We start from the raw sequence: 576,716 nt of genomic DNA, 5'->3' as shown, positions 1-576,716 counted from the left end.
TACAACAGAATTTTTTTTCCATCCTTCTCTTAATGCTTTTTCTAGGACATGTAAGAGGATTTACATATCACCCACTGGATTCTCCCCTGATGAAGGTCAATTAGCTCTTCTACCCAGGTTCCCTTCAGGCTTTCCAGTGCTGGGTGGTCGATCACTCTTTACTAGGTATGCCGTTATGGTAGGTGACCAAGGACAAGAGCTATGCCTTACTGCCTACTTACCTCGCACAGATGCCTACTAAGATAGACATGAAATAATATATGCTGAGTGAAAAATCCAAATTGAAAAGGTGTATACCTGCTACTTTCTAAATCATTATGCCTATAATACTCTGATTTCCTTACCTTATACTGATTCTGAACTTCAATGCAATCACAGAAATTTTCTGAATTAAAGAATGTATTTCCTAGTTCTTTCTTTCCCCCAAATATGCAGTAAATAATGAGGTTCCATTTGAAAATATAAGAAATTCTGTTGAATAGATACTATTTCAATATGTTAGGAACTCATGAGTAAAGAATCTTAGTAATGACTCAGTCACAAACTGGGAGCAAGAACAGGCAAACATTTCCAACTAGTGTACACTTGACCTAGAGGGATACAAGCCAGTCTATTCATTACTACTTATTAGGGAGAATTTTAAGAACTCAAATAATATATGACTTAAATCCTAAAAAATGAAGTAAGATTTCATTTAAATGACTTATGTTTTCAAATCAGCAGACAAAAAACGAAATACTGCCACCCCTCAAAAGATGTTAATTGTTCTTGTTTCTCTTAGCCCTCGGGTCCATCTATCGTTTAGATGGTCTGACTTGTGATATCTAGCTCAACAGTTTGTCAGTATATGAAACACATCACTAAAGGAATCCAAAACCAGCATACCATTCTAGTAGAATTTTAATACACTGTTCTCACTACAATTCACCTTAACCACATGTATCTGCCAAGACACCCAGATTCCCGGCATTAATTTTGTCATCCCAGACTGTGGCTCATTTGTTTCAATTGGTATCTTGAAATGTTTAAAATGTTTAAAAGGAGCACTAGCGGAGGAACAACCACCACAAGTGCCAAAATAATAATCTTTTGATAATGGGGAGAAATAAAGAGTAGAAACTGATAAAATTATAAATCATTAATTTAAAATATTTGCAGTATTTAGTTGGTAGAGTCAGAAAATGAATTTCACGTGAGTGGATTAGTCCAAGAGGTTTATTAATCCTGCTCACCATTTTTTTGACCAAGTAAGAAAACCTATAAATCATATTATACTGTTGCCTTTGTATACTTGCCTTTACAAACTAAGTAATATTTTACTCCTTTCAAAAAATCTGAGAAGTACAAAGTAGTAGTTAAATGCACAGTCCGGAAAGTTCACAGACCTCACTTACATATTTAAGATGGGCCCTGTGGCCTTGAACAAGCCACTGTACTTCCCCTGCTCCGACCTGTGCTCACCCACCTCATTCACTGGCTAGCTGCAGCTGCCCTCACGCCCTACTGTGGATCCAGACAAGCATCTCCACGGGCCTGCTGAACCGGTGTGCAGAAACCTGTACGTTTCTTCTAGGATCTCAAACCAACATCACACTGAAGCCTACTTTCACCCCAACCACACCTGTCTACCAAGATCGATGCCCCAAATCATTCTTCGAAGACTCTCTTGAATCCCAATGCCGCTCCTCCTATGGTCTATCTCTTAGTCAACCCCCTGCCTTAAACACTATCCTCCTGCATCCATCTCTGATGGCCCGGCCCCTCCCCATTCAGCGATCTCTCCCTTCACCAAAAGCGACCTTGCCAAATTCAAGATACAACCTGTGGTATTTCTGCTCGAAAAGTAGTATTTATTTTTCTTCAGATAACAAAAAAATTTTGTTCATTATTAAAAATATATAAATCAGGGGCACCTGGGTGGCTCAGTCGCTAAGCGTCTGCCTTCGGCTCAGGTCATGGTCCCAGGTCCTGGGATCGAGCCCCACATCGGGCTCCCTGCTCCGCAGGAAGCCTGCTTCTCCCTCTCCCACTCCCCCTGCTTGTGTTCCCGCTCTCGCTGTGTCTCTCTGTCAAATATATATTTATATATTTATATCACAGATCTATAAAGAAACTATTTACAGTCCTAGTGTACAGAGATAAGCCATAATACCTCCATATATGTCCTCCCAACTTTTACCCATGTATACCTTACATAATTCGAGGCCATTCTTTTCATGACCATTTTCTTCTGTTATTAAAAACTCTCTAAATGCCATTTTAACAGGCACAGATTACATCATGACACATATCTACCAAAATTACTTAACCATTCCTTTGTTTCAAGCCTTGGGAGACTGCATATAATAATGTTTAGAAATATCTTTGGTCAAACATCTTTGTCTATGTCTTACAAATTATTTTCTCGGGACACAGGCTCAGGAGGCAACCATCAGATCAAAGATTACAGACCTTTACAGACCAGACGCAGTGCCGCCCTGCTCTCCTCACCAAGGAGCCTCTGCACGGCAGCGCGGGCTCCCGCACACCCCAGCAGCAGCAGACGGCCTCCTTACAGAAAGCGGCGGCCCATGCCACATAGAAACAACAAAGGCACTATAATCAACAAAGTATAAAACTCAATCTTTGAAGGAAAATTTGATCTAACAACTACTGAAGACAATAGTCAAGCAATTTTATAAGCATTTTAAGCCGAAAACCATTTTTGTTAACAGCAAAATCACCGGTAAACTGTAAAACTATATTATTTTTTTACATACTTCAGTATCTATTCTGAGTATTGCTAACTCTTTAAACACTGTTCCCCCACATTCCTTGTAAGTTTTTCATCATTACTTACATTTTTGAGAAAGAGCATTCTGACACAAATACAAATACAGAAGCTGAATCCATAATAACGTGAAATCTTAAAACATACTTCCAAAGACTTTCACTTATATGCAACAATAATCACACTAACACTGTATAGGTCTGTGTTTGTTTTATCATGAACAAGACGGATATGGACCCTGACTTCCTGGAGTATTTTGCTGGGTCTACACTGGAATCCGAACAAGGAAGTTTATATTTGTAATTTTAAGGGTGGAAAAAGCCAGCTAAACTCTAGTTACTGCTATGAGCCAGGCCATTATCTAAATGCTTTTGCATTTATTCAAATACATCTTTTTAAAGACTAATTTCTTAAAAAGCACAAACAGCACAGAAGAAAACTTTCACCACTGATGCAACTACTCTGTGCAAAATGACCTGGGCGTAAGACGCAGTGGTTGAGTCTGGCACTGACCTGCACACAGACATCCCAGAGGACCTGTTGCCTCAGCCCAGGGCCCGACAGTCCAGAGAGGACATGAGACCATGACATCTCACAACCTTAACTCCACTTGCCCAGAATGGGCTCAAGGGCAATAATTTCAAAAAGATTTGTGTTTCTCTTCAGCTTAAAAAACAAACAAAAAAACCTGCAACAACTATTCTTTGCTGTTGCCTTCCAGATCCTTTCCCAAACATCACCAGACATGAAAAAGCATCTTCAGAAGAGGTTCCTGACGTGCTGACCCATCACAGGCTCTCCACATTTCAATAATCCAGGCACAATATGGAACTGAAGGCCCCTCCTTTGCAGTTCGTCCTGCCACACCTCTGCACCAGAATGCCAAATGTCTAAATATCTCCCACCTCCATGCAACCTTCTGCTTAATAAAAGCCATTCTTCCTCACTCTATCTTGACAAATTACACTCTTCCTTCAACCATCAAGTCCAATTTGATCAACTCCCTGTGAAATGTCTGTGTCCTCCACAGATGTGAGGACAGTGCTTCCTGCATCCCACTGGCATGTTAATTAACTGCAGACACACTCAGGCCCCCCACTTGCAGGGTTAGTACCTCCTCCAACCACCCAGCTCCTGGTTTCCATGCCTTGCACACTGCAAAATTTCAAAACTCCCTGTTCTTACTCTCCCCTGTGTTTCAGATAGTCGAGATGAAGAACAAAGAAGCCTGGATAACGCAGTTCTTGCTCCACAGGTATTCTGAAGATAGCAAATGTGCAAACATTTAATATTTTCTTTAATTTAAAAACATGAAATTATTTCGTTATTTTTTAAAACTGTCTACTAAATCCTTTTCTACCCTTAATGTTTAAAAATAAATCAAATATCCAAACACAATAAAATTATTACCTTATAATTCCAGATAATATATAATTTAAACAAACAAAAAGGTTTTATCTGGAAATCACATCAATGCCTTATTAAACCACCTGACCAGTGAAGGGCTCACCACCAAAGGGCTCATGCTATCGTAAATTATTTTAAGGGAGCATTCAAAGCCACTTAATGTAATCTTACTCACTGAGAACCATTTTCTGTTTTCTTTAAGTAAAAATACACTTTCAGGAGCAACATTTTATCTTCATAAAGTAATAACTGAACTTCAAAAGGCACTAAAAACTGTGAAAGATTCAGATCCTCTCTATGCTGGCCACGGTACACTTTTTCATTCAACAAATATTTATGAAAGACCCAGCATGTGCTGCGCACTGTGGGGAGCACTGTACTGACTTACAAACAAAGGCAGAGACCACAGGAGGACAAGCACAGAGCCACCCCTGTTTGTGTCTTTGAAGATTCTGAAGTAACAGCTCCAACACAGAAAGGCAGATAGAGAGAAGCAAAGTTGGTTTCCATTCCCCTACCAGGTGCATCTCCAGCACGTTCCCACAGAAAATCCGTTCATATGTATGGTGTCAGTTCGAATAGTCAACTTCGGATTTTATCAAACTTCTTTCATGTGCAGAGGAGGACAATAAAGTAATAAAAGAATAAATGCAAAGCTGGCTTCTGGAAACCAACTGCAACCAAAACCGAAGTTAACATTATAGACCAAAGACAGTGAACAATTAAAAATTCTAATGTTCGGGGGTGCCTGGGTGGCTCAGCGGGATAAGGATCCAACTGCTGATCTCAGGGTCATGAGTTCGATCGCAGCGTTGGGCTCCATACTGGGCATGGAGCCTACTTTAAAAAAAAAAAAAATCTTTTAATGTTTGAGAAAGTAACTCCTAAAACAAAAAAAACCCAACAGATTAACCCAATACCTAGCAGTACATCTAAAAGTTCTGTATATACATGTAAATTGTATCATGAGGCAAAACCAATTCCCTATTATCATCATCTCCAGTATCTCTATCACTATCCAAACAGGTACTTTGTTATACAACCTGAGTACCTTTCTTTGTTCCATCTTTAATTCAAAAATCACCTTTTTAATCAAAACCAAACTAAAAAGAAATACTACTCTGTAAACATAAAAACAATGATTATAAAATTCTAGTTTTAGTTCTTTCGAAATGGAATCAAGCAGAAATGATGAGCATAATCATCTTCCTATAGAAAACCTGACTTACTTAGTTCTCTGCATTCACCACCTATAAGCTAATCCAGCTCTTCTGTTTCCCCTTCTGGGGCTCGGGCGGAAAGCCCGCTTCTCTTTCTCCCTCTGCCTGCCGTCCCCCTGCTGTTGCGTGCTCTCTCTGTCAAATAAATAAATTTTAAAATCTTTAAAAATAAATAAATAAAATAAACCTTTCTGCCATTGAGATAAAGCAAAAATATTTTTTTAAAGATTTTATTTGAGAGACAGTGAGAGTGTGCACAAGTGGGGGGAGGGGTGGCAGCAGAGGGAGAAGCAGACATACACACCCCCAACCCCGCCCCGCGTGGGAGCCCGACACGGGGTTTAATCACAGGAACCCTGGATCATGACCTGAGCCGAAGGCAGACGCTTAACCAACTGAGCCACCCAGGAGTCCCAAAGCAAAAATGTTCTTAACATGATGAATACAACTCTGATGACCTGGGTCCTGCTTACTAACCTAGCTTCACCTCAACACCTTTGCTCCTTTTTTCCTCCCTCCCTCCCTCCATACAAAAAAGGTATGCCCACCTGCAATGTTAACAAACTATAACACTTAGTCACATTTGCTTCAGATCTTTTTAGATTAAGGACTAACTTATTACCAACAGACTTGAAGACCCTCAATTCCTACCCCCAGCCCACCCTTCTACGGGTAAGAGCTATCCCAACATTAAGATTCATCATTCCAGGGCGCCTGGATGGCTCAGTTAGTTAAGCGTCTGCCTTCAGCTCAGGTCATGATCCCAGGGTCCTGGTACGGAGCCCCACATTGGGCTCCCTGCTCCATGGGAAGCCTGCTTCTCCCTCTCCCACTCACCCTGCTTGTGTTCCCTCTCTCGCTGTCTCTCTCTCTCTGTCAATTAAATAAATAAATAAAATCTTTTAAAAAAAAATTCATCATTCCTATGCACGTTTTTATACTTTAACCATGTTCAGGCATGTATCACTTTACATTATTACAAACATGCTAAAATTTTCATGCACATCTTCTTATACACATGTACAAGAGTTTCTCAATGGCAGTCTCCGTCAAGCTACACTCAGTAGCTCATGAAATCAATGCACTGGATCACAGTAGTATTTTATTAAAAATGGAATAATGGGGATGCCTGGGTGGCTCAGTCGGTTAAGCGTCTGCCTTCGGCTCAGGCCATGATCTCAGGATCCTGCGACTGAGCCCCACATCGGACTCCCTGCTCAGTGGTGAGTATGCTTCTCCCTCTCCCTCTGTGATCTGTCGTTCTCACTCTCTCTCAAATAAATATTTTTTTAAAAAGATTAAAAAAAAAAACAGCATAAAAAAATGGAATAATGTAGAAAAGTGTGTGTATGATTTAGTATGAGTATTGTTTCTTTAAACAAATTTCAGTTCTACATGGAAAGATCTGTGTATGCAGTGGGTCACAAAAGAATAAAATATGGAACCCACTGCTTGAAGGTGTATACCTAGAAGTAAAAACTCTAATCAACAGGCCATGCACATCTTCAACTCTGATACACTGGTAACGTAGGTAATTATCCACCTGGAAATGTTCTTTAAGGCATGAGGTAGAGCTTTAGTTTATCCCATATGGATAACCAATTGTCCCAGCAGCATTTACAGACTAATAACTTCCACATAATATTAAATCACCCTGCCCTCTCTCATTTTATATTCCAGTGCTTTTTTCTTTTTTTTAAGAGAGGAAGAGTACGCAAATGAGTGAGGCAAGGGGCAGAGGAAGAGGGAGAAAGAGAATCTCAAGCAGACTCCACACTGAGTGCAGAGCCTGACGAGGGGCTCAATCCTAGGACCCCAAGATCATGACCTGGGCCAAAATCAAGAGTCGGACACTTAATCAACTGAGCCACCCAGGCGTCCCCATATTTGAGTGCTTTTATGTCCTCTGTAATATTCTGTCATTTTCTCCAAAAAGACCATAAATAGCTTTTCTTGGAGTTATTTCTAGGAATTCAGAGTCTCTATCCTTTCTTCAAAAAAGACTTTAACCCACTCTACCCCACGAACACACCCTTCACTTGTCAAACAGTTACGGTTGGCTCAAGTTTCAGCTTGTCACCTTCTTCCATTTTGGAACATGCAGAATTCTAAATTGAACTGCAAACTGCCAGTTAAAATACATCTTGCCATTATCCCTGTTGTGTATTTCATGAATTTGGTGTGTTTATCTACCATTGAAAGTGAACTAAACATCCTCCCTGGCCTGAAAAAGTTTAAAATGTTTACTTGCTAAATCAAAGTTAAACTTTTCATGAGGAAAAAAGCTGATCTCAAGACACACATGAGCTTAAATATAAAAAGGGTGTTAAAATATCAAATCAAGTGATTCCCTTTCCTTTCTGAAGCTTTCATAATCATGTTAATGAAGCTAAATTTACCTAGAACACCACCACCATCCAAAAACTGTCAATAAACTTTGGCTTGCTTTTCTGTCTGTAAAGAAAGTGGGTAATTGAAGACCCCATCTGCACTGGAGAATCACTGCTGCTACTGTCCCTGGAGCCGGCTACAGAGAGAGGCCAGCCAGCAGTTAGGGTCATCTGCCCCAGTAACTTTCTATTTAAGATTCATACTTAAAAACACGAGTTGTTCCTGTCTCTTCCACGTCCTGGACGAAGTGTGGCAGGAAGGCCTCCCATCATCCGACATTCTTTTACAGGTAACAGCCATCGTGCTCCCCAAAGCCACTCTTAAGCATGACACACAACCTATATTTTCACTCACAACATCTAAAACCTTCTAAATTTGGTGAAAATCTGCCCAGCCATTTTTTACATTGTAATTACAGATACAAAGAAATTTAATTTTATTTATAAAGATTAATAGGCTCCAGGGGAGCCTGGCTGGCTCAGTTGGTTAAGCAACTGCCTTCGGCTCAGGTCATGATCCTGGAGTCCCGGGATCGAGTCCCGCATCGGGCTGCCTGCTCAGCGGGGAGTCTGCTTCTCCCTCTGATCCTCCCCCTCTCATGCTCTCTGTCTCCCATTCTCTCTCTCAGATAAATAAATAAAAAATCTTTAAAAAAAAAAAAAAAAAAGATTAATAGGCTCCATGTAGAAAACAAGCACTCTTCAGACCTCTAGAGAAAATAGAAAATACATTCAGTAAAAATATTTGCCAAAAACATATTGCACTTATTTCTTTTTTTTTTTTTTTAATTTTTTTAAGATTTTATTTACTTATTTGTCAGAGAGAGAGAGCACAAGCAGAGGGAGAAGCAGGCTTCCCGCTGAGCAGGGAGCCCGATGCGGGACTCGATCCCGGGACTCCAGGATCATGACCTGAGCCGAAGGCAGTCGTTTAACCAACTGAGCCACCCAGGCGCCCCTGCACTTATTTCTTATAACAATTTTCTTATAGCTGAACTCATACTTCTAAAAGACTAATAGATTAGTGATGTTCTACACCTGTAGGGTCTAGAACTTGTCCAATGTAGCCACTAGCCACATGTGGCTATTTAAAATTTAGTTTTAATAATTTAAAAAAATAACCTAAAGACTCAGCAGTCTTACCAGCCACATTTCAAGGGCTCAACAGCTACACATAGGGGGTTTGTTTACCATACTGGACACAGTATTTCCATCACAAAGCGTTCAACCGAACCATGCTGCTACAGAATTTTTTTTTAAGATTTTATTTATTTGACAGAGAGAGACACAGCGAGAGAGGGAACACAAGCAGGGGGAGTGGGAGAGGGAGAAGCAGGCTCCCCGCGGAGCAGGGAGCCCGATGTGGGGCTCGATCCCAGGACCCTGGGATCATGACCTGAGCCGAAGGCAGACGTTTAACAACTGAGCCACGAGGCGCCACACTGCTGCAGAATTTAAAAGCTATGAAGAGTGCTAATAAAATTAACTATGTTTTTAAAGATTTTATTTATTTATTTTAGACAGAGAGAGTGAGCAAGCGGGGAGGAGGAGCAGAGGGAGAAAGATAAGCAGACTCCGCACTGAATGAAGAGCCTGATGTAGGGCTCAATCCCATAGCCCTGGGATCACGACCTGAGCCAAAATCAAGAGTCAGACACCCAACCGAATGAGCCCCTGTGGCGCCCCAAAGTTAACTTTAAAATATAGTTTTATTACCAAATACAAACTTCTGTTGCATCTCAGATTCTAAAGACCTCCAAAATATGGTAATAAGTATGCTGAAATACTAAATCTATTTCATTTTTAATGTTTTGTTTTTGTTTTTTAAAGATTTTATTTATTTATTTGACAGAGAGAGAGAGACAGCGAGAGAGGGAACGCAAGCAGGGGGAGTGGGAGAGGGAGAAGCAGGCTTCCCGTTGAGCAGGGAGCCCAATGCGGGGCTCGATCCCAGGACCCTGGGATCATGACCTGAGCCGAAGGCAGACGCTTAACGACTGAGCCACCCAGGCGCCCCCATTTTTAATGTTTTTAAAGTTTTTTTTTTTTTAAGTAATCTCTACACCCAACATGGGGCTCGAACTTACCACCCACAGGTAAGAGTCCCATGACCTTTGACTGAGCCAGCTTGGCACCCCTAAATCTATTTTAAATAAAATAAATATAAAATCTTATTTGCCTGTGAAGCATTTAGGGATTGTATTTATGTATTTCCCAATATACAAAAACAAGAGAAAAAATTTTTTACTTTAAAAAATACTGTGTATGTGTTCAAGGAAGAAACAAAATCCATGCTTTAAAAAGATTTCCATGTCACCAACAGCAAAGACCTCCCCCCTCAAAAAGAAAGCTTTTTTTTTTCCCCCTCCCAAGTTTGGGTTAAATCAAAAGAATATCCTGACTGGGATATAAGGATAAGAGAGCAGTGACTGCTTTTATCTGCACCAGGAGCAAATCATTTCTCATTTCTCACTTCCTCTACCCTTCTGTGTTAAATTGCTGGAGACACCTTAGTGGCGAGTGGTGAGGATGGTGACTTAACTGCTGCTTGGTCCTTTTTCCCCCAGAATCAAAGGCACCGTAACTCCCAAGCTCAATAACTGAAAGCAAATAAAGAACTCCTACAACTCAGTAATAAAAAAGATAAATGACTCAATTTAAAATTGAGGAAAAGATCTTAACAGACATTTCTCCAAAGACAATAAACAAATCGCCAATAAGCACATGATGATAAGTAATGATGCTCAACATCATTAGCCATCGGGGACATAAAAATAAAAACCACAGTGAGATACCACTTTACACCCAATAGGATGGCTATAATAACAATTAAATAAAAGCTAGTAACAAGTGTTGGCAAGGATGTGGAAAAATTGGAAATCTCTTACACTGCAGGTGGAATGTAAATAAGTACAGCAGCTTTGGTAAACAGCCTGGCAGCTTCTACAAAAGCAGAAACATAAGCATTACCATACAACCTAGCAATTTCACTTCTAAGTATACCCAACCACTCAAAAATTTGCACAAGAACATTCATAGTAGCATTAATCAAAAGAGCCAAAAAGTAGAAACCCAAATGTCCATCAACTGATGACTAGATGAACAAAATGTAGTGTATGTATGCAATGGAGTATCATTTAGCAGTAAGAAGGCATGAAGAACGAATATATGCTATAATATGGATGCACCTTGAAATGTTATGGTAAGCTGAAGAAGCCAATAACCAAAGACATGGTTCTATTTGTATAAAATGTCCAAAATATGCAAGTTTGTGAGAAAAAAGCAGATTAGGGGTGCCTGGATGGCTCAGTTGTTAAGCGTCTGCCTTCGGCTCAGGTCATGGTCCCAGGGTCCTGGGATCAAGTCCCACGTCAGGCTCCCTGCTCAGTGGGAAGCCCGCTTCTCCCTCTCCACTGCCCCTGCTTGCGTTCCCTCTCTCGCTATGTCTCTGTCAAATAAATAAATAAAATCTTTAAAAAAAAAAAAAAAAGAAAAGGAAAAAGCAGATTAGTGGTTGCCTAGGGCTGGGGGCCAATGGGAAATGGGGAATGACTGCTACAGGGGACAGGATTTTTTTTTTTTTTTTAAAGATTTTATTTATTTATTTGAGAGAGAGAGAATGAGAGACAGAGAGCATGAGAGGGAGGAGGGTCAGAGGGAGAAGCAGACTCCCTGCCGAGCAGGGAGCCCGATGCGGGACTCGATCCCGGGACTCCAGGATCATGACCTGAGCCGAAGGCAGTCGCTTAACCAACTGAGCCACCCAGGCGCCCTGGGGACAGGATTTCTGTTTGGGGTGATAAGAATGTTCCAAAATATATTGTAGTGATGGTTACACAATTGTGTGAATATATCAAAACCACTGACTTGTACTTTTTAAATGAGTGAACTATACGCTATGTGAATTACAGCTCAATGTTATGTATATACATTTTTAAGTAAAATTAAATGCATAGTTTATCATTTTCCTATTAAGCTTACATTGTTCACTTGAGGCTTTATAAGGGGAGATATGGGACTACCAGCCAAATGAAGTAAGCCATACAGTGAGCCAGAGAGCTTGACAGAAATCAGGAAGGATCTGAGCCCAGGATTTAACTGGACATTATTCCAAGGCTTTACCAGGGGATAAGAGGCTTATGCCTCCCAAAATCCACGTCCCTGAGTTTGAAGACAATCCCCCAGAAATTCTCCCCAAAGAGCCCCTAAAGTAAAGCATCTCTGTTATTTTATAACCTCATCCAGGGAAATTTCAAGGTACAAAGACATCAAGTCTACAGAAAACAGTTAAAGCATCGATACACAATCAACAATCAGAATGTAAGTCTGAAGACTTTCACAGGCTGAATGGACATTAGGGATGCACAGTCCTTTTATCTTTTCTATGTTTCCTCCCTTGGGTTCCAAATTCATACTCTGGCTTCGAAGATAAAAAACGTTTCCAGAAACACTTCATTATGAATTTGGAAGAATTCAGACTCACCCTCAAATTCTGTAACACCCCCCAAGATCCTAAGGTCCCCTTCCAATATTTAAGAATTTTATCTCTTTCAGCGATGCAACTATTCCTATTCTTGCAACCTCAAAAGCTACATTATGCCTCAAATCCAGAATTTTTTCACAACTCAGAACCCATTACACATCACAGATATTCGTTACCTCCAATTCCAGTTTCCCCTCACTGCACATTTATAAATACATTATTATAAATTATAAATACATTTATGTATTTATCTTCTAGTCAATTCAAAGACATCTGCAAGAAAACAAAACAAAACATGTTCACCTACTTCTCCACTTCCTATTCTGGGCAGATACCAGAAAGAACATGAACTCCTGTGTCCATGCCACTAGTATAAAAAATATAACAGAAGTATTATATGTAAGAAGTACTGAGATTAAATGAGTGCTAGGTATCATCCTAAGGTCTTAACATATGTTTATTCATTCAAACCTCTGTACAACACTATCATGGATAGCATTATTATCCTCCATTTTGCAGAACAGAAAACAGACCAATCTGATCTAAGCCTGGTATCTGGGGGACCCAGAATCCTATCAAGGAAAATAACGAAGGAAAAGTCCAACAAGAGCGTTTGATGAGTCTTAAAACTATAATTCTCCCCATCTCACCCTCCTATAGCCACCTTTCCTTTGAATTACTATACCCTTACCTCATCTGCTGTCAAGCAAACACCGTATGCCATAGACCACAGGAAATCCCTTTAAAGAAAATTTGCTGCTAGAATCTTTATTGCCATTAGTTGAACCAGTAATTCTCAATGGTACTTTTTAAGTACAGAATATATTATTAAGGGAAAACATTTTAGATTTTAATGTATTTACCTTGTCACAGTTCTTCTGTCAATCGGGTAAAATATTAAAAGCATTAAAAATATAGTAATGGAATTCCCTCTTCCAGACTGTGGGGGAGAGGGGGTAAAAATTGAGTAGCTACAGCATACTTCATTGTACTTAATTATCCAGAAAATGCAATGTCCTGTACTAATACAAAACAGTTCTGAGAGGCCCAAGAAGTGTTATTTTCTTTTCTCTTTCATTTAAAAAGATATTATTTGAAAAAGCACAGCAAACATCTCACAACCTACTTTGACCCTCAGAGAAATGAGGAAGGGGGAAATAACTGATACAGGCAAATTTCCATACTCACAAGCTATTTTCAGTATTTTTAATCTACTATTTTAAAAAGGGCAGGTTTTAACAACAAAAATATGAATGATGGCCAAAACCAGCATCCTAAGTCAGGATGGGAGAAGTGACACCGGGAAGGGATAGAGCCCACTGCATGTGGAAAATTAACTTGCTAGGAGAACAGTACAGTGCCTGGATTTAGAGCTTTTGATGAACACTTAGAAAATTTACATTTGAGGCTGCGAGGCACCTCAACCCTCTGAAAATATCTCTCTCCAAAAAATGTTTAAAACAAAAATTTCTGGGGCGCCTGGGTGGCTCAGTCGTTAAGTGTCTGCCTTCGGCTCGGGTCATGATCCCAGGGTCCTGGGATTGAGCCCCGCATCGGGCTCCCTGCTCGGTGGGAAGCCTGCTTCTTCCTCTCCCACTCCCCCTGCTTGTGTTCCTGCTCTCACTGTGTCTCTGTCAAATAAAATATTTAAAAAAAAAAAAAATTCTGACACTCCAGTATCTGGATACTAAAGGAAATATGAAAGATGTAATACAAGTTCTTTAGATGTGTGATAACAGCCCAAAGAAATGATATTGGAAGAGGATACCAAAACCTTTTTTTGTTTACTTTGGAGTGAATTAATATACACAGTCATTTATCTCTTTTATACAGAAACATTTAAGTCTCTGCTGATTAAGTGTCACTACTGCTCAGAGAAGCAGCAGCTTCTTCGCTGCCTTTTCACTGTGGAGTCGACGCTGGAACGACCCTGGCCCACCAACAGTTGTTTAAAAAGCTGGTACCCAAGAGAGCAAGAAACTGCAGGGCACCCCAAAATGTGAAGGGACAGAGCTGCTGTAAAGGGCCTTCCCTTCTGTGCTAACATACAGAAAATGCAGACACCTACGTACCTCCCCTTTATCACATCAAACATCCAGCCTTAAGCTTTGCTAGGACAGAGATAATTCTCTCCTCCCCTCTCATCCCACACTCCGCCCCACGGATGGAGAGGGAGTGCAGGACTAAGACACTGGAGTCAGGATCCAAGAACCAGGTCCTGGTTCAATTAATGTATGGCCCCAAGGCCATGAGGTGAGAGGTCAAGCAACCACACAGAAGAGCATCTGCGTATACTGTCGAGTAATAAGAGCAGACACACAAGCCGCGAAGCAGAGTCCCTGTCACAGGAATGCAGCCCAGAAGCCACGGCGAAAACCTCAAAACAGCTTTTAATTTAAGAACTAAATGGTTGTGACAAACGTCAAAAGGACTTAGCGATCCAGGAAGGTCTCAAGGCGGGTGGAACTGAACTCGGTGCTGACACACGGGGAGAGTCCAGGCAGAAGTGGGGAGGACATTTTCTAATGGGAGACTGAGCCCGCTCTTCCAGCCTTAGAACCTGAGAGCACAAATGAACACGGTCTGACAGCAGGACAACGCAGTGCTCAGTGTGAGCGAGAGTACCTGAGGCTCAAAGTGACCAAAACCACAGAATCCTTTAACGCAAGGGAAAGGTACTCCCTTAACAAATGATGAAGATACTTAGGATGTGTCACTCTGGCAGATATGGAGCAGTACCTACAGCCAAGGCGAACAGGGCACTCCAGCTGAGCAGCGGCCCAGCACCCACGGGATACAACAAACTCAGCCCTAACTACGCTGGAGACACCAGCTGGACCAGCACGGCCAGGCTCTAAAATCGGCAGAAAGGCGAGAAAGCAGTAAATGGAGAACAGGAAAATGACAAAACCATTTGTGCCTTAGAAGGATTAATGTGACACACGTAAGTAAGATGACTGCAAGAACACAGGAAGCTGAAATGATCTACCCAGAGAATGGATTTATTTTCCTGCAAAAGGCATATATACTAATGGGATGCCCTTGATTTACCTGTCACATTTGTTCCAAGTTGTCTTTTTTTTTTTTTTTTAAGATTTTATTTATTTATTTGAGAGAGGGAGTGAGAACACAAGCAGTAGGAGAGGAGCAGAGAGAGAAGACTCCCGCTGAGCGGGGAGCCCTACACGGGGCTCGAGCCCAGGACCCCAGGATCATGACCTGAGCCTAAGGCAGACGCCTAACCGACTGAGCCACCCAGGCGCCCCTGTTCAAGTTTTCAAAAACAACCACACACACAGATAAAGGTATACTGACAATGGCACTCATATGCTGCTAATGAACATAAATTGCTAAAATCACTAGGCAATATGTATCAGAAACCTTTAAAATGGTCTATCTTGTGACTTTTCCTTAGGAATTTGTCCACGGAAAACATTTCAAACATTTTGCTGTTAAAATGTTTATAGTAAGGGCACCTGGGTGGCTCAGTCGTTGGGCATCTACCTTCGGCTCAGGCCACAATCCCAGTGTCCTGGCATCAAGCCCCGCATCAGCAAGCCTGCTTCTCCTCCTCCCAGTCCCCCTGCTTGTGTTCCCTCTCTCACCGTGTCTCTCTCAAATAAATAAAATCTTAAAAAAAAAAAAGTTTATAGTAGCAAACATAGTCTCCATGTATTCAATATTCTTGAATTCATTAAAAATAACATTTTTATTATTTTTTAAAATATTTATTCATTTGAGAGAGGGAGCACACGTGAGTGTGGGGGGGGGGAGGGGGGAGTGAGAGAGAGAGAATCCCAAGCAGACTCCGCACTGATCGTGGAGCCTGATAAGGGGCTCAATCTCACAACCTTGAGATCACAACCTGAGCTGAAACCAACAGTCAGGATACTTCACCGACTGTGCCACCCAAACACCCCTAAAATTTATTTTTAAAATGAAGTCTACAAAGAATTTATAGTACATTAAAGCAAAACTGTCAATATAAAAAACTTTTTTTTTTTTTAAAGATTTTATTTATTTATTTGACAGAGAGAGACACAGCAAGAGAGGGAACACAAGCGGGGGGAGCGGGAGAGGAAGCGGGCTTCCCCCCAAGCAGGGAGCCCGATGTGGGGCTCGATCCCAGGACTCTGGGACCATGACCTGAGCCGAAGGCAGACGCTTAACGACTGAGCCACCCAGGCGCCCCAATATAAAAAACTTTTTAGAAGACTATGCACACACTTATCATCTAAATCTCAGACGTGATGAGGTTGCAAAAGAAAAAAACACAATATATTCATGAATAAACTGACCACTCAAAATTATGATCAAAGCAAGTATCTCTCCATACTTAAAAAAAAAAAAAAAGACCTGTTTAATGGAGGCACACAGATCAGTCAGTCAGTCTTCCACGGAAACTAAGCATTTGACAAGAGAATGCGGATACAATTCACTAAAAGCAGAAATCTTGAAAATATTCAAGATTTCACAGTGACAATAATAGATGTTGCTATTAATAACAGAGAAAGCTACTGACAAAGAACCTGGCAGACCAACTAACGACTGCAGGGGACAAGACTAACAAAGACAATGCATTAACCGGCTCTTCAAAAGAGAACAAGGTGAGCATAAAAGAACTAGGAGACCACTGGGAAAAGAAAAAAAACTACTTCCACCAAATAAGGTCCTCTCAATAATTCAGACAAAATTCAATTATCAAGTGAAAAATACATGGGGGATGGGATATTACACCAGAAACATCTGAGGCAGCCCTTGCTCACTCAGTAAACTGGCCTGTAGATGATACAATGCTAGATTTTTGTGTGTAAGATAAAATTAATTTAATTTTAATAATTTGTAATTATTGTTATATCAAAATAAGGCCCAGTTAAATTTCTTTCACAATTTACTTGAAGTTTAGGTCCCTATTTAAATTAGACACACACTGGGGAACCTGGGTGGCTCAGTCGGTTAAGCCTCTGCCTTCGGCTCAGGTCATGATCTCGGGGTCCTGGGATCGAGTCCTGCGTTGGGCTCCCTGCTCGGCGGGGAACCTCTCCCTCTGCCCCTCCCCCTGTTCATGTTCTCTCTCTTGCTCTCTCAAATAAATAAATAAAATCTTTTTAAAAATTAGACACACCTTAAGAAGACTTCTCCTATTTCAGTTATAATCAGATAAATGAGATATTTTAGTAAACTCAGTTATGTAAAAAGAAAAACAGACAAGAAAAAGACCACAGATGTGTGTCAGCAGTTACCACTGGAATGTCAGATTGTGGGTAATTATTTTAAGAGAGGGAATTAAACAAAGACTGTTTGAACAATGCAACTATGTTAGTTAGTAGCTAATATTTCACCTATGGTTATCATTGCTTTTTGATCTATCCAGAGATAATGGGGTGTAAATTAGATAAAACTCTTCTATCTCACTTAAGAGATCTTGAGTCCCTATGATACGCTGAAGACAAAACTGAATAATAAGCATTTACTGATGCTTAACTGTGACATTTCATTCAATCCTCAATATAACACAACAAACTAATTATTATTTTCAATTTCTGGAGACTGAGAAAGACGAAATAACTTTCACCAGGTGAAAAATCTAAATAGTAGCTAACCATTCTTCCAACCAAGACTGTCTATAAAACCCATGCTCATTACACCTGGTTATGAATTACCCCAAAGAGAAAGCTTTAAAATAACATACACATTAATGGAAGAAATAAAGCAGCAAACAGAAAGCAGAAAAGATAGGTGCACCGATACGCAGCACGTACCAGCTGCTGCAGGAGGCAGGAAAAGAGTACTCTTAACCTCAAGGGTGGGGGGAAAAGATGGGAACGGGGTTTCAAAGAACACAAGAAGCCCACAAAGAGAAAGGGGTGGTAGACCATTCCCAGCAGAGAGGACAGTGGAGCTTTTTTTGAAACTGCGAATATTATTTGACAATTACTCCCCCCAAAATTTTTGGTAAACTTCTAGGTATAGAGGTGAAACAGTCAAATGTTTTACTTATAATATTTAATTTTTAATTTAAGCATATATAGTGAAATGCACATTATAAAATATTTAGATTGTTTTTCTTACATTCATGAAGCAAGTTTCTTCAAATGCTTCATATGCATCTTTGTCATCACTGTATCCATCTGCAAAGCCAATTCTTTAGTCTAAAGTGGGTTTTCCAAATTAAAGCATGTTTATTTCTAAGCCTTTTGCGATAGTTTTTGTTCTTGTTTTTATTTAAATAAATATGATACTGCTTGTGGAACTATTATCCCAAGTCAGAAATAAGCATTCATTTGGTTTTCCATTTGATTTACACACACACACACACACACACACACAATCTCCACATCACAATCACTTATTGTTTTGTTTTTTGTGTGATCTTTAAAAGGTGATAGACAGTCAACACTTGCAACTGTGAGGAGTATTACAAAATCGGTGTTAAAATGCCTTTGCCTTTTTTACTACTTCCACTAGTGAATTCTAAAAATATCTGAAATTAAGCACTGATTAATATCATTCTGATTTAGAGTATCTCATCACAAAGAATTCTTTGCTATCCAAAATAATGTCCTTGAGACAGCCCCCCACCCCAACATGAGAGATGCCCGCATTGCTCTTCTCTGGGGGATAATTTCTTGGGACGGGGAGTACTCACCTTACATCCAAGCACTACTTCTACATTAACTTAAATACATGTAACAGGAAGGGCACGGGGAGAAACTTAAAATAGGTTTGACCTAGATCGAAAGTCTCAAACTTTGGCATATATCAGAATCTCCTGACGAGCTTGTTGGAGCTCCTGGATCTACCCCAAGCTTCTGTTCCGCAGGAATGGGATAGGGTCTGAGACGTCCCATTTCTAAACACTTCCTGGGTGATGTCAGTGCTATTGGGCACCACACTCAGGTCCAGATTACACTGGCCCTTGTTCATGACATTACGGGTTTGACTGTGTCCTTAGGTTACAGGGAATCATTGACGAATTTCAAGCAGGGAAATGACATTACAAGACTTGTGATTTTTAACATATCACTCTGACAGCAATATGGAGAATGGAGCTGTCACATAACAACACATTTCACTTATTTTAACATGTATGTTTTTCACATTTATAATTTCTGATAGCAGGACGCATTTTGCAATCAATGGTATAACATAGTTTAATACATAATGAATTTTCTTTCTTAGTAGCATGTCAAATAATGATGTGTATTATAATGCACGGGTGGCTGATTTACTGAAAAATCATCTCTCTTCTCATACAGCGGTGCTGTAAGAGGGAAAAAGCAGGTTTTACTCCCATTTTACAGATGAGGAAACAGATTTTAGGGCAATATAAGAGACCCATTTCAGATCACACAGCTAGTAAACAATGGGTCCAAGATTAGAAAACCCCAAATCTTTGACACATAAACCAAACATCTTTCCCCTAAAATGATACTGACAACAGAGACAGAGAGAAGGAGATGAGGACAAACCAATGCAGCAGAACATACCAACAGGGGTGCCAAGGAGAGTTTCTATGGACACCAGGTGTGAGATACCAAATTTAAGCAGTTAAGATGAATCGCTTCAAGATTTTTATTAAGGAGCTATAAATAAATGAAAAGAGTCAAACGAACCACCTCCACAAATGCAGAGATAGAATCCGAACAGCAGTTTGGGAACACTGTTTCACACAGTGCTGCAAGATGCGGAATATGACATAATGTCTCTGAGGAGACAGACAATGGTTTGAGGATTCACTTTAAATTATACCAGGTGATACGGTGAAGTCAGGTTTGTGCCAAGACAGGCCCTGGGTCTGGAGAGCTGCCAGAACACCATGCATCATCAGCTTTCTGAGACTACCAGAAACTCAAGGTATTTCACAGCAACACACAGAAACAATTCTGAAAAACAAAACTAACAAGCAAAATAACAACCCACAGGCTTTATGCTTTTGATCAAATTTGGTTTGAAAAGTGACTTTCTGAGGGTGTCGGGTGGCTCGGTCAGTTAAGCGTCCGACTCTAGATCTCAGCCCAGGTCTTGGTCTCAGGGTCATTGAGCTCAAGGCCCATGCTAGGCATGGAGCCTACTTAAAAAAAAAGAAAAGGTGACTTTCTGAAATACCACTCTGTAGGCTGCCAAAATGATTAATCCTAGAACTTAAAAAAAAAATAGAAAATCTAACAAATATTATTTGTCATAACATCCTGCATATTCCCACTCCCTAGTGCAAGTCTACTAATAAAAGATCCACTAAATTATGCAACCTACTCAGCACATTCTCAAAACACACTTACACCTTTACTTGGATCAATTAAATGTTGTAACTCCTAGGAGAAGAACGTGCAAATATCATGTTCATCAAACAAATCTTCCTTACTAAAACAACTAAAAGTTCAGAGGGGCAAACCGTTCAAGCTGGTAATTCTTCTGGGGCCCAAACACTTTTCATCCCTGAAAGGAACTCTAAACACTACTTAAATCTCACATTCCACTTCTGATTAGAAAAATGCAAATCAGACTTAACTTTGAGGCCACAAACTTTTTCCTGTAATTACCATGTATGTTTAAAAACTTGAATACCTTGACTCTGGTAAGTGAAGAGTTCTCACACAGATGGGTCCTGCCACCAGACATGAGACACTTGGGCGCTCTATTAAAACCACAAGCCAAACTTTAAGAACCTAAGAAAGCATATCCCAGAGCAATTAACACAAGAGATTTCTATTTTTCTTGCTTGGTTTTAGGTTCATTACATACACGTAAATGTTTATAAACAGCCAATAACAATAGCAGTACATTCTGACAATTAAAGCACTAAAAAAGCTACAGTATTATTAAGTTTGAAACAACTCACAGCAAAATAACCCAGAGCTAGAGGCAAAGCATGTATCTAAATCAACCCCTCTGTCAAAATAACTATTCCGTACTCCCCCAACCAGGCAAGTGACAGGAGGTTCTAAGTAAGCGCTGAATCATGCAGGGTGAACAACAGCAAAGCAACATTACTTGGGACTCTCAACTAGTGGTAATTAATGATCGTTTTCAAATCAAAGCAGATTCCTTTTAAAGATGAGGCATGCCTCCTTCAAATTCCTAAGAGAGGAGATATCAAGATAACTAGACTATTATTATTGTTGTTGTTGTTGTTGTTGTTGTTGTTATTCTCATCTCTTGGGTGTGACTAGATGATAAAAAAAGTTCATGCGGGGGTCCCCACAAAGCTCTGCCTCCCAGCCCTGGAGTAGATGTGATCTGTTCCCGCTCCTTTAAGGCCAGAGCACAGGCCCTTGGCCCAGGAAGCACCACCAGGGCGGGAGGGGTCCAGCTACCGGGGTGAGCGTGTCCAGGAGCCCAGAGGCCCTGAGGCCCACCCAGCACCTCTCCACTAGTCCCCCAGCTTTTCTGTTGTTCCACCACCTACATCTGTGACCCTATGACAACACGGCTTTGAACTGTAAAAAATCTCCCCATAAGTGGACCGGAGATTTTTTTCAATAAATATATTGAAAGTTTTTTGGAGATTTTTGACTATTTGACTAACATGCAGACAAACTGCATGGCTGAGCAATATCCAAAAAATTTCAGAAAAAATTAGGTATGTCACAAATGCATAAAATATATGTAGTTACTAGTCTATTTTATCATTTACTATGATAAAATATACACAAATTATTAAAAGTTACAATTTAGGGGCGCCTGGGAGGCTCAGTTGGTTAAGTGTCTGCCTTTGACTCGGCTCAGGTCCTGGAGTCGAGGCCCAGGGTGGGCTCCCTGCTCGGCGGGAAGCCTGCTTCTCCCTAGCCCTCTGCCCCTCCCTCCTCTTCTGCGCTCCCTCTCACTCTCTCTCAAATAAATAAATAAAATCTTAAAAAAATTAAAAATTTATCGAAACTTATACACACTCTTACAGACTGTACATGGCGCCATTTGCAGTCAAGAGAAATGCAAACAAAGATGCAGTATCAAATCATAACTGCATTAAAATTAACTGTAATAACTTCAGAGCCGCTTCTCCTGCTAGTGCAGGGAGCTCAAGTGTGGTGAGCGCCCACTTAAAGTGCTGGGTGACCCTCATCAGGCACAAGCGGGCTGTCTCTCCAGGAAACTGTGTGTCTTGGTAAGAGTGATCTCTCCCATCCTCATGTATTGCTGTAGAAGAAGGAAAGGGAAGTTGAGGAAGCGGCCACTGCGGCTATGCCAGGAGGCACAAAAACCTCGGACTTTCTGCAAAATACATTTTTATCCCGTACTGAAAATGCAGCTTTTATGTGGGTACAGGATGGCTAAATGAAAGACATACCTCTGAGACTAACAGGATTCAAGAAAAAGCCAAGTCATTACATGACAACTTCAAATAAAAGGCAAGTAAATGATCTAAAGCTGGAAAATTTAATGCCAGCAAAGGATGGTTTGATAATTTTAGAAAGAGATCTGGCTTTAAAAAAAGTTAAGATGAGAAGCAGCTTCTGCCAACCAAGAGACAGCAAATGACTTCTCAGGCGCCGTTAAGAAAATCACTGAGGAGAAAGGATATCTGCCTGAACAGGTTTTTAATGCCGACGAAAGGGCCCTATTCTGGATAAAAGTGCCACAAAGGACATTTATAAGTAAGGAAGAGAAGCGAGCACCAGGATTTAAGGAAGGAAGGAAGAGTCTACCTCTACTGTTTTGTACAAACACAGTGCGGTTTATGATCACGACCGCCCTTATCTGTAAAACTACTAACCCCAGAGCCCAGAAGGGCAAAGACAAACATCAGCTGCCAGTCTTTTCGCTGTACAGCAAGAAGGCCTGGACAATGAGAACTCCTTTTTCTGGGTGGGTTCCCTCGAGCTTTGTCTCTGAAGTCAGGAAGTGCCTAGCCAATAAGGGGCTGCCATTTAAAGTTCTTTTGATTGGACAATGCCCCCCGGCACCCAGAACCCCCATGAGATCAGCACCAAAGGTATCAAAATGGACTACTTGCCCTCAAACACAATGACTCTAACTCAGCCTCTAGATCGGGGTCATTAATGCTCATTACACATGGTGATGTATAATGGAACGGATTGTGAACACTATGGAAGAGAACCTTGATAGAACATCATCAAAGTCTGGAAGGATTACACCACTGAAGATGCCATTGTTGTTATAGAAAAAGCCATGAAAGCCATCAAGTCTGAAACAAGACATTTCTACTGGAGAAAACTGCGTCCAGATGTTGTGCATGACTTCACATGATTTATGACAGAGCCAATCAAGGAAATCATGAAAGAAACTGTTGATATGGCAAAAACAGTGGGTGGGTAAAGGGTTTCAAGACAGGAATCTCAGAGAAACTCAAGAGTTAAACTGGCACCAGAACCAGAGGAATTAAGAGAGGACTTGATGGAGACGAGTGCTCTCGGATAATGCTAGATGGTGAGGAAGAAGTCCCAGGAGAAGCAGCCCCAGAAAACAAACTGACATTGGACAATCCGGCAGAAAGGGTCAGATTACTCAAGACTGCTTTTGATTTCTTTTACGAGCTGAGCCCTTGTGTGATATAGGCCCCGGAACTAAAGTAAACAGTGCAAGAAGGATTGGTACCAGACAGAAACATGTTCAGAGAAATGCAATACAGCAGAAGAAGTCAAACGTTAGGATGTATTCCCAGAGGGTTACACCCAGTGTGCCTGTCTCTCCAGCCTCACCTCCCATCTCCTCCACCTCTGCCACTCCTGAGACAGGAAGACCAACCCCACCCCTTCTTTTACTTCCTCCTCAGTCTGAGCAGCCCGAAGAAGACAGAAGGAAGACTTTATGATGACCTACTTCCACTTAGTGAACAGTAAACCACCACCAAGCCGTACAGGTAATAAGCTGATCTGTGGGTATGTGAGTGTCTGTGTGTGAAATCTAAGAACTGCAGGACAAGCACCGTCTGAGACGTGTCTGTGTCGTCCTCATCATCACTGCCTACGTATTCACCATAAAGAACGTCGCGTGTCCAAGACCCGCATGGAAGTGGATAGCCTATCCTTATGTAGGCACAAGGTGAGTGATAGTTAATATAAAATATTGTGCTGATTTTCTATTTTATAACTCTGCTTTTAAAGAATTACATTACTGTACAGTATGCCTCTCTCCTATCTAGAGGAACTACTCATCATCCTATCATCACAAGTAAGGGATTTTTTTTAATCTAACAATGTTTCTAATAGTGTACTATGAATGACTCTAATACTGTATGGCACAAAAATTTTATAACAATTCATTCACTAATGTATAAGCTAGGCTGCCATGAAGCAACTGTATTGATTACAGTAGGCTATATAAAACCACCATACTGCTGCTGCTTCATTATCAATGCACGAAGCGTTATACCTGTAAATAAATATAAACTAATTTTCCACATTGTTTTCATTTTTTTCTAAAGATTTATTTATTTATTTGAGAGAGAGAGCGTGCGTGAGCGCGCACATGTGAGTGGGGAGGGGCAGAGAGGTGAGGGAGAGAGAATCCTCAAGAAGGCTTCCCGTTGAGCACAAAGCCTGACACAGGGTTTGTTCCCAGGACCCCAAGATCATGACCTGAGCCGTAATCAAGAGTCAGATGCTTAACCAACTAAGGCACGCAGGTGCTCCTATGTTTTCATTTCTGATATCTAGTGTTAGTAATATGTGTAAGAGCTATAGTGTTTTGTATCATGTAAGCCCATATTAACGCAGGTACTGACAGACAATTCATATTATCAACAGACAACATAAACTTATGCTATTGACAAATACAGTATGGTACTATAAATATATTTTCTCTGCCTTATGATTTTTATAACATTCTCCTTTCTCTAACTTACTTTATTGTAAGAATACAGTATTATTTTTTTTAAAGGTTTATTTATTTATTTGACAGAAAGATAGCAAGAGCAGGAACACAAGCAGGGGGAGTGGGAGAAGGAGAAGCAGGCTTCCCGCGGAGCAGGGAGCCCAATGTGGGGCTCGATCCCAGGACCCTGGGATCACGACCTGAGCCGAAGGCAGACGCTTAACAACTGAGCCACCCAGGCGCCCCAAGAATACAGTATTATAATACATGTTGTTTCAGGATTTTTTTCCTTTAGTGCCCCCAGTTCTTGGTCACGCAGCTTCAAAGAATGAAGAGGTAGGCCAGACAAAGTGGTGGGCAGCAACGCAAAGTTTATTGAGCAATACAAAGCTCCCTCAGAAGGAGGGGACCCGAGAGGTTTGCCATTGGAGTTCCTAAGTCTAGGGGTTTTTATGAGATTGTTGGCAGGCTGTTTTAATCTGGTTAACCCTCCATGCACCTGCCACCCAATCAGGTTTTTGTCCACGTACTCATCTACCTATCAGGTAGCTGTTCACAAGGGAAACGGTGGAGGGCTCCTTCCAGGGTGGTACAGAATAACAGGATGGGGTTTTTTTCCTTTTAAGGGTAGTTTCCTCTTAGGACAGGGGCCCCTTGCCCCATGTGCCTTTCTTCCGACTATCCTCCATTACATGTAACATACAAAATGTGTGCTATATCAATATCAGTAAGGGTTCGTCAACTGTAGGCGATTAGTGGTTATGTTTCTGGTAGTCAAAAATTATATGCAGATTTTTTACTGTTGGGGGGTCAGCACCCCTAACTCCTGCATTGTTCAAGAGTCAACTACTTCAATCATTCCAATAAACTGTATTTCTTAGTTAAAACAGACAAAGTCAGGGGGCACCTGGGTGGCTCTGCCAGTTAAGCATCTGCCTTCAGCTCAGGTCATGATCCCAGCGTCCTGGGATTGAGCCCCACATTGGGCTCCCTGCTCAGCAGGGAGCCTGCTTCTCCCTCTCCCTCTGCCGCTTTCTCACATTCTCTCTCAAATAAAAATCTTAAAAAAAAAAAAAAAAAATAGACAAAGTCAGTTTATATCGCTTGGAATGCAAAAGCCTGATTGATAGGCTTCACCATTACATAGTCTCCATTTTATTTTTGTTAAACATAAACAATTTTTGAAAACTTCTTTAGTTCTTTTGTTTTGGTTTTAATAACAAAATCATTTTTAGTAAGAAGTTGGAAAGTAGAGCACATACACTGAAGAATGTAACATCACTTATAATCCCACCATCTAGAGAGACACAACCCCAATCATTCTGGAACACCTTTCCAAGCCTTCTGCCCAAATGGACATTTTGACCCCAGAGAAGAAAGTATGGACACAGTAACCACACTGGAGATCTATGAAGACATTAAGCCAGGGTGACCACATAATTCATCATTCCAATACACTTTTCAGAGTGAAAGGGCTTCTTTCTTTCCTTTCCCTATTAATAAGCCAAGAAAACATACTTAAATTGGGGCTATCCTTGGCAAACCCAAGTGTACGGTTGTCTTACATATCTGAATAGTGCAGCCTACTGATTAGAAACCTCTACTTTAGAAACAGTACCACTCATCAGAAGAGGCTATGAATTATAAATTATTCTTCCCTAGCACGATTTATTTTTATCAACTGGCAAAAAGGGGAACAAGAAGATAAACCTTTCTATGTCCTCACAAATCCAAAATTTTAAAGAAAAACATCTTAGAAAACTACAATATAATTAGCATCAGAAAATGCAAAACATAATTTGTCTTTGCACAGGAAGTCATTCAATAAAAAACATACAGAGAACAAAGGACTTTTTCCTGAATTATCAAGGCACCGGTGAAGCAGTACGTCCAGTTCTTCACACCCAAAACAGTGTATCTTTTAGGGTTTTCTTCCCCCTTTAAGTAGGTCAGAGCCCTTAAGAAGGCTGGAGGGAAAACAGCCTGAACATCAAAATACATTGTTTCTAACAGACTCCTAGAAGCTGACAAGAAGTGATGGGATGAGAGAGAAAAAATAAAACATCATTAACAGACTCTAATTCAACAGAAGCAGATAGAAGAACAGGGCTTTACAAGACCGTCCAAGTATGGGAAAATCAGAGTATAGATTCAAAAACAGTGATACATGGTTGATGAGAATAAGAAAGCCAGAGTCCTTGAGCTCATTTTTTTTTCCCTCCCCCTTTTCAACAAGATCTTGCTTTGTAGCAGCTTTTGCTTCTGGCCTTCTACCTCAGTCAGCAACTGCTCCTTACCTACCGGCTAATATTTCCTTTCCTTTCATCAGGTTCTTTTCTGAAAATGAGTCCTGCTCACATTCCCCACCTCCACTGATTATATTTTACCTACAGGAGAGTAAGTTCAGTCTCCGAATCAAATACTTTGGGCTCAGCCTAAGAGGTCTAAAGCAAATTTTTTATAAACTTACTTTTATCCTTTTAGATAATGACAATGAAATAATTTTATCTGGAAGCAATATAGAATGAACACACTTTAAAACATTTCTTTAAACTGAGTCCCAAGAACACACAAAAGTATAAAAATACATGTGAGGCATGACATATTATGCCTGGTTTGTACAGTTCTCCATGTAAAAACCCTAGACAGAAATTACAAACAGGCAGAGAGGGAGGGAGGGAGGGAAGAAGGAAAAAAGTTTAACGTTAAAAGCTTAAACATAGATGGTAGTTTCAGAAAAGTACAGGATGAACTAACAGCTGACCTTTGAACCTCACTTGCCTCTAAAAATGGAAAGATTACCGGGGAATGAGAAAGAATACTGCTTTCAAACAACATTTTTAAAAGTATGTTTTTTCTCATATGTTGTATTTTAAACATGCTCTTGATTCATTGGAGGCCTTTACTTACCACAAATGAAAATATTTACCTGGTATTTACCTAAATGCTTATTTATCAGTATTTTTAACCAGACATGTATTTCTTGAACATTGGCCTGTTTAAGATGCTTAAAGGACCTTTAGCAGTACAACTCCAGTTCACAATCTGCAATGCTTTATTTTTATTATCATTTTGTTTGTTTGACTTTTAAAAAATGATCAAGAGCCAGTTTACCAAACCAAGTTGGAGGAAAGAACTTAAAGGCAAAAAGATACAAGAACTGGAAGTGAAAGCATTGAAATGGTGTCAGAATACAAAATGACTTTTTGAAAAAAGACTGTATGGTAAGGAAGGGATGTAAACTTTGTAATTTGGCTAATAAAGAACTCTAATTCTGATACCAAAATTAGATGGTAACAAACTGAGGTACAGAACAGGACTGTCGGGCTAAATTTAGACATTCCCTCTCTGCGGCCTCTACCAGCTCCTAGACCATTTATTGAATGGTTAAATTCATGATTTCAAAAAAAATTAAAAATAAAAAATAAATTCATGATTTCCTGACTGGTACACATTATTATATTTGCTTTACACACATACAGGAACTGGGGCCCAGAGGTTACCTACTTGCCCAAGGTAAACAAAGCAATTCAGTGACTGGCCTGATTCCAAAGCATGTGATCATAAAACAAGACCTCCTACTACCTCTTGAGCATCCACTTTATAAACACTACCTTTTTGGGCATTATCATCTTTATTTTAAAGATCAAGAACACTGGGGCGCCTAAGTGGCTCAGTCGGTTAAGCGTCTGACTCTTGGTTTCGGCTCAGGTCATGATCTCAGGGCCGTGGGATTAATCCGGCATCAGGCTCCTCGCTCAGCACAGAGTCGGCTTGTCTCTCTCCCTCCCCCTCTGCTCCTCCTCTCTCCCTCTCCCTCTCTCTCTGTCTCATAAATAATAAACCAATAAGAAGAAAACCTAAAACTTAAGTAGCATGCCAAAATTTAGTTTCTGGTCCATGGCTCCAGAGCCCATACACTCTTTCCAATATATCATGCTGCTCTCAGTACTAACGTTCTATAAATCTATCACCGCAAGATGATCCCCCCCTTTGCAAACTGTGATTCCTGCAGGATGGAGATCAAGCCAGATTTGATCTTCTGTTGCCAAAGCCTCTCTTCCTCCCTTCCCATGCCCCCATTGCCTCTTCCAGCAAAATGATCCGATAATTCTCAAGGATTTACATTATCAGTCACTCCCTCTACCACCCTTCTCAAACAGATAACTGGAAAAGCTTAAAGACATTAGAAGGAATTCTTCCCCCAAGAAGAGGTTATCAGGGCAGGGCCACTGTCAACAGTCTGCCATAGTCTGAATAACCTTACTCCAAGTCCAAGGACCAAATCATATATTGATGTATTTTTAAAATAAAAAATTCAGTATTTCCCCGCTGTCATTTCTATTTTGTGCCATTATCACCTGATTTACGACAGGCAACATTTCTAAGTCTGCCACCTCATCTATAAAATGAGCAACATCATCTCAAAGACTCTTCCAATTTAGAGCTCTAAGTTATCTCAAAAACTCCCCTCTTCCTTTGCCTGTTTATGAAAAATGGGCTGAAAATTTATGGGGGCTGGAGGGCAGGGGGCAGGGGTTGTAGATAAAACCCCACAGTAAGTAAAGCACAGTCACTATTATTAGGTTCCACCGTATATACAAGGATCCACTCACAGGCACACACATAAAGTCCAGTTTGAAACAAGCAACTAAAACAATCCAGGACTTGTACTTTGCCAACCCAAAATGAATCATCTATTTTTAGCTCACATCCACTCAAGACAGGGCCTAGACTGGCCTGCAGCAGCCAAATGAGGAGCCAAGTGGGCTCACCAATGAATCTTAGGGCAAGCTGGATCTCTAATCCTTAAGAGTAACTTTTGGCTTGACTATAGCTATAACCTGAATATAAGAACAGAAAGCTCTGAAGGCTTAAAGCTTGCCAAGAAGTAGCATTTCAAATATTTAAGTCTACTTCCCCATTTTATTTATTCTGGTAGAAGGTATGGCCAAAGATAAAAAAGCCTGGCCATCTTTACATTCTAATCTCAATTTTCCAAGTCTGTGTGAGTCATTTTACAGTTGAGGAACCTGAGAAGGAGCAAAGGTGACCAAGATTAAAATTAAAATCCTAAAGTCACTTGCAAAACAACCTTAGTTGTAAATGGTGAATTTAGGGCTGTGAACAAAGCTGAGAATTTTAATAAACTCTGAATTTGAGGAAAGGTACAAAATTTTAAATTTCAGTTATTAAGATTATAATTATCTACAGAAGATACTGATAAATAGTTGCAGTTCAGCCAATCACTTGAAGTTTAAATGGCATCAACAAAATTTCCTCAATCCAATCCAGGGAGCTGTGCCTCGTGTTTTCGCTGCTGGCATCAGTCAGACGCCAGGGAAAGAGCACGAGACTAACAGCGTAAGTTCAAGTACCAATTCTGCCATTGGGATGCCTCCAAGGCTTGTGGCTCACAGGTAATTCAAACATCAGGTAGGTACTTCCAGAAGAAAAGACTACTACCAGAAAGAAGCCGCTGGAGATCCCCCCGAAGACAATTCGAGGGTTTCCAAGCACAGGAAGGTCGGGTAAACAGCTACAGAAACAAATATTTAACAAAGCTTTTTAGAAGAGAGTAAAATAAGGGACTACAGCCCAATACTGTCTAATAAAAAAGACAAAAATAATCTTTTCTCAGAGTAAACTTCCTTACTAATTGGGAAGGAAATTTAAAAACCTTTATTCAAATAAACGTTTGTGTCTACTATAAGGGCCAGATGTGTTAGGTGCCAGGAACTCAAAGATGGATAAAACTCACTCTCTCACAGTCTAGTGGGGTGATGGGCAGCTTCTCACACAGATGTATCAATGGCTTTCCGGGAGACACAGAGAGAAGGACACTCTGCGGGGGTGCTGGAGGGGCAGCTCCAAGTGGGGATGGAATCAGAGCGGCGAGGTCCATGCAGTGGGAAGAGCATCGGTGAACAGAGCGAGGATGGCAAGACCGAGGTGGCAGGGCAGCAGGGAGCGCAGGGAGGGAGCACCACATAGTGAAAAGACCTTCTCAAGCTAGAGGAGTAAGTCTCTTTTAGGAATGCAATCCTGGAGGTGGCACAATGGACTAAGAGGACAGGCTAGTGGCAGTCAGGAAGGAGATGAGCAGCACTGGAGGCCAGGGGCTCAGAGCAGCTGAATAAAAGCGGGCACGAAGGTCACAGGGGAGCACACGATTTGGAAAGAACCTGTGCGAGGAAATTAACAGCACCCAGTTACCAACCAGATGTGGACTGTGGGGAAAACTAAGGAGATAAGTAAGGCAATGCTGAGGATTTTGAATCTATAGAAAGTTATAAATACTCCTTTTTAAAAAATATTTTATTAATTTGAGAGAGCGAGAATGAGAGAGCAAGAGCACATGAGGGGGGAGGGTCAGAGGGAGAAGCAGACTCCCCACTGAGCAGGGAGCCTGATGTGGGACTCGATCTCAGGACCCCGGGATCATGACCTGAGCCGAAGGCAGACACTTAACCGACTGAGCCACCCAGGCATCCCAATACTCACTTTTTTTAAATTAAAATGAGCAGTAAAACAAAATTTGAGAGACAGAAGGGCCATTCCTGGTCACAGTGGGCCCCTAATTTGAGCTTGACACTTAAGAAGTAACATGAACAAGAAATCTAACAGAGAGGACAGCGGCTCCAGCAGCTGCTACAAAGAAAAGCTAAAAAGTTACACACACAGTTGAACTTTGAACAAGGCAGGGTTAGAGGCGCCAACTCCCGTACAGTAACTGTGGACTCCCCCAAATTTACTAACAGCCAGGAACCCTTACCGATAACCTAAACAATTAACACGTATTTTGTATATTATATACTGTATTCTCACAGGAAGGTAAGGCAGAGAAAAGAAAATGTTAAGAAAATCACAAGGAAGAAAAAATACACTTACTGTATTGTAAAAAAATATATATATATCTGTATCAGTGGACCCACGTAGTTCAAACTTCTTCAAGGGTCAACTGTCCACATCAGCAAAAATCCTCACTATTTGCTGGGCTAAGATTAGGGAACTTCTTTCTATCCTTGTATAGACCTTACAAAATTTCTTGTTGCCTTCTTTTTTTCAAAGGTATTTATCATGTTCATTTAAACCCACAGAGGCAGGGAAAAATTTAGCATTAACATTTAAGCACACAGGGTAATTTTTGTCCTTGACTCCAGAGCCCCTAAGGGCAGCCATACACCAAAAGGATGACTTATTCCCTCTCCTCCCCTTACAACCACATTTTACAAGACAGAAAAGGGAGACACAGATTGGCCATATAACCTATCAGCACAGTCAAGAAGGATTAAACAAGATAAAGACTTTGGTTTATGGTATGGTTTCAAAAGACATTGAGGTAGTGATGCAAAGTAGGCAGGTGGATATATATGTCTGTAGCTCCGAATGGAGAGCTAAGATATAAATTTGGGAGTCACCAGCACACAACACAGATGGTACTGAACACCATGGAAACACATGAGATCATCTTCAGAGAGAATGCAGACAAACAGAGCAAAAGACCTAGGACAGAGACCCTGAGGAAGGACCAACATCTGGATAAGGAGAAACCAAAAAAATTGAGGAGGACGACTTTTAGTTCATCTTCTATCCCAACTTCTTTACTAACCAAAAATAGAAACTTTTTTTTTTTTTAGTATTTTATTTATTTATTTGACAGAGAGAGATACAGTGAGAGAGGGAACACAAGCAGGGGGAGTGGGAGAAGGAGAAGCAGATTTCCCGCCGAGCAGGAAGCCCAATGCGGAGCTCGATCCCAGGACCCTGGGATCATGATCTGAGCCAAAGGCACACGCTTAACGACTGAGCCAGCCAGGGCCCCCCAAAATAGAAACCTTTTTGTATTAAGTGTATCTATGTATTTCAGCGCCAGATATTTTGAATGCTGAAGACAACTACAAACTTTACCAATTTCAGTAAGCGGATAGTTAGTGACAGTGATCTTTCATTTGCCTTGAACTGTCAGGAGTTAAATCTGCTGATGAGTGACATTTCCAGATAAAGGAAGCTTTTCCCTTTACACATATAGCTCATAGCTCAAATGCCTTCAAGAACCAAGTAGGTGAGGGGCACCTGGCTGGCTCAGCTCGTAGAGCAACCGACTCTTGATCTCGGGGTTCTAAGTTTGAGCCCATGTTGGGGGTAGAGATTAGTTAAAAATAAAATCTTTAGGGACGCCTGGGTGGCTAAGTCGGTTAGGTGTCTGCCTACAGCTCAGGTCATGATCCCAGGGTCCTGGGATCGAGCCCCGCATCAGGCTCCCTGCTCAGCGGGGAGTTTGCTTCTCCCTCTTCCTCTGCCTGCTGCTTCTCCCCGCTTGTGCTCTCTCTCTAACAGATAAGTAAAATAAGGGAGGGAGGGAGGGAGGGAGGGAGGGAGGGAGGAAGGAAGGAAGGAAGGAAGGAAGGAAAGGAAGGAAGGAAAGGAAGGAAGGAAAGGAAGGAAGGAAGGAAGGAAGGAAAGGAAGGAAGGAAGGAAGGAAGGAAGGAAGGAAGGAAGAAAGAAAGAAAGAAAGAAAGAGGAAGGAAGGAAGGAAGGAAGAGAAAGTAAAGAAAGAAAGGAAAGAAAGGAAAGGAAGAAAGGAAGAAAGGAAGAAAGAAAGGAAGAAAGAAAGAAAGAAAAGAAAGAAAGGGGAAGGAAGGAAGACGGGAAGGAAGGAAGGAAAGAAAAAAGAAAAAGAAAGAAAGAAAGAAAGAGAAAGAAAGAAAAAGAATCAGGTAGGTAAATGTGAAGCACTAAGATACACGATGGTCAATGTTGGGTCCTTGTCCTACGGGCATGGGTTGCAGCCTCCCCTATGGCCATTCAAATTCAGTGTATTGTAGAGAAAAATGGAGGGTCCTGGTACTCACAGTACCATGTGAACTGGAAATCAAAACCACGTCTCCAGGGGCTCAGAGCTACAGCACAAGGCTGCACGTTAACTAAAGTCTTTCTTCCTGCCATTAACCATTTTTGTCTACAGATGAAGTACAAATCCATTCAGTGTTGTAAAAAGGAGGCATTTTTTAAACTAACGGAAAATGTGCCTGGAAAAGGTTCCAAACTTGGTGACCGCTGGGAGGAGTGAAAGATGAGGAGCAGGAGGAAAGGACGAGGAGCTTTCCGAACTGTATCACTGACCACCAAAGCGCAATAATACCTACATGGCTACTAAGAATCATCAAAGTACTGTATACACAAATAAAAAAATTTTTAAAAAAAGGAACTACACCTTTTACAGGGTTCTCATTTTATTGTTCGAAGTTCTTAACCATTAACTGAACAAAACACAGTATGACAGTGTAACGGCGCCTAACAAAATGTACTGAACAGGAGCTGAAATGAGGTTTGATTCTCGGTATGAGAACAAACGGACTCTACTGATGGCCTTTCTTACCCTCTCCTCAGAAGGCTCGCTACTTAAACGAAGCAGCTTCTGTGACTACAGAACCTCAGAATCACTGGTCCTCTGGCCTAAGAAAATGCATAATGCTCTTCAGACAGAATAGATTTGGGGTTAAAAAGCCCTGTCAGGCAGGGATGGGCAATAAAAGGGAGGAAGACAGCAGAAACGTGACTTCTGTCCGCAGGCACCCATTCCCCTCGCTCTGTTCCGCTGGCAGCCGGGTCTCTGCCTTACTGCTGCTTATACACAAACATTGCTGGACGAAGACAGGAGGGGTGCACGTTCTCACGACATGCAGGCAGCCTGACTCAGGACACCTTGTACGTGGAAACCCTCGACATCCTTGTCGTTCAGTGCACCCTGAGGTGCAGAGGGTGGGGCTGTGACTCATGGCTGTGTTACAACCCCCACCACCACCCAGAGCGTGACATCGTCAAATCATAAACACACTGGTTTTCTTACCTATAAAGTGAGAAAAGAGCCATCTACGCTACACATCTAGAGAACTGTTTAGGAGAATGCACTATAAAACAAAAGCACTGGAGTTATTTGTTCTATTCTCTGGCTAAAGCAGAGCTAAAAAAAACAGTCCTAGTATAATTTAAAATCACCATTCCTGGTTTTCTTAAAGAAAAAAGGGAACCGTCAAACCAATTTCTTTGTACAACGTTCCAAGACTCTAAATTTCTTAACTTTAAGTACTGAAAGTTATTGGCTACAAGAATCTAGAGGTGCCTGGGTGGCTCAGTGGGTTAAGCATCTGACTCTGGGTTTCAGCTCAGTCATGATCTCGAGGTTGTGAGATCAAGCCCCATTTCAGGCTCTGCACTCAGCATGGAGTCTGCTTCAGGTTCTTTCTCCCCCCTCCCCCTCTCTACTCACTTGTTCTCTCTTTCTCTAAAAAAAATTTTTTTAATTAAAAAATAAATCTTAAAAAAAAAAAAAGAATCCAATGTGGAAGTTTAGATGAATCACTTCACCATTTGGAGCATCAGTCTTCCTCATGCAGAAAACAAGCATGGAGGATACACTGGATCTCCAAGGTCTTTCCTTGCTGTGATGTTTTTTTCATGCTATTCATCTACGTACGCCTGGTCAAAAGAACTAGTGAAACGCTGTTGATTAGTTAATAAAAATGAATCACTATAACTGAGTTGCATCACTCATAAATGAATTTTTACATTCCACCATCTCAACTGTATTAAAGTTAGAGGGGAAATGACAATTTTAGGGGCACCTGGCTGGCTCAGTCAGTAGAACATGCGACTCTTGATCCCAGGGTCGTGAGTTCAAGCCCCACGTTGGGCGTGGAACCTACTTTAGAAGAAAATGACAACTTTGGTAATGTGGTGATTCCTCCTAACATTCCTTTCAGTAAGTGTACAAGGTGGAATGACAGGCGATATGATGTGTAAATCTTTGATTTCTTCACATTTCTTCTTGTCCACATGCCTCTCTCAAAGCATGACTATGTTGCTGAGCTACATGTTATTCTAGTGTTCAAAAATACATCATTTTGTACCACAATGCCCTCACATGCAACAAACGATACAAAGAATGCTGATGTGTTGCACCAGTGGATGAAAGGCTGGCTGTGCCGGACTCATGGGGGACACGACGTCAGTCACCACACAGTAATTTCACATTCGGAGACCTACAGGATTTACCTCACGCACATGGAAGGTGTGATACCACTGAACTCTTGGTGGAAATTCTGGAGTTCAGAACCACAAAGAGTATCAAATCATATGAGGTAACCAGACAGAGCCTCATCTTTAGAAAAAGTTAACCTCAGTACATCTACTTTAAAACATTAAACAAAGAAATTTCTTGGAAAATGCTTAATTTGCATTTATTTAAAGTATCACTACAAATAGATCCATCATATCTAGTCCTAAGAATCAGAAAGCCTTTAAGATCCTCCATAAAATGTTTGATTGCGGGTGACCTGGGTGGCTCAGTCGGTTAAGCGTCTGCCTTTGGCTCAGGTCGTGATCCCAGGGTCCTGGGATCGAGCCCCGCATCGGGTTCCCCGCTCGGCGGGAAGACTGTTTCTCCCTCTCCCACCCCCACTGCTTGTGTTCCCCCTCTTACTTTCTGTCAAATAAATAAATAAAATCTTAAAAAACAAAACAAAACATCTGAGACCTGACTTTATGCTGACAGGAGCACGTGTGTGCGCTACACGTGGGTGGAACATTTCCCTTCCTAAACCCTGTCAATGGCTCTTGGTAAACTTCAGCATTAAAATCCACAAGCCTGGGGTGCCTGGGTGGCTCAGTTGGTTGAGCATCCAACTCGGGCTTGGCTCAGGTCATGATCTCAGGGTCGTGAGATGGAGCCCCACGTCGGGCTCCAAGCTGGACATGGAGCCTCCCTGAGATTCTCTCTCTCCCTCTCGCCCTCCCCCTGCTCACGCGCTCTCTGTAAATAAACAAAATCTTTTAAAAATTAAAATTAAAGGGCTCCTGGGTGGCTCAGTTGATTAAGCGACTGCCTTCAGCTCAGGTCATGATCCTGGAGTCCCAGGACTGAGTCCCATATCAGGCTCCCTGTTCAGCAGGGAGTCTGCGTCTCCCTCTGACCCTCCCCCCTCTCATGAGCTCTCTCTCTCAAATAAATAAATAGTTAAAATCTTTGAAGTAATTAGTAAATATTCTGAAAAAATTTAACATTAAAATTAAAATTAAATCCAAAATCCTTCCCACTGCACAGAAGAGTCCTTGCTACCAGGGCACAAGATCTCTCTCACCTGATGTCCCATCCTTTCCTCCACCTCTTTCCCAGCTATCTAGAGTTCCCAAATGGTACCACAATGTTTCATTTTGCTCTGACTTCTCACATGCTATCTCCCCACCCCAGCATGCTGTCTCTAACCTGAAGATTGCGACTTCACAGTTCAGCCCCCCCACTCTAAAAAAATACACACACTGCTGGCCCCTTCCCCAAAAAACTCAAAATTCTAGCAGGAAAAATGCAGTTTGCCAAAAAAAGATCTTGACTAAAAAGGTGATTAATTTTTACAATAAAGTCAGTGAATACTTACTGAACATCCACAAGGCCCTAGTCCACAAGCCCCACAAGGAGGGTTGGAGAATCTTAATTTCTACACATCTTTAAAAAAATTTTTTTTAAAAAGGAAAGCCTATCATTGGTGTTAAGTGTTTTGTTATCTGTATGGGGTGAGAAGCTTCTATCACATAACTTCTTTAAAATTCCTTACAGGGGCGCCTGGGTGGCTCAGTCGTTAACGTCTGCCTTCAGCTCGGGTCATGGTCCCAGGGTCCTGGGATCGAGCCCCACATCGGGCTCCCTGCTCGGCGGGAGGCCTGCTTCTCCCTCTCCCACTCCCCCTGCTTGTGTTCCCTCTCTCGCTGTCTCTCTCTCTGTCAAATAAATAAAATCTTTTTAATAAATAAATAAATAAATAAAATAAAATTCCTTACAAAATTAAGATTCATCAACAAAGGCACTAAGTATACCTTAAGCGTTTCATAAATGCAACTGCATACAAGAATCTACTGTGTCTTGTGGTTTGTTGAGGCTGATTACACGGACTTCGCTCTCACGTTGCACACCCAGAGCACACTGACAGTGTCCCCGTACCAGCGGCTTCACCGGACACAGAGCTCAGGAGCAGGCCTGGTACAGGTCAGGGGTGGCTGGCACGGAGCTTATCGCCACCTGTACAACGCTCCGAAGGAGTAAGAGTAGACACACTGCCGGTGAGAGGATAGAGCGGTGTGACACTCCTGCCCAAGACCCTTACAAGCTGGCTTTGCAAGTGACTCCATCTCTAAGACCACCCAGACTCAATGAACACAATTACGGTATACCCCTCCGTATCACAGACTCAGTCCCCTGCAGCCTTTAAAAATGATACCAGAAAAAAATGAGGCTACAGAAGAGTACTTAATAACCTCAGAAAGATCACAGGTGGTAAAAAGCCAATTCCAAAGTAATTTGTCAATATGATACTGGGTTTTCTTTTTGATGATGGTGATCCTGTTAAAGTGTGTCTGCTTGATTTTTATAGATCTACTTACACTAAAACAAAATAATTACCTTAAAAAATTAATAATGGTGACTGACCTTTAATGATAAAAGCCTGGTGCTTTTTGTGTCCTTCTTTTTATCTGAATTTTCTAAAATGAATAAACTTATCTTCTGAGATATGTGAAAAAGATAGTAAGGGGCGCCTGGGTGGCTCAGTCGGTTAAGCGTCTGCCTTTAGCTCGGGTCATGACCCTGGGATGGAGCCCCAGGTAGGGCTCCCTGCTCAGTGGGCAGTCTGCTTCTCCCTCTCCCTCTGCCCCTCCCCTTGCTCCTGTACACGTGCACCCCCCAAAAAAAATCTAAAAAAAAAAAAAATTTATATTAAATAATACTAATCATAATTAAGTTAAAGAAAAGGTTTAGTTCTCCTGTAGGAAGTAGTATATTTTCTCCTTATAGATAGTAAGAGCAACATTATTTTTCTTTAGTCTGGCTGTCAGGAGACTTGACGCCAAATCTGCCAGTCACCATTAGCAGGTGCACAGCAAATGCCACGTATCTGGGGGTGGGGAGGTGCTTGTGACTCTCCACCATCACAACCTTGTACCCTGACCTGCACTTTCTCCGGCCCTTTCTCTATTGCATTGTAGATATTCTTCAAAACTAGCCTCAAAATCTTTTTTGTGGGGTGAGTGTGGGTGAAGGGGGAAAAGAAAGATGGAAAAAGAAGAGAAAAGAGAAAGGAGAAAAAGGATGAGGTGACGGTTGCACAAACAGGATATTGCTCTACCTCTGTAATTTTCAGGTTAACTTATTGAAGTTTAAGTTCTTGTCTTCCTCATTCAAACAGTTGAGATCTTCTTGAATTTTGGTACCTTAGTATGCAGTTATTAGAGCAGTTATCACCAGTGTTTTTGTGTATTTGAATCATCAGAAAAACCCAAAGACATACTTCTTAGTATAACAATAGCTGGACTTGTACACCTCCAATATACAGATAATGCTTACAGTACTCACAGGATTTGAAAATCCTTTACCATAAATCCATACAGGTCTGTGACTCACAGACTGTAAATCAGTGTGCTACAGCACAGAAGAAAAATATTTACAATGAGGTGAATTTAGATGGCAGATATTCTTTTAAGGCTGGTACGAGTTTTTGTTTTGTTCTTTTCATTTGCACCATCATTTAAAATGAGAGATCTAGGGCACCTGGCTGGCTCAGTCAGTGGAGCGAGCAACTCTTGATCTCAGGTTTGTAGGTTTGAGCCCCATAATGGGTGTAGAGACTACTTAAAAATAAAATCTTTAAAAAAATAAATAAAAATAAAAAATAAAAGAGATCTGACACACAAAAACAAATTCTCAACTTCTCCTAAAAACCACAAAAGGCAGCAAAACTTGGCTTGTATTTCAACATGTCAGTAGCCAGCAAGAGCAGATCAGTAGCCATCACTTTCTTTACTTATTTATTTTGGAGGGACGTGGGTTCTTTATACACATTGATGTTGAAAACACATGTCATTATAAAAACTGCATGACGTACCTTTATTAAGCAAAAGGACAGACGTGTAACTATAACAACCACTGCAGAATAATAGTGTGTCTCTGAATACCATATATGTGTGTGTACAGGTTCATTTATACATACATGCTCATTTACACACACACACACACACACACACACACCCTTGTATTATAAACTCTGGGTTTACAGAAGCTAGAACATCTTTAAATACTTTTTTGCCACCTGTTTTTCACCTTTCCTACTCTTTTTTTTTTACAATGTCTTTTAATAACATTTTTGCATTATTAAGTCTTCTATAACATGGTTTTATCTCCGCATCATATTCCTTACACTGTATAAACTATAACGAATTTAATACTCTCACAATGCAAATCAGTTCATTTATTTCCAATAGGTGCAGAGTAATTTACAAAGTTGCAGAGTAATTTACAAAGACCATTTTGTGTTTTATTTTTGCCTTTGTAAAAGAACAGGAAAGGATGTTGAGTTCTCTGTGCTCCTTCTCCCCAGTTCTCACTCTCCTTCCTCTTTTTCTTTTTCTTTTTTTTTTTTAATTGAAGTGTAACAGCAGCTACCTCTTTAGATGGGACTGCGGTCTCTAGTGTTCTAGAGTCTGCACCTGGCCCTCATCACTCACTCACAGTTGCCTTTGGTAGGCAAATGTTTGTAACCCCTTCACCACACCTCTAGTCTTAATGTACGTTCACCCAAAGTACAATTATTGGTTATTTGTAATCTTTCCAAAAAAAAAAAAAAAAAAATGCCAAGAGCCTCCCACTGGAGTGGTCCAGGATACGGTGCTCAGCACCACATGCCCAAAAAACTGACCGAACTTAGGTCAGGGGTAAGCCACCCACCAAGGCCTCTTCTGTAAAGATCCCACACTTCTATGCCGCCTTTGCGGCTCCCTCATTTCCAAACCACTGACTGGCTAGTGTACAGCAGCTGCAGATAAATGCTGCATGGAAGGACGGATGATGGACGGATGACAAATGTCACCTACACTAAAATTAGTCTCTAATTTCTTCCAGCCAGTGGCTGGAAGAATTCTGCTCCAAAGGGAATCTGCAATATGACTGCTAGAGATAGTTATTTTTTATTGTTGTCATTGTTATTCTTATACTAGGTGTTCCCACTTGTGCAAAACTTCCCTGACCTGCCATCTGGGGGTTGGGGTGGAGGGCAGTTCCCAAAGCGAAGGGGAGGTGCTGCTGTGGGGACACAAAATGATTACAGGTGATACTTGGGACTTGGTATTGAATTACAATGAATCACATACTGAGAGAGTTACTCTTTTCCCAACTTCTTTCAGGCTATCTGAGTATATCAAAGAGCCCGTCTCACTCTGGGGCTAACACGTATTTAAGCTCCTTTCTGACACTTGCCAATTTAATTTCCCTTGTAAACAGAGGGAGCATATGGCCAGGCCTAAAGCCTTATTCAGACAAGAGAATCAAGACAGGATTTAATAGTAATTGTTTTTTAAGGTTCTGGTAGGAATACAAAGTTTTCTTTTTAAAGAAAATTAACTTTAAAAAAGTATTATAAAAATTTATGTTACATATATTTTATCAGAACTAAAAACAAGCAAAAAACACATTATTAAGTAAATAACAGCAAAGGATGGAGTACGACCAAGACAAACAGCACCAAGGTGATATACAAAATGCTGACATTTGGGAAATAAATGGCTATTGTTTGATGTTACCAGTTTGGCAAAGAGATGGAAGGTGTTCAGATTTACTTTAATTTCCATTTTACATTATAACAAATGTAAAAAATGTATGTAATAACAAACTGCATTTTTATGGTGATAGAAAAACCTAAGATTTATAACCTTGATACTCTGAGTTAAATTAGCTTATATGAGAATATATAACTATTTATGACTATATACAGCTATACTTTATTACTCTAAGCCAATACCATAAAAATGATTCCCTATACCAAAAAAGTCTTCCCATAAAGTTCGTAAATTGTAAGCTGCAAATGATGATATAAAATAAAAATATTCTGCAATGAAAACACTTCTATATTTAAGTTCTTCAGTTGGGGCTAACACTAAGTAAACCATAAGTAGACCAAATGTCATTGATACTCCCCTCTGTCAAACAGCAGCTGTGACAAATGCTACAAAGGAGAGGTACATGGTTCCGTAAGGGCTTATAATAGGTGTAATTTGACCTAGGCAGGGCTTCTTTAAGATGGGAGGGATAGGAGCAGCGTAAGAGCAAAGCAAGAGGGACATGACCAAAGTCAGAGGAGTCTGAGGTTAGGCTGGAGAAATGTGGGCACTCGCTGGCCCAGACACGGAGTTCTCCTTTCTGCCAAGAACGGTGGGAAGAGAGCTGAAGGGTATTTAGAGTGGAGTGACCTGCCTGAGCAGATGGGTGTTCTGAAAGGTTGTGCTGGCCGTAATGTGGCAGCCCTCCAAAGAGGCATCAGGAAACAGCAGCAAAGTTTAAACTGATGACAAACACAGTAATCTAGAAACTACTGCCTCTAGACCACATATATAATGACCAACAGGAAGGAAGCTCAGGTAACTGTCCAGGTTTTTTTAAATAGAAATTAAAAGACAACAGTACACCTTTATTTAGGTGTGTGATACAGAAATTTTAGAGAGCATGATATAAAATGTAACACTATACAAATTTAACATTATAAAAATGTAATATAAAATCGAAACCTATCAAAAATGTCCTAACTTCTTGGTCAGACCCAAGGTGGCCTACCTACCTCAAGGGTTTTAAGAGGACTGGAGGTCGATGGAGGCCCAGATTACTTCCCCGGTTCTCACCCAGGGCTTTTCTGTTTTATATGACAGGCTTCTTCTAATAAGGTTTAAATGAAGAAGTAATTTTGCTATTGAAACCAAGTCTGAAAACTAATGGTAACACCTGTGGCTTCCAGGGCCCGGTTAAAAGATCAGAATCAGTCAGTGGGAGAGCAGTACCTCAGATGACTACACCTTATGATTCCCATTTAGTCTAAACTTCTGATTTCCTTCATGAAAGTTGGTACTTAGAAAGTCCCTTATCTACCTCTAGTTCTCCTCAAAAAGGCTCCAACTACTGGTCACGCTGGCACACCTATCAGAATTCTGACAGAGAAAGGAAAGGGGAAAGGAACAGAAATGGGAACGCAGAGAAAAAGGATGTATACAGTCCCAACCTCGCAGGACCTGGAGCAGAGCGAGTGCGAGTGCAGACTGGCACACTCACTCCGGAAAACTGGCAGTGGCCGCTAAGGCTGAGCAATGGCGCTCCTGGGGGCACACACAACAGAAACGCATGCACACATCCACTCCCCAAAAGATATGTATACAAATGCTCGGAGCAGCAGTATTCCTAACAAGCTGCAAACATCCCACATGCTCATCAACAGCAGAATGGATAAATAAAGGCGGGCACATTCACATGGTGAATTCTGCACAGCAACGAGATGGAGCCAACTCCCACTACACACAAAATACAAGTGCATCTCACAGGTACAGTGGGGAGGAGACAGAGCAAAAGCGTGTGCAGAGGGTTTCTATTTATAGATGACATTCAAAAACAAATACAAATGAACAGTCCTATGTGGAAATAACTTCATCTTTACCTTAATACTAAGACCCAAATGAATCCCAGTCTTAACATATTAAGAGCCAAAAACTTTTATTAAGTAAACCTAGTAGAAAATCTTAGTGACCCTGGGCTTGTCAAAGATTTCTTAGATACAACACGTAAAACATAAACTACAAGAGAAAGAAAACCCAATAATTGGATTTCATAATGATCTACGATCTGTGCACTTTCCCATATATATATCTTCAATAAACATGAAAATTACTGAAAATTCAATGAAAACAGAAGAAAGCGCAAGGACTGAGTGGAGCAAGACCACACAATCAGCCACTGTCATCTCTTCTCACCACTCAGGAAAGTGCGTCTCAAGTACACTTGCCCCGGAAACTCAGACTGTGGCCGAGGTGAGGGTGAGAAAGGCAGAAGCACACCACCAACTACCTGCCCTGCCTTGTGAGCTGGAATGGGGTGATTCAGTGAAGAGGGAATTCTGTTTTAAGATTTTTTTTTTTTAAAGTAATCTCTACACCCAACGTAGGGCTCAAACTTACAACCCCCGAGATCAAGAGTAGCATCTCTACCAACTGAGCCAGCCAGGCGCCCCAGAAGAGGGAATTTTTTTATAAAATCTGGCTATCCTTCCATTACTGCTCTTAGTTCACCAGAGACATGGAGGAAAATACATTCGACATAAGAGCAAATAAAAGACACCATGGTCCTGAATCCTTTTCCACCAAATATCCTTTGCTTCTCTCTCCCATCCTGATTTTTTAAATTTTTTTCCCCTTCCATTCCCCTTTTCTTCCAGGCTTCTCTTTTTGCTTTCTGCAACCACACATCATTATCATATGCCCTTTTTCTTTCACTTAAGAGGCTCCAAAATAAAGAAAGGAATTAAAATACACACAAAAATAGCACAGGTTCTTTATGTGTTTCACATGCCCTTCTCATGCTGGGGTAGGGACAACAATCTGTCCCTTCTCACCTACCCTGTTGACACCATATTGGCAGAACACAGGCCTCAGGGTCAATATTTTTATGATACCTTCTCCCTCTTCCTTTCTCTCTTCTCCTGAAAAAGGTAGTTAGCAATTTATAAATTCAATTAAGTGCTAGCTATGTGGATGCTAATAACCTAAGCTAGCACTTCTTATCTACTACAATATAAAGACCCCTTTTAACCGCCCAAAATGTCAAACACATCACACACACACACACACACACACACACACACACACGAAATGATCCTTTTGGTATCTGGTCCCCGAGAAAATGCAAACCTAGTAGGCACTGCTATTTGGGTAACTTCACTGACTGTGACCTTTATTAATTACAACAACATTTACATTTGACAAGAGCAGATGTGCGCAAAGCTTTGTGTGAATTCAGGTCCCCAGCTCCTTAGGACCTTCCGCTCACAAACTCCTCAGCCCTCCCAGGAGTCCGCATGTAAAGAATGGGAATCCTCACTCTGAGCACCCTCGGCTCAACTCTTCTTTACTGATTAAGAATTGTCCAATTTTGTTCATGAGTTCACTGAAGAAGTAGCAATACAGTTTGACAAAAATTTTAATAGAGCAAAGTTCCTTCTGCTCACTGAGGATCTTTAGGGGATGATGTGTCAGAGTCCTCCCCACAGGCAATCCTTGCCTCCCTCCCTCCCTCCCACCCTCTCTCTCTTTCTCTCTCCCCCACACCACCCTGCCTCCTCCCCTCCCCTCCTCACTTAGAACTCGTATTTGGAACTGTTTAATAAATGATTACTACCTTTTTGCTAGCTATTATCATGATTACTACTCCTTTTCCTCCTCTTCCCCACCCACTCCACCCCATAAGTTTCCAAATCCCAGAAGTGTCATGGCTAAGAAAAGTCAAGAAGAAACAAAACCTTGAAAACCTAATTTTTATATCAAATAAATGTTCACAGCTTTCTTTTTTTCATTAAACAGGGGTAGGTAAGGAAGTAAACCTGCGACTGGTCCTCTCACTACCATATTTAAGATGAATACATTCATTCATTCAACAGGCAGCAATTAAAGAGCAGATACTCATAGTAAGATCTGCTCCTAAAATCTGCAGAAGGGGGCCCCCTTGCAACTGATAATGTGTTCCTCTCAACTGGCAATAACATACAAATCAGGTATCATGTGGTTTGTTGTTGTTGTTTTTTTAATTCATTCAATAATGTTCTCTGTCCTTAATTTAAAAATTGATTAACATTTTCCCCTTTCTCCAGAGTATAAAACCAAAAAATAGAACTATAACTTTCTGTCACCCCGCTGCATTTCATCCTATGAGTCAGCCTTTCTGAACAGGACTCCATACCTCCCCTACAAAATAACATTCAATGGGGGGCGCCTGGGTGGCTCAGTTGTTAAGCCTCTGCCTTCAACTCAGGTCATGATCCCAGGGTCCTGGGATGGAGGCCCGCACTAGGCTCCCTGCTCTGCGGGAAGCCTGCTTCTCCCTCTCCCACTCCCCCTGCTTATGTTCCCTCTCTCGCTGTCTCTCTGTCAAATAAATAAATAAAATCTTAAAAACAAAACAAAACAAAGTAACATTCAATGGGCCTCCACTATTCTGTTAAAGGTAAAAATATAACCTTAAATTTCAAGGTGTTACTGAGATCTGTAAAGAAAACATATTTTCTAATTTAGGCTCCAAAACCACCTTCAAAATTCCATATATTGCTTCAAATCAGATTTATTTCTTAATGAAGGATCCTAAGTCTACAAAAGTGAATTAGCGTTATTTTTTGTTCTGTTTCTCCCATTTCACAAAACTGAGTAAGAATTAATTGAGCCAACACTAGCCATCACACAGGACTAGCAACTACCATGAAGCCTTCGGTTAAAAATATGAGATGGAAGAATTATTAGGAATATCACATCACTGTTTATATCTATTATATTTTGTACTTAGCAATGTTGCTTCTCCACTGGATGGCCTGAAATATCAAAAGATCATTCTATGCTGCAGACAGTGAACAAAATCAATTGCGGAAAATGGTAAGTTTTGGTTTCTTGCAAACAAGTAGCTTCTCCCTTCTTTTAGAGAAGACAGGATTTCTCAAGACAAAACCAGAGAGGGGGACAAACCGTAGAGACTCTTAATCTCAGGAAACAAACTGAGGCTTGCTGGAGTGGTGGGGGGTGGGAGGGGTGGGGTGGCTGGGTGATGGACATTGGGGAGGGTAGGTGCTATGGTGAGCGCTGTGAATTGTGTAAGACTGTTGAATCACAGACCTGTACCCCTGAAACAAATAATACATTATACGTTAATAAAAAAATTTTTTTAAAAAAGACAGGATTTCTTTATCATTTTTACCAAAAAAAAAGGAATACTGACCATATGTAAATTCCAAATAGCTTTAAGACTTTAAGGCCATGACTCAAACACTCAAACAGCTAAATTAAAAAAAAAAAAAAAAACCTAAGACTTTAAAAATTTAAGTAACTGGTGAACAAGGAATTGAAGGATGTGATGTAATGTTACATGATCCTACAAGCTATTACATTCATGGGCAGGATATAGCATTACTAGGCCATGAATTTTTTTTTAACTTCATATTCTTGTTTCTCAAGTTTTTTCAAACACATTAAAAAGACAAAAGATTTGACTACTCATTATTGTATGCCTTTAAAAAAGAGAAGAAAAAAGGAGTAATTTTTATTTTTAATATATACACATTAATGAAACAACTTGTGTTTGCAAAGTGTTGGCTGACCCATAAACTACATTTATCACCCATGAAGTCAGCATATCACAAAAGCCATATATATGTCTAAGCACCCCCAAAGAATAACAAACAAAGCAAGCAAGCTCTGGTAAAACTGTATAAAGCTGTCACAAGCATAGTGGCTGATTTCTAAACTTTAAAACCATAACCACATGCAACCTCCCTTTCCATCAAATTTAACTACAAGAGCTTGGGTAAAAAGATTTAAAAAATAAATAACAACAACAATAATAAATAAATGTAATCACCAAAATATTTTAGAATCTTTCCTTAGAAGAATCTATTTTAACCAGAGAAACCTCATTCATTCCTAACTTGTTTCTCGCTAATATTCATCCATTCTGCCCAACCTTCAATTTATCAATAGAGAATTCATGCTACTCAAAAGAGCTGACATAATTATTGCCGCCATCCCATTGAGAATGCTCTTCCTGGTAACCAAACTCCAACATGACAGTTGGCCCCCGGACCACTCACTATTTACACCACCACCCTCTCCCCTTCCCATCACCACCATTTTACTGGCAGAACACTCACAAGGGTCTAGATTGTTTTTCATCTCAGCAAACAGAGTGTTCAAAATCGGACGGCTAGCCACAAACTGGGAGTTAGAAACTACATAGAAATAAACACAAATGTGAATAAATTTTTCTATTTTCAGTTTCTAAAGAAAGTAGTTAACGTCTGATCTGTAATGCTCTAAATTACAGCCAGGAGCCTTTCACCTAATTACACTAATAAATCGATTTAATGTCATCATTTTGCCATCAGATCACGTCCTCCATACACTAGTGTACTTGAATTAAATAAATCCTTTTTACCAGGGTAAGTTCTTCACCTCATTTTTTCCCCAGTGCTTTTCCTCTATCATTCCGCAACTACTAAATCATGTCTCCATAATATTTTCCTAAATATTAAATCTGTGAACAAAAAAGATAACCTGAAAACTAGCCACAGGCGAGACAAATCAACACACCTTCAAAACAAAATACCAACATAAAGTATAAACTATTAGGTAACCAAGATAAAGGTAAGCATCAACTGTATGCCCAAGAACCTCAATTTAAAACATTATGTAGTATACACAATTTTGGCAAACAGAAGTGAACACAATATTTACATATCAAAATGGGCAACTATATAGCCTCATTTCTGGCTTGAGATAAAAATATCAATTCCCTTTATTAAGTAAAATAGCCATTTTAAGGAAATACCTCCTTACAGGTATAATCATTTGATTGACAGATAAAATAATTGCTTTAAAAACACTTCTGAGTCATTTTGTGCTTACCTGCAGGCACGAACCATTACTGCATGCAGCGACTGTTCCATTCCCTAGCACAGACTTGAAGGAGCATCATATCTCTCTTTCAGAATGTGACTAATCTGTGGGTTTGCAATTCCTGAGCTATTTACAAATGGCACTCCCTTTCCACGTAAGAAAATATTTATGACAACCAAAAGCCAAGTATTTTTAACCTAAATCTTACAAATAATGTTGGTAATTTTGCAGCAACAGCCTCAAAATACAGGAAGAAAATCTAATACCAATATTTCCTTAAAGAAAGCACAATTTTTGTTTTGCAGCTCAGTAAATTATTTTTTAAAGCCTTCAACAGCTGTCACACATGAACTAGCGCTCTGCTGGGCTACGGCGTGCGTGCTGCAGCTGATTCGGCTTCACTATTTTTTAAAAAATCAATTACCCTTTGTAAAAGCAGAACAGCCTGCCCAAAAACACATCTTCAATACAGCACAATGACCAGCATGCAGTACAATGCATTATACAGCAAACTTGGCAAGAAAAAAAATACGTCCTGGTTTGTTTCTTAGCAATGCTACACCATTAATTGTTCATGCAAGAGATGTAGCTGTACCTTTCTGAAGAGGACGACTTCTCAGAGTTAACTGACATCAGCAGCTCAATCTTCTGCTTGATTTCTGGAAAAATCAGAAAATATTCACAACCAAGATTGCCTGCCCTTGCTTTCAAGCTTTATATCAACAGATTTTTCCTCTCTGATCCCTTTTGTTCAAAAAGAGGCCACAAGATTCGCAGTACTTCTGTTAGGACTGGGATTCGATGGTGCTATAAAGGGAAAAAGCTCCAGAGGCACCAGGCCTTGCTAAACTATGCACATGACTGTTTATGAAAGCAGGAAGTACCATTTCTTTTAAGCAGAGGGGTGTTTTCTTTTTTAAGGTAGAACTAGCAGGGCTCTACCGGAAGATTTCAAATGCAGCAAATTAAAATACAAACAAGAAATGCTCACCACTGCATTCGATACCCTAGATCATCCGAGAAACCTGGGTAATAAAGGTATGAGCTGAAAGGAACAGATGTACAACCCTTGGCTACTTGCGTTTCACCAGCCCTAAAAAATATGGCTCAGTGAATCATTTTTGTCACTTAAGAATGAAATATTAAACCAGAACCCCAATTTATAGATTGAAATTTTTTTTTAACCTTTGTTATGATTTCTCAGTTGTCTCTAATTGAAGAATCTGTTTAACACCTAGTCCCTAACTCCTTTAGAAAAAGACTTCGATTTTACACCTTAATTCTCCCCTCCTCCTTCACAGTACAGCACAAGTGAACAGCAACACCCAGTTACCGAGCAGATAATATACTTGTCCTTTTAGGAAAGGACTGACAATGCCATCTGCAACAGAAATGGAAGCGCCAACTCAATTTAATTAAAAGAGAATTGCTGATACGTATTTGGGGGGAAAAAAAGATACCAGACTAAAAGGGAAGGAGAGGTAAAAAATAAAAGGCAGGGGGAAAAGGAAAAAAAAAACAACTCTAACACATTTCCTTTAAAAATACCAATGACTAACCTAAAAGCACATAATTTTATGTGAATAAAAGTGACATGGTCCCATTACCCAGACTATTTCACATGCAAAGCTGTCTTCCTATTCGTAAATGTGCTTTCTATGCATAATAAAAAGTTCACATTGCAAAAATAAAACACCTGGCCACTGAAATACTACTCACAGGCAGTCTCAGGATTTCAAAGTAGACCTCAATAGTTTCGGGGTTGTTTTCTTAGGGGTAAAACAAATCTTAATTTTTAAGAATCTCGATTACAGAAATCAAAGGAATATGAAAAGATAGAAAAGGAAAAGGGAATAAAAATTAGTTGCCTAAAATAGGGTGGACCTGTTCAGAAATAGCCTTTCAATGTTGTTAAAATAAGGGATTTTCCAAATTGTTTAAGCTCCCAACTTGATCCAACGGGCACTATATGAAACTGGCACAAACACCTGATGAGAGAACAGAATCTGCCACAGGCTAAGGCCAAACTACCTAACCACCGGGGAGAGCACACCGCACAGTGGTTAAATGGAGATGATGATAATGAAACTTACCTTGAGGACTCCTGCGTGGATTAACAGAATCTGGCACCAGGTGCCATAGTAAATGCTCAGTGATGCCCCTCCCGCAGGTTTCAAAAGAGCGCAGTGTTGAGGAGCTCAGGCTTGGCCGCCCACAGCCATGGATCTGAAGGCAGACTCCTCTAACATTTTTAATAGCCACGTGACCTTTGGGAAATTGGACTTTCTAAAAGCCTCTATCTCCTCTCCTATAAAATGGGGATAATAATGGCTCGTAAAGGGCCACTGTGATGATTTAACGAAATACAGTATTCCATGACAGTCATGCAGATGTAGGGTCGTGCCAGACTAGTCAGCCCTCCGTGTCTACTGCTAGGGAGTGCCTAGCAAAGGACAGTGATCCTCAACGAATATTTGCCGAATTAATTAATGAGGTACAGTAGGTCTGTCCTATCTTAAACAGCTTTTCCAGTTTTGATCCACCTTCTCCCTCTTACTACACCAAGCTCAACATATACCTTTTTATCACTATAGTTTGATTATATACGGAAGTTTAATCTGTATCTCGGCCTCCCCATCTAGAGAGTTATTCTCAAGTTTATCAACTAGCCAAGTCAGAAATGAGGTTACACTTGAATCCTTCATTGTGGTAATTGTTCATTTCAAAAAGACAAAAAATTCGCACTTCGGTGTATAGATTATCTGTGCACGTAAGCTGAAAGACCCCAAGTTTAAGGGCGCCTGGGTGGCTCAGTCAGTTAAGCGTCTGACTCTTGGTTTCAACTTGGGCTGGGTCATGGTCTCAGGGTTGTGCGATCAAACCCAGTGTCAGGCTCTGTGCTCAGCGCTTGTCCCTCTCCCTCCCCCTCACATTATCTCTCACTCTCTCTCTCTCAAATAAATAAAATCTTAAAAAAAAAAAAAAAGACCCCAAGTTTAAACTGCACAGCTCTTAGGAAGTGTATAAACATCAGAAATGAAAGTTAAAGCTTTGAGAGCTCCAAACCAAAATGGTGTCCAATAATACATGGACAGGTTTCTACCATCATTTTCACATTTTCTTCAAACCCTCAGATTTGTTTCTAGCTCCCGAAGGACTAAAACGTTTAGGAATGTTCATAAATACTATGTTAATATTGTATACTCTGAGGCCCGTGTATCCCATCTATTCTACTACCCACTCCTCCTTACCAATACCAGCCACGGTCTGATTACTCCCCACATTCATTAAGAACTCTAGAAGCCATTCCACCACAATCCCTACCATGTGATGTTCACATTGACAGATAGGAATTCCAAAAACCCTTGGCTAAGGACCTCAGCCTCCTGAACCTCTGATCGCTTGAGTCCTCTATCATGACCACACTTAGGATGCTCTCTTACACACACTACAAATCAGCTGGTTGTTCTTCTGTTTCATTCACAGTATGTAGGACCCTATACTTTATTTTATTTTTTGCAATTAAGTCCACCAATCTTTTCCTTAATGAATGATGGTCTTCCTGTTATATTTAGACTTTCCCCACACCAAATTTTTTAAATCACCCCATTTTCTTCTAATACACTTTATAATTTTATTTAGCATGTAAATCTTGGACCCTTTTAGAAGGTATTTCAGTCTATGAATTGATGTAGAGATCCAGTCTGCTTTTATAGTTACATTTGAAAACCTTATGCCCCCCACCCCCACAATTCTAAATTACTCTCTTCACCACCACTCCTCAGTTCTTCCAAAGCAGCAATCTTACAACCCCATAAATACATATTTATTCAACCATCCACAGTCTCCATTTATTCATTCAGGCCAGTGAGTACGAAGGCTACACTTCTTTATTTCACAAAGAAAACGAACAAGTGGTTCCTATGTAGTTGGAATAAGCGTATTCAAAATTATGGTTGATATTTTTTGTCATAATTTTGTTTTAATTTCTAAGTAACATTATGGGACAACAAAAGTTTCTTGTTTTTCTAATCCTTTTGTGTTCTTATGATTCTCCTCCTAACTCTACGTGCTTTGCTGTATCATCTTTTTTCACTCAGACCTCACATGTTAGTCATACTTCTCTTGTATGACCCTCTTTTCATTCACTGACTCTTCCATCTATTCCCTTGACATCCACAACTAAAGGACACTGATGATGACTAAACATGAATTTCGAGCCCAATATTTTCTCCTGCAACCCAGAACTCCATGTCCTTCCACCCCCAGCAGACATCTTCGCCTATGTACATGGTCCCAACACACCTTGAATGCAACATCTAAGGCTGATGACCTCATCAACTTCTCAGTCCAGGGTCTCCCTGAACAGCAGCAGCATTGCCCTTCTGAGCCAGGAATTTCTGAAGGATCCCAGACCAGCATCCCTGTCTCATCTGGAGTATCATTAGCACCACTCATCCTTTTCAATCTATTTTATGTTCTAGGACCACTGAGCGCTACTCTGCGCTTCCCCGAACACACCATGCTTTCTCACACCGCCAAGTCTTTTCTTACGCAGTTTCCTTCCCTGGGATGCCAGTGCCCAGTTTGCTTCCCTTGCACACCCAACTCCCTTTTCTAATCTCAGCCCAAGCGCTACCTCCCCTCTGACACCGTCCCAGACAGAATACACTTCACCTCCTCTGCCCCTCTGCAGATCACATACACGTGCACTAGAGAATTACTAAAATACATACACTATTTGTCTGATACCCCTGAGACCACAACTTCCTTAGGGAAGGGGAACTGACATTTCACTTCAATTCACACTTACTTATTGAGTCTTTGATGGTTTTCTTAGCCTATTCTAGTCAAAGTTACAATCTACCTAACTTAGTTTCCTTATTCTTAAATATACATTTCCAGATACAGTACCTGACTAGAGGTTCAAACAACTGCAGAGTTAGAAGAATCCTCAGAGATCATCACCTAGCTGAACCATCTGAATTTATGAAGAAGAAATTGGAGAGTTAAAAGATAAACAACTGGTAGCAAGAACACTCTTCACCTTCTCCAAAAGACTACCGTCTCTGAGAGCTACAGCTAAATTTCCAAGGACTAGCAACCCAAGCAGAATATTCAGCTTTCTTTAAAATCAGCTTCGGGATGCGTGGGTGGCTCAGGCTGTTGAGCATCTGTCTACCTTCGGGTCAGGTCATGATCCCGGGGTCCTGGGATCGAACCCCGCGTTGGGCTCCCTGCTTAGCGGGGAGCCTGCTTCTCCCTCTCCTCCCCACTTGTGTTTTCTCTCGCTATCCCTCTCTCTAAAATCTTTAAAAAAAAATAAAGTAAAATCAGCTTCTAAATTCTACTTTCTCATATCTCCAATCAATTAAAATTATCACTATTATTTGGCTTTCTTGATTACAACCACTGGTCAGTCTATGACATCATACTCTTGTTACGCATCACTTTACACACCAAAAAGGAAAAACCAATTCACCAGGATCTCCCACTCATTCTCTTCTATCCAACCCATAGACCTTCTTCACAAAAACCTTTTATTCTCATACCTACACTTTAAAAGATACTCAAATTCCTTGTAAAGATGAATATTTTTAATTCTTCAGTTAATGGCCTACTATCTCTAATATTTCATTTTCCACTTAATAACATGAGTCTGGAGACTCATGGAACACGCAGGGCCCTGAGTCCAGAGCTGAGCCCATCCCTAAGAACCCAGACCAGGAAGAGCAGTTACTGATAAGTACTATTAAAACAAAGTTCAATAAAGGATGTGCTTCACAGAACAGATAGCCTGGAAGGGAAAGTGGGCAGCCCTGAATCCACCTGGATCTTAAGAGTAGCGGCAGCATGAGACTAACACAGGGATGCCGTGGAGATGACATGCTCCCACGTCCTTTACAGCAGCACTACACACCAAACATGAGCTCACATGGGACCCTGTCTTTTAGGACATGGAAATTAAATAAGACATAACTGGGCAGACAGTTCTACCTCAATTCTTACACCTACATCCTTTTTCCATGGGTGTTAGTCCAACAGATTTACTAAACTTCCTTCCTCTTGCCAAATTCTTTACATAATCATTCACAAAGCTGATTTTATTTTGGGTATACATAAATAAGGAGGATTTTTTTTTTTAATTAATGCTTTATATATATTTGGAGCCATTTCAGGCTGCAAGAAACAGGTATGTGCTCAGTTTACCTCAGGTGATAGGATAATACTGCCAGAAAACATCTAGAAGTTAAGAATAGAAAAAGGCCTCCATAGGGGCGCCTGGGTGGCTCAGTTGGTTAAGCGACTGCCTTCGGCTCAGGTCATGATCCTGGAGTCCCGGGATCGAGTCCTGCATCGGGCTTCCTGCTCAGCAGGGAGTCTGCTTCTCCCTCTGACCCTCCTCCCTCTCATATGCTCTCTCTCTCTCTCATTCTCGCTCTCTCAAATAAATAAATAAAATCTTTAAAAAAAAAAAAGAAAAAAGAAAAAGGCCTCCATAGGCCTCACAGTGAGAATCTTGTTCAAGAGGAAGGGCAGCTCTTGATACTCAGAGTCCTGTTACCAAGTGCTCAGAAGGATTGCTCTCCACCTTAATGCTTCACCATTCTGGTGATTCAACACCTCTGTGACCCTAATTCCACTTCTGTCACTACCAATTAACTGCTTCTCCTCTTTCACATGTTCACAGATTCTACTACCGAAGGATGCATGCTACAGGCCTTCTCTCTTGGTGTCTCCAACTTAAGCCTGCAAGTATCTTTACGGGGCTCCCATTTAAATGCAAAACACTGGGCCTGCAGGAGCTTTTCTGGCTCAAGTGTCAATCCCTGATATTACCATCTGGGACCAAGTACTGAGTTCCTGTCTCAAAATTCAAAGACGGACACGGACGAGACCCTTCATAAAGGGGTAGGAGTAAAGCAAGCTCTCCGAGACCTCTAGGAAGGCTGGTGATTAACTGACCAACACCATGAAGATGGTCCAATCTAAAAATGGAGTCCTTGTTATCCCAGCCTTCATTATTCAAGTCATCTGTTATAAGAACACACAGAAAAGCAAAAATTGTGCTAACAAAAACAATCGTTAATGAACTGACCATTCAAACTGTCCCTGGTTATCCCTAGCCTCTATGTCCACCCATCAACCCCCTTCTTTCTCTCTCTCTCACTGATGCTCACACAGTCCCAACAACAATTCAAATAGAATGCAAATCCAGAACAAAGTGAAAACTGAAAAAAGGCAACACAAGATGCAACATTTGACAAAGTTAGTGTAAGATACTAATGAAATATTAGAACCCCAAATGAGGACAGCGACTGAGAAATGAGGCCACAGGAGGAGTTAGGAAGGTTAGTAACTGATGAGAAAAATCAACAAGGACAATAATATGCTAAGTGTCTCAAGAATGATAATTATTTGATTATCAGTGACTAATGGGGAAAATAATAAAACTCTTCAATAGTTTACAAAAATGTCCTTCATTACAACTGCATTACAAATTAAAAGATATCCAATCACGTTATTATATAAAATTTAGTATGAAAATACATGTCAAAAACAATTAACACTTGATACATTCTTTGTTCATTCTAATACTCAGTACTTATTTTTCCATTACAATTCAAATTTTCATAAATAAGCTTACTTTCTGAACCTGATTTTATTTTTCAAGATAAAAGTCCCAATTTCACCCCCTTCCTTAAAAGTAGTCTTTTTCCAGTATCAAATTTTCTCGGGCTATAATCCCCAAACAGGATTACTTGTGTTCCTGAACATGGTACAGTGCCAATGGAGTACAATGTGTTCCCTCCAAACCCTACAATGAGGCGGGGGTGGGAGGTGGAGGGACTGAAGGAGGAGGAGGTGGTCTCCAGCTGGTCAGGTTTTCAGTCTGAACTTTTACGGTAGCTGCTGCTGCCACTTATGAGAAACTTCACTTACTAGAGGAAATATTTTTCCTTCTGTCACACTTTTTAAATTATTCCTGAGTGCAATTTATAACCTAAAAGGAACATTAGTTTAAAAGGAAAGGTTTAGGGGCGCCTGGGTGGCTCAGTCGTTAAGCGACTGCCTTCGGCTCAGGTCATGACCCCAGGGTCCTGGGATGGAGCCCCGTATCGGGCTCTGTGCTTCGCGGGAAGCCTGCTTCTCCCTCTGCCCCTCCCCCTGCCGTGTTCCCTCTCTCTGTCGCGCTCTGTCAAATAAATAAATAAAAATAAAAATAATTAAAAATAAAAAACAAAAGGAAAGGTTTGTTACTGATTTTCAAGTTGCAGCAAGAAAAGTGGGTCAAGCCCCTCAAACAGGGACTCCCATCCTCACTTACCCCCAGAAGCCTGCAAAGCAAGAGGCAGGGAGAAGAGGAGCCAGGGGCTCCGGCTGCGTGGGCACCAGCCCAAGACCCCAGATCACACATCCTGACACTGTAGGGGCACGTTCAGACTTCACATTGCATCAGACAGTATTTGTTACCATTGTTTTTGTTCTTCTGATACTGAGGAATTTCAGGACAACTAAATACAAAAATGCACTAAAATGTGAAAATATAAATGCTTAGTTTTTTTAGCATCACCATCAATGCCCTCCCTCTATCAGCAATGAAATGTAATGGAACTAATCCCTGAAAACTGTCTACACATTTCTCACCACAGCAGAGTATCATTAATAGTTAATCCCGGCTGCTAAACAGAACAAAGGCACTCTTACCCTGACTCTGTTCGGGAGACAGAAGAAGTAACACAAGTTCTTAGATAACTGAGCTGTTAAACTCAGGGTGAGAGATCCAATGCTCTGTTTACCATGAGATCAAGTTTAAAGCTTTCTCTGTTTTACACTTATAAAATAAATACTGTTTACACATTTTTCTGATATACAAATTTTAGAAATTACAGTACTCAGAAAAAGGAAGTATTTTATAATCCTAATTATAAGATTGCTTTTCATGCTACATATTAATATACAACTGAAACTACTCGGTTCTCTAATACTGTGGCTTGTATGTTATAAATTAAGACATTTTAATTTCATTTACAATTTTGGCATATAAAGGACTTTGAGTTCACCAAGGCAATGAATTCTTGCTTTCTGACTCCTTCAGTAAACCAAGGTCCATTCAACCATCTTGAAAAGTAACTTCACTATCTTAAGACGTGGTAAAATTACTGTACAAGGCTTATTTACGTGTATAAGAAAAGAAGCCCTATCAAAATATGAAGTATAAGGAGGAATTGGAGTCCCTAACTCCCAATCCACATTAACTTTCAAACTTAAGAACTGAAATTGATGATGCAGTACAATTTTCCCACCCTTCCACATTCCCTCAGTACCAACAGGCACAGCACTAAATGCTACCTCAACAGGGGGAGGAAGAAGGTGTCTCAAAAATATGTAGGACAAAATTCCACTCCTCGGAGAGTTCGCAATTTAGCTTGAACCATCAGGCCTACTTGAGCCCTTTATGTGAATTAACTCACAACAACTGGTGAAGTAGGTACTCAACATAAATTCCATTTTGCATGCACAGAAACTAAAGCCTTGAAAGTTTTAAGAATTTCTAAAACTTCCAGAGCTAAACAATTCCATTTATAATAAAATCAAAAAGAATACTTAGGAATACATTTAACCAAGGAAATGAGAGACTTGCACACTGAAAATGCAAAACATTGTTGAAAGAAATTAAAGACTTAAATGAAAAGACACCTTGTGTTCATGGCTTGGAAGACTTACCATTGTTAAAATGGCCATCCTCCCTGAAATTGATCTACAGATTTACACAATTCCTATCAGAATTCTAACTGACTTTTTTCCCCCCAGAAATGGGCACGGTGACCCTTCAATTCATATGGACATTCAAGGGACCGTGAATAGCCAAAACAATCTTGGAAAAAGAACAAAACTGGAGGACTCACACATCTCGACTTCAAAACTTACTACAAAGCTACAGTAATCAAAACAGTGTGAAACTGGCATAAAGAAAAGACATATAGATCAATGGAATAGAATGAGAGTCCAGAAATAAACCCTCACATTACAGCCAAGTGATTTTCAACAAGAGTGCCAAGGCCATTCGATGGGAAAAGCACAGTCTCTTCAAAAGATGGTGCTAGGGGCGCCTGGGTGGCTCAGTCAGTTAAGCGTCTGATTCTTGGGTGCCTGGGTGGCTCAGCTGGTTAAGCGACTGCCTTTGGCTCAGGTCATGATCCTGGAGTCCTAGGATCGAGTCCCGCATCGGGCTCCCTGCTCAGCAGGGAGTCTGCTTCTCCCTCTGACCCTCCCCCCTCTCATGTGCTCTCTCTCTCTCTCATTCTCTCTCAAATAAATAAATAAAATCTTTCAAAAAAAAAAAAAAAGCGTCTGACTCTTGGTTTTGGCTCAGATCGTGATCTCAGGGTAATGAGACAGAGCTCTGTGTTGGGCTCTGCACTCAGTGCGGAGTCGGCTTGGGATTCTCTCTCTCCCTCTCCCTCTGTCCGTCCCACTCGTTCTCTCACTCTCTCTCTCTAAAATAAATAAATTTAGAAAAAAAGAAAAGATGGTTCTAGACAACCGGATATACACATACAAAAGAATAATGTTGGATTCCTATCTCACAGCACATACAAAAGTTAGCCCCAAATGGATCAAAGACCTAAATATAGAGGCTAAAACTATAAAACTCTTAAAAGGAAATATAGATGTAAATCTTCATGATTTTGGATTAGGCTGGCTTCTTAAACATGACACAAAAAGTACAAAAAACAAAAGAATAGATAAACTGAACATCCTAAGAATTACAAACTTTTGTGCATCAAAAAATACTATCAAGGAAAAAAAAAGGTAATCCACAGAATGGGAGTAAGTATTTTGCACGTCACATATCTGATAAAGAACCAGAATCCTGAATATATAAAGAATTCTTACACTCAACAATTAAAAAAAAAAAATAACCCAATTTAAAAATGGGCAAAAGATCTAACAGACATTTGTCCAAGGAAAAAACACAAATGGCCAATAAGCATATGAGAAGTTAATGTCATTTGTCATCAGGGAAATGCAAATTAGAAAAACAGTGAAATATCATTTTATACCCACTTTGGATTAATCAAAAAGACAGCAACAAGTGTTGACAAGGATGTGGAGAATCTGGAAGCTTCATGTACTGCTGGTGGAATGTTAACCGGCACAGCTACTGTGGAAAACAACCTGGCAGTTCTTCAGAAAGTTCAACCACAGGTAACTACACATGACCTAACAATTCCACTCCTCAGTATATACCCAGGAGAAGTGCAAACATATGTTCATACTGTTCACAAAAAAACGTGTACACAAGTGTTATTCATAACATCCAAAAACTGTTAACAACCCATATATCCATCAGCTGATGAACGGATAAACGAAATGTGGTATATCCATACGTAAGAGAAATGTAGTTAATGATACATGCTACCACACGGATAAATCCTGAAACATGGAGAGTGAAACAAGCCAGACACAAAACACATATTGCATGATTCCATTTACATGAAATGTCCAGAACAGGGAAATATAGAGAGACAGTAAGTAGCCCTAGGGCTGGCGGGGGGAGGGAAAATGGGGAGTGTCTGCTAATGCACGAAGAGTTTCTTTTTAGAATGATGAAAATGGTCTGGAATGAGGTAATGGCAATGTCTTTACAAGATTATAAACATTCTAAAAGCCACTGATTTGTAAACTTTAAAATGGTGAAAAAGGTAACCTATGAATTTTATCTCAATTAAAAAAAAAAAAAAAAAGGATTTCAGAGCTAGTATGTCGCTCAGCCAGCATCAGAACCTGGACAATGGAGCTCAAGCCTAGCTCCATCGCTGTGCTTTGCAGTCTGCAAGGATGAAATGAGCAGACTGTCTGGGCAGAGGGAAGGGCCAAAGGCGGCATCTGACCTTTATTACTAGCATTAGGAGGACTCTGCCAGGTGCAGAAAAGCCCACTCCCAACAGGAAAATGGCACAAACAAAGCTTAGAGATCCCTGTCGTGTGGGTCGTCCGAGTTGCTTTGGTGACTGAAGAGAGTGAAGGAGGTACTGGTAGGAAATAAAGCCGGAGACCCTGGCGGGTTATCTTACACGCCATACAAAGAAGTCCTGCTTTTCCACAGGGTAGAATATAACCAACGATACAGCTACAGCTAAAATAAGAGATCCAACAGGTGAATCAGAATGAAAAGCAAATTTTTACCATCTTATGTCATGCTGGGGAAACAATATTCAACTGCATGGAGCTATTTATGAGATTGTCGATTCTCCACAATTCAACGTGTGTCTGTCCGCCCACATAGTGCCCCTCAGGAACTTAGCCTATTATCACCTCTCTCATTTGTAAATCATAAAATTCTCATCTCAAGCATCAGTTGTCCCTTATGTCGGTCGACAAAAATCTTTAACGGCAGCAAGGGATAGTAAAACCTACTTCCAAGGCTTTGTTGCTTTACAAAATGTTATGAAGTACCACAAATACTTTAGCAAATCAAACACAAGCCGCTTTATTTTTGTCTGTGGGGTTTCCTACCAATTACATAGACAGAAAACCTCAACTAGTTCTCCATTTTAGTATGCAAAAATCAACAAAAAGGGCCTTAAATGTATCAAGGACACAGAAAACCTTAGCTTTGTTACATCAAAGTGACCTTGAATCGGTATTCCAGAGTACAAGTTCTTCACCCTTACCATCTCTGGGCATGTATCGAGTTGCTGGTTTCTAGTCACTTAGAAAAAAAATATTTTGAGCATGAAACAATACCTAAAGATTAAGACATTAGGATTCATAATTGTATCTGTGGTAACTAGCAACAACAATAACAACAGTAACACTAACATTTCATACCAATCACAATGTGTCAGGAACTCTTTTACTTGCTTTCTATAAGAACTCTCTTAACACTCTCATATCCCTGTAAGATAAATATTATCATTATCCCCATTTTACAGATAGGGAAACTGATACAGAACGGCTCAGTAACTTGCCACCGTTCACAGAGCTAGTAGAGGGGGAATCTGAACCGTAGCGGCCTCTGCACAGTGTCTGGGCCCTCAACCATTATGCTCTACCTGTGGCCCATTTAGAATGTTCTCAAAATTTTCCATAGTAAAAAAGCTCAACACTCATTTATGTTAATAATATTTATGAAACCTATAACACAATCCTACAAATGCAGTCCTATTCAGACTTCATGCTTATAATCTTGCTGTCCCCTCCTCCTAAAAAAATCTCTTCCTCTCTGTCAATCTTAAAAAATAATCATTTATGTGTTAAGCATTTGTGGGGTAAGAGTTGAAAGAAAAACAAATTTTTGGGCTATATTTTGACTGCATTTTATGGGGTGAACTAGGTCCTGAGCCAGTACTGGGTAACTTGGGCACGCTAAGAAAGTCTCAGGATGTACTTCTTGCATTTAATTTTCCTCTTCATCCTAAGGGCCATTTGCACTTATTTGTAAACCTACTAAATCACTCTCTCAGGGTGATGATGCCGAAAAAGTCCTAGAGGTTATTCTGATGCACAGCCAGTGTTGAGAATCACTGGTTTTACACTTGGCCCCTGTCCTCCTTATCTAACTAAAATGACAGTATTACAAAAAAACAATTCATTTCACAGCACAAATGGCCAATCATGCCGAACAATATTCTATTTATTGACTTCAGTATAGGCAATGCTAGATAGTTAACAATCCAGCAATTCCACTTCTTCCAAATCTAAGCCAGAGAAACATTCACATGTGGCCTGGGAGAATCACACAAAGATGCTCGTCATAATTCTGTATGCAACAGCAAGTAATGGATAACAACCCAATTGTTAAATGAACTATGGTACATTCATCATACATTGCATTTGAAAAGAATAAGGTAGATCTACATGCATTGAATGATCTACAAAACTTAAACTGCAGCTTACAGAATACACACAGTATAGTACTACCTTTATTATAGATGTGTATTTTCACAGGTGTACATATGTGTGCGTATATTATGTGTGTGTGTGTGTGTGTGTATATACACACACACACACACACATATATATATACACATGTAAATGGGAAGAGTATATTCCAAAATGATTAGAAAAAGGTCTTCTTTACTTTTGCAGATGAAATGAGGAATGAGGAAATGGTGGTCAGAGCATTTTGCCTTTACCTACACTTAAATTTTTTATAGGTGTTATTTGTGTAATTAAAAATAATTTTCTTAAATAATGTTAAGTGTTGCCAAATGATATTCCATTTAAAATAAATCCCTTTTGTGGTTACCCAGCTTTCAAATGGACATTCTGCAAAAAGAATGCCATCACACCATTATAAATAGCCTCCAAAATGCCAATTTTCACTTTCAAATAAAATTCACAGTTTAATCAAGATCAAAGCAATTTCTGCTGGAATCCTGAGAGTGTTATACTGAAGGGGAAAAAAAAAAAAAAAACAGTGAAATTCTTCTGACACTGTTCTATCATAAGAAAGGGAATCTTGTGAAGGTTGTACAAATTTCATTTAAAACTAGCTTTAAAAACTAAATTCAGTCTGTCCCTTCTAATTCTATCATGAACAGGCTCTTAAAACAAAATAAAATTGCTGAGACAAATTGGTGAATTCAAAAAGAAAGTATCTAAAAATATAAGTATAATTTAGCAGTCCAAAAATGATCAAGTTTCAACCAGTGGATGCAGTGAGCCTATAAAAGATAGGCTACCGCTACAGAAGAAATGCAGAACCCCATGGATGAGGGGTAAGATAACTCAATTTTGTAAGCACAGCCATGGAATATTTGCATTCTTTTTTAGACGGTGCAGAGGAGAAAGCCATGTGCTTGAGAAACTAGAGTCAAGTGCCAGCACAATTACATAGCAAGAAACACTTCCCACGAAAAGAACCACCGCAATGAAGAGGTAAGTATAAAACGGCTCAAGAACAGAGGGTTAAGAAATTCTAGTCTTGCTTTTTTAAAAAATATAACTTCCTGGGACGCCTGAGTGGCTCAGTCGGTTAAGCGTCTGCCTTTGGCTCAGGTCATGATCCCAGGGTCCTGGGATGGAGTCCCACATCGGGCTCCTTGCTCAGCAAGGAGCCTGCTTCTCCCTCTGCCTGCCTCTGTCTCTCTCTCTCTGATAAATAAATAAAATCTTAAAAAAATAAAAAATAAAAAATATAACTTCCTTTCAGTCATATCATTATCTACTTTAATAACAAAATGGTTCCTCAATTATACTGAAATATACTAGCCAATGTATTTTAACTCATCTGAAGTAACCTGCTTTTTCCTTTTTCTAAACCTAATTCTCTGAAAGCTGGACCAACAACAAAGAAAGGGGAAAGGGGGAAAATATTTGGACTGATGGCATTCTACTTCTTGAGTTGCAAGAGTCGGGTATTCAGGTGCCTATTTTATTATTCTTCAAACTTACGGGATGCCTGGGTGGCTCAGCTGGTTAAGCGTCTGATTGTTGATTTTAGCTCAGGGTTGTGAGATCGAGTCCCAAGTGGGCCCCGTGCTGAGTCTGCTTAAGATTCTCTCACGCCCTCTCCCTCTGCCTCTGCCCCTCCCCCCTCCCTTTCTTGGGGGGAGGGGCAAAAAACAAAAAAACACATTTGTATTTCATGTATTATATACATGAAAGATTGTATAATTTCTAAATGTTTTTAACTTTTCACCAGTTCTTAACCAGCTTCCCCTGCTCTCCCTCCTCTGAACACAGTGAACCTCAGCCACCCAGCCTTCGAGGAATGAGTGATTCTGGATAACCATGTGTTAATGACAGTTGAAAGATTATGTGTCTTACCCTTATTTAAGCCATTCTGGATTGAAACATTCACTTCTGGTTTAAAAATAAAGTTTCTTGGCTACCTCAGAGCCTTTTGTTATAAGTACTACTCGAATATTCTCAGGGCCTCTGAACGGTCTCTTCAGCACCAAGGCTCCAGGTTAGGACAGTCCTTTTAGCTTCTTATTGCTTTTCTTGGTTGTCCCTTACAATGGCTACATGTGTGCCCTTCCAATCGGCTCATTCTAACCTGGTGAGTAAACTATAGATAGTTTCCCACACTGTACATTAAGTTTTCTTTAAACTATCTGTAACACTTGAATGTTTACGGGTCCTACACATTCAAGGCTCATATAAAAACAGTTCTAGGCCCACTCTCTTTTGAGGGTCCCATTGCCACAGTGCATCCGCTTCTCTTTGAGCATCCGTTTCATTCTTTCCCAAGTGATGAGCTCTGCATCTGCAGCTTGCACCTGGAATATAAAAGTATGCCAGGCTCTCCTACATTATGGTGGCAACAATAACCCTTGTTCTGCATTATGATGTCAACGATAACTCTTGAATTTGCAAGGATTACGTATCTTTATCTTCACAAAAACACTATGAGGCAGATACAACCATCACTCTATTTTGTAGATGAGTAAGGGAGGGGCAAAGGTAAGGTAACAGGTCTGAAGTCACCCAGCCAGCCATTTGGTGGCAGATGCAGAACTTGGCCCCAGGTAACTAAAACTCTGAAGCCAGTGCTACTACTAGCCCCAGTAACACAGCGGCCCCACCAAACTGCCCTAATCTCTCCAGTTCAGAAATCCAAATTCCTGCGTCAGGGAATGCATTACTCCGATTCATCTTTTCAAGCCAGGCTAGGCTATCCACAAGATGCTGGACTCCCTGGGGCCTGCCTGTGCTGGAGCCAGGGTGCACGCCGGGTCCAGTCCCTCCGGGGGGGTAGCACACAGCAGAGCCACATGCGGACAGGCTGCCACGGGGCACCTCCAGACTGCAACCCTGTGTGCGCCTCGTTCCCGACAGCGACATACGTCGGGCACAATCCCCAAAGTTCAAGGAACGGGAAAGGAAAAGAAAAAATCCAGAGTTTGGGCAGGAGTTTTTCATCAAGCCCCACGGCACCCACTGCAAATTTCTGTTCCAGCTCTATTCATATTCAAATTTTTCTACTCAAAATGTTAATTACCTATGGTTTGCCAGCACTGTATTTAGGACAGTGTGAATCAAAAATCCTGTCAAGAGTTCTTTTCTTTACATCTACTCATCAAGGTTCTGGCGAAAAGAAACTCAGAGTTAGGTATTTCTTCCTCTAAAGGCTCTTAACCCTTGGGAAGTTTGAAACAAAAGAATAGCCATGCCTGAGTCTTTTGTCTTTTTTTAAATCCTCTTTTTCTGTAGCTGAGGACTACAATCTTCTCTAAAATTGTCTTTCAGCAAATATTATTTTTCTTTTAAAAAAGGTCTGTGCTGCTTAATAATTTTAAGTAATCATCCTTTATTATAGACCTACACTGTCCAATACAGAAATCACTAGCTATATTTGGCCACTTGGGCACTTGAAAGGTGGCTACTCCCACAGAGATGCGCTTAGCATAAAAAGAAAATGAAAAATATTCCATTAATATTTTTACACAGATTATATCTTGATATATGATTTTGGAGATACTGGGTTAAATGTATTATTTAATTATATTATTGGATTTGTGGAATAATCAGTTATAAAAAAAAGACGGAAATTGTGACACATGCTACAACATGGATGAATCTTAAAAACATGCTAAGTGAAATAAGCCAAACAGAAAAGGACAAACATAATTCCACTTACGTGAAGTACCTAGAATAAGTAAGTTACTAGAGAAAATAAAACAGAGGTTGCCAGGGGCTGAGGAGGGGAAATGGGGAGTCATGGTTCAGGTTCCACAGTGAAGAAGCCTTAGTCAGGTAATGAGAGAGGCTGCAAAAGTTACCTCAGATTCTCAGTACAGAGGATATCATCACTGCCAGTGAATCAGTTGGCAGTTTGAGAACCTCTAATGAGTACTACCCAACTGAACCCCACAAGAAGAAAGGTCTAATAAACTAGTTTGCTATCATCAAGCTTAAAAGACAAATCTTATTTTGTCCTACTAAAGAATGGGTCTGAGGAGGACAATACTCTGTGAAACCTCTGAGCCATTCCACAAACCATTCCACAAGTGCTTTTTAACAAGTACCTTCAAAATACTCTGACAAACACAATCAGCTCTGTGCTGAGAGAGCACTTCTCTGTATAAAAGACACAATTTTACAAAAGTAACATAGTACACAAAGAAGCAAACAAGTTCTTTTGATTTATAGTATTCAGTCTCTAAATTTACCAAGTTTCCAAATCTCAATTTATAACCACATACCCTTGCTCTGGATTTAAGAGATACATTTAGTTCGGTCTCATACTTCTTGAGGCAATGAGTCTTTAGAAGACAGATTCCAAATGTAACAAACGTACTTACCAAAAATCAAATATGCGATGAAGTATATAAGACAGAGGAACTTCAGGGAAACAAGAGGAAAGAAAATATGAGGTAAGTCCACTGGCTTTGCAAAAAGTAAAGAAATCCAATCTCAGGAAGCCAAAGGGTGAAAGAGCATCATAGCCATTCTTGGATATAAACATAAGGAAGGCTTATGACCAACAGAAGAATAATACTAACAACAATAGCAGCTAACAGCTACATGTTACCTGTTGTGGGGGCTTCCCATTTATTAGCTTAGTTAATCCACACAAACCCTCCATGGAGTTGGTACTGTAATTATCACCCTCCCCTCCCCTACTAATGAGGAAACAGAGGCACAGAGAACTTAAATAATTGTGCCCAAGGTCACACAGCTAATACACGGCAGAGCCGGGAGACAGAGCCAGGTAACCCGGCTCCAGAAGCCGCTACTACAAAGTGCCTCTCACAATCTTTATGGCAGATTCACGGTAACATTTACGGCGTGGGGTTCAAGTGCCATGAACTAACAAAAAATGTACAGACTAAGAATACTTACTGAGCCCCCCTCACACTCACCGGACAGTACTCTAGGAAATCTTCAGGAACAATAACTCACAGGTGTCATAGAACTGTCAAAATGAAATAAACTTATTTTAGAAATAAAACATAAAAACCAACGGACTGTTGGAAATAGCAAACCAACTGCCAATCACAGATCTTTAATTTTACAGGGAGTTCAATGCTATACTGACAGAATGAAACGGCACAGGCCGTGCTCCACACACCACACGGGAGTCACCACTGCTGGAATGCAACGCATCTACCGTGTCTTGCCACATCTTCCTTCACCATCAACTACATTTAATGTTGTCTTGTTCAACATTTGCCAATTTTTCAAACCACACTCATCTGTAACATGTGGCAACATCCTACAGCCTACCTCCTTGGTTGTGCACTTCGACAAAAGATGAGGCATACCGAGGCCCTTACCACAGTCCCCTGAAAGGCCTTCAGAGGTGATCACACTCTGGCAAATTGCCCCCAAACCTGCGAAGTTTTATCAAGCTTTAAGAGAGTTAACAAAACTTTTGATAATCACCTGTATCAACTCTGGTTTTCATTTTTAATTAAGTGTAATTCACACACTGTAAAATTCACCCTCTAGTGTTTAGTTCTCTATGTGTTCTGTGCAAAACACAGTTGTGTAACCAACCCCACCGACAAGATAAAGAAGAGTTCCAGGCCCAGAACAATTCCTCCATGTGCCCCTCCAGCCAACCCCTCCCAACCCATAACCCCTAGCAACCGCGGATCTGCTTTCTGCCCTGTTTTGCCTTTTCCTATACAAATCCAATTGCGTACAGTCTGCAGGCTTTTGAGTCTGGCTTCTTTCACTAAGCGTAAAACCTTTTTTCTTTTTTCTTATTTTTTTTTAAGATTTATTTATTTATATACTTGAGACAGAGAGAGAGAGTGCAAGCAGGGGCAGAGGGAGAGAGAGAGAAATCCTCAAGGAGACTCCCCGCAGAGCATGGAGCCAGATGCAGGGCTCAATCGCAAGACCCTGAGATCATGACCTGAGCCGAAACCAAGAATCGGCTGCTTAACCAAGTGAGCCACCCAGGAGCCCCTAAGCGTTAACACCTTTTAGATTCATCCATTTGTTGCAATGGTATCAGTAGTCCATGTCTTTTTATTGCTGAGCAATAGCCCATTGTACTGATATACCACCATTTGTTTTTCCATTCACCAGTTGAGAGAAATCTGAATGGTTACCGTTTTTGGCAACTGTTAAAAAAAAAAGGCCACTACAAAATTACTGCACAGATTTTTTGTTTTGTTTTATAATTTATTTATTTTTACTAACATATAATGTATTATTTGTTTCAGGGGTACAGGTCTGTGATTCAACAGTCTTGCACAAGTCACAGCGCTCACCATAGCACATAACCTCCCCAATGTCCATCTCACAGCTTTTTATATGAACATAAGTTTTTATTTCACTTGGGTAAAACCCAGGAGTAAGTCATATGGTATGATGTGTGAAGGGTCCACTGGGTCCATGTCCTCACCAGCACTACATATAGTCGGTTTCTTTCTATTCTAACCATTTTAAAAAGTGTACAGAGATATCTCAGTTTAATTTACATTTCCTTAATGACTAATAAAATGGCCATCTTTTTCTGTGCTTATTTGCCATCTACACATCTTCTTTAGTGAAACGTCAGATCTTTTGCCCATTTTTTGTGTCTTTTCCTGAGTTTGCAAAGTTCTTTATATATTCTAGAAAAGTCCTGTATCAGATATATTATTGTAAATATTTTCTACCAGTTTGTGGCTTCTCTTTTTGTTATCTTAACAATGTCTTTCTTTCTTTTCTTTTTTTTAAGATTTATTTATTGAGAGAGAGAGAGCACAAACGGGGGTAGAGGCAGAGGGAGAGAGAATCCATGCAGACTCCCCACTAAGCACAGAGCCTGACTCGGGGCCTGATGCCAGGACCCCGAGATCACAACCCAAACCAACACCAAGAGTCGGACGCTTAAAGGACTGAGCCACACAGTCCCCAAGAATGTCTTTCAAAGAGGAGACGACTTTAAGTCCAATTTATCTTTTTTTTTTTTTTTTTTTTTTTTAAGATTTTATTTATTTATTTGAAAGAGAGAATGAGAGAGAGAGAGCATGAGAGGGGGGAGGGTCAGAGGGAGAAGCAGACTCCCTGCTGAGCAGGGAGCCTGATGCGGGACTCGATCCCGGGACTCCAGGATCATGACCTGAGCCGAAGGCAGTCGCTTAACCAACTGAGCCACCCAGGCGCCCAATTTATCTTTTTTTTTTAAATGGATCATGCTTTGGGTTTACTTGAGAAGTCTTTGCCTAACTTAAGTCACAAAGATTTTTTCCAAATGTTTTCTTCTAGTTGTTTGTAGTTTTACATTTAAGCCTATAATCCATTTTGAGTTAATTTTTGTATGTTGAGCAAGGTACCAATTACTTTTTTTATTTTTACTGCCTAATCCAAAATTCTGGCCCTTTGAGGATGCAGAGAAAGGGGAACCCTCCTACACTGCTGGTGGGAATGCAAACTGCTGCAGCCACTCTGGAAAACTGTATGGAGGTTCCTCAAAAAGTTAAAAATAGAATTACCATACAACCCAGCAATTACACTACTAGGTATTTACCCAAAGGATACAAGAATACAGATTCGAAGGGGTACATGCACGCCAATGTTTATAGCAGCATTATCAACAATAGCCAAACTATGTAAAGAGCCCAAATGTTCATCAACTGATGAATGGATAAAGAAGACGTGGTGTATATATATATATATGTATATATACAACAAAACATTACTCAGCCATCAAAAAGAATGAAATCTTGACATTTGCAACAATGTAGATGGAGCTAGAGTATATTATGCTAAGCAAAATAAGTCAGTCACAGACAGATATCATAAAATTTGGAATTTAAGAAACAAAACAGATGAACATATGGGCAGGGGGAAAAAGAGAGAGGGAAACAAACCATAAGAAACTCAACAATAGGGGCGCCTGGGTAGTTCAATTGGTTAAGCGTCCGACTCTTGATTTCGGCTGTTATCATGATCTCAGAGTCTTGAGATGAAGCCCAAGTTGGGATCTGTGCTGGGCATGGAGTCTGCTTAAGATTCTCTCTCCCTCTCCCTCTGCCCACATCCCCCCCCAACTCATGCACATACATGCGCTCTCTCTCAAATAAATAAATAAATAAATAAATAAATAAATAAATAAATAATGTTAAAAAGAGACTCTTAACAATAGAGAACAAACAGGACTGACAGAGGGAGGTGGGGGGGATGGGCTAAATGGGTGAGGGGGATTAAGGAGTGCACTTGTGATGAGCACAGGGTGACGTACGGAATTGTTGAACCACAATATTGTATACCTGGAACTAATATAACACTGTGTGTTAACTATACTGGAATTAAAATAAAATGCGAAAAAAAGTACTGGTCCTTATCAGAGTATTTATTTGAAAATGTTTTCTGGGCACCTATATTTGGCCCAGGGATGTAAGAGTAAATAAGAGGGCACAGACTAATACAGACAACAACAACATAATCAACTCACTAAAATACAAGGTGAGCAGTGTAAAAACAGACTACGTCCAAGTACAAAGCAAGAGAAGGCACTCAGCAGCTCGCAGAGGCCTAGTTTCAGGCTGAGCAACGGTTCAGGCAGAGAACAACATTCTACGAAGAGGAAACACCATGAGCAATACACAAAGATTGAAAGAAAAAGGCTTGTTTAGGAAATAGCTGGCAGTTTGGGGGGGCGGGGGGATCCTTCTCAACCACTCTGTATTCACGGCAGGTACTTCTGCATGCTAGCATTTCTGGCAGGCCATTTGAGGGGACTAAAAAGCTAAAAACCCCATTACACAAGTAAGCAACAAAATTCAACCACTACTACAGTATAATAGTATTTCTGGGTCTATAAAAGCAAACAAAATTATCAAATAAAGAGGTTTTCAGGATAGTCTGGCTCAGAATAAGGTGCCCATCCCCCGCCTAGAACAGGTCCAAGTGACTGCACCCGGGGCCAGCAGGGGAGAGAGGAGGTGCGGACCAGCCCCCAGCAGAGCTTGTCCCCAGGATGCCTGCACTTACCCTCCCAGCACATGGCTCTCATGGCCACCAAGAGAACTAGCAACAGCCCCCATTCAGCTAACCCTGCTTACCCCCCTTCCCAGATGCTGCTCAGTTCTGTCAGCCCGAGTTACCCATGGCACCAGCACCACTAATGTGCCCTAATTTCCCAGCCTTGCCTCCCCTCCCCCCACTGCCCACTGGAACTTAAGAACCATCAGCCAGTCCCCACAACCTCTGCCCTGGCTCTAAAAGGACTGCTTGCCCGAACCCAACCAGACCAGCTGCCCCTGAAGACGTGACTTCTCCTGCAGGCCCCGGGGACCAGAGGCCCTTGTTCCTCCAGTGACCCCCTCCCGCAGGACATGGATGGAGGTGGGGCCACTGTTCTCACGTCCCCATTCTTACTACTGCTGAGTGGGTTCAGACGGGAGAACCCGATACTTCAATTCCCACAATCCTTTCAACTAAGGGCTTTGCCCCATCTCAGAAAGGGGAACAGCCTCTTTTCCATCCACATAATTTTTTAAATGAATTATTTTCCATACAGCACATAGATAGGATGAAGAATAGAACATCTGTTTGGAGAATTCCACATTTTATTAACCTTTCTGTAAAGGATAATGAGGAAACTAACTTTTCAGAAATTAAGAATAAAAAAGAACAATGAACCTTGTAAAGATAAAGTCAATTGCTATCTGGATAAAACTGTATCTATGCTCAGAACAGTAAAGCCTTACATCTGTTATCTGCAGAACAAATAATACTTGAACTGAAACACTAACACTTTCTTCCATCCTATCCCTAACTTTAAGGAAACTCACGTCCCACACGGCCCACACTCCAAAACCCACTTGCACAGTTTCTACCCGAGAGGTGGGGGGAGGTCTTACAACTGGTTTCCTAAAGGATCGCTGAAGGCGTTGAAGTAGACCTCAGGGGTCACCCCATCAAGTCTATCACTTCTTATGTTTGCAAAAGGCTCATCTTCCCTTATCCCTCCCTGTGGCCTTGATGGCAAGGGCCTCCCTCTCTCAACTCCTAAATCAAACATAAAGCCCTTGATAGAGCATGCACTCAACAAAGGCTGCTAATACAGATTACCAAATCAACAGGTAAATCTCAGCTGTCATTACTCCCAACATCTGCAGCACCTCAAGGAGAGCACACCCTCCCAGAACCAGCACTGGACTTGGGAGTCCTAAGACCTGGGTTCAGTCCCAGTCTGTATTGTTCCGTAAACTTTGGGAGAGATGCCGAAACTTGTCGGGCCTCAACTTTCTGATCTTTAAAATTTGAGATTTGGTGCTATGATATTCTGTAATATGTTTCAACTAAATCATTACTACTGCTTCTTTTTTGTATTATCTTCTCATTTTTACTCAAATTTTTAAAAATCAGAAACTAGGGGTGCCTGGGTGGCTCAGTCGGTTGAGCATCAGACTCTTGGTTTCGGCTCAGGTAATGATCTCGGGGTCGTGAGATCAAGCCTTGAGTCGGGCTTCATGCTCAGTGGGGAGTTCTCTCCCTCTTCCTCTGCCCCTCCCCCGGCTCCCATGTGCTCTCACGCTCTCAAATAAATAAATATATAAATAAATGTTATAAAAATAAAATAATAAAAAATCAGAACCTAACAGAACACTACAGCCCAACATATCTATCTCTAGTTAAGGGAAATCAATATATTTTGATTACCTTAAAATGGAACTTTTTTTTTAAGATTTTATTTTTAAGTAATCTTTACACCCGAAGTTGGGCTCGAACTCGCAACCCCAAGATCAAGATTCGCATGCTCTATGAACTGAGCCAGCCAGTCATCCCAAAAAGGAACTTTTTAAACTTTTGAAGAGGAACTTAAAAAAATAGGAATTATTAGCTTTTTCTTCTACCACGGGCAGAGGAGAGCTATAATGGTACCTCTATCCACTGCCGTAAGTGTAACCCATTCTAACACAGTGCCTTACAGGAAAGCAGGTCACCAAAATGGCTCGGCTTAATATAATCATAAAATTTAAAATGACAGGATGGATGGACCACATGTAATCCTTCATAAAAATATTTCTTCCCACTGAGCTTTTGAGAGTTTGTGTGTGGCAGAGTTTGCTGATAAGAACGGTTCCTCAACTCTTGCCCATCCACAGGCAATGATGGGCCAACAGGAAGCTCTTGGTGAAGACCAGCTGCCTTTCCCACAAGACCTAACAATTCCTGTAGCTCTCCTCAGAGTACAATTTATGTTTGCTCTAGAATTATAAGAGGAATACCTACACATAACAAAGGGGCATGTGGGGAATATGAAAGTATGCTGGGAGAATGCCCGAGATGTGTGAAGAGCTGGAGGTGATCACATTTGAGCTCAGTATCTATGTGGCCTGGATGGTCACTACAGGAAGAACAAGGAGGCCAAGTGTACCATCTCTGGAGTCAAAATGAGCAGGTAACGGGTTTGCAGTGAATGACTGACTAATTCTGGTGCACAGTCTCATCCAATCTTCTCACCTGTGATAATAGTATTCTGACTTTTATGTAGGGACCCACTCCTCCCCAACTCTCACATATTCAACTCAGCTGCCATCAACACAGCGTCTAAGGGAACACCCTTACCACATTTCCCAGGGAATGAATTTAGTGCCAGGTGACCCAAACTACTCCAGTCAGAAAAAACCACAGAATACAACACATTTCCACAGGTCTAAAATATTTCCAAAGTAAAAATGATCACGAATTCTTCAAGTTATAAGCACATGAGGCTACCACCATAAATGAAGTATAATATTTAACAGAGAAACTTTGGGCTTCAACCTAATTTAAATGTACAAATTTATTTTAAGATTTTATTTATTTATTTTTAGAGAGAGAGAGAGAACGAACATGAGCAGGAGGAAGGGCACAGGGAGAGGGAGAGAATCCTCAAGCAGACTCCCCGCTGAGTGCAGAACCCAACTCGGGGCTCAATCTCATGACCCTGAGATCATGACCTGAGCCAAAATCAAGAGTCGGACACTCAACTGACTGAGCTACCCAGGCACCCCTCACGTAGCAAACTTTTAAGTGTGACTTTTGTAAAACTTATGAAAAAGACACACTAATGTTTCAATGCAACACTAAAATACACATATTTTCTGGCATGATTTATGGAAACAAAGGGACAGACACAGGAGGAACGTATTGTAATTTTCTCATATGCACAACTGTTTTCAAGGCACAATGGGTTGAGGTAAATGCATGTGCAGGCTCCACGTTGATACATAATGAAAAATGACCTTATTGAGAAAAAAAAAATGAACATTTAATTTTGTGGGGCATTAAATCCTCAAGTGAAATATCTGGAAATAAAGGGAGAAAGCTCTTAATTTTCACATTACTATAAAAAAAACTAAAATAAGTAAATAAATAGGACTTGATTCCATCATGACAGCGTTAAGTACTGAAAAAGTCCTCAAAATTAGAGTCAGAAAATTGGTATTTAAATTTTTCCTCTTTAGAAATTAAGTAAGTCTCATCTTCCATAAGTCTTTTTCCTCCTCTATAAAATGCTATCAAAGTAATAATTTAATTCATCCAACTGAATGATTATGCAGAAAAATCAGAACACAAGAAAACTGGTTGGCTGGGGGAGAGGGGTGGGGCAGGGTGGCCAATAAAATATACAGGGAGTAGGATGAATAATGTTCCAAATATTTTCACTAAGTGATAAAAAGCAGTTAGAACCTGTTCTTTGTTTTCGATCTTTCATGGACAGCTAAAGAAAATAACATTTTGAGAAAATTAGAAGAACTAATGATAAAATGTTTCACAGTGACCTGAAAACACGAAATTTGCAATGGAAAACTTTGTTGCAGTCCAAACCCCCAAAAAACTCCGTATCAAAATCACAAGCGAGGACAACGCTAACTCGTTTATTTGATCTCAATGGCACTGCTCCTGCAGGAACATCCCACAAAGACCAAAAGTCCATTGGACCCATTGTTTAAGTCTACTGAAGTGATAAGGAGTTAACTGTGGCTCAGAAACTGGTTTCATCATCCTGAAAACGTTCTGGCTCTTAAGTCCATGAGTCAAAAACAATAAGCCAAAAACTCTAACAACCCAGGACTGCCTATCCAGGTTATTCACCAGACTTGGCACTCAGTGATTTTTGGCCGATGCCAAAAATTGATTCTAACATCAAAGGATAAAGACTTATGACCAGTGAACATAGTCAAACCCTGAAGGTGTAACGAGACCTTGAGGTACAATGGCAGCATTGTTGGAGTAATCACACAGCATTTGGAAGCCAGATTCATTTCAACTTGAGACTGGTAAGCGCATCTGTAAGTCTTACTCAGACCATAAAAACTGCAGAGAAGCACCACCTTAAATCCTTTTTGGAACAAGGCAGAATATGCATGCATGCATTACAGTCAATAGAAATGTCTTGCCCAAAGACTGGACACTGAGTTTTGCCTTAACCCTTCATTTCCCATCAGGTAATATCCTACACTTTAATTAGATGGGAAAAAACAAAAACAAAAACAAAAACAAAAACCCTGAAAGAAAAACCAAAATATTTGATCTTTTCATTTAGTATTAGTATTGTGACTATAGGACTCCAGAGACTAATGATTTATCGAGCAATCCACAGTACTCAGGACTGTCCTGGCCCCAGGCTGCTATTAGTAACTGCTACACAATGCCTACAGACCCCTTCAGACTATAGGGCCATCTCCTTGCAAAAGAAAAACTAAACGCCTCCCTAGACTACAGATAAATCAAAAAGTATATGGCTTTAAAATCAAACCACCACAAAGCTACAGAAGATCCTGATCTAACTGAAAAATACCAACTATCACTCTAGAAGCATCCAGACCATAGCAATAAACAAGCATTCCTCAAAACGCTTTACGTCAAGTACCTATTTTAATGGGTTTCTATGTTCTCTGGATCCTAAAGCCTCGGAAGGAGAGAATACAGGATGTTTACTTAACAAAAATCCTGCCTTATCAAAACAGTATACAAAAAAACATGAAAAGGAACTAATAGTTAGTTCTAAAGAATTAACTTTAAAAAACAAAAAGCTTCCTCCAGATAAACTACGCTCTCTTCCTCATTCCTGTGTTATTCTAATTGTCTTCTATATAATTTGGGGGAGAATCAGAGCGGAATTATCCAAAAGGAAGAAGATGAAGCACAATGCAGAGGAGAAGCAAACTCCATCACCCTCTTAGGGTCAACCACTGGGCCCACAAATCAAACTGATAAAACGCAAATTAACAGGAGGAGAGAAACCTGTTTGTTTACACATATCAAGCGCATACACACAAGAAAACTCAGGTGATGAGCAACTCAAAGGGATGGGTGGAATGCAGGACTTCACAAAAGGCGCTGGAAGGAAAAAAGGCTAAGAAAGAAAAAGAGGTTGGGGGTAGTTGTGAGTAGGGGACTAGGATAAGTACAGTAAAAAAAAAGCGCTGCTGATAAGGTTTGTTACACTGAGAAGATTCTCCTCACTCCCAGTATGAGAAAGGGAAAGACTTCTACAAACGGAAATTTATGTCCTGCTTTTACACAGAAAATAAGAGGTCAGAGAGCTAACTGCCTTCGGTTCAAAACAATCTTTTTGCCATAGTGATGTGTTTTGAGGTGGCAAACTTTGTTCTCCCTTTGGCATGCTCAGGGAACACCACCAAAAAATTAGAAGAATGTTTTTTTCTTTAAGGCTGATATTTTATGTACTTTTCCAACTATGGGTGGCAATGGAAATATTTCTTTAGCTTGCTGTTGAGAATACTGTTATTTTTCATTTTGGAGGGAGAAAAAAAGGCCCAGTGCTTCAGGCTTTTAAAGGACTTAACCAGGCCCTGGAGGGCTACTGATCTCTGTACTCTCACCTCGTGCCTTTCAATATATTTACCAAAAATACCATAAATAGTTTTGGAACATTAATGAAAGTCATAAGAATTATGAGATATTACTGCAAAGGACATATCATTAGAACCAAACCATTTAAGTAGAATATTTAAACTTAAGAGACCACACCACAGTCAACTTCTGGTCAACTCTTAAACCAGGCAAACAACATTCTTTTAAAATCCCAGACAGAGGAGTTTTCTACCATTGAAGTAACAGGATGTTACTCTGCCTGAACAAAGGAAAAAAAAGTCCTGTAGGAAGACGAGCCGGCTAACTGCCGCCCTCCCGCACGGGCACGCCGCCGCCTGAGGCTGGAAAAGCGTTTAACCAAAACATTCATTTACAAATGTCTTTACTAGCACAATCCATTTTGATGTTGCATACACTTCTAACTCAAGCAGAGGTAACTTTTAAGAAGAAAATTTAAAATAAATGTCATAAATTTCTCAGAATTAGAAAACACTACCAAAGGAGCATTAATGTAACAGAAAATAATCCCAGGAAAGGGAGGGAAAGGGCTCTAACGCCGAGAAAAGCAATGCTGGAACATGAACTCCCAACTTGGTCAGGGAAGTACAAGCTCACATTCAGGGTCAGGCGTCAAACCGTCGTGCCACCCAGTTCTGAAAAGGCAACACGGTCCTTTCGCTCTTACCTCACAGCTCTGCCGGGGGGAGAACGACACCCAGCAGCACGTAGGTGCAAATGGCCCAGGGCTGGCAACACAAAGACCTCAGCTCAGAAGGAGGTTTTAGTAAAAGGGTCAGATTTTATGTCGAACCATGACTTCCCCAGCAGTGATGGAGGAGGGCAGTGTCAATTAAAGTAATTAATTTTTAGTGTTATTTTAGGAGAGTCTTACTACTAAAAAATTTAGAAGTACAAGTGCCGTTCCATCTGCCGTGGTGGATACAAAGAGGCTTTTCTTCATGTAAGAAAGGCTTATTGTTAAAACAAGAATTCCACGATCTTTTAAAAAGGATAAACAAATGATAAACCAAAAGAGGGCAAAGAGAATCAAATAATTTCCAACATGTACTAAAAGTAAGTGCTTTACTCCGGAACTTAGTCTGTTAAAGCTGGTGACCTAGAACTCTGAACACCAACAAAGACAGGCAGGCGAGAGAAGCCTCCTACTCCCTGGCCCCGCCATCCATCTGGCCACTGACATACACTGATTTTTCACTTTCCTGATACTTCCAAGTCTTATCTAAATCTCACTTTTACATGGAAAAAAAACTCCATGAGAAAAAGTACCAAAGGTATAACTCTACAAATGCACAGTGCCTTGAGGAAATCTTTAATAAACATTAAGTATGATAGAATACCGAATCCAGAGGAATTTAGAGTCCAAGTGGCTTCTGAATTTCCTACATTGGACTATAACTATACATTTTATAATCAGGATATTTTTTTTTATAATCAAGTAGTAATTTAATAATTAGGTGGATATAACATGGCAACTAAGAGTATGGGTTCTGGCTGACTGCCCAGACATGCATGACCACTCCTAAAATTCCAATTACTTAGCATCCCTAACCATCATCCAGAAAAACAGAATTTAGGGGTGCCTGGGTGGCCCAGTCGGTTAAGCAGTCGACTTCAGATTTCAGCTCAGGTCATGATCTCACGGTCATGAGATGGAGCTCAGTGCTCAGTGGGCGGTCTGCTTGAGATGCTCTCTCTCCCTCTCCTGCCCCCCCCAAACACATGCGCGCGCACTCTCCCTCTCTAAAAACAAATAAATGAAACTTAAAAAAAAACTAGAAAAACAGAATTTATTAAGAATATCTGTCTCATGGGACGCCTGGGTGGCTCAATCCGTTAAGAGTCTGCCTTCGGCTCAGGTCATGATCCCAGGGTCCTGGGATCGAGCCCCGCATAGGGCTCCCTGCTCCGCTGGAAGCCTGCTTCTCCCTCTCCCACTCCCCCTGCTTGTGTTCCCTCTCTCGCTGTGTCTCTCTCTGTCAAATAAATAAAATCTTTCCAAAAAAAAAGATTATCTGTCTCATGAGACTGTAGTGAGGATGACACAAGATAATATATACAAAAGTGGTTGGCAAAGTGGGAGGCCTTAATAAATATTACAGCTTCACTACTATAGTTGTAGGCTCATCACCTGAATGTATCTCAAAGTTAGAAGTGTGAGGGGAGAGCTTTGTTGCTCCACCTGGAGGTCATAACAGTCTATGATTCTGTTTTCATAGAAAATTAATTCTGCACCACAGAGAAAAAAAAAAACCCACTGGAAACAAAACCTGTCCTCCTTTTGCCAACCACCACCCTTCAAACAGAGGGAGTCGGCACCCAAGCATTCACAGGATTACGTTCTCGTAGAGCTCTAGAAAACCCATCCTGCTGCATGCTGTTTTCAAAGTGTAAAATGTTCATATAGCTTAAATGAGAAGTACTGTACACTAGAACTTCTACTGAGGACAACCAGCAGAGCGGGAAGTTACCTTAAGGAATGGTGGACATGTACTGACTTTCTTACTTGGACAGACTTTAATCTTCATTCTGATCACTACTTAAAAAGCTATAATGCTAAATTCTTATTGTGATTTGGAGCCAAAGAGTATTGTTTTTGAAACTTCCTACTACAATGTTACACATAATGTAACAGAAATTTCACTCAAAGGAATTCTTATTTGTGGATCTCTCCGTTAATAAAAATAGTAACCACAGTAGTAGAAACAAGTGTGCTAAGTACTTATTAAATACCTGACACTATTGTAAACATTTTACATATATTAATCTATTTACTCTTTGCAACAATGCTTTAAGATAAGTAAACACTTTGAGGGCCCCAGGTACAGCTGAGGAAACTGAGGCACACAAGGGGGAAGTGGTCAATCTCTCGACTGAGACCCAGACACCATCTCCTGCTTCTACCCACAAGGCTGGTATGTCTGGTGGCTTGGGAGAACTGCTTCTATTCGCAGGACCCCTTCCATAGCACCTAAAGCACAGGACAGCCCTATGCCCAACGTGTGGGAGGATAGAAAGGAGTAAACGTGAGTTTCTGCTTACTCAACTAAAAGATTCTTTTCCCACAGAGAGCCACAGACTCTTACCCTCTCTTTTCTCAATCAGCATAACAGCCTGAATAAGAGGATACTGTCAGCGATAGTATTCCCAGGATTCATTCATTCTTATCTGAAAAGGAGTTTCACAATTAACCTAAGTACTTAGATGACATAACTTCACCAAAAATAATCAGAATTTCTCCCTCCCTAATCATTCATTCTCATTGGAGCCGTCACCATTTCTGCCCCTGGTTCTCACACGTCTCTAATCCTTGGCCCACAACACTGCAGAGTCAAGTTTCAAAAAACAGAAAACCCGATCCCCTTACTGCCCTGCTTAAAGCCGTTCAGGGCTGCCCCATTTCCTACCGCTGCAGTTCTTTGCTTGGACTTGAGATTAGCCCCCTATGAATTTATGCACCACGGCCAAAAAAAAAAAAAAAAAAAAAAAGTGCACGTGAATATTTCATACAGTCACACCAAGAACACAATTTACTTAATGCCTTAAAATTCCAAACGTAAGTAACAAAACTCTATCTTTAACTTCATAAAGGAATTAAAGATTTCTCTAAGCAAGTCCCTAAATATTTGCTGAAGGTAAGAGATGTTAATATTTTAACCAAAACCCATTCATCAACATACAGATTACATGTCAAAAACTTTAAAAGGGAATTTAGGAACTTAAGAATGATAAACTTTCCCGTAACGAAACATGTCATTTTATTTGAACTTGTGTCATTAGGACAGTCATTCTGCTAATGTCCTTGGAAATTCAACTCCCCAGCACTTTGTGAATGTCTCAGTTGTGTATGTATATATGAAAGTTTAAAGCTCTATCCTTCATTAGCCTCACAGAAAGAGAGAACTGTAGAAGCATGCCAGAAACCAAAACCTCTGTCTGCTGCCCACCTTCTGCCAAAAGACCAACTGGAGGCAGACAGAGAGATCTGGCTGTAGGGCATGCAGTCCATCCTTCCTCTGGATCAAGGGACCTAATCCCAAGTGTCTCAAGAGGACAACAATAACATGAGTAAAGCAAGTCTCCCGTGAGATGAAAGGGGTGGGACTATGGCAAATCATCTAAAAGGGGCAACCACAACCAGGTCTAGTGAACAGCGTGGTAAAGGAATGCTGATGCAGGGTGGCCAGTCTCATATTTTCAGAAGATGGAAATAGGGATTTTTTTTTTTTAAGGGTAGTAAAGTCATGAACCTTGGAAAGTGATACTTTTTTTTTTTAATTTGACAGAGAGACAGTGAGAGCAGAAACACAAGGAGGGGGGAGTGGGAGAGGGAGAAGCAGACTCCCCACCAGCCAAGGAGCCCAAAACAGGGCTCGATCCCCAGGACCTGAGCCGAAAGCAGACACTTAACCCACTGAACCACCCAGGCGCCCGGGAAATAGGGATTTTTTTTTTATGTGAAATATCCCAAGTTTCCAAGCACTGTAAGGTACACAAACACATCCACAAGTATGATCCAGCCCACATCCACCAGTTGGCACCTCATAATAATACAGACCTTATTCAGACCTTATTTATTAATTTAATAGTCAGGTATTTGGGCCAACCCTGCACCACACACTCTGCTAGGCGTGGGGACAAACAATGAAGAAATCTATATCCTCATCCAGTGGAGTGGAGGAAAAAGCACACAGATACAATGCATAAACACTGTGATCAGTGCAATGACAGAGCCAGGTAGAAGCCATGAAAGAGTGAGAAAAGGAACCCAAGTCAGCACAGAAAGAGTGGGGGTGGGGTATCTGGGATGAGTCCTAGTAGAATTGAGGCAAACAGAAAGGAAAAAGCAGAGAGGCCACGCTGCAGCTGAGAGAACAGTAATGCAATGTGCAAGACTAGGGGACCAGGGACCAGGAGGCACCCTGCGAGGTTAAAGACCAGGACAGGATTGGGGGTGGTGTACACCGAGCAGCTGGACCAAGTGAAATTCAGAGAAGAAGGATAGACTGAACACAAATGCCCATAGCAGATAAAACCAAGAGAATGGATCATGTATCACTGTGGAGAAAGCAGCAACTCTGACAAATGCATTCAGAATTTTGATAATACTATAGTAAAATCTTCTTTTTACTAAAGTAATATGTTAAATGTAAAAAAAAAAAAATGAAAAGTCATATACAAAGAAGAAAATGTTATATCACCCATAATCCTACACCAACTACTACACAGTTCCTCCCCATCTAGAAATATCCAATGATATTCTTCTCCCCAATCTTTATTTATTTCTCCTTTGATCCTAATTTTTATCTTTTACTTAGACTTCTCCATTTGAGCACATCTACCATAGGCCTCCTCAAACCTTCTGTGATATGAAATGGAGCATAAAAGAGTAAGTCTCAATTTAAAAAATCAAACCAGGGCGCCTGGGTGGCTCAGTCGTTAAGCGTCTGCCTTTGGCTCAGGTCATGATCTCAGGGTCCCAGGATCGAGCCCCATGTGGGGCTCTCTGCTCAGCAGGGAGTCGGCCTCTCCCTCTCTCTCTGATCCTCCTCCACTTGTGCACTCTCTGTGTCTCAAACAAAATCTTTAAAAAAAAATGTTTTTTAAACCAAACCACCTTTCCATAATACACATTATTTATGCCAACCACTTCAGCCTTTACACATAACACAGGTCACAGAGATAGAGAGACTCTACTCTTTTTCATCAGAGAACCCATACTCTAGGTAGGAGGGGCTTAGCTCCATAAATGTATGACCCTGATTAACTGCTTTAACTAAAAGCTGCAATTAAAGTGAAGAGCTGGGGCGCCCGGGTGGCTCAGTAGGTTAAGCATCTGCCTTCGGCTCAGGTCACGATCCCAGGGCCCTGGGATCCAGCCCCACATCGGGCTCCCTGCTCAGCGGGAAGCCTGCTTCTCCCTCTCCCAATCCCCCTGCTGAGCAGAGAGCCTGACATGGGGCTCTCTGTCTCTCTCTCTGTCAAAAAATAAATAAAATCTTAAAAAAAAAAAAAAAAAGAAGATGAGCAAAGGACTTGAATAGACATTTTTCCAAAGACGATATAAAAATGACCACCAAGCACATGAAAAGATGTTTAACATCATTAGTCACTGGAGAATGCAAATAAAAACCACAAGATATTCCTCAAATCCTAGTACATGAATGTTCACAGCAGCATTATTCGCAATAGTCAAAAAGGAGAAACAAGCCAAATGTGCGTCAATGGATGAATAAATTGTGGTATGTATAGGCAACGGATTATTATTCAGCCATAAAAAGGAATGACATCTGACACACACTTCAACATGGAACCTGGAGGACATTGTGCTAAGGGAAATAACCCAGTCACAAAAACACAAATACTACAGATTCTACCTATATCAGGTATCTGGAGCAGTCAAATTCATAAAGATAGGAAGTAGAATGGTGGTTTCTAGAGTCTGCAGAGAGAGGGGAATGAGTGCATTTTATAGTATGTGAATCATATCTCAATGAAAAATTATTCTGAGTAAGCAACTGCTCTTTTGGAACTACAGTATCATATAAAACAACAAAACCAAAACTCTATTGGGTCAAATGCTATTTCCCCGTATTTCCACCCTCGTCAGTTACCTGCAGATACCAGCTTACTTCTCTCTGCCCTTTACCAGAGGAAAAACAGCAACAGGCAGGCCAGTGTCTGAGTAGCTGGGCTACATGTGCACCCTGGCACTGCCTCGTCTACTGAGAAGGGCACACTCGTCCGCTCACTCATGGCTCTGGGGCCCTGGGACCCCGCCCGCCCTGGGCACACAGGTGCCCTGCAGAGTCTCCGGCGGCCACAGACTTACCTCACTGTTGATACCCGTCTCCTTTCTGTCCTGCTCCACTGTCAATTCTCCTCTTACACTCTGCTGGTACTACTACATCGTAGCCACATCGAACTTGAAATCAGGCCCTAACTAAAATATGTCCCAAGTACAACCTCTGCCTTTTTTGATTTCCATTGTTGCTTGTGCTAGGGAGTTGGTTACTGACAAGTTTTACGAGCTCTGGTATTAGAAGAAGGGGCTAAAAAACCAAGGGGGAAACGTGCTCTGAAGGCAAGGAAGGGAGGGAAAGGATGAAGAAGCTGTTTCAAAGTACAAGAACAGAATCAAAAGCCCAATGATTAGGGCGTACTCTGACTAAGGAAGATAATAAAAGACCGGGCTACCAAGTGTGAGAGTCAAGCAGCTCAACTAGGAGCAACAAGAAACACACAGTGGCGCCTGGGTGGCTCAGTCAGTAAGCGTCTGCCTTCGGCTCAGGTCATGATCCCAAGGTCCCAGGATCAAGTCCCGCATTGGGCTCCCTGCACCTTGGGGAGCCTGCTTCTCCCTTTCCTTCTGCCGCTCCCCCTGCTTGTGTTCTCTCTCTCCCTCTCTCTCTCTGTGTCAAATAAATAAATAAAAAGAACTTAAACACACACACACACACACACACAAAGGGGTGGGGGGATGAAAAAAGGCCCAGGAAAAGGCAAACCCCAAGGAAGCAATCCTCAGGATCAGAACAAATTCCTCCCTGCGCCCACATCCCCGCATCTAGTTAAGTGACGGTACCACCCAAGACCAGCAGGAGTTGTGGACAAAATTCTCAAGTGGTAGAGAAGCACACCACGTATTTTAGAAACCTTCAAATCACTGAAGATGTCACGTTCTGATGTTCAAAGTAGGACTATTTGTGTTACTTCGGAGAAGTCAAAGCCTGGCTGCAATAGCCTTTATATTATCACAGTCATAGTGCCTTATGGTTTCCCAAGTACATCTAACTTCAGCCTCACAATTATCCCAGGCAAAAGAAAATATCCACCTTCAATTTGCAAATGGAAGGTCTTCTGATTTTACTAATCTCTCCACAACACCATACTGTGTGACTCAGCTGACTGATGTCAGGAGAAATATACATAGTAGTCCACATACAATGAACAAATAGAGACAACTGGAGTCGGAAGCAGGAGAAGCAAATAAGAAATGAACATGGAGAATATGAACAAAAAGGTTATTCTCTAGAAAATGTGTAACATCTGCCATATGCATAGCATATAAATGCAAGTTAAACAGCACATCTACTCAGCAAACAATAGCGGAGCCATCCCACAATGGAAGAACAATGAAGGGAAACAACGAAGGGAAGCAGGTAAGTCCAGAAGGAAAGGAAGATTCTTGGGTTTTGTGTTCATTTTTTTAATTAATTAATTAATTTTTTAACTAATCTCTACACCCAACATGGGGCTCGAACTCACAACCCCGAGGATCAAGAGTCAGATGCTCTACCAACTGAGCCAGCCAGGAGCCCCTGTGTTCCTTTTAAATGGGGCAAAACGAACAGGAAAAAAAGTACCAGTGAAAAGGGACAGGCTGTGATCTTCAACACCCACTTTGGCAAGGTTAAAGTAATTCCCTTAAGATCGTTTACTGAGCCTTCGTCCATTCATACAGGTACTGTCCAATACACCGATGATGATCTTGTGGCATCTCTCTGACCTCGGAGAGTTGAATCCTTATTAGAAGTAGCACGGACCCGGGTTCCACGCCACGAATTTCGGGGTGATTTTTAAAAGTTCACTGAGTAATGCCTCCAACAAAATGATAACATGCCCAAATGTGTAAAAGATGTATTTTTCTTTCCCAAAGAAGGTGTTCCTGAGCTCCTCTTACTGCCACCGGTAAATTCCTTCAGAAAGAAAGCCAGAGGAGTTGCTTGTTCAAAGACCACAAACCCCTGAGACTGAAAACCTGGAGCCTTCTACTTCACAGCCAAGAGATTTCTTCCCCGCAGCCTGCACTGTAACATAGGTTGTTGTTTTAGAATTATCAGAATTATTTTTATCACAAGTAATTACAGGAATGAGAAGTAGAGTCTCCCAAGCCTTAAGAACCTTAATTCCATCATAAAGCATTAAACAGACATTTTTGAGCTCCGTTTTTAACTACTTTTTCAGGAGATGGTTCTTTCTCTACTCACAAATGTAGGTAACTCAGCACCACTCAATACCTCCCTGGTTTGTCTCTGATCCATAAAAGGCAAGCTTTTTATCTTACAGACTCCAGGTGCATAACAGTTAAAAACTATTCTGTTCACTGATCCTAAACTAGTACATTCACTCACTATCCTATCACCCTGTTTAATTTTCTCCAGAAAACCGATCTGAAATTATTCATGGCCACTACCATATCCCTATCACACTGAAGAAATGGTTCATCAAATATTTGTTGTGCTGACCAGTAACCAATTAATTAACAATACTCCCCAGAAATCTTCAGTCAGCCTCCCCTTCCCTCTAGCCACCTCAGAATACGGGGCTCAATTCCACACAGAGCATGTGGTCTTTGAAAGCAAGAACTGAGGTCAGAACATGTGGACTCAGCCCGGTCACTTCCTGGCAGCTGAAGGAGCTCTTGCTGGCCATAGATAGAGCAATTTATGCATCAGTAAGTATAATAATACACAAACACGGTTACATCCATAAGTAATTTTCTGGGTCATTTTGGAAGAAGCCAGTAAATCAACTATTTTGAATGTGCTAAATAAAAGGGAAGACTCAAGTTTGTATACGGACTTTCCTATACAAAACGCACCTGAAGTATCCAAACAGTTGATACGGGGAAGCTTCTCTATAAAATATTCTATGAAATGAATAAAGAAAAGATGGAATGGGGCACCTGGCTGGCTCAGTGGGTAGAGCGTGCAACCCTTCATCTCAAGGTTTTGAGTTCAAGCCCCACACTGGGTGTAGAGCTTACTCAAAAATAAAATCTTAGGGGCACTTGGGTGGCTCAGTCGTTAAGCGTCTGCCTTCGGCTCAGGTCATGATCTCAGGGTCCTGGGATCGAGCCCCGCATCGGGCTCCCTGCTCAGCGGGGAGTCTGCTTCTCTCTCTCCCACTCCCCCTGCTTGTGTTCCCTCTCTCGCTGTGTCTCTGTCAAATAAATAAATAAAATCTTAAAATAAAATCTTCAAAAAAAAGAAAGAAACAAGACAATGATAACATCAACATTTTAGAATACCTAATGAATTAATGGACGCAGGCGGTGACCATCACAAATGGCTGATGATATCACAAAAGAAGGGATAATTAAAAGATAAAAAGTTAAAACTTCTTTCTGCCAGAAAGTAGTGATTTTTTTTAAACCTGAATAAAAAATGGCAAAAGATATGACAGGGATTTTGGGGATGGAGGGGGCACAGAGTGGAGAGATACGTGCAGGTGTTTCCTGAACTCTTTTATTTTTTTAAAAAGAGAAAAAACACCCAAATAGAAAAGCTGGCAAAGTAAAGAAACTAAAAATTTACAAATGAAAAACTAGAAACATCTAATAAATATAAAGGGGGAAAGTTTAACCTCATTTATAATTAGCTGCAAATTAAAATAATGACCTATTTGTTTTAACTGCACTATTGAGAATTCACAAGAGTTCAATTACATGACTCGAGAAAGCATAAATTGGCAAAACCTTCCAAAGGGATCAGTTAGGAAATATGCTTCAAAATATATATTTTTAAGGCACCTGTTGATGCAGTAATTTGAAATCTAGAAGTTCATGATCCAGAAATATTATGTTCATTAAGTGTTCATTACAGCGTTAAGTATAAAAGAAAAAAAAAAAAAAAGAAAAACCCTGCAAACATCATAAATGTCCAACAATGGGAAACATTAAATAAACTGTTCGATTTAGTAAAATTTCATTAAATAATCATTCTCATGAACATATAGGGGGAAAAACATGCTTTAGAATATATTCTTAACCTTAAGAAAACACTCATAATAAAATGGTGTGGTAGATATATCAATTTCCTAATACACATTTATAAAGGAAGCTAGAAAGATCAACACCAAAGTTATTACCAATCCCTAATTAGTGAAGTTAAGTATTCTTTCCCTTTTATACTCTTCTCTGAACTCAAAAATGTTGGCAATGAACACATATTATTTTCCTATCTGGAAAAACGACACACCACACACACCATTAGCTTCAGTAACATTAAGTCTACAAAACACCCCGGGCGACTCACGGAAGCTCTATGGGCCTGTTTCTTCAGAGATGAAATTCACAATCCCAACCAGATGAGTGGTTTTCGAACTGTGAGATCATGCACGTAAAGTGCTTTCGTATCTGGCCCAGAACGAACATTCAATACATGTTAATGTTGTTTATTACTATTAACCAATGGCTCACAGCAGTGGCAAACAGAACCTGCCAAGCAAGCATGGGGATTCCAGACCCACAACTCCCATTTCAACCACTTGTCATTAATGCTTTAAATACTGGACTCCTGGATATGGTTTCAATTAAAGAAAAGGTTCCACCATTTTTAAAGTTCTAAAACCACTTAGGTAGATAATCCCTAAAGTCCCTTGGAGTATTATGTCATTCTAAATATGACACATTTCTCATCCCTTTGGAACGTCTGGAAATACTCTTGGTGAACACACAAATAATAAAAATCCAGGTTAAATATATCTGGCATGATTCTAATATACTGCATAATAACTTTTTGTTAACTCTGAGATTCTATGATGGTTTTCCTCCTAATGCATATTCATATTACACATATTAGTTACTAAAAATTTTCTGAAATTACTTCTCAGTTGGTATCCTGAAACTCCCTGCATTTTTACACAATGCAAAAACTGCACTAAATGAAAAAGGTGTCTTTCAGACAATCTTTAAAGTGCGCCTCTTAACTTGAAAAAAAAGGGTCCTTTAAACAGTGGAAACCACCTCTCAAATTACTGTTTGGAAAGGACTAGAAAGTAGCATTAACTCTGAGGTCTATCCACTACTCAGTGAAGACACTCTCAAGGACCAGATAAAGCACAGTATTCACTAGTACTGCGTTCCCTCCACGTTAAGTAAGCACTTCACAGCAAATAGCACAAATTAGTACAAATAATTCTAAAAGCCAGAGAAAGCCCACCAGATAAACTACATTCTGGACTCCTAGGCTTGACAATATTTTATTCCTTGACCTTATTCCAAGTTTACAAATGAGATCAAAGATCAAGTAGTTTCCATGAGCATCTTTCTAAATCAAGATTCCTATTATTCTTTTTTTTTTAAAGATGTTATTTATTTATTTGTTAGAGAGAGAGAGCGTAGGCGAGAGAGAGTGAGCGAGAGTACAAGCAGGGGTAGCTGCAGGGAGAGGGAGAAGCAGGCTCCCTGCTGAGCAAGGAGCCCGATGCCGGGCTCGATCCCAGAGCACTGGGATCATGACCCGAGCTGAAGGCAGCCGCTTAACTGACTGAGCCACCCAGACGTCCCCCTATTATTCTTAATGAAAAAGGTTAATGACAAGAAAAGGAAAAAATGGCCGCAAGGTCACAAGCGGTACAAGACAGGGTGACTGTCAACACGGTCAACCGACCTTTGAATTAGACTCTCCTCAATCCAGGATCCGCTCTATCTACCTAGAGGCAAATGTGGCTTCCAGAACACACGTCCTCTTTGATTTCACCCAATTTTAGTTCCAGCTCACTGGCCTCTATTGACTACTTCTGTGACCTGGGGCAAGGTATGTAACCCCTCAGGATCGGTTTACCTCATCTGAGAATAAGGAACAACACTATCTCGTCTACAGTGCAGGCCAGAGTCTTACATGAGCATGACTATCAGGAAGTGAAAATCAGACTCTGGTTTGACACTCTTTTTCCTACGGGTAGGAAGAGCTGCCACAGCGATTCATACCGGGGTGCCCATCCCCCCAACAACTCTCAAAGCGGGGTCACAAATCCCAAGAAATCCAGGAGATCAAACTATTTTCATCATGGTAACGAGGTATCATTTGCCCCTTTTCACCGTGCTGACATTTGCACTGACAATGTAAATCAGTGGGGGGTAAAAGGACGAGCACCTCATCCCCAGTGGCCCCAAACTGCACCCACCAGCAGTCACTGTGCTCTTCACTCAACTTGCACTTAAAATAATGCCAGTTTCACTTAAGAGTGTATTTGACCAAGGAGTGAAACAATAAAAAAAAAAAAAAAGGAGTGAAACATATTAATTTTTATTATATCTCAACCCTGAGCACATATTCAGTCCGATGAAACAGCAAGCACTTCTGCTGCATACGCTCGTCTCAGGGAAAAACACCTGTGCTGTAACAAGGGGTCTGGGAGCAAAAAGAACTAGTCTCTTTTTCCAGGGAACACCCTTCTTACTTAACAGAGGAGCCATGGTTATTCAAACTTGGGTACCTGGCAGACATAGTCTCAAATATTAATGAAATGAAGCTCCTGCATTAATACAAACAGCTGATGCAAGGACACAGGATGAGTTTAAGGATTTTTTTTCATTAAGCCAAAATAACATTTTGTGACAGACTAAAGGCAGAAGCATATATAAGAATCTAGCTTCTAGGGGCGCCTGGGTGGCTCAGTCGTTAAGCGTCTGCCTTCGGCTCAGGTCATGATCCCAGGGTCCTGGGATCGAGCCCCGCATCGGGCTCCCTGCTCGGCAGGAAGCCTGCTTCTCCCTCTCCCACTCCCCCTGCTTGTGTTCCCTCTCTCGCTGTGTCTCTCTCTGTCAAATAAATAAAATCTTTAAAAAAAAAAAAAAGAATCTAGCTTCTATTAAGCCAGACAATAATGAGACTGAGAAAAATGTAAAACAATGTCATTCTTCTAATTTTTTGTTTCAAAAAGTATTTTTCATTTAATTTTTCATTTTTTCACTTAAAAATATGCTATTTTATTAATATGCAATGGTTTACTGTTGTTCTTTAAATTAATATTTTATAGGGGCGCCTGGGTGGCTCAGTCGTTAAGCATCTGCCTTTGGCTCAGGTCATGATTTCTCAATTTTAATTTTTTTTTAAACATTTATGTTTTTTTTAAGATTTTATTTATTTATTTGACAGAGAGAGTGAGAGCACACAAGCAGGGGGAGCAGCATGTAGAGGGAGAGGGAGAAGCAGGGAGCCAGATGCTGGGATTGATCCCAGGACCCTGAGATCATGACCCGAGCCAAAGGCAGACACTTAACCAACTGAGCCACCCAGGTGCCCTCAATTTTAATTTCTGACTAAGTACCAATAAATATAAACCACATTTTAAAAAGCTCTTTAGTCTCCTCAATAATTTTTAAGAGTCTAAAAGAGTCCTGAGAGCAAAACATTTAAGAATCACTTCTATACAATTATCAAGTTTCTTAATTCAAGCTATTTGAATAATCAGAGATGTCACTCAGTACCTGACCCTTTTATGTCCTGTCACATCCTTAACAGCAAAGAAGTTTACCAACCTTTCAGTTTACCCTTCAGTTATCAATATGCTACCTTAATGAAACTTTTAACTTTTTGAGACATGCTTCCCCCACCACCACCTTTGAGAATGTGAGTAAAGCTCTAATTCTCTAGAACACAGAACTCAAGCACTAAAGAATGCATGCAATTTCTGGGTTCAAGGACAGTGTCCTTCAGTCCCAGCCATGAGACACCAGTATAAAACCCTGGCACTGGAGAGCAGGGGGGAACCTGGATTTCACATGCCCTGTTTTTAGTTACTGCACTCCAAAGACAGTCATAAATCCACTGATCACGAGCCAACTTACAAAACAGTAATTTACGTACATGAGTGAAATTCGGATTTTAAAACAAAACCTAGACAATATTTTCAAGTAAACCAAGGAGTCCTATCTTAACTAAAATAAACACAAATCCAAAGAAGTAAAAATGAAATCTACCGTATTTTTAAAAAACTGCTTAATTTACTCAATATTTCAAAAGTGACTGGAAGTCACAGTTAAGAAAAAGCTATGTTCATATCTTCCTTTACCATTTAGAAATCTCTAATTTCTGTGAAAATGTAACTCAATACTATTTTTAAATTTTTTTTTTTTTAGATTTTTTTATTTATTTGTCAGAGAGACAGAGAGCACAAGCAGGGGGAGAGGCAGGCTCCCCGCTGAGCAGAGAGCAGGACCCTGGGATCATAACCCAAGCCAAAGGCTGCTGACCAACTGACTGAGCCACCAAGGTGTCCCTATTTCAAAATTCTATACATGCTAATGGAGGACTCAAAATGGTTCACACTGCAAATGTCCTTCCCAACACAGCAAAAAGCTATAACCAAAAGAGAATTATCTATTCAACATTAGTCTCTCAGAATACAGGGGCTTAAGTACAACAGCCTCCAGGTGTTGACTGTTTCATAAACTTTTTTTAAAGACCCACTTTTAGGATTAAGGCTTAAAATTATCCTCCTCTCTCTCTCTTCCACTTTCTTGAAAACTTATTCAAGAAACACATTAATGATTAACTTCACCAAGCTTTAGTTTTTATTGTCACATCCACTCTTACATTTAATCCAGGAAGAGGAAAATATTACATAATCTGCTTTTTAAATGTTTTTCCAAATAATCAAGTGGTCTTTTGCTGGTAATCCAGTTCATCAAATTTAAATAATTACATTTTCTTTTTAGTCGCAGTGTTGTCCATAGGCTGTGTATTTAAGGCAAATTAATATTCAAAAGAGCAAAGCAACATCTATGCTTTAAAACACACACACACACAATATAGTCTCCCCACACACACACAGCCACACCACTCCCTCAACAGAGGAATGAACTGTAAGCTAACCTTCCTCTTCTGCTCAGCACTTCTCATCTTCAGTCCCTTAATTCCTCTAACACAAAAACGTTGCCAATTTAATCATGTGGAAGAGGGGAAAAAGAGGAGCTACATATGCAAACTGTTTATGTTAAACTTAAGCAAGTTTATCAATACTTATCAATATTTCTTTAGAGACTCTCATTTAAAAATACATTAATAATTAATTACCTTGAGAATAAATTAGAGAATAAACTAAGTTTTCAGAAAAGGCAAATCAGTAAGCCCATTTCACAGTACTGAACTACCACAGGCAAACTAAAGAGGACTCAAAGGCAGGGTGCTGGGCTCAGTCTGTTAAGTGTCTGCCTTGGGCTCAGGTCATGATCCCAGGGTCCTGGGATGCAGCCCCATGTCGCGTTCCCTGCTGGATAGGGAGCCTGCTTTGCCCTCACCTCTGCAGCTCCCGCTGCTTGTGCTTGCTCTCTCTCTCTCTCTCTCTCTCTCTCTGTCAAATAAATAAATAAAATCTTAAAAAAAAAAAAAAAGAAGAGGACTCAAAGGCCAAAATAAAATCAGCACTAATTCAACCATTTGACTTAAAGTTATAGGGGCGCCTGGGTGGCTCAGTCGGTTAAGCGGCTGCCTTCGGCTCAGGTCATGATCCTGGGGTCCTGGGATCGAGCCCCACGTCCAGCTCCCTGCTCGGCGGAGAGCCTGCTTCTCCCTCTCCCTCTGCCTGCCACTCTGCCTACTTGTGCTCTCTCTTTCTCTGTCAAATAAATAAATAAAATCTTTAAAAAAAATAAAAATAAAAATAAAGTTATATATGGGGTGTCTGGGTGGCTCAGTCGGTTGGGTATCTGACTCTTGATTTCGGCTCAGGTCATGATCTCAGGGTTGTGGGACTGAACCCCGCATCCAGCTCCGCACTCAGCACAGAGTCTGTTTGTCCCTCTCTCCCCCACCCAATAAATAAATAAAATCTTTTTTTTTAAGTTGTATTTATAAAGCTAATTTTGCATTCAAGTGACAAATCCTAACCACCAAAGCCTGACTGTGGCCCCCAAAGACCCTCTCATACAATGCTCCTCCTCAGAAGTGAATTCTACATAAACCCACATACTTACAAAGAGAAGTAAAAGTTTGCACACTAAGACCATTACGTGGAGAAAGAATGGTCTCTTCAATAAATGGTGCCGGGGCAACTGGATGTACACAATCCAAATAACTTAAGCCGGACCCCTACTTCACACTACATACAAAAATTAACTCAAAATGGATCAACAACCTCAATATAAGGGCTAAAACCATAAAACTCTTAGAAGAAAACGTAGGGATAAAAATTCAGGACCTTCAATCTGGGAACGGGTTCCTAGATTATACAAACAGAAGAATGTGCAACAAAAGAAAAAAATAGATCCACTGGACTTATCAAAATTAAAAACTTTTCGGGATGCCTGGGTGGCTCAGTCTTTGGCTCAGGTCATGATCCCAGGGTCCTGGGATCGAGTCCCTCATCAGGTTCCATGTTCAGTGGGGAGTCTGCTTCTTCCTCTCCCTCTGCCTGCCACTCCCCTGCTCGTGCTCTCTGACAAATAAATAAAAAAAAAACCTTTTCTGCATCAAAATGCATTATCAAGAAAGCAAAAGACAACCTACAGAAGAGATAATATTAACAAATCATACATCTGATAAGGATCTAGTACCTAAAATATATAACAAACACAACTCAATAACAAAAACTGTCAATACACATTTCTCCAAAGATATATAAATCACCAACAGGCACATGAAAAGATACTCGATGTCATTAATCATTAGGAGAATGCAAAAACCACAATGAGATACGACTTCACACAGAAAAGTATGGCTATAATTTGAAAAGGAGGGAAGGAAGAAAGGAACGGGGGAGGGGAGACAAGTGTTAGCAAAGATGTGGAGAAACACTTTGCATTGCTGGAGGGAATATCAAATAGTAGAAGCTCTGGAGAAAACAGTGTGCTGATTCCTCAAAAAGATAAACACAGAATTACAATACAACCCAGCAGTTCCACGCTAGATATACAACAAAAGAAGTGAAAACTGGTACTCAAACAAATACATATGCACACATTCATAGCAGCACTATTTATACCAGGCAAAAGGTAGAAACAACCCAAATATCCGTGAGTGATGACTGGATAAACAAATTGTGGCAGATACATGTAATGGGATATTATTCGGCCATAAAAAGGGATGAAATACTGATTTATGCTACAACTGGGTGAACCTCAGAAACATTATATGAAAACAGCCAGACACAAGAAGTCACATACTGCATGATTCCACTATATAAAGTATTCAGAGTAGATAAATCCAAAGGGAGAAAGCACAGACTGGTGGTACCTAGGGGTTGGAGGAGGGAGCAACGGGGTGCAACTGTTTAATGGGCACTGGTTTCAGTGGGGGGGATGAAACATTTTGGAACTGGTGGCTACACAACACTGTGAATGTACTAAATGCCACTGTTCACTTTAGACTGGTTAATTTTATGCTGTGTGAATCTGACCTCAATTTTTTTTTTTTTTTAATTTGCAAGGATGTCTAATTTGCTAGTCTATACATCTCCACCTCGGTCAGGAATGCTCTCCCCAACTCAGTGTGCCCCTCTCAATACCTTAGGTCTCCCTGGCTCATAGCCTAGATGCAGCTGGAGAGAAAAACACTGGGTCAAAAATGACCTATGAAAACAAACTCTAAGAATGTATATTTACATAAAGACGGAAATTTTATGGGGCGCCTGGGTGGCTCAGTAGGTTGAGCGTCTGCCTTCAGCTCAGGTTGTGATCCTGGGATTGAGCCCCGCATCAGGCACCCTGCTCAGAGGGGAGCCTGCTTCTCCCTCTCCTCCTCCCTCTGCTGCTCCCCTTGCTTGTGCTCTCTCTCCCTCTTGTCAAACAAATAAACAAAATCTTAAAAAAAAAAAAAGACTGAAATTTTATGCTGGGGGAAAAAACACTAGAGAAACATATACACTAAAACTTAACAAAATTCAAAAACAAATGGAAGGTGAGGACCCCTGGGACTGTAAGCAGTGACAAACACTCAAGTCTGCACGACCACCACCAATGTCTGAAAATGTCAGGCCGCAGAGGACTTCCTCGTAAGTTTCAAACTGCAAACCACAAGGCAGAACTGCACAGACATTTCTCTGAAACGCCTACCCGTATTTCACATTTGAGACATTGCAGGCAGTCTATTACTTTTTCAAGAGCTGATTCTTAAAGCAAAAAGAATTATAACACTGGCCCTGTTCAGAAATGTTAAGAAGAATAAAGCCTTTCTTCTCAATTACTTACTATGTAACTGACTCAGCACTAAAGCCTATGAGATGCTACATACTGACAAAGAACACAGGAACAGTGTTTGACGCCTTTAGAGTGAATATGTTAAGGATTAAGTGAGAAAAGTACATTATTTTCCAAGGAGTGGAACTGTATATGTATTACACAAATAGATCCATGCCTTTAACACTATAGTGATGACTTAAGGACACATCACTCATACTTTTCCCTTAGTGGACCAAGCATCCTGGCTGAAAACTTCACTTAAGGAACCTTTTTTCAAGGTAAGAAATGCCACCTGGAGTATGCATGGTAGAAACAAATTTAAAATTTAAAGGAATCAAACTGTCTTTCCTTAAAAGTACTTTGACCAAATGACTCACAGCTGAAAAGCTAGCAAATGTGAAGCATGGGTCAGTAAGGCTAGTAGACCCTTTGACTGGGGAGGAACACTGATGACACGACAGGGTATGTCCATCAGGCATCATGCCTGGGGTCTTCCCACCTATTATCATTTAATGCCCAATAACCCTGTTATTCCTATTTAAAATCCACCATGTACACTGAAGTAGGTACATTAGGAAGTTAACTGAACATCAGTAAGAATCATGTAGAGGTGGTTTCATGCCAGCGAGACTTTTATGATTCCCAACTGTAACTCCCCCCCCAAAAAAAGGTGCTCTCAACATTCCTACACATACTAATTTGATAAGTGATCCAAATCATCCACGTCGATGAAAAAAACATTTAGCAGAATAGAATCAAAGACAAAGTATTTCATCTCACTATTTAATGAGCCCTTAAGTTCAGAAGTTGGTGATTAAATCATGGATACTTCTGGAGAGCAGGTGTTAAACTATCTAGGTATGCAACTGCATAAACCACATTTCTCCAACTCTTCAACAAAGTATCACCAGAGACTATGACATGCCTTGCTGAAATCAAATCCTGGTATGCTACAGTGGCCTTCTACGCAATGCTGTCCACATGAGGAACTCAAGAGCCAGAAATGTCACGACAAGTTCAGTCCAGACACCATCTCCATGGATTAGCTAAGACTAGAAACCAGGTCTTTTGACAAACTCAAGTTAAAAAAAAAAAAAAAAGGGGATTCATGTCATTATTTAACAGCATCATCTTTCCCAAATTCCTCAATCCTCAAAAAACCAGGAAGCTAACCTTGACTCTTGTCTTATCTCACACCCATCAAATCCAATCATCTCTTTCTTCAAAATAAGTCCCCAATCTGACCTTTCTCACCTCCTCCACTAAGACTACCTGTCCAAGGGGCACCTGGGTGACTCACTCGGTTAAGCATCTGCCTTCGGCTCAGGTCATGATCTCTGGGTCCTGGAATCGAGTCCTTCGTTGGGCTTCCTGCTCAGCGGGGAGTCTGCTTCTGTCTCTCTCTCTCCCCTGCCCCCGGCCCCTCCCCACTGCTCATTCTCTCTCTCAAATAAATAAATAAAATCTCAAAAGAAAAAAAAAAGACTACCTGCCCAAGCCACCAGCACTACCCACCCAGATTAACTGCTGCACCAGCTTCCTCCCTGGAATTCTGCCACTCTACTACAATCCTTTACCATACAATGGCCAGAGTGACGTGGTTTTTTTCTTTTTCATTTTTTTTTAAAGATTTTATTTATTTATTTGAGAGAGTAAGAGCGAGAGAGAGTGAGAGAGAATGAAAGAGCAAGAGCGCTCAAGCAGGGGGGAGGGGCAGAGAGAGAGGGAGAAGCAAACTATCTGCGAAGCAGGGAGCCCGATGCAGAACTCGATCTCAGGACCCTGGGATCATGACCTGAGCTGAAGGCAGACGCTCAACCAACTGAGCCACCCAGGCGCCCTTCTTTTTCAGTTTTGAAACAACAAAATTGCAGAAAAGTACAGTACAAAGAACTTTCCTCCCCAAACCACCTGAGAGTTGCTGCCAACCTGATGCTCCATCATCCTCAAATGCTAAAAACAAGGATGGTCTAGATAACAACAAAATCATCAAGACCAGAAAATGAAGTCTGATAGATGACTATGATTTAATCCTCACAGCCCACCCCAGGCCACCCCTTGTAAGTGGTGGGGACAACATGGGCTCTTACTCCCTGTGCACTCTGCTCTCCCCTCGGGACACTCTCCTCACCCTGATCAAGCTCTAGCGTCCCACGACCCACTCAGAAAGAGCCTGTCTTCACCCTGCTTGGGCTCTGACTCCTGTGATGTCTCCCGTGCCCTCTCAACACTGACATTCTGTCACAAACCACCCTCCACATCCCACTCGGGCACAGACGTGCTACTCTGGGCCAGAGCAGCTCCCCACACCCCTCCTCAAATTGTGTGCCTACCTTGCTCTGCCCCACCTAACGGCTTTAGGACAGAACTGTTCAGGAAGAAGGGGGAAGGGAGAATAATCAGTTTTAAATGTACACAGATTTCACTCTTTGGCTCAAAATCCCCCAACAGCTTTCTAATCTTTCTCAGAATAAAATCCAAACTCTTTTCCATGGTCCAATGGGTCCTAAACATCTGTCTACATCACTTGATCCAACCTATGCTTGCTGGCCTTTATTCAACTTACTAAAAAACTCCTTCTTACCTCAGGGCCTTTACAGTATGTTCTCCAGCTCTTTGAAAGCTTCCCCACCTCCCCAAACCTCAGTAAGTTCAAATTTTATGTCCTTAGCTTTCCCCAGTCTGTTCCCTATCCACCATCCCCACACCCCCATCTATCCCTTGTTGTATCCGCATAACTAGAACAGTCCTTAACACACAGTAGATAATGAACGTCTGCATGATGGCTGAATTCAAGAACTCATCTTGTGACGCAAACTAAGCAACTATACGGCCATCCTGTATGTGTAGGATATATGTAAAGATGCGAGAAATGGTAATTTAAAAATATTAATGTTGACACATTACATGGTGCTCTAAAGTATATTATTACTTACAATAATTCCAAGCAGTATCTGCGTTGTTTACTTTCTCTTCTGCACAAAGCTCAGAAAAGTGCAATGATTTGCACAGCCAATAATTGACAAGATCATGACTGGAACCTGGGCCTTCTAAGTACTATTAATTACACCACGCAAGCCCCTCTCTATGTGCAGCACCACTAGTCATCCACTCTCATAATTCCCAACATCCTTTCCTTTGAATTTCCAGAATTACTGGAATGTTTCAAAAGAACAAGCAGCTAGAGGTGCAGAAATACTGTAATTTTCAACCCTACCTACAAATTTATGTCTTACTGAAAGCATAATGCACACGCTGACTACAGGTCTATTACATGATAGCTCTGTTTTTATCAAGAGTTCAGGCAAAAGATCCTTGATAATGGGCATTTTAGCACCATATTCCAGGAGTCAGCAAACTATAGCCCACCACCTGCTTCTGTAACATGTAAGCTAAAATTGGCTTTTACATTTTTAAATGGTTGGGGGGAAAAGAATCAAAAGAATAATATTTCATGACACCTGAAAATTATAAGTAATTCTGAGTTTCACTGCCCATAAATGAAGTCTGATTGAAACACCCTCACACTCACTTGTTTATTTCCCAGGCCACTTCTGCACTGGAATGGCAGGGTTAGGTAGTTGCAACAGATAATCATGTGACCTGAAAAGCCAAAAACATTTACTATCTGATCCTTTACAGGAAAAGTTTGTCAGCCACTCCCACAGTCTCTTGGTTTTGCACCTCTCCCAACATACTGACCTCCTCCCTGCCAAGTTCGGGTAAGGTTTCCCTGCAGCCCCTGATTCTTCTCCCATCTCTGCATCTATGTGAGATGTGTAACTGTCTCCTTACGAGATACAGGGGGAAGCCCACATCTACTTGCTCAGGATTCTATCCCAGTGCCTAGCAATGCCATTCATACCAGGTGCCCAGGACCTGCTGAATGAAAGGACAGAAGGTACTAAATTCAGATGAACTGATCTGAAGAACCTTCAAGCTTACAAGAGTTTCTGCCAGAAGATACCAGAAATACAGATTATCAGACTTCCAAAGGAGTCCTACGAATGACTCTATCCTGCGGTTTATTCCAGTCATAAACCCCCAACATCACACAAAATGGATCAGGGTAGGACAGGAAACTGGGGAGGGGGAGTAAAGGGAGAGGGTTAAACCAGCCTGCAGCCCAGTAGTAAAAGGTATTAACAACAACAAAAATGATCAATAACAACAAAAAACAAAACATAAAACAGGAACAGCTCAGGTTTCCAGGCTCAGATGTGAGTCTTCACAAAACTCAGCTTACAGGACAGGCTGCTCCTCAGGTTCAACCACCCCCTCCAAAGATCTCATTCTCCCACATGTCACACTGCCTCTTAGTCACCTAATTTATTCACTCACCTTATGATAAAATCTTTTTAAACACAAATAGATCCAAAAAGCTAAAGAAAATAACAAAATTTCATACATTAATGTGGACTAGACAAAGCAGTCTTGATTGAGAGACAGAAAAATAATAGGTTTAGGTTTAAGGAGATAAAGCCCTCAAGGGCTGAGGCAGAGTTAGATATGGTTCTGAACCAGGGAGCCTAGGGAAAACTGGGACAAGAAACAGACCCAAAAGGCAAAACTGATGGAAAAGGTACAGAAAGGGAAATGGGAGGTGTCTAATAAATTTTCCTTAGGTCAAACACGCATCCCGCAAAAAAAGGGAAAAGAGGGCTCATCTCTGCAATGTGGTTTAAAAACTGTTGGAGCAGAGAAATGTCTTCTCTTCAAAAAGAATGACAACTAATCAATGTAAAAAGATACTAAGAGAATTAGACAATTATCATTTGCAACCCACGGTTGCAAAACACTGATTCAGGCAAGAAACATCAAGGGATGTTAAAACCATTGCATAATTACAAGAACAGATATTCACACAGTCTCACAGTATCTTATTAATTTCAAAAGCGGGGGCGCCTGGGTGGCTCAGTTGGTTGTCTGATTCTTGATCTCAGCTCAGATCTTGATCTCAGGGTTGTGAGTTCAAGCCCTGCCTCGGGCTCCACGCTCAGTGGGGAGTATGCCTGAAGATTCTTTCTCCTCTCCCTCTACCTTTCCTTCTCCCTCCCCCTCTGTACTCCCAGCTCCCACACTCTCTCTCTCTCTAAAATAACTAAAACAGGGGCACCTGGGTGGTTCAGTTGGTTAAGCGACTGCCTTTGGCTCAGGTCGTGATCCTGGAGTCCCAGAATCGAGTCCCGCCATCAGGCTCCCTGCTCAGCGGGGAGTCTGCTTCTCCCTCTGACCCTCCCCCCTCTTGTGCTCTCTCTATCTCATTCTCTCTCTCAAATAAATAAATAAAATCTTTAAAATAAATAAAATAACGGGCGCCTGGGTGGCTCAGTTGGTTAAGCGACTGCCTTCGGCTCAGGTCGTGATCCTGGAGTCCCGGGATCGAGTCCCGCATCGGGCTCCCTGCTCGGCAGGGAGTCTGCTTCTCCCTCTGACCCTCCTGCCTTTCATGCTCTCTGTCTCTCACTCTCTCTCTCTCAGATGAATAAATAAAAAAAATCTTTAAAAAAAATAAATAAATAAAATAAAATAAAATAAATAAAATAACTAAAACCTTGGGGCGCCTGGGTGGTCCAGTTGTTAAGCATCTGCCTTCAGCTCATGTCCTGATCCCAGGGTCCTAGGATCGAGACCCGCATCGGGCTCCCTGCTCAGCGGGGAGTCTGCTTCTCCCTCTCCCTCTGCCTGCCACTCCCCCTGCTTGTGCTCTCTCCCTCTCTCTGTCTAATAAATAAAAATCGTTTTAAAAAAATAAATAAATAAAATAACCAAAATCTTAAAAAAAAAAAAAATTAAGCTGGGAGAACTGTTCCAGATCAATGCTACTTAACTCACAGATCAGTAAAAGACCTCAAAATGTTTGTTACTGACCGATAAGTACACAAATTTAGAGTTCAGAAATTTTTATAGCAACTTGAGAGTAGAATCTAATTTTTTAAATGAGCCTTATTTTTATGTTTTCATTTCTTCCATTTTATTTTTATAGTAATTTATTACTATTGTACTCTCCTTCACCATGTAGAGTCTCAGAAGTACTATTCCAGATTAAGAAGAACTAATGACATGACAACTAAATGCAACGTGTGATCCTGGATTTAAATTTTACATTCATACATACATATATATACACATATATGAAACACAAAGTATATATATTGACTACATACAAATACATACATACGGACTATACATTAGATGATACTATCATAGTAATTTTAAATTTCCTGAGAGTGATAATAACATTGTAGTAGTGTTCTAGAAAAACATCCCTTTTCTTAGGAGACATGCTTAATTATTCAAGGGTGAAGTTAATATGTCAGCAGCTCTTGGGGTGCCTGCGTGGCTCCACCAGTTACGCTTCCAACTCTGTCTCAGCTTAGGTCATGATCTCAGGATCGTGAGATCAAGCCCCTAGTCAGGCTCTGTAGTCAGCGGGGAGTCTGCTGGAGATTCTCTCTCCCTCTACGCCTCCCCCCACTCACACTTACACATGCTCTCTCTCTCAAATAAATCAATCAATCTTAAAAAAAAAAAAATATGTCAGCAACTCTCAATGGCTACTCCTAAATGGCTTAGCAAAGGATAAAGTTGTAGGAGGGGTGGGGTGGAGTAGGGTGAATGGTTGGATAAAATATAAACCATTTAATTTGAAAAGATGAAACCTACCCAAGTGTAAATATGATAACATAAATTTAGAGATTAAGTGAAATACCAAGTAAAAACCACAAAGAATATTTTCTATAACTTGACCCTTTGATTGTAAAATTCACATGGATTTGACAATTAAATAATTTAAATGACAATTATTATATATTCATGGGCACCAGGTTTCCACAATATAACAGTTTAGATTTTTCTAGTTTAAAAAGAGAAGACAGGGGGCGCCTGGGTGGCTCAGTTGGTTAAGCGACTGCTTTTGCCTCAGGTCATGATCCTGGAGTGCCAGGATCGAGTCCCGCATCAGGCTCCCTCCTCCGCAGGGAGTCTGCTTCTCCCTCTGACCCTCCCCCTCTCATGTGCTCTCTCTCATTTTCTCTCTCTCAAATAAATAAAATCTTAAAAATAAACAAATAAAAATAGAAGACAGGGGCGCCTGGGTGGCTCAGGGTAAGTGTCTGTCTTTGGCTCGTGTCATGATCCCAGGGTCCTGGGATCAAGCCCCGCATCGGGCTCCCTGATCGGTAGGGAGTCTGCATCTCCCTCTGTCTGCCACTCCCCCTGCTTGTGCTCTCTCTCTGTCAAATAAATAAAATCTTTTATAAATAGATAGATAGATAGATATAGATAGATAGATAGATAGATAGATAGATAGACAGACAGACAGACAGATAATAAAATAAAATAGAGAAGACACTGGGGCGCCTGGGTGGCTCAGTTGTTAAGCATCTGCCTTCGGCTCAGGTCATGATCCCAGGGTCCTGGGATCGAGCCCCACGCAGGGAGCCTGCTTCTCCCTCTCCTCCCTGCTCTTGCTCTATCTCTGTCTCTCTCAAACAAATAAATAAAATCTTTAAATAAATAAATAAAATAAAAAGACATTAATCAACAAACCAAAACAGTATTTTTACAGATTTAAATTTTTAACCACAAATAACAGTAAGAAATGATTCAATACATAATAAATGTAGTTTAAAACAAAAGGAATCACTTTGGATTATACTTCATACTACTATATTCTACAATAAATTCCAGATGTGTCAAAGAGTTAAATATAAAGAATAACCCATAAAAACAAATACTGATCCTAAAAACATATCCTAGCTTTGGAGAAGAGGAAAATTCATTACCACAGAACGCAGAGACAAGAAAGATGAACAGAAAAAAAGTTAAATGAAATCTGACAGGTAAACCTTCAATCTTTACAGTTCATTCATCCAACAATTCATTCATTGGACTTACTAAATTCATGCACTACTCCAAGCACGGGTGTAGACCCTGCATTTTCAGAGTCTGAATAAAGTGCCTGTGGCACCTGGCCTCATCGAGCTCAAGTCTGGTAAGGAACTGAGCGAACAGTACAAAAAGCAATGTAATGTTCTGGTAAGCACCAAAGAGGAAAAGACAGACTCCAAGAAAACACCTACTGAGGAGGCACTGTATATGGGATGAGCATAAAATAATTCTCTGAGGGTCAACGTCAAAGCTGATGCCAGAATAAGGAATAAGAAACCAGCAAAACGAAGAAGAGGGAAAACAGCAACTCAACAAGGCCAGAGGCAGGACAGAGCCCAGGGGACCATGAACAGTACCAGTGGACAAGGGCAAATGATAAAGATGATATTCTGAAGTACCAAGAAAAACACAAGTTCCTACACAATACATCACTTCGAGGGGAGTGTACATTCCTGGTAGCCACCTGCATTTATCCACCTAACAAAACGGAATGAAATACAAAGCCCAAAACTGGAGAGGTAAGGAAAGAGACAGAACTGCATGCTAGTGTGTTCTTTCTAAAGACACTCTAAAAATAAATGACAGAAACTATAACATTTCTCATATCTTTGGACTTCACATAGACTTCTATTTCCCAGAAAATTACTCTTCCTCTCCCCAAAACCAAGTGGGCAAATATATCCAATAGAAGTGGTACTTATAAAAAGGAAACCACCAAAAAGCCTAAAAATGTGGAACTATGTAAATTGTAATGTGTTAGTTTACATTAGAAATGTATATGAGTATAGATTAGAAAGGACCCAAAATAGGGCGCCTGGGTGGCTCAGTTGGTTAAGCGACTGCCTTCGGCTCAGGTCATGATCCTGGAGTCCCTGGATCGAGTCCCACATCGGGCTCCCTGCCGAGCAGGGAGCCTGCTTCTCCCTCTGACCCTCCCCCCTCTCATGTGCTCTCTCTCTCTCTCTCTCTCTCTCATTCTCTCTGTCTCAAATAAATAAAAATAAAATCTTTAAAAAAAAATAAAAATAAAAAAAGAAAGGACCCAAAATATATCAAGTAGTAAATAATGGGGGGCACCTGGGTGGCTCAGGCGGTTAAGCGTCTGACTTTAGATTTCAGCTCAGGTCATGATCTCTGGGTCATCAGATTCGAGCCCCAAGTCGGGCTCCGTGCTGGGCGTGGAGGCTGCTTAAGATTCTCTCTCTCCCTCTCCCTCTAGACCTCCGCCCCCCCCCCAAGAAAAAGGTTGTAAAAAATGACATTCAGTTTGTATATATGGACAAAATATAAAACATTTATACACCTTTAAAGTGCTTAAATTTGAAGTGACAAAAAACATTCTGTAACCACTGGTTGCTCTGCTCAGGATTATTTATGTTCACTTGTGTCTTTTTAATTCAAAACATAAACAAAAGAACTGAAAGTATTATAACACTCTTCTTCCCATTCTTCAGAACTAACTGCTGATATTATAAAAAATGGCTAAATTAAAAAAAAAAAAAGCTAAGCTAACCCTTTCAAACAAACCCTGAGTACGAAGCCCCGCTCCTACTTCTAGGAGCCGGGATGTTCTGCTGTGACCCTCACAATCCAGCTATGGATCGTTTTATAGGAGTCAGAGAATCCCAGGGACACATCCACCAACGACGGATAGTACTGGAAAACTTTTACAAACGGTAGTATACTTTTCTCTCACTTGTCTAACTTTCTGATGCAATGCTATCTAGTTGATATAAGTAACAACAGGTCGAATGCATTTATAACATCACAACCTATGAATATACTCCCCATTAATAAACACTGATTTTTCCCAATTTAGTCTATCATACAGTTACAAAGTTTCTGGAGATTTGTGGGGTTTTAATATAAGCTCATTTTTAGTAAGTTAAAAAACACTACTTACTATAATACCAGATTATTATTAAGCTTCTAATAAAGCAAGGCAAAAAATAACTCCCCAAATCATGCTTATTGGTATCCACCGGGTAATAAATCAAATACCTGCATTACCAGTTCCTAACTACAACTGTAAATTAATCATCCAACTATCAAAAACCAATCACAGCTTTAAAAGAGAACTACGTATATCATACAAAAATAAAATCTATACCAATTTTTCCAATTAAAAAGCACGTACTGGGGCACCTGGGTGGCTCAGTCAGTTGAGCATCTGACTCTTGGTTTTGGCTTAGGTCATGATCTCAGGGTGGTGGGATCGAGCCTCCAGCGTAGAGCCTGCCTAGGATTCTCTCCCTCTCCCTCTGGCCCTCACTCCCACACCCCTGCTCAAGTGCTTTCTTGCTCGCTCTCTCTTTAAAAAAAAAAAAAAAAGTATTAAGGATATAAACACAAAACATTTATTTGTACAAAAATATCAAATGTACCTTATTTGTACAAAAATATCAAATGTACCAAATATATATAAGGTATATATATTTACTTATACTATTTTTCCTGAAATTTTCTTAAAAATAGATTCAGATATTAATCTGTTGCCACCTACTGGTTAAATTCATACTTGAATAGTATCACTGCACATTAAATATTCACTATAGTTAATACAAAATACAGAGTCAAAAATGTGTTAGTAATGATCTTTACAAAATTCTACTCAACTACTCTGATAAATTCAGCTTTGGAGAAGTTTTGTTTTGAAGTTCTGAAGAAGTTTTTTTGTTTTTTGGGAGGGAGAAGTTTTTAAAGCTACATCATGAGTTATGATACCTTGACTTTTAACAATACTCTAACAAAATTTTCATTAGTGTGTTGGGAATGTTTTAAAACTAAAATACCATTGTAATTTATGAAAAATATAAAATCTTTATTTAATTAAAATACTTCCAGAATGTTATTCTTTTTTTATTTACAACTCAAATGATTTTATGTGTCAGTTTTCCAGAATATTGGAGTTATATAACTTAGGACATTGTCATCTTTTTTACAGTTGATTTGTCAGAATGAGGACAACACCCGAAGAAGGCCCACCTATTAATTTGTTTATTTTGCATTTTAAATATCTTTTACTCTACAGCAGTCCCTCCCCCTCCTTCCTTTTTTTTTAATACAACCACTGGATAAAGAGTCAGTTGTCCCACTCCACTGCTTTTTAAAACCACTCTTTTAGTTGCCCATATTTAAAAAGCTAACAAATGTAATACATGGACTTATTTTTGGATCCCTATCATAAAAAAAAATCAACTATAAAAAGTAATTGTGGAAATGTGAATAGAAGATTGGGTTTTAGATGACTACAGAGAATTCTGTGACTTTGTTAGATACGATAATGAACTGTGATTATGTAAGAAAATGTCCAAATCTTTTAGTGACTGCTATGGACTGAATTATATCCCCCCAAATTCGGATATTGAAGCCCTAACCCCCAGAGTGATGGTATTTGGAGATGGAGCCTTTGGCAAGTGGTTAGGTTTACTGAGATAAGGTCATAAATCAGACTGGTGCCCCCCCCCCTTTTTTAAAGATTTTATTTATTTCTTTGACAGAGAGAGACACAGCGAGAGAGGGAACACAAGCAGGGGGAGTGGGAGAGGGAGAAGCGGGCTTCCCGCGGAGCAGGGAGCCAATGTGGGGCTTGATCCCAGGACCCTGAGATCATGGCCTGAGCCGAAGGCAGATGCCCAACGGCTGAGCCACCCAGGCGCCCCCAGACTAGTGCCCTTATAAGAAGAGCTAGCAGAGTCTCCCTCTCCCCGTAAGGACTCAGCAAGGAGGCCACTGCAAGCAGAAGGAGGGCCCTCACCAGAGCCTGACCCTGCTGGCCCCCCAATCTCACACTTCCAGCCTCCAGAACTGTGAGAAAATTCATTTGTTGTTTAAGCCCCGCAGTCCACGGTATTTTGTTATGGCGGCCTGAGCTTAGACGGTGATGCAGCAAAATAATAAATCAGGTAACTGCTGGGGCACCTGGATGGCTCAGTCAGTCAAGTGTCTGCCTTCCGAGGACTCTCGTATCAAGACCCAGGTAGGGCTCCCTTCTCAGCAAGGGGTCTGCTTCTCCCTCTGCCCCTCCCCCGCTTATGCTCCCCCCCTCTGTCAAATGAGTAAATAAAACCTTTAAAAAGAAAAAGAATAAATAAATAAATCAGATATCTGCTTTAAAATATATTCACAAAAGGAGCACCTGCTGGCTCAGTGGGTGGAGCACAAGACTCTTGATCTCGGGGTTGTGAGTTCAAGCCCCATGGTAGACCCTACTTAAAAAAAAAAAAAAAAATATATATATATATATATATATATATATATATATATATATATTCACAAAAGGGGGAAAGAAATAGATACAAGACATGGAGCAAAATTTTAATAATTGTTAAATTTAAGGGACAGGCATTTGCATTTATTTTTTTTTAAGATTTTATTTATTTAGGGCTCCTGGGTGGCTCAGTTGGTTAAGCAACTGCCTGGGGCTCAGGTCATGATCCTGGAGTTCCGGGATCGAGTCCCGCACCGGGCTCCCTGCTCAGCGGGGAGTCTGCTTCTCCCTCTGACCCTCTTCCCTCTCGTGCTCTCTATCTCTCATTGTCTCTCAAAAAAATAAATAAAATCTTAAAAAAAAAAAAAAGATTGTATCTATTTATTTGACAGAGACAGAAAGAAAGCACCCCGACATTTGCATTTAATATGCTATTACATCAACTTCTAACTTTGAAATTGACCGTAATTCAAAAAAAGCTTTAAAAAAAGAATGGAAGAGGGGCGCCTGGGTGGCTCAGTCGGTTAAGTGTCTGCCTTTGGCTCAGGTCATGATCCCAGGGTCCTGGGATTGAGCCCAGCACCCAGCTCCCTGCTCAGGGGGGAGTCTGCTTCTCCCTCTCCCTCTGCTGCTCCCCCCGTGCTTGTGCGCTCTCACGTACTCTGTCTTACTTTCTCTCTCAAATAAATAAAATCTTAAAAAAAAAAGTCCTGTTCTCAAGCAAAGACTAATAAATATAATTTCATCTTTTATGTATAACTCTGGGTCATCAGTGTATACAGTATTTAACATCTGTGTCCCCAAAAACATGCCCTCAGGAATTTTGAAGAGAGGTATACAAGGCCATTTTCTGTTTTAGTAAAAAGATTCCAGACTAGTTTTTGGTGTTCTTCAATGTTTATTTCAGTCAACTCATTCATTCCACAAACATTTAGTGGTCACCTACTGTGATCCAAGTAGTACGCACTGGCGTCAAGGGAAAAGGACGAGATTAAGAGACAATTCCCATCTTCAAGAAGCTCACACAACTGCAGTGTGTTGAATACTGTAACAAAATGCTGAAGGAAGAAACACAACATCAACCTGTGATTCCAGAATTTAGGAAATACCAACTGAGCCTTGAGTGCTGAGTCATATTGGACAACAGCAGTTCTCAAAGCAGGTCCATGGACACCGGTGGCCCCCACGAATAACACTGAAATACAGTTTGCTTTTTTTCATTGACTGTGCAAGAATAATGGCGCATAAAAGTGTTGGTGCCTTAATATGAATCATGACAATGATCCTTACTGGTAGTTGTATTATTCACCATTACAAAAATAAAATGCCCTGTTTAAGAATATCCTTAATGAAGAAGTAAAAAATGGGGCACCTGGCTCACTTGTTTGGTGGAGCGTGGGACTGTGGATCTTGGGGTTATGAGTTTGATCTCCATATTGGGTGCAGAAATTACCTAAAAAAGAGTATCTTTAAAAAAAAAAAAAGTAAAAATTATTTTTATTGATCTTACCCTTACACATGTATCTTCTTAAAATTCTGTGTGACAAAGTCGGAAATGTGCATCAAGAACTCCTGGTACACACCAAAATATGATGGCTATCTCAAGAAAAAGCACTTGGTTAATCGTTTGAGTTGTGAGTGGAACCAGTCACTTTTTTCACAGAACATCATCTTTACTTGAAAAAACAACAGATACACAAACTATACTTATTCAGACTTGGCTGCATGGATGACATTTCTAAAAACAAATAAAACAAAACAAAAAACCAAATGAAGCAAGCTTAGAAATTTAAGAAAAACAAATGAAAGAGTATTTGTTGCCAATGACAAAATTCAAGCTCTCAAGAGAATATTCTGTAAAACTTGTATCTGCCACCATAAGCATGACAGGTCTCAACACTTAAACACTCTTCTAATGAGATATTCATGAGCATTACTTTTGGACACTGCATAATGACATGTGTCAACATTTGGAATATCTGCATAACTCATTTTCCAAATGACCAACACATGATGTTACAAGATTACATAGAGGGGAAAGAGTCATTTAAAGTACAAGGAAATCAACACATTTTACTGTAACAGCATAGGAAACGTTCATCAATCTGGGTTTAGATTCCACAACACTCACTACCTTGCTTCTAACACTTGCCAGGTTTCAGTGTAGTAAGAAAGAATATGTATGATTATCTGAAAAGGCTAGTAAAATACTCTTTTCTAACTACATACCTATTCAAGACCACATTTTCTTCATATACTTACTTCAAATATATCATAACAGATTGAAGGAAGAAGTAAACATGAGAATCCAACGGTCATCTATTAAGCCAGACATTAAAGTGGCTTATAAAAACATAAAACAACACCTCTTTTTTTTTTTTTAAGATTTTATTTATTTATGTGACAGAGAGAGGCACAGCGAGAGAGGCAACACAAGCAGGGGGAGTGGGAGAGAGAGAAGCAGGCTCCCCACTGAGCAGGGAGCCCGATGCGGGGCTCGATCCCAGGACCCTGAGATCATGACCTGAGCCGAAGGCAGACGCTTAACGACTGAGCCACCCAGGCGCCCCAACAACACCACTTCTCAACAAATATTTTGAGAAAGTTATTTTTCATTTTAAAAAATAGTATTTATGTGACCATTTAAAAAAAAATTATAAATAATTTTTAACTTAAGTTTAATTTCTAATACACTGAATATTGACAGATATAATCCACAAAAACAAAAGCTCTTTGGGAGTCCTCCTCTTTTAAGTGTGTAAAGAGGTCCTGAGACCAAAATGTTTGGGAACTGCTGTTACACAAGTTGAAGAGAAAGAAGTAAGAACATTTCAAATAGCACATACAGAGAACAGTTTTACTGTCGTTCACTATACATGTACCCCCACGGTGCACTCTCGCTCCACGGGCCCCCAGCGATGGTGGTCCATTCTAGGACACTCTTCCACAGTCTAATATGGGGTTACCAATCTGCTAGAAACTATGAAGAAAACGACCATGAAGGTGCTGATTAAAAACCCAGTGGCTTTCCTATGACTAAAAGATAAACATTTTTTTGGTCACCGATTCTTAACAGTTCAGGATTTTTTACTGAGATCACCTCTTGATGATCTTTGTTGTAATCAACCAACAACCTCCCATGCCCGATTTTCAAAAGGTACAACAGATGATATTTTCAGACATCATGTCATATTCTCAAGACTAATTTCCCAATCACAGAACAAATCAAATGAACTAAATTTTTTAAAAAAGAACACTAAACCTTGGTGCTAGTTAAGAATTTCTGGGGGATGTAATAAAATATTAGATAAACATTCACACTGTGAACAAAAACAGCATGTAAAACAGTTACATCTAAAAGAACAAACTTAAAACTATACTATATAATCTTTTTGTTGTTGGTGTTGTTTTTAAGTAATCTCTGCACCCAATGTGGGGCCTGAACTCACAACCCCGAGATCAAGAATCGCATGCTCTTCTGACCAGCCAGGCGCCCTGTACTATATAATCTTACGAAGCTAAACACTAACTCTTACACACTAGTCTCCTAACAGGATGGAGCCCCTTCCTTACAGTAAGCTTTAAGTCTATCTTTCCAAAAAGATTCTTTCCAAGCACACATTAATCCTAATCTAAAGAAAACGCTTCAGTGTCCTAAGGAATTTTCAAGTGCCCCTGAAAGGGACGCCCTGGACGCCGGCACTGCCCACTCTCCTGTTTTAATTAACAGGTGGCGTCCCAGATTGAACCCACCAACTTCTACCTACCTTCACCCACTTTCCAAGATGGCAATTCCTCAACTATCTCTCAGCCTAAAACTCAGCAGGTAATAACAACAAGACTAGACAGGTCCTAATGAATCACCTAAATATCCAGAAAGGCTCCTTGCAGCCAGAGAAGAGAGAGAAAAATGACCCCATCACCTGGACAACAAATGTGAGGGTTCACCATGCCCTCTACAGGGGGAATCACGGACTTCTAGGACATCTGCATGGTCTTCAGAAATGCACATCCCGATAACTGAACATGCTAAAACTATCCCAGGCTAAGGGAATAATAGCTGTTTGTTTTTTAATGGGCAATGTAAAACATGTCCTCCTCTCTGGCATGTTAGTGTTAAAATTACTTCACTCCATCAGTCACAGAAACATACAGCACCAAATACAAAAATAAGAAAATTTCCTCAAAAAGGATGACCATTCTCAAATGAGATTTTTTTTACAGACCAGATTTATATTCACAAAACAGCCCTCCACTGGAAAGAAAATCGTATGATCAGAAGAAATATGTTAAAACCAGACAAAATAATATATAAGAAAAGTACATACTTACATACGGCTTTTCAAAGCATTTCTGGGCCCTTCGCACATTTTACCTCAGCTGGTGTGGGAAAGGCTAAGCATCATTTTGTCACAGCCAACTCCACTCAGAGGCAGAGGGGGGAGGTTTGAGAAAGGTACAGGGCACTCACAGTGTCGAAGGGAAACGGTGCGGAGACAGAAGGGTCAGCATGGAGCCAGCCCTGGATGATCTCAACCACCTTGTTTGGGTCCTATGCGTAGAGGGCAGGATCTCTAGTCACTGGGTGCAGGGTTCAAATTCTAGGGAGGAAACTCCAGGTTCAGATTATGTCAGGTGCCTAAGGGAGGACAGAGGATACCCTCCATCATCCTACCTGCACTTCCACCAGCACTCTCATACAACCCTGGATGATTCAGCAAAACGAAATAAAGGTCTTTTTTTCAAAAGATGATGAAATGACAAACAGCAAAGAAACAACACATGCCCACCAGGGAAGATGAAGTTACTGTTTTTGAAACACACATCAGTTTTCTGACATTCTAGAAATCCACAATCTCTGACATAAATATAAAACCCACACCAAGGGGCATCTGGATGGCTCAGCCACTTGAGCGTCCAACTCTTGATTTTGGCACAGGTCATGATCTCGGGGTCATGGGATGGAGCCCCGCATCCAGCTCTCTGCTGAGCGGAGAGTCTGCTGGGGGTTCTCTCGCTCCCTCTTCCTCTGCCCCTCCCCCGCTCATGCTCTCTCTCTAAAATAAATAAATAAATCTTTAAAACACACACACACAAACACCAAGATGTGACACAGGAGAAAGTAGACAGCAGTCCAATTTCTTAATAATCCTCTATGTCTTCATTTCTTTCTGGTTGCCACATAGACACGTAATTAGATATACCTTCTCAACTAGTATAAAGCATTCACACTTAATTATTTATCACACTTTCCCTGGACTCTAAGGCATGATTAAATGATTTCCTTCCAAAGACTACAGTTTCTGAGCTTATACTTAAAATAACTTAAAGTTTCAAAACCATCTGAAGAATGTATGATACAGTATCAACCAATTACTGTCTTCCACAGACAAGTTCTCTGAGTTCTTTCCATACATATCAAATTAACCCTCACAGCAATCTCACCAAGTAAGAACAACAATGATTCTCAATCAGGAGTGATTTTGATATTCCCCCTCCCCCAATGCCCAGAGACATCTGGCAATGTCTGGAGACATTTTTCATTTTCAGTCTGATTAGCTGCAACCGGCATCTACAGCTCCAAGGTCAAAAACTGCTGTCTATAATCACTCTCCATGTTACTGATGAAAACAAGTTCAGAAAAATAGAGTAATTTCTGAACAATCCATGTCATCCAAGAAGTAGCAAAGCTGCAATTTAAACCTATGTAAGCTAAAATTATAAGAACTAAAATTAAAAAATATATACTAATAACATCAAAAATATTAAATACTTAGGAATAAATATGTCCAAAGATGTGTAAGAACTGTACACTGAAAACCACAAAACTGTCGCTGAAAAGAAACTAAAGACAACCTAAATGAAAACATATCATGTTCATGGGCCAAAGACTCAACACTGTTAAGATGTCACTTCTCCCCCTGCCAAATTTATCTACAGATTCAATACGATCCCAATCTAAATAAGCACTTTTTGGTAGAAACTGACAAGCTGATCCTAAAATTCATAGAGAAATACAAAGGATTTAGAATAACAAAAAAAAAAAAAAAAAACTTTGAAAAATAACAAAAATGGAAGACTTGAACCACCTGACTTCGAGGTATTATTAAAGCTACAATAATTAAGACAGTAAAGCATCAAGACAGATGAAGAGGTCTATAATCAGTAGAATAGATTTGAGTCCAGAAACAGAATACACAAATATGGTCAATTAATTTTTGGCAAAAAAAAAAAAATGCAATTCAGTGGAGAAAGAATAGTCTTGTCTTTTCTTTTGAACTCACAACCCTGAGATCAAGACCTGAGCTAAAATCAAGCATCAGATGCTCAACTGACTGAGCCACCAAGGTGCCTCAAGAATAGTCTTTTCTACAAAAAGTCCTGGAGAGGCGTCTGGCTGGCTCAGTGAGTAAAGCATGTGACTCTTGATCTCAAGGTTGTGGGTTTGAGCCCCACGCTATGTGCAGAGATTACTAAAGAATAAAATCTTTAAATTAAAAAAAAATAGATGAAAAAGTACTGGAAAAATAAACCCATTGTAAAATAAACTTTGATCAATGTAGTTAATTTATGTGTTTGATGTACAAAAATCAGCTCAAAATGGAAAAAGTAAAGGCTAAAACAATCAAAATATCTAGAAGAAAACATAAGAAGACTATCGTGAGACTACTTTGGGCAAAGACTGCTTAGAACAAATAAAAGAAAATTGTGCACAAAAGAAAATTGGTTAAATGGACTTCATCAAATTTAAGAACTTCTGTTCTTTAAAAAATTGTCAAGAAAATGAAAAGACAAACCATAGCATGTGAAAAAATATTTGCAAATCACACATCTGATAAATCACACACACTTGTACCCAAAATATACAAAAGAACTCTCAAAGCAAACCACCCAATTTTTTTTAATTGTTGAAAGATTTAAATAGACACTTCATCAAAGAAAATCTAGCGATGGCAAAATAGCATGTGAAAAGATAGATGCTTACCATCATTAGTCATTAGAAAATGCAAATTAAAACCATGAGACACTACCACACACCTGTTTGAATGCCAAAATATTAAAAAAGATTGGCCATGCCAAGTGTTGACAGGGATGTGGAGAAATTAGCACTGGTGGGAAGAAAAAATGGTAGAGCCACTTTGGGAAACATTTGGCACTTTTTAAAAAAGATACCCTTTATTACATGACCCAATCGTCTCACATCTATTTATCCAAGAGAAATGAAAGCATATGCCCATATAAAGACCTATTCACAAATGTTTACCAGAGCTTCTTTATAAAAGCCAAAAACTGGAAATAAATGTCCATCAATAAGTAATAAATATAAACAAATTGTGGTATATCCATATAATAGGATCCTACTCAGTAATAAAAAGAAATGAGGGGCGCCTGGGTAGCTCAGTCGTTAAGCGTCTGCCTTCGGCTCAGGTCATGATCCCAGGGTCGTGGGATCGAGCCCCACATCGGGCTCCTTGCTCCGCGGGAAGCCTGCTTCTCCCTCTCCCACTCCCCTTGCTTGGGTTCCCTCTCTCACTGTGTCTCTCTCTTGTCAAAAAATAAATAAAATCTTAAAAAAAAAATGAAATACTGATACACTCAAAAAGATGGATAAATATCAAAATAATAATTGTGCTGAAAGAAGCCAGACACAACAGGATCCATGTTGTATTGCTCTATTTATATAAATTTTAGAAAATGCAAACTCATCTACATGACAGAAGATCGGTGGTCATCTAATAAACAAGGTGGAGGAAACGGAAGGAGAGTAGGGAAGGATTACAAAGTGACAGGAAAAAACTTTGGGTAACAGATATGTTCATAATCAAGACTGCAGTGATGGTTTCACAGGTGTATTCATACATCAAAAACATATCAAATCGGGGCACCTGGGTGGCTCAGTCGGTTAAGTGTCTGCCTTTGGCTCGGGTCATGATCCCAGGGTCCTGAGATCAAGCCCTGCACTGGGCTCCCTGCTCAGCAAGCAGGGGAGTCTGCTTCTCCCTCTTCCTCCCCCTGCTTGTGCGCTCTCTCTCTCAAATAAATAAATAAATAAATAAATCTTAAAAAAAAAAAAACTATCAAATGCGTACAGATTATTGTACATCAACTACACCTCAATAAAGTTGGTAAAAATCCAAAACAAAAAAACGTATGCAAATGGTCTAGAAGAATATATACAAAAATGAAAATGGTACAAGGAATGTTGAGTTCACTCTCAACATCAATTTTTAAATATGCCAATTAAAAGAAATGTATATCACTTATTTCATATCTCATGTAATTCCAAAAGGGTTTGTGGTCATGTATAATAAAACTAGACTTGTTAATAAAACCATTAAACAAGAAAGTAAAACTGTCATCAATTAGAATTTGAGAGAAAGATTTCAACTGATAATCACAAAACAGGAAAAGGCAGCCACCTGTTAAATTTACTCCTTTCCTGAACTAAAGCTAATTTTATTAATCAAAATATCAGGTAAAATAACCTCGCATTTTCTAAAATTTAACACAACTTATTTTATATTCCTTCATCTTTCATCCTCTTTGTCCCATATGTCAGGAGTTCTCTTTTCCATTTGCAAATTCTCTTTCAAATTCTTTCTCACCAATTCAAGCCATTTCTGGAATGAGGCTGAACACCGATGACCCTCTGCAGCAGCCTCCCAGCCTTTCCTCACTGCCTATTTCTCCTCATTCCAAAGCAAGCTGAACAGTTCTTCCAGAGATGGCTTTCCCAGGGTCACTGTCCTGATGAAGAATCTTAAAACAGCTAGCTTACTAACAAAAGCTGACATCCAAACAAGACACCAAGACCTTCCATAACCTGCTCTTTCCCCAGCCACCCTCACACCCCACCTGTCATCGCCTACTCTGGATTCACAACAATTTGGACTCAAAATATCTGGGGGTGGGGCCAAACAAGTTCTACCCAGGCAGGATGAATCTTACATACACTAAGTAAGATCTGAAAACCTACTGGTATAAGCAAGGGTCTTTCACAGTAGAAACTCGGCCGGGCTCCCTGGTCTCACCTCCTAACCTTCCCAAAAAGGCAATGAGTTCTAAACACACCAATCATCTGCAGAATCCATCTCGCTCTCTCGACTTCACGCCTCTTCACAGAAGCTGCTTTTCGCTCGCTGCAACGTCACACTCTCCCCAGTCTGGCCGTTCTCCCTCCACAGCCCCCAAGCATCCCAACTACAGATTTGGCCTGAATGTGGAAAAGCAGGTAAGCTTCAAATAAACAAGGAAGAAGGAAGGAGGGATAATGAAATGGAGTATGTAAAAGTAGAGAGGAAACGATAGAGCCAAAAAGAGGCGAGAGAATAAACTGCTGTCCTCGGTCCCAAACATAAATGACATAGAAAATGTGTACCCAGTCGGCTTTTGCTAAGGGGCCTGGAGAGCAGGGTATGTTCACAAGGTAATGAACAAGACTGAAGGGAAACAGTAGGAGAGATGGAAAAGGTTGGTGAGTAGAAACCTGTGAGGAGGTGCCAGATGTCTCTCAAAGGACCAACTGCAAAATGGCAGGCAAGTGCAAAATTCATGATTATTAAGAGGAACAATATTTTAGCAATACCTGACTCTTAAAAATGGAGGAAGGTGAAGGTCAGAAAACCTGTAGAAAGTTGTGTGACCAACTACCAAGCTCTCTTCCAGAACATAAGCCTTTGAGGAAAGAACCCTTTTTCATCTTTCATTTCACACACACATTCATAGTTGACTCACTTTGAGTACATTTCCATTTAGCACCTGGTATTTCAATACCCTATTTAATTAGATTATCAAGCACTGGCTATTACTCTCTCATTTTTCACCAAACTATACTTCTTAGTTTACAATGTCATACCCTTCTATTTTTCAGTTAACATTCTCAGCAGAGGTTGCAAACTTCTTCTGCAAACACCCAGGTAGCAAATATTTTAAGCTTTGTAAGCAGTATGATCTCTGTCGTAGCACAAAAGCACATAGACGCAGTGCGTGAAGAAATGAATGTGCTTCAATAAAACTTTATAGACACTGAAATCTGAATCTCATATGATTTTACATGTCACAAAATATTCTTTTGAATTTTCTCATTCATTTAAAAACTTAAAAGCCATCCTACCTCACAGACACACAAACACAAGTATTTGTTTACTGTTTTTGGCCAGCAAGCCATAGTTTGTGGACTCCTGTTCTACGTCCTAACCTAAAAAAGGGTCATCTGTACAGCTCTTCCATCATTCCAGATGTCTGCAGCACCACTACTAACTTCAGCTGCAAGTCTTTCTGCTAAGCCCCCATTGTTGGGTAACCAACAGAAAGGCCTTCTTTTGATGTAAACGCATTCAACTTCACCCAATTCATATTAAAAAACAACAACAACAACAAAAAACATGCTTATCTAGTTTCTGATTTAAAATACTGAAAGAGGGAGAAAGGGATTTTTTTTTTTAATTTTTTTATTGTTATGTTAATCCCCATACATTACATCATTAGTTTTAGATACAGTGTTCCATGATTCATTGTTTGTGCATAACACCCAGTGCTCCATGCAGAACGTGCCCTCCTCAATACCCATCACCAGGCTAACCCATCCTCCCACCCCCCTCCCCTCTAGAACCCTCAGTTTGTTTTTCAGAGTCCATCGTCTCTCATGGTTCTTCTCCCCCTCCGATTTCCCCCCCTTCATTCTTCCCCTCCTGCTACATTCTTCTTCTTCTTTTTTTCTTTCTTAACGTATATTGCATTATTTGTTTCAGAGGTACAGATCTGAGATTCAACAGTCTTGCACAATTCACAGCGCTTACCAGAACACATACCCTCCCCAGTGTCCATCACCCAGTCACCCCATCCCTCCCACCCCACCCCCCACTCCAGCAACCCTCAGTTTGTTTCCTGAGATTAAGAATTCCTCATATCAGTGAGGTCATATGATACATGTCTTTCTCTGTTTGACTTATTTCGCTCAGCATAATACCCTCCAGTTCCATCCACGTCGTTGCAAATGGCAAGATCTCATTCCTTTTGATGGCTGCATAATATTCCATTGTATATATATACCACATCTTCTTTATCCATTCATCTGTTGATGGACATCTTGGCTCTTTCCACAGTTTGGCTATTGTGGACATTGCTGCTATAAACATCGGGGTGCACATACCCTTTCGGGTCCCTACTTTTGTATCTTTGGGGTAAATACCCAGGAGTGCAATTGCTGGATCATATGGTAGCTCTATTTTCAACTTTTTGAGGAACCTCCATACTGTTTTCCAGAGTGGCTGCACCAGCTTGCATTCCCACCAACAGTGTAGGAGGGTTCCCCGAGGGAGAAAGGGATTTTAAGTAATTTTGTAAAGGGAACAAAAAATGACAATTCTTATACTGATGTCAAGTGTTCAGAGTCCATTAGGACGAATCTCAATTCACAGTCCAGTTTCTCTCCTACAGATTCAAAAGTTAAAAACAGTAGCTTCTCAAGTTTGATAATAAAATTATCTAAACCCATTCGCACATTTTAAAGAAATGCACAAGACCAGAATAAAGAATTGAATAATATGACCAAATATACTGCAAGAAATGAAAAAACACTGTATTAAAAATAAGGAAAACACATTATATAACAATAAGTAGTTACAACAGAGAATGAGGTAAAATACAACTGAAACACCATACCTTTTGAAGGATAAAAACTTCTCAATTCCTTTATTCATTCATAAATATTTATGTTATGCATGAAGAAATCAATGTTTTTGGAATATAAAGCTGGGCAAGAAACAAGTTTCCAAAATGGATTTGGCCAATGGGCATATGTTCTATATATACTCATAGCCACTAGCCAGACGCGTCTATGTAAATTTAAATTAACTTATATTAAATAAAATTAGAACTTCAGTCCCTCAGTCACAATAGCCAACTTCAAGTGATCAAGAGCAGGCTCAATGGGCGTCTGGGTGGCTTAGCCGGTTAAGCGTCTGCCTTCAGCTCAGGTCATGATCCCAGGGTCCTGGGATCGAGTCCCACATCGGGCTCCCTGCTCAGTGGGGAGCCTGCTTCTCCCTCTCCAGCTATCCCACCCCTGCTCGTGCTCTCTCTCTCTTTCTCAAATAAATAAATAAATAAAATCTTTAAAAAAAAAAAAGCGCAGGCTCAAGGTTGCCCTACTGGACAGCACAGAACAGAACATTTCCACCATCACACAAAGGCCTGTTAGCACTGGTGTAAAATATGTTCTATGCTTTCCTGTATCTACCGACTGAACATAAAAACAGAATCTTAACTTCTTTCCTTCTTCAAAAGAAAAGTGTAAAATGTTAACCACTTGTTTCCTGGAAAGTACCATGTAACAGTTTTTCTTCAGGAGTATTTACTGTATAAGAAGCTGGGGAGAAAATAAGTCTTCCTAGGTTGACTCACATGGCAAAATAATCATTTTGTATGCTTTCACCATGGCTTTAAAATTTTTATATTTAGGAATTGAGTATTTCATCATCCTCCCTTTTCAACCTCCTTATTAACTTCAAACCACTCTCAACTGTAATACTTCATTGTCCTGGAAAGTGAGTAATTCTGATGATCACACAATTCTCTTTCCACTGGAAAACAGCTCCTCCTTGTCACCTCTGCCCAGGGCCTGGCACTTGGAGCCCTAAAATAATTGCTGCATGAAAGGTCAATGAACTTGAAGTCTCTCTAGTACTGTCAAAACAATACAAAAGCCAGATTCCATTGCACAACTACACGTATTAATGGAACTTCAGGTCTTTGCTGCTCCTTATTTTTATGACACTTTGTTGGCTATAAAATTTAAATAGCACCACACGTTTGTGGGGATAAGTTTTCTGGTTCCCCAAAAATCAAGGACTTCTGAAAAGTGAAAAGTCTATAAGGGAAAGAAAAATAACAGTCCCAGAACTATACAATTAACATAGAATTTCCTGTTATTTAGCTATTAAACAGACTGGCTTTTAAATGAGTATGTACAGGGACGCCTGGGCAGCTCAGTTGGCTAAGCGTCTGCCTTCGGCTCGTGTCATGATCCCAGGGTCCTGGGATCGAGCCCGGCATCGGGCTCCCTGCTCAGCAGGGAGCCTGCTTCTCCCTCTGCCTGCCGCTCCCCCTGCTTACGCTCTCTCTGGCAAATAAATAAAATCTTTAAAAAATAATAAAAATAAATGAACATGTATAAATATCATGGGATATTACTGGACTTCAAAAAGAGGTCATCTTGACACATGCTATAGCACGGATGAACTTTGAGGATATTATGCTCAGTGAAACAAGTCACTCACAAAAAGTCAGTACTACATGACTCCATTTATATGAGATACGGGCACCTGGCTGGCTCAGTCGACAGAGCATACTACTCTTGATCTTGGGGTTGTGAGTTCGAGCCCCACACTGGGTGTAGAGATTACTTAAAAAAATAAAATATTAAAAAAAAAAAAAGATCTAAAGTTGTCAAACTCTTAGAAACAGAAAGGAAATGATGGTTGCCAGGGGTCCGGTAAGGGGGAAAAGCGGAGATGTTGTTTAATGGGTACAGAGGAGTTTCAGTTCTATAAGATGAAACTGTGTGTACACACTGTTGTACTGTAAACTTAAAATGGTTAAGATGGTAAATTTTATGTTGTGGTTTTTTTACAATAAAAGAAATGAATATATATAAATTACTTCTTATAAATGACAGAAAACTGGCTCTAAAGCAAACCTGACAAACTTTTCTAAAGAAAATTTAAACTGTCATGTATTAAATGATTTACAATGATCTCCAAAGGGGTATCCATAATAACTGGCTGCTACTGAAACTTTCTCTTCAATATTTTAGGAAATACGCTATCTGGGAAGCTTCACAAAGATATTTTACTATAAATATATTTTAACGATACTATATGTAGGAAGGGTCAATTTGTATTTCTCCACTGTAGCAAACAACAGTGCATTAAATTTTGTCTCAGTCTTTTAAAATTAAAAAAAAAAAAAAAATCAAATGGTTTTCATAATAGTACCTGGTGAAAAAACATTTAATGAAACTCTGGTTTCTTCAAGAGTCTCGTGCTCCACCAACTGAGCCAGCCAGGTGCCCCTGAAACTCTGATTTCTAATAGGTGGAGAGTCTGAACATGGGATGATGAATAAGTTCTGGAGATGGACAGTGGTGACGATTGCAAGACAATGTGAACGTACTTAATGCCACTGAGCTGTACATATACTTACAATTAATTAAATTATCAAAATGGTAAATGTTATGTTATGTATATTTCACCATGATTAAAAACAAACTCTGGTTTCAATAAGAAGGAGAAGCTTCAGGGCGCCTGGGTGGCTCAGTAGTTAAGTGTCTGCCTTCGGCTCAGGTCATGATCCCAGGGTCCTGGGATCAAGCCCCGAGTCGGGCTCCCTGCTCAGCGGGAAGCCTGCTTCTCCCTCTCCCACCCCCCCTGCTTGTGTTCCCTCTCTCGCTGGGTCTCTGTCAAATAAATAAATAAAATCTTAAAAAAAAAAAAAAAGCAGCAGCTTCTATGTGAGTCATTTGCAATAGTTTATCAACCATTTTTTTTTAACATTTATTTACTTATATGAGAGACAGTGTGAGTGGGCGCCTGAGGGGGTGGGAAGGTGGGGGGCAGAGGGAGAGAGAGAATCTTAAGCAGACTCCCTGCTGAGCGAGAAGCCCAATGCAGAGCTAGATCTCACCACCCTGACATCACAACCTGAGCCTAAAACCTGGAGTCGGACGCTTAACTGCACCACCCGGGTGCCCCATGAACCATTATTAAGTCATTTGCACAATTAATTCTAAACTACCAATAACACAGATATCTCAAGGGTCTCAGTTATTCATAAAAAATACGATTACATCACAATTGGAAATTTTCCTTAAAAACAGAAACTTAGAAAAATGCAAAACATTTTCAAATTGATCCACAAATGACACATATTAATATTAATGAGACTATAACTGCTCGGCAAACTTAATAAGTCACTGTTTGGCACAGAAAAGTTTGAAATATTTTCTAACCAAACTAGTTCTGTACAATCAGGTGATACATTTTTAAAAAGGGAATGTTTTATTAAAGAAACATATTTGACCTTGGATCAAGGACACCTCATAAATATCCATGTGAAAGTCCTAGGGCCAAATACTGGCTGAAGCCCAAGAAAGAGACAATGGAATGGACACAAGAAGAAAGATCCTTTAAGTGACTATTTAATAAGTAATGCCTGGCCTAATATATACAAGCATTATACTAAATATATCCCATGAATTCTTATTTAATCTTCACAGTAACCCTGTGAGATGGACACTTGAATTAATCCTGTTTTACAAGTAAGGAAACTGAGGCACGAGAGGGGTCAGACAACATGCTCAAGATTACACAGTGCGGGACTAGACGGAGCAGTCACACGGGTCACCAAAGCCCACAGCACCTGTAGGTGTCCGGGGCGCATCACAGGTGTTACCTCTTGGCTACCACCTTTATAGCTCCCTGTGAAGTAAGTAGCCTGCAGTTCCATGACCCCTATTTTCAGAGAGGAAATGGGAGGTTCAGGGAGGATAAACCACAACCTCAAGAGTCTCAGGAAGCAGGCAGCAGAGCTGGGTCTGAAACCCCAGTCTTCTCACTCCTCCCCCAGTGCCTTTCCTCCTCACTGTGCCTGACCTGTGTGCTGGCTTAAAAATATGTTCACAAATTATTTAATCTGCCTCTCTTCAAAGAGCAGAGCCTCCACTCTGCCCTCAGTAGCTCACTTCTAACCAATAAAATGTGGCGGAGGGGGCAGGTGTGAGACTTCCCAGAGGAGGTCATGAGAAGCACAGCAGCTTCCTCCCTGCTCCCTCGGATCATCACTCTGGAAGAAGCCAGCTGACATGTCGTGAGGACACTCAAGGAGAGGTCCACACGGCAAGGAACTGAGACGTCCTGCCAACAGCCATGTCAGTAAGCCAGCTTGGAAGGAGCTCCTCCAGCCCCAGCCAAGTCTTCAAATGTCTGCAACCCTGAGCCAGAGCCGCCCAGCTCCACTGCTTCCGAATTCCTAACCTCAGAAACTATGCAATGATAAATGTCTGTGGTACTAAGCCATGTGGGTTTTCTTCCCCAGCTTTACTGATGTATAATTGACAAAATTTTAAGATATTTAAAGCATACATCCTGATGATTAAGCCCTTATGTTTTAAGGTAGTTTGTTGCAAAGTAATAACTAATAGAACTAGGAAGGAAAACACACATCATCTCACACGTGACCAACACCCTACAATCAAGAGTGTAGGCTCTGCAGGTCACCTCTTAATAGAAGCTGTATGACCTGGCTTAAGGGCCAAGTCCTCAGAATCAGTTTTGTCATGTGTAGTATGACAAATAATCAGCTCACTTTAAATAACCCCCCCATTTTACAATAATCTTTCCATTTACTGTACCTCTAGTCACTATGAGGACTAAAGGGAAGAACGTGTCCGGCACTCAGCACGGTGCACACAATGAAGGTTTAGTAAACGTTCACCGTTACTAACTTTTTAATCTGCACTTCAGTAGCAGCCACCCCAGTCTGATAACCATGCTTCAAAAATTCCCAATTCTCCATAGGGAACACCTCCACTAGCCACCTAAATTATCCGTTAGTCTTCTTTACTGGTCCTCATTTACTCCTCTGTTGCACGGGACACACATTCAAACACAGGCCCCGTCCGTCGGCTTCCAGCGAATAAACTACTGCAACACGGTTCTCTTCAGGTCTCCGCTAGTGCTGCTGCTCGTCCTCCCACCCCTTCAAAATGTGGTCGTCCTCAGCATTCTCGTAATTCTCACACAGCCTCAGTTAGGACCTTCTTGCGGATGGCCATCGCACTCCTAAACGTATTATTATGGCCGATCTCATCTGAGTAGACAGATGAGATCCCAATTTCTCCAGCTCAACAGCCACATACGAATGTCTCACAAGTACCTCAAACTCAACAAAGTCTCAATTTTTTGCCTCCCCCCTTACTCCTTACGTTTCTTCCCCTCGTCCCCGTGCCCCACCCTGCTTCTCCTCTTATGTTCACTGACAGACCAAAATCTTCAAAGTCAGACGATGACATATGCAAAGTCATTAGAAATGCTCCCCCTTCTGCTCTCCACAATCCTGTGAGGCACTGTGCTGGGTGCCAGGGGTACATGGCAAGCAGGACAAGGCTGCCCCCAGGAACTCACAGTCTAGCTGCTTCCAATCCGCTGCCAAGTCCTAATGATTCCACCTGTGCACACGCACATTCCATCCCTCCTTTCCATTCCTCCCACAATCCCCCAGCCTTGTGCACCGAGATCACTGCAAGAACATGCGAAAATGTCTCCAAATCTTCAGTCTCTGCCACAGACCTCAACCCATCTTTCACGTAACTGCCCATTATCTTAAGCAGGTGATCACGCCACTCCTCCTCAAAAATCTGCAATGGTTCCCACTGCTTACAGAGAAAGTCCGAATTCCCTAATGCTACCTTAGTGACTTTTCCACTCGAATCACCTTCTGCCTCCTGCTGTGCACTCCAGGTATGCACTGAGACATTCAGGACCTCTCACTCTCCCTCACACTCAGGCCTGTTGTCCACCTATTCCCTCAGAACGTCACAGCCTCAATGAAAACCCCCTGGGTAGTCAGCAGAACTAACTGAGCCTTCCCTTAATTTTACACAGCACAATGCCTGTACTTCTCTTTGCTATCCCACCCTTTCCACTTTTCATCACTGCTACTTGTTTACTTGTTTATTTGCCTGTCTCTTTGAGTAGGTCATAAATCCCCGGCTGCCGCTAATTAACTTGGCAATCTCGAGTAAGTCATGGCATTATCTGAGGTTCAATTTCCTCATCAGTAAAATGAAGGGGTTAGATTAAGTAATTGCTAAGGAACTCCCAACTCCGAAGTTCCATAAGGATGAGTCTTATTTATCTTTGGAAAAAGAAGCACAGAGGAGCCTGGGTGGATCAATCAGTTAAGCATACAACTTTTTTTTTTTTTTTTTAAGATTTTATTTATTTATTTAATTGACAGAGAGAGAGAGATAGCGTGAGTGGGAACACAAGCAGGGGAAATGGGAGAGGGAGAAGCAGGCTTCCCATGGAGCAGGGAACCCAATGCGGGGCTCGATCCCAGGACCCTGGGATCATGACCTGAGCCGAAGGCAGTCACTTAACCAACTGAGCCACCCAGGCGCCCCAAGCATACGACTCTTGGTTTCAGCTGAGGTCATGATCTCGAGGTCTTGAGACTGAGCCCAGCATCAGGTTCCACACTCAGCATGGAACTTGCTTGAGATCCTCTCCCTCTCCCCTCCATGTACGTGTCCATTCTCTCTCTAAAATAAATAAATAAGGGGCGCCTGGGTGGCTCAGTCGGTTAAGCATCTGCCTTCAGCTCAGGTCATGATCCCAGGGTCCTGGGATTGAGTCCCACATCGGGCTCCCTGCTCAGCCAGGAGTCTGCTCCTCCCTCTCCCTCTCCCTCTGCCCCTCCCCCCTGCTAGTGCCCTCTCTGTCAAATAAATAAAATCTTTTAAATAAATTAATTAAATAAATAAAATCTTAAGAAAAAACAAAAACAAAAAAGAAAAGGCAGCACAGCGCAGCTGTAAGATTAGACCTCGTGGTCAGACAGGTGGTCTGAACCCCAGCACGCCACCCTCCAGCACTCAAAAATAAGCCTAATGCTTAGCCTTTGCACCTGAGCTCATCTGTAAAATGAGAATAATAATAGTATAATCTGCAACAAAACTAAGAGGCAACCCAGAATGGGAGAAGATATTTGCAAATGACATTACAGATAAAGGGCTGGTATCCAAGATCTATAAAGAACTTCTCAAACTCAATACCCAAAAAATCAAGTAATCCAGTCAAGAAATGGGCAGAAGACATGAACAGATACTTCTTCAAAGACATACAAATGGCTAACAGACACATGAAAAAATTTTCAACATCACTAGCCATCAGGGACATACAAATCAAAACCACAGTGAGGTATCACCTTACGCAGTTCTAATGGCCAAAATCAACAAGACAGGGAGCAACAAATGTTGGCAAGGACTTGGAGAGTTCCCCTGAACCCTCATACACTGTTGGTGGGAATGCAAGTTGGTACAGCCACTCTGGAAAACAGTATGGAGGTTCCTCAAGATGTTAAAAATAGAGCTACCCTATGGCCCAGCAATTGCACTACTAGGGATTTACCCCAAAGATACAGATGTAGAAAAGAAGGGGCACATGCACCCCGATGTTCATAGCAGCAATGTTCTAAATAGCCAAACTGTGGAAGGAGCTGAGATGTCCTTCAACAGATGAATGGATAAAGAAGATGTGGTCCATATATACAATGGAATATTACTCAGTCATCAGAAAGGATGAATACCTACCATTTACATCAACATGGATGGAACTGGAGGGGATTATGCTAAGTGAAAATAGTCAAGCAGAGAAAGACAATTTTCATATGGCTTCACTCAGATGTGGAATATAAGGAATAGTGCAGAGGACCATAGGGGAAGGGAGGGAAAACTGAGAGGGAGACAAACCATGAGAGACTCTGGACTCCGGGAACCAAACTGAGGGTTACAGAAGAGAGAGGGGTGGGGGAATGGGGTAACTGGGTGATGGGCATTAAGGAGGGCACATGTTGTGATGAGCACTGGGTGTTATACGCAGCTAATGAATCATTGAACACTACATCAAAAACTAATGATGTATTATATGTTGGCTAATTGAGCATAATAATAATAGTAAGAGTATGATCTGTTAGAATTTTCAGGATTTTTTGTTTGTAACATCATTTGTTTTTTTTTATAATAGCTTTAGACAGATACAATTCCTTGATCATACAATCCACCCATTTAAATAAAGTGTACAATTTCATGACTTTTAGTATATTCAGAGTTCTGCAAGCATCACCACAATCAATTTTAGTGTATCTTCATCACCCCAAAAAGAAACTCATAGCTATCAACAACAGCTCCCTATTTCCCCTCCCCCCAGACTTAGGCAACCAGTTCTCTATTTTCCATCTCTATGGATTTGCCTCTAGAAATGTCATGTCAATATAATATCTGGTCATTCATGACTGGCTTCTTCCATTTGGTATACCGTTTTCAAATTACATCTACGATGTAGTACATAACAGTAATTCACCGTTTTTATTGCCAAATGATATTCCACCATGTGGATTTACTACATTTTGTTTATTCGTTCATCAGTTAATGGATATTTGGGATATTTCCACCCACCATTATGAGTAATGCTGCTCTTTCGGTTTTAAGTAATAGAAACCCCAACTCAACCTGGCTTACATAACTGGAAGTCCAGCAGGTAGCCCTTGCTTCAGACAGAGTTTCACATCATTTTCAGGACCGAGTCTCTCTCCACCTTTTGGCTAGGCTCTGTTCTCTGTTCATCTGCAAGATCTGCCTGGTGACAAAATGGCTTCAATAACTCCATTTAACAACCTCTCACAGTCAAACCAAAGAAAGCAAAAGCTTCTTCCAGATCCTCAAGCAAAAGCCCTATGATGAGCTCTAGGTGGGCTCTAACTGTGGCTGAAACAGGCCATGCTCTATCCCTGGAGTGCAGGACAAACAGGAAAAGATCTGAATTACCTGAACCAAAAATAGATAAGGGATAATCCCCATACAAAAACTGAGGCCTCCTTCCAGTAGGATAAATGGATTCTGGACAGCTGAAAATTTAAAGAGCCCAATTTCAAGCTGTTAGAATTAAACATAAGTACCTGTTAAGCATTTAGTAGAATGCCCAAGACACAAATGCTTAATAAACGTTAGTTGTTCCATTAGCTATTTATGGATATGAGATAAACCACAAGAAAAATGATAGAATCCGACACTAAAGGAAAAAAAGCCAATCTCATATAGCTCAATGTCATATATACTCAGCTCAAAATTAAGGCATATCCAACCATATTTGCTTTTTCATAGTGACATACAAGACTACATCTTTATCAAAAAGAAGGAATGAGGCTTATTTTCAATCTTTAAAAACTTCAGGTTACAGAGTCAAGAATCTCTCCCCTTTAAGAGGGATTTCTCTGGTCTTACAGAAAATATGACAGGCAAAGCTTGGGAAAGTGAAGTCCCTGAGATGGGTAGTGCTGCAAAGCACAACACTACGGCTCAGGCCTGATACCCACCTTCACCCTTTATTAGCCAAAGTTCTCAACTCTTAAGAAATCTTTTCATGGGAAAATATCACTTTTGGGGGGGGGCGGGAAGGGGGCGTTTTGTTTTAAACATCACTTTGATTTCTTAATATTAGCTAACAGGAAACTAGAATTCCCTTTATAAAAAGTGGTTTTTCAATCTTACCCAAAGTACATTTACTTCATAAAACAAGGGATACCAAACGTTTATTTCCCTCTTAGACTCTGCCTAAAAAGGACTAAAAAGGGGCACCTGGCTGGCTCAGTAGGTAAAGTACTCAACTCTTGATCTCGGTCCCAGGGTCCCAAGAGCCCCACATTGGAGGTGGAGTTTACTTTAAAAAAAAAAAAAAAAAGTAAGAAATAACAAGTGTTGAGGCACTTGGCTGGGTCGACTGGAAGAGCATGTGACTCTCAGGGGCGCCTGGGTGGCTCAGTCGGTTAAGCATCTGCCTTGGGCTCATGTCATGATCCCGGGACCCTGGGATCGAGCCCCACATCCGAGCTCCTTGCTCAGTGGGGAGTCTGCTTCTCCCTCTGCCCCTCCCCCCCACTTGTGTGCACACACTCTCTCTCTCTCAAATAAATAAAATCTTAAAAAAAAAAAAGGAAGACATGTGACTTGATCTCAGGGTCGTTGAGTTCAAGCCCCACACTGGGTGTAGAGATTACTAAAAAAAAAAAAAAAGTAAGTAAAAACTTTAAAAGAAAAAAATAACAAGTGTTGGTGGGGACGTGGAGAAAAAGGAACCCGCTTGCACTGCTGGTGGGAATGTCAACCGGTGCAGACACTATGGAAACAGTATGGAGGTTCCTCAAAAAATCAAAAATAGAAATACCATTATGATCCAGTAATTCCACTAGTAGGTAAAGAAAACAAGAAAACAAAAACACTAATTTGAAGAGATAATATATGTACCCCTATGTTCACTGCAGCATTACTTATGATAGCCAAGATACGGGAGCAACCCAAGTGTCTACCAATGGATGAAGAGATAAAAAAGATACGGTGTAAGTGCATGCGTGCAAACATAATGGATTATTACTCAACCATAAAAAAGAATGAGATCTTGCCATTTGCAGTAATATGGATGGACCTAGGGGGTATGATGCAAAGTGAAGTAAGACAGAGAAAGACAAATACCACATGACTTCACTTATATGTGGAATCTAAAAAACAAAACAAATGAACAAACTAAGAAACAAAAAACAGAAACAGACCAATAAATACAGAGAACAAACTAACACCGGATGGTTGCCAGAGGGGAGTAAGAATGGAGGAACAGGAAAAATGGGTACAGTGGGGAGGGAGTAGAGACCTCCGTCATGGAATAAGTCAGCCTTGGGGATGAAAGGTACAGCAGAGGGAATACAAGCAATGCCACTGTGACAGAGCTGCTGAATCACCATGCCGTACATCTGAAACTGATGTAACATCGTGGGTCAACTACAGTTCAATTTTAAAAAATTTAAGCTGGCCAAAATAAAGGCATGTGCACATTTAGATAAGAAATTTTCACCACAATTCCACAGCCTGCCTTTTCCTGTTGTAAAAATCTCTAAAATACAACTGAAATATCATAAAACTAACAGCTGCCACTTACTGAGCGTTTACTGTGTGTGTGTGTGTGTGTGTGTGTGTGTGTGTGTATCTCACTTAATCCTCCCATTTATTCTCTGAGAGGTAAGTACTCAGCTCTACTTTATGATGAAGAAATTGAGCTTTAGAAAAATTAAATTATCGGGATGCCTGGGTGGCTCAGATGGTTAAGCGTCTGCCTTCGGCTCAGGTCATGATCCCAGGGTCCTGGGATCGAGTAATGCATCGGGCTCCCTGCTAGGCGGGGAGCCTGCTTCTCCCTCTGCCTCTCTCTCTCTCTCTGACTCTCATGAATAAACAAATAAAACATTAAAAGAAAAATTAAATTATCTAACACCACTCAGAAAAGGGACCCCTTCAAAACCCAAACCCTGGTCAGCTACCTCAGACAGCAATATCAGCCTTAGCAAAGAATATCCAAAGGTAAGCCAGACTTTGGGAAAATGGGAACCCATCACCTCTTCTCTGCTAAGCTGGGGAAGTGAGATAGCCTTTTCCTACACAAAGTAATAGACAAAGACCAGGATCCTCTAAAAAGTAAACTTATCTTCGAGTGTCCCTCAACTTGATGACAAAGATGCTGCAGGAAGTAGCATGAGTGGAGCTGAGGGAAAGAGAACACACCTGCTCTTACTGTTAGACCCACAGTATCCTGTGAAAGGACAGTGAGAGTCTCCGCCTTGTAGCTACTCAAAAGCAAAACAAAATATAAGTTTTCAAAGCTAAGACAGAAAACAAAGTTATACCTTTTTTAAAATCTACCTTATTATACACTAAACTTTTCTACCTGACTTAACTTCCATCCCAGGCTTACCGTATCTGCACGTGACAAACAGTCCAGACCTGTGTGGCACGCCAATAGTCACCTCCATTCAGGGAAAGAGAATACATTTTGTTTTTCCAGACACTAAAGGGAAGAGTTACCAATAAGGTTCCTGTGGTGCCTGGCTGGCTCAGCCGGTACAGTGCGCAACTCCCGATCTTAGGGCTGTGGGCTCAAGCCCCACACTGGGGTCACAAACTACCTTCTGTATCAGACCCAGAATCGCTTGTCTTTCTGCAGATCGATTGGTGGTTTTGAAGACCACTGAATCACTCTAACCAGCTCAGGCACCAAACAGGGTAAGTAACTTAAACCAAGTAACTTCGATCCTTCATGAGGGAGAAAGGAAGAAGAATGAAGGCCTGAGAAATGTGAAGCTGCGTCCACCAAGCCGCTGTGGGGAGCCCCACAGGGGCCGAGGGGAAGGCCGGGCAGCGAGGACCCCTCACCTGCCAACTCTCCCAGAACTTTTTCCACTTTACATAGAAGAGTTCTCTGTAAAATTGTATGTAGCATTCTGCTACTGCAACGTAAGGGTGACCAACACCTGTGTGGGTGCCACGCCCCTATTTTTGATTTTTTTTATTTATTTTTTTTTATTTGCGAGAGAGAGAATGAGAGAGAGCACGAGAGGGAGGAGGGCCAGAGGGAGAAGCAGACTCCCTGCTGAGCAGGGAGCCCGATGTGGGACTCGATCCCGGGACTCCAGGATCATGACCTGAGCCGAAGGCAGTCGCTTAACCAACTGAGCCACCCAGGCGCCCGATTTTTTTTTTTTAAGTAAGCTTTGTGCTCAACTTGGCACTTGAACTCACAACCCAAGATCAAAAGTCACATTCTCTACCAACACCCCTAAAAAAGTGACTTTAAAAATATTATGTACCATATCTGGAAGCTATAGAAATATAGAAGGAAGAAAACAAAAATGACTCATTGTCACCATCCAGCAAGATATGCACTGATAGGATTTTGTTAATATTTTTATATATTTCCTTCTAGGCTTTTTTTCCATTCCTGTGTTGTTGTTTTTTTTTTAATTAATCATTGCGTATATGATTTTGTATTCTTTCCTTATTTAACATTTTGTCATGAACATCTTTAATGTCCTTAAAAACTTTTTACAACCAATTATTGACTGTGTAACATTATAATCTATTTAACTAATTTGCTTAAACATTTTTCTATTCTAGACAAATGTTTCCTGTTTTTAGGCATTATAATATTTCAGTGAATACCTTTGTCTGCATTTCACATTTTTTAGATTATGTAGAGTCCTAGACTGGAAAAATTGAATCAAGGCAGTGAACCTTTTTAAGCCAAATTTTGGAAAGCTCTTGTAAAGAAGAGTCAACAGGACTAGAGCTAGCCAGAACATGAAGAAGATAAGCAATAAAAAAATGACAGCATTAGTTTGACTGAAAATGCTACACTTAAGGAAGAATAAGACAGTTGGGAGGACTTGTTTGGAGATGGGAAAAAGATTTTATTTTAGGCACATGGAATCTGAAGTAGCACATGGCCAAAAGAAGGTGCATTGTAGGGAGTTGGTGCCCAGCTGGGAGGCTGGGACTTAGAATACGCATCGCATCAGGGATGGTTAGGACAGCAAGGTCAGCTTCCTGATGGAGGAGGGCTGGGGCCTCAGACTGCGGGAATGCTTGGGCAAAATGAAGGAAAGAAGCTAAAGATCAGAGTAAAGAGGACAAATAAATGGGCCAGAGAAGTCCAAGGAGAATGAGATTTGAGAAAAGTTCGTTAGATTTATTCATTTAGTTCATCATTGATGGCTTTCATATTTCAAGGGTTAGTGTTCTTCTGTCTTGACAGTTTATGAAGAATTTACCTGTCATGGTCTTGTCTCATCATCTGATAAAGGCAGATAATGTTATTTGTGTTGGTGGCTAAGGATTAAAGAGATTTTTGTCTTGCTCTGTTTGTGTTAAAGGTTTAATAGGACCCCCAGATTTTTGACACCAAATCTTGTGTTCTGTTTCCAAAAAAAAAAAACAAACAAACAAACAAACAACAAAAACCAAACCCAAACAACAAAAACAAAAAAATGTCTTTATCTGCATTTGCCAGGTTTTTGAGCTCGTACCCTGCCTTGATTCCAGGAGCATTACCAGCCAAGGTTAAAAGTAGCACAGTCTAGACTTCTGGAGGCGCTAGAGTAACTTGTGTGGACAGGTATTAACAAGAGAATTTTTTCTTTTCTTTGTTTTGGTGGGGGTGCCTTATTTTGTCTAGTATGTCTCCATGGGAACATTTCAGGTTGAGTTTGTTTTGTAAGATACCTTATGTACTTGAATATAAGACACCCTTGATTCTAAGTCTCCTAATTCCCCAGTGAGAAGATTAAGATTCTCTACAACTTGAATATGTAAATCTGAGATATAGATGGAATAGTCAAATGTTTACTTAAGATATTTAATTTCTAAAGTTAATTACACATAAATTTAAATTCACAAGTGAATTTATACATTACTTTAGGAATATCTCTTTTCCTCTTAAGTTTCGTGAAGCAGTTAAAACTGCTTTTTGCAGTTAGAAATGCGTTTTGAGGGGCACCTGGGTGGCTCAGTCGTTAAGCGTCTGCCTTCGGCTCAGGTCATGAGCCCAGGGTCCTGGGATCGAGCCCCATGTCGGGCTCCCTGCTCCGCGGGAAGCCTGCTTCTCCCTCTCCCACTCTCCCTGCTTGTGTTCCTGCTCTCGCTGTGTCTCTCTCTGTCAAATAAATCTTAAAAAAAAAAAAAAAAAAGTGTTTTGATTCACTACACATACAAAAATGGTAACTGTAAGGTGATGGATGTGTTAAGTAACCCGATTGTGGTAATTATTTCACAAAAATACGTAAGTCAAATCATCATGATACACGACTTCAATATATACAACTTCATCAGTTATACCACAATAAAGCTGTTAAAGTTATAAGAATCTTGAAATTGCTATATCTGAATAATTGGTTATGGAGATTCATCACTGTCTTCCTTGTTTTATCGATTTACCAAAAAAAATTTTTTTTAACTTTTTGATTTTCTTTTTGAAACATGTTAAAATGTTTTTTTGAAACATGTTTCTTTTAAACATGTTAAAAAATGCTTTTTGAATCAGTTAATGGTTTTCGAGCACATGGTATATACTTTTTAAAACTTAATTTTTTCCCTAGTTTTATTGAGAAGTAATTGAATACATCACTGGGTAAGTTTAAGGCATACAGCACGATGGTCCGATTTACGTTTACTGTGAAATGATTGCCACAATAGGTTCAGCTAATATCCATCTTCTCGTATAGATGCAATAAAAAGAAAAGAAAAACAAATTTCTCCTTGTGATGAGAACTCCTCAGATCCACTTTCTTAACACCTTTCCTGTGTACCGTACGGCAGTGTTAACTATAGTCATCATGCTGTGACTGGGAGTTTGTACATTTGGCTACCTTCCTCTACTTCTCCCATCCCCTGCCTCTGGTAACCACAAGTCCTATCTCTTTAAAAACTTCATTTTTTAGAACAAGTTTAAATATATGGAAAAGCTGTGAAGATAGTCCCAGGAGAGCCTGTGATATTTATTTCAGTCTAACCTGAGGTGCATCATTCTTGAATCCATACAGGATACTGACACTGGATACCTGATCCAGGCTACAGTTAACGGTTTGCAAAACAATGAGACATTTGTTTTGTTTTGTTTTTCCTCGTTTGTTTTATGGAATTACATTTGTTATTACAATTTAATGATTTACTTGCTTTTAAAAACAGTTTTTAAAAACAGGCTTGAGTACAGCGTTAATGAGGTCATAGCTTAAGGAATAGTTCCAAAAATGTGTTGAATTTACTTGCCTCCTTTTAAATTGATTTTATGGGGTTGATGTCTCTAAGCCTTCCAAATTAGTATTGATTACAGTGATTTCAGCCAGTTCCCCCAGATGGTTCTCAGAGAAGAGTGGCTTACACTCCTCCCCCATTCTGTCTGACCAGCTCCTCTGGGAGTGATCTTCGGTCCCCTGCCATCAAGCCTAGCATTCCCATAATCCTGATTGTTCCTTTCCTCTTGTCTTGAAGATTTTTTCCTTTATTATGTTAAAGATAGATAGTTGAAAGAGCAGTCTATCATAAGAAACGCTTTGTAAGGACTGGAGTATAAGGAAACTCTTTTTTGAGGGATAATTTTTGGGAAAAGACCATGTTTTATGTATTTGGGGATATATGATACTTTATGCTGAGTTCTGAGCCTTACTAGATAAATCCTGCAAAATGTATTATGTAATGTTTTGCCCCCGATATTTGAATTCAGTTCTGCATTGAATATCTTTGTGGTCACACTGCTTTGCTAATAATCAAATTAATGATTGATTTATCAATTCCAGGGTGCATTTATTTCAGCTATCTCTTGGACAAATAATTAATGTAAATATTTTTAGACACTGTAATTCTAAAGTCAGGGTCTTAAAATGTGGGGCCTAAAAAGACGCACGAGACGGAACACGCTGATGAGGCTGTTGAATGTTTTAAGCTTTGATACGTTGTAACCCATGACTGTTACTTTAGTGGAGCGTAGAGTGTGGGGGCCGTGTGGGTGCCCGCATCCCCCGCAGGACTGGACATTTGTCGATGTGCCTCTGGAAGGGCTGTGTGACCGTGCAGGTTAACGAGGTAGGGTGCGGGAAGGAGTAAAGAGAAACTTCAACCCAGGGGTACCTCATAACCTGGAGCAGAAGTTTGAGATGAGGAAGAGCGAAGGTGGACCGTGCACTTGGAAGGAATTCCCGGCTCCCGGGACTCCAGGGCCTGGGCACTGGCTTCGGTGCCAGCTAGCTGCTGCCGTCGCTCACATGGGGAGTCTTATCCTCCTGCTTATTTTTATTTCTAGAGTATCTCACCGAAAGATACTTTTTTGAGGAGGAGGTACAATGTGTTTTATCCCCAAATGGGTTGTAACCAATGTTACTTTCGGCATTAATGCGGAATTGACTCTGACCAATAAAACGCGCTGGGTGAGGGCTGTGGGTCTGAGAATGCGGTGCGTGGCACCCACTCCCCTTGCTTGTGCTCTCTATCTCTCTCCCTTAATAAATAAAATCTTTTAAATAAATTAAAATTAAATAAATAAATAAATAAATAAAATAAAGTCACTTTTTAAAATGTGTTTCTAATTCAAGACTTGTCAGGTCTCCCTAAATTAATCTACAAATTCAATTACCTCAAACCAAAGAGCAAAAGCAAACTGGAGGAGGGACTTAGAATTATAATCTTAATACATATGCAAGAATTGCCCAAAAAATTCTAAAAACAAGAGTAACAAGGTGTTTATGGGAGATGGAGGAGAGCTTCCAGCCTACCAAAAAACTGTAAAATGTATTCCAAACTACAGCAATTAAAACAATATGGAACTACAGCAGACAGAGAAGTGAATATACTCAGTGTGTGGAAATGCAACACAGTCGGGACAGCTGGATATGTCATTGAGAAAAAAATAGGACAGCATTAACACCAGAAGCCTATTAACAGCCAACCTTTCCTGCACTTACCACAGGTCCACAACCCTAGGGGCCAGATGTTACTCCACTCCAGTTTTTTTTTTAATTTTCCAAAGATAATACAGTACCTATACAGCGTATTATGTAACATTCTAGCAAGGTCTGGGAACATGTTTTTCATGCAACCTATAGCCTTCCTCATCTCAGGGAAAGTCACCGTCCTCATATCCAAAGCAAACCTGTCTCTGATCCTACCCCTTCCTGTCAATTCAGGGTTTCTTTTTTTTTTTTTTTTTAAAGATTTATTTATTTATTTGAGAGAGCAAGAATGAGAGAGAGAGTACATGACAGGGGGAGAGTTAGAGGGAGAAGCAGGCTCCTCGCCGAGCAGGGAGCCCGATGCGGGACTCGATCCAGGGACTCCAAAATCATGACCTGAGCCGAAGGCAGTCACTTAACCAACTGAGCCACCCAGGTGCCCCAATTCAGGGTTTCTGCTCCAAAATCCCCCCTGCCAGTATTTTCAACCTCTCCCTTTCTACTGACTCCTTACCATCTGCTTAGGTGGGGGGGGGGAGGGGGGAATGTCCCACTTCTCAAGAACCACTCCCTCTACCTTTTCTCCTTTACACAAAGAAAGGTTACTCAAGGAGTAATTTTTTTTTTTTTAAGATTTATCTATTTATTTGAAGTGGGGGGGAGCAGAAAAAGAGGGAGAGTCTTAAGCAGACTCCGCACTGAGCTCAGAGCCTCAGGCAGGGCTCAATCTCATGACCCTGAGATCACGACCTGAGCCAAAACCAAGAGTCCTACGCCGAACTGACCGTACCACCCAGATGTCCCAAGGAGTAATCTTTTAAAAAGAAAAAAAAAAAAGACTCCGACGTCCTGTCATCCCATTCACGCAAGCAAATCCACTGGTCTAAAAGCACTAGTCTGTAATGACTCCCTAACTGCCAAAATCAAAGGCCAAAATTGGGGCTCATCCCTTGAACTTTTTTGCAGACCATGACTCTGGTCTCTGTGAATCACCTTTCTCCTGGATCTCCTCTCTGGCTCCTCCTTTACCACAACCCTACCTGTGGCTTTCTTCTGTTCACACTCAGCACCTTCAACCAGTAGCCACCAACAGCTATTCCTAACAACTCCCAATTCACATCTCCTAACCACAGCTCTTCCCAGTGCTCTAGGTGCAAACACTGACTAGTATCTTTAACTGGACTCACCCAGACACCTCTATGAGCCTAATCAGAGCCATCATTAGCTTTTCCCAAACTGGCTCTGCATTCCCTATCTTGAGGAATGACAACACCATCCACAAATTTTGCTAATTCAGAAACTTGGGATTCATCCTAGACCCCTCCCACCTACCTCCCACATTAAATTGGACACTAACTTCAATGAATTCTACTGCTTCCTTAATACTCACCCGTCTCCTGAAGCCTCCTCCAAGAGCCTCCTAATAGATCTCCTGGCCTCTAAGGCATTCTCCACACAGTAGCTAGAGTAATCTTTCTAAAAATCTCAACCTGTGCCTCTTAACAGCTACCCAATCCCTGGTCAAGTTCCTCAGATAGATGAGCTCCACTCATGGGTCACCACACCCTGCACCCCAGCCTCTCCTACCTGCTTGACATTCCAGAAATACAAGCACGCCATTTACACTTCCACATGTTTATACCAGCTGCAATACTGCTTCTGCCTGGAAGGCCCTCACCCTGCCCGCCCCCTCTTACTTACTTGGCAAGCTGCTACTGGCTCTTCAAGAATCAGTTTAACAGGGGCGCCTGGGTGGCTCAGTGGTTAGGCATCTGCCTTCAGCTCAGGTCATGAGCCCAGGGTCCTGGGATCGAGCCCCGCATCGGGCTCCCTGCTCCACGAGAAGCCTGCTTCTCCCTCTCCCACTCCCCCTGCTTGTGCTCCTGCTCTCGCTCTCGCTCTCTCTCTCTCTCTCTGTCAAATAAATAAATAAAATCTTTAACAACAAAAAAAAATTAACATAACTCTGAATCTACTAAAAACTTAATTGTACACTTTAAGCAGATGAATTTTATGGTATGTAAATTATATCTCCAAGTATCATAATTTTCTACAAGAAAAAAAGACTTACAACCCACTATTTTTTTAAAAGGGCAAAAGACAAAACAAGCACTTCACAAAATAGGAAATTCAAATGACCAGTAAACATATGAAGAGATGTTCAACACCATCACTCAGAAAAATGCAAAACAGAACAAAAATGAGCTATCAATATATACCCAGAATAGCCAAAATTAAAAAGAATGACTCTATCAAGTGTGGCAAAGATGTAAAGCAACCGAAACTATCATACATTGCTGGTGTGAGAGTAAAGTAGTTCAATCAAAACTATTTCATAATAAAGCTGGGGGAAAAATATCTTTGCCCTTACTACTAACACTAAGTATATACCTATTCTGTAACCTAGCGATTCCACTGCAAGGGCTTATCTCCAAGAGAAATGAATGCAAATATCCACAAAAGAGCATGCACAAGAATGTTTATAGCTGCCTGGCTCAGGCAGCTGACCGTCCAACTCTTGGTTTTGGCTCAGGTGGGATGAAGCCTCCACCACCACCCCCCTCATGAGGCTCCACACTCAGCAGGGAGTCTGCTTGAAGATTTTCTCTCTCTCCCTCTGCCTCTGCCCCTCCCCCAGCCCACTCTCTCTCCCCCAAATAAATAAATCTTAAAAAAAAATACTACCATCAGTTACAAACTGTATGGTAGTGAGCACTTCTTTAAAAAAGAATGTTTAGGGGCGCCTGGGTGGCTCAGTCGTTAAGCATCTGCCTTCGGCTTGGGTCATGATCTCCAGGTCCTGGCTGGGATGGAGCCCTGCATCGGGCTCCCTGCCTCTCCCTCTCCCACTCCCCCTGCTTGTGTTCCCTCTCTCTCTGTGTATCTCTCTGTCAAATAAATAAATAAAACCTTTAAAAATAAAAAATAAACAAAAAAGAATGTTTATTCATAATGCAGAATTATTCAGAATGCTTTTTATTCATAATGACCAAAACCTGAAAAAAAAAATCCTCCTCATCAACAGAATAGACAAGTAAATTGTGGTATATTCATTCAATGGAATAGTACAGAGCAGTTAACAGTGAACTACTGGTACCTGCAACAACATGGACAAATCTCACGGATCTGTGAGACACAAAAAGTATATTCAATATGAAGAACACAATCACAAGAGTATATTCTATATGAAGTTCAAGAACAGGTAGGTAATCAATAATGACAGATATGAGCACAATGGCTACCTCTGGGTGGCAGGGCATAGACTGGGGAGAGGCTTGAGGAACCAACCTTATGAGGGAGGTACTGGAAGGGTCTGTATCTTGATCTGGGTGGTGGTTATAAGGGTATGAATACATGTAAAAATCATCAAACTATACTTAGAAGTAGTGCACTTTACTATACACATACATATATACCCTATAATTCAATAACTAACACAAAAATGCACAAGTAGTCTATAATTAACACTACTGTATTATATACCTGAAGAGAGTAGAGCTTAACTGTTATCACCACAAAAAAAAAAAAAAATAGTAATTATGTAAGAGGATGGAGGTGTTAACTAACCTTACTGTGGCAGTCATTTCACAATTTCACATGCATTAAATCAGCATGTTGTACACCTTAAATTTACACATTATACAGCAATCCTATCTCAATAAAGCTGGGGAAAAAAACGCACAAGTAAAAGGATAATACACCAAAATAACTGGTGGACCTACAACTGATGTTTATTTCTTTAAATTGTTCTGTACTGTCTGAATTTTCCACCAAGACCGTATTACTTACTTCTAGTCATAAAAAAAAAAAAAAAAGCTATTTCATTAGAATAAGAGTAGTGCTAAAATTAAACAAGGTCTTTTCCTAAAGCCTTCCCTTACCAATCAAAGCACCATTGCACCTAAATCACAGTGCTTATCAGTGTCCCACAAAGGTCTACTGACCATGAGACACAGACAGCTCTCCTACTTGCCAGTCAGAACTGGGCTTTACTTATCTTAATATTCCTAGCATACAACACACTGCGTAGCGCCGGGAATCTGCTTCATATGTGTTTGTTATACTGAACTGTATTGTAGAAAGCAAAAATATCTGCTGAGTAAACAATGTGTTAACAAAACAAGAAGTCAAAAATAAGTGATTACCTTCCATGGGAGGTATTCCAAGGTCATGGGTTTGTGAGCTTGAGTTTATACTACAGGAAAGGGTTGAGGCTTACCCAGTAAAGATATCAACTTGCATGACAGCATTCCTAAATTGTCTCACCTGTGATTTACCGACCCAACGCCACCAATCCCGTGCCTATCATTTTCTATACCAGTCAGAACCTAGACTACAGAACACAGACAAGCAATAACCTACAGGATCCACCCACCAACAGAAAAGTCAAAAGCCCAAAGGATCCAGCACAGAATCCCATCACCAAAAGCACACACACAGATCACAGATACCATACAGAGGAAGAGAGACAGAGAGAGGGAAAGACACACATCAAGAGACCAAGTTGCTAACTTGCTAGAAAGTCAAAGTACAAACGTAAGTCCTCCAGCAATCATTCCCTTGGGTATTTATCCTACAGAAATGGAAACACATTCACATAAAAAAATGGAAACACATTCACACATAAACAAATGGTCAGCAGCTTTATCTGTAAGAATACTAGGGGCGCCTGGGTGGCTCAGTGGTTAAGCGTCTGCCTTCCGCTCAGGTTCTGATCCCAGCGTCCTGGGATCAAGCCCGAATCAGGCTCCCTGCTCTGCGGGGAGCCTGCTTCTCCCTCTCCCACACCCCCGCTTGTGTTCCCTCTCTCGCTGTGTCTCTGTCAAATAAACAAATAAAATCTTAAAAAAAAAAAAAAAAAACTGGAAACTATCCAAATGTCCTTCAACAGGTCAATGGATAAACTGGTACATTCACACCATGAAACACTATTAAGCAGTAAAAAGCAATGAGCTACTGACACACCCAACAACATGGACGAGTCTCAAGGGCACTGTGCTGAGTGAAAGAGAATCTCAAACAGTTAGATACTGTATAACTCCGCTTATGTAACAGTCTCAAAGTGGCGCAATCAGTGATGGAGAACAGATCAGTGCTTGCCAAGGGTTAGGGCTGAGGGCAGGGTCTGACTCTTAAAGGGTAACAAGAGAAGCTCAGCACAGAAGTCTGCTTGAGATTCTTTCCCTCTCCCTCTGCCCCTCCCCCTGCTTGCAAGCTCTCTCTCTCTAAATTAAATATTTTTAAAAATAATTTGACTATAATAATTTATAGTCAAAAAGTGAAAAGAACCTGAATGTCCATCAATGGAGGAATGGATAAATAAAACATGGCGTATCAATACAATGCAACATTTCTGGCACTACAAAAATATGAAGTACTAATACATGCCTAAACATGGATGAACGTTGAAAGCACTATGCTAAGTGAAAGAAATCAGACACGAGACTGATATATTGTATGATACGATTTATATGAAATACCCAGAAGAGGTAAGTTTGTAGAGACAGAAAATAAATTAGGAGCAGGGGAGAATGAGGCATGGGTGCTAAAAAGTATGGGGTTTATTTTTGGCGGGGGCGGGGGGAGGATGCAAATGTTCTGGAATTAATCATTGTGATGGTTCCACAACGTTGTGAATATACTAAAAAGCAGCAAATTATACACTTTAAAAGATATGTCCTAATGGAAAAGTTACATGCATTAAAAAAAATAAAGATCTTTAAAAAATATTATTCATACATTCATTCACTCATGCCCCAAAGCAACACTATCCCAAGCCATATGATTTAGCTAATTCTTGACATTCATGATCGAATTGACACTGTAGTCCTTCCCTGCTGCCTGTTACACACAAAGCAGGTCAATTAATAATTAGCAAACTAAACTCACTGGAACAATCTGACGAGATTAAAATTTTGACTCAGCTAAGTAGAGAAATCTTAATGCTATTCCTGACAACTACAAATTCCAGCGTACTAAAAAAGTAGCCTACAGGAACTGGCTCAATTCATAAAAGCTCACTGAATGAAAATGAATGAAGAGCCAGCTTGCGTATACAAGTAGATAATGACAAAAGTAGATCATATTACATCAAGCCAGGCCCATGTTGTCACATAATTTAGGTTTGCCAGTCATTATATTTATACGGTTTAAAATTAGATCTATTACTCCTTTTCTTCCTCTGGAGACTTAATCAAAAAGCAAAAACACTGGGCATCAGGAGACCTGAATTCTGTGTGACTCTCACCTCTGTCAGGGCTGCCTGTAAAACGAGGACTTCTCCTCAGACCAGCAGTCTCCTGAAGGCCCTTCCACCACTTCTCTCTGGCACCGCTGCTTGCACCCTGAACCAAGCAAGTCACCATGGTTTCCCTCACAGACAGAAGGCCAGCTCCCAGCCTCTACTTCTCCCCTACCCTTGACAATCCGTTCTCCACAGACAGCCAGTGCTCTTTTTAAAACAGGAACTGATCCTGTCACTCCCATCGGTAAGCCTCCCGATGGCCTACAGGGCAGGGCCCTCCCCACTCTCATTCTCCCCTGTCATCATCTTCTCCCAAAGCACTCCAGTCACCCTAACCTTTGCGGTCCTCCAACATTCTTAGCCCATTCCTCCCCAAGTCCTCTACCACACTCCCATCTCCTCCTCCTCATTCTAGTTTCTGTTCAAATGTCACCTCCTCAGAGAGCTGAGTGTGGACTCTAGTCCTAGGCTGCCTATAGTCAACTTTGCAGCCGGGCATGTTGCTTGCCCTTCTGTAAAATGGTGATTAACAACAGTGCCTACCTCAGTGTTGTCACAAGGGGTAAGAGGCAGTAAAGCTAAATGTCATCTATCACTATTACTTAAGGCACCCCATCTTAATGTCCCTACCTCATAGCACTATCTGAAATGGCCATCCTGATTTGTCTTCTTCTTTGGGGTTCTCCCCCAATACCCACAGAATGTGACGTTCATGAGGAGCTTTGTCTTGTTTAAAGCTCTATCACCATCTCCAAGGAAAGGCATGCAAATACTCGTTGAATACGTGAATAAATAAATCATATCGAGCATTCCTTTAAAATAATGTCTTGGGACGCCTGGGTGGCTCAGTCGGTTAAGCATCTGCCTTCGACTCAGGTCATGATCCCAGGCTCCTGTGATCGAGTCCCGCATCGAGCTCCCTGCTCCGCGGGGAGCCTGCTTCTCCCTCTGCCTCTGCCTCTCTGTCTCTCTCTCTCATGAATAAATAGAATCTTTAAAAAAAATTTAAAAAATAAAAATAAAATAAAATAATGTCTTAATTCAAAGAATTAAGCAAAAAGTGGCACTGCATTTTATCAGTTATGTAATTGGGCTGGTTTCCTCTTGTTAATTACCTTGCAGACCAACCAATTTACTTAGCCATTGCCTGGGGGCTTTTCCCTCAAATCTTATCACATAAATACAGTACACAATGGAAGAATCTAGAAGGTTAATCTGTGAGAGTAAAAACTGGATATTGTGGATATACGCTAATTCTTTATAAACATACCACATAAATCCAAACTGCAGTACACCAAAAAAGGCTCTTGGCCATTAGGAAAGTCATACCCTGAAATATGAAAATATGAAACACATGTTGACTTAGTTAACTAAAAGTGCTTTTCTACATGTATGTCTACACATAACATACACACATACACATTATACATACATATATACACACACAGACCCATTCCCAAAACTGGGGACATGCTTTTTTCAATTCCTTTTTACATTTCTAAACATAATGCACTATGTGAAAATAAATGCTTTAAATTTAAAGTTGTTTTTAAAACCCAATACTCAGGATCCTAAACGTTACAGTTCTCCTTACTGATGGGCTTAATCTCCCAACGTTCAAAGGAAATCCCAAATTTAAGGCCCTGACTTGAAAGCCAGCATTAATTTTCTAAAGCATCTCAAAGTACCATGTCCATTCCGTTCTAATGTCTTAAGAATCCAAAATCAGATTTTTACGTACCAGTTCCTCAAGTCCTTAATAAGTTTTTCCCGTCATTATAATAATTTTTTAAGAAAGGCATTATTATATCGAGACCCCCATTTTGAGAGACCCTGAAAATACTTCCAAGTTATAGTCCATCTTGAGTGAACAAAAATCCTGTCATGATACATCGCCACGTTAGTAATGCCTCAGGCAGTTTTCATAGAGAGCATGAAATTCACCAGGCAGGCAGAGACCCAGGCGGCCAGGAAGGGGAAAAGCCTAGGAAGGCTGCAGAGCAGTCCCCCAAAGGACACAAAACAAGAAATGCTTCGTGATTTTCAAGAAGATCATGGACTGCCATTCCCTGAAAGACCAAAAACACCACCGAGTATCTCTTGCTCAAAAGGAAGAGTGAAGCCACAAATCTAGGAGTAAAGACGTTGAACGCTGGTTGGCTTTTTAAAATTGAGAGAGAAGAAGGAGCGACGCGGCGGCGCTCTGCGGTCTCGCAGCAGCTCTCCAGGAAAGGCTTCTCGGGCGCCGGCCGCTCCCACTCCGGTCCGCGGCCAGGCTGGAGGTGGCCGGCGGCTGGCACGTTTTAAATATCACCACCCTATTCATCAACTCCCCGTCACAATGAGGGCTGCCGAGCCGCGCTGGGGACCGCCCGCGCACACGCCCACCGGTCCCGCGCAGCCCGCGACCCGGGCGCAGCCGCCGCGCAGCAAAGTGACGCTCGGCCCGAGCAGAAAGTTTCGAATAAAAACCCGAGCCCCGAAACGCACAGGTCTCAGCGCTGAACTCGCGCCAGGAACACGCCCGAGGCAAACCACTTGACAACCGGCTCGGGTTTTCAGCAGAAAAGGCCGAGAGGCGGGGGCCGGGGAGGAAGAGAAGGCCACACACACACACACACACACACACACACACACACTCACTTTCTGGCACACTCGGCTCCTCTTCCTCTGGGGCCCCCGTGCCCAGGTGCGAGCCACGCAGCAGACTCACGGCCGCAGGCGGCGCGGCGGGGCCGGGGCGGCGGACGCCAGCGCCCCTCCCGGGAAGGGCCCGCGACCCCCGGGCCAGCGCGGCGCGCAGGGAGGGTGCGCACGCCCCGCGCCTCCGCGCCCGGCCGCCGCCGCCCCCCCCTCAGCCCACGGCCGCGGCCACCCCGGGCCCGGGGGTCCGGGGATGCTCTGCGGGCCGGCCGCGGGCTCGCACGCGCCCCTCCCCCGCCCGCCCCTCCCCCAGGGCCGCCCGCCGGGGCGCGCAGGAGGCGAGCGCCGGCGTCCCGGGGGATCAGCCCGCCGGCCCAGGGGATCCGGGCAACTTTCCCCTGCGTGGTCGCGGGCTGCCCTCGACCGGGAGGGGGCACGGACCCCGGGGCTAGCGCGGCGTGGACTCACTTTTTCGGATGTTTCTCTCTTTTCGGCCTCCGCTTTCGGGCCTGAATGGCCAGCACTAGGGAAAGAGAAGACACACATTAACGGTCGGGCCGGCCGGCCTGCGGGGCCGCGTGGCGGGGAGGAGGGGACGCCGCGGGCCACTCACCTTTCCGGGAGCTCATCCCGACTTCGCGGAAGGGGGGCGGGGGGCTTCGCGGCGGCGGCAGCGGCGACGCGGGAGCCGAGCCGAGTCGAGCCGGGCTGCAGCCTCCACTCGCTCCGCCAGCCGGGAGGAGGCGGGAACCGCGCCTGCGCCGCCGCCGCAGCCGCCGCTCCCGCGGGGGGCCCAGCGAGACCCGCCCCCGGCCGGCCCCGCCCCCGCCCCGCCCCCACCCGCCCGGTGGGGTCCGGACCCCCGCGCCGAGCCTTTTCGCGCGCCCCGCACCCACCCACCTGCCCCACCTGTGCAGAAGTGACTCCCCGCGACCACCGCCACTCCCGCCCACGGCGTCCCCCGCCCCCGCCTGCGGCCGGGGCCTCCGCCTCTTGCGCCCCCGCGGCCGGCCCAGGCCTCCCGCCTCTCTCGGGCACCCGGCCCGCGCGACCCTCCCGAGCCACAGCCTCTCCCCTACGCACCCCGACCGATCGCGCCACCCGCCTCTCCATGCGCCCTTCCTTGGCCGGCGCCTCCGCGGGTCTCACACCACCTCTCTTCGCGCGGCCTCTTCTCCCCCTTTGCTCCTCTACATCCTTGCATCCCCATGAGCGCCGCTTCCTCCTCTCCGGCGGGTGTGGAAAGGGCACAGGACCAAGAGCGGGGAAACCTGGGTCCTCCGCTAGCTGTGTGACCTTGGAGAAGTCCTCTCATCTCTCCCCTTTACCTACCCCGCAGGATTGTTTGAGTTCAATGCAAATGGCATGGAAAGTACGATGAGGTTTTGGCACCTGAATTAAAGCCCAGCTCTACTAGTAAACGCCAAGTGTTTAACAGTTAACACAACAATCCCACCAAGTAGTTATTGTCTACGTCTTACAATGAGGAAACTGAATCCTAAAGAAGTTGAACAGTTTGCCCAGCGATAATCCAAATGTAGGCCTAGCCGTCTCCAAACCCTTTCCACCTACCATGCTACCTAATAAAGATGAGAATCAAGCTGATAGTGGGACAAAATGATAACGGCAGTATTCCTCGGGTTGTTTAAATAATTATAATGTTTTGGAAAGATAGCCACCCCGACAATTTACTCTCTTTGGTTGTACAATTGTTAACTCATCAAAGTAACTAGTCTTATTCTGAAGATGCTAAACCCAAAGGCTGCTTAGACTTGATGAACCTTTTACTTTCTCAACCTTTTTTTTTTTAAGTTTTTATTTTAATCACCTCCTTGGAGTGCATTCCTTAATCCCCATCACCTACTTCAGCCACCCCCACCCACTTCCCCTCAGGGAACCATCAGGTTGTTTTCTATACTTAAGTACTTTCTCAACTTTTTACTTTCAAAAATAACCCTACAGAAAAGTTATGAGAAAAAACATAAGTAACAGCCATATTAACCCATATTCACCAATTGTTAACATTTCATCACATTTGCTTTCCTTGTGTGTATGTGTGCATATGGAACTTTCTTTGTTTTGTTTTTGCTGAATCACTGAAGTTTTTGCCTTGTTACCCTTTACCCTTAACATTTTGATAAGTAGGGCACCTGGATGGCTCAGTTGGTTAAGCGACTGCCTTCGGCTCATGTCATGATCCTGGAGTCCCAGGATTGAGTCCAGCATTGGGCTCCCTGCTCAGCAGGGAGTCTGCTTCTCCCTATGACCCTCCGCCCTCTCATGTTCTATCTCTCATTTTCTCTCTCAAATAAATAAGTAAAATCTTTAAAAAAAAAAAATTTCGATAAGTATCTAAGAACAAAGATATTCTACATAATCAGAATTCCATTATCATTCCAAGAAAATTTAATATTAATATATTATCTGTAATATACAGAAGCCATATTCAAATTTTCAAAATGTCCCTTTTAGCTGACTTTTCTCCAATCCAGGATATAATCAAGAATCATGCATTACATTTAATTGCCATGTCTTCTTACACTTCTTTAGTCTCGAATAATCCCTGATTATTGTTGTTGTTTTTCTTTTATAACATTGACTTCTTTTGAAGAACCAAATTCTACTGTTCTGCAGGATGTTCCTCAGGTTGTATTTGTTCCCTGTTAGATTCAAGTTAAATAATTTTGTCAGGTACAATGTATGGATGACATTGTGTCCATCTCAGTATGTTGCAACAGAAGGGAAATGATGTCAGTTTGTTCCATTATTCATGATGTTACATTTAATCATTTTTCTATGGTAAAGCTAGCTTTTTTTTTCTTTTCTATTTAAAAAAGTAGTCTATCCATTTTTTAATGGATAAAGGACTTGAATGTACGTATAAAGGACTTGAATGTACGTTTCTCCAGAGATATACAAATGGCCAACAAGTACATGAAAAGATGCTCAACATCATTAGAGAAATGCAAAGCAAAACCACAATGAGGGGCCCCCGGATGGCTCAGTCGGTTAAGCGTCTGCCTTCGGCTCATGTCATGATCTCAGGGTCCTGGGTTGAGCCCCGCATCAGGCTCTCTGCTCAGCAGGGAGACTGCTTCTCTCTCACACTCTCCCTCTGTGCTCTCTTGCTCTGTCTCTCAAATAAATAAATAAAATCTTAAGCACACACACACACACTCACACTGAGATACCCCTTCACACCTACTAGGATGACTATATTCCTTTTTTAAAATGGAAAATAAGGGGCTCCTGGGTGGCTCAGTTGGTTAAGCTTCAGACTCTTGGTTTCAACTTAGGTCATGAACTCATGAGTCCTGAGATAAAGCTCCACATCAAGCCCCACATTGAGCCCCATGGGCTCTGCGCTGAGTGGGGAGCCTCACTGAGTTTCTCTGCCCCTCCCCCGACTCACTCTCTCTCTCTCAAATAAATAAATGTTTAAAAATAAATAAATAAATGGACAATAAGTGTTAGCAAGGATATAGAGATATTGGAATCCTTGTACATTGCTGGTGGGAATGTAAAATGGCGCAATCACTGTGGAAAACAGTCCCACACTTCCTCAAAAAGCTAAACATAGAATTATCAGCAATTCCATCCATAGGTATATATCCAAAATAATTGCAAACAGGTACTCAAATCCTTGGACACAAATGTGCATAGCAGTACTAATGACAGAAGCCAAAAGGTTAGAAACAACCCAAATATCCATCAACACATGAATGGATAAACAAATTGTGACATACACATACAATGAAATATTTTTCAGCCCATAAAAAGAATGAAAAAGAATGGTACATACTACAATATGGATGAACCTCAAAACATTATGCCAAGTGAAAGAAGCCAGACACAAAAGGTCTATTTTGTATTGTATGATTCCGTTTACATGAAACATCTAGAATAAGCAAATCCAGAAAGCAGAATGGTGGTGGCCAGTGGCTGGGGGTGAGGGGAAATGAGGAGCAACAGCTTAATGGGTACAAAATTTTATTTTGTAATGATGAAAATGTTTTGGAGCCAGAAAAAAGTGGTGGTGGCACAAAGTTGTGAATGCATAAATGTCACTGAATTGTGCGCTCTAAAATTATTAACTTCATGTTATGTGGATTTCACCTCAATTTTAAAAAAACAAAAAATCCTGTGGGGTAATACTTTGAAACTCTGTGAATATCCTTCCCCAAGAATCTTTCACTCTGTGGGTTAGCATCTATTGATGATGCTTGTCTGAATCAATTATTACTATAGTGGTTGTAGAATAATGACACTATAATTCTATCATTCCATCTGTTCCATCTGTATTAATTAGGTGACATTCTTATGTAAGGAAGACCTTTCGTTTCTCACCACTCCTTGGTTCTCTATTTTCAGCTTGTTTTTTGTCTTTGTTTTTGGTACCAATATTGACAGCAATTACTGTCACTTTGATTTTTGATCTTGAATTGTTCCATATTTGACCACAAAAGACCCTTCCAATTGGTAGTGTCCTTTGGACATGCCTCAATAAGTTTTTGAGCATCTTTTTACTTTCTGGCACAAGATGTTACAGGAAACCTTGTACTTTCCCTGACCTGGTCTCAAAACCAGCAATGTGTCCAGTCTTAGCTCCTTCTGGAAGGTGATTAGAAGCTTTGAAGCCAAAGAAATGTGAGTTTGAAACCAATTTCTTTTATTATTTTTAACAGCTTTATTGAGATTTAATTCACATACCATACAATTCACCCACTTAAAGTGCAAAATTCAATGGTTTTTAGTATGTTCACATGGTTGTGCAACCACCACCACAATCTAATTTTAAAATGTTTTTGTCACCCCTAAAAGAAACTCCATACTCATTAGTTGTCACTCCCCATTTCCCCCAACCTTCCCTGCCGAAGCCCTGGGCAGCCACTAATCTCCTTTCTGTCTCTATAGACTTGCCCATTCTGGACAGATCATATAAATGAAATCATACAATATGTGGCCTTTTGTGACTGGCTTCTTTCACTTAATGTTGAAACCAATTTCTGCTACTAATTTCTACATAACCTTGGACAAGTTACTTAATTACAACATCTGGAAAATGATAATATCAATACCAATCCTCCTAGATCAATATGATAATCAAATAAAATAAGTAACTATTCAGTACATAGTAATTATCATTAACATTAGATGAGAGACACAGACCCAATCTGTCTGCTAGATCTTTTGCATTCATTTGTTCAACAAATAATTATCAAATACCTATTAATGTAGCATTATTCTATGTATTGAGTCTACAGCACTGAACAAAGCACACAAAAATCTCCCTCCCTCATGGAGCTCACATTCTACTGCCAGAAGCAGAAAATAAACAAAATAAATGGGTGAATTATTACTATAATTACTAGATGGCAGTAGCATCTATAGAAAGAAAAAACAATGAAAAACAAAAAAATACCAAACTTTTGGGGAGGTGATTTTCTTTTTCAAGAGTTTTTTGGGGTTTTCTTTTTAAGATTTTATTATTTATTTACTTATTTATTCGACAGAGAGAATGAGAGAGAGCACAAGCATGGGGAGCAGGAGAGGGAGAAGCAGGGTCCCTGCTGAGCAAGGAGCCCAATGTGGGACTCGATCCCAGGACCCTGGGATCATGACCTGAGCCAAAGGCAGATGCTTAACTGACTGAACCACCCAGGCACCCCTGGGGAGGTGTTAAAGAAAGGTCTCCCTGAGGGGCACATGGGTGGCTCAGTCAGTTAAGCATCTGCCTTTGGCTCAGGTCATGATCTCGGGGTCCTGGAATCAAGCCCGGAGTTGGGCTCCCCGCTGAGCGGGGAGTCTGCTTGTCCAACCCCCTCTCCCTCTATCCCTCCCCCTGTTCATGCTTGCCAGTTCTCAAATAAATAAATAAAATCTTTAAAAAAAAAAGGTCTCACTGAGAAGATAACAATTAAAGACTTTAAGGTGATCTTGTTAATCTTTTCACTTCTATAAATTAGGAGAGAACTACATTTGCCACCTAGAATATTTGTGAATTGCTTTGAATTTATTTAAGTAAAATATACCAACTTAATTATCAATAAATAAATTTACACATACTATATTAGGTGCTTACAGAAAGAATGATAAATTATAAACCTAGTCTCTGCAAATTTAAAAATTAGGGGCGCCTGGGTGGCTCAGTCGGTTAAGCGTCTGCCTTCGGCTCAGGTCATGATCCCAGAGTCCTGGGATCGAGCCCCGCATCGGGCTCCTTGCTCAGCAGGGAGTCTGTTTCTCCCTCTCCCTCTGCCGCTCCCCCTGCTTGTGCTCTCTCTCTGTCAAATAAATAAATAAAATCTTTAAAAAGAATTTTTTTTAATTAAAAATTTCAGGGCACGTGGCTGGTTCAGTGGGTAGAGCACATGACTCAATCTCAGGGTCAATTGTGAGTTCAAGCCCCATACTGGGTGTGGAGCCTACTGAAAAAAAATATTTTTTTTAAATAAAAATGAAAAATTTATTTGAGATGCATCATAATTTCAAATGACATTTTAAAGGAAATTTAAAAAAAAGAAACAATGAGAGTGTAAGTATTTTTTTTAAGTTTTGTTTTGTTTTGTTTTGTTTTTTACAGCTCTATGCCCAATGTGGGGCTCAAACTCATGACCCTGAGTATAAATTTAATTATTTTATTCTACCATTATTTATTACTAATAAATCTAACTCTGAGAATATTATCATTAAGAGCAGAAGTATTAGAACTGGATATATTTTGTTCTCTGTAGCAGTCCAAAAGAAGTGAAAAGGGCAGCATATATGCATTTTTCCCCAACCTAGCACAACAGAATTCAAGGTGAACATATCATATTAATTTTTACTAAATACAAGAAAAAATTACAGAATGCTGTAAACCCAATTACACACTAATATTTCTAAGTAGAGCTATTAAATCATGCTGTATCTCAGAAGGTATATTTAGTATGTCATAGAATTGGAAACAGACTTGAGAGGTCATACAACCCACCTTTGGACCTTCAGTGGATGAGAACCTAGCCTCTTTCTAAAGGTTCTCCAATGCTTTGACATTTCTGGGAAAGTTTCTTTAGATCTAATTTATACCTTCTATTATGAAGCTTAAGCCTGTCTCTTATTATTACAGCATATTTCTCAGTGGCATTAGTACCATTAAAGCAGCAATTTAACCCAGAAGTTAGTGCACAGAGTAGTAGACCCAGACTGGCAGAGTTCAAATCCTAGTTTTACCATTTACTAGGTACAACTCGGGCTGGGTAACTTGGGCATGTTACTCAGTTTCTCTGTGCCTCAGTTTCCCCTGATCTGCAAAATGAGGATAGTAATATTAACTACCTTATAAACTTGTGGGGATTCAATGAGTTGTTTCATCTAAGATGCTTAGAGAAGGATCTGATTGTTCAATAAATATTAGCTGTTCTTATGTATATGCACATCAAGACATGTCTTACTAATCTATAGCTACAAAACAAATTTCTCCCAAATTTGGCAACTTAAAACAACAAACAGGGGCGCCTGGGTGGCTCAGTCATTAAGTGTCTGCCTTCGGCTCAGGTCATGATCCCAGAGTCCTGGGATCGAGCCCCGCATCGGGCTCCCTGCTCTGCGGGAAGCCTGCTTCTCCCTCTCCCACTCCCCCTGCTTGTGTTCCCTCTCTCGCTGTGTCTCTCTCTGTCAAATAAATAAATAAAAATCTTTAAAAAAAAAAAAAAAAAAGCAAACATTATCTCACGATTTTTGTGGTCCAGGACTTTGGGAGCTGTTTGGCTGGAGAGTGAAGTTGTCACCTGGGGCTGCAGTCATCTGGAGGCTTGAGGAAGGCTGGAAGATCTGTTACCAAGATGGCTCACTCACATGGCTGCTAGCAGGAGCCCTCAGATTCTCACTGGCTCTTGCAAGGAGGCCTCACTTTCTCCACCTGGATCTTTCCATAGGGCTGCTTGAGTGTCTGGCCTCCCCCAGAGAGCGAGGAAGAAACTTCACTGACTTTTGTGACCTACCCTCAGAAGTCACAATCCATCATTTTCACCACATTCTATTCATGAGACGCAAGTCCAGCCCATGCTCAAAGGAGGGGCATGAAACCACTTCTTGAAGGGAAGAGTGACAGAGAATATGTGGACATATTTTTTAAACCACCACAAGGGGTCATTCCTTCTTTCTTTTAGTGCCTCTGATTTGCAAGCGAGAATCCTGACAGACCCCTCATTTGGCTATTGTCTAAACAGTAGAAATGAAAGATAATTTTCAGTCCAATGTTCACACTAAATAAAAAAAAAGGGAATGTAGTCTAGATTATCTAGGGAAAATCAACAATAGGAATAGATGTGTTATAAATAAAATGCCTACTGTATATAAGACTTACATAAGCCAGGGCTTATGGAGCCAGGTTAAAAATGGCTCCTAAAGATCTGCCCAGGGCTCTATTAGTAGGGATTTAGAATATTGACTAACATGCCAGCACATATCTAAACAAATTAAATGGTCTGGCCATGGTATAAACTATGCTGAACTCTCGTACCATGGGCCCCATTTCTTTCAGGCATTTGGACATGGATAGAGCCATGATAGAATACTTATTTCTCAAATATATGAACTCTGAGTATAAGAATTTGGTTTCCATTTTATGGTAACTGACTTAAAAATCCAACATAAAATCCAATGTAAAAATAAACTGAATATGATTTTTCTCACAGTTAAACATGAATTCTGTTCTAGCATAATTCACAATCAGTTGTTCAAAACTGTATATTTATAACTTTCAGGTAGATAGAGGCATTGTGTATGGAGATAAAATATACTTTATCATTAAGAAACAGCTTTCTAGGGGCACCTGGGTGCCTCAGTCAGTTTAAGTGTCAGACTCTTGGTTTCAGCTTAGATCATGATCTCAGGGTTGTAAGATCAAGCCCTGCATCAGGCTCTGTGCTCAGCATGGAGTCTGCTTAACATTCTTTCTCCCTTTCCCTCTGCCCCTCCCACTTGTGCTCTCTCTCTCTAAACCAAATGAATAAAGCTTAAAAAAATGGCTTTATAGTCGGGGTACCTGGCTGGCTCAGTCAGTGGAGCATGTGACTCTTGATCTCAAGGTTGTGAGTTCAAGCCCCATATTGGGTATACAGACTACTTAAAAATAAAATCTTTTTTTCATTTTTTAAGGCAGGGGAGGGACAAAGGGAGAGGGAGAGAGAATCCTAAGCAGGCTCCATGCCCAGCACAGAGCCCGACTTGGGACTCAATCTCACAACCCCAAGATCATGACCCCAGCTGAAATCAAGAGTCAGATGCTTAACTGACTGAGCCACCCAGGTGCCCCTAAAAATAAAATCTTTTTTTTTTTTGGATTTTATTTATTTATTTATTTATTTGTCAGGGGGCGGAGAGAACACAAGCAGGGGGCATACAGAGGTAGACAGGCTCCCCACTGAGCATGGAGCCCGACTAGGGGTTCAATCCCAGCACCCTGGGATCATGACCTGAGCTGAATGAGCCACCCAGGTGCCCCACGTTGGGTTCTCTGCTCAGTGGAGAGCCTGCTTCTCCCTCTCCCTCTCCCTCTGTGCTGTCTCTCTCACATAAATAAATAAAATCATTTAAAAAACAATGTTGAACATTCCCAGTACCTCCTGAGAGCCCCCTCGTCCCTCCTCAGTCACTAGTCCCACCCAGGTAACCTCTATTCTAACTACTAACACTGCTCATTAATGCTGCCCAGTTTTTAGGTTTATGGAAATGAAATCACACACTAGGCCTTTGCATCGGTCTCTTTTTTTTTTTTTTTTTAAAGATTTTATTTATTTATTTGACAGAGAGAGACAGAGTGAGAGAGGGAACACAAGCAGGGGGAGGGGAGAGGGAGAAGCAGGCTTCCCGCCGAGCGGGGAGCCCGATGCAGGGCTCGATCCCAGGACCCTGGGATCATGACCTGAGCCGAAGGCAGACGCTTAATGACTGAGCCACCCAGGCGCCCCATGCATCCGGTTTCTTTTGCTTGACCTGATGTTTGTGAGACTGAGCCATGTGCTACATGCAGTAATACTCTCATTGTTGTGGAGTGTTCCATTTTGTGAATATACCACTTGTTTTTTAAATCCACTGGTGCCATTTACTTATTTCTTTTTTTTTTTTAAGATTTTATTTTAAAGTAATCTCTGCTCCCAATGTGGGGTTTGCACTTACAACTCTGAGAACAACGGTCACATGGTCTACCGACTGAGTTGGCCAGGTGCGCCCACTTGCACCATTTATTAAACTACCATGTCTTGGTGGGCCCCTGGGTGGCTCAGTCAGTTAAGCGTCCTACTCTTGATAATGGCTCAGGTCATGATCTCAGGGTGGTGAGATTGAGCCCCACCTCAAGCTCCACACTGCGCGTAGAGTCTGCTTAAGATTCTCTCTCCCTCTCCCTTTGCCCCTCCCCACCGCACTCTCTTTCTCAAAAAAAGCAAAACAAGGGGCACCTGGGTGACTCAGTTGGTTTAAGCGTCCACCTTAAGCTCACGTCATTATCCCGGGGTCCTAGGATCGAGCCCCGCATTGGGCTCCCTGCTCAGTGGGAAGTCAGCTTCTCCCTCTCTCTCTGCTCCTCCCCCTCACGTGCTCATGCGCTCTCTCTCTCTCTCTCTCTCTCTCTCTCTCTCAAATAAAATCTTAAAAAAGAAAAGCAAAACAAAAAAACAAGTCCTGTGTCTTAACCCCAAACTTGCCCTTCTACTCTCAGCTTTGTAATGAGGCATCTGTGACTCAGCCAACAGACTACAATTAGTTCTGCCAGCTGGGGGCGCTAGAAGGAGCCTGGAGGCTGGAAAAGGGAGAAAGCGCTTACCCCTTCCTGTTGGCGGGCGGGTCCTGTCACCTGTCACAACAGCAGTGGGTTCCAGTCTCAAGTTTTATAGTGCCCCTCAAACCAGCCTCATGGTGTCCCCTTAGAACGACAGTCAACGCCAGGCAGTACCCCGTCCTCAGACCTCTGGGTCCCAGCTCCCTCCTCTGAGCTTCTGAGGTGGAATTCCCCAGCTCTGCACTTGGTTCCCCAGCCCTAGAGATGGGTGCTGCTTCCCGCATTATTATCGTGTCACCACAGTGTCCCCTTTATCCTTTTTTAGTTCTCCAGTACCTGCTCAACCGAACGATGCCTCGTATTCACTTTTTGGTTAAAGTAGCTGATCTAATTGCAACAAAAAGTAATTTCTGCTTTCTCTCTAGACTCTGCGGGACTCATGATTGGACCAGTAGCGGGTGGTTCCGATGTCTCCAGTTCGGACTACTATGAGTAGCAGTGCTATGAATGCTCTCGTCCCTGTCTTTTGGTGAATATGTGTATATACCTAGAAAATGGAATTGCTAGTCATAGGGTATGTACGTGTGTGTTTACTTTTAGCAGATACCACCAACATATTTTCCCAAATGGTTGCCGCAGTATTCCCCGGCTCTCACACCTGATTCTCAGGACTTTTAAAAGTCAGTAAGTGCCACAGTATTGTAAATTACTCTCTACGTCAGGATTTTTACGCTGCAATGCTAAAGAAAACTAGACTCTTGCTTAAAGAGGGACTGTACGTCCTTAAGTCCTCTGGGAGTGTCTGGCACATAGTAGGTGGTGTTGAATCAATAAGAAGAATAAAAGGAAGTTTAAGTCTGTCCCTTTGTACAGTTGGACTAATGTGAAACAGTAATGTAAATTGAGGTCAGTCCTACCCTAGGGCATACTCAGTAACCCGAGAACTCATTCCCCTGGGCAGCTGTAGATAAACAGGCCTCGCTTTCCACAGGCTGCTTCTATTGCCCCGCAAGACCCATTTTACTCCTCACAGTCTGCTTAAATGAATTGATAGAGGAGTAGACGCAACGCAACAGTGGCAGGGGGACTGCTTATAGGCTGGGGCAGCCCTGTGTCTGGCACATCAGTCTCACTGCTTAAACCCTCTCTCAAGGATCTTTTCTTGGGGGGCACCTGGGTGGCTCAGTCAGTTAAGTGTGTGCCTTCGGCTCATGATCCTCGGTCCCGGATGGAGCCCCGCATTGGGCTCCCTGCTTCTCCCTTTCCCCCTGCTGGTTCTCTCCCTTCCTCCCTCTCTCTCTTTCTTTCTCTCTCTGTAAAATAAATAAATAAAATTTTTGTTAAAAAGAAAGAAACTTTTTTTTTTTTTTTAAGATTTTATTTATTTATGAGAGAGAGAGAGCATATAAGAGGGGGGAGGGTCAGAGGGAGAAGCAGACTCCCTGCCGAGCAGGGAGCCCGATGCGGGACTCGATCCCGGAACTCCAGGATCATGACCTGAGCCAAAGGCAGTCGCTTAACCAACTGAGCCACCCAGGTGCCCCAACTTTTTTTTTTTTTTAAGTAAGCTCTATACCCAACGTGGTGCTTGACCTCACAACCCTGAGATCGAGAATCACATGCTTCACCGACTGAATCAGCCAGGCGCCCCCTTTCTCAAAAATCTTTAATGGAGATTCCAAACTGAATTGAATCCCCTGAAGATTTATTCTTAGAGCGACACAGACTTCAGGGTGTTCCCCTCAAACCTCCTCAATGTCTTCAGAATCACCTATACAAGTCCCGAGGCAAACAACCCACATCTGCAGACCCCACCTGAAACTTCTACAAGCCAAACTCTGAAGAACCAATGTTTCTAGCACCTGCTGGGAACGCAGGGCTCCTGACTTCAACTGATCATGGAGAAAAAGTAGCAGCTTGCTAGAAGATGTTGGTACAGGAAGCTGGCCACTATCTAGCACTTCAACCTGTTCAGCAAACATCAGGGCAAGGGAAAGGAGGAGAAGGAGTGAAGGCAACATACACATCTGTTTATAAAATAACTTTTTTTTTTAATTTTTTTTAAAGATTTAATTTTTTGATATAGAGAGAGACAGTGAGAGAGGGAACACAAGCAGGGGGAGTGGGAGAGGGAGAAGCAGGCTTCCCATTGAGCAGAGAGCCCAATGTGGGGCTCGATCCCAGGACCCTGGGATCATGACCTGAGCCGGAGGCAGACGCATAATGACTGAGCCACCCAGGCGCCCCAAAATAACTTTTTTAGAAGTAATCTCTACACCCAACGTGGGGCTGGAACTCACAACCCTGAGATCAAGAATCACATGTTCCACCGACTGAGCCAGCCAGGCACCCCTACCAAATCATCTTTATATGTTCTAGAACAACACAATTTCTAATGGCATAGATCTATTTTCATATAATATAGGATTGTTAGAGTGATATTCTTCTGACTTTACAAGTAATATAACCTTATTGAGGTTCTATTAATAGAACAGTCAAAACAATCCATAAAGCGGGGATTTTTCATTTGACAAACTGGTGAGGAAGCAGATATACCCAACTAGGAATTAAAGACAGTGGTACAGGGGCGCCTGAGCAGCTCAGTCAGTCCAGTGTCTGCTTCGGCTCAGGTCATGATCCCGGGTCCTGGGATCGAGCCCCGCACTGGGCTCCCTGCTCAGTGGGGAGTCTGCTTCTCCCTCTCCTTTTGCCCCTCCCCCTGCTTGTGCTCGCTCTGTCTCTTTCTCTCTCAAATGAATAAATAAAATCTTTAAAAAAAATAAAAGCTTAAAAAAAAGACAATGGCATTTTGGGGGGCACCTGGGTGGCTCAGTCGGTTAAGCACCCGACTCAGGTTGTGATCTCAGGGTTGGGAGATTAAGCCCCACATCAGACTCCATGCTGGGCATGGAACCTGCTTAAGATTCTCTCTCTCTCCCTCTCCCTCTGCCCCTCCCCCCCCCACCCCCTGGGCGTGCTCTCTCTCTCTCTCTCTCTCTCTAAAATACATACATACATACATACATACATACAATGGTATTTTTGAATCTCTGGGTATGTAAGGCATGTTTTTGTGACTCATTATAGCCAGTGACGTACAGCAAATGGATGTCTCTTCTCATGTACTATTTGTCACCAGAGAGGAAGCCAACATGTTCTGTTGTCATCATGCAAGGTGATGTAAGTACCTCCTATTTCTGACTCCTCAGACATTTCTTCAGGTCTCACTCTTTCCTTCTCCTTTCCCATTCCTGGCTGGTCACCAGAAAGACCAAGTGATGAGAGGGTTGAAAGTTTCAGCCCGGGGGTGTGCCTGGGTGGCTCAGTCGTCAAGCGTCTGCCTTCAGGTCAGGTCATGGTTCCAGGGTCCTGGGATAGAGCCCCGCATCAGGCTCCCTGCTCCGCGGGAAGCCTGCTTCTCCCTCTCCCACTCCTCCTGCTTGTGTTCCCTCTCTTGCTGTGTCTCTATCTGTCAAATAAATAAATAAAATCTTTAAAAGAAAGAAAAAAGAAAGTTTCAGCCCTACCCCTGACCTCCTTGGAGGGAAGGATTGCTGAAGATTGAGCTCTTGAAGATAGAAAGTCTTGAACACAATCTGAACTTCCAAGCTGGTGAAGCATCAAGGTGCTGGGAGGGTGGTGTGACCAGAAGGAGTATGGAAGCTCTCTGCACCCCACCACCCGAACCTTGCCCTATGCCTCACTTCTGTTTGGCTGCTCCTGAGTTGTATCCTTAATAATAAACCAGTAAAATGCCCTCCTGAGTTCTCCTAGCCATTCTAGCAAATTATTGAACCTGAGAAGGGGGTTGTAGCGACCGCTGCTTTATGGCCAGTCACTCAGAAGCACGGGTGATGTCTCTAAGACTTGCAACTGGTCCTAAAGCCGGAAGGGGGGCAGTTTTGTTGGGTCTGCGCTAACCCCAGGTAGTTAGCGTCTGAACTGAAGTGAATTGTTGAACACCCAGTGGGTGTCCTGAGAATCAGAGAATTGGTTGTTGGCATTGGAAAACACTCCAGAGGTCCCATTTTTGCAGTAGGTAGGAGAGCTAGGACACACACAATCTTTTGACCCAGCATATACTTTTTTTCCACTTTGGTTCCTCCTCTTTAAAAATAAAACATTATTTTGGGGCTCCTGGGTGGTGAAGTAGGTTGAGTGTCCCAACTCTTGGTTTCGGCTCAGGTTGTGATCTCAGGGTCGTGAGACTGAGCCCTGCATCAGACTCCATGCTCACTGCAGAGTCTGCCTGAGACTCTCTCTCCCTCTCCCTCTGCTCCTCCCCACCTCAAATAAATAAATATATCTTTAAAAAAAATTATTGGGGCACCTGGGTGGCTCAGTCGGTTAAGCGCCTGCCTTCGGCTGAGGTCATGATCCCAGGGTCCTGGGATCGAGCCCCGCATCAGGCTCCCTGCTCAGTGGGGAGTCTGCTTTTCTCTCTCCTGCTCCCCCTGCTTGTGCTCGCTCTCTCTCTCTCTGTCAACTAAACAAATAAAATCTTTAAAAAAATAATAGTATTTCATAAGTCATAGGACATTACCCAATGCCGTCTCCCTATATGTAAAAGAACTAGAGACCATTAAACCTAAAACCGAAAGAGAAAAAACGAAGAGCAAAAGTTCTCATGATAGCCACAACAATAGGCAGACTCTCCTGTTGCAGCAAAAATTTCTGGAAGGAATCAAAACTCTTATAACCCAATCCAAAGTTTCAAGGAGAAAATTGAGTTGACAGTCATATATTTATATACATGCACATATAGCACCACTAGAAACAAGGCATCTAAACTGTCTGAAAACAAATAAACTGAATATCATGACAGCAAACGTATCTGCTAATAGTTCCTGGCAAGCGTTAAAATCAATTTAGAGCAGATAGTGGTGCTGGACGTGTCCAGAAGGTGAGTTATGCCGAGATATATAAAACAACAGCAACAAAATGCTTCCTATAACATTTTCAGTGGGACAAGGTCTGAAAAATCAATCAGTATCTTCTAAAAAGTACAAATAGGTAGTTCTGTAATGACAAGCTACAATTAGAATATCATCCTGCGTGTTAAGTTCTAAATGCAATTTGGGAGCCCCTGTCACTTGCAGCACCTTGGACAGAGGATTAGCTGGTTTCCATTAGCTTCAGCGGCCTTCTGGGGCTCTTGTTTAGTATTATATCTCAGACCCTACATGGGCCATGAACGTGCTCCTTCACTTCTTCATTTTGGAATAAAACCATCTACTAAACGGTTTTTCTCCTACATTGTTTTGCTCAACTACATAAAATTATGATTTTTTTAAAAAAAATGTAAGTGTGGGGCGCCTGGGTGGCTCAGTCGTTAAGCGTCTGCCTTCAGCTCAGGTCATGATCCCGGGGTCCTGGGATCAAGCCCCGCATCGGGCTCCCTGCTCGGCGGGAAGCCTGCTTCTCCCTCTCCCACTCCCCCTGCTTGTGTTCCCTCTCTCGCTGTGTCTCTCTCTGTCAAAAAATAAATAAAATCTTTTAAAAAAAATGTAAATGTGTAATCCAGGGAAAAAAGGTAAAAATATTTTCATACTTAATGCACTAGTTAACCAGTCTGCTAACACAGCCTTTCTCGCTACAAACATCCTATGCTACTCTAACACAATAGCCGGACTTCCCTCAGCCCCTGCTTCAGACTGGTCACTGCTAATCAGTCTTCTATAAACTCACCTCCCATAGCCATAATGGAAGAAAAAGCTTGCTTGTTCTTATTTCCCTTGAGCCATCCTTACACTTCCCTCTTCTTTAGTCACGTTCCAGACCCAAACCACCTTCCTTTGGTAGCAGTCATCATTGGATGCCTAGCCATGAACCACTTCCCTTTTCCTCCATGCTGGCAGAGCTCTATTTTTTTGTTTCTGTGTCCACTATCCCTCCATTATTGGACTATATTTTGGTTGATCTAAGCCAGTGGTCTCAGGATCTCTTGACACTTTTTTTTTTTTTTAAGATTTTATTTATTTATTTGAGAGAGAGACAGAGAGAGCATGCACGGGTTGGGGAGGGAGGGGCAGAGGGAGGGGGAGAAGCAGACTCCCCGCTGAGCAGGGATCCTGGCACGGGGCTTGATCCCAGGACCCTGAGATCATGACTTGAGCTGAAGGCAGATGCTTAACTGACTGAGCCACCCAGGCACCCCTCTTGATACTCTTAAAAATGGTTGAGAACCTCAAAGAACTTTTGTGTTATATGTCGCTACTTACCATATTAGAAATTAAAACCAGAAAATTATTTATTGATTGATTTATATTAAAATAATATGCCCAGTATGTGAATTTAATAAATATGCCCAGTATGTGAATTTAAATAACATAACTTAATGAAACAATAACTATATTTTCCAAAATGAACTACTTAGTTAAAAGAGTGACACTGTTTCACATTTTTGCAAATCTCTCTAATGTCTGACTTAAGAGAAGACAGAATCTCATATTTGCATCTGCATTTAATTCATTTCCATCCCATCTCATGTAGCCTCTAGAGGACTCCACGGCCCACTCCTGAGAGAATGAAAAGGAAAAGGAAAAATATAAACAATGAAAACAGTTTAAAACTATCAAAAAGGATCTCCCAGGTTTCCCAGACCACCTGTTAGGTTTAAACAAATCATGCAGGTCCCTTAGGGGTGAGCACGTGACCCAGTTCACCTGAATGAGGCATCTAATTCAGTTCTCAATGAGACACGAAGGGACCTCTTCTAGAGAGCTTATGGGAAAGGCTTCTTTCCCCTTTAAAAGAAGAAGCGATATTTATCAGAAGAGATTGGTTTAAGAATAGAAACCACTAGGGGCGCCTGGATGGCTCCATATATAGGTCCACTCTACCTCTGCTTCTAGCCCCTAGTTGGGATGCCTGGGTGGCTCAGTCGGTTAAGCATCTGCCTTTGGCTCAGATCATGATCCCAGGGTCCTGGGATCGAGTGTGGCTCCCTGCTTGCTGGGGAGCCTGCTTAAGATTCTTTCTCTCCCTCTGCCCCTCCCTCCACCCCCCCAATGCTCCCTCTCTTAAAATATAATAAAATAAAATGGGGATTATAATAGCATCTATGTCAATGGGTTATTGAGAGGAATAAATTAGGCAAAATCTGTCAAGTGCTTAGAACAGAGCTGGGCACATACTAAGAGCAAATAAGCATTTGTAATCAACATTGGCATCATCAGTATCATTTTCTTGGCTCCAGTAAGCATTTGAGTTTACCATCCCTGACTCAGATTCTCAAACTTCAATGTATATTAGAAGCACATACTGTTTAGCTTTAAATGCAATTTATCAGATCCCAACCCAGTCTTGTTCAGTAGGTTCAATTTGGGGACCAAGGGATGTGCATTTTTACAAGCAGCCAGATGGTCAAATATTTTTTTGATATTGTAGCCCATCAGTAAACATTCAATAAAGCACCCTCAACATGACATTTACTTATTTTTATGTAATTAATTACATCAATCACAAAACCAATATATTACTTGCATTATAAATTGTACAAAAACATTTTAGAAGGACAAAATAATGGTAAGATAATTTTCAAAATAATCCTATTATTCACAAAATCAAGACTTTTTATTCTTACTAAAAATATTGTCAGTACTAACTTTGTAGTGAGAGCAAAATGACTAATTATGGTCCTTTAAAATTTTTTAAAATCTTGGTTTGACCCTGTGTGAGACAGCAATTCATAAAAACACTTCTAAGTTCAGGTTATTGTGGCACTTGATTTTAATGGCTATCAAAACCAAAAATATATTTCATAAAGATTTGATATATAATAAACACTTAGTGCAAAGTTTATCAATAATGATAAGGGATAGAAATCCTTATTTAAAATAGTCCTCATAATTTTCTATATCTGGCCCAATTCTTGTCAGATTTGATTAGATCATCATTGTTTTTACCTTGCAAAGTAGCTTTCTATGTGTCTGTCATTGTATGTCATTTCCTTGTTGTTAGCTTGTGCCCACAATGTTAGTGTTATCTTCAGTCTGTGATTTCTCAATTTTTTTGGTCTTGGAATCTCTTTCTACATTAAAAATTATAGACCTCAAAGAGATGTTTTTTGGTGTGGTTATATATCTATTGATATTTATCATACTGGAAATTAAAACAGAGAAAAATTGAAAAACACGAATTCCTGAGCACACATTCCATTTGTAGCAGAATGATGACGTCATCCATGTCATGGAAGCCTCTAGAAAACCTCACTGCATACTCAGGAGAGTTTGAGAGTGGAAACAGGCCCATAATGTCTTAGTGCTATGTATTTGGGGCTCACAGATCTCCTGTGGGTCCTCAGACCACACTTCGAGAAACCCTGCTCTGCGGGAGTCTTTTTTTTTTTTTTTTTTAAAGTAGGCTCCATGCCCAATGTGGGGCTTGAACTCACGACCCAGAGATCAAGCGTTGCATACTCCACCGACTGACTCAGACAGGCGCCTCTCTTGGGAGAATCTTTCTAAAGCCATAGATTAATTTTGTGAGTGTTGGTTTCGTTAAACTAGATAATACAACCTATAAATCTAGTAATTAGGCTTGTGTAATCTGCAATTGGCTCATTATTCTAAAGTGTGATGATGCCTCCACGTCAGGAACTCCAAGTCTTCCTAAGAATAACATATTTGACACTGAATAAGTGATGTATGAATGACAGGTGCCAGAGTAAAAAATCCACATACTAAATACTAATTGAGCTTAATTTGACATTTACACAAAAATAAACATAAATACATGATATACTACTTATTCCAACATCCCAAGTAGCCTACACTCTACTTTAGACCACTAGGTGCAGTTAGTGCACAGGGTATTGCCTAAGAGAACAGCCCAGGAGGGGCCCCTAGGGTAAGTTGAATTGGGTCCCCTGAAAAGATATTTTGAAGTCTGAACATACCCACTCTTCACCCCCATACCTGTGAATGTGACCTTACTTGGAAATAGTCTTTGGAGATGTCATCAAGTTAAGATGGGGTCATACTAGATTAGGATGGCTCCTAATCCAATGACTGGTGTCCTTATAAGAAGAGAGAAATCTTTGGATACAAAGATACAGAAGACACAGAGACAGAGGGGAGAAGGCCACATGACCTCGGAGGCAGGGGTTGAGGCAGTGCATCTACAAGGCAAGGAATGCCAAGGGTGAGGGCAGCCACCAGAAGCTAGGAAGAAACAGGAAGGATTCTTCCCTAGCACCTACACAGGGAGCACGGCCCTACCAACGCCTGGATTTCCTACTTCTAGCCTCCAGACCTGTGAGGGAATACATTATGTTCATTTGTTTGTTTTAAAGTAAGCTACGCCCAATGTGGGGCTTGAAGCCACAACCCTGAGGTCAAGAGTGGCATGCTCTTCCGACTGAGCCGGCCGGGCGCCCCACTATTTCTGTTGGTTTAAGCCAGTTTGTTATAGCTACAGCCGCAGCAGGGAACTAATAAAGGGCCCCATGTCTGGAGAGGCCTTTTGGGTCTTTGAGAAAAAGATCGGAGGGCAGGGCCGGGAAAGACAAATTCAGGCGCTGTGGTTCAGTTTTGTCTTTCAGCAATCTACTAGCACAACTCTTAATTCTGGGTCACATTCTGAGCAGTTATTATTATTATTATTATTATTATTATTATTATTAAAGATTTTACTTATTTATTTCAGAGAGAGTGCAAGAGAGAGAACATGAGCTGGGGAAGGAGCAGAGAGAGAGGGAGAGAGAGAGAAGTAGGCTCCCCGCTGAGCAGGACCTTGGGACCATGACCTGAGCTGAAGGCAGATGCTTAACCGACTGAGCTGCCCAAGAGCCCCTAGATATTTTCTTTCTTTATCCTATTTCTATTTGTCCACTCTTTGACAATCAAAGCAAAAATCTACTTTAAATCTATTCTTTGTTGTGTATTTCAGTATGTTGGTTTGACTCTGCAACTCTGAGGCTTTAGTAAATATTTGTTTTCTAAACAGTGTAGGAGATGGGGAAGGTCTTCTAAAGGATACATATCATACAAAGACTTAAATTTCTGCATCTTAGGGAGAGTCCATAAAAGAGAATATTCTCTTTTATGCTGAATATGTGTTGATTTAATTTTTTGTTTGTGTGTTGACTTAATTTAATGTTTCTTATCCATAAATTTGAGTAGAAGCACTCTGCAACTGATAAGAAATTTTACCTATTACTTTTTCTTTTTTTTGCTTAGGGTATTTCAAAACCACCAAAGTGTTTAGATGACTTCATTGTTTAGAATACATCACATCTAAGTGTCATTTGTTTGAATGAAAAAAAGCATTTAAACACATTTCATCACTATGATAGCCCAAAACAGAGACTCTTCTTTTTCCCCTATTTTTATACGGGAGATTTGAAGATATTAAATTATTTGTTCAAAGCAGGTTTTTAACACTGTATGTTAACTATACTGGAATTAAAATTAAAACAAACAAACAGTTTTTTAAGAAAAAGTGCCCAATCTCTGATGATCTGTGTGTGTGTGCAGTTAAGCTTAAGCATTTTATCAAAAAAAGTAAGTGAATTCAGATGAGTTCCTGTAAATGGTTGTAAGCTGACAGCCAGGAGGTGGAGAGTCCCATGCTCCCTTGACTGAGCCAGCCACGTGCCCCTGGGATCTCTTATTAATTAATTTCCCTGAGTTCTTCATAAATTTATATGGAATTTTGATAGTTATACTATCTCTACTAGTAATATGCTCCATAACTGTGCCTGTGTTATAAAGTAGCACTTCTGTTTTTTTATCCCTAAGCGAACCCTTTCAATTTACAAGATTTTTCTCATTCTAATACTGTCATTGAAATAATTATGAGGGGTGCTGTGTGGCTCAGTTCGTTCAGCATCTAACTCTTGATCTCAGGGTTGTGAGTTCAAGACCCACACTGGGCGTGGAGCCTACTTAAAAAAAAAAAAAAAAGAAAGAATTATGAAATGATGTACTTAAGCAAAAAGAAAAGCAGATGCAAAGAAGAAATAATAGCAAGCTCAGATTGATAAAATATGAATTGTCTTCTATTGAAATAATTATATATAGAGAGAAAATAAAAATGATCTCTTGAGTTTTTGACATACCCTATAGTGGTCTTTGATTTGAAATAGAAGCTTTTATAATTCTTAGAGGCATATATATTTTATAATATGTAATACATATGTATATGTAGGCATATATAATAAATAATGCATATATGCATATATAAATCTTAGAGGCATACAACATTTTAACCAGGAATGAGGTTTAGCTTATTATTCACATTCATGAAAATCCCCTACAAATTGAGAATATTTCAATAAATGATGTTAAAAGATAAACTGAGGTACATGAAGATTTTGAAGAGTTTATATGAGCCAATATCAATTTGATTGGGCAGGGCCAAATGAAGAATGGTTAAGAGCACTGCATTGAAAGGGGAAAAGCTTTTTTTTTTAATTAAAGATTTTATTTATTTGAGAGAGAGTATGAGCAAGTGAGCGAGAGAGAAAGAGAACATGAGCAGAGGGAGGGGCAGAGGGAGAGGGAGAAGCAGACTCCGCACTGGGCAGAGAGCCCGATCCTGGACTCCAGAATCATGACCTGAGCCAAAGGCAGATGCCCAACCAACGGTGCCACCCAGGCGCCCCATGAAAGGGGAAACGCTTTTTCAGAGCATGCTAAAGCAAAGCAAGGAAATTATTTGATTGGCTATAGCTTAGAGTAGCCTTATTTGGGAAAAACTACTTGGATTTGTGATTAGTTGTTCTTAGGTTTCCATTTCTTAACCCTGAGGCATTTACAGGGCTTGACTCTGGCTTAAGTTTCCGTTTGCTTATGTAGACTATCAAGATGTTAGAGCCACCTCAGTCTAATGGGCTCCGTGTTTAATTACTTTAATGATGGTAATATTACATAAAATATCTGAAAATCATCTGCTCTTCTTTAACTGAAGAAGCATTTAGCTAACAGTTTGGGGTAAATGTTGTGAACATTTAAAAATTACAATGACTATAAAAATTGTGGCTACAAAAATATTATGTCATCAAAGGTGGGTCACCCCATGGTGGTTTCAATTTGCTTTTCCCTGATGATTAGTGATGTTGAGCATCTTTATGGCAGCATTATTTACAACAGCCAAGATATGGAAGCAACCTAAGTGTCCGCTGATAGATGAACAGATAAGGAAGATGTGGTATTCATATGATTTCATTCATATGTGGAATTTAAGAAACAAAACAAACAGGCAAAAACAAATAAACAAACAAAACAAACAGAGAGAGATGAACCAAGGATCAGACTCTTAACTATAGAGAACAAACTAATGGTTATCAAAGGGGAGATGAATGGGAGGAATGGGTGAAATAGGTGATGGGAAAGAAAGAGGACACTTATTAAGATGAGAAAAAAAACCAGGGAACCTTGTGTTGATGGAAATGTTCTGCATTTGACTATATCAATGTCAAGATCCTGATCATGATATAATATAAGCATAACAGGTAAAGGGAGTATGGATCTCTCTGTATTATTTCACAGCAACACATAAATTTATAATTAGCTCAAAAAAAAAGTTTAATTTAAAAATATAGAATTAGGGGTGCCTGGGTGGCTCAGTCATTAAGCAACTGCCTTCAGCTCAGGTCATGATCCAGGGTCCTGGGATCGAGCCCTGCATCGGGCTCCCTGCTCGGCGGGAAGCCTGCTTCTCCCTCTGCCTGCCGCTCCCCCTGCTTATGCTCTCTCTCTCACTGTGTCTCTCTCTGTCAAATAAATAATAAATAAAATCTTAAAAAAAAAAAGAAAAGGAAAAGAAAGAAAGAGAGAGAGAGAAAGGTGGGTCACCCCTTGATTTTTGGCAAGCTGTGATGTAATAGGACCATATTCTACAATGAGTTCTGATTTAAGAAGCTGCATGAAGACCAATATTATTCAGATGAGGGAACACATGAGGAATTACTTAAAGAACATGGCATGAGAGTTTTTTAGTAATATGGTGGCTAGGGAGGAAGGAATGCAAATTGGTTCATTATACTTTTAGTTCTAATTGTTTATTTAAAGATTTTATTTATTTATTTGAGAGAGAGCAGAAGCAGGGAGGAGAGGGAGAAGCAGACTCCCCGCTAAGCAGGGAGCCTGATATGGGTCTCGATCCCAGTACTGGGATCATGACCTAAGCCCAACACAGCAACTGAGCCACCCAGGCACCCCTAGTTCTGATTGCTTAAAAATACCATCCAAACACAAATAAGGCAAAAAGAGGGTAGCATATCTTTTCAGGATCACATTAAAGCGTTATTTAACATGCCCACCAAAGTATTGCTTAATTATCTAGAACCTAGGGGTCAGCAAACTTTTTCTGAAAAAAAGAATCAGATAAGTCAATATTCAGGTTTTTTTTTACAATCCTTGAAAAATATAAAAGCCATTCTTAACTCAGGGGCTAGGCCAAAACTGGCTAGTGGCTAAATTTGGCCTGCTGACAGTTTGCTGATTCTAGGAGAAGTCCCTTTGTTTGTTTCACTATTCACTATTGATCAAAAGTCTAAGATTTTATGAATTTACATGTTAACTTGTACCAGTAAAGGTAAAATTAATCTGTCTGGTAGAAATATAACTCGAAAGGTTATGGGGAAAAAAAGTTTATGGTTTTATTGTCATAGGATATTAACCAGTTTTGTATCTAACAGAGCAATCCCTTTTAAAAAAAATTAAACTTTAGGGACACCTGGGTGGCTCAGTCGGTTGAGCATCTGACTCTTGATTCCGGCTCAGGTCATGATCTCAGGGATGTGGGATCGAGCCCCACGTCAGGCTTCCCACTCAGCAGGGAGTCTCCTAGAGATTCTTTCTCTCTCTCTGCGTGCTCTCTCACTCTCTCAAATAAGTAAATAAATCTTTTTAAAAATTTAAATTTTAAAATTTGAGATTGTTGTAGATTTACATTCCGTTGTAAGAAATAATACAGAGAGATGGTATGTACCCGTTACTCAGGTTCTGCGAAGGTAACATCTTGCAGGACTACAGTACAGTATCACAGCAAGCATACTGCCTGATAGAGTCAAGACACAGCATCTCCATCACCTCAAAGATCCCGCAAGCAGCCATGTTGTAGCCACACCCATTTCCCTCAAGACCACCACCTCCTTCTTAATCCCTGGCAACTATTAATCTGTTCTTCATTTCTGTTTTGCCATTTCAAGATTATAGAAAAGATGGAGTGCCTGGGTGGCTCAGACAGTTAAGCGTCTGCCTTCGGCTCAGGTCGTGATCCCAGGGTCCTGGGGTCGAGCCCCGCATCGGGCTCCCTGCTCAGCGGGGAGCCTGCTTCTCCCTCTCCTTCTTCCTGCTGCTTCCCCTGCTTGTACACACTCTCTCTCTGTCAAAAATAGATAAAATCTTAAAAAAAAAAAAAGATTATAGAAAAGAATCATATACTATATAACCTTTTGGGATTTTTCTTCACACAGCATAATTCTCTGGCATTTCATCCAGGTGAGATGTGAACAATCTTATTATTATTATTATTATTATTTTTGGTGAACAATCTTACTTAATTTAAATTTCCTTACCGAAAGGCCTATCAATACCCAGTTCCTCAAATACGCTTCAAACTAGCCTTATCATTCTGTTTGCTCCCTCCCTGATGAGTGGACAAAAACCTTTTCCCTGTGTTCGGACACATTAATTTTTTTTAAAGATTTTATTTATTTATTTGAGAGACAGAGAGAGAGAGTGAGCACAAGCAGGGAGAGCAGCAGAGGGAGAGGGAGAAGCAGACTCCCAGCTGAGCAGGAAGCCCGACTCAGGGCCCGATCCCAGGACCCTGAGATCATGACCTGAGCCAAAGGCAGACGCTTAACTGACTGAACCACCCAGGCGCCCCTTTTCCCTATGTTGGTTCTCTATTTGTAGGAGTCATATATATGTCATAAATAAATATATACATTGTTTAAGTATAGTTGACGCACAATGTTACATTAGTTTAATGTGTACTGCATAGTGATTGGACAAGTCTATACATTATGCTACGCTGTAGCTACCATCTGTCAACACTATATTCCCCATGCTGTACTTTCATCCCTGTAACTGATTCATTCCATAACTGGAAGCCTGTACCTCTCACTCCCCGTCGCCCATTTCGCCCATCCCCTCCCCGCCCCTCCCCTCTGGCAACCACCAGTTTGTTCTCTGTATTTATTTCTGCAAGAGTCAGATTTTTAACTTTTTGAAAATAATACTTTGATATAATTACATATCCAGTGCCTGCTCCCTAGAGATAGTTTCCAGTTGGCTCAATGTTTTTTTACTTAGAAAACTTGTATCTAGTAGAAAAGATCAGATCACCTTTTCTCTCCTTCCACCAGAATAAAAATGTAATTTGCTTTGTTTGAGTTTCAAAGTAATGATAAGAAATATGTCCTCCCTCCAGTGACAGGTTATTTCTGTGAGATTTCGGGGTGAGTTAAGAAGAAAGAAATTTTTAAATAGCATTTTTATCCTATGCCACTGGCTCAATTTTTACTTTTTAAACAATGATTCCAACAGCATATCAGTATAGAGATTTACAATTAATTGGTCAAAAAACCCCATGTGTCTTTCAGACTTCATTTTTTTGCTTCTAGTGAGAAGCAACAGTTTATGATAGAGATCATCATTTAATAGAAAAGGTATGTTTTCTCAGATGAGAAGATTAGAAGCCACTTAGTCCACTCCACTGTTTCAGAGCAGGACTAAAATAATCGTTTTTTAAAAAACCAAACAAGAGCAACAACAAAAGTTTATTATGGGAAACCTCAAAATACACACGAATAGAAAGAATGGGATAACAAGCCTCTATGTAACCTTCATTTAAATTCAACCGTCATTTAAATTTAAATACATATATAGACAGAATATATATATATATACATATACATATATATATATATATTTTTTTTTTTGACAGAGAGCGAGAGAGCGCGCGCTCAAGTCGGTGATGAGGGACAGAGAGAGGGAGAGAGAGAATCAGGGTGAATAAAATCAATATTAGTAATATTTGGCTAACTTTGTTTCATACATACCCATCATTTCCTCCAACTCAGTAAATCCCAGACATCATATAATTTCATCCATAAATACTTCAGTATGTATCTATAAAAGATAAAACACTTTTTAACATAACAGTCCCATTATCACACTGAAAAAATAGTAATTCCTTAACATAATCTAATATCTAGTCAGTATTCAAATGTTCTCCAATGTCTCAAGCATCTTTGTTTTAAGGGGGGGGAAGGGGCAGAGGGAGAGAGAGAATCTCAAGCAGGCTCCACCCCCAGCACGGAGCCTCATGCCAGGCTCAATCTCACCACCCTGAGATCATGACCTGTGCCGAAATCAAGAGTTGGACACTTAACTGACTGAGCCACCCAGGCGCCCCTCTCAAGCATCTTTTTACAAATGATTTGAAACAGGATCTAAACAAGATCTGTTGTGTATATCTGATTGATTTTTTTTTTTAAATACCATTTATTTTTGAACAGCTTTATTAAGGTAAAGTTGACATACAAGTACATGTTCAAGTGTACAATTAGATAATTTTTGACATATTATTCACCTGAGAAATTATCACCACAATCAAGATTGCCATCACCCCGAGTTTCCTCATGCCCCCTTGGTAATCCTGCCCCTCCAATGTCCCCACAGACTCCCATCCCCAAGCAACCACTGATCTACTTCCTATAGATTCGTCTGCAGTTTCTAAAACTTCTTAAAAATGGAATCATACAGGGGCGCCTGGGTGGCTCAGTCAAGCATCTGACTCTTGATTTTAGCTCAGGTAGTGATCTCAGGATCGTGAGCTTGAGGCATGCGTCAGGCTTTGCACTCAGCACGGAATCCGCTTGAGACTCTGTCTCCCGCTGCCTCCCCACCCTGCTCTCTCGCTCTCTCTCAAATAAATAGACAAATCTTTAAAAAAAATGGAATCATATGTGTTCTTTTTAGGTCTGATTTCATTCCTTCAGCATAATTATTTTGAGACTCATAATGTTGTTGCATGTATCAATAGTTCATTCCTTTTTGTTGCCGAGTAGAACTGCATTGCATGGACATTTCACAATTTGTACATCCATTCACTTGTAGATGGATGCTTGGGTTGTTTCCATTTTTTAGCTTTTACAAATAAGGCTGCTATGAACATTTGTGTAAAAGACTTTGTATGTACATGTGCTTTCATTTCTCTTTGGTAAATACATAGGAGTAGGATCAGTGGGTCATAGGGTAGGTTCTGTTTAACTTTCAGGTAACCACAAAATTGTTTTCCAGAGTGGCTGTATCTGTTTACAGTCTCTCCAGCAGGAGTATGAGAACTCTGATGCTCTGCATTCTCAGTAACATTTGGTATGGTCAGTCTTTTAACTTTAAATATTCAAATTTTAAGCATTCTAACAGGTGACATCCCTGTTTTCCAACTACATTTCTTTTAAAGATTTTATTTATTTATTTGAGAGAGAGGATGAGAGGAGAGAGAGAGCACATGAGAGGGGGGAGGGTCAGAGGGAGAAGCAGACTCCCCGCTGAGCAGGGAGCCCGATGCGGGACTCGATCCCGGGACTCCAGGATCATGACCTGAGCCGAAGGCAGTCGCTTAACCAACTGAGCCACCCAGGCGCCCCCAACTACATTTCTATTTAAGGCCAGATCGTCTCTGTCATCTTTAAACAAACAACACATTGCAACAGACTGAATGCAAAAGCAAATATGAGAATCTATCTTCTATTAGATCAGACATCAAAGAGACTTGCCAAAATGTAAAACAGTGTCATCCTTCTCACTTTTTTTTTTGTCTTGGAAAATAGAGTTGTTTCTATAAAAATATAACATAAATGGGCTTACTATTCTTTTCTAAATTAAGATAAAATTCCTCTCCCGGGGTGGATGCTTTCTCCATGTAGCAGGGCTGTAACTGTTCATAGCTCTCTGAAACGCCAGGGGACCAGGAGCAGCTTAGAGTTTTAACTTCCATGTTACAAAGAACAACATGTTTGGGGTGCCGGCTGGCTCCATTGGTTAAGTGTCTGCCTTCGGCTCAAGTCATGATCTCAGGGTCCTGGGGTCGAGCCCTGTGTCAGGCTCCCTGCACAGTGGGGGTCTGCCTCTCCCTCTCCTGCCTGCTCCTGCTCTCTCTCTCTCTCTCAAATAAATAAAATCTTAAAAAGAAAAACAAACAAAAAAAAAACAAAGAACAACATGTTTAAATGTTTCAACAGGCAAGTTATAACTAGCACCTTCTTTTTTTTTTAAGATTTTATTTTATTTATTTGACAGAGAGAGACAGCAAGAGAGGGAACACAAGCAGGGGAGTGGGAGAGGGAGAAGCAGGCTTCCCGCTGAGCAAGGAGCCCGATGCGGGGCTCGATCCCAGGACCCCAGAATCATGACCTGAGCTGAATGCAGATGCTTAACTGACTGAGCCACCCAGGCGCCCCGCACCTTACTTCTTATTCTTCTAGAACACTGAAAATCTCGCCCAGCCCTTCAGGAGGGGGATCCTGAGCGTGGTAAAGAAGAAGTGGGAGAACCCAGCCCTGGGAACAGAGTCTTACGCAGACTCCCTGTGATCAGCAGCGCTGAGGTCAGACTCGGAGGCAGCCATCCTCCCGGTGAAGAGGTGAGAAGCTCGGTCTCTGAGGCCGAAGCTGACCGCGAGGAACGAGTCCACCCCAGACCTAGGCTCAGACCACCTCCTGAAGCCCTTGCTCAGTGTCCGTATCCCTGTCTTGAGGGCAGTGAGCGTCTTCAAGACCACGCGAAAGAAAGTAAAAAAATGGAAACTTGTCTAGGAGAATCCAGGTATGAAGCAGGAAAACCCGAAATCAGTGAAAACACAGAAGGAGCAAACAAAATAGAGAAACACAATGTTCCGCTGAACAGCCTTAAGATGATGTTTGAGGAGCATGAACTAACTCCAACCAAGCAGATTCTTCGGGCCCACAGCCGCAGGGCAGGTGGAAAGAGGATCTCTGAAAACAGCTCTTCTCTGGATGATGTGGAGATAGGCCCAGGTCAGTTGTCTCTTCCACATTCAACGCAGAGAAAAGCAAGAGCAGGTGAAATCTGGACTTACAACACCTGTCAGAAATCTCCATGAAGGATCGAATGGCCAAGGACCAGGCAGCTGTGTCCAAGCGGAGCGGTTCTGCCAACTCTACAAATGACTTGAGAGCCAACGGTGGTGAAATCAAAACTCATAAATTGGAACAAAAGGGGAACGTGCCCCCAGATCCTGAGGTCTGCATCTCCCATCAGGTTGGAGAAAAGGTATCTGCCACTGAGAATAGCCTGGCAGTCCATTCCGCCCCTGCTGAGGATGACTCTGGAATTCCCAGGTCAAAAGTGAGGTCCAGCAGCCTGTCCATCCCAAGCCACTAAATCCAGATGCCAGAACCTCCAGCCTCTCTGAGAGCTCTCCTCCCAAAGCAGTGAAGAAGTTTCAGGCACCTGCAAGAGAGACTCGTGTGCAAGGTCAGAAGACAGTCTACCCGATGGAGCGTGTCTTGGCCAACCAGCAGGTGGTTCACGTCAGCTGCTTCCGTTGCCCCCACTGCAACAGCAGACTTAGTCTAGGAACATATGCGTCTTTACACGGGAGAATCTACTGCAAGCCTCACTTCAACCAACGCTTCAAAGCTAAAGGCAACTATGATGAAGGCTTTGGGCATAGACCACACAAGGATCTGTGGGCAAGCAAAACTGAAAAGCAAGGGACTTCGGAGAGACCAGCCCAGCTTCCAAATGCAGGGGGAGATTCCTCAGAGCCCAGGGCTAGAAGATTGCTAAGGTGGGTGTGCTGACCGCAAGTATGGAAGCCAAGGCCTCCTCTCAGCCAGAGAAAGACTAGCCAGCTGAAACCAAGAAGCTGAGGATTGCCTGGTCGCTGCCCCCCCCCCCGAACTTGGTAGTTCAGGAGGGACCTTGGAGGAAGGGATCAAAGTATCCAAGCCCAAGTGGCTCCTGAGGATGGAATCAGCAAGCCTGAAGCTCCCGAGGACGTAGATCTGGATGTGAAAAAGCTAAGACGATCTTCTTTACTGAAAGAAAGAGGCCGCCCATTCCCTGTAGCAGCTTCATTTCAAACCACTTCAGTCAAGAGCCCCCCAAATCTTGTCCTCCCCCATAAGGAAAGGCTGGAGCATGTCAGAGCGGAGTGAGGAGTTTACAGGAGGAATGCCAGCAGAAAGGAAACAAGTGGAAAATGCCAATACCTCTGAAAAGAATGGTAGTGTGCTGGCAAAACCAGGAATCCGGAGGAGGGGAGACAGGGAGGAAAAGGAAGGGAGATCGTGGTTTTGAGATGGGGAGTGAGAATCTTCTAGAAAATGGTGCAGACTTAGATGGAGATGACAGAAACCCCAAACAGCACTCTCCACTAGAACCCAAGTCTACAAATTGGTCCAGCTTTGCAAAAGATTCACTACCCAGAGTCAGAAATCCCAGGATGTGGGATTCCGGGAGGGAGAAGTAGTCGAAGAGCTGTCTGTGGAGGAACAGATAAAGAGAACTTGATACTATGATGAGGATGAGGATGAGGAACGACAAACTGCACATGGTGTGCGGCGTTAAATCGGTGATCGTGTGAGTGAGCCCCTGCCCTTTCTCACAGTGATGCACGTACACAGGCATCAGAATAAACTGTAACGTACGTGGGAGTAATTTTGGAAGAGTTCTTGCTTCAAAACAATCCCATGCTGCAGCCTTTGTGAAGCAGTTCTAAGTGCCAGAGATAGTATTACTTCAGTCCTCTATTTTAGCCATGACGATATACGTAAGGTGCTTTGCGGTCTTCTGGTGAGGGGGGACTATGCCCGCTGATAGTCTAGACTCCGCTGTATTCCCAAAAGGCAATACAAAAATAGATGTTTAGTGGCACACTGTTACACTAAAAATTCAATTATGGAATTAGGGAACATGCAGAAGGGGTTTAGGGACCTAAACATTATGACTGAACGCACTTTAGTATAAAGGGTACAGTTTGTATATTTTTAAATGAATTACCAATTTAATTATTTTGTATTCATCTGTTAAGAGATCAAATATTTAATCTTTAAAACATTTTTTAGGTTAATTTTCTTACTCTGGTATATGTGGGGAATTTATTGCTCTGCATCCCATTGTCTAAACCACCTCCTCAACTGGATTATTGAGACACAACACAACCATTCTTTGGGGACACTTTCTGAGCACATTTGGTGCTTGGAGAGATCCACTCTGGTGTTTGCCAATGAGTTTGACTACACCCCAAGGGATTGCTTTCTTCTTTGGTGGTATCTGTGCAGCTCATAATTTACTGAAAGCGGCAATATTTTTATAAGATCTTTGGTATTGTTGTTTGCCATGTTGCACGTTAAAGCGAAGTGAGGAGTTTAAAGTAGGAATAACAGAAGAAACTGCCTTAAACCACTTGAGCCCAGACCCCCAAACCCTATATTTCACTTCTGATATCCCCTTTCTGGGACACTGGTTTTTTTATTTTATTTTATTTATTTTATTATCTTATTTTTTTGGCAGACAGTATTCCCAGGGTGCAATTAAACCAATTGTAGGCCTTTTTTGTGGGAGATGGTTTTCTAGTAGTTAAGGTTTTGGAACATTATAAACTTGAGTACATTTGTTGTACATAATTGATATTCCAAATTGTGGGGGAGAGAGGAGGTATTTTAAGCTATAGACTTCTTTGTACTGCATTTTTAGAGATTTAGCTCTAATATTTTTTAGAGATGTAAAATACTCTGCTTTCTTACAGTCTTGCTTAGTCTGAAACAGTTTTATTCAATAAAGCTTTTAATTTACATTTGAAAAAATAAAGATAAAATTCTAAAATTCATGTAAAACAAAATTCACCATTTTAATAATTTCAAATGCACAATTCAGTGGTTTTTATTATATTCACAACACTGTGCAGCTATGATAACTATTTAATCTCGGAACATTTCTATGCCCAAAGAAAAACCCCATAACTTCCACTTCCCCCTTCCCTATCCCCTGGGAACCACTGATGTACTTTCTGTCCCTGTGGATTTGCCCATTCTGGGCATATTTAAATGGAATCATACAATATGTGGACTTTTGTGTCTGGTTTGTTTTTTTTTTTTACTTACCATTACGTTTTTGAGGTTCACCCATGTTGCAGCATGTACTTTATGCCTTTTAATGGCTGAATAATATTCCATGTATGAATATACAATATTTTGTTTATCCATTCGTCAATTGATAATTTTTGGTTATTATAAGTAGTGCTTCCATTAACATTCATGGACAAGTTTTTTGTTTTTAAGATTTTATTTATTTATTTGAGAGAGAGATAGCACGAGCAGGGACCGGAGCGGCAGAGAGAGAGGGAGAAGCAGATTCCCCGCTGAGCAAGGAGCCTGACTCGGGGCTTGATTCCAGGACCCCGGGATCACAACCCAAGCCAAAGGCAGCCACTTAACCAACTGAGGCACCCAGGCGCCCCTCATGTACAAGTTTTTGTGCAGACATGTTTTCATTTCTCTTGGGTGTATAGCTAGGAGTGGAATTGTTGGGTCCTATGGTAACTCTTAGGTTTACCTGTTTGAGGAACTGCCAAATTATTTTCCACATCAGCTGCACCATTTTACATCCCACCTCCCAGCAATGTATGAGGGTTCTAATTTTTTCACCTCTGTGCCAACACTTGTAATTATTATTTTTTAATTCATTTTTTAAAATTATAGACATCTTGGTGGAAAGTGGTATCACATTGTAGTTTTATTTTGCATTTCCTGATGGCTGATGATGTTGAGCATTGTTTCATGTGCATATCGGCTATTTACACTTCTTCTTTGGACAAATGTCTGTTTAAATCTTTTGCCATCTTTTAAAGATTTTATTTTTAAGGGGTGCCTGGGTGGCTCAGTTCGGTTAACCGTCTACCTTCGGCTCAGGTCATGATCTCAGGGTCCTGGGATTAAGCCCTACATTAGGCTCCATGCTCAGCAGGGAATCTGCTTGAGGATTCTCTGCCCCCCCCCCCCCGCTTCCCTCTTCCCCCACCACGCAGGTGCATGCACTCTCTAAAATAAATAAATCTTTAAAAAAAGTTTAAAAATTTTGATGGAGTCCATTTCATTAACTTTTTCTTTTGTTCTTGTGCTTTCGGCATCATATCTAAGAAACTGTTGCCTAATCCAAGGTAATGAAGATCTACATCTATGCTTTCTTCTAAGAATATTATAGCTTTAACTCTTACATTTATATCTTTAATACATTTTGAGTTAATTTCTGTACATGGTGTCATGTAGGGATCCAAATTCATGCTTCTGCATGTGAATATTATATAAAAAATTATTCTAGGGGTGCCTGGGTGGCTCAGTCAGTTAAGCATCTGACTCTCGATCTCAGTTCAGGTCTTGATCTCAGGGTCATGAGTTCAAGCTCCGCATTGGGCTCCATGCTGGATGTGGAGGCTACTTTAAAAAAAAATTATTCTAACACTTGTTAAAGATGATAAGAAAAACTCTTCAAGAGACAACTGCAATGGGATTTTGCAATAGGAGAGACTGGGTTCAACTCCAAATAGGATAAGGAAAAGTGGGGATTGATGCCAAGGAGCAGGGTTGGGGGGGATGTCAGTGAGTGGAAAATGACTAAAGGAAACATCAGGGGAAGGGGTGACTCTGCCTGAAGTGACTTGATAGGATTCTTGCTGAAGTCAGGCCAGCATGATCAGATACCACCTGGGGTTGGGGGGGAGGGAAGGGGAATTTGAATATATATTGAGTGTGGGGGTTCTTTCTAATCTGAATGAAAAGATTCTTGCTAACCTGGGCGATGCAGGCCCAAGGATGAACACAGAAAGTCAAAGCCTAGAGGGATTAGAGGAGCCTAGCCAGAGTTAGGTCAAGGGGGGAGTCTTTGCCAATATTCAGTTGTCTCAACACCATCTGTTGGAAGATTCTTCTTTCCTTATTAAATGAGCTTGGAACCTTCCAGAAAGCAATTGACCATAGATGTTTGGTATGGATTTATTTCTGGACTCTCAATTCTGTTTCATTGATCTATACATCCAGCCTTATGCTGATAACACACCATTCATGTGCCATTTACATTAGTAGGTTTTGAAATCTGAAGTGGGAGTCCTCCAACTTTTCTTTTTCAAGACTGTTTGGCCATGTGGGGTCTCTTGCATTTCTTTATGAACTTTAGGAACAGTTTGTCCATTTTGCAAAACAATCAGTTGGAATTTTGGTAGGAATTACACTGAATCTGTAGATTTACTTGGTGATTATTGCCAAAAGTTATTATTACAAATATTTTAATTATTTAAAATTTTTTTTATTTTATTTATAAAGGAAACTCATTGATCATATCATTTCTCCTCAAGTAAAGTTTCATAAAGGATCAACATAATGCTCCAACTATATTATAGAGCAGAAATAAAGGAACTAGGTATTTCACTATGTACATGTCCAGATATGACCACATAGGAAGGCTGAATGAAATAATCAGATACTTGAAACCTAACGCAGAATCACAGTGAATGTGACAGCTATAAATGCTGAGTAATACGGGAGTTGTATAGTAAGTCCAACAGCCTGCACAGCATTGACATAGGCAATATGTTTTTCAGAAATGGTGACATCTCTTGCAAACGTATAGAACATAACAGAGTCAAATCTTCCGCTCATATTCATGGTAATTGTATTATTAGAAAATTCAGATATATTAACGTAAAAAATTAACATGTTTATTTGTAAAATAAAGGTTTTTTTTTTCTAGGTTCAGATAATTGGAAACTGGTTTTGTACTCACATGGGATAGGACATTCGGAAGTTGTATGGGGTTGGGGTGGCTCAATCCGTAGAGCGTGTGGCATTTGATCTCAGGGTCGTGAGCTCAAGCCCCACGGTGGGCGTAGAGATTATTAAAAAAAAAAAAAAAGTGTGGGTGAGGGATAAGACTTCAATAGGCAGGAATGTCCCTTTATTGCAGAAGTCTTCTTGGATCTTTGGTTTCCATGCATTAACACGCCAGTACCCGGCCCAATCATTGTGACAGTCGACAATGCCCTCTCACATTTTCTAAACACTGAGCAGCCAGAACTGCCCCTTTCAGGTATAGCGGAAAGAGCACTGTACTAGGAGTCAGAGATGATGTGGTGCTCATTCTGGCCCAAGTCAGTTTGCTGCTCTGGGTCCCATTTGCCTCATCTGAAAAATGGTCTGCATGATCTTGGAGACCTTCTTACTGCTAGTTAAAAAAAAAAAGCATAGTTGCTAACAGGTGGGTAGCCATGTCCCCCTCTGCTGGCCGATTAGCATGTCATAAATGTCAACAAAAGATTTTAATCTTTCCAGTGTAGAAATTCTCATTTTTTAAAAAGTGTTTTCAGTTTTATTTATGTAAGTAATCTCTACAGCCAACGTGGGGCTTGAACTCATGACCCCAGAGATCAAGAGCCGCATGCTCTACCAACTGAGCCAGCCAGGAGCCCCTGTCATTTTCTGGAATTTATAAACCACACACAAAATGTTGATGAATTAAAAAAAGTCGCCTGTGTTTCAAATCTTGGTTACCATGTTCATTTTTCCAGGCCCTTTATTAATATGTCACAAAAAGTATCCATTTTCTCAGCATCTAAATTACATTTAGAAAAGCAGGTCAGATTTCAAGTGAAACGGACATATTGTGTTGGTCAAGGACTTTTGGCTGGAATGATTTGGCTCATTCTCTCAGATGTATCCAGCAGATCATTACCTCCAAAGAGAGAATTTTCTGTTGGAGTTAGCAGAATTTCGAGAAATATTCAACAGAGCACTAATTTTTGAATGGCTAAGCCATGAAAAATCTGTCACATAGATCTTAAATAATTTTTAAATACTAACATTGCCCAAGCTTCAAACTTCCTGTAATGATTTTCCCTCCTTCTCGAATTCATCTCCTTGTTACTATTATTATTGTTTGTATTTTTATGTTACTTGAAATGCTTTTGGGAACAAAACAGGTGCTATATTATTTTAAAGATGTTTAAAAAATATAGTTATGCAAAAAAATAAAAATAAAAATATAGCTATGCAGTCAAAGTAAAAAGAAAAGGCAGAAAGAACTAAAGTAGAACAGAAGGTAGGAAACGAAAAATGAAAGTCGAGGTGCACGTAGACAGACAACCACTGTTCATAATTTCTGGTTTTCATTCTTTAGTTCATTATCCTTATAACATGAAATAAAATCCTTTCCTGTTTGCATCCTGACTTTAGGCTGTATTTTCTCTTTCCTGGTAGATAAGTGATTTATTACACTGACTCTTCTCATTTACTCCCAACAGTTCCAGTTTTGGCTTTTACATCTACTTCTTCTACTGGCTATCTTTCTGTCTTTAGATATTATATGAAGTCATCTACTTCTTAAATTATAAATGTCACATTGTATCTACTAATTTCCCTCTATGAAAATGAGCAAATTAAAATAGTTCTTTTAATCTCCTCCCAATTTTTGCTAGTTATAATATTATCTTGTCAAGACGAATATTTATACACTGTTTATCCACTTAAATATAAAGTTGAATTTCCTCTTGGCTACAGCAAGCCATGTGTTTTTGCCTTGGAGGCTTTGTATTTGCTCTTCATGGCTCACTCCCTCACTTGATTCAGATCTCGGCCACCTCCCCAGAGGTGAGTCTCCCCACTTGGAAGAGAGTAAGTCCATGCGGGGAGCTTTGTTGTTTTCGCTGAATGTTCCTAGTGCCAGGAACTGTTCCTGGCCAACAGGTGCTCAATAAACATTCATTCATTCATTCATTCATTGAAGATTTTATTATTTATCTGAGAGAGAATGAGCAGGGGGAAGAGGCAGAGGAAGAGAGAGAGAGAGAGAGAAGAAAACTCCCCACTGAGCAGGGAACCCGACGCAGGGCTGGATCCCAGGGCCCAGGGATCATGACGCAAGCTGAAGGCAGACACTTAACCCACTGAGCCACCTAGGTGCCCCTCAATAAACATTTATTGAACGAATAAATCCTGAAAGACCAAAGAAGGAGTGTCATAAAAGCTGTGAATGTGTAAATATTATTGCAGAACCAACTAGTGTATTAGAACCAATAAGAAAAGGAAAATCTAACCCTAGGTCATTAACATTTTGGCAATCAAAGAAGAATCTTCCACATTTCCTCTTTTATTTCTAATATGAACTGTGTTGTACTTTAGTTTCTAACTGCTACTCCCACATCATCTTCCTTTGTTTGATTATTATTATTATTACTATTATTCTCTACACCCAAGCTGGGGCTTGAACTCACCACCCTGAGATCAAGAGTCACATGCCCTACTGACTGAGCCAGCCAGGCGCTCCTTCTGGATTTTTTAAATTTTGTTGGAGAATCTCTTTAAAAAATTTCCCATGCAGGGAATCTCTTTATGTCCGAAGGTATCTTCGTTTTGCCTTCATATTTGGTTGATGCTGCAGCTAAGGATAGAATTTTAGGTTCTAACACCTCTCTTGCATCTCTGAAGCCATTGCTTCCATATCCTCCAGCATTTGGGGAAGAGAAATCTGAAGTCGGTCTGATTTGGATATTCTGCAAGTGCCCTGGTTTTTCACCCCCGTCTTTGGAAGATTTTTGGTTCTGAAATCTCATCAGAATGTGTGGGCCTTTCCAATTAGTCCTGCTTGACATTTGCTGAGTGGCATTTTCTTCAGTGAGAGGTTTTCTAGGATTTATTTCTCCACGCGCCTGTCTTTGTTCTCCTTCTTTACAGCGATGTCGCCTCCATCTGCTGTCTTTCTGATTTCTGTTCTGAGAGGCTTCCTCTACTTTGTCCTCCCAACTACGCAGCCTTGCACCAGCCCACTCTATCATTCTTCCAATCCATGACGGTACTTTGGCAATCACTCTGCCAGTTGTCCAGTCAATCCCCTTTCCTTGAAGGCTGTTTGTTGGATTGATGCACCACCGTCTGAGGGTACTAATTAGGACAATTTGAAATCTCTTCCGTTTCTAGAGTTATTTATGTCTCCTGTGGGGGCCGTGATGCAGTTTGCTCATCTTGGCCCTTCCTTCCATGCTGCTGCCATGTTTCTTCCTGTCTCGCGAGCTCGGACATTCACTCAGATGTGGGCGCCAAGGCCTGGGTGGGTTAGCCCAGGCCGGGGTGCGCAGGCTCTTACGGACGATGTTCTCTGGCCCCAGCTGGCCTCTCCCTACGGGGAGAGTGAGCTGCTTCTGAGCAAGGGGCAGAGCCTGCCTTCCAGCATGCCTCACTAAAAGATGTGTGGGTGAGGAGCCAGCAGGCAGGCCGGGGAACCCCACAATCACCAAATTCAAAAGGGTTGTACTTCAGATGGAACGGGGTAAGTGTGTGTTCCTCTTAGGCAGCCCTGCCTCTCCGTCCTCCCCACACACGCCCGTGGCGGCGTTCTGAAGTCCACTTAGGCGCTGCTCTCCTTCGCCCTCCTCAGGCCACCTGCCCACTTTCTTTACACAACTATTCACGGGCTTCATCCCAAGGGCAACAGCACTTGGAACAGAGCCTAGTCCTTTACAAAGTGCCCAAGAAATATCTGTTGAACAAACAAATGATGGGAAAGAGAGGGGAGGTAACCAACTGTCCTCATAATTCCAAGCACGCTTCTTTGATGAATGACTCTAAATATGGCTTCCCAGCCCAGCCCTGCTATTTGTATTTGTTGACCTCAAGCTTGCCAGTTGCCAGGATTCCTTCATTACCTACAGTGTGTTGGGCTAAGTGCAATTATCTCTTCTTTTTCTCTCCCAATGTGATCCCACCTGCTCATTCTCCTAAAATTTCATACTTAAATGAAAGTAAGATGCCTGTGTTCAGGATGCTGTATTAAACCAGAAATATATCTGAAAGTATAGCTACCAAAAAAATTATATTTTGGAACATCTGTTGGACCCTCCCAAGATGCTAAGTGGAGAAAATGAGTAGAGGTTTTTCTATTTATTATATGTTGATATTTTATTTGGAAATTAGGAAAATAACAATATAAGTTAATTGAGTACCTGCACAAAAATTAGTGGGAAATGAGTTTTTGCCTATGTTTTTAATAGAATTACAAATTTTAACATAGCACCTACTTAATACATTTTTTAAAAGTTTCATTATTTAAGTAATCTCTCTTTACACCCCACATGGGGCTTGAACTCACAACCCCGAGATCAAGAGTTGCACGCTCCTCCAACTGAGCTAGCCAGATGCCCCTTAATACATTTTTATTGGATAAAATGAGTGATTATGAATAATAGATGAAATTTCAGGAAAAATACAGTTTTGTCAGTTGAATATAAACCTCATTTGAAATAAATTTAGCTTTTAAAAAGTATAGAGTATTACATGGAAAAAAAGTTGCAGCATAGTATTCACACCCTGATTAAAAATGTGTGTATATATACATATGTGTGTGTGTGTGTGTGTCTTTGTGTACACACACAGACATACAGATATGGATATATATACACACATATAAACATAGAGAAGAAATTAGAAATAAAAGCAAACTGTTAACAACAGACATGTTAGGATGTTTAGAATTAATACAATGGTGATTGAGAAGCACCAGAATCATGACATTTATTCCAAGTGAGGGGGACTATTTATTTTTAAATTAATTAATTAATTAGAGAGAAGAGAGCAGGAGCAGAGGGGAGGGGCAGAGGGAGGGAGAATTTTTTTTTTTTTTAGCTTTTTATTTTTATTTATTTGAGAGAGAGGAGAGGGATAAGCAGACTCCATGCTAGCACAGAGCCCAACTTGGGTCTGGATCCCATGACCTGAGCCAAAATCAAAAGCTGAAGGCTCAAAGGACTGAGCCACCCTGGTGCTGAGAGAATCTTAAGCAAGTTCCATGCCCAGCACCGAGCCAATGCAGGGCTTGATCTCATGACCCTGAGATCATGACCTAAGCCAAAATCAAGAGTCTGATGCTCAACCGATTGAGTCACTCAGGTACCCCAAGAGAGACTATTTATATATAATTATGTACACGTTTAATTTGAAAAAATACATACTGGGGGACTTCCGGTTTCAGTTCTGATATATAAAGAATTTGGAAGTTGTCACTCATGTCCTTATAAGAAAAAACCTGAACAAACTGAAAATCAATGACTTGAATGAGTTTTCTTGGAGCCATCAGAGAGAATTCAGGCTGCAGGGCAAACTGTCACCTCAGAATCTGGAGACAGGAAAACACAGAGAATCACAGATGAGATCAGCTAACCTGGGCCAAAAGCTCCTGGAGCCATAAACTGGTAGAAGACTATAATGGTAACTGATGAATTGCTAGGGGCGGGGTGTGGACTACCATTAGGGCAGGAAACTCCTACCGGCTGTGGTCTTAGAGAGGCCTCCACATTCTAGTAGATTTTACTTCTAGAAACCCCACTAGGTTCTCATTATGAAGAACCAAGAAGAAACGTGTTTCTGGCAGGGGGAGGGGAAAAGTGACCATTTTGATATATGCACAGAGTGTTCTCCATGACAAAGGCCTCTTCAGCAGGGTAAGTAGACTTTAACAGAGCTTTATCTGACTCTGGGGGAGGGAAATTACCCAAATCTAGCCCCCTCTAGCCTTCCTGTCACAACTAAGGGGGAAAATGCTGAGAGACACTTGCGAAAGTCACACCCAGGGACACAGACCCCCTAAAAGACTGAGGTTTTGTATACGATTTAGTATAGGATTATATCCCTTACCACGTCTACAGGGCTACAGAATAATAACAATGGGCTATAGCTGAAAGAGCTGCAAAGGTGCAGATTCTGTTTAAGAAGGAGTTTTCAGGGAATCACAAAGACAACAGGGGAGGCAAAAACAAGGACATGAGAGGCAATGGAAGCCTCAGACACCTACAGCTACAGCAAACATGAAAAACAGTCCAGCTCCTAGCCAGATTAACACTAAACCACACACTGAACACCTACTTATCTCCTATTACCCGATACCTGATGTCTGGCTTTCAACAAAAATTTACAAGGCAGGGGCGCCTGGGTGGCTCAGTCGTTAAGCGTCTGCCTTCGGCTCAGGTCATGATCCCAGGGTCCTGGGATCGAGCCCCCCATCGGGCTCCCTGCTCGGCGGAGAGCCTGCTTCTCCCTCTCCCACTCCCCCTGCTTGTGTTCCCTCTCTTGCTGTCTCTCTCTCCATCAAATAAATAAATAAAATCTTTTAAAAAAATTTACAAGGCATACTAAGCTTCAAGGCAAGAAAAACCACAGTCTAAAGAGCAACCCAAGCATCAGAACCAGACTCAGATATGGCACGGATTTTTGAGTTTAAAAGAACTACGATTACTGTTAAAGGTTCTAATGGAAACAGCAGATAACATTGATGAACAGATGGTAATATAAGCAGAGAGATGGAAACAGTAATAAATAAAAAAGAAATGTTAAAAAAAAAAACCCACTGTAACAGAAATGAAGAATGCCTGTGATGAGTTCATCAATAGACTGGCCACAGTCAAGGAAAGAATCAGTGAGCCGAAAGATGTGTTAATAGAAACTTCCCAAACTGAAATGCAGAGAAAAAATAATGAAAGGTCAAAACAAAACAACCCCCGCCACGCCCAGGATAGAATATCCAAGAACTGTGGGACAATTTCAAAAGGTACAACATATATGTAATTAGAATACCAGAAGAAAGCAAGAGCAGAGCAAAAGAAATAATTTGAAGTACTAACAGCCAAGAATTTTCGAAAATTAATGACAGACACCAAACGATAGATCCAGGAGATTCAGACAACACAACACCAAGTAGGATAAATAGCATAAAAACCACAACTAAGCATATCATATTCAAACTGCAGAAAATTAAAGACAAAGAGAAAATCATCAAAGAAGCCAGAGGGGAAAATGCCTTACCTGTAGAGAAATAAGAATAGAAATTATTGGGCCTTCTCATCAGAATCCATGAAAGCAAGAAGAGAGTAGAGTGAAATATTTAAAGTGCTGAAAGAAAAAACCACCAACTTAGAATTCTATACCTAGTGAAATCATCCTGCAAAAGTGAAGCAGAAATACTTTCTCAAACAAATAAAAACTGAGAGAATTCCTCACTAGAAGACTTATCTTCCCAAAAATGTTAAAAGAAGTCACGCAGGGGGGCGCCTGGGTGGCTCAGTCGGGTAAGCGTCTGCCTTGGGCTCAGGCCATGATCCCAGAGTCCCAGGTTTGAGCCCCACATCCAGCTCCCTGCTCAGGGGGAAATATGCTTTTCCCTCTGCCCCTCACCCTCTGTGCACTCTCTCTCTCTCTAATAAATAGATAAAATCTTAAAAAAAAGAAGTTACACAGGAAGAGGAAAAATGATACAGGTCAAGAACTTGGATGTACACAAAGAGCACTGCAAATGGAATAAATTAATGTAAAATATAACTTTTTACATTTCTTATTCTTTTTTATAAGCTATTTCTTTTTTTTAAATTATTTTATTATTATTTTTTAAAGATTTTATTTATTTGACAGAGAGAGACACAGTGAGAGAGGGAACACAACCAGGGGGAGTGGCAGAGGGAGAAGCAGGCTTCCCGCTGAACAGGGAACCCGATGCAGGGCTCGATCCCAGGACCCTGGGATCACGACCTGAGCCGAAGGCAGACGCTTAACAACTGAGCCACCCAGGTGCCCCTTAAAATTATTTTAAATTATTTTTATTTTTTTAGAGAGAATGTGTGTGCACAAGTGGGAGTAGGGGCAGAGAGAGACAGAGAGAATCCTAAGCAGACTCCTCGCTGAGCCTGACATGGGGCTCAATCTCATGACCCTGAGATTGTGACCTGAGCTGAAATCAAGAGTCAGACACTTAACTGACTGAGCCACCCAGGCACCTCTTCATTCTCTTTTTTTTATGATTTTTTATTTTTAAGTAATCTCTTTACACCCAACGTGGGGCTCAAACTCACAACTCTGAGATCAAGAGTTGCAGGTTCTACCAATTGAGCCAGCCAGGTGCCCCTACATTTCTTATTCTATTGTTTTGTTTTCTTTCAAGGATTTTATTTATTTGACAGAGATAGAGACAGCGAGAGAGGGAACACAAGCAGGAGGAGTGGGAGAGGGAGAAGCAGGCTTCCCACGGAGCAGGGAGCCCGATGCAGGGCTCGATCCCAGGACCCTAACAACTGAGCCACCCAGGTGCCCCAACATTTCTTATTCTTAATCAAGCAAACAGATAACTCTTTGTTCAAAATAATAATAGTAATAGTGAATTGGGTGATTATGGCATCTGGAAAAGTGAAATGGATAAAAGCAATGTTATAGGGACAGCACAAAGTAATTGGGAGTACTCTATTATATGGTACCTGTACTAACCACAAAATACCTGTATTACCCATGAGTCAGTATAGTGTTGAGAGTGCATTGTATTAGTTATAAATGTATATTGTAAATTTTAGGATAGTCACTAAAATTTTTTGAAAAGTAAAAAATTGATACACTGAGAGGTGAGAAAATGGAATCATACACAATACTCATTTAAAACCACAGGAGGCATGAGGTGCCTGGGTGGCGCAGTCAGTTAAGCATCTGACTCTTGGTTTTAGCTCAGGTTGTGATCTCAGAGTCATGAGATCAAGTCCCATGTCAGGATCCATGCTCAGTGTGGAGCCTGCTTAGGACTCTCTCTACCTCTGCCTCTCCCACCCACTTTCCCTTTTTCTCTCTAAAAAAAAATAAATAAATCTTTAAAAATAAAATAAAATAAAATTGGGGCACCTGGGTGGCTCAGTTGGTTAAGCATCTGCCTTCGGCTCAGGTCATGATCTCAGGGTGCTGGGATCGAGCCCCGTGTCAGGCTCCCTGCTCTGCAGGGGGCTTGCTTCTCCCTCTGCCTCTGCCTGTCGCTCCCCACTGCTTGTGCTCTCTCTGTGTCAAATAAATAAATAAAATCTTAAAAAAATAAATAAAATAAAATAAAACCAGAGGAGGCAGAAAAAGAAGGTACGAAAAAAAGGTACAAAGAACTAGTGCAATGAACAGAAAACAAATAGGTATCAACCCTACTATAACAATAATCAAATTAAGTGTGAATGATACCAATTAAAAAACAGATATTATCAGAGTGGATCAAAAAAACAAGACCCAACTGTATGTTGTCTAAAAGAAGTCCACTATAGGGGCGCCTGGGTGGCTCAGTCGTTAAGCGTCTGCCTTCGGCTCAGGTCTTGATCCCAGGGTCCTGGGATCGAGCCCCACATTGGGCTCCCTGCTCAGCAGGAAGCCTGCTTCTCCCTCTCCCACTCCCCCTGCTTGTGTTCCCTCTCTCGCTGTGTCTCCCTCTGTCAAATAAATAAATAAATAAATAAAATCTTTAAAAAATAAATAAAAAATAAATAAAAATAAAAGAAGTCCACTATAAATATAAAGATATAAGTTAAAAGTAAAGTGACAGAGGGACGCCTGGGTGGCTCAGTCGGTTAGGCGTCTGCCTTCGGCTCAGGTCATGATCCCGGGGTCCTGGGATCGAGTCCCACATTGGGCTCCCTGCTCCGCGGGGAGCCTGCTTCTCCCTCTGCCTCTGTCTCTCTCTCTGTCTCTCATGAATAAATAAGTAGAATCTTTAAAAAAAAAAAAAAAAGTAAAGTGATAGAGAAAGATATATCCTGCAAACACTAATAAAAAGAAACCTGGAGTAGCTGTATTAATTTCAGATTTCAGAAGAAGGAAAATGATCAGAGATAAAGAGGAGCATTATGTAAAGATAAAGAGGTCAGTTCTTCAAGAAGACTGAACAGTCTTAAACATCTATGCACCTAACAACAGTGCGTCAAAATATGTGAGGCAAAAACTGACAGAAATGCAAGGAGAAATAGATAAACCCACTACTGCTGCAAGAGACTCCAACACTCTTCTTTCAGTAATGAATAGATCCAGAAGGCAGAGAATCAGGAAGGATCTAGGTGACCTGAACATCAATCAACTTGGTCTGCTCGACATTTATAGAGTATTTCACCCAGGGCTGCCTGGGTGGCTCAGTCGGTTAGGCACCTGCCTTTGGCTCAGGTGATCCCGGGGTCCTGGGATTGAGCCCCGCATCGGGCTCCTTGCTTGGCAGGGAGTCTGCTTCTCCCTCTCCCTCTGCCTGCTGCTCCCCCTGCTTGTGCTCTCTCCCTCTCTCTTTCTCTGACAAATAAATAAATAAAATATTTTAAAAAAAGAATATTTCATCCAACAACAGCAGAATACACATTCTTCTCAAGCTCACATGGAACACTTACCAAGATAAACCATAAAACATACATGAAGGAATTTTTAAAAAGAAATATATACAAAGTAATATTCTCAGATCACATGAATTTATTTAATTTTTAATATTTTATTTATTTGAGAAAGAGAACATGACAGAGTGAGCAAGCATGAGTGGGGGGCGGGGGGGAGGGAAGGGCAGAGGGAGAGGGAGAAGCAGACTCCCCGCTGAGCAAGAAGCCTGATGCCAGGCTCAATCCCAGGACCCTGGGATCATGACTTGAGCCAAAGGCAGACGTTTAACCGACTGAGCCACCCAGGTGTCCCAGATCACATGAACTTAAACTAGAAACCAATTACAGAAAGCTTGAAAACCCCAAATATCTGGAAATTACACAAGACTCTTTAAATAACATACTACTCAAAAAAGAGGCTGCAAGAAAACATATTTTGAACTAAATGAAAATGAAAATACAACTTATCAAAATTTGGGAATGAAGTAAAATCAGTGCTTATCAGGACATTTATAACATTAAATTCATATTCTAGAAACGAATAAAGACCTAAAGTCAATGATCTAAGCTTCCCTCTTAGGCAACTAGAGAAAGAATAGCAATTTATGCCTAAAGCAAGCAAAGAAAAAAAATAATTAGAGCAGGAATCAGTGAAATTGAAAACAAGAAAACAATTGAGAAAAAGCAATGAAACCAAAAGCTGGTTCTTTGAAAAGATAAAACACACTGTAAATTCTTAAATATTAGCTTTGGTGATTTTGACTACAAAGACGTATCAAAACTCCTTTAGAAAGTAATATGACGGGGGAGCCTGGGTGGCTCAGTCGTTGGGCGTCTGCCTTCGGCTCAGGTCATGATCTAGGGTCCTGGGATCGAGCCCCGCATTGGGCTCCATGCTCTGCAGGAAGCCTGCTTCTCCTTCTCTCACTCCCACTGCTTGTGTTCCCTTTTTCACTGTGTCCCTCTCTGTCAAATAAATAAAATCTTAAAAAAAAAAAAAAAAGAAAGTAATATGAGGGGCGCCAGGATGGCTCAGTTGATTAAGCGTCTTGCCTTTGTCCTCAGGTTGTTGGGTTCCCTGCTCAGCAGGGAGTCAGCTTCTCCCTCTCCCTCTGCCTCTCCCCCTGCTCATGCTCTCTCTCTCGCTCTCTCAAAATAAATAAATAAAAAATAAATTAAAAAATAAATAAATAAAATCTTAAAAGTAACATGAGCTATAAGAGGAAATCATCTAGTTTTTTGCTTTAACATTTAGTTCTGCCATTCATATTTTATTGGACCATAAATGGATATTCTCTGGTTTTATTTATTATTATTATTATTATTTTTAAGTAAGCTCTGTATCCAATGTGGGGCTTGAACTCACGACTCCAACATGCTCTATTGATTGAACCAGCCAGGTGCCCCTCTCTGGTTTTAGAAGTATAGCTGGGTCAGTGTAGTTATGTCTACTTAACTCTGTAACTTGGAGTATAGTTGACAATGTTACATTAGGTTCAGGTACACAACACAGCGATTGCAACTTCTCTGCATGTTATGCTGGGCTCACAACAAGTGTTAGCTACCCTCTGTCACCATATGGCACTATTACAATATCAGTTATGTCTTTGTAGTTATCTGTCTTTGCTGAGCTTAAAATTAGGACATTACACATCTAAGAACAAATATATCCTTAATGTCTTAAATGTTACAAACTCTTCAAAGTTCTGTGAAAAACAACCATCTCCACTATCTCGACTATCCACTGAACAGAGCTTCCATTTTCTGATTTACTTTCCACAGTTGTATTATGCTGCTGGGTTTCCCTTTTTCACCATACTTTTGGACTGTTTTTTCCCTTACATCAGTTGGTATATGCACAGGAAGGAAGTACCGGACAAACTGACTTCAGGAGTTCCTTCAAGGCAAGGTCTACTTAAAGATAGCAACGCAGTGCTTTCTACATACTAGGAACGCAATAAACACTTATGGAATGAATGTGGCATGTTTTTCCTACAAAAAAGCTAGGGACGCCAATAAGCTGTGCTGTATTTAAAGTAAACTTTATCTTGTGGGGGATGGGCAAAATAAGGGAAGAGGATTAAAAGCACAAACTTCCAGTTATTAAATAAAATAAGTAAGACCTGGGGGTAAAATGTACAGCATAGGGAATATAATTAATAATATGCAACCACGTTGTATGGTGACAGATGGTAGCTAGGTGTATCAAGGTGATCACTTTGTCATATATATAAATGTTGAATCACTATATTTTACACTTGAAACTAATACTGTATGTCATCTACACTTCAATTAAAAAAATAGACTATATCTAATTCTGGATTTTCACTGTTTGGAGATACACACATTCTGACTTCCTCCTAATTAATGCACAAAGGCCCTGCCCTAAGAGGCCAGGACGGCCCAGCAACAAAGCTGTTAATAAAAACAAAAACAAGTAAGACAAAAATCTCAGCCCTGCCTCAATTAATTGCCTTACCACCCCCACACAAGCTGAATTCCCAGTTTATGCTAACCAGTCACAATCCTCATTCTCATGCCCTGAAACCTCAATTTATATTCCATAGATTCGCAATTTAAAATCTAGATAGAGGTTGCACTAAGGATTAGCTTCTCCATTATTTAAAGAGAAAATCCCAGAGTGTCATTGGAAGTGCTAAAGGAAAACTTCAAGCATTCTGAAATATTTCAAAATCTATTAACGATATTTATATGCTCCCATAGCAAAAATATTTACTCCAATCACCATAAAACTTAATAATCTATTAAGCATTTCAAAATCATTTTTAATTAACTTTACTCCCAACCTACATATTCCCAATTTTACATATTAAACTGTAACACTCAAGACAAATTTACCATCATACTGGTGACATGCAATAAAGAAGGGATCTTTCTAGAACTTCACTATCCAATATGGTAGTCATTGGTCACATGGGGCTATTGAGCACTGGAAATGGGGCTAGTCCAGGTTGAGATCTGTTGTAAGTGTAAAATACACACTGGATGTTAAAGACTTAGTACAAAAAGGAGAGTGTATTTAGCTTTTATATATATATATTTAACATATAATGTATTATTTGTTTCAGAGGTACAGATCTGTGATTCAACAGTCTTGCACAATTCACAGCGCTCACCATAGTACATACCCTCCCCAATGTCTATCACCCAGCCACCCCATTCCTCCCACCCCCCACCACTCCAGCAACCTTCAGTTTGTTTCCTGAGATTAAGAATTCCTCATAGCTTTTATATATTTTTTAAAGATTTATTCTTAAGTAATCTCTATACCCAAATGTGGGGCCAGAACTCACAACCGCGAGATCAAGAGTCACATGCTCTACTAACTGAGCCAGCAGGTGCCCCTTTTTAGCTTTTAATATTAGTTACATGTTGAAGTGATATTTGGGATATATTGGTTTAAGTAAAATACATCAAGTTAATCTCACCTCTTTTTACTTTAAATATTATTTTTATTTTTTATTTTTTTAAAGTAATCTCCATGCCCAACGTGGGCATGAACCCATGACCCTGAGATCAAGAGTCACATGCTCTACCAACTAAGCCAGCCAGGTGCCCCTCTTTTCACTTTTTTAATTGAAGTATGGATGACACACAATGTTACATTAGTTTCAGGAGTACAACATAGTATTTTGACAAGTCTATAGGGTATGCTGTGCTCCTACCATCCGTCACCATACAATGCTATTACAATATTATGGACTATACTCCCTAAGCCGTGCCTTTTATTCCCATGACTAGTCCTTGCATAAAACTGGAAACCTGTGTCTCCCACACCCCTTCACCCATTGTCTATCCCCTACGCCTCTCTCCTCCGGCAGCTATCAGCTTATTCTCTGAATTTATGGGTCTGTTTCTGCCTTTCATTTTTTTTTTTTTAGATTCCACACATAAATGACTCATACAGTATTTCTTTCTCTGAGTTATTTCACTTAGCATTATACCCTCTAAATCCATCCATGTTGTTGTAAATGACAAGATCTCATTTTTTTTTTTAAGACTCTATTCATTTATTTGACAGAGAGAGACAGCAAGAAAGAGAGGGACAGAGAGAGAGAGTGCACAAGCAGGGGGAGTGGGAGAGGGAGAAGCAGGGAGAAGCAGGCTTCCCGCTGAGCAGGGAGCCCGATGTGGGGCTCGATCCCAGGACCCTGGGATCACAATCTGAGCAGACACCCAACGACTGAGCCACCTAGGCACCTCGATCTCATCCTTTTTTATAGCTGAGCAATATTCCATTGTGTCTTTATCCCTTCATCTATCAATGGATCTTTTTACTATCTTAATACAGCTACTAGAAAATTTTAAATTACATATGAGTGGACATTATATTCTTCTTAGCATTGTTCTAAAGCAACATTTGGAGCTCTTGACGTGATAGGAAGTATACATTAGAAGATAAGGGGTCTTGAATAACGTCTCCCATTACAGTTCCCTGTTGCTCTCTCTTTTACATACTGATCACTTTCCCGGAGTCTTCAGCACAGGTGGAAAAGCTGCCACGCCAAGTGATCACTGTACGCCTGTGGGACATCAAACCACATGGACTCTAACCATCCTTGCTTTTTACAGTTGATTTCATTAGAAGCTACAGTGCATGCCAGCCAAGAAGGAACATTTTTTTTTAAAGATCTTATTTATTCATGAGAGACAGAGAGGCACAGGGAGAAGCAGGCTCCCCGCTGAGCAGGAAGCCCAATGCGGGACTCCATCCCAGGACCCCAAGATCATGACCCGAGCCGAAGGCAGACGCTTAACCGACTGAGCCACCCAGGTGCCCCAAGAAGGAACATTTTTAATTGCAGCAGTTAAGACTTTTGGGGGGATGATTTTCCCAAGACAGGGTTGACTAAATCTTTGCACAAGGCATCTAGACCAAAGCAAGGGCAGAAGAGAAGGAAAACGGGATCACAGGTGGTCCTGGAGAAGACCAGAAAATGGAAGCAAGTTTAAGGAATACTCTTAAGGTGATCTATCTCAAGGGGGAACTTTTTTTTTTTTTAATGTTTTATTTATTTATTCATGAAAGTCAGAGAGAGAGAGAGAGAGGCAGAGGCAGAGGGAGAAGCAGGCTCCCAGCCTAGCAGGGAGCCCGATGCGGAACTCGATCCCAGGACCCCGGGATCATGACCTGAGCCGAAGGCAGACGCTTAACCATCTGAGCCACCCAGGCGCCCCTCAAGGGGGAACTCTTAAATCATCACTATGAGCCCTGGATCTAATTGCAATGTCATCCCACTTGCACATGCTGAACATGTACAATGTGCCCTTAATCAGTAGGACCACTGGGTGTCACCTGATTCACACAGACTCCAGTGTAGCTCGGTGACTGATGTGTGACTGATGGGTGATATCTAGTGGATCCAGTACAGCAGCCGCTGCCCATACACGGCAATGGAGCAGTGGAGCTGTGGCTAGTATGACTGAAAGCTCAATTTTAACTTTTATGTAACTTAAAGAAATTTTTTTGGGGGGGCGCCTGGCTGGCTCAATCGATTAAGCATCTGCCTTCGGCTCAGGTCATGATCCCGGGGTTCTGAAATGGGAGTCCTGCATTAGGCTCCTGCTCAGCGGGGGGCCTGCTTCTCCCTCTCCCTCTGCTTGTGGTCTCGCTCTGTCTCTGTCAAATAAATAACATCTTAAAAAAATTTTTTTTTTAAGTTAACTTAAATTTAAATTAACCATCTGTGGCTGGTGGGGGTTGCGCTGGCCACTCCAGGTCTAGAGCCTTGCTTCCCCAAGTGTGACTGCAGACTAGCAGTGCAGGACCCTCTGGGAGTTTGCTAGAAATGCAAAGTATTTCCGACTCCACCCGGAGTTCCTGAAGTACATCCCACAGTGTACAAGATTGCCAGGTGGTTCCTATGCACATTCAAGTTTGGAAAGCCCTTAGAGGACAGGGTCTTATTTGAAATTGTATAAAAATTTAGCATATCTATGTATGTGTAGCTATGTGTGTGTGTGTATACACACTTGCCCTCTTTCCCTCCTCTGGAGGCAACATCCATACTTTTTCCTCCGATTTTTCAAGTTCATGATCCAAAACTGAGAAGTTTTAGCCTATAGGACTGGGCCCTATAAATTCAGAAAGCAGATTTCACTGAACAGAGAGAACCGTGAAGTGATCCTTGGTTCTACAGCCACACTCTTCAATTTATGGAGGGCGGAGCCGGGCCCTTCACAGCTCTGAGTTCTTCCACTGTGCTTTCACCTCTGCACGTGTGGGAGCGACACGGTATGCGGTTTCTGCTTCAGAACACCGCATATACACACACCAGTACGAAGTTTAGGCCCACAAGAGCATTCCAGCACAACGGCAGCTTGTGCTCACTTGCACCGTGTGGCACAGCTGCTCAGGTTTCAGGTAGCCCTGTGCTACTGCGGGTGCTACCAAGGTTTTGGTTGGACTCATCCAGGAAATGTGGGTTTTTTTTAAATAAAGTTATGCTTTAATTTTTTTTAAGATTTTATTTATTTGAGAGAGAGAGAGACAGCGAGAGAGGGAACACAAGCAGGGGGAGTGGGAGAGGGAGAAGCGGGCTTCCCGCTGAGCAGAGAGCCGGACGGGGGATTTGATCCCAGGACCTGGGATCATGACCTGAGCCGAAGGCAGATGCTTAAGGACTGAGCCACCCAGGCGCCCTGGGAAATGTTTTTTATTAGTGTAACTAATGGCTGTCTAGTTACTATCTGCAACATGAAACCATAAATAAAAACAGTTGATAATAGGAGTGTGAATATTTAGCTTCTTAGTTAATAGCGCTGGGTTTACATCATAATAAAAAATAATGGTCTTTTATTATTTCTTTTAGGCAAAAACTGAGAACATAAGGTATATTTATGTTGAGAATGAGGCTGCCTTCAGGCTTATAAATTTGCCTCAGAGAAATGTCTTCCCTTTGTTAAGATCAACAAAATGTCCTGACGTTGATGCTACGGCAATGATTTATTCCAAGCGGACAAGTCCCTGGTGTTAGATGGGAGGTCCCCAAGTCTCAAAATGGTGCTAAGACTCTGCCTTGAATCGTTATTTCCCCAGCGGTGTTTAAGAAGAAACATGCACAAACTGGCAGTTGGCTAATGCAGTGAAAAATGGACTCATCCCATAGGGCCGTAAGTATTTCCCAGATGAAGACAACATTTCTAAGTTTAGCCTCACTTTTTTTTCCCAATAATGTAAATTTATAAATGCAGAGCTACTGAATGCACTTGCATTAGGCAGTTAGTCCCCTTCATGAGCACTTTTTCACTCATCAGTCTGATGAAGGAAAGTAACTCGCTAGCAGTGGAAAGTGCAAACAGTCCAATATACATTTAACAAATTTGGCTTTGGTAGGCCAGAAGATTCTTTAGAAACTAGCCAGCTGAAAGGGTTCTTTCCCATGAGATTTCTAATCTTTTTCACCTCTGCAGTGTGATGGATGCCATTAAAATACAAGGGATGAAAAACAGTTCTCCGTCTTCCACTGTCAGACCTGGGACAATTGTCACCCACACCGCCATGGTGGGATGTTCCTGGTAGGGAAGCTTTTCTCCATTCTTCTCTCCAGAAAGCACGCTGGGAAGCAAGGGAGGGGTGCTACTGGAAGAATAAGCCTGAATCCAGTCCAACATGGTCCAACATGGTCCAACAGCCATAGAGCCTGGCGCTCAACTGTATGATTCTCATGACATCTCACACCCGAGGACACATCTTTGTGCTGACACCATCTCTGAGGATCCCTCATTCACTTCATTCCTTGCCCTCAGTCTGGGCCAAGGTTCTCATTTGCGCTCGGTTTTAGATAATTTACTCGATTAACATAACTAGTAGAAAGGAGTTTTAAAAAATATTTATTATATTTTGTTTTAGAAATGGTAGAAAATAAAAATCGGTGCACTTATGTCACACACACACTTGGAAAGGCCTATTTAACCTTCCACGCCAGAGACAAGTTTTACACAAGGGCCCGAAACGGAAACACCTACACTGAAGGTGACGAAGGCTGATGCTGCTGATTGGGGGAGCCCTTGGAAAGGTTTAAAGTTTTCTTCTCTGCTGTCATTCATCTTGGGGCAAATAACCAGTCCAGTGGAAGGAGTTCTGAACATAAAAGGCACCTAGAGTAAAAATCAGACCTTGACTAATAAAAATAGCTGCACGCGTTTACATCGAGAAAAAAAGGTCCTATCAATGCAACTGTCCTGCAAGGCAATGAGAATATAAATGCAAAGCTATTGCAACTAAAAGATCTATCAACACTTACCTAAACCTGGTATAAGAGTTAGATGATGACACATCACTTTTGTGTTTATAAACCTTAGATGTTTTATCATCATTTAAATAAGCATGAGTCCTGTACTTGTATTAATAGCCAGGGGTGGGGTATTCTATTTATTCATAGTCAAGATTTATTTTGTTGCATTTTCTCTTAAAATGCATCGTTGCATACTCCATTCATGGATACATTAAAAATTCATGTTGTCCTTTAAGAATGTAGCAAAACCTAAAACTGCAACTTTAAACCAAAGTCGTTTTAAATTATGATAAAGCCAGGAAAGCTGACATAATTTTACTATGACTTAAGCACCTGAAATATATTCTGATCAATTTATATCCTCTGAGCTAGAATTAGGATCCTCAGGACTTGTATATGTGTACAAATATTGCAAATTAAGCTAATAAAAACCTGAAAAAATACAAATCATCTTGAACTGCAAGGACCTGAAGTCCACCCAGGGGTCTGAACAGGAGGCGGGCGGACGTCCGGGGAAAGGCTCAGCGGAGCCAGGCGGTGTTCAGCTGGGTCTGCTTCTTGATGCTCGTGTCCACCTTCAGCACTTCGCGAACGGCCATGGTGGCGTAGGTAGAAGGAGGGAGAGAAAAATCCATCTTCAGAGCTCTGTATCTGCCTTCTGCCAGGCGAGAGAGAAGAGGACGTCAGAAAAGGCAGGCAGCAGCAGACAGACTGGGGCGACTCACAGCACCTGTAGAGGAAGGAAATAACCCCGCTCCTTTCCTCGGGCGCCGCTTCCCGTGGGGCCGCAGAGGGCGAACCGTGGAAGTGAGACCTGGGCGGGTACGACCCAGCTGAATCCCTATGGTAATTCTACCTGGAACCTTCGTAAAAAGGGCAAACGTGACACAAAAGTAACAGAGTGAAAACAGACAATGGAATGGCACCAAGAATTTGACAATAACAATGCAAATTTCACGCGTTAGACTCCGTTCATGGCACCTGTGTTAACTGGGGGGGTGGGGATGTGGAGGAAATATTTGATCATCTAACACCACAATCTTCTGTAATGTTCCTTCATTTTCAGCGAAATCTACCATTTTAATTATCAGGCTATAACCATGAAACTAAGACGACAAAACACAAAATAGAAATCACCGAGCTGGTGGAAAGTAGTGGTGACTGCAAGAGTATTTTTTTTTTCTTTCTTTTAAAGGACTTTATTCATTTATTTGAGAGAGAGAGAGAGAGAGAGAGAGAGGCAGAGCATGAGCAGGAGGGAGGAGGCAGAGGGAGAAGCAGACTCCCCGATGAGCAGGGAGCCCGATGAGGGACTCGATCCCAGGACCCCGGGATCATGATCCACCCGAAGGCAGATGCTTAACTGACCGAGCCACCCAGGCGCCCGTAATTTATGTTTTTGACTGAGAAAACATTTCACAGTTGACAAAGAACTGAGCACTGAGTAAACTTACCAGAAGCAAACACCGGTGGCGGTTTCCCTTCCAGGTTGTCCACATCTGTGTTGAAGAGTGGAATTTTAGGATCATCGTATGCAACGACTTCCCTTCAGAACACATACAGAAAGAAAAGTGTGAATGTGAACAACCATAAACAGTACTAAGCTGCTTGCTGCCGTTTGCTTAGAAAGGAGAACACACAGGCCTGCTGGAACTAATTCTGGGTGGGACCATTTGGTAACAGGACAGGGTCAGATCATATATGTGAGTATTGCCTTTATATTAGTATACAGCAAGGTGACAAAGGACGCCAGTCTGTATAAAAAAAAATATAAAATGTTTCCTTAGGATAGAGATTCTCTTTATACGTACTTGATAAGTACTACACTTTGCACAGATGCGAATGAATTAATAATGGCATTTATGTTTTCTCCAGAGTGGTTTTCACTACTAACAACACTGCATTACTCATGAGGAACTGCTCTCTGGAGTGGGGAGGACCAAGTCCAACCCTGCCAACCTCATCACACAACCCAGAGTAGGGAAGATAGAAAGGGAGAATGAGATGGAGAGAGAGGAGAGAGAGAACTTCCTGGCAATGGACAACTAATTCAAGATTTCGTTTTAAAAATTATCAAATAAAGCTTTAGTTTACATTAGGTACTGAAATATTTTAAATGAGTTAATACACGTTTATTTTTCTCTTTAGAAACATGATATTAAACAGATCTGTGTTTGGAACTCACAGCTAATTCTTTTTTTTTTTTTTTTTTTAAAGATTTTATTTATTTATCCGACACAGCGAGAGAGGGAACACAAGCAGGGGGAGAGGGAGAAGCAGGCCCCCCGGCGAGCAGGGAGCCCAATGCGGGGCTCGATCCTAGGACCCTGGGATCATGACCCGAGCCAAAGGCAGATGCTCAATGACTGAACCACCCGGCGCCCCCACAGCTAATTCTGAATAAAGGTAGCTTGCTCAGGGATAGCTCTGTAAGCAAATCTCGAATTTTAAAAGATCTCTTATTTATTTTAGAGAGAGAGAGAGTGGGGGGAGGAAGGGCCCTCAAGCAGACTCTGGAGCCAGAGGCGGGGCTCAATCTCACCACCCTGAGATCATGACCTGAGCCAAAACCAAGCTGGACGCTTAACTAACTGAGCCACCCGGGTGCCCCAGCAAATCTCAATTTTTTATTAATAGGGAAAAAGTCTATTCTCTGCACATTTCTTCAATAATTTAGCAAGGTCAATAAAATGTAAACCTAACCACTTTCACTCATTTGTTTCCTGATGATTTGAAAAATCCAAGTAGTAGCAATAATAATAATAGTAATAATACCAAGTAGCACTTCTACACCAGGTTGTAAATACTGGAAAATACACAGATGATGCAAAAGCTTTCAATCTCACATAATAATTCAGTTCTATTTTATTCCAGACTATCACTCACCAACTGACATTCTGAGGACGAATAATGATCTTTCGGTAGGCTCCTGATAAGGAATAATCTCGAATTTTGTGTCTCATGTTGTCAATATCCAGATTGTCTGCTGTGAGCATTTCCCTGTAGGCTTCACTGACTATAAAATACAAAAAGTTAGTCGGAATGCAGCATGCCAGCAAGCTACCTTCAGCTAGACTACAAAGAGAGTAACATGTAAATTCAGTTAGATCGTCCTAACAAAACCAGTCCCTCTAATTTATAATCCATCCTGTTCTCTGTAATCAAAATTGAGGGACTTACTCCCAGGACTAGGTGTCTCCAGCTGAGGTTGGACCAACTTCTAAGTTATCTCTTGCAAGCAACCAGAGTATCTGGAGCGTAAGGTTCTTAAGCTAACTACAAAAAGCATTTCTTTAATTTTTCTTTAAGATTTTATTTGTTTATTTATTTGACAGAGAGACACAGCGAGAGAGGGAACACAAGCAGGGGGAGTGGGAGAGGGAGAAGCAGGCTTCCCGCTGAGCAGGGAGCCTGACTCGGGGCTCGATCCCAGGACCCCAGGATCATGACCTGAGCCGAAGGCAGACGCTTAACGACTGAGCCACCCAGGAGCCCCTACAAAAAGCATTTCATCAGAAGTTATTCACCTACAATTTATACATGCTCAGAGTTGGAAAAGACCATGTACAGAGGCCTCAAACTCTTTCTGGAGGAAGGAAGATATAAATAATATATATACATAAAAATAAAAGACCTGGGAAAACCATCTGAGCTCAGCCTTGCACCTGATGTGGACTCTGTTTTATAACACCCGAGAGAGACCGTCATCTAGCCTTTGCTTGCTGGGGCCAGTTACGGGTAACCACTTCTTCGTGAGAAACACAACTGTTAGAAGTTCCTTATTCCAAGCTGAAATCTGTCTTTCTAGAACTTCTGTTGACTGCTTTGGAACACGGCCGATTCACTGCGCTCTTCCACGTGCACTCATGAGTACTGGCCCTTTAAGCCATCTCTTCTCTAGGCCACCCAACTGTCCCTTCAACTGTCCCTCTGCCATTTCTGTATTCCCCACAAAACACTTCATCGGTCTCAGGATAGCAGCCTGATGTTCCGTAAGAACTCCAGATACTTTATGTAGACTGTCAAACTAGGCCTTTACAAAAGTAACAATTTACATTTAACCCTATTCAATGCCTTCTGTGGTTCTTTTAAAAAACCTATTTTTCATATAATTAGTATTAACCATTCTGGGTAACATAATTTGCAAACATGATAAACAGATTTCTTTATTCAAGTTATTCATAAAAAATACTGGGTAGACCAGGGTGAAGGAAAGACTCACAACACACCTATAAGACAACACGGATCCCAAATTGAGCATTGCTGGACACCGAATGTGCGTATGTTACCAACCCACAGGCCCGAACCACCACCCATCCAGTCTGTGAGCCCCTATCTTAGTCACAAGGTTTTCATGAACAGCTTGGTCAAAGGCTGTGCTGAATTTATAGATAACTGGTATTAGCCCACATTTCTGATCCTGAGAGGTACAAGAAAGAAGAATAGAATGTTTACTTTCTCTTTCTTGGAAGCTCTGAGCATCTTAAGTGCTTTCCTTCTCACCAGTTCCTGGTATCAGTGCCTCCCTGGGGCCTCACTGCGTCATCAGAGTAGGAAGAACTTCCCTGCCCCCTCCCTCATCTCCCTTGTCATTTTCTCCTCCTCGTCTCTACTCCTGTCCCTCAGTGGAGTCAACCTCACATAAATATTAGGAGCACAGCATTTTGATTGTGTTAATCAACATGGAAGTGGCAGATGACTAACTTTTTTAAGTATTTGCATTATCAAAGAAGGGTGTTAATACCTAATCATTCTATAACTTGTACAATTTCAAGGAATATAACACTGACAAGGAAAATTCATTCTGGTCCCTTGAGAGAAAAGATGGTTTGTTTGTTTTAAGTAGGCTCCACGCCCAGTGTGGAGCCCAACATTGGGCCTGAACTCACGACCCTGAGATCAAGACCTGAGCTGCGATCAAGAGTCAGATGCTTAACTGAATGAGCCACCCAAGGGCTCCAACAGAAAAGATTTTTTTACAAGAAATAACCTCCCACAGACCAGTTCTGGCTAGGTGTAAATTTCCAGGGTCAGATCCACCAAGCTGGTCCCATGTTCAGAGCTGCTTTCTTTTTCCCAATTTTTGAATCCTTGAACAATGAAAGTTCCAATCCACAACCTCCCCAACCCTAATCCATTAAGGTAACGGAAGTAATTAATAACAGCCTGTGGGGAATGGGAAATAAGGGTGGTGAATTCTAACTTTTCACTCTATAAACTTCTGTGCTCGTTGACTTTTAAAACACAGTTTTTTAGCCTTTAAAAAAGGCTAAAAGAAGCAATGTTAAAGTAGAACTATCCATTCACTTTCTCAGTGACTTTTTCCAAAGCCTTCCTATCTTTAATAAGCATTAGTGGATTTCAGAAATTTAAATAATGCCAGTAATAACAGGAACCCTAGTAACAATACCAGTACTACTACAACTACCGCTGTGACAGCCACCACCACCACCATTTTGTTTCTTAATTTACTCATCCAGGGGCGCCTGGCTGGCTTAGTCAGTGGATCATGTGACTCCTGATCTTGGAGTTATAAGTTTGAGCCCCATGCTGGGTGTAGAGATTACTTAAAAATAAAAAAAATAAAAAAAATAAATTTTAATTATCCATCTGAATACATCCCTTCCTGGGGGACTTTATATGTAAACATGATTTATAAATGCTTGAAATCGAAACATTTTCAAGTCTGATGGAAATCAAAGTTCTAAAATTATATTTCAAGTACTGATTTTTTTTCCCCTCTCACTCTACCCTTGGCGGCCAGTGGCTTAAATATGTCAGACTTTTTTTTTTTTTTAAGATTTTATTTATTTATTTGACAGAGACAGAGAGAGCACAAGCAGGGGGAGCGGAAGGCAGAGGGAGAAGCAGGCTCCCTGCAGAGCAGGGGGAGCCCGATGTGGGGCTCGATCCCAGGACTTTGGAATCATGACCTGAGCCGAAGGCAGTTGCTTAACCAACTGAGCCACCCAGGTGCCCTGTCAGACTTCGTTTTAACTATTTTCCCCAGACAGGGAACTTACTTTTATGCTTTGGGTAGATAACATCGAAACCCGGCAAGGGCATTACCACATCATGGATGGAGTAATTATTAACATCTTCTTCATCAATGTAGGTGGCTGTAGCTGCCAAGTCACAAATAGAGAAATTAAGAAAAATTATGAAAATAGGTAATATTTGCATGAGCCTGATCTTCTTCTTTTTTTTTTTTAAAGATTTTTTATTTATTTATTTGACAGAGAGAGAATGAGAGAAAGAGCACATGAGAGGGGGGAGGGTCAGAGGGAGAAGCAGGCTTCCTGTGGAGTAGGGAGCCCGATGCGGGACTCGATCCAGGGACTCCAGGATCATGACCTGAGCCGAAGGCAGTTGCTTAACCAACTGAGCCACCCAGGTACCCCTGATCTTCTAAAATTATACACATCTAAGAAGTCAGAAGTGCAAGCTGACATGGCTGAGTGGCCTACAAAGCTTAAAGAAATGAAGTTAGAGATGTTTTTGTCTTTTCTGCTCTACCCAAGAAATAAAAATCATGGACTGAGAACAAGTGGAAAGTAAAAAAAAAAGAGAAAAGTTTATTTCTCAGCTGCACCCTCAATTTTTTAGAATGTTTGCTTTTTTTTTTTTTAAAGATTTTATTTATTTATTTGAGAGAGAGAATGAGAGAGTGCATGAGAGGGAGGAGGGTCAGAGGGAGAAGCAGACTCCCCGCTGAGCAGGGAGCCCGATGGGGGACTCGATCCCAGGACCCCAGGATCATGACCTGAGCCGAAGGTAGATGCTTAATCTATTGGGCCACCCAGATGCCCCAAACTGGATATATATTTTCATTAAAGACACAGATCCAAACTGTTCAATCTGAGTTTACAATGTCTTTCCATTTCAACCTTACTAGACATCTCTTGCTCTCTCTTAAGTAGTGGCCAGGCTGGATTTTAAGCACCAGTGTCAAACAACTCTAGTTGGGTGGAATAATGAGGATATCTGCCTTTTTACCTCCTTTGAGAACAAGGTCACCCGGAACGGGCTTCAGTCCATACTCTTCTATTCTCTTGCTTACCATGTTATTCCATACATAGCTTTGGTAGCTATGAATATACATTAAGCGATTATTTCTTGGTATCTGGAAGGAAGAAAAAAATGGGGAAGGAAAAAAATACATATTCTGAATATTAAAAGTACTGTACTTTCCAAGATATCTCACTTGTTTAGTGGTGACCCCAGGATAAGCAGCTCATACCTTGTCATTTTTCTAATAGCTGACAGAAACAGTGACTGACGTGCAGCACCCAGTATGAGAGACAGAACCCCTCTGACTCTGACTACGGGTGTTCACAGTCAGCTCCGAATGCAGTGGTTGCCATGCTTTCATGCAAATAAAGCAACGCTGGGAGAACCTCTACCCTGAATCAAAGACACAGTGCTCAAACTGTAGAAATTTACACATCACTTACAGAGCAAACAGTGTTTTCTTCCTGATAATTCCATGGAAGGAGAAAACCTAGATGACTGAATGGACAACTAATTTCACGTAGCAAAAATTCTGCTTTTTTTGTTTGCCTGGGGAAGCGTAAATAAGACTGAAGTTTAACTCTTCAACTTCAGTCTATTCTGGGTATAGATATCTGAATACTAGCACAGGCCACACATGCCAAGATGGGACCCACTGTTGGAACCACCACGAAGATACCAAAGAAACGCGATCATTTAAACCACTTCTCGTGCAACCTCTTACTTCGGTAGGTTACAGTGCTGATGCTGGAGAATGATCAAGAAATAACCTCTAAGACGGATTGTGAATTTCTAAGTACCAAGATGCTTAATATAATTTCTTTGCAGATAATATTTTCCACTTTAATGCTTTTCTCATGCCGTCAATGTTAATAATTATTGCCAACATTTCCCCCACCCACCCACCACCCCCATCGCCATTCAGGGTACAAACAAGGATCACTCGGGTAACACGGCACTCAGAGATCACCAAAGGATCCTTATTTCCCTTTTGCTCTTTCAAAATTTAGTAAAATACTTAAAGATAAAATTTAAAAAGCATTAAGCCACCTCAAGTCATTCGCCTGACTTCACAAATAGCACTCACTATGCCAAATGCAGAGACTATATTCTTCATTCCATATTTTGAAAGTCCTCGAAGCAGCTGCCCTTCCACACACCTTTTGACAGGAAGTTTTCTGAGGGCAGCAACTGGGTCTTTGGTCTTCGCCCACTCTTCCCTGCACTTAACCAAGTAGCCCTTTTCGGCTGGGGGAAAAAAAAGCTGTGATTGAAACAATTTATCAAATAGATAGATTTCCATAACTTAATGGGCTTCCTAGAGAACACAAAATTAGAAAATGCTCTTTGTAATACAGGTACTCTGAACAGCTTCTGTTCACCAGCGAATACCCATCAGAATGTGAAAAGGCGGGACAGGCAGAGTGTACTGAACGAGCCGGCTTTGTCCACCTACTGCCACCCCAGGATTTTTTTTTCTTTCTTTTAGATTTTATTTATTTGACGGAGACACAGCAAGAGAGGGAACATAGGCAGGGGAAGTGGGAGAGGGAGAAGCAGGCTTCCCGCTGAGCAGGAAGCCCGATGAGGGGCTCGATCCCAGGACGCTGGGATCATGACCTGAGCTGAAGGCAGACGCTTAACAACTGAGCCACCCAGGTGCCCCCACCCCAGGATTTAAAGACCATTACTGTTCCATGATCACGGCTGATTCAACACAAGACAAAACCCAGGTAGTCCTTTCTTCCTTCTCTTTTTCTACTGTGTTGGCAAATTTAATAGGCCACTCTCCTTAAAATTAGACAACTTTATCTCTTTTAATTTGCAAATGAATAACTACCCAAAGGGCGTAATTGTTTTGATAATTTGTGTTGTTTTTGTTTTTGTTTTGTTTTTGTTTTTTTTTGAGAGGCTCCATGCCCAGCACGGAGCCCAATGTGGGGCTTAAACTCACGACCCTGTGATCAAGACCTGGGCTGAAATCAAGAGTTGGACGCTTAACTGACTGAGCCACCCAGTGCCCCTGTACAGTAGTATTTAAATCTTTTTTTATACAGTATGAATGCAGAGGTACTTTCTGGGAAGTTTTTTTTACAAACTCTTCAAATACCTCAACATTTTTTGGCCCAGTTTTTACATTCTATTACACTATGCTTTAACAAATTAACCACAAGTGAAACGTGTCTGGATTCCTGCATGTTCAGAGATTTAGTAGTGCATGGGGAAAAGGAAATAAACGTATTAATTTATCAAAGAATAAATTAGATGAAAACAGGATATAAATTATAAATCTCACATATATAATTTATGAAAAAATGAACTATCCTTTTTATTTTACTGTAAAAACAATCTTTAAATTCTGAAAAAACTACCCCCAATATGCACACATACTTTTTATTCAAAGCAATTCCATGAATACCTAACAAGATATTCTATTTTTTTTAATTAACATGAATTTTATTCTCACCTCCAGAACGGGGTTTCAATATTAAATCCATGACTTCAGTCCAGGAATTCTGTAGGATAGCTCTAAAATTAAACATCATTTATTTTACTTAATTTTGCAGTACGATGAATTTTATATGTCAAAATCTGTGCAGTAACAAATCATGTTAACTTTATATATTTTATTAAATGTAAAAGTAAGTTGAAAAACTAATATAATGATAAAGGTTTCAAATGTAAATGCCAAAGGAACTTAAAAAAGAGAACAAAATGAAGAGCATGTTTACTCATTAACATTTAGTATCACGTCAGTTTTAAAATGCTAGTAGTATAAATCCTACCAACTCATTAAGCTGTTATACATGGTATTATATGTTTAAATCAAAGTTAAGTCTTTCTGCAGTAAAACTTATTTGAAACTTCTCAAGAAATCTCTCCCCCTTGTTAAATACCTTCTTGCTTAAACAAACAGAATAAATAACACTTTATCCTTCCTATTATTCTTGCCAAAATGGAAATATCTTTATTTTTGCTGATAATATATGCTTTTTTTTTTAAAGATTTTATTTATTTATTTGACAGAGAGAGACACAGCGAGAGAGGGAACACAAGCACGGGGAGTGGGAGAGGGAGAAGCAGGCTTCCCGTGGAGCAGGGAGCCTGACGCGGGGCTCGATCCCAGGACCCTGAGATCATGACCTGAGCTGAAGGCAGACGCTTAACGACTGAGCCACCCAGGCGCCCCTATAATATATGCTTCTTAAAAATTACATAGTATATAAGAAAGGTTACCTGTTATCTAATTAATATTATCTAAATTAACACTTCAGAGAGTATTTTTCATGACTTTTTAAAAAAAGATTTTTTTTTTTTTTTTAAAGATTTTATTTATTTGACAGAGAGAGACACAGTGAGAGAAGGAACACAAGCAGGGGGAGTAGGAGAGGGAGAAGCAGGCTCTCCGCTGAGCAGGGAGCCCAATGTGGGGCTCCATCCCAGGACCCTGGGATCATGACCTGAGCCGAAGGCAGACGCTTAACAACTGAGCCACCCAGACGCCCCAAGATTTTATTTTTTTTTAAGATTTATTTGAGAGAGAGCACAACAGAAAGTGAGAGGGAATGAGTGGGGGGGGAGGGGCAGAGGGACAAGCAGACTCCCCATTGAGCAGGGAGCCCAAAGCAGGACTTGATCTCAGGACTCAGGGATCATGACCTGGGCCAAAGGCAGATGCTTAATCGACTAAGCCACCCAGGGGACCCCTTAAAGATTTTATTTTTAAGTAATCTCTACACCCAATGTGAGGCTAGAACTCACAACCCCAAGATTAAGAGTCACGAGCTCCCCTAAGCCAACCAGGTGCCACCATGACGTTTTTGAAACATCTATAAGCATATCCAATTTTTCCTTTAACTTTTATTACATTGTATTTTGCCATACGAGAATTCTGTTCTGTGCATCATATCTGAATTTTTTTTTTCCAATTAAGATTTCTGGTGTTGGGAGTCATGCTTAGAAAGGCCTTCTCTAGGGGCACCTGGGTGGCTCAGTTGGTTAAGTGTCCAAATCTTGGTTTTGGCTCAGGTCATGATCTCATGATTGTGGGATAGAGCTCCACAGGGAGCCCCAAATTGGGCTCCATGCTCAGCGGGGAGTCTGCTTGAGATTATCTCTCTCATCCTCCCCCACCCCCCACCCACTCACTCTGTCCCTCTCTCTAAAATAATAAATCTTTAAAAAAAGGAAGGCCTTCCCCACCAAAAGAATATAGAAATCCCTTCTACTAATTTTTGTTTCTTTTAGTTAACTGGGATTTTTATTTTTCATATTTAAGTTAACCTATATGGGATATTTTTGCATATTAAACTGTATAAAATGCTGCTTAGTATCCAATGATATGATCATGTGGATTTTTTATCTACTAGTGCGATTAATTACATAACAGATTTCTTACTGCTGCCCATCCTTGCAGTCCTGGAACAAGCCACGCTCTATCAGTCTTTCAGTATTCTCCTGGGTGACACATTATGGAGCTGGCTAGGCTATCCGAAACACCTCTAGAGAGTGGAGAACTAGTTCAGGACTGGGCACTGGTCTGTCAGGTATCATAGAAGATGTCAGTGTTCAAAAACCTCTGTTACCTGGCTGGCCACTTGATTTTGTGACTAGGTTTCCTGTAGAACACCCGTGCTCATCTGTGGACACACTGCGTGCGTATGACTTTCACACTGTTGTAATGGCAGCGCTGAGCACCTGCTATGAACAGTCCATGGCCCACAAAGCCCAAGATATTTACTGTCTGGCCCTTCACAGGAAAAGTCTGCCAACACGTGGTATAGTTTCTGAAGATGCGACCACATACATGAAAGTTCAGTACTATTTTGAGTTAATTCTTATAAATGGTGTGAGACAACTTGTGATGGTGTGAAGGATCCAGCTGCATTTTTTTATGTGTATATCCAATTTCCCCAACATAATTTGTTAAAAAGACTGTCCTCGGCGCGCCTGGGTGGCTTAGTCGTTAAGTGTCTGCCTTCGGCTCAGGTCATGATCCTGGGGTCCTGGGATCGAGCCCCGCATCGGGCTCCCTGCTCAGCGGGAGCCTGCTTCTCCCTCTCCCACTCCCCCTGCTTATGTTTCCTCTCTCGCTGTGTCTCTCTCTCTGTCAAATAAATAAATAAATAAATAAATCTTAAAAAAATAAAAGGACTGTGCTCTCCTCGTTGAATGGTCTTGTCACCCTTGTCGAAAATCATTTGACCACGTATGCAAGGATTTATTCCCTTAACAAAGAAATATATAATTCATATATCCATGTATATGGATAATTCATATATCCATGTAATTCATCTTCATTTAAGTGCATAATTCAATGGCTTTTGGTATACTCACAGAATTGTGTAACATTACACAATCATTATGGAACATCTTTAGCACCCAAAAAGAAATACTACACCCAGCAGCAGTCATTCTCCATTACCCCTCCCCCAAATGTAGGCAACCACTAATCAACTTTCTGTCTCTCTGGATTTGCCTATTCTGGATATTTCATATAAATGAATCCTATAATACCTTGCCCTTTGTGACTAGCTTCTTTCACTTAGCATGTTTTCAAGGTCCATCCATGTTGTAGCAGGTGTCGGTACTCCATTCTCTTTTATTGTTGAATAACATTCCATTGTACAGATACATCACATTTTGTTTATCCATTTATCAGTTGATGGGACATCTGGGTTGTTTCCAATTTTTTTGGCTGCTATAAACATTGGTGTAAATTCTTGTTTTCAAAAAATTGGTGTAAACACGTTTTCAATTCCTAAGTATATACCTAGGAGTGTAACAGCTGAGTCATATAATAACTCTACACCGAACCTTTTGGGGACTAGCCAGGCTGTTATCCAAAATGGCTATACCATTTTACATTTCTACCAGCAGCACATGAGGGTTCCAATTTCTCCACATCCTCACCAACACTTGTTATTGTCTGTCTTTTTGTTTTAGCTATCATAGTGGATCTGAAGTGATAGTTCATTGTGGTTTTGAATTGCTTTTCCCTAACGATTAGTGATTCCCTGATGATGTTGAGCATCTTTTTGTGTGCTTACTGGCCATTAATCTATATTTTTTGGAGAAATGTCTACTCAGATCACTTGCCTATTTTAGACTGTTGTCTCTTTGGTCTTTGAGTTGTAAGAGTTCTTTAAAAAAACTTTAGAGGGGCGCCTGGGTGGCTCAGTCGTTAAGCGTCTGCCTTCGGCTCAGGTCATGATCCCAGGGTCCTGAGATCGAGCCCCGCATTGGGCTCCCTGCTCGGCGGGAAGCCTGCTTCTCCCTCTCCCTCTCCCTCTGCCCCTGCTTGTGTTCCCTCTCTCGCTGTGTCTGTCTCTGTCAAATAAATAAATAAAAAATCTTAAAAAAAAAAAAAATAGAAGAGGAGATGAGAGATCAGCAGCAACTTAAAAAAAAAAAAAATTTTAGATATAAGTCATTTTTCCATCTTTAATCTATAAACTAAGGGTTGTTTTGTTTTTTCCTTAGGAGGTCCTATGATGGTAACCGTGGGCTGCTCTGAAGCTAGGAAATATTCCTATGTTATGGAAACTGTTAGTCTGAAATCCTGACTGGACTGTATACTGACTGTATACTTAGGGCCTACAATGCAATTTTTGTTCCTTTCTGTTTGTTTTTGATAAATCTGATCTCATTTTCATTAGCCATTTTATATTATCTTTGGAGTACAAAATCTGCAGGGTCCCATGGCTGTTCTTCTGCCAAATTAACTACGAATTCAAAAGCTGATACAGGGCACCTGGGTGGCTCGGTTGGTTGAGGGTCTGACTCTCGGTTTCGGCTCACATCATGATCTCAGGGTCATGAGACTGAGCCCCGTGGAGGACTCTGCGCTCAGGGCAGGGTCTGCTTGAGATTCTCTCCTCCACCCACCACCTCCCAACTCCACTCGCGCTTGCGCTCTCTCTTCCTAAAATAAATGAAATATTTTTTAAAAAGCTGATACAGTGTGGGGCGCCCGGCTGGCTCCTCAGTGGAGCGTGCAACTCCTGATCTTAAGGTCATGAGTTCAAGCGCCAAGCTGGGCATGGAGCCTACTTAAAAAATAAATAAAATGCTATTTAAAACAAAACAAAACAAAACAAAATTTAAAAAGCCAAAAGTTGATAGTCTTCCCTTAAACATTGAAAACATTATCATTTATTATCTAATAATAATGATTATTAGTTACTTTAGTTTTCTTCTCAGCAAAAATTCTTTCTCTGGTTAGTATGCTCTATCTATCTATCTATCTATAAGATTTTATTTATTTATTTGACAGAGACACAGCGAGAGAGGGAACACAAGCAGGGGGAGTGGGAGAGGGAGAAGCAGGCTTCCCGCTGAGCAGGGAGCCCGATGCGGAGCTCGATCCCAGGACCCTGGGATCCTGACCTGAGCCAAAGGCAGATGCTTAACAACTAAGCCACCCAGGCCCCCCTGGTTAGTATGCTTTAGTATTAAAATACTACTATCTACTTATTGAGCACCTACTATATCCTAGATATAGCAACAGGTGCTGCAAAAATATCACGTCACTTCATTTTCACCACCCTGTGCAGTTAGCATTATGATCTCCATTTGACAGATGAGTAATCTGAGGCTCAGAACGGCCTGAACTTTTAACCTTCTCAATACTGCCTCAAAGAAATAGAGGAAATACTATATGACAGATTTTTATCATTTTGTGCTTTTCTAAAACTTTATTATTTTTTAAATATTTTATTTATTTATTTGAGAGACAGAAAGAAAGCGTGTGAGAGCAGGAGGAGGGGCGCAGAGAGAGAAAATCTCAAGCAGAGTCTGCACTCATTGCGGAGCCCTACGCAGGGCTTGATCCCACAACCCTGAAATCATGATATGAGCCAAAACCAAGAGTCAGACGCCTAACCAACTGAGCCACCCAGGCACCCCAATCATTTTGTGCTTTTAAAAAATGCATGAACAAATGTAAGTTCATGTAGTCAGCTGCTGCAACCATGCACGGGAAGTCAAGAAAAGTCCTCTGTCCTAGGACTATAGGGGACCAACTAGTGAGCTCCAGCAGACCCCCAAGCCTAAATTTCACCTTTGCTAGAACATGGGTTTGAAACACAAGGAAGAACACGAACTACATAATCTCTCAGATCACTTCCAACTCATGACTTCTATAATTCGAACTCCCATGAGAATGATTATTTTATGTAACAATCTACTGGACAGCAGGACAGCATATGACAGCTTAGGTTTCCGAATCCAATAAGTATGTATGTATTTAAAGTTTATTTATTTGGGTGCTTGGGTGGCTCAATTGGTTAAGCGTCTGCCTTCGGCTCAGGTCATGATCCCAGAGTCCTGGGATTGAGTCCTGCATCGGGCTCCCTGTTCAGCAGGGAGTCTGCTTCTCCCTCTGCCCCTCCCTCTGCTCATGCTCTAATAAATAAAATAAAATCTTAAAAAAATTTATTTATTTAAGTAATCTCTACACCCAATGTGGGGCTTGAACTCATGACCCCGAGATCAAGAGTTGCACGCTCTTCCAACTGAGCTAGTCAGGCGTCCCTTTTAAGGTTTTTTTTAAGTTTATTTATTTAAGTAATCTCTACACCCAATGTGGGGCTCCAATGACCCCAAGATCAAGAGTCCAAGTATTTATTGATGGGATTCCCACCCTAGCTTACCCTAGAGGGATTCCCTAATTCCGTGAAAGTGAATCAGAGTTCTTAAAATAAATTTTACCATGCTATTTCCATCCTACACCACTTTCTTTAAGGGCGGGGAAAGTGCAGATGAAAGTTTAATAAACTGGAAAGCGTTTGTTAACAGAAATCACAAACTGTGTCCTGTCAGGCTACGCAACAGCTTATTGTACTCAGCCAAGAGTTACCTGTAAAGAAGGAACTAAAAACAGAAGCCCTGGATGGGTTATCAGGGATGAGAGAAAAACTTACCTTTCAGGTTATATCTTTTTGAACACTGAATTAATTAATTAATTTTTTTTCCTTTTCAAAAATTTTTTTAAAGATCTTATTTATTTGACAGAGAGACACAGTGACAGAGGGAACACAAGCAGGGGGAGTGGGAGAGGGAGAAGCAGGCCTCCCGTCAAGCAGGGAGCGCAATGCAGGGGCTCGATCCCAGGACCCCGGGATCGTGACCCGAGCCGAAGGCAGACGCTTAATGACTGAGCCACCCAGGTGCCCCAATTTATTATTATTTTTGTATTAATTTGTATTATCTTAATACACAACAAAAACTAGAAGGATGCTATGGATCAGTTGATGAGACACACTGGTTCATTTGGCCCAGACATGAATAATTAAAAACAACAGCAACAAAAAGTCTTTCTTCTTTTTTTAAGTGAGCTCTTTCAGACAAAAGTTAAAAATTAAATACGCACCTTCCAACCTGGTATGTGGGGACAGCTGTAGTTCCAAATCTTTGCATTCCATAGTAGTTAATAAATCCGATCTCCTTGAGAGAGTTCATAGCTTGCTGAACTTGGTCATCAGTTCCTGTTATATTTCTGTAGGGGCCCAAGTTACCCAGAGAAGAAACTGAGTCAAACACATTCAGGGATGCATATCATTAATGATATGGCTTGGCTTCCATGTCTTTCCCTTATCCCCTGCAGCTTTCTCTCTACCTGCTGGGGACTCTATGTTTTTGTTTTTTTTTAAATTGTGGCAAAATATACATAACATTAAATTGACCATTTTGGCCATTTTTAAGTATACAACCTAGTGGCTTTAAGTACACCGACAACGTTGCGCAACATTACCCACTATCTACTTCCTGAACTTTCCACTCTTCCCAAACGGAAACCCTGTACCCATTCAACAACAGCTCCCTGTCCCCCTCTTAGGCTCCCGGGCCCCAGGTAACCCTGTTCTACTTTCTGCGTCTGTGAATGTGCCCATCCCAGTACTGCCTATAAGCGGAGGCACAGGCTCTTCGTCTCTTAACACTGTGTTTGAAGCACATGGCTGCTTTCCAGCAGAGGTGCCGAGTTCTGAGAGGTGAGGGGGGTCGGTACCAACTCTCCAGCACTATTTGCTCTCCCAGCCCTACCAGGCTCCGCTTGGCCTTCCCTCGCTGCCACACCTGCTCGAAGCAGCTCACCTGGATTAGAAACTGATCCGAACAGACCCTCTCTGGTCCGCACTCCTCCCTGCAGGTCTTTACCTGAGGACAACAGTGAAGTGATTCCCTTGAAGCTCTCCCAGTTTCAGAGGGTTTTTCTGATAGCTGAAATTCCCCAGTTTAAAGTTCATCAAGCACTTGTTCAAGTGGGCAAGTCTTTGAGCGGTTATTCTAAAAAACAGAAAATAAAAAAGGAGCACAAAGAGGATCATGAAATACTGCCTGACTGAAATAGTCTCGGGCACCCTACTACAAGAAACGACAGCTCGAAACAAGCCCGCACACCAAGCTATGAGGAGGGAAAACACAGGCACCCCGGCAGCTGGGCGGAGCACACTTTTCATTTCCCTCTGGATTGTTCCTCCAGCAAAATGATCCTGGTTCGACCTTACTGGATAGATTAACCTGGGCCACATTTACATTCATAAAGCCTCGTGTGATTTATAATGATTAATGGAACAATCATATCTACTTTTTCTGAGAGGGAAGGGGGATAATAACAGACAGCAATCCCATACAACCGTAAAGACTGTTATTAAACGTTTTAAAGAAGAGTTAGTCCTATTTTCATCTATCAGAAAAATACTGTAATCTAACTAAGGAAACTTGAAACCATAGAAAAGAAAAACAATGCAGTTTCATCACCTGGAAAAAAAATCTGCTAATATCTAACTTTGCATTTCCTCCTGTTCTTTTTTAAACATGTTTTATAGATAGATAGATAGATAGATAGATAGATAGATAGATAGATAGAGATGGCATTCTACCACAAATGTGTAACTTACTATCATTTAAAAGGTATAAGAATGGGGCACCTGAGTGGCTCAGTCGGTTAAGCGTCTGCCTTCAGCTCAGGTCATGATCCCAGGGTCCTGGGATGGAGCCCCGGGATCGTCATCGTAAAAAGAGCTTCTCCCTCTCCCTCTGCCCCTTCCCCGGCTCTCTCTTGCTCTCTCAAAAAAAAAAACAAAAACAAAAACAAAAAAACCTTTAAAAGGTATAAGGAAATTTTCATGAAAAATTCCTTAACTTCTTTAATAGTAATTTATGTAGAAAAACAAATTCAGAACTGAAAAACCTATGTTCTATCTCTATCCCTTGACACCTCTCCCCACCTGCAACCCATGTTAACAGTTTATTGTGCATCCCTCCAGAAACAATTTATGTATATAAAAGCATATATGTACCTACAGTCTTCTTCCTTTTAGGAATTTTTTGGTAAGTTCTTTATATGTTGTTCATATGGAAAAATACACAACTCCTAAGTGTTCTGCTTGACGAATTTTCACCAAGTGAACACAACCATGTAACTAGCACCCAGATCCTCCCCCTCTTTTGTTACATTATAAATTGTTCAGCATCTTGCCTTTTTTTTAAAATAAGATTTATTTATTTTTAGAGAGAGAGTGCGTGAGCAGGGTAAAGGGCCGAAGGAGAGGGGAAGCAGACTCACCGCTCAGTGGGGAGCCCTATGTGCGGGCTCGATCTCCGGACCAGGAGATCATGACCTGAGCCGAAATCAAGTGTCAGATGCCTAATCGAGCCACCCAGGAGCACCAGCATCTTGCTTTTTTTCCACGTAAAAATGCATTTCTGAGATTTGCGTTATCCACATAGACTTCTTTTTTTAATTATTTATTTATTTATTTGACAGAGAGATAGCACAAGTAGGCAGAGCGGCAGGCAGAGGGAGAGGGGGAAGCAGGCCTCCCGCCGAGCAGGGAGCCCGACGCGGGGCTCCATCCCAGGACCCTGGGACCATGACCTGAGCCGAAGGCAGACGCCCAACGACTGAGCCACCCAGGCGCCCCTCCACACAGACTTCGGAGGCTGCCGGATTCTTTGTCCAGCCGCATGGGATGGCTGCTGTCCTGCGTATGTAATCCTTTATGTGACCCCCTTTGATGGACATTTAAATTGCTATTTTGCTGTTACGAACAAGTCTAAAGCAAGTATCCTTACACATACTTCTTTGTGCAACTATACAGGTGCACGCTTGGAATAAATTCCCAGACGCGGGAGGTGTGGATTTTTTTTTTTTTAATTTTTTTTTTTTTTTTTTTAAGATTTTATTTATTTGTGAGAGAGAGAATGAGAGAGAGAGAGCATGAGAGGGGGAGGGTCAGAGGGAGAAGCAGACTCCCTGCCGAGCAGGGAGCCCGATGCGGGACTCGATCCTGGGACTCCAGGATCATGACCTGAGCCGAAGGCAGACGCTTAACCAACTGAGCCACCCAGGCGCCCCTGGATTTTAAATTTTACTGCCAACTGCCCTCCAAAAAAGTTTTATCAACTTATGCTCACACCATCAACCTGTAAATGCCTACTGCCTCATCCCTGTGTGTCCTGCCATACCCTATTATAAACCTCTCTGAGGTCTGCCAGACCATTAAAAATGCTATTTCCTTGGTTTTTATTTGCACACTTCCTATTGTGAGCTTAAACATTTCTACACATGTCGGCTGTGAACTGCCTGTTTGTCCTGTTACCTATTTTTTACCTATTTTGGATTGTTATTATTTTTCTTACTGTTTTAACGGAGTAAGGAAATCTGTCCTTTACCACACAGTTTGCAAATATTCTCTCTCACTTTGTGAGCTTAGTTTATTTATTTATTAAAGATTTTATTTGACAGAGAGAGAGATAGCGAGAGAGGGAACACAAGCAGGGGGAGTGGGGCAGGGAGAAGCAGGCTTCCCGCAGAGCAGGGAGCCCGATGCGGGGCTCGATCCCAGGACCCTGGGATCATGACCTGAGCCGAAGGCAGACACTTAACGACTGAGCCACCCAGGCGCCCCATTTATTTATTTATTTTTTTAAAGATTTTATTTATTTGAGAGAGAGAGAGCATGAGCTGGGGGGAGAGCTGAGCAGGGAGCCTGATGCGAGGCTCAATGCCAGGACCCTGGGATCATGACCTGAGCCAAAGGCAGACACTTAACTGACTGAGCCACCCAGGTGTCCTGAGTTTAGTTTATTTATAGTAGTTTATACATTAGAAAATTTCCCCCCAGTTATATTAAAAAAAATTCAGAACTGGAGAAAAATGGCAACACTGTACCTTATACTTTCCAAGAGATTTACCAATTGTTAACTCCCACCCCCACCCCCGACTTTATATATCTCTTTCTAATCGATGAACACCCACATATTACACACACATGCACACATGCATACACACAGAAATAAATGTGCAATCTAAATACTTCACTGAACAATTCTGAGTTAGTTGCAGACATCACACCTTACCCCTAGTGGCCCCTGTGTGTGTCTCCTAGACCCCTACCCAAGCGGGTCACACTCAGGAAGCCTAACATGAATTCGACACTACTGACAGGCGGTCCACATCCACACTCACCCCATTACCCGATAACATTTTAAGCTCCCTGAATTCAGGATCTAACTAAGGACCACATACTGCCGTTGTGACATCCAGTTAGTGTCCACTAAGCTGCTTGGCTCGGCCCAGCCTCTGCTTTCTATTGGTATCCGACTTTTAGCAGAATCCAGGCCAGCTGTTTCCCACCGTGCCTTTACATTCGGATTTGACGATTGTTTCCTCATGATTAGACTTAGATAAACACATTACTTAGGTGATGCGATGGCCTTTTCAGTGTATCCCAGCAAAAGGCAATAATGTTCAGTTTGTCCATCACTCATGGTGATAAATTTAATCACTGGGTTAGGATGGTATGTGTTAGGCTTTTCTATTGTAAAGGGACCTTTCCTCTTAGATGGATTATCCTGTTCCCCATAGTCTTTCATCCACCTGTTCAGGTACCCTAGGATTCTTACTACTTCAAGCAAAAACTAGTGTGTTAATGTGAAAGAGTGTTTGTCTCTATCTACCATTCCTTCTGCCTTAGGTGGCATTCTTCTGTAAATAAGAACTATAGAGTAAAATTTTAGTTATGTTCATGAATCTTTTTTTTTTTTTTTTTTAATAGTTCTGGGATTTAGGATTGCCTGAGTGGCTCACTCAGTTAAGCATTTGCCTTCAGTTCAGGTCGTGGGATCGAGCCCCATGTCGTCGGGCTCCCTGCTCAGTGGGGAGTCTGCTTCTCCCTCTCTGCTTGCTCTGTCAAATAAATAAAATCTTGAAAAGAAAAAAAAAAAGAATAGTTCCTAGGTTTAAGACATACTCAGAAAGGGTATCCCTAGCCAGAGATTATTTTTTTTAAAGTTTCCCAAATGTAAATAGAGTACTTTTACAGTTTTATTGTTTTGTTTTGTTTTCAGTTAAAAAGGGCACTTTTCTGTTGTTTCCTTTTGGCTTACAGTAGTGATTACTTTTTATCACACCTCATTTAGAGCAGTGCTAGCCTCTGTGCGTTCACCAACACACCAATCTTCACTACTGGGGTTTTCTAAGTTTACATCGGGTGTGGAGAAAAATAAAAGACCTCGGGGCACTGCTGTTCCAGGGGCTCTGAGTGGGAGCTTCTGTTTTTCCTTCCCCAGTCCACCTCTGATGCCAAACGTGGGCCACTTACAAAGGAGGGGGACACGGGACAGGTCATGTTGACTCGGGAAGGTCTTCCTGCTCTCGCCCCCGGCTTTAAATCATGGAGTCTCCTCATCCTAAGCAACAAGGAGGTGAAGGAAAGAAGTGGGAGAGTGTTTTTCACACACAAACTGGCAACCGTGTCAACAGCTAGCTACTCAGTGGCGTGGGCTCCACATTTTAGATTAACGGGGTCACACATACCTTTCCGCTTTATGGCCTTTTAAAAAAGCAGACTGTGGACTATAAAAACTACACCAAGGACCTGGCTACAAAAAAATAAATATTTACCTATCGGTATCCGTGTGCAGTGGCACCGCGGCTGGTGCCGGCCTTTGACCGGCTCTGCAGGCCTCTCCCGGTGATCTTCTTTGCTTCAAACTAAAGTTTTCTTTGTGTGGGGGGGAAAAAATCTGGCAAAGCACTGCCACTTTACCCACTCAGGGGAGACCTACAAAAACGTCAGCACAGATTCTTTCATACAGTGTTGTTTTTTTTTAACGTTTAAATTTTTGATTCACCTGGAATTTATTTAGAAAGGGAACTGAGGTAAGGAGACAAATTTTTTTTTTTCAGATGGTTATTCAGTTATCTCAACAACATTCATTGACTCAACCATCTTTTTTCTGATTTTTTTTTTTTTTTAAAGATTTTATTTATGGGGCGCCTGGGTGGCTCAGTCGTTAAGCGTCTGCCTTCGGCTCAGGTCATGATCCCAGGGTCCTGGGACTGAGCCCCACTTTGGGCTCCCTGCTCAGCAGGGAGTCAGTTTCTCCCTCTGCCCCTCCCCCCACTCATGCTTGCTCTCTCTCTCTCAAATAAATAAATCTTAAAAAAAAAAGATTCATCCATATTGTAATATCTATCAGTACTTCATTCCTTTTTATGGCTGAAGCATATTCTATTGCCTCTTCTTGAATACCTAACAGACACGTACTTCTGAATCCCACTGGCACAGCAGAAAGCAAGAGGTACACTCATTCTTACAGGATGGGTGCTCCCTGAGCAGAGGTGGAATGGTGTTGACAGCATCTTTATGACACTGTTCACAGTTTTAATTCTGATCATCTTGGATAGAGCTCTATAGTTGTAAATTCATAGCGAATTCTGTGACTAACTTGGGACTACTAAAAATCTCACTTTTAAACATCAGGAGCCAACCTAAGCAACACGTTGCACAAAAAGCCTTTATTAACAAAGCCAGTGAAACACTGGCCCAGGCTCAGAAAGGAGACTGGCAGGAAGAGGCAGGAAAAGAAACAAATCATTCTGAATGAGGCTGTTCCTGCTGGAGATCCTGTTAAAATTACGAGGTGGCTGGAGAGTTACACGAAGCCGAAAGAAATGCTGCTTATCCCCAGGAATGAGCGATTCAGCAATAATTAAAACTCCCGTGTGGCAGAGTGGGTTTATCCTGTGCACCGGTTCTCACGGGAAAGGCCAACCTGCCCGGCCCAGCGTATCCATTAAGCAAACGAAGGGCGTCGCCTGCATCCGCGAGATAAGTGCTATGTGCTTTCCAAAGGCCGACACTTAGGGGTCTAATATAGTTCCTTACGAAGTCAACAGGAAGATGAGAAAAGCAGCAAGGGCTATGAAGACAGAGCAGCACTGTGATCAAGTATGACACCTGCTGGCTGACCAAGAAGAGAGAGAAATACCTTCACTCCAAATATTCAAAGATTTCTCATCATATAATGCAATATAAAATAATGAGATGCCATTTTTTGACCCTCAAATTAGCAAAGGATTTAAAAAAACAAAACAAAACTGTAACACCTGTTAAGTAGGGAGGATTCTGGGGAAGTAGAATAAAGGTGACAAATTGGTACCACCTTTCCATAGGACAACTAGGCTTTGCTACTAAAAGCCTAAAACCTAGAATTTCACATTCCCTTTAAGTCAGAATTCCACTGCTAAGTTTATCTTTTTTTTTTTTAAGATTTTATTTATTTATTTGACAGAAAGCACACAAATGGGGGAGCGGCAGGCAGTGGGAGAGGGATAAGCAGGCTCCCTACTGAGCAGGGAGCCTGATGCGGGGCTCGATCCCAGGACCCCGACATCATGACCTTAGCTGAAGGCAGATGCTTAACGACTGAGCCACCCAGGCGCCCCTCTCTGCTAAGTTTATCTTAATGAAGTTTTCACAGATGTGTGCCAAGATTTAGCTACCAATATGTCTGTCATGGAATTGTTTATAATAGCAAGAAATGGGAAACAATGTCAACATCCAAAAATACAGTAACAATCCAGAAATTAGGATTCACCATATTTTAAATATCTTTTGCATTTTATATAAATATTTTGGCTCACAAGGAAAAAAGAACCCCCACAAAAAATATACCAAGCTGTGAACAAGGCAATCTCTGAGGGAGTACAATTATGGCAGAACTTTCATTTTCCACCTCGTTCCTTCTGTGAGGAAAATAAAACAACTAACTTATTTATTTAATTTTAAAAAGATGTTTTTATGTAATCTCCACACCTAGCACCGGGCTCAAACACAACCCGGAGATCAAGAGTCACATGCTCTCATGACTTAGCCAGCCAGGTGCTCCCGAACTTAATATTTTTTTTTAACTTATTTTTAAATTTGGGTGAAAAAAACTGCAGGACCAGCCAGAAAGCACAGGAGTTGACTACAACGATATTTTAGATACAGAGGATGGAAACACCTAAACCCTTGAGCCACTGCTGTTCCCCCAACCCTTCAGAGTTTCTGGCTAGCCCACTGGGCCCACTACCCGCAGAGGTGATTTCAAATCTTTTTTTTTTTTTTTTTAAAGATTTTATTTATTTATTTGAGACAGAATGAGAGAGAGAGCACATGAGAGGGGGGGAGGGTCAGAGGGAGAAGCAGGCTCCCTGCCGAGCAGGGAGCCCGATGCGGGACTCGATCCAGGGACTCCAGGATCATGACCTGAGCCGAAGGCAGTCGCTTAAACCAACTGAGCCACCCGGGCGCCCGGTGATTTCAAATCTTCACACTCTTTTCAAGTTCCCTTCCCCACTCCTGCCCCACCCCCCTGCTCTCAGCAGATGACTCCACATTTTGTGCATCACAGGAAGAAAAAGAACAGGCCACCGTGTAGGAACATATTCAGGGATCTCCTGCCGCTCTCTTTCAAACACATTCGCACACACTGTTAGTGGAGTCACGGAGAGATGTTCTTACTTTGCTTTCATGACACAACATACCTCCCTAATGTCAAGGAGGAAAAGGGCTGGAAAATCCATTAGGATGCAACCAGATGCTTAATCCCGACACCATTTCAAGTGAATCAAAATAGTCGTGGGAAAGAAGCAGACTATAGGGGATTGCAGGGTAAAGAGGAGAGGCCACCTCAGATTCTTTATGAAAAGATAAGCATATGTATTTAAATATATGTATTTAAGTGGGGACAGCAAGCACAGATGACTTCATTTGTCATTACAGTATAATTAACGTGCGGTAAACTGTACATATTCAAAATGTACAAGATTTGGGACGCCTGGGTGGCTCAGTCAGTTAAGCGACTGCCTTCAGTTCAGGTCATGAGCCCAGAGTCCTGGGATCGAGCCCTGCATCGGGCTCCCTGCTCAGCGGGGAGCCTGCTTCTCCCTCTCCCTCTGCCTGATGCTCCCCCTGTTTGTGTGCTCTCTCTCTCTCTCTGACAAATAAATAAATAAAATCTTTAAAAAATGTACAAGATTTACCATGTGAGTAAGCCCATGAAATCATCACCATATTCAAGATAACGAACATACGCATAACCCTCAGAAGTTTCCTCCAGCCCCTTTATTTCTCCCTCCCACCACTCCTTACCACTGGGGGGGGGGGGGGGGGATGTGTGTATGTGTGTGTGTGTGTGTGTGTGTGTGTGTGTGTGTCTACACACACACATAAGACAAAAGCCTGAATTTGTCTGACTTCACGAGGCTATAAATTCATCTTTTCCCCTTCCTTCCACTAAACTGTGTAGGTTCAGAGGCCCCAGGACACGGCAATAGCCCCGATCTCCAGGGTCACCCACCCGCTCCAGTCACAACCCCTACTCCTGCCTCTCCACACAACCCCGTCTGTTTTAGATCATGGTCAAGTCCAAGATACTCACCATGACCTACAGGGCCCGAGGATCCTGATTTCTTGCTAGCTCCCACAAGACTAAAGTACCTGCCAGGTACCAAATGTGCTGTGCTCCCCTTTCCAGCACCTTTTCACGAGGTATTTTCTTGGCTCAAACAAGCAACCCTAGACCCTCCATAGCGCTAGGAAGCTCCTACTCGTCCTTCCAGAATCTAGACCAGTGGTTCTCAACCATAGGAGATTTTGCCCTTCAAGGGACATTTGGCAGAGTGTGGAGACATTTTTGGTTGTCACAACTGAAGGTGGAGGGCTAAGGGGGGGATGCTACTGACATCTAGTGGGTAGAGTCCAGGGCTGCTGCTAAATGCCCTACGATGGCACAGGATGGCCCCCACAACAAGGAATTATCCATTCCAAACTGCCATTGGTGAAGGCGGAGAGGCCTTGATTAGATTAAAACTCCAGCATCCCATTTTCTGTGAAACCCTTCCCTGGCCTGCCCTAATTCCCCCAGCATACCTGTATTTTAGCATTTATCTCACTGTGTGATAAGCTCTGATTTACTTGTCTGTCTGCTCCATTAAATTATAATTGCTTCAAATGCACAGACCATCTTTTCATCTGTATATCCCCAGTGTGTAACAAAAGAGCTCACAGTTTTGTAATTAAATTTTAAATAACTTATATTTAATAATGAATGAACACAAAAGGACGGAGAGAAGGAAGCACTTATTCTCTTGGCTCTACCACAAAAATCCTTTAAAAATCACACAAACAATACCTGTTTGCTCCAAAAAATATTAGGAAATACAGATATGCAAGAAGAAAAAAAATTATTTTTTGAATAGGCAGAGGCACCATTTAAAGAGAGAAGAGACAGGGGCGCTTGGGTGGCTGGGTTAAATGTCCGACTCTTGATTTCAGTTCAGGTCATGATCTCAGGGTCATGAGGTCAAAAGCCTTGCATCAGGCTTGCGCTCAGTGTGGAGTCTGCTTGTGCCTCTCCGTCTGCTCCCCCCCTCCCTACACTCTCTCTCTCAAATAAATAAAAATCTCAAAGAAAAAAAAAAAAGAGGGAAGAGATAAACCCCACAGCAAATTTGAGAACCGTGGAAGGTGGTGCTAGGGTTTCTGTGAACAAATCCCGACATGTACTTGGTACTTACTTGAGAACAGCAATCTCTTGAACGGTTATGGCCCTTTTATCTTTGGTTCCCATGTAGGAGAATATGTTTGGTTTGACTCTGGTAAGACAAAAACAAAACCATATGAAGTTGCACACCATTAGGAAATCGTATTTCTCATGCTTTAAGGTTCAAAGTAAATAAAATCATTACAGAATGGGAGAAGAGTAAGGAGAAACTTGATTTAAAAATGTACCCAGGAAAACATAATATGCCAAGCTAAGGAAGTAAATGATGCCTGGACAGCAACCTTCTTAGCAGGGCTTGACTTAGAATGTTTGTAGCTATGAGTGAAAAGCTGCCATTGGAAGACCTGGCTAGCCAGTAACCAGTAACCAAAAAGGAAACAACGTACTTCCTATCGATCACAGGCCATTCATTGGGTGACACAAAAGTGAAGGTAAAGAGAAACTCATTCTAGATATATAATGGACCACTCTGAAAATTTTATTATCTTCAGTTTTTAAAAAGTTAATAATGTGAAGTTTCCATAAATATATGCTATTTCTTTGCATAAAAAAAGCCAAATACTAAAATAGGGATCTGAATAGTTCTGATACAAAGATCTAAGTAAGCTAGTTAACAAAGAAGTATTTTATAGAAACTGCTCCACATGAAAAGGAAAATGACAGGACAAATTTCTTGAACTCTGAGCGCTCCCCAACTGCAGAGCTCAGAGGAAGTCCCTCCGCAGTGGTCTATCCTCCCAGGATCAGGTACAGACAGGCCCCGCCGACTCTCTCCCAGAGAGCTAGCAACTAGAGTAAAATATAATGTCCCTTATAGAGTACTGCACCCTACTGACTGAAATATGGCCCTACTGACCCTGATCCCCAGTACCTCAGAATGTAGCTGCACTTAGAGAGGGCCTTTAAAGACGTGGTTCAGTTAGAATGAGGCTGCTGGGTGGGCCCTTATCCAATCTGTTCCAATAAGAAGAGAAAATGTGGACACACAGACGCCGGGGACACACACGGAGGGAAGACCACGGGAGGACACAGAGAGAAGGTGGCCATCTATAAGCCACGGAGAAGCCTCAGAAAAAAACCAAAACCTGCCAACACCTTGATCCTGGGACTCCTCGTCTCCAGAGCTGTGAGAAAATCGGTGTCTGTTATCGAAACCTCCCAGTCCGTGATATTTTGTTACGGCAGCCCCAGCAAACTGACACACTGTCCACCATGTTTAAACTGGGTTAAATATATATCAGAAAGTAAACTTCCAGTGCACACAGATCGGCTGCGGTGCCTGTACCCAGGACTGAAAAACAGTTCTGCGGCACCTGGCCCATCCTCAGAGACTCAAACTGCATCATCTGCATTCCCAGGAGGAAATCCTACTGGTTTCAAGTTTTCAATCGAGTCAATCTCCAAGATTTAGGAGCTTACAATCTAGTTAAACAAATCCCTGCCAACACATCAAAGTGTAGGCTTTCCAGGAAGCAAGTTAATTTTTATTTTCAGCTGGATGGACCAACATGTGAACTATTCATTTGTAGAATTTCCATCTTAAATCACTAGCAATATGCATGGAGGTAAAAAAATAAAATAAAATTAATTCACCTATTGTCTAAGGAAACTGGGGGGCACATTTACTACCTGTTTGCCTATTTTCCCACCTTTTTTTTTTTTTAAAGATCTCATTTATTTATTTGATGGAGAGAGAGACAGAGCAGGAACACAAGCAGGGGGAGTGGGAGAGGGAGAAGCAGGCTCCCCACTGGGCAGGGAGCCCGATGCGGGGCTCAATCCCAGGACCCTGGGATCATGACCTGAGCCGAAGGCAGATGCTTAACGACTAAGCCACCCAGGTGCCCCCTGCTCCTTTCTCATTAGCACAGAAAGAGAAAAATAAATTCCCGTGTTGTCATTTTGTGTCAGCACAAGAACAAGATACTAACCGTAAATATTTGGACAGCACATTAATAGCATCCATGGTGTCTTTGTTTTCCTTGTACAGTACAAAGTGGCAGTAACTTCCCCTAGATTTTGGCCAAGAATGTTTTCTTGGATCTTAAAAACAAAAAAATTAAATGTTATATAGACCATAACAAAAGTGATCTACGCTTTAGCTTATGAAACCTACAAGGTCATGTTTTGCTAGAGAACCTCTGAGTGAGAAATCCAATCTAGTCTGACAAGAAATACATGTTAAGTGGTTACAGCTGTGTGGACTACAGGTATTACACTTCCTGCGACTGGAGACTCAACATTATCTGTCCACATTCACAATCAAAAGCTGAAAGGCAGGCTGTGTGACAAACGAGTAAGACTAACAGGCAATCCTCACACAGAGGGGTCCACCACCCCCCAGTACGTGTACTTCACAAGCGCGCATCTTGTAGGTGGGTAACTGGCTTTCTAGAACACACGCGGTCCAGAGGAGAAGAGCACTCCAGCAGGAATCTGTAAGCCCTGCCTCACATCCCAAGCCGGGAGTTCACACACACAGGCTGGACGCCTCAGCAAGGATGGGGATAAAGCTTGTGAGGAGTGGCCTGAGTGACAGGTTCAAGTTTTCCAAAGGCCGCTTCCTTCACAAAAGTTGAGTTAATCCTGGGTGGTTTACAAATTTTTACCTGACAGAGAGCACGCCTAGCATTCAAAACGGAATGGTCGTTATTCTTGGGGAAAAGGAGACTCTAAAAATTAAGCCAGGTTAAATGTCAACTTTCAATGTGAACTTCTGAACTACAGTTACTTTGGTTCTTCAACTTTCTGACACTGACCAACATGTCCGAGCTTTGGAGAACCTTTAAAAAAGTGTTCTTTTAAATGAACATTTTAATTGTACTATCATCTAGAGATATATTAAAAAAAAATTAGGATTTAAACTTTAATTTTGAAAAATCAACATATCTTGGGAAAAATACGTAAGCCACAAGCCCACTTCCAGATGCTGCACAATACTCCTCCTGAGTTTTGAGCAACACATAGCTGCAACTGTTATCTGAACACATCTAATTCACTTATTTCTGTAACTCCATGAAATAAAAACTGAAAAAATACTTCATAGAATCCCTAGAATCCTCTTCTTTTAAAAATGTTCCTTTGTCTTTGTCCCTAAAATAATCCTTAGCATGAACTCATGAATCCGTCCTCTTCAGAGACATAAGAAACTTCTGGTACTGAAGTTGCTGGTACACTTGGCTTTGTCAAGGCAAAAAGCACTCTTGATAGGTCAGTTATTTACGCTACAACGTAAAGAACAAACGAATCAATAAATCATCTTGGAAAACTGCCATAGCATGTATGCTCAGTGAACTGCTTTTCCTTTCTGAAAGAATAAATATGAATGTGAGTCTCTTCTGTCTTGGAGAACAAAAATATTACAAGTATTTCTTTGGCTCTTCATGTGAATTCCTCACAACTCATCCTCAGAAAATTATGAATAAGAGTATTATTTTTGGCTTTCCTTCCAGCTCACCAGTTAAGCAAAATTTTCTTCTACTTAGCACTTGGGAGAAAAATCATTGGCATTTCATTTTCTCTACATGAAACACCAACCGCTCTTACCTGCTGCAGTTCTGACCTCTGTCCAAATGCACAGCATAGAGAGCACAAGAGAGCAATGTTTAATTTATAATAATATTAAAGTGCTTTAGAGGTGAACATGCAAATGATCGCATGGAAAGTTTCTACCAAGGACTGCTACAGCACCTGGTAGTTATGTGGTGGGTTAACAGCCATTCAGACATTAACAATGGAATGTTGCAGAGGCAAACAATGAATGAGGAGATAACTCACCCACAGGTACCAGCCTCCCTGTCTCAGTCTCCTCACAAGGCCATGTCAGTTCATCCTCAAAGCTGCACTGTCCATACCCACAGGACGCAGCACAAGGTTTACGACTGAATACAATATGTTGTCTACCTGACACTAATATTACCCTGCATGTCAGCTGGAATTTAAATAAAAGCTTAAAAAAAAAAAAAAAGACCTAATATAAAATGCTTCCCCATCTAGAGATTTGTTTTCACAAAGTGCTACTTGTTACTATCTTTTGGTGGTGACACTGCATGTAATTATTGTTCTGCTTTGTGTTTTTTGGAGTTTTATGAGTTTCCTGCATTGAGTTATAAAGACTTTTTTATTTGATAAAAATTTGAAAAATCATTACAGAAAACAGTACTTGAACTGATAAATTAAAAGGGATCTGAGATGATTTAAGAGACTTATCTATTTATACAAATGTAGGGATCCAAAGGGGTACGTGCACCCCGATGTTTATAGCAGCAATGTCCACAACAGCCAAACTGTGGAAAGAGGCAAGATGTCCATCGACAGATGAATGGATAAAGAAGGTGTGGTATATATATACAATGGAATATTATGCAGCCATCAAAAGGAATGAGATCTTGCCATTTGCAACAACGTGGATGGAACTGGAGAGTCTTATGCTGAGCGAAATAAGTCAATCAGAAAAAGACATGTATCATATGACCTCACTGATACGAGGAATTCTTAATCTCAGGAAACAAAGTGAGGGTTGCTGGAGTGGTGGGGGGTGGGAGGGATGGGGTGGCTGGGTGATAGACATTGGGGAGGGTATGTGCTATGGTGAGCGCTATGAATTGTGCAAGACTGTTGAATCACAGATCTGTACCTCTGAAACAAATAATACATTATATATTTTAAAAAAAAGAAGATGATAGCAGGAGGGGAAGAATGAAGGGGGGGAATCGGAGGAGGATATGAACCATGACAGACGATGGACTCTGAGAAACAAACTGAGGGTTCTAGAGGGGAGGGGGGTGGGGGGATGGGTTAGCCTGGTGATGGGTATTAAAGAGGGCACGTACTGCATAGAGCACTGGGTGTTATATGCAAACAATGAATCATGGAACACTACATCAAAAACTAATGATGTAATGTATGGTGATTAACATAACATAAAAAAAGAGACTTATCTATTTAATGCAATGTTCAGACCTTATTTGTATCATTGTTTGACAAGTCATCTATTGTAAAAGACATTTTTGAGACAACAAGGGAAAAACTGAACATGTACTGGGTATTAGATATTAAGAAATTATTGTTCGTTATGTAGGATGTGATAATGGTTTGGGTTTTAGTCCTTAGCTGCTAAATACATACTGAAGTATTTATGAGTGAAATGAAGTGCTGCGCAGAATTCTCTTTAAAACACTCCACAAGAAAAATAAGTGGGAGGAAAAGATCAAACAGAAACAACAGAATGTTAATAATCTTGAAGGTGGTTGGTGGGTACACAGTGGTTAATATAGTACACTCTGTGTGCCTGTTTGAAAATGTCCATAATAAAAAGTTAAAAAAAACTTGTGACCAGAGTTGATGAAGTAGAACTCTATCTGTCCTTCATGGCCCCCTCAGGAACATTCCCAATCAACTATAATGGCGAGAAATAAATGAAGCCGCAAGGCTAAAAAACTAAATGCTATTATACCTTAAGAGAAACCATGACAACCGAGTATGAGTTTTGGCTCACAAGCATGCATCTTTTATTAGCAAATCCAAGCACTGAGCATGCATACAATTATCTCCTCTGTCAATAACAGATACGAGCATTCTTTTTCTAAGTGCACTCAGTATACAAAATAGTAAGCATATGCATTAGTTAACTGGGAATATTTTGAATAATGGAAAAATCAATGAGACTCAACTTATTCTGGGCAATTTGACTTTCTAAAACTCCAAATCCTTAGAATGCTAAGTAGCATGTACGTAGCTTTATAATTTAAGAGAATTTAAAATGACTTTTTTGAGACACACTGATTTAAAATGCGAATGCAAAGAATTCTCAGGCTGAGATCACAGGAAGCAACCTTCTGATGGTCTGATATGGCAGCACCAGTCCAGTAGAAATAGAAACCAGAGAGAAAAAGAAACCAAATTCAGGAAGGTTCAGGTATTGAGCAGAGATCCTCATGAATAAGGAAGGAAAAATGTAGCTCGAGAAAGATGACAGGATGGGGTAGCATGCAGAACATTCTTTCCTTCCTATTCAAGGCCATTTCCAGGACTGCATCCCTGCACACCGCCCTTCCAGCTTCCTCAGGATCCTGCGCCAACCACTATCAATCTCCTCCCAGAATTTCTGCCCGCCCTCTCCACTGGCTCTTTCCCTTTAGGATATCAATATGCCCGGGGCTCTTCCATTTTAAAAGTCAAACTTATGCCTCCCTCTCAACCATGGTGCTTTCCTTTCTCCTTCTCTTTACAGCTTTTTTTTTTTTAAGTTTATTTATTTATTTAAGTAATCTCTACCCCCAACGTGGGGCTCAAACTCACGACCCTGAGATCAACAGCCGCATGCTCCTCCGACTGAGCCAGCCAGGCGCACCTTTACAGCTTACTTCGAACAGCATTCCATAATTAGTGCCTTCCATCTCAGCCTGCGGTGTAAACTGGTTTCCAACCCTATTCTACTAGAGCTTCTATGGCAAACACACCAATGATATCCATGTGGCTAAAAAACTGATGGATACATTTCAGAGTTCTTATCTTACTAGACCCATCTGTATATTTTCCACTGCTAATCACTTTATCGGCATTCCCTCTTCCTGTGGATTCCACACTACCAGTCTCTCCTGGAGAGTTTCCTTTTTATCTGTCTGGCCCTTCCTCTGGCGTCTCTGTGGAATTGCTTGATCTGGGTATCCCTGCTGGGGCCCATTCATTTCAGAAAGTATGGAGGAACCTCTATACAACACATGGCAAATTTTTTTCTTTTCTTTTGTTTTTTTTTTACTTAAGTCTTTTTAAAAGGACGTTCTTAGAGGCATCTGGAATATATACTATCTATCTGAAAATATGAATTAGTTTACCTGATTACATGGCTTATAATAATTACATGATATTTTCAGAAAAATACCATAAGCATGGTTTGGTAGGTGAATCAAGGGGCCGTCTATCAGACAGGATTAACAAACAACATAATATCGGCGTCAAAACAGCTGGTAATTTGTGGTGTTTGGGCACCATGATTTAGAATCCACCATGCCTATGTTTTAGGATGCATGGCTCTAGTTGAGAAAAGTTTAGGTGAGAATATTGCAATCTGCTAGATAATGCATGTAACAATCTATACCAGGGTATGGTAGGAAAGGAGATCTAAAAACACCATAAACTTAGTTTTGCAATAAAGCTTTAGAAGCTAATTTATTCATATGCTAGTCAAGGTAGCCCAAAAGGATAAGCTATAATTGGTCCTGGATTCTATTTGCAGGGTCATGAAGTGTAGTCTCTGGATCCCAGCTCTCCCAACTTTTCCAATGGTGTTTAACTAAGGCACTCTCAGTGCTGGGTAGTTGGATCTGCAAGTGATGAACACAGGTCCTCCAGTGTCTGTCTGGGTCTATGAGGAGGTGGGAGAGAACAGCTCAGACCTCTAGTCCACTTTGACCAAATGCCAAAACACCTCAAGCCCAAGAGGTTTAGAACTCTATGCAAGTGATGATCCAATGTGACCTGCCTTCATGCTTCCTCCTAAAGTGAGAATTCCCATTTTACTGAAGATGTGCAAAGGAAATACGGAGGGTGGTTCATGTCCTACAGAGCTCAGCATCTCACCTGAGAAATCGTAAGGAAATTTTTTATTTGGAAAAAAAGGAAGGTGGGTACGGCTTAAGCATAGAAAATGTGGATAAAGACAGAATGTAAGAGATCTGGTACCACTCACTTGAGGGGGAAGGGGGAACTGTAAGGGCCACTGTGGCGTGCAAATGAATGCCCTAACACCCCTCCCTGCAATCACAAAAGCAGGCATCCTCTAAGAAAGAAAGATCATTTCCAAGAAGCAGTCAGTCAAAACAATACAGGTTTTGCCACTCTGCTTCCTCATCACCACACTCAACAGAATTAAGACCTTGCCTTGGAAGGAGGGCGGCTGACCAACGTGGATTGCCTCTCTACAAGGAACAGCTCATTAGCAGCCATCCTCAGCCTGGGCTCCTTGAGAGAATGGAGACTGAATGCACCACGGCACCCTCTCTACAACTAGGATAGTTATCAGCCATCTGCCAATCTTGGGAGAAGGCAAAAAAAAGTCACTCAAATCACTTTCCACTGGGATTAATGCTCATGAACAGCTCTGGCTGGAGTACTATTTTATACTGTGACTCAGACATCAAAGAAATGTACAGTAACCAAGCCATTAGTGTGTGGTTTGAGGAGTGATTAACAACCCATGCCCTCAGCCGTTCCAGAACACATCATCTCTTTTTCTTTGTGGTATCCACTGAGAAGTGGCCTCCAATGTCCACCTTCTTCTCCCTACCTGCTCAAGATTTCGGATTTCTGTGCTTGCTTCGGCAGCACATATACTAAAATCGGATTTCTGTGTCACTATCCAGACTTACTGAACGGACGACGTTATTTTTTTCAGGCACCGCTAAACCTTATTTCTGCTCCCATTTTTCTTATACTGCCCTCATTTCACTAGAATCATAGTTACAATTAAGGTTTCATCCATTCACAGCGATAACCTACAAGAATACTGACTCAAGCACTAATAGCATGAATAGTCTTTTGTTACACAGTCTTGGAGTTTTGCTCTGACAAATGTATCTAGAAATAACTGTTCCCTAATGGAAGCCATCAAAGGTAGGGGACGAGGGTGAGGAAATATCTTTTTCCCACTGTCATTTTCATTACAGTTTTGTCTGCTGATTTGGCAGGTAAAAGAAGAAAAATTACCTAATTTTTCTTAAGGTCATATGCAAGTAGAAATTTTCATGGCTGTAGAAAACATATTAGAGCATAAATATCAAAGAGATTCACTGACAATACACTTGTTTCAGATGAATGATTTACAACGAAAGAGGAGCATAGGCGAAGGGGCGCTTTCCCGTATATTCCATGTTTTTTTTTTTACATGTGGTGGAAAAACTCACAGTTGGAAAGCAGCAGCTCATCCAATATAGGGACTTTGCAGAAAATATGCCACCGGGATTTTGGGTTCATCTGAAAGCATTCTTTCCTCCATTAAGACACAGAATGAGCAATAGCCTTCCATTTTCTTCTTGAATTACCACTGAGCCCATTCTGCTCTTCAGGGAACATATCAAATTCCTAGGACTGTCTCTTAGGCACCACTGTAACTAGGGCAAATCTTGACTCCCACAGGAGCCCTAGTGCTCCTACCAGACACAGTATGCAGGACTGATGTGAATGTGAAAGCTATTATCCACCTTCTCTGAAGGAGTGACACTATCAATATCCTCTCCTGCCTAACAGCCAAGTAGCCCTGAAACATGAACAGGCCCGGAGCAGGAGTGGGAGGCCATCCGTGGCCACGGGACAGAAGAAACGCCAGGTCACTCGCACACTTACTTGCCAGAGCCTTTTTCCCAGCTGCATGGTAGGCTACGATATATTTCTTCCCCTCTCTGTCCTCTGTTTTTGTCTCTAATCCTGGAAACAGAGATTTAATCGCTTGATGGATGACGGTTCTTTTCTCTTTGGTGTCCTCAATAACCTATTAAAAACAGAAATAATGCAACTACTGATTTAACAAACATCAAATAGGGAGATAATACTAATGAGTCAGTAAAAACATGAGTCATATTATCAACTGTGCAAAGTAACAGAAGTCCATGGGTAGGATTTCAGGATCTTTCAGAGCTTCGTGATGCTGCACGTCTTAAGAGCCCGTTTACTGAGTATGACCATCTGCCAGGCACTGTACCAAGAACTTTGTAAGTCATCGGCTTATTTAATCCCCATCATCTCCTTACCATGCCACCCCTACACCTACCCGGAGAGAAGGAAAACAAGGCTGAGAGAAGTGAAGGAATGTGTCCGGGTCACACAGCTGGAGGACGGTGGCGCCAGATGTGAAATCTGGGCTGTGTGACTCGGGAGGCTCCCATCACCAACACTCCCGCTCAGGGACTCAGGGCTCACAGACAGCAATGTCTGCAAGCTAGGCCGTTTGGGAGGTCAGAAACTCAGCTCCCTTGAACAGTCCAATCTATAACTGCCCCACAAGGAATCCTATTTTATACTGAATTATTTGTTTTATTTTAATTTTTTTTTTAAAGATTTCATTTATTTGACAGAGAGAGACACAGCGAGAGAGGGAACACAAGCAGGGGGAGTGGGAGAGGGAGAAGCAGGCCTCCCGCCAAGCAGGGAGCCCGATGCGGGGCTCGATCCCAGGACCCTGGGATCACAACCTGAGCCGAAAGCAGACGCTCAACGACTGAGCCACCCAGGCGCCCCTATACTGAATTATTTTATAATGACATTCTAAACACATTCGTTCACAATAAAAAATAAAATCAACATCAAGAAAACTGATACTTATTAGCTACAGAACTATTGTTCAGGGTGCCTGGGTGGCTCAGTCTGTTAAGCGTCTGACTCTTGATTTCGGCTCAGATCATGATCTCAGGGTCATGGGACCGAGCCCCACGCCGGGCTCCAGCTCTGCACTGGGTATGGAGTCTACACAAGATTCTCTCCCTCTGCCCCTCCCCTCCACCCAGTGCTGCACACATGTTCTCTCTCTCTCTTAAAACAACACCAACAACAACAAAACTGTTGTTCAATTTCTGAATGTGTCTCACACTAAGAAATACATTTCACATCTGGATTCAACAGCCAGAAATATGCATGTATATATGCCTTACTAAAGACCTAAAAAAATTTTACGAAAACAGTATTTATCCTTAATGTGTACAATGCACTGTTATTTCCTATTTTATCGTATTGCATTTACATAAATGTTGGTTAAGATCTACTAAACTGATTCCACGATCCACTGAGGATTGCAACCTGCAAGTTGAAAACACCACGATACACTAAACTACTTGTTAAACTTAATATCTTAGTAAAATTAAAAATGTAAAAGAAAACAAACTACATTACAATTACAGACATGTGACATTTTCATATCAAAAATGAGTCTAGATCTGGTATTTACTGAGAACACTGAGTTGGAATCAAACTTTGTGCATATGACTGAATACATAGTTAGACTTCAAAAATTCGGCAAGTCTGTCCTCATTTTACAAACAAGGAAACTTGCCCAGGGTTTATTTTTAAAGGTAAAAACTTTGAGTAGATGGCATAACTATAGTTTTTCAGATGACAGCAAATTTTGCCATCTACGCAGGAAAATGCACATTATGGGGCTGAGATCCGCCATGGTGCTGCATAACCAAGAGAAACCTGGACCATCCTTCTAGACTGCTCTCAAAAACAATTCTTTGTTTTCTCTTTGGCATTGCTGAAGATTTTGTCCATAGGTAAATTCAGTAACTGATGAACCCTAAAATTGTAATGTTACATACTTTTGGGACATTTAGGTGGAGGGGAAGAGGAGATATGGGTTGGGGGCAAATAATGAAGTCTGAAAAGTTATGGTAAGCTCTTGTTAACTGGGAGCGATGGAAGGGGGAATTTTATTTTTTATTTTAATTTTTTTTAAAGATTTTATTTATTTATTTGACAGAGAGAGACACAGTGAGAGAGGGAACACAAGCAGGGAGAGTGGGAGAGGGAGAAGCAGGCTTCCCGCGGAGCAGGGAGCCCGATGTGGGGCTCAATCCCGGGACCCTGGGACCATGACCTGAGCCAAAGGCAGACGCTTAACGACTGAGCCACCCAGGCACCCCGGAAGGGGGAATTCTAGACAACCCCAAATCAAGTAGGTCATTAAACTATGGTACAAAAGCAATTTAACATAAACTTAAAATTCTAAAAATCTTGTGATCACCTAGAGCTGCTCTGTCCCATACGGCAGCCCCGAGCCACAGAGATGGCAACTGAGCACGTGGCTAGTCTGAACGGAGCTGTGTTACCAGCATAAAAGAACACCGATCCTGACGACTAAGTAGGAAAAAAAAAAGAATGTAAAACATCTCATTTGTAATTTAAAAAAAATACTGATTACCTATTGAAATATTTTATATTATTTTTTTAAGATTTATTTATTTACTCTAGAGAGAAAGAATGTGAGAGCGAGCGACAGCAAGGGTGGGTTGGGAAGGGCAGAAGGAGAGGGAGAATGTCAAGCAGACTCCCAGCTGAGTGCAGAGCCCAACATGGGGCTGGATCTCACGACCCTGAGACCATGACCTGAGCTAAAATCATGAGTCGGATGCTTAACTGACTAAGCCATCTAGGTGCCCAAAAATGATATTTTAAATGTACTAGGGTAAATAAAATATATTGTTAAAATTAATTTCACCTGTCTCTTTTTAAGCTTTTAGGAGATTTAAAATTAAAAACATGGCGCACAATGTAAGTCCACTGGACAGTACTAATTGAAAATAAAATTTTCATAACAAAAGGTTCTGAAAAGGCATCCACTATTCCATTTAGTAGCTGAGTTCTCCTTTTCCTCAACAGCAGGAGCAGACTCAAGTTGAGCAAAGAAATTTCCCTTGTCTTTCCCCAACTCCTCTCCCTCCAAAGACCCACTTGAGACCCGGAGGCTGCAGGAGGCAGAGTGAGAGCCACGACCGCCCTATCAGGCCACACATCTGATTGTCAGGCTGTCCTACTTCGGCTACAGACACCATGTGACAGAAAGGTTACTCTGTGGTTCCAAACAACACATTTCTTTGATTTGTGGTCATGTATAAAATTTTCTTAAAACAAAAACGTAACTTTTTTGCTGCAGTTTATCTGGATACTGGTTATCTGCCACTGATAAAAACATTTTTTTTTTAAGGTTTTATTTATTAATTCAACAGAGAGATAGAGCCAAAGAGCACAAGGAGGGGAACAGCAGAGGGAGAAGCAGACTCCCCACTGAGCAGGGAGCCCGACCTGGGGATCAATCCCAGGACCCCAGGATCATGACCTGAGCCGAAGGCAGACGCTTAACTGACTGAGCCACCCAGGTGCCCCGATAAAAACATTTTTAGTGTAATGGTCTTTTAGATCAAACAGAGCAAGGTCATCCTTTTGTTAACTATTGTAATTTTTCTAACAGACACTTAGATACGTTCACCCAAAAAAGAAGCAATCAAAACCCTAAAAAAAACTTTTCCATACATTTTTGTGCTATTTACCTCGATGGCAACACTGGTTTCCTTATTCTTAAAAAGCTGGAGCTCTTCTAAACGCTGCTTTTCTTCAGCTGTCAAAACCGTAAATACATCTTCTGAAGGATCCTTGAAAATAATGATGAAACTCCCAGTGAGTCACACACAGAATTCGAAGCTGTTAGAGATCTGTATTTCTAGGATCTCCAGGAAATGCTATTTTATACAGAAAGTGACTTTTGCTGGACAGCTGCTCTTACCTCCTCATCCACCGGGACAGACAAGTCATCCAAATGGCTGATCTGTCCATCTTTTCCTATTTCGTGAACAACGAAGTCGGAGTATCTGATGAAAAGGGAACACAAACTTTCAAAGCATTAACATTTTACTTCCTATTAAATTGAGGAGAAAGTTTATCAACATCAAGCTTTGCTGCTGTACAAAACAGGGATTTAAAAAAAAAATCTTCAGTACAAAGTTCATATGGAGTTATTTCTTCTGGTTTCTTAATGAATTCCAAGCTACAGCTTGGCTTTGCATTAGAATGTAAAGAAAAGACCCTCTGAACTTCTAGAATATTCTTTCAGAGAAATGCATATATCAAAGCCTAGTAATGTTACAGAGACATTCATAAAGTGAATCCTAAATATGGCATGGTTAATTAAATCAGAACCTAATAAATCTACCATGAACCAACCTGAAGCTTACCTTTATGCTAAATACACTATTTAAAATCCTCTCAAAAACCCCAAGGTGGTATTGGGACCCATTTTTTGGACAAGCTACCAAGGCTCTGAGTTAAGTAAACGCAGTAACTGGACTAGATTCACACCCAGATCCATCTGGGTCTAAAGACTACCTGCTTTCTACCGTAGATGTGGCACATTCAGGTGAGAGAGCTGAGTTTAAGATTTAAAGACCAATTCAAGAGAAAACTCAAAAACCATTTAAAATAAGGTTTTTTAAAGAAGTGAACAGGGGCACCTGGGTGGCTCAGTCGTTAAGCCATCTGCCTTCGGCTCAGGTCATGATCCCAGGGTCCTGGGATTGAGCCCCGCATCAGGCTCCCTGCTCCACAGGAAGCCCGCTTCTCCCTCTCCCACTCCCCCTGCTTGTATTCCCTCTCTCACTGTCTTTCTCTCTGTCAAATAAATAAAATCTTAAAAAAAAAAAATTTAGGGGCGCCTGGGTGGCTCAGATGGTTAAGCGTCTGCCTTCAGCTCAGGTCATGATCCCAGAGTCCTGGGATCGAGTCCCGCATCGGGCTCCCTGCTGCTCCTTGGGAGCCTGCTTCTCCCTCTGCCTCTCTCTCTCTCTCTCTGTCTCTCATGAATAAACAAAATCTTTAAAAAAAAAAAAAAAAAATTAAAAAAAAAAATAAAAATAAAGAAGTGAACAGCACTCATTCACATATGAGCAAGGCATGCCACAAATATTATTTTTAGTTACTCATTTCATCTTTAAATGGCTTCATCTGCCTATTTAGGTGGCTCTCCTCCATCCTATTCCTTTGTGACCATCAGTAAATAATCTGTGGGGATAGAAAGCTAAATAGAAGAACCTATTGCTGATTTCTTTCTCAAGAACAAATAGAATGAAAATAACTTGACATGTAAATGAAACATACCTTTCTTTCAAGATGCCTGAGAATCCCTGATGAGAACTTACAAACTTGGTGATGCCAACGTCAAGTTCAGTGAGGCCATGCTTCATCATGTCTGCAAAACTCTCAGCTTCCTCCTCCTCCTCACCCTCCTCCGAAAGGCCATCTTCTTCCTCCTCTTCCTCTTCTTCCAACTGCACATCAGAATTCTTTCTACCCTCTCTGGCACTTACAGCTGCGGGTGGCCCAGGCACATGCACACTGCCGGGCGGAGAGACATGCTCCAGCCCATCCTGACCTGTGGTCAGACAGCCGTCCAAGACCTTCTGTCTTTTTGCCTCCTCAGCTGGGGCCACACTGTCATTATCTTCGACAGCATGAGACCCACGTTTCAGCGACACACCAGTCACTTCTGTCAGCTCCATTTTTAAAGCTCCAAGAAAACATTTAAGAGAACCTTTTAGGAAGGAAGAGAGGGCAGGAAGTAACCATCACTTCAGTTAAGAGGTGGGTTTCAGCAGAGGCACAATTAACTTTGTTCCTAGGGTCCTAACACTCATGTATTAAAATAATTCTTCCTAATGCTGGCACAGAAAAATGGCACAACACTTCTGCATAGAATTTGAGAGTGTGCATCAAAAACCTTAAAAAAAATGTATGTCCTTTGATCCAGAAATACTACTTTCAGGGAGTATCCTAAAATAATTAAAATAATTAAAGCACTTTTGTTAAGTGCTTAAAGTTCTAGCTGTAAGGATGCTCATCTCAGTGCTTTTATATTAGCAAAAAAACTAAGAACAATGATGCCTGGGTACATAAACTGAACAATATGTAGAAACCATGTGGATAGAAACTGGGCAAGGTGGTTACTTCTAGGACAGGGTATGGGTGGCTGGGTACAACAGGGAGACCTGCTGTTTTTACTGAATACTGTAGTCAGGTCACTTGAACTTTGTTTCATGAAGATTATTATCCTTTCGAAAAACTGATTAAATAAAAATAGTGCATAAATACACTTACATGAATGCACACTCATACCATATTAAAAAAAAAAAGTAAGGGGGATGCAGCGTTGTTTATTGGGTATAGAGTTTCAGTTTTGCAAGATTAGAAAGAGTTCTGCATACTGGTTGCACAAGAGTGCAAATGTACGCAACACTACTGAACTATATGCTTAAAAATGGATAAGATGGGGGCACCTGGGTTAAACGTCTGCCTTCGGCTCAGGTCATGATCCCAACATCCTGGGATCAAGCCCTGCGTTGGGCTCCCTGCTCAGGGAGGAGTCTGCTTCTCCCTCTGCCCCTCCCCCCGCTCATGCTCTCTCTCAATAAAATAAAAGTCTTACCAAAAAAAATGAATAATGTTACATGTTCTGTGTATTTTGCCACAGTTTAAACAACACAGATTATCATTTATCCAGCCCACACACAATGTAATGAGGGAAAGTCTAAGAAGCCATACATACTTCCCAGTACTGAGCAGCTTGCCGGAGGGGTAACATGTGGCAATCAAAATAAATACATTTATCTAATTTGATCTTACTTGGTGCTCTTGGTGAAATAAGGATAAAAGTTTTCCTATGCTAATTCTATAGGGAGATGATATAATTAACATGCTATGAACTTAGTAAACAAACTCATAAAGAACATAAATGAACAGAAAATTAATATTCTAAGGTTCTCCAAGGCCTAGTTAACAAGAAACCTAACTATAGAAGCATCTACAGCAGAATAATAATAACAATGAACTAAAGTTTAAGAATCCACATTTGCGGGGCGCCTGGCTGACTCGGAGGAGCGTGCGACTCTTGATCTTGAGAGTCATGAGTTTGAGCCCCACGTTGGGTGTAGAGATTATGTAAATAAATAAATATTTTAAAAAAAATTTGATCTTGCCTCATTGTCAAAAATCTAGAATGGAAAGAAAAGTAAAGAAAAAGACAAATACATGCACAAAATGAAAGAAAAAAGGATGATGGTGACTACAAAAAAAAAAATGGGAGAAGAGGTACAGAAAGATGCCAATAAAATAAATTTCCTTTCAAAGACAAAAATTTAAATAAAGAAAATGGAAGAAACTAAGAAACTGGAACAGACGTTGACCATAGCTAGTTATACAAAATTACCTCTAATTCAAATAAGAAAGCATTTACTCCTTATTTGTTCTAAACAAAGCATAATAAAAAAGAGTATTGGCTCATGAAATGCTGATGCCATTTCATGCTCACGTTCTGTCACCAAAGCTGCCCTCACAGGGCCTAAAGGCCAGTGAGGGAGACACCAAGGGCACAGGGGGTCACTTGGGGACTACGGGAACACACAAGATTTCAGAGGGCGCTGATGGTGAGGCTGTCAGAGAAGACCCCTTTCCTAATGGAAGACCAGAAATGAACACCTGAGCCAAATCTTGAGGACCGGGTAAGGTCACAGAAAGTGGGGAGGAGGCTGTTTGCGGGGGTGGGGGGTAGGGGTGGTAGCAGGGGCAGAGACACGGAGGCATGGGAGAGCAAGGAGCACTGGAAGAGGCCCAAGGAGCTCAGCACACACCATGGAGGGTGAAACACACGATGAGAGTCTGAAGCTAAAGCTGGGGGTGAGCAGATACCACAGCAGGCAGAATGCAGGGAATTCCATCTTGAAAACCAAACCACCGCTGGACCTGTGAGTTCGAAAGATTTCATGGCACCTCTTTAAAGAGAAACTGGGGTTAGCTGGAAGACTAGGTAGAGGCTACAGCCAAGGGACGCCTGATTGGCTCAGTCAGAAAAGCGTGCGACTCTTGAATCTCTGGTTTGTGCGTTTGAGCCCTACGTTGGGTGTAGACATTACTAAAAAAATAAACGTAAAAAAAAAAAGAGGGTAGAGCCGAAATTGAGCCAAGAAAATGAGCACAACATGATCTAAAGCTGAGGCAAGGGCGACAGAAAGGAAGTTTGGATTTAGGGACATTTAGGAGGTGGTGGGAACAGGACTGGATGACAAATGTGGGCAGCAAGAGGAAACACTCGAGGATGACTCAGGTTTGCTGCCTTGGGGACCTGAGGGGACAGGGGAGCTCCTCCTGGCACGGAAACCCTGGGCAGAGAAGCAGGTGGTGGGAGAAGACAAGCCCACTCATGGTACTGTGGTGTCGAAGGCACCTCGGAACATCCAGAAGCCAGGCACTACCCTGTGTGACCCATATTCCTACCCCCAACCTGCAACGGCTTCCCAGTGACGATACTTCTATCCTAGCTGGCATGCCAGGCTCCACCACGAGATCCCCATACCTTCCCAGGCCTGAGCTCTCAGCAGGGAGGAAGCACAACCAGTAACAGCCACTTCAGCAGCCTGGCTCAGGGACTTTAAGTCAGCAGGATGTCTCCCTCCTTCCCAGAATGTAGAGGATTCATCAAGCTCCTTCTCCACAACTGACAGTCATAAGCCTTGGTGGGAACACCAACGATTTCCTCTGCAGAAATATCTGTGCCATCCTGCGTTGGCACTGCCCACCATCTAGAGATCCAATCGGTACCATGATCTCCCACAGGCCTCGGAGAACTCAGGCCCTGCCCCAATGGGTGCCTGTTTTCTGCCTGAATGCTCATGAGCTCTCTCCAGATACTTCGTAGACTTCTTGGAACAGGTGCTGAAACTGTTCCCCACCTACAGAGATCAAAGTCACACCAAACAGCAAACTACTAAGGAAACAGTGGACCTGGACAACCAACCACCATGAATGGCCACTAACATCACAACAAACAGACAACCAGACACACTGCATGCCCCTGAAAGCACATGCTATTATCTGTGAAGTATTTTTTTTTTTATTCTTATTTATTTGACAGAGAGAGAGACAGCTAGAGAGGGAACACAAGTGGGGGAGTGAGAGAGGGAGAAGCAGGCTTCCCACTGAGCAGGGAGCCCAACCGTGGGGCTCGATCCAGGGACCCTGGGCCAAAGGCAGATGCTTAATGACTGAACCACCCAGATGCCCCTTTGTGAAGTATTCTTACTGATTGGAACTCGATGTCTAATTGGTAGGTTAGATGGCATACAGGGACAGAAGGTTTTAAACACCACCACAGGGAAGGAACCAGCAAAATTCTGAACGTGAGAAACTCTACAAGGACAAAGACAGTTCCTTCACTAATAAACGAGAAGGGGAAAAAGAGGGAGGGGAGCTTACAGACAAACTTACAAAGAAATGCAATGAGTGGATCTTTCTTTAAACAAGTCAACTGTTTAAAAAACTGGGACAATCAGGGATGCAGAAATACTGGGGATATTTGATGACATTAAGGTAGTATTGTCAGTTTTTTTTTTAAGAGTGAGAGCATGAGCGTGCGAGCGTGTGCAGAGGGAGAGAGGGAGAATCTCAAGCAGGCTCCTCGCCCAAGTGGAGCCCGACACAGGGCTCTAACCCACGACCCTGAAATCGTGACTGAGCCGAAATCAAGAGTCGGCAAGAGTTGGACACTTCGACCGAGCCACCCAGGCGCCCCACTATTGTCAACTTTTGGAGGTGTGACTATGTTACTGTGGTTACAGTTAAAAATAGACTCCTTATGTTTTAGAGATACAAACTGAAATATTTATGGTTGAAAAATTATGAAGTCTGGAATTTGCTTCAGAATAATTTACCAGTGGTGAATGGAAGTGGAGCAGGTATAGATTTGAAACCAAGTAGGTAAGTACTGAAACTGAGTGATGGGAACATCACACCTTCTACTTTGAGCTTTTGTTTTTATTATAAAAAATTTCAAACCTATAAAGTATAAAGAGATACGCAAACTATTCTGTTCCAATCAAACCACTGATTTTTTCCATTCTTCTGTTCCTCCCTCTGCCGTCACCTGTTCTTCAAACATGTCCCAAAAAGCCGTCTCTCCCACCCTCGCTTCTTCAAGTGCCCCAAACCTCAGCATCTGTGCGCCACCGCTCAACACTCTGGCTCACTGGTGTGGCTCCATGATCCTTGCTAGCCCCCAACCAAGTACCAACCCTGCTGTCTGTGTCTGTGCTCCTGGTTGCTGCTGGAGAAAATCACACCCGGTCAGGAGATTCCTCTCTTACAACAGCCATCCCGGGTCAGGGCAGGCTTCTCCCAGTCCTGCTGGCCATCCACAAAGAAAATGGGGATCCTCTGACAGACACACCTCTTTCCGGCATCTTCACAAGACCACTTACTATAACCATTTCCCTAAATATGGCGACCCTCTTAAAAGAATCCATAGTCACTTTAACATTCACTCACTCCTCAGCACCGCACTTGACCCCCTCAACAAACATTCACCGTGCACCCTGCACCCAGCATTCCAGGCACTGCGAAAAGACACTGTGGCAAATCAAACTCATGCCCCACTGGTATGGAGCTAACATTCGGGGGAAGATCTGGCTTCTGCCTCAAACTGTTTCTTTAAAGTTCAGCGATGGCTTCCTTGTGCCAAAACCATAGCCACTCCATCCTGGCTTTAACCAACATCTTTACCCGAGACATGGCTCATCGCTTCGCTTCCTTGAAACTCTGCTTCTCCTCCTTGCCTTTCTCCTGCCTCTCAAGCTGCTCTTTTCCCTTCCTTCTCTGCGGCCACTTAAATGTGGGGATCTCTAGCTTCCTACCCGTCTTGTTCCCTGCTCACCCTCCAATTTTCCCAGCCAAGACCCATCTCCAACTTCCTGCAACCAGTGATGGCAGCTAAGCAACGGCAGAGGTGCACAGGGAGCTCATTCAAGCCTCTCCTCGGCCCTATGGCTCAGAGAGGGTCATGAGCATCCCCAGAGATTCTGGATCTGGCTCCAGCTTACACAGCTCCAAAGAGCTGAACCAAATGCTCAAATTCAACATGCCCTAAATTGATCTCATCATTTCCCACCATCAACACACATCTTTTGTGCGTGTTCACATTACACTTCTTAACTGAAGTCAGAATATGGTCATCACCTCAACTCCTTGCTCTCCCCTCTGCCCACATCAGTGATTTCATGAATACAATTCTAGAAGGTTTAGAACAGCACTGTCATGCCTACCATCCCTGGAATGAGAATATAGGCAGATCATGCATATATAGTATCACCCACTGGTTTCAACCCAATCTAGGTTCTGCTGTTTACTCCGTGGGTTACTTGCCCTCTCTAGGCTGAGGTTTCTTTCTCTGTAAAGCTGAAAAATGATGACTTGCTCAGAGGTCTGTAATAGCTGTTCCTATTCAACTGCTGGTCATTAATATTTATTATGGATGGTTTACACAGCAGAACTGTATTGCTGAGTGTGGGGAAAAAACAAAGCTTCTTATGCTTCTTTTGTTCTCTGGGCTAATGATTAAACATGGTTTCCTCCTTCAAATACCATTTAATTTTAAGAGACCCTCACAGCACTGCCAACACACCAAATAAACAGGCCTTTAATATTTTTTGGCAGTCTTTTTCTTGATACTTGTGGACACTTGCCTAATCTCTTTTTCTTGTTATATTTAACTGTAAAGATGTGCTCATTAACTAATCTCACTTTTGTGTTTCAAATTAAATTATAGTTTTCATTTGGTTTAGCCAATGGCCCTATCACAGACATTAATTATTAAAGTATACATAGCACCAATGACTATAAATCTGGTAGTATATATTTTGCCAAGTTCTTTCAGTGGGCCTCAAAGACGAAAACATATTTAACTAGAACAGCTGTGCAAACTTCTGGACTAGGAGAGAGAGAACTCAAATTAGTATCGTTTTCATGAACAAGAACTATATAGAAGGTAAGACTAAAATGCAATATACCCATCCCCGGGCTAACCAATCCCCCCTCCCCCCTCCCCTCTAAAACCCTGTTTGTTTCTCAGAGTCCATAGTCTCTCATGGTTCATCTCTCGTACTGCATGGAGCACTGGGTGTTATATGAAAACAATGGGTCGTGGATCACCACATCAAAAACCAATGATGTATTGTATGGTGACTAACATAACATAATAAAATTAAAAAAAAAAAAGTTAAAAAAGAATAAAATGCAATATAATTTTTAAAATGAGGGGAGGGAGGGAGCAGATCTTGTGAACATGGAAGAGGCTGGGAAGAATTCAATCAGAAAGATAAAACCACCCTGACTGCCCAAGTATGATTTTCCTAAGGAAATCAGTTTTGCATTCAGGAAAATCCAAATATACATATTCAAGCACTGTACCTCACAGCTGTAAAAAATGAATGGCTTTTTAAAAAGGGGAGGAAGGGTGGAGGGTACAGCTTCATGAGTTTTTTAAACGGTATTTAAAAAAAAATGTTTTTAAAGAACTGTTATGCTGCACAAATACGCAATCCAGAATAGTAATCACAGTCAAGTAATCTAGACCAGAAGCTTGATTCTGGAACCAAGAAGAGAAAGAATCTACTGATACTTTCCAATGAACTTCAAAGTCCTACACGATTTTTTGAAGGGAGTACTAAAAAATGGGGTTTTGTGTCTTTTATACTCCAATGACCCAAATGAGATAAGGAATATTACAATTTTAACAATATTTTAAAGTCTTTTTCATTAAGATTAGATTCACCAATAAGCTTCCCTTTATACCCACAACAAAAATGTTTAGCATTCTCAAAACTGTAATACAACACTGATAGTCCCTTAACATATTTCTTGCAAAATGAACATCTTAAAAAGGCCATTATCAGTCTTAATCCTATCTATGTTCAGAATACAACATCCACTTTTTAAATGCATCCATCCTCTGCAAATTGTCAATAATCCCTTTAGCTCACAATAAACAGCCCTTTCCTTAGGGCAGAGCACACACTACACTCTAATATGCAAAATCATTAAGTCCATTAGATTCATTAATTCCACAAATATCTGTGCACCCCTTATGAGTCTGGCACTATTCTAGGCACTGGGGAAAAAGGGACAATTTCTTGCCCTCATTAAGTTTACATATATTTAAAAATATATCAGTGAATAAAATAATAATCTCAGAAACATGCATGCATAAGAGCTACAAATAAAGCAGAGTAAAGGGAAGGAGAGGAAGAGGGGTGCTCTTTAGTGAAGCATCTCTAAGGAGGTGTCCTGTGAACCACGACTTGAAGGAAGAACTAGACATGAAAAGATGTGTGTGGGGAGAGTCCAGGCAGTGGGACCAGCACAGGTAAAGGACCTGAGTCAGGAGCAAACTTAGTCAACAGATCAGCTGGACTGTAATTTCTGTCTCCTACTTGGGGGCAAAAGCTATGTTTTATTAATGCCTGCTATCACCCCAGCTTCTACCAAAAGTTATGTGCAAAAGGAGTTGTTAGGGGTGTCTGGGTGGCTCGGTCAGTTAAGCGTCCGCCTTCCGCTCAGGTCATGATCCCAGAGTCCTGGGATGGAGCCCTGCATTGGGCTCCCTGCTCAGCGGGCAGCCTGCTTCTCCTTCTCCCTCAGCCTGCTGCTCCCCCTGCTTGTGCTCTGTCAAATTAATAAAATATTTAAAGAACAAAACACACAAAAAACAAAAGTTGTTAAATTAATATATACAGACTGTTGGCTACTTGCCTAATGACTGAACAAAATCACTGCCTATCCGTCCCCTTTCAGTGTGAGTGTACTGGTTGCTTTTTGACAGATCCCTCAATTGTCAAGGCATCCCCAAACCAATGGGGCATGCCTGTTTTCACAGATCAGATTGGAGACTTGAAACAAAAGCCCTTCGTAATCCTGTATTGTCGGAATGAAAAAAAAAAAAAAGTGGTCTGACATCGCGATCAAATATTTGACAAACGAAATTCCCCAAACCCTACTTCCTGGCAGGCGCTAATAACCCAGGCAATAAGGATGTCCTTCTAGACCTCTCAGTGCGGGGCTGGCGGTAAGGACTCAGTGCGGATGAGTTTTCAAACGACAGCAGCACTTCCAACATCCACTCATTAAACACGGACCCGGCGGAGGGCTAGAGAAAAACACTCCTCGGCACCAACCTGTTCGCTCCTACTCTGGGAAACGTGTACAAAACAAGCAGTCAGCTGAGTGCCTCCCAGGCGTGCAGTAGGCTCGCAGTTAAGTAGTGATGGATGAAAACGAGGAAGAAAGCACGTGGGCTTTACCGGGCAGAAGACCAGCCCGGCGAAACACCGGAGCTCTAAGGGGTCCGGGATAGAGGCCGGTTTTCTCCCCAGCGAGAATTTAGGGAGCGCCGGGACGAAGAAAGGGAGGAGAGGGGCCTGGATCGGCGGGCAGCCAGCTGCGCGGGGAGCGGGGAGGCGGGAGGGCGCGGCGCCCCCTGCCGACAGGCCCCGGGATGGGGGGGCGGGGCTGGCACCGCGGGGGCAGGACCGCCGGGCTCCAGCCGCGCTCCCGCGGGCACGGTCCGTAATGGAGGCGCCGCGGGCGCGCCACGGGTTCAGGCCGCGGCCCGGACGCCTTCCCCGTCCGCACTGCCCCTCGGGGTGGGGCCCTGGGGCCGGGCCGCCGGCCGGCCGCGGAGCCCGAGGGTTGCGGCGAGGCCGCGCACTTACCCGGGGCCTGAGAGCGCGGGCGCGGCACGGGCCGGGCGGCGAGGGGGCGGGCGCGCTGCTCCGGGCGCAGGAGGGCGGCGGCGGCGAAGGCCACTCGGAAGAGCCAGCTGCGAGGGCGCCCAGGCATAGGCAGCGCGGTCAGCACCTTCAGCCCCCGGGATCCGGGGCGCGCGGGTGCACTCGCCGGCGGCCGAGCTCTCACACGTGCCGCGCAGCGACGCGCCGCCGCTGATCCGCCCCACCCCCGGGGCGGAGCCCGGCCTCCGCCGACGGCCCCGCCCCCGCACCGCCCCGAGCGGCGAGGCCCCGCCCCCTCTCCACCGCCCAGGGTCCCAGCGGCCTAGCGGAGAGGAATTTCGCTGGTAGCCTGCGGCATGGTCCGCTGCGGGTTGGGGAGACCCCTGCGGCTCATTCGCCTGGGCCTTCACCCGGGCAAACAGTGATTTCATCGTGCATCAGAGAGTCCTTTAGACAGTCTTTAGGACTTCTAAAGTGGCGATGGCCGTACGAATGTTTGATGTATTTTAATAAAGGTTTCTTCTACATAGTAAGGCCCTTTTGTGTTGCTCTCCACACGCAGCTAACTTAAAAGAATAACTTTAGGGACTATATTGTTCTATATACAATTCCTTCAAAGTGCAGAGAATCCAAGAGAACCATTTTCCCACTTCTTCGATCTACCCCTCCTGCTTGACGGCTCCTTAATAGGATCTGCTTCAGGAAAACTGATCATTAGCAAGTTTGTGCTTCTGTGTGAATCAAAATCAAACCCATTACTCCTTCCACGCTCTTCAAGTAGCACACGTTTTGCAACCAAATCCAGGCCTCTAATAGCTTTTGCGCATTTAATATTTTGCCAAATTTCAATCCTTAGTGAAAAAGCTGTGTTATTTCAAGTCCTATTTCTGTTAGATTTGTGGGTTTTTTTTTTTTTAACTGTGGTAAAATACAACATAAAATTTACCATTTTAACCATGGTAAAAGTTTACAATTCAATGTTCAGTTTAAGTTCAGCGGCATTAAGTACATTCACGCTGTTGTGTAACCATCACCTCCATCCATCTCCAGATCTCCTTTCATCTTGCAAAGCTGAAACTCTCTACCCAGTAAATAACAAACTCCCCGGTCTCCCGTCCTCCCACCCCTGGCAAGCACCATTCTACTTTTTGTCTGGGTGAATTTTACAATGTAGGTAACTCATGTAAGTGGAATCGTACAGTATATGTTCCTTTGTGATTGCCTTGTTTCCTTACTGTTCATCCATGTTGTAACATGTGTCAGAATTTCCTTCCTTTTTAAGGCTGAATAATATCCCATTACATATTTATATAACCACATTTTGTCACCTCTCATCACTTGCATTGCTTCCACCTTCTGGTTGTGAATAATGCTGCTATGAACATGGGTGTTCCAATAGCTATTGGAGACCTTGCTTTCAATTTTTTTTGTGTGTGGTATATACCCAGAAGTGGAACTGATGTATCATACGGTAATTATATTCTTAATTTTTTTGAGCAACGCCACATTGTTTTCTATAGCATCTGTAGACTTGTTTTTAAAATCTGGGTTTAGGGGCGCCTGGGCTGCTCAGTCGTTAGGCGTCTGCCTTTGGCTCAGGTCATGATCCCAGGGTCCTGGGATCGAGCCCCGCATCGGGCTCCCTGCTCGGCGGGAAGCCTGCTTCTCCCTCTCCCACTCCGCCTGCTTGTGTTCCCTCTCTCGCTGTGTCTCTCTCTGTCAAATAAATAAAAAAATGTTTTAAAAAAATAAATAAATAAAAATGAAGTCTGGGTTTATATTATCCATACTCAGCATGGATAATTCACTCAGACTGGTAGAATTCTATATGGCCTCTCTCTGAGATCAGTCACCTCAATTAAGTACAGTACCATGGACAGTTTTGTCTCTAATGCATGTATAATCATATGTCCTTGGGCTATGGCTAATTCATAAGCTAATGTCCCAATGACAGCAACTGCAAATATTTTTACCATAGTCACAGTAAAGATTCAATCCTGAACTTGAAATTTTTGTATACTTTAAAAAGTATCTTCTCTGAGATTGTGGCCCAACTCCTCATAAATGCATATGGAAGGAAAGAACATTCCTTTGGCTGTTAGCTAGGTCCACGGTCAAAACTTACCCTTTTTGCATTTCAGCCTAAACTGCCTTAGACAAGGTCCAAGTGAAACATGCATTTTTAGTTTTCTGTTTTTCAAAATGGCAGCTCTTTATTGGCTTTTATACTTAAAATAATACAGAATCATTCAAAGCCTGTCCCAAATTCTAACTCCTTCTTATAATCATTTAACAATTTAATGTTCTCCTTGACTTTCAAATTACATCCTAACATGTATATTACGTATAATATTCGGGATCCTGCTTTTAACCCACTATGCATTGCTAAGTGCCTAACACACACAATGTATCTCGTTTCATCCTTATTATTGCCTCGTATTCTGTCCATCTTAGACTGCCTCTCTCCACTCCCCAGATAGTAGTCAATTGTTTTCTGTGCTCCCTCAGTCATTGCAAACATTTCTGTTGTTGAGCCTACTGCTTTCAATCTTAGCTTTTTTATTTTCATTTCTATTTCCCTTACCAGAAAGTGAATTCTTCAGAAGCAAAAATTTGGGTTTAGAGCAATCTTTTTTTTTCCTTTAATGTTTTTATTTTTATCAGAGTTATGCATGTCTGTGATTTAGAGTCAAATAATTCGGTAGAAATCTTATAAGTTGCAATGAAAGAGCAAAGACTGCACCCCCAACCCTCTCTTACCAATTTTCCCCTCCTCAAAGGCAGTCATTTCACTTTTTTTAAAAAAAGATTTATTTATTTATTTTACAGGGGGAGGGGCAGAGGGAGAAGGAGAGAGAGAATCCCAGGCAGGCTCCCCACTAAGTGTGGAGCCTGAGGTGGGGCTCAATCCCACAACCCTGAGATCATGACCTGAGCCAAAATCAAGAGTCAGACACTTAACAGACTGAGCCACCCAGGTGTCCCCATTTCGCCTCTTTTAACTGGTTATTTACCTTCATTTCTCTATATAAAATGTTTACATAGTTATTTCTCAGTTTTTCACTTTTAAGCATTATCTATTGACTTCACTAAGTGGAAGATGAGTATTTAGCTCTTCTTCCTTTCCGCATCCCTTCTCCCAACCCCACCACACTTTTCATCTCTTTATCTGCTCAATCTAGTTATACTGTCCTTTTTAAATAGGTTTGTGTTTACTTCATTATGACTAAGTAAACATTACTTACATCTTTGGTGAAGTAGTATACTATGATTATTTCTCTTTTCTTGTTCAGCCTTTTGTTTTTCCTGCAGTTAATAATTATCTTATTTTGATTTAGTACTCATCACTAAGCCAAGTCCAAACTTTTTAATGATTTTTTTCAATCTCTGCCTCCCAAGATTTAGATAGGTGAGGAGTTCTATCAGTTTCATCTGTCTTAAGGAGTCTCTCCTGGAGCCTTCTGGACCTGCACCAATCCATGTCTGGTGATGACTGTTGTTTGAGACTCTCAATTCATTTTTCTCCTGCATTGTATTTTCTGTTTCCTATATCCTATGTCTTCTTTTTCCTTTGTTTAGTCCCTCATTTTAGTAGAGCACAACCTCCAGAAGCATCCTGAGAAAGGATAAGTAAATGAAAGGGAAAAGACAAAGAAGTGAAAAATAAGAAAGAAAAAATAAGAAATTAGAGAACCACTCCAGGGAATCCAAAATCTGAAAAATAAGAGTTCCGAAAGAAAACAACAACAGGGGTTAGGGAAGAAATGGTCGTCAACAAAAAGTTCAAGAAAACGTCTCCAAACTAAAAGCCATGAGTTTCCACGTAAAAAGGGCCCACTGAGTGCCCAGAGAGGTGGAGGTTTTTCCGAGGTTGAGAAGGACCGCCCCCCCCCTCCTTTCTCCGGAGAGTCTTTGGCCAAGGCCCACTTCCTGAGCGGCCGGGCCGGCCTCCTGCCAGCAGGGGGAGCCACGGCGCACGGCTGGCGACTGCGTGGGCAGGGCCTCTCTGGGAAGAGAGGAAGAAACCAGAGAGACGGAAGGGAAGTAGCGGTGGCGCCCAGCCTCACAGTCTCCCAGGCTGAGCGGGTGTGTGGCCGCTGGCCGCCGCCGAACTCTACAAGCCACGCTGGCTGCGCAGGGAGCCGAGGACTCGCGCGGAGGCGGGATGCCTCCGGCCGGCGAGATCGGCGAGGCGCCGGCAGCTCCGGTGAGGCGGCCCTGGTGACCCGGGGAAGGGACACTGGTGACCCAGTGAGGTGGCACAGATCTCCCAAGGGAGAGTGTGTCTGTAAGGTGGCCCTGGCGGCCTGGGGACGTGGTTTCCGTGGCCCGGGGGAGACAGCCCTTGCAATCTGGTGAGGGGGCACGGACCTCCCAGGGGAGGTGGTCCCAAGGCGGTAATTCTGGCGAGCCTGGTGAGATGACACAGATAGAGCTGTCTAGGGACGTGGCCCTGGAAGCTGGGCGCGGTAACTCCAGCCGTCCTGGGGAGGTGGCAGTAGTGGTCCCAAGGGCCACCTGCATCAGATGGCCCTGACCCCTCAGGGAGGCCCCAGGGACCTCATGGGGCCCCAGTGGATGCCCTCTGCGAATCTTGTATGAGTTCCCCCTATCTCCTTAGTCTTACTGTGTCCGTTAAACCTGTTCTTCTAGTGCTGCTCTGAAAGTGCTGACGAAAGGAAGGACGTCGAGGAGAAAAGTAAGCAGACTCGAAACGCCTTAGCATTCTCTACCCAGCCATCTCTCCAAAAGTCCGCCCTCCACCGTCTGCAGCGAAGCGCCTTGGCCTGTTATCTTTTAGATGAATCTCTCTCTCTCTTTTTTGTACAATATGCTTGCATAGTATTAAGTACTGACTATCATTATATACGTATCTTTCTTTCTAAAATTGTAAAATATGGGATGATTTGGAGATAAGCACTTCCTGATCCCTACTTAGTGCAGGGACTGATGTGGATTTACTGGAGTGCTGCCCTTCATACTGGATTCAGAATAATTGGGGCCTGTCTGTTATTTTAATGAAGCATCAACTTATCATGCATCAGGAATTTGGAGGGGCTAATGATCTAGGAGAGATGATAGAGTCAAAATGGTAATTGCTTAGTTGTACTTTACCTTCGGTGAATTTACCATTAAAAGTTGAAATGAGAAGAAGAGTACAAGCGATAACTTATTTCCTGGATCTTGGTCTGGACAAGGAAGAGGGAAAAGGTCAATACCTCCATTTCCTACCTAGGACAGGAGCAGGAATGTCAGGAATGTGGACATTTGTCATTTTACTTTAATGAGCTAAGCATGGCAGGCTTTTGGAAATCAAGGAGTCTTCAGGGACGTTTAAAGTGAAATTTATTAGGGCAGGAAGGGGAAAGGCATGTAACAGCTATCTCATCAGAGGGTTTTTGGTTCTTCTGACCATGGCAAGTAGTCTAGGAATGAATAGTGGTAGGAGGAAGGGTGTCCACATCACTGCAGTGGCTTTAGGAGTTAGGCTTGCCCTTAACATTGCCTGCTGATACAGTCTGCCTCAGAAGGAAAGTTCTAAGTAGTCCATAGCACTTGACAGGCATAGCTCCCACAACTTAGCTCCTTTGTTAAAGGATTGCAGAGTACTGCATATCCTTCCGTTAAACCCTTCCCTTTTCCACCTTTGCCCATTCAGATGCCTGGAAGTTGGTGCCTACTGAGCTGCCATTTAGTAGAATGAGAGACACAGATTATAGACTTTGTCCTTGTCCCTCCTTTGGTGGCTTGGTCAACTTCTTTGCAATTAGGAGTGCTCATAACAAAAAACAGAAGAAAGTCGTAAAAACCTCGCAAATCATTGGTGTGTCATCTTACTGAATATCATTTGGGGTACCTGGGTGGCTCAGGTGGTTAAGCCTCTGCCTTCAGCTCCCTGCTGAGAGGGGAGTCTGCTTCTCCCTCTCCCTCTGCCACTCCCCCCTCCCATGCTCTCTCGCTGTCTCTCAAATAACTGAATAAATGAATCTTTAAAAATATATATTATTTGACTAAGAATGTACTGTGCTGTATTTAAATGGTGATGTCAAAAGAATATAATTTAAGGTGGCGCCTGGATGGCTCAGTCAGTTAAGCATCTGCCTTCGGCTCGGGACATGATCCAGGGATCCTGGGGATCGAGCCCCTCTTTGGGCTCTCTGCTCAGCAGGGGTCTGCTTCTCCCTCTGCCCCTCCCCCTGCTCATGCTTGAGCTCGTCCACTCTTTCTCTTTCTCTCTGAAAGAAATAAATAAAATCTTTTAAAAAAAGAAAATCTAATTAAAAAAAGAATATGATTTAAAAGTAGGTGAAAAAATTTAATCGGAAAAAAAAAATAAAAGTAGGTGAAGATAGAATTTGCTCCCAAAGCTACAGCAACCTTAGCATTCACCAGCAGTCCCTCCGCACATAGCCCTGCCTGTAGGTGTCTGCAGGTGCACCACGCAGTGCACTTTTTTTTTTAATGCACTTGTTTTATTTAAGATAAAGAGGACACTGTGACCCCTGTACATAATGGTAGATGGGTTTCTGTGTTAATGAAATTTGACGCAGACCAGCCAATTCCGCTCATATTTGAAGGAGAAAAAAAAAAAGAAAATTGGGTTGAAAGTCAGGAAACATGGACTTTAATCCCGTTTATAACCTTTAAGTATAAGCTGGGCAAATGTTTAATTTATAGTTGGGAAGTTGAGGCATAGATTTATGCTAGTTTTGCTTCTACTTACTGGTGGGCTACTGGTTCTCAGCATACAAACAAGCTTTTAATTCTTATAAGTTGAATAGAACAAAGGAAAATTTGGTTTCGGGGAGCTGGGGAACATTCCCAGTCCTAAACACATTGGTATATATTCTGTTAATCTTTTTTTTTTTAAAGATTTTATTTATTTATTTGAGAGAGAGAGTGAGAGAGGGAGACAGAGCATGAAACGGGGGAGGGTCAGAGGGAGAAGCAGACTCCCCGCTGAGCAGGGAGCCTGATGCGGGGCTCGATCCCAGGACTCCAGGATCATGACCTGAGCTGAAGGCAGACACTTAACCGACTGAGCCACCCAGGCGCCCCTATTCTGTAAATCTTTACATAAATAATTGAATATCTGACAGTTATATTTTGCATTTAGGCATTACCTTTTTTTTAGATATTCATATTTTCATTTTATCAGAAGTAACAGTTGTTTTGTAATGAGGCTGATTATAACCTCTTGCCTTTCTCTAATTGCTGCTTTCTTAAAACTTCATTTTTGGTAAAGAGCCAAGTTCTGCAAGGGCAGCTCCAGGAAGAACAGAGGCGAAGTTCAACCAGTATTGCTCCTCAGGAGACTCTGTATTGTTCCCCCAGCTTTATCTCTCATGCACACACACTTTTCTTTTTTTTTTAGACATTGCTGTAGTCTCTGTAATTAAACATATGCTAGTACAATCAAGCTTTTTTTTTTTTAAAGATATTATTTACTTATTTGACAGACAGAGACAGCGAGAGAGGGAACACAAGCAGGGGGAGTGGGAGAGGGAGAAGCAGGCTTCCCACTGAGCAGGGAGCCTGATGTGGGGCTCGATACCAGGACGCTGGGATCATGACCTGAGCGGAAGGCAGTCACTTAATGACTGAGCCACCCAGGTGCCCCTATAGTCAAGCTTTTAATTTGTTTATAACTCACTGTGAATGGTTTGTTTAGAGAGGACCAAATCCTTGTTAAACCTGAAGTAGAGAAATACACTGTATGTTCAGGTTTATTCTAAGGTTTGGTTTCTAGGAAGTCTGCTTTTTCTCTGGGGCCTTATTTTATAGCACTTATTTCATCTGGAGATCTTACATTTTTACATTATCTTTTTTTTTTTAAAGATTTTATTTATTTATTTATTTGAGGGAGAGAGAGCACAAGCTGGGGGGGGTGCAGAGGGGGTGGGAGAGAGACAAGCAGACTCCCCACTGAGCATGGAGCCCAATGTGGGGCTTGTTCTCACAACCCCAAGATCATGACCAGAGCTGAATCCAAGAGTCAGACACTTAACCGCCTGTGCCACCCAGGCTCCCCCCAACCTTTTTTAAAATCTGTAAGTACTACTCAAACCTAGGGAGATTAAGCCCTGTCTGTGGGATAATTCAAATACCAAGTTTCCTAACCTTCTCCGGGAAGAAGGATATCACAAGTAAGCAAAAGGGGATAGCCTGCAAATGAAACAGACACTTCAGAGGAAACAGTATATCTAACACGCAGGGCTGGAGTAGAAAGGGCTGTGGCAGCATCCGCATATCACGGCACTCCTACCTTCTTTGCCAACACGCCTCCGTGGCTTCAGGTTTCCCTGCGATGTAGGCACGTTCAGCCTGGCACAGATGGTCAGGGAAGGTAGAAATGGAGGAACTCTGCAAAAGAGGAGCAGTGCTGTTGGTCCACAAATTGAGGACAGTGGAAGAGAATTTAATTTCCTGTGAAGTGGATTAAATGTTTACTAGAAATTTGTTTCTTTGAATAAAAACTGAAAATCTATTATTTATGTATTTGAATCTTGCCTCATTCCATAAAGAATTAGAGGCAGCTTAAATTGCTTAATTCTTAAAGCATCATGGATAGTGGAAGAAGGTATGGATGCTTGCAGAGTGAAAAACTGACTTGGAAATGATAGGAAATGATCGGCGTTCAAATGTAGAATAAGGAATGGGCTCTTTGGGAAATCCCACCCACTGAATGGGGTGAGAGCAAAGCTACACAGTGTTCCTGTTTTCACTGGGCATGGTTTGCTCCATCACAGGCCCTGCTGCCTCTGCTACCACTCTTCCCTAGAAATGGCTCAGGGTTCCAAGTCACCTGCTTTTGTCCATTCAGGAAGTACAGTGTGGGTCGGTCCAAGTCTAGTTTATTGGCCATGGAAGGAGTCTCACTTCAGACGGTACAACTTAGTGGTTGCACCAGTCATTTTGAGTTTTTCTTAGTAATTTGTATTTTCTTTCACACTTCCTTTTATTCTTTTTCTGACATGGGCGTCTTTGTACAATAGCATTTGAAGCTTTTAAAACGTTTTTACTCTTTTTTTAAGAAGATTTATTTATTGTTTATTAGAGAGAGAGAGAGCACGCACATGCACGAGCAGGGGGAGGGGCAGAGGGAGAGGGAGAGAGAGAATCTCAAGCAGTCTCCTCACTGAGCATGGAGCCCGATGTGGGGTCGATCTCACAACCCTGAGATCATGACCTGAGCCAAAACCAAGAGTCGGACACTCAACCGACTGAGCCATCCAGATGCCCCTAAAACTTTTTTACTCTTACATAATAAGGAGTTTTTATTCATTGGTCAGCCTTTCAATTTTTTTCATATACTTGAAATCTTTCAATATTTTTCCTTTTTTTTAACATTTTAAAACCAGAGTCCTCCTTTGGTGTTATTCTAGACCACATTATCTGTTTTCTTACAGATTTTAAAAATATATTACTACTTTAATAAAAACCGCATCAATAAAATAAGATTTGACCTTTTTTCCCCCTCTACTAATAAAGTAGATTTGTAAGATAAAAGTCTTCTGGAAAAGTTTAATATCTGCTTGTAACTGCATTGTCATGCCAACATCTGTTGAAACCCATGGTTACTAGGACAGACTTCAGGAATTTTCCTTCACTCTGAATTTCCTCAGCTCCTAAGTGTTTTGTAGTACTTGACTGATAGATTGCTTTATAGCTATTCATTTGGGTATTTGTGTGTGTGTGTACAAAAAAAATCCAAAAAATCCACATATATGCATATAGATCTATACATGCTCTATATATTCATTTTGATATTTTTGTGTGTGTGTATATAGTATATATATACATGAACATATATATGCATACCATATATAGTGTTTTCTTTAAATTACTAAATTTTGAAGGTAGATATATTGCTTTGTATTATCTTTTGTATTTCCTTTAGCCCCGTGGTACTTAGTAATGTTGAATAATTGTTATTCTTTTGTTTTAGGTGACATAAATATTACAGCTCTTGTTGGAAATGAACAAGTCAATGAAGATGCAGATAATGGTGATCTCCCTTCTTACGTGTCTGCACTTATAGAAAAGGAAGTTGGAAATGACCTTAAATCTTTAAAGAAACTTGATAAACTCATAGAACAGATGACAGAAAATAAAATGCAATTAGAAGAACAGGCAAGTATTAAAACTCATTGAAATAATATCAGAAGTATACACATACTATAATATAAACATAACCATTATTGTATAGGGAATTTTGAAGATATAGCTTGTGACAAATAGTCTAATCATTTAAAACTGTTTAATAGGTTTTAAGACTTACAGTGTGCTAGATATTTTATGAATTATGTAAAAGAAAAAGATCCTGAGGCTGCCTGGCTGGTTCAGTTGGTGGAGTGTGTGACTCTTGATCTCGGGATTGTGAGTTCGAGCCCCATGTTGGGTGGAGAGATGACCTAAAAAAAAAAAAAGAGTTCCTGCTGATATTATTTGGGTCTTAAAAATATGACAGCTAACATTTTAAGTAGCTTTTCATACAGTGACTTTTTTTTTTTTTTTTAAAGATTTTATTTATTTATTTGAGAGAGAGAGAGAGAGAGAGAGAGAGCACATGAGAGGGGGAGGGCCAGAGGAAGAAGCAGACTCCCCGCTGAGCAGGGAGCCTGATGCGGGACTCGATCCTGGGACTCCAGGATCATGACCTGAGCCGAAGGCAGTCGCTTAACCAACTGAGCCACCCAGGCGCCCTCATACAGTGACTTTTAAAGTGCTTCTATAACTAAGTCATTTCATGGTATACAAAAATGTTGTAACACCATCATTTCAAACTTTGTATATACCCACTCATAAGGAGAAAACATGAAAATGAATATAACATAATAGTGGTTATTTCTGAGTGGTGGGTTAACAGGTGATTTATTTTCTTCACATCTTTCTGTATTTTCAAGTGTTTTCTTTTTACAGTGAACATATTACTTAACATAGTTTTTAAAACACCCAGTGAATGAGGGGCGCCTGGGTGGCTCAGTTGGTTAAGCGACTGCCTTCGGCTCAGGTCATGATCCTGGAGTCCCAGGATTGAGTCCCGCATCGGGCTCCCTGCTCGGCAGGGAGTCTGCTTCTCCCTCTGACCCTCCTCCCTCTCATGCTCTCTGTCTCTCACTCTCTCTCTCTCAAATAAATAAATAAAATCTTAAAAAAAAAAACACCCAGTGAATGTAATCTTAAAAAAGTAAGTGGCTCGCTGTACCTGCAATAGAGTGTCTGTCAAGGACGCCAGGTTTCCATCCTGTAACTACCACGTGGTGGTAGAGCCGCACACTGTATGTGGCTGATTGGTGTTAGCCCTGGGTCGTCAGTCGTCCTGTGTTCCCACTCCCAGCACCTCAGGCCTCCCGTGCTCCTGTCTTTCCCCCACGTCTACCACAAGTCTCTTTAAGTATGGCCCTGCCCCGTCCTCCTCCTCCACTCTGCAGGCAAGCTGTCTGTGCTGGGCGCTCTGGGAGGAAGTCACACAGCGGGGAGCATGGATGCCAGCCCAGACGAGTGGTCTTCAGCCCCACCTGGCAGTCCATCCTGGCTCCTCCCCTGGGCAGGTCGGCTCCTCTGCCACTCCCCTTGCTGTTCTTCCGAATTCTGCCCCAAGATAACTACCCCATCTGGCCGTTCTGTCTTTTCCTTTTCCCAAAAAGAACAAATTAAGAGCACTTAGCATGAATCCATTGAACAGTCTACCCCACATCCCACAAACCTATTTGCCATTTCTACTTCTTTTTTTTTTTTTTTTTTTTTGCCATTTCTACTTCTTAATTCAGCAAAGGATCAATGCGAGACAGTCCTCATGCCTCAGATCCTACCTGCCACCTGAGTGAGCTTGCTTCACACTTCTATAGTTTGCTCCTCTGCCCCTCAGCCAGTCCTGTCCCCTCAGCATAGGGACATACACACATGTTTTCCTTAAACCCAAACAAAAAACCCTCCCCTCATCTTTTACTAGATGTTAATTCCTTCCTTTTACTGTTAGGCTTCCTCAGAAAGTCATCTTTCTTTACGTCTATCTCCACTTCCCAGTCAGGCTCGTTTCCCTGATGACCATGGAAGCTTCTGCTGAAGTCCCTAACTGAAGCTTAAATTCAGCATGTCTCTCTCTTCAAATGCTTCCCTTCCTTGGAAAATGGTACCATCATCTGCCTGTCACTCGGGCCTGAAACCTAGGAGCCCTCCTAGATTGCCCTTCATCCTGCCTCCACTACCCCATCACCAAGACATCAGAGTTTTGCCCCCCTTCACATCTCTGGTGTCTGGGTCTGTCCCCTCATTCCCACCCCTGCTGCCACCACCCCAGTTTAGGGCTGCAGCCTCTCCTGCACTTGATGGCAGTTTGCCTGTCTTCTGCTTCCTTCCCTCCCCACAGTAACTATCATTTGTATTCTTTACAGAAAGTGTATTATGTGTAAATAAGCAAATATATATAAAACATAGTTAAAATCTTTTATGTATGTATAAGCATATGTATACTTTAAATATGCATAGCTTAACTTTTTATAATTAATATACTACTTTTTTCATATCAGTGTATATAGATCTCTCTTTTTTAATGGTTTTATGGTATTCAACTATGGCTGTATATAATTTATTTTTATTTATTTATTTATTTTATTTTTTATTTTTAAAGATTTTATTTATTTGACAGAGAGAAAGACAACCAGAGAGGGAACACAAGCAGGGGGAGTGGGAGAGGGAGAAGCAGGCTTCCCGCGGAGCAGGGAGCCCGATGCAGGGCTTGATCCCAGGACCCTGGGATCACGACCCGAGCCGAAGGCAGACGCTTAATGACTGAGCCACCCAGGCGCCCCTTATATAATTTATTTGACCAGGCCCTTGTTGGTCGACATTTTTGCTGTTTCCAGTTTTTATTATTGCAAGTAATAGGAGAATAAACATAATATTTTGTCACTTTATGTTCTAAATCATAAATCTAATGGAATGATTCCCTTGTTAAAATCTCTTGGGGCGCCTGGGTGGCTCAGTTGGTTAAGCATTCGACTCTTGATCTCAGCTCACGTCTTGATCTCAGGGTCATGAGTTCAAGCCCCACGTTGGGCTCCATGCTGGCATGGAGCCTACTTGAAAAAAAAAGAAAAAAAGCAGCTCTTACTGGCTTCCCATTGCCTGTTGGGAAAAGCCCACATCCTTCTAAGGCACAAGATGCTCCTGTGATCTCGTCTCTCCCTACCATCTAGACTCATCTCTTCTTTCTCCGTTTTTTTTGAACTGTATTCTATGCCTTACCCGGCTCTTTGCTGTTCTCTGATCGTGACTGAGCTGTTCCTTTTGCCTGGAATGCCCTTTTCCTTCCAAAGTTCCCAAGAAAATTCCCGCCCATCCTGCGAAGGTCTGTGCAGGAGCGGTGCGGCACAATTGCCTTGCACCTCAAAACCTCGATATCCAAAGTGTGGGAGCTTGTTAGACACGCGGAATCTCAGTCCCTACTTGAGACCTGATGAGTTCACATTGGCATTATACCAGATCTCTAGGTGATTCCTATGTACATTCAGGTTTGGGAAGCACTACCTTAGTCACCATTACACCTAGCATCTCTCTTTTATTGCATTAACCCCATAATACAGGAGGTATTTGCTTCCATTTCTCTTCCACGCCAACTGAGCTTTAGGGCAGATGCTATGTCTTATCTGTCTATTCCTAGCACAGGGCCTTGTGCAAAGTGTTTGATTAAACTGAAATTCTCCTATAATAGTCTTTATATTGTATTGATACCTAACGTTTGTATATGTTTTTCCATATGCTATAAGAAGAATTAATAAATACCATATCTCAAGGCGTTACCTGGTTATCATCTTACCAGGTCAGTGGTTCTCAACCTGGACTTAAATCAGAATCACCTGGGTAACTTTTGTGACATACAGATACTCAGACTTTTAGAATCAGAGCTTCATTTGTTTTTGAAGGAAAGTATTTAGTAGATAAAGCATAAAAATATTCTCTGGCTGGACCCTCTGAAAGCGCTGAGCTTCATGAAGGCAGATCCAGAGGTGCTTACTGGGGCGATAGGCTGCTCCCCACCCATCTCCGCATATAGCATTTTGTGTTTAGGTTTGGTGGGTACAGGGTGCAGAAATCACACCTTTCTTTTGAAGCTTATAATTGACAATTTTCAATTCTGTTAGAACAAACATGTATTTTGAAGGTAATAGTTTTAAAAAAAGGGTTATGAAAATTGTATCTGATTGCTGCTGTTCTTTTTTTTTTTTTTTTTTTTTGGTATGGTCAGGTACTTACGATTTCATCAGAAATCCCTAAAAGAATTCAGAGTGCCTTAAAAAATGCAGAAGAATCAAAGCAATTCCTTAATCAGTTTCTGGAGCAAGAAACTCACCTCTTCAGTTCCATTAACAGCCATTTGCTGACGGCACAGCCCTGGATGGAAGATCTTGGGGCCATGATCAACCAAATTGAAGAGATTGAGCGCCATCTTGCTTACCTTAAATGGATTTCACAAATTGAAGAACTAAGGTAAAAAGGGCCTCTTTGTTCTCATAATTATTATTTTCCTTTGGGGCTCTGTCTTACCGAGTGTATGCATGCCATTAAATAATTGAGTTAATTAAAGATTATAATAATGTAATTTTACCAGTTGTTATGAAAATAGCATTATGATAATGATTCTTTTCCTTTATTGTGAATGAACATAAACTTTTCAGGGAGCTTAATTTGCATTTGAAAGAAACTAATCTAAGTAAAAATTTTAAGTCCTATAGTTGTGTTGTGAATACATGATAACTACTTTTATAAAACCAAATTAATAAAACAACTCTTCAGTGTGGTAATATTCTCTTTTACTTTTTAGACATGGTCACTTGATGAAATGGATTACTTTCTCTAAAATTTGAATCATTTTTTTTTAAGATGTTTATTTGAGAGAGAACACGAGAGAGAGAGAGAGCACACAAGCAGGGAGAGAGGGAGAAGCAGACTCCCCACTGAGCAGGGAGCCCGATGTGGGGCTCCATCTCAGGATACCCCCCTCCCCGCCCCCGCGCGCTGCCCCCCCCCCCCCCCCCCCCGCCATGGGATCATGACCTGAGCTGAAGACAGATGCTTAACTGACTGAGCCACCCTGGTGCCCCCAATGGAAATCATCTAACAAAAGCTACACAGTATTCTTTTTTTTTTTTTTTTAAAGATTTTATTTATTTATTCATGAGAGACAGAGAGAGAGACAGAGGCAGAGGGAGAAGCAGGCTCCCCGCGGAGCAGGGAGCCCGATGCGGGACTTGATCCCAGGACCCTGGGATCATGACCTGAGCCGAAGGCAGACGCTTAACCGACTGAGCCACCCAGGCGTCCCAAGCTACACAGTATTCTTAGATGTAACGGAGTTTTGCTACCTGTGGGTAGGAGGAAAAGAAGTACATACTTCTTTGTGAATTGAATGTGTATTACTGGTGTTGACTGTGTCTGGTATTGCCCTTCAGACAAGCTAAATTAACATTTCTGCCTAGATTGGCAGATTATTTGGTTTCAAGATATAGTCCCCCAGCCCCTCCAAACTGCATAGTTCCATCCTGCTTTGTTTTAACTACTCTTGCTCCAAAGCTGTCAGCAACCATTCATGTTGTCTGGAAGACTTGAGGAAGAAAGGTCATACAAGAGTCTTAATGTCCCATTGTAAATGTATCACAGTTAATATGCTTTGTTATGTCTTCCAAAGAGTAATGTGGTATCATTTTATCCTGCATGTTTCTCAGTATTTTAAAGAATTTTACCTATCAGGGGGTGCCTGGGTGGCTCAGTCGTTAAGCGTCTGCCTTCGGCTCAGGTCATGATCCCAGGGTCCTGGGATCGAGCCCCGCATCGGGCTCCCTGCTCTGCAGGAAGCCTGCTTCTCCCTCTCCCACTCCCCCAGCTTGTGTTCCCTCTCTCTCTCTCCCTCTCTCTGTCAAATAAATAAAATCTTAAAAAAAAAAAAAAAGAATTTTACCTATCAGTACAGTGTGAAAATCTTTGGTTTGCATCTGAGTTTTACATTTACAGAAAGAGTGATATGCCCAAGATTGTGGTGTTACCAGTGATTCCAGAAATCAGTTTAAGCTTTTTAGACCATCTCCTTCTTGTGTAGATAAATTATTTGCAGTAAACGAGTTTTAAACCTTGCTTCTTTTTATTTCACCGTCCTTTGCTCCTCTGAAAGATAATACCAATAAGGAGCAATAACCTTATTAAGTAGAATAAATTGTTTAAAAGCCTCACTCTTGTAGTAGCCAAGGTAATAGATTAATTAAAATAGGACTATGGTTATGGATAGCTTTTATCTGATGTTGGAATTGTTTAAAAGAGAAATTTGGCCTAGAAATCATGTTAGAAATAGGAATCAAATTCATAATCAAGTAGAGCACAGCTATTTCTCTTTAATAACATGCTCTTTCCTTTAGGTCTTCCATGATAAATCTCTATTTCTGGCTTCCTTTGGGCTTCTGAGATTTTCCTCATCTCCTAAATTCTCTCTAACATTAAACTGCTTTTCATTCTGTAGCACTCTCTTTTTTAAAAGAGCAGTGTTCTGGGGCAGCTGGGTGGCTCAGTCAGTTGAACATCTGATTCTTGATTTCTGCTCAGGTCATGATCTCAGGGTCCTGAGATCAAGCCCCTTGTCCAGCTCTGCACTCAGCGGGGAGTCTGCTTGAGATTCTCTCTCCCTCTGTGTCTGCCCCTCCCAATTGCTCTCTTCCACTCTCTCTCTCTCAGATAAATAAATCTTTAAAAATTTTTTTAAATTAAAGTTTTTTTGTCCTTACTCTTAGATGGTTTAAGCAATGGAATATGTTATTTTTTATTTTTTATTTTATTTTTTATTTTTTTTTAAAGTGCTTTTTTTTTTTATTTTTATTTTTTTTTAAAGATTTTATTTATTTGAGAGAGAGAGAATGAGAGAGAAAGAACACATGAGAAGGGATAGGGTCAGAGGGCGAAGCAGACTCCCTGCCAAGCAGGGAGCCTGATGCGGGACTCGATCCAGGGACTCCAGGATCATGACCTGAGCCGAAGGCAGTCGCCCAACCAACTGAGCCACCCAGGCGCCCCTGGAATATGTTATTTTTTAAAAAAATTTGAGAGAGAGTACAAGCCAAGGAGGGGCAGAGGGAGAGAATCTTAAGCAGGCTCCACACCCCTGCACAGAGCCTGACGGGGTCCATCTCATGACTTTGAGGTTATGACCTGAGCCTAAATCGAGAGTTGGATGCTTAACTGACTGAGCCACCCAGGTGCCCCTAGAATATGTATGGTTTTTTTTTAAAGATTTTATTTATTTATTTGACAGAGAGAGACAGACACAGCGAGAGCAGGAACACAAGCAGGGGGAGTGGGAGAGGGAGAAGCAGGCTTCCCACTGAGCAGGGAGCCCGATGTGGGGCTTGATCCCAGGACCCTGGGATCATGACCTGAGCCGAAGGCAGATACTTAATGACTGAGCCACCCAGGCGCCCTAGAATATGTATTTTTTATCAAAAGAAACATCTCATTTTAATTTTTTTTATTTTCATTTTTTATTGAAGTATAGTTGACACACAACATCTAATTTTTAAGTAAAGTGTTTGCTTTATAAAGTCAAATAAGCAAAATGGTAGGTAGCTCATGGGATCTATTTGGCTGGTTTCAAAGAATTTAATTAATTGGTTTTACATGGAAATCTTGATTTCTGGCTTTCCTAGAAAAATTATAAGCTTTGGCCACATTGGTAAAAAAGCCACTTCTAGCTGGCGCTTCCTTTTTCCTTGTATGTAACTTTATATACAATAGGAGGGAGAAGCAGTTTTTCTGCATTTGGAATTATTTGAACAAACTATCTTTGAAGTTTGCTTGGCCTCATTTTGCAGTGATAACATTCAGCAATATCTGATGACCAATAATGTCCCAGAGGCAGCCTCTACTCTGGTATACATGGCAGAACTTGACATCAAGCTTCAGGAATCATCTTGTACTCATCTTCTTGCTTTCATGAGAGCCACTGTTAAATTCTGGCATAAGATTCTCAAGGACAAACTTACAAGGTAAGGAATTCACCCATATTTCATGGTAATTGCTTTCAGATGGATATTTGATGACTGTTGTATTTTAACTGAAACACGTGTGTTACTTCTCTGTTACAGTGATTTTGAGGAAATTTTGGCCCAACTTCATTGGCCCTTCATCACACCCCCCCAGTCTCAAACTGTTGGCTTGAGTCGACCAGCCAGTGCCCCTGAGATATACACTAACCTGGAGACACTGTTTTGTCAGCTTCTGAAACTACAAACCTCGTATCCTTGTTGGAGTTAAAACTTACTAAAATTGCTTTTTTCCTAGAGTGGATTCATGGCTAGAGAGTAAAACTTTTTGAAAGTGGCCAAGAAGCCAAACAGGAGTACTGGGTTTGGACTTGATCTATATATACCCGTGGAGTGGTGGATTATTCTCCTTCGGAGTGAAGTGCATGTGGGGCGGGGAGGGTCAGTCTGAAATACGTGTGACCCAAGTTTACATGACACGTAGGTTACATCACACGTAGGTCTCTTGGGATTAAAAATGGCAATTGGGAGGAGACCTTAGTAACTTCGTGTTACTTTAATAAAGTGATTACTTGAATGTGTTTCCTTTCTTACTACTATTTTTTATTTTAGGAAAGAGAGATTAATTCTAATAACATTTTTGGTGCACTTTTTATTGAGATCATATGTAACGTAAAATTAGGTGTATTACAGTTAATTTTACTTAGTGTCATATATTTGTTGGAAAAATATATCGCATATATATATGTATATACACACACATATATATGTACTTATCTTTTTCCTTGACTCGACTATGTCAGAGATGAATTACTTACTGAGCCAAAACAACTTCCAGAAAAATACTGTCTTCCTGCCTCCCCGTCTGTCATTCTGCCCCTCCAGATCATGCTGACGCCCCTTCAGAAGAGGTTCAGGTATCACTTCAGAGGGAACCGCCAGACTAATGTCATAAGCAAGGTGTGCTTTCTCAACTCTTGTCCTTGGTTTTTATTAATAGCAAATGTGAAGCGTTCTATACTTTTTCTGGTTTAAGTTAAAATCTGATTCCACTCACATTTCTGTTTTTTCCCTAAAGAGCTAAATTCCTGTTTTGTCACTGCTCTTAATAGATCTTTTTCCGGACTTGTGTTGAGAAGTTGTCAGAATCCGCTAGCTCATTAGCATGTCTTGCTCCTACAGCCATAAATCATTTTAGCATCAACGATCTGTTCAAAAGCTAATACTCAACTCTCTTGACTTCCGCTTCTCTTTCTGATATATTTAGAAACCCGAAGGAGCAATTTGCACAGTGAAACATGGGGGCCCAGGTGTAAACGGTGCCCCACAAATGCCACAGCATTTTTTTCCTGGTTCTTAAATTTAGCTTATTCTTTCGTATTTATGGGGCTCCCCCTTTTTTGGATGGGGTGTTGGTGGAAAGAAGATTAGAACGAATTAGTAAGTAGTAAGTGAGACAAAGCAATAAACCTAAAGCTGTAGAGAAGCAGTAAGAAAGGTAAGAAAATTGTGAGTTATATTGACTCCTTTCTAAAGTGTGGTTTGGTTCTACTCTGTCATCAAGCCTAAACTATACAGTCCCTGAGATTACAGATGCCCGTTATTCATGTTTGTATTTCCAGCATCTAGCACACAACAGGGATTTACCGCTCAGTAAATGTTTTTGAATACCTGCCCAACAAAACGTGTAAGGTTTGTAGAATCGGCTCTAGGGACAATTTTAAAAGCTGCTACTTACATTTACTTTTCTATGATTATACCTGTTTTAAGGTATGTGTTGTTTTGTTTTGTTTTCTTAATTTACCTTTTCAAAAGAGAGAGCAGAAGAAAATCAAGTTTAAAAGTTATTTTGGAATGTTATGGCCAAAAAACCCAATTTAAAGGCCATCAGATCTTTGTAATGCTCATCATTTTACGTATTTCCAAAGAGCTACATTTTATTTTTTATTTTATTTTTTAAAGATTATTTATTTATTTAAGAGAGAGAGAGAGAGAGGGGCAGACTCCCCGCTGAGCAGGGAGCCCAATGTAGGACTCGATCACAGGACCCTGGGATCATGACCTGAGCTGAAGGCAGACACTTAACCGACTGAGCCACCCAGGCGCCCCCAAAGTGCTGCGTTTTCAGTATATATGGTATTGTAAATTTATGAGTTTATTGACTTATGCCACGTTTGGGAATTTGTTAGGAGGACATTGGGAAACATTTGATTATTAAGCCTGACATGACCTTAAAGTTCAGAGTAGAAATTGCGTTCTTACATATAGGAATTTTCAACTAATTTTTTTGTAAGTGCTGCGTGTATACAATTAAATGGAGCCCTTTAATTGTAACTTTCTAGGTGGAATGACTTAAGAATTCAAACTGTTTTACTTCTTTCCTTAGCCTGAGTGGTACCTGGCTCAAGTACTTATGTGGATCGGGAATCACACTCAGTTTCTTGACGAGAAGATTCAGCCAATATTAGACAAAGTGGGCACTTCAGTAAGTGCTAGGGTAAGAGACTCGGTCCTAAGCATTCCAATTTTAGAGTTGGATGTGTCCACAAATAACCTGTCATCTACATTACCTTATGCTTACATATTTCTTACAGCTCGAATTTTCCCGGGGCCTTATGATGCTTGTTCTTGAGAAGTTAGCTGCTGATATTCCATGTCTGCTCTATGATGACAATCTCTTCTGTCATTTGGTGGATGAAGTGCTTTTGTTCGAAAGGGAGCTACACAGTGTTTATGGCTATCCTGGCACTTTTGCCAATTGTATGCATATTCTCTCAGAGGAAACCTGTTTTCAGAGATGGTTGACTGTGGAGAGAAAGTGTAAGTGTTCATGTGGCCATCGGGTGGGGAGAATTGTCTCCTTTTGTGGGTGTTAATTTTTGGTGTTTTTCTCCACCAGTTCTGGTAGAAACTAGAGTCATCTGAATTTTTCTTGGTCAGAGTTTACCAAGGTGCCTTATTTGCTTCCCATCAAACTTCCGTTTTTCTTGAATTTACACTTGCACAGCACATGTTTCCAGAGTGCAGCAGCCAAGCCGGTGGGGCATAGTATTAGCTATCCTGCAGATTGTACGACACTGTTTCGGGTCTTGGTAGGAGCTGTTGGATGTAATTTGTCTCATCACTTCAAATATTTTGAAGATTTGGGGTAGGGATGGCGGGGAGAAGTCAAGTATCTTGTTCAACCCTAAACCAGAGCATGTTAAATATAGTGCAACCAGTATGAGGTTGTGGGTTTGTTTATATTTACAGGAAAGTCATTCCTAAAAAACTGTGCTGAAAATTAAGAATGAGTGTAACTACTTAATTGACATATTCCCTTTTTCTAAATATCAGTTGCTCTTCAAAAAATGGACTCAATGCTTTCATCAGAAGCTGCCTGGATATCCCAATATAAAGATATCACTGATGTGGATGAGATGAAAGTTCCAGATTGTGCAGAGACTTTTATGACGCTACTACTGGTGATAACTGGTAAGTAGAAGTCTTTTAAGATATAACTTTGTTCTGGGACGCCTGGCTGGCTCAGTCATTAAGCGTCTGCCTTCAGCTCAGGTCATGATCCCAGGGTCCTGGGATCGAGCCCTGCTTCGGGCTCCCTACTCTGTGGGAAGCCTGCTTCTCCCTCTCCCCCTCCCCCTGCTTGTGTTCCCTCTCCCGCTGTGTCTCTGTCAAATAAATAAATAAAATCTTAAAAAAAAAAAAGATATAACTTTGTTTTAAAAGTACTGATTCTTCATATGGTACTTTTTTAAGTAGTTCAACAAAATTAATACCATATAGTGGTTGTTATAATATCTTCAAATACAGCTTCTATTTTGGTAGAACTCTAGTACAATATTCTAGCTTTCAGATTTTTAATAATTCAAGATCTTTTTTTTTTTTTTTTTAAAGATTTTATTTATTTATTTGACAGAGAGAGACACAGCGAGAGAGGGAACACAAGCAGGGGAGTGGGAGAGGGAGAAGAAGGCTTCCCGCAGAGCAGGGAGCCTGATGCGGGGCTTGATCCCAGGACCCTGGGATCATGACCTGAGCCGAAGGCAGATGCCCAACAACTGAGGCACCGAGGCGCCCCAATAATTCAAGATCTTAAACATTGGTATATATTAGGGGCAAATTCCTGAATGGTTACCTAAAAATAATTAAATGAGAATTAATTTTATGACCTGAATTCTCTTTCCATTCAGCTTAAGTGTCTTCAATAGATTGACCTGACTTTTAAATATTGTTTTTTTCTCCTTGATATAGAAAAGATTGCAGAAAGGGGCACCTGGGTGGCTCAATTGGTTAAGCATCTGCCTTTGGCTCAGGTCATGATCCCGGGGTCCTGGGATCGAGTCCCACATCAGGCTCCTTGCTCAGGGGGAGCCTGCTTCTCCCCCTCCCTCTGCCCCCCACTCATGCTTGCTCTCTCCCTCTCTCTCAAATAAATAAATAAATAAAAAGATTGCAGAAGAATACAATAATAAAGTAACTTTAAGGATTGAAATAGTAATAGGAACTCTTCTTACCTGCAAGAATGTTCTGGCTGAAGGGGGACCTAGCAGCCTCTAGCCCTGTTTGGCCCCTTCTCGTCTGCATTGTCCCACTGGAGACTTGCTGGTGCTCCAGGTGCCCCTGAGCCCTCAATACCACCATCCTCCTCTGGCTTGTCCATTTCTTGGGCCTGTGTAGTCACCTGAAGAAATGTCATTCCGGCCTAGCCAATAAATAATTCCATATTCTTAACTGTAAGAAGAATATGAAAAACACCGAAACATAAGAAATCTAAAAAAACTCATGTTTTTGTTTTTGTTTTTAAAGATTTTATTTATTTATTTGACAGAGAGACAGAGAGAGAACACAAACAGGGGAAGCAGCAGGCAGAGGGAGAAGCAGGGTCCTGCTGAGCAGGGAGCCTGATGTAGGGCTCGATTCCAGGACCCTGGGATCATGACCTGAGCCGAAGGCAGACGCTTAACCAACTGAGCCACCCAGGTGCCCCAAAACTCATGTTTTTTATTTAATTAATTAATTAATTAATTAATTAATTTAAAAGATTTTATTTATTTATATGACAGAGAGAGACACAGTGAGAGAGGGAACACAAGCAGGGGGAGTGGGAGAGGGAGAAGCAGGCCTCCCGCAGAGCAGGGAGCCCGATGCGGGGCTCGATCCCAGGACCCTGGGATCATGACCTGAGCCGAAGGCAGCCACTTAACCAACTGAGCCACTCAGGCGCCCCCAAACTCATGTTTTTTAAAAAACTTTTTATTAGGGAAATTTTTTAATGTACACAGAAGTGATATAATATAATGAACCTTCAGGTATCTGTACTAAAGTTTAAAAGTTTAAAGTAAAAAAGTTTATATTTTTTTCTCCTCAACTTTTCTTGGAGTATTTTAACTGAGCCACCCAGGCATCCTCTTTTCTTGGAGTATTTTAAAGAACCAGACATCATTTCACCTGTGAATTCTTTTTTTTTTTTTTAATATTTTATTTATTTATTTGAGAGAGAGAACATGAGCGGGAGGGGCAGAAGGAGAGGGACAGGGAGAGTCTCAAGAGGGACAGAGAGCATGGAGCCTGATGGGGGCTGGATCTCATGATCCTGAGATCACAACCTGAGCTGAAACCAAGAGTTGGATGCTCAACCAACTGAGCCACTAGGAGCCCCTCACCTAAATTCTTAAGTGTAAATCTTGTAAGCTATTGTAGTTTTTCCTTCATTTTATTTATTTTATATATATATATTTTTTATTTTTTTTTAAGATCTTATTTATTTATTTGCCAGAGAGAGAGGACAGGCAGGGAGAGCAACAGACAGAGGGAGAAGCAGACTCTCCGCTGAGCAGGGAGCCCGACATGGGACTCGATCCCAGGACCCTGGGATCAGGACCCGAGCCAAAGGCAGACACCCAACTGACTGAGCCACCCAGGCGTCCCAGGATTTTTATTTATTTGAGAGAGCATGAGCGGGGGTCGGGGGGGAGGGTTTGGGGTGAAGGGGCAGAGGGAGAGAGAGAAGCAGGCTCTCCTCTGAGCATGGAGCCCAACTTGAGGCTCCATCCCAGGACCCTGGGATCATGACCGAAGTCAAAGGCAGACGCTTGCAGGGTTCCTGGGTGGCTCAGTTGGTTAGGCTCTGCCTTCGGCTCAGGTCACGATCCCAGGGTCCTGGGATCGAGCCCCACATCAGGCTCCCCCTGCTGAGCGGGGAGCCTGCTTCTCCCTCTCCCTTTGCCTGCTGCTCGCCCTGCTTGTGCTCTCTCTCTCTGTCAAATAAATAAAATCTTAAAAAAAGAAAAAAAACAACGGAGCCACCTGGGCACCCCTTCCTCCTGTTAAAAAATAAGTCATTTTTTTGTTGAAGAAATCGGATGATTTTTGTATATACAGATCTTTGACTTATGTGGGGCTATAGCCTGATAAACCTATCCTAAGTTGAAAATATTTTAAGTAAAAATGCATTTAATACACCTAACCTACTGAGTATCACGGCTTACCTAGCCTACCTTGCATATGCTCACAACACTTACATTAGCCATTAGTTGGGCAAAATCATCTAACATGAAGCCTACTTTATAATAAAGTAGAGACTATCTCGTAATTTATTGAATACTGCGCTGACAGTGAGACCCAGAATGGTTGTGTGGGTGCAGCCATTCTGTAACGGCCGTGAGCACACAGGTTGTTTGCCCTCACTGTCCCATGGCTGACAGAGCTGTGGCTTGCTGCCACTGCCCAGGGTCACGAGAGGGTTGGACCCCAGATGGCTAGCCTGTGAAAATAGCCAAATAACAAATCTGAAGTAGTTTCTATGAATGCGTATGGCTTTTGCACCATCGTAAACTTGCAGAATCTTAAGTTGAACCATCATAAATCAGGCACCATCGGGGCGCCTGGGTGGCTCAGTCATTGGGCGTCTGCCTTCGGTTCAGGTCATGATCCCGGCGTCCTGGGATCGAGCCCCGCATTGGGCTCCCTGCTCCGCGGGAAGCCTGCTTCTCCCTCTCCCACTCCCCCTGCTTGTGTTCCCTCTCTCGCTCTCTCTCTGTCAAATGGATGAGTGAATTCTTAAAAAAAATAAATAAATAAATAAATAAAAAATAAATCAGGCACCATCTACAATCTCCTCATGCCTTAAAAAATTTGAGATGTAATTTATACGCAGTGAAAAACACAAATCTGAAGTATACAGTTCAGTGAGTTTTGACAAGTACATATACTTGTGAAACCCACACCCTTATAAAGTGTAGAAGTAGGTCCATACTTGAACGGTTGATAGATTTTTTGACAAAGGCACCAAACAATGTCAATAGGGAAAACTATAACTGTGTCATGAACGGAACCCAAACCTTCATATGTCTTATTAACTTTCTCCACAGACAGATATAAAAATCTTCCCACGGCTTCCAGAAAGCTACAGTTCCTGGAGTTACAGAAGGACTTAGTAGATGATTTTAGGATACGATTAACTCAGGTGATGAAAGAAGAGACTAGAGCTTCCCTTGGCTTTCGATACTGTGCGATTCTCAATGCCGTGAACTATATCTCAACAGTACTAGCAGATTGGGCTGACAATGTTGTAAGTTAATGTACTTTTATTCATTTATTTTAACATTTTTTAAGTTTATGATTATTTTATTAATCTCTACACCCAACGTGGGGCTTGAACTCATGACCCTGAGATCAAGAGTTACATGCTCTTCTGACTGAGCCAGCCAGGCGCTCCGTTAATGTGCCTTTTTTTTTTTTTAAAGATTTTATTTATTTATTTGAGAGAGAGAGAATGAGAGACAGAGAGCACAAGAGGGAAGAGGGTCAGAGGGAGAAGCAGACCCCCCGCTGAGCAGGGAGCCCGATGTGGGACTCGATCCCGGGACTCCAGGATCATGACCTGAGCCGAAGGCAGTCGCTTAACCAACTGAGCCACCCAGGTGCCCCCGGTTAATGTGCTTTTATATTAAATAATAGATTAGTAGTTTTAACAGTTTTACCTTTTGAAGTGTTGAATTTATAGCATGCAGAAAGTACACATTAGGTAGAATAACAACTAAGCCAAATAATGTATGATTAAATTACATATTTTTCTCAATTAAGTCTCAAATGGTTAAATAATCCCAATATTTTAGTCATTAGAAAAGAAAGCCAACTTTTCATGAAATAGTTTTCTATAGAATGAACCTTTTTCTTCTATGGACTTGGGAAATATTCATGTATGGTAACTGCCATCTCAGAAAAAGCTAAGGTTGAATAATGGTGTCAAAATCAATAAAATCCAGGACTTTAAGAAAGATAAAATAATAGCATTTGAGGGGCGCCTGGCTGGCTCAGTTGGTGGAAAATGTGACTCTTGGTCTTGGGGTCATTGAGTTCGAGCCCCACACGGAGATTACATAAAAAAATAAAATAAATAAAATAATAATAATATTGGCTACCTTTTGAATGCCTTCAAAACATGAGTAAATAGAAGGGCACTGTGTGGCCCAGTTGGTTAAGCGTCCAACTCTTGGCTTTGGCTCAGGTCATGATCTCGGGTGAGATTGAGCCCTGGATCAGGCTTGGGATTCTCTTTCTCTACCTCTGCCCCTCCTGCTTGTGCTCTTGCTTTCTCTCTCTCTCAAATAAATAAATCTTTAAAAAAGAAACAAAACATGAGTAAATAGAATAATAAAAGGGACTCCCATGTGCCTATGACCCAGCTTCTTGCACCAATTTTTTTTTTTTTTTTAAGATTTTATTTCTTTGACAGAGAGAGAGAGAGCACAAGCAGGGGGAGTGGTAGGCAGAGGGAGAGGGAGAGAAGCAGGCTCCCCACTGAGCAGGGAGCCCGATGTGGGGCTCAATCCCAGGACCCCATGACCTGAGCCGAAGGCAGACACTTAACCAACTGAGCCACCCAGGTACCCCACCAATTTTGTTTTTTTGAGCTTCTCCATCCCCCACCCTTGATTATTTTGAAGATCTTAGATATATTTCATGATAAGTAGTTCAAAATGTATCTCTAAAAGAAACTCCTTAAAAAAAAACAAAACATAACCACAATACCATTATCACATCATCCAAAAAAATTAATTTCTTATAGTGAGAGGTATCTTTCAAATAAGTCTAAAAATCAAAACCTTGGGTCTGGTTAGCAAGTATTATAAAGCCTTTTACGTCCAAGAATTTTATTTATCTTTCCTTTTTCCACACAATTCTGTGTGTTGACAGATTTGGTGCGCCTAAATTAATTAATTAATTAATTAATTTAAAGATTTATTTGAGCGTGTGCGAATGCTTGAGAGCGGGGGCAGGGGCAGAGGAAGAGGGAGAGAAAGAATCCCAAGCCGACTGCTGCTGAGCGCAGACCCCGTGCTCCATCTCACAGCCCTGAGATCATGACCTAAGCCGAAATCAAGAGTTAGCGGCTTACCGACTGTGCCGCCCAGGTGCCCCTGTATTTACGCATCTTTTAAAGGCATCCCAAAGGTATCAAATATTATTATTTTTATTTTATTTATTTTTTAATGTAATCTCTATGTGGGGACTCAAACTGAGCCACCCAGGTGCCCCTGCCTAAATATAATTATTAATTAGTAATTTCTGTTTACTCTTTTTATTAATCCAAGGAATATATTGGGTATCAAGGCATTTGGTAGCCAGATTTTCCAATATGTACTTCTGGCCAAAAGTGAAGAAACTTAATTCGCCTTTATAGCCTTAACATAGATTAATTCCTTTGGATATTTTACATATTAGAATGATCTCAGAGGGTCTCCAGGAACTCCTTGGACAGGGTGCCCTTGGGTTTGGAATCACTCTTGCATGATCATCTGTATGGATACAGAAATCAGCTTGGGTTTTCACCAGTGTGTCCCATGAAGTAGGTTTCATGAAGGAAGTATTAGCAGAGAATTAACATGGCCATAAAACAGTGAAATATGTATTAAATGGTAAAAAAGCTATACTGAGATACATTATAAAGTATTATATGATTGTGTCATGAAATGAAAATAGGAAAGTAAAACAACAAAACAACTATAATTTTACCTCTAAGACTTAAAAATACCACTTATAAAAAGTGGTAGGTAAAGTGGGAATTGAAAAATTCCAGTGTAAAATAATTAGAAAGATTGATTAAGGATTGGTGATAAGTTCATAGGATACTAGAAAACATAATTTTTGAGTGTGTACAGATGAGTCACAAAGATGGACAAGGTAAATGAAATGTCTGTACACTGTCAAATCTTAATACAATAAAATAAAAAATAAAAGGAGAAATGAAATATAGTCAAACACAGGCATTTAAAAATATTCAATGCCTGAGTTAGAGAGTCTGGAAAATGTACCAAGAATATATTTTATTTGTTTACTTTGTTGTTGTTTTAAGTTTTTATTTAAAAGAATATATTTTAAATTATGAATTTATGACAAAAAATTGTATAATGCTAGTACATTATATAGAAGAAAATGTGTTCCCTTACTGTGAAAGAACAAACGAAACAAAAAAGTCTTCATCTTAATTAAATACAGGGTAATAAACCAAAAAAATAGGAAACAAAAATAAATATAATAACAAATATAAACAAGATGAAAACTTGAGAAACACAGTCATAGTTTATTCTAATCTGGACTCTGGCTGGGACAACTATTTAAAGCCTTTTTTCTACAAAAACGTTAACTGAAATCCATGTATGTAATATCATTCTGCTGAGCAAGGAAAATAAGACACAAAATAATTATTTCATAGGATGAATATAATGTAGAGTGTAATGATCAATGCATTTCTGTTTATAAAGTCACCTAATTAGAATACATTTTTTCATTGTGTACTTTCATGTGTTGTTTTCCTCATTTTAGTAAGTGCTTTCTTCACTCAGCCCCCACGCTGCTCCATTTTCTGCTAAGCTTTGTCATAAAACAAATTGTCATTCCTGATTCTTGTGCCAGATGATGTAATAAGAGACTCATTCAAGGCCAGATTTTTAGCTTCAGCGAATTATCTGTGGAACATCATTAACTACCTTACTTGGTGCCATAGTCTGTTAACAACGATGAACTGGCCGTCATCCCTCTCCTTAGGAGATTTATCATCTGATGCTGAATTAACTGGTCCTTCTGTCAACAGAATAATAACTGAATTTAGACTTACTCTTCAAATCATGAATGAGTTCTTTGTCCTTGCATGTTTTCATAGTACAAATTCTTTTTAACATCAAAAATTATTTAACCAGGGGCGCCTGGGTGGCTCAGTTGGTTAAGCGGCTGCCTTCGGCTCAGGTCATGATCTCAGGGTCCTGGGATCGAGCCCCGCATCGGGCTCCCTGCTCAGCGGGGAGCCTGCTTCTCCCTCTCCCTCTACTGCTCCCCCTGTTTGTACTCTCTCACTCTCTCTGTTGAATAAATAAAATCTTTAAAAAAATTATTTAACCATCTTCATGGTCCTTCAGCCTGTAAATGCTTAACAATAAAATTAAAGCTCTTGTATTTCCTAGATAGAAAAAAGAAGAGTGGACAGAGTTCACCTTCCATTCATTTAGATTCTTACTAATAGCTGTCTGACTATTGCCAGATTATGCCAAGCCCAACATACCCAGCCCTTCAGAGTCAGGAATTTTTGAGTTGTAGGTGACAGAACCCCAATTCATGCTGGCCTGAGTGGGGGTGGGGGGCTGGAGGGAGGAGGTGAGGAATTTGTGTAACTGAAAGTATTAGGCATGGCTGCCCTAAACTCGTTCACTTCTGGCTTCATTCTCAGGCAGGCTCTGGGAGGTGTGGCCACAGGTACCAAGGTACTCCAAGCTCACATTGTCCTTCAGCAACCTCAAAAGGACAAGTGCCTCTTCTCAGATAGTTTGAGCAGAAAATACCAACTTGGCTTCTCACATGTCCATCCGTGAACAGTCACTAGTGTGGCCATATCCAGTCCCCTGTCAGTGGACATTTAGGCTGTTTTTAATCTTTTGCTAATTATCTACAGCATTATTCATATTAGAAAAAATATTTTTTCTACCCTACAGAAAAATATGAATTCTATTGAAAATGCCACTGTAAAAATGACATTTTAATTTTCTTAACTCTCATAAATCTGCTGGGTTTACTACAATTCTCAGTCTGTGTCTGGAAAAAATGAGTACCCAAAGAAGTTAGCCATCAGGCAAATGCAAATTAAAATCACAGTGAGACCTCTACCTCTGAAACCAATAATACATTATATGTTAATTAATTGAATTTAAATAAAAATAAATAAAAAATAAAATCACAGTGAGATGGGGTACCTGGCTGGCTCAGTTGGTTGAGCATCCAACCCTTGATTTTGGCTCAGGTCATGATCTCAGGGTCATGAGATCCAGCCCCACGTTGGGCTCTATGCTGGGTGAGGAGTCTGCTTGAGATTCTCTTTCTCCCTTTCCCTCTGCCACCCACCCCCACTGCTTACACTCACACTCTCTATCTCAAAAAAAAAAAAAAAAAGTGAGATACAACTAAATATAAACTAAGATGGCTATACTAAAAAAGATAGTGTTATTAGTTCAGATGTGGAGAAATTTGAGTGGTCACACATGGCTGGGGCAGTCACTGGGGAGAATAGTCTGTCATATCCTCAAATAGTTAAAGAATTACCATATGATCCAGCAATTCTACTTCTAGGTATATCCAAGAGAAATGAAGACAATTATCTACACAAAAACTTACACACAAATGTTCATAGCGGTATTATTCATAAAGACAAAAAGGTGGAAAGAACCCAATTATCTGTCAACTGATGAATGGATAAATAAAATAGATATATATAAATAAAATGTAAATGTAAATATAATGGAATATTATTCAGTAATGAAAAGAAATTTGAGTACTGATACATGTTACAGCATAGATGAACCTTGAAAATATACTAAATGAAAGAAGCCAGTCACAAAGAACCATAAATTGTATAATTACATTTATATGAAACGTCCAGAACAGGCAAGTCGACAAAGACAGGAAGATCAGTGGTTGCCTACGGTTGGGGGTGGCATGCAGGGAGGGGATTGGGAGATGATGGTTAAGTGTGGGGTATCTTTTTGGGGTAATGAAAACATTCTAAAATTGACTCTGGTGATAAATGCACAACTCTGAATATATGCTAAAAGCCAATGAATTGTCCACTTGAAATGAATGAGATGTAGTACATGAATTATATTTCAAGCTGTTAAAAAAGAAGTATCTTAATGACCATATTGACCTATTTTTGCTTTCAGTTCTTCCTACAACTTCAACAGGCAGCACTGGAGGTCTTTGCAGAGAATAACACCCTCAGTAAGTTGCAGCTGGGACAGCTAGCCTCGATGGAGAGTTCTGTCTTTGATGACATGATTAACCTGCTGGAACGTTTAAAGCATGACATGTTGACCCGCCAAGTAGACCACGTTTTTAGAGAAGTTAAAGAAGCTGCAAAATTGTATAAAAAAGAAAGGTAGGTCCTTTTGTATTTGCTGACAACTCAACTATCAAATCCAGTTTGCTAAAAATTGAAAGATGATAAATACCTATTTTTCTCAAATTATTCCAAAAATTAGAAGAGGAAGGAAAACTTCCTAATTCATTCCATGAGGCCAGCATTACCCTGATACCAAAACCAGATAAAGCCACCACAAAAAAAAAGAATTACAGGCCAATCTCCCTGATGAATATAGATGCAAAAATCCTCAACAAAATACTACCAAGCCAAACCCAACAGTCCATTAAAAAAAAATCATTCTCCACAATCAAGTGGGATTTATTCCTGGGTTGCAAGAGTAGTTCAATATTTGCAAATCAGTCAGCGACACACATTTACATCAGTAGGAGAAAGGTTAACCATATAATCATTTCAATAGATGCAGAAAAAACATTTGACAAAGTATAACATCCATTCATGGTAAAAAACCCTCAACAAATTAGGTTTAGAGGGAGCATACCTCAACATAATAAAGGCCATATATGAAGATCCCACAGTGAACATCATCCTCAGTGGGGAAAAGCTGAGAGCCTTTCCCCCTAAGGTCAGAACAAAACAGGGATGTCCACTCTCACCACTTTATTCAGTCTAATACTGGAAGTCCTAACCACAGCAATCACACAACAAAAAGAAAGAAAAGACATCCAGATCGGTAAGGAAGAAGTAAAACGTTAATTGTTGATGACCTGATACTGTATATAGAAAACCTGAAAGACTCCACCAACAAACTGCTAGAACTAATGATGAATTCAGTAAAGTCATAGAATACACAATGTACAAAAATCTGTAGCATTTCTATACACCAATAATAAAGAAGCAGAAAAAGAAATTAAGGAGACCATCCCATTTACAATTGTACCAAAAATAATAAGATAACCTAGGAATAAACCTAACTAAAGAGGTGAAAGACCTGTACTCTGAAAACTGTAACACTGATGAAAAAAATTGAAGATGGCACAAAGAAATGGAAAGACATTCCCTGCTCATGGATTGGAAGAACAAACATTGTTAAAAAGTCTATGCTACCCAAAGCAATCTACACGTTTAATGCAATCCCTATCAAAATACCAACAGCATTTTTCACAGAGCTAGAACAAATAATCCTAAAATTTGTATGGAACCACAAAAGACTTTGAACAGCCAAAGCAATCTTGGAAAACAAATAAAAAGCATGGCTGGAAGCATCACGATTCCAGACCTCAATTACATTACAAAGCTGTAGGCATCAAAACAGTATAGTACTGACACAAAAATAGACACCTAGATCATAGAACAGATTAGAAAATCCAGAAATAAATCCATGATTATATGGTCAATTAATCTTCCACAAAGCAGGAAGGAAAAATGGGAAAAAGACAGTCTCCACAACAAATGGTGTTGGGAAAACTGGTCAGCAACATGCAGAAGAATGAAACTGGACCACTTTTCTTACACCATACACAAAAATAAATTCAAAATGGATTAAAGACCTAAATATGAGACCTGAAACCATAAAAATCCTAGAAGAAAACCATAGCAACATTTTTCTAGATAGGTCCCCTGAGGCAAGGGAAACAAAAGCAAAAAATAAGCAATTGGGACTTTATCAAAATAAAAAGCTTCTGTACAGCGAAGGAAACAGTCAAGAAAACTAAAAGGCAACCTACAGAATGGGAGAAGTTATGTATCCAAAATACATATAGAACTTCTAAAACTCAACACCCAAAAAATAAATAGTCCAATTAAAAAATGGGCAGGGGTGCCAGGGTGGCTTAGTTGAGCGTCCAACTCTTTTTTTTTTTTTTTTTTTTTAAAGATTCTATTTATTTGACAGAGAGAGACACAGCGAGAGGGAACACAAGCAGGGGGAGTGCAAGAGAGAGAAGCAGACTCCCCGCGGAGCAGGGAGCCCGATGCGGGGCTCGATCCCAGGACCCTGGGATCATGACCTGAGCCGAAGGCAGACGCTTAACCGACTGAGCCACCCAGGCGCCCCAAATATATTTATTTTCTCAGACAGCTTTTCATGCTGGGCGGTACATCGTTTCTTATCCAAAGTGCGCTTCCCCAAATTTGAAAGGATCTGTTAAATCTTTAAAAACACCACGTTTTGGGGCGCCTGGGTGGCTCAGTCGTTAAGCGTCTGCCTTCGGCTCAGGTCATGATCCCGGAGTCCTGGGATCGAGCCCCACATCGGGCTCCCTGCTCAGCGGGGAGCCTGCTTCTCCCTCTCCTGCTCCCCCTGCTTGTGTTCCCTCTCTCGCTGTGTCTCTGTCAAAAAAATAAATAAAATCTTAAAAAAAAAAAAAAAAACCACCACGTTTTGAAAATCTTGTAGTCACACTTAACGTGCCACAGGCGTGCTGCCCTTGTGTCTTGCAGGTGGCTGTCGTTGCCGTCGCAGGCCGAGCAAGCGGTGATGTCCCTGTCCAGCTCGGCCTGCCCACTGCTGCTCACGCTCAGAGACCGCTCCCTTCAGCTGGAGCAGCAGCTCTGCTTCTCCTTGTTTAAAATTTTCTGGCAAATGCTTGTGGAGAAGCTGGATGTATACATCTACCAAGAAGTAAGTGAGAGGAGGCCGCATGTCGGGGCTGTGAGGATCAAGGCGGCTGTTACAGGACCTGCTCTTTGTTTCAGATCATCCTTGCTAATCACTTCAATGAAGGAGGAGCGGCTCAGTTGCAGTTTGATATGACTCGGAATCTGTTTCCCTTGTTCTCCCACTATTGCAAGAGACCAGAAAATTATTTTAAACAGTAAGCTCAATATTTAACAGTGACTACTAAGCGTTTAGACGAGGTTGATTCCTTTTTTTTTTTTCCTAGCAACTCTCCGGTTCCAGTGATGTTTGGTGGGATAAATAGAGCATCAATTGAAATTTAAAAACATGCACTGTGTACCCAGATAATCTAAGATGTGATTCATGATTCCCCAAGTTTATCAAAAATGGATCTAAATTATGTGTTAGGCTTTTTGTTGCTTGCATTTGGTTTAATGCTCCTATTTGCATGTTACTGGAGAGAGAAAATGCGAACAAGTGCAGTTCTGCCACATTCAAGAAGTAGAAGAAATTGAAAATATGCTTAGTACCTAATAGTAAGCCAGGCCTGAAGAAAATTTGTTTTCCTAAATATTTAGTATTAATTTTGGTTCTAAGCATAACTATAAATGTATGTACGAAAAAGTCTTAGGAGTATTTTTAGAAATTGTTGATTTAAAATTTAAATTATTGGGGGAATTTGAGATTATAAAGTATTCCTTTTAAAGTTATTATAAAATGAAAGATTTATTTTTGCTCATTTTAGTAAGTTATCTGATTTTTTTTGTTTGTTTCTCTTTCCATATTCTAATCTAGCTAAAGTCTTAGCTACATTTAATAGGCTATTGTGTTAGTATCATTATTATATTTTGGGAAGTAATAGATACATATTGAAAACAATGGTCCTGTTACATTAATCTATTAAATATAAACACTGTACAAATACATAGTCCTAATGTGTTGAAAGAGCCAAATAAGAAATCCATCAATACTTTTTACAGAGGGCATATGGACAGTGCAGGGAAGCTGTTTAGTTTCGAAAATATTGTGGAATAATGTGGATGACACAGATAATGGATATCTCATTTCCCTCCTACCTTTTTTTTTAAACAGTGTAAAAGAAGCCTGTATTGTTTTGAACCTGAACGTCGGTTCTGCCCTACTTCTGAAAGATGTCCTCCAGTCCGCTTCAGGGCAGCCTCCTGCCACAGAGGCATTAAATGAAGTTGGAATTTACAAACTGGCTCAACAAGATGTTGAGATTCTACTTAATTTGAGGACAAACTGGCCTAACACTGGAAAATAATGCATCCTTTTTTGTTTTGGAGTTTTTGTTTTTGTTTTTAACGAAGAGGAAGCCAATTGGATTTCAAGTTATATGATGACGTTCTGAATTAATGAAACTGGACAATTGAAAACTTCATAGAATCATTTATTATCTTGGACTTACGGTGTTATTAAAATGCTGACCATATTTTCTCAGTCCTCTTGTTCCTAAGAAAACAAAAACAGAAAACTCAGAAGCCAGGAAAACTCAGAGTAATTTCATTTACAAATATAAATGCTAAGTATGTCTGTTGAATAAGATACAAGAGCAGAGATAATAAATTACAACGAATTTTCAATTTCCTATGCTAATTAAGGGAGACTATTGTAGATAAATGTAGCAAATAAATTTTTAAAAAAATCAATTTAGAATGCATGTTTATAATTGAAGTTCCTGTATTTGGTTTGGAAATTCACTCTATTTCATGTAAGAAAAAATGAGATGGTGACTAAAACAGAATTGCTCTCATTTTCCACAAATGTCCTTACATTTAAAATCCTTCCTAGGAGCGCCTAGGTGGCTCAGTTGGGTGAGTGTCGGACTCTAGGTTTTGGCTTAGGTCATGATCTCAGGGTCGTGGGACCAAGCCCCATGCATTGGCCTCCACGGTCGGTGGGGGGTCTGCTGGAGATTCCCGCTCTCTTCTCTGCCCCCCACCCTTGTGTGCACTACTCACTCTCTCTCTCATAAAGAAATCTTTATAAATAAATGAATGAATGAATCAATCAATCAATCAATCAATTCCCTTCCTAGTTCCATTCCATATGACAGTAGGCAGCCTTTCCATTTGGATGAAACATTTCAGGCCAGAGCGCTGTGTTTGTCTTTCCCCTGGGGTAGGGATGGGAACTAAACAGTTTTTGTTTAATGTTTATGTAAGTGAGAATGAGATAGAAATCTTTAACTTTTTTTTTCTTCCAACTTTTCCCTGGCTCTGGACTCTGTTACATAATGATTTCTTGATTAATAAATCCTCAGAGAACAAAATAAAGGAATTGAGTTCCATTGGTTAGAAGCCTTCTACAACTATCAAATTTTATTCCTTTTTTTTTTTTTCTGACTTAGCATTTAGTTAGTACTTTTCAAGCTGTAATACCTCAAATCTAAAATTGTTGGGCTGGCATGCAACCTATACTGTTTTTTTTTGTTTGTTTTTAAGTAAGCTCTGCGCCCAACGTGGGGCTTGAACTCATGACCCTGAGATCAAGAGTCTCATTCTCTACTGACTGAGCCAGCCAGGCGCCCACAACCTATACTATCAATAAACATTTACTTGGTGATATATAACTTTGAGGAAATAACTCTTGAGAGAACTTCTATTGCTCTGTATTTTATAGAGAGATTTTCCAACTAGTGTCTTGGGAACAAAGCTTTTCTGTTAGTTCTAGCAGACTGGAGCTTCTCTCCCACATTTCTTTGAGAACTGCTGGGCTTTCCCATTGAGAAAAGAATTAATCTGCCCCGGGAACTTCCTAATTCCAGACTTGACTGTCACTCCTTGCTTTCTAGATAGCTGAAAGTTTCAAGGGAATGAAATGTTTCTGTCAAAAGGTAGGAACTTCTGTTTTAAATTATATTACTTGTACTTCAAAGTCATGTCATGTCATTTAAATATCAGCCATGTAAAAATAAACTTACACTTCAGATCTGAATTTTTCCAAAGTTATTACATGTCCATCATCTTTTAAAACTTCATCTTCATTCAACAGACCCAGGGTTTTTAGGCCTGTAAAATCAGAATGAGAAGAAGGGAAAATTTACGAAGCGGGCATTATTTTCAACTAGGGAACGTTAAAGACTGAGCACACACTGTTCGTCAGCGGGTGGAGGGTACTGACCTTCTCTGTACTGCGCGAATGATACAGCGCCTTTCTCTGAAGTGTCCATCATCTCAAACATAGACACAATGTTAGAGTGGTCCATAAAGAAAGGAAAAGCCACGCCTGTTATTTTGGCAATTCTCAGTCGTTCCAATATAGATATTAAATACTCTCTTGGCTTTTCTGTAAAAGAATAGTTCCAATTCTTTCTGACATAAAATTAAGATACATCACAAATGGAAACAATCATTTAACAATTATTAAATAACTATGTTCAAAGTACTGTACTAGGCACTGGGGTCACAGACCTTGCTTACAAGTAAAACAAGACATTAGACAATTAATTATATATATAAAGTGCTCTACCCCATATATGGGACCTGAGCATTTTTTTAAAAAGCTCCTCAGGTGATTCTAATTTGCAGACAAGTGTCGAAAACCAAAAAAAAAAAAAAAAAAGGTACAACATGATGCATGGAAGAAGGTAGCCAGCTAAAAGGGATAAAATACAAATAAAAACAAAGACTCTTAGGGGCACCTGGGTGGCTCAGTTGGTTAAGCATCTGCCTTCGGCTCAGGTCATGATCCAGGGGTCCTGGGATCGAGCCCCCGTGTCGGGCTCTCTGCTGAGCAGGGAGTCTGCTTCTCCCTCTCCCACTCCCTGCTGCTCCCCCTGCTTGTGCTCTCTCTCTCTTTGTCAAATAAATAAGTAAAATCTTAAAAAAAAAAAAAGACTTTTTCTTGAGAATTTCGTAAATATATAAAAGTAGGAAAGTATAATGAACCCATCAACCAACTTTAACTGTTAAAATTCGTGGCCAGTCTCATTTCACCATCATCTCATCCAGGTCCCCTCTTCCTGTATTATTTTGAAGTAAATTACAGTGATAATATTTCATTAACAAATATTTGAGCATGTATCTCTAAAAGAAGGACTTCTTTTGAGATGTAACTGACATGTAGCATTGTGTAATACATGTAATTACATAACATGTTGATCTGATACATTTATAGTTTGCAATATGATTGTCACTGTAGTATTAGCTACACCTTTATCACATCACATAATTATCATTTCTTTTTTGGGGCAGGAATAATTAAGATCTAGTCTCTCAGCAAGTTTAATGTTTATCATACAGTAATACCTTCTGTAAGCACTATGCCGTGCATTCGATTTCCAAGACTGACCTACGAGTTGCAGGTACATACCCTTAAACAACAGCTCTCCTACTCCCCCACCACTCACCATTCTACTCTGTTTTTACAACTGGCTTTTTTAGATTCCCCATATAGGCGATATCATGCAGTATTTGTCTTTCTCTCACTTGGCTCACTTAGCATATCCTCAAGGGGCATCCACATTGCAAATGGCAGGATTTCCTTTTCTCTCATGGCTGAATAATATTCCATTGTATAAATATACCACATCTTCATTATTCATTCATCTGTAGACAGACACTTAGGCTGTTTCCGTATCTTGGCTATCATTAATTATGCAGCAATAAACATGAGAGTGCAGATCTCTCTCTCAGATCCTGTTTTCATTTCCTTTGGATATATACCCAGAAGTGGAATTGCTGGGGCATACGGTAGTTCTGATTTTTTTTTTTTTTTTGAGGAACCTCCATACTGTTTTCCACAGTGGCTGCACCAATTTACATTCCCACCAACAGTGCACAAGGGTTCCTTTCTCTCCACATTCTTGTTATCTTTGCCTCTTTGACACTAGCCATTCCAACACATGTGAGGTGGTATCTCATTTTGGTTTTGATTTGCATTTCCCTGATGATTAGTGATGTTAAACATCTTTTAATGTACCCGCAGGCCATTGTATATCTTCTTTGAAAAATGTCTATTTAGTTCCTCTGCCCATTTTTTTTAGTTTATTTTTTTATAGTAATCTCTACACCCAACGTGGGGCTCAAACTCACGACCCCAAGATCAAGAGTCCCGCGCTCTCCTGACTGAGCCAGCCAGGCGCCCCGCCTTGCCCATTCTTAAATCAGATTTTTTGCTATTGAGTTGTAGGAGTTCTTTATACATTTTAGATCTTAACTGATATATAGTTTGCAAATATTTTCTCCCATTCTATAGGTTGGCTTTTCATTTTGTTGATCCTTTCTTTTGTGGTGCAGAAGCTTTTAAGTTTGATGTAGTCCCAGTTGTTGATTTTTTTATTTTGTTGTGTTTTTGGTGTCATATCTGAAAAATCATTGCCAAGACTGTGTCAGGGAGCTTCTTTCCTGTATTTTCTTCTAGGAGTCTTATGGTATCAGGTTGTCCCACAAATTTTATGAATTGTGAACACTTTTTAAAAATAAAAAAGTAGGGGCGCCTGGGTGGCATCTGACTTCAGCTCAGGTCATGACCTCAGGGTCCTGGGATCAAGTCCCACGTCTGGCTCCGTGCTCAGCAGGGAGTCTGCTTCTCTCCCTCTCCCTCTGCCCCTTCCCCCTGCTCATGCACTGTCTCTCTCTCTCTCTCAAATAAATAAAATCTTACAAAAAATAGTAAAGAAAATTTAAAAAGTAAAAGTGAATTTAAACACTTATTCAAATAACATCCACACATTGTGATTATGTTTTTAGATTTCTCTTGTGCCTTTCTGTACAAATTTTAACAGACTATAGAAACAAATGGGTTACTAAAGGCAATCACATCATGTATGTAGTCTTCTGTTGCTTCTCTCTGACCTATTTATCAAATTCAGAAAGAGAAAAAAGGCTGTTTGAATTATAATTCACTACTTTTCAAGAGTAAGTAAATAATGCTAATAGAACTTGGTGTGTTTCTCTGATGAAGGATTTTTACTGTATATCCTTTAGACTATATGAGATGCTATAATGTTTATGTCTGGAGTCTATAATTTATACTCTGCCTGCTTCTAAAAATGCTTTTAAAATGCTTACAACAGAAATAATAAAGATATTAACTTTAAAGAGGGGCGCCTGGGTGGCTCAGTTGGTTGGGCATCTTCCTTTGGCTCAGGTCATGATCCCAGGGTACTGGGATGGGAGTCCCACATTGGGCTCCTTTTTATTTATTTTTTTTTTAAAGATTTATTTATTTATTTATTTGAGAGAGAGAGAGAGAGAGCACAAGAGGGGGGAGCGGGAGAGGGAGAAGCAGACTCCCTGCTGAGCAGGGAGCCCGATGCGGGACTCGATCCCGGGACTCCAGGATCATGACCTGAGCCGAAGGCAGTTGCTTAACCAACTGAGCCACCCAGGCGCCCCCACATTGGGCTCCTTAATCAGTGGGGAGACTGTTTCTCCCTCTCCCTCTGCTGCTTCCCCTGCTTGTGTGCTGTCTCTCTCAAATAAATAAATTAAATTTATTTATTTATTTATTTATTTTTAAAGATTTTATTTATTTGACAGAGAGAGCACAAGCAGAGGGAGAGAGATGGAGAAGCAGGCTCCCTGCTGAGCAAGGAGCCCGATGTGGGACTCGATCCCAGAAACCTGGGATCATGACCCAGGCCGAAGGCAGCCGCTTAACCGACTGAGCCACCCAGGTGTCCCAATAAATTAAATTTAAAAAAGATATTAACTTCACAGAAATATTTTTTTTTTTTTTTTAAAGATTTTTATTTATTTGACAGAGAGACAGACAGCGAGAGAGGGAACACAAGCAGGTGGAGTGGGAGAGGGAGAAGCAGGCTCCCCACGGAGCAGGGAGCCCGATGCGGGGCTCGATCCCAGGACCCTGGGATCATGACCTGAGCCGAAGGCAGACGCTTAACGACTGAGCCACCCAGGCGCCCCAGAAATATTTTATTTTTAAGTAATCTCTCTACCCAACATGGGGATTGAACTCACAACCCCGAGAACAAGAATTGCATGCTCCACTGACTGGGGCAACCAGCTGCCCCTAAAGATGTAACTTTTTAAAACATGAAGTGGGGTGCCTGGCTGGATCAGTTGGTTGAGCATCCGACTCTTGGTTTTGGCTCAGGTCATGATCTCAGGGTCCTGGGATCGAGTACCGTGTCAGGCTCTGCGCTGGACTTGGAAGTCGGCTTGAGATTCTCTCTCCCCTCCCCCCACAACTGTGCGCGCTCTCTCTCTCAAATAAATAAATCTTTAAAAAAAAAATTAAAAAATAAAACATGAAGGGAGGATCCAAATGTTACTAACCACCTAAGTTATATGTCAGCTGATAATGACAATCAGTTTTTCAAGGGAAACAAAACCTCAAGTTCACATCTTAATAATAGCAGCTAATAATTATTGAGCCCTCACTATGTGCCTGGTATTCCTCATAACCGTCACTTCTCCAAGACCCACAGCTAGTACGAATCCAGGCAATGTGCTCCCTAAAATTTGCAGGCTTTTCCACACTCTATAACTCAAATACAGGAAGTATCTGGAACCCCCAAACCTAGTCCTCCATAACTCTCAAAGATATCTTATCCTCCTTTAACCATTCCCATAGCAGCATCTGTCATCTGGGTTACAACTGTCTCCTTTTTAAAAATGAAATTCTAATTTTATTAAAGGCCTCCCCTAAGCATTTATACTCCCTCCCTCCCTAGCACAGAATTGTCACTGGGAAGTGACACGTTTTCCTATCGAATGACTTCAGGTTATGTTAGGTTTTGCTGTTAAATGAGTTGTGAAAATTTGGTTTTCAGGGCTGTTAGAATTTTGGAGTTGAGGACGTGGGACTGTAGACCTATTCCCTCAACAGTAGTAAATGCAATCCAACTATCTAGTCTTATTTTCCATAAATCCCTCACGATCCAAGCTTTTCAAACGGGGATACATGTCATAACGCCAGAGGCTTCGTAAAGACCCCGGGTGAAGATAGTGTTTCTTCCTGAGAATCAATCGTACTCTGGTGAGTAATATGAAACATTAATAGTAAGAAATGGATGTATCTGTAAAAGAACAAAACTTGTAAATTTTTATGGTAAAACAGGTGACTCCAGAGAAACTTGTCAGGCAGCCTCAGGCTAAGGGCTCAGACACCAAAGGTGCAAGCCCCCTCTTCTTTGCCATTAAGAGGATCTGGGCAGGGAACTTGGAGGCAGGGCCCTGTGCTCTGGACACCAGCCAAACCCTTCCTTACTTCTCCTCAGTGTTTCTTCACCTTCTCCCTGCCCTTCCCACCCCCTTTGGAGTTTGTAGAGATGTTTCAAGAAGTTCACATTGTAGGGCGCCTGGGTGGCTCAGTCGGTTAAGCATCTGCCTTCAGCTTGGGTCATGATCTCGGGTTCTGGGATGGAGCCCCGCATCAGGACCGCTCAGCGGCGAGTCTGCTTCTCCCTCTGCCCCCCCCCCCCCCACCGCCCCGGGTTGTGTGAGCATATGCGCAGGCTCTCTCTCTCAAATAAATAAATAAATAAGATCTTTTTTAAAAAAAAGTTCACATTGTTACAGAGGGTAACAGCATCTCATTGATAATTAGAAGACAAAGGGGCAATGCCCTCCAAATTCTGAGAGCAATATTTTCTAACTGAGAATTGTATCTACCCTAGTTATCATCATCTTTGAGGGTAGGATGAGACACTTTCATATACGTGAGTTCTCAAAATATTCACTGCTCGAACAAAGCACACTGTCTCAGGGAGCCGCTAGAGGATATGTTCCTCTAGAGGAAGGGGGGGAAAAGCAAAAAAGAGGGAGACCCAAGCACCATAAAACAAACAGGCTGTAAGCACAGGAGAGAGGTGAAGAGGATTAGGGTTAGATAGAGGGAAACCCCTGAATGATTGCCATACAGCACAGCAGGGCAGCTGGGCCAGCAGTCCAGCCTGGAGCAGTAAGACAGACAGAGCCGGGGATGTGCTGCGGGTGGTGATTACAGGATGAATCTCCTTTCCTACTGAGAGGAGATCTCTGCTTGCAACAAAAAGAGGATATCGATAAATCAGTAGTAATGACACAGAAAATTTAAGTAAACATTTAAAATGTAGTATTATTAATTCCAGGGAAATCAAAGGAAATATAATCATAGCATGCTATATGGATTAGCTGTGGATATTTGCCTAATAATAATGTAAATTCTGACTACTGGTCACACCAAAATTGAATTCTAACTTTATTGGGAAGGTGGGGATGAGTGGGAACAGGTGTGAGTGTGTGTGCGCGCTCCAAGTTTCCTCTTACATAGTACGAGGCTAAATCTAAACCTGGGGGGTTGGGGGAACATTAGTAAGTATGTGCAAGTCTGTGATTTAGAAATATCAAGGTAAATAGCTAAAGGAGTTGGGAATCATTCTGTAGAGTAGGAATCTGGGACAGGGAGGAACATGCTGTTTTTCACTATAAGCCTTGGAGGGCTTTCTGATTTTTTTTTTTTTTTTAAGATTTTATTTATTTATTCATGAGAGAGAGAGAGAGAGAAGCAGAGGGAGAAGCAGGCTCCCAAGGAGCAGGAAGCCCATGCGGGACTCGATCCCAGGACCCCGGGACCATGACCTGAGCCGAAGGCAGACGCTCAACCATCTGAGCCACCCAGGTGCCCTGCTTTTTGATTTTTAAACCCCATACGTATACTTTTATAAACAATCAAAATGAAACATCTGTTGGTTGCCCCGCATAGGGTTAATTTACATATTACTCATTTAATCTTCCCGGCGTGTCCATAAGCTCGCTACTGTTCTCCCCATTTTCCAGAAGAGGACACTGAAGTGCAGGCCCTCGCCCACACTCCCCTAGTACTAAGGACGACCCTCCCCCGAGCCTCTCTCCCGCCCGCCACGAGCCTCCCCCCGCGTGAGGCCCGCGCACCTGGCCGGTGGTAGACACAAGGAGGCCGTTCAAGAAGTACTCGTTCGAGGGCCACGGCGCGGGTCGGCAGAAGGGCTCAAGCAGCCGAGAGGCGGGGGCGACGCTGCGTGTGGAGGGGGGTACCGGGGAGCAGCGCGGGCCGGCTGTCCCGGGAATTTCTGGGCACCGCCGGGGCGGGGAGGCGGGTGGGACCGAAAGCCGAGTGCTAGGCCAGACCCTTACCTGGCCGGAAAAAGAGCAGGGCGCTGGTGAGATAGTTCAGCAACTCCATAATCCGATGTTTTTCCAAATAATTCTTGGCCTGCAGCTCCCTGTCGCCGCCCGCCTGCATTGCTCCGCGTGGGGGCGTTGCTAGGCGACCGGGCGGCGGCGCGGCCGTTGGGCTCCACCCCCTCCGCCGGCGCGGTCATGTGACGCGCCTCCCTTAGGGGGCGACCTGGGCCCGGAGTTCAAGACTTCATCACCGAGAGGGAGCCTGGGCGGCGTGGGGCGGGGCCTGCGCCGAGGCCGACGGTGCGCCGTGCGGAGCCCCTGGTGGGCGGGCGGTGCGCTCCCGCGGCCGGGCTGAGGGCTGGGCGTGATGGTCTTCTCCTGTTTTCGTCTCTAGCACCCAGCGCAGTACTTGTTGGCCCAAGGAATGAGACCTCAGGTTCTGATGACACAGGATGAACTGGCAGCGGAAGGAACTTGTGGGATTTTAGAGTCTACAGCGGAGGGTCCTCAGTCCCACCTTTAGTGTGAGCAGCCTGCCGCACGGCGCGGGCAACGGGGCGGGGAGACCGCCGGTTTTCTCCGCTGGGTTGTGGGCCGGGGAAGCATGCTGGGGCCCTGAGCTCCAACCTCGGCTGCTTAACTAGGCTGCGTGGAGCCGGTCGTATCAGCCAGGGACCCTCTGACAGTAGTTTTGAGGGTATGTCACTGAGCAAGATGGGATGCAGGTGCCTAGGAGGGCCGCTCCTCAGTCGTCGTTGTACCTTCGAAACTACACTCTAGCCTGGGACATCTGTCCCGCGGGCCACGCTCTGAAGCCTGTGGCCTTACCCAGAACAGGCACTTAAAGGAGAGAAAAGACAAATGGCCAATAGACATGAAAATATTCTCAGCCTCTTCCGCAATCCTGTAAACCAATTAAAACTACAAGAAAAGCCAGTTTAGGGGCGCCTGGGTGGCTCAGATGGTTGGGCGTCTGCCTTCGTTCGGCTCAGGTCATGACCTCGGGGTCCTGGGATCCAGCCCCATGTCCTGCTTCTCCCTCTGCCTCTCCCCTTGCTCATGCTCTTCTCTATGTATCTCTCTGTCTCAAATGAATAAGTAAAATCTTAAAAAAGAAAAGAAAAGAAAAGAAAATGCCAGTTTACACGTACCGGACTGGTAAAAGTTAGGAAGTTGGACAATACCGAGGGCTGGCAAGGATACAGTGCAACAAAACAGCCAGCGATGATGGAAGCATAAATTGCAACATCCACTTTGGAAAAACGATTTTGAATTGTCTTGATAATATAAACATGCTTCTGCACTATGACCCAGAAATTCCACTCTGGGAGCAACTCTTGGACAGGTATACCAGGATATATGTACAAGAACGTTCACAGCAGCACTGTTCATAATAGTAAACACTGACAGCAACCCCAAAGTTCATCAAGAACACAATGGGTCGGGCTGCCTGGGTGGCTCACTTGGTTGGGCGCCCGACTTCGGCTCAGGTCACGATCCCGGAGTCGTGGGATCAAGTCCCACACTGGGCTCCCTGCTCAGCGGGGAGTCTGCTTCTCTCTCTCTCTCTCTGACAAATAAATAAAAAATCTTTGCTCATGGACTATGATTCTTTATACTTTATATGTATTTTACAAATTTTAACATCTACTCAGCATTTAATACCAATCATTTTTAAGCAATTGAAAAATTGAAAAAAAACAAGGAACCAGAAAGCCAATGCCAGGGGACTGAACCAAGTCTGAAACAGAAGGTAGCCTCGGGCTTTTGGGGGCATGCACCGAATCTTCAGAGGTCAAGGCCCCCCTTGAGAATTCTGTGCCCTGAGCATCTGAGAGAACTCGAGAAGGAGATTGGTTGGGAGACTGGCACAACCTTGAGCAAAGAGGAGGGACAAGGCTCTTTGTTTTCAAAGTCTGGAGGAGGCCCTCTAAGAAGGAGGAGGAATCATTTCTCTGAAATGATCTGAACATCATGTGCCCAAATTTGCAACAGAGCTTAGGTTTCTAGGAAGGAGAATATTTCAGGATGACGTAGGAGAGTGCTTGGCTAACGTTTTAGCAGCAGAATCCTTTGAAGAAATCATACATGGAATCCCCACACGCAGAACAGATAAAAGAGAGCCCTGCACTGGGATTCCTATGTAATGACAGGGGCCCGTGATCGAAGCTACTTTAGTGGTACTTTTCTCACAGAGGCCGGCTGCAGCCTGCGGGATCCTGGTGACAGAATTACCTGGAGCCTGGTGAGCCCTGACAGAAGGAAGCTGACAAAGCAGATTCGTTACTCTGGGGCCTGTGGACCGAGGGCCAGCTCGGACCCCGGTTCTTGTTGGGTTCTGGGGAGAATTTGTAACTACTGATGTGGGCTGTTATTCTTCAGTGTGTTTTGATCCTTCCTTTGGGGACTTGCTTCATGTTCCCTGGTGGAGGACAGTGAAGCACAAACAGCAAAGCCTAACGTGTGCGCCCCCCTCCAAATCATGGCCACCCAAATGCTTGACCCTTCAGGGCTGCCGGAAGATGTGTGATCACTTAGGAAAGTGACTCTGGCTCGGCACAGCAGAGGCCAGACAATGGCAGGAGGACTAAAATGGTGAGCTCAGGGGCACCTGAGTGGCTCAGTTGTTAAGCGTCTGCCTTTGGCTCAGGTCATGGTCCCAGGGTCCTGGGATCGAGCCCTGAATGGGACTCCCTGCTCAGTGGGAAGGCTGCTTCTCCCTCTCCCACTCCCCCTGCTTGTATTTCCTCTCTCGCTGTGTCTCTCTCTGTCAAATAAATAAAATCTTTAAAAAAGATAAAATAAATGGTGAGGGACCCCTTCAGGGATAGAGGTTATGGGAAGCAGAAGACAGAGGGGGCTGGTCATGGTGTCTTTTGACTGACTGGCCTAAGGTCCAGGGGAAGCAACGTAAAAATGTCAAGGGGCGGTTAAGCATCTGGCTTTTAGTTTTGGCTCAGGTTGATCTCGTGGGTCGTGGGATTGAGCCCTGCGTGGGGCTCTGTGCTCAGCACGGAGTTTGCTTGTCCTTCTCCCTCTGCTCCTCCCTGGCTTGTGCTTTCTCTCTCTCTCAAATAAATGAATAAAATCTTTAAAAAAAATGTCAGGACTGTTCCTTAATGGAGGGAGAGAAGACTGCGGGGTGGTCCATTGGAGACAGTGATTTCTGCCTGGTGCTCTAAGCTCAAGATATTTGGTCTTCTCTATAGGAACTTCATTTACTCCCCATGGGTTACACAGTGCCTGAATAAACAGCTCTGCTCTTTGAACCTCAGATGACACTAGAACCTTGAATTGGAAATGGAGGAATCTGATCCCTGTGACTATGGAGTCAGGTTGATAGGCTGAGGAGAGCACATTGGACCCTGCTGACGTCTTCCTGACTCGCTGTTTTCTCTTCCAGCAAGCCTGGCTAGGTTTGTGTGCACGGAGCTCCCTCTCACAACACACCTCGGGCAGCTAAGGCCCCGAATCTGCGACTTCCGAGGAAGTCATGCTAAAGGGAAGCGTCCAGATGCCACCTAGTGGAGTCAGCTATTCATTGTTGATGCCATCTCTCTCTCTTCTTTAAGATTTCATTTATTTGAGAGAGAGAGTGCACGCGAGCTCGAGCCAGGGTAGGGGCAGAGGGAGAAGCAGACTCCCCGCTGAGAAGGGAGCCCAATGCGGGGCTCGATCCCAGGACCCTGGGATCATGACCTGAGCTGAAAGCAGACGCCCAACGACTGAGCCACCCAGGCGCCCCATGATGGTGCCATCTCTTAAGGCAATTTGGGCTTAATAACCATCATCAACATCGTCATCCTAATGCGTCACCAACCCTTAGGCTTCCCCATCGCCCCTCTCCTTGTTATTGCTAATCCTTTCAGTGGTTTGGGAGAGTAACTCCAGATGGTTCCCAATCACGACTGCACATTAGAACCAACTGGGTCCTTTAGAAAGTACTGGAGGCGCGGCCCCCTTCCAGACATGAAATGGGATCTCTTGAATTGGGGCCTGAATATTGGTAGTTCTGTTGTTTTAAACAGCATGATTGAGGTATAACTAGCATTTAATAAACTGCACATTTTAAAGGTGTACTCATTGAGAACTTTTGATGTACGTATACATCCATGAAACTCTCACTGCAATCAAGACGATCACCCCCAAAAGTTTCCCTGTGTCCCTTTCTAGTTCCTCCCTCTCAGCCCTCCTTAACCCTGCACCCCCCATCACCAGGTAACTCTGACCTGCTAGCTATTACTCTAGATTAGTTTACATTTTCTGAATTTTATATAAATGGAACCATACAGTGTGGGTTTGTTGTTGTTGTTTTGGTTCAGTGAGTGTCTTTCACTCAATATAATTATTTTTTGAGATTCACCCATGTTGTTGCATGGTGCAGTATTTCACTCCTTGCTAGTGCTGAGATTTCAGGGATGGAGGTACCACAATCTGTTTATCCATTCAGCCATTGATAGACATTAGGATGGTTTTCAGTGTGGAGCTGTTAGAATGGTTAGATCTTTGGGTGGACATGTGAGTTCATTTCCCTTAGGTAAATAGCTAGGAGTGGACTGCTGGATCATATGGTAAGTGCAATTTTTTGAGAAACTGCCAAACTGTTTTCCAAAGTGCTGTTCCATTTTACATTCCCAAATTGGTGGTTATTAAGGGCCTCCCAGGCGAGCCTGGCAGACAGCCAGGACTGAGACCCTGCCTTATGGCCACCTGGGAGGCCCGAGCTGAAGGTCTGAGAAATAGAGGCCCACAGCCCGTCTCCACCCAGGACACACACTGGAGCCTCCTGAGGAGCCTTTTACAAACACGGCATCTGCCCCCTCACCCACAGGGACTCTGAAGTAATTGCTTCGGGGACAGGGCAGGCGTGGAGGGCTGTCTCGGGCATCACGGCTTTTTAACAGCTTCCTGGGTGGTTCAAGAGCATAGAGTGACTAACTCCCCTTGTTTGCCCAGGACTCCCAGGGGTCCAGTTCTGGGAAACTTTTAACGATAAAACTAGGAAAGTCCCAGGTTAGCTGAGCACTTGGTCCCCCTGTTGGTGGACCACTAGCATAAGGAGCATGGGCTTTGGTGTCAGACTCGCCAATCTGCCCGTGCACCTGGGATGTATAGCTCCCGGTTAGTGTGTGTTTCGGGGGGAGGGGGGTACATATAAGAGGGAAGTGAGAGGCCAGAACAGACTGTGGGATGATTCCCTCTCTGTTTTCTGTTTCAACCAGGAGTAAGTCAGAGATGCCTCAGCTAGTTCTGCTAGTAGTTCAAAAGGAGGGAAAAATATATAAAGCACAATTTTTTCCGGGAAAATATAGGTGAGGCAGGGTGGTGTAGTGGTCTCTGCCCCCCGACCACCTCTCTTTAAAATCCAGTGTTACCACTGACCATGAATAACTATGCAATCTTAGGAAAAACACCTAAATTCTCTGCCTCAATTTCCTCATGGATTTAATGGGAATAATTTATCTACCTCACAGGGGGATGTCTTGAGGACCAAATGAGCTACTTATGTAAAGCTATTTAAAAAAATGGTGCCGGGTATGTACTAAGTGCTATGTAAGTGTTTGCTATTATTATCTTAACAGTCTTGTTAAAGTAAGAAGAGGAAATTGTGGCTAAACCCAGTAGTCTCCATAACCTCTGTCCACAAGCTGTTCTACCTGGTTTCCTACTGGAGGACTTTCTGGGGTAACATTTCAGATTTTGTATTGCAGCTTTAAGAAACTATAGACTCGGGGCGCCTGGGGGGCTCAGTCGTTAAGCGTCTGCCTTCGGCTCAGGTCATGATCCCAGGGTCCTGGGATCGAGCCCCGCATCGGGCTCCCTGCTCGGCGGGAAGCCTGCTTCTCCCTCTCCCACTCCCTCTGCTTGTGCTCTCTCTCTGACAAATAAATAAAATCTTAAAAAAAAAAAAGAAAAAGAAGCTCTAGAGTCTTGGTTCTGTGTGACAACACAGGAGGAGCTAAAGGTCTGTTTGTTGTACACTTAAAGTTCTCGCACAAATCCTGAGACAGACGAAGTTTGCAACCTGAGGATTTAATTTTCACCAGGTTGTTTTACTGGTGAGATGCATTGTAAGAGTTTATTTATTTATGTGCATCTTAAGAGTTAAAAAAAAACCCCAACAGAACACAGTCTAAAAGTGACGCCATATGGATCTTTGTGTTAGGTCGGGCTAACCCGGGAGCCTGTGGTCACTGTGGGGTGTGATGTCGCTCGCTGCTGGGAGGCCCAGTCTCAGAAGCTCGACGGCCGTCTGTGTGAGATGCTGACATTCAAGCGTCTGACATAGTGCTCTGTCTGCTCAGCAGTGCTGTCCAGCCTGCCCTCATTCTTCCCTGACCTGTGAAAGCAAACATGCTGCAAGATGTCTGCAAATACTTTTAAGCACAAATTTAAATCTATTTGCCAGAACATGAAAGCGTAGAAAATAGCAAAACAGTGGCCACAGTACAAAGGATAGCAGGAGAAGATTGGGCTAATGGATCTGGGGCTCTGGTACCATTTACGGAACCTCATTTATATATATTTTATATATATATGGAACTTATATATACATAAATGAAGTACTATATATATATTCATATGTATATGAATATATATATGTCTTTAAATTCTGAAATAGTTTAAGACTCACAAGAAGTTGCAAAATAGTGCAAAAAGGGGCGCCTGGGTGGCTCAGTCGGTTAAGCGTCCACCTTCAGCTCAGGTCATGATCTCAGGGTCCTGAGATTGAGCCCTGCATTGGGCTCTCTGCTCACTGGGAAGTCTGCTTCTCCCTCTGCCCCTCTCCCTACTTGTGCGCTCTTGCTCACTCCCTCTCCCTCTGCCTCTCAAATAAATAAATAAAATCTTTAAAAAAAAATAGTGCAGCCATGTGTCCTTCCTTTGGCTCTTCCCAATGACAATAGGTCACACAACCAAAGAACATCATCATCGAACTAGGAAATCAACACTGGTACAATACTATTCACTCTGGCATAGATCTCATTTACATTTCACTAGTTTTTACCTGAACTCTTTTCTTTTCCTGTCCTGTTTCTTTTTTTTTTTTTTTTGACGTAATCTCTACAGCCAACATGGGCCTTGAACTCATGACCCAAGATCAAGAGTTGCATGCTCTACCAACTGAGCCAGCCAGGCACCCCTGTTCTGTTTCATTTTTGAGACTACTTCTGTATTTCAGAATATCACAGAAACTGAACCTCACTTTATAAACTGACACTAAATTTAACTTCCATCACACTGACTGGGTCTGTTTGAATTAGGCCCACCAAATTAAAGCCCAGAACAAAATCTATGAAAAACATTCTTTGTGCTTCTAAATTATTTGTATGATGGATGACCTCAGATGATTTGCTATTTACACAAGTTACTGGGGGGATTTCCCAAAAGGCTTCCCGCTCACGAGCTGTGTGGTCCTCACCAAATTACTTGACCTCCATAAGCTTTGGTTTTCTCATCTCTAAAATGGGGGCAGTAATCTCACCTACCTCATAGAGTTATTGCAAAGTCTCGACTCCCCTGGCAGTTGGCAGGTAATGGGGTCTCTCATGGTTGTGGATAGTGGCCAGGGGGCATACAATCCTGTCTTCCCTAGCTGAAACTGAGAATGCATTTCCCCAAATAATACTATTGCATTGACGTCAGACTTCAAGTGCATCGTGGATCTATGGGCTCTTGTGGGTTGTCCTGTAACCTAATCACCCTTGATATTACATTTAAATGGAAGAATATATTAGGTTCCAAATGAAGCATTTGGAGCACAGCCCACAGAGTGGGGATGGCTTTTACAAGAAAGCTAGATCATTGCTTGGTATATGCCCCAATGCCCTTTTTAAGCAGAAATAAGTTTAAAAGACAAATAAAAAGGGGTAAAAAAAATTGATGGCTTGAATGTTGGTCATTTTTAAGTGATAGCAAAGTTCTCCTTTCCGGTCTTACTAATGGATTAAATTATTGCATGAAGTTTGACATGAATTAAAAATATTTTTTTAAATTTTTTATTTATTCATTTGAGACACAGAGATACAGAAAGAGAGAGAGAACATGAGCAGGGAGAGAGGCAGAGGGAGAGGGAGAAGCAGGCTCCCTGCTGAGCCAGGAGCCTGATGTGGGGCTTGATCCCAGGACCCTGGGATCAGGACCTGAGCCGAAGGCAGACACTTAACCATCTGAGCCACCCAGGCACCCCTGACATGAATTAATATAGTATTACTGGTCATAAGCATATCTGTTGCATTGGCCAAAATCAGGGCGGCCCAGAGCTGGCTTGTCCAGGCTCAGAGGACTCAGCTGTGCACCTCTCCTCCCTCTCTGTGTTCAGCAAAGTTGGGCTGATGGCTTGAAATGGGTAGGCCATGGTGGGAGTATTAACATCACAGAAATCAGCAAGCGCTTTCCCTGTCACTCCCAAAGGCCAGATATTGGACATTTACCTGCTCACCATTGACTCCTTTTTTTTTTTTTTTAAAGATTTTGTTTTTAGGTGATCTCTACACCCAACATGGGGCTGGAACCCACAACCCTGAGATCAAGTCTCATGCTGCACTGACTGAGCCAGCCAGGTGGCGCCCCGATTGCTTCATTTTTTTTTAAATTTTATTTTATTATGTTATGTTAATCACAATACATTACATCATTAGTTTTTGATGTAGTGTTCCATGATTCACTGTTTGTGTATAACACCCAGTGCTCCATGCAATACGTGCCCTCTTTAATACCCATCACCAGGCTAACCCATCCCCCCACCCCCCTCCCCTCTAGAACCCTCAGTTTGTTTCTCAGAGTCCGTAGTCTCTCATGGTTCATCTCCCCCTCTGATTTCCCCCCCTTCATTTTTCCCCTTCTGCTATCTTCTTCTTTTTTTTTTTAACATATAATGTATTATTTGTTTCAGGGGTACAGGTCTGTGATTCAACAGTCTTAACACAATTCACAGCGCTCACCATAGCACATACCCTCCCCACTGTCTATCACCCAGCCACCCCATCCCTCCCACCCCCCTACTCCAGCAACCCTCAGTTTGTTTCCTGAGATTAAGAATTCCTCATATCAGTGAGGTCATATGATACATGTCTTTCTCTGACTGATGTATTTCGCTTAGCATAATACCCTCTAGTTCCATCCATGTCATTGCAAATGGCAAGATTTCGGGTTTTTTTATGGCTGCATAATATTCCATTATATATATATATATATATATATATATATATATATATACCACATCTTCTTTATCCATTCATTTGTCGATGGACATCTTGGATCTTCCCATGGTTTGGCTATTGTAGACGTTGCTCCGATTGCTTCATTTTTTAATTCAACATTTATTGTATGCCTGCCACTATTTTAGGATCCATGTGGCACTGAACAAGACAGCTCCTTAGAACTGTAAGGGGAATCCCTAAAGGTAAATTCGAAGTCCAAGGAAACATGAAATATACATGGTTTGAAAGAAAAAGCGCCTGTCAGTGTAACCCATGTGCATTTCCAACACAAGATCGCTGGTGGGAAAGGCCCCCTGTAAAGGAGGATTGCCTTTAAAGCCAGGCATTCCATTTTTAACCACCTCCAGAAAGTGGATTCATTGTAATCAATTATACTTGCTCGCTTTCAGTTTTTCTCTGGTCCTATTTCCAGACTTTTTAAGCTTCCAAGCCCAGAGCCAAACACTGTACTCTGTCATACACAAATGTGAGATCACCTCATGGCTCCCGTATATTTCATCATTATTTAGGCCTCTGATATTATACTTGCTGAAATTTTAAAAATATCAAGGCAATACACGCACATGGTAACAAAATTCTACAGTTTATGATGAGAAGAGAGGAGCTCCTGCCTCATGCCAGCCCCCATCCCACCCGAGGCTCACTTGCTCTGCTGAGCCTGGTAACCCTGAATCCTGAATCTCAGTATCCCATTCCGTTTTTCTACAAAATAACACTTCGGTCTCCAGCTGGGGGGCAGGGAAAGAGCAGCCGCTTGGCTGCATGGGGGAGGTGACAGGGCTCCCAGAGGTCCGACAACCTCATGTGAGACTTTTCACCCCCTTCTCCATTTTCAACCCATTGCTGCCCCCTCCCCTCTGTGGCACCTCATGCCCCTGGGGGATCTGGGGAGAAAATGGGCCTCTCATTAGTATTCTTAAACCACTTTGCAACTTTCTTCTTTCTGCTGACACAATTATGGCTCCAAGTCTGCTATTTACTTTTTGTGTCTATGTGTAAACTTTTCAACTTCAAAGTGCACAGTGAAATGAACCAATCTTGAGCCTACGACCTGACAAATATTTCGTCAACGATTATATTCATTTAACAAGTTCCCAGGTCAAGATACAGAACATTTCCAGCACCAGAAACCTCCCTTGTGCCCCCCAAAGGTAAGAGCTATTCTACAAATCCGTTTGTTGGTATTCAAGGCTTTAATTCACCAAGGTTACTTTGAATGCCAATTCATTAATTAAAATGTTGAACAGTGCTGGGCTCAGCGTCGACCTGGCAGGAACATCCTCTAAGTGCTTGAAGGTGAGTGCCCTGGAGGCACCCTCTCTGCAGACTAAGTCAGTCCTGTACTCAGTGCTGTGCATCTAGTCCATAGCAAATTTGTCTCAGTTTATTGAGTTGGACAGAACCAAAAGACTTGCAAAAATTGCAGACAAAACCAAAAACATGCATCTGATTTTTTTTCAAAAGAAAAGCTCCCGAATCATGGTTTCCTCCATGCTCGCTTCACTTCTGTGGGGCTCTGCCTTTACCCCATTCTGATAAGGTGACAGAATTGTTAGCTTATCCCTGTCAGTCCCAACATGGTGTCCGGATTACTCAAGAAAATTGGGAGATGCCTGTGTGTGTGTGTGTGTGTGTGTGTGTGTGTGTGTGTGTGTTTGGTTGGGGGTTAGTAATAACTGGCTAGGAAATTGGATCGGGAAATGAAGGGAGTTGAGAGAAACTGAAAATCCTAATACGGGCTGCATAAGCTCCTATTTTTCTAGCAGCTTCCATAGTGCTTGCTCAGGTCTCAGAGGAAGCAAAGGCTTTTGTGGTGATGTTTGCTTTGATTAGAAATTTACTGAAATATTTGAAGATGAAAGGGAAGCCCAGAAAACTTCCCAAAATTTCTGAAATTGAGAGAACCTTTCCAATCTTTATGACCTTAGATCAGATTTATGTTTCAAAATGTCACAATGAATGCAACACCTCTAAGTTACTGGCAAGCTTCCTACAGTGGTTCTGTACTGACCCAGACTTGTGGGACTGATTTAGTTTTTGAGATATTTAGCTTTTTTTGCACTTTCCTCATTTACTTGCCTAGGTGAGTTGCTTATGAGGATGTACTGGATAGAAAATACACTTATTAAAATACATTCCTGGGAACTGGACTAATCCCAACCGGATCAGTAAGCAAGAAATAATCCATTGGTCAAGTAGTTATTGCCCAATGGGAAAAACCAAAAAGGAGAAAAAATATTTTAGTAAAAGAAATTCCAGAGACCTGAGTAAGCCAATTAGGAGACACAGAGAATTTTATTTTAAATTTTTTTTTAAGATTTTATTTATTTATTTGAGAGAGAATGAGATAGAGAGAGCATGATGGGGGGAGGGTCAGAGGGAGAAGCAGACTCCCCGCTGAGCAGGGAGCCCGATGCGGGACTCGATCCCAGGACTCCAGGATCATAACCTGAGCCGAAGGCAGTCGCTTAACCAACTGAGCCACCCAGGTGCCCTATTTTAATTTTAAAAAAAAATATTTTATTTCTTTATTTGTCAGAGAGAGAGAGAGAGAACACAAGCAGGGGGAGTGGGAGAGGGAGAAGCAGGCTTCTCGCCGAGCGGGGAGCCCGATGCGGGGCTCGATCCCAGGACCCTGGGATCGTGACCTGAGCCGAAGGCAGACATTTAACCGCCTGAGCCTTCCAGGCATCCCGACACACAGAATTTTAAAACACCGTTGTGGAAAAGTCTGTAGGTGGAGTTTATTTCTACAGGAAGCAGTGAGATACCATGGAAAGAGCGCTAGACGGAAAGAACAGGCTTGCCCATCAGCCAGCTGTGTGGTCTTTGTACCTTATTTGACCTCTCTGTGTCTCGGTGCCCTCACCTGTAGAAGAATGTCTTTAAGATCACTTCTGGTTTTCATAGCGAGTCTCCAAGCCTGCGACTAGTACTGAAGGAGGCTTATCAGAGGTCTAGGTTTGGAAAACACAGAATGTATAGGCTCCTTTCAAAATGCAGCTAACGGTCACCGGGGCCAACACAGGGATGGGTGGCCAGTCACAGACAAAGCTCAGAACAAATGGATATACGATGTCCGTGGTGCTAGAAGTACCACACTGAGGTTTTGCGACTGTGGATAATCCATTTGTACAAACATTTATTTGCAAGGTGTTTGCTACGTGCCAAGTTTCAAATCTGCTTCCCCTGGTTTTCTTTTCTGAACAATAGTGAAAATAGTCACTTGGGCCTGGGGCAGAACGATAAGAAATGTGCCTTAGTTTGCCTTGGAGCTCCAATGGCCCCGCTCTGCCCTTAGTGTGCTTGAACCCGTCTCCAAACCTGTCTTCCCCATGCCAGGACCTTGCTTTGATCACAAATCTCAAATGTGCTCTCAACGCTGTGGCAATCCAGTTTCACTAGTAATTACTGAATTCTTTCTTCACACTTCCCCCACTTCTCCCAAGCCCCCACACACTCAGGTGGCCCCGCGGTCACTAAGGAAATGGAAGCCACCAGGTGTGAATTTTTCCTGTCTTCCCAACAGCCAGTCTGCAAGCTGGCTTCTACCCCATCGCCCTTCTTCCTACTGGTCCTTTCATTAAACAAGGAGGCCCTGAGACCGAGGCTCTAATGCCCCAGGGGCCTATGGAAGCCCCCCCAAATCTCTGCTCGTCAAGGCCTCGAGGTCACGAAAGCAAAACACTAAGGACGACCAGTCACAAACCGCCAACTAGGCTTCAAGCTACCGTTGATCGAAGAACTTCTTTGCTTCCACGTTTCTCTGTAAAAGTCTTTCCCTGTTGGTGCTGTGCTCCCAACCGCTTCCTGTTTGGCGCTGCCCGATTCAAATCCATTTTTGCTTAAATAAACTCTTAGAGTATTTTAATATGCCTCAGTTTATCTTTGAATCCTACAAACACATGCGTTTGGGTTCACCTCCCTCTTGCCTTCTCAAAGACTTCCCTTCTTTTTTGGGGGGGGAGGAGAGAGACAGAGAGAGAGAGTGAGCATGAATGGGGAGAGCGGCAGAGAGAGCGAATTATAAGCAGGTTCCCGACGTGGGGCTCAATCTCATGACCTGAGCCAAAACCAAGAGTCAGAGCTTAACCCGCTTAACCTACCGAGCCACCCAGGGGCCCCCCCCCCGCCTTTTTTTAATCACCTCCTGCTTCTTCAGCTTTTTCCCTCCCCTACTGTCCCAGTCTTACCAGCATATGAATCATAATCTTGTCTCTTCTCCCTTGAAAAGCAATAAACAAAGAGAAACAAAATCCAAACACTCTCTTGAGCCTTCTGATCTCCTAAAGATTTGTCGACATATCTGAGTTTCCTTCAAACCACCCCAGTCTGGCTGTGGGCCCTACCATGCCATCACACCTGCTTTGCTAAGGTCGCTGTAGTGGGTTGAATAGTAACCCCCCAAATGATAGGTCCAAGTCCTAACTACTGGAACCTGTGAGTGTGAACTTCCTTGGAAAAAGATGTAATTAAGTTAAGGATCTGGAGATGAGATCATCCAGGATTTAGGGTGGGCCCTAACTCCACTGACAGATGTCCTTACAAGAGAAAGGCAGGGGGAAATTTGAGACATGGGAGAGACATTGGGGCTATAAGGCCATGTGAAGATGGAGGCAGAGATGGGAGTGATGTGTCTATAAAGCCAAGGAATGCGATGGACCGCTAGCAGTCAACAGAAACTGGAAGAGGCCAAGAAGGAGTCTCCTCTAGAGCCATCAAAGGGAAGGCAGCCTGCTTGATTTTGGACTTCTGGTCTCCAGAACTCTGAGAGAATAAATTTTTGCTGCTTTAAGCCACCACGTATGTAGTGGTAATTTGTTACGGCTGCCCTAGGAAACTAATAGTCACCCATGACCTCCATGCTGCGTAACTCCAAACACAATATACCATCTGGATCTAACATTGTGCATGGTATCTGACTCAGTTGACTGTTCCTTCCTTGAAACATCTTATAGTCCTGGCTTCGAGGGAACCACTTTCTGTTGGGTTCTCTCTTCTCTTTAGGAATGCTTCGTCTTAGGGTTCTTTGCTAGTTTTCCTCTTCCACCTAACCTCTAAGTGTCTGCTCTTCTCGCTCTACATTCTCTCAAGCAATCCCACTCATGCTTGTGGTTCTAAATATTATCCATGTACTAAAGGTCCCCAAACTGGTGCCTCTAACTTAGAGCTGCTGATCCTTTCAGTCATGCGTATAACATGCCTACTTGGCACAGAAGCTTCGGTGGGCCAGTGATCCCATTGATGAGCCAACACATGCACACAAAAGAGGACTTCTGAGCCTCACTAAACTCTCCTCCTCCCTGCCCTGTGAAAAACTCATTCCTCCTCTGGTTTCCACATCTGAAAAAATGGCAGGCATCTTCACCTAACACAACCTGGGAGTCATTTTTCCTTACTCTCAGATCCAATTCCTAAGCAAGTCTTGTCAATTTAATATGTAAGATATATCTTGATTCCATTCACTTCCCCTATCTCTACTGTCATCATCCTGGGACAACACGGACATGACGTCTCACCTGGTCTCTTGAACTAGCTTCCGAGTGATTTTCCACCCAGCAGCTCGTACTTGGGGGATCATGCCATGCCCCTACTTAAAGCCCTTCAAAGGATTCCCATTGAACTGAGCATGAAATCCAAACTCTGTGAGGCCTCTTGTGACCTTGCCTTCTGTCCATCTCTCTCCCTCTGCTCTGTCCACAGTGGATCTTCCCCGGGCTCTAAGAACTTACAAGCATTTCCCACCTTGGACCATCTCTGCCTGGGATTCTCTCCTCCACACTGTGCCTTCAGCTCACTTCCTCAGAGGGGACTACCGGATAGCACCCTATCACCCGTTTTAATTTTAATTCTAATTTAAATTCTCACAGAATTCAATTCTTTCCACCAAAGCCTTTGCCACAATCTGTAATTACATATTTGATCATGTGTTTATTTACTATCTTCCCCACCAGGTGCCTTCCAGAAAGCAGCTGGGACTGTGTTTCTCCTCGCTGAGCACAGAGCGCCTAGCTGAGAGGCAGCCACCACAGGATGCTCCATAAATATTTGTTGAATGAATTCACTCTCTTCTATCAAATGTGTGTTCTAGCAGGAAGGTTCATCAGGTGGGAACACTGTCACCCAGAAGAAAAAAAGAAATGGCAAAAAATCTACATTTTATAAAAACCCGAAGACTTTGTTTTACAAACATATAAATTATTTTATTTACAAAGCCATGTTACAAAAAAAAAAAGGCAAAAAAAAAAAAAAAAAGTACAATCGCTCACTGGAGAATGTCTCCAGGCCTGGTGCTGAACCACGGCGGTATCAATAGATACATGTTTGTTCTTTCCTTTTAAAACTGTAAGCCATAGAATTTACTATTTACACCTACTTTAGACATTTATTCTGCTTACGATATCACAGGCATGGAATGAATTCTATCTGATAGTGCTAATACGTAAAGGTGCGGGGACAAAGAAGGAAAATACTTAGTGTTACAAAATAGGGACCGTAGAAAAGAAACCCACTCCACAAGTGTGGCGTTTGCTTAGAATGTTGGGACATGCTTTCTCCAAAATTCTTCTGGAAAAGGTTCTAAAATCAGTAAGTAGGAAAGGACAAATGAGCAGGTGTAAATTCTTGTCTGTGCAACAATAGTGACTGAATATACCCCATGACTGACCAGCTACATAAAACCCGCAGAGTTTTGTTAAAGTGCCATGGGCTGACAGCATAACAAAATAGAAGGTGTAAATAGAAAATTTCTTTTTTTTTCCTTTTTTAAAACAAGAGTTCACTGAGAATCAGCAATAATAGAATATGCTGTAGAAACTATTCCCTACAAAGGTTGATCAGCGTTATTTACAATTGGTACATTGATACAAAAGAAGGCATACAAGTTATCCAAGTCGCTTTTTTTTTTTTTTTTTTTTTTTTTTTTTTTTTATGGCTGACAGGTCTATGCATTGTGTTATGCTTAACCACCAGAGCTTTCGAGCCTCTATGGCTGACGACAAGTCACGAGATCTTCAGGCAAATGGGGGGTGGTGGTGGTGTGTGTGTGTGTGTGTGGGTGTGTGGGTGTGTGGGTGTATGTGTATGTGGGTGTGTGTGCAGTCAAGGGGCTGGGGCGGGATGCGCAGAACAGAAGCACCCAAAGGGTCTCACCCTAATAATGCTTTATAGGCTGGTCCAGTTGAACTCCATTAAAATAAACCCAAAGAAAACCTTTTATTTGCATTCCATTTTTCAAGCTGTGAGTTTTTAATACATCATTATAAAGTAAACCTGTGGTTGATTGTGAAGGAAGAAACACCATGGGTTTTCCCTTTTTGCTCAGTTTTCCAGAAATGTCCTCACCTTGGTCAGAGCCAGGCTTTCACCAAGTAAGCAGCATTCGGTGGGAAGCCTCTTTATTCCAGCTTGCAATTCAAGATGTAGACAGCTAAAATGTTTAAGCCTATTGAATTGCTCCTTTCGTCCCTGTCAAGAGACATTATTTCTCAGAAGCAGCCACTTAATCTCTCAACCTTTGTTTTCCCTCTTTGAGTGTAAGAGTTTATAAATCAGAGGGTTATTTTGTTGCTGAGATTTTTTTGTTTTTTTTTTTTGTTTTGTTTTTTTACTCCTGCAAGTTTTAAACTTAAAATAAATTATAAAAAAACAACAGACTTCTAAAACCGAACGAGACAAAAATTGTGCAAAAATAACAAAGATATGTACATACTTTTCAGTCTGAAGAAATGTACAATAAAAACATAATTCAAAGAACATTTTAAAAATATAAACATTGCTTAAACTTTCCTACGTTTCATATTGTTTCTGAAACTATTCTGGTCAGTTAGCTCTGTAATATAGTAAAACATAAATTATTACAAAATTAACACTATAAAAATTTACTTTAAGAATATCTTCTAAACTTTTTTTCCAAAGGGTCTAACCTGTTTATAATTTCTTAAACATTTTATAAGTCTTAAAATCTGCCTTAACTTTTTTTTTTAAAAAAAAAGAAAAAGTAACCATCTTCCCTTCAATTTGTAGTCTCTTTTTCCCAAGACGTAAATAAACCGGCATATAAGTGCACTTTTAACACTGTAGAAATAAAAATGAAATCATCTGAACTAATGTTCTGGTACCTAATATCAACTCCTGATTTTTAAAAAAATCTTCATTTTATATTAAAAATTTTAGGAATCCTATAAGAAACACAGTCAGTGCAATTCCATTGATACAAATCACTCTGTTTGCTTCCCGTCTTTGCGAAATCCAATGTGGTGAAACGTAACAGTAGTCTGATCTTTGGGTTGTGGGGATGGGAAGGAAAAGGGAAACTTCAGGGTAGGGATGAGGGTTTGGGTCCAGCGGCAAAACTGGCATTCATTTCTGATTTAGGGATGAAGCAAAACTTCCTAGTATCTCTTGCTATTATATCGGATACAAATTTCATGATTAATAGCACAGAATGCCTATTTCATATCGTGAATTCCTTTCCTGATTACCATTCCCTAGTAGAGCATGTGGTATTGCTATGTCTTTCAAAACGCCAGTGTGAACAGTTTCAGAGTTGTAGGGCTCTAGCTTCTCTCTTCCTGCTCTTCCAATAGCTCTTCTTCACTGAGCGGTAGCTGAGCTCACTACACCTCCCTGGGGAGGCTGGATCAGAGTTGGGGCTTGTGATAGCTTAGCACAAGCTGATCGATGGGTGTGCCGATTGCACGGGACCCTGGCGCACAGGGCACGGAGGTTGGTGGGCAGGGCTAGTGTTTATTACTTAACCCTCCGTGGAAGCTTTCTCTCAGACCCTTCCTGCACCCCCAGCCCTGCCTTTCCTCCTCTTGTCTCACCCCTGAGGGCAGCTTGAGAACTTCCACCGCTGTGGAAGCTGTGTCTCAAGCCCTGAGTGGCCCCCTGGGGTCTCGTGCCCTTCTCCCTGGGATTTCTCCTTCTCTGGTTCGCCTCGCTTTGGCGCCCTTGTACACCCGCACCCTGGAAGGGATTCTGCAACACGGATCCCTAACAAGCTCAAGTGACAAGCCACCCGGTTTCCTCCGCCTTTTGAGGGATATCGTCCCCTACGCATAAGCTCTGCTTCTTGCCACCTTCGGGGCCCATTCCAGCCCGTCCCTGACCCAGATCCTCTCTGAGCTGCACAGCTGGACAGTGGTATCAGCTAAACGACATAGTTCAATGGCCACTCTTCTCCGTTTTGCGCACAGCATCGGGCTCGCGCAGTGCTGGTGCAGCGCGGAAACCTGATGAGGGCGCTCAGCCCAGGCGGGGCTCCCCGCTCTCGGCTCCCCAAACACAGGCTCTTCCCCAGCAAAGCCCCTCCCCCAGCACGCTGGCCAGGGGGGAGCCGGTGGGCGGCAGGTGGGAGGGGACGGAAGGGACGGGTGGGAGAGGTCAAGGAAAGGAGCACCGCACGTGCTCAAGTTCAAGAGTCTCAGACCACGCCAACCGGGAACGGACACTGCCATGACTGCTCGCGTGGCTGGCGCAAAATGATGGTGCAGTAGCAGCATCGGAAGCTAGAGGGGCGACCCCAAACTTGGAAGAACGCATACACATGGCAAATGAAAGAACCGAAACAAAACACTGGTACTGTTTTCTGTAAATCTTAAATTCACGTTCTTTTGCCTTTTGCTTTTTTCTTCAAAACTAAAAACTGGTCAATTAAAAAAGGAAGAAGCAAGGCCAGAGCCACAGGCACGGCACAGGAAGCCGACTCCCCCCGGCTGCACGCCCCCCACCCCCCCACCCCCACCCCACCCCCGCCTCGGTCTCGGGGCGGCCAGGCATTGGTTTGGAAGTGGCTTCACAGTCTTGTTATGGAAGAGTCCTTATCCTGCCCGTTCTGTTTGTGGTCTTCTAGGAAAGAAAAGAAAAGCTTGTTTCAAAACCATACACTTGGGATGACCCGCAAGAATTCAAGAACAGAGGCTCAGTTTTCGCGGCTGTGATATGGAGCCACCTCGGGCCGAAGGCAACGGTGATGGGCAAGTGAAGCGCCGGATGTGGAGGGCTCAGGGCACCTGACGCGGCCACGCAGATCCTCGCTCCGGGGAAGACACAGGGACACATCCCGTGCACATGCACGGAGGGGGTCCCCTCCTGCAGAGAGAACTGGAATAATGGACCCGTCTTTGTTTTTTTCCTCTTAATTTACCTCTTCCTACCTAACCTGTAGACCACATGGAAAATTCTCTAAGGAAGACGTCTAGTGTTGGATTAAGCATAGAGGCTTTGGGTTCAAGTTACTTAGCCTCTTAGTCCGGGTATCTTCAATCTATAACATGAGGATCATCATTTGTCCCTCACACGGTTGCTATAAGGGTTATATGTATGTAATGTATGTAAAGGGCTCAGCATAGCTCCTGCAGAGAAAAGCCTCAACAAATGCTATTTTATTATTATTACGTTTGTTAAGGGTGACCGTGTAGCCAACAGGTGCACTCCGCAGACTGTACGGGACGCCAGTCACGAACAAGGGCAGGTTACCAGGGCATAGACGCCCCCTTCTCTGCGTCGTCCCCCCTACAACCTCCCACACAGATGCTCAGGCACAAAAAGGTGGAGACACTCTCCTTGATCTGGGGATACAAAAACTATTTCCCTATAATCTTCACCCAAACACTACCCAACACTGGTGGGGAAACCCCAAAGGCCAAAATGCAAACATATTGCAATTTGGTATCTACAAAACCAATAGCACATCTAAGACGACATAACACAGCTATGCATGTATTTTTTTCCAGTCACGTAGAACACGCCTTACCCCACCCTCTACCCTCCCTGGCCTCCCTCAGAGGCACACACACTCCACTGGAGAAAATAATTTGTACACTGACTACTTTCACACTTTTGAGTTTGTAAAAACTCCTAGATCTACCCCGGATATTCCCACCATGAAACCATATCTTGAACAGTAGCCACAACTCACCAGAGGCCTTGAGAAGGGACTGATGGATCAGTGCCCCGAGCAAGGCCCTTCGGTCACCTCATTAATTTTCACAATAACCTTAGGAGGTAGGTGTCACCTTTGCCATTTAACAGATGAAAACACTGAGACTCAGAGAAGGAATGTGCCTAATATCACACAGCTGCGATTAATAATTGGGGCTAAGACCTACGTGTTTCTTATGTGTCAGGCATTTTCTAGAGGCTTTATGCGAAAAAATTAATTTAATCCTCACAAAAGCCATATGGGGTAGGGGCCATTTATGATCCCCTTGTGGGTGAGGAAACTGAAGCACAGGGAAGTTAAGTAACTTAGCTAAGGACACACAGCTACTAACAAGATGGCCAAGCTCTAGAAGCCAGGAAGCTATGCTCTTAACTGGAGCTGAGATGTGAGCCAGAGTCTGCCCCAATGCCCTCGCTCCCACTGCTGGGGACCCCTTGTCCTTTTGCCCCTGCCCCCTGGTAACTTACCGGCCGGCTGTGTCCTGGGCTGGATATGCTTGAAGGACTGGATTGTGACAAAGCTAGGCTGCTATTTTTCCCGACCTGAAAGACACCATAGACGTCGCACTCAGATCCACCAGCCAGCCTGCTGCGAGAGACCCCCCGTATCTGGCGCCGCCCGGGGTCCAACAGCGCCCTCCAGTGGTTAGCCGCTCGCGTTTCCGTCTTAGATGGCCGAGAAGACGCATACGGCTCCGGGGGCACCTCCCGTCCCACAAGGAAGGTGGAATGGAGGGGAGCTCTTAATTCTGCTTCCCAGATGTAGCCTGTGAGTTCCAGGGGTGAGGATGAAGGCGTCTGGCGAGAGCCTCGCCCGTCCTGGGGCGGGGTGGGGGGCATTTGCCCCTGCAGAGGCCCCTGCTTCTCCACCTCTGACCTCCCAGACCGGTCCCAGAAGACTCCCCGGGACTAGGTCAGCATAAAAGCTTGCCTCTTATTCTGGGTCCGTTTTCCTGGCTACGGGACACAGCAACCACCTTGCTGATCTTCAGAAAACTAGCCAAATGGCCCTGGGCTTCCCCCTTCCAGTGGGAGCCGGGGCGGGGTCCCAGGAGGCGGCACGGGGGCCTGTGGGTGTGGCCGCCGGGCTCCTCCCCTTTCTCTGAACCGTCCTGGGCCCGTGGCGGGCGGGTTCCGCAGATGAGTACCCAGCCCACAGGCAGCTCCTCCTTGGGCCTATAATGAGCTCGTCCTCTGTGCTAACTCACCTTTGCATAAAGACGTCTGCGTTATACTCGCAGTCCTGTTTTTTTGTTCAATTTAGTATCTCTGTGGGAAATGCTGGTCTTACACCTACCAGATACAATTAAATAGGTCCCCAGTTGGTTCCCAAAGCACATGTTTACCTTGAATTTCTCAACCTACCTCATGCTTCTCCCAGTCTCCTAACAGAATCGACACAGATTGCAAAGGCCTTTCCCCAGCACTTGGACATCACCAGGGGTGACCCTGGACAAAGGTTTTCTAAATGGCCCGGTGACAAGCACCCAGGTATCACCCGCATGAGAGAGCCGATGCGGGCTAGACCCGCGGCAGCTGTCCAAGGCATCAGCTTTTTTGATTTCCCTCTTGATAAATAATCTGGTAGAGACCTGTCTGCTCCTTTCGCCACTGGTTTTGACTAATTCATTGTGTTTGCTAAACATTTCAGACGGTCCTGCTGACCCAAGAACAAACAGGGCAACGTCGACTCAGTACAGAGACATTCCATGAACACAGAGGCATGAAGGTTGAGAGCCCAGACTCCAGAGCCAAACTGCCTGGGTTTAAATCTCTGCCCTACTATTTCCTTGCTGTGTGACTTTGGGCATGTTGTTTAACCTTCCTGTGCCTCGGTTTACTCATTTGTAAAATGGGGGGTAATAACAGGTAACAATTAAATGACAATATATCTGAGGTGCTTGGAACAGAGCTCATCCCTAAGTGTTTGCGGCTAGAACTTTATCTAAAATGGGTGACACTAGGGGGCGCCTGGATGGCTCAGTCGGTAAGTATCTGACTCTTGATCTCAGGGTTGTGAGTTCAAGCCCCAGGTTGTCAGGGTGTGGCCTGTAAGCCAATAGGGTGACACCCCTGACCTGCTGACTCAGAGTCTGCACCTTAATAAGACACCCCCCCAACACACACACATCCCAGGGGGTTCCTGTACACATTCAAGTAAGCCCTGGTTCTGCCCTTCATCATCCTGAGGCCTGAAGGTGGCCCCGACCAGCAGTGTGGTCTCAGGAGAGGGCCCTGTGGGTGCTGGCCCCCCTCCCCTGCACCCCTGGAATCAGGGGGTTAGAACGGTGGGACACCTGCCGCAGCTGTAGACGGGTGTGAATGTCCTGGGCTCCAGTGTGAGCACCTACATCTCCCCCTGTCTCACCTTGGCCTCAGTTTGCAGCTTGTCTAGCCCCTGGGATCCAAACGTGCTGTTTCTCATGTGTCTACTTGTGATTTGTGAATCCCCCTCAAGATGCTCTCTTCCTGAGCTTTTACAAGCCTCACAGAAAGATGCATAAAACATTAAAACATCTGCTTAACAACTGCCTCTCATCTCTCCAAAGTCCTCATCCCCACACAGGGCTGGGCTGAGGGTCCGGCCCACTTAATTCTAAACCTGGGCAGCGGCAGCCCACCGTCTGGGCCCTGGGGCACAGGCTCTCCGACACCTCCGCCCTCTGCGCCCCCCAAGTGGCAGCACCTGGAGGGGGTGGGGCCTCTCAATAGCCTCCCCTCCCCCCGCCCCGCCCCGCCCCGCCCCGGGGGTCGGAGAGGGGGGAAGACCAGGCTGGAGGACGCCTGAGCTTGGACTCTTCTCGCCCCATCGTCCTGGGCTTCCTCACCATACGCCCTCCTACTTGCACAGTGGCACCATCGGACACGTCTGGGCCAGTTGGTGTGAGATGCGGTTTTACTGCAGGAGCGGGAATACTCAGTCACCAGGGAGGCGGCCGCACCAGCCACCACACCCCAGGTGGCCCCCCCATCGCTGAACTTGCCTGGGCCTCGGGCTCTTCCTAAGGGGCTTCCCAGAGACCAGATTGAATGAAATCGTCCTCAGAGCTCAAGATACAGAAGAGGCAGAAGTGGAGGGGGACCTCTGCATCTCCCCGTGCCTCAGTTTCCTCTCTGTAAAGCGGGGATAACAAATGCACCAACTGCTCTGGGTGGCGGGGCTTAAACGAAGTGACATTTGCACAGTGCTTAGAACAGCCCAGCACACAGCAAGAGCCGCACAAAGTGTGTGTTCACTAAACCGTCCTCAGAACCGAGGCCGCTCTGTTCCCGGGCTTGAGCTGCCCGGCTCAGCAGGAGCGCCGCCCAGCCCGCTCCGTCCCCCAGAGCCCACGAAGGCCGAACCGGCAGGCCCCCGGAAGCACGGGTCCCTTACCTGCCGAGAGGAGGTGCTGTTAACGGGATCGGGCACCGGTGCGAGAAGGCTGGGCGGGTTCTTTTTGTGAACGCTATTCATACCAGGCATTTTAGTGATTTTACAGGCTTTGCTACTAGAACTCGAGTTCTTACGCTTTTTTCCTTCTGATTTGTCAAAAGAGAGGGGCAGCGAAGACACGGCATTGTGTGAGGCCAGAGAGAGGTCCCCTGCAAGGGAGGGCACAGAGAGGGGACAGGAGTCACTGCTGCCGCCCACCGAGCCCCCGTGTCTCACTATGTCCGCGGGGCCGCCGGGCAGCGAGGTCCGTCCTGAGGGCTCCAGTTTGGCACTGAGTGGGCTCACCCCATTGTTTGAGTTGTGCACAGACAGACTGTTATAGGGAGGGGCCGCCTGATAGGAGTTCAAAGCTGAACTGGCATTCAAGACACAGTTCTTTTTGTGGGGCCCTGATAATGGAGACGAGAGGGATGTCTGCAAGGTTAATGAGGAGGAGGAGGACGAGGAAGTCGAAGGCTGCGGCTTCCTCTTTTTGTTACTTGGAGACTCGTCGCTACGGGCGGACAGGTCTTTGACTTTTGAGGATTTGCTGGTTTTGGTTTTGGATGGCTTGTGGGATGGGGAAGGGATGACGGCTGGTATCGGGGACACGGCAGATGGGGCCTTGAAGGTTGAGTCCATGATGCTGAGGGTTGCAGCCACATGGGGGAAAGCTGTGGTGTGTGACATGAGGGCGCTTGGGTCCGGCGACGCCACAAAAGCTGCGTTTGAGAGCATGGCTGATGTCATTATGTAAGAAGAGGTGAGTCTCGAGCTGATGGGAGCTGAAGGAAGATACACAGCACTGGGGTTGTTGAAAGGCTGGGAAACGGATGCTGGAACGGGGGTGGTGATGTGGGCTGCCGGCGAGGGCATGGGGCTATCTGCCGCAGGAGGGATCTTCCTAAACATGAGAGAAGAGTGAAAGAGAAACCGTGAGAAACAGGCTTGGCAGCGCTCCGGAGGCTCGAGTATGTGTGAGCGGCAGGGCTCCACAGAAACCCCGGTCGAACCACACTATGGAAGATGAAGCCTTGAAGGATGGCGGACTCTGAATTATGGCCCTTCCCTGTGGTTCCCCCCATTGCAACATCCAGCAACCTAGTGTGAATCACCTTCAGGTTCTCAGATCCTTTTCTCCATGCCTGGCTACTGCATAATGGCTGATTTGGGTTCATGAATAAAGGCGAATGTTATTTAGAATATAAATTTCCCCAACAGTATTCTCTCTCTCTCTCTCTCTTTCTCCTCTTTTGTTTTTTGGCAGTGATGACGGTGATTGTTAATGAGCGGTAGTCATTTCACAGGTAGGTCCCGGCTTGAGTAAGAAGTGTGAGGACAGGGCTTTGCCACCCGTACCTGGGGGACAGGCCTGCACACTGCCTCTCGGGCCTTCCCAGCCCTTTGGTCCTCGCCCCCCCCACCCCCCCGCTGGCAGGCCAGCATCCTCTTGCCTTTGCTGTCTGCAGCCTCTACTTTATTCTGCGGAGAAGCATGAACACGTGGGCTCGGGGCTGCTGGCTCTCATTTATTCTTATTCACCTCACCCAACCTCAGCTCTCGCTCTGAGGAGCTACGATGGGGGTGTGGCTGCCCATCCACAGGTCTTCCCGTCCCTGTGTTAGGATGCGGTGAGAGGACAGGGACCTGCATGGATCCAGACCAGGGGGTCAGGAATTTCCAGTTTGTTCTGAAGACAGATGCAGGATATGGGCACAGGAGAATATACGGTCGGTGGTGGGGGGGTGTCTTCCAGGAGGTTGGGTGCCTGGGAGCAAACTCCCTGTCTCCTGCACTCTGTGGGGCCCAGGCCAGCATCGGGTGGTGGGTCATTCCTGGGGCCTTCCTATAAGCTCCATCTGTCGACTCCCACCTCCAAACCACGGTCTGGCTCGATGTCACTGCTACTCTGGGAACCAGGAGGGGCACAGGGGCCTTGGGGTCACCATTTGTTCCTGATTTTTTTTTTTACAGGAAAGGATACTGACCTCAGGAGCCAGGTGAATATTTTCAAACGGGCTCTTTCCTATCTTGCCCCTAGCTCCCCCTCCCCGCTTCCCTGGAAATCATTTTCAGTGTAGCTGAGCACCCCCCAGCAGTCAGGAACTAGCTCTCTTTCTCTGAAAGCAGCACCTGAAGGTGGGCCGACTTGGGACTTGCACCCCCAGGGCTTCGAGCAGGTGTGAGACGGGGCCTCTCGAAATTCCCTGGCTCCTTGGAGGCCACCCTCTCAGCTGTAGCAGCAGGATGGGGCACCCCGGGATGCCAGAAAGAGGCCCCACTGAGGAGAAAATTCCTCTCCTAGCGCTGCCCTGAGGCCTCGGTTTTCTGCCTGCAGTCTGGTGGAGCTTATGGCTTCCATTTTGAGGGTGGAATCCAGGGGAGTCCCTGAGTACAGAAGCACGGGGGCCTTGAAAACATCAGGTCAAACGGATCAAATACAAGAGGAAAAATGTTGCCAAATCCACTGTGGCCGTGATGGCGTTCGAAAATCTACTTTTTCTTAAGCCCAAAGGACGTAAAAGGCCTGTCAGCACTCAACCACTGTTCCTTAGTACTTGTTGCAATGAACCAATGAGTGAATGAATGGATGGATGGATGGGTGGGTGGATGGGTGAGCAGGTGAATTCTCAGCAGCAACATAACTATGCATGAGGGGCAAGGACTCCCACGATAGCAGACCCGAGAGGTCGGGACATGCCCTTCACACTGTCTGGCACTGCACAAGCCTGCCCTGACGCTTTCGGGAAGGTTTCTCGGGCTGTGTGGCATTTGCACACTCTCCCTGACGTCTCTGTCAGCAGCCCGCTCCATCTTTCCCTGACTCCAGTTTCCTACCGGCTAAAGTAGGGATAGAAATACATGTGGGCAGAGGTTTGGCAGGGACTTGTAAGAAATGTTATTTATGGATACCAGATGACTCCTTTAGAGAGGACCCCAATCGATGGCCTTAACCGGGCTCTACTCCAAATGCCCCGATTTGTAATTTTCCCACTGAATTGTGTTAAGTGTGTGTTTCGACTTGGGCGGAGAAGCAGGGCCGAAGTCGTCAGTCTTACCCGGCTGACACTCGGGATTGGGGTGGATGCTATTTTCCTCGTCTCCTTTCTGTCCCTTTTCTTTGTCTCCCCGCTAATCCTAAGTGGAGGGCAGAGGCGGAGGGGAGAAAGGGCGGGGGAGAAGCAGGGTGAGGGGCACACGGCGGCTCACTGTCCTGGGAAGCCCCTGCCCCCCGTGCTCAGCAGTTTATGTGTTTTTCTAGGGGGCTGGCAGTGGACTTCAGCTCTGTGGGCCGTGCCCCGGTTTCCACTGTGCACGCTGGCCTGGGGAGTCCCATACAAAAGCCCACAGATGCGGAAAAATTACTGAGAGCGCCCCTCCTCCCCTGCCAGCTGGCGTGGAGATCCAGATGCTGACCTGGCTGAAAGAGAATACTGTGTTGGCGTCTCCTGATGCAGAGTTAAATGCTTGTTAAAGAAAAAAGAGTCTTGGCCGTTCCTTTTCTTCCTAATGTCTTCCACGCCCCCATCGGCTGCCATCCCTCCAGGTTCGGGCCCGTCGGGGCCTGGGGTTTGGGCAGCGAGGCTGAGAGGGCAGCGGGGTGCTACGCTCTCCAGAGTTGACACCCAGGCAGCCCCAATGTTGCTCAGTGACAGCAGATTGGTTAGGCAAGTCCTGAAAAGGGGGGAGGGACCTGATGCCCTGGGGCTCGGGTTTCTGTGCCTGAGGAGGAAAGGAATATGGAGCTTGAGCTGACAGGACACCAGGTAGCGAAACACAGATCAACACATTCCTTCCACGTGTCCGGGATTTACACTTCCACAACACAGGAGCGCAAAGAGCTGCGAGAATCCCCAGGGCGGGCTGCCATCTTGGGGGGACAAGCGCACAGGGGCCAACCACCAAAACACCGAGAACCCAGGAGCCCCGCATGCAGCGCCCAGTGGCGGCTGTCCTGAGTGGACACGGGCCCCCACCGAGGGCGCCCTTCAGACACACTGAGCTGGCGCGTCAGTGAGAAGAAACGATAAGCTTCTCTTGTGGCCCTTTCCTATTCTGCACTAGGTGTCACCACGGAGTCCGCTGGGACGACTACCTGCACACCCCGTGGGGCTGGCTTCTGCGAGGTGGTCGGGTCTGGGAGGTGCCACAGCTGCCAGGAGAGGGGCCAGCTCTGAATTCTGCTCCTGGGTCCCCCCCACAGCACCCTCCCATTCTCAGGAACCCTCCCATTCCCACCTTTCCCGGGCCTCCCTGGGCAGGGTTCGGGGTTCGGAGTTCCGCCGTGGCTTTCCTGACCCGCTTGGGCGCAGACCTGAGGGGTCCATGACGCTAATGGATTATGATGTCCTGGGGGCTCACTTCTGTAGGAGTGGGGGTGCGGGCTGGCCGTGCAGGATCGAGGGGCCAGCCCGGAAGCCCCCCATGTGCTGTGGTTGGAAAGGGTCTAGCTTGTCACCCTTTCACAAGGCCATTTGCCTAAGTCAGAAAGTTTCCTTCCCTTTTTTACGAGTCTCCTGTTAAGATGTAAATACATTGGGAGGTGTTGAAGAAAGGGGGCTCAGAGAAATGGAACATAAGCTGGGGTTGGGGGGGGTAGAGAAGTACAGGGAGAGGCGAGGAGAGAGCTCTAGTGAGGCGGGAAGGGCCAAAGACAAGCTTAACCAACTTCCAACATCACTCAGGATCCGCCCTGTTGGCCGCTGTACTTATTTTTTTCACAGGACATTAAACAATTAGAAATTGGTCCATAACCATTGTGAAATTTTTAGTATCGACATTGTAGCATTAACATTACGGCAGAGGCACATTCTCAGTATCCTTAGGTGTTCTTGGTCATAGCCCAAAGGCCCTTTAGCACTCTTAAATAGACAAGATCTTACCTAACGCCTTTTTCACTTTTTCACTTTTCACTTAGTTTAGAACACAACACAACACAAAAATGATCCCCGAAGGGGACAAAGCATACCACACGTCGTACGTGTCTCTGAGAAACTGTGGGAAAGCCATTAAGAAGAGCTGGCATTTACGAATTAACCAGGGATCCTGATTTCAGAATCATTTTGTTCTATGAAAAGCCAACCACCACATTCATCCGGAAAGCTAGGGTTCAGACACGTGGGCAGCTCGGAGCGTATACTGCACAAAAACGGCTCACTTACTTCCACATCTGTGAATTCAAGTGTTTTTCTACCATGGAGTTTAGTGCGAATCGAAAACGATCCCATCTTCTATCAAACACATAGTACCCTCGTCCCATGAGGCGACTCCCGAATGAGCAAAACTGTGAGGGGAAAAAACATTTTAATTTTGATTACAGGTTAATAAGCTAATATAAACCATGCAGAGAAAAATAACATTTGCACAAAAACACACAGGGGTACAATTTTGCTCAAAATAAAGAAGCAAATAGTACGGAAGCCAAAAATACTTCTGTGGTGCTTTCATCTGTGCTCTAGATTTTCTGCAGACCCTCGCACTGGGGCTCAACAGTAGTGACATCCAAGTTTCTGTGGCACTGAGGGCTACCTTCTCTACACCCGGGATCCAGCCAGTCTTATAGGTTAAAAACAAACACACAAACCAAACCAAACCAAACCAAACCAGAAGCCAGGGGGATTTCCCAGCACTGCCTGCCTATGGTATCACCTGTCTTCTCCGGGGACTCGGGGGTTCCCTGCTTCTCATCGCGGTAATGGACACTGCTTGTCCTGATGCTGTCTGCCAAGTGGTCAGAGCTTTCCTATCTGTTGTAGACAGAGCCACTTCACTTCCAATGAGGCTATAAACTCTTTCCTTCCCCAGTCCTGACTTCACGTCCACCTCTCAGCACTTGTAGGCTGCCCTGCGACACGTCACCATTACCATGCTTCCGTTCATGCTGTTCCCTTGGCTCATTCATGCTGTTCCCTCTGCTCCCTGTCTCCTTCCCTCTTCTCTTGAAGTCCCAAATTCTCCCCTCCTTGAGTGCCCTAATCAAGACTCCATTTCCAATGGTCCTTATGTGACCAACCTCACCCCTCTGCACTCCCACTGCACACCTATCGCATGCTTTATTACATTTCATCTTGGAATTGCTACATGGCTGTTTCATGTTCTATATAAATAGCTTTATGTGCCTCGCTTGATTTTAAATGTATAAAAAGGCTGGAAGCCTTGTTTTCTTCTTCCTCCTCAGTATGAGGATGGTAGGGAAGGGATTTGGATTAAAGAATGGATTGGAGAGACAAGGTCCTATAAAATGTTTAAAGCAAATCATCACATTTAAAACACGTGGCTGAAATATGAGCAGTAAAATGTTTAATGAGCATCACTGGATTATGATGTTAGGGCAACCAGAAGGCCAGCAGACAGAAATGCAAGAAGCGACCTCTGAGAAGGTGACATTTGGATGGTCTAGAACTCAGGCAAGTCTGCCTAAGACTCTATAACTCACATCCAACTTCTCCCCCTCCCCCCAGACCTCCCAGCAGCTCCCTGGCCTCCCTCCCAGACAGTGATGGGTTTGGCACTCATTCCACAAACCCTTCCTGGAACCAGCCTTTGGAACGGTTCTTAGGAGGAAATGCAAGACCTTCCCTTTGTTTTGCTTCTGCTTATGTTTGGAGGGTTTTGCATTAAAATTTTGTCACCCGTCAAACCTGGTACTCCTGATGAAAAACTCTTTCCTGCACTTTCATATCAAGTGCTTACGGACGGAGCAAGAAAATATACAAAGGGGGTTCTCCAATGTGGAAGCCAGTCCCCCGGCAGCATGTGGGAGGTGTTCCAGGTCTAGACATCTTTTCTTCCTTCGTCCTAGTTGCTAAAGACACCCTGAATGACCGTTTATGACAAAAAATGATTTAATATATCAACTGACCGTGAGAAAAAGGACAAAGCTAGGAAATAATCCATAAGCTTTCCATTTAAATCAGCAAAACATTAAGGGCGTACAAATCCGCCATGCCCAGAGTTGAGCTAATCCACTGGAGCCTGGCAGCCTGTCATTTGGACAAATACCCTGTACTCTGGAGTCCGGCCTTCCGGTAGAGTCCAGTCTCTCTTTCAGACTCAGAAGCTGGAGGCTCCCTACTGTCTTTGCTACCTATGTCCCTAATTCAATACAGATGCAGGGTTAAACGCCCAAGAGGCTCCCGTTCTCTGCCGCATATCGTGCCTTTGATGATGCTGCGGATCTTCCCTGCGCCAGCCACCGTGGCAGATTCCACTGGCTGCCAGGCTCATCCACTGCCATCCCACCCGTACTTCTCCCCGCCTTTTCCTGCCTCAGGGAGCCGCCCTTCTGTTCTGGTATCTGACACAGAACAGGGAGCAGGGAAGGGGGGATCCCTTCCCAGAACCTTGAGATGAATCATGGCTACTTTCATCCTGTGTCACTGCAATCCCATCGTTTGGAGCCCCCAATTGGTGTCGGGGTGGGCACGTGAGACATTTGTGCTGGACGGAAGTGGAAGCCTGCTGGGGGAGCTCACTGGAAGATCTCCTTCCTTAAGAAATGATATAAGATAGTACCTTAGAAAAAGACTCCCTTTCTCTTGGTCCCTTTTCGCCCTTTGGAGAATGCTAGTGGGTGAGGATGTGACATGGGAGCTGTTGCAGGCACAGGGAGACCGTGTGCGACAGGCAAAGAGGCTTGCAGAGATTCTCGCTCAGCAGTACCATATTGCAGAGATGCTGAACCAAGCCGGCAACCACCTACCTCTGGACCTCTTGTTCCATAAGATGAATCAATGGCTGTAGTGAATACACTATATATGAGTTCAGTGTTCTATTCCTGGCAGTCAAAGGCATTCCTCCCTGTCCCTATTTCTGCACCAGCCAAGCAGCAAAGTCTCAAGCTATTGGTGAACCACAGGTCACCATCATCCCCAGAAACAGGAAGTGAATTTGGCCAGATAGAAGGGAGGAGGGACTCACTCCATCTTGTCGCAGGATTGATTTTTCTTTTTTTTAAGATTTTATTTATTTAAGTAATCTCTAAACCCAGTGTGGGGCTCGAACTCACAACCCCAAGCTCAAGAGTCACGCGCTCCACCCACTGGGCCAGCCAGGTGTCCCAGTGCAGGATGGATTTTCCCCACACAGCTCAGGACATCTAGGGATAGTCAAAGGTAACCTCGCAGAGCTCAAGCTGGGACCATAGCAAAAATGGGCCATGGGGTCCCACATTCCGGGCCCCTCTGAATTTGGCTCCATGATGGTAGCACCAGGCAGTCCCTTCTTAAGTGCTTGTAGGGCAAACACAAACAAGCCTTCAGCTCATGCCTCCTTATATTTCCCACCTTGATTTCAATGACCTTCTGACCTGTCGAAAGTGGACTCTTTCAAGGAATTGGGAAGGAATTGTACCTTTGCTGATGTGAAATGCTTTTCCTCCTCTCCTCTCCTCAACACACACACACACACACACACACACACACACACACACACACACATTCTCTCTCACAGTTCTGGTGCCATATGGTCACACTTACTAATAACAATAAAACTCAGAATCAACAGGGGAGAAAAGCAGCTAGGGCTGGCCCCTGGCATGCTGCTAAGACAGACAGTTTCCAAAGCAGGTGAGCTAGACGAACTCTGGAAACCAGAAGCTCCATTTTCAGCTGGGCAAGGTCAGCTCCCCAGTACACTTACACAGACGCCGTTTCTCAGGCATTCTCGCTTCAAGGTGGACCACGGATACTCAGGGGTTTAAAGGATTATAACCAGTAGGGAAGCTTCTGTGATCTTCAAGGGTAAATCGAAGGCAATCATTCACCCTCAGGGTAAACCTTTCTATCACCCCTGTTCTGGCAGCCACTCCTTAGGAACCTGTGCTGTCTGGCAGGATGACCTAAATGCCTGCAGGGCACCGGGGGAGGGGGAAATGCATGGACGGAAACACGGTGGCCTACCGCAAGAGGTCTGGGGTGGTGGGTAGAGAAATGACAGTCTAACTTCTCGGGTTCGTCAGCTCCATCCATCTCCCCTTCATCACTTGACAGTCGGCTGGTGAGGTCACCTCCAGCGGGGGGCAGGGAGGGTTCCGGGGTGCAGCCGCTGTGGTTTGAAGATGTGCTGCTGCTGATGCTATTTGCAGATGATGGTCTGAGGGCAAGAGAGAATGGACAGCATGAACTTGGCTGAGGGAGGAAGACCCACCCGCTTGAAGGGGGCTCAGAAGGCAGACCGATCAGCTCTCTCGATACATCAAGGAAGGCGGGTCAATGGCAAATTTGCACAAGGGAAAAATTCAGGCTGAGATCAGGTAGCATCAACCAGCTTTATACAATGATCCTGTGGTGCTTAGGCTCTGCCCTGCTTAAGTTCAGGCACCAGGGAAAACAGCAGTGTAAGTGGAATATAAAATACAGTAATAGAGAATTAACTTAAAACTAGTCTTCTAATGAATTCAGTTAACAATTACTCATCTGTTTGCATGTAAGTAATTTGTACTTGCCATGTAGTTGCTTCTTCCTGAAAGTGGAAACTGACAGGAAGATCAGCCAAGTAAACAACTTCAGACCAATTACCAAAATATCAGTCACGATGGAAGATAGCCCTGTACTTGTGTTTTGGCTACTAAACTATAGCTTTATGCAATTGTTATCACACTGGCATTGAAAAAGGTTTTGTCCCAGTGATGGGGCACAAGTCTCTTACTCCACAGCCAGATGTTTCTTTTTTTCTTTTCCCATTTTTTTTTAAAGTAAGCTCTGCACCCAATGTGGGGCTTGAACTCACGACCCTGAGAACAAGAGTAGCATGCTCTACTACGGACCCACCAACCGAGCCAGCCAGGTGCCCCAGATGTGTTTTTTCTTTTAAAGATTTTATTTATTTATTTGAGAGAGAAAGCACTAGCGGGGGGAAGGGCTGAGAGAGAAGCAGGCTTCCCGCGGAGCAGGGAGCCCAACACGGGGCTCGATCCCAGGACTCTGGAATCATGACCTGGGCCGAAGGCAGATGCTAGAACGACTGAGCCACCCAGGCGCTCCAGATGTGTTTCTTAATATCAAGCCACATGTAGTTTAATTGTATCTTCTGAGGATGAATGTTTCCATTTAACTTTCGACAAGCCACTACAACCACAGGCCGGCATGGTTGGCTTACGGTAGGTGCTGAAGAACCATATTTCTCAAAGAAGGAATGAATGAGTTCCTTGTGTATGAACAATCCCGCAGATCTCATCTCCATGAAGGCTAAGCTTACAGAAAGGCAATGTCACAGTAGGAAGCACTGCATGCTTCACGAGCAGCAGAAAAACCAAAACAAGGCAAAAGCAAGAACAAACCAAACACATCAGTATCGGTAAAAGACTTAGAAGAGGTAAGTTATCAGTTGTTTTTCCTGCTTCTCCATTTTCATCAGGTGATTGACCGGGGTGAAATACAGGGAGAAAAAGAAGTTCAGGAGGAAAAAAAAAAATCCAGATTTTTTTTTTTTTTAGATTTTATTTATTTATTTGTCAGAGAGAGAGAGTGAGCAAGCACAAGCAGGGGGAGCAGCAGGCAGAGGAAGAGGGAGAAGCAGGCTCCCCGCTGAATAGGGAGCCCGATGCGGGGCTCGATCCCGGAACCCCAGGATCATGATCTGAGCTGAAGGCAGACGCTTAACAATTGAGTCACCCAGGCGCCCCAAAATCCAGATCTTTAAAAAAAGAATGAGTTTTCTGCATTCTGCTTTGAGAGCTGCCCCTTCGAGCAGCATGAAGCAGCACTGTTGATTTTCTCCCTTCTCCCTCATTTTCACTCTCAATTCTCTCCAGGTGTCAAATAGCTGATTCATACCAGATCCTCAAAGCACAGTCCTTTAGGGCGCCTGGGTGGCTCAGTTGGTTAAGCGTCTGCCTTTAGCTCAGGTCATGGTCCCGGGGTCCTGGGATCGAGTCCCGCATTGGGATCCCTGCTCCTTGGGAGCCTGCTTCTCCCTCTGCCTCTCTCTCTCTCTCATGAATAAATAAATAAAATCTTTAATAAATAAATAAAATCTTTTAAAAAAAAAAGGCAGAGTCCTTTAAAAGCAAAGCCACCTCGGGTCATGATCCCGGAGTCCTGGGATCGAGCCCCACATTGGGCTCCCTGCTGCGTGGGAAGCCTGCTTCTCCCTCTCCCCCTCCCCCGGCTTGTGTTCCCTCTCTCTCTGTCTCTCTCTGTCAAATAAATAAAATCTTTGAAAAAATAAAAAATAAAAGCAAAGCCACAAAGGTGGAAACAATCCAAATGTCCATCAATAAATAGATGAATGGATAAAACATAATATGGTATATCCATACAATGGAATATTAGTTAAGTCTTAAAAAGGAAGGAAATCTGGACACAGTTACAACACGGATGAACCTTGAAGACATGATGCTGAGTGAAATAAGCCAGTCACAAAGGACAAATATTGTATGATTCCACTTATGTAAGGTACCCAGAGTAGTCACATTCATAGAGACAGAAAGTAGAACAGTGGCTACCAGGTACTAGGGATGGGTGCAGAGTATCAGTATGGGAAGAGAGAAAGTTCTATCGATGGATGGTGGTGACAGTCGCGCAGCAATGTGAATGTACTTATGTCAAGAACCTGTATACTCAGAAATGGTTAAAATGGTAAATTCTACATTATGTATATTTTGTCACAATAAAAAAAAAACAACCCACAAGAAACCAAAAACAAGGCCACAGGTAGTTTTTCAGTGTTACTATAAGAACTCTGTTGGTGTGACAATTCATTATTGACTATCACCTTCCTATATTTATGAAAACAAAGATGCCATTCATTCTGCATGTTCCAAGTGTGTAGTCCAGAGAACACATCACTCAGGTGCATTCCCAGATACCTACTCTCCTGTATAAGAAGGGGCAACAACATTATTGCCTACTTACAGCTGAAGACCCAAACACTGAAACAATTTTGATAATGCTGAAACATATAAAGAAAGAAAATGGCATCCATAATCCTGCCACTCAAGATCAAGTGCTATTACCATTTTGATTTATATCCTTCCAGACTTCTCTACTGTGCATACATGGGCACATGCATTTTTAAGCAAGAACTGGATCACACCGTACATACTATTTTGAGACATGCTTTTTTTTTTTTTCCAGCCTAGTGATGTTGTAGAGATCTTTCCATGTGTAGAACTATATCACCATTTTTAATATTCCCCAATATTCCATAGTATGGATATATCATAATTTACTTAACTAGCCTACGGATGGACATTGACATCGTTTCCAAAATTTCTAGCAGGCTCTTTTTGAGGCCTTCCCCATGGTGATAGGGCCTCCTTGTCCTGCAGGAGATAAAAGTGAGCTGTATTTTGTTAAGTGTGATTAATAGCATTTTGGTTATACAGGAAAATATCTTTACTTTTTAAAGATGCATTTGGAAATCTTTAGAGGTGAAATGCTATGATATTTGCAATTTACCTCAAAATGTATCACCAGAAAATGTAGATGAAATAAATATAATTGCAAAATGTTAATATTACAGCTGTTAAAACTGGGTATGCAGGTGTTCATTTTATTATTCTTTCTACTTTTCTGTACATGGGAAAAATTTCATAACAAAAATTAAAAAAAGAAAAACCAGAAAAAAAAAACCAGAAAGTGAACTAGTAGTACAGATACGTGTAAGGAAGTAGCTGAAGAACTTCCTGTTACACGGGCCACATGGATCGAACACACTTATCTCCTCAACCTCCCAAAACACTACTAAAATCACAGTAAAGGGATAAAAAAGGCATGGCGCCGAAGAACAAAGAGATCAGCAGAAATACAGCAATCCTTATGGTGGTTACTTCCCAGCCTCCATTTACCTCCCAAACCAATAATGGAAATCTCATTCATCTTGCTAATGATTGGTTTGGAAAAGGGCATGAGAAATACATAAAAAATTTTTTTTCTGGGGGGAGGCTGCAAAGATTTTCCTCATTTTTAAAATGGGACACAAGGAAAAAGTGGTCTCCACCTTCTTCTGGATGTCCCTGGAAGTGTGGCAGCCATCTTGCTATAAACTTTGAAGATGAAACCGGGAGACTAAAGAGGATGGAGTAAAAGAAAGGCAGGGAACGAGAGCCGATTCCTCATCTTTGGGGACTGGTGCCCTTTCACCTCTGGACTTCTTGTCACGTGTGATAAGAAAATTTTTAATTATTTAAGCATTTAGTAAGACCAGGCCCTACCCCTTCCAATCAACTCTCCAACAAGAGAACAAAAGTTTACTCTCCAGAGAAACTGAACTGGAGAGACCCTAGACAAGGGGCTGCCAGGCTCAGCAGAGATCAGGAGAGAGGCACAGGGCTGGAAATAAGGTGACCGTGGGCTATCTCTAGTCAAATCCTTAGTGGTCATTCCTAGAATGCCTATCACCAGGCACATCACCAGGGAGAAGTCTTACCCTGAGAAACTGAATGGCCCCAGAGAAAAGTCTTCTAGATCTTGCCTTTGGGAACCCTCCAAAAAAAGGCTGATTGGTGACCTGATGACCTTTTTGTTGACAGTCCCACACAAAGACTTCCAATCAGCCTGTTAGCACTTCTCTTCTAAATGTGAATGGTTAGGGATCACTGAACATTCCTGGAACATCTCCATTATGAGACTGACCAGCCAAACTGAAACAATTTTGCATGAACACACATGAAAGAAATGAAGATAATGAAGCAAAGAGGAAAAAACTAAAAAACCTATCCTAAAGATATTAGAATGGTATTACCTCTGCAAAATGACAGTATCTTGTAGGATATTATAAGAAGCAGTCATAGGATGGGGGTGCCTGGGTGGCTCAGTCGGTTAAGCATCCAACTCTTGATTACGGCTCAGGTTAGGATCTCAGGGTCTTGAGATCAAGCCCCACATGGGGCTCCCAGCTCAGTGGGGAGTCTGCTTGAGATTCTCTCCCTCTCCCTCTGCCCCTCTCCTCGCTCGTGCATTCTCTCTCTCTCAAATAAATAAATCTTAAAAAAAGAAGCAATTGTAAGAAGTTCTTTTTATCTAAGAACCAGATCCCAAAGACTTAAAAAAGTGAATCATAAATTGGTTATTTCATATACAGTTTTGAAGGTAAAATAAAAGAAAATCTTTCAGAAAGTATAACAAGACATTAAGAGAGCAGGAGAAAACAGGTAAGAGAATGAAAAGATCAGAGCAAAAGGTCCAACATCCAACTAATAGGAGGTCAATAAAGAGAATAAAGACAATAGTGGGTAGAAAATTAGCCAAGATGTAACATACAAAATTATCCCTGAGACAGGTGTTCACAGACTGAAAGGATCTACTAAGTACCCAGTACTATGAATGAAGAAAGACCCATACTGAATGATCCCTGTGAAACTTCAGAGCCCCAGGTTTCAGAGATTAAAAACTAGTCATATGCAAAGAGAATGATAACAGACTTCACAATAAGAACCTTTGGTGCTAGAAGCCAATAAAAAATGTCTTCATAATTCTGTAAGGAAATGATTTTCAATCCAGTTATATACTCAGATTATCAATTAAGTGTAAGAGGAGAATAAAAACATTTTCAGGTGTGTAAAGGTTCTAAAAATTGACCCCCTTTGCACCTTTTCACAGGAAGCTGATGGAGGAGATATTCCATCAGAATAAAGGAGCAAACCAAGAGACAGGGAGGCAATGGAACCCAGGAAACAGGTACTCCAACACAGAGTGGGTAGAGACCACCCCCCAGGACGGCAGGAACTACTGGTTTTCTTTCTAAGTCTTTTGGTTCTATTCGACTTTTGAACTATGTGCCCATTTTACTTTGATTTTAAAAAAAGTTTAATTATGGAAAGAAAAAGAAAAAATGGTTGAAACAATAAATTCTAATTGCCAGATAAAAGAGAGATGAGGGGAGGAGAATCCTACAGAGCGAAGTTGAGCACAGAAATTTGTGTCTAGAGCGGAATGGGCTCTGAGAGCAGACACAGAATCATGAATGATGACGCACATGCACCCTGAGAAGAAGGAGCTCTGAATTTGTTCCTTTGCAGGCTTGTTTCACTCAAGGTGTAGGCACCCTCCTGGTGATAATGGAGTGGGGGATGCTTGCAACACTTTCCAGATCTGATCACTGTACCCCAGGGCAGAACCTGAGGGAAGGAGTTTGCTGGGACCAACCTGTGTCTCAGAAAAACAAGGCTTGGTGAGGAGTGATGGGGAATGGGGCAACTAGTCATGAGAGTGTGTTGAAAAAGTCACTCGAGTTTGTTAAGCTGCCATCCACCCTTCCAATGTCAGCATGACATCACCCGCCATTCTCCATTTACCAGTTTAGTCTAAAGACTATATGACAATCAATGGTCCCTGTCCAGTTCCACTCAGGGAAACTAAGAGAAAGTTCCCTCTTCCACCCCTTTGAGGAAGCATGAGCATCAGTCTGTCTGAGTGCTTTGGGGAAGAGAACACACAACAGTCGATCTTAACTGAGTCCCTTCTATGTGCTAGACATGCAACGTACATCTTCTCATGCAACGTACCTGCTGCTTTAGGTGGGTGTAACTTATCTATATTTCTCAGATAAGGGAATGGGTGGCAAAGCTAATAAGAAGTGGAAATGAGACTTGACACTATCTACGTGACTTCAAAGTCCCTCAGATTGAGAAATGGATGTAGACAAAACAGAGGGACACACATGAAGTCAAGTCTTACAGTGTAGCAATAACACTTATCCTAATGAGGCACCAGCTGGAGTGCTTTCACTCCAGAATCATCTCTGCCCTTTTTCAGGTATCTAGACACTTTTGCCTCTCTCCCTACTACCATGCCAGTCTAAGATTCCTTGGATTTTGCCATTTTTATGCCCTTTTTATAAAAGATTTTATTTATTTATTTTAGAGAGTGAGCACAAGCGCATGAGCGGGGGGGGGGGGGCAGGCAGAGGGACTGGGAGAGGCCCAGGATCTCAAGCAGACTTTGTGCTGGGTGCCAAGCATGATGCAGGGCTCCATCTCAGGACCCTGAGATCATGGCCTGAGCCAAAACCAAGAGTCAGATGCCCGACTGCGCCACCCAGGCCCCCGCTATTTTTATACTTTAAGATTAGATGTGTGAGTGTCCATAAGACAGAGGGGAATGTGCCCAGATTTTGTCAGCACTGGCTTCCATGGCCTACCTTTCCTCCCTCCCTCCTGGGGGCCAGAGACTGACTTGTCAGAGTCCGGCTCAACCCTCTGCCCTCCTCCCCCTTCCCACAAAAGTCCTGATGGGTTTGGTTGGGCTGGTCATCCATAGCCTTGGACTCTTTGGGGCATGTAATATGTTCCCTTGGGGCTGGGGCAAAGAAACAGAGCATAGGGCCCCTATTCAAGGGCCCCCAGGTTGGGAACAGCGGCCAGGAGGACGGGCAAATGGAAATCAGGTGGCACCAAGGCCTTTATTTACTCACACTGCTTTCCCTGGAACACTGCTACCACTTACTAGCAGCTACCATTAATTCTGAGCATATTAGGAACTTGGTACTTCTTACCTAATTCTTCTTAGCTCCACTTTACAGATGAGCAGTTTGAAGCAGCTGAAGCTCAGAAACATGGCCGCGCTCATCTTGTTAGTGAGCACGGAGCTGACACTTGCACTTCCAACCTTGTTCCGGCCCTTGCTACGGACTAACTTTTCCAGCTCTAGACCTAAGTTCTTTTTTCAGGAACCTTTGACAAGAGTGGGTTGTAATTCAAGGATAGGAGAACTGAAGTATTTTCAAGGTTACCGAACGATATGTAAAAAATTCACATGTGTCAGCATTTCCTACAAAAGGAATTCATGATTGGGAAGGGATTACAATATTTCCATTCATGTGTGATAATTCTTTTTTTGCCAAGTATAGATAACTACTGTGATTGAAATAGCTATTATATATATTATATATCTCATATATCTCTAATATGAGGAAAATAAATGTTGTTTTAAATTTCATGCAAGGACATTGAATTCTTTTTTTTTTTTTAAAGATTTTATTTTTAAGTGATCTCTACACCCAATGTGGGGCTCGAACTGACAATACTGAGATCAAGAGTCACATGCTCTACTGACCGAGTCAGCCAGGTGCCCCAAGGAGGACATCAAATTCTGATCATGTTTTTTCAATCTCTGATTTATGGGGTCTCATCCTAACCAAAACAAGTGAAAAAGGACATTATTTCCTACAAATTTTGGAATCGAGTTCATCCCTGAGTTTTCTGATGCTTATATCAACCTTGAAAAGCATCCTTAACAATTATTCTGTTAGCCAACATTTGTAATGTGCTCCTTGGCCTCCTTCTTCCTTGCAGAGACATTCTTTTTGCTGATGAACCTCACTCTTAGTCTTTCTTCTGCTTTCTTATGAGAACATAAACACCTGGCATTTCTCTATTGACAAACATTCCCCTGAAAATTAAATTAAAAAAGAACATTAAGAATCTGCTCTCGGGGCACCTAGGTGGCTCAGTCAGTTGGGCATCTGGTCATGATCTTCAGCTCAGGTCATGTTCTCAGGGTCCTGGGATTCAGCCCCACATCAGGCTCCCTGCTCAGCAAGGAGTCTGCTTCTTCCTCTCCCTGGGCCCCTCCCGGGCCCCTCCCCGCCACTTGTGCTCTCTCTCTCAAATAAGTAAATGAAATCTTAAAAAAAAAAAAAAAAAAAAAGAAAGAAAAGAAGCTGCTCTTAAGCCTCCACTACCTGTTTTATTTTTTTAATGGCTGCCCCCTGGCTCCTCCGTTAAGCCAGGTACTCTGCGGGGGTGTGAAGTGCCTCCATCAGTCAAAATCTATGGTGAACCTATAATAAAACACGGTTTTCAAACTGGGTTCCCTGGAGCCCTTGGGGACTCCAAGGGGATCCCTTGGAGGGGTTGGGGGACAGCACGCTCTGGGTCCATGTGTGATGGGAGCAGAGCGGAGCTGGCTTTAGGTGGAGCAGGTCTCTGCTTTTATACTGGGTACTGTGTAAGGTTTTGTGGGAATAAAAAAGCTCTGCAGCCACAAAGAAGCTGGAAAGCTACTGTGCAGAGACTTGAAACCCCGCCTGGAAATCTGGAACAGAACTGCCTGCTTAACCCTAAAGCTCGGAAAAGTAATAAATATCCTTCACCAAATTCTGGCGTTACTGTGAGAAGTAGTTATAAAATGATCCTGCAAAATGACGTGACATGGGAGTCAGCGGCAACACCACGGCGATGTTGATGACGCAGGAAACGTGTGCGGGTGGCCGTTCCATCCGACCGTGTCCTCCGGCATCTGAAGCCGACCTTGGCGGTTCCGGCAGAGGGACTCTGGCTATCGAACGGGATCAGGCTTGCACCAAAGTGGAAGGCAGGAGGGTGAGAACCCGGCAGATCCGTACCAACTGTCATCAAATATCTGTTTTTGCTTTAAAAATCAACTCCTTCCTTCTCTTTTGTAACTGTGTTCTCTTAATGCCTGCTTGCTGACAGGACAATTACCCTTTGAGATTCACGCTGTACGCCTTAAAAATGATCAGATAATACCACTATCTGCACTTCTCATTATTTTATTATTAATGTTTCCTTTTCATGAAGTTATGGATATCCGAGTCTCTTATCTTCTAAACTCTGAATTCTTGAAAGGCAGGATCTAATTGCACTCATCTCTGCGCTGACATAGTTCAGGCGTACTTGGGAGATAGCACGGGGCTGGTTCTAGACCACCGCCATAAGGGCAATATCGAAATAAAGCGAATTGAATACATTTTTTTGGCTTCCCAGTGCCTATAAAAGTTACGTTTACATTATACTGCAGTCTATTAAGTGTACAATAGCATTATACCTGATGTACATGCTTTAAATAAAAAATACTTTATTGACACAGAGACACAAAGTGAGCAAACGCTGTTGGAAAAATGGCGCTGACGGACTTGCCCGATGCAGGGTTGCCACAAACCTTCAATTTGTACCAAAAAAAAAAAAAAGTGCAATATCTGCGAAGCACAATAAAGTGAAGCACCATAAAAAGGTGGTACGCTGGTACCTTGCTTATGGAGCAAGCACTAGATAAATATTTTCGGATGAAGGGCTCCCTGTCCTATTACCTGGAAATTGGTCGGCTGCTCAGCACTCCACTGCCCATCAAAACAGACGTGCATGGATTTTAAATCACTCTTAATCCAAATGGGCTTTAATTCTGTTTTCTGTTCTTTCCTCTCTGTCCAGGTCAACCAAATAAAACCCCAAACAGATGGCTCAGCTTTCTTGGTGTGGAGGGAGATGGAAGGACAAACAGCCTCTGTGATGCCAATTTTCCTTTTGCCCTGATCATAAGAGGGCTGTGGGAAAAAACCCACAAAATACTGTGGCAAATGGGCTCCTAAGGTAGGAACACCACCCCACTCTCTGCACCAGGAGTGTCCAACTCATCTAAAAACTCAGGCAACCGGAGAGTTGCCCAGGGCTGATATGTCATCTTCCATGTATTAATTTCCAGATTAGTCTTGCTCGGTCTGATAAAGGTCTGCTATGAAGATGAAGATGATGATGATGATGATGACAGCAGTAAAATCCACCAACTGCTATGTGGTGGGCACTGGCTGAGCCCCTTATGCCCACGATCTCACTTAAACTTCACAACCGCGTTAGGAGGTAGGACTATTACGACTCATGTCTGCCATGTGATCAGACCACACACAACTCGGCAAGTCACTTGACCTAGTCACTTGACCTAGGACTCAGGGCTTCTATTGCCAAAGTGGGACTTACCTAGGAAGCACAGAGTTAGGCGGCCTGGATTTTGCAGGGGAGGCGACTTTCAGTTCTGGCCCAGAGCTCCCTGAAGGTCCTGGCAGAGAGTCCTGCGCCGGCCCGGGTTGGTTTGGAAGTACTTCCCTCGCCGAAGTCAGGAGATGCTCTTTATCTTTCACTTCTTTTTCCCGGGACTTGGCTTTGTGTTCGGCCAGAAGGAGGTCAAATTGCTTTTTCCGGCCTGGGACTGCCCTCCGATGGCTTAGCGAATGTGTCTAAGGAGAAGAGAGATGAAAAGCACAGCCTCTTTGATCAGCACATAAACCTGCTTCCCCAGGCCCTCCATTTCAGAAACAGCAATTCATGGGAATTTAAAGGTGCTTGAAAAGTCAACTTCAAGGCCACAGCTCCCGTTCTGTGGCTGGGAAGAGGCAGACACCACACAAACGCAACCATGCCCTACACTCCTGGTGTTAAGAAGCCAAAGCTTCCTCCAAAAAAAAACAAAAAAGCAACAACAACTGGCACAGGATGACGAGCTTCAGCGCAGAGCCCACGGAAACCTCTCGGAGGAAAGGCGACGGTGAGGATGCGCTAGAGTTAATCCAGGTGCAGGTGGGAGGCTCGCTGTGGCCCAGACCCACAGAGCCACCAGGCGGAGGGGGCCACGGCCTCGATCCCAAGAAGCACTAGCAGTTCAGCATGAAATACAGGGCTGGGGGCTACCCGATGGCGGCCGCCTTGGGTCAGCTGTCCCCCTGGCCACCCGGCGTGGCCGGATCAGGGGCGCGGCCGCTGGTCCTCCCCTCCACGGCTGCCTTTCAGGCCGCCGCCGCCGCCGCTCCTGCATACATTAAAACGTAGCAGGGTTTAGAACCGCCTGTGAGTGCCTATAAATACAATTTACTGTCTGGCCTCACAAGTAACAGGGGAAGCCTATTTTTTTTTTTTCCTTCTTAAAAAGCCAGCCAGCTTGAGGCAGGCACTCTGCTACCATGGAAGAGAAGAAAGCATTTCCCTTACAAAGAACAGCTGGGGGTCATGTCGAGGTTCCACACCCTGCCGTGTGCAGAGAGTGGCATGCAAACATTTCGACAAAGGCCCCAGCGAGAGCAGGAAGTATTTTTTATGGAAAGAGAAATACCTTGCAGGTGAGGGATCTTGTGCAAGGTTTCTTTGTCTCGGGATCCAATACTCCACAGTGTTTATTTGGGTCAAATTCTCTCTCTGGTTTAAGAAACAAACAAAAAATATAAGAAAAAAGGAGACTAAATAGGATTTGGCATTAAGACTACATTTAAAAAAAAAATGCACATTTGCACCAACAAGTGAGACATTGTCAGGCAATCTGGTTTTTTGTTTTTCTTTTCTTTTCTCTTTTTTTTTTTTTTCCAACCGGCTGCTAAAATGCTTCAAGAACCACTCAGGGGAAAATGGCACTCCCCTCTGACCCCAGAGTTCCAAGTCCAGCTTCGGTCGGGATGCGGGATGCAGCACAAGGCACGGGGACTGGGTGGGGGCCGGGGGGGCAGGCACCGAGGGCAGGGAGCCCTGATGCTCGCACACTTTATTACACTTAAACGATTCCCCAAGCACTTGGCACTTCGGGTGTAGCTGGCTGCAGACCAGGGAGAGCCACCTGAGGCCCGAGGGCCACTTTTTCCTGGGCAGCTCCAAGAATACGTCACCTTCCCCCAGCCCCTTGCCTTCCCGCTAGTTCTCACCATTTAAGTGGGAGATTATTCCTTGCCATGTGAGTGTGACCCCCCTCTCTTGTGCTTTGCAAAGTCCTCAGCACCGGGCTTTCCACACAGCCCTGCGGACCAGAATTCTGGACCTGATTCAGGAATGTTTGGTGGTGTCACAGGCGGGGGCAGGGGGAAAGTCTGGGTGTGTGCTGTCTGAGCATCTGAAGTTGAAGGTGCACAGAGGGCAAGACCTGCTGGTCTCACAGCTTGCTTTGCTCCCAGCATGGCGCCTGTTGGCTCCTAATGGGAATGAGCCATGCTAGCCAACCCAGTGGGGATGAAGGATGGCTGCAGGGAGACCAGGTTTTCTCTAGTTCCTGCCTACCTACTGGACTGTTGATGATGGCTCATGGTGACGTTACTTCTAAGGAGCCTACTCTTTCCATGCCCACTTTGGATCCTTTGCCCCTCCTGGATTACCAAAATGCTCCCCTCCCCGGAAAATGAGGGGACCTGAGACCATCCCTTAAGGACCCTTTCAGCTTCAAAGGTCCACGTCTTGGGTAGTCCGTCCGTGCTATTTCTGGAAGGCACCCAGCAACCACCTGAGTCCTGCAGCACAGGGAAGACACAGCTCCTGTGGGCATTTGGGGAGGCCGGCAACAGTGTCAGTGGGTGGGGGTTGTATATCAGTTTGGCGGGGTGTCTCCTTAAGAGGTTTGAATGGCTGCAAACTAAAAAGAGCTTACCTGAAAAGCTGTCTGAGATTGGTGGGGGGAACTCTGAGCATAATAAATGAATGTGTTCTGTTTTTAATAGAAAGTCTGGGGCCTGTGGTGGTTGCAACGGTGGTCATGATGATGGCTGCAATAAAAACCATTCTTAGGTCCAAAGACAGGTTTCCCGGCTGGTCATCAAAATGCCTCCCGCCCCCTTCTTTTGGCTTTTGTCATTGTCATCATCATCATCTTCTTGTTTAAAGATTTTGTTTTTAGTAATCTCTACACCCAACGTGGGGCTCGAACTCACGACCCGGAGATGAAGAGTCTCATGCTCTTCTGACTGAGCCAGCCAGGGGCTTCCCACCAACTTTTTTTTTTTTTTTTTTTAGCTTCTCTTTTAATACTAGAAAACTGTGAGGTTTGGAGATGCCTGTTTCCTCCGAGCCCTCTCTGCCCACCGAGGAGGGCCTGGGTGCCAGGCCCCAGGCTGCCTGCCACTGAGTTCTTCCCCTTGGGCCTGTCAGAGTCAGACCCAGGCCCAGATCCACACCAGCGCTCACGTTGGCCTACAACTGAGCAGGTTGTTTGGCCGGGGTGTAGGAGCTGGCTGCCAAATGTGAAAGTGAGATAGAAACAAGCAAAAGACCCAATGAGACAAAACAACCAACAAAATGCAAAACCAACAAACACCAAAAAACCCCCCAACAAACCCTCTACAACTTCAGGTTGGGGCGCAGGCCGGAAGCCATGGTCATGCTTCTATCTCTGGACACTGCCCAGCTGGGCCTACTGGTTTCTCCAGGGATGTTGCCACCCACCTCTGCGGAGTGAACTTCAACTTTCCATCCAGGAAGAGAGCCAGGAGCTGGGGGCTCCCGTCCACACTGGCCCCCCCTGCCCCCGCAATGCTCAAAGAGAACGCCAGGCGCTACCTTTCTTTCTTGAGAGTGGGTGAACAGTACATAGGGAGATTTTTAGGGTAAACATCTTTTGCATGCTTTGGGTCCAAAGAGCTTTTAAGAAATGATTTTTTTTTTAACAGTTACAGATGTAAGATAGAAAACCTGAAATACAGATTAACACGAAGTAAAAAATAAAAAGGACCCACAAGTCTTAGGCTGATTCAGAACTATGCTCCTCCTGGAGGGCATAGTTCCTCTCTCTTACCAGGTGGCTTTCACTGTATTTTCTTTTCTTTTTTTTTTTCCAGTCAACATTTGATAAATGCCCCTGGTGTATGAAGAAGTTATAAAGTTTATAGCTTTTCTTGGTCTTTTGGAGAAAGCAGAACTGCCAGATTTAGTTCCACAACAAATCCAAAGCAAACATCATCCACATGGGGGCCCCTAAGGGCAACCATTGCCTCCAAGCTCGGCCCTGTGCACCTTTCTGGGCATCCCAACTGTCTACGCAGACAACCGAGAAGGAGATCCGAGAGAAACCCCTCAACCTCGCACCGGCTGTGCCAGCCTAAATGTTCCCAAACGGGAATTCTGACCTGATTATGTGGGAAAGGCAGTCGTAGCCCCAGACTACAGAATCAACCAGGCAGCCAACTAAGACCCAAGCACAGAGCAGGGCAGACAGCACTCACGGTCCTGTCCCATGTCGGCCCTGACCTACTGTGAGGTATCCATCCCTGTGGTTGTCCAGCTTCCCCGCAGGGAGGCTTCTATGGAACCCGGGGCGGGTACAGCCCGTCAGCCTGATAAGACCCTCAGACTGCATGGGCTGTCGTGGTTGGTGTAAGGCATCCTGCCTCCGGGGCCGGGAGGACCCCTCCTGCTGAGCACTGAGCTGAGAGCGAGAGCCCTCGTGTGGCCCGGAAATAAGAGAACCCCGTTCTCCCTCGCATTTGTAGGTGGGGGGTTCCTGTTGGCAGGTAAATCCCGTGTTCCCCTTACAACGAAACGGACCTGCTCAGTGATAAGAGCACAGCACTCCTTGGTCATGGATGTGACTCAGATGCAGTCTAATCGTGAGCCAGACTTGAAGGACACAGACACGTACCTGAAAGTCTCCTGTAAGGCTTGTTGTTGTTTTTGGTGCCATTTTGGTGTTTCTTGTCTATTGTGGCGGACAAAATTCCTTTGCCATTTAGGATCTTCTCTGGGGAAGGTGGCACTGACTTGGACATCAAGACTGGCTTAATTAGAGGTGGGGTGGAGACAGCAGAGGACGGGGTGGAGCAGGAGGTGACCGCGGTACTGGTTGTAGAGTTCATTTTGACATTGGCACCATCTGCCTTCACTAGGTTAGGAATTTTCTCTAAACTGACTACAGGAACCGGAACGCTGAAAAATAAATGAACAAACACACACAATTGCCTTCTTTGATACATGTGGTCCGCTGAGAAGCTAGACGCGCTTATCGTCATCAGAACACTTCCTTATCACTTATTTATATTCCTCTTATAAGTGAGCAGCAGGATTCCCGTTTGGATAGGAGGGAGAGCCGTGCCGTGGAAAGGACCAGCAGGGGGTCGAGGCTGGCTCAGCGCCAGGGCTGGCATCAGAGCTGACTCCCTCCTGTACCGGGTTGGCCCCATAGATCCTGCAGCTTCCCCCTTCTCAGTCCCTCTCTGCCGGTGGTCTCGGAGACAGCACCTTGGGCAGAACAAGGTGCCCGCTGGGAAGCTCGGGGAGAGATGCTGCGTGTCCCCTGAGGACGGTGTGCTACCGTGCCACTTGCTGAATCACGTCCCCTCCCCCTGCTGCTTGCCGGTCTCCCACCTCGGCGAGCAGGCCCGACATCTGCTTAGCTCGGGCGTGCTGACAGGCTCATACCACACGGAGGCATGGCGGCAGGCCAGTGCACCATGGTACATGCAGCTGGAGGACTTCTGGAGCACTCATACCCTGGGGGTGGGTTCAAACGGAGCGAGGCACCGTGTAACATTATCGAATGTTCCATTTTAGGCAGCTAGTTATGTAAATAGGCAATTCTCAAGGCTGGCAGGTGAGAGGATGAATTTTAAGAAGACAGAGCACAAAGGTGCATGTTTGCTCTTCAAAATCTGTCACCTCAGCTCCACTTCCCTAGGATTTCTACTGTAATGGATATGCATTTGATTTCTGTGCATTTAATGCTGGAGGACCCTGTATCTGGGGGGCGGTGGAGGAGTCTGTCTCGGGGTCTTAAAAGATGAGATGAGATGAATACGCTTTCCTTTGGTTCCTGAACTAGATTCCCTTTCCTCCTTGCAGGAGGGCAGAACACTAACACTTCAGCCCCCCAATCATCTCTGAGCTGAGTGGAGCCGACTTAGCTATTTGAATGCCAAATGATCTAGAATATAGCTTATACATGCCTGCAGACAATGTAGGGCATGAAAGAGAGGCTGGTTTTGCAGGGGAGGAGTCTTATCTGTCCACAGGGCTGGCGAGCTCTTCCTTCTCTACGATTTATTCACAGGTCATTTTTTTTGGTCAGTTTGTCCAGGAAATTATTTCAGCAACCCCTCAGCCCTTGCCCCTTTGCTGACTCTGAAACCGATCACAGATGTTATTTATAGGTTTTTGCCAGTGAGAAGGGCACTCGGTGGTGAAGCAGATTGTAGCTGGACTTCCCCGACTATCCTGGGACCACGTGCTTTCTTGGCCTAGGGAGGGATGGTGTGGGACTTCAAGTCCCGTGTGAGGGGAAACTGGAACAGTGGGTTTTAGTAATACACCAAGTCCCTGATAATTCCGCCTTTGATCAGGGTCTCAATCACGGAGATAGAGCTAGACTGCTGCCACTTTCTATTTAATGGCAATTCTCAGAGCACTCACATATGGCTGAAGAATGGCACAAGAAGCCCTTGAAAAGTCAGCACACTGAGAAGCTGGAAAGATATTACCTGTGCTGCATTCCTGATTTTTTCCGAATGGTAAAAAAAAAATGTAAAACCATGGGATATGGAATTCTTCTAGGCTTCCTTCACTCAATTTTAAGAGACACTAACACAACTCAGGACCTTGAAGAGCCATTCCCCCACCCGTGTTCATAGCGGCACAATTCAAATACTGTCCATTGGCGGATGACTGGATAAGCAAAATGTGGGCTAGCCATACAATGCAATATCATTCAGCCTTAGAAAGGAAGGAAATTCTGACACACAGATGAACACTGAGAACACTACGCTAAGTGAAATAAGCCAGTCAGAAAAAGACGAATAATATAGGATTCCACCTATATAAGGTGCCTAGAGGGGTCAAATTCCGAGACAGAAAGTAGAAAGGTGGCTGTAAGAGCTGGGGGAGGAGAAAATGGGGAGCTGTTGGTCCACGGGTATAAAGTTGCAGTTTTGCAAGATGGAAAGAGTTCTGGAGACTGGCTGCACGACACTGTGAATGTACTTAACACTGTTGCACTATATATTAAAAATGGTTAGGATGGTAAATTTTCTTTTTTCTTTCTTTCTTTTTTAAAAAAGTTCAATTCAATTATTTTATTAAAGATCTATTTATTTTAGAGAGACAGAGAGCATGCAAGAGTGAGGGAGGGAAGGGGCAGAGGGAGAGAATCTCAAATAGACTCCCCATTGAGTGTGGAGCCTGACACAGGGCTTGATCCCACAACCTGAGAGAGCATGACCCGAGCTGGATGTTCAACCCATTGAGCCACCCAGGCACTCCCCACTTTCTTTTTTTTTTTAGAGAGAGTGTGTGTGCACGTGTGCATGCACAGTGGGGTGGAGGGTATGATGGAGGGGCAGAGGGAGAGGGAGAAAGAGAATCTTAAGCAGACTCCCCGCAGAGTGCAGTGCCCGACGCGGGGCTCAATCTCACGACCCTGAGATCATGACCTGAGCCAAAATCAAGAGTCGGACGCTTAACTGACTGACCCACCCAGGCGTCCAGGATGGTAAATTTTCTTATGTGTATTTTGCCACAATTAAAAATATAATCCAACCCCCCCCAAATTCATGCAACTTAAATTATACATCAATATCCTGACTTTAAAAATACACATTATAAAAGCCTGCTTAAAAAGCTCTTATTGATTTAGTCACCTTTGTTCTGATCCGTTGATTTTTATTTTTTTAAAGAAAGAAGTTAAACTTCAAGTGTTGATGGAATACCAGGTGGGAAGATTCTCTAGTGCCCGAGTGGCCTTTTCTGATATACTTCTTCGTGAAGCCCAGTAAATTCAGGAAAAGAAATTAGGACCCTTGGGTTTCAAGGCTAACTCTTGTCCCATGAGCTGGTATGAGAAAAGGGAAGGCCTCCAGTTTCTGTGAAAAATGGCCAGGGCACATGTTGAGTACCATGATTTTAGCAGACAAAGATATGATGTTGGGATAGAATAATCCAGAGCAATTGTATGAACTGAAATAAGTTTAAAAACTGAGCCAAATGGTCCTCAGATGCTCACAGTACAGTCTGCGTTTCTCCCCTAAAGTCAATGTCCAGCTCCAATGGGCTCCTTAACTCAGCCACGAGAGCACAGGTACACTAGGTCCAGCCATTTGGAACAGTGCCAGGTGACTCATCTCTTTGGTGATGCTCTTCCCAACTGTGTGTTAGTAACTGAGCTTGAGCCAGGCCAGCTAATATCTGTGACTGATCTCCTAATTAGAAATTTTCTCCACTATGTAACAAGTGTGGTTCATTCATACCCTGTACTGCCAACGCTTCCAGAACTCCAGCTGGACTTCAATCCCAACGTCCGTAGGCAGGGTGTGGATTTGGAGCCCATCAGAAACTAGAAGAGAAGGCTAATGTGAAGTTCTCTGGATTGAGTTTTCTTGCATTGGAATGGGAGGTATTAGGGGAAAAAAGTCTGATCTAAGAGTGTTTCAAAGGGTTCCAAAGACGACGTGAGTGGTAAGGGGCTGAGCCACTGAGTAAACGCCTCTGATAGCAGGTGGGTGGGCTCGATGTTGGCCGTGGGAAGAGGATAGGAGACTCTAGGTGTTTTGGGTGAGAATTCTAAGGGTGTCTAGTAACAAACAGAGAACGGCTGTATATAGAATGAAGGAGGAGAGGGACGCCTGGGCGGCTCAGTCAGTTAAGCATCTGCCTTGGGCTTGGGTCATGATCCCAGGGTCCTGGGATCAAGTCCTGCATCAGCCTCCTTGCTCATTGGGGAGCCTGCTTCTCCCTCTGCCCCTCCCCCTGCTTGTACCCCACCCCCGACAAATAAATAAAATCTTCAAAAAAAATGGAGGAGTAAGCTCTATATCCAACATGAGGCTCGAACTCACAACCCCAAGATCAAGAGTCACATGCCCTTCTGACTGAGCCAGCTAGGCAACCCTGACCTGGATACTTTTATCTTTGGTGTCCCTTCTGCCCCCGCTTTTGGGCTTCCCTTCTAAGGTAACCTGCCTCTGGTCTGAGCTGAGAAGGTACTTCTGCTGGGAGGTAAAAGAAGGCAGGGAAGCAGGCAGCTCAGTGATGGCGGGAAGGGGCACACCCATCCCCAAAAGAAACAAGAATCAGAGAGAGAAAGAGGGGTGAAAAGCCTTCCCGTTTGCTCTTGCCAACCTCATTCCCCAGGATAAATGTCAGCCATCCATCCACTGGGATATTTAGTCTCTTTTCTTCACCAGTGTTGGCAGTAGCCCTCAGATCCTAAACTGATGAACAAAGGAGGAAATGACCGCAAGACGGTGCCACTCGATTTGGAAAACCAATCCCAGAGACTCCATCTTTTTTCAGCTACGAGCTCAGGAAGGTGCGGAGAGCCCCGGCTTCCCGCGCACACAGATCCCCGCGTGTGTCTACACTCCAGGGCATGGGAGTGCGGCCGTCTGGAAGCCATGGCCTCAGAACCATGTCCTGCTTTCTCCCATTGTCCCCTCTCTCACTGTTCCCCACTTCCCCTCCCATCACCCCTGGCCAGTACAGCGTCCCAGCCCTGGGCAGTGGACCCCGAGTAACAGGTTTCATTTTTTTCCACTGGAAAGAAGCCAGAAGATGCTGACCCCTGCTTTCACGGTGCGGACATCTCCCCCGCGTGGGATCCCGGTAACTCACACACCTCTGTGGGCTGTTGGGCGCTGGGAGGGGTGGGGGGCTGGCGACACCCGGATGACTAAGCAGATTCATTACTCTGTGTGCTTAGGTGCTACACAAGCCTGGCAGTGACCCCTGAGGTTGGCCGAAGCCCCTCAGGTTCCGCCCCTCTCCGTCTGGAGGGGTGCATGCACGCACTCCCCGGAGTCTCCCAATCACCTCACTATTGACCTTCCTTGGAGGAGCAGTGTCTGAAAGGGAAAGAGGAGTCCCCGCTGCTCTCATAATGCCTGTTTTGTCCACTGGGGATGAACTCTTTTGGGGAGCCCAGGACTGCAGCTTGTTCCCCTGCTGCGCCGAACACACTGGGAGTCGCCAGCTCCTGGTTACCGCTGTACCTGTGTCTCTGGTCCCGAGAGCAGTCCTCCCTCGTCCTCCTTGCTCTGTGGGGGAGAGGTCTACCTTGCTGCTTTTGTGCTGTTTGGCTGCTACGTCCTCTTCCTGGGTGCCTGTGTGAATTTATCATTTTGGACCCAGGAGGGTGCGCTCTGGCTTTAAGAAAAATGGCTCTCCTAGCACCCAGTGGATTCCTCTCCCTGCCCAGTAATATCTGCAAGAGCAGAGGTGGAGTATCTAACAGCGCCGTTTCAGGGGCTGCCCGTGTCTCTCGGGGCCAGCTACTCTCCGGCCCGCTCCCCTTGCCTGGGGGTCATGATTTATTTCATCGTCAATGGATAAGCCTGAAAAGAATGGTTCGGAAAATCTTTAGGCCTGCAGAAATCGGTGCCAGCTCTGCTCCACTTACCAGCGCAGGGTAAAAATGGATTTGACAGGCAAGAGCCTGAAGACATATGGTATTTGTGCTGTGGGTTATGTGTCTGATGAGAGTTCTCAGCCGTCTGATTTCTTCCCACCCATTCTTTTGACAAAGGCCCGTGTGCCTGTCCTACTGGCCTGGCAGAATTTCGAGGATCTCCGACTTAACTGCACCTCACCCAGCCTCCTGCCTTCTAAGCAGTGACGGTGTTTAAGTCATCCCCAAATAAAAGGGGATCTGCTCTATTTTAAAAGACCCTCAGAGAAGGAATATCTATTTGGCTCTTTTGGGTGCATTTTGGGGGGCCGTTATCAGGACATTATTTACACCACATTTAAACTCTTTAAGTAGGGAAAATACCTGGGACATTCTTGAAGGCCGAGAATCAGGCAGTTGCTAAGAATGTGCCTAAAAAACAGAGCTACGAAGTCCCACCACGGTACAATGCACAGAGGAGGTATGGCATAAATCCTGATGAACGAATAAATTTTTTTGTTTTCAATCTGGGAAAAGATTGGGAAAACTTTCAGAAAGCCAATTTGTAAACACCTTAAGCAAACAGAAAACAGGGTAATCAGCCACAGGGCACAGTCAATAAAAAAACCTGCCAGATTAATCTAATATTATTTGGTGGCTGAGTGTCAGGTCTGGCGGTCAGAGAGAAAGCACTGTGTATAATCTCTCCTGGCCTTTCGCACGGCTTTGGATTCGCTCCCGTAGAACCCACCCTCAGTAAACTGGGAAAATGTGGTCAGACCACACAGCTATTGGGAGTGAGTGGCCCTGGGGGCAGAGGCAAAGAAGACCGGCTAGCAGTGACTTTGCCAGCCCCGAGCAGCCCTCAGCAGAGCTCACAGGGGCCCCTCACCGGCCAAGAAGGTGAAAGCATCTTCATCAGTGACTTGGATGATGGGCCAACACCTCGTCCATCAACCGGGGGAAGAGGCGATTTGCCACCGTGAAGAATGATGTGGGACTTTCCCTTAAGCCCGTTAGGAGCAGGGGAGAGATGAACAAGCTAAAGTGGCCAGAGGCAAGTGAAATAAAATCAGCGAGGACAAGTACGGCTGAATCTAAGGTCTGTGCCTTGTCATTGTTCTAGAGGGTGCTACAAGATAGTGGAGGATAATGGTTAGGAATGCACGCTTCAAATCAGACGAGCCTAGATCTGAATCCTGCTTTTTCTACTGCTGGGTGCATTAGGGTGGGAAGGCCATCTGACTTCCCGATTTGGGGCCCTCCGTGGGTCCCTGAGGACTTTTGGAAGAATTAGAAGAAGGGAGGCTGAATTAGAATTAGAAGAAGTAGAGGTGCTGGTTTCAGCTCCTTCTTGCCTCCTCGGTGGGACAGCCTCATGCAGGGTAAAACCCACTCAGGCATACGGGGCTGCCCTGCCTACCTTATCTTAGGACTTCACCACTCTGGGCCTCAGTTTCCCTCTCAGTAAAATGAAGATCATGATGGAGATTTGAAGGGATTGCATAAGATGATCCATATGAAGTGCTTAGCAGAATGCTGGGCACACGGTTGGCTTTCAATAAATTGGAGCTAAAACAAAAAGGGGACAGAGGATCCTGCCGTCCCCTCTCCCTACTGACCTGCTTCTTCTGGGGTATACATCCGGGGTGCAACTCATCAGAAATTTATGTCTCCTTTGCCCTCCTGGTCCCACTGTGGAGGGAGGGGTATCCAGGGTAGGGGGAGGCAGGGGCAGCAGAGGGTGGGAGCTAGTGGCCTTCCATATTCACCGAGAGTACAGGAGCACTTCTGGGGGGTGCAGTGAAGAGGAAAAACAGAACTAGGGAAGAAGTCTTCCCTGCTGCTTCTCAATCCCTGGTCTTCTATGCACGGCCCAAGCCTGGACTAGTGTGATTCGAGCTCCCACCTGCAGAACACATTCTGGAGGAAGAGTGAGCAGGAACTCCAGCCTCTTCCTCGATGCAAACTTGTTGTCCTGCGACCCCAAAGTACGTTAGGCAATGGGGGGGGGTCCTTCTGGCTCTACGGTGTGTCTTCTGGAAGAGTAACTGCATGCACCCCCTTCTAAGCTGCTCCAAATTTCCTGGAAACAGGAAGCCCCTCTACCAGCCTCTGCTAGTCTCTCTAGCACTTTTGTTAATCAGGGATTCCCAAGGCAGGGAGCTCAGGAGGTGGTCTCCAAACCTGCTGGGAGATCAACAGGCACTAAATGATGTTCCTGGGGAGTCATAATGCCCTAAGACTGTGGGGGAAAATCAACAAGCAGAGGAGAGGAAGATAGAGAAGGAAAGACAGAGTCCTGGCACAGTAGGGTACGTCATGCTTGACAGGCTGTCTCTGGGGTGCACCTGGGACCACCGCTTGCCTGCAGTGGTGCGGCCTTGGGCAGTGCAGCCAAGAGGGGCTTGACTCAAACCCTAGGCCAAACCAATGGCCCCTAGAATGAATACTCAGTGAAATTCACATCAATGCATAAAGGGTATCAGAGCCTTTGTGGGCAGGATGCGAGATGTCAGAGGCCAGGAAGCAAGTGGATTCTGGAGGGAGCAATGGTGCAGAGTGGAACAGAGCCCCAAATGCCCCGGCCCAGGACAGGCTCGGCTCCGCAGCCGCAAGTAGGCGCACTCCCCTCTGCAGCCACCAGAGGTCAGAGGCTCCCGCTACTGGAGCAGCAAGCGGCCCCGTCTGCCCGGCCTGCTCCTCGCCTTCCAGACCCAGCGTGGCCAAGACGTTTACGGTCTCTCTCAAGCCCAGGAGCCAACACCGATCAACCCGGGGGCGGGAAGAGGGCTCCTCACAGAACAGCCTCCATCCCCCTGCCAGGGGAGGCTGGGAGCCGAGCCTTGAGCTCAGGTCCTCAGCGTTTGCTTTCAGGAAGCTTGCTGTGAGCAGACCGGGGACGAGGAAATGTTGTGAGCAGACCGGGGACGAGGAAATGGCGTAGCATCTCTGGCGACCTGTGGGGGCCCCAGCCTCTGCTCCCCAGCTTCCTTCAGAGACAGAAGAGCCCCAGGGAGCGTCTTCCCTCACAAGAGGCTGTCACTCGCCCTGCTCTTTCCTTCTCCATCCCCGCAGACAGCCCCGCACCCCAACTGCCTCCATCCAGAACACTGAGCACACTTTGTTTAAACACTCGGGAGTCAGAGTCTTCACGTGGACCTACAGCAGACTCAGGAAATTCTTTGTCCCATATTAAATACGCTTTGTCTTTCAAAAAACCCGTACGTGAACATCACCACCATCCAGTTAGAGACCTCGGCTCTTCCCCTACATTCAGTCACTCAACGGGTCTACCTGACCGTGCCTCATCCTCGTCCGTTGCTCTCCTGAGCCCGGATGAAAACCCCACCACCAGGCTTGCCGTCCGCCTCCTGGCTCTCCCTGGCCTCCACTAGGCTACCAGGCACATCTGCCCCTGCTGTCCTGCTGTTGGAAAGGCTTGGCAGGCTCCCCACGGCCCACAGTCCAACCTCATGGCCTGGCCCAGCCCACCACAGCTCCTGCCCCGGGGAACCTTCCCCACAGCCCTGTGGGGCTCTCACTGCTCCCTGAACACCCCGCGTGTGTGACCTGGCTCCGGGCCTTTACGGGGGGCTGGCTGGTTCCTTCTTCGGGTGTGCCCTCCTCCCTTCTCCGGGTGAACACTCCCCCATCTGCCCAGATCCGGAAGAAATGTCCTCTTCTCTTGCAGCGCTGGCTGGTCCTTCCTATGTGTTTGGGTCACCTTCATCATGTCAAATGGCAAGGTCTCTCAGTTCTGTGTTTATGTGGCCTGACCAGAAAATGAGCTGCCGCCTGAGGACAAGGACGTTGACCAAGTGTACACGTCGCTCTGGAGTTACCCCAGGGACAAATGCGTTATTGGGCACCTCGGAAGGGCTCAGGAAATGGTCGATGAATGAATGAATGTTCTCAGTGAAGGTGAAGTCATGATAAAAACCAAACCAGCGCTCGGCCACAACAAATGCTTTAGGTAAGGACCAGCCCAAAGCTCAATATCTCCTGGTGCCAGCTCGCTGACAAAGGTGAGGGTGGGGAGGCTTATCGACCCTTCACCTGGTCCCTTACTCCTCTCATTGTCCCTTGACACTCACACCCTGACCCCCTGCCACATGCTGGCCAGCAGGCTATGCGCTTACACGGATCACGGTGCCTCACCCTCAGCCCCACTTGGTAGGTAAGGAGCCTGGGGCTCAGCAAGGTTGCCTCACGGCATTCATTCAGCAAAGAGAAGGGCCGCCACGGGACTTGACTTCGGGCAGCTCTAAGGATGGCGCACTTGATCTTGGCACTGGCAGTGAGAAGTCTGGGGGGGTGTAGGGGGGCCGGGTCCTGGCTCGGCCATCGATCAGCTGTAATCTCGGACCATTCTCTTCATCAGTGTGGGCCTGCTTCCTCCTCTCATCACTGAGCAGGCGGGAGGCTCAAAAGGGGTGGGGGCTAGGGAGGCATCTCAAAAGGACAAGGTGCAACGCAAACATAGAAGACACAGTGGCTACGAATCTTTGCCGCTCCTACTCCCTTTCTCCGTCACGCTGTTTTCCCCCTTCCCCAGCTGTCCGAGCCTCTGGTTTCCTCCCCTAGACTCTGGTCCCTATTTCTGAGCACTGGTGTGACTTGACAAGGTCAGCCGAGTTTACACACGAGGAGCTGTCCATTGTCCTTATCTTGATCATCTGGAAACGCAGTGAGCTTGCAGCCCTTGAGATGTTTCAGTTCCTAGGCCTGCCTGTCCTGGAAGGGACACTCCTTCCCTCTGGGGCCCATCCCAGTAACCCCCACCTACTTACTTTCCTCCACCCGCCTCTCCTCTCCCACCCTCTAGCCCACTCCTCCTGCCTTGCCACCCAAACCTGCACCACTAGGGGTAAAAACTGGCCTCCCAAGGTCCCCCCTCATGTCTTGCGTGAGGGGCTGGATCTGGACGTGGGATCCAGGGAGGGACTTCTGTGCAATGCCATACTGACGAAGTCTCAGCTCCCTGACGCTCAGTCAAGTGCCTGCTGGAACATGGGCACAAACACAGACAGAGCCTGTGGCATGGGAAGCACCGGAACTTTCCCTTCTTGCCAGAGCACAAAGGGTTTTTCCTTTTTATCATCTAGGAACCACAGTTCTCCCTTCCTAGCTCTTATAGTTGGGGCAGGGACAATAATTCCATGATGGGAATTGGCACTCTGATTTCTCATCAAGAACTCCAAAGGTAGGCTATTTATACCTGTCGTTTCCTTTAGCATCAGGAAAGTCTCTATGAGGAGGGGGAAGGAGCAGTTCTATTTCACAGACTACTTCATTCATTTGCGAATCATTCATTCATCCGGATCTCTGGTATTTCCCAGCCCGAGTGGGAGCCCCGAGATGACGCCCTATGTCCTCTGGGAGCCATCAGTAACAAGCCATAGTCTTGCCCCCACTTCATGCCAACACCAGGCAAGACCCAATAAGCCAGCCTCATTTCTCCCAGGGGGCTGGGCCAGGGCCTCTCAGCTATCCCTCGCCTCTCCAGAGCACGTGTACTCCCCAAACCCCCGAACCCCCCCCACATCCAGAGAAGCCCTGCCTAAGGGAAGGGAGCGACTCCGTCCCCCCACCTCACTGTCGGGCACACACAGGAGGCCAGGGAGCCTGCTGATTTTTCTTTTGCTCTGGCTCATTTTCCTTCTGGAGTAGTAGGCTCATCTCCTGCATTTTTAATAGCTGAGCATATTTAGCATTCAGCACATATGTGTGGGTTGATAAGGCCCAAAGAGAAGGCAACAAGCCATGCAAGGAGTAAGCCTCCCCCCTCTCCCACCCACATCAACGGGTTTGCAAGTATGAGTGTCCCTGTGGCTCCCTTCCTGGCCCGGGGTGGCCAAAGTGACAGCAGATGGGAGAGTCAGACAGGCCGACCCAGTCCCTATGCTGGGCTAGTCCCCTGGCTGAGCAGGGAGCTCAGAAGTAAAGGCTGAAATGTTCATTTTAGCTCAAAAGAGCCAAACAGCCATAATTCTCTCTCGACTTCCACCTGGGGACAGACTCATCTTGCTGCCGTCCCTCGGCCTTTATGGGCTCCGTGGACACCTATACGGCGAGACGGCGGGCAGGGTATTCTTTGGGCCCTGACCTCCCATAGGGCAGGACGCAGTGGAGGGGGGCTCTGGGAGGTGCTGAATGGAGGGTGGCGGGTTGGGCTATGAGTGCTGCCGGGCAGATCCGTAGGGGACAAATCTGGTGGCACAGGGACGCCCTCTCTGTTTCTCCCTTCTAACGCAGAGTTATTTTTTAACCTCCCCAGGCACAGAAGGGAGAAAACAACATGCCTGCAGGCCATTTAACCTTGTGTGCGATGCCAGGTCAGCCTGAACTCAGGAGTGCTGTTTTTTACTGCTGTACATGGGAATTTGAGCTACTTGGAAAAGGGCGCCCCTAACCTGCTGTTAAATCTAATCTAAAGGCCATGGTCCACCACCTGCACACAAGCCTTATGCTTTCCTGACCTTTAGGGGCTGCTACAGAGCTCCTTCGGGGCAGGGGAGCCTCTGCAAGGCCTGCCTGGGTCCGCCAGGCCCATTCCCACCTCACACCCAGCAGCAGCCGGCTAACCTGAGAGCAGGGCAAACGTGCCTTCCACCCTGGAATTTGTCAGCTCCTGGGGGGAGCAGAACATCACAGAGATGCCAGGATCCACATTCACGCACCTGTGAATCCAAGAACCAGGGGGCCCCACCCAGAGTCACCTGGCCTAGGTGTCCAGATCTGTGCTGTGTGATGGAGCAGTCACTAGCCATTTGTGGCTACTGAGCACTTTTTTCAAAAAAAGATTTTATTTATTTGTCAGAGAGAGAGAGAGAGAGAAAGAGAGAGCACAAGCAGAGGGAGTAGCAGAGGGAGAAGCAGGCTCCCTGCTGAGCAGGGAGCCCGATGTGGGACTCGATTCCAGGACCCTGGGATCATGACCTGAGCCGAAGGCAGACGCTTAACGACTGAGCCACCCAGGCGCCCCACTATTGAGCACTTTAAAAAGTGGCTGAGGAACTGAATTTTAAATTTTTTTGAATTTGAGGAACTTGACTCAGTTATTAGAAAATGCTTAGGTGTGTTTGGAACAACCTGGGTATGAGAATTCATTTTGTTATCTCTAGTTGTTTACGAAATCTAAATATACGATTAAGTATTTCTGATGAAAATTTAGTGTCCAAACTGACACATGCTGTAAGTATAAAACACAGGATTTCAAAGACTTGGTAGGAAAAAAAAAAAAAAGAATGAAAATGATCTCACTGATTATATGTTGAAATTATAAGATTGTGGATACGTTAGGTTAAATAAAATGCCTTGTTAAAAACTGTGATCTTTTCACTTATTCCAACGTGGCCACTAGAAAATTTACCATTCCACCTGTGTCGCACATCATACTTCCATTGGAGAGTGCCAGTCCAAACAGTTGTAGATAAAAGGTTAACTGTCTCCAAGAATAGAAATCTTACAAACCCTTTCAATGGTCAGATCAATTTCAGTCAATTCAACAAATATTTACTGACAAGGGGACCATGTTTGCTGAGTGTGAGGCCCGGCAATTACTACTGAGCAGAAGGAGTGACAGGAGGTCTAACCTGGGGCACACCCCGGATGGAGTCACAGGAGAGGTAGAAATGAAGTGCCGTGGGAGTTAAACGGAGATGCCAGTGTATCAGGGGCCTGTGGGGAGGAGGTGGGTGGGGCGCAGGGTTCAAGAAGAAGGTGGCCAGTGGGACAGGCAGTGAGGGCAGTGAGGATTTGGACCAGGAAAGAAGCGCCAGCATGCTGCAGGAAGAATCTCGGCTTAGCAGTCCCTTCCCCCCGGCCCCCCGCTCTCTCGGCCCTGCCCTTGGTCCCTGCTCCTCTTAGGCCACATACCTTCCCTGGAGGATCCATGTGTACCTACAGTCTCAATGCCTGTGTCTACACTGATGACTCAAAGCTCCATTCCCAGCCCGTGCCTCTCTCCTGGCTTCTGGGTCCACACATCCAACGCCACCAACCGAACATCTCCATGTGGTTGTTTTACTGCATTTCGCTTTGTCGCACTTCGCACACTGTGTTGAACAAGTCTTTTGGTGCCCTTTTTCCAACAGCCTCCTGTTTACTTTGCGTCTCTGTGTCACATTTTGGTAATTCTTGCAATATTTCAAACTTTGCATTATTATTATATCTGTTATTGGTGATCTTTGATGTTACTATTGTAATCATGGTTTTGGGGCGCTATGAACCGTATCCATATAAGATCACAAATGTAATTGATCAACAAGTGTATTCTGACGGCTCCCCTGTCCAGCTGTTCTTAGCCGTTTTGTCTCTCTCCCTCTCCTTGGACCTCCCCCATTCCCTTAAACATAACAGTCTTGAAATCAGCCCAGTGAATAACCCCACAATAGCCTGTAAGTGTTCAAGGGAAAAAAAGAGTCACTCGTCTCTCATTTTAAACCGAAAACTAGAAATGCTTAAGAGTGCAGCGAGGAAGGCACGCTGAAAGCCAAGACAGGCCAAAAGCTTGGCCACTCGCACCAGTTTGCCAAGTTGTGAATGCAAAGGAAAAATTATTGAAGGAAATTAAAAGTGCTACTCCAGCAAACACATGAATGATAAGAAAGCAAACCAGCCTTATTGCTGATATGGAGAACGTTTTAGCGGTCTGGGCAGAAGATCAAACCAGCCACAACACTCCCTTCAGCCAAAGCCTGGTACAGAGCAAGGCCCTAACTCTTTTCAATTCTAGGAAGGCTGAGAGAGGAGAGGAAGCTATAGAAGAAAAGTCTGAAGCTAGCAGAGGCTGGTTCATGAGGTTTAAAGAAAGAAGCCGTCTCTCTAACATAAAAGTGCAGGGTGAAGCAGAAGGTGCTGACGTAGAAGCTGCAGCAAGTTATTCCAGAAGATCTACCCAAGATCATGAATGAAGGAGGCTACACTACACAACAGGTTTTCAGTGCAGGTGAAACAACATCCTATTGGAAGAAGATGCCATCTGGGACTTTCGTAGCTAAAGAGAAGTCAACGCCTGGCTTTAAAGCTTCAAAGGACAGGCCGACTACCCTGATGGGCAGCTGGTGACTTTAGGTTCTACCTAATGCTCATTTACGATTCCAGAAATCCTGGGCCCTTCAGAATTACACTGAGTCTACTCTGTGGTGCTCTCTAGATGAAATACCAAAGCCTGCATGACACCACATCTGTGTACAACATGGTTTATTGAATCTCTTCAGCCCATTGTTGCAACCTACTGCTCAGAAAAAAAAAAGATTCCTTTTAAAATATGACTGCTCATTGACAATGAACCTGGTCACCTAAGAGCTCTGATGGAGATGGACAATGAGATTCATGTTGTTCTCATGCCTGCTAACACAGCGTCCAGTTCTGCAGCCTGTGGATCAGGGAGTCGTTTTGAGTTTCAAGTCTTACTATTAAAGAAATACGTTTCATAAGGCTATAGCTGCCACAGACTGATTCCCCTGAGGGGTCTGGGCAAAGTGAACTGAAAACCTTCTGGGAAGGATTCACCAGTCTAGATGCCATGAAGAGGGGTTCGAGGCTTCAGCGGAGGAAGGAACTGCAGGAGGGTGGAACAGCCAGAGAACTAGGGTGAGAAGTGGAGCCCGAAGGCGTGGCTGAACTGTTACAGTCTCATGATAGAACTTGAACAGAGGAGGAGTCGCTCCCGCTGGAAGAGCAAAGAAAGTGGTTTCCTGAGATGGACTCTCTCCTGGAGAAGATGCTGAGAAGACTGTGGGAATGACAGCAAAGGGTTGAGCATATGGCAGAAATCTGGTGGATAAAGCAGTGGCAGGGTTTGAGAGGATGGACTCCAATGTTGAAAGGAGTTCTATTGTGGGTAAAACGCCATCGAAGAGCATCGCATGCTACAGAGAAATCCTTCTTGAAGAGTCAACCAATGTGACAAATTTCACTGTTGTCTTACTTTAAGAACTTGCCACAGCCACCCCAGCCTCCAGCCACCACCACCCCGATCAGTCAGCAGCCATCCACATCGAGGCAAGACCCTCCACCAGCAAAAAGATGACGACTCCCTGAAAGCTCAGATGACAGTAAGCTCTTTTCATAGCAATAAAGTATTTTTAAATTAAGATGTATACACTGTTTTTTAAAGACATAATGCTGTTGCACACTTAATAGACTACAGTCTAGTGTATACATAACTTTTATATATATCGGGAAACACCAAAATTCATGCGACTTGCTTTATCGCGCTATTCGCTTTATCACGCTATTCACTTTATTGCGGTGGTCTGGACTGGAACCTGCACTATCTCCGAGGTGTCTGCACTTCATACTGCACGGACTTCCCAGTTTAATCCATCCTCTCCTTCCCACCCTAACTGCGGCCCTTCCTATCCTCCTCTTGAGAAAGCAGCAGGACCAGTCACCCCGTTGTCCGGGCCTGGGAGGTCAGCGGCATCCTGGTCTTCTCCTGTACTCCACGCCCTACATGCAGTGAACGGTGAGGTCCTGTGGCGGTTTCCCGCCTAATATTTCTCCCACCTGGCCCCTTCTGCACATGCCCACGACTGCTGCCTGTGTGCAGGATGTCCCCGCACCTCACCCGGGTTATCAAAAGCACCCTCACTGTTCTTGCTGCTTTCCGAGTGGCCCCTCAAGTCATCCTTTACACGGCTGGCAGGGGAAAGCTGCTGTAGTTGTGGGGGGGGGGGGCTCGGAGAAGGAAGGAGAATCCCAAGCAGGCTCCACGCCCGGCTCAGAGCCTGACTCGGGGCTCGATCTCACCACCTTGAGATCATGACCTGAGCCGAAATCACAAGTTGGATGCTTAACTGCCTGAGACGCCCGGGCGCCCCTGGAAGTTGCTCCTTTAACAGCTCCATGCAGCCTTCAGGATGAAGTCCAAATCCCTGAACGTAGCACATAGAGCGGAACTTTATAATACGGCCCTGCCCAACTACCTAGGTTCACCTCCTACCTCTCCCCACGTGCACATACGTCTGTGCATTCTGTTCCCTTTGCCTGGGACCCTCTTCCCACTTTCTTAAAAAAAAGTTAAAAAAAAAAACACAAACCAACACTGTGGTAAAATATATATAACATAACATTCACCATTTGAATCCAGTTTTCTTTCTCTAGATTATTCCTACTTATCCTTCAAATTCAGCTCAAGGGTGACCTCTTCTGAAAAACCTTTCCTGAGTCCTCAGACTGGGGTATGTGCCCATCTTTTGTGCTACCAATCTTAGTTCTTAACACACTGTACTCTGTGTTAACTTATGTCTCTTTTTATTACAGACTCCCTAAGAGAGTCTGTGTTTTGTTTTTTTTTTAAGATTTTATTTATTTGTGAGAGAGAGAAAGAGAGAGCGTGCAAGAGTGCATAAGCCGGGGGCGGGGGGGAGGGGAGGTGCAGAGGGAGAGTGAGAAGCAGTTTCCCCACTGAGCAGGAAGCCTGATATGGGGCTTGATCCCAGGACCCTGATATCATGCATGACCTGAGCTGAAGGCAGATGTTTAACTGACTGAGCCACTCAGGCGCCCTGAGAGTCTTTGTCCTATTTAATTTTGCATCCCCAAGGCTGCAGTGTACAGATGTACAGGTTATGCACTGCACCAGGATGTCTGCTTGAGGAAGTGAGCAGGGGATGAAGACCATTAGCCAACAGTGCACTCTGGGACAGGGCTGTATCCAGGTCTTTTTCTATCTTGCACAAAGATGCCATGGAGGACATCAGGGGGCCCTATGTATCCTCAGGCCTTGTTATAGAATTGGTACATAGTATTATGGTAGGTGCTTATTAAAAGATGATGGATGTATGTTCTAAACAAAGGTACCAGAGGAAGACACGGTGGGGAAGCTGGGGTAATGGGATGGGACTGGAGGACTGGATTAGGGGGTTTGGAACCAGTTTGTAGAGGGTCTTTGATGTTGGGCTGAGGGCCTAACTCTTAATCCAGTAGGCAGTGAGGAAGCTTTGAGAATTTTTGAGATGACTGTGACTTAGAATCACAAAATATTCAGCCTTGAAAAGGAGACTCAGAGAAGTGAGGTGACTTGCTCCAGGTCACACAGAAAGTTCGTAGCTGAGCCCAGACTTGAACTGGCTTCTCTTGCCCCCCGGCTCAGTGCTGGCTCTTTCACACTGTTCTCTGAGGAAGCCTGCCAGAGCCAAGGCGGAGCCCTCCGAGTCTCCAAGAAAAGTATTCCCAGCCTTCCCGACACACTCCTGGTGATGGATGGTAGGGGGCTGAGAGCCGGGCTGGCGGGGGTGTGGGGGGAAAGGAGGAGGCAGCTGCCGTCAATGCTCAGCCTCCTTCGTGGCGCACCCCTCGTCGGTCTTCAGATCTGCCTACTTAAAGGTGGGCAATCACGGGCTAGCTTTCTGCTCTTCACACAAGGCGAGCGCTCTAGTTTCTGGAGCCCTTTTTCTCATAAGAAGGATTTCCCTCCTTGTAGTCCTTTCGGCTGTTCTTCTTTGGGCCCCTGGCTAATGTTCTCAGACTCTTTCAGAACCACGCTACCCTGGCTGAAGGGCCCGGCCCACAGCGTCTTCACGAGGGTGTGTGGCGCTGGTCTGAACAGAGCGTGGGGGCTGATCTAACCCAGGGGTCTCCCTGAAGGCCGGCCTGCCTCGAGACGTCTTGGAGCGTGCCTCACGCCGCTGGGACCACATCTATCGTCTGTCATCTGTTGTGTTCATGTTATGATCTTCAGTGATCCCCGATTCTCCTTCCGGCTCATTCCTCATGAGCTCCTGGTCCAGCTCTCTTCCGCTGGTTTCTCAGTACTCTGGACTCCAAAGAAATTACTTTATCCTTTTCCATTTTCAACTTCATTTCTCTAGTTCTGCAGAGAGATTTGACTTCTCAACCTTTACCACCAGTTGGAGGAGCTCTGTCCTTTGGTGCACATAACCATGAGGATGGGAACATTATCATCACATTTTTATTGAATGTGTGCTCCGCTCCAGGCATTGCGCTTGCCGCCTTTATAAAAACTAGCTCCCTCGGTCCTCACAACAGTTCCACGGGGTAGAGCTCCCAGTAGCCCCATTTTACAGATGAGGAAAACTGAGGCACACCGGGTAGAGCAACTTGCCCAGAGTCACCCAGCTGAGATCCGCACACGGGCAGCGATGCCAGAGCTTACATCGAGACACCTGAGGCTGCCTCGGCAAGGACGCTTGCCGGCACTCTCCGAGGTCACTGACACAAGGGGGCCTCTCACTCTGAGCAAGCAGGTCCAGAGGCCACCCACCGTCACTCTCAGGCTGGACCTTCCCTAACCTGCTACATCCTCCTACTAGATGGCCCGGGGACGCTAACAAGCGGAGAGAACAAAGCGAGCCCACGAGGCCCACCTGCACGACAGGTAACTCCCCTCCTTCACAGCTGTGTCTAAACCTTTCCACTCTATCACAAGAGGCTCTCTAATTGATCTGGCATAATTAGCTCTTTACAAAGTCATCATAATTTCCAGTGAGCAGTGACAAACTAATTGATGGATGATTTTAGTCCACAGCTTTACTAGGTATGAACTTAAGTGTAATTAACTATCATTAATTAACAGAACACTTTTTCTCTTTAAATATACAAATTAGGCAGGCTCCACACTTATCCCTTGTCTGCCTTCACGACGCCGGAATGAGAAGAGAAAGTTAGTGCCTCTCTCAGAAGCCAGTCCTGAAGTGTCCCATGTTGGGGCTGTCAGCATTTGAAGACGTTCACTTTCTGTCTCCTGAACTCCTTTTCAGGTCTGGTTTCCTATCTGTCCACTCCACAGGTAACCTTTTCCTGACTTTTGCGTAAAGACTGAGATAAAAAAAAAAATGGACCCAAAGCCTCTGATTCTCCACAGTCACCTGCAACTAGCCCTCTCCCACCCCATCAAAGGGGTGACATTCCCTTAGGATTTCCTCTTTTCCTCCCAATTACCTGCCTCTGTGGGCGGCTCTTCCAGCAGAGAGGCTTGGCTGCCCCCCGGCAGGGAGGCAGGGAGGCTCATTGGGGCCCTGCCTCCCAAGGCCTCACTCCCCTCGGGGCAACTGTCCGTGCTTTTGATTATTTACATCAGTGCTTCTCTTCACTGGGGCAGAAAATTGAGAGATGACCACCTAACTGAGGAATATTTCCCTGGCACCCTGTTCCTTGACACGACTTGGCTCAGCTCTCAGGAACAGAAAGGCTTCCCCTGTCAGGCACGTAGTGCTTTAAGGCCCCGTGTGCCCTCTAGGGGTTTAGGTTTCTTGTCCTAGTCCCATGTCCCAGTCCCACTGTGCTGGTTTTCTGTCCCTTCCCTCCTCATTCCCCAAATTCCTGGACTCACGCCCAGGAACAAAGCCAGAGGGTAAACTCCGGTTCCTGTGGTGACGGGGGCGAGCAGGGGGGCGCCCAACACTCACCATGGTTTGTCCCTCGATCCTTTTGCAGAAAAGACCGTGTGCTGTTTGCTGCTAGAGGTAAGGAGATTGTCTTTGGGCGTTTTGAATGGCTTTGAGGTGCTGCTGACAGAGTTCTGGCCGCTGAGACAGGCTTTTGTTTTCACCTGTGCTAACGATGTCCTGGAATTGGAGGGTGGAGTTGCTGGGGAGGGAGAAGGTCTACACATTGAACCGTGTCTTCTCTCTGCAGGGGAAGAAAGAAGGGAACTCAGCACATCATCCGAAGCAAGTGAGACTCACATGCTCATGCATACTCAAATACACAACAGGCAAAGAGAAAAGCATTTATCTTGCGGGGTCGGCAGCCCCAGAGCCCCAGGTCTGACTACGATTTTGTCTTGACATCTGCTCCTATCCCACCGATGAGAAGTGATGACGTTCTGAATTTCTGTATCACATGGCATGCTCAACTAATACCCAGGTTCTGACAGGAGGCCTTCACCAGGCTAGCCTCAGGCAAAACCACCTCCACAGGACCAGCAGAGGGGACACCAGGTGTTCCTGGAACAAAGTGGGGTAACCACATAGCCAAAGTGATCCCCAGACAGCTACACGGAGGCCCCAAGGTCCCTCAGGGCAGCAGGTAGGGCAGGACTCTCAAGAGAACAAATAGACAATTCTTGAACCTGGCCCCCAGCAGGAGCACGAAGGTCAGAAGGGACCAGAAGGGCTGAATAAAAGGGTGTTTGAATGCCAGGAAGTGGCCCGGCTTCTGTCCACGTGCCACTGCGGCCTCTCCAGGGCTCACTGAGGGCCAGGCCCCAGCTGCTGGGCCAGGACCTGCAGGAGGACATCCGTGCTCGAGGGACAAGTCACAGATGTGGGGCCTGGGTGTAGGCGGATGGGCACAGCTTCTTGAGGTTCTACAGAAAATACTAGAGTTCTGGGCAGAGATGCCTTGCTTGTTCTCACTCCGTCAGCCCCTGTGGTTGGACTCAATGGGCAGGATGAGGATGCTGACCAGGACAACAGGTGCATGACGTAAAGTCCTTAACTGTTATAGGGTAACAGGTTTCATCCACGCTAAGGAACCCCTCTCAAGAAAAACACACATTTACACATGCACAGAAACTTCGTAAACAATTATAGGAAGGAATCCTGGACCCCCAAAAGACAAAGGCTCTGAAATCCTAAGTCCCCTCTGGCTCTCCGGCGCCCACTACAGGGCCCCCCATATAGTTATTAGTGTTTCGTTCATGTGCTGAATAAATAAACGAAATGGTATCAGACGTCCTGATTGGGGGGGGGCACCTGGCTGGCTCAGTCAGTGGGGCACGTGACTCTTGATCTCGGTGTTGTAAGTTCGAGCCCCACACTGGGGTACAGATTACTTAAAAATATAATCTTCAAAAAAAAAAAAGATGTCCTGATGGGAAGAACTAGAGATCACGAATCTGGAAATCTGGGTTGAATGCTGATAATGAACAAGGTGGGAGGTGAAGATGGCAGTCCACGTTGTCCGTCCATCACCAAGCTGGGTATCAGGCTTTTCTCATGAGTGAGACATTACTGGAGGTTAGTTATTCCAGGCACCTGATCTGGGAGAAGAAAGCCAGACTAACCTGGCGATCAGGAATGGGCCTTTGGGGTTTTCTCTGGGTTTCCTCGTATCGATGGGCTGCTAGGTTGTCTCAAGCAGATTGACTCTCGTCCTCTGATGAAGTGGGAATTGGGGGGAACTGGATTTTTGAGCATCATCTGATTGTTGGGTACTCTTGCCTCACCAGTGCTCGTAGGTTGCCTACACTGAGTTACTTTACTGGGTGGTTTTTCTTCATTGAGTCAGAGTAGACCTTGCATCCATGCTCAGGTCCCAGAACCATTCTGCTGTAGGTCTTACAAATCAAGAGCTCGCCTCCTAAGGGAGGCTCTGATCACTGTGACCGGGTTCCCCACTTTAAATCCGTACACAGACTTTCTCCCCTGCACCAGTGTCGGCCAAGCTTGTTCTCGAAGCTCAGGGGACAGAAGTACGGGTCTCTTTGTGGGATACCTTGGAAGAGTGAGACATTTACTCCAGTCTGAACAATAAGGAGCAGTTCAAATAGGAAACACTGCTTTAATCTGTTTATTACAATTCAAAACCACACATTTAAAAAAAAATTAAGGGGGGCGCCTGGTTGGCTCAGTCGGTTAAGCGTCTGCCTTCGGCTTGTGATCGACCTGAGCCGAAGGCAGACGCTTAACCGACTTAGCCACCCAGGCACCCCTATCTTCAAGTTTTGATGAATATTCAAGAGCCGGTCCCAGGGCATCTGTTTTGATGTAGTGGGAGAACCCTGGGTAGCGAGCAACCAGAGGTCTAGGCCCCAACTCCAGCCACACAGCAGTATTGGGCATATGGCCCGGAGTTCACCACTAATAGTCTCAGTCTCCATGTCTTTATCTGTAAATGAAGAGGGTCCCTAGGTGGCTGCTAAGGTCTCTTGCCTCTCCATTACCATAAATACAAGGATACTTACACCCGCTCCTTCTCTCCTCATCCCTCATGATTCTCGAATATTACGGCAATAATTACAGCCGAAGTATTGAAATATTTTACCCAGGCAGGGTCTTCCTTGGAGGAATCTATCCTTTGTGAAATTGTACTGGCCTTTACAACCCCTGTGAGGCAGGCAGGAAGCAGCCAGGCGTCTCCACCCTCCTCATGGCTGACTGGCCAAAGAAGACCCAGAGCGGCGAGGTAACTCACCAAGGTCAGGGCCAATGGCTACGCGAGAAATAGGCCTCTGTGCCGTGTGCAGGGGCCGAGCAGCTTCTCAGGAAGACAGGAAATGGGGTGTACTGCGACCAAGATTTGGAAACCAGGAAATTAGGAAATGCAGGACTCAGAATCTCGGAAGGTCAGAACTGGATTGAAAGTCAGCCGGTCCGATCTCGTTGCTGATGGACGAGGTTAGAGGGGTTATCAGTTACCAGCCTGCAGGGCGAAGCTAGTTGGGGGCCACGCCAAGACCAGAACCAAGTCTTCTCTCTTCAAATCCATAGTTATTGCTGCCCTTCCGAAGCGTCTGGCTTAGCAATTCCTTTTTTGGCAAGGGTTTTGAGAATGAAAATATGACTTTGATGTTTACCACCACGGTTTTGAAATTTTCTTCGTTTACTCACTTGCTGATCGCTTGCTCAAGCTGACACAGTGGGTAGGGGGAAAGGATGTGCAGAAATAGTCCTCAGCTCTGGTGGAGAGGTAAGCTTTGATAACGAAGAGAAATTTTGTTTTCCTAACTAAGAGTTAAAAATAATACAAGTAAATAGAGAGAGACAAATACCATATGATCTCACTCATATGTGGAATTTAAGAAACGAAACAAAAGAACAAAGTAAAAAAAAAAGAGAGAGACAAACCAAAAAACAGACTCTCAACTAGGGAAAACAAACTGGTGGTTGCCAGAGGGGAGGTGGGTGGGGGAAATGGGTGAAATAAGTAATGGGGATTAAGATTAAGAGTACACTTGTCGTGGGGCACCTGGGTGGCTCAGCCAGTAAAGCGTCCGACGCTTCATTTCAGCTCAGGACCCCAAGATCAAGCCCCGTGTCGGGCTCTGTGCTGGGCGTGGAGCCTGCCTAAGATTCTCTGTCTTCCTCCCCCATTGCTCCCCACTCAACTCGCACGCTCTCTTAAAAAAAAAAGAAAAGCGTATACTTGTCGTGATGAGCAGGGAGTAACATAGAGAATTGTTGAATCACTACATTGTGCACCTGAAAGTAATATAACACTGTATGTTAACTGTACCGGAATTATAGTTTTTAAATAATGATAATACAAGTAAACAAAGATAAATCACAAGGAAGGGTGCCATGAGGACAAAACAAATGAGCCAGACCAAGGATTCTAAAATCACCTTCTCAGGGAATTCTGTTTAGTGACCCAGCCAACACGTTCCACTGCTAAATTCACAGAAAAAAATGAAATCAACGGATACGCTTTTTTCTTGGATTTTTAGTTCCATAAATTCTTCTTAAGTGACCAATTGGAATAACAAGTTCTGGAGGAAAGAATATTCATCAAAACTTGAAGATAGCCCTTTGCCCTTAATTTTTTTTTTAATGTGTGGTTTTGAATTGTAATAAACAGATTAAAGCAGTGTTTCCTATTTGAACTGCTCCTTATTGTTCAGACTGGAGTAAATGTCTCACTCTTTCAAGGTATCCCACAAAGAGACCCGTACTTCTGTCCCCTGAGCTTCGAGAACAAGCTTGGCCGACACTGGTGCAGGGGAGAAAGTCTGTGTACGGATTTAAAGTGGGGAACCCAGGTCACAGTGATCAGAGCCTCCCTTAGGAGGCGAGCTGCACGCTTCGCTCGGCGAAGCTTTTGAAAATGGGGAGAACTGATGTCCTGGGTAGCGCGGAGTGAGTAGATTTTTCAGAAAGATCCAATTCCTATTCAGTCGTTGTTTCTCTAGTCTGGGAAGACCCGCCTGTGGAGAACTCACATGGTTTTTGTCTTTTGGTGGAGAGGTGGGCGGGCTGCTGATAGGAGCAGACAGGGTCTTACTTTGTCGTCAGGTACTGCTGTGCGGGTGCAGTGTCCCTGGGTAAAGTGTTCCAGATTTCTATGACAATCATTCTGCAATGAGTCCTCACCTACTCTGGGCTGATTTTTTTCTGTTCTGGTCAAGGGACGGCCTAAGGTGGATCCTTATCATTATTTTTATTCCAATTGCCCTGCCCAGGAAGAGTTTATAGAACATTGTATTTTTTATTCACTATTAAAATAGGTTATAGACTTTTAAAAATTTTTTTAGAGAAAAAGTCTTTTTGTTCAATTTTTCTTTCTTTGTTAACGTAAATAGACACATTAGCAAAACTGTAGTCAATTGATATTTTGGACTATTCTTTTTCAACTAACATTATTCTATTTATATGTTACTGATTCCCATACACTGGTCATTTTAAATGGTTAGGTAATATTCAATCATTGCTCTATATTATTTAGTCACTCTCTTACTATCTACTTACTGTCTGTTTTTTGGGGTTTTTTTTTTTTTTGGCTTTTTAAAAAATAATTTATTTAAAAAGTGTTTTAGGGGGCGCCTGGGTGGCTCAGTCGTTAAGCGGCTGCCTTCAGCTCAGGTCATGGTCCCCGGGTCCTGGGATCGAGTCCCACATCGGGCTCCCTGCTCCGCGGGAAGCCTGCTTCTCCCTCTCCCACTCCCCCTGCTTGTGTTCCCTCTCTCTCTGTGTCTCTGTCAAATAAATAAATAAAATCTTAAAAAAAAAAAAAGTGTTTTAGGATTATTTCTTTGAGGGATAGTTTCCAAAGTGAAAGACTGCAACAGTTCATCGCTCTTACGACACATTTCTTTCCGGACAAAAAGACCAAACTGATCTATTGTGCTAATGCTAAATATGAGTACCACTTACCTACTAAAGTGGAAACAAAGTCACTGTGAGAACACCCATGTGGAATTAAGCGTCAAGAACAACCTCAGTGATTGATCTTGGCTCAGCAACCTCTGGTCTCACCCCTCTGTCCTCTGGCCAACACTACTAATAATTTATTAAGAAAGTCCCATGGATCAGGCACTCTACTAAACATTTGATTTACCTTAGAGCATTTAATTCTTACAATACCCTAAGAGAGGTACTATTATTAGCTCTATCCTACAGATGAAAAAACTGAAGCTCAGAGACACGACTTGCCTGAGGTTACAGAGCTAGAAAACACCAGAGCCCGCGGTCTGAGCTCTACCACCTGACAATCTTGGAAGATGCTGCAGTCGATGGGGGGAGCCTGGAAGAGCCCTCAGGAACCCCCACTCCACCCCGCCCACCGTGTATGGGCATTCCAGCAGGGCACCCCTGCTCCCTTAAGGAGAGGAAAGCGACGCCCTTTAGGTCCCGGTCAGCAGCCCCATACCACAGCCGGAGACCCCAGCCTCGAGGAGCTGGGGAACCCCAAGACCAAAGAAATGAAAAACCAAATCCTTTTACTTGTTTTGCATTTCTGCCACAAGAAGTCCAGACCATGGCCTCAGCAGCTGGCTGTTCTAAGACCACTTGCTTCACCATATACGCCTTAACCACCCAGGTGTGACTCCAGGGTGCACAGCGGAAGGCCAGCTGAGTGGGGGCTTGCAGACACCGCCCCCCAGCATTCTGAAAATCTCTGGTAGGCGTGGCGAGCCTGGTGTCTCCACAGTTGCTCTCTCCTGTTGCTCTCTGCTGGTCGGATCCACCTGGTCCTCGGGCAATTCCATTTCAGTAAAAATTTGGACCTCCCCCACCCCATGCTTATGCGCTGAGATATTTTCATACTCACAGTGTCAATATCCTGCATGGAGAGCCTCGGCGCAGATGCCTCGTGAATGGCTGAGCCAGCTACCAACACCCAGTGTGGCTCCCTATGCTGGCTTTAGAAAGAAACTGTCCGCAATTTTCCAATATGGCTTTTACGGGACCCATCCCCTCCCAAGAGACTTTGAGCACCGCAGTCACCTGTGGCCCACCATGGCTGTGTCGGCTCACTCAGGCTTAGGCTAGCATCTGGTTTTCTCATCTGACAGCTCGGAGGGCAAGTGCTTGGCAAATCATTAGCCCGGCTCTGTTTTATCAATGGATTCCATCTGCAGTAGTAGCAGTCAGGATGCCTTCCATAAAGGACAACCCTGAATTCCAAGGGACCTCCTTCCAAAAGAAGACTGGCGCTGCAAGGTGAGGGGCGCAGCACGGACCCCGGCACGGGGAACCTGTAACCCCCCCTTGACGCAGGGTAGTTCCCAGTTTACAGCCGGGGACACGGAGGCAGACTGCATTAGAGAAACTTGTCTGGAATCCCAAGGCCATTAAGTGGCAGAGTGGGGGCTAGAATCTGAGCCTGTGGTCTCAATTTGCCACAACGGTCGTTAGACACTAAATATAGGGCCGTGGTGGTTAGAGGAGGCACACTGAATCAGCCTTCCTCAGTAGGAGACGAAATGAAGACACAGCGAAGTCAAGTGACTGTGGCAGGCAGCGCCGTGCCGAGCAGCTCGTATGCCAGGAGTGCTGTGAGCTCCTTTGGAATGCCTACCCCCTCCTCAGGCTGGAGTACCTCTTTAAAAGATCCCGGGGCCTGAGTGGCTGCGGAAGTGCTCCTGAACGCATGGGCGTCTGCCACCAATTAGCTTCTACGAGGTCTTCTTTACCCTCTTCACCTCCTACCCACTGCCAGGCCGCGGGCAGCGTCTACAGCACTTTGACAAATGCCACTGTGGGCTGGTGGCTTGTGCCAGCTCAGTTCTCAAATCCCTCCAGGCTCTAGTTTGGTTTCTCGGTCATCTGGTCACTCTGTCCATTCATTCAGTTAGGAGGAGAGACGGCATTCTTGAGCGCCTCTGCGTCAGGCACCATGCAAGCTACTTTTACGCCTTCCAGCTCATGTAATCTACCCAACAGCCCGACAAAGTGGATGCTGTTAGCCTCCTTGTTATAGACGGGGAAATGAAAGCTTAGCAAGGTTATGAAACAAGACCAAGGTCATGCAGGGCCCAGGTCTGCCCAGCCCAAGCCAATGCTCTTCCCACCACGCCACCCTGCTTGGATGGTCTCTCCCCTCTACACCTCAGCAACACGGTTTCTCACACGATTCTTGACAAAGCATTTCCCATTTTCAGAGCTGGCCTGAGACACTACTCTGAAGCTAGATAACTTGCGATTCTCTTTATCGCCTCCCTTTAGCTCTCCCCCGCTCCTTTTATTGGTTATTTATACTAAGGTGCAAATTTCTGGCATCATCCCCTGCTGGGCATGATTTGGGGAGTCCCAGGGACTTTCCAGGGCCCTAAAATATTTCCATCAGCCCTCAGGAATGAACCCCAGCCCTCCCTAGGCACCAAACTTAGCTCGAAGAAAAAAACCACAGCAAATATAGACCTCTGGGGAAACAAACTCATGCACACACTGCTGGGAGTACTTTCAAGGGATGACATTTCTCTGGAGACCAACCAGTGATGATAGCAAGAACCAAACAGTAATTCACCAGCCTTTGATCTGGTAATCTGGTAACTGTAGTCTGGAAAGTAGACCTCAAGGAAATCATCCGCCCCTCCTCTCCCCACTGCAAAAAAGTTCAAAGATATTCTCATTGTGGCACTGTTTACAATAGTAAAAAATATCACAGTTGACCTGAATGATCTATGATAAAACAACTGAAAATGACAGGAACAAGGGTCATTATCCCAACCTAAGGAAAGGTGTATGTGAGATCGTATGCCCAAGTCCAGAAGGAAATTACAAATATCACGAATAATGTGTAAACATGAATCATGACTTTATAAAAACAAAAAACATGTAACACACACATACATATGAATACATAATGTAGATAGACAGATGAGGGAAAAAGAGAAGGATATAGGATGGATTGCTTAATAGGCTCGGTTTTGTTACAGCTGTTTAAGTCCATATAAGAAAAAAAATCAAAGAAACAAACAAACAAAAACAACTACAATAACATTAACACATCCTTAATCCGAGAGGGGGCAAAGGAGGGAGAACAGGTGCAAATACAAAGGTAGGAAGGAGTAAAACATGTCCAAGTCAACCTCTTCATTCATTCATTCATTCATTCATTCATCCATATGTAAAGCATTTCCTAGGCACAAAACTGTGTGCCAGGCACTGGGATATGAGTGTGGCCACAAGACACTGTCATCGCCAGAGGGTTCGCTCAGGTGGGAGACACTCCAGATCCTGGGCTGGCCACCACTTGGTCACCCTGAGTGGTGGAGGAAGGCTCCCCCGAAGGAGGCAGGCTCCTGCCTGCGGGACCCAAGGCAGGTGAATAGCCCTCCCCCTTTGTGGGACTCTGCCTGCAGCCAGAGCCCTGATTCTCTGAATAATATCAGGCCTTTTATTGTCCCAGCTGTTCCCCTGTGCCCAGAGCCAGCACAGTAGTGGTAGGGTCGACAAGGAGTTCCCCCTGCATGGTATTAACTCTTCCATCAGAGCGACTGCCTCCCAAAACCACCCAACATACACAAGCCACACGAGTTCAAACATAGGAGCCACCTTAGGTGAGAACTGGTGGCTTCCAGGTATAGGGTAGGTGTTGGCTTCTACCTTAGGATGGCACAGCTAACATCCTCCCCACGCCAGGGGCGCCAAAGGGACAGGTGTGACAGGCAGCTGGGAGCTGGGTGAAGCAGGAGGCACAGGCTGGTGTGTCTCTGGGGAGAAGATACACGAACAGCGATTCCCCATGTCTAAAACACCTCAACAGCTGGACTGCATCTTCCTAATACTGTCTTGAGGCAACATCAGTAGCTTTTCCCCAGATGCCCTGGGCTAAGTGCATACAGAGTCCCCGTCACAGGCATGCCCTGTCCACACCCCACGGGAGTGGGGGAGGATCCCACTGCACAAGGTAGAGAAAGTGCCCAGGCCAACCTCTACCTCAGAGACCACTTGGTGCAGCAAGGCCAGGGCCCCCAAATCTGTATTTTTTAAAAGGTCCCGAGGTGGGACACCTGGGTGGCTCAGCCGGTTAAGCGTCTGCCTTTGGCTCAGGTCATGATCTCGGGGTCCTGGGATGGAGCCCCATGTCAGGCTCCCTGCTTGGCGGGGAGTCTGCTTCTCCCTCTGCCCCTCCCCACTGTGTGTGCGCACGCGCTCTCTCTGTCAAATAAATAAATAAAATCTTAAAAAAAAAAAAAGGTCCTGAGGTGATTCTAATGCTCTGCACCAGCTTTGGGAGTCACAGGAAATGCGGACCAGACACTGCTGTCCTTGGAATCAGAAAGATCTGGGCTCAAATCCCAGCTCTGTCACCCATTAGCTCTGTGACTGGGCAGACAACGTAACCCCACCCCCCCAGAGCCCCAGTTTCCTTACCTATAAAATGGGGACAACACTGTCCACGTCATAGGGTTGTAAGGGGGCAGGTGCCCCCCCAGCACACTGAGGCACCCTGTCTCAGAACACATCACATGCTGTCACCACTGGCTGACTGGCCGAGGCATCCTGTCATCGGACGTACCTCGAGGGCAGGTGTCTTGTTCACTCTTATCCCTGGCATTTAGCCCTGGGTCCTGTCCTAAGAGGCACTCGCTGCGTTCAGTGTCAGAGAAATGAGTATTGGGAGGCTCGGCGACACAGAGGAGGTAGCGACCAACTCACTTATTGTAATAAGTGCCAACTCACTTTTTGTAAGTTCCCCATCCGCATGAAAATGTAGATTTAAAAAAAAAAATGCCAGGAGTAGCCTTACTAAGTGGGTGGCTCCCTGCCTTCTCCCTGCCCCTGAATTAAAACGATTCCATGGACGAGAATCCCTTGGGAGCACACTGTTGAAAAAAACACAGGGAGAGGAAGGAGGGGCCACCGCGGCTCGGTTTCTCTCCGTCCTGACCGCCAACTTCCAGAGTGCAGGGCCAGAGTCTCCTGTGGGAGAAGGTGCAAAGTCTCGGCTCGCGGCTCAGCTCGCGGCGGCCTCAGAACCACTCACCCCACAGGCTGCCGGGGCCCTGCGGCGACCACTACTAACGGCACCGCTTCTGCTCTCCCTGGAGTGGCAGTTGGCAAACAGGAAGCTGTCTTGCAACAGGGTGTGGTTGTGCCCCGTCAGTGTGCGCGCACAGAGACACACATTTGTTTTGTCTCTCTCCGGCCGCCTTCTGTTTCCCCATGCCCCCTTCTCTAGGAGCGGAAGGTCTGAATTATTTCGGGGAAAACAAAGCCTTTGTACCCGGCCGGAGAGCAGCCACTGCCGCCGCGCGCACGTAAACCTGGGGCAGAAGGGCGTCTGGCACACGGGCAGGGCCTGTCTTCCGACCGGCAGTCGCTCACTTGTGGCGACTGAGTTAGTAACTGTGTGCGGGAGCGGCTGCGAGCTTTCCCCTCTTCGTCTCCGTGGGCACACAGGAAACCAGGCGGGGTGCACCACCAGTCATCCTAGGGAGCCAGCCAGCCTGCCAGGGGTGGGGGGTGGGGGGGCCCCGCCGTGTGCACACCCCGGCCCGAGCACCATCCACAAGTAGGCAACAAGGAAAAAATCACAAGTTGCGAGTGTCAAGTGGTTTTCAAAGTTCGAGGGCAAGAGAACTGAACTATTTCTTAAGGCAAATTACGTATCAAAATGACCAAACCAACGGCCGGGGAGGTATAAGCCTAAAGTGTTGCTGGAGCTGCGCAGAAATGCAGAGAAGTGGGGGTGACGGGTGGGTGAGGTTCCCGCGGCTAGGAGAGGTGTGCTATAAAATTTTCCACTCCACTCCTACCCGGGCCCCGAGGCTTGCGCCTCCAGAAGGGCTGTCCAAAATAGACTGGTCCCCAACCCAGCCTCCTACTCCTGACCTCTTTCTGAGGCAGCTCCTCTCCCCACTGCACGCCTCAGCCTTGTCTGGGCTCCGGCGCCAGCCCACAGCCCGAGAGCACTGTCTATGCTACACCTCGTACTTGCTAAATGGATCGTGGGGTGACAGCATGCTCCGCCTGCCAGGCTCTCTCTTCCGTGACCTGCGCCCAGCCCCACGCCATCCTGTGTGGCAAACGTGCCCTGCGCTCACACTTACACATCCTGAGGAGACAGCCTTGCCGTTAGGATAAGGAGGCTGAGCCAGTGACACGCTGGGCAACGCGACTCGTGGGAGACGTTTCCTGGCTCCTGGCTGAGGGCCCTGGCCAGTCAGAACGCACCACTTCCCCTTTAAGAGAGCACGCCCAGATGCGATTAGGGAAAGGCAGAAAGAAAAGCCCGGAACAGTCAGGGCTGTATCCTGAATTTGGCAGATGAACTTGGGTTTTCCTGAACTGCACACACAAGGTGTGGTCAGAGGCAGCGGGCTCCCCTGGGGGCTGATTTGAGCAGTTGGTGTTTGGGAAGGGCCGGGGGAGGGGGGGGCCTGTCGCAATCCCCCCCCCCAATTCCCCAGCTTGATGGCCACGTGCAAACTGTGGGCTGGGCTCCTGGAGCCGCTGTCCGCTTGGGCCTGGTCCGGGCCGCCTGCGGGAGCTCAGGCCTTTCCGCTCCTCCTTCCCCCAGGGCCCGTCCAGCACGCCGGGCAGAGTCCACTGCAAGGCCTGGCACTGTGCTTTGGAGAGCAGAGACATCATTATAAAAGATTGAAATATACTTTTGTGGGACATTTTAACTACTAATTCCAGCGGGGACTTTTCATTCATTCTGGCTATTTAGGGAGTTCATTCCTTAAGCTTGGCAAGGAGATTGGGGGTGGGGGAGAGGATGGTTCGAAAAAACCCAATGGTCCACAAAAGGCCATGTGTTGTAGGATTCCAATTATAAGATATATCCAGCATAGGTAAATCCATAGAGACAGAAAGCAGATCGGTGATTGCTGGGGGCTGGGGAAGAAGGCAGTGGGGAGTGACTACTTAATGGGTACAAGGGCTCTTTTGGGGGTGATGAAAATGTTTTGGGGGCTCCTGGGTGGCTCAGCCATTGGGCATCTGCCTTCAGCTCAGGCCATGATCTCAGGGTCCTGGGATCGAGCCCCGCATCAGGCTCCCTGCTCCGCGGGAAACCTGCTTCTCCCTCTCCCACTCCCCCTGCTTGTGCTCTCTCTCTCACTATCTCTCTCTCTGTCAAATAAATAAATAAAATCTTCAAAAAAATGTTTTGGAACTAGGTAAAGGTGATGGTTACCCAGCACTGGGAACGAACTCAGTACCACAGAACTGTATGCTTTAAAAGTGTTAGGTGAGGGGCACCAGGATGGCTCAGTTGGTTGAACTTCTGGCTCTTGGTTTCAGCTCAGGTCGTGATCTCAGGATCGTGAGATAGAGCCCCGGGTCAGGCTCTGCGCTCAGTGGGGAGTCAGCTTGAGACTCTCTCTCCCTCTGCCCCTCCTCCCTGCTCTCTCTCTCTAAAATAAATACATCTTTAAAAAAAATTGTTAGGTGAATTTCATCTCAATAAAAAAAAAAAAATCCAGTGGCAAAGCGTGTTTTGGGCAATTTTATCTTTTACTGAGATCTCTGCTGTGTTCCATCCAACATTTCTTTGTAAAACCTGGTTATTACCTGATAAATCTTAAGTGAGTCCTGGCTAAGGATTTATACGCCCTCTAATGAGGAGAAATGAAAACAAACTTCTAAGAGACAAAAGTTTTACAAGCTGGAGAATTTTCAGCCTGGGGGAGACGGTATCATCTCAAACCATGCCACGTAAGCGAAGCAGGGCCTACCTGTCTTTGCAAGACTGTCCCACATTGGGACCATTCCTTCAGTGGCTTCCCAGCGTAACCGAAGCCAGCTCGAGGGAGTCTCCCAGGGAGAATAATTCAAGAGAACATGACTTTGGGCCTTGGGGTTCTTGGCTCCCTTTCCCCTCTTGTAGAGTTTCTTTCCAGAATGAAGGCGAATTCATCAATTTCTGATGGGGAGGGCGCTGTGCTGCTTGGCACAGCAGAACTGGTCTCCACAATTCCATTTCTTTGGGATGGCGCCAGTGAGGATGAGGGGACGTGAGGCGGCCACCCACTTGGCCCAGGCTCGCTGCAGGGAGCGTGCGGCCCTCCATTCTCGGTCACTTGCAGCTTTGCCTGGAGACAGTGGGTAAGGCTGTGAGCCTTCTCTGCTGGACCCTAGGCCAGTAGGTCAAGGGCCCATGGGTACACTTCCCCCGCTCAGGAAACTGTCGAGAGGAGGCCTGCAGGATGTTGCAATGTTTCACAGATGAAAGGGCAGGCTCCATGGCCCGGGAGCCAGAGTCTGTCCAGAGACAAATGTGAACAGCTTTCCTGGTCTCTGCTGAGTTCCAGGATAGCCTGGGGGACAAGAGATGTGAACAGCTTCCTCGGGTCAACTCTCCCAGAGCCCCTTGATCCTTCTGGAGCACCTTCCCCTGCCTCTTTCACCCTGTGCTCTCCTGTTACCTCACGTGCCCAGGGAATGAGTTGGTGGCCTGAGTTCTTATCAAACAGGTGGTTTATGATAAAAAGATGCAATATTTACTGCTACTGCTCTAGCATCTGAGGAACAGGAAGTTTAGAACCTTAATTCTAAATACAAAAACTGGCAGGTTCAGCCCAGTTAAAAATGGACAAAGGACTTGAACACAGATATTTCTCCAAAGGAGATACACATATGGCCAACAAGCATATAAAAAGATGCTCAATATCATTAGTCACTAGGGAGCAAATCAAAACCATGATGAGCTATAGCTTCACACCTACTAGGGTGGCTATATGTAAAAAATAACCCAAAACAACCAAAAACATAAAATGACCAGTGTTGGCGAGGATGTGGAAAAATTGGAGCCCTTAGGTGCTGTCAGTGGGACTGTAAAATGGTACAGCCTCTATGGAAAATAGTTTGGGGGGCGCCTGGGTGGCCTAGTCAGTTAAGCATCAGAATCTTGGTTTTGGCTTAGGTCATGATCTCAGGGTCGTGAGATCGAGCCGAGTCAGGCTCTGTGCTGGGCGTGGAGCCTGCTTAAGAGTCTCTCTCTCCCTCTGCCTCTGCCCCTGCCCCCCACCTGTGCTCATGCTGTGTCTCTCAAAAACAACAAAAAAGAAAGGAAACAGTATGGTAGTTCCTCAAAAAATTAAACATAGAATTACCACAGAATCCAACAATTCTACCCTAAGGTATATACTCAAAAGAACTGAAAACATGTATACAAATGTTCATAGCAACACTATGAACAAACTGCTTCAGGATAACTCAAAGTTACCTTCAAAACCCTTCCTGGAATCACTTTAAAGCAGTAATTTTTAAAAATTAATTTATTTATTTTAGAGGAGCAGAGAGAGAGGGAGAAGCAGACTTTGCACTGAGCGAGGAGTCCGACATGGGACTCGATCCCAGGACCCTGAGATCATGACCTGAGCAAAAATCAAGAGTTGGTTGCTTAACCGAGCCACCCAGGCATCCCTAAAGGAGGTAATTTTTAAGTTAAGGGAATTAAGGCGGCCAGGAGGAGACAGCTCACAGGCACTCCAAGATAGTAGTTCTCAAACAAGGCCAATTCAGGTCCATGAAGAAGTGTGAATTTATGTCAAACAGTATCACAGAAGCACGTGCGCGTGCACGCGCACACACACAAACACATGCACACCAGGCACTGAGGCACAGTCCCCTCTGCCAGACCCTCATCGCTCAAACAACCGTCATTTCCATCAGAGGGATCTCCATTCCCGTGATGGAATCATCATTGCCGCCAAAGGCACCCAGGTCTTAGACCTTGAAGTTGGGACAGAGTAACAGATGCCCAAGAGGCAAGAAGAAGCCGCACAGGTCATCACTCTCTGCTAATCCCTGCCGGCCCCCTCTTGGGGCTGCTGTCGGCTCCCCAGCACTCTGGCCGTGGGGCTGCCCAGCCTGGCTTCTCCCCTGCAGGCCCCAGCGTGGATGGCGCCTTGCAAGCGCACCAGGTGAGACAGCATGGCGTTTCCATTGGCTGTTGGAGCGTCCTCCCTTACTTGAGCTGCTTTGCAATGCCACACGTTAATCCCATTTCTGCTCTACGGGGCTCACCTTGACCCAGTCTTACTTCCCGTCCATGGGACACCTTGCCAAATATTTGCTCCTTGAAATCTGTCTCCAGGCTAAACACCCCAAACGTCTTTTTAAACCATACCTCCCAAAACATCATTTTCACTATTCTCATCTCTGGGTCCTCTTTGGCTCTACTGTCTGTCCTTCATAAGCTGTGGAACTCAGAAGAGAGAACATTGCAGATGGGGTCTGAGCAGCTCCTAGCTGTCTATCCTGGACATTATCTTTCTAGTCACGCAGCTAGAGATCCAACCTAGATTTTTTATTTTTGATAACTGTATTACCCCTAAGTCTTATTTCACACCCTTTCCTGCCAAGCCGAGTATCCACAGGTATCCTTTAAAAATGTCATCTGGTTGGATTTAGTCTACTGCTCTGGCCTGCTGAAATCATTTTGGACCCTGACTCATTCGTGTATCCATTCTCCCTCCCAAATCTGCCGCCTGCACACTGGATAAGCCTGCCACCAATACCATTCTTCTTCCAAACCCTTACGTATAACGTGCAACTTATATATACATCCCCCAGAGTGACCGTGACCGGTGAACAGCGCTCTTGGCCGTTGAGGGCAGGTGTGTCACTTAGCTCACATTTCTTCATCTTCCCTCGTAAGGATCTCATGGGCAACTGACAAACGGGGCTAACAATAGCCGTCCTCTTACCAGCAGTGGTAAAGATTAAGCGTAAAGGTCTTAGAGCAGGGCATTGCACACATTGAGCAATCAAATGTTGCTTTTATAGCTGACAAGAAATACAATAAAAAAAAAAAAACCCAACCACCTGGTTTTCCAATTGCCAAACTACCTCCTTATTGGCAACCAGATACAGACAGTAGGCAGCTAGAATCAAGAGAAGGAGCATTGGAGTCCAGGAGCTGGAGTCTCAACCCTGGCTCTCCTTCCAGAATTTCCATGCTCTGGGCTTAACAATACCTGCCCTCCCAGGGCTATAAGGAGGAGTCAACGAGATCAGGCACGTAAAAGAGGCTTAAAAGTTGGGTCAGGCTATGCAAACATAAAAGAACAGTTTTATGATCATTACTGTTATAAACAACCCAGATCCTGCCTCCATTGGCAGAAAACGGCTGTTATGCCTAGGAAGAACCAGTGGCAGCGTTCAGCCGGCCAGGCAGGCCTTTCAGTACAGGGCAGCTGGACTGCTGCAAGGGAGCCGACTCCTGACCTCCCCTCCCAACAGCAATCACCTTCTCCCTCGTCTCAGACCGAAATCCAGGCTGGATTGCAAAGGGCAATGGATCCTCCCACCAGCCTGCAGGAACACACTGTCTCTCCATGGCCCTGCTGCCGAGACCAGAACCTGAGTCATCTGCAGCAGTAACCCAGCAGGTAGTGAAGGGCTGTGGGGGCTGCTCTTAGCTCCCCTGTGGCTTGACCACAACTCATCCTTGGGTTTCTGAACGGAGTGGCAGTTTCCAAGAACACCAGGCTTTTGTCTCTGCCATTCTCAAGGTGGGGCCCCAGGGAACCCTGCTCTCGTCTTGGCTGAGGGTGGGTGCCGCCTTTTTTTTTTTCCTCCTAAGATTTTATTTATTTATTTGAGAGAGAGATTGAGAGAGAGAGATACATGAGAGGGGGAGGGTCAGAGGGAGAAGCAGACTCCCTGCTGAGCAGGGAGCACGATGCAGGACTCGACCCCGGGACTCCAGGATCATGACCTGAGCCGAAGGCAGACGCTTAACCAACTGAGCCACCCAGGCGCCCGGGTGGACGCCTTCTTAGGGAACAAATGTTCTTTATTGAGAAAAGATCTTAGGGGAAATTTTTTGCAAAGGGCAGTCAGAGGGCAACCTGCTGGCCCCTAGCATCTCCGGGTCAAAGACGTCCCACAGCAAGGGAAGAGGGAAGGAGATGAATGGTCAACCAAAGGCCCCTGGGAAAAGAGCAGCCGTTGAAATGGGAGACATAACTGGCTAAATTTTCCTCTCCTGGTCCATGTAAGGCTGGCTCCCCAACTTCCAGAGGGAATGAACACTGAGGGCAGATTTAAATATATATATATAATTGTTGGCAGGACACTGAGAGGATCATGCCAGTGAAACTACTCACAGATCAGGGAGTCTGCCCAGAAAGGCACCGGGAGGAAGGGGCCCAGAAGGGAAGGTAACACTTTCTGTCAGATGACTTTTGGGGCCCAATGGTCTGCGAGCGACCCTTGCTCAACCCACCCCTACAACAGCCTCCCTCAAGACAGGTGGGCTGCTGAAATCATCTAAAAATCATCACAGGACACATGAAAGCTTACTCAGACTTTCACAGCCACCGGTGACTTCTTCTTGTGCCTTTGAACATATTTTGTCTTTTTCTCATTGTGTTCCCTTTGACTATGCACCCACACAGAGAGATGGTGCCTGATTCTCTACACTCATATGCACAGGAACAAGCCACAGACGAACCTCTACATCATGCTGGTTACTGCAGTGTTGCTGATGCTGCTAAGGAATGGAGCTGAGCTGGGACCAAGCTGAGTCCACCGGTGTTATGGGCTGAATTATGTTGCCCCCAAATTCCTATGTTGAAGTCCCAATCCCCAGTACCTCGGAATGTGACTGAATGGGCAGATAAGGTCTTTAAAGAGGTGATTAAGTTAAAAATGAGGCCAGTTAGGGTGGGCTCTACTCCAGTATGACTGGAGTCCTTTGGTAAGAAGAGGGACAACCTGATGAAGAGACAGCAAGAAGACAGCCTTCCACAAGCCAAAGGAGGGAGGTCTCCAGAGAAACCAAGCCTGCCGGCACCTTGATCTTGGGACTTCCAGCCTCCACAATGTGAAAAAATAAATTTCTGTGGTTTAAGCCACCCAGTCTGTGGTATTTTGTTATAATAGCCCTAGCAAATTCATGCAATTGATTTACTTAAAAACCCTCCCCATTCACCAGATTGGAGAGAAAAAGTACAGGATGGAGGACAGTGGACAAGGGACTCCTAACCTCTGACATGCTGTGGATCAAATGTATTTTCCTCCTTAGTCTGAGACGTGCCACTTTGCAAACTGTAGCAAGGTCAAAGTGGGGACAGTCTACTGGTCCTTGAAGGCTGGCAAATCCTGCCCTCCCCGGAGGCCCGAAGCTGAGGTAGCCGACAGGCGCACAAGTGTCTGGGATGAAACAGGGTGACCAAGCCACAGCCGAGGAGTGACCAACTCCTTCCATCAGCTAACTTTCTGGTTTGGCCTCCTACCCTTGGAGGTTCCGCCTAATCTACATGTCATTGCTGTTATTCCAGAAAAGGGTAAGACCTTGGGGATGAGTGGGCTAGTAGCAGAGTGAAGCAGCCACCAGCAAACTCTCATAGGTTTGACAACCGAACTCAGATCTTCTGGACCAATGTTGTCTTGGGTATTGGGAATTGGGAATCCACCCAATCTCCAAGTTTGCCTGGATGCCTCGGCCCTCCAGCAGCCTCCAGGACCCTGCCAGACCCTGGGCTTCCCACTGAGTGTGGGGCCCATCAGAACCACTCCCTGGGGGCCAGGAGTGGACCCCCAGATGAACCCACAAATGCTTACTGCTGCTAAGGGGCCCGGACACACCGATCAATTATCAATCCAACCACAGCTCTCGGGCCAGCGGCCGGGATCAAAGCAAGGAAGGAAGGTATTTGAAAGGTGTTGGCAGGCAGATGTCTGGAGGGCCTGGGAGGGGCGACGTGCTCTGGGAAGCTGGCAAAGGGCTGTGCCTTCACTTTCCCAAGGACCCCAGGGTGGGCGGGACTGGCCAATTCAAATGCAAAAGTCTCAGGGCAGGATGACCGGGAAACCTTGCTGTATTCACCGCCATCCCTCTCCAACTCCATCAGAAAAGCCTATAGGTTCCGTTCATGTCTCTTCATTCACTCTGGTCATGAGGTTATTTACACGGCGGAGTGAGGGCCCCAATAATCACCACTAGCTGAGATGCACACAAACCAACACACACCTCCGACCCCCTCAAAAGATGAGCCTCAAATCCTATCTCAACCTCCATACAGGAGGAGGAAGAGGGAAGTGTTGTAGGGACCGCGTCCTTGGAGGCAGATGAGAATCACAGGAGAACAAAGGGTCTCCTCACATCTGCAGTGCAGTCCCGGGGTCTGGATGGGCAACGAGGAGGCGGAGGTCTGACGGATAAATGTCCGTGCCTGCCTTCTAACTCCCCAGCCCTGCTGTGCAAGCCAGGCCCCATCTTCAGCCTCTTTCTGCTGGGACCCAAGGGCTTACCTTGTCCTTCACCAGCTCAGCGGGGCTCCTGTGAGGAAGCAGAGGGCACGCTCTAAGTTAAGAGAACGGAAGCAAGACAGCCTCATCATCATTCTCTGCAAGGTGAGAGGGGGCCAACAAAATAAAACCAAACCAAACCAAAGCACCACCAACAAAGCCCCACTTCCCTAAGGATGAGAGAAACATGGAGGAGAAAAAGAAATCTGCTCTCGGCAGCACTCAGCGGTTACAACGACACCACGTTTACTACCTTGGAAATTTCCGTCTCAACCATCCATTTTCATTTGAGTGTGCGAGTCGCTGATGGTGGGAGGTGAGAGACGAGGTGTGGACCTGCCTGCGAGGGACCCAAGGGCCTGCAGCAGGGCCGACTCCCCACTTAGAAGGCCTTTCACGTGGCCCAAAAGATGCTTACTGTTTTCTCCCTCCCTTCTGATGTGTTTGGTTTAAAATATTTAACCCGAGGCACAATGAAGTGTCTCATTTACAACGTTCTCCTGGACCATTAGGCTGGGACTCCGCGCTCATTATGCTGGAGAACGTGCTACTTACCCATGCAAATCCCGGGAGCCGCCACACAGAGATGGGAGGTGCTCAAGGTACGCTATCAAGGGGTGATTTAATTATGCAGCCATTCAGTGGGGAAAGCAGAGCAATTTTTAGCCAACTGTTCTAGTAAATATTATGGGAAGCCCTTTCATGGAGTGTTCATTCCGGCTTAGTGATTTCAAGCGTGCCCAGACTTCCTCATTCCTGTACACACCCACCCCCAAAGGTGCCACCCGAAGGTGCTAGCCCTAGGCCAGAAGATCAAACGGATAATGCATTAGCCGGTATGCCACCCTGAGGTCGATGATTTCTCTTTTTTAACGTTCTAAACACCCGAGGATCACTGGCATGTAGAGGAGGACAAACTTTGATAGCCACCGACTTTCCAGCAGCCGGCCTTCCTCTGCCCCTTCCCCCGGCTCTCGGTGGGTCCCGCCAAGCGGCTTCTGGGCGGCCTGCGGTAGCCGCGGGTGGGACAGATCAGCCACCGCAAACACACTCCGGCCGTTTGAAACAATACCCAATCACTGCATCCACCCTCCCAGAGTGCCCCGGAGGAAATGGCATCATGACTTTCATTTTACTCCATTTCTGACCGACCACAGGAAAACAACCCGTCCTAAGACAATCCTCAGGGTATCCGATGTCAGGGGCTGGACGGGACGCTCCGGAATGTTATCAAGTGACCTCGAGGAGACATTAATTTTCAGGAGCTAAAATAATCCTCCTGATGCACAGGCATGACCGTTTCCCTCCCTGCAGACGCGGATTTCACTTTCCCCAGCCAGAACAGAAAACGCTCATGCATCCCCGTTTCTTCAGAAAAGTCTATAAATAACCCAGGATCAGCAAAATTATGCAAAACATCCTGCTAGAAGAAGAAATGTAAACTAAAACCACTTACACAGAGACTCAGGCTGCCAACTTAATCTGATTGTACGACGACTGTAAACATGTTGTACTTTTGGAACCTGAAGAGATCCACATTAGCACGGATGCCATCACAAAAAAAAAAAAAAAAAGGAAAAAACAAAAACAAAAAACAACTAAACAACAAAAGCCCAACCCTGAACCAGAGCAACGAGATCCGGTGCTCTGCAGGGTCCGGGACCCGCGGCTGACCAGCTGCAGAAGCACCAACTAGCCGAGCTTGCACACGCCAACTGTTTTGACTACAGGCACTTGTTAAACACAGAGTTTCAGGTCCTACCAGTTGGACACCAGAAGTTCATAGAACTGACCCAGTGCCAAGAACAACAAGCACAGAAAGCGAAACGGCTGCCTCGTGCGCCGTGTTTTTGTTAACTGTTTATGCAAGCCCCAAAGCAATTGGGGAACAATTAAGAATAAAGCAGAACTTAAATAACAAAAGCAAAAGATTACCACCTTGAAGGAAATGGAGATGTTGGCAGATAAAGGATAGACGTCAACCTAGTTTATTGGTGGGGTGGGTGGGGGGTTTTCGGAGAGAATCAGTGGGGGGGGAGGGGCAGGTGTCACATGACAAACTGCCGTTATTAGCAGAAGGAACCGGGTGCTTCCTCGAAGCATCTTTTACTTTGAGATTGACTTAGGAGATCGTGCAGATGCTGAGGCCTTGGTGCACATCTGGGGGTGACTGCAGAAGCCCTGGGATTTGGAAGTTGGCAAATCCCAGAGGAGAAAAAAGGGGCGTGCTGAACGGAGATTTCAAGACACAGGAAAGGGACTTCCAAGCTCCCTGCTCCGTGCAGTGAGATCACCGAGGCTCACAGGAAGCAGACGGAGGGGGCCGTGTCCCTGGGCTGTTTCTGTCCTGGTCCCGAGAAAGGTTTCCCTGTCCCCTTTGGGTTTAGGGTTGCTGGGGTCAAGCTTTCTCCTTTATCCAGGACTGCACTCTGTGTTCTTTTGGTGACAGTGAATAAAGTATTTTTATCTGGAAAAATAAAAAGGAATGTTTACATCGCTTATTTAACCAGGTTTTCCATTTCTTTCCAGAATGCGCTAAGCACCAACTCAGGTTAGGATCAAGACAATTAACCGGATAAAATGTTAGAGTTATCTGAGGATTTGAGAAACTGAATTCCAAGAGAACTGGGGTGTAGATATAAGAGTGAGAAATTTTAAATTGCTGAGTGGGCTCAAGCCCTCCTCCCATTATCTATCTATCTATCTATCTATCTATCTATCTATCTATCTATCTATCATCTATCAAAGGAGATTTCAAGCAAGCCTAGCTAAGACAGTCTCTTTTTAAAACAGGGTCGGGAGGCCATTAGGGGAGGAGGAATATTTGCACATCCTTATCGCAGGAGACACAAACTTTTTAAAAACATTTCAGCCAGCTGCAAGCCCTCAGGCGGGACTTAACTTCCTCCTCATCTTGACACCTGAATCATCCTCACTCTTCATTTCAGAAAGAGCCCATGCATTAACACAGTTCAATCCCTTATTGGTATATTAAGCCGACCAATCCCAGCTAGCCTAGTTTCAATCCCTCTTTTGCATAGAGGACCTGAATGAGAACTGCACGCCTAGCCCTGCCCCCTCTTTGTCTTCCTTAGAGCACGGTCCAGGTTTCTACCAGAATCTGTGTCTCCTCGATTCCAATTCTAACTGCCCAAGTGAATGCCTGTTGGCTTAAATTTTCAGTGAGTTCTTTCTTGGTCTACACTATTTATCTATCACCTACCTTTGATCTGAAGAATCAAATGTTGCCACTTCCCCACTCCAGAGGGTTAGGGAAAAGTAATGAGTAAGTAGTAACAGGTTGTTGGGAAAAGCCACTGTGACTTAGGCCATATTCGTATTTATTGTGGAGAGTAAATGTTGTTCCTCTGGTTCCGGGGGTCAGCAGTACAATGGTGGTGGACATGAGCCCACCTGCTGGCTGCCCTTTCCTCCCAAAGGAACCCACATTTTATTACAAACTATATATAGAAATGGTTTCGCTGCGATCTGAAATGGAGCCCCCTTGGAGCTAAACACAGCAGTTGCCTGACAGATAAGAGAGAAGAGCAAAGGCAATTGAAAGCATCCAAGACAAAGGAAGGAGCTGGGGAGGAAGAAGGCTGGGGTGGGGGAGGGGAGCACGAGGGAAGGGCCACCACCGGAGAGAAGGATCAGGTATGGCAAAGTGAGTCTCAAACCAGCCCTGGCCTCTGGGTTGGCAACTGACTCCATAAAGTGACCCCAGAACTTTCGCGAGGCGTGCCCTTCACGTAGAATGCCATGGTTTACGTGTCCCCTTCATGCAGATTATATTATTTGACCCTCAGAAACATCCTGAATGGGCAGGGCCCAAGCAACAAAGGAACAAAGCTGAGGCTGAGGAGCTGAGGCCTGGGAGCGAGGGAGCGATGACTCGCATGCTGGGCTGGCGTGGTGTCTTCTGTTCGCAAAGCACTTTAAAAGTGGTGGGCTTTATCATTCCCATTTTCAGACAAGTACACTGAGATTCTGGAGAGGCCACAAATCATGTCCAAGGCCAAACTGCAAATAACACGCAGCGCTGGGTCTCCTAATTCCTCATCCAGCCTTTCTTGTTTGCCTCTACCATGTTCCCAGAACACATAATGATTGAACCAAAAAGGCCACCAAAGTGGTTGTATTATAAGAGCACATCATCTCTAGATTTTCTCAGAATTGTCTTCATGGCTTTTTGGTAGCAGTTCAGATTGCAACTCCCTAACACAGAAGGTTCTTCTTCACGCCTGTGAACTTCGGACATGTGGACAGCAGAGCTCCTATGTCAATGGGAAGCCCCCACCTCCAGCCCATTTGCACCCTGTCCTTCTTTGATTTGATTAGTTCACCGGCATGCTAACCCCTGGCTCTTCCCCTAATCCTCGTCTAAGGAGAAGCCTGAGCAGAGTGACCCAGCAGGCCTGCCAAGCTGAACATTATGATGGAGTTTGCATTTCCAAGGTGTGCTGTCTTGCATGTAGGAGGGATTTGGCTTAGCACACGGTTTGGTGGATGTCTTCTTCATGGGTGTATTTCAGAGCTATGCTTCTGTTGAGTTCTTTTGCAGCAGAGGCCACTGAAAATATTGGATCAAATGGAGGGTCCCACTGTCGTGTTCCTTGTCTGTGCCGAGTGGACACGCTCACAGCTTGATAGAAAATGATATCACTATTGCGTGATACACCGTAAGTAAGTTTATTGCAGGTTTGGGGCACTCCCTCCGAGGGGACATGGTAGTTACTTCCTGCAGATGGCCACAGGGTTTGTAGAGGGGGGAACGGGGACATTTGTTGGGGCCCCAAGTGCTCAGGGCCATGACCAGCGATGCCGAATGTGGAGGGCAGTGGGGAGACGGTCCGGAGGTGAAGATTACAGAGTTCTACAGTGTTTGGCCACTGCCTATGAATCTACCTCTTCCCTTCCTTTCTCCCCGAAAACACAACAAGAAAACATAGAAGCCAGAGGAGCTGGGGGTCAAGGTGGACTTTATGTTCAAAGTGACTAAAGCAGCCTAGCTGGTGAGGACTAATCAAAAGCACAGGCTCCTGTTGACTGTAGAGGCTCTGTGGTCAGAGGACTGCACAGGTGGCACCTCTCACTGGTTTATTTGAGGTGGTTTTGGTGACCACAGGACATTTGCATCCATGCTGCCTGAAAAGAATACAGGGCCTGGGTAAATGAGAACAGTCTCGGCAAGAAAACTCATTTGCTTACAAGATACAAATCGAGTAGAGTACTTCCACATAACTTGTGACTCCTCTGAGCAGAGAGACTGCTTTTTTAAAACCAAAAGTGGAACACATGGTTCGACAACCACTGGCATATTTAGGGAAGACAGGGTAGGCTATTTAAAATTAGCAACTTCTGAAAATCCTTGAGGCATGACCACCCGATCTGTACCTATCAAATTAGTGAAAGTGGGCTAAGAGCGGGCTATGGAATATTAGCAGAAACTTGGAGTTAGTACTGGTGCGCTCCACAAAGGGGTTCTACCATAGACCAGACAAATAGTGCTCTGTCGACGGATACGGTGGTTTTGGGAAGGCAGGTGAGCACAGTACATCCAGCCCCTGGAGGAGGATGGCATCGGGGGAGACAGAGCTGGGGCCCTGGACCCACATTCTGGGAGTCGGGCCTCCCCCTAGCGAGGGGAGCTGCCTCAGAGTCCATACACACAGGAGGAAGCAGGTCAGGGACTAGTAAAGTCTTCAAAACATGGCCCAGACACGTGGAAAGCTGTTCAGGAAAAGGATGGAGCCAAAAAAAAAAGGACAGAGGTCTGAGGTGTCAGGAGACAGAAAGGCAAGCGTGTCAGTAGCTGTGGCCACAGATCTGGCTTCACCCCTTGAGTCCTCCTCCCTGACGTTCCCTGCACACCTTCAGGTCAGGACCTGCGGCCCAGCTCAGTGCTCTTCACTTCTGCCTGGATTCACAGGGGCTGAGCCAGCCTTCCTGATCTTACCTGGGACTGGCTTTTGGCTTAATCCTTGGTGATGTGGACTCATGACCAAAGCCACGGGGCCAGTGGTACCCACACGGAGGCCACATACCCTGGGGTTTTCAGGAGAGTATCAATTTCAGCCAGCCTAAGCCCTACTGCACCACAATTTGCAAAGTGGCTTTATATGTGGGTTGACTGGAATCGGACCACTGGACTGTAGGTTCCTTGAGGGCCAGTTCCGAGCCTCCTTTATCTTGAAGGCTCTCGCCTAGCCCAGCATAAAAGCCTTGCTGTGAGTTTTTAATACGCGTTTTGAATGAACGACTGAAATTCCTCGTAATGTATACCACAAAGATACATGTATACCTCACTAGGAATACCTCCGGAAGGTGATTACCTTCACATTAAATATGTCTCAGATCTGGTGTTTTAATTAATTTTCTTTTAATCAATTATTTTGAAGTACAATATTTTATTTTGCTATTTTTTTAGATTTCTCTTTCCTCCCCTCCAGTCAAATTTGGTGTTTTGGGTTTTTTTTTAAAGATTTTATTTATTTGAGAGACAGAATGCATGAGCGAGCGAGTGAGAGAGAGAGTGTGAGAGAGAGAGAGCGCGCGCAGGAGCAGGGGGAGGGGCAGAGGGAAAGGGAGAAGCAGGCTCCCCACTGAGTTCCCGACGTGGAACTCGATCCCAGCACCCTGGGATCGTGACTTGAGCTGAAGGCCTTTAACTGACTGAGCCACCCAGGCGCCCCTCAAATTTGGTGTTTTTATTTTTTTTATTTTTTATTTTTTTTAAAGATTTTATTTATTTGAGACAGAGAGAATGAGAGAGAGAGAGAGAGCACATGAGAGGGGTGAGGGTCATAGGGAGAAGCAGGCTTCCTGCCGAGCAGGGAGCCCGATGCGGGACTCGATCCAGGGACTCCAGGATCATGACCTGAGCCGAAGGCAGTCGCTTAACCAACTGAGCCACCCAGGCGCCCTCAAATTTGGTGTTTTTAAAAGTTATGTTTGTGATTCAAGGTAGGGAGAAGGTAGAAAGGCTTTCCACTTAAAATTTAAAAACACTAAATCTTCAAAAAAAAATTGGAGGCACTTTATAACAGGAATCTTTCCAAAAGATCATCCCACTGTACTTTGTCCTCTTAAATGGAAGACTTTGAACATTGTTTGATCCTTTTTTTGTGTGTGTGTGATAACTCAAGATCACCATTCAGGGCATTCTGTTCTAAACCTCGTTGTAAAATGGTGATGACTTCAGAGCACTACAACTGTCGCCTTCCAACTTCCTGACCCCGATCCACCGGAAGTCATAAATTTTACCCTGCGCCCTAGTGTGACCACATGGATGTGACCAAAATTCCGAAAGATAATATTTCTCTTCATGGGGCAGCTGGGTGGCTCAGTCGGTTGAGCTCTGCCTTCGGGCTCAGGTCATGATCCCGGGTCCTGGGATCAAGCCCCACATCGGGCTCCCTGCTCAGGGCGGAGCCTACTTCTCCCTCTCCCTCTGACCCTCCCCCCGCTTGTGCTCACTCTCTCTCTTTCAAATAAATTTTAAAAATCTTAAAAAAAAAGAAGATATTTATCTTCACTAAGTAAGAACCACGCTGACAACGTTCTCGTCTCCCGCGTGTAAAACGCTGGCCAGGACTCACGAAGCTGACTGCCCCACCATCACAGGCGGTGCCCGCAGTTTGCAAACACTGAGAAGGTGTGCAGGGCGATGTGTCCCAGCACAGACGGGGCCCCCACTTCCCACCCTCTGCCGTTCACTTCTATTCTCCCACACTCCGGGGTCACTTCTGTTTCCCGGCAGGGCCTGCCTCCCTAGTCCTTCTCAGAGTGCTAATTTGCTGAACCTGGTGCCTGGATGCGCTGAGTGGAAGCTGCATGTCAGTGACAGCCCGATGGGTGCTCCCGTGGATGCCCTGTGGGGCTCGGAGCTCGTTGAGGGCTGCTGGCCGGGTTCCCAAGGAGCTTCACTCAGCTGCAGAGTTCAGGATACCGACATGGGACACGCCACACGGAGACACCTGCACATGCACTCGAGTCTTTCTTTTTGGAAGGAGAACTCCGACGCTGAGGCCCTTTCGTCGCTGGAGGGCTACTGGAATGACAGAAGCTCCCAGCAGCAGCCCTGCGTCCTGAACGACCAGACCCAGGCTCCTGTGTATGAGGAGGTGACTGCGCAAGTGACCCTACTCTAGGCAGTTTGCAACGCCGTAGCCTGGCTTTCCGCTCCCAGCTGAGCTGCCCTTTGCCCTGTTGTCGACTAGCTCTTCCTGGTCTACACTTCAACTGTTGGGACTCTTTCCACCCAAATGCACAGAAGACAAACTAATCCATAAATGAAACCTCCCCCTGGAGGAATTTTGAAAAGTGTGTGCATGTGTATGTGCGCATGGGTACATTAAAAGTAGATACCCTTTTTTTTTTGAGAGTAGATATCTTATATTGATTTTTAAAAAATTACAGCAAAAGGGGTAGATACTGTGCCCCTAAGCAAATCTAAATAACAAGTGGTCAGGCCCTGGGTAAGTAAATTTCTGACCCTGCTACTCCATGGAATGCTAGGAAGCTATAAAAATGATGATGTAGATCTATACTTACTGAAATGTGTCCTCAACAATTTTAAATGGGAAAAAAAAAGGCAGATTTCAAAGTAATGTCTATAATAGGATTCCACTTTTATTTTTTAAAATAAAAGATATATGCATATAGATACACATGTACAACACATAGACAAACACATACATGCAGAAAAACAATGGTCAAGTTTTAAACCAAAATACTTACTTTCTTATATTTCTCGAAATTTGGGCGGTTTTTACAATGTATTACTTTTATAATAATAAAGAAAAGCAATTTTCACTTTGAAAAAAAATAAAACTACATTATTATGCAAAACAGTATACTTCTGCCGGGGCTTCCCCACCCCATCCTCAGCTCAGTTGTGACTGTTGCCATGGGAACTTTGTTCTGTCCTGGCATCAAGGAGGCAGGATACTCAGGTGGGGCTTTCACCTTTGGCTCTCACTAGTTAGGTCTTCTCAAACTCTCAAAAGAGTTCTACTCATATAAAGAAGGGTAAGTTGAATCTTTACTAGAAAATGTTTACAATAATGCACTTTAAGGCAAAGGAAAGGCTTATGGTTGTACTTGTAAGGCTCATGCTCTCTTCTCTGATGGAATTAAAGGGAGAGTAGGGGCACCTGGGTGGCTCAGTCTTTAAGCGTCTGCCTTCGGCTCAGGTCATGATCTCAGGGTCCTGGGATCGAGCCCCGCATCGGGCTCCCTGCTCAGTGGGAAGACTGCTTCTCTCTCTCCCACTTCCCCTGCTTGTGTTCCCTCTCTCGCTGTGTCTCTCTCTGTCAAATAAATAAATAAAATCTTAATAAATAAATAAATAAATAAAGGGAAAGTAAATCCCCAAGCAAGAAGGGGAGGGCTTTTACTTTCCTGCAGAAACAGGGCTACCCACGGGGTCTCTCCATTCTATAGGAAGACACATGAAAGAGTTGACATGATCTATAGTCAAAAGATTTGTTTGAGAAAGAGAGTTCGCGCCCAAACATGCAAGCAGATGGGAGGAGGGACGGAGAGAGAGCAGGGCCACAGAGAGAGTCTTAAGCAGACTCTGAACTGAGCAGGGAGCCCAACGCGGGGCTCGATCTCACCACTTTGAGATCACATCCTGAGCCAAAAGCTTAACCGACTGCGCCATGCAGAGCCCCTGTCATCTATATTCTAAAGCTAGTTTTCTCCCAAGCCAGAGTCAAATCAAAGCATCAACCAAAGTTGGGTTTAAGGACAGGAATAACCCCTAACTCTTGTTAGTGCTGTTTTCTCCACAAAGTTTATTCACATCCGTGGGATAACTGGTACCTCCCTTAAGAAATGACTAGGGAGGGAGGGCAGGGCAAGCACTCTTGGTTTACAAATGAGGAATGTAAAATTTATCAGGGTGAGGCAATTTGCCTAAGGCCTGCCTACTGGGAACTGGTAGAGACAGGATTCAAACCCAGTTCTCCTGGGTGTGTTCTTTTTGTTCTGTGCTACAGCATTGTCTATAAATAGAGTAACCATATACTTTATTATCCTAACTGGACACCTCTGAAAGTAAAAGGTGGTGTGAAATGGATGCGCTGGCCCCAGGGCAACTTTCCCGAACAATCCAGGATTTTATGGTCACTTTGGATATAATCCAGCCCCCTGCCCGCCACTGAATACCTTTTGAATAGGATGGAGAAATGGAACTTGGTTACAATGTCTATAATTTAAAGTACTTGAATAAAAATAAATAAAAGAGAAAAAAAGTATTTGAGTCTGACTGGTGTTCTATTGTGAATGAGCCAGTGAGTCTGGGCTTTACCTCTAGGGGTGATCAGCTCACCTGCTATTAAGAATACAAAGTCCAGGGGTGCCCTGGTGGCTCAGTTGGTTAAGCGTCTGCCTTTGGCTTAGGTCATGATCCCAGGATCCTGGGGTCGAGTCCCATGTCAGGCTCCCTGCTCCTCAGGGACTCTGCTTCTCCCTCTGCTCCTCCCCCCAACTCGTTCTCTCAATCGCTCTCCCAAAAAAATAAATAAAATCTTAAAAAAAAAAAAGAATACAAAGTCCAGATTGGGCAACCGGTATTAATCTGAGAGGTCACACTCCAAAAGTGGCTACTTTAAGGGGAGGTAGGTGGGGTGGCGGGCAAAGTAGGTGATGGGGATTAAAGAATACACTTATCATGATGAGCACTGAGTAATGTACAGAACTGCCGAATCACCATATTGCACACCTGAAACTAATATAACACCGTTTTTTTTTGTTTTTTGTTTTGTTTTTTTTTAAGATTTTATTTATTTATTTGAGAGAGAGAGTGAGAGAGAGAAAGAGCACAAGAGGGGGGAGCGGGAGAGGGAGAAGCAGACTCCCTGCTGAGCAGGTAGCCCGATGCGGGACTCGATCCTGGGACTCCAGGATCATGACCTGAGCCGAAGGCAGTCGCTTAACCAACTGAGCCACCCAGGCGCCCATAACACTGTTTTTTAACTATACTGGAATTGAAATAAAAAACTTAATAAAAATTAAAACAAAAAAACAAAAAAACTCACCACAAAATCCCCCAAAGTGGCTGGCTACTTTAAATCCTTTCACTATCCATATTTTGATCAACACTCTGAACAAAAAAAAACGGGCTTCTGTTTGGTGAAACTTGTGACTTAGTATAAGGAATGCTAGAAATGGATTCTTTTTGGTGACATTAGAGGTATTCAAGATATGTGGCCTGGCCAAAGACCTTTAGAGACATCCCACCCTTGAATAAACGGGGTTTGGATCCAGCGAGGCCTGTCCCTTCACCCTTAGGGACTGCACCAGAGGCTGCCTTGTGCAGCCAGTGAATTAGAAGGGTTGATGACAGCATGGTGCTGATTTGGGGAAACAGAGTCCTGTGTTTGGAATATTCTTGCAGCTGCCTCGAGGGAACCTTTTGTATAGGTATGGCTGGGATACCTCCAAGGAGGGGAGGCTGGGACTTCATCACGTTTACCGAGTAGGTTAAGTCAATTGTTTTCTTCCCACTAGCGGATACACGTTTGTTTGATCAATGCTGTATCTATGGTAGCCTTCAGTCTGACCGGAAAATTCACTATAACCTGGTAGCGAGGTTATGGGGGAAAAGCAGTCCCCTCCACCTCATCCTTCTACAATGTTCTACAGTGGCAACTGTTTCCGACCAGAACCTAGGAGTTCTGTGCGGCCAAACCAGCTAATGTCAGTCCACAGTGAGCATGCCTCTGGGTGAGTCTCTAGCAGGTAGATTTCAGGAAGGGATCCCTTAAAACATATTCCTTTCTGGGCACTTGGGTGGCTCAGTCGGTTGGACATCTGCCTTCAGCTCAGGTCATGATCTCTGGGTCCTGGAATCAAGTCCTGCATCAGGCTCCCTGCTCAGTGGGGAGTCTGCTTCTCCCTCTGCCTCTGCACCCCCCCCCCCACCCCCTGCTCATGCTCTCTCTCTCTCTCTGGCAAATAAATAAATAAAATCTTAAAAAAAAAAAAAAAGTATGTGACAGACATTTGTCCAGTGAATAACAGAAATGAATAGAATTCTTTTATTTCTAGAATCTATTTTATTAACTAATCTGTGATCGTGCTTTACTCCACTAAATGATCACGGTTCCTCATATACCATAATTTGCTGCTTGCTCTGAATTAAGTTAGTACCTTAAAAAGTAACAAATAACCAGCGGGCAGGGGTGCCTGGCTGGCTCACTCAGCAGAGCGTGACTCCGAATCTCAGGGTTGTGAGTCTGAGCCCCACGTTGGGAGGAGAGATTACTTATAAAACAAAACAACACAACAAGCTGGTAATAAAAACCACTGGGATGACATGGTTTAATCTTCACAATAACACAATGAATTGGTATCATCACCCTCAAGTCTAGATGAGGCAATCAAAGTCCAGAGCAGTTAAAACTTAAGTGAATCAAGGCAGAACCTGAATTTAGGACTTGAACTCTGTCGGACTCCGAATCCAAGTACGCTCTGCTATCTGGAGTTAGCAATTCCTCAGTGTGGCAGGGATTGAGTTTTTTTAAATTTAATTTAATTTTTATTACTTTTACTCTACTCACTTCGTGTCCTGCTATTGAACACACACATCTTTTGGCACTTCATCTTATTTTATTAATAGCTTTTTTTTGGGGGGGGGGAGGAAAGCTAGATGGATGTTGGAATATATGAACCAGCTTTCCAGTTCTTTTGCTTTTAATTATTTTGATTGACATGTGGCATTGAGAGATGTCTAATGGCCTCCCCAGTCTTTGAGCCAGGAAGAATCAGTCCCTAGGAATCTGTCACAGCACTCGCCTCCAGGGCACCGGGTGCTCTGGCTCATTCTGATACCCTCCCCCCCCCCCCCCCCCCCCCCCCCCCCCCCGGCATCCTTCCCTCCTGCCACACTGGACTACTGAGAGCCTTTTGTTTCATGCCTCTGTGACTTGGTGCACAGTGTTCTCTCCCTGGAATCCACCCTTTCGTTCTTCACCTTAGTTAACTCTTCGTCTTCTTTCAAGATCCAGTGCACAGGGTACCACATTCAGGCTATCTGGGGGACCGTGTCACCCTGCACCTCTCCCGGGTCGCACTCCAGTCCACTTCTCAATGCTTCCAGGACATGCTGGGCACACCCACTTAGTGCGTGGTGCACGGCTCTGGACTGACCCACGGGCCGGCCTCCCTCTCCTACGATTCCCTAAAGAGCCCAAGTCAAAGCTCCCGTCTCAGTGCTGGCACTCCAAGTGTGCTAGAGAATGTGCAGATAAATCATGAAATGATTCGCCAGTCCACGGTAAAGCGAGAGAGAATGCAGGGACCAGCTAGGCCAGCAGTTTTTAGTGGTCTACTTGTCTTAGCCAGTGGGCTCAAAAATTATTATTATTTTTAATAGATTTCATTTATCTATTTGAGAGAGAGAGAGCACAAGCAGAGGGAGCTGCAGGCAGAGGGAGAGAGAGAAGCAGGCTTCCCGCTGAGCAGGGAGCCTGATGCGGGACTGGATCCCAGGACCCTGGGATCATGACCTGAATCGAAGGCAGACGCTTAACCGACTGAGCCACCCAGGTGCCCCTCAAAAATTATTTTTTAAGCCTAAGAGCATGAGAGTGGGTTTTTATGAGAGGCAACAGTCTATTTGAGTGCTCTGCTCCTTGGCTTGTTACAAAACAACAACAACAACAACAACAAAACACCTCTGGAGAAATCTTCCCACTGCAACCAGTTACAGGTCGCTGGTGCTTTGCCGGCTACCAGCATCCCCTCGGGGGCTGGGGGTGATCTGACAGCACCCATGGGCCAGGCGGCCCTGGCAGTTCATGGGGCGCTCACCAACTCCAGGGTGCCCAGCTGAGCTGAGAAGTTACTGGGTCCCAGATGCATGACCTGAGCTGAGCCGCAGCTTGATCTGACCGTGGGATTCCAGCCTAATGAAATAAACAATTCCCAGCAGAGCCTGACCCTTCAGAATGTGATTCTTTCTAACCACACTGTGTAGATAAAAATAATTTAGTGATTTCCTCCCATGAAACTCTTGGGCACAAACCAAGAAGTCTGCAGCATGGCTGTTGGGATGCTACTGTACGCGTGTAAATATTTAGGCGTTCCTGAGTTCTTATCAGTGTTTATCAGCAGGGATGCACCTGGCATTTTTGGTGGGATAATTTTTCCTGGGGCGGTGCCGTCCCAGGCATGGCAGAGCACTTAGCACCTCTGATCTAATCAATGCCGGTTACTACGACAGCCACAAAATGCACATTTCCAGACATGTCTGGGGTGAGAGCTGTCACGAGTCCTGGGATTTCTGGTGGGGTTAGCTTTGATTCATTTGGCAGCAGCAGGGTCTTGGAAGGGATCAAAGAAGCCACCCACACCGGTGGGGGGTCGGGACAAGGAAGTTAGAGAGCCTGAGGGAGAGCCTGCCTGAGAACGAGGCCTGTCTGTGGGAGACAGTGGAGGTCCACAGAGCAGGGAGGATGCCTGGGTCCCTTGCATGAAGAAGTCAAAGCGTCCAGGGAGCTGGCCTGACAGAACCAAGACGTCAGAGCTGAAGCAGAGGCCGACATGGTGCAAAAGGGATAAAAGATGAGCTGGGGGTGGCGAAAAGTAATGGTGTGAACTCTGGCGACACTCAGCCTCCTCCTCCCAGCCTGTAGGGGCCAAGAAGGACACGCATATGGGACAGCTCCAAAGGTCCCAAGGTTCTGCAGAGTAGCGAGCTCTTCTCTCTTGCCTGGCCTTAACAGAGCGAGGACAACGCAACAACCCCAACCCTGCCACCATCCACCACCGTGGCGAGCCCGGCCCACGTCACCCACTGCTGAGAACTTCCAAGTCCCTCAAAGTGACCTTCAAAAGGGCATCTTGACCGCAAAGGGGGAGAAGCTCTAACAGCAGCCAGGGAGGAAAAACGCACCAAAGTGCTGACTTAGAGGGGCCATTGCGCGCAGACCCCACAGCGATCACGTGGATTTTGGGGCCAGACGCTCGCTCAAGAGCCCGAGCGGGAGGGTGCTGGGCAAAGCTGCTGGGAAGCTACTTATTCCTTTGTCTCATCTTTCTCACTTATCTGAAATTTATTTTATCTTGCTCTGTTGTTTGCAATTTTACAAGCAGCCTTAAATCCTTTTGCAACAAGGCTGGGTATAAATAAAGCAAAGAAATGAAATACACGGCTGTGCCCCCAGCACAGGCAGACTGGGCATGAAGAGCTTGGCTCGCATCTAAGAGGAGGCGCTCGTCCGTACGGGGAGGGCGGGGGGAGAGGGGGAGAAGGAGAAAGTGACTCCAGGGCCATGGAGAACAGTGAAGGCTGGCCCTGGGCCTGCGGCCTGCGTCCTGCCCTGTCTCTGCATCCAGGAGTCCCAGAGCCTCATGCAAGCTACTAACATTTTGGGCCTCAGGTCCTTATCTTTAAAAGGAGAGATTTCACTGGATGGATTCAAAGGTCCCTTTATGTCCGAGCACTGTGATTCTAAGCGACACCCACACTTGGCTCTGGTTCTTCTTGCTCTCGATTCTTTCTCAATATACTGCCTCTTCTCCAAGTGGAGTGGGCCAGGCGGGGCTCCTTCTAGAGGAGTTTCTGTGCGTGCTGACAAATGGAAGTTGCACCGGTCACCCGAAGAGCTAACTGGTCCTACCAAAGAGATTAATGTCCCATGACAAGAAACTGAAGCACTAGTCACTGGAGAGGAGAGGAAACCTGAGTTTTATGGGATAATTTATTGACCCATTTTCCCATTGTAAAAGGGGATAAAAACACTGGCTTTTCTCTCCATTCACTGATGAGGTGGTAAGTTCCCTACTTTTAAATAAGTTCTGTTATAGAAATGAATACCACATTTGTTTTCCGAGTATCTATGACTACTACACCAATCATTATTAACGATCAAAAGAATATTAGTAGCATATGCCCAGGAAATGGAAAGTGTTGTTAATGTTCTGGGACATTCTTCCCTTAGTTGTCCACTTGAGATTTCAATGTAGCTAGTCTCCCAAATCCGTAGTCACCATCCCTGTTTTTTTTTTTTTAGAGAGCGAGAGAGAGCACGCCTGTGTGCATTCAGGGGGCGGGGCAGAGGGAGAGGGCGAGAGAGACTCTTAAGCAGGCTCCAGGCTGGGATTCGGGGCTCGATCTCAGGACCCTGAGCTGAAATCAAGAGCCGGACGCTTAACCGCCCGAGCCACCCAGCGCCCCACCATCCCTGCTTCTTGTGCACAGAATGGCTTAGGGCATCTGTTGCTCTCTTGCTTTTAGCAGACCCGATTCCAAATGTCAGAGAAGAGTGCCCTAGAGCAGTGCTTCTCAAACTTTAGTGTGCTCATTAATTACCTGAAGATCTGGTTAAAATGCACATTCCATATGTCAGCGTCTTAATCATGCCTTTTTATTCTTCTGCATTTCTGATGCTTTGACATCTGAGGGCCTTGCTGACCCTGGGCTGGCCAATTCCTAGAGACAGCAAAGGACTCACCCACAAGTGTATCTTTCATATGCAAATCAACCAATCTAAAGCCCATACCCACAACCACCTCCTTGACAGTCTAGGCTACTATTCCCTTGTCCCAATCACCCCGGGGTCGGATACAGATAACCAGAGACAGCCCCTACACCCCAGAGCCTGCTTCGATTATTCCAACTAGCCTGCTTACTCTGCCTTACCTGTTCCTTCCCGTTGAAACCACAGTAAAGGCTCTTGCCTCTGCTTTCCCCATTTCCTCTGCCGCCTGACTGACCCAGGTGCTTCCCCCTGTGGCCCTGAGTGACACAGCAGGCCTCCTCCTCTTTGGAACTGCAACAAGTACCTTGTCAATGGCAGCGATCTCCTGATCTGTTGACCTCACCGGCCCTGAGTAATAGTAAAACCTACATCTTCCAACAGCCAGGGACGGGGCCTGGGGTCTTCATCTGGGATGCTGTCCATCTGGGAACAGCACTCCGTGCACGAAGGCTCCAGATGACCAGGCTCTGTGGCGGAGCGGGGTGCCGCGGCGGGGCTCCGGGGGCAATGCCCGCACCACAGACGCAGCTGAGCGGCCCCGGAGCCCGAGCCGCTGCAGGAGCGCAGCAGGTGAAGTGAGGAGAGGGCCCTGGGAGAAGCACCGTGCTTCTGTATTTCCACACGCGGGCCCACGGGGCCTCGAGACACAGAAATTAAACAAAATGCAGTGAAGAGGAAGCAGGGCCCGAGGCCCTTAAACTGTAGCAGGCAGAGCGGCAGCAAGGGTGACCCCAGGCCCCAGGGGGAAGGTTAGGGCTCTGGCGGGACAGCTGGCACAGGGCCCCGGCCGTGTGCACCCTGCCTGAGCCGTGTCTGATGTGGGCCCTGGAAGCCACGCAGGCATCCGTGGGAAGCCCAGTCGGGAGGCTCCAGAGGACTCCTGGCATCCAAGCTGCTACCGGTCCCCAGAGCAAGAGGCTAGGCAGGTACCGGTCCGCCCTTCTGCTCGGAGGCACGTGAGGGCTCGGTGGGCCCTCCACCCCCGGTGAGACTCCGCGCTTACAGAAGTGGTTCAGGCGGGATCTCCAGCCTTCCGACTCAAGGCCAGAGCTCTTTCCTCCACCCCAGGGCGGTGTGGCTCCAGGTGTTCCCAATCAAAGCAAATCCTGATTAAGAACTATCAATTGGAAGTACTTCACATGGCTTATCTCATCTAATCCTCATAACTCGGAGGAGGAGCTGCTATTTAAATCCTTATTTTCAAGATGAGTAAGCAAGTCCAAAGAGGTTAAGTAGCTTGCCCAAGCCACCCACTCACTGGCAGGGTCAGAATTTAAATCCATATTCTGCATAACAGAGCCTTTGCCTGCCGAGTGCTGCTTCCATACCTAGGGCTGTGTTATCCCAGGACGAGGCCTCCGATCTGCAGCATCAGCATTGGCCTCAGTGGGTACCCACCCCAGACCTGCTGACCTGGGATCTGTGCTTTACGAGCTCCCCAGGACTCTCCGCTGCACGCTGGAGTTGGAGAAGGCCTATATCTAAAGCAGACCTGATGGAAGTTCATTTCTCAGGCCAGACCTGTAGTAACGGCCCAAGTGTAACTTTAGGCATATTTCACTGCTTCGGTGAATCTTCTGGGAGGCGGCCTGGTATGCCAGCAAGAACTAGGCAGGGGTGCGACACCCAGCTCCAGCAGCAGTTACCAGCTCAGAAACTTTGGGCAAAGAATGTTAACTTGTCTGAGCTTTCCCCCCCCCCCCCACATCTGGAGAATGGCGATGCAATATCTACCTCCTGGAGTTCATGGGAGCATTAAGAGAGAAAACTGTATAAAATGCACTCAGGAAGTGCCCAGCATTGGGTGGCCCCAGGAATTTCTCAGAGCTTCCCAATTTTCTAAAATTCACGTTCTTTCGTATCATGCTTTACAACAGTCTGCATCCTGAATTCCTTTGGTGCCAAACCAAGAAAAGCTTAAAAAAAAAAAAGGAAGTTATAATCTTGAATAACTGGAGTGGTGAGCTATCTAAATAATGCCCAAGGGCATTACTGTTACACCCAGGTGCAGCACGTGTCTCCAATACGTCAACGATCCCAACCCCAAGGTGTGGGAGGAGTGCTCACTTGTGAATGGCGGACATTCACATGTAAAGCAATAGCTTTGCTCTTCACTACTTCCCTATGACACCTGGTAAAGTTGTTACCAGGGGCATATTTATCAAAAAATGTACCCAATCCCATACCCCAGAAGTGGAGCAGGGATCATGGTGTGAAAAATCAGCTCCAAGCTCACAGTCAATACTACAGTGACGATTTCAGTCCTTTCGGAACCAAACCAATCTTCTCATCCCCAGTCCTACAGACACTTGGAGGAAGCAGTTGTCAAGCTGATTATGGCTGGGGCATCCCAATCAGACACCAGCAGGCTTCAGGTATAAGCAAAGAAAAGGGACCCTTCCCAAAGTTGGGGGGGGGGAAGAGAAAAGAAAGGATGTGGTAGAGGAGGAAGGGAACCTCAGGGGGCATTTATGTCATCCCTACCTTAGTAATAAGCTGCCATCAAATCTGCTTTTCACTCAAGAGAAGGGGGTACAAGTAGAATTTAAAGGATTTTTTAAAAGATAAGAAAAAATGTAATCCTAGCTCTATTATATAAATTAAAATCCCACTGGGACATGTCAGTAGCTAGTCTTCACACCTGTAAGGAAAAATTTCAATGACAGGGTGTAGGTGGTAAAATGAAAACCTGAGCAGACCTCATCTTTTCATTATTCCCTCTAGGATTTGAAAATTTCCACAAAAATATTAGATATTTTGTATGAGGGGCCCAGTTTTTTTTCTGATCCATTTTGATTCTGGTCTAGAAACAAACAAAACACCTAACAAACTCCAAAACTGAAGTGGGTTCTCATGCATCTTAACTCTGGCACTGTTATCATGTTACTGGTTTGTTAAAATGTTTAAAAAATCGAATCATATGGGGTGCCTGGCTGGCTCAGTCGATGCAGCCTGTGACTCTTGATCGTGGAGTTGCAAGTTCGAGCCCCATGTTGGGGATGGAGATGTCTTAAAAATAAAAATCATAAAAAAAAGTTGAATTGTATAAGCAATATGTGTGTAATAAAAGATTTAGAAAATTCAGACATGAAGAGGAAGAAAAATTACCCATGGTCACCACACCTTTTTGTTTAAAAATTCACGTATGTGCATATTTTAAAAAATGAGATTGTACTAAGCACTGTGTATTAAGTGTATTTACTGTTATTTATTTTTCGCATTGTGAACATTTCCCCAACGTTATGAAAAAAAATCTTTTTAAAGACTTATTTATGGGGCGCCTGAGTGGCTCAGTCATTAAGCCTTTGGCTCAGGTCATGATCCTGGGGTCCTGGGATGGAGTCCCATATTGGGTTCCCTGCTCAGCGGGGAGTCTGCTTCTCCCTCTGCCTCTGCCCCTACCCCCCACAGCTTGTTCTCTCTCTCTCTCCCTCTCACTCTCAAATAAATAAATAAAATCTTAAATAAATAAATAAAACTGCTCCCCTTTTAAAACACCAGCAAAGATACCAAAACACCAGACGTAAAAATAACGACAGGGTGGCCCCTTAGGTTGAGTCCTGTGCCTACGATAGGTAGCCCAGTTAATCGGCAGGACACCCGAGTGGGAAAGAGTGCTCACATGGGCACAGACCCACGTGGGTCCAGCCCCAGTGGCCACAGGAAGGGTAGGGCATTTTGCAGAAGTTCTCATTTGGATGAGAGCCAACAAGTCAGTGGTTCGAATTCTGAGTTCCTGTGTGCCTCTTCGGTAGGCTGAGCGATCGGAAGAACCCGTGTAAATGCGATCCACCTCCTCCCTCGGGGTGGACAGGATAGAAGAAGGTTTCAGAAAGCTACAACAGTGTTTGCCTGACCCACTGTTCCAAAGGGACAGGGCCACATCCGCCTTCTGGGTGTGGATGCCTGAGGGCTCTCTGGAGCGAAGGGGCACAGATGGCCATAAACTCTCTGGAATCTCCCAGGCAAGGAAACACCTCTTCACACACAGTTCTCATGTAGCTGTTGACAGGAGGAGGAGAGAATGTGGCCAGCCAGGTCAGGAGGGTGGAGGATGAAGACGGACAGGAGGCAGGCAGCCGCCTTGCGCTTGGGGCAAACCCAGGTCGCTCACTGCCCGGCAGGTATTCGCGTCGGATGCGAGCCATTCCCACGCGCTCTGGGTCTGCCAAGGCATGTGTCCAGGCTACAACTGTTCAAAAATAGAACAGGAAGTCCAGAACAAAACAGAAGCCGAGAGGAGTCTGCAGCACTCAAGTACAGGTCGAGCACAGGTCAGGGAGGGAGGATTCGGCTTGTGGGGAAGGCCTCTGAGTCGAGCAAGGACGCAGCGGCCCCAGGGGTGGAAAGAGCACAAACGGGTGACGAACGGAAGTCAGGTATCACGTTGCCTGCGGCACGTCCATATTACATCCAGATCCCAAATGAACAGACCATCCACGGTGGTCACCAGGCCCCACACCTTGCCCACTACAACAGAGAGCTTCCTCTCCTTTTGCAGTCAGTAGTTGAAGGGCAGATAAGGGAAGGGTAAGGAGGGAAAGAGACAAGGGAGTGGATGGGTAAGGAGAACGTTTGGTAGTTTGGCCTGCCCAGCATTCATTCCCCCTTTGTCTCTTCTTCCAATAACAGACTTTAGTTTTCCTCTGGGGAACACCCTTCTCCCACACTCAGTCCAGGAGGCCCCCGTGGGGTAGGCTCTGCCCCACCTCCCACCTCTCGGAGGCTTGGGAGGCCCTCTCTAGGGAACATGGGTAGTTGACAAAACCAGTATCCCAGAGATTCGTGTAAGCCTTTCCAGGTTAAAGGCTTCCACAGACACAACTGCTGCCTGGGGCTCTGGGTCTTTCTGGTTTCCTAAATGCACGCATGACTGTGTGTCTTAGTTCACTAGGTTACGACTCCCCAGACCCTCGCGCAGGAGCGCGTATAGGGGATGCACGTCAGGAATCGAAGCCCCTCAGAACAGAGGGATTACATTACATTTGGGGTAAATCCGACACCTATTTAAATCGGGGGTATACCTGGAGCCCACAGTTGAGACAGGAAGTTAGGATTTGGCAGCTCCATAGACCGAGGACAGACTAAAACCCAGCACTTACAGAAAAAAGCAACAGCACAGGGAGTGAGCCCTGCTTTTGAAGTCGATTTCTGCGGCTCAGCAAATGACAGGGAACAGAAGGGACTGGCCAAGAATGCACTCACAGGTGGCGCTGCCGCGGAGCCTAGGAAAGGAGCCTCCCTTCAGCTGTGCTCCAAACTCGGGATTCTTCTAAAACCAGGGGTGACTGTCTAATCCCTTAAAGGTCTTCTGACCTTATTACTACAATTATATCTTAAGCCTTGGGGGCATGGGCGGAATTCTGGGACCTAGACTCTGCTTCTGCCTTCGTTAAACAGTCTGAATACCTCTCCGGAAGGCTGCAATCTTGATCTTGGTGCCGTCCTTGGCCCACAGTTGCTTCTCTGGGCTGTCATCCTCAGTGCAGGTGGCTCATTCATTAATACCTGCAGAGTGTAGACTGGAGCGGGCAGAGCTAACCCTGGCTTCGTAGTAATCCAGGTACTTCTCCTTACCTCAGAGGAGCTGGTGTCCTTTGGGCAGCCATTGGAAGACCCCAGGGTGCTCTCCACCTGTCTGGCCGAGGCAGAGCAAAGCCTTGCAAAGCGCCAAGCAGGCTCCCAGGGCAGCCCTGCCTCCCTCCACAAGCACGTGTTTTACTTCCCTCCCCGTGGCCTTTCTATTCTCTTCAGCCCAGGGGCAACGGGAACTTCTCCCCGGCTCCCCACACATGGCTTCTCTGTCTGTGCACTGACCCCCCAGAAATTCTAGCAAGATGACCTTTCATCCCTGCCACAGTCCGGGCAGCCACGACCACAGCCACCCGACACCGGATGCCGCCGCTAGGGTGCTGGCGGTGGCTTCAGACGGTGGGGGCCTTCCTGCCGACCTCGCTCCCTCCAGCCAGAGGGCTGTCGGCTGGAACGAGGAGAGAGGACACCCACAGAGTCACAGCGTGACACGGCATGGAAGTCCCCCCACATCTCTGGCTCTGCTGATGCCCCCACGGCCTCCAGAGCCCGCCTCCCCTTCCCCCAGGGAAGCGGGAGAAGGAGCGGAACGGAAGACTGACTCAGGGAGAAGCCCGGCGACAGGCAGGGGACCGCGCCGCACCTAGCTGCTGGACCGATTCCTGGATCCTCCGGCACAGCTGGCCTTCAAGCGGCTCATCATTAATAACCGTCCCCCGAAGCCACCAGACAGGTCTGCGGCAGGCCAGCTGGAGAGCAGCGATGCTTTCCTGTGTGCGTCCTGTTCTCCTGCACAGAGCGCATCTATCACAGCCCCTCCTGGAGGCCCGGCCACGTGGGGAAGGGGTCTTGTCCCAGAGCGGGGGTGGGGAACAGGTGCTGGCACCAACGGGGATGTCATTCCTCTGGGACCTCATTTTGCAAATACGGCGAAGACCCCAGGCCAGAGGGGAAGGACCATCACAGAGGAAAACTTGGAAGAATTCCCAGGGGCTAGTGTGGCAGCCTCAGCCTACTGCTCTGCCCAGCGGGACCCACGGTCCTCATCTTGAGACCAGATGGCTGGCCGTGCTCCTCCTGTGACTGCCCCTCTCAGATCCAACTCTGACTAGCGCATTTTGGGGAGGGAGACGCTCAGGCAAAACTTGTTTTGGAGACATTTTTTACATTAATGGGAACTGGGTAGCCTAATTGATAACACAATGGGGTCTTTCTCCTAAATCCCTTCTTCTAAACTTGTGTTCTCCTGGAAGTGACCAGTGGTCCCTCTTTTTAAGAGGGGTGTGTGTGTGCGTGCACACACGTGATGGACACACACGTGCCAGCACACACACTCATGTGTGCAGTTGGGTCTATATTAAGAAGACATAGTCCCACTTCCGGTTTTCAGGCACTGTGGCTCCCAATCCTGACGCTCGTGCTCTTTGGTGCGTGGAGTAAGGCATATCCTATCGTGTTGCATCTCTGCAGAGCACAGGGCTCAGGGTGAGGCAAACATGATTCTGCCATTTGTGAGCTGTTGCTCTCTGGGCAGGTTCCTTTTCTCTCTGTACCTCGGCTTCCTTATCTGTAGACTGGGAATAATGAGAGTCCCTGCGGCAAAGTGTTACTGTGATGATTAAATATGTTAATATACACAGCCCACTTAGGAAATTTCCTGGCCCAGGGGCGCCTGGTGGCTCAGTCGGTTAAGTGTCTGACTCTTGATTTCGGCTCAGGTCATGATCTCAGGGTCCTGGGATGGAGCCCCTGCATTGGGCTCCTGCTCAGCGGGGAGTCTGCTTTTCCCTCTCCCTCTGCCCTTCCCTCCGCTCGTGCTGTCTCTCTCTCTCTCTCTCTCTAAATAAATAAATAAATAAAATCTTAAAAAAAAAAAAAAGATTTCCTGGCACACAATATGTATTCAATAAGTATTTGGTATTATTTATATCGTTATTCAACAATAGCAGATGGCATTATTATAAATAAAATAGGGTGGAGAGTTGGACTGTAATCATACCCCAGGTCTTTTGCAGCTCTGAAATTTTATATTATGGAAGATTCAATGAATCCTGAGCGGATCCTTTGAAGGGAAACACTAGCCACGGAGAACCTAGGACCAGGCTGCCCACCCTACTCCTGGCCCCTATATGTGCATTTTGTGGTAAAGCCCGTGTGTTTCAGGTTGGTACAAACCAGGATGGCCCACGGCCCTTAGTCTCTTCCCTATGAACGCTATAGAGCACGGAAGCCACAAACCTTTCTCTTTGGCCTGTTGATGGATTCTAGCTCCACCCCCAGGCTGCAGCTCCGCCCCCAGGCTGCAGCTCCGCCCCCAGGCGCAGCTCCAGGATGCTGAGCTGTTGAGCTGGGCTGCTGGGGTCAGAGCAAACAGACTTCAAGTGTCCACGCAGCCGCTAAGATACTCAATTGGCACTTGATTTTGCCACAAAGCAGGGAGAACAAGAGAAGGTTAGATTTTGGAACTGAAAGTCATTGCTGGATGTGGGACTGAATCTTTCTTTGACGGAAACAGGATATTTGGGTTCAAAGCCTCCTTTTTCAAGAGAACCAAAAGAGAGGTCGTATTAGTTTCCAGGGCTGCTGGAACAAAGTTCCATCAACCGGTTGGCTTAAAACAACAGAAAAGTATTCTTTCGCAGTTCAGGAGGCTAGAATTCTGAAATCAAGTTGTTGGCAGGGTGGGTCCCTTCTGAAGACCTTGAGGAAGAATTCGTTCAAGGTTTCCCTCCTAGCTTCTGCTGTGTCCAAATCTTCCTGTCCTTTCTCTCATAAGGACGGCAGCCTTTAGGATTAGGGTGGGCGCAAACTGGATTTAGCACCCACCCTAATCCAACACAACCTCGCCTTACTCCGATTGTGTCTGCAGACTCTATGTCCAAATAAGGTCACATTCACAGGTAGGGGTGATGGGATTCGAGCATATCTTTTTTGAGGGGGCACAGTTCAACCTCTTATGCAGGACGAACAAGGTCCAGAACACAGAGTTGAGGAGAGGAGAGAATTTACTGTTTGACCCAAGATAAAATGAGAGAAATCACCTCTGCTCTGAGAAAAGCTATAAACCAATAATAAGTGGAAACAACCAGTCTCCCTCCATCTCTGCACTCCCCACTCTGGAACCAGTGGTAAATTATAGGACCACTGGGAGAATAAACCCCCAATAATTAGTGTTCTAATGAAAGCTCCTCCGCAAACCTTTAAAAAAATCTGTCTGAATCCTTCCCCACCTCCTCCTCAGATGCACCACCTATGACTTCCCACGGTTGACAGGTTGTGTGAGTAGAGCCTGCCTTGTGGGGAATTTGCTCTTTGAATGTGAAGCATATACCTGATTCTGATTAATCAGAACAGGGACATTGTGAGCAACTTTAATTTTTCCACATCTGATTAAATAACAGCACAGCAAGTTATTAGCTTTCACACATCCATCCAAACACCCAATCACCTAGGAAATAATTCTGGGAGCACAAAGAGGGCTGTGAGAGTGAAGCTGGAAATCGTGCACATCTGGGAGGATCGAATCCGCCATTCACATTATTTAAGGATGCTTAACACATCTCCCGTCCCTCAGCTGGCACAGAAAGTGCCTCATCTGCCCCTTGGCGTGACCAAACCAGGACTGAGCGGAGAGTCTGAGGTGATGGCCGGCAGAGCCAGGTGTGAGCAAACCCAGGACAGCAGCATGTCACCCTCACGTCTGTCTCCCCAGTGCCGGGCTTCCTGCCTGGCACACAACATACACTCAACCAAATGGGAAATGGGGGTGCAGAAATGCAGTGGCCACCTCTGTCCATGCAGATCCCAGATGGGGATTCTGGAAATTTCCAGCCTGTCTGAATAACTGGATGCCACAAGGCCAACCCCGTGGCCAGCCCTTAGTGGATGACCAAGCATGATTGCCGAATGAACTCATGAGCTTCCTACTCATCAGGAGCATGTGAGAGGCCATGAAGAATCTCCCCTGGCGTCTCCCATCTTGGTCCTTCTGTGCCTGTGGCGTCCCAGGCCCCCCTGTCAAGCAGGTAAGGAGTTCCTGCAGACTCAGACAATTGGGGCAACATCTGCTTAGAATCAGTGACCGAAAGCCTGTAGCCCTCTATACCACACTGTCCCTCTTCTAATCATTTAACTATTAACATTTTAAAAGTACTGGAAATCATCACAGCATGAGGTTCTTTTAAATAACACACAGTGAGTTTTACCCCCTAGTTACTACTCTCTGGAGAGAAACATTAAGACAAATTAGAAACTGGCAATCTGATTCTCTTCTTGGTCCCCCTCAGCTACATAATATGGAACAAGATTTTTTTTTCTAGCTTGACTATACTGAGAGGCAGTCTGACAGCAGTTGTTACAGAAAATGAGCATTTCGGTGACCCAGCAATTCCTGGAGAAGTGCTCGGACAAGACTGTCACTGCAGCGTTGCTGATTAGAGTAGAGCAGGACCCCCACAATCGAAACCCACATGTCCATTCTGTGCAATGTTACTCATGGGGCACACAGCCACACACATACTTGAAAGATATCCAAACTGAGTGGTTTGGAGAAAATCGAGTTGCAGCAGTTATGAGTGAAACCATTTATGTTAGAACGCACATAACAGTTCTACTCATTTTTTTTTTTTTTTAACACATTTTCAACGTGGGGCTTGAACTCAGGACCCGGAGATCAAGACCTGAGTGGAAATCAAGAGTTGGATGCTTAAGCAACTAAGCCACCCAGGCGCCCCAGCATTACTACACATTTTCTATGGGAACATATATGAAGATATAACTGCAAGAAAAAAAGTGAGCACAGACATAGCCCAGATGAACAGCAATGTTCACCATTAGGAGGGGAACTGGGCTTAGAATAGTAGTAAAGTAGTATTAAGTAGTTTAACTTATTTCTTTTTTAAAGATTTTATTTATTTATTTGAGAGAGAGCGCGAGCACGAGCAGGGCAGAGGGGCAGAGGGAAAGGGAGAAGCAGACTCCCCGTTGAGCAGGGAGCCTAATGCAGGACTCCATCCTAGGACCCTGGGATCATGACCTGAGCGGAAGGCAGATGCTTAACCAACCAAGCCACCCGGGTGCCCAAGTAGTTTAACTTATAATGAATGTATTATTTGTGTAATATGAGAATTACTTTTTAAAAAAAACCAAGGCAATGAGAAAAAAGTATGATTGTACCACTTTGTTTCTTATGGCAGTTTTTCTCTGTGAATTTATTATCCTAGCTAGAGATAAAACATTTAAAAAGTGTTCCCTGGCACACCTAGTTAGCTCAGTTGGTAAAGCATGTGACTCTCTCTTTTCTTTAAAAAAAAAAAAAGTATTTATTTATTAAGTAATCTCTACCCCCAATGTGGGTCTCAAACTCACGACCCCGAGATCAAGAGTCACATACTGGGGTTGCAACTCTTGATATTGGGGTTGTAAGTTTGAGCCCCACACTGGGTGTAGAGATTACTTAAAAACCATAAAATCTTAAAAAAAATAAAAAAAGTGTCCCCTTAGGGGCCCCTGGCTGGCTGAGTTGGTAGAGCATGTGACTCTTGATCTTGGGGTTGTGAGCTCAAGCCCCAAATCGGACATAGAGCTTACTTAAAAAAAACTGTCCCCTTAGATCTCAGGAAGGCACACAGACTGTGACAAGAGACTCTGTCTGTATTACAAATGTATGAACTCACCTCACTGAAGAGGGCTGGGGAAAAGTGTTGACCTAAGTAACCTTCGAAATGAGTGGAGTCGGTAAGACTAAAGGCAAAAGAAAGTGCACAGAAGCGCTATATTCTAGTAGACAAAGTTGGTTCCCATGGGGACACTGGTTAACAATTCTGATACTGCTGTCGATGCAGACTGGAACTGAACAATGAAATGGACAGCATATGGGGGAAGCCAGGTTTTCTTCTGTTGGAGTGGAAATTAACAGATAAGCTAGAATGATCCATGTGGTAACAGGTAAGAGCTAGAGACATCAGCATGAATTGTTTACCTTCCTATAGTTACAGATGGTTATATACAGAAATACATATATATATATATATATATAAGTTGGTATACACACATATTTTCTTGCTCTGTTAGCTGAGAGGGCCTGGAAGCAGCAACATTCCAGTAGCAGTGAGCACACCTTGTGCCCAGATCTTGGCTTTTTTTTTTTTTTTTTTTAAGATTTATTTATTTAAGAGAGAGCAGACCACGGGGGCGGGGGGGGGGGCGCACGGGGCAGAGGGAGAGAGAGAATCTCAAGCAGACTCTCCACGGAGCGTTGAGCCTGGCACAGGGCTCGATCTCATGACCCTGAGATTCTGACCTGAGCCAAAACCAATAGTCAGATGCTTAACCTACTGAGCCACCCAGGCTCCCCCAGATCTTGCTTTCTTTCTTTCTTTTTTTTTTTTTAAAGATTTTATTTATTTATTTGAGAGGGAGATTGAGAGAGAGAGTGCATGAGAGGGGGCAGGTCAGAGGGAGAAGCAGACTCCCCACTGAGCAGGAAGCCCGATGTGGGACTTGATCCGGGGACTCCAGGATCGTGACCTGAGCCGAAGGCTCGCTTAACCAACTGAGCCACCCAGGCGCCCAGATCTTGGTTTCTAATACCATCCTTCAGTAAAAGGAACCAGGACTTCCTGGGGAAATGGTTGACTTTTGACAGGGCAAGATATATAGGATGAGCCTTGAGTGTCAAAAGGTCAAGAATAGCTCACCTTCCTTCCCCCCGCCCCCCCAGCAAAATACCAAAACAAAACCCTCAAACCCCTACAATGACGGGTGTATGTCAAAAGAACACAGGAGTCAATGAAGAGAGCTCTCAATGGCCAAAACTGGAATAATTTGAGCAAAAAAATAAAGTAGTATTGGATTGGAACCCCAAAATATAAAGATCTATGAGTCCATATTAATATAAATGATCGAATAATAAATAAATGGGGAAGAAGACAGAGATTTCCCTTTCAAAAGAATTCCAAATAATATATGTAGACACTCCATCCTTAAGGAGGGAGAGCACAACTCCTCACTTCATAAGTGTGGGCTGTGCATAGTGACTTCCTTCCAAAGACTGTGGGATGGAAAAGGGTGAGGGGAGTAACTTCGCAGGGGAGCCTGCACTGAGATCATGACCTGAGCTAAAATCAAGAGTTGGATGCTTAACCGACCTGAGCCACACGGGTGCCCCTAAAAAAATAAAATCTATTAAAGAAGTGTCCTTTTAACTTATACATTATTTCCTATTCCTTCTAAAAACAAACAAACAAACAAAAAACCCACCTGAAATCTAAGTACAGATTTCAGATTTACAAGGATAGATCATGGACTTTTTTCCTTGAGAGAGATTTCAGGATGAGGAGGCCAAGTAACTTCAGACTAGAGCTGGGATGAATTTCTAGTCTGATTTAGCTTTGTGGGGCAGTTGGCCATCCAGGTCTTGTAGCGCCCAATGATGGCTGCTGAGGCCTCGGCAAGTCAAGCGTGCAGTTGCCCAGACGGGCATTTGTAGGTCAATACCAAGCCAACTGGAGCCTAAGCTGGGTGGGGCAGGGTCATCGTCTGCCTTGTGTGTAACTGACGATTTACCCTGTCAGTCCCCGTACTCATCCCCCTGGCTGCTGGTTTCGATCTGAGCAGTAGCTGGTGAGAGCCAGAGGAGATTCCATCAACTCTTCTGTTCAAAATCATTTAATCTCCTGTAGCTATCTGCTTTGTTTACCCCTGTCCGGTCACACTGGGCTCCTAGCTGTTCCTCAAATCCAACAAGCACTCTCCTGCCTCAGGGCCTTTGCACCTGCTGTTCCTCTGCCTGGAATGCTCTACCTTTGGAAGAGCTCACGACTTGTCCTCACCACTTCTTTTGGGTCTCTGCTCAAATGTCACAGTATCAGAAAGGGCTTTGTGGCTAAAATAGCAACCCCTGCATCATCACTACATTCCCCTTGCAGCTGAATTTTTTCTTTCTCTGTACTAACATGCTGTTTAGTTGCTTATTATCTGTTATCTCCAAATAGAAAGTGATTTCTGTGAGAGCAGAGACCACATTTTTCACGTTCACTGTTTATTACCAATATCTAGACTAGAACTTAGTACTAAGCAGGCACTCAGTAATATCTTTGGAATGAATACATGAATGCATGGGAGATTTTTTACATGGTAGTATGGTGAACGGTATGTGTTGATAAATAGTAATAGTTACACTCACAATGTATTTATCAGTCCCTTCGATTCTTTACAGCTCAAAAAGTTACCTTCTCCACAAACTCTCATTTGTCTTTGTACAAAAGTATATGCATACATAAGTGGATTATTCATTCAACAAATATTTAGGAAGTGGGTAGTGCATGTCAAAGTACTGTGGTGCGCATTAAGTGTACAAAGGTGAATAAAACCCACTTTCCAACATCTGGGAGTTCCATCCATCCATCCATCCATCTATCCATCCATCCATCCACCAATCCATCCATCCATCTATCCATCCATCTATCCACCTGATACTTTTGAGGCCCTTGTAAGTTCAGACACTGCATGTTTTTTTGTTTTAAAAGATTTTATTGGGGCACCTGGGTGGCTCAGCCGGTTGAGCGTCTGCCTTCGGCTCGGGTTATGATCTCGGGGTCCTGGGATCGAGTCCCACATCAGGCTCCCTGCTCAGTGGGGAGCCTGCTTCTCCCCCTCCCTCTGCCTGCTCTCTCTCTCTGTCAAATAAATAAATAAATAATCTTTTTAAGATTTGACAGAGAGAGAGAGAGAGAGTGTGCATGAGCACGGGGAGGGGCAGAGGGAGAGGGAGAAGCAGACTCCCCACTGAGCAGAGAGTCCAACACGGGGCTCGATCCCAGGACCCCTGGATCATGACCTGAGCCGAAGGCAGATGCTTAACTGACTGAGCCACCCAGGCGCCCCCAGACACTGCATGTTTAAGTAGCATTTGGTACATCCCTTTGTCTTTCTCTCTAATGGCAGAGAACCGAAGAATTTAGTTGTAGCTCTGCTGCTAATTTTTGGACCCCCAAATCATTAAACTCCGAGCATTAGTTTCGTCATCCATAAACAAGGGTTTGAAACCCATGGACAGCCTGCCACACAGTGCTGCTGGGAGCATCAAAGGACGTGACCCCAAAATAAATGTGCCTTTGACAGTGTGACATCCTAAACACACGTGCGGGGTTCTCAGGCAGCGAAGGCTTAAAAACAAAAACAAAACCCAAACCAACCACCAGACAGACAGACAACACAGAACAAAACAAAAACCCAAAGTCCCATCTTTTGCTCCGACTGCTTCTCAGTGGGCCTCAGAGCCCGAGGCAGCTGCGGCTTCTGGCCAGGCCAATCTGCCATCACTCAAAAATTCTACAGTTGGACACAAATCAGGGTAGGCAGCCCAATTCCTGTCAAGGTAATCCTTTGCAGATTAAGTAGACCATCAATAATCTTTGGTTAACATTCGATTCAAGCATGCACCAGCTCTTCCGACCCTGGACTCTCCTCCAGCTGAGGGCCTGTTGGCTATTGTGTACTATTCTAAAGCTTTCACAGCCCTCAGAGTCTCCTTTTATATTTTTTAAAAACCTTGACTTGGCCAGCTCTGGAGTTTCTTATAAGATGGGGCTTGCTAGTAAATGAAAGTGATTCCTGAATGTTGACATATAAACATCATTGACCAGGCTAGGCCTTCTTCAAAGAGAAGATATTGTAAGTCTTCCAAAGTCTAATCCAAGTGAATAATTGGGGGCGGGGGGAGGGGAGGGAAGAAGGGGAGAGAGAGGAAGGAGAGAGTGTGAGACACAGTGAGAGGGCGATGGAGAGAACAAAGAGAGAATACACATGAACTATCCTTCCTAAAGCCATGACTGGATTTAGTTGTAGCTCTGCTGCTAATTTTTGGACCCCCAAATCATTAAACTCCGAGCATTAGTTTCGTCATCCATAAACAAGGGTTTGAAACCCATGGACAGCCTGCCACACAGTGCTGCTGGGAGCATCAAAGGACGTGACCCCAAAATAAATGTGCCTTTGACAGTGTGACATCCTAAACACACGTGCGGGGTTCTCAGGCAGCGAAGGCTTAAAAACAAAAACAAAACCCAAACCAACCACCAGACAGACAGACAACACAGAACAAAACAAAAACCCAAAGTCCCATCTTTTGCTCCGACTGCTTCTCAGTGGGCCTCAGAGCCCGTAAGCTCTGGCATTTTCTCACCTTTATATTTACGCTCTCACTTCCCGATGGGTGCATGAATTGTCAGCATTCACTGAAAAGGTGGAGGCTTCCAGACAGAGCTGGTACATTTATTCTATAGGAACAAAGACTCGTCCCTCTTCTGTGTGTTGTCTCCTCTAAGGGCTAAAGACGGTTTCAAGGCAAATACCTAGAAGCAATTTTTGTTTCCTCAGCCTCTTTCGTGCTAGATCCCCATGGCCCGGGCTACGTAATAACAACATCTATAATAGTAATGATGCTAGCTGCTGGCTACCTTTCACAGAGCCCTTGCTCTGAGCCAGGGAGCCGCTAAGTATTAGCCAACAGCACGCACAGCCTGAGAAGCTTATGTGCACTGAGACCCTCGTCCCTTTTCCGGGACTTGCCCCCACGTATTTCGGGGTCCAGAAGCTTCTGTCTGGAAGCTCATCCCTACCAACATGTTGACTCTCCCTGTCTTCTTTTCTTTCTTCTTATGGAAAGACTTCAAACATACACAAAAGGAGAGAAGAACATCACGTGCACCTGTACCCACCACCCAGCTGCAACAGTTAATACTTTGCCATTCCTATTTTATCTATTCCCACCCCAACTGCTCCTTTTAGGGACTATTATAAAGCGAACACCAGACACTGTGCCACCTCACCACCGCTCTTTGGAATTTTTCGTTTGTTCTTTCACTTTCTTTAATGATGCAGGGACTCTGAGAACCTAGTGAGATTTCCTGCTGGTTTTTAGTTGGATGGAGGTGGCGTGGTGCACACAGGAATACAGTTTGCATCTCTCCTCTATTAATTAACCAAACCTAAGCCAACAATCTATTCTTTTTTTTAAAAATATTGTCTTACGGTGAAAGTTGTTCAAATTGCTTTATTATTACTATTTAATGAAACAAGGGACGCACAGTAGATTTACACCTAACACTGGGACTGAAGACGGATATAAAACTAGTATTGTTGTCTTGAGTTCTGAGGATGATGGATGGTTGGAAGGGATTCTAGGGCCCCCAGTCCGGGCAGCCTGCGTGGTCATAGTGCTGTCCATGCTGGTGCCGAACGCGGAAACTGGGGAATGGATGAACGAGGAGAAGCCGGACCCGGGGACTGACTGTGTGCACACACTGCAAATTAATGATTTATGTAACTGCTTACCACGTGTGCTTAATAGTGACACGTCTATCATTAAAACCCCATTGGATTCCAGAGACTAAAACTCTCCGTGGGCTCTCCTGGCCTTCCTCTGCAGCAGGCAAGGTTGATGGCTCAGAAGTTGCCAATACAACTGGCCGTGTTGCTGTCTAGGTCTTTGGTCTCTCAAGACATGGCACCTGGAGCTTTGTGGAGCCTTTTAGGATCTGATGGGAGGTCTGGCATGTCTGTGGCCAGTGGCTGCCTCTCCTAGCTCTGATCGTGCCAAAGGTTTGGCTAAAAGTCTCTCCTCGAATTGCTTCTGCTGTGCTGGGATGGTTTGGAACCTTAAACCAGGCGTGGGGACTTACGTAATTTCCAGTTCCCTTAAAGCATTGGTTCTGGGGAGCTTGAAGAGCATATCCATGGCCCAGTGCTTCCCCAGACTGATGAACCCAGGATCTCTGGGAGTGGGGCCTGGCGGTCCCCAGTGATTCCTACACGCCTTCAGGGGAGAACCTGGGGCCTTACAGCAAGTGCTTTGGTGCACACCGAGTCTTGCTTTCTTCCCCATCTTTCTTTGGTAGGGTCACCTTTTTCCTCAAAGCTTTTGAGATAGAAGAGACATGTGCTTTTCAGCTTTAAATACTGAGGTCATGCTGGCTTCATAAAACGAACTGAGGGAAATTTTCATCTTATTCTATGACCTGAAATAGTTTGAATAACAAAGAAGATACCTGGTTTTTGAAGACTAGATAGTATCCAGTTATAAGACCATGAAGGCCTTTTAAAAAGGGCCTCTTTAATAAACTTTCTAAAGTAGTCTATGGTTATTGGTCAATTCAGGTGTTCTACCTCTTTGGGGGCAATTTTGATAATTTATATTTTGCTAGGAAATTCTCCATTTCCTCTAGATGTCCAAATTTATTGCCACAGATCTTCACAAACATGCTTTTATAATTCTTTTACTCCTTTCCCAATTGGTAACTACATTTTTCTTTCTCATTCTAATGCTGCAGACCACGAGCTGCTCAGATTTCCTCTACTGTAATAATAGCGAGTGCTTACTGATCACTGACTACGTGCTAGGCATAGGGTGCTAACTGCTTTACTTGTACGAGCTCATTTAACCTCATGACCATTCAGTGAGATCGGTACTCTCAGGATCCTCACGTTACAGACAAATTCCTCACCTCTAGGTGCGCAGAGAAGTTAAGCAACTCGCCAGCAGCTCTATATGCTGCCTACTGACCTGTGTGTGAGCTTAGATATCGTCTACCACGTGAGTCTGTTATTCTAGGGTTAAGAATCAAGGGGGAGGGGAAAGGAGTAACAACAGTGTTCTTGCTCGAAGCTCTTAACTAGAGTAGATAATCTAAGAGTTGTGTGGCTGGGAGGTGACAAGATTCCACCAGCAGAGAGTGGCCCAAGGCTGTGGGTGGTGAACTCCCGTGCTTAGATGGATTCCATGCTGTGTGACTCCTTTCATGTCCTGGCTCAAGGTCACTTAATTGCCTTGAGTGTTCTCTTGCATGCAACTCTTGATCTCTGGCTTCTGAGTTCAAGCCCCACGTTGGGTGTAGAGATTACTTAAAAACAAAATCTTAAAAAAAAATAAGACCCCCCCAAGACTGGCTCTCTCTTTGCTTCAAGAATAAAATCTGGACTTTTCAGTTTGGTCTTCAAGGATTGCCACCACCTGGCATCAATGGGCACTCTAAGCCCATTCTAAGCCTGATAGCGTCTGTCAATCTAAACTCCAGGCTCTGTATGTCCTTGTATGTCTGCCTCTGGATCTTTGCCCATGCTTTTTCCACCACCGTGAATCCCCTTTCTCCATCTCTGGATATCCAAATACGATGCATCCCTCAAGCTCTAGCATGTCACGATACTGTTGTCAATTCTCTCTTCCTATAATTAAATAATACTACCACTTACATACAGCTTACAATGTGTACCAGCATTTATATCTGTTAGTTCATTCAGCCTTCAGAACAATCCTTTTTTTTTTTTAAAAAGATTTTATTTTATTTATTTGAGAGAGAGAGAGTGAAAGAGAGAGCACAAGACAGGGTAGGGTCAGAGGGAGAAGCAGACTCCCTGCCGAGCAGGGAGCCCGATGCGGGATTCCATCCCGGGACTCCGGGATCACGACCCGAGCCGAAGGCAGTCGCCCAACCAACTGAGCCACTCAGGCACCCCTTCAGAACAATCCTATGAAGGATGTATTATTCTTGTCCCTATTTTATAATTGGGGAAACTGAGGCTCAGTAATTTGTTCAAGGCCACAGGGCTAGTAGCAGAGTTGGGATTCAAACCCAGGCAGTCTGGCCCCACACACTTAACCCCTATGCATGGTACCTGTGACTCTTCGCAGGCATGCGTTACAGTGACTTTCACACTTGTCTTACCTTCCCTATAGGACAGCAAGCTCCTCCAGAAGGGCTGTGGGTATGGTTCTGGTATACCTACTTAGTAATGGGGTGCCTGGCTGGCTCAGTCAACAGAGCATGTGACTCTGGATCTTGGGTTGTGGGTTCAAGCCCCATGTTGGGCATAGAGATTACTTAGAAAAGAAATGACTTAGGGCGCCTGGGTGGCTCAGTCGTTAAGCGTCTGCCTTCGGCTCAGGTCATGGTCCCAGGGTCCTGGGATCGAGCTCCGCATCGGGCTCCCTGCTCAGCAGGAAGCCTGCTTCTCCCTCTCCCACTCCCCCTGCTTGTGTTCCTCCTCTCGCTGTATCTCTCTCTGTCAAATAAATAAAATCTTTAAAAAAAAAAAAAGAAAAGAAATGACTTAGTGGATGTGCCATAAGTATTTGCTCAGCCAGAGAAGAACACAGTACTCAGTAGATGGGTTGAGGAGGGCAAGGGTGAAGAATTTGGAACCAAGGTCCCTGGGGTCAAGACACTCTAAAGTGTGGGTAGGGAGGCCAACTTTGATAAATGATACAGTGGAAAATCTCTGCTGAAGAGTAAGCAAATGTAAATCCAGTGAGTACAAACTGAGCGGGCAAGGGAGATGCCAGCAGAGGTGTGGAGGTCTGCACACTCTGAGGGACCTGGGGCCATACCTTAAGGCCTTGCTGCACAAAGTGGGGTCCCTGGACCAACAACAGGGGAGCCTGTTTTGAAATGCAGAATCCTAGACCCCACCCCAGACCATGGAAGCAGAATTGGCATTTTTTTAATGATGATACAGAACTTTATTTTTTTTAGAGAGAGAGAGAGAGAGAGAGAGAGAGAGAGAGAGAGTGTGTGCACATGTGTGTGGCAGTGGGAGGCACAGAGGGAGAGGGAAAGAGAATCTTAAGCAGGCTCCACAGCCAGCATGGAGCCCGACGCAGGGCTCCATCTCACAATCCTGAGAACATGACCTGAGCTGAAATCAAGAGTTGAACGCTTAACCAACTGAGCCACCCAGGCGCCCCAGAATCTGCATTTTAACAAGACCCTCATGGGAGTCATATGCACACTAAAGTTGGTACAAGGCTCCCATAAGGCCAGACATTCAGGCCCACCCCCAGAGGTTGTAACTTAATTGGTTTGGGGTGGGGCCAGGGCATCCATATTTTAAAAAACATTTTCAGGTAACTGCACCATGCATTCCATGCCTTCGCTAGAGACGTGTGGGACAGAAAGATGGGGGACAGCAGGGGATGGAGAATCCCAGCTCTGCCACTAATGAGCCGTATGACCTTGGGCACGGCACTCAATGTCATATGAAGAAAGCAGATTCGATCAGTGGTTCATGACACTCAGAATCAGAAAAATACACATTCTTGGGTCAAGTGAATTTTAATTCCCAGGGCTGGGCCTGAGGAGTTTAGCAACGACTTCAGAAGCCATGCGCACTCATATAGCTTCTAGACCAGGAGAGATCCGTAGAACATCTAGAGTAGTGGCTCTCACGCTGGAAACATATCAGAATTACCTGGAGAGCTCTTGAAAAATACCAGTACCAAGGCCCTACTCCCAGGCATGTTAGGCCTTGAACCTAAAGTTCTCCCAAGTGAGTAGACTATGCAGTACGATGGAAAACCACTGGTCTCAGAGTAGTTAAAGATGTGGAGGTCACATAGCACCAAGAATGTGGGCTTCTGAGGTCCTTTCAATTCTTTGAGGTTTCCTATTTGTGAAATGGGGATAACAACACCCATTTTTTTTTTTTTTTTATTTTATTTATTTGACAGAGACACAGCGAGAGAGGGAACACAAGCAGGGGGAGTGGGAGAGGGAGAAGAAGGCTTCCCGCCGAGCAGGGAGCCCGATGCGGGGCTTGATCCCAGGACCCTGGGACCACGACCTGAGCAGAAGGCAGCCGCTTAACGACTGAGCCACCCAGGCGTCCCAACAACACCCATTTTAGCAGCCTGTTGTGAGGATTAAGTGTGATAAAGTTACATATACCCTTGACCTTAGTCAAAAGTCACTTCATTGTGAATCCAGCTTCCTCAGTGGACTAATGGGAACAGCCCTAGAAAGGCAGGTCCAAGTTCACATAGCTGGGCAGCAGCAGAACAGACATGACGCTCTGCTCCAAATGCTAATTCTACCGCACTGTGTAGCCTCCTCTGGATATGGGAAAAGAGCCCAGAGAAAACCCAAACAACCCCAGATGGCCATACTGAACTCCAGCCAGAGCACTGGGCCAATAGATAGTCCCTCACACAAAATAAAGCCTTCGTTTTCTTTACCCAAGAACCAGGTTGCTTGGCTTTCAACATGTTGCTGGATGGTGTTTGATTCTGACCCATTTGAGTTCGACCTTCTTTTCTGATCACAGTGTCAGGAATGAAATAAATGCCTCCGTGGGGACAATGGAGTGGGAGAATGATTCTTCTCCCACTGTGTGGAAGGCGAGCGGGAATGGGAGGTGAGGGCTGAGGGATCAGCCAGCTGGAAGGTGGTTTCAGCAACTTCGATGTGAGGGCTTGACGGACTGTGAGTACTATGGGTTGAATCGGGTTCCCCTAAAAGATGTGGAGGTCCTAACCCCCCGTACTTGGGAATGTGACCTTTCTTACTTGTATATAGGGTCTTTGCAGATAATCGAATTAAGACGAGGTCATGAGGGTAGACCATAATTTAATAGGACCGTGTCCTTAGCAAAGGGAAATTTGAACACAGAGACAGAGACACACAGGGAGAACAGCTTGTGAAGATGAAGGCAGAGATGGGCGTGATGCATCTATAAGCCAAGGAAGGTCTAAGATGGCCAGTGAAGACACCAGAAGCTTGGGATAGGCATGGAGCAGATTCTTCCCCCAGCCCTCAGAAGGAAGAGACCCTGCGGACACCTTGGTCTCAGACGTCTGGCTTCGAGAACTATAAGACAAGAAACTTCTGTCGCAATACTTTGTCACAGCAGCCCTAAGAAACTGATCCAGTGAGGGCCAGATCCTTGCTCAAAGAACCCACTGTCATGCACCAAGGCAAGGAGACCCAATGACTTCGCTGAAGAACGAGAACTTCAGAGAAGTAAGAGTATTCTGTCTCTCGTGTGACCTACCCCATGGTGGGGATGCCCTGCTTTATCTGGTGCAGGGACCTAGCCTTGAAATACAGATTGTGTTCTAAGTTCAAGAATACCAGCCTCTTTGTTGATGTTCTCAAATATGCCTGGATATGAACAAAATCCGGGGATAATTTTCTCAGTGAACAGTACAGCAGGTAGTAACTCTTTCCTTTTTTTTTTTTTTTGGAGAGAGAGAGAAAGCTTGGTGGGAGGGGCAGAAGGAGAAGGAGAGAGAGAATCCTAAGCAGGCTCCATGCTCAGCGAGGAGACTGATGAGGGGCTTTATCTCACGACCCTGAGATCATGACCTGAGCTGAAATCAAGAGTCAGATGCTTAACCGACTGAGCCACCCAGGCACCCCAGGTAATAACTCTAATATGGTTTGCTTAATACACGTCCGGTGCTCTTTTAAGTGCCTTATGGATATGAATTCATTTGATTTTGATGAATTTTCACAATAATCCTCCCATGTAGGTACTCTGATCATATCCATTTTACAGACAGAGAAACTGAGACACAGAGAGGTAAAGGAACTTCTCCCCAAGGCTGAACAACTAGAAATGTTAGAGCTGGAATGCGGACCATCTGGCTGGAGAGTCCAGGCCCTTCACCATAACAAAAAAAAATGGTTACCACTTGCTTGAGTGCTTACCCCGGGGCGGGGGGGGGGGGGGGGGGGGGCAAATGTTATTCTAAATACTTACATTCTTAACCCATCTCACATTCACAACCGTTTATCCAAGCTCTGTTTAATTCTTTCATATTCACACTTCCAGGAAAGCTATTTCAATTTTGAATTTAAAAAGGCCCCCCATTATATCTAAAACTAATGATGTAATGTATGGGGATTAACATAACAATAAAAAAAGGCCCCCCATTTTCCATAACACATACACACACACACACACACACACACACACACACACCCCCAGGTCCCTCTTACAAAGCTGGTCACCGGCTGCTGATCCCACAGCTACCCCTAGTGGATATCTTCCAGTGGCCAGCTGCTTGCCCTTCCCCCTCTCAACACACCGTGCCCACCCCAACTTCCAGCCCTGGTCCTCCAGCTAAAATGATAGAGTGAATGCTTCTCTGGGAGAAAGCAAGACCTCCTAAGGCCAAGGTCATGCTTTCCAAACTAGGATTTGATCGATCTTTTTACTTTCCTGGTCGGAGGCTTGGGGGACTGGGCCTCCCAATCACTGTTGGTGATTTGGGTACAAAATAATAACTCTTGCTTTGACCAAGGGAGTCAGAGAGGGGAAAGGAGGGAGCAGGAGAGCAACATGGAGGAGGAGAAAGCGAATGGGCAGAAAATAAAGGAGGGAGAAGAGGAAAAAGCGAAGATAATGGCCTATCTGTGCCAGGAACGGGGGCTAGGTACTCGGCACACCCTTCCCACCGCCAGAAACCCCAAGAGGCTGGGTAGCCTGCTGCTCAGAGCCGGTCTCGAACCCAGTCCTCCAACCGCTGTCCTTGAGAGCTGGGGGGTGGGGGCAACAGCCTGGCTCAGCAGTTCTGACAGATGGGACACTTTTCAGTGTGGATTTTCTGTCGGGTGGGGAAGTGAAGCATTTGATGCATTTGATGCATTTCAGTCGGGTGGGGAAGTGATTGCATCTGTAAAGTCCACAAGGAGATTTCCCCACGGTTCCACGTAGCCCCTCAGGGTAACATTGAGAAGGCAGCTTTGATCATCGAGAGGTTTTTTTCTCCTTACAGATGGATGAGAGTCACACAGATACCGAGTAGGAGCCCAGGCAGTGCCCACCTGTGTGCCCTGGGGCCTCTGGCTCTCAGCCCCCCTGCCCCGCCCAGCACAAAGGCTAAGGAGGCCAGATGCGACACAGCTTCGTCTCAGGATTAGCCAGCGAGACGCCCCAGTGCTTACCGGTTCCCTCCAAATCTGTCTGATAACTTAGGAGGAAATAGATCTTTCCGCCTCAGTAACAACAAAATTGGTCTTTGCATCTGTAAAAATTACGCTCTAGATGACGGCAATCCTGAACATTAATCAAGTATCAATCACTGACATGAGTGGAAAATAGAGCTGGAGTCTTTATTCAAGCCTTGTTGTGAGCGAAGCAAAGTGAGGGCTGATTGTGGAGAATACCCTCTTACAGGTTTGAAACAGCACCGGAGAGTGCAAAGAGCATGAGCTGGGGGGGGGGTGGAGGGCAGAGGCCTGATGCCACTCCTAACGGCACCCGCTCCCCGGGCCTCAGTTTCCCCATTTGTAAAACGAGAGAAACACTGTGGGCCCTCGGGTCACTGAGGGACTGAGTGAGAGGAGGCGTGTTAAGTGTATATCCTGCACAGGCCCTGCATGGAAGCAATGATTTTTTTTTTTTAAGATTTTATTTATTTATTTGAGAGAGAGCATGAGCGGGGGGGGGGGGGCGGGGAGGGGGGAAGGGGCAGAGGGAGAAGCAGACTCCCTGCTGAGTAGGGAGTCCGATGCGATGCGGGACTCGATCCCAGGACCCCGGGATCATGACCTGAGCAGAAGGCAGACGCTTGACCGACTGAGCCACCCAGGCGCCCTGGAAGCAGTGATTTTTTAATGGTTCAGAATAATTGGGGAGAATAAACCTACTTTTTTTGCCAAACATTAGCTCGGAAGGTATTTAACATGCGTGGCATCCACACCACATTCTCTTTCAGTTCCCACTCCAGTTTCTGAGCTGTGTGGTGCCCACCAAAAGGGCCTCTCCTCACGTGAGTGGCACTGCCCTGCCCTCCCTCTGTCCTTGTCCCAATATCTCCGACTCAGACCTTACCTCCTGGCAAGAGCCTTCCGCCCCAAATACAAAACCTGAATCTAACCCTGAGGAAACATCAGGCAAAGCAAACTGAGGGTCATTTTACAAGATAGTAGCTTGTAATCTTGACCAGGGCCAAGGCTGGGAGCGGCAGGCTGCAGGACCCTCCCCATTCAATGCAAGGAGACTAAAGGGCCAGGAAAGCTAAACCCAACATGTAATTCTGGATTTTTACTTTTTTCTTGGCTATACGGGGAAGTTGGCAACATTTGAATAAGGTCTCTGTTGGTGACATTAGTTTCCTGATCTCGATAATCGTGCTACAGTTATGTAAGAGAGTATCTTTGTTTTTAGCAAATACACATTGAAATATTTAGGGGTAAGAGGACATGATACTTGCAACTTACTCTCAAACAGCTCAAAAAACCTATAAACCACAATATATAAAAATATATGAAAATGTATATCTACACACATATATATGGGGGAGGGGGATGAACTATTTTTGCAACTTTTCTGTGAGTCTGAAATGTCCTTCTTTCCCCCCAAGACAAGCACTCCACAGTCAACCACACTGTCTTCCTTTCACTCTGTGAATGTCCTTGGAATGTAGTTTTTCATGTGGCTACTGTGTAGGGATTTCTTTTGTCCTCCTCAGGCCACTGGACTCACAGGCAAATAACGTTACCATGGGAAGGGTCCTCAGCGACCACCTAATTCGAACCCTTCCAGGTGACGTGGCCAGGTGCAGAGGGGCCTTCGGCTTGTCGTCCCTCAGCTGACTGGGCCTGAGCCGGCCCTGGATTCTGGGTCCTGACACCCCCGCCAACCACGGCCCCCCCCCCCCCCCCCGCCCAATGCTCTTTCTTCGACTCCACACTGTGTGACCGCACAATGCATTCAGCCCCAAAGGAGTGACAGCTGTGGGACATGGAACCCTCTGGCCTTGGGGGCGATGGATGGGGACCTGTCGAGAGTGGGCAGAGGCCCTGGTGTCAGTGTGCCCTTCCCTTCCTGCAGATGGACTGTGGTATGAAAAATGTTCGGCTCTAATCTAATCTGTTCCCAGGGCTTGAAGGGACACCTATATGCTAATGAGTCTCAAATTTGTTCCCCAACCCCGACCTCTGTCTGAAGTCCCTACTCCTGTATCTAACATCCAACTCTTGCCCGTTGAAGGGGCACCTCTAATGTAACATGCAAAGCCAAATGCTCCCCTTCTCCCCTCCCCTGCTCTTTCTCATCTCAGTCCAGCCCCTCCATTCACCTGGTTGCTCAGGCCAAGCCCTGAGGGTCAGCCCAGCCTCCTGTTCACTGGCCCCTTGCAACCTCACCATCAGCCACACAATCCTGTTGGCCCCACCTTCCAAAGAGACCCAGCACCACTGACACCAGCCTGATTCAGGCCACTGTGCTTTCTCCCTCGGGCTTCCACGAGCACCTTCTGATGGGATCCCGTTCCCACCCTTCCCTTTCCAAGTGTGTCCCCCACCAGTGACCTGAGGGAGCTCAAAACCCACCCATGCACTTCCGCCTCACTCTGAATAAGCCCCAGTCCTCACCAAGGTTTACCCCGTAGGCCTCCTGCATAGTTACGCCCCTTTCTCACTGTTCTTCACCCTAAAAGCTCCAGGCGCCCCAACTCTGCTGCCCCAGAAGCATGACCGGCCTGGCATGCCCCAGGCTCAGGGTCTTCCCCTGACCGCTCTCCTTGCCCGGAGTCCTTCTGCCAAGTATCCACGAGGCCCCATCTCCAAGTTCACGCAGGACCAGCCTCAACCCTCTTCAGACAGGCCTTCCCTGACTAGCTCATGGGAAACAGCACTCCCTGCCCTTCCCCACATTGACTTTCCTGATTTGTTTCCCGTCTCTATCCCCCCATTAAGCTCCTAGAGGCCAAGGATCTATTTGGTTCCCTTTGTATTCTGGCTACTGAGTGGCACCTAATAGGAGCTCAGTACATGTTTGTTAACGTAATGAATGAATGCATTGTTAAGTTAAAGAAGCAAGGAGCAGAACGGTGTATATAATACACACCCACTTATTAAAAAAGAAAAAGAAATGAACACATCTATGCTTGCCTAACTTTGGGAGGATTTCACAGCTATGGCCTCTGGGAGGGTGAATGGGTAGCTGGAGGCAAGGGAGGAGGGGGACTTGTCAGTGTAGACCCTCTTGGTACCTTTTGAATTTTTTTTAAAGATTTTATTTATTTGTCAGAGAGAGAGAAAGAGCACAAGCAAGGGGAGTGGCAGGCAGAGGGAGAGGCAGGCTTCCTGCTGAGCAGGGAGCCCAATGCAGGGCTCGATCCCAGGACCCTGGATCATGACCTGAGCTGAAAGCAGACGCTTAACCAACTGAGCCACCCAGGCGTCCCCCTTTTGAATTTTTTAGTAGGTACATGTATTGCTGATTTGATGAATTAAGAATACATATGCATATCAAATCATTATGTTGTATACCTAAAGTGAATACGATGTTATATGTCAATTACATCTCAATAAAAAAAGGCCACCTGTAATTGAATCCACATTTCCTCCCCTAGAATGTTATAAGGTACACTTTCACCAATGTGAAAACACATGTATTATGGATATAAAATCGTGATATACAGATTCTGTATGTGCAGTACATCACTTTTTTTTTTTTTACTGTAAAACCGTTTGGTGAAGTTTATCATAGTCGAGGCTGAGAGACATGATATCTCGTGCCTACAGTCAGAGTTCTCAGAAACCTCCCACACACACACAGTCCCCTGGAGACCTAAATAAAAAATAACTGAAAGGAAGACCGAGACAGAAGAAACAAAGGCAAATTAGCTTTAAGGATTACTTGTGGTTAAAAAAATAAAAATAAAAAGTATGCCCACCCCCAAGGCCCAGCCTGGGTAGGGGCCGTGACTTTTCCAGGTCTGAGGGCCTTGTGACCCTCTCCTGTACCTGGTAATGTCCTGGCCCTCCACAGTCCTCACAAGAAGTATGAAGAGACATTGCATCTGTGGAAAGGGGCAAGGGGCGGCAGTGGAATGCTGGACCTTAACACCTGGGAGAGTGGCCCAGCTCTCTCGCACTTGAGGGACTCTGGGCAAATCCCTTGCATGGCCTCGGTGGGTCTTGGGTCCCTCCACTGTAGCGAGGGGGTGCGGAGGTTGGAGCTGTCATCTTGGAGGACTCTTTCCACTTCTAACACTCCATAGTTCTGATTTGAGGAGATGTTGCCTGTTGAACCACACAAATGGACAGGTGCTATGCCTTTGAGATCCATGCAGACATGACACTGACGTCACGGGAACCCTCCTGCCTGACAGCGACCCAGCAGGGCATCCTCCTGGCTACCTGAGCCTGAGCATGACAATCAGAAAGCTAAGGCTCACCCTCATGCTTCCAGAGGCTTCCCTGTCGAGCCTGGGGCTCGGGACTTTTGTACCCTGTGCCTCTGCCAAGTTTTATTAGCCAAGTAAAGTGCTCTGGAGAGCTGCTACACATGATCTGAGCAAAACAACCGGGAGCCAGGCGTGGACGGGGCTCCCTCTGTGTCCTCGGGGCTGGGCCCACCCCGGAGAGCAAGGAGGAGGTCAGGTGGTTTCATGAGCCAGCGGCGCAGACTATTAAAGTAAACTTCCCTTTCCTGAAAGATGCTGGCAAGAAAAAAACGATGAAAGGCCCTGAGTTGGGGAGGGGAGAGGGCAGCGGGAGAGAGAAATTGTGGACATCGATTCTCCAATTATCTGCAGGAGGAGAAGCAAGGAAATGGCAGGAATGCACGGAACTGGCTTCTCCCTCTGGAATGCCCCCATGTTACTGTTTTCATTACTACAGTTGTCTTGCTAGCTATTTCAGACTGAAACTACTGTTAAGATTGGTTTGCATTCCCTCTGCACATATCAGTGAACTGGTGGAGAGATGTTTGGGAGTGTGTGGGGCTCCAGAAGGAATTCCCTGGGGGGGTCAAAGAGTTCTCGGTAGATAGTCCTCAAAATCGAGTTTAGGGTGTAGGTACAGCTTGGGGGAGTACGAAAGGACCAAGTGAAAATACTCTAAGTCAGACAGGAATGAGAAAGAAAGTCTATCTCTCAAAAGAAGCTGGATGATGCCTATGGTTTGATTTTTTTTTCTTTTTTAAGTTTTATTTACTTATGTGATCTCTACACCCGACATGGGGCTCGAACTCACGACCCTGAGATGAAGAGTTGCACGCTCCTCCGACTGAGCCAGCCAGGTTTGATTTTCTTAACCAATATATTTAAGCCTAATTCTGCCCTTACTGTGAAAGCTCAGGAGTTGTAGTCTTTGGAGGTGTCTTTGGGGCCTGGGAGTGGGGTGGGGAGGGAGGCGCAGAGTTGTCACACTCAGAAAAGGGCCATTAAAAGAGGCTGTATAAACTCTGTCCCTGGGTATTAAAGCAGACGCAAGACAGCATTTAGGCTGGTGGATTTAAATTGAGGGGAGCTGCAGAATTCCTCTGGGATAGAGCCTGTTCTTTATTTCAAAAGCCCTGGAAACAATAGTAATTCAACATGCTTCTCTATGTCGTCCCCAAACCTGCTGCTTCCCCGGTCCAGGCGCCGGGCTGAGAACCACGGCTGTACCTGTTCTGGACACTTACGGCCTGTGAAGTTTCTCCCTGCACTCTGACTATAAAATCTTCAGGTACCTATAACAGCCGTGCCTCACAGGAATCTCCTCGGCCTTCAAATGGGAGAACTGGGCTTTACCCCCCTTTTATTTCTTTTCTATTTAAGAACATTCCAGAACTGTGTGTATAGGCTACAGGCACCTCAGGAAGAAGCTCAGGTTGCAAAGTCTGTCTCACACCAAAGGAAGGTCATGTCCCATTTCCAGGCCAGGACCTGTCCTCTGTTCTGTCATTCACCAGTTTGCATTCAAACAATGTTTTGTGAGCAGTTAAATGTTAACCCAGGTGCCTCTTTACAATTGCATTGTTTAAAATGTTACTTTTATCAATCACTTTCCAAATCTGTAAGCCCCACGCCTCCCCAACTGCCCTGCCCTGCCACCCGATGCTGTTCCCCAAAATAAGGCCTTAACTCTTTGAAAGTGGCTTTTCCTTTTTCTCAGTTTGCCATTGAAAGCCTTCCATGGTCTGGCTCCAGGATGATCTTCCAAACTGCCCCCTTTCATTCTCCTTGCAACCCATGCCTACTGCTTCAAGCTGGCTGGCTGCCTCACTCTTTCATATTCTCCTCCTCAAGTGTTAGAATAACTGCATGGGATTGTGTCATTAGGATTATGGATGCACCTTAACTATTCCCAATGGCTAAACATCTTTCTGCTCCTCCTCTCTGAATTTTGCCAGGAAGGGTACAAGGAATCATCTAGACGAGCGGTTGTCAACTTTGGCCAGTCACTGGAATATGGGATTATGCGGAGTGGGACAATGGGGGGTCGTGCATTTTTTTTGTAAATTGAGGTATAACATGCATATAGGAAAGAGTAAAAATCACAGTGTGCCACCTTTTAACTTTGGATGTACAAAACAGCCTCGTAACCAACATCAAGAACCAGAATGTTACCAATGACCCAGAAAGGCTGGGGTAAAGGAGGCTTTTGAAAAATTCTCACTTTGGACCCAATCCTCTGAGACTCTTATTCCTAGATGTGAAGTAAAGCCCGGGATTTACATCTTTAAGACTTTTCCCAGAGAAGTCTGCTTTCCCATGCACCACCAGACTCGGAGAGCATGAATCTACTAGGGGTTTTCAAATTGCCCTTCATGTGTCACCTTGGGGGATGGCGGTCGAGACAGGGAACCGTCAGACCCACCTTCCCCTTCAGTCAGAGCCACCTGTATCTCTTTCTTAAACTGAGCTCCAGTTTAAGAAAGGCCTTCTCTCTGTGGATGAAAACAACCCCTTACTCCACAATTCTGAAAACTACCTACATTGGTTGGTTCATTGAGGAAGCAGAGCGACAAGGATGGATACGGATGGATCTGTATGTATGGACGGAGAACAGGTATTGGACCTTTCACAATAGGACTTGCTGGTTAAACAGCCCCTATAAGGCTGTTTTGTATTCGATGCTGGAGCGTGAAGTCCATAGGGCAGGCGGTTGGGAAGGAAAGGCCTTGGTAGACCAAGAACAATCTGGAACCCCATGAGCATGGTTTAAAACTCTTGCTGCCTTTGACCTTGATAGTAGGGATAGCCCCCAGAAGCCATGGAGCTAAGCACTCGCAGCTGGCCTGGGAGTCAGAGAAGCTGAAGGGGGATGCAGGGAAAGGTGGAGCGATTGCAGGCCTGGCCACTGCTACCGGCAATGGGGTGAGCCAGCAGGTAGCCGACAATACATGTACTGCTTCCCTTCTGTCCTCCAGCTCTCCCCAGAATCCCTCTGTGGCCCAACCCAATGACGAACCCACAGGCCAGGGAATTCTGGGAGACGTAGTTCAGCCTAGCCAGGCCGACCAGTGACAAAGCCAGCACCACCTGGCCAATCGCTGGTTCTCAAGCTTGGCTGCATGCTGGAATCATGTGTGGTTTTAAACACACAGATGCCAGGACTAGCACCAGGATATGAGAAAGCTTCCCAGGTCACCCTAATGACCCTACAGTCCTGGCTACGACCACTGCCTGGCAGCCTCAGACTAGCCCCAGCCTGGGAGGAGGAGCATAAAAAAATCTGCTTATTTTTTCGAGGGTTTTCTCATTATCCTGCCTTCCTGCATTGGTCTGTCCTCTCTTCAAGAACCCAGACACAACCCTCCCGTGGTCCTCAGCACGCTGGCTGCACTGCGGACCAAGCCTGCTGGTTATCTGTCCCCCTGTTGCTCAGTGGATCGGGAGCACAGTGGGCAGACTCTGGGATCATCCCAATGCTGGCAAGCTCATGGTGAACTACTTGGAAGTTTTCACTACTAAGCTTCTAAATAAAGCACCTCTTCCTCCCAGGCATAGATGAATTAAATGATTATAACGCAGCCAAGTGGTCAGTGAGCACTTCACCAAGGTGTGGCGGAGCCGCCACTGTTGGGTCATTCTCAAGGACGGCTGAAAGACGAGGACGACATGAGCCACCAGAGGAAAAAAGCCAGAAAAGAGGTGGGGGCCAGAAAGAGCTCAGGTTCAAGTTCCAGCACGGAGGCGGCCTTCCTTGGGCAATGTTTCCAAGGTTCAGGATCAGCCCCACTGCCTGCAGGGGTCATAGAGAGCATCGGAAAGAGGGATGCGAAAGAAAGAGCTTGAGGTGGCGGGAGGTCCAAAAAGCAGGGGCGTTTCTGCATGCCTGGGAGTAACTCTGTTATAGGGAACGGTTATCTCAATTACAGATTCGACCCTTTGCTTTCTTTTTCCTATCCACAATGTGGTCATTTCTAATGAGGTCTGAAGTGTGAGATTGACACCATTGATCAAAATAAGGTCTCTGGGATTTCCTTTTGGCTTCTATTATTTATGCTCTCCCAGTCCTCCCCATTACAGCAGACAGTGGAGCCTACTGGGCCACCCCATTCCATACTCTGTACATAAGTTTAGAGAGAGAAACTTTCTGAGAAGCAACGGCAGGAATCTTTCATGCCATCTCTGTGAAGCTACCCTGGGGAAGGATCGGGCCATGCTCCAGGATGTTCAGTGGCCTATGTTTACTCTCTAAGGTCGCTTTCCGTGCCCCAAATGGATTTGAAGCTTCTTGAGGGCAAGGCTGATGCTTGATCCCCCTTTCCTGGGATCTCGGTGCCTAGGACAGTGCAGCAGGAAGGATCCCGGACGCAGGGATCCCAAGTTGCAGGTTCTAGTTATAGCTCTGCTCCTCAAAAGTGACTTGAATCCTCCTCGGCCTCAGTTTCCTCCTCTATAAAGTGGGAAGTACCTACTTCATGAGGTTATTGTGCAGTGCCCGTGAGACAGCGTGTGGGGAAATACCTCTATGACCCCAGAAGTGTTGTCCAAGTGGGAGAAACTGTGTGAAGAGCTGGTACTTCTCTCAAGAACAAGGTGCTGGCTGATTCCCTTGTCGAGGACAGGGCGGCACAGAGTGGCGGACCTAGGCTGCTTCTGAGAGATGCCCAGGGGTGGAGGCAAGGGGCGGGGGGTGTCCCCGAGAGCCTACGGAGTGAGAGCAGTCTCTTTCTCCCTGCCCCTCTCAGGAGATCCCTGTGCACGCTTCCTCGCTACAAGCTGGTTTTGGCCTGGTCCCCTGTTTATTCATTCATCTTCTTCATCCAGTGTTTCCTGAGTACCCACTGTGTGCCAAGCACCATGCCAAGGGTTGAGAACTCAATGGTGAGCAAAAACAGATGAGGTTCCTGCCTTTCCTTCCCAAACAGGTTTGGACTCAGGCTTATGCACTGAGAAAGTTGGACAACTAATTTCATGTAGCCCCAGGGACAGATGGAAATGTGTTTTAGTGGGATCCTAGAGTTAGCTGGAAAATATCAACATGTTGAGGGCACGTGTAATAAAAAGAAGAAAAGGAAGAAAAGGTAGACTCCCACCAACCCCCCCGTTGGGTCTTCCCTTACTGTGTCCCGACCTCAGGCTTCAAGAGTCCTACTCTTTATGACTTTATCCCCTTATTGAAGCCAGCTCTCACCTAACTTACTTGTGCTAAGGTGGTCAATGCTCTCGTGGAACTACACTTAATAGGGGCGAAAGCCTTGAGGTACAGGAATGATGCCCCTGCCAGACAGAGAGATGTCAGAGGTCATCCTAAAATCACACCACAGGGGTGGCTGCTTCAGACTGGCACTTCCAGGGACAGTGAGGTGGAGAAAGTGGGGCTCACGACAGGGGTAAGTTCCCCTAAGCAAACCTTTGTGGCCTTTAAAGATTTCCAAAGATCAGGAGCAGATGTTGTTGTCAGGGTCCCAGCTTTTGTTTAGGGAAGGTGGGTCTGCAGGTGCTTATGCCATTACCAAAAGCAACTGACTGGATAATTAGCTACATCAAAAAAAAAAAAAGGGGGGGGGCGGTAGGTGGGAAAGAAAGACCAAAGGATTTTCGGTAGCCAGAAAAAGCTCCACCACCAGGCTCGCAGTTCTGACCAAGCTGCCAGATAACCCCACTGATGAATTTCCAGCTGGATTTATAACTTTCCTCTCAGTGAGAAAACGAAGACATATTTTAAGATGAACCCCCCCAAGACAAATTCTGGAAAGACTGTAGGTAATATGAACCCCAAGTGGACTCATTAAAATAGAAGTTTCTATTGTAAAATAAAGCATAGACATTCAAAACCACACAAAGCAAATGGATTGCACTGGGAAAGATGAGAAAGCAAACGCCCCAGTAAGCACCAGCCAGGTGAGGGGAGAGGACTGTGCCGCGCCCTCCAAGAAGCCCCTCTACACACATGTCCCAACTGCAGCCCAGCCCCCGATCCCCAGAAGCAACCGCACTCCTAACTTACACTCTTCAGTTCCTCGCGTTTGTTTATGGTCTCATCACCCAACTGTGTGTCCTGAGACGCTGTAGGCCAGTCCCGCCCATATTTTATTTTATTTTATTTTATTATTTTATTTTTTTGAAGATTTTATTTATTTATTTATGAGAGAGAGAGAGAGCACAAACAGGTGGGGCAGCAGGCAGAGGGAGAGGGAGAAGCAGGCTCCCCGCGGAGCAGGGAGCCCGACGTGGGGCTCGATCCCAGGACCCTGGGATCATGACTTGAGCTGAAGGCAGACGCTTAACCGACTGAGCCACCCAGGCGTCCCAGTCCTATCCATATTTTTAGATGTCCTTTACATTTCTTTTAAGTGACCACCAGTTCTACCTCCATCTATGCCTTATCTGTTATCTGTTGAAGGCTCAGGCCACCAAACCTGCATTTTTCCACCGTCTGGATTTTGCCTTGGTGCATGCCAACACGTCCAAGTGCACTCATTCTTAATGCAAATAATCACCTGCCTGAGAAAAACCCTGTATGCAAGGCATGTTCTCAAGGAGGGCACACCCCACCATAATCACTTTCTCACAATAGAGGTAATGAGACAGGAGGAGAATGGGATCTGGGGGAGCTCTCTGTGTAACTAGTGATTTATGACATTTTTTTAAAACAATTGGAAGTGACTGGGGAATGCTTCTCTTTAATGCCTTTCAATATAGTTTGGAATGGGGTTTGACATCGCGCTATGCCCCAGGGCACAGGGTTGTATACTGTTAAGTTTTATCAAAGATGATTGCATAATAGGAGCCTGGATGTAGCAAAAGCCAAAGGAATCTCCACCACTAACCAGACTCACCAAATGTAATAAATATAAATGACAGATGAAGGGAAGATGAGATCTCGCCATTTACTTACGGTTTGAAGCAAGAAAAGTTACACTTGAAAAGTTTTCCTTTCTCTAATCTCGGCAGATGGTCCCACAAACACAATTATTAGCATTTCACAAGGCTTTATCAAACATTGACTTAATAGAGAGTGCATCCACTTAATGGTAACCTCGAGACCCCCCTAATAAGTCCAGGACCCTAAATTACATGCTCCAGGGCTCTGACACCCCAAAATGGACAAAAGAAATGAGCACTCTTGTACTAGGAGACAAGAGGTTTTATAACACTTAAAATTAAACGCGTGTGAGGGACGCCTGGTTGGTTAAGCGTCTGCCTTCAGCTCAGGTCATGATCCTGGGTCCTGGGATCGAGCCCTGAGTCAGGCTCCCTGCTCAGTGGGGAGTCTGCTTCTCCCTCTCCTTCTGCCCCTCCCCCCTGCTCCTGCGCGCGTGCGCGCTGTCTGACAAATAAATAAAATCTTTAAAAAGAAAAAAAAATTAAACATGTGTAGGGTCTGTTTTGATTTGCACAGAAAGAAAAAACTCCAAAACTGATGGGTACAGCAAAAAATTCAAAACCCAAGGCACTCTTCAAACGCAATAGGTTCCTGATACCACTTTCAGACCTTTATTACAGCAGTATTATATAAAGCCACGGAAGGGCCCTGAAAGACGTCAGGGGGAATAAAAGAAATCAGAGAGAGGCCTGGACTGATCACATTCTGATTCTCTGTTCATACTTCTTTCCTTGGTTCTCCAGGGGGCTTTTATTTGTAAAGGAGATCAGGATTGTGTGTCCTCCTCCCTGTCAACAGCGGGGAGAATGTGGGACGGGGAGGAGCAGGGAGGGAAACATAATGGGGGGAAGAACTTAATGCACAGTGGACAGGCAGACCCAGGTCTTTCCTGGGTTCAGGAGTTTTTCAAAACTGCTTGCTTGGATTGGGTTCCTGCTCTTAGAGTGTAGACGGTAAGTGAGTTGCAATTTGCTAAGTTTTTACAACACTCTAGGGTATTTCCAGTGATGACAATGTGTATGTTTAAAACTCTAAAACCCAATTATTTTGAATTCACTTTCACGGAAAAGGCAAATCTGATTCAGAAGCTTTTTTCTGATTCTTAGTGCCTGTCCTAGGCTACCTTTCTGAAAGATCTGATACTCCCTGGAATTCCTTCCTTGCCTGGGCTCTGTGACACTGTCATGCTGGGGCTCTGAGTCTAACTGCTTATCTTCCCAAATGCTCCCACTGTTCCTCCGGGCCCATCTCTGGCTCACTAGGAATTCCACAGAGTCCTTCCTTGAACCCTTTTTTTGTCCCTGTCCTCCACCCCAAACCCCATCATGGACTCCTATCTTCTCAAGATTTCCAACTTCAGCCTCTAAGAGCCACCCAGTGTACGACCTTCCAGAAGGGCAGGCTGAGCTGGGGCCCAGCGGGGACGTCCCAAGGCAGACCAGAACTTGGAAAGGGGGTTAAATCTACCATGGCTTCCATGCCTCTGTTAGCTCACTTCTCATGCTGGGCCAGGCTCAGGCTAAGCATGTTATGTGCATTATGGCATTTAATCTTCACACCGCCTCCCCGAGAAAGCATGATCATACTGATTTTCTACACAGGAGATTTCAGCCAGCAGAAGGCAGGAACTAGGCAAGGCAGAGCTGAACTGTGAACCTAGCTCTGAACCATCATGCTCTTCCATCTGAAGCAGGAGACTGTGTCCTCGTGTTTCTGGACGTCAGAAAGACTCAAGAGCTTTGGGGTTTGCACCTTCGGGGGACCAGAGGGAGGACAGATCAGTGGTTACAGGTTTCAGCCCTGCTGCCTCTGCCAGGCAGCCACGAGAGAGGGTCCAGTCCTGCCTGTAGCCAGGTCCCCCTGCCACTGACCACCCAGCTTCCCCATGAGGGTCCACCACTGAAGACAGGTACGAGGCCTCCCACACTTCCCAGGCTGGAATGTAACGGGACTTCTAGGGACCAGGGCCTGGGCGTTCCTTTTTGGCAAACTGTGTGTATCCTTTTACAGGAAACCACTTTACTGACTAAACATTTGAACCTATGACTATCAGAGAAAGTCCTAGATCTGGGAGATGTGGGGAAGAGGTAGAGACATGCATGGATCTGTCTTTAGATCAGCAACATGCTCTTTTGCCATCATGCTCAAGAGCGGGGGTCTTCGAACCCTCCCTGAGCCATTTTAAAGTCTTCTTGAATACCGCCTCTTTACTTCATAGACCCATGTTCTACACCACCAACTACTACATGGAAACAAAATAACTGGTGGTCTTTTCTTCTAGTTTGTTTTTAACTTTTTTACTATTGAGTATGTAGTTTTGTCAGCCAGGTTTGGAGCATGGGGAGTGAAGATGAATGTTGAAATTGGCCACTGGGGGTTCATTTACTTATCATGTCTTTCCTACTCAATGGGAGTCAGTCCTGAGATGATAAGCGTGGGGCTCAGGTGCAGCCTGGGCCACTTGTCCCCAGGGCCGGCACACAGAGTGGCTGGATCAGGGCCTGGCTCAGTGAGGCCTAAGCCGCCATGTTGGAGGAGTAACCACTCTAAAGGACCATGTACTTAGCTAGGGTATGTGTGCGTTAGAGTGACTTACCCTGCGTGGATGGTTGTGATAGAAAGTGGGATGTAAACAGAGACCCAGAAAAAGCTCATAGCAGTGAAACTGCCCTCAGATGGATCTCACACCATGGCTACCTGCCTACACATCCAGCCCTGTTCCTCCTACTGGAACACAGGCAGTTAAAAATGCAACGACCCTGGAAACTGAAACCTACTTATCCATGGCAATTTAATAAATAACTAAGGTATACTAGGCCTTATTAAAATAAATGTGTAGTGTATTTTCTCATCCTCTGACGCTCACTTCTTCACTTGTCAGCACCCGCTGGTGGCAGCTGGAGTCATCTCACCAATTTTGCTGTGTGTGCAAATCAATTCGATTTCCCCCCAAAAAGATAAAAATCAGTAAAGCAATTAAGTTACAATTAAGGTTTGTCATTGAAAGCACAGACAAAGTGAAAAGGCTGAGGAGGACTTGTCCTGAGGTCACCACTGACTTCCTTGCTTGCTCTACCGTAGGTGATGTTGTGGTCATTCACCACGCCTCCTCTTACTTCTTGAAATTCCCTCCTCTTTTGGCTTCCATCACACTATTCCTGGCTCTCACACTGGCTCCCTAACTGTTAATCTGTCCGTCCGTCCATCCATCCATCCATCCATTCATCCATCCGACAGTTAATGACAAGCACTGGAAAAAATGACAAAGTATATTTATGTCTGGTTTTATAGTTAAAAAGTGTTTATGTATATTATTTCATGAATTTCTCACTACAACCATGTGAAATGGCTGTTGGTACCCCCACGTTACAGATGAGGAAACAGGTCCTGAGAGGACCCGTGATTTATTTACAACAGCACAACCAGCAGGTGGCAGAGTCTGAACATGCAGTCAGCTTTTCATCCCAGTAAGAATTCACAATGGCACTCTCCTACATACTGGTCGGCCATAATTTCTCTACTAGTCTCCCTGTTCTGAATTAAATGTCATGATCCAGTCGATATATATATTTATGAGACAGTGCTAGGCTCTGAGGGATCAAAGACTGGGTCCCTGCCCTCCTGCAGTTTGTGGCCTAGTGGGGGAGATAAGCATTAATCATATGTTCACACAATAAACATCTGTTTTTGAGGTATAAGAGAGTGCTTACTCAGTTATGGAAATCAGAGAAGTCTTCCAGGAGGAAGTAATCATTAAGATGCATTCTGAAGGATGAGTAAAGAGTTAGCTTTGGGAAGAGGAGAGGAAGAAAAACAATCATATACAGAGAAGGAAAAGCATGTGCAAGGGCCCTGTGGCGGGAAGACCCAATATGCTGAAACACTGAAGGTCGGCTTGATTGGCATATTAGAGAGTGAAAGGGGGCCTGGAACAGGATGTGGTTCAGACCATGCAAGACTTTATAGCCATGACAATGATTTACTTTTAGCTTAAAAGCAATGGGAAGCCAAGAGAATGATATGATTAACTTTGATCTTCGATTCTGACTTTGGTGAGCAGAATGGGTTGTAGAGGAGCAAGAGTGGAAGCACGGAAAACAGCTGGAAGGCTTTTGCACTTGTCCAGGTGAGAAGTGATGCAGCCTGGACCAGTGTGGTAGTGGTGGAAATGAAGAGAAGAATCCCACAGAGGCCCCCTGCTCTGCTCAAGCCCATTTTCTCCCTAAACCCTGTCATCAGAGTGTGCTCACGAGTTTGCAGCACATGGAAGCTTGTCCACACTGCAGGGCTCCGCTGGAGTCTCTTCTTCCAGGAAGCCTTCTCCAGACAATGCCAGTCCTCCAAGATCTTTCAGAAGCTCTGTCTACCTTCTGCACTGTCCATTCTCACACCTGATTCTCCTCTATGGCTTGGCTGTTCTTCGGTCCATTCCTGGAGATGGCATCATTTGTCTTGTTGTCTTGCTTTCTCCCTTTGGAAAGTAAATGCTTTGTTGGCATTTGCTGAATTGTATCAACAGGGCTCCTCTGGAAATTACATTTGTAAATGATTACTCACGCCAATTGCCTTATCTTTTTTTTTTTTCTAAATTAAACACTGGTTGCTTAAATCTGTCTTCATGATCTTGTTCTATCAAAATGTATGTCCCCAATTTTTCTATAATTTCCTCTAAACTCGTTTCCACATTTCTCCTAGTAGAAAGCAGTTTCAGAGGGAACCGAGTGAGAGGGCGGGGTGGGCGCAGGAGTGTAATTAAACAGGGGCTGTCTGACCAGAATTCCTATACCTTTTAATGGGGTATTTGATTAATCCTTTCCACAGGCACCATTATTCATGCCTTGATGGAATCTCATTTTATAGCCCTTAATACATGGACCCAATTTATCCACATCACATTGTATTCTAATACTTGTCATCCAAGTTATTAGCTATCTCCTTCTTAGTGTAAAATCATCAGCAAGTTTGATTAGCTTATTGCCTGGGGATGATAAGGGAGATAAGAACAGATACAGTACAATATGACCACCAATGGTTCTGTATTCTCAAAAGAAGACTGCTAAACTGCATCCATTTATGCAGCTGGGGTGGCCAAAATAAACATGTGTCCCCAGGGGAGGGTCTCTGTGTGGGACCCAGGAGTCACAGCCATGAAGGGCTGACTGCCTCTGTGCCCAGCAGTACCAAGCCATCATCCCTAATGGGGTCACTTTAATAAAAAAGAGTGAGGCTCCCCCACTCCTGCTTCCCAACATCCCTCCCCCAAATATCCTTCCTGGGAGGCACAGCCCAGAAGCTCCCCTTTATTCCAGGACACCATGTCTGCCTGGAATTGCTCTCCTTTGCCTCCTGGGCATCTGGAAGGCCAGAGGACCTAGGAGATGCTGGGGCTGTCGACTGCTCTTTCTCTAGGACAGAGATGGCTCTAAGCAGGCGCCCCTTCTTCCTCTTCTCTGCAACCAAACCTAAGCCTTGGGACTCCCAGGGGGCTTCAGTCCCTTATGAGCAACATAGCCCATGGCCTGAAGAGGTAAGGGGTCCGCATGACCCCTACAGAATCGTGGGCTCAAAGCCCCCAGAGTTTCCAATGCCCCTTCCTCTACACAACCACCCCTCCTCAGCCCCATCAGGCAGAACTCCCAGAGCCAGCCCTGGAGTCCTTTTTAAAGCTCCCGTCACCCTTCATCAAAGGCCCCATATCACTTACTCCCGTGCTTTTCTGAGCCTGGCAAGGGGAGGATGAGAGGGCCTCACTCTGTGGTGGCGCCCCTCCTTCAGGAGGTGGCGTCTCACTCTCAGGCACTTGCTTCAGCCTTCTGGCTTTCTCTCTCTCTTAGCTTGCTGGCACTGCGGGATGTCAACTGCTCTGTTGTGAGCAGGAGAAACTGAGGCCTCCTGCCTACAGCCCAGTGAGTGGGCCATCTTGGAAGAGGGTCCTTGGGCCCCAGCCGAGCCTTCAGATGACAGTGGCTCAGATGACTGCCTGACCACAACCTCATGAGAGAGCCTGGGCCAGAAGCACCAGCTACGCCACTCCAGGCCTGTGACCCATGGGAACCGTGCAAGACAGGAAATACTTGTGGTTTCAAGCTGCCAGATGTTGGGGTAATTTGTTACATGGCAATAGGTTACTTATACACTCTCCCTATTCAGAGGAAGGTCTTGATCCCCTCCTTCCCTTCAATTCCCTGCCCAGGTTCCACTTTGATCTCTTCTCTCTGTTTAGGGAGTCTGGTGTCCCTCTGGTACCTTCTACTGACCCGTCGCTGGCCTCTACTGAGTGTCCTCATGGTCTCGAGGGCTCTTTCCCTAAGAAGAGGGGGATGCATGGTGCAGGGGAGCTCTCCGGGGCCTGGTTTTGGGAATTCTAGCTCTTTGCCTGCCATCCAAAGTGACATCTGAGCTTAGAATGACTTTCTGCAGAGAGCAGCCTTCCTCAGGCCATGAAACTCCCTCTGTGTTTCCGAATCCCCGGGGCCTAATGACTTCAGTCAGCCAATAGGCAGCATGAAAAGCCTTTGCAAGGAACTTGTTCCCTTTTGTATCATATGCTCATCTCCTGTACCCTTTTTGCTCATCTGCAGTTTCCACAAAAGGTCATGTCTTGTTTCAACTTTGCAGTTAAGCGCATCTGACACTAAGTAGGGATTCCCAAACTGGATGGAGATACAATCTGGCTTAAGTGTTGCAAGCTCTACCACCGCACTCCACCCCTACTGGCTGTGTCTTGCCCGCACAGGCCACCTCAGGAAGAAGGTAGTGATCTGATTCTCACTTCTCTCATAAGTGTACAGGGAACAGAATGTAGTTCGCGATTGAAAAAAAAAAAAAATCCAGGTCGCTTTTCTATCTGATCAAATCCTGGTACTTTTTACAGAGTATATGGTACTATGGGGCAAGGTCAGACAACTACAGATGTCAATCTCTTGGAAGTCTTGAAACAGGTAAAAAACCAGTAGACCGAAGCAGCAGAAGGAACCCCAAAGCAGTGGTTCTCAAAGTATAGCCGCTGGGCCCATGGCGTCAGCATCCTCAGGAGGCCTGGTGAAAATGCACATTCCCAGGTCCCACCCCAGACCCACCGAAGCAGAAACTCTGAGGGTGGGGCCCAGCGATCTGTGGTTTAACAAGCCCCCTGAACAATTCTGATGCATGGCTAAAGGTTCAGTATCACTGACTTAGAGGATTAAACATCTGAATTATTCATTCTTTCACTCATAAGACATTGACCGAGTGCCTATTCGCCAGACACTCTGGGGCAGGGGAGAGGAGTTACAAGGAGCTCCTTCCACGAGCAGCGCGCGGTCCTCCCTTCTCTTGCTTTACGACAAAGCTTGAAAAGAAAGCAGGAATTTGAAAATACTCATCCAAGGAAATGGAAATCACTCTTCACATGTAACTCTTTCCGACAGGCAAGAGGCACACCAAAATTGTTATATTTATTTATTTATTTCCGGGAATGATCACACACTCTCAAAATAGTAACTTTTCAAAGTAAGTAAATGTGGGGCTTTAATATATCATGTACAGCTGGCTCAGCCTTTTAAGCTTAAAAAAAAAAAAGATGTGATGTCGCCATGAATGAAATACAGAATTACCTTAAAGATGCACTAAGATTCGCACCTGTCTTGTAAGAACAAACTATTCTCCCATTTCATCCTCTTGATGAAGTTAGAGTTTCCATCAGTCTCAATAAGTCACAACAGCTAAGATGTATTGTGTGCTTCCTACCGCGGGCTCGGGGACATTTCTACATTTGATCTTCTCCTGACCTTATAAAGTAGATGCTGCAAACACACACAGTGGGTAGAGGAATGATGAAGGCCGGAAGAGAGAGGAAAGGGGCCCAGACCCAGCCCTTAACCTCTAGTCAATTATCCTCCACGGCTGTAAGCCCAGCCCCACTGGGTCATTTTGTCGCCCCTTAAAACTACTGGTTAATGAGGAAAACATAAAAGGAAATACCACCCTCCCCTCAAAGATTTCTAGTAGGAAACCGCTGGCTAAAGCTCAATTGGGGGATTTATTTCTAGATGATAAAGGTCATGCTAGATTTCTCCCTCAGTACTGTAGCTAATTAGGAGCTGGCTATGAAGTCCTTACGACGGCCTGTGGAGAATCTGGTCCACGCTCAGTAGATCCAGCTCCGAGGAAATGCTCTACATTTGCTCCTTTCTCAGGGCACCTCCGGGATGCTCAGTGACTCACCATAATACTATCAGGGCAGATGATTTTCCTGTGGTTAGGGATGAACTTTAGTCGATCCGGCCAAACCCGGACTCTCAGGACTGGGGCTGCCCGGTTACTCTGGCAGGCCTGGGGGTGAAGGGTGTGACCTGTGGCCACAGAAGACATCAGAGCGGTCTGGCAGGACCAGCAGCATGCTCAGACCTTGGCATGGGCACCAGGCCTGCCTTGGCTCGTGCAGTTCATCCGCTCCACAGGACTACCCTTCATTTACAGGGGTGTCACGGGTCTCCCATGTCTCGGCAAGTGAGAGGCAGGGGGAGGCCTCTTCTACCTACTGCGTCCTTGGGAACAACCTGGTGACTTCAGTTATATGCCACCAAGAAAATCTACGGTCCACGTAAGCTGTGTAGATGACTGTGCGGGTATCTTTTACGCCACATAGGGAGCTGGAACTTGAGGTGAGCCGAAACACATCTGCCTTTCCCGTTGGCCTTCTGTCATGAATGCTTTTTAGAACACCAAGCCCCGCCCATATCTCTTTCTAATTCAGGGGTGCTTGCTGGCTTCTGCTGAGACATTGATTTGATTAGTGGCATTCTGTGGGACTAGAGACAGGAGAGGTTGGGCTCACAAACGTATGATTCATTTCAGGAGTCTGAAATGAGAAACGCACCCATCAATGTCACGCTGGGGGCTGGGAGGTTCTGAGAAAGCATTTCATGCATAGAAATGGGACATGCGATGAAAAAATTTGCTTATGGTTACAATCCTTAAACCAGGGACCACCCCATCGTGCTCTCCATTCTCGTGGAGTGACGGCTCCATGGGAAACCGCAGGGATTAGACGTTCCTGTGTTTGGACACCCATATGCCGCCTCATTTATCTACCTGTGACAGGGACAGTGCTGGAAGAGAATCAAAAGATGACAAATTGCTTCTGGTTTTAAAGGAGCTGTTCAGGCTGGGTGTACGCCCAGGGGGAACCAGGTTTCATGCCAATAGCTATCACTTCATCCCGGCATAAGGCCACATTTTGGCAAACACCAACCCGCAGATGACTGCTGTCTCCTTTCACCAGCGGATTTAAAGACACTTGTTCTGAAAGCCCGAAATCCAGGCATTCTGAAGACGTGTGCAGCAGAGAGCAGACCTGCCCACACGCTGCAGGGAGGCAGGACGGCAGGCATTCGACAGGAGTTCCAGATGAGTGGGGTTTTTCCCATATTGAGGCAGACAGATAACAGGGGAATGATTTTGTAGGATTCCAGACTAGAGATACGGTATCGGCGAGTGACTCTGGAAAAACAGACTTGCGTGAGATAAACAGACAGAAATTTCTAGGATACTGGCCACTGGGATCTGCTTGTGTGGATGCAGCCCGTGGGCCAGCCAAGGCTGGTTATCGTCTGTCTGTGACTCTTCTTCTTCTTTCCAGCTGATGCTGCCTCTCTGACAATGAGCACGTAGTTCATGGTCAACACACTCCGTCCTCCAGAGGTGAACTCCCCTCGGCCAGTCCAGTGTGTGCCTCCTCTCTGCCATACGCCGGAATCGCAAGGCTGGGGAAGCCCTGGCGTGATGCTCACATAGACAGATGCTGGCTGCTCGTGTAAGCTCCACACTCCCGTTTATTCATTTCATCCTCCTGACAACCTCCGAGACAGGCACTAATATCACCCTCTTTTTGTGGATGAGGAGAGAGGCAGGGAGCGATGGAGGGACAGGCTGAAGGTGCCCTGGCTGGTGAGGAGCAGGGAGCCACAAGCACACCGAGGCCGCTTGGTTCCAGGGTCTGGCTCGTTCCTAACCTGTGCCGCTTCTCCTAATACAATCCTCTTTCAAACACAGCAGCTGAACCCCGCGGGACCACTGGTCTGCCCAGGTCTTCCTCCTTCCCCAGGCCCAAGCCTCTGGAACTCAGTGGATGGCCGGAGCTGGAGCACAGAGCCCGCAGTGTGAAAAGACAGGGCCTCATCTCCAGTCCCGTTTGCTTCTAAATTCAGGCTGGACGGACGTTCAAACGTTTATTCTGTGCCTGTTTGTTCTGAACGTTCCACGAGGTTGTCCCAGACTGCTTCAGAGATGGTCTCTCTGTCCTCCTTCCTTACACAAGCACCTGGCCCTCTGCCTCACGCCTCTCCCGACTCTGGCAAGGCTCCCGCTGCCAGTGACTGACGTACCCGGCCTCATCTCGTCACACGCTGCAGCTAAAAACTCCTTTTTCCACATGGCAGCGAGGCATATTTATAGCACAAGTCACATGCCAAGGCATTTTCAAGTTCTTCATTTCTAATAATAACCTCGGAGCATCACCACCAAGCCCATTCCACAGATGGGCAAAGAGAGGCGGGAGGTCATAGCAAGGTTGCCAAAGAGTCCTGAATGGCCAGGTCTCTTGAGCCACTTAGATACAATTCTCTCTCCAGATTACTTCCTGTCATCTTCCTGCTTAACAAACTTATCTGAGGCCTGGGAAGGAGAGATGTTATCAAGATCAAACTGTATTGTATCTGGGTCTATAATCCAGCTCTCAGAATACTAACAAGCAACGCTAAGCTCAGTTTTCTGCCAAACCCCATTCTCATTAGTAGGTTTACAGGCATGAAACACATACTTGGAGTTTTGGGCCCACACAATTCTCTCATCACCGGTTGTAACTGATCAGAATGCTGAGTGGATTTATTCTCATGCGGAACACAACTGAACGCCTTCAGCGTCTGCTCAAATGACTGTAACTTTGTTCTGATGCAATCTTCTGGCCAGGAAATGAGAGGGTGGATCATAACCTATAAGCGGACTGAATAATATTCCCTCAGAATCAGAACGGTAAGACTGTTTTTCAAGTAGTCATTACAGAAAGCTCGGATCCCATGTGAAGCAGAGACGAGAAAGCGAGAGGAGGTGCTGGTTGCCTGTACGTCTGGAATCAGAAATGGCCGAGGTTGGATGTTTCATAAAGGTACACTTGCCTCCAATATTTTGCTAGGCTGTGCATTTTTTCCCCGGGGTCTCTGTCCACAGTGCGCTGAGGTCAGATTCAGGAGTCCTGAATACTAGTCCCAGCTCTGCACCTCTCAGTCGGTGACCTTAGGAAAGTCGCTGAAGTCTTTGAGCTTCCAAAGCTGGGAAGCCAGCACCCAGTCCACCTGCCTGAGTTGTTATCACAGTGAGAATGCAGAAGCTACTAGAGAGTGCTTTGTAAACGGCAAGACGCGGTAGAAATCGAAGATGTTTCTAAAGATACAGGATCACCCTCAAAAGGCCATAGTGAGAACAGAAGCCTTTAGTCTCTGTATTCAAAGGAATCATCTTAGAGAGATGCTGCTGCCCAATGGCATTTGGCCACTCCCAAACTGGCCCCAGGAAGGCAGTCCATGCCACGGCATTCAAAAGGAGGCCAAGGGTCACCATTTTACTCGTTCACCCTCTCTATTCATGTTCACCCTTGAGTCCTCTCACCACCCAATGCAATGCTTGGCAGAGTGGGTACTCAAAAGCATGAGACAAATCAAAGAACGCCAGTCTAAGGATTTTAGTCCCTAGCACAGAGAATTTGCCCATGGGAAAGGAACTGGGCTGAGGGGAGAATTTCTGGTAGCCTGAGTCTAGGGTGACTGGCCAACTTGGCCCCAGTGACTTCCCAAGACAAGTTGGTCACTCTACTAAGTGTCATACTTGACTATCCATTTTGCCTCCTCCCAGGTGGCCGGGAATAAAGTATCTGAACTAAGGGAAGTCTGGTGGAAGGCATGCGTGTCTCCGAGTTCCTTAAGAGTGGATCCCTAGAGATTTAGGGTCTTGACATTTCCCCCACCCTTTGGCCCCCATTCATTTCAATTTCCTAAGCTGACACCATCTTCTCGCTGTCAGGAATCCAACAGAATCACATCCCTTCTATTTTTCCCGAATCAGATGATCACCTTTAAGCTACTTCCCTGATTCCTGTCAGTGGCTTCCTGCCACTAGTTAAATCTTCTACCAAACCACCAGAGGGATGTAGTGCAAAACTGCAGGACTTACACTAGGGATTGTCAGAAGTGCCCTGTGCAATATTCCCCAGGACACATGCGCATTGCAGAACTACTGTCCGGATCAAGGGCTGATGGGCGCATGGAGCAGGGAAATTACACTTCGGGCTAGTGAGGAGTTGTGATCAGCGGGGATTTCCCCTTTAAAAACTTACAGCAAAAGTCTGCCTGAGACCATTCAATATTCATAAATGGAAAGCAGAGATGGTGTTTCTGTTCCGCCAAGAGCAATAGCTATTTATCACAGCAAATGACTGAAATCGTTGTACGTACAATGCTTTACTCAGTGCTGTAAATTATGGTATACAGAAGATTAAACTTAAGCCTAATGCTACCCTTGAGCCTCAACAGCTGAGTCCTATAAATGGCTACCCGTTAAAAAGAGAGAAGCTTTTTCCTGGTTACTATTTAAAAGTGTAGCTCTATTAAAGCTTGTCTTAAACACAAATTACCAGGAAACCTGCCCCTGGCCCCAGGCAGGCTCTTTCTTGGGGCACTGACTCAGAGAGTCATGTCTAGATGACATAGTTACAGGTCTGAGACTTGAAGCACATGCTGTGCTGACCTCCAGAGGGAAGGCAGACAGAGCCCACCGTGGCGAGGGGGACTCACGGTGCACAGAATGAGCACTCACGCTGGGCTCTGCCAGACCTTAAGGCTTTAAGGAGACCTTCAGACTTCACATGATCCTGAACCCCAAACCACTTCAAAGAGAGTATTTCTTCTGCTATCTGCTGTTCTGTGAGGTATCATGGAACCCTGACCTTGGGCTGAAGCCCCAATTTTCCTAGGTAAATTTTATTCTCCAAGCACTTGTTACTCAAATGTGGTCTATGGACCGAAAGCACCGGCATCACCTGGAAGGGCATCAGAAATACAGACATACTGAATCAGAATCTGCATTTTAGCAATTTAGCATTTAGGAAATACCTGGGGGATTCATATGGACATTAAAGTTTGGGAATCAAGGGATAAGTAAGCAGGTGTCAGCAGGGAGGAGCCCCTTCATTTTCTCACTAAAAGTCATTACACATGACAAACAGGATTTATGGGAACAGGCCCTAGCAGTAGACCATAGGATTCTGAATTCTCTTTTGCCCAATCCTACTTCAGACGATTTTCAGGAACTTGACAGACAGATTTTTAAAGACTGGAAATGAATGTATCACTCTGAACTTGACAGATGTCCAAAAGCACCCCAGGGTGTAAAACAGAGTGTATTAGCAAAAAGTTCATGCTTTATAAATCAATCAGGGTGCCTCTAATCCCCTTGTGAGTCAGTAGGCTGAGAATGCATGGCAATGTTTTGGGCCAGGATTTCTACTCTTTATTGTAATTACCAGTTGACTTTAAGTTAAGAGAAAAGTGTACAAAGTCTTTGTGTTGTTTGAGAACACCAAAATCCTGGATAATCATAGCCTATATTACAAAAAAAATCATTGTTCAGTATGCATGTTAAAAATTCAATGGTAATCACTATATATATATATTTATATATATAAAATAAAATATATTCTGGCCAAACTAGCAGAGAGAAAAATGCGAAGAAGATTAAGAAAACTTTGCTAATCTGGGGCGCCTGGGTGGCTCAGTCGGTTAAGCGGCTGCCTTTGGCTCAGGTCATGATCCCAGGGTCCTAGGATCGAGCCCCTCATCGGGCTCCTTGCTCAGTGGGGAGCCTGCTTCTCCCTCTGCCTGCCATTTCCCCTGCTTGTGCTTGCTCTCTGTCTCTCTCTCTCTCTCTCTCTCTCTCGCTCTCTCTGTGTCAAATAAATGAATAAAAAAATCTTAAAAAAAAAAAGAAAACTTTGCTAATCTAATGGAAGACAGGTAAGGAGAACAAAGAAGCAAATAGAAAGCAAGGTAAACAGAAACACGAATTAAAAGACAGAAATAAGTCCAAATATATAAAGTAACCACAATAAATGTAAATGGATAAAACTTACCTATTAAAAGGCACTATCAGATTGGACTTTTATAAAAGCCAGCTATATACTATTTACAAGAGAGGTGCCCAAGACAAGAGGACACAGAACAGTTGAAAATAAAAAACTGGAAAGAGACAAGACAAACACATATTCACCGAAAGAAAACTGGGTAGGAAAGTTAATCAGATAAAATAGGACCTAAGGGGAAAGTTAATGGGATGAAGAAGGCTCCATCACTAAAAAGACATGTCATAAACTTATATGCATCCAACAGCACAAAACTGTAAATCAAAAGCTATCCGAGTTCCAGGAGAGACTGACACACTTATAACCATCATAGGAGACTTAAGACCCTTTTCTCAGAGGGATGGGTGGCTCAGTTGGTTAAGTGTCTGCCTACCGCTCAGGTCATGATCCTGCATGGGGCTCCCTGCTCAGCGTGGAGTCTGTTTCTCCCTCTCCCTCTGCCCCTCCCACTGCTCATGCTCACGAACGCGCACGCTCTCTCTCTCTCAAATAAATAAATAAATAAAATCTTTGAAAAAAAAACCCCTTTTCTCAGAAATTACAGACCAAGCAGACAAAAACAGTGAGGATATACACGATTTGAACAAAATAAATACATGGAACCTTGCACACAAAAAAGAGATTAAACACATTTTCTAATCACATATGACACATTAAAAAAAATGATCGCAAGCGAACTAGTCACAAAGGAAATATCGTAAGTTATAAAATGGAGAACTTAGAGCTAACATTCTCTGCCTATCATAAACTAAACCAGAAATCAAAAATAAAACAACAGTAGGCCTCCCCCAACTACTCTTACATCTGAAAACTAAAACCACACTCCTAAATTACCACTTGGTGGTTGTGTGATTTTTTTTTTTTTTCTATGTGTGGCCAAGTTGCTTTGGGACCAGGTTAATTTATATGACATTTGTCAGAGGCTATCACCTGAAACAGGAAACTCCCTAAGCCATGATAACTTCATTCTTTTGTGCTTCGAACTAAATTCTACACCAAGCGGAAGGTGAAGTACCCGAGTCCCAGAAGAAAAGAGGGATGTGCATGGGTTAATTATGACCCAGCGGTGTAACCCTAGAAGCTGCTCCTGGCTCATTTCCCAGGCCATGCCCGGCTCGCCACACTATATGCCCATATCTTTCTGCTCACCAACTCGGGAGGATGGAGAGACTATTCTGGAAGTGCCATTGGCACCTGGGGAAAGGTGCTATTCATTTGATGTGGCATCTGACAATGAACAGTGTCCTGGAATCGAGCAAACACCGTAGGTAACAGTTTGTATGGGGCCTCATGTTCGTTCTTTTACAGGGCCAGCCATTGCTGAAAAATTATCTGGGAAGGCTGCAGAGGAGACCCCCAGGAAAAATATAGGTCTGTTTATCCTGCAGGGAGGAAGCACCTCCCCTAAGGAATCCCTCAAACTAGACAGATGGTCCTTCCCCTGGACGTGCTGCCGACCCAATTCAGTTCCAGTGCTGGTTGACCAAGGGGACAAATATTAAAAAGAAAACCGCCAAACAACGGAAAATGGATGGAACGCAGGATCAGGGTAATGTGGACCAAATCGGATTACTGACAGGTCTGTAAGTTCTGTGGGTGAGTGGGGGTGGGAGCAGCAAGATGGAAGATAAGAGAGAGGGGACACAGCTCTTCTGCCTGTGCCTGGTGCACCTGCAGGGGTTAAAACAGCCCGGTGGTTTCCTGGCTTACAAACATCACAAGCTACAGGGCGGCCCAGTTCACGGGGGCAACCCCTCCACCTCTGGGCCTCCCCGCGGGGCTCCCGGCTCCCCGAAGCGGCGGCGAACACCACCACCACCACCACTGCTCCCCGCCTTCAAAGAGTAGCTGAGGCCCAGATCTGTCATAAGGGCAGAGGTGCCCTACTACCAAACCCTACGGTGAGTGTCACGAGTGGTAAGGATCTGACGGGGCAGCCAAGAAAGCAGCGTCAGAATTCTGAAAGCGCCTGCCATCCAGGCCCTGCCTCCTTAAACACGCTGGCAACCTGACTCATCTATCCTTGGACATAGTGCCACCATCAAGATGACGCCCAGAGCTGACAGTAATGCGGGTCACTGAGCCAGGGCGTCGGTCAGGGCCGGTGTCAGTGTGACCTTACTAATGGGGGCGGGTGCAACGCACCCCTGCTGGAGGCAGGCACTTGTCGAAGAGGGCCACGTATGGGCTGGGGGCAGCCACTCCTGCAGCTGAGCAGGAACCTCAGACCCAGCATGGACACAGCCACACGCATCTCTGGGGAAGGCTCAGGAATTTGAAGAAGTAATTCCTGGGTGAGAAGAGCAAAGCATCGAGGATGCTAATAAACAAACAAATCACAGGGCTTGCCAGAAACCACACCTTAGACAGAAATCTATAGTGGCAGTTTTGTAAAACAAAGGTATCTTTCTCCAGAAAGAAAGTTATTATTCAATTGCTCGTGAAGCAGGATTCATTGTGGTGAAATCGTTTGCTCACTCTCATCCTTTGTTGCCCCCAGACCCGTTTACTTCCCATGTGTCTCCTGCTCTGCCTGACTTGTTCTCAGTTTTCCGAAGGGCCTGGCTCAGTGTAGTCCTACCCAAGCTGCAGGATTCCCACGATCCCAGGATGCCAGTAACTGCTAAGATGCCACGTCAATTTAACAGCACCTTTCTCCAGAGGAGGGAAAAAGAAACTTGCCATAGTAAATGTACACACGAGGGAAGAAGGGCTTTGACTTTAGAAACAAGAGGGCCTGGAACCTTCTTTAAAGTCCCCGAGGCGAACCTACATGCGGGTTCCTCGTATGGGATGCTCTGGGAGGTAACAGTCTCAGGGACCCCAGCCAAGCACTAAGAATCAGTCCCTCAAGCGAGAACTCCAGAGGCCCTTCTAAAAGGACAACCGCTCAGCAGAGTTCCAGCTTAGACAGGAGCTGCGTTCCTGCATCGGCGTGCGAGGTGAAAATGATGTATAATCACCGCACCCTTGATTGCCCTTCTGTTATAAAGCACAGTGCACATGGTTTGCGGATCGTGGGCTCTGTCTATGGCCAATTTCTCCTCCAGGGTTGGAAAAAAATCTTTGTTTCTCTGCTCCGGCACCAGATGAAGTGGGTTTGTGTCTGGGGTCACGTTATTGGAAACAGAAGTGCATGATGATGATGATGATGATGATTACCCAGGGCCTGTGGTTGAATTCAGATAAATTAAGAGTGATGAGACTCCACAGTGAAAGAGATATTTTTGTGTTTTACTCCAAGACCTCAGAGCACTTTAATCCTCAGAGAGCTGTTGCAAACCTCTGGAGGGATCTGGATGCGGGGCTCCCGGCGTGCGTGCGTCCACCCGCAGCTCTAGCTCTTACAGGGATGGTTCACTACACCAGGGAGGGAACGCTGCCTGGGAAATGCTGCTCTACTCATTGCTCAGGATGGGGAGAATTACAAAATGACCTTTTGAATCTGAGCTGGCAACATTCTTTCCTTGGATTTAAATAAAGCGATGACTGTTCCCCTAATTTTCCTCGGTTGATACAGCTCCGAGGAATGGAACAGTGCAGCCCGCACAGTGAGGACAAGCCAGTGATGAGTCAGAAGCCAGGGGTCATGTTACAGTGACAGCCCTCCAGAAATCAGCTGTGGTCAAGGATCAAAGCAGTAGCCTCCTAAGCTGCTCAGCGAGGAAGAACGTTTCCCCCGACGCCGCCTCTCCAACTGTATTGGAACAGAGCCGGTCATTCTCTTTCAAGGAGTGGTATCTTCTAAATGAATGTACTCGTTTACATGTGGGATCTGGCTTCTTCACAAATAGCAAGCCAATTTTCCTTCATTGTTTGCTTCCTCCCTCCTTTCTCATAAGGTTCATTTTTAAAGAAGTATACTGAACATCAACTGTATGTCCAGCACTCGTCATTCACGCAGGTAATATAATGGCGAGCGTGACGACAGGGGTCCTGGCTCCTTGGAACTACTCCTGGTCTGGTGTGTGTGTGTGTGTGTGTGTGACAGAGAGAGAGGGAGAGAGAGAGAGGGAGAGAGATGGGATGGACAAGTCAATGAGCATAGCAATAGCCATCACATATGCTAATGCCGGTGAAGTGGAGGGTGCCAAGAGCACACTAATTGCGATCGGAGGAGTCCTTCCTTCTACCTGGCTGTGTAGCAAGTCAGGAAATGTGCTCCTCGCTGGGACTCAGGGATGCGTAAGGCTCAGCAGCTAGTGTTTGCAGGTGACCCCCGCTGCATAGTGATCAGTCCCATAGAACACAGGGATGCTGGGGGCAGAGGAATGAGTTGACGATTTGGTTGGTGGCAGCTGAGCTCAGCACAATGCAGATAAAACACTTGGGGCACTGTCAGCCTAAAAAGAGGTCTATCAAGGATGTAAAAATGAAGTCACCTGCACTTGGAAAAAAATCTCAAGACACATCTGAGATGGCGATTGTCAAGGTCAATAACAGCCTATGGTGGCAAAGCTAGCAGCTTCTTCTCTTTTCTCCTCTCACTCAACCTCTTGGCATTTGACTGGGTCTAAGAAAGGCTTTCCTGTCTTGGCTTCTATGTCCTCATGCTCTGCTGCTTTTCCCGCCAGATCATTGGCCATTCCCCTCCTAAATGTTGACCCCTCTCTTTTCCAATTCAGCCCAACATCAAATTCTGTCAGTTACGTTTCCAGAACGGACCTCAAAGTTATCCTTTTCTGTCTATCTGCACAGCACTGCATTCGTCCCTAGGAGGTTTCCCAGGCTCCAAGCAGCCAGAGTGATCCTCTAAAAGTATCAAACAGATTATGTCTTTCCCTCACTCGGTGCCCTCAGTGTCTTCTCACTGCACCCAGAATAAAACCCAAACTCTGGACCCTGGCCTATAGGGCTCTAGAGTTCTGGCCTCCACCCACCTCTTCTGCTGTGCCCTCCGCTGGGACACTCTTGTGCCAGTTCTTCATATGACTCGATGGCATTTCTGTTTGTGTCATTTAACCTACCAGAAGGTAGGCTTCAAGAAAGCCACGCCCTTGTTTGTGATGCGGCTCTAGAACAATGCCTGCGAGTAACAGGTGCTCAGTGAATATTGTTCAAATAAACGAAAGAATCAAAGCCATGTGACTCTGAAGGTGACCCAAAAGAAACAGGCTTTGACGAGATTATAAGTAGACTTTTTTTTCAATTAAAGATGAATTCAACAATCCTAAGGTTATGAAGATCCTATTAATTTAGCTTTAAATTTGAGCTGAACCGTTACACCTGCTGTTTATTTGTTAGCATTTCTACTTAATTCACAGAAACATGCAAAAAGGGAATTTCGATGGATGTAAAGGAAAGCACCTACTGTTTGTGGGTCTCGGGGATCTGCTCATTTGTTGGAGATAAAGGGGAACCTACAGGCAGCGGGAACTGATGATGGTACCCACTCCACCATCTCTACAAGCTCCCTTCTTTTTACCTGTCGATATTTAAAGATCCGTTCAGATGCTGTGGCTGAGGCTCCAAACACACTCACTAGAGCTGATTTATTCCTCCCTTCCTCCTTCCCTCAAGACTGTGCCCAAGTTCCTCACCTCTGCCAGTAAGCAGACCAGGCCAGAAGCGTGGGTGAGAAGAAGACAGGGAGCTCAGCTGCCCGAGAGCCCCCATGCAGGTCCCACAGGGGACCACGACGACCTCTCTGTATCCAAGCCTAGTTACGGTGTTGCAGGGAGCTCCAGACCCAAAACATTCAACCTGGACGGTGGTTAAAGTGACTTGAGTCAGACAGAGGTTGGAACCCTGGTTCTGCCACTTACATTGGCCTGATCTTGAGCAAATTTCCTAAATCCTCTGAATTTCCCTTGCCTTTGCTGTGTGACAGGGAGAATATGACCACGGTGGTGACAGGATTAACTAACACATAGAAAGCTTAGCACATGTAAGTGCTCACTGCGTGTATCAGCTTTACCATCATTGTTGTTATTGGTATTTTTGTTTTCCATTAGCAGAGCAAAAATAAAAGTCTGGGTTTGGGACCAGGTCAACCTGCTCTGTTCCAGACCCAACATTAACTGTAGTTTGAGCAGATGCAAGTTCAAAATATAAACATTTGAAGTGGAGCAAAACGCAGTCCTACTTTCTTGTAGATTCTCTCAGATGTAATGCTTGACTTAAGTCATATGCTTGACTTAACTGTTTGTTAATCAGTCTGTTATTTCATTCCATACGGATTTCCACAGGATTTATAGGAATTTCCTGAGGACCTATCATATGATCCACAATTTACCAGGGATGATGGGAAGATGATATCAGAAGAAACAATGGCAGATACTGTTTCTGATCATTAGGAGCCCAAAAGACATATCAATCTAGGAGTTCATTCTGGACTGGGGATACATTCATCAAATTAAAAGTAAAAAAGAATCCTGGTAACAAAATAAAGTTTGCACATATTCACATGCTCTTGCCAAGCCTTATTAATTAATGCTGTCAGACTCGACAAAGAGTATGTTTGATGAGAACAATTTCCTTTAATTATTTTATACTTCTCCGGGGGTAAGTAATACAGTCTCGTAAAAGATGACGAACAGTAACAACAACAGAAATGTAATCTCAGCAAGCAAATCCAACTGCATTGACCCCCAGACCCAAGTGCCCTGTGGTGGCGGCCATCAACACCTGCAGACAGGAAGTCCTGTAGGATAATCAGGCAATGATGATTCCCCAGAAGCCCAAGGGGGCACCGACACTTGGAGGGACTGACTTTCTCTAGGGCTCAGAAGCCCAAACGGTGTGTTTCCTCCTCAACTAGAGGTCACCTGGAGACAGCCAAAATAAAAAGAACAATGGCAGGAAAGCCTGGAAACTCCCTAATGAGGCTCCCATGTGCAGGGTTGCTGGGCTGTGTCACTCCGGGTACCCAAACGACATCGGCATCTGGACATGCGTGGAAGGAACGGAGGTGAGTCGCTGTCACTCATTTATTTTCCCGCTCAGCCTTTCTGCTTTAGCTCACAGTTCATTAAATCCTACTGCATCACCATCAACATGCAAAACAGCTACTTGAAGGGCATTCAAAAATATAATCAGGAAAGGGAATAAAAAGCCCTGAGAAAGAGGGGAAAAATTAATCTTCTCGTCTATTGAATGACATCTAGGTTCTTTGGTTCTAATACATTTTTTTTTAAGTAGCAGTGACATCCAAGGATTATCTCTGTCTGATGGATGGGGTGTAAGGCTGCATGGCTCTCCGCTTGGAGGGCAAGCACCAAATGTGGCTGAAGGATCTATGGCTACGGCCATGCTATTTCTTTTGCCTTTTCTGGTTTTGAGGTGGGAAAAACTGCGGCTTAGGGGTTTCTAGAAGAGAGCTTGTTTTATGTTTTACATACAAATGTGAAGGGGAAATTAGCCTGGTGACCAGCTCTGCAGAAGCTGAAATAGTAAACTTTCTACATGCTGTTGCGTGTGTGTGATTCATGGCAGGTATTTCTGGGCTTCGTGTATGTGCACACACATTCACTTTCACGTGGAGAAAAATTTAAATATAGAAAAGCACAGAATATGCGATGACACATGGGGATGTTCTGTTTTATGGGAGTTGTTTTCAACTGGGGGCGACTTTGTCCGTTAGGGGACATTGGCAGTGGCTGGAGACAGTTTTGGTTGTCATGACTGAGGGTGAGGGCTGCTACTGGCATCGAGTGGATAGAGGCCCGGGAAGCTGTTCAACGCCCCACACTGCGCAGGGTGCCCCCATCTCAGACAATTAGCCAGCCCCCGACGGGAACGGTGTTGGTGGTGAGAAACCCTGCTTTACAGTAGTAGTTCATTATGCAAATATATTAGGAGAAAAAGAGGGGAAAAAAATCATACTCCTTTCATTTGGACAAATCCTACCACTACAACTTCATAAATGTTCAACCCCATTACAAAGATACAACTTAAATCTATTATAGTCTTCTCTTTGATTACAATATCCCAAATTATTAAAGCACGCAACTACTAAAAGTAATACTACATTTTTTTTCCATTGTAGGCACCGTGCACCTCCTTCTTTTGAGCTTATATACATGCCTGTGCACACAGATAAGACCCCCTACACACACACACACACACACACACGTACACCTGCATGCCCATATCACACACACACAGGATTCTTTTTGGAAAAATGGCAACAGCTTTCTCCCTGGGTTGAAGGTGGGGCCCACAACAGTACTGACAGAAGAGGAAGAGTCACACACATCATCTTCCTACCCTGCTTTATTTATTTATTTATTTTAAAGATTTTATTTATTTATTTGACAGAGAGAGAGAGAGCAAGCACAAGCAAGGGGAGTGGCAGGCAGAGGGAGAGGGAGAAGCAGACTTCCCACTGAGCAGGGAGCCCAATGCGGGGCTCGATCCCAGGACCCTGGGATCATGACCTGAGCCGAAGGCAGATGCTTAACCAACTCAGCCACCCAGGCGCCCCTGGACAAGATTTCATTACAAATCTCTGTAGCTTATCACTTGGTTTTTGATAGCTTAACTTTTTTCTTGTTAAAGCAAACTTTGTTTCACTATTGTATGAAGTACTTTCCAAATGCAAGTTCTTCTTCTTCTTCTTTTTTTTTTAAGTAGTCTCCATGCCCAATGCGGGGCTTGAACTCATGACCCTGAGATCAAGACCTGTGCCGAGATCGAGTCGGACGCTTCACTGACTGAGCCACCCAGGTGCCTCAAGTTCTTTTAATCATTAAAACCACCACTCTATCCATTCTAAGAATAAGGAAAGTAAAGCACAGAGAGGCCAAGTAACCTACGCAAGTCCAAAAGCTAACAAACGGAAGAGTTGGAACTTGATTCCAAGCAGACTGACCCCAGAAAGGCTATTCCCAACCATATGCCAATCACATCATGGCAGCGTATCAAGCTACAACTTGGGCCGGACAGCTATGAGGGATAGGGATGCCTCCTGAGTGGGGTCGGGGCCTCCAAGGCAAGGCTTCTGTTTTCCCCTTTCTGTGACTATCCCTAAGTCACCTCATCAACTCACTGAAGAGGCTTTAGAAACAAAGCAATCCCTCAAAATTCTAGATCTTCTGGGTAGAGGTTTAAAAGGCATCGAAAGGACCCTTGCACAGACTCAGGAAACAGACCTCAGAGGACTAACCCAGGTGGGGTGGCCCAGAAGGTGGCTCCCAGAGAGCCTCCCTCTATGCCAAGCACAGGGTCTCACCTCTGGGCACACCTGCTTTTTATGCCTGGGACATCAGTGTGGGGCACAAACTCAGGAGCAAACACGAATGCAGAGAGTCCTGCGAGTGGGGACTCTCATGACCTGTATTGGCAAGGCGGCCAAAACAGGATGGACCCTGGCAGGGACCCCAGAGAGGTACCCGGAGCTTCACGACATTCAGGGGAGCTGACACTGGGGCCTCATGTAAATGTAAACCATATTTATAAAGCCAGATCCTCGGGACTCCTGGCAGGGTGATCATCTTCAGGCTGACAATTCTTGCCTCCAAGAGTATGCGAGGCTGAAGATGAATCACAGGCCAACGTCTATAGGCTGACCTCAGCACACACATCCCCTGAGACAGGGCAAGAAATGAAGACAAGAAGCATTTGACGGAATCAGTTTTCCCATTTTTCATAAGAAACATTCAACTTAATAAGAAATAGCCACACTTTATTGACAATAATAGCTACCCTTGCTTTATTTCCTTACCATGTGCCAGGAAACTCTACTTTATCTCCGTTCCTCACAGTAACTGCGAGGCAAGAACTATCACCTTCATTTTAGAGGAAAGGGAGGCTCAGAAAGGTCATGCAATTAGCCCAACGTTACACAGATAGTAAATGTTAGTCAAGATTCTAACCTGGGTCTGTTTGACTCTGAAATTCATGATTTTTCCACTATGGCTTTCAATTTTTCACATTACTATCAACCTTCAAAGTCCCCAGAACCAACTGCCTAAATACTCACACACACACACACACTGTGTACTTTTTTCAATTTAACTTAAAAAACCAGGACACCGAGATCTTGGATGCTGCCACGCACCCAACTCTCTCTCTCTATGCCAGTATCCATAAAATCCAGGAGCTGAATCACACGTGCTGTGAATGAGTAAGTTGCTAAGAGAACACACTATCCAGTCCCCTGTCATTTAAAAAGTGACAAGTCCAGGGTCTCAGGGCTGGGCACGGCTGAGCTGGGATTTGGCCCCAGGCATACTGACCCCTAGGTATGTCCCTCCCAGTGCACCCTAGCTCGGCTTCCTGGGGTCAGGGCCCACGATGGTGGGCTCATTTCTGGGCGCTGGGAATACAGAGCTGACAAGGCACATCCCTGGTCCTGAAAGGATCCGAGAGGCTGGTAGAGGGGCCGAGACAGTCCACAGATAACTGAAGTGCATGGCAGAAGGTGTTGTGCACAGGAGAACAAAACTTGATGGCTACTAGGAGGGACAAATCACATCTAGTGGGGGGCAATGGGGCATGATGCCATGCAGGAACCCAGGCTCTGGGTGTATTTGCAAGAAGGTGCTTCCTACCAGTGATTCCGCACCAACAACTCCATGAGGCAGACAAGGTGGAGAGACAGAGGCAACCTGCTCGGGGTCACACAGTTAACATGAACTGCTTTGTCTGTCTTCCATCTCATGTCCGCTCCATTACAACAGACTTCAAATGCTGTTCTATGGACCCTTGGCAGGTTGGGAGTCAGGAGAGGCCAGGTAGGTGGGGCTCGAGCCGCTATACAAAGTTCAACTCCAATGGCTCTGCTTTGCATATATATTTGTAGATCGGGTTCTTCATGAGATTCCTTTAAAAAAAAGCTCTGATAACAAAATAGGGTATGAAGACCTGTACTCCCAGGTATTACCTGGCCAGTGAATGGGGGCAGGTCCTGGAGTTTGGGCAGGGCAGTGAGGGCAGGGGATCCATGCAGAGGGGCAGTGAGGGACAATGGCTAAGCAAGCAGGCTACGTACGCCCCTCACTCTGGAGTGACGCAGCCTGCATTCAAAATCAGGCTCTGCACCTGCCTAGCTTTGAGACCGTAGGCAAGGGGCTCCTGAGCCTTAGCTTCCTCACGTTCAAAACAGGGATCACACTGGTACCTGCTTCACAGGGCTGTTGAGAGGATAATACACTCAAAGATAGTGAAAGCACATGGCACAGTACCTGGCATTTAGCACAGTGTCATTCTTATTAACTTGTTGGAAATAGCGAGGCCAGTCATAGGAGATAAAACAGCAAGAAAATAAATATCATTAAACCACTGAAAGAATTCTCAGGGAAACTAAGAAATCCTCACTGCCCCCGAAGAATTGCTGTGGTTCTGAGCTCTGCCTTGCATTCTCCTGGTCTTGATAAATATGGGCTGTGAATCGGCAGGACACACACCTGAAAGACAAGGGAGGTTTTGCCGCCTCTATCTGCCGAGTTGCAGTTGTGTTCCCACCGCTGCTCGTCAGCTGGTTTGGCAAGAAGCTCAACGGAGTCTGGGCTTTGAGTGATGAGGCCAGTCACCCCAAAACCCCGAACTCATTTACTGCCACTGCTCAGAGGAGATGGCCACAGAACCCTAGGTTGTCCCCCTGAGCTCGACTTGGCTCTTGAACCAAAAGGCCTAGAACAGAGGGAGGCAGGTGTACCAGCAGAGCCAAGCCCTCGAGACCTCTTTGACTGGCTAGATGAGGCCTCGCTTGGGCAGAACTCTGCAGGGCACAGAGGAGTCCCAGGTCCCTTTCTAGTTCCTTCCATCAAAGACTCTGCCAGTGAATTAAGTTGCCAGGGAAGGTTTTGACGGCTCGTGGGATTTTTGTCTGTCCCGTTCGCAGCTGTATCCCAGTGCAGCACATCCCTGTGAATGAATGAGCGCCCATGATATTCGGGGTGCTCTAGCCGCCGCATCTTCACGAGACAAACAGAAGCAATTGGCCACATGGATTCCACGGTCATTCACTGAACAAACCAGCTGTGTGGGATCTTCCCGCCACTGCTCTGCTTTCTATTCCCTGACCTGTCGCCTTAGCTGTTAGCACCACCTCTGAGACTCTGACAGTTTCCCTTTGGAAAGGTCTGACCTTTTCTCTCCTCTTGGAGGAAGAGAGGGTCATTTGTTGCAGAGCAGTGAGCAAGAAGGTCAGCTCGTGCCGAGCACTCAACTTGCTCCTTTCATGCTCAGTCTGCCAGAAACGAAAATGTTAGAGCTAGAAGCACCTATGGAAATCACTCCTCATGGAAGAGAAAGAGAAACCAAGCTCACAGAGCTGGCTGCAGGGACGTCAGGGGACTGGGCCTCTACACAGAGCTCTGTATGGCACTTTATCTTGGGCCCTCTCTCTGCCTTGCGTAGGTAAGAAAGTTTTGGAAAGTGCCACTAAATCCTGAATTCTCTTTCTACAATATTAAAAACACAAAATATTCCCACTATGTATATAGAGGCACACACTGATACAGATTATATATATTTAGATATGGATATATCATATATACACATATTCATAAATGATATTAGAATACATAAAAACTATTCTAAAGGCCCAAATACATTTACTGAGGAGCTTGGATAAGCAACTCCCTTCACTTTAAACCTATTTATTACAGAACAGCGACAACTGAAGGAGGTGGGGGAAAGTCAGAAACTCTGAGTGTGAGAAAGGGGAAATGTATAATTTACAAAAGCATACCCAATATTATTATTGCTTTGATTTTTTTTAGGCACGATATTTAACGTGCTTTGAGCTATAATAGTAAAAGGGGGCAGCGAGACATTATGTTCATCAAAAAGGGAGTGGGGCTTAAGTAGAAAGATTGGGAAAGCCTCTTCTGGGATTCACAGCTTTGGAAATCATCTGGTCCAACTCGCCGTTTAAAGATAAGGAAACTTCCATCCCACGAGGTTAAGTAACTGCCTGTCTGAGGTCAGTAGCTGTTTATGTGTTCCTGAGGTAGCAGTCCCGTGGACTTTATCTGTTCTATGTCCGTGGCACCTACTCTGAAGGGGGGGTCTAGGGTTTGCTGTTGACCTACCAAAGGGAATTTATCACACCAAGGATGTAAAGATACGGAGGGAAAGTAAGTTCCCAAACACAAACAAAAAGCATTCTTGCAGAGAGAGAGAAACTGAACCTGAGGCTGTAAGAACCAGGCATTTCCTGCGGCAGCAGCCCAAGAGCCCCGAGTCCCAGCCCCTCCGGGGCTAAACCCTGGGAGACAGTCTGGCCCCCTCTTTCAGGGATGTCGGGCTGTAGGTGCGATTCCTCAAGCCACCGCTCTGCCCTTCTCCTTTGGTCACCTTGGGAGGCCCCCGGCAGGTTGGGCGGATGGCTTCAGTCTGGTCCCATTTCCCTAAACAAGTTGCAGGTTTTCTCTCATTTGCTCTGACAGGGCGGAGCATTTCCGAAGGGGGACTACAGCTCCGAAAATCGTTCCCCTGTGAGCAGAGGCAGAGCGGCAGGAAGAACTTCCCCGCCGCCTCGGGCTGAGGCAGGCACACCGGGGCCGACCCCAGGCCGTCCCGGAGCCAAAGCGGGGCGACGGTGGCGGGAGCGGCGGCTGCGAACGTGCGGCGGGGTGCGGGGGTCCACTTACCGCAGTGCGCCTGGAAAACCTGTGGCTTGACGGCCTGATTGCAGGCACTGCACACTACGAGATAGAAGTCGTCATGTGCGGGATAGTGGCCAAATAAGTGCATATCTGTGGGGGAAATGAAAACACGGTGTTTTGAAAAAAGCAATTAAGTCTCAGAAGGTCTACAGTTTCCTCTCGCAATTTCCTCAAGGACAGGGTTTCAAACGAGACGCGCAGAAAGGCAACGATCTTTACTAAAGGGAACATGGTCTGTGCTAGCACGGCTCCCAGCTCGCACAGAAGCTGCAGCCTCATGGCGCCCCCACCCCACGTCGTCACCCCTGGAGGTGGCCGCTGTAACCCTCGGTGTGGACAGTGCGGGGCGGGGGGGCTGCCCCGAGTCCTGTGCTGCGGGGAGTTACCTCGCCCCGAGACAGAGCCCACATGTTAGCTGGCACCCAATGGGGCTCTAGCTATTTGAGGATGGGGGCTCCCCCAAACTCATTCCAACTTTAGCAGAGGTCTCTCAGGTGGGTTGGGGGGCAGGAGGCCTGCGAGAGCCGCTGCCTGCGTTTCCCCACCACCTGAGGGAGACCTCACAGTCTCCCGGTTACCTGTTCCTCATCTGCCCGATATTTACGGAGCGCCTAAGTGCCAGGCACCGAGCTGGTGCCGGGCCGACGGGTGAATGCCAGCGAGGGCCCTGCTCTCCTGGAGCATCCGGCGGCAGAAGAGAGAAATACTAGACAGATCACCGCACAAGTCAGCATGTGGTTCTCACTGGGGTACGTGCAGGGGGTATTTTGGCTGAGACCTTGGGATGCGTGGGGTTCCACAAAGGCCGGGGGGTGCAGGGAGGAAGGTTCGGGGTCTGCCAAAGTAGGAAGTGTGTCGGAGGAACCTTTTGGCTGGAACAGGAGCACAAGGGGAGAGCCCAGAAGCTGTAAGCCTTGCGGACCAAGTAAGGATTTTGAACGTGACTTTATAAAAACAAGGGAGCTACTGAAGGCTTTTAAGCAAACGAGTGACATGATCAGCTATACACTGTTAAAAAATCAGGTGTGAGGCTCAAGGGACACAAATGCATACATCCACACAAAAACTCGTCCACGCATGTTCATAGTAGCATTATTCACAACAGCCAAAAAGTGGGAACAACCCAGACAGATGTCCATCAACTGGTGAAAGGATAAACAAATTGCATGCTAAGCGGACAACGGAATACTATTCAGCCATGAAAAGGAACGAGGTGCTGACCCTTGCTACAACATGGATGACGCTTGAAGACATTATGCGAAGTGAAGGAGCCAGACACAAAAGGCCACATGTTGTAGGATTCCATTTGTCCAGATCAGGCAAATTTAGAGAGACAAAAATTAGATTTGTGCCTGGCTTGGGCTGGGGGGCCTGAAAGGGGTGGGGGGTGCTGTTACGGGGTTCAGGGTTTCTTTTGAGGGTGACAAAAATGTTCTAAGACGGATGGTGGTGATGGTTGTACAATCTTGTGAATATACTACAAACCACCGGCTCATACACTTTCCATGGGTGAATTTGTACAGTGTGTACATAAAAGTTGTCAAAAAAGAAAGTTAGGTTCTGAGGACACATGGTCACATCTCCCTGTGTACCACTGGGTGCACACGGAGGCCCAGGGGCACCTGGCCTTGCCTCCGCTCAGCCCGCCAGCTCTAGAGTCGCTCCAGAATCACACAGAGCAGGAAGCTCGGGAGCACCGACACGGTTGACAGAGGAATTAAAAGACCGTGTATGCACGAGCATGCTTTCTGTGGCAAAGCTCCTGAACTTCCTCACCCCACCCCCCAAGCCTCATTTTCTAGACTCGACCTGTGTCTTTCACAAAGAACCGGCAAACGCAGCAAGGTTCCCCCAGCTGCAGAGCTAGGTCCCAGGGAAGAGCCAAGTCCCTCATGATGTGGGGACGGCTCGTTTATCACCCAGCAAATGCTTTCACCGGGGCAGTCTCAGCGCTGTGTCCTCGGAGCAGCCCCACCACCCAGAGAGAAGCGGAATGGACACGTTTGTCACCGGGCAAGGGGCTGAGTCCCGCGCTGCCCTGGAGGAGGCGTGCGGCTACGAGGATGCCACCGGCTCTGGCCGTAGCAGGTCCTCCTCGAACTGCAGGTGCATGTGGGCCCGCTCACCTCTGCCGCGGTGACGGGTGGGGCTGGGGACGGAGGCCCTCTGAATTTCTCACTCGTCGGTGGCCCTGGGCGCGGCCTGTTATTTCCCCTCTCTAGGACTTTCCACTTCTGACTAAGACTTGTTACCGCAGGGGAACGTTATTAGTCAGTACCTGGTGGGTGGGAGGCCCGAGGAAAGAGAGGCTGAGAAAGAACCCAGCTGGGACAAGGGTCCTGAAGCATGAGGAGGTCCATGCTGGGCCCACCCAATGTATCCGGGGCCCCTGGTTCAAGCACCACAGAGTGGAGGGGATGTCTGTTGGTGTCTTTAACTGGGATACCACTGGGATACCACTCTTTGTCCTTAACCGGTTCTACTCTTTATTATAGGTTATTTTTATATTACATGTTCTTTCTTTTTTTTAATAACAAAAGTGATCCACGTTCTTTGAAGATACATTTGAAAAATGCAAAAAAGGGGTGCCTGGGTGGCTCGGTCGTTAAGCATCTGCCTTCGCCTCAGGTCATGATCCCAGGGTCCCAGGGTCCTGGGATCCAGCCCCGCATCGGGCTCCCTGCTCCCACCGCTCCGCGCTCCCTGCTTCTCCCTCTCCCACTCCCCCTGCTTGTGTTCCCTCTCTCGCTGTGTCTCTCTCTGTCAAATAAATAAATAAATAATTTAAAAAAAAGAGAAAAATGCAAAAAAGCCAGAAAAAATTAAAAAAAAATCACTGGCAACTTAATATTAACATTTTGCATCTCATTTAGATTTAGTCACATTTTACATCCGGGAACATGTGAAACCAGGAGCTGGTGAGGGCTAAGACTTACTTATTGATTCGACAAGCATTTACTGAGGGGCCTTACATCCTTTCTGCAATAGATTAAGCTATGCAGGAACAGAAGAAATGTATGAATTAAAAACACAAGCGTGAACAAAAATGTCTTGAGTGCCTACTGTGTGCAGGAAGCTGTGCGGCGTCCGAGAAGCGGAGACTGCAGGGTGTGGGGGCGACCGCCCCTCTGCCCCTCCGTCGTCTGTTGTGCACACCTGCTCACCTGTCGGAGGGCTCTCGGGACTCCCGCTTCTTCTGTAATCCTTCAGAAATCTGCAGCACCCACCCCCACCCCCACCCCCAAGGTACACATCCTCCTCTCCGGTCATGAGTTGGCTAGCCAGAGGCTGGCCGCACGGCTGTGCGTGCGTACGTGCGTACGTGCGTGCATGCGTGCGTACGTGCGTACACGCGCGCTCCCCTTCACGCTCTCCGCTCCACAGAGACCCTTCTTGGTTTCCTCTAGGGCAGTTTCAGCCTTGCCCACGTTGGCTAAAAGTGTGTCTCCCATGGAAAGTCAAAGGACCTGCTTGCCTGCCTGATTATTCCTCAGTCGGCCGACCCTGGAATCTCCTCTACAGGCTGCCCGGGTTCTGAGCGCCCGGCAGATGCGGAGCAAGATAAGGGCCCTTGACCTCTCAGAAGACCACCACCTCACGTAGCCTGGCCATCACAGTCGGGGTGCTGTTTGCTTGGGGACGGAGGAAGGTCGGGCAGAACTGAAAACAATTATGCCCGGCACAATGCTAGGTATTCGATTCATTAATTTCCGCTCTCTCTCAACTTACTGCCCAAACAACACATTCAGTGCACAGCTGAAGAGAGCAACGGTGGTGTGCTGAAGTGGGCTTGTCCCAGCACGTCTCTCCTCAGTTCGTTCAGTGATTTCAAGGTGGTAGCTTGAAATCAGCCTTCGTGGGAGTATTTACACCATGGAAAGGGGCACAGAGTACAAATCAGGGCTGGTCTTTCGGAGAGCCGGTTTTCAAGCATTTACCAGAGCACCACTGAATAAAGATGAGGAAACAGGGAAAAAGTGAAACCACCTGCAAGGAGACCACCCCGGGGTAGCCCCCATTGAGAGGTTAATATGGATCCTTCTCGACTTTGTGATGTGATAACATTATCTTGGTTAATCCTCATAATGAATTGAGAAAGTTGCCATCATCTTCGCTTTCCAGGCCAGGAAACAAAGGTAATTTGCTTGAGATCTCGGGGCGCTGATTTGTAAACTGGGCTGAGATGCCAGGAAACAGTGACTCTAAAGACAATGCTCCCTCCTCAGCAAAAGGCTGCTTCCTTCCTTGATAGAGCAAAAATCCCATTTCACAGATGAAGAAACCAGTTTGGAAGGGTCTCCTGGGCGACTACAGGCTTTCCCAAGGCTCAGGGGGAGTCACTGGCATGAGCACAGGCCTGGAGTCAGAAGGAGGGATTTTTTTGTACAAGGCTCATGGTTGTGCAAGCTCAGGGAAGGTGCCCAACCTCTCTGTCAGTTTCCTCATCTATGAAATGGGGCTCACAGTTCACGGGGTTGCTGTGATGGTTCGTAAAAGGTCGTGTTTTCTTCCACCAGGGATCCAGGAGAGTGTGGAGAAAGCCTTAACCAAGCTCATCTCTCCTACCTTCCAGAACTAACTGACTCTTTCTCCATTGGGAGAGTCCTTGCTCCAGGCAACACATCCTTTGTGTCTCCCTCACGACCACTCACAGCAGACTTCCCGGGAAGCCCGGGGGTCCCTCCCACCTACAGAATTTGCACACATGCGTGGACTGATGAGGGCCTTTGGGAGGGCTCTCTCTGGCCGTGGCTGGGTTCTAAGAAAGCATGTGCACAAAAATGATGAGACTTTGCCCAGTTCCAAACAAAGTGTTCAACCATCTCCCAGAGAAAGCCAAACCTCTCCGTTTTGCCTCATTTTGCCCCTGCAAGTAGACCAACTGTAGGTCAGATAGGGCACTATCGCAGAGGTGACCTTAGTCATGCACCTGGCCTGAGAGAGCAGGGAGGGAGCAAACTCCATTAGCTCCATTTTGCAGATACGGGAAATAGGTACACTTGCTTCTAGGCCGGTATTTTTTGGTTTTTGACCCCAACCCACTATACACATATACATATCTCTCTATCCTCCCTCCCTCCCTCCCTTCCTTCCTTTCTTCCATCTATCCATCCATCCATCATCTCTCCTTGGAACATGTACATTACGCTCTGATATGTTCTGTTCTACTCATTTCTTTTTGTTTTAGTATATTCTACTTCATTTAAAAAATGCTCATTGCTTTAAAAAAGTGCTCATTGAGATTTCAAAATTTCAGGACTCCTTAATAGGTCACAACTCAAAGTTTGAAAAACACTTCTCAAGGCAATCCAGCGAGTCAGGGCCTGAGCTCAGCCTGAGAGTTCACTGGGGATTTAGAGCAGTCTGAGCTGGTCCTCAGTGGTCACGTGGGAATTTGGAGCCCTGAACTGAATCATTAGTGCCAATCCTATGCTGGAGCCCGCTGTACCAGCTCACAAGAGTTGACTGTATCTTCCAATCTCAGCATTCAGGGAGGCATGTGGGTAGCTTAAATCAGCCAAGGTGGGAATATTTACACCACGTGAATCAGTGTCCACCATAAGCCAGAGAGAGCTGGGTTCTTCTCTTGGAGAGCTGGCTGTTTAAACATTTAAACCACTGACAAACACCCATTCTGCCATCACTCTTCCCTGTGTTAACTTCCCTAATTACAAAAATGGAGAAAATTATATTCATCATCTACCACAGTGGGATGCAGAGAGGCTTCTGTGAACTTGGGAGGAAATCATTATATTAATATAAAGTTATGGTTGGGGTACTGATCATGAACCCAAGAACCCACACACAACGGAGCCAGGTATACATGTGGATCACTTTCTGTATCCAATGAGCACATAGAGGCCACAACGTGTCCACGGTCTGGTGGCTAGAAGGGGGTGGGGTTGGTGGAGTGGGAATAGCGGGGAGTCGAGAATTAAGTTACTGGAGTTCTTTCCAATGTCTGTCAACTTAATGCATACTTATTGAGGGTTATTTACAGAGGTTACTCACAGATTTGGCTCATGGTATTAACCTAATGCTGCTTGTAAATTTATCGCAGGCTATTCTCCGTGCCTCGATTTAAAGCGGGCACTCCTTCACTTCTCTTACCTAACTACTGCTAAAATGCTCATTTGTGGCAGAGTCAACTGTCAATTGCATTCATGCTATCAGTGTAGGCTGGCAACCTTGGCCTGCTTACGGACGGCCTCACCCTCCCTAAACGCACCCCACCTCCAGACAGCCCAGGAGGGAGGGAGGGGACAGAGCTCAGCTGTGATGGCAGGAGAGAGACAGTCTAGGAAAACAGAATGATTTCTATGAAAGTAGAACAGTAACTCTGATGTCCTGGTGTAGCTGGTTGACTGTTTCTTAAGTCAATACCTAAAAGAAATTGGCCGGATAGGAGTAGCATTTTATTCCAGATACACAGCTTTTTGACGGGAACACTTTTGACACGTAAAGCCATGTGTGTGTATGAACTTCCGTTGCATCCAGTCCTCACGATCGGAAAATGGCTGTAGTTAAGGAAAAGGCAGGGTGACATCTCCAATCCGCTATTTGTACAGGATGTGTTGCTAAGAAGGGAAGACAGCTGTTTTTGTGGATTCGGGATCAAACTAGATGCTGTGTGCTTTTGAATGTGCCCCTGGACGCTTTCCAGAGCCCAAGATTCTGACATTATGAAGCAACGACCGGTTGCAAGCTCAGAAGATGAAAAAGTTGAGAAGGCATGAGTCAGGATTGATGCCTTCCCTCTGCGAGTGGGAATGCCAAGCGGAGCGCAGGCTGTAACAGAGAAGCTGCAAGAAGCAGGCTTGCTTTGAAGGCAGTGGGACAGCTTATCAGCCGTCGGTGATACCTATGTTCGCTAGAGAAAATCCCACAGGGCGGAAAGGAAGACAGCAAAACAGAACGCTGAATTTCAGTTTCCATTTAAAAAAAAAAAAAAGCCCCAGAAAATGTCCTTCAGTTTCCCCCAGAAGTCCGGTCCAGGGTTGGGAAACCACCCCAGTTGCTATAGGAATTATAAAAACGTCAGGGTAGCCATTGCCATAATACTCTATTATAACAACAATTTCCTGTAATTTAAAAAGTGATGCTTCCCTTTTAACGGACTCCAAAAAACTACTGTAATGAACAAAAAATTGAGGTTGTATTATGTAATTGTGACCCACCACGCCCTTTCCAGGAAGGTGAACGTGAGCCCTGAGACGCACGCCTCTGCCCATGGGAGACAGCTGGACATAGAGGGCTCGGTAGGACCTCAGGGACAGCCGACCCTGTGACCGCCGCTGGGGAGCCGGGAGCCGCCGGACTTCCTTGGAAAACTACCAGAAAGACGAGCTGGTGGCCGGCAGAGGTGGCGATTTGTGGGCTTCCCCTTACGTAAACTCAAACGGGGGAAATTGTTGGGAAGAATAGTCACTGTGGTTCAAAGACACACATGACTGCCTCCAAGCGGATTCTGATCCGGATGCAGAAGGGCACCTACAGGAACGAAGCGTGCCACCTCGGGAGGGGTGCTCCTCACGCTGGGAGAGGCTGCTCCGGAGCGCGTTCCTCTCCCCCATTAATCTTAATACGCTCATTACACAGTTTTTATTAATTCGTCTTTTCTCTCTGCCGGTGGAGTTTTCGGCTGCATTTTAATCACTTGTGTCAAATGGAAAGCTTGAGGGGATATAAAAAATGTTTCTCCTTTGCTCTGACAGCATGATTCTATTTGTTCCTCAACTCCAAAATCTCCTTAAATTCAGACATCAAAACAACGTGGGGTCTTCAAAGCAATGACCTCAGACCCAATACCTCCCACTTCCCCGGCAGAATGTTGAACTCCCCTCTAGGAAAATGAAAAAAAAAAATGCGGTCACTTTCCATCTTTCAGATCTCTGAAAACCCCGGGCCTGACTGTGAGGGCTTCAAAAACAATGAAATCTGGAAACGGAAACTCGACAGGAGGACTAGAAAGCAAGCAGCAGCGGTGAGCTCTTCAGCATCAATGAGGGCGGGCGGGCGAGCGTGCGCGGGCGGCGGGCACAGAGCCTTTCTTCTCTGACAGACCAGGACTAAAGGGGCCCCCAGCCTCCTCGTGCTGCGGCTGGGCCGGAAGGCACCCCCCCCCCCCCCCCCCGCCCCACAAGGCTGCAGCCGGGAGCGAGGCCTGGTAGCAGGTGGATGCTCCCCGTGATGCTGTGTGAACCATCCCCAACCCAACCAACCCACAAACCCCCGCCAACAGGGCCACGGCCTCGGCCACATGAGACAGCCTAATCCCTCCCCGCTCAGAAGGGCCTTCAACACCCAAGCAGTCACGCTGTGTGGGGTGAGGGGGGCTGCTCCCTGGGCCTCAGGCTTCCGGCTGGCCCCTCTCAGCAGACTCTCCTCTGGCTTCCCCTCAGATCCAGCAGAACTCCCATCCTGCCGCACAAGGAAGGGTGGCGGGATGCAGCTGGACCCAGGGGGAGACTGTACTCCAGGGTTCAGAACAAAACCTGTGAGACATGGGCCTCGTACAATGCAGGGCTCCAGAGCTGGGCCCCGGAGTCAGGCCGCCTTGAGTCCAAATCCTGACTCTGCCATTTGGCATGACAATCCCCTCTAAACTGTTTTGCTCATCTGGAACTAAAGGACACACGTGTGAAGGGGCTGGCACACAGTAAGGATATAAGGAACAATATACTATTATCTCTGGCCTTCTTCCTGTCTCTCTGACTCACCCATGCCCTCCTCTGGGAAGCCTTCTCTGCCTCCCCCAGAGGAGAGGCAGAGTCAACCCCCCTCCCAGTGTGCCCTCCACATGTGCCCACAGCTCCCAGGCTATACCAGAGCACGTGGCTTACACCTCTCTCACCAGACTGGGATCTTCTCGAGGACAGGAACTGTGACTCAGTGCCCTTTCTATCTCTACAGCCAAACAGTCTGGCCCGTGGTAGCTGCTTAATAAATGTCAATTAGTTCATGAGACGGAAGGTCCCAAGAAGTTGATTTACTTTCTCTTTTCCTTCAAAGGGAGAAGTTGTAAATGATAATAAATTGCCCTAATATCCATGCTGCTATCTAAGATTATGGGGCAAATAACTATGTCTATTTGTTCGTTCATGAGCTCCTTGGAAGACAAGTGCTGCCTGAATTTAAGAAGAATTTAAGAAGTGCCAGGTGGGCCATGATAGTGAAGAAGTGGTTAATTCCTGTCCCTCACTGTGCCAGAGTCATGAAGGTTGCATCCTTCCCTGTCTGGCAAATACGGCTGCTCCCCATTCCACCTCCAGTGATGGCCCCCTCAGAGCCAGCATTTGGGGTGGGCTTAGGGGTGTTTACTGAGTGCTCCCCCGGTCTCATTTTCTATTTCCTCATCCTGGGGCTGTAAAGTGTCTTGTACATCAAGGCAGTGAGTGATCTAGGGCCTGGAAGATCGAGACTTCCCCCAGTCCTTCCTGCTTCAGCCCTTTCCCGTCTGACACCGGACCAACACAGTAGCCAGGCTCAGCCCAGGGCCCACTGAGTGATCTGAGGCCAACCTGGCAGAGGATCTACCAGGTCAGCAATGACCCCGGTAGCTACGAAAGTCATTTTGCAAAGGGCTCCCCTTTGCCTCTGCAGGGCTTAGGCAACAATGCCAACAATTTGTCCCTAAAAATGTTGCCTGGGTTATAAACCCAGTCCTGACTCCCTTTCCAGCAGCCGCAGGGACACCCAGGCTCCTCCCTGTCCAGTCACACACATTCTTGTCCGCCATTCCAGCCAGGTCGGCTGGTGGCTTCTGGCCTGACATCCCCACCTCTGGCCCTCAGGACAGATGAGGGACATGTAACCACTCTGGCAGGTTGCTGAGTCCTGATAAGGTGTCCTATGCTTAGAGCAAGGGCTGCTTGTGTTCAGAGATCAGCCACAGGGGCAGGACAGCCTCCAACCCCCTTTGCCATGTTGGCCCCAGTGCCCTGGCCCAGTGAGAGAAATGTTCTGTGGAGAGGACAAGGGTGGATGTAGCACATTCAGCCAAAGGCCTGCTATGTAAAAACTGTATAGTTCACTATGACTCAACTAGAGAGAGAAGCATCAACCTACTGGGGGAAATTCTAGTCCCTTCCTCCAGGGGACCAGGCCTCAGGTAAGTAGAAGGGCCTATGAATGTTTTGGAGTGGCTGCAAGTCATCACCAGATTCCCTCCTTTCCTCTCAGGTTCTCCCACCTGGGTTAGTTAGGTATGTATGTATGTATGTATTTGAGAGAGAGAGAGAGAATGTGTGAAAGTCAGGGGAGGAGCAGAGAGAGAGAGAATCTTCAAGGAGACTCCTCCCTGAGCCCAGAGCCCAACATGGGACTCGATGTCACAACCCTGAGATCATGACCTGAGCCAAAACCAAGAATCAAATGCTTAACTGACTGAACCACCCAGGTGCCCCTCCCACCTGGGTCATTTAAATGTTTAAATGTTCACCTAAATCTTTATGCCCACATTACCTTCAACTTGAGGACTACAGTTGAGATAATAGTTGTTTTCACAAAATGAGTAGGCCTCCTTGGGTAATTTTCCTCAATTCTTCTTCGGGAGGCTTTGTTTGGAATAGGCTTTTCCTACCTTGAGCCTCATTCAGAATAGGAAATTTAAGAGCTAGTCTGAGTGAGGCCTGTTTCCAGTTCATTCTGGGGTCACTCCTTCCACCCCATCCTGGGCATCTCTTGTGTCCAGGCTGGGTCTCCTGGTGCAGTCTGTGATGCCCTCCCTCCTTCTATCCCCCACCCAAGAGAGATCTTGAGAGGTGGAGGTAGGTGCCATATTTCAAGGAAGAGGGCAGTGGATTGGGGACGAGGAGGTGATAATGGCTTTCCTTATAAGACAGGGATGGTAAAAAATAATTTCCAGACTGTACAGAGCACTGCTATGAAGAATTACTTAAAGAGTCAAGGGGAAATCAATGGAAACATCTTCTTTGGTGCCTTTTCATATAGGACAGTCTACCTTCTTGTTGTGGCAATCTGACAGAGTCTGGAAGATGGACTAATCAGTCCCTTAATTCCTTTCTAGCTCTTCAGTTATGATGAAGGTCCAACAGGGAGTGTGTCAGGAGAAAGATGGCCAAGAAGGAGGGGAGGATTCCACATTTATGTTACAAAGGAAATCTCTAGAAAAGGTAAATCAAGCACGAAATCCTAGTGGCTTATTCTTAAGAGTTAGTGAGGGCCATCTATTTGTTGGTCTATCTTTATCTCATCTCCCATATCTTTCACATCAATCATCCATGTAGATCTAACAATCATCTATATTGATATTTTGATCACATTTATCCTACCTACCTACTTACCTACCTCTCTTATCTATCTTCTATGTCTATCATTTCTTCCTTCCTTCCTTCCTTCCTTCCTTCCTTCCTTCTTTCATCATCATCTCTCTATCTATATTAGGAAGCACTATATTATTTGAGCAATGTGCTTTTGAGGTGGACTTAACTCAGTTTCAGCCCATTTTATTGCTATACCAAATGCTACAGTTTGGGGTGACAAGGGTGAGATGGCTTTATAAAAATAAATAAAAATTTAGAAAAGAAGAAAACAAAAGATAACGAGAAACTTAGACAACATCAAAAGAGTATTAGTTGGTTTTCAAGGGCTGCATTATCAACTACATGAAAGCATGGACTAAGCCTCATGCACAGCGTCACGTTCCCCACCCCAGCACAGTTCTGTTCATACAGTAGGAGTGAAGCAGAAGTCTGAATCGAAGTTCTCCTTGTAGGCAATTGAATTCAGCCTTCTCACCAAATCCTGACTATACTTTAGACTTTAAAAAAGGCTGCTCTAAGGCATACTGAAGGACTTGATGTCTGCCATCTTGCTTCTTGAGATTCACGTGCCGAGAGGCTTTCCATCTCGATGAAAATAAGACCAAGAGCCCCAGCAAAGGAATTGGATGGGGCTGGGGTACCCAGCCATATGTGGGAATCAAACCATGCCATGTTGAGGGCTTTCATAGCCCTGCTAAGATCAGGACAATTATGTAGGAAGAATGTCTCACCTGGCCTGCCATCACTGTGTAGAGATTTTAATTTAGAAATGGACCAGAGGGGCCAGGCAGCAACTACCACACAGGTGCTCTACTGTTCCAGCACGGCAGTTTGGGGGGTTTCTGGGATGACATGTTGCTGGAACCTGCTGAAACCTGCACAGTCGATGAAGAAGCCCTCCAGTGGTGCCTCACGAATGCTGGAAATGCGACATTTTTAAAGACACAAAAAGATGCCTTCATGAGGCTGTAACATGGCAGGCTTCAGCTATCAAATGACCGTTCCTGATGCCATCCAGCACATGCAATGGAGACCACAGGGTCAAGAAAACACCCGCCCCAGAAAATGCCCCCATCATTTCAGACATGCTAACCCCTGCTTAGCTATGAGGGGTTATGTCAGTGTGATGCCTGCCTATTCGAGGATGAAGAAGAGCCGTATGCACAGAGGCCATGAGACAAGTGGACAGAATGACGGGTGGCCCCAGTGCCTGGTGGTCTTGATGAGTCCCCTGGCAGTGGTGAGCTCACTCCCATTCGGAGGGTCTAAGGATAAGAGACCCCTGGATCCTGTGGCACTTGTCAGTGGCTCTGAGTGCCATGCAGAGTTGGGTCTGGCTATAACTGGCAAAGAGAAGGCGGCATTTTTTTTTTCCAGAGGGTCATTTGTCAAGGTTATGGAGCCCTACATGCACCCTTCAAGACTACAGTGATCACTCAAATGATGCTGCCAAGCTCAGGGGAGGATGTGCCATTTGGCTCTGTCATGAGAAACGTCCACTTGGCATAGCCAGAGGGCCATGGCAAGAACTGTTTAATGTCCCTGGGAATCAGTGTCCAAAGCATTCAAGCCATTGGGAGAGCCAGACTGCATGATGCTGCTGACAGATATCCAAGGCAGCCCCCCGGGACAGGGTGCTTACAGAGGGGGGTCAGGGCCACTCCCGCTGTGCCTGCTTGTGAAGAACAGAAACGGACGTCTGCTCTAAGAGAACAGAAAGGAGCATCTCATCGCACGCAGGCTCCTCAAACCAGTCACACACACACTTGGCAGCCACTGTGCTGGGTCGGTGCTTCAAGCTGGCGGATTTCGGAGCAGAGACCAAGTAAGAAAAAATCCACCATAGAGAGGATTACAGAAGGCTGTTTGAAGGTACTAATGGAAAATAAGATCGATCAGCTGGAGGAGAAAAATCACAATGTCTTCCATCACAAATCAAGCATGAAGCTAGTTATGTGCCCAAGGGGAAAAGGGAGACTCTCGGCAGGGTCCGTGAGCCGCTGGGATCCAGCCCTGCCCCTGGGTCCCTCGGTCAGCTTCGACCACGTCCTCCTCCCGGGCAGCCCTTCCTTTACCCCTCCCTCCACACTTGCGGAGGTCCTACGTGTCCTTCCAGGCCAGCGTTAGTGTGACCTCCTCCAGGGAGCCTGCCACAGACACAACTAACCCTTGCTCTGTGCTTACTGCATGCATGTATCAGCGCACTTGGCCTTCTGTACCTGGTGGATGCAGATAGTGGTGGATAGGCCTACCTTCCCCATTTGCACACTAATGTTTTACATACGGACTCAGACATTTAACAGTCAAAAATCAAGGCAGCCAGAAATATACTCAAATGCTTCAAAGAGCACCAGTGCATCAGGCAGCGCCCTGGAGACGTGGCCGGGGCAGCTGTGCGGGAGTGTGGGCTGAGCGACAAATTCTGGCTCGGCCTCTAGCTGGCTGCGTGACACCGGGCAAGCCACAGAACCTCTCTGGATTTACCTTTGCTCTTCTGGGAAATAGCAGTCATACCCTCCCCATCAGGTTGCTGGGCGGATTCAATGAGATAGCTCAACTGGCAGGCGCTCAACTGAATGCCCACGAAACCCGACAGAACTAGAGACTGCGCTCGCTGAATCAAAAGCCACACGCCTTCTGAGGATCACTGCTTCGCAGAGGCAGCTCGGGGTCATGCGGGTTCTGGAGTCAGACTGTCTGGATTTGAACCTTGGGAAATTTCTCAGTTTCTTCATCCACAAAATGGGAAGGATAATGACAGGGTAGTTGTGAGGAGGAGACGGGGGTCACACACTTTGATGTCTGGTGCTTGCAAAGCTCTCAATAAATGTCTGCTAGTCTTAGGATTTGGAATCTGATTTTGCATGGTGGGACTTGAAGAAAACAATCCTGTTTCACTGTAGGGAAACAGGGAACATGGAGAATGAAATCATGATGCTCAAAGTCTCCAGACCTTGAACTTCTAGTCATCGAAGCCACAGGGGGAGGAAACAGTAGATGAGGGTTTTTCGAGGTGTGAATCCTCCCTGCTATTTGGTGGCTAGATGTAGATGCCTGGACCCTATCCCAGATCTGTGGAAGGAGATTCTCTGGGGGTGGCGCCTAGAAGGATGGACTTTAAGCAAGTTCCTCAAGGGATGTGATCTCCCCTAAAGCTGTCCAAACGCTGTCGTTCTCATAGAAACTACTGATACGGAGACAGCTGGTGGTATGCATCAGCGTTAGTTCGGTGATATGGAGCCTCTCACTGGTTCAAAGACTGTTAGCCAAGGGAAGGTGTGTTCTGTACATGTGGGGGGGCGGTGCCACTGTGAGTCCCCGTGGCATGTGGATTCGTGGGCCCCTCCTGGGTATCTCTACCGTGAGCGCTAGGGATCTATGTGTTAGAGACACTGGTGCGCTGGAGCTGCCCCGAACTGCTCGTGAGAGCTAAGTGTGTGCCTCTCTTTCCATTTCTCCACATTTAGCGGCTTCCTGTTGGCTCTCCGAAATTCACCACGGTGGGAGTCCTCACACCTCAAAAATCAGCAAACGATACAATGAGGGCTCTTAAGTTTGTTCGGAGGGCCGGTATACTAGCATTCCCCTGGTTCTCATCCATAATAAATTCTCTGCTAGAACCCAAACTCTACGGAATGTGGTCCTGGGCACTGTATTTAGGTCCTTGGATGGTTTGGGACCATTTAGAGCCTGGCTTCTGAAAGCCTATCTGCTCGATGGTGCTCATGATGCTAACAGTGTTCTGGTGTTCAAGTCTTCATGCTGGGGCTCAGGAGAAAACCTCCTTTGCGCTCTGTGGTCATACTCTACACTCCAGCCCTGGGCTGGCCATGAGGCAAACTGCAGTCTCGATACCCAAGTGGAAGAGAGTTGGACGTGGGTGCTTCGGAGCCAATCCCTCAGTGCCACTAGAAAAACAACCCTGTTCTCCTGAGGGCTGCCCCGCGGCCTTCATACCTGCAGGAAATCAATCTAGAATGCTCAGGCAGAGCAGAGGTTCTACAATAAATCTCCCTCTCATCCCAGGGAGTGGAGGGTTCCGGTGGAGGGGTGGCCCAGCTAAGCTTTAGCCCTGGTCCCCAGCCTGCTGTTGAGACACCCCCAGCTGCCTTTCCAAAGGTCACCCATTAAAGACACAAGCCCTGCTGTTGGCATTGTTTTGGCTGATCGGCCCGGGAGGAAACACACACTTTTCCTTTGAATTCTTCCACTCAGCAGTCAGGTGAGTCTGGGGGAATTCAATCCAATTTCTCAGTAAATCCTCCTATGCTCTGGAAGGATACGGTTTGAAAAATCTATTTTTGTGCTTTTATTTACTTAAGGTCTGCATGCCCGGGGAAGCTTTCTCATAGTGCCATCAAACTGCCTCTCACTTACCAGGAAAAAAAAAAAAGAAAGAAAAGAAAGATCCCACCTTCCTGGAAGACTACCAGCAAGAGCCAGGCCACACAGCCTCTCTTCCCATCCCTGTAGGCCTACGGCAGGCCTCCTCAGCACCCATGCCATCTGAAGCCCTGGGGGGAGCGGCTTGAGGAAGACATCTTCCCAGTGGGACTGCAGCTCTGGGCCCTCAAGTCCCTGTGGCAGGAGGCCCCCTCGTGCACCCTGCACAGCGCTCCCCTTCTGGGGCTGCCCAGGGCACGTGGATTTCTGCTTTCCTGGTTTAAATGCTGCTTTTGGTCCAGATGCCTAGCCTATCTCTGTGGGGTCTGCACCTGCCATTCCAGAGGCTTCCCGGAGTGAAATGTGGGGAGCAGGGCTGGGTATCTTTGGACAGTCTCATCTTTCTAGAAGGGCCTAATGCTCAGATCAGAAGACAAATGTACTCAGTGTACTTGGGGGCTTGGGGTTGTCTGTATTGGTAAACTTCCACTTCTGCCTCTGTGTCAAATCGACGCAGCTGGGACACCATCCAGCCAACTTCAGGGTGGACCCCTAACAGGACCCCGGCGCCAGCAATGGTGGGTTGTAAAGGTGCCGCCTACATGGTTACGGGTGGCTGTGGAGGGCAGAGAGTGGGAGTACAGGCCTCTATAAGGAATGGTCAAAGAGCTCCTCTTCTCTGCCCTGGCTCCTTCCTCCACTTCCCTGGAACTACGCACAACTGGGGGCCCCCGAGTCCGTGCCCCACTGCTGGCCCTCACCCCAGTGACCAGATCCCAGCCATCTGGCTGTGGCTGGCTGTTGGGAGAAGAGAGGGCTAGACCAGCATCTATGGTACTTCGGGCCTCTGTCACTAACCTGTCAACACGTGAGACCTCTCTGGGTCCCTAGAGCGCCCCAGCCCCTGCTGGTGAAATGAGGCCATGGGCGCAGGCTCGTGGTTCCGTACCCAGCTGAGCAGCAAAATCTCTTAGGAGCTTTTAAGGTACAGATTCCTGGCTCCTAGCCAGACCAAGTGAATTAGAAATTCTGGGAGTGAGTCCCAGGAATCTGTATTTTGGAACACAGTTTCTCAGGTGATTTTGCTGTAGCTGTTCAACTCAGTGCTGGGCTAGGCTCCCCCATAAAAACCTTCCCATAAAAACAGTCTATTATTTTGTGTCCTTTCACCCAGTTATGAGCCGGGATGGGGAAGGGAAAGCATGGGGGTAAGAATCATTTGCATGCTTTGCCTCGCTAGCAAACAGAGCTGGGGCTAGAATACCGTCCCCTCTCTGGCTCTGTTGAGTGGCCACCGGCCAGCCACGGAAGGCAGTAAGGGGCCACCACTGGTGAGGGATGGGTGAAGCCCTTATTAAGGCTTCAGCCCCCCTCTCCCACCTCCCATGGACAGGACTCCATCATAAGAGGATGATGAAGAGCAAGAGGGCCGCCCTCAGCCTCAGCCTTGGCCTAGCCACGCCCGGTGCTAGACAGGTGTGGCCCGGGTGTCCCTTCCGCCCAGGATCCCGTCAGGTCCTGCAGGTTGCCTTCCCCTCGTTGATGTGTCAGGAAAGCCCTTCAAGACAAGTGACAGCCATGCTGAGACCAACTTAGTCCAGGAAAAGCAAACCCTCACCTCCTGATATGAATGGATGGGAAGGGCCTGGCAGATGACCTCTAAGAAAGCCTGATTAAAGAGGGACTCCTGGGTCTGGCTGTCCCAGTGTTTGCATGTGTGGGTACCAAGATGAGATTCAGAACGGTTATGTTCACAGAGAAGACAGGAGGTCTCCCTGCCCCGACCTTCTCCTTCCATCCCAGAGGAAATCAGTCTCTCATTCCAACGAATGAGTAAGGGGTAGAGCTTCCGGGGCGGCCCTATGAAACCATTTGCATGCTAGTTTGACATTTCTACCAACACTCATTCCACATGTTAGCTGCTGGCCAGGGACTGGTCTATGCTAGATACTTACAGGGAAGATTTATTGATAAAATAATACTGCAAACAACACCACTCACAGCAGCCAATACTTATTGACCATTTACTCCTTGCTGGGCACCGTGCTAAGTGCCTGCCATCGACTGCTTCGTTTAATCCTTACAATAGCCCTGCAGGGGTGATCGTATCTCCATTTTACTGGTGAGGAAGTAGAAGCTCAAAGTGGGAAGCTACTGGCTCCCAGTCTCCCAGCTTGGGAATGGTAGAGGCAAAATGGGAACCCTGGTCTGCTGACGTTGAACTCCTAGGCCATTCTGCCTTTCCAAAGAGGACGGCAGTTCGGAGGAAAGGAAAGCAGTGGGGAATTGAAGGGAAGCCCGGTCAGTTATGAATAAAGAGTCGCATTTGCCAAATGTCCAAGGCCCGAGGAAGTACAGAAGCATGACCTGCAACCCCTGCCCAGAGCGAGGGCGCAGCTAGGACAACATGCGCGCTTTAAACAAGGGACAGACAGACAGCAGAAGGTCCTGACTAGGTAATAGGGTAACCAGTGCAGATAGTCAGATGATAGGACAACACACAGTGATGTCAGAACTGAGCAGAACAGGCAGGAAAGGCCAAGGGGGCTGCCTCGGGGAGTGACGAACCCGGGCTGAGGCGGCCAGGGGCCTGCTGGAGGAGGGTGGTCTCCGTGGGCAGGAGAGATCTGGTGGGGCCCTCGGGGCTGTGCGGCAGGAAGGGGGACACCCACGCCCCCTGGGGCTTGGCAAATCCTGGCCACGGGCTGGCAGCCGAGGGCACCTGTGCCAACGAGGCATTTGAGGTGATTCAGTGCGGGAAGGAGGAGGCTGCTGGGTTCACCCACTGCCCTCGTCCACAGACTTACCATATTCATTCATTCATTCATTCATTCATTCATTCAATACTTCTTCACTGTCCTGACTATATGCTAGGCACTGGGGTACAGAGAAACGAATGAGGTAATTCCTGCCCTCAAGGAACGCAGTGACCACGAGGGGAAACGGGCCCACAACACACTCTGGCGCGTGATAAATAGGGGGTGTACGGGGTACAAAGGAAGCAGAGGGCAGGGAAGGCTTGGCCACGATGAGCCCGGGCTTGGATCCTGGCAGATGAGCGGGAGTCTCCTTGCGGCTGAGGGTGGAGCGCCACCTCAGGTGCGGGAACAGCAGCCGACTGGGATGGCTTGGTCAGGGTGCTGCAGGAAGCCGAGGCGAGCAGAGAGCAAGGATGGCAGGAAGACGGGCGGGAGACGAGGCCAGAGAGGCGGGAGGCAGGATTTTAGAGCGTGCACGTACGTGCATGAGAGGGGAGTGTGGAGAACAGTGGTGGGTGCTCCTTCTGGCGGCAATGGTAAGCGTGCTGGGACATGCCTGGAGCTGGGAAGGCTGCTGCAGGGGTCTGTGGGGAGGGCGGGAGCATCTGACCTGGGGAGTGGCCATAAGGAAAGGGAGGAGGAAGGACCCAAGACCCAGCCGGCACAGACCCACTGTGGGAAATGACTTAGAGCTTCCGGGCCTGGGGTGCTGGGAAGAGAGGAAGGTGGATGGGAAGACAGCAGGAGCGCAGGAGGTGTCATGGGCTGAATTGTGTCCCCCCACAAAGTCATATGTTGAAGCCTTGACTCCCAGTGTGATGGAATTGGGAGACAGCCTCACCAGGAACCAACCACGCTGACCCTCTGACCTTGGACTTCCAGCCTCCAGAACAGAGAGGCACAGATTTCTGTGGTTTAAGCCCCCCAGCCCGTGGTACTTCGGATGGCAGCCCAAACGGACGAAGATGGATGGGGCAGGTATATTTGTTTGCAACCTACTGAATTTGAACAACTGATCTGCAGTTCAAGAGGCAAGTAGGGGCCGGGGAAAGATGAAGACAATCACGAGCGTGTAGATGGTCCCTGAGTTGGGAACATGGCGGGGTCAGCCTGTGAAATGGAGTTGGTAACAACACGGTAAAGGATGGAAGTTGGGGAACACCAACCAGGAAAGGACAAGAAGAGGAAGGGGACGGGTGCAGGAAGCTGAGAAGAAACATCCAGAGAGCGGGAGGGGAGTCATCAGTAGGTGCCGAGGACAACACAGGTCAGGAGGACCGTGCACAGGACATCAGGAAGGAAAACGCTGCAGAGTGCCCAATGCCTCTGAAAACAAGGAGCAAATGCTATTTTGGGGACAAGGTGAGTTATGGAAGCCAAGTGGCCACTGCTAGGACATGAGCAACCAAGAAGGGGTGATTTATTTGTTTTGATTTAAACAACAAATATCTGAACAAGGGTTTAGTCTCCAAGAAGCCAGGAGAGCCTTCTTTGCCCTTTTCCAGGGTCTTTCCCCGGCCTCGGGGCCTGGGAGCACTGCAGCCCAGGACTCAGGCAAGCCTCCTGGGCATGGGCGATCCCCTCTCACCCCCTCTGCCCAAGCTGCCCCCCAGTGAAAGCCAATGTCAGAGGCTCATGGCTTCACAAACATCATACCGTCCAATCCTTCTGAAGAACCTCGTGAAGGTGGTATGCATAGTGCAGTCTACAGGTGAAGCAACTGGTGCCTGGACAAGTGAAGTTTACCTGCCTAGAGGCTCATGGATAGTAAATGGGATGTGGGATTTGAATCCACATGGGTCAAACTCCATTATACTCTCCCACTACAGAAGAACATCTCCCATTCCTGTCTTCCTTAAAAGAGCCACCCGTACTGACCCCACACACTGCCCAACAGGGATAGAATAGGACACACCTATGACAAGCCACTGCTGGGCAGATGTTGTAGGAATGACCCGAATTTGTTTACTCTTCTGCATATCCATGCCCTTGAGCGTTCCCCTCCCATACCGATTCTATGCTTGGCCATGCAACTTGCTTTGGCCAACGGGACAACAGCAAATATGATACAAACAGAGATACATCAAGTATTTGTGTATTGGGGTTTGTTTGCCCTCTTGTGTTGCTCTTTGGAATGCTGATGTCTCATGTGAAGAAGCCCAGGCTGACCTACCACAGAATGGGACAAGCCATTCCTGAGAAGGCCGCTCCAGATCAACCAGCCTCCCAACTACCAGACAGATGAATGTCGACCATCCCACCCCAGCTGAGCTGTCCTCACCAGAAGAACCACCCTGAAGCCCCCCAGAATCATGATAAATGAAATTTATTGTCTTAAGAAGCTATCAAATTTTGGGGTGCTTCGTTTTGCAGCAAAGGCTGATTGATACAAGTCCTGAAAGAAAGCCCAAACCAGTGTCTCCTTCTAGCTCTGAAAAGTGGTGGGAAGTCTTGGGTCTCTGGTGTCCACAGACTCCGTCAGCAGTGGAAGAACCACCCTAAGAATACAACACCATCCTTGGCCTGGCGGGTCCCTGTGCTCCTAGAGGGAGCAGGAAAAGGGACAGTCTTCTGTGTACCTAGCCTCTGGAAAGCACAGTGGGCCTGCCCCCAGCCAGCAGACAGCCCCTGGTGGGTGCCAGGTTATTTGGGGACAAGGTGACACGGAAGTCTGCTTCTGCCATACTGTCCCCAGCCTAGTGTTTTTCCATGGATGAGAAAGGAAGGAGATCATCTCTTTAGTGAGCACTACTGCAAAGGCTTCAAGGCAGCATTTCATCAAAGGGTGCTGGGGGAGCTCTTTCAGGAGGCTCTGCAAAACCCAGCAATCTCCAGCTCCGCTTAGCAAGGAGCTTGCCGTTTCTGTTTCCAGACAGGCATAAAAATGAATGAGTACCCCAGAAAGCTAACCTGATCAGTGGCACTTTGATAAGGTGACAACATTGCTCCCTCCTCCAGTCCAAACCCACTCTCTGTGGTGAACTATCATGGAAAGGAAGCATCGACTAATTAGAAGCATCTCTAGGACATGAGAAAAATCAGCATCTAAAAATGCCTAAGCAAAGAGAATTCCTTGTTAGGAAGAGAGACAACAACAACAAAATGCTAGGATGTCACTTTCCCCAAGCATGTTTATAAAGGGAGGAGGAGATAAGAATTAATTAGGACAGGAGCTTCTACCCGAGTGACACAGAAGACACAATTATTTTTGCTGCTTTTATAGACCAAGTGCCCCTTACAGATGGGGACAGATGCCTGACGCCACCCGCCATTTTGAAAAATGACTTTTAGTCTTTGCTGGTTCTAATGAAGCTTGAAATGAAGACGTCCTTTTGTTTACTCCCCCTGTTTGCGAAGCCTTAGCCACCCATCAATAACACCAATGTCTGGATTATTTATTTCTCATTGCCCAACCTATGGGGCATTGAAGAATTTTACGGAGCCAAAACATGAGGCGTTCCTCCTGAGGGAGTGTGCGTGTGCCCCTCCAGGATGGCAGAACATGGCCCTTCAACAGTCTGGATGCTGACAGACAGGACCGATGCCCCACCTGGGGCGGGGAAAAGAGCCCTGAGAGTCAGAGGCTCCATTCTTGCCGCCCTCTGCCATTTATTAGCTGGGGGCTTTGGACAAGTCCCTTAACCTTGAGAAAATTCAGTAAAATGGAGGGTTTAGGGACTAAAAATACATATATATATTTTTTAATTGTGGCAAAAACAAAAAAACCCCATGAGATCTAGCTTAATACATTTTTAAGAATACAGTACAGGCTTGTTAACTATAAGCACGAGGCTGTACAGCAGATCTCTAGAACCTTCTTATTTTGCATAACTGAAACTCTACACCCTACGAACAACAACTCGAATTGCCCCCTCCCCCCAGCCCCTGGCAACCACCATGCTACTCTCTGTTTCTAGGAGCCTGACTACTTTATAGATACCTTATATAAGTGCATCATGTGGTATTTCTGTGATTTATTTCACTTAGCAGGATGCCCTCAGGGTTCAGACATCCTAGATTCTTATAGTAACACATGGTACTCACTGTTTGTATTGTATTTACATATATTAACTCATTTAATCCTCATGAACATCCTGTGAGGTGCAGTATCATTACTATCTCTCTTTGAGGCACAGGGAGGTGAAGTCATGTGCTCAGGTTCACCTGGTATGAACTTAAAAAACACAAAGTTGTTTCTGGACAGTTTATAATTTTTATTTTAGGCAATATGCTTTATAGAGATACTGAGGATGACAGCAAAAGATGGGGCAGGGAGAATAAGCAAGAGGTGGTGTCTGAAGGATTCACCTTTGCAGAGTTGGAAGCGGTCCTTCCCAATAGAAAGCTTGGAGCTGGGGAGGCCTAGGTCCGATTCTGGCTCTACCCCTGCTCCAGGCACTTGGGGAAAAAAATTAACAAAATCAACAAGATCCCTGCCTCATGGAGATTACATTCTAGCAAGGAAGACAAAGAATAAACAATAAATACTTCAAATAATGTGTAGTATATAGAAAGGGAAAGTATTCTGGAAAATACACTTGAGCAAATAGGGGTTTGGGAACACTGCTGGGAAGGCTAGTTGGAATTCTAAGAAGGGTGTCACTGAGAAGATGATATTTGAGGAGAGACTGGAAGAAGGTGAGGGCATCAATCATGAGGTAGAAGGATATCTAGGAAATCTTGCTCCAGACAGAGGGGAGAGCTAGTGCAAAGGTCCTGAGGTGCACAAGGTTAGGATGTATGAAAAGCAGGGCAGCAAAAGTTGCTAAGAGAGCAGATCTTCTAAGTTCTCATCATAAGATAAAAGGTTTGTAACTATTGGGTCAATAGATGTTATTTAAACTTACTGTGGTAATTTTGCAACATACACATGTATTAAATCATCGAATTGTACATCTAAAACGAATACGAAGTTGTAAGTGAATTATATTTCAGTAAAACTGGAAAAAATACTAGTTTTCAAGCCTCATTTTCTCTTCTCTACAAACTTTAATGAGCAGATCATCAATGTCTTTACTCGAGTCAATAATATAACACTCAGCAAGACGGGGCACGGAAGAATCCGGTCATGTTCCCTGAAAATTGTCTCTCCGGCTTGGTAACAGTGCTCTCATTTAACAGATATTTATTAAGCACCTACTGTGTGCCTGGCATTGTTCTAGGTTATCAGTTAACAAAACAAAGCTGCCAGCCCCCAACAACTTATAGTCAAATACAGGCTTTCAGTTGGCTACAAATCTACCTATTTGCATGATATTCAGAACCAGATTCTCCTCTTATCCACACACATTTCATGAGAGACCTTTGTCAAATGCCTTGTTAAAATCAGGGACACTGTGTCTAAATATTTCTTGACCTCTCAGTCCAGCAGCCTCTCAGAAGAGGAAATGGCATTTGTCTGGTGTTTGTAATTTCTAGTAAACCTGGGGTGGCTTCTGCTGATCACTGCCTTCCCCTTCCAGCATTCACGATATATCATTTTATCATGCAGTTTAGACTCTCCTCTGTTCTGTAAATTCTCGAATTAGTTTCCTTTTCTTTTGGGGAAAGAAAAAAATCATTGACTACATTCAGTCTTCTGGGACTTCTCTTTTTCTCTGTGAATCTGCCAAGCTCACCAAAAGCAAGTCCATCTCCTTTTTTTCATTATCCTAGAATATCACAAACTGGTTCTGAAATCTGAACTTAAAATAGCTGGGTCTTCTCGGATGATTTCTCCATCTATCCTGAACTCCCATTTCCTCTTATGGGTCCCACAGTTTGCAAATCTTTCTTCTTCTTTTCTTCTTCATTTTTTTGGAAAAATTGCAAATTATTACATTAATGCAGCACATATTTACATAATAAAAGCACTTCTATGAGAATCTTGCCAAGTTCTTTAAAGTTAACATATCTTTACAAGCCATGGGCAAAATGCACTGCAGATGTCATATAAATACCGTAAGTCCAATTTAACTTGGTTGACATTAATTTTGATCCAATCGCTGAACTAATTTAAAGATGATGCAAATATTAGTAAATTATCCATTTAGAAAATCTTTCTTCTTCTTGTTTTTTAAATATCTTATTTTTAAGTAATCTCTACACCCAACGTGGGGTTTGAACTCACAACCCCGAGATTAAGAGTCACGTGCTCTACCGACTGAGCCAGCCAGGCTCCCCGAAAATCTTTCTTCTTAATAGGCTTCTGTAGCCTCAACCTTCTCTTCACCCATCTTCCCTTACGTGAAAGCCATCTTTCCCAGAGAACACAGCATCCTCTGGACACTTGATGATAAAGGCCAACTTTGCTGCTCTCCCCCAACTCTGCAGCTCCCCTCCCCCACCACTGGCTGTCAGATACGCTCTCTCTCCTAGGGGCCTTCCCTGCCTGTCCAGTGCTCATTCTCTCACCCAGCTTCCAACCATCGTCCACAGCAAGGCCAACAACCATGTGGTCCTGATACTCATCTGGCAGTTCTTTGCTCTTAGGCCAGAAAACTTTTAGAAAACTCTAATAAACTTATCACTGTCTCCCCCCTCCCCCAATACTTGAGATTTTGATGATGAGAATGTTGAAGAAGAAGGGGTGGGAGGAGAAGAAACTCTCAATTCAGGGTTTCCCACTAAGGTTTGTTCAGGGTCTCAGGTCTGAGGAATACAAAAGCTAGGAAAGGGCATCTGGGTGGCTCAGTGAGTTAAGTGCCCCAACTCTTGGTTGGAGCTGAAAAGCTGAGGTCGTGATCTCAGGGTCATGAGACCGAGCCCCGCGTTGGGCTCCATGCTCAGTGTGCAGTCTGCTTAAGACTCTCTCTCCCTCTGCCTCTCCCCCCTTCCCGACCCTGCTCTTTCTCTAAAATAAATAAATAAGTCTTAAAAAAAAAAAAAAGCTAGGATACCCATATACATCTGGCTACTAGATTATATTTACATATACTTATAGGATATTAATAGGTATTTCATTATTACTTGGACTTCAGGTGGTGTTTCTTCTCCCTCACTGCTTCTCAATTCCTCCCTCATTTCAGTGACTCAATGACTCCACTGCTCAAAAATTCTTTCTAGTACATGTAAGGATGGATAAAAAGGAAGGCAGAAGAAGAAAGGACCCGAAGGGGGACGGACAGAGTTGCAAAATACTTGCATAGTTTAAAAGATAACATTTTACTTTGTCTCTCACCTCCTCATGGCTAGACATTCAGAGAAGATACAGAAAGTTTGATGTAAAAATAAATTCTTCCTTAAATAAGAAGAGAATGTTCTGAACGGCTTCTTCCTGGGGCTTCGTATTTATTACTGTTTCACAGAAATTGCCAGTCTAGAACAATCAGTTCACAGGGCTGTTAGAAAAGAACATTTACTGGGAGCAGAGAAGGATCAGGATTGCTGCTGAGAGGGGGTGCGAGGGCTGTGGATGGGGCTGGTCTCCCATCCCTCAGCCCCAACCTCCCTTTTGTCTCTTTAGGGGAAAGAGGAGCAATTACTCTTGAACCTAAGTAGGGGTGCTCATTCTCTCTGTCTCAGACACTTGGAAGTCGCTCCCTTGTGTCTGGAGAGCCAGGTATTGTGGAGTGAAGGGGAAGGAATGCCAGGTGCAAAACCATCTGAGAGTCCGAAACCATCGAGATCATTTGCACTTCGTAGGTGGCTCTAGGAAAAGGTACCCACACTGCAGACTGACTCTCTCCCTTATTAAGAGTGGTGCTATTTCCCTCTAAATGGTCTATGTTGGGATAATTAAAAGAATAGTTTCCTTGAAACATGGCCGATTCAACCACATGTTATTATGTTTTCTGTTTCCTTTCCCTCATAAATCCCTGAAAGAATATATTAAAGATATTAAAATTGTTGAACACTGAGGACAGAGATGTGCAAGGAGGGCTACGGTCAAGGCTGACCAGAGACAGGCTGACCCCAGTCCCTCCCCCAGGGGTTCCCTCTAGCCTTCGCCCCATCCCTGCCCAGAGCCATCAAGGAAGTCAGAGCGGTATTCCAGGGGGAAACTGCTCCAGATAGGCTCCTGTTGGGGCAAAAGTGTGGTGCTAGATGAAAACAGGGAAGGAGGAGAAAGTCCACATCCTGAAGAGCCAACCAAGCATGAGCCACTGCCCTCAATGGTTTAGGCCTCCCAGGCAGGAGAAAAGAATGGCTCCATGTCCTTCAGCGGGAGATGGACCCCCTGTTGATCAGAGACACCAGGCATTTGAGGAAAGCCTCCCAACATGAAAAGGTGAGCCCAAAATCATAAGGAAAGTGGAACTCAAAGGAAACCAGGCAATTCAGGAAGAATAAGAAAACCTAGAGAGAGAAAGAAAAAAACAACAACCCAAACCCCTGTAATTAATATCATCAGTGATATCAGACATCGCATGTCGGAAACAACGGTGCTCTGAAAAAGAATCAGAATAGAAAGTACTCCTAGAAATTAAAAATATGTCAACTGAAATAAAAAATCCAATGGGAGATACTGGAGAATAAAGTCTAAGAAATAGCCCAGAAAGTAGAACAGACTCATAAAAGGATATGGGATAAGGAGAAAAGGGCAAAGGACTTAGAGGCCAGTCTAGGTTGGTCAACATCTAACTAACAGGGTCCAGAAAGGAAGAACAGGGGAAACAAAGGAACCAGTTGAAATATGAACACATTCCAGAATCAAAGAAAGGCATCTTCAGGTTGAAAATTCCCAGTGAATAACCAACTTAAGGAGCGGACCACAAAGAAAGGCAGGCATGGAGGGAGGGAAGAGGGGAAGGGGGAAAAACATAACAATCCAAGGCATGTTATTCTGAACGATAAAGAGGAGATATCATAAACTTCCAGAGAGAAAACTTGGGGAAACTTCTCAGTGGCCAAACCCCTCCCTGAGGGACACGGAATATCCCTGTGCTCCAGGTGTGGGGAGAAAGAGCATTAAAACTCAGAATGGGGAGGCGACTGGGTGGCTCAGTCGTTAAGCGTCTGCCTTCGGCTCAGGTCAATGATCCCAGGTTCCTGGGATCGAGCCCCGCATCGGGCTCCCTGCTCCACGGGAAGCCTGCTTCTCTCTCCCACTCCCCCTGCTTGTGTTCCCTCTCTCTCTAATAAATAAATAAAATCCTTTAAAAATTTTTTTTAAAAAACCTCAGAATGGTGTCAGACTTTTCCAGGAGCTTGGAAGGTAGCAGAATGTTACTTTCCAAATCTGGAGGGGAAATTATTTTCAGCCGAAAATTCCGTAAGCAATTAGCCATCATTCAGGCTGAGGGAGGACACAGGCGTTTTCAGACCTATGTGGCCTCAGAAACTTTGCTTCCCACGCACCCCTTCTCAGCTGCTGGAGGATGTGCTCCCCCCCAAATGAAGGACTAAAGTGAAAAAGAGAAAGCCATGGGGTCCAAGGAAAACAAGGACCTAAGACACAAAGGCGCAGTGAAGGGAAGTCCCCAGATGATGCCTGGAGAGTGACGAGTCCAGACTGGAGCAGAAGGATGAAGGATCCAGGACGTGGAGGGCAGGGCTGAAGTGACAGATTATCTGAGGCTTGAGAGCATTTGGCAAATGGCACTGGTAGGCATTTGATAGGTCTACGGGGTGTTTGGGAAAAAACGTGCAACAGGTATGTAGTCAACTAAGCAATCTTTTAGAGGTAAGGGTTAACTCTGAGAAAAACAAAAGGTTGTATGAGAAAGGATGTGTAATTCCAGCACAAGAGCTGGTTCTCTAGGGAATAATATTGAAATCATCACTGCACTGGAAACACTGACCACAGATTATATCCCACTTTATATGTAATTCTACCGGGAAGAAGGGGAGGGAAAGTAGGGGTGGGTGGTGTGAGGGGATCAAACTTCCCCAATAGGAAGTCAGTAGGCAATGTTTAAAACCTGTCCATCAGGAAATGCAGGATAAACATCTAATTTATGGAGATCAATACCAGAAGAAAGAGCTAAAGGATTTTAAAGAGGTTGCTCTGGGGAATGAGGCTGGGGGGCTGGAGAGGGGCTGAGAAGGGTACTGCTGTTGGCTTTTAAACTCTCTTTTTGCAATACTTTGATAATATAAAACTTAATTTAAGAAAATAATGCATTCCCTTGACATTTATAGAAAAAAGCTTTTATTTACTTATTTTTTTAAAAGATTTTATTTATTTATATGACAGAGAGAGACACAGTGAGAGAGGGAACACAAGCAGGGGGAGTGGGAGAGGGAGAAGCAGGCTTCCCGCGGAGCAGGGAGCCCAATGCGGGGCTCGATCCCAGGATCCTGGGATCATGACCGGAGCCGAAGACAGACGCTTAATGACTGAGCTACCCAGGCGCCCCAGAAAAAAGCTTTTAATAGGGTAAATGCAGTGACAAAGAAACTCAAAATGGGGGAGATTAAGGTGGAGGAGGACAAAGGGGAAATATGACAAAATTCTCAGTGTGAAATGGTTTGAATTCAGAGAGCATTAATGTGATTTTCCTGCTGCCGGAAGCTTCCAGCACAGCACTCCTGTGATGCCGTGCTCTTTCTCCCCACACCTGGAGCACAGGGATATTCCGTGTCCCTCAGGGAGGGGTTTGGCCACTGAGAAGTTTCCCCAAGTCGCTGTCACTCCCACCACATCTGTTCTCAGCTCAAGGGGAGGCCTCCAATTAGGAAATATGTCTGCTGAGACTTGCCTCCAGCTGTGAGCTGGAATGTTCAGGAATGTTCTGGAATGTTTGCTTTTGAGGCAGGAGAAGCCAAGAACTCTAGGAAACCTGCAGGGTGTGGGGAGCAGGGTGAGATGCAGCTGATGACAGGTGTCACAAACAGTGACCTCAGAGTTTAGAAGACAATCAAGGGAGAACAGGCATGGGTCACTTAGTAGTTTAGCCCAGCTGATGGATTTGATGGTGAAAGTCAGTCAGCAAGGGGAGGCTGGGCGTAGAGGGTGCAAGGGATGTTTGACTGAACTGAGAGCTCCCTCCTTAAGGGCTGGAGACATAAAAAGGGAACATGTTCCCACCGGACCAGGAAAGTGTTAAATTATACTGGTGTTTACTCTTTCACATCCAAGGCCTGGGAGTGGGGTAGAGTATTTACTTTTACTCTCTCTCTGATGTATTTAGAGACCCTAATGAGGGCAGAGAGTAAACAAACATTTGATTGAAAACAGAAATGTCAATATGCACCCTCTACCTATTGTGGATACAGGAGAAGGCAATTTTAATAAGATTAAAACCATTAGACTTGAAGACTGGTGCATGCAAACCACATGAAAATGGAACCCTACTGCTCCGTGTGCAGAAGAAAATAAACCACGGCTGGTTGGCGGTTTCTTCTGATTGCATTAAATGCTCGGCTGTTCCACGCACTGAAGTTGAGGACTGTACTGAGGTTATGTAAGAGACACACACTTTTCATTGGTAAAGTGCCAGGAAAAATGTAACTTGCCCTCAAATGGCTCAGAAAAATATTATGTGTGACTATTAAAAAGTATACATGGATATGTATCTATAGATCCCTATCCTCTATGTATGCATGTATTTATCTCTCCACCTAAAGAGATATTGATAAAGCAAATTGGGCGAAATGTTAACAAATTGGGTAAAACCTATAGGGGGCTACTATTCTTATTCTTGAAACATCTCTGTAAATTTGAAGTTATTTCCAGATAACGAGTTTAAAATCATATAAAATAGGATGGATAGTATCCCAAGTGAAACTGTTAAGAAAATGACCGATGGCTTTGCAAATATTCCAAAAGCATCTTGGCTGAGTGCCAGATACCAGACGCTAACTCTAACAAGCTGCCTGAGCTAAAATCCTTGTCTTTTGGAATAGCTTTAGGATTCTTAGCAGCAAAAGCAGCAAGGCAGTCTTAGACTGCTTAAGGTGGAAGAAAACTAGTCTTTCTTTGTTTGACTCCGTAATGGCCCAAATTCAAGGCTGAAGGACCAGTTGCACAACACAGCTTTGGTTTTAAAACAAAGGGACCATCCACTGTCTGACTGATGTCAAGATAATTCCAGAATGGGTGGGGTCTCCAAAAGTTTGGACACCATTGGGTTAAGTCCACAGCAGTCATTGAGGCCAGCATGCATTAGGATAATTCATAATTGCACCCCACCGGAAATGCTTTACCAAAAAACCAGGTTACTGGAGGCAAGTAGGACCCCAAAACATTGCAGCTAGAAAAGACGATGCCTATATTTGTCCCTTATTGCTGAACACATGGGTGGCTAATTTTCACACTGAATTTAACTTTGTTTTAAAAATTCCGGATAGGGGTGCCTGGCTGGCTCAGTGAAAGCATCTGCCTTCGGCTCAGGTCATGATCCCAGGGTCCTGGGATGGAGTCCCGCATCGGGCTCCTTGCTCAGTGGGGAGCCTGCTTCTCCCTTTCCCACTCCCCCTGCTTGTGCTCGCTCTCTTGAGCACTCTCTCTCTCTCTCAAATAAATAAATAAATACACAAACGAATAAATAAATAAAATCTTAAAAAAAATTTAAGGATGGAGGTTGCTCTGGGGGTGGGAGGGGAATGATAAATGAAACAGGACACATGGATGTGTCTAAATGACTACAAAGGTCCTTTCTCAACATGGGAGGTGGTTACAATGGTGTGGGCCTCATATAAATTTGTGCATTTGTTTTATGAAGTTTTCTGCATTTGTGTTGGATATTTAACAATAAAAAATGTTTAAAATTAGAGAAAAGTAGAAAGCATTAACTTGTTTTGGGATTTTTTTTTTTTTTAAATAGTTGGGTCCCATTCAAATGTCCTCTCTCCCATCTAATATTGATGTCTGTAGGTCACAGAAATAGAAGCAAAGCCTTGCAAACTGATATTCAAGAAAAACAGTTAAAATGTACATATTACCAGGAAGTAGTGTATTGGCCTAAAATTCTTATTGGGGTATGGATTACTGGTAGTTGAGTGTTTTTCCAGAGGGCAAGGTTTTTTGGGGAGAATGAAGAAATGATGTGTATGAGGTGGGGGGGGGAGGTGCCGGCACTGGAGTGGACCTGCAAGGCTCACCTGGCCCCTGGGTGAAGCTGGAGGCCCCGCATGACTGGACAGACAGACAGCTGTGGTTCTCATCACTTAAAATCATATAAAATAGGATGGATAGTATCCCACACGCAGCTGCCTTCTCCTGGGCTGCAAGGTGAGAGACTATCACTTTCCCACTTGCACTCCAGTTTTGGGTAAAAGAGGAGCATTGCTTTTTCAATTGCAAACTTTCCTCCATGTCCTTGGAAGACTTGGCTGTAACAAGCCAACACATCGCCTGCAGCTGTTTTAAGATCCCATGGCAGGCAGTGGGGGCCTGGGGTTCTATCCCAGCTTGGCCTCAGGGAAGTGGCTGGACTGGGAGAGCTCCAGGCTTTTTCCAGTTTGGGGTCCTCTCATAATTCCATAAACGACCGGTTATATGGATATCCAACAGGGGTAAGTTGTCATCAAAGGTGAAAATAGCTCATTTTATAGGCAGAAGGGTAGCGTAGGTAGGCACGTGGGTTCTGGAGACAGAGGGACCTGGATTGGAATTGTGGCTCCACCATGACCTTGAGCAAGCCATCCCGTCTCTCTTACCTTCACTTTGCCCCTCTGCAAAATGGAAATGAAAGCGACCAGGATTACATGAGATCACTCACGCGCAGGTGGCAAGAACGAAGTCAGTGCACAGTACGGTAAACTGGGATTGTTGCTATAGCTCTCACGGTACTTACATTAACTGGTTGGTACTTGGAGCATTTTTTTCCTCCTTGCATAATCAATCCTCTATTTTGCTTGACGCCAGAGATGCAGTTTTGCTACACTGTAGCACGGCATAGGCTGAAAACGTGTCCGCCCCAGACATCTTCCGGGGACCAGCTGCTGGGCGCAGAGACTTGCCATCAGGCAGCTCATTAATTGTCTTGCCGAGGCCACAGAGCCCTTCTCTTACACTTCAGCTGGACATACCGAATTTCTCCCAGTCTCCTGGACACTGCTTCTCAACAACAGACTTTCTTTTCAATATTTATAGTGTCTATGTGAACAGAGCATAAGACCCTTGGAGCTGCAGGGAGAAATAGGCTCCTCGGACTCATTAGCTGCAGGATTTGGCCTTGGTGTTGCTTTTGGTGTTTGTCTCTTTAAGTAAGGGTGGGAGCCCTCCGTGACTTCGCTTGCCCACTTCCACCCCGTGACCTCTTATGACCAGCCGGCCAGATTTCTGGATGGTGAAAAAGTACAGCTGGCTGGGGACATGAGGTGGCTGGCTGGTCGCCTGACGGGGTCTGTGTAATGAGTGCTCTACAGTCTACAAAATACCCTCAGAAATGTCAGCCCAGTCGCTGTCACAGCCACCCTATGCGGAAGGCAGGGAAACTGCAGTATTTCTATTATGCCTCCACAGATGGGGAAACTGAGGCCCAGAATCCAGTGGCTTGCCTGATATCCATCCCACGCTAGGTTACGGTGCGATCTATGACCAAGTCCTCACTTCTCTTCTCCCAGCAACTGGTTCTAAGTGAGGGTCAGATGGCCAACACGATCCATTAGGGAGGCACAACATATTAACACTCCGAATTCTAGTTATTTCTTCTTCTTCTTCTTTGTTAATTAATACTTTATTTCTTTGGTGCAGTTTTAGTTATTCTGGTTATTTTTAGCCCACCCTTTTAACATTTTAAATCTTGTATCTGTTTCATAATACTCTGAATATATTACGAATTATAATTGCAATTATAGAACAGTGTATTAAATACACATATGTTGGGGTACCAGCTCCAAATATTTTAACCAATACGGGTGAGTGATGGAAATGGCTTGGAGATCTCTTCTTCTCTAAGGAGGAGTCTTACTACTACTGAAAATTAACAGATTTTTCTGCTCCTTTCTCTTCCTTATACTGTTATTAGTGACTTTTGGTCAGGAAATTTTAATGATGTGTAGTTTTCAGATTGCACCCCACCCTGGTGAAGCCATCAGCTTGGTTTTATAAAGACTCATAGAAGGTGTTTTCTCCTATGGAGTCTAGGGCTGATACGAATCATCTTTCTTTGTAAAAGGATTCCAGTGACACACAAACACGGTGGTTTCCAGCTCACACAGCACAGGCACCCCAGTGTCAGCACCATTTGTGACCAGTTACAAGCAGCGAAGGTTCAAGCAAGTATAGGGGTACCCAGGCGGTTGCACATTGGCTCTTGAACCATAACAAGCCCAAGCTTCTTCTTATAGTTTGTCATACGATTGCCATTTTGTGGCACTGAAGAGCATGGAGTGTCCAGTGCACATGATTTGGGGAGTTTTAAGAAGGATTTGTTCACTGTTCTACCCCCAGCAGTGCCTAGAATCCAGTGGGAACACGATCGCAGTCTGCTGACCGACCGAATGAATGGTGGATAGACTACCCCTCACTCTCTTTTCCTAGTTCAACAAAGATACCCCCAACATGACAGTAAAGAAAATGGGGTGAAACGCAAAAAGAATGGAAATGGGAGAGATCAATAAACAAATGATATTTTTGGAAGGCAGAAGAGGGGTGATCATGGAATGGGCAGATGGGAGAAAACAGTGACCGATATGTCTACAGAAAGGGATATGGATGCAAAGTGAGCGTATGTGTCTGGGATATAACCTGGGTGGGCTTGGGAGCTGGGGACACTGCAGTGACAAGGGCAATCTGAGGGGGGGGGCTATTTGAAAGTCTGATGGTTTATTTTCTAGGGAAATGAATTGGAAGAGTCCCCAGACTAGGGGACAGGAGGCCTGGTGGAGGGACAGGGTGACAGGCATTGCTGAAAATCGTGGGATGGAGTGAAGATGGCCACACTAAAAGACATGATGCTCTAGGTCCCCATCCTCCATCTGCAATTAGAGCACCCTCCTGGCAGGAAAGGGGAGGATTAGTCTCCTAAACAAAACAAAACAAAACAAAAAATGGACAGCCTCAGGAAAAGGCCTCCACATGCTGATAACTGAAAATTCTCCAGAACCTTCAAGCCACTTGTGCTTCTTAAGAATTTTTTAATATGCTTTTTTTTTCAAAGTAATACACACACAGTTGAAGCCCCAAATAACAGCGCTTTGCCCTGTCTCGACTCACTCCCAGGCCTTGTCCCCCCGGGAAGCAACCACTCCACTCTTTTAGCGGTTTCTTCTTGTCTTACTCTGCATCTGTAGGAAATGTGCTCATGTGACTATTTCTTCATTTATCGATTCCAGAGATTATCTGCATCTTCAATTCTAGGAAATGAGGGCTTGGTCCTCGTACCCCCCCGCCCCACTCTACAGGGCTGTGTCCCGGCTCCCAGGGAGGGGTCTGTGGTGACATGAGGCTGATGTCAGTGTCGAGTATCTAAATCTACTGAGTTCCTGAGTCAGATACCAAGTTCAGGAAGTGAGGGGCACCCCGTGATCCACATTTATGTGGTTTCTGGGTTCCGGATGTAAGCAGCGGGAGTTCAGATAGTGAGGAACAGATCTCCCAATCCAAATATATTGCCTTCCAGTGGATGGAGTGTGAGGGTTTGGAGCGTGAGGACCACCTGTAATGTTTACAGCAGAGCCAAGGAATATTTACCTCCACTTTTTTCCAAAAAATATGTGTATTGACGACATCTTCATTTATCAATTTTAGATACTGGCGTTTACATTTCCTCTCATGTGTAAGTTTTTGCTTGTCCTAAAATAAATGATTGCCTCGTGGCTTGTACTTGCTGCATCCTATAATCAAAAACATTAATATTTCTGCAGTGAAACACAGGACTAATCATACTAACTTGGATAAACAAAGAGTACAATAAATAGCCACATGTCAGTTCTGGTCAGATTTTGATGCCGTACGAGTGTACCTCAAACTCTGGGAAAAAAAAAACCTTTCCGATTTCAGAGTATTTGGGTCTCAGGGATGCAGACCCTAATACTAAAGCAGTACTCTTATCCCTATTTGACAGATGGGGAAACCGAGGCACAAAATTTATGGAACTTGTCCAAAATCACACAGCTAGTCAGTGGTGAGGTCAGGAGATGACCCCAGGCAGTCTGGCCTCACACCTAGGCTCTTAACTCCACTGCCCCATTGCTTCCTTGGGCATGACTTACAGTTGGGACCGGGCTTGAGAGAGGCACAAATTGCATTTTCACCATCTGAGCAGGCGAGGAACCCAGCATTCACACCCCAGCAGAACCCTGCTGACAGGTAAGACAGCCAGGTGACATCTGTGCTTCCTGTCCCTGGAGAGCAAGGGGGGGCTGGCTTGTTAGAAGACCAAGGCTTGCAGTGACATACAGCTGACCATGAACCAGAAAGACCAGGGCACACAGCACCTTGGAAGGGCTGTGCCTGTTCTGAATTCCACAGGAAGGTTGGGATGATGGGGATACAGAAAAGTCCCAGGGCTAGCCAGGTAAACCAGTCTCAGTCACAAGGGAGACCGATGACTAGGAACGTGAGAAGCGAGAAGCAATGAAGAGAAAGATCAATAAGAGCTGTTTATCAAGCACATGCTCTATGCCAAATACCATGCTAGGCACTTTATATGCACTATCGCCGTTTATCCATTCAGTAGCCTTTTGAGGGAGGGACCATTATTATTCCCATTTCACAGAGGACACTAAGGCCCAGCTCACACAGTTCACAGTTTATGAGAAGCAGAGCCCAAATGGAAGGACTTGATAAGAGGGAAAACACAGGGGCGCCTGGGTGGTGCATTCGGTTCAACGTCCGGCTCTTGATTTCAGCTCAGGTCATGATCTCAGGGTCGTGAGATCGAGCCCTGCATCGGGCTCCACATTTAGCGCAGAGTCTGCTTAAGACTCTCTCTCCCTCTGCCCTTCCCCTACGCCCCAATAAATAAATCTTAAAAAAAAAAAAAAAGGAGGGAAAACACTGGGTTTAGAAGCCATAACCCTCACAAGGAACACGAGAGGTTGTGAACAGCACTGATCTCTACAGGAGAAACACATGAGCTCTGCTGGCGAAGATATTCACTGCTTATACAACGAGAGCTATTTTCTATGAAGATACTTTTCAAATTATGTCTTCATGGGATAAGGCCTTTGACAGAGTAAATGAAAAGAGAATTTAAATACTAGATAAGAAGCCTTATTTGCTTTTTCACAAGGGAAGATGAGCAAATACGTAGCTTCTGATCTCCAACTTGGAGAAGGCAATCAGTACCTTTGACAGACTCAGCCCTCAAACGGCAGAGTGAAAACACCCATTGCCCACCCAGAGACGAGGCTCCTGGAGGCCAAGGCGCAGGAGACACGGTCGTGCGATTTTATGATAATGTCATGCATTTACTGAACAGCGACAAAACCCCCACAAACACACGCTCACTGAGAAGGTCCACACACCACTGCTGGCTTCCCCATCTTCTGGGCTGACCAAAATTGCAGACGTCAGTGCAAATGATCAAAATGCACTTCCCCAAGTAAAGCTATTTCCGCCAGAGGGGAAAACATGAAAACTTCCTTTCAGAACAGGCCAAAGACAGAATGCTGTTTACATTCCAAGCAAAATCACAAGCACTTAACAACTGATGTTACAAGGCCCTTACAAGGACCTTCTCTGGAAAGAAGGGATTAAAAAGAAAATCCGAGTTATTACAGGCTGCCGAGGTTGGGTACAGTGAGGTTTTCGAAAACATTCCCACACGAAGCTCCCCCAAAAGGAGCTTAGGTGTCTAAGGAGGAGGTCATGGGAAGGGTCTGTGTCGCCGAAGCCACTCCAAGTGGCTCACTCAAGGCTAGCAGCTGCAACCCCCCTTTACAGATGAGGAAAAGGAGGCTCTGCGAGGTTACGTCACTTGGTTCTAGGTCATACCAAGGACAGGAAGTGGGAGCAGAAATGACACCAGGTCTGTCCCCACAAGCACGGACGCTCAGGCAGAGCCGGACAAGGGGCTGGTGGGATTGGCGGGGGGCTTCAGCCCTGCCCACCCCACCCCTCAACCTGAGCTGGGGTTCCGTTTTATCTGTCTTGTTGACCAGACTTCTGCTTGAGATTCTTTTGGGGAAAAGGGTCCTATTCTGCAAACATCAGCATCAACAACAAAGACAATGACTTTGCAAACCACGGCCGCATGCCCACGGCATGTCTTGATTTGTGACTAGAAGAGTTTTTTTTACCTTCTTTCCCTCTCCCTGGCGCCCGTGGGGGCTGTGGAAGAGGATAAGATGTCGCTGTGTGGGAAATGTTATACATACCTAACACGTGATTTGGCAGCGGAAGATAACATCTGAGTCATAAAGCAGCCCTACATCAAAACAGTAAATCAAAAGCAAACAATGTGGGAAAACAAATTCCTGTATTCTTACAGAGCCCGTGTTGGGAGGATTCCCATCCCAGGGCTCTTAACCCATAAATCAACAAATCCACCCCTTCTAGAAGAAGCAATAACCAACATTCTCGCCTCCGCATGGGGCAAGGGAGATGAGGATAGCACGTGCTACGCCCGACAAGTCCAAGGGCCCTGGAGACGGGGGGCGGGGGGGGGGGGTGCTGCATGTCCTGGGACCCTGCTTGCAAAAAGCATTTTATCACAGACTAATTGCAGGGCAGTGAACACTGTGAAGATTCACAGGGCTGTCCTACTGAGACTTCAGAGACATCTTTGAGTCCAGTGCTTCTCAATCCATGTTCCTGGGAGCCCTGGGGTGCCACAGAAGTATCTCAAGGTTCACCCCAGGGCCATCTGTCCCTCCTCCTTCCACCAGAACAGTTCTTCTTCCTCTTTTTTTTTTTTAACAGAGGGCTCCGAGCAAGGTTTGGGTAAGAAATGAAGTGCTCTAGTCCACCTTTGTCATGTCATAGATGAAGCGATGGAGGCCCAGAGAGGGAGAGTAGGTTGTGCACTATCACACAGCTGGTTAGGGGCCAAGCTCCAGCCTGCCTGCTCATCACTCTGCCCCTTTCACCATCCCGGTTGCAGGAAGGGTTCTGCTTCAAAATCGCCAAAAAAATGCGAACGCCCTGTAGTCTCATCATTATAGTATGAAGGCACATCAGGCCCACTCAGGAGGTCTCCCAGACTGCTCTGGAAAAATTGGGAGGGATTTAAAAATGCCTAGAAAGCAACTGGCTGCGGTAACTTTAACAGGCACTTCTAAACTCCTGAGTTCCAACTCCGTGGGCTGAGGTGGGCAACAGGTGGTGAAAATCATTAGGTACGGAACATCTGCCGACATCCATTAGGAAAAGGTTGTGGGCCAGAAAGCATGAAAAAAAAAAGTCTGGGAGACTTGTGGCTAAATGCGGCAGATGGATCACCACGTTTATCTCGCCTGTCTCCTGAAGCCCCACTACGAGGACAGCAATCTACTTTTGAAACGCATACACTATAAGAACAACATGAATAAGAGAGGAGATGAGAGTAGATCCCAGATGTCAACAAAATTCTGGACGCTCCTGGGGAGCAGCTGGACAAATAGTAAAGGACTTTGTAAACCCCAGCTGGGGGGTGGGCTCAGGTTGATCTGAGCCCCAAGGACGCAGGGAGGCTGACGATGGGAGGCCTAGGAGTTGGGGAGGGGAAGCTAACCACAGGGAGCTCACTGGAAAGTTCCATAACCTCATACCCTGACACCCTCTGCCTCACCAGGGCAAAAGGTGGCGGAAATCAGTGTTGTGTACGAAGGGACGTGTAATCATAGTATACTAGAAGCCTCAGCTGTAATACTTACATGGCCATAAGGATTACGAGCCCCCAATACCTATTTAGTGAAAAATGGCCATGCAACTATCTTGGACGGATGGATGGAAGAGAAGTGTGCATGGAGGACCCATCAAGGAAATGAACTTTCATCTCTCATGGGAGGATGTTACTAGATAATTAAAACTTTTTTTTTTTTTTTTAGATTTTATTCATTCATTTGACACAGAGAGAGAGAGAGACAGAGCACAAGCAGGGGGAGTGGCCGGCAGAGGGAAAGGGAGAAGCAGGCTTCCCACTGAGCAGGGAGCCTGACGGGCGGCTCAATCCCAGGACCCTGGGATCATAACATGAGCTGAAGGCAGCCGCTTAACCAACTGAGTCACCCAGGCGCCCCTTATTTATTTATTTATTTATTTATTTATTTATTTATTTATTTAAAGATTTTATTTATTTATCTGACACAGAGAGAGAGAGAGAGAGACAGGAGAGAGGGAACACAAGTGGGGGGGTGGGAGAGGGAGAAGCAGGCTTCCCGCTGAGCAGGGAGCCCGATGTGGGGCTCGATCCCAGGACCCTGGGATCATGACCTGAGCCGAAGGCAGACGCTTAATGACTGAGCCACCCAGGCGCCCTGAGGCGCCCCTAATTTAAAACGTCTAAAAAACCGAGAAATGGCCAAAAAAGCCAGTTATTTTATTTTTTAATTTGTTTCTTCAAAGATTTTTTAATTAATTAATTAATTATTTTTAAAGATTTTATTTGTCAGAGAGAGAGAGCAAGACAGAGAGAGAGAGAGAGAACACAAGCAGGGGGGAGCGGCAGGCAGAGGGAGAAGCAGGCTCCCCGCTGAGCAAGGAGCCTGACTCCGGCTCAATCACAGGAACCCTGGGATCATGACCTGAGTTGAAGGCAGACACTTAACCAACTGAGCCACTCAGGCGCCCCTGAAGATTTTATTTATTTGAGAGAGAGAGAGAAGGAGAGTGAGTGCGCACACACAAGAGTGGGGGTGGGGGGGTGGAGGGCAAAGGGAGAGAATCTCACTCCAGCAGACTCTCTGCTGAGCTTGGAGCCCAGTGCAGGGGTGGGGGCCCTTGATCTCAGGACCTTGAGATCATGACCTGAGCCAAAACCAAGAGTCAGATGCTCAACCGACTGAGCCACCCAGGTGTCCCAAAGCCAGTTGTTTTAAATTACAGAAGTAAATATCAGAAAACAACAGTGAAAAGTGTTTTGAAGTATTTGCATCTGGGAGTAGAAATCGAGAAAAAGGAGGGGACTGATAATTTTTCTTACAAGACTTACAGTACGGTTTGATTTTTAAAAACGTGTACATGTACGATTTTGATAAAAATAGAAGTTTGCAATGCTGGGGCACAGACTTGTTAACCAAAGAAAGAATTTTTACTGACAACACAAATTGGGTATCTCCCCCTCCCCCCCAGGAATCATCTCTGAACTGGCTCCCCTGCCTCCAGGGCCAACTTCCTAGCATTTTCGGCACATGCTTTGCCAGAGTCATCTTCCAGCAGATCTCTGATCATACCACCCTCTGCTCCAGGCCCATGTGCTAGAAGATGAAACCCACGGCCTGGGCCTAGCAGCCCATCCAGCCCTCCCAGGCCGCTGTTCTCTGCCCAGGCCCAGCCTGCTCCTGCCCTCTGCTCCTACAGAGGGAGGCCTGCACATCCCCCCTCCTCCTCCAGGGCCTCCCGAGCCCCTCCACCTGGCCCTGGGGAGCCCCCACCAGGGTCCTGGACAAAGGCCGTCTGAATGGGGAGCACACTCCACTCAGCACACTGCTCTGCGTTTCACTTTCCTCTTCTCGTCACTTGGTCTTAGCTCCAAGGTGAGCTCTAGTCCTCCCTAGCGGTCCCCCTAGAGTAGCGGTCTGTGCCACATTGCCCTGTCTGGTTCTTTCAGAGTACACCTGACTCTCAAGCAGTGCAGGGGTGAGGGGTGACCTGTGCAGTAGAAAACCCACATATAACTTGCCTCCCCAAAACATAACTACGAATAGCCTACTGTTGACCGACCGGAAGCCTTACCGATAAAGTAAACAGTTGATTGACACATATTTTGTATGTTGCATGTATTAGATACTGCATTCTTACAATCATGTGAGTTAGAGAAAAGAAAATATTATTAAGAAAATCATAAGGAGGAGAAAATATATTTACAGGACTATACTGTATTTATTGAAGAAAACAATCGTATAAGTGCACCCGTACAGTTTAAACCTGTGTTATTCTACGTGTCACTACCTAGATTGTCTTACTTATTTACTTACTGTCTTCTCCCTTCTCCATGGGGCAAAGGCCTGTCATGTTCACTGTATCTTTGAGCTGTGCCCGGGACCTAGTAGATACTCCATAAATATCTGCTGATGAGGGAATGAGCGAGCGAATGAAGGACTTTCGAAGATGCACCCTCTGGCCCTCCTCGGACATCGCAGCCCACCCCACAGAGAAATCTGCTCCCGCTGCTTCTCTCTCCTGTCAAAGTCGCTCATGACCTAGGATGTATCATATGCCCCCCCCACTGCTCACTCACGTTCCCCCACTCCACAGCAGGGTTTGACAGGGGCTTTCGCTTCTTCTGGAAACGCCATGAGGCTCCACCCTCTGGCTTCTTCTCTCTCCTCACTGCCCCACGTCCAACCTAACCTCTCTCTTCTCTATTCACCCCGCCCCTGGGTTGTCTTGTCCAAACTCACAACTTTAAATACTGGCTCACTATACCTTTTCTGCAGTTCTGAAATCCAAAAGCTCTAAAATCAAGTTTTTATATGACTTCGGTGCCAAAACTTATTTCATGACAACACCGGATCCTACGTGATGTGAGGCTATATCTAGTCTTTATTTATCTACTGAAGTATGAAGTGTTACAATTTGCTGAAGAAATACCTGTGTGCTTTATTACAGGGTGATGCCCAGACCTCATTGGGAATGTTAATTGATTATCTTTCTAAAATCTGAATAATGCTGAATTCCGGAAACCCATCTGTCCCCAAGGGTGTCACCCATGGACCTGCACCATCCGTACGCTGATGCCTCACACTGAGGTAGCTCCACCCCCCCACCCCCCGCCTTTGGTTAAAAATACTGCCGGGGCACGGGCATGCTCGGCCAGCCCCTGCCTGCTTGACTTCTCCACTGAAGGATCTGCAAGGCGAAGCTTGCCATTTGTGCTCACATGTCCAAGACAGAACTCCCGACTTCTCTGCAGGTTCGCCTGTGTCAGTTATACCACCATGATTCACCCCAGCTGCTTGGACCTAGAAACCAAGAATCTTTCTCGACACCTCCCCCACTGCCCTGTGACATCCCACCTTAATCCCTCATGAAGTAGGGTCAGCTCTATCTTCACCAGCTGTCACAGATGCACCCACTGCCCACACTCACCGCCACCCCCACTGCAAATCTCGCTTCCTGGCTTCCCTCCTTCTAGCTTTACTCCACTAGAGCCAGTTCTCCACAGGACACACAGGGCTTTTAGAAACGAAAATCAGATCAAGTCACTCCCCTGATTAAAACACATTTCTAATGGCTTCTCTCAACACCAGAATGAAATCCTAACTATGTAACCTACAAAGCCCCATGTGGCCTGCTCCTGCCTCCCACTCTAACCTCCCCTCCTATCATACTCAGCCTTACTCAGTTTCCTCCAGCCATGGCAGCTGCCCTTCCCCATTCCCGCCCCAGGACCTTTGCACCTGCCAATCCCCCCCCTCCCCGGACTCTCTGACTCTCCCTTGGTTCTCTCCTCACATCATTCAGTTCTCTGGTCAAATACCATTTCTTTAGAGAGGCCTCCTGTGCCACTAACAGTCCATTGCTTACTCCCTATTTCCTTGCTGCATTATCTTTGGTTTACTGACTCTTTCACCTAGTAGACTGTAAGTTCCAAAAAGATAGGGAGTTTTGTAGTTTTGTTAACTGCTGAATCCTCCAGGGCACCTGGCTGGCTCAGTCAGTAGAGCATGAGACTCTTGATCTTGGGGTTACGAGTTCAAGCCCCATGTTGGCTGCAGAGATTATTTAAAAATAAAATCTTAAAAAAAAAACAACCAAAACCCCTGAGTCCCCTGTATTTAGGGTACAGCCTGACACATACCACATGATCAATGAATCCTTGTTGAATAAAAGAATGAATCGATGTACTCATTGTATACCACTGGAAAATATACGATAGTGAAGAAAATCATATATATATATAGAGAGAGATATATACCCTAGATATAAACATACATACAAATAAGTATGTGTGCTTAATAAGAAATAATAAACATAATTTGTAACAATCTCCCTCTACATATCTTAAATTTGAGTATAGTTTACACACAATGAGACATTAGTTGCAGGTGGCAAAGCTCCACATCTTGATACGGATTAGAATTTTATAAGAGAATGCATTTGTTAAAACTGAGAGATTCCATAAGGTTTGTATATTTCACTGTACATAAATTTTTCTTCAAAAAAAAGTACAAATATTCAATACTAGTTAACGATACACACGCCGAAGTATTTATGGGATTGTATTCAGTATTTACTGATGTCTGCAACTTGAAATGCATCAAAAAAACCAAGATGGCTTATTGGAGGAATAAAAGGAAGACAGAGGGATGGATACATATCGTATATATATATGATAAAGTAAATATAGCAAAATGTTAATGGTAGATCTAGTGGTAGTTAGAGAGTTCACTGCAAAATTCTTTCAATTATACTGTATGAGAATTTTTATAATGACATTTTTGAAAAAATAATTTTCGGATGTATTGACTATAATTTTGTATTCCACATGGTTCGCTGAATATTCTATTATATTTTTGCATGTCATGACTATCTTTGAAAACATGGCTTCAAATGGCGGCATGTTATGCCACTGGATGGATGCAGCACAACTTACTTAACTGGTTTCCTCTCTTTGGACACATAGGCCATCTTCAATTTTTCACTTTCATCAATGATAGAGTAATGAAAATCCTGTGTATAAATCTGGGTGCACAAGTATGTTTATTTACTCAGTTTACACTCCCAGAAGTCCAATCACTGGGGTCAAATGTCATCACATTTGGGAATCCAGTTACATACACACTGCCGACTTCCTTCCTGAAAGGTAGCACTGCATGGGAATATGCTCATTATCTGGTGAGTCGGCAGATTTCTTAAAGGAGAGCAACTGTTTTCCTCTGCCTCCGGCCATGCACAGTGCAGGGGCTCAGAAAAGTATCTTGTATTATATGCAAAAACCATACGACCAGAACCAATCCTGCCATATCTTGGAGGAAAAAAGGGAGCAGCACTCTTCTTTATGGGAAATCTGAGGTTGCCTCTTCATGACCTGTGGCAAGGAGAGGCCTGCTGAAGGGAGGCAAGGGCCCAGGTCTCCCCACTGGGCCACTGGGAACCAGCTCTTGAGGGTTAAAGGTGGTCTCTGGGACTCACTAAAGAAATTATGGTTTGCCCAAACAATGGAACATTCTTGGGGCCTTTAAACAGAATGAGTTCAGGCCATATGAATTCCGGTGGGAAGATGATCAGGATGGATGCCAAGGGAAGCAGAAAGCAAGAGGCAGAATAGAGGCAGGGTGGCATCCTCAGGACTGTGCAGGTGAGGGGGTTTGCCTCCTTTACTCCATGCCTCTCTGAACTGTGGGTGGTTATTTTTAAAACAATTTTATAATTTAATTTTATAATTAAAAAAAAAGGTAGCTCCCAGAGGAAAAGGGGACAGGGTTGGTGGGGACGACTCTTTGAGATTACTATTTGGATTTGGCATCTCAGTATTTCAGTTTAGGCTCTAGTATACTAGGATTTCAGCTTTAAAAGTCGCTGGAGAAGTAGTCTTCATCTTACAAACTGGTTTTGCTCCCAAAGTTCATTTGTAAGTTCTTGTTTGGGACTGAATACATTTCCCTATAAAATGGAGGCAATTTCTCTTCTGGCGGGAAAGAGCTTTTCTGACCTTTCATGAAACCAAAATAGATCTGATTGTCATAGAGCACAGTAAAACCCGGACGACGGAGATCCTGAAGGGAGGGACTTCTACAGGACTGGTGACAGAGGCTGTCATTTTTCTTAAAAAAAAAAAACAAAAAAACTTTCTAGGGAAGTCTGGCTAGTGGCATCCTTATTTCTCATCAGTTTTTTTTTTTTTTAAGAGGAAAGAATAGCCGAGAAAGAAACCGTCAGAACTTTGCTGAGGTTAACGGGTGGAGGGATGAAAGTGAGGGGTAAAGGGTCTTCAGTAAATGTGTGAGAACAAGCTCCTTCTGGGAGGAAATGATCTGACTTATCCCGGTGAGAGGGGGTGAAGGAAGAAGGAGCAGGCACTCCTGCATCCCCAGAATAAATTCAAAGGAGGGCAGTGCCCCAGACCTGGGGGCTCGAGGAGGAGGAGAGTGGGACGCAGGATCAGAAATGAAACTACTGGAAACCTGAACTCTCCTACCAAGGGGAATGCCTCAATTGCACAGACCTTGGAGGCAGCAGACAGATATCCATTCTTGAGCCTCAGGAACAGTCACAGAAATGAGGAGCTTCCGATGGTTCAGGATTTTAGCAGGCCCCATCACTCCAGCACGGCCCTCGGATCATTAATTAGTTTGCAGACGACAGTGACAACAGGGGCAAATGACTGCCAGTAAATAATGTATGTTTCTGTCATGAGGAAGAGGTCATATCTATTTCGCTGAACGTCTTATTGCAGCTTGAGAATATAAGTCCCCAAGTCACACAAGAGCTGCAGGGTCATCCTAACAACCAAAATGATCCAAGGACCAAAAACAATCTAAGAAATGAGATGATCAAACTATATCACAAAGCTGTCATCATCAAGACAGTATGGTACTGGCATAAAAACAGACACACAGATCAAGGGAACAAAATAGAGAACCCAGAAATAAACCCATGCATACATGGTCAATTAATTCACGGCAAAGGAGCCAAAAATATACAATGGGGAAAGGACAGTCCCTTCAATAAATGGTGCTGGGAAAACTGGACAGCCACATGCAAAAGAATGAAACTGGACCACGATCTCACACCATACACAAAAATTAATTCAAACTAGATTAAAGGCTTGAATATAAGACTTGAAACCATAAAACTTTTAGAAGAAAACATAGGCAATAAGCTCCTCGACATTGGTCTTGGTGATGACTTTTTGGATTTAACACCAAAAGCAAAGGTGACAAAAGGAAAAATAAACAAGTGGGACTACATCAAACTAACAAGCTTCTGCAGAGCAAAGGAAACCATTAACAAAACAAAAAGGCAACCTACTGAATGGCAGAAAATATTTATGAATCATATTTCTGATATGGTGTTAATATCCAAAATATATAAAGAATTCTACAACTCAACAGCAAAACTCTCCAAATAATCCAATTAAAAAATGGGCAGAGGATCTGAATTTATCCAAAGAAGACATACTGATAGCCAACAGACTCATGAAAAGATGCTCAACATCACTCACCATCAGGGAAATGCAAATCAAAACCACTGTGAGATATCACCTCACTCTTGTCAGAATAGCTAAAATCAAAAAGGCAATAAGTGTTGGTGGGGATGTGGAGAAAAGAGAACCCTTGTGCACCACTGGTGGGAATGCAAACTGGTGTAGCCACTGTGGAAAACAGTATGGAGGTTCCTCTAAAAATTCAAAACAGAATGACCATATGATTCAGGAATTCCACTTCTGGATATTATCTGAAGAAAACAAAAACACTAATTCAAAAAGATGTCTGCTGCCCATGTTCACTACATCATTATTTACAGTAGCCAAGATATGGAAACAAACGAAGTGTCCATCGATGGATGAACGGATGAAGAAAATGTGTATACACACACACACACACACACACACACACACACACACACACACACACACAGGAATATTACTCAGCCATAAACAAGAATGAGATCTTGTCAATTACAATAACATGGATGGATCTTGAGGGCACTATGCTAAGTGAAATAAGTCAGACAGAGAAAGACAAATACTGTGTGATCTCACACACGGAATCTAAAAACAAAACAAGGAAATGAGCCAAAAACCCGAAGCTCATAGACACAGAGAACAAATTGGTGGCTGTTGGGGAGTGGGGGTGGGGCAAAATGGGGGAAGGGAGTCAAAGGTATATACTTCCAGTTATCAAATAAATAAATCATAAGGATATAATGTACAGCATTGGTGACTAAAGTTAATAATACTGTACTGTATATTTGAAAGTTGCTAAGAAAATTCAGTTAAGTATGTGTGGTGATGGATGTTAACTAGACTTCTTGTGGTGATCATTTCACAATATAGACAAATACTGAATAATTATGTTGTACACCTGAAACTAATATAATGTATGTCAATGTACCTCAATAAAAAATTGAAAAAAAAAAAAAACACACCAAAAGAAATGAGATGAACATGTTAAAAGCCCAGGAGAGAGCAATGAGGGAGAAAACAGGATGCCAGTATTTAAAGGGTAGGACAATGAGGTGCCCTGTGCACGGCACAGCATGAGGCTTCCAGAGATGAGGTGAAGGAAAAGTGAATTATAAGGGACAGATGGCAAACATGATCGGGGGGCATATGGGCCCCCAAAGTGCTGGGACTGGGAGACAGTGAGGGCAGGGGGTGCCCTCCACAGCACTTGGCTCTGAGCAGATACTCGAAGAATATCTCTGATTTGAGGTTCTCTTGAAGCAGTGGTCATACCAACTGACTGGTCTTCTGATTCTCCCTATTTCTTCAGATCTAAGAAGAATCTACCGTTATCTTATGCACTGCTAAGCAAGAAAAAAACCGACAGACCAGTTAAACCATGATAACAGCGTCGATTTTAAAGATGCATTTCAATGCTGGAGAAGTCAACATCTGGCATCTTAGAAGCAATGAAATATAGTAGGTTCTTCGGATGCTACCTGGCTGCTTTAGGAGGGGTGCGTGGAACCATGATAGTGCCTCACCCCTCCTCCCCAGCACCAACCAAAGAGGGGGTGCAGAATCTACACATAAGGGAAAAGCTGAACGTGGGTGAACGGCTGACAAAGGATCCACGGAAGCAAGCAGGCCCAGGACTGCAGGACTCCCCGTGGATCTGCCGTATGATCCCTGTGGAAGGTGGGGCGCAGGTCTCTGGCCACCCTTCTCCGCTCACATGGTAAAGCCTGATGCCAAGCTCACAGCCTCCGCAGGTGCGCCGGGCCTTGGGGGCCGTCTGCCAAGTGCTCGCCTCCCTCATGAATGAACACTGTACCCGTGCATTCTCTCTCTATGGCGCAGGTCCTAAAAGCAGGAGTCGGGCGGCACAGGAAATGTTCTTGCAAAGAATGAACCAAGTCTTCTCCCTCGGAAAACAGCTTCCCTCCAACCTCCTTCACGGGAGCTGGAAAGGAATGCTGTCCATTTGCAAATCAATAACTTGCATTGGCTGTGTAGACAATAACGCGCGATATGTGATCCTAGAGACCCATAATGGCTCAGTGTTCTAACATAATCCTGCCCTCCAAGCAGCGGACAAGAAAACGACACAGGCCTCCAGGCTATGTCTGCCCAGTGCCACACCGAGGGCTGGTGGTCTGTCGGCTTTTCTTTCCTTCTTCTTTTTTTTTTCCTTTTTGTGGTGGTGGAAAATCAGAAGGCTTCGGCTGAGAACACTGCCAGGAGCCGAGGACACTCGACATTTTACCACTTCCTACTTTTCACAGCTATTTGCATAAGGGTTGTTAGGAAAACACCTAGAGCAGAAGGGAGCCGGCTTAATGGAAAAAGCATTTCAATCATTCACTTTCAGCCAGAATTTCACACACTCGGAGGCACTTGACATTATCCGCGGAAATCAGGAGAGAAACAGCTGCGGCGCAGGCCACACCCCCAGGGATTTCAGCCTTTGGATACAAGGGGCGTCTCACCCCGTGCAGAGATTTGTTGGATTCTGTGACATCCCCACCAGGAGCAGGAGCTAGGAGGCCAGGTAAGAAAAGTGATCTCCGTCCCCTGCGCAACCCGCAGAGACTATGAAAGGGGCTCTGACTGGCAACCTTCATTTTCCCCTGAATGGCTCTCTCCCTTCTCCTGACTGTCCGAGTCCAGCACCAGGGCGAGAGCCCCAGGCAATGTAGAAATGACCCCAAGTCTTGGGTCCCTGGGAATCTAGGAGTGAGGCCTTATCTACCCACCTGCCTCATCTGAAGGGTTGGCAGCAGCTCACCTCCGCTTCCTGTCCACTCGAGAGTCTCTTAGGAACGTCCCTTGCTCCAGCAGAAAAGCAAAGGAATCCATTCGCCCATGAAGGGTGAGTCCTGCTCAAACATGCATTCTTCGGTGCAGACTGCCTCGCTGAAGAACTCTTTGAATTGCCCACTCAACTTTGGGGAAGCCAGCCCTAGCGGGAGGCACCCATGCCCAGCCACCAACCAAACGAGCCAACAACATCTGACACACTTGGCTGTGGGTGTTCTAGATACAAGTGCAGAGGTGTTGCCTTTTATAAAGGCCAAATGGCGCGCAGTTATGCGCAGTGGCGCAGCTGAGAGATGTCTTAGGAAGCTGTTGCTGCCGCATGCGGGGGGGGGGGGGAAGAAAAGCTTGTGGATTTTGTGCACTTACAATGAATATCAAAACTTGAACCTGGAAGATGGTTGCCTGAGGGTTTGGCATCTCTTCCTGGCCTAAGCGCTCCAAACCCAACATGGGGATTTCCACGCCTCAGCCCAGCACTACTTTACTGGACCTCACTCTCGATTTGTTGGGCACATGGGTGTAACTTCTGGCAGCTTCCCCATTTGGACGGGGTTCCAGATGGTACCTGATTAGCACGTATGAGTCTGTTTTGGCCACTTGGCCTATACTGGACAGTCCATCTGGGCCGTCTGAACAGCAGCTGTTCGTCAGTTTGTGCACAGGGCAGAGCGAGAGGGGTCTTCTTTCCCTTCTCCTGCATGTCGGTACCCAGAAGACAGGGAAGAGCTTCAATAGCCCATGAGGACTGGTAGCCTAGGTCCAGCCCTGCATGCAGGACAGAGGATGCTGGTGAGTCTGCCTGTCCGCCTCAAACTCAGATAGGCCATGAACACTGATAGGACAAATACACCTATAAAGCACCTACTATGTGCCAGGCATGGGAAAAAAGGGATATGTACAAGACATGGGTCCTGTCTAAAAGGAACCCAGAGCCCACCAGGGAAAAAAGAAGCGACGTAAGAATAATAAGATACGATAGATGCTATAACAGAGCCATCTGAGATATGCCAGGAACCAGGTGAGGACTCGGTTAACTGTGCATGGGGCCGAGGGTGGGATGGGGTCAGGGAAACTTCATTTGAACTGGGTCTTCATGGATGCGTAAGAAGTCACCAGGTGGGCTGAGTCAGAAGTGAGAAACAGAGGAATAAGAGGGGAAGGTGAGTGGGAGCTGGGGCTGGGGATGTGTGACAGGCCATATGCCCAATGCCACTCACTAGACCCCAGGGGGCCACTAACGTGATTCAAGAAGCACAGTAACAATCAGATGTGAGTTTTGGAAAAATCCCTCTGGAGATGGTAAGACCGGATTAGAGAGGCAATAACTAGCAGAGAGGTCAGTTGGCAGGCTGCTCTGAAGGTTCTGCAGAATGAGGCCATGCACAGAGTCCGCCTCTGCCGGAGACGAGGAGGAGTCGGAGCAGACATGCTTTGGGACTGCAGGCAGGAGGGGACAGAGGCCTGCCTGGGACCAGCCTGTGCACTGCTAGGTTAAAAAGCCTGGTGCATTTCATGTCTCTATCCAGCCTGCCAACACACCAGCTCTCTGGGCCATGTTTTCTGAAATTTCCCGCTCCCCAGATTCACCCCTGCCAGAATCGGAGCAACATTCCAGCTTCTACTGCTACTTTTTATATCTTCTCCAGATCATGCATCCCACCCCCCACAGCTTCCAAAGCTCTCGCCCACCTAACTGTCAAATGCTGGGCTATGGAGCCTTCGCGTCCTCCCCTGCATCTCCGTGGGCTCCCAGACCAGAAGCCCCAAGAAGAAATGGAGGCATTCACCCTGCTTGATCCTATGCCCGGGCCCCTTTCCAAATACAAACCACAAATAACTTACTGGAGGTGAGGTCACCCTTCTAGGTTTACTTGCCCCAGCTGGTATGAGGAATTCCAGGATCTTTCTGGTCTGCCTATACCCCCAAGTCCTGGCCCCAGAGAGTAAGGCAATCTTGGAGTCTTCCCAGAAACCTTTCTGGGACATTTTTCTGTGACCAAAAGAAATACGGACTTAAGATGACAATCCTAATTTCTTTGGTGAAGTCCACAAGGAATGCATTCAGGGTGGGACCAGGATGGATCACTAGGGCACATGGGCCCCAGGTGTTTCTCCTTTAAATCTAATTGCTAATATCGAAGGCAGGAGTAACACCGGACCTTGTGTGTGTGGCATAGCGTTTATGTTTATACACCGCTCTTGCGGTGTATAATTGCATTGGATCCCAGGAGGTAAGAAAGTTACAAACTTCTATGAGTACAACTTGGGAGCACAAATTCTACAGCGAGAGGGCCCGGGTTAGAACCCTGCTCTGCCATTCCCTGGCTGGCTGACCTTGGACAAGTACTCTACTTCCTTATGCCTCAGTCTCTCCAGCTGGAACCTGGGACTAATACTAACACCTAGCACACAATTAGCACTTTATAAGTGTTTATTAAAGGAAGATCTCCAATTCGGTGATGACTTAAACACTGTGCTGATGGGCTGAGGAACTTGCCTGGGGTTGTCTGGCTGGCATGTGAGACAGAGAACTAGAATTCCTTGCTCCTAGGCTCTTCATGCTATGTCAAGCTCCTCTGGGAAGCACCTATTCTCTGGCAAGTTCCTCATCCTTCCTGGGAAAGGGCCTTTGCAGGGAAAACAAGGTACATCATCATCCCACAGCAATAACCATTAAAACTAGAACACATCTTTTTCTGAAAAATTTTGTTAAGATAAAATTTATATAACATCAAATTTATATTTAGCCACTTTAAAGTGTACAGTTCAGTGGTTTTGAGTATATTCACAATATTATGCAACCATTACCATTATCTAATTCCAGAATATTTACCACCCCCAAAGGAAAACCGTCTACTTCCCAATTCCCCTCATTCCTTAGTCCAGGGCAACCGCTATTTACTTTCTTTACGGCTATTCTGGATATTTCATATCAATGGAGCCATAAATAGGGGATCCTTTGTGTCTGGCTTCTTACTCTGAGCATAATGTTTTCAAGGCTTGTCCATGTTATAACATGTATCAGTACTTCATTCCTTTTTATGGTTGAATAGTATTCTATTGTAGGGATATACTGCATTCTGTTTCTCCATTCATCAGTTGATGGACATTTGTGTTATTTCCACCTTTTGCCTGTTAAGAGCAGTGCTTCTACGAATACTGGTGTACAGGTTTTTGTGAGAACTTGGGTATATACCTAGGGGTAGAATAGCTGGGTCATACAGTAACTTTATATGTAACCACTGAGGAACTGTCAAACCGCTTTCCACAGTGGCTCTGCCATTGTGCATTCCTACCAACAACATGTAAGTGTTTCAGTTTCTCCATATCCTCACCAACACCTGTGATTTCCCCCTTTCCCCTATATATATATATATATGTATATATATATAAAATAGCCATCTTAGTAGATGTGAAGCAATCTCTCATTGCAGTTTTGATTTGCATTTCCTTAGTGATTAATGATATTGAACATTTTTTCACGTGTAATACATCTTTATGTTCTTGATATTACGGAAGTTGAGCTAAAAGAGGTCTTGGGCCCCTTTTCTGAGATGAAGAAGTGTTGCTTGGTATATGTGCACAAGACTGACCCACTTACAGATGGCAGCGGCAAACATAACCCCCAACAGACGGTTCGTTCCTATGCGTAGAAAGCAAATGGTGGCCTTTAGCGGTAGGCTGGGATTTGGGAAGGCTGCACAGGCCTGAAAAGCTTTCATATCCACCTGGGGCCCATCCTGCCCTGTTCTTCTTGCTGGTTATTAGGGCACATCTGTGTTTGTGGGCCTTCTTGGCTGCCTCCACCTTTAGGATGGTAGCCCCACTTTGTCCAAGGGCTTGAAGGTGGCATTAGCAAGAGGCTCTGAGATGCTCAGCTGGTAAACCAATGCAGACCTGAGAAGAAAGGTGGGAGCTAAGGATCAACGCCACATGACTGATCCATCTTGTAAGCAAAGGGAGTGGATGGCCTGAAACGCCAGCCGATGCCAGGGCTGGGCACTCACGGAAGCAAAACCCTCCTGTAGCAGAGGGGGAGCAAAATGGCCCCGGGCTCACTGGTGCGTGAGCACTGTGAATTTTGAGCCACTCTGCCAAAAGCAAAGGCTGAGTAAGACTGGGCAAGTGCCTTTCTCAAAACAGGCCCCTGGCTACCATGGTGAAGAATGATTACCCCAAGTATGGGTGTCCAGGGCCCCATGCTCCCTCGTCTTTTCATTGCTGCCTTTTGGCTATTTTGTCACTTTTCGGAGCCTTCTCAGGAACAGGGGAGAGGAAAAACACCACTGTGTGCCCCCATAATTCTTACAGAAAGGTACTGCTGAGAGAAGCAGGCTGAGGCAATGGATTCCTGATCTATTATTGTGCCATAAACTAACCCCCAAATCTGTGGCTTAAAAACCACAATTTGTTACTATCTCTCATGGTTCTGTGGATTGACTAGACTCAGCCAGGCAGTTTTCTCTTCGGATTAGATGTCAACTGAAGCTATAGTCACATGAAGATCTACTGGGCTGTGTGTCCGAGGTGGCTCTTTCCCATGGTTGGTGTTTGGTGCTGCTGGAGCTGGAAGTTCAGCTAGGGATGTCCACTGGGGTACCCACACCCCCTGGGGTTGGGCTTCTTACAGCATGGCAGCTGGGTTCCAAAAGGGAGTATCCCAACAGTGAATGTTCCCCAAAAATGCAGGCAGAAGTCGCAAGGCTCCTATGACCTAGTCTCAGATGTCACACAGTGACATCTGTCATATTCCATTGGTTAAAAGTGAGTCAAAGGGAACCCTTCCTGACTCTAGGAGGCCTTTATTACCCTATCAGACAAAGATATCATAAGAAAAGAAAATTACTGATCAAATCCCTAATGAATTACATGTAAAAATCCTCCACAAAATACCTGCAACCTAAATTCAGCAACATATAAAAAGGCTTATATATCTTAAACAAGTGGAGTTTATCCCAGGAATACAAGGGTGGTTCAACATATGAAAATTAATCCATGTAATACACCATATTTATAGAATAAAGGATAAAACCACACGATCACCTCAATGGATGCAAAAAAGCACTTGGCAAAATCCAACACCCTTTCATGACAAAACTCTCAACAAACTAGGAATAAAAGGGAACTTCCTCAACTTGGTAAGGGGTATTTATGAAAAGCCCAGAACCTAACATCACACTTAACGGTATGCCTTCTTCTGAAGATGAGGAACAAGACATGACGTCCTGCCATGTCCCTTCTATCCAATATTGTACCAGAGGTTCTGGCCAGGACGATTAGGAGGAAAGGAAAAGGGAAAGGGAAAGGGAAAGGAAAAGGAAAGGAAAGGAAAGGAAAAGGAAAAGGAAAAGGAAAGGAAAGGACTAAAAGGTATTCAGATTAGAAAGGAAAAAGTAAAACGATCTCCATTTACAGATGACATGGTCTTACATATAGAAAACCCTGAAGAATGCACACACACACACACACACACACACACACACAACCATTAGATGTAACAAACAAGTTTAGCAAGTTGCAGGATAAGAGGCCTGTATACAAGAATCAGTAGCAATGAACAATCTGAAAATGAATTAAGAAAATAATTACATTTGTAATAGCACTGAAAAAATAAAATATGAATAAATTTAGCCAAAGAGGGACAAAACTTGGACAGTGAAAACTGCAAACAACACAGTTAACAGAAATTAAAAAATTATTTAGATAAATGGAAAGACACCTCATGTTCATGTACTGGACTACTTAACATTGGAAAGATAGCTATCCTCCTTAAACTGACTTACAGATTCAACACAATCTCTATAATAATTCTAGCTTTTTTTTTTTCTTTTTCTGCAGAAATTGACAAGCTGATCCTAAAGTTCATATGGAAATTCAAGGGGCCCATATTGTTTCAAGCAGAAACAACCTTAAAAAAGAGAATAGCTGGAGGAGTCCTAGTTCCTGGTTTCAAAACATACTCTGAAGCTACACGGGCGCCTGGTGGCTCAGTCGTTGAGCATCTGCCACTTTCGGCTCAGGTCATGATCCCGGGGTCCTGGGATCGAGCCCCGAGTCGGGCTCCCTGCTCAGTAGGGAGTCTGCTTCTCCCTCTCTCCCCTGCTTGTGCTCTATCTCTTGCTCTCTCTCTCAAATACATAAATAAAATCTTTAGGAAAAAAATACTATGAAGCTACAATAATCAAGACAGTGTGGTAGTGGCATAAGGACAGACACACATCAATGAAATAGAATTGACAGCCCAGAAATAAGCCCTTACATTTATGGTCCATTGATTTTCTTTCTTTCTTTCTCTTTCTTTTTTTTCTTTCTTTCTTTCTTTTTTTTCTTTCTTTCTTTCTTTTTCTTTCTTTCTTTCTTTCTTTCTTTCTTTCTTTCTTTCTTCTTTCTTTTTCTTTCTTTCTTTTTCTCTTTCTTCTTTCTTTCTTTCTTCTTTTTTAAGATTTTTATTTATTTAATTGAGAGAGAGTGAGAGACAGCATGAGTGGGGGGCAGGGAGGGGCAGAGGGAGAGGGAGAAGCAGGCTTCCCGCGGAGCAGGGAGCCCGATGTGGGACTCGATCCCAGGGCCCTGGGATCATGACCTGAGCTGAAGGCAGCTGCTTAACCGAATGAGCCACCCAGGCATCCCTAGTCCATTGATTTTCAACAGAAGTTCCAAGACAATTCAAACGGACAAAGAACAGTCTTTTCAACAAATTGTGCTGGGACAACTGGATAACCACATAAAAAAAGAATGAATTTGGGCCCCTACTTCACACCATATACAAAAAATACCTCAGAATAGATCAGGGATCACAATGTAGGAGCTAAAACTATAAAACTCTTAGAAGAAAACACAGAAGTAAATCTTTGTGACCTGAGATTAGACAATGGTTTCTAGATGTGACACCAAAAGCACAAGCAACAAAGGAAATAATTGATAAACAGGACATGATAAAAATTAAAAGCTATTGTGCTTCAAAGGACACCATTAAGAAAGCAAAAAGACAACTCATGGAATGGGAAAAAATTATTTGCAAATCATACATCTGATAAGGGACTTATATCCAGAATATATAAAGAACTCTCACAACTTAATAAAAAAAAAGCTAATTAAAAACTGGGCAAAGAATTTTCAAAACATTTCTCCAAAAAAAAGATAGTCACATGTGCCATATTAAAAGATGCTCAAAATTACTAGTCATCAGGGAAATGCAAATCAAAACCACAATGCGATATCGCTTCACACCCACTAGCGTGGCTATAATCGAAAAGATGGACAATAACAAGTGTTGGCAACGATGTGGAGAAATTGGAAGCCTCAGACACTGCTGGTGGGAAGATACAATGATGCAGCTGCTTTGGAAAATAGTTTGGCAGTTCCTCAAAAAATTAAGCATGGAGATACCATTATAATCCAGCAATTCCACTCCTAGATATATACCCAAGAGAGCTGAAAAAAAATCCAACCACACAAAAACTTGTACACAAATATTCCTAACAGTGCAATTCACAACAGCCAAAAGGTGGAAACAACCCAAATGTCAACTGATAAACAGAATGTGGTATATTCATACAATGGAATACTATTCAGCCATAAAAGGAATGAAGTACTGATTCATGCTACATGAATGAACCTTGAAAACATTACGCTAGGTGAAGGAAGCCAGACACAAAAGGCCACATATTGTATGATTTCATTTATATGTAATGTCTAGAATAGGCAAATCCATAGAGACAGAAAGCAGATTAGTGGTTGCCAAGGACTGGGGAGGAGGGAATGGTGAGTGACTGCTAATGGACATGACGTTTCTTTTGGGGTTTATTAAAACGTTCTGGAATTAGACAGTTGTGTTGTGTGCACAATTTTGTGAATATGCCAAGAACACAGAATGATATACTTTAAAGGAGTGAATTTTATGGCATATGAATTAAGTTTCCATCAAACTATTATAAAACATGCACATACACACACACGAATCATGGGGTCAGCCAAGGGTCACAGAGAGGGGACTATATTGGGAGGCGTGTGCAAGGGCATCTTTGGAGACCAGTTATCACGTGCTCTCCAACTCTCTCTGTGGAAGTCGCTGAGGAAACCTTGACTTGTAAGACTATGATTCACCCTGAGAATGAGAGCCAGCTGGGTAGAGTAGAAAGTAGGTGGATAGTAGAGATGGGCAGATCCAAGTTCAAATCCTGACTCTACCACTTACTAGCTGTGTGAGCTCAGATGAGATGCTTCATTTTTCTCTGCCCCAGTTTGCTCAGCTCTTTACAAGGTCATAAGATTAAAAGGCTAATATATGTAAAATGCCTGGTAAATAACAATTGCTCAGTAAATGGCAGGTCTTACTCTTAGGTCTGTCTTGTCAGCATAATTAATATGATGTGGCCCTTGCCAGCATTCAGTAACACCTGCCACATGGCTTAGGAATTACCTGGGAATTTCTGTTTTCCTAGCTATTTTCGTCCTTCAGGCTAGATCAAAGAGTCACAGTTTTTGAACTACAAGATTTCCAAAAAATCACGTGATCCACATAGAAATACAGACATGGTAAATTAGCTTGAATATATAGAGAGCTTTTGCAAATCAGGGAGAAAAAGATTAAGAGACCAATAGAAAACTAAGCAAAAACCAAAAAGGAACTCACACAAAACACACACAAGTGGGGACTAAATACATACAAAATGGTCACCCTCGATCAGTAATCAGGAGAGTGCTAATTAAAGGCAGGAAACATTTAAACTTATTAAATCATCAAATATCTGAAAATCTTTAGTGAGGTACTGGCCAAAGTTCAGGAGACAGTCATTCTTATATACTCCTAACAGGAGTATTACTTGGTATGATATTTCTAGAGGACAATTTAGCAATGATATCAAAAGCCTCAAAAATATTGTACTCCTGGGCTCAGCATTTCTCTTCAAAAAATATACCTATGGAAATAATCATGAACGTGCACAGAAATTTAGCTACAAGGATATTCATTCATTCATTCACTTATTTATTTAGAAAGAGAGAGAGAGAGAGATCAAGTGCGCTCGTGCAGGGGTGGGGTGGGATGGGGTGGGGTGGAGGGGCAGAGGGAGAGGGAGAGAGAGAAGCTCAAGCAGAGTCCCCGCTGAGCGTGGAGCCCAATCTCATCACCCTGAGATCATGACCTGAGCCGAAATCAAGAGTCGGACGCTTAACCGACTGAGCCATCCAGGTGCCCCTAGGATATTCATTTATTAATTGAAATATTTTTAGTAATGAAAAACTGAAAACAACCAATATATCCAGTGACAGGGAATTGGTTAAATAAATTATGGAACACAGATGCAATGGACTATCTCATAACTTGAAAAGATGCTCACCATAATCCAAACAATACACGGTAATCTCATTTTTGTAAATTATTACCTAGAAATAACCAAAGCCAGCATTGGTTAATTCTAGGTGACAGGACGAGGCTCATTTTTCTTTTCTTCTTTTGTGGATATGTATTTTCCACAGTGATCATGTATCACCTTTGTATTAAGGAAAAAATATTTTTTAAAAGTAAACTTAGTCCTGGAGGCCCAAACCCTCCAGGAAGGCCCACTCAGCGTGCTGAATATCCACTCTCCCATCTCCAAGTCCTTTCTTTCTCTAGCCGAGTGCGATCTCTCAGGGCCAGGGCACTGCTCTCTGCTCCTCTCTGGATCCTTCCCCTGCACTATCACCCCAGAGGATTACAGAGTCTCTCAGCACCTCCACTCCACCGTCTGCAAACCCCTCAAGATAACTCCTGCCTCCTCCACTGCCCCTAGAATCAGCACTCCAACAAATAGGAACACGTTCCACAGAAGTTGGTTGACACCATCATTACGAGTCAACTGTTAGTCTCGACAGGCCTGGGAGGAGCCCTTCTACTTTCCTGCCGAAAAGGTGGCAGAAGCTCCCTGGCCACACCGAGACTCCCCAGACACCTGTCCCCACGTGGCCATATGCAGGTGGGAGCAGAAGGGCCCGGCAGGGAGAAGGAAGCTTAATCAGACCCCTTCTGACCCGCCTGCGACTTGCCACATGTTTTTTAGGGCAAGAGGGCAAAGTTGGTTGTCTCCCCAAATCTCCACCGAGATATCAAAACACCGGTGCTAGGAGCCCCCGGGGAGGTGTGCTGGTCTGTGGGTCCCAGCAAGCAGCTTCTCTCACTGCGGAGTAGTGATCTATGGTTTCGAGCCCTTTCCCAGCTGTGGGGTTGTTTGCTTGGTTTTATGACACCTCCCTCCTGAAAGTGCCATGTGTGGATTTTCCTCCTAAGTGAAGTTAACACAAGGGATGGCTGCCTGAGGATGTTCAGGCCCCGAGATGACTTTGAGTGTTCCAGAGTCTGGGGTCACTTCCCTGACCTCCCCGCTCTCCGCGTCCCACCAAAACCTACAGGGAGATCCAACCCAGGTGCTCCTCCTCCCCATTCAACCCTTAAAACAGAGTCACCCTGAGGGTGGAGACAAATTCACACACAGTGTGGGGCTCTATCCACAGCTTTCAGTGTTTCTTAAACTTTCATGCTTTATCTTAAAAATTAATGTAAATTTTGCTTTAGACTCTATTTTTGCCTACTGTATTTCCTTAATTCTAAGCTGTATTCCCCCCCCGCCCCAACTGTACCATCTTTAAAATCCAAATGGATTCTTAGAATCCATAGAGGCTGTAGTTTAATTGGCTGTGTTTTTTTTTTTTTCCCTATGAAATACAAAGATAAAAAAATAACCGTTTCCCCTAGAAATGTTGGCATAGAACCGAAAGATGCGCCGGGTTTGCATGCTGCTGGCTCCCTGCTTAGGGGCTGGCTTATGGGCCATTTCTAGATGACGTTTCCTTATGAGCTGTTAAGTCCAGCGGCATCCAGAACACAGCCCTTGCCAAGGCACCGTGTCTCGTCGTGAACAACACTCCCCGGGCTCCCCTTCCGGGGTTACTCAGCGGCATTGAAAGGAAAGAACTAGTGAGCATTTACGATGGGCTGGGCCTTGTGCTAAGTGCTGTGTGTCCCCTTCACTTCATCTTCCCAACAACCCGATGAGGTACCTGTGATCATCCCATTGTACAGACGGGAAAAATGAAGCTGGGCGGGGTGATGTGACTCCCAGGACCGCAAGAGGCCGAGCCCTGACCCTGATGAGCAGGCACAGAACCAGCATGGGACGTCTGCTCTCAAACATCTAGTCCCCTCTCTGTTCACAGAACAGGGGTCCACAACCCCTGGGGCTTGTTTGTTCGGAAAGCAAACCTTGTTTCCCTGCAGGAGGGCGAGCTCCAGGGCCTCACCTCCTGGTTCCGCAGGCCCTGGGCATGCCCTCCCTGGGAGCCCGGGGTGCAGGGGGAGCGGTGGGCCCAGATCAAGTGGGAGCTCCGAGAATGACAGTCGATGCCAAAGGAGGCAGAAGGCCAGTTTCCGCCCCCAAAACACCTCCCGTCAGATCTTACTCCTTCCTGTGGCCCCCTTCCCTCTAAACTTCACCTTCCAAACTCACCTTCCCATAACACTCCCCGCCCTTTGCTCTCAAATTCTGGCCCATTTTTTGCTCCTCCTATAATTTATGCACACACCGCAGCTAACCTGCAGGAGCCCCTGGATTTCACAGACCCGTCCCCTCTGCCAGGCAGTAACAGCTACCATCTCCTCCCTGTCTACAGCGTACCAGCTCATGAGTTCACCCTCCTTGTGATCGGCACTGTTGTCGGAATGAGCAAGCGGAGGCCCAGAGAAGTGAGGTCACTTGCCCGGAGTCACACAGCCTTCAGGCGGCACGGCCAAGATGTCAGTTAAGATCCGCCTGCCAAAGCCCGCGTTCTTCCTTCGCCACCAACAAGCTACTCTACAGGCACCTAGACACAGAGACGAGATTCAAAGGTGGCTTCCTCATCTAGCATACCGTGTTACCTGTCTCTGTAGCTCTGTGTGTCTTCAGGTAAAAAGCTTGAATACAATCATGTCAGCAGAGCTAGATTTTTAAAGTGGTTCCACGACCAAGGCTCCTCCCCAGCTCTCTACCCCAATCCAGGGAAGACTGTTCCTCAAAGGAGATTTGAAAGTGTCATGAAACCCTAACCCTAACTCCAAAATCAACCCTTAAGGCAAGGCCCACATTCCCTGCTTGCCTGGATCCCCATTCTGTGTAGCTCGCACCGTGGTTCTAGCTGGGCACATGTGTGTCTCCTACAGGAGCTGTAAATTTCCTTTAGCACCACTTTTTTTGAAAGGGGGAGGGAGGGCCATACCATTGAGGATCTCAGGAAAGCCATAAAACCGCTCCCCAGAAAAAGTGTGTGCACACAAAACATGCCCTCCAGGAGTCTTCATGCAAATGGAGGGCTTTACACATCACAAGCCAAGCGTCACTACTCTGTGTCCCCCATCCCCAGAGGCCTGCCTGCGCTGGTCTGAACGTCTGCATCCTCCTAAACGCACATGTTGAATCCTAATACCTGATGGGATGGTGTTAGGAGGTGGGGCCTAGGAGAGCTGATCTGGTCATGAGCGACAAGCCCTCAGGAACGGATGAGATTAGGGCTCTTATAAAAAAGAGGACCTCCCCAAAGCTTCCTTACCCCTTCTGCCATGTGGGGACGCAATGAGAAGTCTGTGACCCAGAAAGGATTCTCACCAGAGTCCAACCATGCTGGTGCCCTGATCTTGGACTTCTGGCCTCCGGAACTGTGGGAAACGAATGTTTGTTGTTTCCAAGCCAACCAGTCTGGAGTATTTCATGACAGAACCCAACTGCACTCAGACACTGCCCTGTACCTCTCCTCTCTCTGATGGATTTTGCTGGCTCTGTGCACTGGGAGCTTACGGCCCTACTCTCTCTCACAGATGAAGCGCAGCAGACCTTGCCCCTGTAACTGTCCAAGGTGGCCTTGATTTCTGGCAGAGGGAGACCCAGTCACAGGAATCCTGGCGCAGTTAGTCCAACCCTCTGCACCAGCCTCAGCCCAGCAAGGCCTCCCCTTGCCCAGGAAGCAAAAGCACCACGTGCACTCCGGCCTTTCAGAATTTCAGTCGCAGGGGCTCCTCTAGGTAGTAAAGCGTCCTTGTGCAAACTAGGAAAGGGCAGATACAGCCAGGAGTATGCACAATTCCTCTGACCCCTTGGCTGGCGTGCCTGAACGGGGCCTTCTTGCACACATATTCCTGGCAGCTTTGACAGAGAGATGCCCCTGAACTGAGTTACCTTGGAGGGGCTGAGGAATCATCCCGGACCTAAACTGATTCCCCCATCCGACTGCATCTAATACCCAGGTCCACAGCAGCACGATTCACGATGGCCAAAAGGGGCAAACAGCCCAAGGGTCCATCAGTGGGAAAACGCATAAACCAAACGTAGTAGAGACACACAACAGAATATTATCCATTCATGAAAAGGAAAGAAATTCTGATATATGCCACAATATGGATGAACTTTGAGGACATTATGCTACATGAAATAAGCCAGTCACAAAGGGACAAATGCTGTATGATTCCATTTCTCTGAGGCACCTAAGTTAGGTAAATTCATGGAGACAGAGTAGAGGTTACCAGGGCTGAGGGGAGGGAGGAATGGGGAGTTTTGTTTAACGGGTGCAGAGTTTCTGTTTGGGATGATGGAAAACTTCTGGAGATGGCGTGTGGTGATGGTTGCACAACACTGGGCATGTGCTCAGTGCCACTGAATCGAACACCTTCAAATGGTTAAAATAGTAAATCTTATGTATATTTTTTAAATAGAACAATTAAATCTGCTTTTATTGTGGCTTAAAAAAAAAAAAAAAAAGGAAACAGCACACCTGCCTTTACCTCACTTTGAAAAGATAGGAGGACTTATTCTACTTCCCCAAAGAGCTTGCCACAACCAGAACATGCCCTCAGCACCTACTTCCCAGGCGCTCCTGGCTCCACGGGAGCCTAACAGCCTGGGACATGCGGCAGCTTGAGACCCCACTGGACGAATGGTGCCACATAAATGGAAACACGCTGGCCCTCCCGTCTGTCCCCTCCACCCACAGACCCCATCCCCACAGGCAGCTGGTTTTTTCAGTAAGGCCTCGGCCGCCAGGCCCATTCTGGGTAGGCATAAACTGCCATCCTGTTATAAATCCTTCCCCACAAAGCACTGGAGACTGGTCCTCTCGCTGTGCCAAGAAGTCTTTCTCTGACCATCTGTAATCCATTCAGAGGCAACTGGCAGGAAATGGCAGCAAGGAAAACCCCAGCACCACGCAACTGGTGGGACCACCTCTCCTCGCGCTCATGGCCGGCAACAGGAAGTTGGCCCTTCTCGGGACACAGAACATCTGTGGGAGTTCTGGAAGCTGCTGGGCGGCTGGCTGTCAGGGGCTAAATGGGCTCGAGACAGATGCTCACAAAATTTGGTAAGGAACGCATGCTGCATTGAGTTTTTAAATCAGCTCTGAAAAAAACTCATTTGAAAAACCAAAACAAACCCAGACCCTAAGAGGGAAAAAAAAATTATATGAAAACTAACCTCAAAAATGCTTTCTTCTGATTTCTATGGACAATTAGACCACAATTTCAAGTAGTTCCAATCCTCTTGCTGTGGCTCCCCCTCCAATCTGGTATTGTCAGCTGCTTCTTCCTATTAGTGACAGTCTCATTTTTTGGCACTAAAAACAGAGGCCCTCAAAGCTTTGCAGTGGTGAGCTGGATCCAGCCTGGACGCGTGCAAGAGCTCATTGTTAAATTTTCAGGACTATGGTGAGCCAATTATTAAATTATTAAAAATTATGTGAGCTTACAGTTAAATGTGTTATATATCTTAAAAAGAATACTCAAAATTTATCAGTTCCTATTTATCTTGCTGCCTTTTACTATTATTTACGCTTTTCAGCATGGGTTGACTGTTTTTTCTAGAAGGGGCCAGGTAGTAAACACTTTAGGTTTTCAGTGTCTTGTCTCAGTCACTCCACTCTGCCATTAAAGGGCAAAAGGGACCAGGACAATATGTGAATGAACGAGTGTGGCTGCATTCCAGTAAAACTTTATTTACAAAAACAGGTGGCAGGCTAGATTTCAGTGATGGGCCATAGGTTGTGAACTGCTGCTCTTAAAGTCTTTTACACCTGTTGTATCTATGTGGTGGAAATCCTGTATCACAGCATCCGGATGCATATCTCTTCCCAACTCTGAGTTCGATGATAGCATGATAGCTTATGATATGGTAGTGGGAATTTATACCATGGAAATTACCAAATGCTACAAATCAGGGCTTGATTCACTATTTTTTTTTTTTTTGGTTATTAATTTGAGAAAGTGATGGAGAAAATTACTCAGAAGTATACCATGTCTATAGCTGTATTGTGAATAGCACCAAAAAATGAGGACATGTTCTCTCAGTACTTGAAAACTATTACCCAATTCAGCAAGGAAGTCACTCTCGTCACCAACAATTGAGTGAAGTTCCAACGCATGTCTTTGTTCTTTCACTTTCATCTTACCCCGCTGACTTACATGAAAATATCAACCAACACTTACGTCGGAGCTATACTTGTTTGTCAAGTTCGATCTCAGGTTGGCCGGGGATCCAAGAGTTTGGCAAAAATTAATGAAAGCATTCTGTGAGAATCAACTGACTATATGAAATTTACGAGAGAGAGTCTCAAATATTTTATTATTTGTAAATCGTATGCGAAATAGCCCCTCATAGGTAAAATGTATCATACACATCTGTATCCATGCACATTTATTCAGAGAGCAAGTTGTAAAACATTTAATAGCAGGGATTGTGATGGGAAAGAACTGACAGATGAACCAGGCAGCAAGAACTAACGGTGTGTGTGTGTGTGTGTGCGTGCATGCGTGTGTGTGTGTGTGTGTATGAAAGAGAGAACAACCCTTTCCCAGCACACTGAACGGAAAAAGCAAAACACATAGACCTGACTAAACCAAAAAGGAACGTGTTTCCTGAAAATTCTACATCATAAGAAACTGAACTGTGTTGGGTATGGAGGAAGTAGACAACTGGAATAGATGATGAGCTGTTTCTCCTTAGTACTGATGGCAGGCCCAGGGCTCTCCATAAGTCCTTTTCTTAGAAGTGACTTTCTGGGGGAACTCACAGCCCTCACGAGGGCTCTCCTTGTGCTGTTCTCTCTCCTAGAGTGCCCCCCTGTCCAAATCCTATCCCTGATGAAGCATGCATTCATTCATTCATACTTCAAACATTAACTTGGCTCCTACTACACACCTTCACCGGGCTCTGGATAGAACCACAACCCAAACAGCCCCTGCAGGTCAAAGGCTGTGCAGACGGCAGGCTGGAATTTTCCTTCCCGGAGTCCCTGGGCACTCAGGCCACTTTTCACCCTCTAGGTGGCCAGTGTTTCCAGCCCACTGCATGGCAAGTTCCTGAGTCCCTGGGAGGCAGGGACCAGGGCTTTTCCACCATTGTATCCCACGCAGAGCCCAACCCAGTGCCTGGGCATTTGGTTACTCTCTAGTGAATTCAGTGGTCCATGATGCACTGCTCTAGCTTCATAACCTCATCCCTCATCCTGGTTTACAATTTAACTTTAGCAGGTTGCCAGACCCAGGTTAAATGCTGGGCTCCAGCTAAAAGGTGGGAGAACGATTATTTTAGGTGTAATTATCTCCTTCCTTCTCCAAATTAAAGAAGAGAAGGTCCATCTTAAAGGAGAAGAGGGTCGCTTGAGCGTGTGGGATAATTTTTACTCAACGTTTGCAAACTCATGCTCTACCAACCAAGATGTGGTCACACTTGACTTCTGAGGTTTGCATTACAAAGCTCACTCTATCTAGAATTCCCTACTGATTATGGGTTTTCTCACTACACGTGCATCCTATTGAAATGCTGGTGTGCCCAGTCCTTGGCCTTGTTCCTCCTAACCTTAAATCATGGGTGTTCAACTCCTTACTCTGAAAACTGGTAATTAGAGGGAAAGACTTTACTTTGCCTTTTTAGGAGGAATTTAAAATTTCACCCCTGCTGATGAGATACAGGTCTTCTTTATAGAAGAATGTCAGCCAATGAATGTCAGCAAATAAACAGATAAAATGACAGAATTTGAAAATGACCGTTGTACAACCCCCCAAAGAAGTAGGTGATCCAAGCAAGGATTATCGATGGATGCCAAGCTGATTCCATGAAATTTCTTATCTGGGAACTGGGCATTCACTTGGTGCCAAAGCACCACCCACAGAATGACATGCCGATCGCAGAAGGAAAACAGCTTTGCCATGGAGAGAGGTGGGCACCCCCTTACCAAGTGACCAATACCTAATAATGGGGTGCCCTGACATGGGAAGATGCTTAATGAAGTGCTCAGAACTACCTGGGATGTATTCTTGCCAAAATGTAGAGCCTAAATTGGAGACTTAAGCTCTAACTTCAGCTATGAGGGAAAAAACAAGGCATAGAAAAACAAGATACATGACACCATGAGCGGAATGTGAAGCATTTTAAATGGTAATGTTTTATAGATGTATACACAAAAATACATACATACACATATATATAGATATACACACACATATGGGGGCACTATTCTAGATTAAAACTGATGAAAGAGACATAACAACCGAATGTAATGCATGAACCTTGACAGAATCTGGCTATGTACATTAAAAAAAAAAAAAAGTAGCTGAGAAAAAAGTAGCTATGAAGATTTTTGGGAGGGTAACGGGAAGTATGAATATGAACTGGATATTAGATGTTACTGGGGATTACCATTCGTTTTCTAAATGTGATACTGGTATTACAATTATGTAGGAGAATGCCTTTATTTTTAGGGGATGCATGCTGCAGTATTTATAGGTGAAGTGTCATGCTGTCTGTGACATACTTCCAAATGGTTCAACAAAAGCACACATACGTATTTATAATAAGATGAGGCTCTGAGAACTTGAGTAGTGGCCCAAGGTTACACAACCAAGATGTGTCAAGATGATAAATATTTCGAGGTGAAGTGTCATGCTGTCTACAACTTATTTCCAAATGGTATAGAAATATCTATCTTTATAAGAAAGCACGATAAAATGTGCACTAATTTTTCACTCTAAGTGATGCTTAGATGAAGGACCATAGTACTATATTGGCTTTTTTTGTGTGTGAAAATTTCAATATTAATATAAGATGGAGGGGCAAAGAAAGAAGGCTGCAGGGTGGGGGTTACATCATACCTGAATTGAGAAACTTTAGGCTGCGCAGGGGTATCTGTGACTTGGGGCCCAAATTATAGCACTTTTCCACTGAATTTTCACTGCTGGCAGAGGGACCCACGGGGGATCCCTAAGCTGGGCTGGGCCTTTTTGCATTCTTGCTCCAAATATCCACCTGAACAGAAACTTCAGGAGTCCTGCCAATGCTTAGAATCTCAACAACTTTAAAATATCAGGCGATAAATCAGAAACTGATAAGTCATCTCCAGACCGTGTTTAAAAATGAAAACATAAATGTGGAATTGTTTAAAGGACACAGAGTTTCAGTTTTCTAAGATGATAAGAGTTCTGGAGATTGACTGCACAACGTGAATGTACTTAACACTACTGAACTGGGATCCTTAAAAATTAAGATGGTTAAATTCTTTGTTATTTGTATGTAACTGCAGTTTAAAGAAAAAGAAAGGAAGAAAAGAAATTAAAATACAGGTACATGAAGACACGTACCTGAAAAACAAATTGGATGCGAAGCCGAAATGTAGCACTCTGTTGACTGAAAATATTTGAGGAAGGAAAAAGGGAAGGTATGGTCCCTCCTCCCTCATCAGGTCAACAATGGAATGGTCTGGTAGACAACGGAATGGCCATGAAGCGTAAGACTTTAAGGCCAAAGTACGTGGTGGGTACAGCCAGCGGAGGCCTGGGCTGTGCCGCCTGAGAGGCTGGGGGAGCCTTCCTCAGAGAGAGAATGTGGCCCGGGCCCTGCAGAATGAGAAGCATTCACTTAAGGGTAAGGCTCGAGAAGCAGAGGACCCCACCAAGGCAGAGAATGGGACTAGGAAGGCGATGGCTCGTCTAACGCTGTGAGGGGCAAACCACCTGTGGCATTTGGAGGGGTGAGGGAGGCAGGACCCGGAATACTACGTTAGCTGTGGTGGCTGGGGGAGTGATGAAAGGTTTTCACTTGAGGAATAACCTGATAAAATGCGACTTTTCAGGAGATTAATTTTGAAGTGGTATGCAGGAAGATGGAATCAGGGAGACCAATTAAGCAGCTATTATAAAAAATCTAGGTAGGCTACGAGGCAGACTAGCCTGGGGGTGGGGGTAGGGAGAGCGGAAAGAAACGGAGAGGCGCTGAGAATCACTCTGATGACAAGAGAGGGAGGGTAGGAAGAATCGGGGGGGCTTTCTAAAGACTAGTAGAGAGGAGGAGATACAGAGAAGGCTCTGCGCCTGCCTACGGGAATCTCGGGGTGCAGTAAGGACCCCCGTGGGGGGCTGTCCAATGCAGCCCACCAGAGGCGTGAGCTGAGCCCTCTGTGGGGAAGAGGCCAGACCCACCAGAGTCACCACACAGAGGGAACGTCTGCGGCGTGAGCTGGGAGCCGGGTTCGCCGACGCAGAACAGACTCTGGAGGGAGCAGACAGGACACGAGGAGCCGGCAGAAGAGGCATAAAAGTGGGTGTCACCAAAACTTCGGTGAAGAAAGTGTAATTTCCAAAATGCTCTAGGACGGTCTACTATTTAATGAAATCTCTAAGAATTCCATTTGGAAAACAAATAGCTCCCTAATCTGTTTAAGGCTGGATTACTATTTATTGGGTTTGCATAAAACTGAACATATCTCTATTTTCAATTGTCTTCTGCGTTCAGCATTTGGCCTGAGCCTCTGAAGGTGGCAGGACTCATGTGAATTCCGTGTTCTCGTTCAGCCTTGCCCTGCTTCTTAAAGGATGGTGAGGAAGGCCACAATGGTCAAGGTCAAGGATGCAAGGGAACAGAAGAAGCCTGGAGTTTGGGGACAGGGCTCACAGGCCTGTCATTGGTGGGTGGGCCAAATGCAGTCAACCTCACCCAGATGTGACCAGTTTCACTTCCCCATGTTTCTCTTTCTTCCAGCCAGTCTGGGGCAGATTCTGTCACGTGTGGAAGGTGCTCCAACCCACACGCACTCAGCCCCTGCCGGAAGGATCTAATCACCTGCCGGCAGACCAAGGGGTCTGGGGCCTGTCAAAGGTCACCTGAAACCCCACACTGATGAGGTGACTGAGCAGGAGAGGGGACAGCACTGAAGAGGGAACACGTCAAGAGCTCTTCTGATCTGTGAAACCACTGAGAGTGAGACTGAGAGAGAGCGAGCGAGTGAGCGAGAGAGAGACAGAGACAGAGAGAGGCAGAGAGAAACACCAGCTCCTTCGGGACCAGCCAGGTCATCACACACAAAAGGCTAAGTGTCCAGGTTAACGAAGAGTAGGTGAACTCCAAAGTCACAGAACCAAAAGTTACCACATCGCCCTGGCCTCTTGTGGCAGACGCCCTCTTTGCCTTTCGCACCTGCTCCAGTCCCCTCGGAGCCAGTGACAAGGAGGGTGTCAGCGTGGCTGAGGAAGCAAAGGTCTTTCACACCCACTTAGCGGGCGCATCACCCATCAAAAGGACACCTCCAAGGCGGTGGATATTAAAAAGCTATCTTCCTTCCATCATCCAAAGGAGTGCACCCTTCATGAAAACACTAACAACAGAGAACCTGAAAAGCAGCCTAGAAAATGTTCAAAGGGGGGGAAAAGAAAAGAGAGAAATCATCACTGTCGATAGATGCCCCTGGAGTTGCTTGGCAACCATCTTTGCTAACACCTTCTCCCAAAAAGGAACAGTTTGAGTCAGCTCCTGAGATTTCCCTGAGGCCAGGACTCCGACCACAGAGGCCCCAGAGCTGGGGCTTTGGGATGGGAAAGCGGTTCACTGGGGGCAGGGGGACGGGGGGAACCATGGGGCCCTCTCTGCAGGCTTACCCACATGAGGGGGGAAGGAAACTGGAGCCATTTTGCTTAAAGGACATGTTCTCCGTCACAGGGCTGGTCCTGGGGTCCCGCCTGCCTCACCTTAGTCCTAACCCTGCTCCTGGGACAATACTGGGACCCAATAAGAATATGGCCTCTGGAATCAGCCCACCTCTGGGTTCAAATCCCAGCTCTACTACTTCCCAGCTATAACCACCTTGGGTAAATCACTTAACCTCTCTGAGCCTCAGTTTCCAATCTTTAAAATGGGCTCGATAATAGGAATTGCCTCATAGGGTGGTCATAAGGATTAAATGAAAAAATGCACACTAAGCACTGTGCCTGGCACCTGGTCAATGCCCAATAAATGGCAGCTAGGATTGTTATTTTTAAAGACACATAAGCAGTGACCTAGAACCCCTTAAGCCAGACCTAGGGAGTCAGAATCTCTGGGAGTGGTCCTGGTGTTTTTGTTTTTAAAGAGCTTCGCAAGGGATTCTCAAGGTGGGCAGAGTCGAGAGCCATTTCTCAGAGCCAATAAATAGTGGTTCAGAAAGTTTGGTGAACAGCAAAGCCACCTGGAGAGCTGTTTAAAATACACATTCCTGTGCTCCACTCCCGGTCCTCCCGATTCAGTACGACCACAGCCTGGGATGCTCAGGACCTAGAGATTTGATTGCAGGGTCCCCAGAACGACCACACTGTGAAAAACCGAAACTGATACTCACTCTTGAAAACTAATAGCACTGGGACATCGGTCCAACTCCTTGTGATTTTATTCCTGGCATCCTCAAAGAACCGGGGACAAAGTGTTGACCCAGAGATGCCTAGCAAACCCCAGGCACACTCCTGGAGGAGTAAGGTCGCCACGTGGCCCCTGGAAGTGGCAGCCCCATCAAGGCAAAGACGAGCACCCACATGCCTGGTAAAAGCAACAATCATCGTAACGAGAGCTTACGTTATTGAGTACCTGCTGTATGCCAGACAGCATCTCATCTGTTTTCACAACAACCCTGAGAGCTTATCCCTATTCTGAAAATGAGAAAATTGAGGCTCAGAGAAGTATCGTACTCCACAGCCAGTAAGGAGCACAGGCAAGATTTAAATAACCCTCCACGAAACTTCCCAGGCTGCAACACCAGTGCACTCCTGTGCTAAAATACACAGGACATAAAATCTGCCACTTTAACCATTTTTAAGTGTACAGCTCAGTGGCATTGAGTATATTCACATGGTCTTGTAGCTGTCACCACCATCCATCTCCAGAACTTAGTCATCTCTCCCAACTGGAACTCTGTGCCCATTAAACACTAACTCTCCCTTTCCCCGCCCTCCCCCTGCCCCTGGCAACCAGCACTCTACTATGATGTCTCTATGAATTTAACTACTCTAGGCACCTCTGTAAGTGGAATATACAGTATCGGCCCCTCTGTGCCCAATATACTCTTTTTTAAAAAGATTTTATTTATTTGAGAGACAGAGAGAGAGAGCATAAGCAGGGGGGAGGGGCAGAGGGAGAGAGAGAGAGAAGCAGACTCCCCGCTGAGCAGGGAGCCCGATGCGGGGCTCAATCCCAGGACCCTGGGATCATGATCTGAGTCGAAGGCAGATGCTTAACGACTGAGCCACCCAGGCGCCCCATGCCCAATATACTCTTAAAAAGAGCCAGATTCCACTATGGTCTGATAAGACCAAGCCAGGAATGTGTATCAATCATCTTTAGACCCTGGTCGATGGCATCAGTTTGGGTGCCCAGTGTCCCCACGTCCACTCCAGGTAGCCATGACCTACTGGTGCACTGGGGCAGGCAGCTTCCCCACTCCAGCCAGAGAATCACATCTAGCTCCGTAGAGTAGATACTGTGACAACTCCTTCCATCATGGAGTCACTTTCATCTTCCCCACTCTGGTGACCTGCTACCACTTTGTCCTGCTCTAGTGAGTACTTAACTTGGCTTCCTTTTTTCTTTAAGCACCTGATCCTTTAAACTTGGCAAGTGGAATTGTGTTATGAAACCACAGGTACAAGGATAAAGCGTCTACATAAAAACAAAAGCGTTCCTCACAGTGGGACTCCAGCTTTACCTAGAGCCAACTGGGCGAGCCAAGTCTAGCCCCTGAACGGTAAGGATCCTCCGCCTCAGCCCACTTGCAGGAAGGGATTTCCCAGCCTCTCCTCATTCGTTCAAGTGCCTCAGGGTCCCAAGCCAGGTCCATTTGGCTGAAGTGGCCAATCTGAGTTCTGCCACAGGAGGGAATCAGAGAGAGCCAGCCAAAGAGCATTAGCTGGAGCACATCATCAACACAACATTGCACCAAGAGTTTTAGGAGAGAGAGATGTGGACGTCAGTCTTTGACACTCGGCTGCCACAATGTGGAAAAAGGCCAACCCATTGGCTAACCGTCTTCCTCTCCATTACGGCTACATTGGATTATTACAGTCACAATTGGACTCCCAGTGGTCAAGCCCCACGGATTCTCCCTGTGAGGTGAGACGGGACAGGGCACTCCCAAGAGCTGGATGTCTCCCCCACCCAGGGCTCTCTTCTCCCCGGAGGAGCCCTAGCTCAAGGCTCCCTCTCCGTGTGGTGTTGTGCTGGCCTGGGGGAGGGCCAGTGCGGGTGCTGAGCAGCGCTCCTCCCACCTCCCAGTGCTGCCTGTCTTGCTCTCTGTGGCGCAGGGGGCGCTCCAGGCTCGCCCCCACGTTCTGGGATTCTCCCAGTGGTGTCTTGTCCACAAATAGTTGTTAGCTGTTCTTGTGAGGAGGAGTGAGGTCAAGAACGACCTAAGTCGCCATCTTGGTGACATCACTCCTAACTGCGGGCACTAAACGATCCTAGTTTGCAGATGTAAGCACTGGGCTACCTCAGCCTATGGGGTCCGTGGGTAAAAGGAATTTGACTAGGACAGGGTCTCACTGTGTCTGCGACTACTTTAGGTCTACTTCTGAAGGAGGTCATGAATGAAATGAAGTGTCACGAAGGACAGGTTAGCCCAAAGGATAGAAACACAATGTACATAGAAAAGCACGCAGAAATAGAATCTGCCTCACTCTCCTAAATCACTTCGGAAGCCGAGACAGCCAGCCCCTGAGACCCACGAGCTGCAGTGAACACGGCTTTACAGTCCTAAATAATGCCACAGACCACTTGGCACACAGGTCAGAAGCCCTCAGGAATGAGACTTCCTCTGCCCATCCTATCGTCTAATCTTGAACATGGAAATCCTGAAACCAGCTGCTTTGCTCTCTGTCATGTGCATCCCCATTTCAGACAAATCCCATGGGTAATCAAACTGCACAGAAAGCCAGTTGTATTTCCAGCCTGACTTTTAAATATACACTGAAATCTTTAATGCTTCACCATGGCGCTTTTGACATTGGGGGCCACCATATAATAACTGCCATCATTATCGGAATCGGCGCCTTGGGGTCTCCTCTACCCACAGTGAGGGAGGACTGGGCCACCCAGAATTAGAACCCGAATCTCACCACTGTCACCATTTATGACAGAATGGAACTGAAGGTTTGGAGCAGTCATCTTGGAAACCTTTGGAAGAGAGCTCCTGGAGGGAGGGAGTCCGCTCTCTTTAGAGAGACACAGCCCAGAGCCAGGGGATGGTCACAGCTCCACGTACACCTGCCGAGTATGCACCGTGGTTGACCCCCCTGGAATGTAGGCCTAAGACACAGACGGGTCATAGCAGAATACTTCTGTGACTAACTTAGTCTACTTTTCTTGTCTTCTTTTCCAGCTTCGCCCTACACCAGTGATTCTCTATAGGGGTGATTTTGCCCCACCCCAGCGGAACTTTGGCAATGTCTGGAGATGTTTCTGGGAGAGGAGCCACTGGATTCTACTGGTAGAGGCCAGCGACATTGCTAAACAGCCTGCAATGCCCAGGACGGCCCCCACCACAAAGAAGGAGTGCCACTGGTGGGAAACTTTGTTATTACTCTCTGCTCTGTGATCTGCACTCTAGTGACAGACTTCGTTGTTTCTAGGACCTCTATATTCTCTCACACTTTGGGCCTTCGCACATGTTGTTTCCTTTAACTCTGTCCTGGCCAGCCCTGCACATGGAAACTTCCATTTGTCCTCTAGGTCTTGGCATAGATAAAATGTCCTCAGAGGGAGGCCTTCGCTGAGCCCCCTAATGTAAGTGAAGTCCCTCCAAAATGCCCCACAACGGCACCCCAACTTTCCCTTCCAGAGCGCTCACCGCAGTCGCCACGACTTCTGGAACGTCTGCCTCCGCTGCCAGGATGGAAGCGCCATGAGGCAGAGGCTGTGCTTTTTCACTGCTGTCCCCCAGGCCTAGCGCAGGGCTGGCACGCTATAGAGCTCATTCAGCCTCCAGGGCTCCGGGAGGCCAACAAAGCAGGAGGGGGTATTCACAACTACGCAAGACACTCAGAGGCTTAAATGATCATCCCACTAGGCAGGCACCAAAAAGCAAATGGGGTAGCTCCTTACGAACGGACATGGACCACTCTGTAAGATGAGCGGTCATGGCGAGACACCAGGCTGCACTCCAGGATGCTATCACCCACACGGGGGAAGCGGGAAGAAAAAACCGTGTATGAAGCTACTGGAAGCAGCCGGGGGCGGGGGGAGGAGGGAGACTTCCTTTTCACGGCATACCCTTTTGGATTTTGCAACCTGTGAACATTATTAAAGAAAATACGAAGCATTCGAATGGCTGTATGTGTATGAAAGTCGACATCTAGAGATTAAAAAAAAAAAGGATTCGTGTAGAATGACATATGATGAGAATCCAGCACAGCAAACTGTGCTTCGAAGCCAAATTCACATACAGCGTTTCAAAGTGTGCCCACCCTCACTTCCTGTTTTGGAAGCAGCCAGAACCACATTTTCTCCACATGAAGACCCGGGCACATGGAAATGCTTGTATGTATAAAGAGACACTCATTTTAGAAGCTTTATGTTTTCCAAACTAGATGGCTTTGAAAACGCTCTCTCGCGCTCGCTCTCTCTCTCTCTCTCTCTCTCTCTCTCTCTCTCTCTCTCTCTCGGCTTTGCGGTCTTGGTCCTGCCCCCCCCCGCCCCCCCGCCCCATCAGTTGGAGGCAACTACAAAGCTTATTCATTCTCCAAGCCTTTCTCCTCCTTTCCAGCCTGCCTCCCTACCACCTGGAGGCCACTCCGTCTCTCCTGTCCTTTCATCCCAAAGGCTGGGCGAGACGAGAGAGACGATAATGAAACGCCAAAGCGAACAAATGTTGCTGCTTGTTAGCCAAAGGGGAGGCAGGTAGGCTTAATGGACAAGGAAGTTGAAATTAATGGCAAAAATGAGGTTTATCTGTGTAATCTGTGGACTTGGTGTCTTCCCATCTCCTATTAGCATAGATACGGAGTTGTCTGTATAATGACAAAGGGAAGCCGCCCGCAGATTCCCATAAATCTCCACCACTTGTCGCTGGCTTCCCTGGCTTGGCTTTTAAGAACACTTCACTCTTCCCAGGTCAGTGGCCATCTTTGCCTCCAGTTTGCTCCCAACCAGCCACAACTGCAAGACTCCTAAACCTGAGCTGGACACGTTCCCACGTTCCCGGCTTCCTCCGGCGTTCCAGCCCCACTCTGCCAGCATCTCAGGGGACAGCAGCAACCTCTTACCATCGTGGCAAGACCTTAACTGGCCCCAGAACAGTTTCCAAACTGGAAGCATTCCGCAGGTTTACCTCCATCAAATCAAAACATCTGGGAACATTAAAACACAGACAAATGCCCAGAGAAACCAGCGTAGGCTTCCAAAAGACCCAAACAAGGATCTTCGGAGGACTTTCTTGTCTCAGTGACCAGATAAAACAACTTATCAATCATTTTTTAAATTATTCTTTACATCTCAGCAGTCCCCCGAGAGAACCCTCCTTAGCCATAGGCCCGAAACTGCCTAAGTATATTTTCTAACTTCTGATAAAAGTTATCAATGACTACATATTAACTGCGCCCCATGAAACACACAGATGTCATAGTAATCGGTTTTTCAAAAATCACTAGCTTTATAAAATCATGATAACATGGTTTACTCTAAAAATGAAATTTCTGATACAGGATCTCTCTTCCATTCGTCACTGGGTAGTTGAAAGTCCTAGTTAATTATAATAATAAAGTGTTCTAGGACTGGCTTCATTAATAAGTGATAATGATATAATAACAGTTAAAAAAAGAATAAAGGCAAACATTATGTGCTTACTGTGTGCTGGGTCCTTTTGTATTACCTCAGTCAATCCTCACAACCCTGTTAGCATCTCCATTTTGAGCCATATGCACCCTGTTCCCGATTTATGAACTGACATCCTTAAAAAAAGTTCAGGTGAGGCAGTGAGAAAAGAAGACCATCCTTCTAAATCACAGAGTTTTTTCTCAATTAGCTGGGAAAAAGTCTTCAGATAAATCTATGAAACTAGAGAGAGAAAATTATTTTAAAAGGTTAGCTAGATGAATGGGCTTCCTTGGAATTTTCTCTCACAGATGAATTTCACATCTTAGACTAATAAGGTTTCTGGGACCCCCCACCCCTTAAGGAATCTCAGTGCCGCACTGGTCCAGGCTGACTGAGGTCCACTTATTCTCCACTTCAGGGGAACGCATGCGCCTGGGTTTTGAACTCAGACCCTCAGTGTTCTTAGACTCCTAAAGGCCACACACTCTTCACAAACTATTTGCTTGTGTAGGAGATGTGGTGATGTTTGCCACCAAGAGATTATAAAATGAGAAAACAGACCCAGTGTGTAGTAGTTAGTTAAGATATTTTTAATGTGAGGGCTTGATTTTGTTGCTGTTGTTTCTCTAAAAACAGCCTGGGTGGTATGACTGGATCTCAAATAGAGGTACATTCAGTAGAGAGAGTCAGGGTCAGCCATCTCAAAGGGACCCTGGGGGACGTGTCATCCCACTCCCTACTTTACAAGTGAGAGGAGGGGCCCGGAGAAGGGAGCCGATGTTCCCAAGGTCATACAGGGGGACTTCAGGAAGCTGCCCCAGAGCCCTCTCTCCTGCCCCATTGGCACTCCAGGCAGCCCTCGGCGTAACCCCACGTCACCACCTCCAAGCATGGAGTTCGCGGCACCTTCTGAACCCAGGTGACCATCTGGCAAGGCTCAAGGGTGTTTGCCAAATTCCTCTTGCCTGTGATTTTCACTAACTTTGGATGAAATAATAACATGAATGCGAAGAATTCACTACAGAAATTCTGAAGCATTCGGTTAACATTTCATCCAGGTGGAGAACTGAAGCCACAGAAGGTGAAAGGAATGAGGAATGAAGAAGGAAGCACATTCCAATAATCAGGCTATTCCAAACGCCGGCGAGTCCTTCCTGTGTCTTCTGAGGCTGTGGCCAGATAGAGGCAGAAGGCAAAATGTTTCTTCTTTCGCATTTCCAGCCTAACTTTCCTCCCTTATAGCTTCGTCTATAAAACATATCATATCACAACAATGGTCACAGCAGCGTTATTCACTGCAGCCAAAAGGCGGAAACAAGCCAAATGCCCATCAACAGATGGCTGGATAAATAAAACACGGTCTATACCCACCATGGAATATAATTTAGCCGTAAAAAGGAAAAAATTGTGACACCTGCTACAGCATGGATAAATGATGAAAATGTTATGCTAAGTAAAATAAGCCAGACACAAAGGGACAAATACTGCATTTCAGAGAGAGAGGGAGAAAGGGGGCAGGGAGAGAAAGAGGAGTGGGGGAGGGAGAGAGAGAGAGAATTTAAAATAGGCATCTTCATAGAGACAGCAGATGAACAGGTTTCCAGGGCTGAGGGGAAAGGCAATGGGGAGTTATCATGTAATGGCTACAGGGTTCCTGGTCGGGATGATGAAAAAGTTCAGGAAATGTATAGGGATGATGATGGTTGTACAACACTGTAAATGTACCTAGCACCACTGAATTATACTCTTTAAAATGGTCAAAATGGCAAATTTTACATTATATTTTTTTTACAACAATTTAAAATATTTAAAATGTGGATCACATCCCTTGATTTCTCAGTTGGAATTCCTAACTCATTCACTGCCATTAAAGCCCAAACTTCTTTTCAAGACCTGCTTCCTCCCAACTGCATCATGGCCAATCTATGCATTTCACACCCGTGGATAAACACGATCACACCTAGGTCACTTTGTGTCCTGGAGACCCATCCACAAACACATATCCATCTGGAGGCCACCCACGCGGTGACTCTGACAAGAAGGCCCATGGCGAGACTAATGCAACCAGTGTTTCTGGAGATTCTAGCAACCAAACATACCAACACAGAATCCCAGTTCAACCCTTCAATTCCTCACCATGGTGGTGGTGGGGGGATAGATATTTACTACTACATCCTCTCCCTCTAAAGAAAACTGTATGCACATACCAGGAAGACCTTCAGGGATTGCTAACCCAAGCTTGCTCCACCAGGCCCACGAACAAAGAGATTTCACCCCATACATGGCTATTTGGTGAACTCAGCAATTGCATGTTACACTGAACAGTGGGTGTCCTTAATGCAAACGCATATAATTAGGAGCTAAATCTTTGTACCTTTACAGGACAAAGACTATAATAAGCAGGATGTACCACTTGTGACTTCTGAGGAAAGGCGAGCTTTTCATTTTTCCTTAAAAGAATCTATTTCCCAAGAGGCAAAGAGAATCTGAGAACAAGAGTCTTTTGAGATGGACGCAGGGAGGAAGGCGCAGAATATGAGTTTTGTGCGGTATGGTCAGAATCTGTCACCCAGGCCTGAGAGGTACGAATCGGTGGCACACCATGACCTTTACTCAACTTATTTAAAGGTTTTCACAACCTCATCTTTTTTTGTGGAAACCTTTTCATGGCTAGTGGTCTGACAACGGAGTCCCATGAGCTCTTAAAGATCTCAAGAGTTTATAAAGAAAAACAATTTCTAGTGATACTTTCCATTGCCAACACGCATGGACATTTAGCGCCAATAAGCTGCCACTTGTAAGAATTCCACTTGATATTGTTCCCTTGTGCATCCTGGAGACACATGGCAGGACCACACTACGATATTTAGAGGCAAACATCTTTAGAATAAGGTTTCGTTCCCGAAGTGATTAATTAGCAGGAACACTATGCTAGAGAACTGTCCTTGAATATTTTAACTTCCATGCTATTTTTTCTAAAGCACAAATTCTCCTCTCACTGGATGGTCAGGAAATCCCTGGGCACAGAAAACCGACTGTCTTAGGTGGTGATCCACAAAACGCTTCCAAGTAGGTTTTAACTGCCTTACAGGGTGCTATCCTGGTTTATGAGGGAGACCATTCTTTGGAGTCTAACTGGCCTTTTTTCCATTCATTTTGGATGAGCAATGCTCCCACGGCCTAGTGATGGCTGAACTCCTTCAACACTTCCCACCAACCTCTTCTGCCCCCTCATGCCTTCCTCCCACTCCAATTTCAGCCAGCCATGTTTACAAGACACCAGTTAGTAAATCACAATTCCAATGAACCCATCCATTTGTTCAGCAGAAAGTGGCCTCTGGAGTTGCTCCATGTGAAGCCCACAGGCCAGAGTTACATATGGAAGGCCTGCAAACACGAACAGGATATGATTTATTTATGACGACCATGTGTGTTTGATGCCCGTTCCAGCAGGCCGTGGCTTCCCATCCCTGCCTCAGTCTGGGATGACCTATCTACTCACTGTGTCCCATTTCAGGTACTATATTTCCAGGCTGGGGAAACAGCGATGTGCGACCGGCAGGGGGGGGGCTGCACACACAGCTGCCCCTAGCCCTGCCCGCCACACAACAATCTGTGACCAAACACAAAGTGGGCCGAATGTAACTTGCTGCAAAGGTCTGCCATGTACAGTGGTTTTCAGTGGAGAGTGGAGAAGTAGCTGCTGGAATGACTGACCATGTGGGGCTCATTAAACTGTTGTGTATGTACCCACAAGGAAGGCTGGGATGTTGGTAAAGGGAGCCCCGCTCCTCATTTCAGAGATTTCAAGACACCCCCCACCCCCCACCACCATTTGGCAATGATGCTCCAAAGGTGAATGGCAGATATGCATCAGAAGGTCCAAATGTGGACTCCGGCTTAAGTGCTGTAAACTTCTGCCTTCCACAGTCTCCCCCCTCCCCCCCCCAGTTGTATTTATACTTTGAAAGAAGTTAACATGAAGCAGTAGTCACCTGGGCGTGCTCGATTTTTGACAAGCCTTAGTCACTCTGTACCCAGCAGAACAATTCACATTATAGTCGAAATCCGGTGAAGATTCTGCCACATGCTAACACTAAAATGCCAGTAGCTCACTTACCTTCTTTATTAAGCCTCATAACCTCCCTGCTTTTTCCACCCTCTTTTCCAGCCTCTTCTAAATCTACATCTGCAGATGAAAAAGAAAAGGAGAAAAGAAAATGAGGAAAAAAAGATCAAAAAGGGGGGGAAAGCCAAAGTCAAGGGGGGGGGGGAGAGTGTTTATTTGCAAACAGATCAATATAAATACTGTACATGAAAAATCTTTCAAAAATTGACAATGCAACATTTTCTCCCAAGTCCGGATTGCCATCTACCTGGCCCAGATAGGTACCAAAAAAACTATGCAAGCAGCAACAGAGTAGCCTTTTAAACAGATACACCGTGGGGCTGTGAAAGCCCACCCCGCGGGCTGCCACGGGGAGCCGGGCACAGACAGACAGACAGCCAGCCCTGGCAGCAGGGCCTCTCTCTGTGCATTGATGATCTGTCTCTGTGTGTATTTATTTAGAGAGAGAGGGAGAAGCATGGAGGACACCGGGGGCCACTCTCTCTCTCACACACACACTTTTTCCCAGTGGCTCTAGGTGAATGGAAAGGTTACAGGATAATAAAAGGAGGAGGAGGCGGTGGGGTTCTTACTGTCGGAGCAGTGTAATTTGGCGGCGTCGATCCAGGAGGACCAGGGTTTGCCCAGAAACGCCTCCGGACTGGGCACTTTGCGATCCAGTGTCGCCATTGCTCTTCCTTCTTGTTGCTTTTTCCCTGTTCCTTCGGCAGCAGCAGCCGAGAGACACGGGATTCGAGAACGCTCCGACGTCATCTTCGGAACGTTCCGACATTGAGTGCTCTGAAAGGGGGAGGGAGGGAGGGACGGGAGGAGGGAGCGGGGAGGTGGCGGAGGAGGGGAGGGAGAGAGAGGAGGAGGAGCCGGCGCTCGGCGCCCGGGGCCCGCTGGGCTCGGCCGGTGGCGCGCGGCCGCCAGAGGCAGCAGAGAGGCGCCCGCAGCTCGCCGCGCGCCCGCCTGCCCGCCGGGGGAGGGGCCGCGCGCCGGGCCAGCGCCGCGTGCCGGGGCCCGGAGGCTGCGGCGCGCGCGGGCGCGGAGATGCTGCGGCGCCGCCGCCACCGCCGCCCCGTGCGCCCGGCGGCCGGAGCCCGCGTCGGAGGGACCCGGGCGCGCGGGGCGTGCGGGGCGGGGGCCGGGGGGCTGGCCGGGGAGAGGCACGACCCGGGGGCCGTAGGCGGGGAGGTCTTTCCCGCAGAGTGGCCGCCAGACGACGGAAAGTTTTTTGCATGCAGCCCTTGAGCGTGTCCTTCCCTCGCCGGCTCCCTGTCGTCCACGGTGAGGCGCCCCCCCCCCGCCCCGCGGACACCCCCCGCGGAGACCCCCCGCGGCCCAGTGCGGAGGAGCCCGGCAGGGCTTTCCCCCTAGGAGCATCCCAAGCCGGGGAGGGACCCTGGTGATGACCTCTCCTCCCAGCCACCACTCCCTTCTCCCTTTCTTTCCTGTCACGGTGGACCTTGGGACCGTGGAGGATTCCGAGGATGCCTTTGGGAGCTGAGACCCATGGGTAGATGGAAGTGGTTCTAAAAAGCAGGTGAGTTTGGGGCGAGAGCAGTTGCCTACCCAGCTCAGTCAGGCTGCGGGACATTGCAAAGCTCAAAACTCAGGGCCGCGGTGCCCCCAGATGCTCTGCGCGATGCGTGTCTCGGGTTCTCCGGGAACCACTGCGCGGACCTTGCTCCAGGATCACGATTCCGGGAGAGCACATTCACCGCACGGAAGATGCTGCTTACTGGGCCAAGCCCCTGGAGCAGTTTCCAGCGCTCCCTACCCGTGATTCGAGGGTGGCTCGGATTAGCACCTGCAACCTAGGGCCAGGAATCTGACTCCTGGGAGCATTCACTCCTGGCGTAACTGCTCTAGCCAGCTAGAAAGGAAGCGTTAGATTTCTTCTGAATTTTGGATGTTTGATGCTTTAACTGAGATTTCGGCTCCTCTCCCTAGGGGTAGGCAACAAAGGCCTTAGAGGGTCTTCTGGTATCTCTTTCTTGTTTTCTCTCTTTGAATCCTTTTGTTTCCTAGGAATTACCGAAAATATATGGTCACTCCCCCACAATGGATCTATTTGTCATTTTCCCCAGTACCCTTTTAGTTCTTACCACTTTTGTTTCTGCCCCGTGGCTGAAGCACACTGATTTGAAGTTGCTCCGTACTGAGTTCTGTGCCGGCTATGCCATCTATCTGATGCCCCTGCATTTGGCATCCTGTACCTCAAAGCCAGGGTTAGGATGGGCAATGAAGGAGGAGCTATGGATTGGTCTTTGGTTGTGATATTTGTGGGAATGGGCTTGACCCAGACAAATTTGATTTGCCTCTGCTGTCTTTGGAAGGGTTTCTACATAGGAACCACTAAGTGGCTGAGATGCCAGTGAGTGGAAAATTCTCATTTTAAGAATTGGTGGTATTAACAAAGATGTATTACTTTTTGACCTCTTAGGATGTGCTAGACACTGTGCTTGACACTTCCTTCCAAATATCCATCCATCCATCCATCCCTTTTCAACAAATATTACCTGTCATGGACTAGTGCCTTCCACAGAGGAAGACAAGTGAGACCTAGCCCCTTGTGGAGATGCAGTCTGATGGTCTCTATGGAAGAAGGAAGGTGTGAAATTTATCAACTCCTTGGAAAAACAACACAAGTGTGCAGTGACTGGCCAAGGCAGTGAATGGTAGGGTCTCTCAGAGCTGTACCTAATCATAAGAGGAACTAAACTGTAGTTTGGAATGACCAGAAAATGTATCACAGAGAAGATAGGATTTGCTCTGCCCCTTAGAAATTGGGGAGGATTTATCATGGTAAGGTGACGACTGGTCTTGCCAAGGGAAGGGGATTGACGGTATTAATGGAGGCTTCAAGCTGAGCACAAGTGTGGTGTGTTTGGGGGGTTGAACATGGTTTACCTGGGATGGTGGGTTATTATTGGGGGTTTGGAAGAATAGTCATGGCTGGGTCAAATTATGGAAGGCACTGAAGGGCAACCTAAAGAGTTTGGGTTTTGTTTGACAGTGGGGAGCCACTAAAGGGGCTTTCTGGTGCATAAGGGTAAGTAGAAAGGGTGACTTAGAAAGGCTGTGCTGCCCAGGACTTATTGGATATGGAAGCAGATTAGAAGTAGTGCTGCAGTGTGTGTGTGTGAAGAAGTGAAGGCCAAATGAACTTTGGTGTACCCATGCAGGTGGAGAGGAGGGGGCAGGTATGAAAGACTCTCTGAAGAGAGCCTCATCAGAAGGTATGTTGTATGGCTGGATTTGGGGGGAGAGAGAGCTCAGAGGCCTAGGTAATTAGATCCTGGAACATTTTCCCTTCCCCTCCTGCTTTCTGATTTTCCTTCCACTTTTTTTGTGTCTATTTCTGTATTGTTCATGCAAGGGAAGATGTGGTAGGCAGCCTCTAAAATGATGCCAGTGATTCCCACATCCTGGTATTCATGTCCTTGTGTGATCCCCTCCCTTCAGTGTGGGCCGGAACAAGGGACTTGCCACTAACAAATCGAATATAGCAAAACGAATGGGATGTCACTTCTGAGGTTGGTTCACAAAAAGACTGTGGATTCTATCTTGTTCACTCTTGCTCTCACTGGAAGCCCCCCTGCCATCTTGTGAGCTGCCCTATGGAGAGGCACAGGTGGCAGGAAACCGGGGGAGGCCTCTGGCCAACAGTCAGTGAGGAACTGAGCCCTTGGTCCAACAGCCCATGAGGTGCTGAATCGTGCCAATAGTCATGCGAATGAGTTTGGAAACATATTTTTCTCCAGTGGAGCCTTGAGACAAGACCACAGCCCTGGCCCACGTGTGTGAGAAACCTTGGGATAGAGGCACCCAGGTAAGTCATGCCTGGATTCCTGACCCCCCCTAAACTATGAGATAATTGGTGTTTGTTGTTTTAAGTTGTGAAAATTCTGGAATAACTGGTTACGTAAGAATACATAACTAATACAGAATGGTTTGCATATAAAGTGATTAGATAACAAAGCAACGTTGTCTGAGCAATGTTCCTTGGTCCTCATTTGAGCCTCATTTGAGTCTGAATTGTGTATCATCCTTGCCAGCTTGGTGGGACCGGTTGACTCTAGTATCTCCTACATGCTGAGTTTTATAATTTACCTTTACCTCTGGGTATTCAAGTTTTTTTGCTATTTAAACTCAATCACTACTTTATGGAAAGAATTCACCCATGACAAGGTCATGATATAACTGTTGGAAACAAGTCTTTCCTGATTGTGGTGCTGTCACACTGGGGCCCTTAACAACCCCGCCATCCTTGAGGTGTGTGGAGAGTAGTGTGATGAAGGCACTCAAGCCCAGTGGTTGTAAGCTTCCAGAAAATTCTCCGCTCTCAGGAGCCATTTTAAGCCACCCAAAAAACCAACGGTGGCTTATCATCCTGAGGAGTCAGGTCACCTCAGTCTCAGAGAAACAAGGCAGTGGTCTAGTATTTTAATATTAGTTTACGCCCCCAGCCAAGTCTCTCAAGTAGAGATTATTTCTACACAGCACCCCGAAGCCGATATGACAGCCTAAATATTATTCCCTTCTAGCTGGGAGCATTTTAGTTTGTAACATAGTGAAGTAGGGGCTGGAGCCTAGAAGTGGTTTAGCATCTCTACAAAATAGACGTTGGATACATTGCCTGTTTCGCTGATAATCAGAACGCGTATGCATTACTGCAGTTAGACTTCTGCAGTAGAATTGCGGTTTCCACCCTCAGCCTTGCCCAGTGTCTGCACTGACTATAGAGATAATAATACCAACTTTGTGAAACTCTAACCCACCTATGACTTAGTAACTGGAGAACATGGCTGTCAATTAAAATTATACCACTGGGAGCCAGAGAAGGACAGAAGCATTGCTCATCAGACTACTAGACTTCTACACTTGACTTTAGATGAAAATTGAGGTCAGCCGGGAGTAGCATTTGGGTCAACATGGTGCATATAAAGTATTATATACACATCTATACTTACATCTCAACTATACATATGGCAAATCTATTGCAGACTTGAATTCCTTTTGGTAATAAAGAGTTACAAATATTGTTAGTGGCAACAAGAATTTTATACATTCTTAATAGGTATAAATTGACCCGCAAAACAGTCATTTAAAGCGTATTAGTACAATGTCTATGTGATAAAACTGTCTAGCAAAGGTATAACACCTTCTTCCCTTCATGATTAATGTTTGGGAAGATAAAAGGGGTGTAAATATTTTTATTGTTTTATCATCTTTCTTAGAAAAATAACAGTGGTTGATTTAATTAAAAAGGAGACTCTCCTATAGACCAAATAAAGAAATGAGTTCCACAGAGATGGCAGTAGAAAATACCTATTTAATTTGAATAACACCTGGTTCTGGAGAGATGTGCATCTAATACGCAGCCTGCATTCATTTAGTCTGATTCATGCGCTGTTTTACCTCCTTATTGAAAAGAAAAGAAGAGGTAATATTAGCACTCTCATCTGAGGATCTTAAGCTCCTTCTGGGGTCGAGCTGCCGTGTGTGCACCCTACTTCCTACCTAGACTGTTGTTGGGAGCTCCCTGGAGGCGATGAGGAGAAAATGACATTCCATTAGAATGAGGCATCCCTGGAATTGTTTGATGTTCTTTGTCTTAATTGAATCCATCTATCCCGTCTGCCACTCTTCTCTCTAAATTTATTTCCCGAACCCACTCTCTCTGAGCATTGTAACTGGGGGGGGGGGGGGGGAATTTGTTACATACGTTGTTACCTTTTGTAAGAGCTCGCAGCATCTGGAGGGCAGGTGTGCTGTCTCCCTGGCCTTGTTAGACAAGGTTACCTGCCTCTTCCCTGCCCCTCACATGTCGCTGGATCAAAGGGGACCGGGAGAAAAGATCCCCAGTAGCAACGGGAGTAGGAAAGAAAATAGGAATTCCAGGCTTTGCGGCTTTGGGGTATTGGTTTCAGTATAAGGCCCTAGCCATGTGTCTGATCTAAACAAACAGGGACTCTAGTGATAAACAGAACTACAAAAACATGCAATTTGCATTCTGACTCTGGCAGAAAAGTCCAACACGGGAATGCGTGGTGTTGAGGGACAGCTGCCTTGACAGCCCGGGCAGACTCATCTGGGGCTTTGCTCTCTCAGGGCTCCCCAGAACCCCTCTGCTGCTGCAGGCCGAGGAGGTCTCTGCTCCCCTGAGCATGGCAGAGCCTGCCCCGTTTCTGTCCATCACTCTTCCTCAGGGGTCAGGCAGGAGAAAAGATAGTGTCTCTTTGGCATTGTCATAGAAATCACTTTTGGCCCTTCACCTGAATATAAATATAGACAGACTTAAGACTCATGGGCACTTATTAATTGGAGCAAAGCCGCCCCCCCCAACCCCTCCAAACTCACCTGTTCATATAGCTGGCGAGGCGGTGCGGGGTTGGGGCCGGAGCAGGGGCTTGAGATCGGCAGGTGGTAAATGAGAATCGCTCTTCAGTCATTTGCTTGAGAACCTTTCTTCATCCATCCCAACCTCAGTTTTGCAATCTGTTAAATGGCTACCAAGGTTCCTCTCTTCAGATCATTGTGAGGATGAAGTGAGATTCGGGGTATGGAGCCCCCAGCCTAGGGCCTGGCGCACAGCGGACCACTGTAAATGTTTGCTGATTCTTATTTTAGCTGCAATGTGTTGTGTAGACAACAGCGGCTAGTCAGAAACAGGCCGACCTCTGATGCTAGGAGGGCTCCTGTGGTTGCTTCTGACCATCCTTCTACTTAGAAAGGAAACCCAAGCTCCTGTTCCTTCCTATGGGCCTGCTGTCCCGCATCAGTTGGTGGAGACTTGTGTCAGCAGTCTTCTGCCTGAAACTTCATCTGATGTGGACTTCAGGGTAGGGTTCATATCCCTTTGTTCTGGAGAAGGCCCTATAAGACTTTTCTGTTCTGCCAAGTAACTGCAAAATCCCATGTGCTTGGAGGCAAAACTGCTTTTGCACGGCAATGAAAATAGTTGTCCTAATAGTAAGCCAAGTGGGGTCTCTGCAAATTACTTCCTCCCTCCAAAAACAGTTTATTGTCTTTTGTAAAAAGCAATTTAATATTATATTCTAAAGGTTACATATGAATGTGTTCCCATGAGATAGTGAAACGGTAGTGATAAGGAGAAAATTCCCTTTGAGTATTTCCTTCAAACGTGGACACGTCCCTGCCCCCAGATCCTCCCATGCCCCCAACTCTGAAGGCAGTTTTCCAGACCATTCTCTATACATTTACCTACTGTCTATATTTATCATCACAGGCATAGATGATATTGCCACATGTGTGTTCTTATTTTCTTTTAAACATGAGCAGCGTCATTTTGTAGAGAGATGTGTTTTATCCCTGGTTGAGAAAGAAGCCTTGCATGAGCATAAACAGGATTGACAGTGCAACAGACTGTCTTGTGGATATTTTTCTGCAGCAATTTTCTTTTTTCACACATGCGATTGCATGTCATTATAAGCAGAAATACCTTCTTCTTTTAAACTGCTGCATACTATTCCATATAATGTTCTGGAGTCTGTCTGTTGTCCTAGTGATAGACATTGAGATTTCTGGTTTTACAAAAAACAGAGTGGTCAACATCTTTATTTTTAGATCTGCTTCCTGGGCATGAGGGAGTATTTCTACCCCAAAGTAGAATTGCTGGGTATGCGCATTTTAAATTTTCATAGTTCTGCCAAATTGTCTTCTGAAGTAGCTGACTGATTCATGCTCCCACTAGCAGCGTAGGAATGGGCCCATTGCCTCACGCCCTAATTCCTACCCAACGTTTTCAGACATTTTAATTTTGCCAATATTAGGGTAAAAACATATCTTGTTTAATTTGCACTTCCCTCATTTCTGGTATATTTTTGAGCATTCGTTCTTATGTCCATTGTATTTTTACTCTGCAAATTGCTGTTGGTACCTTTTGATGATTTCTTATTGGCATTTTCAGATCTTTTTATTGATTCTTAGGAATTCTCTATACATTCTAGATTGAGAGCTTTTGTCTGTTTGAAAATAATGTAATTTTCCAGCTTGATGCTTGTCTTCTTTTAACCTCGTGTGTGGCATCTTTTCTATACACTTTTTTTTTTTCATTTGGTTGTAGTCAGGTGTATTAGATTTTTCCTTGAGGCTTTTTGTGTTTTGTGTCTTGCTTAAGAAGACTTCTTCCCCCAAGGTCACAGAATATTTTCTTATATTTTTTCTTTATGCTTTATAGGTTTTTATTTTTACATTTAGCTCTTAGATATTTTTGGTTAATGATCTGAGGTAAAAATTTAACTTTTGATCTTTTCCCAGTTACCAGTTTTCCCCAGGCATATATTGAATAGCTTAGCCTTTCTTTCCATAGAGATCAGTCATACACTCACTTCCCAAATACATGGGTCTGTTTCTGAGCTCTCTTTTCTGTTCCATGGCTTGGCCTGTCTTTTCCATACCAAGTTAACAGTTTTAACTGCTGTTGTTTTATAATATGTTTTGCTGGTGTGTCGGGGAAAAAATGTTTCTTTTCCACTATGGACTGAGAATCCTCTGTCTTGGTCTGTTTGGGTTGCTGTAACAAATTACCACAGACTGAAGGGCTTATAAACAACAAAATTGTCTTTCTCACAGTTCTGGAGGCTGCAAGTCCGGGACCATGGCATTGGAAAATGCCATGTTCAGTGAGGGTTTCTTGGTTCGTAGATGGCACCTTTTTACCATGTCCCCACGTGGTGGAAGGGGCGAGCTAGCTCTCTAGCGTCTCTTTGATAAGGGTTCCACCTTCACGACCCACTCTTCCCCCACCGCCAGGCCCCAAAGGCCCTACCTCCTGACACCATTTCCTTCAGGAGTAGGATTTCAACCATATGAATTTATGGGGGGACACAATCATTCAGACCACAGTACTCTATCTCTTGGGAAGTATTTTTTATTCCTGAAAAGTGTGTTATAGGTGTCATTGTTCAACAGTTGTCATGGGGACATCTCAAGACGGAGACCAGCCCATGTGAGGAAGATCATTGGAAACCTGACCTCATGCCCATTTCATGGTTACCATAAAGCTTGGGCCCAAGGGCTACAGCCAGCTTGGACTCATGGAGAAAGCCTCCCCCAAGGTGACTTTCCAAACCAAATATCTCAGATTTAGGAAAATGAATTGTTGAGAGATTGTCCTTCCAACTATCTAAAAAGGCCAACCCCTGTGGTTAGTGGTTGAGACTCTATGGGGATATTCCCGTCTGTCAGTCATCCCAGGGTGAGAAGAAGGGGCCATGAGCACTAGAGGCTGAAGCAGAGGGAGGGAGCAGATCCGGGATGAGGGCTGAGCTCCCCCCATGTGGGGAGCAGGTAGGTAAGAGCCTCTCGTGGGCCAGGAGCCGGGCCAGGTAGTGTCCAGTAGGGGACCCCTTCTGGGATGACCTAGCTATGAGTCAGGAATTGTTCAAACCCAGTAACCAGTCATAAGGTTTTCTGTGTTGTCTTTTCTTTTGCTTCCTTCAAGGTTTTAAATGGCTTGGTCTTGGGTAGCGGCGTTGTGGGAAATTGAATCAGGGGCTTACACTTACATGGGAGCCATAGATAGAAGATTGCAAGTTGCTGGCTTTACTTCCTGCCAGTCCTGTGTGGTAGCAGCTCCATTATTTGAGAGAAGAAGGTAGTCCCCGTACCCTGGGAGGTGGCCAGGCACAAAATGAGCAGGGGACAGCCCCCAGCAATCCCTAATGCCTTTCTTCTAGCCCCAGCCCAATACCCTCAAAAGGAGGAAATCCTGAAAATGAGAGGCCAGAGTTTGGGTTATATTTATATGACAGGCCAGAGTTTGAGTTATATTTATATGACACCTAATTTTTCCACCTATGCAAATACCTTGGCATTCACAGACTCTGGCTAAGCAAAAAAAAAAAGGTCTCTTCTAACGTCTAGTAAATAGTTAAGTTTGGGTGGGCGGTGGGGTATCTAAAGGAATTGCAACCCTTGTTTCATAACTGGAATGAGAGAGGTTGACAGAAGCCTGGTATCTTTAAGTTCATAAAATAATCGCTGCAGAACTTAGAGTAAAGCCCAGGTCTCTGTTGTTTGGAGACCAGCTTATTTATAGATTACTACGTCCCGGGCTCCTGGGTGGCTCAGTTGGTTAAGCGACTGCCTTCGGCTCGGGTCTTGATCCTGGAGTCCCTGGATCGAGTCCCATATCGGGCTCCCTGCTCGGCAGGGAGTCTCCTTCTCCCTCTGACCCTCCCCCCTCTCATGTGCTCTCTCTCTCTCAAATAAATGAATAAAATCTTTAAAAAAAAAAAAAAGAAAAAAACATAGATTACTACATCCCAAGAATGATACTGAGGCTATAAATTTACAGTTCCATGTAGGCCAGTGTTTCTCAACCAGGGATGATTTCGCTGCCTCCCCTCCTCACTCCAAGTATATTTGGCAATGGCTGGAGACATTTTTGGTTGTCCTGACTGGGGCTGGGGTGTACTATTGGCATCTAGTGGGTAGAGGTCGGGGATGCCGGTAAATATCCTGCCTTCAGATGCATGGGAAGATTTATCCAGCCCAAAATCATAGTCAGAAACCCTGATGTAGGGCAACTAATTTCTAGTTTTCTTTCTTTCTTTTTCATTTCCAGAGAATGAACACCTAACCCCCAGCAATTTCTTTGTCATCGTGGGCTTCTTTCCTCACACAGAAACCCAGTAAGAGTGTGGCAGGGCTGTGAGAGCCGTCATCCATCACTACGCGTTAAACCCAAGGTCTTTGCCCTTTCAATATATGAAAGCCAAATTATGTTATTGGGTGAATTTGTAGAATCAAAGGAAATGAATATAGTTCTTATGCAATAATCAAGTCATGTGGTCGCCTCTTTCTCTCTGAATCCCTTACAGACCATGGCTTACCTACTCTAATGGGAACGTTGATCAGTGCTAAGACACCCATGCTAGATAGCTCCTATTATTCCCAACTTATGGATGATAAAAGTGAGGCACAGAGTGGAAGTAAAGCACGGCGCCCTCCCTTTGGTTTCTTATATTCCAAAGTTATCAAACACCTGGCCTCAGCCATTGCACAGGTTGTGCACTGCACAACTGTGCCACTTTTAAAGGAGCACCATTCACAGGACAGACATAGATTTATTGTGACAGTTTTCTAGGCAGATGGCACGAAAGTGGCTTGTTCGAACAAAATCAGGACCATGAAGCAATCTTCTAATAGAAGTAAAGTTTCTTCAAGAAAGTACGCCTCTCCCTAAAGCTCATGAAAGTGCTAGATGGACCAGCAGCAAAGAAGGTGGTTATTGATGACTCTCTGTATGTTAGCAGTTCAGCTGGGAGCTGTGTGGGAAATAGAGTGCCTTGCGTGATGGAATAAATAGAACAATCTTGCTATCTAAATTTGGCTGTTCATACTTCTGTTACGGTTTAAGTCATCCTAAGCTTGGCTTGGAGGAGGAGACATTGACATGTATATCAGTTTATAAATTTGGCAGCAGGAGGTGCAAAGAGTGTCGTTTCAATTATGGTTGACCCATGATTGATTTAGCAACGTATGTCTCCTAGTGTGTGATCAATGCCAAGAAATGGCAGGTGCCGGACTCTTAGGAGGGTGAGGGCAAATGTTGGAGCATTGATCAGCTGACGCCCTCCATGTAGGCCCCATACAGGGAGCATCAAATCCAAGTAAAATACTGTAAGGTGGGAGTGATAGTATCCTATGTGTTAACAGAACCTGTCTGAGCTTTCATCCCTTGTGCCCTTGTGGCGACGTAACCATCTTTATAACACACGACACTACTCTCTGTTCCGACTTGGTTCTGAATCTCTAGTGTGTGCCATTTCATGGTGCTTTTAGGGGGGAAAGACCTCACTGATTGCCTCAGTTGAGAAGTCTTTAATTTTTCCACCTATGCAAATACCTTGGCATTCACAGACTCTGGCTAAGCAAAAAAAAAAAAAGTCTCTTCTAATGCCTAGTAAATAGTCAAGTTTGGGTGGGAGGTGGGGTATCTAAAGGAATTGCAACCCTTGTTTCATAATTGGAATGAGAGAGGTTGACACACTGGCCTGGCCTGGCCCTGTGCCGGGTCGCATAGACTGAGTAGTTGCTTTCACCAGGGGTGGGGAGAGATGTGTGTGTAGTCGGTGATTGGAGAACAGGCTAGCCCTTGAGAAGGGGCTGTTCCGATGTGCAGATGATAAATGCCAGGCCAGGGTTGCTGCTTTGGCAGTGGAGGGCTTGGGGCAGAGGAGAAATTTGAGCTGGGCTGGGAAAGATGGTGTTGGGGGTTGGGGGAGGACGTGAATAGCCCGTGGGCAGAGTTTGCATGGGGGAGAGTGGCCTTAAGTGAGAGCCTCAGGTCAATAGACAATAATTCCCTACAACAGAGCTCTTAGTGGAAAATAGGCAAGTCACAAGGGGATTTGGAATCAGGAAGGGTTTGAAAGTGTTACACAATGTTTCCAAGATTAAAATCTACAGTATGAGATAACTTGAGCATAATACTGTGTGTTCTTCGGCAAGTGGCATAATTCTTTGAGAAATACCTTTTGTCAAGAACGAATCTCTAAAATGAGGACTCTGTGGATAGGAGCTCATCAGGTGAGAAACTTGAACTTTTCAAGATTCTTTAACCATCTGGCTGGCATGTTTAGAAATGGCACCCGACTGTACTGATAAAAGGGAGCTCTGTGTTCGTGGTTTACTCTAATACTCCAACTCTGGGTTGTTTTCAAAGGCAAGTTAAACAGATTTTTCATCCTAAGTAGGATGAGCACATGGCTGAGTTTGCCTGGGGAGTCCCGGATTATACAAAATTATTAATAGCTTGTCCTTTCAGTCTCAAAAGTGTCCTGGTTTTGGTGATAAATTATATGGCTACTCTAATTCTAAGTGATTCATTGTGGACTTCTTTTGCTTACTCTGCGAATCCTCAGTGGCCAAAAGGGATGCTTCCACCTCAAGGATATTTGTCCACATGTGCATTCTGTCTTTTTGAAATGGTTGTATTTTTTCCCCTTGCATATAAAGTAATTTTTACAAAGCATTTGGAAGAAAAACAAGCAGCATAAATGAGTTAACACAAACATAGAAATAAGTGTTAGTATTTGATAGAATATTATTCTGATATTCTATCTATCTAACTATATCTATACCTATCTATCATATATTTACATATTTTTAGATCCCAATCTCCAAACTAAATGACTTGACTTGGAGGAGCATTCCATATATACATATTTAGATATGGATACTACATAAAATTATATATTTAGAACTATGTTACAATGTGGTCAACATAGATGAAATCACCCTTTTAAAATAATCACTTTTTAAAAAAGGATTTATTTATTTGAGAGAGAGCGCGCACATGTGGGGGGAGGGGCAGAGGGAGAGGGGGAGAGAATCTCAAGCAGACCCCACACTAAGCATGGAGCCCAGCACAGGTTTCGATTTCACAGCCATGAGATCATGACCTGAGCCTAAACCAAGAGTCAGGGATGCTTAACTGATTGCACCAGCCAGGTGCCCCCTTTAAATAACCACTTTTAAAGACTGCATTGTATCCTAGTAAATGGCTGTTCTTAAAATATAATATATTTAAATCCTCAATTTGGGGCATTTAGGTTGTTTCTTTTATATATTTTATTAACAATGTTATAATAAATGTTTTCTATAGCTAAATCTTTTCTCACATTCATGGTTATTTGGGGTGCTTTCCTCTAAATGAAGTTGATAAGTCAAAGGGGATATATGCATTTAAAATTTTGAATTTGTCAAATTTGGCCGGCGTGTGTGAAAATTCCCACTCCTTGCCTCATCTGTGGTGTATCTTTAATTCTTTTTTCATCTTTCAGCCTGACAGGAAAGAATTTCATCTCTTATTTATTTCAGTTGTATCTCTGATTATTGATGATACTTATTTATTTTTTAATAAATTGCTCATTTTTCTATTAGTGTTCACCTTTCTCTTATTGAATTATGAAAGCTCTTTATATATTAAATAAAGTAAACCTTTGTGTTCTAGGTTGCAAGATTTTTTTCCTGATTTACTATTTGGCTTTTAATTTTATTTCTGGTGGATTTGTGTGTGCACACGTGTATGTATGAATTCAGAAGATTTTTTATGCCATTACACCTATCAGTCTTTTCCTTTGTGGAGTTATATACTTTTTAATTTTTTTTAATTTTTAAATTTTTTAAAGATTTTATTTATTTATTTGACAGAGAGACACACAGCAAGAGGGGGAACACAAGCAGGGGGAGTGGGAGAGGGAGAAGCAGGCTTCCCGCTGAGCGGAGAGCCCGACGGGGGATTCGATCCCAGGACCCTGGGATCATGACCTGAGCTGAAGGCAGACGCTTAACAACTGAGCCACCCAGGCACCCCAGAGTTATACACTTTTTTAAAGGACCAAGTTTTCAGCAATTAACCCGTGAAATTTTCATAATCCAATCTGGTGCTCTCAAACCCCTTGAGCTCCTTGTTTCAGATTTACCAGTGCGGCCATTATGTTAGCTGAGGTGCAATTTTGTTTCCCTTTCTCCAGTTCAGGCTGTCTCCCAGAAGGGGTTTGATCACTTCACAAACTCACAGATAAGTTACTGCAAGTAAGAGCTGGTGATAGGCATTCTTTTCCTCAACCACAAAACATGTATGCCTCCCTTCATGAAAAGCTGTAATGGGAATTAGAAAGGACTAGTTTGTTTAGATTCTTTGCGGAGTGAATCATCACTGCCCCATTGATATGCTTTATAATTGCACTGATGTGTTCTCAGGAAAACTGTGGCATCAACCCTAAGTTCTAATTACTACGTCAAGAAACGCCATGGCCGGCCCTATCTCCCCTGAAGCCAGCAGCTTTCCATGGCACGATGCCCCTGGGCTTCGTGGCCGCGCTACTTCTCTGGTGAGGAGGGCATTATAGGCAAATGCACAACTCGTTCTAGCCAGGACTGCTGGGGGTGAGCTTGTCTCTGGCCTTCTCTGCTGGCATGCCGGGCTGAGCCACACGTGAGCCTCAATCCCTTCTTCATCTCTCAAGTTAGACCTGTGCATCCTGCTCTCTCCGCGGCCCGCTCCCTGGCCTGTTTGGCCCTCTTGGTGTTTATTCTATGGAGCAGGGAGAGAAGAGAATCCTCTTCCACTTACAGACCTCAGGGAAGTCCCCTTGATTGTCCTCAATCCCTCTCCCCTTTCACCGAAAGTCCTTCCTGCAGGGTGATGGAGGGGAGGTCTTGAGCACCACTGAGGGTTGAGCATAAGATCAATGATCACCATCACCATGATAATGACATAGGGTGACCTGCCTCCATTCTCTGCTGTCAGAGCTTTTCCCCTGCTGCTTAGCCGTGCCGACTCCAGGGGCCAGCCCAGATGCAATCGCAGGCTACCAAACCCCACCAACTGACACCTTCTCCAGAGAACCCTATCATGGCAGGAGTGTGGGGATGGGGACCAAGGCCCTACATCAGCAGGTCTTTGCTCTCTGGTTTTGCCAAGAAATTATTAAAACATAATACATGCAGGGTGCCTGGGTGGCTCATTCGGTTGAGTGGCTGTCTTCGGCTCAGGTCATGATCCCAGGATCCTGGGATCGAGCCCCGCGTTGGGCTCCCTGCTCAGCGGGAAGTCTGCTTCTCCCTCTCCCTCTGCCTGCCGCTCCCCCTGCTTGTGCTCTCTCTGTCAAATAAAATCTTAAAAAAAATAATACACACAATAACTGTAGACTAACCTGCTGCTATCAGCAGGGAATCGGGGGTTTGGTGCCACTCTGGGAGCCAGACCAGGGACTTGAAAATAGATTTTACTATGGAATGACCCTATCATGGATCTGAGCAGTCCCTTTCCCAGAGGCTACCCTTTTAGATGAAGTCCATCAGGGGTCCCCTCAATTTGAGAAAGACACACTCTTTTCCCTTCTGCCTCGTCAGTGCCCTTTGGTCTCTCCCTATTCTCTTACCAATATCACAGAAGCCAAAGAACTAATTTGGCTGCAACACAACCCTCCTCAGAGTGCTGGAGAGGGAGAGAAACCAAATGTGAGCACAGCCCAAACCGTCTTTAGTGGGCAAGGCTCATTCGTAAATAATTTTAGTCTTGTTACCCGTTCACTAATCATATAGCCTTCCCGATGGGTATTGGCAACATGTCAGATGGAGCTCACTCATGAAATGACGCCACAGTTTCCAAACCCCGTTCTGGCTTCTCGAGAATCTGTGAATTGGGGAAACCAGCTCTACTAAAGGAACTATAGACCCATTTTTTTTTTTTTTTTTTCTCCTTTTGAGGGCCGGGGTGGGGAGTGGTAGAGCAGAACAACATCTATACATTTATGCATTCAGGAAGCATTTGCTGAGCTTTCCTCTGTGGCAGGCGCCACCGGAGGAGTGGGAAAGAGAAATCCTGGACGCGTGATGTGTCCCCATTTTGCAAAGGCATTTCTCAGAGTTGCTAATGACACCTGCAGGGGGCTGAATGGTGGCCCCCAAAGATACTAGACGCTAATCCCCGAAACCTGTGCATGTACTACCTATGGTAGTATGTGGTCAAGTCTTGCAGATGTGATTGGGTGAAGCAGGTTGAGTTGGAGAGATTATCCTGGATTATCCAGCTGGGTCCTAAATGCCATCACCTATATCCTTTTAAGAGGGAGGCAGAGGGAGATTTTACAAGGACACAAAAAAGGGAGAAGGTGATGTAATGATGGAACAGATAAAGATTTGAAGGTGCTGGCCTTGAAGATCGGGGTGATGCAGCCCCAAGCCAGGGAACAACAGCAGCCCCCATAAGCTAGAAGAGGCAAGATTGTCTCCTAGAGCCTCCAGAGGGGGCGCTGCCCTCTTGACACCTCGATTTTGGACTTCTGGCCTCCGGAATTATGAGAGAATAAACTGTTTTAAGCCCCCCAAATTGTGGTAATTTGTTACAACAGCCCCAGGAAACTAATAAAACATCCTCGCATATAAAATGGGAACAAGGGTCTAGAGGACAATTTTCAGGCAGGTGGAATCACAGGTATCCGACCAAGTCTGTTTATTCATTCCCTCGGCAAATATTTATTGAGTGAGTACGGTGTTCCAGGCATAGGAGATAGAGAATAAGGCTGATGATGTCCCCACTGACACCGGGGTGGAGGGAGGGAGCAGGTAATAAAGAGGTAAATGAGAAATACAAACCAGGTACCTTTAGTTATTGGTTTAAGTGCTTTAAAGAAAACAAAACAAGGTAATGTGGAAGTAGGGAGGGAATTATTTTAGATTGGGCAGTAGGAGGGCCTTTCTGATGAGGTAATCTTAGAGCTGAGCCCTGAATATCAAGAAGGAGTTACCATCTGGACAAAGCTTTCCCATTGGCAAGAGTTGTAAGTGCAAAGGCCCCGAGATAGGGATGAGCTTAATGTGCTTGAGCTTAATTGTGCACAGAAAGACCAGATTCCTCCAAGTCAATGTGGAGAGCCACCTCTCACAGAGGGCTGCAAGGTTCTGTTGGAGGCCCTGTCCTGTGCAGTTTTCTTTGTTTATAATTAAATTGGAAGTAAACATATGAGTCATATAAATCAACTGTGGGTAACATAAAGCTAGTAGGACTTATATTTAGTTAGATGTCAGGGATTGGGTTTTAAAATACCTTGGCAGGTGTGAACAAAACTCTAAAGATAAAATTTGACAGGGACAAAATGTAAAATTATTTGCCTAAATCAGTACTTGTATGAAGGCTCTAAAACTCAATATCAGCAAACAACCTGATGGTGAAACACTTCACGACTTTTTTACAGCATGGAGTACAGCTCAAGAGAGGAGGCAGCCACGGGTCTGTTCCTGGAGTATTGAGTGGGCACGCCATTTTACAGGGCCACAGAAACAATTCATTCATTCATTCATTCATTTATTCATTCAATGAACAAATGTTCAGTGGACACCTTCTATGTACCTGGCACTGGCTAGGCTGTGGGGAGACAACACTGAAGAGGAGAAAGCACTTGCTGACCTCAGAGTGCTTCTAGGGAGAAGACAGACACTCTAGGTTTAATTTTGTAACTGTGATCTTTCTTCATTAAATTTTTTTCAGATTATAAACTGTGGTAATAAAAGAGCAAAATCAAACATCACAGAAATATATAATATAGATGGGCGCCTGGGTGGCTCAGTTGGTTAAGCGACTGCCTTCGGCTCAGGTCATGATCCTGGAGTCCTGGGATCGAGTCCCGCATCGGGCTCCCTGCTTGGCGGGGAGTCTGCTTCTCCCTCTGACCCTCCTCCCTCTCATGCTCTCTGTCTCTCATTCTCTCTCTCTCTCAAATAAATAAATAAAATCTTTAAAAAAAAAAAAGAAATATATAATATAGAAAAGAAAAATCCCCTGTTAACTCATCTTGCTTCCCCAGAGATAGCCACCGTCAATAGGTTTGTGCATTTTCTTCAACTTTTAAAAATACAGCTGTCTTATATTTTAAAAACATAAAAATGGAACCATAGTCTTTTTAATTTTTTTTAGCTTGATGTATCTTAGACATCCTTCCACATGAATACAAAGAGATCTACCCTGTTCTTTTAAACGGCTGAGTCATACTCCATTTTATGAATGTACCACAGTTTAGTGTCTTATTGATATGTGTACTGTTTCTACTTTTCACTATTATAAACAATGATACCACAGAACTTGTTCAGCATGACCTTTCCAATGAACTGGTGGGAGTATTTCTTTCTAAAGGATACATTCCTGGAGGTGGAAATGTTGGGGCAAAGGGTCTGAAACATTTAAATGACAGCTGGTGCCATACTTCCTACCATTCAGGTGGAGTCAAATTGGAGTGCATGTTTTCTTGCAGCCTCAACACAGGATTTTATCAATAATCATAATCTTTGCCTGTCTGACAGACAGGAGACAATCCTATATTGTTTGCACGAACAATGTTCGGCCTACAACCGAGGTAACGGGTATGCAGGGATGTGCAGGTCACCTGTGCATGTCAGAGAGGCCACAACTGCTGAGGCCTGAAATTAACCAGGCGGGGTGTGGTAGTAGGTGGGCAGCTCACACCGCAAGTGCAAAGGCCCTGTGGTGAGAGCGTGCCTGGCCTGTCAATAGGACTGGAAGGGTTCCCAGGGGAGCAAAGAGCAGGGAGCAAGGGGAAGAGTGAAGAGGAGGCAAGGGCTAAACCTTGCAGGGCCTTGGGGTTCATCTTATGGGTTTTGGTTTTTATGCCAAGAGAAATGGAAGCCAATTGAAAGTTTTGAACAATCTGACATGATCGGACTGGCATTTTGAATAGATTCCCCTGGCTGCTGTGTGGAGAACAGATTAGGAAGAGGAGAGACTGGACATGAAGAGAATATGAGGTAGCTTTTGGCTTCCAGGTGGGAGTGGTGGTAGTCTGCCCTGGGGCGGAACCTGGACTAGGGTGGAGGCCCAATGGGTGTACCCTGGAGAGAGTGGGTTGACTTAGGAGAGACTTAGACCGGATAGGGCTTGATAGGAATTGATGGGAACTGAGGCTTGGCTGGGCTTGGGTAGGGAGCGTGGCATCCTGGAAGACGCTCAGGTGTGTTGGACAGACTGACTGGGAGTTGTCATTAGGATGGTGTGAAAATAGCAGGCGAGGATTAGCCAGAAACGTGAAGATCGGGAGGAGACAGAGGCTTGGCAGAGCAGTCTCTCTGCTGAGTTTCCCCTATGCCCACAGCTCCACCCGATGCACGCTGGCCCTGGGATTCCGCCACACTGGCCACAGGTGGACTGGGAGAGTGCCGGAGCCCCGGCTGTGATGCGGTCTGGTGTGAAGCCCGTCCTTGACGGGACGGTGCCAGATGGAGCTGACAACCTCCTTCGGGGAGTGACAACATCTGGAACTAGGGACATGAGAAGGGTCACACGAGGAGAGGGCAGAAAGTGGGAGTCGTCAGCAAGGAAGAAGGAGTGAAGAGCGGAGCTGAGGCAGAAGGAGCGGAAGGACTGCAGAGCATGGGAGAGGACTGACGGGTCCCCCCTGCACGTGGCTAGGGGACAGAGCCAGGCTTGCTTGCCCAGCTGTGAGGCTGATTCGGGGGGGGAGGGGACCCAGAACAAGGCAGTGACCTTCTCGAAGGCTCTGTTCTGTCTCCTCAACCATGAAACAGATGCCACAATATCTTTTTCTTCAGCTCATGAGGATTAGAGAGGCACACGAGAGAGTCAAAGAAATTATTTGCAACACGTAAGACTACTAGAGAACCAGTATCTAGAATCAAACTGGGAAAAATCTACAAATCAATAAGAAAAAAACCCAGCCAACCCCATGGACAAACAAGCAAAAGACTTGAACAAGCACTTACCGAAAGAGGATAGAGCATAGCTCAAAAATATATGGAAATAAGATCAACCTCATTAATGAGGGGGATACAGTGAGGTTCCATACGCAACAACACAGATGAATCCTATAAACGCAGTGTTGAGTGAAAGTAGCGAGATCGAGATGAATGTATGAAGTAGGAGTCAATGTATTTAAAGTTTTAAACTACCATTAAAACTATAATTAAATACTACACATGCATATCAGATTGGCAAAATTTGAAAAATCTATTAATACCAAGTGTTGATGAAGAGCATGTGGAGAACCAGAAATCTCAATGCTGCTGGTGGGAATGTGATGAGTATAAGCATTTTGGAAAACACTTTAGCATTATCTAGTAACCTGAAGGCAGGCACATTGCACAACCCAGTAATTCTATTCTTGGATATACACCTCTAAGAAGAACTTCTCATGTACACTGGAATGCATATACAAGCTTGTCTGTAACTTTGTTCATCGTCTCATGCTAGAAACAACACAAAGATCCATCAACTGTAGAGTGAATACATAGATTGTGATACATTCACATGATGGAGTACTATACAGCACCAAAAAATGAATGAACTATGCTGTGGGGAACAACATGAATGAGTTTTACAAACACAATATTGAACAAAAGAAATAATACGTACTATACAATTTTACTTTAAAAATTGGTAACACTAAACTCTATATAATGGAGTTTATGTTGTAGAGCATATATTGTTGAGCAAACTATCAAGAAAAGTAAGGAAGCGATGATCACAAAAGTTGGAAGGCTGGTTGCTTCTGGGGAGGGGAGGGTTCTGGGATAGACAGGGATACTTGGGGCAGAGGGGGTCCTGCAGTGCTTGAAGGTATTCTATTTCTTGACCGAGGAGGTCGTTATCCTAGTGTTTGCTTTGTGATTGTTCATTATACTGTACATTTGTTTTGAACACTTTAATCTAAGAGTATTTTATTTCACAATTTAAACAGGTTTAAAAAAAAAAGATAGCTAACACTTGTAAAATGCTTGGCACAGCGCCTGGCCCATATTAAGAGCTCAACAGATGGCAATTTTATTTACTGTTATAACCCAGTTGTTAGAGCCGCGCTGTATCCTAAGCAACCTTCCAGCTCCCGGATTGAGCGCGAGTCTCCATGAAGCCTGGCTTTGAGGTGGAGATTCTGGACTCCTCTATTTCCCAGGGTGGCCTCCAAATAAATCTTGTCGCTTAAGACAGCACTTCTCACTTGATATGTGGTGGTTTACTGCATTGTCTCAAACTCTACCAAAGTGTGCTGCCAAATTTTGGCAAGATGTAAAACTTTTTTTTTTAATGTCTCTGTTGCTAGGCAATTCCAGAAATTGAGATTGCTGAACTGAGCACCACGTCATGTGCATACAGCCAGAGTCCAGCCTGCTGCTGGTCAGAGGTCAGGGGTCAAAGGTGGACCCTGACCTCAAGCTGGTGCCAAAGACATGAGGACACGTGAGAACTTGACCTGCTGAGAATCCATCAGGGAAGAAGAGCCACACCCAAACAGTGCTGATTCAGGTGAATCCCAAGATAACTGAGGATGCCATTTAAACCCTTCAAGGGTGTAGCCCCCAAATCCACAGGAAGGTTGACAGTCCCTGATTTAAAGGAATCTGAGAATATCTCTGCTCCTTGCACGCCTAATAATGGAATCCCCATGCCATGTTTATGGGAGGGGTCATTGTATCTAATAGCGAATTATATTAACAGCTAATAATTATGGGGTGCTAATCATATGCCGGGCATGGTGCTAACATTTCAGCAATTCAGTAACTTGCTGCAGGTCACACAGCCACTAAGGGCTGGAGCCAGGAAGAAGGATCATTCTCATTCTCTGGTTCTAGAAGGAAGGCAGAGCCCAATGTTTAGAAGTCACGTGGCGGGGGGGCAGGTTTTGGTACCGAGAAGCAAAAAATGTCCTAATAGTGAAATGGGGAATTTTAGGGCACAAGAAATTCTCTCTCTCTAAGCAGAGGCAGCAAACGTTTCAATTTTAGTATATGTGCTGCCGAAGCGAGCGCGAGGCAGCAAATGTCTCAGAAGAGATTCCTGCATTGGATGGCAGGTTGGACCAAATGCCTTTCAAGGTCCTTTCAAAGAAGCCATAATTGTTAAGTCTGAGTCTTGGTAGAGCTTCACATAAGGGGCTGTGCTATACGCTTATTTTCATTTAAAATAGGAACCTCCAAAGTTCAGTGCATACCCGGACGTGTGAGCTATTTGAGTTCACTTTCATGTGGATGTTCATGAACTTCCTCAGAACTGGTGAGGCACGGGAAAATGATGTTCCCTATAAGGCTGTTTTCTTTTAGTCTTTTAGCTGACAGTAGTTGTAAAGAGGCTTTCTGCCCGGCAACGAAGTAGCTTTCTTAGCTTTGGAAGAGAAAGAATTTGCATTCTACACTCTCCCACACTTATTTCTTTAATTTCAGACCAGAGGTGCTGATCTTTTCGCATGGACTCTCCGGCCACCCCTCCTGTGATCGGCGTGTGTCGTGTGAGGACAACGTGTGTGGCATTAACAGTGGCATCGGGGAGCATCAGGGGTGTTTAGAATCTACCCTTTAGAACTGAAATGGTATGTCTGGCTTTGTTTCCAGGGTTACAGAAACTTCTTTGGTCTATTTCCATGACTGCGTCCAGTGGAAATGCATTACTTTCTGCTTTTCAGACTGCGCTACCTCCCTCCAGGATAATGGAGGCATACAGTGGCATCTCTAGTTGGAAGTTGGCTTGGGTCGAGCCTTTGCATTACCTGGCAAAACCGGCTTTATTTTCTAAAGCAGTTTTAGGGTCATAGAAAATTTAGTTGTAGAAAGTACAGCGTTTCCAGCTACCCCTTATCCCCACAAATGCACAGCCTGTCCCTCTGCCAACATCCCGGACCAGAGTGGTACATTTGTTATAATCCAGGAACCTACGCTGACGCCTTATTATCATCCAAAGTCCATAGTTTACATTGTGGCTCACTCTTGCTGGTGTGCATTCTCTGGGTTTGGAGGAAGATATAATGAAATGTATCCACCATACATTTCATTCGCCTAAAAATCCTCTGTGCTCCGCCTATTTATCCCTCCCTCTCCCCAACCCTGGTGACCACAAATCTTTTTACTGTCTCTGTGGTTTTGTCTTTTCCACAATGTCACAGAGTTGGGATCCTATGGTATGTAGCCTTTTCTGATTGACTTCTTTAAATACACCTTACTAAAGTAATAAGCATCTAGGGTTCCTCCATGTCCTTTTGTATCTTAATAACTCATTTCTTTTTAGCGCTGAATAATCCTCCATTGTCAGGACGTACCACAGTTTCTTATTTATCCATTCATCTACTAAAGGACATTTTGGTTGCTTCCAAGTTTTGGCAATTGTGAATAAAGCTGTTATAAGCATCCATGTGCAGGTTTCTGTAGAGATGAGTTTTTAATTCACTTGGGGAAACACCAAGGAGCATGATTGCTGGATATATGGAGAGAGTGTATTTCATTTTGTAAGCAAGTGCCATCCTGTCTTCCAGGGTGGCTGTACCATTTTGCTTTCCCATCAGCAATGAATGAGAGTTGCTGTTTCTCCATATCCTCACCAGGATCCATGTTCTGGATTTTGGTGATTCTAATAGGTATGCAGTCGTTTCTCATTTTTGTTTTAATTTGCAATTCCCTCATGACAGAGATGTTGAGAATCTTTGTGCTTATTTGCCATCTGTATAACTTCTTCGGTGAGAGGTCTATTCCTATCTTTTGCCCATTTAAAAAATCGGGTTGTTTGATTTCTTATTGTTGAATTTTAGGAGATCTTTGTATATTTTGGTTAACAGTCTTTTATCGGATATGTCTTTTGCAAGTATTTTCTCCCAGTCTGTGGCTTGTCTGCTCATGCTCTTGAATGTACACTATTTTAACAGTGCTCTGCTAGATGTTGTCTGAGCATATAAAATATATTTAAGACAGAATTTCATGCTTTTAAGTTGCTTATTGGGAAGTACCTATTTCCTGGATACAGAAGGATCCCCATTGCTTCTTTTATTGGCTAATAGTGAAACTCTTGTGGGGTTGGGAAACACTCCAGAGAATCAGTATATTTGGGAAACTTGCTTGGATATTATTATTATTATTATTTTTTTTTTTTTAAAGATTTTATTTATTTATTTGACAGAGAGAGAGCACAAGTAGGCAGAGCGGCAGGCAGAGGGAGAGGGAGAAGCAGGCTTCCCGCCGAGCAGGGAGCCCGATGCGGGGCTCGATCCCACGACCCTGGGATCATGACCTGAGCCGAAGGCAGACGCTTAACGACTGAGCCACCCAGGCGCCCCGCTTGGATATTATTTTATGTGCTGAGAGTTCCATGATAAATTATACTTTGGTGGCTTTATGTACAGAAGAGCTTGAGACTCTGACTTGTCTGGGCGGACAAATGTTATTAGCATGCTAAGAAATGTCGGTGGCTGAGATTTGTATTCCCGCGCAGGCTCCTTTGACTGGTGTGACCTCACTGACGTCTCACAGTGACGTATCCAAGGCAGAAACATGGCCGTTGGGCCAAGGGAAAGAAATTTTATTCTATTTATACATACGGCCTTTTTAAAAATGTTGAATTATTTGAAAATACTTAACCGAAGAGGATCATTTCTGCTAGTACAGAGTCGCAGGTAGAACACCTCACACGGCTTCACATTTGGAGTCGGCGTTTGCTTATTATGCTGAATTGCACAGTGTCAGCAAATGAACAGGACATGCTCTAACTTCAATCAGTATTATCCAGAACTCTTCAGTGTAGTCATTCATAGGCACACAAACCAACAGAACAAAACAGGGCCCGAAAACCCAGTGTGGACTGGATGTTGAGTGGGCTCAGTCTGGACGCACTGTAGCAGCATTAATTCACGGTGCCAACGCCATCTTGGAGCATAATGTTCAACTCTAAATCTTAAACGAAAAGGAGATTCCAACGTTTAGCAGACTTGTGGAACAAACACTAGGGAGACAGAGTAATTTGTTAAGGCAGACAACGAGCTGGACCCAATATCCAGGACAGATGCTCTTTAAAATTGGTCCAGTCCCAAAGAGGAAGAAAGAGTCCAAGTGTCCACATGTGCCATTCCTCGGAGAAAGCCAGAGACTGAGAGAGGGCAAGGTAAGGCAAGAAAGAGAGGGGATGGTTGTATCCCTGACCAGGAAGATATGCTGGGTCACCCAACTGCAAGCCCCTCTTCGTGGTCTGATACAAGTCTTCTTCAAAATTGACCAAGCTGCGAGGTTCCCAAAGGCAAAGATTAAAAACAGGAGCTGCAGAACATTAATGAGGACATGTGGTGTCTGCAGCTGGGGCTCAGTGTGGTGCAAAGATCGTGGGTGTGGAATCTCCGCAGGCATGGCTCCCAGTCTCAGCTGTGTCCTTGTTAGTTACATGACCTTGGGCAACTTACTTAAATCTCTGGGCCTTTATTTCACCATTTGCAAAGCCAGAATAATAATTTCTTCCATTCAATACCATCGCAGGGATGAAGAATAATTTACATCAAATACCTGGCTCATAGTAGGGGCTCAATAAATGTTAGGTGATTTAAAAAAATCATCCAGGCCTTATTCCATGTGTTTAATGAGTTCACTGTAAGGAAAGCCCAGATGCACTTTAAATACACTTCTGCTTGTATTGCTTCCTTTGGAAATGAAATACTAATGTATTACCTCCTTAAGAGTTTGGTAAGTAATAGAGCTACTAAGATGCTTTTGGTTGCAAGCAGCAAAACCCTCAATTTAAATAAGCTTTAAAAATAAAGCAATTGTATTTGTTCATGTAACTGCAATGTCCCATGATAAATGTCAGATTCAGGAGAAGTTTGATCCAGCAGCTCCATTATATAGTGAAAGATCTGGTTTCTTTTGTTTCTGCTCTGCTGCCATGGTATCAGCTTTATTCCAAGTCTGCCTTCCTTTGTAGCTATAAGATGTTTGTCAGCAGAAGTCTAGGTCCATCTATTAGAATTGAGTTTACTCTATGTGATGGAAAATCCACTATTACAGTGGTTATAACAAGATAGATGTATATTTCTCCCCCATGTAAGAGAACTCCAGAGGCAGGCAATCCAGGGCTGGAATGGTGGCTTCATCATGTCATGGGCCCAGATGTCTAACTTGAAATTCCACATCTTAGGGCGTGGCTCCCTTTCTCAAGGTCACCTCAAGGTCCAGAATGAGTGCTGGAACTCTCACCATTACCTCTGAATTCTAGGCAAGAGGAAGTAACATGAGGAAGTCTTGCCCCTCACTTGTAAGGAGACTCACCGGAAGTACCACACAACCCTTTTGCTTATATTTCATTGGCTGGATCACAGTCACATAGGGCAGTGGCAAGACTGGGAAACAGAATCTTTTGCTGCACCCGTGTGCCTAGTCAGAAATTGAATTGTTCTTATAACCAAGAAGAAAGGGAGAATGGATATTTGAAGGCACCCACTCCTTATTCAACCCAGGTGGATATGGTTATTATTTGGGGTGGGGGTGGCTTCCATAAAAGGGAATAAATTTTTTTTCTTAGAAGACCCCAGGAAACATACCTCATATCTCACTGGCTCAAAGTGGGTCTTACACCCGCTTCCACAGCGCTCACTGCAGGGGAGCATGTGTGGGAGATGGTCAGTGCTGACTGGCTTGAGCACATTAGCGCCCTCTCCTGGAACTGAGGGTGTGGCGAGCTCCCCGCCCCCCTCCCCAACGACCTGGGGACCCTCAGGGACCCATTAGGAAAAAGGAAAGGGGGCAATGAATGTCATTACAAAGTTGTCCCCCCCTCAACACCCGCTCCCGGGTCCTCTTTTCACTACGCTAAACAATTCTAGGATTTCTAGCCTCTTGATAAAAGCTGTGAATTTCAGATTCCTCTTTATCTTTATGATCGTTTGTGAATCTTCTCCAATCTTTCCTCACTCACACAGGGCACAGTGATGAGCAGGTAAATCTCCAAGCCTCTCTAAACCTCAGTTTCCCCGTCTATAAAGTGATGAGGGTCATAGCATCCATCTTCAAAGATCAAATGAGAGGATGCATGTAGGCTTGGTGCACAGTGACCATTTTAAAAAGGTTCAATAATAAACATAATAATACATCCTGATTCTTGGATCCTATTCTCCTATGTTTTTCTCTATCATGCTTGTGTTTCTTTACCTGGAGCCTTAAAACTCTCTTTTTGCTCTACTCCAGCTTCTGTTTCCATAGATGCTTTTCTCTCCTTAGAAATTCTTCTCAGTAACATCCTTGTGTCTATTTCTGACCTCATCTCTAATTTGCCAAGGTAGCTTTCAGTGCCTGGAGGTATGACAATAAGAGAAAATGATTTGGGAGTGCAGAGAGGAGAACTGGAGCTGTGAGGAGCAGGTGGTGGGAAGCCCGCTATGGACCCCACCTGCGCCGCAACCTCACCCCTGCTTAACCAGATGTTGACTTCTTGTTCCCAGGCTGGGTTATTTGGAAAAGGAAGAAGAATGTGTTCTATTTGTTCATGTGGATTTACATAAGAAACACATTCTCCCTCTTCAGGCTATGGAGCTCATTTGTTGACAGACTGCTGAAGAGTTGAGCTCGTGGGTTTATTTAGTTTGGAAATTCAAAGGTCGAGGCTCTCTCTGCCTTGAGAAAGCCTCCACCAGGTGCATCTAAGATGGTTCGTCCTCACCCTCTTCCCTCCTTCCAGCCTTCCCTCCTTTTTTTGTCAAGGCCAGAGGGCTTGGGAGGATTCATACTCAAGTTTCCCACACAAAGAGCTGCTCACGAATTCCTGCCCTTGCCCACACTGGGGGAGACCGAAGTTTCCGAGTGCTGCTTGCTGCTCAGTCTTCATAATCAGGGAGGGATGACAGCTAGCGGCCATTGCCGGCCACTCTAAGCACTTCGCACGTATAATAATAGCAATGGGAACAGCCGACTGTTAATATGGTGTTTACTATGTGCCACGCATAGTTGAAATCATACGATTATATATTAATTTATGTTATTTCTCTTCGGAAGGAGTAGCTCCCAGCATCCTTATTCTATAGATGAAGACCTAGACTCAGAAAGGTTAAAAAACTTGCTCAGGGTCCTTCAGCTCGTGTCAGAGCCTGGATTCGAAGACAGTTGGGCTCTGTGGTCTTAACCAGGAGACTGCATTACCTCCCCATGAGGGGGCTTTAGTATTCTTAGCATACCCATTTTATAGATAAGGAGACTGAGGCACAGCCAGAAGGCCAGAGACGCCAGAGCCTGGGTCTTATCTGCTATGTCATGCTGCCGCCTCCAGGGATGTGTGGGAACATCTCCTGATCCTGCACTTCCTGTGGGAAGTAAGCTGAAGACATCACCAGGCTGGAGCAAGTAGTGGCAAGGCCGAGAACGCAGACCCCATCAGTCCTGGTATTGCTTCCGAGGCCCTTGTCATCAACAAATCGTGTCCCGGGCACCAGGGGCCCCACTGGCTTGTGCTTTTGCTGCTTCCTGATCTTCATTTTCACCAGGGCTATTAGTCAGGGTGTCCTGGGTCCCTCAGGGGACTTGGAAGCATCAGACACCACACTCCTAGTCCCACTGGTTAAATAAAGGAACTAGCAAGAGAAGGCATCATTTAAAATGTGCTTCTTTTGGGACGCCTGGGTGGCTCAGTTGCTAAGCGTCTGCCTTCGGCTCAGGTCATGATCCCAGGGTCCTGGGATCGAGCCCCGCATCGGGCTCTCTGCTCAGCAGGAAGCCTGCTTCTCCCTCTCCCACTCCCCCTGCTTGTATTCCCTCTCTCGTTGTCTCTCTCTCTCTGTCAATTAAATAAATAAATAAAATCTTTAAAAAAAAATAAAATGTGATTCGTTTATTTATCCCACAACTCGTTCCCTCAAGGACTTGTGACAGTACACAGAAATGCCTAACCTTCTATGAAAGAACATCAATCAGGGCTGTGTGATGATGTGGCCGGATTCCCGGCCCATCCCATTCCCCTCCCCAGGGACCTGGATGGATCCCACCATCCTCCTGCCCCGGGGTTTCTTTATCTTTATGGATCGTTTGTGAATCGTTGAGATTGGCGATCACGTATCCCTGGTGGATTTGGGCAAACGTCAGTGACACTTCACGTAAAGCTCCTAGCACTGGCCTGGCCTACAGAAGGTGCTCAGTGGCTCAGTGGATGATAATGATGATGATGAATTTTTATTCCCAGGCAGAGAATGACGCGGTAGTGGCTTAACCAGGGGCAGCAATGGCTAATGCTCACCGAGCACTACTAGGGGCCAGGAGGGTGTTGAGCTCTCTGCATGGATCACCTCACTTAAGTCTCACTGCAACCATGTGAGATTGGTACTCCGATAGCCCTAATTTGCAGATGGGTAAACTGAGGCCCATAGAAAATGTTCAGAGCCCTCCCCAGGGTCGCAGAGCTCGTGATCTCTAGCCAGGCTTCACACCTAGGCAGGCAGGCTCCAGGGCCCCTGCCACTGCCCCTCCCGCTCTGGAAAACTGGTTGGACTCAACATCCTCGTAACGGTCCTTGTCAGCTGAGCCTTTGACAGATCCTGGGCGGCAGTGAGTTCCAGAGAATGTCTACATCTTGAGAAGTTCCTGAGGAGCGGACATTCTGAGGGTTCGGTTAGTGCGGTGTGGTGTGGTTTCTCTGTCGGCCAAGATGGGATAGAAATAACAGATTATCGAAGGGCTTGAACTGAAGTGCTCATGACCTTGGCTCAGAAAAGGGGAAAGCAAACAGGGGAATAGGTCCAAGATCCACCTTAGGAAGGGATCTTCAGGGGCGCTCACTCAGTTGAGCATCTGACTCTCGGTTTCGGCTCAGGTTCTGATCTCAGGGTGGTGGGATTGAGCCCCATGTGGGGCTCTGCACTCAGTGGGGAGTCTGCTTCTCTCCCTCTGCCCCTGCCCCCATGCACGCGCTCGTTCCCTCTCTTTCTAAAATAAATAAATCTAAAAAAAAGAAAGGGATCTTCAGTCCACTTGAATGCACGGACATATGGATGATGAAGGACCCAAAATTCTCTGTGTATCATGGCTGCAATAATTTTAGTCTGAAAAAGTGTCAAGGCAGTGAAGTTCCTGTTTTGGCTATTTCAAAAAAATGAATATATGGCACCCATAGGATACTCAATGCACATCCCTTTTATTGTGATTTTTGCCTAAAATATTGGCCCTCTAAACTATCTGGCAGGAAGCACTCCTAAAGCCCCCCTATCTCAACCACCATCACAGCAGAATGATCCAGAAAGGCCAAATATAGCATTTGTGCCATTTCTGCGCGGTAGACATTGTGTGATCATAATTGTAAAACAAGCAGGATCCTCAGTGGTCCAGCCTTCTGGGCTCATCCTCTTCTTGTGAACTGGAGTAATCGGCAGAGTTCCGTTCTGCCCTTCTGTGCGATCCGGGCTCTCCTCAGGATTTCCAGAGACTGTCTCTGAGGGCTGCTGGTCTCCTGCTCAGCCCACTGGGTTGTTTTCCCTGCCCATGTCACCCTCTGCTGTGCAAAGCCCCAATTCCCTTATCCTTTGTGCCTTAGCTTTGTGCATGGTCTAAGCAGAGGAACTGGGGCACAGCAGAGTAGAGGCAGTAGGAAAAAGCCAAATGTCCTGTCCCTTATCAGGATTACTGACCATGTTCCCTTAAGGCCCTGGCTTGGCATCACCTTCACGGGCTTGCTCTTCCTCAGGAGCTGCTGTCTGCCCCGCTGACTTGTTCCTCCAACCCTCAAATGCCAGTTACTTCCTTACAGAACAGAGTTTAGCTCATTCTTCATTTTCCCCTTTACTTCCCAGGCCACTCCCAGAGCTTGATTTTCTCACCCCTAAAGTCTCATCAAGGCTCATATAGCATGTTTATTTTTTTTTTAAGATTTTATTTATTTATTTGAGAGAGAGAGAGAGCACAGAGGGAGAGTGAGAGGGAGAAGCAGACCCCCACTGAGCAGGAAGCCTGATGCGGGACTCGATCCCAGGACCCCGGGATCACGACCTGAGCTGAAGGCAGATGCTTAACCGACTGAGCCACCCAGCATCCTGGTGTCTATTTTTTTAAAAAGTGACCCCAAACAGAAGATGGCCATATGATATGACTAACTAAGGGATGGAGGCACCGAAAACCAGGGGGAAGAGATGGCTCTCGGCTGGCATGGCCCCCCTGGGCTTTCAGGAGAGAAGGTGGAAGTGGGGCTGAATAAGAGGGGTGGGTGGGAACGGATGAGCGGGGAACGAGGAGGGGGGCGTCACAGGGAGGAGAAACAGCCTGAGCACAGGTGCGGAGCTGCCGTGACCCTTGGCCCCCGGGATGGACAGGTGAGCAGGCTGGCGGGTAGAGCAGGGGTCCTCCCAAACGGGAAGGAGAAGCAGAAAGCCGAGGACTGTGGGTCCCCTGCCAATTGTTTTCTGGTAGCTTCTCTGAAGTGAGCGTGTTGATTGCGGTTCCCTGTGTATGAGACACTCAACAATGTAAACTGCTAGGATGCAGCTCTCTAATTAAGTCGATTTTCTTACAACATGTGTTTGTTTATTACAGAGAGCTGTGATAACACAAGGGAGTCGTGTCAACCTTGTCTCATGCACCAGCTGAACTCGGTGACACCAGCAACTTGGATCCCGACAGACGGGGTGTTACGACTGCACCGCGAGGGAGGCTGCCCAGGGCTGGACCGCGCTCCTCTCAAGGTGCTTTGTGTGCACTGTGGGGCAGCTTGACCTGAGCGAAGGCAGCAAACGCGCCTCGAGTCGGAACCCCAGCCGGAGTCAGTAACACAGTGGTTCTCAAACTTCAGCCTGTGCCTGAGTCACCTGCGAGACGTGTTAAAACATAGAGTCTTATAACCGCCTATCCCCGGAGACTCTGATTCAGTTGGTCTGGCGCAGGGATGGTGATTTTGCATGTCTAGCAAGTTCCTAAGTGCTCCTGGTTGGGAGATCACACTTTGAAAACGACAAGCCTACTCCAGAACCTTGACTTAAAAGCTCTTCCTCTCCAGGTCTTCTGTGCCCTAAGGGACTTCAGAGCTGGGGAGAAAAGGGAATGGAAGCCAAAAGATGGAAACAACCCAAATATCCATCAACAGGTGAATGGACAGGCAGAAGGTGGTATATCCATACAGTGGAATACTATTCCACCAGGAAAAGGAACTCGATACTGACACACGTTACAACATGGATGAACCGGGAAGGCATTATGTGGAATGGAAGCAGCCAGCTGGGGCCTGCTGGGGCCACATGGTGCATGATTCCATGGATAGGAGATGCCCAGAAGAAGCAAATTCGTAGAGACCGAAAGCAAATTGGGGGTTGCCAGGAGGTAGGATGGAATGGGGAGCCACTGCCTATTGGGTTTCCATTTGGGATGATGCAAACATTCTGGAACTAGACAGAGGTGATGGGTGGACAACACTGTGAATGTACCTAATGCAATTGAACTGAACTCTTTAAAATGATTCACATGGTCAGTTTTATGTCATGTGTGTTTTACTGCAATAAAAAGTAAAAAGAGTGAATGGAATGTTGTTGTTGTTTTTTAAGAATTTTTATTTATTTATTTGACAGAGGGAGAGAGAGCACAAGCAGGGGGAGGGAGAGGGAGAAGTAGGCTCCCCGCCGAGCAAGGGGCACGATATGGGGCTCGATCCCAGGACCCTGGGATCATGACCCGAGCCGAAGGCAGTTGCCCAACCAACCGAGCCATCCAGGTGCCCCTGGAATGCTCTTTTGATTCAAATTGTGGAGCCAGTTGTAAGGCTTCCAGGATAAAGTCTGGAAATGCAAAGGGCCTAAACCAGTGGTTCTCAGCCCTTATTCTGTGAAGAATCATCTGGGGAGTTTTTATAACACACCCTTGTCTTACTCAGGTCCACGTAAGACCAATTAAATCAGAATCTCTGGAGGTGAGGTCCAGGAACCAAAAATTTTAAAATTCACCTCCAGACTACTGTAATACACAAGCAGGATTGAGAACACTGGCGGAAAATCTCAAGGGCCAAGAGGGCTGACAGCCCATGTGCACACCGACTTGGGCTTCATCCTAGACGATGCACATCCATCTTCTCCTGAGGTGCCGTGCAAGTGGTCTGGAGAGCAGAGCGAGAAGGCTTTGGACTCAGTTTGAAAATCATTCCCACTAGCAACTTGCTGTGTGATCTTGGGCAAACCAGATCACCTCTCTGAGATTTGTTTTTGCCTATGGAAAGCAGGAGTCTCTTTTCTCCTTTGTTTTTTGTTTTTTAGATTTTATTTATTTATTTGTCAGAGAGAGAGAGAGAGCGCGCACAAGCAGGGGGAGGGGAAGGCAGAGGGAGAAGCAGGCTCCCTGCTGAGCGGGGAGCCTGACACGGGGCTCGATCCCAGGACCCTGAGATCATGACCCAGCTGAAGGTAGACGCTTAACCGACTGAGCCACCCAGGCGCCCCTCTTTTCTCCTTTGGAAAGA

General features: G+C 44.5%; 5 protein-coding genes, 3 long non-coding RNA genes and 1 pseudogene across 32 annotated transcripts in view; 5 read left to right on the top strand and 4 right to left on the bottom strand.

The window, feature by feature from the left end:
• Positions 1-147,541, bottom strand: part of SRPK2 (SRSF protein kinase 2) — a 240,667-nt gene extending 93,126 nt beyond the window's left edge. For 3 of the 11 annotated variants that reach the window (XM_036067446.2, XM_036067447.2, XM_036067448.2), the window contains exons 1-2: positions 147,382-147,523; positions 146,767-146,821 (exon numbers count right to left, since the gene is read on the bottom strand). In XM_036067446.2, the coding sequence (XP_035923339.1) occupies positions 146,767-146,821; positions 147,382-147,508 (182 nt within the window). In that variant the 5' untranslated portion in view covers positions 147,509-147,523. Of the gene's footprint in view, positions 1-48,558; positions 48,591-49,144; positions 49,411-66,812; positions 66,902-146,766; positions 146,822-146,911; positions 147,064-147,381 lie in introns of those variants that run through there. The other 8 variants (XM_036067449.2, XM_036067452.2, XM_036067454.2 and 5 more) reach the window with 8 other exon arrangements.
• A 28,266-nt stretch (positions 147,542-175,807) lies between these two features.
• On the top strand, positions 175,808-177,618 carry LOC118519821 (LIM domain and actin-binding protein 1 pseudogene; annotated as a pseudogene).
• A 22,440-nt stretch (positions 177,619-200,058) lies between these two features.
• PUS7 (pseudouridine synthase 7) lies at positions 200,059-251,640 on the bottom strand. Of its 3 annotated transcripts, none has more exons than XM_036067435.2 (17): positions 251,397-251,640; positions 241,966-242,398; positions 240,599-240,683; positions 240,366-240,467; positions 236,674-236,818; positions 230,878-230,895; positions 229,263-229,374; positions 227,345-227,422; positions 217,648-217,776; positions 216,863-216,988; positions 209,957-210,018; positions 208,577-208,737; positions 207,475-207,601; positions 206,502-206,603; positions 203,365-203,494; positions 201,933-202,024; positions 200,059-201,136 (listed from the first exon to the last, which is right to left on the bottom strand). In XM_036067435.2, the coding sequence occupies exons 1-17, from the start codon at positions 251,521-251,523 to the stop codon at positions 201,000-201,002; spliced, it is 2,166 nt and encodes a 721-aa protein (XP_035923328.1). In that variant the 5' UTR covers positions 251,524-251,640; the 3' UTR covers positions 200,059-200,999. The 3 variants fall into 3 exon arrangements, with proteins under 3 accessions (XP_035923328.1, XP_077916161.1, XP_035923329.1); XM_078060035.1 differs by lacking the exon at positions 251,397-251,640 and adding an exon at positions 250,860-251,046; XM_036067436.2 differs by lacking the exon at positions 230,878-230,895.
• A 3,789-nt stretch (positions 251,641-255,429) lies between these two features.
• Positions 255,430-288,384, top strand: RINT1 (RAD50 interactor 1). Of its 3 annotated transcripts, none has more exons than XM_036067430.2 (15): positions 255,430-255,621; positions 256,068-256,113; positions 261,364-261,548; positions 265,666-265,907; positions 269,270-269,443; positions 269,543-269,692; positions 270,244-270,400; positions 271,827-271,925; positions 272,035-272,260; positions 272,777-272,914; positions 276,811-277,010; positions 282,649-282,863; positions 285,249-285,429; positions 285,504-285,622; positions 286,519-288,384. In XM_036067430.2, the coding sequence occupies exons 1-15, from the start codon at positions 255,580-255,582 to the stop codon at positions 286,709-286,711; spliced, it is 2,367 nt and encodes a 788-aa protein (XP_035923323.1). In that variant the 5' UTR covers positions 255,430-255,579; the 3' UTR covers positions 286,712-288,384. The 3 variants fall into 3 exon arrangements, with proteins under 3 accessions (XP_035923323.1, XP_035923322.1, XP_077916160.1); XM_036067429.2 differs by having other exon boundaries at positions 271,827-271,937; XM_078060034.1 differs by lacking the exons at positions 285,249-285,429; positions 285,504-285,622 and having other exon boundaries at positions 271,827-271,937.
• Positions 286,822-295,694, bottom strand: EFCAB10 (EF-hand calcium binding domain 10). The gene is made up of 4 exons (XM_036067433.2): positions 295,512-295,694; positions 288,571-288,735; positions 288,371-288,458; positions 286,822-286,899 (listed from the first exon to the last, which is right to left on the bottom strand). The coding sequence occupies exons 1-4, from the start codon at positions 295,618-295,620 to the stop codon at positions 286,863-286,865; spliced, it is 399 nt and encodes a 132-aa protein (XP_035923326.1). The 5' UTR covers positions 295,621-295,694; the 3' UTR covers positions 286,822-286,862.
• Positions 295,695-314,479: 18,785 nt separating this feature from the next.
• ATXN7L1 (ataxin 7 like 1) lies at positions 314,480-543,820 on the bottom strand. 5 transcript variants are annotated; one of them, XM_036067411.2, is made up of 13 exons: positions 543,589-543,812; positions 543,008-543,076; positions 462,524-462,628; positions 363,256-363,478; positions 343,148-343,431; positions 339,872-339,954; positions 338,746-339,002; positions 327,989-328,181; positions 324,251-324,372; positions 322,506-322,811; positions 319,050-319,992; positions 316,142-316,216; positions 314,480-314,575 (listed from the first exon to the last, which is right to left on the bottom strand). In XM_036067411.2, the coding sequence occupies exons 1-13, from the start codon at positions 543,767-543,769 to the stop codon at positions 314,537-314,539; spliced, it is 2,880 nt and encodes a 959-aa protein (XP_035923304.2). In that variant the 5' UTR covers positions 543,770-543,812; the 3' UTR covers positions 314,480-314,536. The 5 variants fall into 5 exon arrangements, with proteins under 5 accessions (XP_035923304.2, XP_035923303.2, XP_035923307.2 ...); XM_036067410.2 differs by having other exon boundaries at positions 314,480-314,578; positions 543,589-543,811; XM_036067414.2 differs by lacking the exon at positions 322,506-322,811 and having other exon boundaries at positions 314,480-314,578; positions 543,589-543,809.
• LOC144379725 (uncharacterized) lies at positions 379,767-381,551 on the top strand. The gene is made up of 2 exons (XR_013443086.1): positions 379,767-380,081; positions 381,093-381,551. It is a non-coding gene; the product is annotated as an uncharacterized LOC144379725 (long non-coding RNA).
• Positions 445,395-455,387, top strand: LOC118519793 (uncharacterized). Its single transcript, XR_004909346.2, has 3 exons — positions 445,395-445,958; positions 452,503-452,886; positions 455,171-455,387. It is a non-coding gene; the product is annotated as an uncharacterized LOC118519793 (long non-coding RNA).
• A 478-nt stretch (positions 543,821-544,298) lies between the features above and the next one.
• On the top strand, positions 544,299-575,791 carry LOC118519792 (uncharacterized). 7 transcript variants are annotated; one of them, XR_013443085.1, is made up of 9 exons: positions 545,342-545,682; positions 546,190-546,243; positions 546,769-546,836; positions 551,942-552,087; positions 553,599-553,722; positions 564,613-564,815; positions 565,730-565,875; positions 566,812-566,913; positions 574,811-575,791. It is a non-coding gene; the product is annotated as an uncharacterized LOC118519792 (long non-coding RNA). The 7 variants fall into 7 exon arrangements; XR_004909338.2 differs by lacking the exons at positions 545,342-545,682; positions 546,190-546,243 and adding an exon at positions 544,299-544,544; XR_004909342.2 differs by lacking the exons at positions 545,342-545,682; positions 546,190-546,243; positions 546,769-546,836 and adding an exon at positions 544,299-544,544.
• The last annotated feature ends 925 nt before the right edge of the window (positions 575,792-576,716 follow it).

Source organism: Halichoerus grypus, chromosome 12, assembly GCF_964656455.1.
Source record: "Halichoerus grypus chromosome 12, mHalGry1.hap1.1, whole genome shotgun sequence".
NCBI lineage: Eukaryota > Metazoa > Chordata > Mammalia > Carnivora > Phocidae > Halichoerus > Halichoerus grypus.
The sequence above is the reverse complement of the archived record's forward strand: the minus strand, read 5'-3'. Positions and strand labels throughout refer to the sequence as shown.

What these genes read in the sequence shown, in the direction of transcription:
- PUS7 (XM_036067435.2), bottom strand. Translation starts at nt 251,523, where the DNA reads ATGCCTGGGCGCCCTCGCAGCTGGCTCTTCCGAGTGGCCTTCGCCGCC. An exon ending in CTGTCCCGGTGGATGAGGAG is followed by an intron (nt 240,468 to 240,598) that starts GTAAGAGCAGCT and finishes ATTATTTTCAAG; the next exon opens with GATCCTTCAGAAGATGTATT. An exon ending in AAACCAGTGTTGCCATCGAG is followed by an intron (nt 236,819 to 240,365) that starts GTAAATAGCACA and finishes TGTTTTTAATAG; the next exon opens with GTTATTGAGGACACCAAAGA.
- RINT1 (XM_036067429.2), top strand. Translation starts at nt 255,580, where the DNA reads ATGCCTCCGGCCGGCGAGATCGGCGAGGCGCCGGCAGCTCCG. An exon ending in GTTGACTGTGGAGAGAAAGT is followed by an intron (nt 272,261 to 272,776) that starts GTAAGTGTTCAT and finishes TCTAAATATCAG; the next exon opens with TTGCTCTTCAAAAAATGGAC. An exon ending in ATGTATACATCTACCAAGAA is followed by an intron (nt 285,430 to 285,503) that starts GTAAGTGAGAGG and finishes TCTTTGTTTCAG; the next exon opens with ATCATCCTTGCTAATCACTT.
- EFCAB10 (XM_036067433.2), bottom strand. Translation starts at nt 295,620, where the DNA reads ATGCAGGCGGGCGGCGACAGGGAGCTGCAGGCCAAGAATTATTTGGAA. An exon ending in ATTCGCGCAGTACAGAGAAG is followed by an intron (nt 288,459 to 288,570) that starts GTCAGTACCCTC and finishes CTGATTTTACAG; the next exon opens with GCCTAAAAACCCTGGGTCTG. An exon ending in GAAAAATTCAGATCTGAAGT is followed by an intron (nt 286,900 to 288,370) that starts GTAAGTTTATTT and finishes TTGTTTTCTTAG; the next exon opens with GAACAAGAGGACTGAGAAAA.
- ATXN7L1 (XM_036067410.2), bottom strand. Translation starts at nt 543,769, where the DNA reads ATGACGTCGGAGCGTTCTCGAATCCCGTGTCTCTCGGCTGCTGCTGCC. An exon ending in CAAATTACACTGCTCCGACA is followed by an intron (nt 543,077 to 543,588) that starts GTAAGAACCCCA and finishes TTTCATCTGCAG; the next exon opens with ATGTAGATTTAGAAGAGGCT. An exon ending in TTGAATTCACAGATGTGGAA is followed by an intron (nt 322,812 to 324,250) that starts GTAAGTGAGCCG and finishes TTTCCTCCTCAG; the next exon opens with GCACAGAAACCCGAGCCCCA.